Source organism: Cavia porcellus, unplaced genomic scaffold, assembly GCF_034190915.1.
Source record: "Cavia porcellus strain 051 isolate PalLab524CR breed Dunkin Hartley unplaced genomic scaffold, mCavPor4.1 scaffold_31, whole genome shotgun sequence".
NCBI lineage: Eukaryota > Metazoa > Chordata > Mammalia > Rodentia > Caviidae > Cavia > Cavia porcellus.
In genome coordinates this window covers 13962135-14538850 of record NW_026947514.1, presented here as the reverse complement: position 1 = coordinate 14538850, position 576716 = coordinate 13962135, and the positions used below count along the sequence as shown (strand labels likewise).

General features: G+C 43.0%; 2 protein-coding genes, 2 long non-coding RNA genes and 1 pseudogene across 10 annotated transcripts; 2 read left to right on the top strand and 3 right to left on the bottom strand.

The window, feature by feature from the left end:
• The first annotated feature begins 97084 nt into the window (after nt 1-97084).
• On the top strand, nt 97085-98203 carry LOC101788617 (ral guanine nucleotide dissociation stimulator-like). The gene is made up of 2 exons (XM_063241031.1): nt 97085-97504; nt 97695-98203. The coding sequence occupies exons 1-2, from the start codon at nt 97358-97360 to the stop codon at nt 98106-98108; spliced, it is 561 nt and encodes a 186-aa protein (XP_063097101.1). The 5' UTR covers nt 97085-97357; the 3' UTR covers nt 98109-98203.
• Nucleotides 98204-142364: 44161 nt separating this feature from the next.
• Nucleotides 142365-523987, bottom strand: Foxn3 (forkhead box N3). 6 transcript variants are annotated; one of them, XM_003472469.5, is made up of 8 exons: nt 523850-523987; nt 412587-412688; nt 352939-353495; nt 310091-310203; nt 256592-256656; nt 170722-170787; nt 162287-162392; nt 142365-149164 (listed from the first exon to the last, which is right to left on the bottom strand). In XM_003472469.5, exons 3-8 carry the CDS (start codon nt 353479-353481, stop codon nt 148603-148605), a joined length of 1455 nt encoding a protein of 484 aa, XP_003472517.1. In that variant the 5' UTR covers nt 353482-353495; nt 412587-412688; nt 523850-523987; the 3' UTR covers nt 142365-148602. The 6 variants fall into 6 exon arrangements, with proteins under 6 accessions (XP_003472517.1, XP_063097517.1, XP_063097518.1 ...); XM_063241447.1 differs by lacking the exons at nt 412587-412688; nt 523850-523987 and adding an exon at nt 391149-391270; XM_063241448.1 differs by lacking the exons at nt 412587-412688; nt 523850-523987 and adding an exon at nt 371109-371131.
• LOC134474243 (uncharacterized) lies at nt 310200-329228 on the top strand. 2 transcript variants are annotated; one of them, XR_010044969.1, is made up of 4 exons: nt 310200-311750; nt 314134-314226; nt 324048-324101; nt 328713-329228. It is a non-coding gene; the product is annotated as an uncharacterized LOC134474243 (long non-coding RNA). The 2 variants fall into 2 exon arrangements; XR_010044968.1 differs by having other exon boundaries at nt 310200-314226.
• A 19888-nt stretch (nt 523988-543875) lies between the features above and the next one.
• LOC106028174 (uncharacterized) lies at nt 543876-553492 on the bottom strand. The gene is made up of 5 exons (XR_002791890.2): nt 553258-553492; nt 552054-552200; nt 551576-551650; nt 551050-551127; nt 543876-544570 (listed from the first exon to the last, which is right to left on the bottom strand). It is a non-coding gene; the product is annotated as an uncharacterized LOC106028174 (long non-coding RNA).
• A 10073-nt stretch (nt 553493-563565) lies between these two features.
• Nucleotides 563566-566440, bottom strand: LOC111757548 (rRNA-processing protein FCF1 homolog; annotated as a pseudogene).
• Nucleotides 566441-576716: the final 10276 nt, after the last annotated feature.

Below are 576716 nucleotides of genomic sequence, written 5' to 3'. Positions count from 1 at the left end.
TCCCATCACACTCTAGTCAGAATGGATACTACAAAAAAAAAAAAAAAAGAAAAGAAAAGAAAAAGAAAAAGAAAAAAGAAAAAAAATCCTGGAGAAGATGTGGGGGAGAAATGAGCCCTAATGTACAGTGGGTGCAAATGTAAATTATTAAAGTCACTGTGGAAATTAGCATGGAGATTCCTCAAAATACTAAAAACATAGCATCCTATAACCCATATATACCACTCTTTTCTATGCCCAAAAGGATTAGAGTCAGCATACTTTAGAGACACCCAACTACCATGTTTATTGTGGCACTGTGCACCACAGTTTAGCTCTAGAAATAGCCCATGTGCCTACAAACAAAAGAATGGATATGGGCCATAAATAGAAAATGGAATCCGTCACCTGCTTGAAAATTGATGGGCTGGAGGTCATCATGTTAAATGAAACAAGCCAGGTGCAGAGAGTATCACCTATTTTCTCCCATCTGTGAAATTTATAAATTTTAAAAAAGACACCCTGAAAATAAAAGAGGGTCCACAATGGAAGAAGGATGGAGCCAGGGAGAGTGGTTAAAGGCGGAAGGCTAAAAGGCCATAGTAGGGAGCATAGTAGCAGATATGACCAAAGCACAATCCATGCAAGCATGAAATACACAGTGAAACACTGTGCATAAGTAATATGCATTGAGAATTATAATAAAAATAAAATTTTAAAGGAATTCTCATAAAAGTCTAGTCTGAAAATAGCAGTCATCCTTTGTCCCACATACCATCGGTCACAATTCAGTTATGTGGGTACCCGTGACTCGAAGGGCCAGTGGGAAGGTAGCCTCGCGGCCTGGAAGAGGTGCAGAGCAGGGCTGCTGGTGAACTTCACCCATCTCCACCACACTTTTAGCTGTGGCTTCCCTGTCCTGCAACTTGGAGCCCCTTTTATGAGTTTGACAAGAAACCCAGACATCTTTCACTGTTGCACGAAGGACCATCAAAGAAGGTCTTTTTCTGGATAAATTCACTGGAATCAGAGGCAAAGAGAGAAATGTGCTGACCTTGCATTGAGGACCATTAAGTCCTTCATAATTTTGAAAATTAAACATGGCGATCGCATAATTTTGGTAATTTGGCATCTTCCTCCTCCCTCCTATTTTTCTCCAGACAGAGAGAAACAGTCACTATTTTTTGTTTTTCCTCTCAGCTATCTTATGTCTGGAAGTCTTACCTTCAAAGCTTCAGAAGAGACTACATTCATCTCAAGATAAAAACAAAAACAAAGCTAAGAAACAGCCTTGTGAAATCATAGCAACTTAGTGGGAGGAGAATGAAATGTCCTATCTGTTACTACTGAAAATGTGAAGGGAATATAAATAAATGGAGACGGTAGTGCAATTTACTTGCTGAAACACAAAAATTACAGGGTTTCAGGTTGCAGAAAGAAGCCGAAGAGCTGTCTGATGTTAGATAAGCACAGTGTGTGCTGCTGGCTCCCGACGTTTTTGCAAATGAAACTCTCTGGAGAGAGGCCTGAGTAGCAGACAGAGACGAGACAGGGAAGGCGGTCAGCCTTGTTGTGTGCCTACGACAGTCAGAATAATGCCGTCCATCACAGCTACTGTGCTCTCAGTGAAAGGATAAAGGATGTAGCTATACAGGGGCCATTTGAAAACGGAGCAAATTTGTTTACTTCTAACATCACAATGATTGAGTATCCATGTGCATGGCATCAGGAAAACAGTTAAGTAAATCATGTTTATCCTTGAGATGTAAGTCACTAAATGATTGTGTACAATATCTGAGAACTCGTAGGATACAGGGTACATCCATGACTCCCTAGTGGGTTCCTTTAGCTCCAGTCTGGTCTCTTCTGTGAGATTTACCTTTCACTATCATTGTGACTTTGAGGGAGAGCCAGAAGTTGCGTGGTGACAGATCCAGTGACTAAGAGGGATGAGGACACATCGCAATGTTTTTATTTGACAGAAATTGCTGTAAACATTTTAATTGATTTGGGACATTGAGATAGCGATGGTAGCATGATGAATGGCATTCATGACAGAGGATTTTGAAAACTGCTTTGCAAAGTGACAAGAACCATGGAATAAGTGTGTTCAAGGCAATGGGGGAGTAAGGATTCTGAGGATGATTGATGGCAATGTATCTTTTACTATAATGATTATTTTAAAGACACATGATGGCTTTTGATTAACTCTTATACTGTGAGTAGGGCCCTTACATGTACAGTGCTGCGAACAAGCTGAGGAGATGCCATTTTCATAGACCAGGATGGCAATCCTGCCTATAATAGTATCATGTGCTGCCAGCCTGGCCAACTGTACTGAGCAGTCTTGAATATGTTTTCTGCACTACAGCCTCAATACTTATTCTCAAAATAAACACACCAAACCTGTGTTCTGTGTGCATTCAATGCCTTCTCTTAACCTGGGGAATCAATATAGTTCAAGATGACCTCTGGTCTCTGAAAAACTCTCTACCCTTTTTTTCAAATCATGGAATCTGAGATGGTTCATGTTATGTGCCCATATGCTTGGACCTCAGAGGACTAAAATGATCAAATATTGCTCTAAGTGTTTCTGGAAATATGTTTATATTGGTGCCTGTAGACAAGGAGCTTTCCCTCTACAATGTGGGTGGACCTCACTCACTTGGTCAAAGACCTGGATGGAATAAAAGATTGCCACTTCTGAGAGGAGGAGGAGGAGGAGGAAGAGGAGGATGGAGGGAGGCAGGGAGGGAGGGAGAGAGATTTTCCTGCCTGACAGTCATATGAGCTCTGCAGATTTTAGATTTGCCAGTTTCCATAACTGAGCCAGTTCCTCATAATAAACCTAAACAGACGATAGATGGATAGTAGATAATCTCCTATTGGTTCTGTTTCTCTGAAGAGCTCTAACATAGACTTTGGCACCAGGAATAGGGGCTAACATAGAGTGATGCCACAAACTGGGAGGCTTGAACAACACGTTTTGCCACAATTCTGGTGGCCAAGACCAAGATGTCAACCTGAGTGGCGAGGCCTCTCTCCCTGGCTTGAAGATACCATTTCTGACTATATTCTCGCACAATCTTTCCTCTTCTCTTTTGGCCTCCAGTCTTACTGGATAAGGCCTCACCCTGTGATCTTATTTAACCTTAATTACGTCCTTAAAGACCCTATCTTCAAACAAAGTCACACTAGAGATTAGGCTTTCAATGCGGGAATCCATAGAGGACAAAATTCAGTCCAGCAACCATTACGCTATCTTCATCTCAGGGCAGATCCTTCGAGCACTGTGTGGACTTGCCCACACCTTCCAAAATACTCCTCCATCTGTGGACAGCTCTCTCAATTTGTCACTAAGTTCACTGCTGTGTTTTCTGGGTCTAAGAGCACCCTCTCCAGGAAGCTTACCTTGATCACCCTCCCAGCTTAAGGTTATGAGTCCCTTTAAGGAGTGGCTGTGGTCCCTGGCATGTGCTTGATTCCTTGTTCTCATTGTCTATTTGTTGTTTTTTGTCTTGTTTTCTATTTTTTATTTTTTGTTTTTTGACACAGTCTCCCTACGTAGTTCAGACTGGCCTTGAACTCACTACGTAGCCCAGGTGATCTTTCTGCCTCAGCCTCCCAAGTGCTGGGGTTACAGGTGTGCACCACCATGCCTGGCTACTTGTCTTACTTTCTACTGAACTGCTAGAGTCTTAATACTGATCCTGCTGCTGTGACACTCACACTCATACACACGCACATAGGCACACACATATTCACACAAGTATGCAGAGTAAATGCTTCTTAAATTGAAATTGAAAAATAAAATGAAAATGAAAATGGTATGTGTGCTATGATTATGATTATGTGAAACAGTACAGTAAAAGGAAAGAGGAATTACACTAAAATGATGTGATTACATTTGTTAGTGGAATTATTGGTGGTTTCCTTATTTCTCGAGTTTTCTGTAGTGTGACTATAACTTTAGAAGTATGGTTTAAAAGTAGATGTGGCATAACATTTAAATTCTTAGTCCTAAACTAGCTTGCTTTGAGGTATCTGCCAAAGGAACTGATTTTCTATTAACAAGAGATTCGCAAAGGTGTCCTGGAGTTCCCTGTAATGGGGACTGACCTCTGTGTCGCTAACTGAGGAGTGTGCCCTCTGGTTTGTTAGTGCTCTGTGGGAGTTCAATAATGAGCACAATGGTCACCTTGGCAGGTAGGAATTCTCCAGATGGCCAGCCTGCCCTGGGGACCCATGTTACAAAGATAGCGCAAAGCCCAAATGCTGGAACGCCCGTGAGGTCTGGAGATCTTTTATTGAGGTGAAGCTACCTGACGTTATTCCCCAGGTCTTAGCATCACTAGAAGGGAGGGCAGAAGCCACGCACCAGAGGATATTTATAGTCCAGGATAATGGCCTCTCGGGGTCTGAAGAGTCGCATACCTGCTGGTGTTCATTAGCTGAACGGCCCTGCTGTGTCTGTGGTCTGGGGAGAGGGAGCAGCTCTGGGGTGATGTCAGCATTACTGGAGGGAGGGGGAGCAGTATGTTTGTCATCGTTGGACAAGACGAAGGCAGGCAAGCGCAACCTCATGCACTGAGCTCTGTATGTCTCCAGCCCCGCACAGGGCACTCTCTCCACCTTGCATGCGCTGAGCTCCCACTCTGTGCTGGCTGCAGGGTGGCCACCTGTCATTGATGAGGCTGGCCATGCCAGAGCCCACTCAGTCCTCTCTTCAGCTAGAACATGTGAATGACATCCCAGCCTTGCCAAAGGGCCCAAGAAAAAGACTACTGGGGCTTCCGGAAAGGGGTTCCAGCCAATCTGTGTGACAAATGGGAGGAAGCAGTTCCTTCTTTCCTCTGTTAATGCAAAAATAGGTCTGCTTTAAAAGAATATTTTGCTCAAAGACAAATATATGAGTGACTGTGGGCCAAGATCTTGGATTCAATTTACCCTACATGATGTGCTCCAAAGTAGCAGAGATTACACAAATTTACAAATCAATCAATTCAAAATATATCTTGGTAGAGGAATTAGTAGGCTACCATAAAGCATGGAAATATTTTGTATAGGTTTCAGATGTTGTCTTATAGGGTTGTTTGCTTTAGTTTTGTAGAGGCTCAGCTTAACAACATTGAGGTTTATCTAATAGTAACAGTAATTTATACAAAGGTAAAAAGTAAATGGCTACTGGCTGGGTATGGTGATGCACACCTATAATCCCAGAATATGAAAAGTTGAGTCAAGAAGATCTTCTCAAGTTTGAGGCCAGCCTGGGCTACACAGTGAGTTCAAGATCAACCTGAACTATATAGCAAGATCTTGTCTCAAAAACCAAAAAAAAAAAAAAAAAAAAAGAAAGAAAATGGCTATTTTTCTAAGTGGTTGACAGTAGCCTGAGATGGCATTGGCTCTAGATAATAATGTTCTGCACAATTTGGAACAGGACATACAATGTTCTACTCAGTCTATGTCAAATAGTCTGTAGAATTTTTAATAAATGAAAGTAAGATTTCTTTAGAGAACTTCAGCTCCACACAAAGGATATTGCTAAGTCTACATATAATGCCTGGAACGCTGGCATTGCATCTTGTGAACATGAGACTAAAGTCAAAAGATCCTGGTCTTGGCAGGGCAGAAATGTGGAAAGAGATTGAATCTTTAATAAATACTGTCAACTAGTGAACCATTGTAAGAGCTGCCATACCTGGAAATTCTACCAGTACTGAATAAATCCTCTCTAGTTGAATTTTTTTTAATCATTGGTAGTATTCTGCTTCTATTTAATCCTCATGCAAAGCCTATGCTGATTGAGCTAGGCATTTTATGGTGCATGCCTGTAACTCCAGCACTCAGGAGTAGGCTAATACAGGAGGATTGCCACAAATTTGAAGTCATCCTGGGCTACACAGTGAGTTCAAGGCCAGCCTGAAGTACTCAGTGAGACCCTCTCTCAACAAACAAACAACCTTCCCCCAAAAAACCTATGATGATTTTCATATTGTCCCTACTTTATAGATGAGGAAACCAGAAACTCAAAAGATGGCCCAACACCAAAACTTGTGTTCCATCTGCCACACACTAACCTTACTGTGTCCATCACTGAGAGTGGAGCCTACTCATTAGAACTATCAATCTCACCTGATTATAGAAAGACTGATGATCTGTGAGGTACTTTGTGAACGAGTGGAGTGAAGATGTCAGATGCTGGGTTTATAGTCCTTAGCCAGACAGGCTCCTGCTTATACTGCAGATCCCCAGCGGAGTGCCACGTGTTATACCCAGGCCAGCAGAGCCACAGCAGACATTCTTGGGGCTAAGTCCCAACACTGGAGTTTTCACAGAGCTCCTATGTGATGCCAGTGTGCCACCACCATAGCTGAGTTCCACTGCAGAATGGCTTTTAAGCAGAAGTAGCTTGAAATGATTTAATTCAGTGTTGAAAAGGATCATAATCTTTTCAGAAAGGCAAGACATAAATCTACGTTTCCATATTCCTTATTTCTCTCTCTCAAAATTCCTGAGCCTGGGTTGGAAAAATTAGTATTGTAAGGTAGTGATGTAACTTTTGCTGCAGAAGGGGAAAGACCCTGATATTTGTCATTTGCTAACCTGTGCAGTCTAAGTGTTCCCTTTGTCTTAGTCACTTTCTGCATAAAGGGATAAAATACCCAACAGCCACAATTTAGAGGAGAGATTTATTTTGGCTCACGTTTTTAGAGGATTCAGTCCCTGGTCAGCTGGATCCAGTGCAGCAAGGTCATGGGAGAAGGGACTGGCAGGGTAAAGCTGCTCATCATGGCAGTCAGGAAGCAGAGCGAGACAAGAGAAGCTAGTGAGAGAGATGTACCCTTTCAGATCACGCCAACCATGAGCCACGCTTTCCAATTAGGCCCGCCTCTAACAGCATATTCAGGTATGGATTCATCAGTGGATGGATCCACTGATGAGAGTAGCACCCCTGTGATTGAGTCATCTTCACAGGCCCACCTCTGAACATGTGAAGCTCAGCCCTGGGGCAGGAGCTGTCCTAGGGAGGTTGGGTACATTGTCCAGGCCTCATAGCAGGTTGCAGTGAAAACCAAGCCAGGAGTCCTGGTCTCCTGCTCAAGGCTCTATCTGGGAGTATAGTACTTTTATAGCTCATTGCAAGCTACCAATATGAGGTGAGCCATGATGAAATGATGAAAATGTAGTGCAGCTCTCATAAGTCAGTTACTTTTTACTCATTGCTGAGACAAAATACCTGATGCCCAGTGTTGGGGAAGGAAAGGTTTATTTCTTACAGTTCTTGGAGGTTTCAGTCCATACTCAGTTTGCTCCCAGCAGCATGGCATGGTGGGGCCTCAGTTCATGGCAGCTGCAAACAGCAAGGTGGACACCAGCAAAAGAAAGAGAAAGACACCTTCTTCTTACCATTACATCATATCCTGGCTCAACCCCTAAGTGGGTACAGCACTCACACCCCCCAATCCAAGTGCGAGACAACAAAACAATCACAAATGCATAATTGCATGAGGGTTGAGGGCCACTGACATAAACCATTACATGGCTTAAGCCCCCAAGTGATAAGGTAGGAGTCACAGAGCAAGCAATTTTAGTGTACAGACAGGCAATTTAAATGACTCAGGTAGACCAGGTGTGAGGCACTGAGAAGGCAGGCACTGCAGAAAAATTGGTGAGCAAATGCCCATTTAATAACTCACAAACTCAAATAGGGAGGAAAATGATGCCTGGAGTGGAAATGTGCTGATGAGGGAATTCACTCTCCATATTTCCCAATTTAGGAAGTCAATAAACAATTGAGAATGAATGAAATTAAAGTTTCACACCTGTTTTCTTAAAAATCTGGTCCTGTATGAGGCTCTCAACTGTCTCCAGAAATTGTGGCTGTTTCTCTGGCTCTGGCAGCATGCAATGGTTCCCTCTAGCCTGGAACAGGTGCAGGAGTATCTGAGCACCTGGTTAGAGATGTTCTGGTTCACTGTGACTACTTGTCTTGAGAAGGGATGCTTGGAGACTGAGCTAGTGATGAGTGAGTCAGCTTCCTGAGATCCTGAGTCTGGGTTTGGAAAGTTTCCTGAAGGTCTGTGTGCCAAAGCCTTGGTCCTCAGCCTGTGGTACTGACAGAAAGTGATGGAACTTTTAGTAGGTAATGCCAGGTGGGGTGGTTAGATCATTGGGTGTGGCCTTCAAGAGGACTGTGGGACCTGGTCTCTACCAAGTGCTCTGCTAGGGTGTATTACCTTGCTACAGACCCAATATCAGTGGGATCAACCAACTGTGAACTAAAACTTCCAAAGCCAGAGCCCAGAGTAAACCTTTCCTCTTTATAAGTTGATTATCTCAGGTACTCCATTATAGTGAAAGAGAGCTGACTAACACAATGACTAACTCAATGAATCTATGCAAAGATCCCTTGAAACTTTCAATCCTTGGGTGGACTACTAAATCTTTCTATCTTCCACAGATGTAGATTTCTGGACAATTTGTAAGTAGGTCTCACCAAATCTTCTGGCTTGAAAAGCAAGCCAAGCAAATGATAGCTGAATGCATACATTAAAATTCTGTTTCATATAGTCAAAGGCAGGCAACACTTTTTTAATCATCAGGAGAACTCCATAATCAATGCTTTTGTTGTCCCCCTCCTCTTTCCCACCTGAGTGCACCCCTCACCAATTTTCCCCAGACTTCTGTGGATTTCAGCTCACCTCTCCCTTGACCCTTGACCTGAGCCCATTCATAGGTTGAATAAAGACATAGATTTAATAAGAAATTAAGTCCAGTGACACTCTGGGAGACAGAGGCAAGGGGACCACAAATTCAAATCCAGCCTGGGCCAACTGGAGACTTAGTAAGACATTGTCCCAAAAGTTAAAAAAACAGGCTGGGGAATATATTTCAGTATGAAAACCCTAGATTCAAGTCTCAGTGCAAAAATAAAACTAAGTCCATTAAGTGAAGTCAGTGGGATTTGGGGGCTTACATGTTACCACTTCACACCCAGCCTATCCTGCTCATACATGCTTGAGTCTTGCTACGAGCTGGGATCTTCACATATATCATCTCAATCATTCTCCACAGTTCCATGTAAGGTAGATATGATTATTATTCTCATTTGGCAGATGACCGAACTGAGACAAAAAGGATGAGCAGCTTGGCCAAAATCACAGTCAATAACCAATAGACTTTAAAATCTGAATTCAGGCAGTCTGACCCCCGAGCCCAGGCTTTCCATCACTGCACCATACTTTTAAGAAAGATTCCACTTTGTGGATTAAAGTTTTTCAGTCATAAAGATAAGATACAAAATCCATTAAGAAGTCTCTCCCCACGGTTATCCCAAGAACATCTTGGAGATAAAACCAATTTGAGGAGATGCTGCCCTGACCTGCTTCTCTTTGTCTTCTAACAGTGCTAATTGAATGACACTGCATGCAAGCCTGCCTTATGGAGCCGTCTGCCATTATGTCAGTGGGTTTTAAAATATATGGATCTCTCTGCTTCAGACCTGAGGCCATATTGATTCTGGAATATGTGCCACTAATTGCAGAGAGCCTGATGCAAAGAAGAAAATAAAAGAAAGAAAAGCTTTCATGTCAATATTTGTTAGTAACCTTGACAAATAAACATTTTAAGCGATGGTGACTTTTTCCTCTTTTAAAGCCTTAATTACTGGCTTGCACATGCTGCAATCATTTTGTTCTTGTTGGTGTTTAATAGTCTGTAATCCATTTTAATTACATTCTTTGCTTATCAAGATTAAATTCCCAAACAAGGATAGAACAAAATTTAACTTCTGCCTTATATTCCCCATCTCTTTATGCACAGCCTGAAAAACATTCTAGGATTTGAAAATATTTTAAGGGTAAAACTTACTCTTTAAGCTTAAAGCAAACAAACGAAACTGTTAAAGTGAAGTCTGTCTTTCCTTTTTTATGTTGACTACACCTGCTCCCTGCATCAATAAAACTTATCAAGAATGTGGAAAGGATGCGAATGGGAGCAGGGACTTTCACAATGAGGAAAATGTTCCCTTTTTTAATTTGAGTATTGAGTACTGAGACGTTTTGTCATGGATTGCATATCTTTATGTTTTGCGTGCCTTTCTGTAGATGCATTACATTTCCGTGAAAATGTTATTTAAAGCACTAAACGTTGCTGGGCTTTTAGAGTTGCACGGTGCCTTTGTTAAATGCAATCACTTAGGGCAGCTACGCTCTTTTTTGTAACCACTTGTGATGCATATTTTCATTTTTCAGACATGGACTTAGAAGAGTAGAGATCATCAGGATCTATACCTTCAAAGCAGAGAGATGCTGCCACTTATCCAACAGTCTGGTGTGGGAGCTCCTGCTCAGGGAAGGCTGTCAGCGCAATGACTCAGGGTTAAGCCTTCATCTGCAGACCACATCTGGCAGTGTCTCAGCCAACTCACAGAGAGGTCGGAAATCAAACAGAGACCACTACAGGAGACCTGTGCCAGCAGAGATGCTGCCTCTGGCCCCTGGTGTGCTAGGCACTGGCTGTGAGATGCCCTGAGGGAGTTTTAAACCTAATCTCAGTCCTTGCCACTGAATTCTTTTTTTTTTAATTGTCTTTTTTCATTTCATTTTTATCGGTACCAGGGATCGAACTCACGACTGCCTGCTTGCAAGGCAGGCTCTTATGCCGCTGAGCTAAATACCCAGCCCCCTGAATTCTTAATATTCTTAAGAAGTGATAGGAGTGGTAACCTTCATGTTGTCATGAACAAGATAACTTTTGTCTTTATTTTGGTGATGAACTTGACCCTGGAAACAGATTGGTCTGACTTCCCAAGGGTGTTGAGCTGCCTTTCTCATCCCTTGATGTTTATCTCATTGCCTTGTGCTACTGTGGGACCATTAAATTTTATTCCCCAGTACCATTTATTTATATTTTTTCTGATAAAAGATCCATTTTGTATGGATATCCAAACGTCTCCAACATTTGGTCCATGTAGTTAGATTGGACCTCCTTATTTCCATGGCAGAAGCCCCACAGTTAGTTCTGTCATCTAAAGATTTCGTAACTGGGTACTTGACCCGACCAGAGACTTCTTCTGAACTAGTAGAGGGTGACTCCGAGAAGATTCAGGGCTGGAACTATGCTTCCATTTTACCACCATGAGGTGTGTCTGTTGGGGCGGTGGCACCTGGAGCAGTCAGGATCACTGTAGCAAGTCAACGGGGGAGACATCAGAGTCCTAGTGATGGGAAGGAACAGAGGCTCCATGAGGATGCCTGAGTCCAAACTTTGTCTGAACTCAGCCTTGCACTTCTGAGTTACATTTGTCATAACTTCCCACTTTACTCAAGCCAGATGGACTTGCTTTCAGCTCCTTTCAACTGCATTTTTCCTAACTACAACCCAGCCATCAGTCACCTCAATTTGGAAATATTTATTTTCCTTTTATTTACCAAATTCCCTAGAGCCAACCATTAAACCAGTCCCAGATGATTAAGTAACATCAGTCAAGTGCTTTAAACATAAAAAGCAGTATTTTTGTTTTAATTAAATTCACACAGTAAGGTTCCTCTTCCCTACAACCCCCACCTCAACCTCCATGTGTGTGTGTGTGTCTCTCTCTCACAGCACTTCAAAACTTCCATTTACATTTTCACTGAGAACTCCACTGGAGGGAAAAACACAGAGTGCCAAAACTATTTTTAACTCTGTTTCCCAGGTAGGCTGACTACTAATGGGCAAGGATTTGGAGCATTTCGTGTTCCCAGAGCCCAGCACAGAGCCAGACAGGAAGGAGTGGCTCTATCAGACCGAAACTTGACAATGCCCGGCTGGCACCCCCAGCCAGAAGGTAGAAAGGCAGACATCTTCCCACGCGCTGTCTGGCTGTGTGTGACTCATCAGGTTCCTGCGTGGAGAAGGTCACCTAGGGCCTCCTTGGAAGTAAGTCAGAGATAAGACCAAGCCACCCAAGGCCACCTGGAGGGGTCCACTGCCTCCTTAGCCATGCAATCCACCCGTTACCTGCCTTACCTTTTATCTTTCTGGCCTTCTCCTCTACCTCCTCTGCTTCCTCCTTCTCTTCTTCCTCCTCCTCTTCCTTCTCCTCCTTCTCCTCCAGTTCTTTCTCCTTCCTAAGTCCCCCTATTCTTACCCTGTGACTCTCATGCAAACGCGATGTCCCTACAGGCCTTGTGTACTCTAACAATGGTCCTCAGAGTTATGCTAATGCTGTTCCACAAATTGAGCTATGACTCAGCAATTCCAAGGGCAATACTAAACCATGTGAGATGAATTTAACAAGCAAGGACCCCTTCAATCTGGAAAACAAAGGCTAAAAAGTGGTATGCATGATAGAATGATGGTATATTAGTTACCTGTTAGTATGAAATGAATCGCCCCTAAACTTATACTTTAAAACAACAACCCTTATTATTATTTCCTATTTTGATGGTGACACAGGAGGGAGGAACCAGGATTCAGGACCGGACACCATGAGATAGCTTGTCCCTAATTTATTATGTTTGTGGTTTCACCAGGAAGACCCCAAAGATAGTGGCTGTTCTCAACCGAAGGCTTCTTCACTTACATGACTGGAGATAGGTGCTGGCCCTGGCAGAATCTGAGCTGGGGCAATTGGTTTCTCCAAGTGACCTGGGCTTCCTCGCTGTAGAGTGGCTGGCTTGAAAAGGAAAGGTCCACTGAGTGGCAGCACTTCTGAAACCAAGTTCAGCATGAGCACAACCCTCAGAGCCATGGAAACCCTGTTTGAGCATTCAGATTCCAAATCTTTGAGAAATTCACTCATTCAATTTCTCTTGGTTCCAGTTTCACCTGTAAAACAGGTGATAAACATAGTGCTTAGTGAATGTTAAAGGCGTTATGGATATAAAACACATTTGAAATTGCAAAGTACTACATAAATGTTAGCTTTTATTATTAATTTTAAGTAATAAAAGTAAATTATGTTGTTAGGAACCACTCAGACTGCTTCAAAGATCAGGGGCGTCTTAGGACACCTGGGGACATGACCCTGCTTGTCCAGAACAAATACACAGTGGGATATACTCATGTAACCATGACTTATCACAGGTAGACATGCAAGTGCTGGTTACAGGACTATGTAAGAATGTAAATATGAGATAACCCACATAAAAAGTATGCAACACAGACGCAGGTAAACCCTTGTGCTCTGCTCTGTTCTGCTCCATGCTGCCTGCTGTTGCTGATGTCTGGTGGGACCAATGACCTTGCTGAGGAGAAATACTCAGTCTCTCTATTCATCCATAACCTTCCATGGACTATGGAACCTTTCAAGGTAGAGTTGAAATAGACACAGCTTAAATATAGAAAAAAATAAACAAATGTTATAGCAATGGTGGGAAATTTTGAAAGGGAAACAAAACAATTTTACTGTTCTGTTGTCCTTTTTGAGCTATAACACAGCTCAAGATGGCTTATTTAAATAACCTGTTGCTGCTGCCATGGGCAAAATTTGGACAAGCCTCCTCATGGCTGGGCTGAAGACCAAGGGCTGGGTGTCTTCAAATCAAAGGAGGACACTTGGGTAGAAAGGAAAGGAAGTGGTTGAAAATGTTCCCCCAGTCTCTCTTGGGGTGTGCTCTCAACTCCCCAGGGCTCCTGACACGACTGTGTGTGTCACAGAGGACACAGCTGGGGCCTTGCTGGCCGAGGGGTAGCAAATGTGACAAATGCTAGTACTCCAGGAAGGCAACGAGGTTATTCCCTGAGAATTTTAATTGCACCCTCTAAGCTGACAGACATTAGATCACACTCCGAGGCAACATTACTTTTGATTAAATACCTTTATCATTCGGTAAGTTCTCTGGTCCTTTTCATCAATAGCATAAGCAGACTTTAAAATTTCCATTGCTGCAAACCTAGGAAGTGCTCAGAGAGCACTGTGAATCTCTGTCCTCCTCCCTCAACCTGCCCTTCTTTCCAGGTCTCCTCCCTGGTCAATGGTTCTGTGCAAGAGCCCTAGCCAGTGCCTCGTCTCGCTCCTGCAATTTGCTGCTGAATCTGGTGCTCTTCCTGTGCTATGTTTCCCAAACTCAGACCCACTTTGACACACACACAGAGCTCTGTGTTGGGATCTTGCCAGAGTTATGAGTTTCCCACAAGGACCTTTTCAATAGCCTCTCAATCTCCAGGACCACCTTCCTCCAGCCACAGGTGCTACCATGGAAAAGATCACACATCCTGTACATGCTCAGAGGCTGCCCTGGTTCTACCTGAATCCCTGTTCCCTAATCCCTTCCCTACCCTTGTGCCCCAGCAGTTTCTTAAACACACACATCAATTCCCACCTTATTGCCTTTGTTTTGACTTCTCCCTTTACCTGGGAAGCTTTCCATCTCACACCTCTTCCTTCTGTCCCTTAACAAATGGAGATCAATAACTCAATAGGCAGCTTCAAAATTGCTGCAGAAACAAACTCACTCTCTAGCATTTGATTAGAATTAATGTCTCTTTGCCCTTTGATTCCAAAACCTCTCCACTCATTCTCTACAGCATTTAATCTGGATAAGACTTTGTAGCATATGTTTCCAAATAACTCATTTGATTGCAACCTAGTGACACATGTACAAATGAGAAAACTGTCTGGGAAAGGGACTCGCTTCAAATAAAGCCTGCCAATGACGGCCAGCTTTGACGGTCACCAAGCAAATGGAGAGAGCACAGAGCCACATCACAAGAGCACAGGCTGTCCTCTCCCGAGCCTCTTCTCTCCCTATCAGCTTTGAGTGAAGAATGGCAGGAATCACAGTGGGCGTGGATGCAGGGGTAAACAGTCAGGCACCGGAAGTGGGGAGCCAGCAGTTCCTTTCTTTCCACTGCAGGTGACAGTCAGAGCCAAGCCTGAACTAAGCCAACACTGAAAATGGGTTGAATAGCTGGAGCAGAGCACTCTAGTTAGTGTGTTTGGACTCTTGGACTTGCAGTGCTTTATTACTCAAACGTGAGTAGAAAAGTCTGGGAGTCTGCTAGAGAAGGCAGGGTAAGTTCCTTCTGGGTAAAGAGTTGAAGGGAATGTGTTTGTGTGTATATGTGTGTGTGGGGGGGGGGGTAAAGATACTTTTTGTTACATCAGGAGAAATGTTCATTAAATACCCCGATTTTCAGAGCACTGGTTCATTTCCCCTTCACTTTTCTTAAGGCTGATGTTCCTATGTTCAGGAAAACCCTTCCTGGGCATATTAATGAAACAAAGTCCTCCTCTGAGGAAATGAGCTTGTTTATTTGGCCATTAAGCACTAGCAAAGTGGCTTCTTTATCATAGGACTTAATAGAGACTTCATATGCTACTGCTACTATTGTTTTGGATCTGCAAGAGAAGATTTTATAGGTAGTACTTCCCATGATCATTTGACTACATACATCTTTAAGTTGTGTGTTTAGGAGCTTCGATGAAGGGTTGGACAAATGTCACCCCATAGCACTGCAGGTGCATCTATTTGGTAATGATGGGTATTTTCTCTTTAACTGAACTCTAATCCTTAACTCCAACCAATCTTTTGTTATTCTTCTTTGCATCATCTAGCAGTTGCTGGATTGAGAACCACGAGAACGTGGTCCCTTGCTACTTTTAAGACACCTTTGTTTTCATGATCACTAAATGCAATCTGTCTTCTATATCTGAGATTCTGGCCCTACATTGACTCGTTCTGCTGATGATAGTTTCAATGAAATTTTTATTCTCTGAATATCTGCTCAAATCTTTCTTTCCTATGCTGAGCAGTCATGGCTTCCATCATTTTCTTAATCTCTTCTATTTTTTGTGTTAATTTATATCTGTTCCAGAGTCACTAAGCATGGTTTTCATTGTGATAACTTTCTCTGAAGTTATCTGAGAAATTATTTCTGATTTGATTTTTTTCTAGAGTCTCATTCAATTGCTTTGTTGTTAGTACTTAAGAGAGGCCAGGTGGGAGGCTTTTGGATTGAACCACATCACTCCCCTGGGTTTGCCTTTGATGAACAAGATGTCTGGGGTTGCATCTTGTTTAAGTATCTTGTTCTTTTCTTTTCTTTTCTTTTCTTTTCTTTGCATTTAATTCCTGGGTTGTTGTTTGTAAATTGCCTGTGGTGGGTTGCTTTATTGCTAGTATTTAGAAATGATCACTTCTCTGAGGTGTCTTCTAGGCATAGCTGGTTTTTGAGTTTTGAATCTGTTGCAAAATCCTACTTCTTCAACTTGTTGAAGATGATTGGCCCAGATGGACCCTAATCCTCTTCTTCTCCTTCTCCAAAATGCTGACATGCTATTGATGGAATGACTTATGGTTCAGAAGTAAGGACATCAGCTCATGGGCTCAGGAGACAGGATTGCCTTGAATAAAAATTCCTGTGGGAAAGAAGTGGGAGATGGTAGGGGAGGGGCAGGATGGGAACAGATGGTGGAGGCTGAACAACTGAGGTGGTTTTACTTTATTGTGCAGGTAAAAAGCCATGGAACATCAGGGTAAAAGGAAACATTAACCTGTACACAAACTACATTAAATAGTTGGATTAATGCAAGTTACATTTTTCTACTGGGAGAAGAGAAAATGAAGATAGTAATAAGCTAGGCAGTAACTATTCCATCTGCATTGAGTAAGTCACCACAAACTGTCCCCAAGGAGATTCTCAGAAAATCCTCAAAGAAGGCAATACATGTTTATTTACACCAATGTTCAGAGTTGAGGATTTCTTATACAAAACATTCCTTCTCTCAGCCCATCATGTGACTGACTTATGGAGCCTCGTGGAACATCCTGGAATGAGTCTGCCCACCACATCTGATTCTTTGCGGAACCCAGAAGGCTACATTGCCCTCAGAAAGTAGCAAATGTGGCCAGTTGTTTAGCAGTACTTTCTATTGTTCCTTTTCTTCAAGGGCTCAAATTCCATATTTTACTAGCTGATCAGCTTCATGTAGCTTTTCTTTAAAGTGGGTGACACTAAAGGGTATGCCCATTTCTTAAAGGGTGGAGTTCACCTTGGCTCTTGTCATGGTCTAAAGGAAAATCCTGGGCTTTTTCTCAAGCATGTGTCTTGTCGGCGCAGCACAATGTCTTCTCCCTAGGTTGGGATGATTCAGCCTCACCTTTAGAGTTGGGGACCCAGGCCACTCGGGGGCTCAGTTTCACTTCTGTCTTCTTGTCCTGTCTGGGTTAGGTTTCCACACAGCCTCCTCTTTGCTCCTCAGTAATGGTCATCCTCTCCCCCAAGATAATGTGAAGGTATAAAAGGATATAAAAATAAAAGGCTATCAGGTTAGTATCATATTACTCAGAATATAGAATTTGTATGGTTTAGGGGCTGGGGATTTAGCTCAGCTGCATAAGCGCCTGCCTTGTAAGCAGGCAGTCGTGAGTTCGATCCCTGGTACCAATAAAAAAAAGGAAAAAGACCAAAAAAAAAAAAAAAAGAATTTGTATGGTTTATTTTGTTAAAGAAATTGCAGAGAACCTCATACTATGAACTCTGGCCTGACACCAGTCTCACAAGTCAGCTTGGTGACTCTCTGTGCCTCAGTTTCCTCACTTATAAAATGGGCACGGTAATGCTGCCTCGATCACAGGTGGTCATGAAAATCAGGTGAGATATGCATGACAAGCTATTACCATGGCACTGGACAAAGGGAGTATGCAGTAAACATTAACTAAGAGAGAAGAGAAGGGACAGGAGACAAATTCTGTGTGCCAGAACTAAAACCAAACAAGCAAATTTGCTCTCCAAATAAAGAATATTCTAGCCATTGGTGCTATCTAGGATGCCTCAATAGAATCAATGAGAAAAAGAGAGAGAGAGAGAGAGAGAGAGAGAGAGAGAGAGAGAGAGAGAGAGAGAGACAGGAGAGCAGGAGAGGGAGAGGTGGGAGGGGAGAGGTTTCCTTACCCCCTGAAACATTCAAGCTGAGGTCTTTGTGACTTAGGGGGCTATAACCTCAAAGGGGAAATAGACCAATTCCTTCCAAGGTTTTTCCACTAGAAACTCTAAAACACATATAAGAAGCTATAAAAGACCAAGAACCAAATATTCTTTAAAGTTTTCAGAATGGCAGCAGGTACGAATCAAGGGCTAATTTTAATAGAACAAAAAGCTTCCCAAAGCTTTTCCTCCCTTTCAGTTTAGAACCTGTTAAATTTCCTAGAAAGAGAGAAGGACACCGCTGAAAAGGGGAGAAAATTGAAATGAGGAAACAGTGCTCTTTGAAACTTCAAAATGTCCTAAATAGGAATGAAACCAAGGCTTTCCTAGCTTTAAATCGGACATTCCAGGGAGACTGAGCCAGCATCAGCCAACCAATGCAAGCAGATCAAAGAGGCTGAGGCAGGGCAGGGCAGGGCTGCAGGCAGGTCAGAGGTCCCCGTGGGCTGATGTTTCCCTTGCATTTCTCCACTCCTGCCCCAAAAGACCAGCTATTGCCCTCCTCTAGGAGAAGCTGCTGCAGACGGCGAGGTGTCCCTGGGGGGAGGTGAAGCTATCTATTTCACCTCATCTGTACCCGGGCTCGAAGACGCAGCCCCTCCTGCCTCCCACTTTTCCAGAACCAGCACGGTTGACAGCTCAGGGTAGCCTGTCATGACTAGATCAGCTGTCAGAGCAGAAAGAGGATATTTAGAAGGAAAAAAATTAGGGTTCCAGGATCTCCTGGGGGACTCAGTATGAAGTATTTTCCATTCTGGCATCTGAGGAGGAATTTGTTTTCTTGGCCTGGCTGGCCATTTCTGTTCCCAGGGGAAGGCGCTTGCTCTGTTTAACTGTTCTGTTCACAAAACCAATCACAGCCCCAGCACTGCTGGTCACATGACTTGGGTCTGGCCAATCATAGGCTCCCATTCTCCTACCTCCACTGATTAGGCCAAGAGACTGTGGATGACCTAGTCAGACCCTTCCATGGACGCTGGTATACGGTGGACCCTGAGAGAGAACTATGGGCCTTTCCTGGGGGAGCAGATGAGTAGAGTCTTGTAAGGGTGATGATGTCAGAGATTACCTTTCTGACCCCATTGAGGAAAAAACTTCCAAGAAGGATGGTGGAGCTAATATTTGGAAAGAGAATGGTGGAGCCCTTTCTTTATGCACTAAATATAGCTATGGATACCAATAGCTCAACTTTTGGAATTCTAAGTTAAATAAACTAAAAAAATAGATTCCCGTAGCTTGCAACCCAGAAAGTTTTCACACAAAATCCAGTCAAAACAAGGTGTCAAGTCACATCTGCTGAAGACACTACAGAAGTCTTTAAAATGCCATTGCAAAGGAATGTCAAGTCAGCCCAGGGCTGGGGAAACATTTGGAGAAAGTTAAATAATAAACAGGAAGTTGTTTTTTGTCCCTGTCACTCCTGCTAGCTACCTAGGATCAGAGGAACTGCAAAAAAAATCATATTCTAGCCCATGTTGAGTGCAAACTAGGTCTCCTGGAATCAGAGCTGAGCTAATTTTGAAGTCATAGGCTCTCCTCAATTCTTAAAATAAAAAGACCCCCCCACACTTGTGTCAATCATGCAGCCAATTAAGAGGCCTCAGAATGACAAACCACCGGCTTGTCAAGGTACATTAAAGCTAGAGAGGAAGTTTCTGATGCTTGGGATAATTAGACCGTCATCTGCTGTGTGGCTGGATCCAGTTGCCGCAGAGCAGGATGGAGAGGAGCTGGGCATTATTTTAACAGGTGGCTTAAGGAACAGCCTGCCCTGAGCATTGTCACTTGCTTGGCCTAGAGTAGGGATTGGTGTCCCAGAGCTAGGAAACCGGGGATGACATAGGAATGTGTGTGTGTGCATTGTGTACTCCTAAAATCTGAAAACAGCCACGTTGAACTTTAATCAAGCCATCTTAGCTGTGTGTAAACCATGGGCCCTTCCCACAACACATCTACCTCCAAAGCTCTTTATTTAGATGTAGTTTAGTCGGCCAGCTATTTATTTTCTTCCCCTTCTCAGGGAACTCAATTTGAACCTCTGAATGCATGCATCAAATTCCGGATTGATTTCTCCTAACCCATACCTCTCCCCAGGCAGGCTGCAGAAATCCACCATGAACCTTGGCTACTTTCTTTGCCCCAGAGACCAACAGAACCCTGGTTGAACCAGACCACTTAGCTGCCGGAAACTGAGGTAATTCCCTCCTTTCCACTTCCTCCTTGGCAGAGTCCTTACTGCTGAGTTGTGGGAGTCACAAAGCAAATGCTGTAAAATTCCCATATTTGTCTACCTGTGAGGTTTGTGGCAGCAGTTTATAAAGGGTAATAAACATGCTGGAAACACAGTGAGATGGAGAAGATGCTGTTTGTTAGCATCTTCTTGAAGAGATGGATGGGTGGATGAAGGAAATGTTTTAACATGCTGCTTACAGACCATGGTAGTATAAGTTGCTCCCTAAGACTATGGGGATCAATAAGCAGGAAGGCTTCTGTCCCTGCAGTGTGAGGGGTACAGGCCTGGGTTAGAGGAAGACTGCTTTACCTGACAGAGGAGGGCGATGCAGGCAGCAACTTCCCAATGCCTCTGCACTAAGCCTCCTGCCTGTGTTGGTTACCTATTGCTGCCAAAGCACATTACATCAATTTGGTGGTTTATAACAGAAATGCACTCACTTACCATTTTAGAGGACAGAGTCAGAAATGGTTTCCCAGGGCTGAAATCAACATGTGAGCATTGACAGAGCTGTGCTGGCTCTGGAGATTCTAGGGAGAAGACTTCGATGTTTTCCAACATCATGAGCTGCATTCCTTGATTCAGGGCCTCGTTGTCCAACTTCAAAGCCAGCAATATGGCATCTTTGCCCTCTGAGAGCCCCTATCACTAGGACCTCTTTTCCTCTGGTGGTCAAATTTCCCTCTGCCTCCTTCTTAAAAGGATGCTGGTTCTTACACTGGGTCCATCTCAGAATCCCCAGTTTAATCACATCTGCAAAGATCCTTAGTCTGTATCATGTGATATTGACAGATATTAGGGAGTGACATCTTTAGGGGTTGTTGTTTGGCCCATGGCACTTCCCTAATGCAGGCTGGCAAATTATGTCATGCTTGTAAGTTAGGGGGAGCTGTAGGCTGGGGATATAGTTCAGTGACACAGTGCTGGCCTGTCAAGTGCAAGGTTTTGAGTTTGATTCCAGATACCTCCTTCCCCCAGCAATAAGTGAAAAAATTAGGGGAAACAGGCATTCTCAGCCTGGTGGAAGGAATTCAGATCGACTCAGAACAACTTGGATATCTCTATCGAGTAAAATATTCTTTTCTCTAGGGTTCAGCAGTGTTCTTTAGGAATTCATCAATTCCACTTCTAAGAAGCAGGGGAGGTGGGTGCCAGGCTCCAAAGGAAGATGGTATCGCTTAGAGCCCCCTGGGTCCATGTGCCTTATCAGAATGACTCTGTGTAGCCTTAGAAAGATCCATGTGGTCATTTTCCTCAGACTAAATTTGAAGTGAAGACTTGTGTTCCTTAGAGTTGGTGTCACTCCTACACCTATGCCCTGACATTTACTAATTAGGAGGCCTCAAGCAAGTTGTTAACTCTCTGAGATGTAACGTCCTCATGTACAAATATCACATTTCCTAAATTCCACGATGGTATACTTTGCAGCATTTCTGAAATCCTACTGGGCCTTCTGATTATGCATTTAATTTGTTATTGCTTCTTTTGTCCCCCATGCTGCTATAAACCCACTGATACTTCTAATAGTTGTATTAACATGCATATATTATTATACTGTACAATTCACCAATTTAAATAATATAACTGTAGTTCAATGATTCTTCATATATTCACAGAGTTGTGATATATATTCACCACAATCCCTTCCAGGTCATTGGCTTCCCCCAAAGCAAGCCCATTTTTCTCTAGCTGTCAGTCTCAGTCTTTCCGCCAATAGATTTCATGCAAATGAAATCCTACAGCATGTATGGGACTGGCCTCTTTCACTTAGCATCATGTTTTCAAGTTTCATCCATGTTATAATATGTATCAGTACTTTTCTTCTTTTTGGTCAAATTAATATTTTATTGTAGAATATGCCATGTTTCCTTCAGCACTTATCAGTGATGGTTATGTGTGCTTTTTGTCTATTAGGTGAGTAAAGTGTTCATAACACTTACGTGGGTTTTTGTGGGGCTGTATGTTTCCATTTCTCTTGGGTATGTGGCTAGGAGTGGAATTTCTGGTTCATATGTTAATTTGGTAACTACATTAACTGCAGAACCACCAGGCTATTTTCCAAGTAGCTGTGTGATCTTATGTCTTCATCAGAGTGTCTGATGATTCTAATTTCTTCATATCTTTGCCAAGATTGATACTATCTGACCTTTTATTATAGTCTTCCCTGTGAGAATGAAGAAGTTTCTCTTGGCAGTTTTGCTTTTTACTTGCTTAATGAATAATAATGTTTAACTTCTTTGCCTCTCTTTCATTTGTACATCTTCTTTAGAGAAATGTCTCTTCTCAACGATCCATTAGTAATAAATGTGAGGGTTTATTTCTGGATCTTCAATTGTATTTCATTATTCTGTGGGTGTCTCCTCATTTAGATAATATCACACTTCAGTTGACCACTGTGGCATATAATACCAGAAAATGCCTTTCAACTTTGTTCTTCTTATGCAATATTATTTGGCTATTCTGGGTCCCCTATGAGTTTTAGGGTCAGTATGTTTATATTTTCCAAAAGGGAGTCTGGAATTTGATAAGGAAAGTGTTGAACCTTCAGGCCAAATTAGAAAGTATTGCCTTAAAGTCTTCCAATCTATGAACATGAGGTATTTTTCCATTTACTCACACTATTTTATTTGCTTTCAGTAATGATTCATAGTTTTTAGTGTATAAGATTTGCACTTTCAAAAATTCAGTTCTGGCATTTCATTTTATTGAAAGAGTTCTCTCAATTTCATTTTCAATGTCCATTGCTGGGATATAGAAATGCAGTCGATTTTTTCATATTGATCTTGTTCTCAGTGACATGTTGAACTTTTTAATATTGTTACAATTCTTTAGTGGATTTCTTAGAATTTCTGCATACAAGGTCATGTCTTATGCATCTTTCCCTTAATCACAAATAGCAATTACTGATGGGCCAGCAGCTTCATGAAAGGATGCTGGATTTTGTCAAATGCTTTGTCTATAGACATAAAACCATAGTTTTCTAGAGAAATCTCTATGGCTTTGCTTAGGGAAAAAATGTCTCCGTACCACCTTAGTGATTTTAGCAACAGCCCAAGCAAGGAGACCTGAGTTCTGCCTAATTGTTGACTTTGGAACATCTGAAAGGTGATAAGCATATACTTTTCAGCTGCAGCTGACTTTCCAATTGGAACCTAATCAAACTGTTCTCAAATAGCTAAAAAAGGAGATAAAGGTTGATTTCTATTACTGTGGGTGATCAAGACCTGTGAAATTAGGAGTTGACCTTCATGAGAATCAGTTCCAATTCTTTCTTTTGCGGGGGGGGGGGCTAGAATGGAAAGCAGTGTTTTTGTTTCGTTTTGTGTTTAACATTGAAAATAATTGTTCTCTATTTTCTCCTTATGGACATTTGAGCCCAGTCATAAAATATATGCTCAACTCTTTTGTAAGATTTTCATAATTTTCTATGTTGCTTGTGCAGTCAAGGACTGAATTCTTTGAAAACGGAGATCCAACTTAAAATTTCTCCTGAAATGTTCACAGAATCAGATAGAATGTTCCATAGCATAGATTTGATAGTGTTTAACGAAATTGTCACATGTGAGACTTCACCTGGCTATCACCATATCCCCAAATGTTTGGAGGATGCTAAGTAGCGAGATGACAGAACTAATGCCAACACTCAGACAGGAAACTGAGACACAGTCCTGAGGCCACCTGGCTACCTCATTGAGGCTGTCCTGCATGACTTTAGCTTCCTTTAATGTGACATGACAGGAGAGTGTAAATGGCCGAATTGAATGTGGTGTTGAAGGAGAATGTACTGCCCTAGCAACACTTTTCAAACTTCATGAGAAAAGCAAGATTGATCCAAGAGGCTTTGTCACTTCTTGTGTCACAGTGCAGATCATTCCAGCAGTGTTGCATTGCACTCCCTGATAAAGTTTGAAAAGTGATGTTCACAAGCACAGCATGGTGGTATCATCAGAGGCTCCTGCCACACAGGCTCCCCAGAGTGTGACAAATGCTACCTTCAACTCACAAAGGATGCAGTGCAGGGTCTTCTCACCTGTGATGATAACATGACAAAGCTTTGGAGTTAAGAGGCTCAGACTCTTCTTCAAGTCTTCCCACTGGGGACAATTCTGATTTAAGGCATCTCTAACATAGAAACCAGAGCACACTATTCTGGGCAGGGCGGGGCGGGGTGGTGGGGAGAGCAATAATCCATTTTAGTTTTCCAAACTACACTTATGTAACTCACTTAGCTCACTCCATAGCACAAGCTAAGTGCTCCATACACATTTGCTCATGCACTACTATTATTATCCTTAATGGAGGTTCCAGGGCATCTATTTATGAAACTAAGGCCTCAAGTTGGATAGTCCTTTGGGTTGGGTTTCTTGCATAGAGGTGAGTGGGGATTTCCTGTTTCCATTTTAAGGAAATTACCAGAACAGCTGTGAGCCATTTTGCACAAACCGTGCTATTACTCACGCAGGTGAAATGAGTTGCTCATCAGAGTTAATGGGCATGTAGATGGCTTGGAACACAAGCAAGGCAGGTGCTAATCAAGATTCATTTCTGAAAGGCTAGACGCCCATAGGGCATCAGGTGGTGGTCTAGCTGCAGCGAATACAAATGAGCAGAGCCCAGACTGACTCTGCAGCTCACCTGGCAGCCAAGGAGGGAGGAGAGTCAGCACCCTTTGTGGGAGACACACTGCTCTCATGGGGGACCAGCAGGACAGCTTCCCCAAAGGGGTAACATTGGAGAGGACGTGGAGGGACAAGTAACTTACCAGGCAAGCCAGGAGGGAGCCACTCTTGGAATCTGTTTCTTCACTGTAACTTGAGAATAATGTGCACAGCTTCCCACAGAGGGAGATCAGCCTAATAGCCAACAGTGTGGATTCTAAAAGGGCTAGGTTCACTTCCCTCTGCCATCAAGAGTCTGTGGAAATAATAACAACACAAGGAACTTAAAAACAATAAATAAACTGGCTGCAAAAAAAGGACAAAGCAGGACTTCCTTTTAAGAAGAAGGCATATGCAGGACATTTGACATGGTGCTTGGCATGTATAATACATTCCATACAACGTAGCCCATTATTACTACCCAACTGCATTTAAGACTGCATATGTAGAATGTGAGGATGACTTGTTGTCTTACTTTTTTCTCATTGCTGAGACAAAATACCTGAAGCCCAAAGTGGGAAAGGAAAGATTTATTTCTTACAGTTTTTGGAGATTTCAGTCCATACTCATTTGGCTCTAAGGCAGGGTGGCATGGCTGGGCTGCAGTTCATGGTGACTGAAAACAGCAAGGCGGAAACTGGGCAAGAGAGAGAGACACCTTCTTCCTGCCATTACATCACATCCTGGCTCCACCCCTAGGCCTGTGTAGCACTCACACCCCAATCCAAGCCCTAGACAATGAACCATTAACAAGTGCACAATGCAAATGCATGAGGCCTGGGGGCCACCAACATAAACCATGACACTTGTGAAACAAGATCTCCAGGTTATTAGTCCAGGCAGAGGTCCATCTCACGTAGAGGCAGGGAAGTTAAAGTGTGGTGTGTCTTCCTTTTGCAGTATCAGAGATAAAATCCACACATATGAGACAAGGTTTCTACCTTTGAGCTCTACTCTCCACTCCCCTCCCACTTGTCATTTCCTTGGGAGATGTAGGAAGGAAAGGTGCACGATGGGAAAGGAGAGGTCAGGTGCATGAATGGAATGATCAGCCCATCGCACGTCTTTTTTAATTAATCATTTATATCATCAAACATGTAAATTACAGAAAATCACAAGGGACAACGTGATCATTCATAATTTTGAATTGAGTTAGAAGTGAAATATTCACATAATTATAAGAAAATAATATTAATATAAAACACACACAAGGAATATAAATAAATAAAAATAACAGTGCTTACTTATATATCCCAAACCCAGATTTAACAGACATCAACACTAGATTTTGCTTTGAACCTTCATGTTTTTGATGCTTTCTTTTCTATTTTGTTTTTGTTTTTGTTTTTTCTTGCCCACTTTTCCTTTTTGTGGTTGGGATTGAATGAAGGGCTTTGTCACAGAGTTACTTCCTCAGCACCCCTGTTCTCCCCCCCCCCATTTTTATTCTTTTTATCTGAAATGTTACAGATAATGCTAACACTTGGCACTCACCCTGCATATGTGCGTCACTTCTCTGGATGTTTGTATATTTTACTACACATGTGGTCCCTTAAAACATCCCATTGTTCTGAGTTTTCTTTGGATTTGACACAAGTGATACCATTGTTTAACATTTTATGCCTTGCATATGTCACTCAATGAGTTTTCAAGGTGGATCCTTGTTACAGTAGACATGGTCAATTCACTTTTACTGATCTACTGTCTCCCCTCCCTCTCTGAGGTTTAGACGTGGGTCTAGCAATCTGCTTCTAGATGTTTCCCTTGAGGAACCTCCCGGTATGTTCAGAAAGTGCTGTGTCCGAAGAAGCTCACTGCAGAGGACATCCTAACAGTGAACGTGAGGCTGAGAACTCATTCCACTTACCCATCGCTGTAGGCAAACCTCCCTCATAGAGAGGCTTCACTACATAATAATCGTTTATTCTGCTACAAATTTTTATTTGGCAGATGTTGGCAGGAACTGCTCACCTCCACTCCTTGCAGCATCAGCTGGAGTGGCTACAAAGCTGAAGATTCACTTGCACCTGAGGATTGATGCTGGCTGCTAACTGGGACCTCAGGGGCCCATCAGCCAGAGCACCCACATGCGGCCTCTCCATATGGCTGTGTGGCTTCCATGCTGCATGGCAACTGAGTTCCAGGAGCAAGCACCCCATGATAGCAAGGCAGACAGGCACTGCACTTTCATGGGCCAGCCTTGGAAGTCCTGAACCATCACTTCTGCTATGATCAACTTGTTGACATGGTCCCAGAGGTGCACCCAGGTTCAAAGGGGATTGCCATGGTCACATTATAGCAACATGTGGGCTGGAATGTACTGTGATGGCCACTCTGGGAAAGTATCTGCCATGCCACAAAACTGTCTCTGACACATATTGAAAGCCCTTCTGGACCTTGTCGTGGTAATCCGGGGGGGGGGGGGATTATTGGAATTCCAACAAGTTAATTCCAATATACCACTTCTAATGCAACCCATGGCGAGAATAAAGACACAAAGACTTACCTGTAGTTGTGGGGAGCTAAGGAGGTCCTAAGTCCAGCTAACTGGAACCAAAACAAAGGTCTCCACTCAGGGCCAACCCTGGATTTTTCTCAGTCGTGAAGAGGGGAGTGACTGTCAGAGTGGTGGGAAGTCTGTGAATGCTGTGAGCTGGGCTAGGTAAGAGGCCTGAAATCACCTCTGTGATATGCAAAGAGAGAGAAGTCTGCATAGCACAGATTGGGGCAGGATCTAGTGCTTTGGGATGGGTGCTTTAGTTTTGAAATTTAATTTTCATGCCCTGAGATGTCACAGTCTCTTTTCTCAAGGTTCATTCTCAGCCAACAGTATGGCTTCTCTGGGTCCCAGCTCATTATGTGTAGCTCACTTGAGAGCTACAGGTGGGGCATCACTGACCTGTCCTATTGCTTCAAAGACAACACATCAGCACTTCAACCAGACCCATTAATTTACATTGCTTAAAGCCAATCGAGGAGCTAAAGACAGAACATAATCAACTCTGCACAAACCAGTACATGGAGACAGGGCTAGGTTTGGCCAAAATGGAGACAATTGCTTTTTTCAAGAACAGTTATCCAGGTGGTCCTCCATGATACACATAGGTACACAAAATGTTTGTTTCATCTTCTGCTGTTGTTTGAAGAGCTGCAAAAGAATGAATGTCTTAAGACATAAACATAATCTCATGCAGGATAAAAAGAACGAAGTATGCTTGATGGGATCCCAGGGGCTTTGCACTGGTCTCTGTGTTCCATGAGATGCTGTTTCTTCCAGGCTGGAGAACATCTCCCTCCCACGGAGAATTCCAGAAACAAGCAAGAGAGCATCTTTTTTTCTTTGTTGCTCTTGAACAGTGTGAATTAAATCTGATTCTAAAATCCCAGGACATTGATAGAACAACTAAGGCAAAAATTCTCTTTTCTTGAGGCCACATTTTTATTCTGTCTGGGTTCCAGAAAACCAGTAAGAGGTCACTTGCTCCCTGAGACCTCAGGCCAGAAGCTTCACCTCTCTGTACCTCAGTTTCCTTAGGTGGACAATGAGGCTGATAATGCTGCTTGAAATGTTTTTGTAGGGCCAGGGATTTAGCTCAGTGGCATAAGTGCCTGCCTGCAAGCATGTGGTTGATCTCCAGTATCAAAAGAAAAAAGAAGAGTTTTATAAATGATAAATGTGTTAATGCATGGATTTTGCTTACATTTGTCAGGTGCTTTAAAATCATTAGGTTTAGTAGTAGTCCCGAGAGAAAATGGATTTAGGAAACTGGGAGACAGAACATCTAGATTTAATCTTGAACACTAACCCATGGGGACCCCGGCCCCCCCCCCCACAGGGAAGATCATTAAGGCTACACTCCGCATGAAAGATCTGTCTCCACTCCTTCACCTGTGGAAGTTGAAACTGTCAAGATAGGAAGCTGTGGGACAGGCCACGGTCACCCACAGGTGTCAGGGACCCTCCTGAGTTCCTATTTTGTGGACAGAGAAGCGCGGGGAGTTTCTCTCCGGTGTGTTGGCAGCGGGGAGGGGTGAGAAGATGCAACCTATGATCAGATGTGTGACTTCTACCCAAGTCTCCAGCGTCCCCTGGCCCTGCTCAGTAAAAACTGTGGCACCCCCCACACCTTGTGGGGAAAGCTGGGTGGAGGATGAAAGGTGACCAGCGGCCAACTCTCTTCTTGTTGGTAACCTGGGAGACAGATTTCGATTTCCAGCTATTGCTTATTAACTAACTGGGTGACTCTGGACAACATCCTTTCTGTGGCCTGAAAAGTTGAGAGTTTGGCACAGTACCTGATCCTGTGCAAGACCAATAAATAAGAGCTTAGCTTTGTGTGTGTGTGTGTGTGTGTGTGTGTGTGTGTGTGTGTGTGTGTGCGCATCCCCCATCCCCGAGGGCACAGCGAAGCCCTAGGACGCACACCCCCATCAGGATAGTATCAGAGACCTCCCTGGAACGTGCGCCCAAAGGCAGAGCCTAGTCTGGCAGCGCAGATATTTCTTGCCTGTCACCTTTAACCATGTCCACCTGGCCACGCTCCTGAGGAGCCCCCAGCGCCCCCACCGGGAAAATCAGAAGTCAGCCTGAGCCTGGATCCCGGGATGAGGCAAAGCGATGGCTAGAAAGACCCCAGCCGTTAGTTAGCCAAGGGGCAGGGGTTGCTTGTTTTCATGAGTCCAGAGTGCTCAGACCTGCAAGGCACGGAGACTGGGCCTCTGAGGGCAGCAGCGCGCAGCCACCGTTCCGATGTCCCCCGTGGGGGCGGACAACCCTGACCCAGGTGCCCTCTGCGCTGATCGCTCCCCAACTCACAGCGCAGGGAGGGGGCACAGACTACCTCGTCCACTCCGTACCTGGTGACGCTAACAGCTCGGCCAGGGACATTGTAAAAAAAGGGGGGGGGAGGGGTGACGCTGCGAGCAGTCCTCACCGCGCATTGCATCCACTTGACCACATCTGCTGCAGCCCAAAGCAAAGCTGCAGAGCCACGGCGCTTTGATGTCGCGCAACCACACGGTGGCGCTGCCACACCGCCCTCTGGCCGAGACTGCGGGGCCAGGTGACCAGGCTGGGACCAGGCAGCGGGAGCCACTTGGGACTCTGGCTCCCCGACATACCCCGGGGCCAGTCCAGAGTGCGGGCGCCTGAAGGTCACCAGGTAAAGTGTGGGTCACTGCAACGCCCCCTCCCCTCCACACTCAGGCTTCTGGACGCGCTGGTCCACGTGACAGGCCTGGGCCAGCCCCTTGCAGGTCCTCAGGCACAGGGGGCTTTTTTACAAGTAAAGAAAACGAAGCTCAGAGAACTAGGCAACTTTGGGTTTAGTGTCAGATGAGATGCCTCAGGTAACGTCCCTGTGCTTTAGAAGAAAGTGTGTACAACTAAGAGGAAGGGAAGCAGACACCGGGTGTCCTGGAAACTTTCACGACTCAGACATGCGAGGACGTGAAGCTAAACCCGCACTGATCAGAGACAGTGTCAACCCCAGGACGGTGTGCAGCAAAGTTTGTGAACGTCCTGCTCGGACCCCTGCCTCCGTGGTTAGTTTTTTTACCATAAGCTACTGAAAGAGTTATACTTTAAAACCAGGTATTCTTGCAATGTGTGATGCTTTGTGTTTTCTTTTTTTAAACCCTATCCTTCTTTCAATGCTGTCTGTGATCTTCTGAAGTGATATCACTGTTCTATGGTGGGTTCTTAGTCACAGTTGGGAAACCACCATCATAGATGCCATCTGAGCTCTTCCAGTTGCACAAAGCAGTGGAGAGCTGTAAGTGTAGACCAAATAAGGTGCCTAGAGACTCTGCTTCTCCCCAAGTCACCTGGAGACATTGTAAAGATTCTGTCTCAGCATGTCTGGCTTTAGCTGTGAATCCTACATTCCTAAGAACTCCAGAGCAATGTTGGTGTCCTCATATTCAGGGTGGCCAAGACTCCAACGTGTCAGCATCAAATCCATTGTATTGAGGCAGTGCTGAGGCCAGCCAGGTTATGTTACATACACAAGTGTCTATTAATAAGTAGGTACAAAGACTAGATTCAGCCTGTTCTTAGGAGGTTGCTCCTCCCTGCTCCTCTTGAGTTCTTAACAAGAACTTTAAGGAAGGGTTCAGAGGCATAGCACCCAGCATCCACTCTCCCCTTGCTTCAGAGAAATAAAATTCAAGACAGGCAGGTGCCATTGACCTAGGAACTTCAGGTCTTTGCTTTTACTCACCCGTGGTGGCTCTTTGATAAATTTTGAGCCAATAAGATCTGAGCAGAAACGGTACATGCTGCTCTTAGGAGTTAGCTAATCCAACTCCCAAGTCAACTTAAAACTTACACTGCAATTTAAAAGACAAACCAAGCTCCTGGATTTTCTCCTCATCGCTTCCTACAAGGAAACAAGAGAGAACACTCATCACTGAGACCTGACCTTACAAACAAGAGCAGCCCAGTGGGGTGACAAAGCAGCAATATGGAAGGAACTTGAATCCCTGAATCACTTCATGGAGCTCCATCACCCAAAATCTCTCACCTAGAGATGGTTGCTTCAGTGAGAAATAAATCATATACTCTAAACCACTGTATTTGGAGGTTGAGCAATGTGTCAGTCAGCTTTCTGTTGCAGTAAGAAGTACCTGGGATAAATCAGCTTATAAAGACAAAAGGTTTATTTTGGCTCACAGTATCAGAGGTCTCAGTTCATGGTTGGTTTGTCTGTTGCTTTTCAGGCTGTGGTGAGACAGCATGTTATGATGGAAGCAAATAGCAGAGGAGAACGGTTCACCTCATAGCATCTAAGAAGCAAAGAAAGAGGCAGAGTAGGGGTCCTGCATGCTCCCAATGACTTCACTTAACAGCACTGGGTCTTTGGAGGACATTACAGATCCAAACCATAGCAATGGGCTTGTCTTTATTGCCGTAGCACACCTTAATTTAGGCTCATCCAAGATGGTGGCAACATGATTCTGATAGCTGAATCAGCAAACTTGTGCATTTGGTCAGGTGACAGAATCTTCTGCTATGTGTGACAAAGGAGCCTGGGAAAGGGGAAGAAAGGACAGGACCCGAGTTCTAAACCTAAGTCACTGGACTCAGGCAATTTTTGGAAGGCATAGAAACATGCCTATTACATCTTTCTAGCCATCTACACACTATTACCATCACCCATTTCACCAGTAAAAATACTTTTAGCAGTTTTTAATAACCAAATTCTCCAGGGAAATCTTAGAAAACTGTCTTAGGTACTTTCTTGTTGCTAGGATAAAATACCCAATACCCACAAGTTAAAGGAGAAAAGAAAGGTCTGTAAAGGTTTCAGTTCATAGTTGGCTGGTTCCAAGGCAAGGCCACATCGCAGAGGCAGGACAGGAGAAACAGTCCATGGCATGGCCGGCAGGAAGCAGAAGACTTCCTTCTTCCTCTTTTTATTCCATCCAGCCTGCAAGCCTATTAGTTGGTGCCACCTATCCAGGGTGAGTCTTCCCTCTTCAGTAAATCCATCATTTAAAACCAGAATTATGCTAGACCAATCAGTGAACTAATCTAGTATCACACACCCATGGTCTATTTACTCCCAACAGCTCCACCTGTGAGCACATGAGGATCTGGGGAGACATCTAGACACAAGCCATAATAGCAATGTTCAAAGTGGGGTCTTCTGATGCTGTGAACATCACTTATAGTCATTTTACATGCAATATGGCTACAATGATGTATTTTAAAGTCTTATGGACAATGACTTCCTGTGTGTTTTTAGAGGATTGTGAAAACCTGCATGGATATTCACCTCTTCCCTTATCCTTTTCTTTATTACATTAAGGAAATTTGGATGAAGCCTCTTTTCATGAATAAAAGAAACTCTGCCCCCATCTCCAGTAATCCCCATGTGGCCTTCCACACCTTTGCCACCACAGAGCCCCATTTCTCACTTCTACTTCTCTGGCTCAAATTTAAATCTCATACCTCAAGGTTATTTCCGCTCTGATAACCACCAATACCAAAACTTTTGGTGAGGCTGATGGGCAATGGAGGAAAGCAACATTGTAGTGTGGTGCCACAATTTATTTAGAAATGTGTCACTGGATGTTCCAACTTTCCAGCTACTCTCAGCTACTCTCAGTTCAAGACACCGCCCAGTCGGGTACAGCTCCTCCTCAGCTGGGTTCTCTTGCATTCTTGATGGTTCCTCTCTCCCTCTGACCCTGTGTATCCTATGATTTTTCTCTTCCCAACATTGCCTGCCTTGGCCCTAATTCAGGAAGAAACCATTCTATGCTTTGCTCTAGGACCTATCTTTTGGGGGCCCATCTGGGCTATCAACTACTACGTAGCACAAATAAACACAGAGAAACACACATAAGCACACAGAAAGGCTCTTCTAGGGTACACAGGTCTCAGAATCACTTTTGTCTCTACCTCAACCACGTGCAAGTTGAACCCAGGGATTCCTTTGCTGAAGCTTCTACAGCGCCTCTTAGCTGGCTTGTGCACATCACCATTGCCATGGTTACTGGGCCCTGGGGACCTGCCCTTGCCCCTTCCATTTTCCAACTAATGTACTGCTGGCCACAGCACCTCCCTGCCATTCACCCCGAGCCACTCTGCCTTCTCTGAAGGCCCAGCTCAGCTCTCTGGCCATCCTTCTTTCACACTTCTGCTCTCCTTGCTGTGATGCTGGCGTGTGTGTGTGTGTGTGTGTGTGTGTGTGTGTACTATGGAGGGGGACTTCTTCCTTTGCTCTGCCCACTGGCTGCCCACTCACCCCAGCTACAAGCTTTTTGACTTCTCACATGGATGAGAGCTCCTATAACCCCTCTAGCTAGCTGTCCTAGCACTTAAAATTCATCTCTGGACTTTCAGCTTTATTTCTAGCTTTACTGTTTCCTCCCAATAGATGGAACTCCTTAAGGATTAGAACACATGCAATGCAGTTTGGTGTCCCTAGATGACAGCACAGAAGGCTGGGGTTCTATGTGTTTTTGTTAGATGATGGACAGTAAGTATAAGATCTGTCATTCACCTAGGAAGGCTGAATCTGATTAAAGAATAGTTTTGGGGCTAGGGATGTAGCTCAGTAGTAGAGCGCACGCTTCGCTTGTGTGAGGCCTGGGTTCAATCCCCAGTACCTCCTCCCACCCCAGAATCCTGTTCGTAAGGGGCAAAGAAAGGGAAAGGGTGCTTGAGAGAACCATGAAGCTGTAGCTGCAAGGAAGGGGGAAGCTGAGCAGTAGGCTCCTGATCAATTGGGATACCTACAGTTATTCACTTGTCCATCATATGGGAAGGATGCAGGCATGAGGGTGAAAACCACCGTGGCTTGACCAAGGGGATGAGGGCTGGATTTGTCTTGCCCCTGAGCTTCAGGTTCCCAGAAGGAGACTCCTAGTATCTTTGGTGACCATGAAACAAGATCTCTTTAGCAGTGGGGGAGAGGTTATTCCAGGGCTCCTGAATACTATCCTCCTGATCCTCTTCAAAACCTGCCCTTCTCAAGAAGATTGTGTCTTCTCTGGATGGAGGAAGCATATCAGTCAGGTTAGGGGACAAGGCCAAATCCTGGCACCAATGCTCTGGAATGTGATTTAAACAGCGATGTGCTATTTGTGTCTTCCATTTATGACATGCCCATTCAAGCCAGCAGCAAAATTCTCAGGACAGCCACCACTTCAACTAGTTCTTTACAGTAAGCTCTGGGGGGGGTCCTGTACTGACAATTAAATGCCCTGGCTTAGAAGAGTTCCCTTTACTTCTACTCAGAGCTCATTGGCTGGAACAAGTCACATGGTCCCATCCAACCACAGGGCCCAGGAAGTGCAGTCCCAGCAGAAGGTTAAGAACTCTTCAACACAGCATGAATGATTATGTAGGGGCAAGCAAAGGAAAGTTTTAAATGGAGGGGGGAAAAGGAAAAGGAGGCTTTCAGAAGATAGACAAGTCTGATGCCCTTGAGGTGTAGTAACTCCATCTTTGGTGGCCTTGAATAGAACCACCAACCCCAGGTGTTACTCCAGGCTTAGGGAACATGGAAGAGGGAGGATGCTCATAGGGCCCCACAGTGTGGTTCCTCTTCCCTAAATGCCTTCTCTCTGGACCTACCAAGCCCCAGCCAGCCTGCAAGCATCCTTCTGATCCCTAAAAGTCACCCCTCGTAAGCATAGCCTCTATTTCCTTTCCTTTGGGCATGTGATCATATTTACCAGGATATCAGACTGTACATCTAGTGGTCTCCCACCATTCTGTGATGACAGCACCCGATGGCAACGTCTGTGAATTCAGTCTCAGCTCTGTCTCTGTGTTCCTCATCACCTGGGGCTGGGCATTCCCTGAACATTTACTGGGTCCTCACGATGTATTCTTCCTGGGAACCCATTTCCCTGCAAAAAAAATTAAAACAAAGGACAGGTTTAAGAATGAGAAAATACAGTTCTTACTCTAAGCTATCGAGGTGTCTAATAAACACATACCTTGAATCAAATTATCCTGGGATACACACAACAACATGGCTCTTTCCTTTTTGAAGCATTACCTCTGTTTAAGGCTGGCTTCACACAGCTGATCTGGGCAGTCACCCTGTATCTCTGTGCTGGCCCATAAGACCTCCAGTCACACGTGGCTGCTGCACATTTGACATGTGGCTCATGAGGCAGATGATGAACTAAACTGAGATATTGTATAAGTGCAAAACATACACTGGGTTTTGAAGACTTTGTATACAGGAAAGAATGTAACAAAGCCCATTAATATTTTTTATGTTGAAATCATAGTATTTCAGATATGTGCACTAAATAGCACTTATTGAAAATAATTTTGCCATCCCTTTTTACTTTTTAACAATGTGGTTACTAAAAAATTTAAGAATGCATGTGTATTGTAGCAGATTTTCTATAGAGTAGCACAGCTCCAGAAAGGTCAGAGTAAGAGTTGGATAAGATTCAGTGCTTTCAAATTTTCATCAACCAACCTGCAAGTTATAACATTTAACTCAACCCTCCTTGGGAAAAATTCTCTCAAAGTTGGCGTTTGAGGTTTGGGGTGTTTAATTTTTGTTTCTCTCTCTTTTTAATTTTTTTTGCATTTCTCCTCAACCTATGGCTGCAATCCAAATTGAAAGCATCTTTTTGTTTTCTCTTGTGCTAAGGATTGACCCTAAGGCCAAAGCACACAAAGCACACACTTTACCACTATTTACATCCCCAGCCCTGAAAGCATCTTATTTATTCAACAAACTGATCTCCAAATCCTAACTAAACACCGGTTACCGCTCTGTATTTTACATAGATATGGGCACACAGAAACACACACACACATGCGCGCGCGCGCGCACACACACACACACACACACACACACACACTCAGGGGACCAACATTTTCCCATGTGTAAAGCGACATGCCTGATTGCTAGATTAAGCAACAGAAATTAATTATTACAGCAATTACTTGGCCACTAAATATTTGAATGCTAGACCTGACACAGCCGTCCTGGGAGACACCTTCAGCTTCCTGGATACATTCGTATTGACAGGGAAGCTCACGCCACAGTAATTTTAAACTTCCGCCTCCAACTGCAAAAGCTAAGTGCGTTTGCTTTGGTCAGTGAGGGGCCAAACACCATATACCACAGGGGAAAAGACAGCCTGGCTTCCACACTCATCTCTCCAGGCCTGGCATGCCTGAGAGCTGCATCCTTCAGTCTTCAGGGTGGGCAGTCAGTGGAGGGCTGGCAAGTTGCCCAGTTAGTTGATGGCAGTAGGTTGTTGCTAGGACAGGCTCATACCCATACTACTGTCCCTGCAGGAAGAGAGCTGTCATCTGGGAATTCCAAACCTAGAGGAAGCCGTGCCAAGGGGCGGACAAGTCTCACTGGTTTCTTCTAAGCCATCACTTCTTTGGGGTATTTAATTTTTGCTTCTCTCTTTTTTCTCTGTTTTCTCTCTCCATCCCATCCTGGGTACATGGTGCCCTGGGGAACAGCACCTGGCTTTTTCCCTAAGGCCCAGTCTGCTCAGGGTGGAGATAAGATTTCCTTAGTGAACACAACCAAGTGGAGGTCCAGGACGTCATAAAACAGCTCTACACTGTGGACCTTGTCTAGAAAGATAAAAAGAAGTCCCTCCTGCTTGCCACTTGCCTCTCCTTGTCTTTCTGCATGGGGCCCAGTCTCCCCACAGGAGGTACATAATGGTTAATATAGCTGAAGCTGGCCCAGATGGAGATTTACAAGATGGAAAACATTCCAGCCACTTGTTCCTTTACACCTTTTGATCTCAAGCCACCAGGGTGTCTGCTCAACACTTTGGCACTTGTTTTTCATGAATACCCAGAGTTAAGCCACCATTTTAGGACATATAGGGTTACCAAGTAATTCTCCCTGACACAATCCCATTGTTCCTGCTTTAAAACTGTCAGCTCGACTCAGAAAATCATCAGGCCACATGTCAGAGACTATTAAAGGCAGCAGTTTTAATAAAAGCCAAATGAGAAATTCCAGTGGGCCTGGATGTCTGAGAGGCTGGTCCACCTCGTCTGGAGCTTTCATTCTGTAGGTCAAGGCCGTAATCATTTCCACCTTCTTCCAAACACTGAGCTATCCAAGCACATACTCAAACCTAAGGCTACAAATTTACTCCAAAGCATTCCTGTTCCTCTCAAAACATATCATCGTCTATTAGTAAAGAATCAATACTAATAATAGCAGCAACATCTGGCACGTTATTATCAGGTCCTATGTTAAGTGTTTTAGAATATTATTTTCCTTAAAGCTTTCATAGTCACTCAAAGTCTATTTCTTGAGTGCTCACAGACTTGATAAGTCCTTAATGCTCGGGGCTCCCGTTCCATTCTGTAACCGTGGATGTATTCAAGATGGGCACATCCACTCCACCCACCTCTGCCCCCGGCTGTGGTGGGGAGCCATAGTTCCCCACCCCCAGGGTCCACTGAGCCAGAGGGTGAAAGCCTCAGCTCATAGGCAGATCCAGATTGGAAGGTAGGGGACTGTACCCTGAAGGAGGGGACAGGAGATAGAGACAGAGTCAGACACTTCATGCTTCACGCTGACAGTTCTGAGGCACAGTCTGCATCATTCCTCTGGCTCCTCAACAGGAATGAAGCCCACTAGGCTGGCAGGGCCCACAGCCCCCTTTTCATGAGTTTTGCTCCTTCTCAGTCTCTCTCTCACCGTTGCTTCCCTTCTGCTTCCTGGGTCACCTCCTGGACTCATATCCTGGTCTCAGTCTCTTCTTTGGGGGTACTCAGGCTGGATCATCACTCGCACCTTACAGATGCAGACACAGAGGTACACTGAGGCTCCAGGACTCCCTGTCAGTTCGTGTGACACTGCAGCCCCTGGACCCATATCAAAGTGATGCTATCTTTCTATATGCTTTTCTGCTGCCCCGAGGGGACTAAAATTGATACTGAGAAGCTGCTGTCCCCCACTGGTTCCTGTCAAGCCAGCCCATTCCATCACTAAGCTTTCCTGGTGATTGAAAAGCTGTGGTTGACATCCAGCCCTTATCTGTATCTATGAGGATTTATGCACATGCATCTTCCTCATCAGCAAACATTTATTCATCAGTGTCCAGAGGCTGGACCCTGTGTCAGGGACTGGGACCCAGCTCCAACAAGACAGATGAGATCCTTTGTACAAAGAGCTCTTTGCCTAAGGAATGGTGAGCACTACATAGGGTAAGAGATTGCAGGGTGTCGTGGGTACACAGAGTGGATGACTCTCTGGGTGAGCTGTCCTCTGTGGTAACTAGAATAAGACACTCTCTTGTCCACAAGACAGCCCTGTAGGGGATCCTCTGTTCTCCATGGCCATCAGCTACCTCTGAACAGTCTTTGCTGGCCGAACAGAGACTACACCTCTGGTATGGTCAAATGAGAAGGCAACAGGATCAGTCTTCCCCTTGGGAGAGCAGACCCAGACCTCTGCAGGGTGTCTGGGGAAATCATCACTGAATTCTTGAACCTTCTGTCTTTGGAGGACCCTGCTGAACTTTTCAGAGTTGCTCAAACCAGCCTCTCTCTAACTTTCCCTCCACCAGTGTAGCTGGCAGCAGGGAGCCAAAAACAATACCAGATCCCATTTTCTCTTATGTTGCAACTGATCCAGTAATTCACATGACCAGTTAGTGGGTACAAGTCTATGGAGTCCGCCTTGTAAAAACAACAGACTCCTGAAAACTGCTAGACTTCTGTGTTTTCTTAGATTTCAGATGGGCCCACGGCAAAGCAGTATACTGCTTGGCAATTAGGTTGCTGTGGCCAGCTAGAATGGCTCAAAGCAGCCACAAAAGCCCGGAAATGTGGCCTATTTTTGTATGACTTTCCCAGCAACGTGAATGAATGCTCAGAGCCTGATTCCCTTCCCTCTGATCTGTTCAGTTCTCATTTGGAATTTTCTTTTTTAAATTATATTTTGGGAAATGGAATTCTGGACACTTATTCCTGGCAATCTTGGAAAAGCAAACCTCAGACTCCTGGGAACTATAGCTACGATCTTGAACTGCCCTGTCTGCCCTCTGCTGTGGTCAACCCAGGTTTCTCCTCACTCTGTCCCTTGCATGTTGGCATCAAATCCACAGGACTTACCGCTTTCATAGGATCGGCAAGGAATAGAGCTCATCTTTAGTCTCTGAAAGCTCCTGTAACTTGCTCACTCCATCCATCTGTCCACCTATCCATCTATCCATCTCTCTTCTCCTTGTTTATCCCTTTAATCAATAATGTTCAGCATCTGTTTGGTGCCAGGAAATGCGCTGGGGGCTGTGCTAAGTCCTAAGATACTGCTGCAAATAAGAAACTCCCAGCTTCCCTCTCAGAAGCCTTAAAGGCAAGCAGGGAATAGGTGTCACATAAATAATTTTACAGATAATTGCTGGCAATGGTGATAGGTGCCCCAAAGGCAAATCTAAGATGCTTTGTGAAGTCCCTGAGGAGGTGACATTCAAGCTGAGAGGTGGTAAATATCTGCAAAGTAGAGAGGGACAGTGTGAAATTTAAGGGACCAGGGTCTGGGTGAGGGTCTGAGGCAGAAGAGGGGCCACCTAATGGTGCAGATGTGGGTAGGGAATAAAGCAAAGAGAAGTGGGGGTGGAGAGTTGGCACGGAGAGCGGTATGGAGGTTCCTTTGTGCAGAATTCCAGGAAACAGGGAAGCCTGTGGCAGAAGTCTGTGATGGTGAAGTCACATCTATTCAAAAGAGCACCGCATGGGGTGCTATCTGGAGAGGGGACACTGGAGCAGAAGGTGGATGGAAGCAGGGGAGGCCGAGGGAAGACCCAAGGAGGGCTGTCAAGAGGCCCACATACCTCCACACCTCCAGGAAGAGCAGATGATGGCTGGCACTAGAATGGTGAAAGCAAGGCCCAAGGCGCACCATGGGCCAGGAAGGTGGAGGCTGCATTGTGCTCCGAGGCAACCTGTGGTGCCAGCCCGATGTGCCTGGAAGCGGCAGCTTCTTCCCTCGGGTCCGCAGGACTGTGGGGTCGGAGGCAGACAGCTGCTTTACCTGTGCTCACCTCTCCTCTCATTTCTTGTGATACTGGTTGATGCAGGCAGTGACTCTGGTTCTGTCATTGCCTCTTCGAGGTTGTGTAACTGAGAAGGATCTAAACTTAGCTTTTGCACGGCCCTTCCTTCTCTGCACGCCTGCAGTACTTACCCATGTACTGGGCATATGGCCATGTCCAATTCATGCTCAGGGACAGAGCTGTCACCCTATCATCCCAGGGGCCATGACAATCAGATGCATCCTTGCCTCCATTCTGTTGTATTTCACATCAGCCTTCTGGTCACCTATGAGGCTCCACACACTAAAGAAAGGGGAAATGGGAAGAGCAAGTTCCCTGGACCTTAGGAACCTCAGTTCCATCCCTGAATGTGGGAATAACCACCACCACCACTGAAGGGCCCTGGTAGCTTAGCTTTCTTCTAATGGAGCACTTGCTTTTCTTCTTGTCTTGTTGCCATGGATACCAGTTTTCCTCTGTTCTGTGCTCATGGAAGACATCACCAATCAATCATGATGCTTTTCCTCATGCCCAACCTTCAGGACTACTCTGAATACACGGTTTTAGGCTCCTCAGTTGCCTAAAGTTGGCACAGAACATGAAAATATTTGAGCCCCTCTTCTTGATGTTAATCAAAGGAGTCAACCCTGGAAGATTGTTTGAGGGGCTGTGTGGTTGAGCACGCAAGATGTTCAGTGTGAAAACTTCTACCTATCCTAAGATTGCTAGTCCTTCGGTGTAGGTTTCCATGGTTCCTGATATTCACATCCCGCCCCAGTGCCCCTTCTATCTTGGTTTGCCCCACAACAGATTCTTTCTACATTTAGTGAATTCCCTCTTGCCTGCTTTTTTGGAGGAAAACAAAGGATGAGAAAGGGAAAACACCATGCAATTATCAAAATACAAAGAACTTAGTGTTCAGAACTTCCTGTCTTTCCATGTCTGCCCGTTGTTTGGGAATTATAACCCTAGCCCTAGGTTATCTCTGTACCCAACAGAGACAAATACACATTTTAACAACTGTAGCAACACCAAAAACCTTGCACTTGCAGGGGTCTGGGTTTAGAATGATCAGGCTGCTTAGCCACAAGACGGGGTCATTCCATGACTTCTCAGTGTGATTAAGGTGTGCTGACCGCTTGGTCTTCACTTCTCCTCGGTTAGAGAGGCAGAAAGTCTCTTGCTCCACTGCAAACAGGAGAGGACAGTCCGGAGTCAGACCAAAATACAAACGGACGGAAAGCAGATTCCCTAAATCAGGCCCTGACTCAAGAATGAGAGTGCGGTTTTCTGTCACCTGACCCGGACCTCAGGGCATTAGACTTTCTGGCCCCATGTCTCCCACCGGCCTGGCCTGTCCAGGACACACACTGTGAATGTCTCTGGGCGCCTGCGTACACGAGGGGGCGCAAGCAGGCTTACAGCGCCCGGAGAAATCCTCGGCTCAGAAAAGACAGCACGGCCAGCAGCCACTTTGCTTTGGGAAAGTGCAGCGAGCGAGCGCAAGGGTGCTTTGGAATGGGGTCGAAAACGCAGAATAACATCCTCGTTAATTGCTTTAAGCTGTTTTCTGGTTTTATTTTCAGCGCAGACTTGGCCGGCCGGCCGGGACGGGGGGCAGGTTACGCAAGGCGCCGAGCTGCTCCTGCCGGCCCTGGCAGCCGCTGCGCCCGCCGCCGGCTGAGTCAACACCTGGGCAGCGGCGTCCGAGGGCGGCTCCTTCGCTGGCCGAGGCCGCGACGGTACACTGAGGCCACTGTTTGACCCCTTCCCGAGCTCTTCTGTCCCTGGGAAGCGCCTCTGCCCGGCCTGAGCGCGGGGAGGAAGCGCAGTGGCCCTTCCCAAACTTCCCTGCTGGCCTCGGGGAAGCGGGGTCGTGCGCGCTGCTGCCCCGGGAATAGCAAGAGCTCCAGCCCCGCGCAGACTGCTGCACCACTGGCCTACTTTTCCGTAAGGGTGGAAGAGAGCCAGCTGGAGGCAGAACTTTCCTCTCCGCCCCTCTCTTTCCGAACCTTCAAGAGGACCTTGTTCTCCGGGCTGGGGAACTGCGTGCGGATGGTAACCAGAGTCCCCCTAGCCTACCCAAGGGAAAATCAGCACAGGGTTTTTATTGCCAAATATTTCTTTCCCTAGGAGAACAACGCACTGAAACCGCTGAGTGGAGATTGGAGTTAGTCCAGACCTAAACCATCTTAATGAACACTAATAGAGAACTACAATTATTGTTGACTTCGAAATGCAAACAGGAACTTTAGACACTGATCCCTATCAGCCCGTGCGGCCATGACCCATGCCGGGCGCTGCTTTTGCATTGCTTAGCAATGGAAAATGACTATTCCTGCCTCTTATCACTGGAGGTAGAGGTAGGACAAGGAGCTTTATTGGACTGAATAGGTATAAAATTAGTTTATTCTTTTTCACTTGGAGAAGGCAATTGGCAGAAAACAGAATCACTTGAACCAGGGGCCCTTCGAGGTTAAGGGGTGGTTTTCTTTTCTTGTTATCTCAGTTAATCCTAACAGCTTTGTGTTTTTCTCCTGAGATAAAATTTAAACTTTTGCCAGGAGTGTCCCTCCTAAAGGGACAGTAGAGAAAATATATACAAAGTAGACCATCATGGAAATCGGAATGAGTCTCAGAAGCAAAATTTAAGAAGTGCCATACATACACACACACACACACCTTAATAATCAGGACAATAATAGTTTAATGTAATAGTAAATGTGGATATCTCTGGTGTTCATTATTCAGTTTACTAAATTTAGTTTGGATTATTTGTTAGTTTATTTCGTTTATAAAGCCAACTACGTGTGTTGGTTTTATAGGTCAAAATAGCTATAAAGAAAAATGGGTGCAAAAAATCCATGTTGAGCAAAATACCAAAATTTTAAATAAAGACAGGATCAGCATTGGTGATTTTTTTTTTTTTTTTTTTTTTTTTTGCTTTGGCCTTAGGCTCCAATATGGCCTCAGATGGCACAGCCATGTACATTTACAAAATGGAAGGCTTGTACAGCTGTCGGCTCCTTCCTCAAGAGAGCTTTGGAGCTACGGAGCACAGGAGTTTTTTGCCTGAGCAGAGTAATTTTCTTACTCTGTGGGAGGAGTCACTTCTGTAGTGGATTAGCAGGCCTCTTCCAAGACAGCAAAGAGCTAAGTGGCTTGAAGAAGGGAGACTGTTTTGCTTCCAGGGTAGTGACCCAGGAAGTACTAAAATACAACATGTACTAAACACCTGGGGCTTTGCTAACACATCTGATCTGCTAGAAATTACCCAACATATTATTCCTAAAACAACAGGAGACACCTGGAGCTGGCAGTTTATGGCAAAAAAAATCTCTTTTTTAAAATAGTATTCATAGCAGCTTCCATTTGCTGAGAAACACTGGGTAAAACCACATAGAGTTGTCGGTGTTGAACCAGTTCTGACCTACAAAACCAACATGTAATCCAATGTATGCTAAATATAGAAAACTAACTCATGGATGTCAGAGATATCCACGTCTTAATCCCTAGAGTCTTTGAATATAACCTAGTATAGTAGAAAGACTTTTTATAAATGAAAATAAGTGAAGGATTTTGAGATGACATTATCCTGGACTTCCAGGTAGGCCTAATTAGTGATGAATGTTGTCATATAAAAGGAAGGCAATGTTAAAACAGAAGCATACAGACACTTGAGGACATTATACCACTGGCTTTGAAGATGGAGAAAGAGACTGCAAGCCAAGGATTGTTTGCTGTCTGTTTGAGCTGCAAAAGGCAAGAAGCAGATTCTTGGATGGAGCTTCCAGAAAGAATGTAGTCCTGATACCTTGACTTTAGCCATGTGAATCTGATTTTAGACTTCTTACCTTCTGCACTGTATGAGAATGTTTACTGTTTGTTGTTTATTGTTTTATGGCACATCTAGGGATCTATGTAGTTTTAAGGTGCAGAGTTTGTAGTACTTTGTTAAAGCAACAAGAGGAAATTAATAGGTTAGGTTTATGTTAACGTACTTAATCATCAAAGAACTGTATAAAAATCTACCCGCAATGTGCTTAAGAACTTTTGTTTAGGTTGTTTTTCTCTTTTGCATCCTCAGTTTCTCTTTAGTGGGTCTACCCCATTGGCACATACACGTGGTCTTATATTTGTTACCTTAAAGAGTAAAACAAAAAACCTAATGATATCCACTTATGACTTTTTTAAAAGTTGGTAAATTAGGGGCTGGGGATTTAGCTCAGCAGCATAGCACCTGCCTTGCAAGTGTGTGGTTGTGAGTTTGATCCCGGTACCGATAAAAAAAGAAAAAGACCAAAAAAAAGTTGGTAAATTAGAAAGAATATTTCTTTATCTTTGTGCAGAATACATTCCCAAATCCCATAAAAGCATCACACATAAAAATTAAAAGTTTTCACAAAATCCCTACTTTATTTACATCAGAAGCACTAGCCAATTCATAAAACAAGGGAAAAAAGTTAGAGAAAAGTTGGAAATCAAACAAAAGAGACATTAATTAAAGGTTATCTGATTCTTTTTATAGAAAAATCCTAATAATTTTGCAAATAAATTATAAAAATAAGTGAGTTTCATAAGGTTTCATATTTAGGATCAGTTGACTTCTTATATATTGGCAACAGAGTTAGGAAGTATACTTTTTAAAGCAAAATCTTCAGTTGAAATTCTATTAATTAGGTGTGGGAGGAATAAGGAGAAGACAAACTTACAAAGAAAAAGATGAGCAAGTTTCTCCTGGAAAAAAAGAAATATACCAACAGGCATAAGTCCACAGGCTATAGGTGCATTGCAGGCTTGATAAACATTCTATAAGCTTCTTCCTGAGACTTGACAAGTTATTTCTAACTCACATTTTAAAAGCCAAGTACCAATAAGAGCCAACACACAAAATGGGGAGCCATGCATAGAATAAATAAGCCCAGAAATAGGAACCCACGAGAGATAAATAAGTCAGATTTAGTCAGCAATGACACAGCAGATCAAAGAGGGAAGGCACAAATTAATTAATAAAAAGGGAGTAAAGAAATACTTTGTATAATATAAAGAAACAAATTCTGATAGAAAAAAAGCAAAACAAAAAAATCATAAAAGGTTAAGGTTTTTAGAAAATGCTATATAGAGACTTCTTAAAATGGATTCCATACACCTCCAATGCATTTATTAGTGGATAGAATTCAATAGATTCACAAATATAGCTCAGAAAATTATTTTCATTGATGTAAACTAAGACTGTAGTTATAAAAATAGACAACAGATAGTGATAGGTTATCTTCCTTCCTGGCTCCCTTCAGGGAATTTATTCCATGGCATTCAGTTCAGAGTTCTCAGATATTCAGGGACTCAGCAGCCTCTGCAGCTGTGATTCAAGGGGTCCTGGCTACTGCTCAAGCTGATGGCAGAATTTTGCTTCATTCTCACAATGCTGGCTTTACAGGCAGAGAGAATTCTATCCAGATTCAGAAGAAAACCTGGAAGGTCAGGTAGTATGCATCTTGACAGAGCAATGTGTAAAATTGTGAGAGAGGAGACCCCAAAAAGGTGGAGATATTAGGAATATGGAACATCTGAGAAAAGCCACAGGCAGTGAGCAGAACTAACCCAAGAGAGAAGCCATTAGGGCTGCAACCAGCAATGACGTTGTGACATGGCTGCCCAAGCCCTTTAGAGTTTATATCTCACCACAACTTTCCTTGAGTGCTGAACATGGAACTTTGAGATTTAATATTTGCCTTTATGGGTTTTGGTCTTTCTTTAGTTTCATTTTTATCTCTTCTTTTTATCCCTTCTTTTGGAAGGCAAATGTTTACCATGCCATTGTGTGTTGTCAGTGTTTAATTTTCTTTTTTATTTTTAAAGGAATTCACAAGTAAGAGCTTATCTTCAATATTAGAGGGTACTTTGGACTTGGACTTCTCACCAGTGCTGGAACCATCAAAAGTGGTGACTTACAGAGATCAACTAACTGCATTTTACATAGAGATAGATTTTGGGACCAAGGATGAATTTTTATGATTTGAATGTGAAACATCCACCAATATTCTCATGTGTGTAGAAGGTGACTGGGTCATGAGGGTGCAGTAACTGACTTGCTGTTAGGAAATGGCGCCTCTCTGAAGATGGGTCACTGGGGATAAGACCTGGAGGGCACATCTTCCTTTCCAGATCCTCCTTTCTGGTCACCATGATGAGCAGCTTTCCTCCCCTATGCCCCTCTGCCATGCTATTTCTGCTTTGGGCCAGCCAGCTATAGACTGTAACCATGAACCAAAGTAAATCTGTCCTCCTTTAAGCTGTAAGTGTTGGATATTGTGTCCCAGAGATTAAAAAAATCTAAGACATTAAGCTTGATTGTGTAGCTTGATTAGTTTGGGAACTGCCCAGCTATTGGTGGAACATACCTCTGGATGTCTCTGGGTGCGTCACTGAGGTCTGGTTCCTTGCCTATGTCTTGCCATTGCTATTTCCTTGCTGTGCATCCTTGTCCCCATGAACCAAACAGCTTTGTTACACCATACCCTTCCACCATGTTGTTCCTTTCTTGTAGTCAGATGGTTATGTACTGAACCCTCTGAAACTGTAAGCTAAGTTAAACCTCTCCTGTTTTATGTTGTGTGGGTTGAGTATTGTGCCACAGCAATGGGAAACCTGACTAATTCATATGCTTATTAGTATTTGAAAATTTATAACAGCTATTGTATTTCTGCTTACTCTTAATAATGCATTAAAATGCTACATTATAATTTACAATATTTTGATTACTGAACCTTTACATCATTGGTTTTATTTGTAAATGCTATGAGTTTTATTTTACATATTTAAAAACATGATAAGCCTATGGCAAAAAAATGATTAAAAAAACCATACCTTAGAAGACTATCCATGTGACCTCAGCATAAAGAAAGATTCCATAATCAAAACAAAGAGCAACATAATTGACTAGATAAACATTATAAATTTTCTCCACCAATATATACTATAAAGAATCTAAAAGATGTGTCACAAACTAGGTGAAGAGAACTGTTGTATCTACTTATCAAAGGATTAGCCACCAGAATATATGATCTCCTACAAATAAATAAAAGATAGATAATTGAATATTTCAATGAACAACAATGATGGAAAAGAATTCAAAGAGGAGATACACTAACCAATAAACTTGAAAAGATGGCCAACCTCCATGCACAGGAAATGCTAATTTAAAACAAGAAACCATCATTTGTTACTAGCATGGATTCCAAGTGAATACTATTTAAAAAGTGTCTGATAATATCAAATGTTGGCAAACCAGCAGAGCAAAGAGAATTCTTATGTGTCAATAATGGGACTAGGAATTACTTTTTGGTAAAATAGTTTGGCATTATTGTTACAGAGGGACATACACATGTTTTAAATCTAGTAATTCTACTGCTTGGTTAGTGTCCTAGAAAAATCCTTGCAGTCATGCACCAGCATGCATGTTCAAACCCAAACTGCCATTGATGGGAGAAAGGATAAATAAATTGCAGTGTGGTTTAAAAAAAGTAATGTATAATATGCTGCTGTGAAAAGAAGACATGACTGTCACATCCATCCACAGGTATGAATCTCATTAAAGTACTATTAAATGGAGAAATCAAAATTCAAAAGAAAGTATACAATGTGATTCTGTTGTATGAAATCCAAAGAATAAATAAAAAGGAATTCTGTTTTTCAATTTCACATGCAAGGAGATTGACCCTCAACGCTCCATCCTGACAACAAGAAAAATGCTGAAGAAACTGAAAACTCAACAGCTTGCCCTCGATCTGTAGAAAAGTGAGGGATTCAGGGCAAACTGCTGTCCCCTAAATGGAGGACAAGTACATACAGAGTTATAACACATTAGAACACAAACTGCCATGGGAACCACTGCTGCATACCTTATGAATGGCCAGCAGGAAAAAATTACAAGACATATTGAAAGGGAAACTGTCTTACTTACTCGTGGCTGAGACCAAATACCTGATGACCAAAGTTGGGAAAGGAAAGGTTTATTTCTTACAGTTTTTGGAGGTTTCAGTCCACACTCAGTTGGCTCCAAGGCAGGGTGGCATGGTGGGGCTGCGGTTCATAACAGCTGCAAACAGCAAGGAGGAAACAGACAAAACAGTGAGACACACCTTCTTCCTGCCATTACATCACATCCCGGCTCCACCCCTAAGCCAGTGTAGCACTCACACCCGCAATCCAAGCGCTAGACGATGAACCAATGACAAATGCATAATACAAACGCATGAGGCTTGGGGGCCACCAACATAAACCATGACAAAAACACACAGTTGAAAGACCGAAAACTACTATATCATCACCAGACATGGGAGAGATACTGATTACTCTGATTACTATGCTAACTATTCTAATAATAAAGTAGATAATGTGCCAAAATAGATGGCTAATGTATGCAGAGAGATGAAAATATGAGAATAAAAAGAACCACTAGGTAATCCAAAACAGTGTCACCATAAATGAATGCCTTTGATGGGCTTAGCACACTGGACATAGCTGAAAAAATAATTTCTGAGCTAGAGGACAGTTAGCCCTCCTTATCAGCCGATTCTGTATTTGTGGATTCCCTCAAGTGTGGATTTAAAGTCCTGGGAAAAAACCTGCATCATATTGAACAGGTAGAGATACTTTTCCTTCTCATTATTCCCTAAGCAATGCAGTATGACAAACATTTACACAGTGTTTACACGCTATTAGGTGTTATAGATCCAGAAAGGATTTCAAGGATACAGAAGGAAGTACATAGGTTGTATATAAGTATTATACATCCGTAGATTTTCCCAACTTCAAGATTTCCCATAAAGCTATAGTAATTAATACAGTGATATTGGCAAAATAATAGATTAACAGAAAATGGAACGGAATAAAGAGACCAGAAGTAGTCCCATTAATAACCAATCTTTGACAAAGAAGCAAAGACACTAAAATTGAAGGAAGAAAGTCTTTTTACTAAAAGGTGATGAGATAACTTGACATTCATAGGCAAAAATGGCTATAAACACAGACATCATTATGCCTTTCACAAAAATTAACTCAAGATGGATCTCAGATCTAAATGTAAAATGCAGTACTCCCAGAAGACAGCATAGGATAAAACCCAGATGATTTTGGATTTGGCAATGACTTTCTAGAAATGAACAAAAGGCACAGTCCGTACAAGAAAAAAACTGAGAAGCTGGACTTAATTAAAATTAAAACTTTCTGCCCTGTGAAACGCGTTGGCAATGGAATGAAAAACAAATAATAAACTCTGAGAAAATATTTTTAAAGGCATAAGTGACAACTGCTAAGCAAGTAGGCAAAGAAAACTTGTAACTTAACAATAAGAGCACAAACAGCCTGATTTTTAAAATGTGCCAAAGAATTCAACAGAAACGTCATTGAAAAAGATATACAGATGGTAAAGAAATATATGACAAGATGCTTCACACCATGCGCTACTCAGGAAATGCAAATTAAAATAGCTAGGAGATACCACTCTCCACCTATCAGAATGGCCAAAATTCAGACCCTGGCAACACTAAATGCTGGCAAGGATGTGGAGCACCAGGGACTCTGAGTCACGGCTGATGGGAGTAGTGAAGTCACCTTGGATGAGGGTTTGGTGATTATTTATAAAACTAACCACATCCTCCCCATACCATTGACTAGTCACATTCCTTGGTATTTACCCAAAGGTGCTGGAAACCTATGTCCTTAAAACCTGCACATAAATGTTTAAGGCAGATTTGTTCATAATTCCCAAGCTTTGGAAACAACCAAGGAGATAAATGGATAAGTAAACATAGTACCTGCAGATGTACCAAGAAATGATTTTTTAAAATCCTACAAACCACAAAAAGACGTGGAGAAAACTTTAATTCACATTACTAAGCGGAAGGAGCCAATCTGAATTATGAATCCAAGTATGCAACATTCTGGAGGAGGTAAAACTATGGAGATGAAAAATACAGGTCAGGGGTTAGAGGCAAGGAGGGATGAACAGAGCACAGTGCATGTTTAGGGCAGCAAATTACCCTGTCTGGGAAAAGAATCAAGTTACATCATGTACAGGTACAAATGCTCTTTGCTGATTGTGATACTGTGCATACCTAAAACACTAAAGTGTACCAGTAAAGTTAATTAAATAAAAGAAAAATAAATAAAACTACCCTTGTTTAACACTTCAGTGGTGGATACATATCACTGTATAGGTGTCCAATCCATGGAATGTACAACACCAGAGTGAATCTTATTGTAAACTAAGGACTTGGGGATGGCAATGATTTGCCTGTGCAGGTTCCTCCTCTGCAGTAAATACACTGCTCCGGAGGGGAATGTTGGTGATGAGGATGCAGACCTGGGGACAGGAGTAATATCAGATATCTGCGAGCTTCTCAATTTTGTTATGAACCTCAAACTGCTCTTACAGTCCCGAAAACATCTGAAGGGAAAAAAGTAAACAATGTACACTCAGGTAAACATAGAAATGTGTAAAATTGTAAATGAGGATGAGATGCATGAAGACCGTCTTTGGGAGCTGAGGATCTTTAATATCTAGGAGAGACCTGCAGTGATATCCAGGGGTGACTGAACTTAGTTGTTCTTCATATTTATTTTCTTCTGCAACACATGCAGGCCCAAGAGTATGGCAGTATTTCATACATGTGAAAGAAATAAATGAAAATTAAAACAAAAGACAAACACAAAAACGGACCACAACCCTTTAGAATGGAAGTCTGAGTTGTGAAAAGCTTGCCCTTCTTGGATTCAAAAACCAATATTATAAATAAACTCATTGTTCCTCTAGTAATTGATACACTTCAGAAGTTTCTATTAAAAGTAGTAAAATCTAGCTCTTTATCACCTTTTAGCCTTTAGGCTTTCCCTTTTCTAGACCCGATGAGTAAGCCCACCCCATCCTCTTTCCGTTTTCCCCCTTTGCAGCATTGACTCTTGCTTGTAGTTTACTGTTAAATCTGCTGTCTGCACTAGACTCTGTTGTACTTGGAAGGCAAGAGTGTGGGTGAGTGTGTGCACCTTGTATCCAGCTAGTGAAATTAACACCTGGTATATGATGATTGCTTAATAAATATTTCTTAAATAAATTGTTTCACCTAAGCACCCCAAAACTAAAAAGGCTAGGTTATTTTTTTCTCTTTTTACATATGTGTGACCTGAGGCTCAGAAACGCTTGGTAACTTTCCAGGAACCAACCATCTGCTGGTCCTCTCAGAGATGGCAAGGGTATTGTAGAGCAGAGAGAGGTGCCAAGGGGTGCTGGCAGCTGAGGGCTCCATCCTGATTCCTTCTGAGATGCTGTTTCCCATTATAGCCCTTTAGAACCCCTGTGGCACTGTGGATTGTCCTGAGGTTAGAAAACAGACCCAGCAGGCTTGTACTGTAGTAACAAATTCTTCCCCTATGGAGGCTTCCACCCACTTGGAACTAAAAGACATTCCTTGTGCACCTATGGTGTGCCCGAGGTGGTGTGTTTTTGGGGTATCCACATGGGCTACCTCAGTTGCCCCTTGCTGTGGCATCATCAAAAAATGGTAGCAGTGCAAGCCATGGCAGCCAGCAAACCTGAGTGGCGTATTATCATGTGTCAGTGTTTGACAGGGAAACTGTAAACATGAACCAGAAGCTTGATTACCAAATAAAAACATTCGGCAACATATCTAACAATCTTATCCTACATATTTTACTGGGTTGATTCATTATTGCTTTCTACTGGCCTAAAAATTCAAGTCCCTCTCATCTGGAAAACCTCTCAGTTCTAAGCAAACTGGCCTCATGGCTCACCTTACTTTTGGTCACATTGTTTTAGTTTCCTGTTGCTATATCAAAACACCTGAGGCTGGATAATTTATAAAGGGAGAGAGGTTTGTTATGTATGCAGTTTTGGTGGTCCAAAAGTATGACATTGGCATCTGCTTGGCTACCAGCAAAAACCTCATGATGAATGAGAGACAACATGCCAGAGAAGTAGAAGAAGTGGGAGAATACTAAGAAATCTCATGGCAAGAAAGGAATCAAGAGGAAGCAAAGGAAGCAGAACTCACATAATAACCTCTCTCATGATAATGAACTCCCTCTTGTGGAAATTACAGCAATGCATTGATGAGAGTGGAGTCCTCAGGACCCAGTTCTCTCTTGGTAGGTCTCATAACCACTCTCAGTACGGTTACACTGGAGACCAAGCCTGGGCATGGGTTTGGGTGGAGACGACAATCCTAAAACTGCATTATTAGTCTCCTTTTGTGAGGAGACTTAGGGAAGGTCACCGTGTCATTCATTCACAGCAGCTGGGTAGAATGGCATTTTCTACATCTGCCTGTTTCATTATAAGAAGTGATAATAATGCTAACGTTTGTGCAGGGTACACCACCTGCCCACCCCTTTGACACTCAGGTGCTAACCCCCATGCCATCTTCTCAAAAGCCTTTTTCCTTGCAATGCCTGCTCTCTAACCCCCTTTATCTCCTCACCTCCAGTATCTCCTTACAGCAGTAATCACCACCTGACTGCATTATTTCCTACAGTTTGTTTATTGCTAAAGTCTCCGACCAGAATGTAAGCCTGCTGATCCGTGCATGTGGATCCCAGGTCAGCCAGCTGCAATGTCATGCTGTGGTTTTGCACATCCTGGCTAATTCCCACTGAGTGCCCACTATATGTTGGGCCCGGCATCCTGTGCTTTGTCTGCTAGTCAGCACCAGCATAGCTCTGTGAACTAAGGAATGTGGTCATGTGGATCTGTGCCTCCCTCACAGATGACTCTGAGCCATTCTCTGGGCGTCAGACAGGCACGTGGCATCAGCTTACCTTCTTTAACATATAGAGTAGGATGCTGTATGAGTTTCTCAGGGCCGCTGCGTCAAGTTGCCATATGCTTTGTGTTTTAATGCATGTGTGTGCTTAGAGTTAGCAGTCCAAAATCAAGCTACCAGCAGAGACACGCTCCTGCTGAAGGTGCAAGGGGAGAATCCTTTCATGCATTTTCACATCTCTGATCAATCCTGGGCATTCTTGGTGCTACAGATGTTGAATGGCCCCATGTGCTGGAGTCTTGGTCTTCAGCTTGCTGGAACCTTTAGAAAGTGGGACCTTGTGGAAGGAAGTTAGATCAGTATAGTACCCTTGAAGTGGTCCTGGGACTCCAGCCCCTTCCTGTCTCTTCCTGGACACCAGGAGGTGAGTAACCCCTTCCATAATGCACCCCTGCCACGATGTGTTGCCACAGGTCCAGAGTGACAGAGCTTAGTGGCCGTGGACAGAGATATCTGAAGCTGGGAACCAAAGCAAATCTTTTCCTTTGTTAAAAGGATATGTCAGGTATTTTGTCATATCAAAGGAAAGCTGACACACTTAGCCTGGCAGCTGCATCAGTCCAGCTCTGCCTCTGTCTTCATTTCTCTGGACCCAAATCACCCCACTTCCTTCGTATTCAGAGGCTGCTCTGACCCTCTATAGTCTCATGTTACCTAACAGCATCTGCGAAGTCTCTGTTTGCAATAGGGTCACATTCTGAGGCCCTGGGTGGAGATGAATGACGGGGGAAAGTCTTCACCCCACTGTCAACGTGGGAAGAATAAGTCACCCAAAGATGTAGAGTAAAAGGTGGGCGCGAGAGGCCAGTCGGAGCCTGCTCTGCCCGACACACAGGCTTTCCATCAGTACCCTTCATCGGCTCTCCATTGTCTCCATTTGTGGAACTGAATTGGAGTTTTATTACCTTCAAATTGCTGGGCACAACATCCTAACAGCATTTAGGGACTGAGGCCCGAAAAAGCTCATCTCTGCTGTTCTAGGCTCTCTGGGGATCAATGTTTTCCACATTTCCAGATCTTAGGATCCACCTTGTAAAACTGACTTAGCCGGCTTCTTTCCATGACTTCTCCAGGCTCCAAGGGCTGAGTGTGTAACCTTATCTCCCCCAAAGAAAACAACAACAACAAAATATCCCACCCACACTCTCCCATCTCTCCTATTGGGCCAATTCATTATTCCTTTACACTGTCCTAAAGATTCAAGTCCCATTTGGTTTTGTGGATTAGTTTAGCCCACTTTGCCTGTCAATGTGTGTGTGTGTGTGTGTGTGTGTGTGTTTCTCTGTCTCTCTCTCTCTCTCTGTCTCTCTCTCTCTCTCTGTCTCTCTCTCTCTCTCTCTCTCTCTCTCTCTCTCTCTCTCGTGTGCTTGTTTCTCTGTCTCTGTGTGTGTGTATCTTCCTTTCCCAAGAAAAATTCTGTGTAACTCAACAAAGCATCCTTTTCGTATTCTAATGGCATCACTGTTGTCTAATACACTAAAAATAAAACCAAAAATAAGTACTCCAAGCTTTTCTTTACAGGATTAGTCCCCCCTGCTTACTGCCAATCTTTTTACCAGCTCAAACCAGCAGCCCATTTTAACCAGTTTGCCTACTCACTGGGCCCTGGGCGATCGAGGTACTTCTCTCCTGTTCTTTGCATCAGTTTCCCCTTTTGTCTGGAATTCTCTTTCCTTGTGGATTTTTTTCCCAGTGGGGATCAAACTCACTACTGCATGTTTGCAAGGCAGGCACTTATGCTGCTGAGCTAAATCCCCAGCTCTGGGTTTTTTGGGCTCATTTCTTCACCTCCTTTGGTCTCTGCTCACAGGACACCTTCAAAGAGAATCTCTGCTGCTCGTTGCATAGAGAAGGCTGCCTGCCTCTCTTCTCTTGGCTTTCTGTTTAGTGCCGCCTGAGATTTCATGCATAGATTTTAATTTTTGTCTGTTCCTTTCACTAAATATCTGCTCCATGAGTGCAGGACTTTGTGGTCTTTTTTGCAGCCTATTTTACCCCCAGTGGATAAGAGTGATACCTGTCATAAACCAAATGCTCAATAAATTGTGTAAATAAGATGTGGTATTTTTATATAATGAAGTACTACTCAGCCATAAAGAAGGAAGCTGTTATCGGTAAACAGAGGCAACCTGAGACCATACTCTTAAGTGAAATACATGTCTTACATGTGAGCATCATACTGTTTCCTTAGTGTAAAAAACTGAGAGTAAGTAAGACCCAAAATGTACAATGGATTTTATTAAAGGGAAAGAAACCGCTCAAAAGGAAAAAATAACTGGGATGTAAGAAAGGAGAAAAGAAAGAAGGAAAAAGAATGTATATACATATACATTTTCACAAGACAGATAATCATACTATTAATCTCTGTTAGTTCATCAAAAAATGGTTTGTTTCATTGTTTGATCATTTTTTCATGCTTGTGTCTTATAATCTGAGCAACTACTTTGAAGATAACAATACACAATATAGCAACCATTGTTGATCTCCTACACATTGATTTGAAATTCCATATCATTGTTTTTGTCTTTTTTGTTTTAAGAATAAATGAATAACTTGTGTAAATAAATGATCCCTAAAATGTAAACAATAAGATTTTATAGTTTCCAACAGAAGTGAAAGATGCACTTTTATTTATTTCATTAACTTTCTTTCCTTGATAAAACTGTTCTTGTAGTAATACCCAGGACAGTCTCTCAGCCAAGGGGAAAAAATTTGATTATCAACATTTACATCAAGGGCTCTCTTGTAAAGGAGCCTGATACAAAACCTAAAATTTCATTGAAGAAAATGTATTCATTTGAGTGTAATGATTATGAATATCCCATCTTTTGACTGTCTTCCTGGTTCTAAGGTGTCCTATAGTATTAACTGTTAAATAAATGGATAACATATATTATCAGTTCTCAACTATATACCAAATGTATTCATTTCCTAAGGTGGCTGAAACAAACTACCACAAATTTGGTGGCTTACAACACAGAAATTTTTCTCTGACAAGGGCTGAAATCAAAGCATCAGCAGATGTGAGCTCCCTTTAGAGATTCTAGGGGAGAATATCTTCTTTTCCTCTACCAGCTGTGGGGCTCCTTACACTCCTTGGGTTGTGGCCACATCACACTTGGGGGAGTAAGGAAATGTGACACCTTTCCTCCCCATCATCAGGCTCACAGCCAATGTGCCTAAAACAAAAGATAGGTTTGCAAGGGAAAAGCATACCAAATTTATTTAATAATATTTTTATGTGACATGGGAACGTGGAAGACCCCAAGATGGGGCAAAATGAATATTTTGTGTATGGGTTCAACAAAGCAGGGACAGCTGTGCTGAAATGTGATTGGACGAAAGGGTGTTATCTGATAGAAATAAACTGAAAGAAAAAACCCGGCAAAGCCTGGTTTAAAAAACATCTTTTTAAAAAAATCTGAAAGTATTTTCCTATGTTTATCTGTTGCTACAAAGAAAGATTTGAATGGATGCCAATGACACAGTTTGACATAGAGCTAGAGTTTGTAATGTTGGCTGAATTTTCAAATTCATAAGTATAAAATTTACTGTAATTTTAACAGCTTTATTGAGTTATAATTTACAAACCATGATTTAATCTACTTAATATATATGATTCAATGGTTGCTAGTACAGCCACAGAGTTATGCAACCATCACCACAAGCCAATTTTAGAAGATTTTAATCCTTCCCGAAGACACTCAGTACACATTAGCAATCATTCCCAATTCTTCCCCAACTTTTCAGTCCTAGGCAACCACTAATCTGCTTTCTGTCTCTGCAGACTTGCTTATTCTGGGAATTTCATATGTGAAATCGTATGTGATCTTTTGAGTGACTTCTCTCACTTTTCATGATGCTTTCAGGGTTCATCCATGTTGTAACACGGTGTATCAACATTTCATTTTCGTTTAATGACCAAATACTATTCCATTGATGAATTTTCTTCATTCATTAGTAGGTTGAACTTGGGTCATTTCTGGTTTTGGTATTATAACTATATCTCTATGAACATTCATGTACAAATTTTTGAGTGGACATAACTTTCTTGTTTCTTTTAAGAGACACTAAAATACCCAGTGCTGATCCTGGAGTGTCATAATGTGAAACCCGCAATAGTATTACTCTTTGTTCAGAGTGATATTAGACTACTTGGGTTTATTCAATCTCAACACAATTGAAGATATGGATAACTGCATGTATGTTTAAGTGTATAGAATTGACAACCATATTTCTAAGTTTTTGTTGGACAGTTGAACAGAACTGGTTGCAATCTCACTGTCTGAATCCCCACTTTTTATACTCCACTTTAGTATCTTGAATAACTATTTGTAAGAAGACAATCTCATCATCAACTAGTGATTTCTTACTGGTTATTTTTTTCTTTGAAATTATGTATTATTTCTACCCGTTTTCTGTTTTGCTTAGTCTTTCTTTAAATAAAAATTTTTAAAAAAGACACTACAGTACCCAATGCTGATCAGAGTGTCATGATGTGAAATCCAGCAATACTATTATTCTTTGTTCAGAATGATTTTAACCTGCTTTAGTTTGTTTAAACATAAATGAAGATATGGATAACTGCATGTATGTTTAAGTGAATAGGATTGACAACCATGCTACTAAGTTTTTGTTGGACAGTTGAACAGAACTGTTTGCAGTCTCACTGTTTGAATTCCCACCTTACATGTTCCATTTTTGTACCTTGAACAACTATTTGTAAAATGACAATATATAAACATCAACTAGTGATTTCTTACTGTTTATTTTTTCTCTGGACGTATATATTATTTCTACCTATTTTCTGTTTTGTTTAGTCTTTCTTTAAATAAAATTTTAAAAAAACTTTCTTGTTTCTTTTTAGTAATGTATCTAGTAGTGGAATTTAACTCTATGTTAATAGTTTGTGCAACCATCAAAATATTTTTGCTAAATGGTTGCATTTTGCATTCTTAGTAGCACTTTATGGGGGCTTTGATTTCTTGCCTTATACCTTAAAATTAGATCTTTCCTGGTGAAAGTTTCATATGAGACTGGAGAAGAATGTATATTTTATTGGTGTGATAATTCTGTCGATGTTAATTAGTTCTAGTAAATTTATAGGATGGTTCAAGTCTGTTACGTCCTCTGATCTTCTGCATAGTTATTTTATCCACTATTGACAATAGGGTATTGAGATCTGCAACTGAAATTGTGATAACTAACCTCTCCTTCACTTCTGTCTGTGTTTTCTCCATGTACTGCACTTTGTTATTCCTTCTGTAGGCACACTTTTATAGCTTTGCTATCTGACTGACTGATTGAACATTTTCATCATAAAATACCTCTCCCTATATCTAATAACATTTTTGTCTTAAAGTCTATTTCTTTTGGTATCTGTATAGCTCCCTTCAGCATTTTATGGTTGCTATTTTATAATAAACACTATTTTCCCTTTTTCTTTGAATATATTTGTATCTTTGAGTATAACATGTGTCCTATACCCAAGTTACATTTTGTTCTTTTAATTCACTTTGAAGATCCATGCCTTTCGATTAAGTTTTCAATGCATTCACATTTAATTTTACTATTGTTATGGTAAGATGTGCATATGTCATTTTGCCTTTTGTTTTCTCTGGGTATTTTCATTAAAGGATTAAATACTATGTTAGAAATGATTCACTCACTGCGTGGCCAGCTCTGCAGCCGGGTGGCACAGGGTGCCGGCCCCAGAAACCTTTTCTCAACTTCTTAACATTCTGCCTACCAAGAACTCCCGAGATCCGGCCATGCTGGGACTCAGGCAGCTTATTCACCTGCCCTCTTGGTAAGCGCCTGTGGCATGGGCCTGGAGGAGAACCATTACCTGTGAGCCTACTGCCCCACGGGCTGAAAAATCAAGCACACCCCCCCCATAGCTACTGGGGATAGATGTCTCAGCATCTCTTGGGAGGAGGACCATATGCAGTAAAACAAATACGGGGGATTTCCTTCTATCTTCTGTTTGAAGGCATAGGTTGTTTTCACTGTTTTGTTATGTTTCTTTTGCTCTATTCAGTATTCTCAATTGGTTTTACAATGTTCTATTTTTGGTTTGATTTTACTATACCTAATTGATTGGACAACTATTGTGAAGTTAAAGAGATAAACCATAGTACCTACTATCCCAGTATCCTACTGTGAAGTCCTGTACCAGTTTCACTGCCTTGTCTCAATTGGCTTTGTTCTGTCTTGTGCTGTTGCATTTTTACTACTTTCAAAATAAAATTAAAAAAAAAAGTGATTCACTCAGTATAAAAGGAAATAGTCAAGGAGGGAGAGAGGACAACAAAAACTATTCAGAGCCTTCTTGTCCTCTGTTGTAGCACTTCTTCCTCCCAAATACATGGGGCACACTGTCTCCGGGTCTTATTAGACAAGGCAGGTCAGAGAATTTCATTCCCACAATGTTTTTATTCTTACATGTCTGCAACACATAAGTGTCCCATTCATTATGAGAAGCCAGTACATGTACATACAACATCTGAATTCTTGTATTGGCTCTTTCTCTCCCATCCTTCCCCTCTCTCCATCTCAACATTCCCTTCCCATTTGCAAAAGATCTAGTTTCTTGTCTATTTTTTATTTTCTCTTTGAATTATTCTTACTTTGAGTTTCTCATAGAAGAGAAATCATGAGACATTTAAGTTTATGTGTCTTATTCAATATTATGGTCTCAAGGTATATTCATTTCCCTACAAATGACTTAAGCTTACCTTCTGTCTGGCAGAATACTATTCCATCGTGTGTAAATACCACATTTTCTTTATCTTTTCATTTGCTGATAGACTGCTGCTAGTAGCAGAAAAATTCTTTGTAGTAATCCCCTAAACAGAAAGGCAGGAGGTGAAGGATGAAGCTTGGAATAATAACTCCAGTTTGCCTGGCTTTGGAGATAAAGGGGCTCTAGTTTCTCTGATCCACCTTAGACAACAGAAATTCTAATTGCTATGACTCACTTCGAAGGAAAAATGAGGATTATGAGACAGGAGGGCTGGAGACAGTCAGTGAGACGTTGGTTCTGAGGACCTTCTCGTGACTTTCAGGTCCATGTATTTGGTACCCTAAAGGATCATATTTTGACCTATCATTTCCTGAGCCCCAACATGCTAATCTTTGCCATGCGGTCTTGCTGCTTTCTCCCTGGCAGTTAGATTTCCCACTGCTTCCCTGTCTTAACAATACACCATTTAGAGCTTGCCTGGAAAATCAGAATGAGTATCTCAAGATCTTTCATTTTAACCACCGCAGCAGAATCCTTCTTGTTTCTGTAAACCACAGAAGATAACACAGCTGCTAAGAACTAGTCTCTGATATCTTTGGGAGCTATCTTTCAGCCTACTGTACCAAATAAAAGGAAACAATGGCATACAAGCAAACACACACGCAGAGCTGTTTGGAGGTTTTCACTATGCTTTGGATCTGGGCGTAGCCAGAATGTGGAAAGCTGACTGCATCTCCATTCACTCAGCCCAGGCTTTTGTCCCTCACCCTGTCCCCCTGGGGCTTTGTTTAGAAGTCACATGAAGAATGTCAGGTTGCCAGAAAGCTGGACAGAAATAAGAAATAGCAGCAAGCATTGTTTAAGTGACTCCATCATTCCAAGATGTACTGTACTGTCAACAGAAGGGTGACAGTGAGCCTGGCTTAGTACACCACTGCCTGGTTCCACTGAGAGTTAACAGTCTGTAAAGTGTCCCCAACCTTCTCTGTGCCCTGAAGGCAGCACCACTGAAAAGAACCCACTTGCAGTAACTTTTGCCCTGTTGAAGAGAAGAAACAGGGTTTAAACCCCCAGCTCCAGAGCAGCATGGGGGAAATGGAGCGATCAGTAAACTGATCTGGACCAGTCAGCAAACTTTTCTGCAGAGGTGGCTGGAATCCCATCACATGTGCTCCCACACTTGGCTGCTTAATTGAAATAGCAAAGATAACACCATCAATCCAGGAGAGTCATGAGTCCCTTTTGCCTTCTTGACAAATTAATGTGGCCTAATATTTATCTAACGTCCACCTATGCTTTTAAATAAATGTATTAAGGCATTTTATCCAGCAGAGTTTTGACAAGTGTCCTATATCCCTAATTCCTTTAAGTAATAAATTAGATCATTTTAAAAAATCTTCTGTCTTTTAAGCAACCAACTTTTCTAGGAGGCTTACTGGATGAATAAGAAACAGATTCTGCTCCCAAGGGTCTCAGAGTCCGGAGCAGGAAAGAAGCACGCACAGCCAGTGTGTGAGATGTGACTTTCCCAGGTGCTGGGAATTCCAGTTTAAAAGCTATCAAAATACAAAATTCCAACAAATTTAGTATAAAGATCTTATTGGCATTGTTTGTGATTCTGGAATCAGACACTGTTTTAGGAGAAGTGTTCTGTTGGGCTGAGCAGAAGAGGTTGACTTTATATTCAGAAAAGGGCTAAAGAAACCAGAAACAAAGAACAAAAGGCAGATTGATGTTTTCAAAGTTACTTTGCTTCTAAAGCAGGGACAGGAAAACAGGGCAGGAGACAGACAATTGATTGGTTAATATTAGGGTACTGCAGGTGGTTAGGTTTTTTCTTTCTTTTCTTTTTTTTTTGGTAAGGATCTTAAATGAAATAAATCAGACTCACATGTGTAAACATTTCCCTGTCTCCCTGGTGTGAGAAAGACTAAAAAGCACCAAAATATATAATAGATACTGTGAAATGGGAAGAAACTGTTCCAAAGGAAAGAGGAACAAGGGAGGGGACGGGGGAAAGGAAGGAAGAGAGGGAAAAGGAAAACATTGACTTAAAAAAGAGGATAAAATGGAAACAAAGTTTTGTAATAAGGAGGAGGTGGTTGAAGGGAAGAGAGGGGGCTGAGAAAAAAAGAGAAATCAAAACATATCAGGTGCAAATTTCCTATGATGAATATGGTCATGTATATCTAAAATATGCCAATAAACGTAAAGGTTTGAAAAAATACTTTGAACAAAAAAATAGTAAGTGGAAACTTCACGATGATGCCAACTAAAACCGGCTTGTTAGGGGAAACGAGCAATTATCTTTTTGGATTCCTCAGAAGATCATGTAACTGTACTTTCAGTTGAAGTGGCAGTTTAGCATCTGAGTGACTTCGTTTTTATTTTTAGTCTGCTCTGTGAGAACTTCATGCAGAATCCTAGTCCAAAGCAATGGTCTCCTATAACTTTTGTTTAACAAGGCTTAAGACTGAAAACAACAGGCAATATGTTCCTAATACTCAAAAGACAGCCATGGACAAGACTTTCAAGGGTCTCTAGGAAGGTGACATAGTCAATCTCATTATCCTCCTGAAGTGTAGAGAAGGCAAGCCTGGAAATCCAAAGGAATTCATGGAAGCCATGAGACACGGTAGACAAAGGAATACCTCCTCCTCTCCCACAGCTGTCCATGTCTAAATCCTTGGATCCTGTAAATGTATAACCTAACGAGGAAACAGGGGATTTGCAGATGTGATCAGGTTAATACATGTAAGATGGCATGACTTTTCAGGGTTACTCAGAAGAACGCAATCTAGTCAGGAATCCTTAAATTTGGAGAACTTTCCCCATGTGGCCTGACAGAGATGTGCGAATACAGAAGAAAGTGAAGAATATTCAGAGAGATGCAATATTTCTGGCTTCCAAGAGAGACTGATGTAGAGGATCCGACACCTTGATTTTAGCCCCATGAGATCGGGGTCAGACTTCTGATGTCTAGAAATGTGAAGTAATAGTTTAAACTAATTTTGTGCCATTCATTATAACAGCAATAGAAAACTGGTTCACGGAATTTGGCTAAGGAGAAGCCCTCTCCCCAGCCAAATGGGGGCCCCAAAAGAATTACTCCTGGAGATGAGGAGAGGCTGAGGGGCCAATTCCTGATTCCTCAGCCACAGGCTTGCTGTTACAGAGACACGAAAGCCCAGCTCAAGGGGCAGTAAGTCTGAGGCACAGGAAGACATTTCTTTGGAGAATCTGATGTGTCTCCAGGCATGAACATGGGGCCAGCGTCTCCCTGTTGATAGTAGGTGATGATGGCAGAAGGCTGGTCACAGCCTTGCAAGGGGGCAGGTCAAGGGGGAGAAGGAAGGCAGCTCTGGAAGCAGGACCCAGAGGGATCCCCGGAAAGAAGGTATTTGGAAAAGACCCTTTCCTTTCCAGGGGCTACTGCCAGGTCGGGGTGCCTTTAGTCCAAACATGCCGCAGATCAACAGGGGAGAGAGCAAAGCTTCAGGGTGTGCTGGAAATCAGGGATGGTGTCTTAACTAGGTGCATTGTGGTTAGGAAGTTCCCAGCACATCCAAAACTGAGCCTCTTGGAGGGGAAGCCCTCCTCAGAAGGTCACTGGAGAACCAACACTGCAAGGGACACTGATATTCCCTTCATCTCCTTTCCTCTCCTCAACACATAAGAATCAACCAGCAAGAGGGAGGGAGGGAAGGAAGGAAGGGAAAGCGAGTAGGAGGTAGTGAGCATAGTGGTCCACACCTGTGACCTTGTCTGGAGAAAGAAGTGGGAGGAGGAGGGGGGGGAGGGGAAGGAGGAGGAGAGGAAGGGGGAAGGAGGAAGGGGAGTAGGGAGGGGAGGGGGAGGGGGGGAGGAGGAGGAGGTCCCTCCAGTTCCTCAAATGAAAGTCCTTTCCCTATTTTTCTCATAATTTCCTTTGCTAGGGAGCCAGCTTGATCTTTGTCTGAGCTGGCTGACCTTCATTTTCTCTTACTTTCCAATTAAAGCTTTCTCCTGTATATTTGTCCTAAATGCGTGGGTTTTCATTTCCATCATCACTGAAGCAAGGACTTGTACTAACTGGTGACAGGACAGTCAGGATGGTCAGATCCTGCCAAGGGTCAAGAAGGGTCAAGTGTGATTTTGGTCCCATTTAGGAGCCTGAGACATGTCGTCATCCAAGGCCTGTACTAAGAATTAAAATGGGTAGATAATAAATTTGATTTTTTATGTTTAGGGTGAGTTGCTTGTAGAGAACAGTCACTAAGTATGTCCTCAGTCTCCCTCAGTCACTAAGTAGGTCCTCCTCTCAGTGTCCTGAAACTCCATGGCTTCAGGAAGCCTGTGGGAAGCCAACTAGTTTCTTCCCCGGGATCCACTGAGGTATGAGACTGGATTAGAAATAACCAGGGGAAAGGAAAGAGACAGGTAAGGCTGCTTTTCTCCTAAACCATCTGAAATAAAATTCAATTATATTTATTTTCAAGGACCACTCTATAAGAAAGAGCGTGTGTATGTGTGTGCATGTGCATGTGTGTGATATATCTATGTGTAAGGATATAGGAAAAAAATATGTTTCTCCTATGTTCTCATGAGACAAAATATTTCTGTGACCCTGTAACCCCAGATATTTGTGAGTTTTCTACACACACCAGGCAGTTCTGCAGCTGAGGATACCAGCTATGTATCCTCGACTCAATTTAATTCTGACATTACATACCTGGAGGTCGTGTCAGGCCCAACAAGTTAAGGTCTCAGGGCCACAAGACTTTCCTTGGCTCTGATGCTAGTCATGAGCCTCGGATGGTGACCTGTGCTTCTGACTGACCAGTTATAGATGGTGGTTCCCACGTCTTCTTTCTTGGGTTCAATTTAATTTGCTAGTGTAGCATACAGAACTCAAGGAACCCTTTACTTAAATTTACTTATTTACTATGTAGGGTACAGCTAAACAGGCCAATGGAAGAGATGCACAGGGCAGGTTATGGGAGAAAGGGTGAGGAGCTTCCATGCCCTGTTCAGTTATCAATAAGCCCCCAGATCTCAGGTTTTTTTGGTTTCTATGGACGAATCATTACATACGCATGACTGATCACATCACCGGCCATTGGTTGGTCAACTCAAACTTGAGCCACTCTCCTTCCCTGGAGGCTGGGGAATAGGATTCAAAGTTCCTCTAATCGTGTGATTGGTTCTCCTTGGCAACTAGCCCACCTCCTGAAGCTTTCCAGAAGCACACAAAAGATATTCTTAACACTCAAGATATTCCAAGGATTTGGGGGGTTATAAGTCAGGAAACTAGTCTAAGGCCAAATAAACAGCGTAGTCCATGGTACCACAATATTGATATATATAAATGTACCTTGTATATACACATAGTAGACATAAGTGGCTGTGAAAATGATTATATTCCTAGTTCTTTAAAAAAAAATAACCATGGGGGTCGGGGATTTAGCTCAGCGGCATAAGCACCGGCCTTGCAAGCAGGCAGTCGTGAGTTCGATCCCCGGTACCGATAAAAAGGAAAAAGACAAAAAAAAAAAAAAATAAAAATAACATAAAATAAAATAACCACGATCTTGGCCTGAGGCCTAAGCCATAGTCTTGACCATGGTGGGTTAGAAGGAGAAGATGGGAGAGGATTGGCAGCCCAATTCCCCACCTGTATCAGAATCATAGAAACCTGTGTACCACCCAGGCAGCGAGGCACTGACCGGTAAAGGATGGTGATCTGGGTGGCAGAATTTCAGATGTTTTCATTTTTTTTTTAATGTTTTATATACAACTCAGATTTTTCTGATGAACATATTTTCTTTAAAAACAAGAAAAGGAAGAGAAGCTGAAGTGTAGGAAGCAGCAGGCTTCCTCTTCTGTTATCAGTGCGAACCCCAGGGCTACTCAGCAATACCAGTGAAATAAAACATTCATTTGAACCAAAAATTTTACTCCCAAGAATGTGTCCTAAGGGAATACTCTGTTTCTCTGTCCTACTACGACATAATAATCACAGTCCTGAGTTCACAAACATGGCCTTATTAAATGAGATTTTTTGATGTATTGTAAGAAAGAAGGAAGGTAGGGACTAAACATTTCACATATAGTGAAAATTTACTTTTTTTCTGGCTGGAATTCTGATAATAAAATATATTTTAACTGTATGTGCATTTTTAAAATTGCAAAATAAAGCAGTTGACTTGCACTGATACTCCATCACCCCCTAAACCCCGAAGTTACTGAGCAAATCTGATCAGAACAGAGATAATCATGAAAACTCAACTTCAAGATCATTGGTGCTCAAACCTGGCTATGCATCAGAACCACTGAGAAACTTTATAAAAATACTAATGCTAAGACCACGACCCAGAGATTTTGATTTAGCTGATCTGGAGTGGGGCCGGACAGCAGTATTTTTAAAACACATCCCCAGACAATTTTAATGTGCAGCTAGAGTTGAAAACTACCAGACCATTGAAATAAATTGCCACAAAGCAAATAGTTCGTAACTGTCTTTTAAAAATGCAATGCCAACTGAGCAATCAGTACTCCAGAGTCACTGTATCCCCAAAGTGACAGCTCCACAGTCTCTAGAGTTGTTATTAAGTATGATGCCCATGGACAAGTGTATGGATCTGGTATTCTCTATAGTGCTTTTGTTAATAACAAACTACAGACATAATTTTGATATTTATCATTAGTGGGACAAATAAATGCATTGAATGTATTCCTGCAATGAATGATACACTATGGTGGTTAAAATTGATAAACTAGATATACAAAAATCTCAATAAATTTCACAAAAAGTTAAAAAGTTAGCTTCAGAAAGATAAACCCTGTGTGATACTAGTTACGTTCAAATGTTAGCAAACTTTGAAAGACTTAAGACTGGTGGAAGATAGATGACAGAGTACAGAGTGTAACCAAAAGAGATAGAAAACCACACATCATGTTTATAATTGTAATCTCTCTGAGGAACATTAAGAAATGTCATAAAGAGGGGAACAGAGGGGACTGCTATCTTATTAGTAATTTTTTTATTTAAAGAAAAAAACAGAAAAGGGGTAAAAATAATACATAATTTCAAAAAATAATAAGAAATCACTAGTTGATAATTACATACTGTCCTCAGAGATAGTTGTTCAAATTACAAAAGTGACGCATATAAAGTGGACATTCAAACAGCGAGACTGCAAACAGTTCAACTATCCAACAAAAACTTATAATATGGTTATCAACCCTATACATTTAAACATACATGCAGTTATATCCTTTAGAGCACTTTCTTTTCCTCTCTTTTTTACAATAGTAACTACACATTTTGGGTTTTATTACTCCTACATTTCTTATTACTTTTTACACTAGAGACACAATGTGATATTTAGAAATACAATTATTTATTTCACTAATGAGGATACTCTCAAGTTGTCTCCATTTGCCTATGAAGGTCTCGAGATCATTTTTTTTATAGCTGATTAATAGTACATTGTATAAAAATGCCACATCTTTTTCATCCACTCTATAATGGATGGGCATCTCGGTTGTTTCCAAGATTTAGCTATTACAAATTGTGCTGCTATGAACATAGGCGCACATATATCACTGTGTTATGACCTTTTCAATTTTCGTGGGAAAATACCTAGCAGGAGTATAGCTGGGTTCAATTCTAGTCTTCTGAGAATTCTCCATACTGATTTCATAGTGGCTGCACCAGTCCACACTCCCACCAACAGTGGAGTAGTGTCCCTTTTTCCCGTAGTCTTGCCAACATTTGTTATCAGTTGATTTCTTGATGGCAGCTATTCTTTCTAGAGTGAGATGAACTCTCAGTGCTGTTTTAATTTGCATTTCTCGAATGACCAGTGATGGTGAACATTTCTTCATGTATTTATTTGCCATTTGTATATTTTATCTGAGAATTGTGTGTTCATCTCAGATGCCCATTTTTGGAGAGGCTCGATAAATTCTTTATATGTTCTGGATATAAGTCCTTTGTCTGAGGGGTTGCTGGCTAAAATTCTTTCCCATTCTGTGGGTTTTCTTTTTACTCGGTTGGTGATTTCTTTTGAAGTGCAGAAACTTTTCAATAATATGAGATCCCAGTTGTTGATTCTTTGAAGTGTTTCCCGTGCAGTTTGCATTTTGTTCATGAATTCTCTGCCTACCCCTATGTCTCCAAGACTTCTACCTACCTTGTTTTCCAGTAGATTTAGTGTTTCTGTTTTAATATTTAGGTCTTTGATCCATTTAGACTTTAGTTTTGTGCATGGTGTTAGACATTATTGTAATGTTTTAAGAAGAAACTAAAATATGACAAAATATTATTGTTATTTCTGAGTAATGGATATGTAAGTGCTGCATTATTCTTGGAAGTTCTGTATGATTTATAACTTTTTTAAATGAAAAAACACCCAGAGCACATGGTTTGATGAATAAAATACATAAAACTGAAGAGTACATTAATACCGTGGAATATTGAGACAAGCAATGCATCCAGAACGCAGTACAGAATTCTGAGTTGGAATGTAGGAGATTGAAAAAAAAGAATCAAAGAAAGAGAACCAGGAGTTCCGACTTCACTCTCAAAATATATCTAGGAGGTAAATGGAGAGATAAAATAATCATATAAAGTATAAGAAAGTTTTTCAAGGCTTAAGAAAGTCTCAACTCTTCAGACAAAAGGGCACACAAAGTTCTGCATAGAAATATGGGAGGTAGTAAGAAGACTTTAGTAGATATACTGAAAATAAAATAAAAGTGAACAGAAATAAGAAATAAAGGGAATAGGAATGTTTAAAGTTTTAGAGAAGGAAATAATCTCAATAGTTTAGTTTCAAAGGAAGAAAAATAAATGGGCATCGAACTTCTCAAGTGCAATAAAGGTAGAAATCTATACAACAGACTGCCGTAAGTCCCACAGTAAATACAATATCTTAAATGTAGAATTTTATAGTTAAGTGAAACATGGTTTAAATATAAAATAAAAATTATTTTTAGATGGACAAAGACTCCAGAAATTTTTCTCTGTGAACTCTTTCCAAAAGATTCTCTGGAGGACAAACTTCAACAATTGAGAAGATGGTGTAAAGAAATAGTAAAATATGTTACAAGGGTCAGTGGTACGCAAACAAACTGATAAGGCTCAGCTCCAATGATTACTGACAACACGGCTGTGAAGCTTAGTGAACTGTCGGCAAAGAGTTCCATCTGTTAATATCCAGAAGATCTCAATAAAATGTGGGGATGGGTGGATGGAGTTGGTGCGTGGAGAAGAGAGAAAAACACAGTAAGGTGAAGCCACGCCACCCTGTGAACCAGCGGGCCCACCCGGAAAGGAGAGGAGAGCACCCCTCCCACCCTTGTAGGCAGCACGCTGATTCAGAGGAACACAGATCGAGATGCTAACAACTGAAGTAAAGAAACAGCCTAAAGCTTGTATTGTTTGACTGACTTTGCAGACCTAAAGCCTGTAGTCTGAGCATCTATTTGGAGAGTAACAATATGCAATATAGGAACTATGGTAAATTCCTTACTACCTTATTTTTGAAATCCACTATTGGCTTCTCCCTGTTTTGTCTTGTTTCATTTTATTCTGTTTTATTCCTTTTAAAATAAAAATTAATCAATGGAAGTTTAGAAAGAGGGAAAAATGAGATAGGGGTTCTATTGAGGAGTACATGAAAATTAATAGTATTAGAAAACAGGCACTGAAAAGAATGGACAAGAAAAAGAAGAAAACAGAAAAGCAGAGAGAAAGATTCAAACCTTCAAATAACTGATAACACAAAGAGAAAAATAATACGTTAAAATGTTTTAAAAGATTGAGTCAAAAAAACCAAGCAAACAAATAAAAACACAATAAAGTGTCAAGACCTAGCCTTCCCAACGAGAAAAGCTAATAACTGCTGATTAATTCTCAACATTAAGAGAGAAACATTCAAATGTTGAGAAAAATGTTCTTTAAATGCTTGAAGAAATATAAAAACAGAACATATGTTTCAAACCACTCATGGATAAAAAAGGAAAATAGAATAGTAAATTCAACTAAAGGAAAAACAGTAAAAGAAACCATAAGGAAGTACAATAAAAGACAAAACAAGATGACAGGAATATGACCAAATATATCAGTATATATACCCATAAGTGTTAAAGGAGAGAGACTATAAAATCCAGTTATGTGCTACCTATAAGAATCCTACTTATATTAAAAAGATTAGAATGTCTTGAAAATGGAGGTTAGGAAAAAATACATATTTATATATCCCCCTAAAAAGATGGTTCTTAAACCCAAGTAGAAGTTCATTCAGTCCAAACAGTTGTTAAACATATTAAGCTGTTAAACAAAAGACATATTATTGTATATACCAGCTATGTAAATGAATAAAAATGGAAAATTCAGAGCTTTAAATTTGTCAGAAACATACAACATTGGAAGTAAAATAAATCATTTGACTCCAAAAACCCAAAATAAGAACAATAAAGTAAATCTAAGGAAAGTTTAAGAAAGAAATTGATAACAATAAAAGCAGAGGTTAAAGGATAAATATAAAAGGAAGTAGGCTTGATTAACAAAGTCAGAATTTGGTTCTTTGAATATAAGCAATAGTATGGATATGATGTTCTATCTAGAAAATCCAAGATAATCAACTGAAAAACTTTTAAAAATAGTAAGAGAAGAGCTGTTATAAAAATTAACAGCTTTCTCTTATGTTAGCATTTATTAATAGAAAAATACATTGGAAACCATTCTATTAAAAATAAAATGTATTATTAAATACTGGTTTTTTTCTTACCTGGATGGCCAAGTTTGAAAAGGGTAATAATATCATCCTGCACTGGTATCTGTCAGGAGACAATGCTGTCACAGGCAAAGGAGTCCAACAGCTCAGTACCCAGGTCTTCCAGTCCTGAGGATGCCAGATGCAGGCATCCAGGTAGGTGCTCAGGAGAGATATGCCCAGGAGAAAAAGAGGCAAAGAGGGGGTAGAGGCTTTTTCTGTCTTCTCCAGAAGTAGAATGGCATTTGTGCACTTGGGTGACAGAGGAGCCACCTAAGACTCAAAAAAGCAAAAGTTTGCTCACTGGCTACCTCATAGGTACCTCCTAGAAAGTTCTAGAAATCTGAGTTGAATGAATAGTCTGGTTCTTGAAGAACAGAAGCAATCAGAGCCCCATCAGTTGGATCCTCATTGCAACCCCTTCTATTTATTATCCTCACAGGGAAAAAGCAAACGTACAAATCCAGAGTGTCTACAAAGGGAACCTTGGCTTGTTTTAATGACCTAGCAGTGGAGTTTGAGTAACCACGGAAAAGGAAATCCCTCTGCCAGTGGCTCTCAGATTCTGCTGAGCATCAGAACTGCCTACAGGATTTAGACAAATAGAAGTAGCTGGGCCTGACTTTCAAGAGTTTGGACTCAGCAGTCTGGATTGTGGCTGGAGCATTTGCATTTTTAACAAGTTCCCAGGGGATGCTAATGCTGCGATCTGGGTATCACACACTGAAACCTGCTGCCCCTGTGGGTGAGTCTGTCTCACCACACAGTGCTGTTCAGTTTGCTGACTGTCCTCTTTGAGAAGGTGTCAAACAGCACAACCTGGGCCTCACCGAGGAAAGGCCAGTGAACACAGCCTGAACATAGCCTTCTCTCAGCCTTCTTGGGAATAAAGCAATCATTTTCTAATATTTGTATGAATACCTCATACATGAATACCTCATGTTTTAAAAGTCTAGGCTTTCCAACTGTATTATGCAAACCCTTTAACTTTCAAATGAAAAAATAAGCAAAAGACCTTGTGATGGCTAGACACAGGTCTAGCCATGGTTAGACAGTCAACTTGATTGGTCTGGGAGCAACACAGGGAATTAAAGCACACTTCTGGATGCACCTGAGTGGATCATGGAGGTGTGGCTTTGGGATTTATATCTATCTAGTTCTTTACCTTTTCCTCTTTGACACTGTTATGCTGGGCTGCTTCCCAACTACCACAAATTAAGGATCTTTGTCTTCCCATACTCTTCCGCCATGATGTTTCTGCTTGGGAGCCAGCCAATCATGGACTGAATCCTCTGAAACCATGACCCAAATAAATCTCTCCTTTTTTAACTTGTATCAGAAATGGAAAGGCTTGCATGTACAAATGACAATTAAATTGAAATAAACATTTTCTTAAAAGTAAGGCATTTGCTTACTGAAATCCCAAGAATTAATGACATCAGGCTGAACTGGATCCAAGGGGCCAAATGATGTTATCAGAATAACAACTTTCTCTCATGGTTCCATTTTTGGAGGACATTTTTCATTCACTAGTCCCTAGGAGATGGACATTTAAAATTACCTAGTTAGCCAGGAGTTGTGAGAGGAAGCAAGCTCCCCCTCTCTTCATGTTTCCAGCAAAAATCCCAGGTTTGGTGCCCATTGGACTGTCTCGAATCAGGCGCTAATCATCATGAACTAACCAGGGCTCAGGAGAAGGACTGTACTCAGTCAGAGCAGCTTAGGGCGTGTTGTCAACCTTAGAAAAACCTCAGAACCTGAGAGTGGAGGAGCGGTGGCCCATCTAGGAAAGTTGCCCATTGTATCCTAAACAGACGAGTGAGAAGCCTGAGCAAGCAAAACCCACAGGCAAATCTAGGTCTGTTTGTATTTTGTCAGATTAACAATCCATTAAAAATAAAATAAAATTACTATAATTGTCATGATCATTTCCTTTTAAAAGCCAACTTTAACCATGAAATAAAACCCATAAAGCATCCAAAGAAAGAACATTCATATATTTAAACAAAATAGCTTTGTGAAAAACTCAACATATTTTCTGTGTTTTTATAAAAATTTCACTTAGGCATAAAATATATTTACTTTCTATGCAAAAGTTTACCTACAATAAGAACCTGTGCTGTAAAGGATAGGGTTCTCTAGAGGAAGAGAACTGACAGAAAATGTATGTGTAATTATGCCAAGAGATTTATTAGGTAGGCTTGCAGGACCGGAGGCAGCAGAGTCTGCAATGGCTGTGTGTGAGCCAGAGAGCCAGAAGAGCCAGTAGCTTCTCAGGCCAAGAAGCTGGAAGCTGCAGAACAAGAAGGATCAGCGATACACATGAGTCCAAGATCCAATGCCTGGAAGCTCCCTCAAGGGTCTCCAGTGGCATTCTGCATGGGAGGACTGAGGAAGCCACAGAACTATGCCCAGAGGCAATGGCAGCACAAGATGGACCTGCTAAAACAGACCAGGGCTCTCCAAAAAATACACACACTGTCTGCTTTTTTCCCCTTTTTTTGTTCCATCCAGAATACAGGTCTACTACTGGTCGGTGCCATTCAGAATCAAGTCTGCCCCTCAGTGTTGGCCTACGTGCTGATCATCCCTGGAAATGCCCCACAGACACCCCCAGAGCTGTGCTTTGCTGCCCTGCTGGCCATAGCCAGTCCAGTTGGCATGTCATGATATATCACGATTCATGGTCATGTGTGCCTAGCGGGACACAAAAATATTTTAGTATTAGTTTATTTTAAAATCAGAGTAATCACAATAGTCATTATTGTGAAACCAAGCTGTCTTATGTTCCTCTTTTTACCAACATAGTCATGTAATATAATTTTTAATTTTTTGTAGAAAAGAGATCATGATGGCAAACATGGCTAATGACAGTCACAGTGCAGTCCTGTCCCCATCTCTTTTGCTTAATGTCCCTCTCTTAGTTCTGAAGATGAATGTTCTGTCACCTCCAGAAAAAAATAAATATAAATAACTTTGCATATGCACTAGCTGGCCAGTGTTTTACTCCCCTAAGGACAGAACCTTCATCCAGTCAAATGAATTGCTTCCTTTAACCAGTTCATGGGGCTCTGAGGTTAACTCCTGGGCAATACTTAGTGTGCTCTGGGAGATAATTACCTCTCAGATCTCACAACTGGTTCCCAGCCTTCTCCTTTCATTCTGGAAGACATTGATATTTACCTCTGTGCCAGGTGTGGTGTAAGAGTTTGTGATAGTTAATTGTGGTGACAACTTGAATGAATAAAGAAACACCTAGTGGATTAGTGTCTGTGGGTGATGGATGTGTAAGCTGAAAACTGAAGGGGGTTGATGTGGGTAGCACCCACCAATAGGCTTATGGTAGGTGGAATAAAATAGGAAAGGAGTCTTCCTTTTTGCTTCTTTGGAGGAGCTCTGGGCATTGCCATGCACGGACTCTTCAGTCTTCCAGTGCAGACCCTCAGGCTTTTTGGTGCAGAATCACACCAGGCTTTGCAATGACTCCTGGCCTTTGACCTTCAGCTAGGTCTTCTGACTGTCCAGTGTGAAGATGACCATTTTGGGATTTTTTTTTCCCACCTTAATCCCACAAGTGGCAGTTGTAAGGGTACTTAGTAAATTCATTGTATCAGTTATATATTTTATATTATATTATATCGTATTATATCATATCATGTATTCCTCTAGTGAAATTGAACCGATACAGAGTTCATCTGTGCCTTCTCAAATTCTATCATCCAACACTCAGCCAGCACCAGAAAGTGTTACCAGGTAATTCCCAAGGTCATACGGGAGAGGAGAGATTCTTGAACCACACCCAAGTTGGGGGGCAGAGGTGAGACAAAGCTGAGGAGGTAGGCAGGGGCCAGAATTTCGTGGGCCAGACAACCATTCTGAAGAGTTAGGACTTCTTTTGAGGACAAAGATACTACCTAAATAGAGGAGTGACATGAACTTCATTGCTTATGAGAAGCCCCCACTGGCGGCGGTGTGGGTGGATGGAAGGGGCACCCCTACAGGCAGGGGTCCAGGCAGGGTGACCTGTGACCAGGATGGAGGAGCACCCCCATGACTCTGCCTGCTGACATAGTCCTCCCAATGTAGTCCACGAGGTGACAAACTTGCCATTAACTGTATCAAACTGTCCTTCGTGGGATACAGGTGCTCAGGGAGTCCTGCATTTATAATTCCACTGCCCTCCACTGCTGAGTAGTCTGGAATTTCCTAAAGTAATCCTGCTTCCCCTTGCTGTGTCTGGCACACTATCTTCCCATTCCATGTTCTGGCCCTCCATGGTTGTTTCAGGGGCCGGAGGTTCTTGGCCACAGCTCTGGAGTCCCCTCGCTCAGCTCCTGTGAGGACAGGAGTACAGAGAAGGAAGACTCGGTCTTGCCTCCTGGGGAAAGAGGCAGCTGCTGGGCCACATTGCCTCTGCCTTGCTCATTCTGCATTTTTGAGTGAGCTGTTTTTGTTTAATGTAAGCAGAGCAAATCCATCCATAGCGAAATCAGAGAAAATAACTTGTTGATGTGTAAACCAGGATGTCACAAATAACCCTGTTTGTTTAATTATAGCAGGCTGAGTGCTGTGAGCAGGGAAGGAGGTGGTGGTGACAGTGGCGCTGCGTGGAGGGGAATTCAGGATACCACTGCAGGCATCCCGGAGGCCTGAGGCTGAGACCTTGAGGGAACTGCGAGCTGGAGCCACGTGGTGAACTGGGGCGCATATGGTGCGTGAGTCAAGCTCATCTGAGTGGGCAGACAGCTCTGTGTGCTAATGCGAGATTTTATAGATTTGCTAGACAGAAAAATTAAATCGTAGGTGAAAGGATTGTAAAAAAGTGGAAATAATAAGACTGTGAATGTAAGAAATTCTGACTTTATGAGTAATTGCACTTTGAACACATTTGCCTGCTCCACATAATGCATCAGGCCGGTAGAGAGCAGAATACACATATACCACACACAATAACAGCATACCTAAGGCCGAATAACTTATGAAGTAAAGAGGTTTATTTGGCTCACCATTCTGATGGCTGGAGGGTCCAACCAAAGAGGATGGCGCCAGCAACCTTATAAAGGAGAAACAGAAGGAGAAAATGACCTCAAACAGAAGAGGGCAAGCGTGCAGAGTGACTTCACCCTTCGTGGTATCTATCTAGATCCTTCCTAAAGCCTCATTTACTCAGGGATGGGGCTTTGGGGAAGTGATTGGATCACAGTGGATGTGAGCCTCAGCTGTGTGGGTTAATCCAGTGATGAGATTTTAGCTAATTGTGCTGTTGCAAGGTTAAACCTGTAGGAAGAGGGCCAGGGCATGGAAGGCTATATCTCTCCCCCTCCTCCCTTGATCTCTCTCTCTGTCTCTCTCTGTCTCTCTCTCTGTCTCTCTCTCTCTCTCTCTCTCTCTCTCTCTCTCTCTCTCTCTCTCTTTTTCTTCCTCCTCCTCCTCCTCCCTCCTGCCACTAAGCCATGAGCTGTTTCTCCTCTGCCATGCCCCTCTGCCATGCCACTAGGAACAAGCAGAATATGGATTAAAACCTCTGCAAACCATGAACCAGAATAAACCCCTTCTTTTTAATATGTGGGTGGTGGGTATTATGTCTCAGCAATGAGAAAGTAAGAATAACCCACTTTCACAGGAACTAATACAGTCCTACAAGACATGATCCAATTCTGCTGGATACCTTTATCTGTTCATGAGGATGGAGTCGTCCACTAGGCCCCACTTCTCAGGACTTCTACCATCTTGAAGGGATTTAACTTGACATGACTGTAGCCGTCTTAAGTCCTAACTACCATGATGGTCTGAGAGTAAACTCTGTTAGTTTTTCCTTGGTAGTTTCTCAGAAAATTTTAAATAAAAGAAAATATTACAGTATTATGTGGAGCGGTACAACTCTCCTGTGTCCCAACGCCCCAGTTCATGGAACAGACACATTCTTGAGGCAAACTGTCTACCTTGAGGTCCAGAAGGTCCCAGAAGCCCTGTAATGAGTTAGGAGCCATAGAGAGTACTCTGAAGGGGAATGTGAGGAGAGGGAAGGAGGAGGATTGCCCTACAAGAAAGGAAGGTAAAGAATTAGGACTCCAGGAGATACCACAGATGGAAGAGGGTGCCCAGGACTAGGGAGAAGCACAAAGGGACACAAGATCAGCCAGATGGCATGGGATGGCCTGGGCACTATGGGTTGGTGTGAGGCCAGGAGACTTTGTAACACAAGTATTCAACATGAACATGTCACATTTTTCCAATGGCAATGCCTCTGTGCCTTCTTCCGCCCTCCCAAACCTCCAGTGCCTGCCACATGGTCACACGTGCCCCATCCAAGTGGGGTTTGTGCTGTGAAGCTAGGGAGATGCTAAACTCCACGTCTGGGTCCCTGCAGGGGTAAAGAGAGATAGTGAGATGATTCTGAAGCTGCAGGCAGAGACCGCCAGGACACCGCAGGGCTCTGATCTTCCGAGGAACTGTCACATTCTTGGAGGTTGGTTTTGGATTTGCACAGAATATAGATTGAAAACTGGAAACAGATATTACTTAGATTCTTAAGTGGGTGAAAGATCATGACTGAGACCATGGTCATATGTTAATACAGCTAAGTAGCTATTAAAAGACTCAACTCCCCCACTTAATTATGAATCCCTCGAAGGTAGAGACTGTGTATTCAACGTGGTGCTTTCCAGGAACCCGAGAGCCAGGTTCTACAACATTCTGAGGTCCAGGAGGGGACACAGTTTTAACCCATAATATATGTGACCTGGGGCAAGCTAATCATCCTCTTATAGCTCAGTCTTTCTACCACTAAATTTAGGGACAATTATACAGAATAGTTGGGACCGAGTGAAGGTCCTTGCACATATTAGGCATCAACACAGAGGGCTGATTCCTCCCCTCAGTGACAATCGGCAGAGACGCTGAAGGCCCCAATCCATGTCTTTTTCCTCAGCACCTTTCCTGAATCCTTTCTCCCCTCTTGCCTAATAAAACTGACAAAGCAGTTAAGCTTAAATGTGAACACTGAATTTATTCTCAAAAATGAAGCTTGTGGGTGAAGTCTTCTTGGGAACATTGCTTTTGGACTCCTGAAACTGTGACTCATGGGTGACCATCAAAGCTGGGCCTTGCCATGAGGATAAAGGATGTGACAGCTGTCCGAGGGGTGACTGCGTTTCAAGCACCGCTCAGGACTTTCAGCGTGGCTCACAGTGAAAAACTGCAACCTCCTCTCCTCTCTCCCTCTCTTGTCGGCTTCGATTCACAGGCTGTGTAATTTCAAGTCATTAATTTTTTCCATTCAGTGCACTGCCAATTTCTTCGCATTTTGTTCCTGGAAGTCTCTTGTGTGCATCTTCTAAATTTAAAATAAATACATTGTACATAATTGGATGCTAACCAGACAACACTGAGTAATCACACTTTTTTCATTGATTCCACAGATGTCTTTGCCTCCAACATGTGTAGGCAAGGTCTCTGGGTGTTCTGGATAAAATGTTAAAAGGGACCAGTTTCCCTGATATTCTTCAATAACGGTATTGGCTTTTAGGATACTTCTCCACTCACAAGCTTACTGGAAAAGAACAATGAAAGGTTCTTACACCAAAAATAGCTCTCTCATATTATTCTACTTGCTACCATTTGGTGCTCACAGGATTAGGTGGAAAGATCCTAAATGTGGGTCTCGAGAGTCTGGAGATCAGGCTGCAGATGTACCAAGAAGAGGGTTCGTCATGGGAAATAAGCCCTTAACTTGTTGACTTAAGTATTTTCAGCAATGCAGTTAAAAGACTGGTTCATATCATTTTTCTCTCCAAGGCATGAGGTGCATCTTTGAGACAGATCCAGGATAATTTTTAAAGTACAGAAGGTTGGACATCAGATCTTGTGGAGAAGGGCACACCTCAAGGAGGCCAGTTGGCCACTCATGTTTCTCAGCTCTCTAGACATTTGGTGAGGTGTGTGCCTAGTTCTGAGCCCTGAAATCTTGAGCAGCAATTCTCAGTGCCACCGCAGGCCGAGGTGAGGGAAGTCCACATAATTTACCAGATTCTTTCTCATAGGTGGGGACAGGGAATGCCTTGTGTTCTAGATGGCGGAAGTCCAGGCCATGAAGCCTTTGTAGGCCTGGTTCCAGAGCAGGGAGTTTCTGCCAGCCAGAGTAAAACATATGGCATGAGTGCGAAATAAACTTTTAATGAGTTAAAACACTGACATTAAAATATGTATAATCTGTTCCATCCTGGTGGAGATCAGTCTTGAGGTGGAAAAATTTATTTCCTTTTAAATTCTACTTCACTCTTTTGACTTTTTCAAGGCTCTGTTGGTGACAATAGGTTTTTAACACTTCTTTTAGTCTTATAATTGGACTTTATAACCAAAAGGGAGCAGATTTGGGACTCAACTTTTTCCATGTGTTGGTTAGGGCTACAGTTTGTAATATACCACAGGCTGTTCAAGCAGCAAGTATTTTCTCAAAGTTCTGGAGGCTGATGTCCAAGGTCGAGGTGTTGGCAGGGTTCTTCTGAGTTTATCTCATTGGTTGCCAGTGGCCATCTCTCTTGGTGTCTTTATACAGTTTTTCCTTTGTGTATGTCTATCTCCTAATCTCTTCTTCCGATAAGACCACCAGTCACATTGGATCATGGCCCAATGACCTCTTTAAAGGTTCTATAAAGAAATATAGTCACTTTCTAAAATACTAAGTATTTGGACTTCATAAGATTTTTAGAGCAATTTTTATCTTTCGTTTGTTTGTGGGAGGATAAGTGCTGTTTTTATGGCAAACTATGGTAATTTTCTAATTTTCTTATGAAATATGAATGTAATTAAGTGGTAGAAAGGTTGATTTTAAAGAAAAATATAAGAATTAATAGTAGACAAGTACTGTGAAAGAATATGCAAATGACTGAATTTTGGGGAACATTGCCTAGTGATTGCTAAAGCCGGTTGCATTTATTACAGTTTGTAAAATATAATTTTAATTTTATTCATTTATGCATCCATTTACTTGAGTGACTACTGAGTGTCTCATTGATTTGGGACCCTGGAGTGGTTATAGAGTTAAATGAGTAGAGCTATTACAGCAGACAAAGAAGTCTTCCAAGCTGCCCCAGAGAATCAGAAAAGGCTCCCCAGGAGTGGTGACCAATGTTGGGAGCCGCAGCCCCGAGCCCGGTCGCCTCACTTGGCGGACGTGAGGCCTGTAGTAAAGAGTAAAGCCTGAGGTAGATTACCCCTCCCATCGAGCACGTTAGTTTCCTGCTTACCACGTAAGCAACCCGCTCAACAATATAGTCTGCCTGGCAACTGATGATGTTAGCCAATCAGCTTGCCTTGCTTACTTTAACATGATTGGACACTGTATCCGTATATATACTGGTGCCACCCCTGGGGGGGAAGAAGAAGCCCGGAAGTAGAAGCCTAGAAGGAGCCGCGGGGAGCGGACCAAAGGAGGCTTCGGCTGGGAGCGATCCCAGGGCAGGCTGTACGGAGAAGGAAAATAAAAGAAAAGGTTGTCCACTGCCAGACTTTGTCGTGTGTCCTTCCTGCCGGCCGGGAGCGACATCGACATTTGGAGGCCCGCACGGGGACTGATCACCCCCGAGACGTGACAGCGGACAACGCTCCAGTACAGAGCTGCGAGACAGGTGAGTTGGGGATAAGCCTGGGCTCTGGGTGGCGCGCACCTACAGGGCTTTTAGACTCCCCTCAGGCTCACGCGTAAGTGGCGGATTCCTTGGGCCTCACGCGGTGAGTAACATATTAAAAGATGGGAAACATGCTAGGTAGCAACACTAAGAGCGAGGGTGGTTGTGGAGAAAGCTCTCAAGAGCTTACAAAAGTACGCAGGGTATTTGAGCAGGCCCAGTCGGGGAGCTCCCGAGAGGGGCCCGTCAAGGGGAACAAAGATGCTAAGGAGAAGGACGGGGCTCTAGTCAGACGACTCCGAGGACGAGGGAAAGTTGAATGGCAAGGAGGCCAAAGAGACCAGCTGTCAGGAGCCTAAGTCGCTCGATAAGGAGTCGCAGGGTTCTTTCCCAGCGTTGCGCCGTGAATTGCGCTCCGCTCAACTTGGTCTGCGGAGGAGTAGAGAGCTCCTGAGCGCTCCCCGGCGGGAGAGGGAGGCGAAGCCTTCCGCCCCACCTTGGGGGCTGTTCCCGGAGGCGATCCCTCGCCGCGAGGCGGCCGCCCGGGAGCTCCCTTCCCCTTCGCCAGAACAGGAAGTGATGCACGGGCCCCCATTTTCCGCCCAATCATGGCCGCCGTCTTATGCTCCGCCGCCGGCGGGTCGGTATTTTTACAGGCGGCTTTGGCAGGGGGGACGTTTGTCTCATGAGGTACATCCACCACCTGGGATAGATAGTGGCTCCTACGGGATATTTCCTGTACAAGTAGCTATGGGCCAGGGACGTAATGCATGGGAGCCTTTTGAGATAAAGCAGATTAGAGAACTTAAAAATGCAGTTACAACCTTTGGGCCGACTGCGCCTTACACCATTGCCATGCTGGAGAACCTGTCTTCTGGGCCCCTCACCCCCGCGGACTGGATTCAGCTGGCAAAGGCGTGTCTGCCCTCGGGTAGTTACCTGGATTGGCGAGCCTGGTACGCAGAGTTCTCTGCAGAGCAGGCTGAGAGAAACGCCAGTCGGGGAAACCGGGGGTGGAACAAGGAAATGCTTATGGGAGAAGGTCGGCACGCTGATGATCAGACTCAGTTCCCCGGCGCTGTCTATGAACAAATCAACGCCATAGGGCTCCGCGCCTGGAAGCAGGTAAGTGGTGCCGGAACAGCCTCCTTGTGTCTTTCAAAAATAATTCAGGGTACCACAGAGCCATTTGTTGACTTTGTGGCCCGAATGCAAGATGCTGCCGATAAGATATTTTCTGATCCGGGAGTGGCTCGACCACTGGTAAGGCAGCTGATTTTCGAGCAATGTACAAAGGAGTGCAAGGCAGCGATAGCCCCTCATAAGAACAAGGACCTCAACGCCTGGATTAGGATATGTAGAGAGATAGGGGGGCCGCTCTCCAACTCGGGAGTGGCTGCTCTCCTGGCCGCGGCTGTACAGCAGAGGGGACCTCGCGGGTTAGAAGGGGAATGTAAGGCTAAAGGGTGTTTTGCCTGCGGGGAGCCAGGACACATTAAACGTCATTGCCCAAACAATGCAGATGCTAGGCCTCGTCCTAGGAATGAAGAACCATATGTTTGTGGGCGATGCAAGAGGGGATCACACAAAGCTGAGGAGTGTAGGTCGGTCTTTGATGCTCAGGGCAACCGTATTTGTGGACGAGATGCTAGAGGGCCAAAAAACGGCCAGAGGGGGCCCCCTTCACAGGCGGGCCCCCGCCCCAGAGACAGGACAGCTCAGGATGGCAGCCTTCAACAAGGGCCACCCCTGGGTCAGCAGGTGTGGACCTCAGTGTCGCCTCCAGACTTATATTAGTGCCTGACATGGGTGTTCAAGTGGTTGAAACCACCTTTAAGGGACCGTTACCCGAAAATTCCGTGGGTCTGGTGATCGGGAGATCCTCCACGGCCCTTCGGGGTCTCATAGTAGTCCCGGGGGTCATAGACTCAGACTACACAGGACACATTAAAATTATGGTTCAATCTCTTGTAGGTACTATGGTAATCAATAAAGGAGACAAGATAGCGCAGCTCTTGCTGCTCCCCAGTCTCCACAAGAGATTTCCCTCAAAGCAGAAAATTAGAGAAAGTCAAGGTTTCGGTTCCTCAGGGGAAGTCTTCGAGGGACTCCATATGACACTTGATAAAAGGCCCATGCTCTCACTTAAGGTCAATGGCAAGAATATAACAGGGCTCCTAGATACAGGAGCTGACCGTTCCATTATCTCCAAAAAGGTTTGGCCTTCCAACTGGCCCACCAACACTGCAGATAACACGCTGCAGGGCCTGGGGATGGTGTCAGCTCCTCAGGTTAGTGCTTCAACCCTGCTCTGGTGCGATGAGGAGGGTCATCAGGGCCATTTCCAACCATTTGTGTTGCAGTTGCCAGTGTCTCTATGGGGAAGGGACATCCTCACTCAGATGGATGTCACGCTTACGTCAAACTGCTCCCCCCAGGCTAAGGATATACTCAGGAACCAGGGATATACCCCCGGCAAAGGCTTGGGCAATGCCCTACAGGGTCGGACATCCCCAATACCAGTAGAGAACAAAAAAGGTAGGCAAGGGCTGGGTTTTTCTTAGGGGCCGCTGAAGAAGCTCTCCTACCCACTTCGATCAAAATCACCTGGAGGTCAAATGATCCGGTTTGGGTACCTCAGTGGCCCCTGCCTAAGGAGAAGCTATTAGCCTTGTCAGAAATAGTCAGTACACAACTTAGATTAGGACACATTAAGCCGTCAACCTCCCCATGGAACACCCCCATTTTTATAATTAAGAAAAAGTCTGGCAAATGGAGGCTGCTCCATGATCTAAGGGCGGTCAACGCGCAGATGCAGTCCCTGGGGGCGGTCCGGAGGGGGCTGCCAGCTCTCTCAGCCATCCCTCAATCCTGGCCAGTTTATGTTATAGATCTTAGAGACTGTTTCTTCTCAATCCCCCTGCATCCAGAGGACACTCATAGGTTCGCCTTTACTTTACCCACCATTAACCAAGAAAGCCCTGATCTCAGATACGAGTGGATAACGCTGCCCCAAGGTATGGCCAACAGTCCCACTATGTGTCAGATTTACCTTGATTCCCTACTGGCCCCCCTACGGAAATCCTTTCCCAAGATAAGATGTGTGCATTACATGGACAACCTTTTGCTCAGCGGCAGGGACCCAGACATGCTAAATAATATGCTCGGCCAGTTGGTCGAGGCCCTGAGACAAGCTAATCTGCATGTTGCCCCCGACAAGATTCAGGGAGGAGAAATGGTGACCTACTTAGGCGCGAAAATCTCCCCTATGCTAGTCTCTCCACAGAAGGTCACCATTAGGACGGATGGCGTTAGGACCCTAAATGACATGCAAAAGCTATTGGGAGACATTAATTGGATTAGGCCATATTTACATATACCAAATTCAGATCTCAAACCCCTGTTCGACCTTCTAAAGGGAGACCCAGATATAGCCTCCCACAGGAGGCTCACTCCTGAGGCAAGAGCTGCCTTACAGAGAGTGGAAAAAGCCTTAGGTGGGGCTACCTTACACAGAATTGAACCAGGGCGACCCTTTGATGTCTGTTTGCTACAGACTAGTCTACAGCCCACAGCGGTGATTTGGCAGAAAGGACCATTACTGTGGATACACCCTAAGGTCTCACCTGCAAAAGTCATAGAGCATTACCCAGAGGCAGTCGCTTCATTGGCCCTTGAAGCGCATGATAGAGCTGTCCAACATTTTGGCTCAGGACCACAAGCCATCCGAGTACCCTATACCGCCAGCCAGATCAAGACCCTGGCTGCCTGCATAGATACCTGGGCCATTCTGAGATGTGTTTTCCATGGGGATATAAACAATCAATACCCTAAAGACCCTATCTTGTCATTTGTCACTCAGCACCCTATAATTTTTCCAAAGGTTACTGCCTCTGAGCCATTAGTCCCAGCAACTACAATATACACAGATGGCTCCAAGACGGGGATAGGCGCCTATGTGATCCTAGGCAAGCCCCCGGTTACCATACAATTTGAACCTGATCAGCCTCAGGTGGTGGAACTACAGATCGTTAAAATGATTCTTGAACGGTTCTCAGAAGCCATTAATATTGTCTCCGATTCTAGGTATGTGGTCAATGCTATGCAAGTGCTTGAGACTGCCGGTTTAATTAGATCCACTTCCACAGTGGCTGGGCTGTTCCTGTCTATCCAGACATTGCTTCAGAACAGACACCATAAGGTCTTCACCACCCACATAAGAGCACATACATCCCTGCCGGGGCCCATGGCACAGGGGAATGCGGCTGCTGATACTGCCACTCGCCCGTTATGGATTTTTACCTTACTAACACCAATCGAGCGAGCCCGTGCCTTCCATGATAAGTTTCATGTCAATGCCAGGACACTAGCAAACCATTTCCATGTTTCCAGAGCAGATGCACGAGATATCGTGCGACTATGTGACTCCTGTGCCACATACAAACCTGCCATACCGATGGGAGTAAACCCTCGAGGTTTGATCCCTGGTGATGTTTGGCAGATGGACATCACACATATACAGGAGTTTGGGACTCTTAAATATGTTCATGTTTCCACAGACACCTGTTCTCACGTCATATTTGCAACAGCAGAAACAGGTGAAAAAGTGTCTAATGTGATCAATCATTGCCTGGCGGCTTGGGCCGCATGGGGCAAACCAAAAATATTAAAAACTGATAATGGACCAGCCTATATAGGCAAAGCCTTCAATGAGTTCTGCAAAATGATGGAGGTTCAATTAAAACATGGTATCCCATACAATCCCCAAGGTCAAGGAATCATTGAGAGGGCTCATAGAAGCCTCAAAGAAATTTTACAAAAACAAAAAGGGGGAGTAGGCCAAGGCCTGGCCCCAAAGGCACGATTATCCATGGCACTATTCACACACAATTTTTTAAATTTAAATAATGATAATTGCTCCCCAGCCGTGGAGCACTGCAACCCTTCCCCCAACCATAAAGGGTGGGTGAAGTGGAAAGATGTCCTGACAGGACAATGGATGGGCCCGGATCCAGTGGTCAGCTGGAACCGAGGCGCGGTTTGTGTTTTCCCACAGGAATCGGGACGAGAACCACTGTGGGTACCGGAGAGACTGACACGGGCGATAAAGCCCTCGACTGAAGATCAGACCTGCCCTACCGGAGATCCATCACAGACCAACCAACAAGATGAATAGAAATAGCGATAGCCCGAAATGGACAAGAAGATCCTCAGGCATATGCATGGCTCGCTCGCCTAGCCTACGACCGAGTCTAGAGGTGGTGAGCTTCCCACACTCCTCCTCTAAAAAATTATGACATAGCTGGGTAGGAGAGTCAATGACGGGTAAGAGCGTACTCCCCCGGTGCGACTCAACCTAAGCCAGGCCCTACCCCATCCTGCACGTAAGCCGCTGGACTGTTAGATGCTGCCCAGGTCTAAATTTCTCTCCGAGGGGATTTCTTTACGGAGAGGAAATGAGTGCAAGCTTGTGTGCATCCAGGTTCCGTCCAGTTTGTGCCTGGCCCTAGAAAAAGGACGAGGGCCTCAGGGCCTTGGCAGACCATGGGACGGCCGACCAGGGTCTAAGCCAAGGACCTACGGTGGGCCTACGCATAGGGCATAAGCCTCTGCACCCAGTCCAGGAAGGGCTACGATGCGCACATTTATTAAAAAAAAAAATAAAAAAGGGGGAGATGTTGGGAGCCGCAGCCCCGAGCCCGGTCGCCTCACTTGGCGGACGTGAGGCCTGTAGTAAAGAGTAAAGCCTGAGGTAGATTACCCCTCCCATCGAGCACGTTAGTTTCCTGCTTACCGCGTAAGCAACCCGCTCAACAATATAGTCTGCCTGGCAACTGATGATGTTAGCCAATCAGCTTGCCTTGCTTACTTTAACATGATTGGACACTGTATCCGTATATATACTGGTGCCACCCCTGGGGGGGAAGAAGAAGCCCGGAAGTAGAAGCCTAGAAGGAGCCGCGGGGAGCGGACCAAAGGAGGCTTCGGCTGGGAGCGATCCCAGGGCAGGCTGTACGGAGAAGGAAAATAAAAGAAAAGGTTGTCCACTGCCAGACTTTGTCGTGTGTCCTTCCTGCCGGCCGGGAGCGACATCGACAGACCAACAGTGAATTTGAGGCTTTATGGCCACATGCAAACACAGATCACAAACACGCTCTCTGCCTCTGTAACTCAGTATTTCCTGAATTCTGAAGTAGCATAAGATGCTGTGGTAGATTCTACCAAAAACACGAGAACTTTGAGAAGAGGATGGGGGCTACTTTACATCACAGGAAACCATACCTGAGATCTATGACTCGCATTTAGGGGTATGCTTCCCCCGAAGGAGATTTTAAACTTGTCTACTTGTCCCAACTGATTACAAAATTTACATTTTCCATGTATCTTGTTGTCTGATATAAAATACAGATTGGGAAAAATTCAGTTATAATTGTAAAATATAGTTCTGAACCCAATATACCTACAAGAGAAAAATCTTTCATTGAATAAAGTCCTGCAGACAGAGTGTTTATTCACAGGTAATTCATTAAGTGTTTTCATTGTCAGTGCCTGTCTTGATTACTCTATGAAGTCAAGTATTTTTTTCAGCTCCTAGCAAATGCAAGGCTTGTTCTAGAGGTTGTAAGATATTATAGGCATAAGACATGTAAGAAACATTCTCATGAAGCTTACATCTAGCAGGGAGATGGAAAAAAACAAATAGAAGAAAGAGCACCAGATAGAAAGAAATGCTGCCTTCAGTCCATTTTGTGTTCTTATAACAAAATACCGGAGGCTGTATACTTTATAAAGAAAAGTGTATTTAGTGTACAATTTTGGATATCTAAGAGCATGGCGTCAGCTTGGCTCTTGAGAACGCCTTCTGGCTGCCTCACAACACAGCAGATGGCTTTGCTGTGAGAGAGAAAAATCACATGGTGATATGGAAAGCAAAAGAGAGAGGACAGTTGAACTTGCTTTAAAACAACCCATCCTTACAGAACTAATCTACCACACAAGACTAGCACTGATCTCTTCTGAGGGTAGTGGCCCGTGACCCAGTTATACTCCATTAGGGCCCCCCATTACAGTTCACCCCAACACTACCACCGTGGTAATCAAGCTCCCAGCATGTGAGCGTTTGGAGGATGCACTGAGACCACATTCAAACCATAGTAAATGCTCTGATGGAATGAAATCATGCCCGGGGAAGGAGAAGCAGCTGCAGTTCATTAGGTAGACAAGGAAAGCCTCTCTTTGGGGCTGATATTTAAGGTGAGCTCTGAGTAGCAGACCGAAGCCAGCTGGAAGAATATTCCCAAGGAGGGGCTTGGCGGGGCTCTCAAGGCAGGAATGAGCACGCATCTTTGAAACAGGCCTACTCCTAAAGCCCAAGGCAGAAGAGGAGTGAGAGATGAAGTCAGAGAGAAAGACAGGGCCAGTCCACCCAGCAGGCCCTGCAGGGAAGGAGGAGCTGGGGAAAGCCACCAGAAGTTCCTGAGCACAGAATGGCCCCATCCTACTCAGCATGACACCTGCCTATGTGAGCACAGCCAGGGAGGCTAACAGGTCCTTCTGCTTGGCTCCATAGCTCAGCAGCTCCACCTGTGAGCAGAGGGACTTTAGACAACCAAGTTTAATTTCTGCACTTTGGGATCAAATCCAATTCACAAGATGAATGACAAAGCTGTACCATTTCTCCATGGCAGGAATTGCCCCGTTTTTTTCTGCAAACAACCTGTACTGGCTTTAATTGTAACCCTCCAAGATTTGTATGTTGGTATCTCAGAATGTGACCTTATTTGGAAACAGTGTCATTGTCATTGTTGTCCTAGAATATGTTGGGCCCCTAATTCAGTGGCTGTTGTTCTGATACAAGGACAAATTTGGACACAGGCATATACCCAGGGAATACACCCTGTAAGATGAAGGCAGGGATTGAGTGATGCTTCTGTAAGCCAATGAGTAGCCAAGGATTACCAGCAGTCACTCAAAGCCTGGGGAGACACATGGAACAAAGTCTCCCTCAGAACCACAGGAGGATCCCACTTTTATATCAGACTCCCAGCCTCTGGAACTGTGAGATGATAAATTTCTGTTGTTTAAACTCCACAGTGCTTTGTTACTGTGGTCCTACAGACTGATGAAGTGCTCCATAGCAAAGATTTTAGGCTCTGCGGGCTGGGTGTTCTCTGTCATGCTCTTCGAGTCTATGATCATCACATAAAAACACTCATAGACATTACACAGCCAAATGAGTATAATCACATCTCAGTGAAACTATATTCAAATACAGGGAGCAGGCAGGTGGGCCTCGGCCTGTGGCTTACAGCTTGCTGACCCCTGTCCTACAATGTCCACATCACTTCACTCACCAAAGGCTAAGTAGAACTGCCTCCATTTTCAATTTCCTTGTATAAATGAGCAAATGGAATACAAGCAAGTTAATCAAGTTGTCCCAAGCCACAAAACCAGCAAAGTAAGGGTTCCGCCCTGGCAAAACACACAGAAGCCACTTTCCAAGACGTTCTCTTTCCTCTCTTGCAGGTCCCCATGCCTTTGACTTTTTCCAGCATAAAAATGTTTTTAAGTATTTAATTTCTCCCTCTATTTAAGATATGCAATCTTTTCTTCCCTAGAGGACAGAGGACTACAAAAATGATTTGGGGAAGCTGTTGATTTGTCTTATTTTTGATTATTGGGGCAATTACTCCTTTTTTCTTAGGAACAGTGTTTAAAATACAATTCTGTGAGTTTAATAATTCCGTCTGTTTTGTTCCTTTACAGAAGCAACTGGCTGGTGGAGCCACACGTGTGCTCTTCTGAGACTTGGTGGGAGCAGTCAATGAGCACTGAGTGGTGGTCAAGGGTTGCTGTTTCATTTCTTGAGCCTTACTTGTTCACCTGTTTGACTCCATTCCCGTGGGCACTATCCCAGCCCAGGTCTCTCTATTTCATGGCTGGATTGTTGCAACTGTTGGTCCCTATGCCTCTGAGCTATTTTATTTCTCATTTCTGTTGTATGCTGCTATCAGATTCATCTTCCTAAAACACCTCTTCCGTCATATCATTCTCCTACTAGAAAGCCTCCAATGGCTCCCCATTGCCTCCAAATTGGGCCCTTCAATTTGGCCTCCACCCTTACAAAAATGGCCTTTTAGATTTATGCGAGTATATCAGATTTTCCTTTCAAGGAAAATACGTTTCAAGTTCTAGAAGAATACCTCTGATTTGTGTAAAGCATTCTTTATGGCGAAAATGTCAGCATCATCCTTAAGAATTTGTGAAAGTGGAGGAGCAAACAAAATTCAGAGTACAAGACAGCGAGCATTTCTGCCAAACTCACCCATCGCTTAGGACATGCAGGACCACAATAAAGGTCCTTTCTACCAGGTGGGGCAAAGAAGAACGTGAGTCCAAAGTCCAGTGTCACAAAGAAAATATTCAACCTAGTTAAAATGCTGGCTGTGAGCAAGACAGCCCTAAATCCATTTTAAAAACGTATGCTCTTTTAGTCAAGGTAGCACCACTGCTATAACAAGTTGGTTTCTAGACTTCCATAGCTCAACTTGCTATTTATTTCTTGCTCACATGGCAATAAACGGGTGTCCTAAAGTGGGTGTTGTTGGTTGGTGGAAAGCTTTCCACCACCACATGATCACTAAGGGTCACAGCTTTTTCCCTCTGCGGCTCCACCACCAGGAGAACTCACCATCAGTTTCGTCCACCGGTGGCCAATAGGGAAAAGGCACCTTCTTCTTCATGAACCCGGAACAGAAATAATACTCACCATTGTGACTGCAGGCAAGAACAATGGCACCTGGTCACAAAAGGGTCCAGGAAAGAAGTCCCTGGTTTGTGGTCACTTCCCAACAACAACTTCATGCTATGGGAGGGAAGGTTGTGACTTCAGTGGATGGCTAGGTCTCCCTGCTGTGCAGAGAGGCTGGTCAAATCCAGTTCAGTGGTAGCTTGGTCTTCAGGTAAAATACAGTCTATTCGGGTTATAGCAGTCAAACATAACCCAAAAAATAAAAACAAATATTTTCCCCAGTGATTACTTTCTATGGTACTACTTCACTTGAATGGCTGCCATTCTCCAAGTCTCAGTCTAGTTATCTCTTCACTGGTGGAGCTCTTCCTGATATTTCGTCTAAATCACATTGTGTCCTCTCCTACCCTACCTGTACATATCTTCCATGTGTAACACTTATCACAGTTGTAATTTTACGTCTGTGTAGGATGGTTACATGAATACCTGTCTCTCCCGCTAGACTCTCCCCATGGCAGGTACATTGATTCTTTTTCTTACTAGCTTATTCTCAAGATCTGGTACAGGGGCAGACTTTCAACAGGTTCTCAATACATAATTATTAACTAAATGAATTAAGTGATGTTGTTTCTTCGTGAAGTAAATGGAATTACAGATCTAGAAAAAGAAAATTAATTTTAAAAAATCATCAGTAAGCACTTGGGCTAATCAGCAGTTGCTCAGTTGACATGGCATAATGAACATCTCTAAAACTCTGATGACTTATATCCACAAATGTTTGTTTTTCACTCAAAGTTTTGTGAGTTAGCTATGGTAGCTTGGCCTTAGGCTACAGCCTTTACCAACATCCAGAATAAAAGATCAGCTACTGTTTGGGGCAGATTCTTCTCATAGGACCAAACCAAACAAAGTTCAGGTTATAGCAGTCAAACATAACCCAAAAAATAAAAACTATATAAATACAGTTAAAAAAAAATAATAACTATATAAATACAGTTAAAACCTGAAGCATTCTACCGGCCAAAGTAATGTGGCCATGTAAGACAAAGTGGAACTCCATTCCAGTAAATTTTGGCAAGAGTTTGGAGGGACGAAAAAAATATTAATCACATCCCCATCTCAACTTTTCTTCATGTGTGTTTAAATATCATATATTTCATATCATATATATCATATATTTACATATATTTCAGACCAATCATATTGCTTCTAAGAGCTAAAGAGGTCCTGAGGGAAAGGGGATTGTTAATGTATGCATTCTAATATACGAACAGTATTTTATTCATTGCCACGATAACTCACAAATATTGCCAAGGAATCTTTCAGTCTAAATGGTATTGGAATAGGCCTTCTTCTCATTTATAGCACTTCTCAAAAATAAAGTAATTGTGGCTCATTAATAAATGTATCAGGAAAAACAAAGCTCAGACTCCCTGCCTGCAAGTATTAGCGTGTCCAAACCATTCTAGAAAACACACACATACACAAGAGCATTTCATCATCACTCAGGCTGATTCTGGTGCTTATCAAGTCTCAGAGATGAGAAGTCTTTTCATCTCTCAGCAGTTTAAGTCTTTTTCAGGAGACACAGAAACAACAGGTCATCCCTACCATGAACATTTTCCTTCAAACCACCTTTATGTGCCGATGACTGACAGGAGCTGATTTCTTCTATAGACCAGCAATAACGAAGTACTTAAAAGTCACAGCCTCTCTTTTTTCTCCCTCTCTTTCTGCAAGCTTTTGGTGTATTCAAATACAATTGATGCCTTAAATCTTGACTTATTAAATAAGAAGGGAATGGTTTACTGTGATCTTAGGTTGAAGTTTTTCAGATGTCAGGGTGAAATGTGAATCAAAAAAATCAAGGAGAAAGGACATTTTAAATGCATCTTGGAGCATTCACATCTGAAGGGAGAAAATGTACTTGTTCAAACATTTATGTGGCTACATTTCCACTTCTACCAAAGCTTATAAATACTATAAATGAATTCTTTTACTGTAAGTTTCCCTTGTGTTATTTTTGACATGTTCTTTCTATCTAGAATTAAAAATCAGTTAAATTAAAGTAAATATAACATGAGACTCAAGGCTCAAAGTGATAACTATAAATAGAAATTAAGGATTTCTTGCAACCAGCTGAGTAGCCCAGTATTTCTCCATGAATGTGCACTAAGCAGAGACTGAGAGGGTTGTTGGCCCAGTGCCTAGCACACAATCCCTGCCCCATAACTGTTCTGGGGTTCCTTTCCCTCTGAAGAAAATCTGGGATCAGAGTCACACAACTCTATCTTGAGATACAGTCCAACCAAATGATGTTATGAAATCAGCAAAGCAAACACCTGTTTTATCAATCAGCTTCACGATACTACAACAAAATACCTAAGGCAAAAGAGTAACAGTTTGTATAACTCACTGTTTTGAAGACTCAAAGGCATGGAGCCTACACTGGCAGATGTTTGCACATAGTGGAAGGAACATGAGTAGGAACAAAATGCTTATATCTCCAGCCAGGAAGTAGACAGGAACAGGACTGGTTGAGTTCCCACATCATACTTCAAAGGCCGAACCCCAGAGGCCCAAACACTTCCCAGCAGGCCCCACCTCCTAAAGACTCCACCACCTCCAATTGTACCATCCTGGTACAACCCTGTATCTTCCTGGATTTTAATATACAGGCCTTTGGGGGGACATTGAACATCTGAGAATCCCAGCTTCCCAGAATGTCTTTGCACCTATGTGCTGGGAATCCAGAACCTTGCCCAATTCAGAAACCAGCTGGCCTCCCTGGGATGTGTGACCCAGCTAATTCAAGAAGATGAAAGCTTTGAAAAGGGGCCTCTCCTCCAGGCCCTGGGGTCCTTTCAGTGTTGGTAATTCCATTTACTGTGGGAAATCAAGGCAGAGCATGGTCGGTGTCAGAGAAGCAGTGACTGGGTCCTAGGGCTTAGCGCATGCGCCCTCTGTATCTCTGTGAGTAGTGTTTTGCAAAGCTGTGTTTACATAACAAACCATCACAAAATTTAGCAGCTTGAGTCAGTTTTCTCCCTCAGTTCTGTGAGGTGACTAGTGGTCACATTTGCAACCTTGTATGCATTTGTAGCCAGGTGACAGCTGGGTCTAGAGTCATCTGGGAGCTGAGCTCTGGATCACAGAGCCTTCCTAATCCTTTGTGGCATTTCGGGTCCTCTCATTGTCACAGAGTTTGCTCAGCAAGGCAACCAGACTTCTTACCTAGCAGTTTAGGGCTCCCAAAGGCAGAAAAGGGAACTTCCTCTGAGTGTCTGTGTCCCAACCAAATTCATGTGTTGAAACCTGATTCCCAATGTGATAGCATTAAGTGGTGAGGCCTTAGGAGGGGATTAGGTCCCTTAAAAATAGGCCTTGTCCCTTCCTCTGGGTGAGAACATAGGCAGGGAGGCAGCTTATAGAAAGCAGAGGCCCTCGCCAGACATCTGATCTGCTGGTTCTTTGATCTTGGACTTCTAGCGTCCAAAACCACAAGACAGGAATTGCTGTTATTTAAAAGCTATGCAGTTTATGGTATTTTGTTACAGCAGCTTGGACTAAAACACTGCTGGACCCATAAAGGGTGTGAGCCTCATTCCTGGCACATTGCCACTTCCACCAGGCGAATGCCATCTCAGGGCTAGTCAGGAAGGAAAAATAAATTGTACGTGTGTGTGTGTGTGTGTGTGTGTGTGTGTGTGTGTGTGTGCATGTTTACAACAGTGGAAAATGAACTCAGGGCTTTCACACTGAGCTACATTCCAGCATTTATTTTTATATTGAGACAGGATCTCATTAAAGTTGCCCAGGCTGGGTTTGAACTTGTAAGCCTCCTACTTCTGCTTCCCAGCCTTCTGGGACCCTAGCTGCACCGCCACACCCAGCCAGTGCAAACGCCAGTCTCCTGCGAAGAGTAGGGAAGGGAGGAGACAAAGACTTTCTGGCCATTTTGAATCCGCCCCAGGGTGTGGGAGGCTTGGGTTTTGCCCAGCTCAGGTTCATTGTTCTCAGGATGCATTGTCATCCTTAGCCTGAAAAACCTTTGGCACGCTGACACCACTGAGCACTTGGCCACCGCTCCATGCCCTCAGTTCAAGAGCTGCCACTTCTTTTCTTTAGAATATGGCAAAACTGGTTTTTCACGCGTGCAAGTGCATGTGCCCGTGGGTGTGTGTGTGTGTGTAGTCACGAGGGAACCAAACAAATGGTAAAATAAATCATTCCAGGGCTGAGGGACAGGGAGGCCCATCTGACGATGCAAATTCTAGGACGTCAAGCTATTTTCAGAAGTAATGTTAGATCCCTAAGGGGGAAGAAACTGCAAGAGAGACTAGGGGATGTTAGTCAATAATTAACATGGCTTCCCGGTTCTGGGAACTGTTTTGAGTGGAGAACAAACTGCAAGAGGAAATTCCCATCCCACAGCCCTTTTCATCAAGCCTATTAAGCTAATGATTTTATTTTAACAATGGCTTTCCCCACAGCCAGTCTGTCTTGGGTATAGACTGCCAGACATGGTTACTAAACACCCAGAGACTCAAACAATTATAGAGAATGCTATTTTTAAGTTCTCTTGTATAGTCTCCTGGGCAATGAGCCTGCTAACATCAGACTCACAAATTCCAGAAACTTCTGTTCCCATCACTGTGAGCCTTGATTTCTGCAGGTGCCCTGGACACTTCCAACCATGACTTGTGGATTCCAGTGGGGAGTTGTCCTTCATGAGGTCAGGGGACAGTCCTAATCCAAGGAGGAGCTGTCAGGGCTGACTACCAGGGCAGAGGTCTTAGTGCTAATGAGTGACCCTACTTCCCTTTTCCGAACAGCTGTTGGGGTGTCTCCCTACACACCTTTCCCCAGTCCTGCTTGTGTTCTGTGAGTGTGAGGATTCTTGAGTTTAAAGGTCCTACCTGAGTTAGGGGAAGGTTGATGCCCTTTTCTTTAGAGGCCAAATTTAAAGCTCGAAGAAGTTATTCATGTCCCATCATCTCTCTTTGGGTCTTCTTTCCCAGCACCTCACTTGTCCCCTCAAACACCTCACTCAGCCCCCTGTTTCAGCATTCCCTTTTAGGGATGTTGGAGGGGTGTTGAATACCCCTCCAGAGCTCTCTGCTCCTTTTCACCAGTCTCCACTACTCCCTAGTTCTCTTCCGCTCAAGGCATGGTTCCCATATTTCTGTTCTCTGTTTGGATTTGAACTGGGGTTCAAGGCGAGACCCAGGCTTCCTGCCACCCCTCCAGTTCTATACATACCCGGGTAAAGGGGTGGTTAAATAGCACCAGGGACAGATTTATAAGGTGCAGGTTCAAAGGGGGACAACCCGGGTAGGAGGGAAGGACTACTCGCTCTCTTCCCCTGTCCTGGTACCCTCAGGAACAGTGACCACAGTTCCAATAAGGGGTAACTGTCCCCACCCATTCCATCTTAGTAAGTGCCATGGAGAAATCCCACTGGGAGGAAGGCTGCTCTCTCTTCCCCAGTGACATGGACTTATACACAAGCTCAATTTAGTAGGTCAAGTTCAACTTCTCCGATGATTAGGACAAAAATACATCAACATGGTTCTGGAAATTATTTCTTGCAGAATTTGATATCTTCATGCTCTGTCCCTACCCACAAATACAAAGAGGGTATTAATCAGGGAAGCTCTTAACCAAGAAAAGTATATTTTAAAACACAGAAACTTGAACTTTTCTTACAGGCAGACTGAGACCCAGGCCAGGCCTGGGGCTGTGTTTCAGTGTCCCTTACTTGCCCATGGGGTGTGCTCCTGCGGAGCAGTCTCTCAGCTGAACCCACAGAGTCTGCGTGTCCTGTGGTTTAAACGCAAGTTTATTGTTTTTGCTGCATGCTTTGCTCTTGTTCCATAGAGGACTTGGGGCAATTTACAAGAATGTGGTTATGCTTCATATTTAGATGTCCCTCTGCAGCCTCACGGGCTCCTCAGTGGGGCTTATGACGTGATTGGATCATAGGGGCAGGACACCATCAGTGGATTAGTGCCCCGGTGAGTTTATAGCTAAATGTGATGCTGGGAGTGAAGCCTGGTGAGAGGAGGTGGGTTACTGGAAGCCTGATCCGGAAGGATCCAGCTCCCTCCTTCCTCCTTGATCTTTCTGCTTCTGGCCACCATACCATGGGTAATTTCTACCATAGTTCTACCATAGACCGTGGAACCACCGGACTATGAACTGAAACCTCTACAAACTGTGAGCCGAGATAATCTCTCCTCCTTTAAGTTGTGGGTGTTGGGTATTTTGTCCCAGCAACCAGAAAAGTAGCTAAGACTGGTGTACAGAACCAAATGGAAAGACTACATATAAATACAGGCTGGAGACTTAGCTCAGTGGCTCAAGTGCTTGTCTGGTAAATGTCATATCGTGACTCTGATCCATGGTACCAAAAAGAAAGAAAGAAAGAAAAATTAGTTATAAAGAAAATGTAAATAAGAATGTGATTTTTTTAAAAATAAGGAAAAGTCAAATACTCCTGTTGGAGTGTTGGTTCTTAGCCTCAGCATCACACTGACTCATTCAGGGTTCTTTAAAAGTGAGGTGGTTTCCAAGTTATTTTTTAATTGGAAAGAAAGGACACTGTCAAATTCACTATGATAGCTAGAATTACCTGATATGCTAATCTTGACACTTATACTAACCAATAAATCTAATCCTAAACTTAAATCTAAAGCTAAAGTTTGACCTTGTCCCTAAAGTATAAAGCTAACCCGCATCATTATTCTTAACTTAACCTGAAACAGAAACCAACACTAACTCTAATAAACCCCAACTATAATATTAAATCTAAGCATATGTGGAAAGAAAACCATTAAACTAATCTTACAATTAACCTTGAATCTAACTCTAAATCCTTACCCTAAATCCTAAATACAATCTAAACCTCATTCTAACCTTAGTCCTCATCATAACCCTTATGCTCCCTTTAATCCCTGGACCTACCACTCACGCTCATGCTAAACCAAAACCCCAAACACATTTCCAATTTCTAACCCCAAAATTTACTCCTAATCCCAACACTGAACACTAACCCCAATCTCAACACCAACACTGACCGAAATTATACACAAATCCCAAGGACAACCTCAACCCTAACACTTACCCTAACCTGAAGCCGGATCTAAAATAGACTCAAACCCTAGCAGGTTGGGAAGGGTCATCCAGCATTTGAGGGGACATGGGAGAGGCAGGTAGGGGAGGGGAACAGAGGAAGTGACCTCACTTCCTTGACAACGCTTGCCTAACAGAACCTAGAACTCTCAAGGCTGGTTGACTACATTTACTGGTAGAGAGACTCAACAACCAGGAGGATGTTTTCTTGCTGTTTCCCAAAACGCGAAGGCTCAGGCCACAAGAGTTGGTGGAGAGAAGGTGTTATTCGAAGGCTGAGAGGCTCAGGCAGTCGTCAGGCCCAGAGCCTGGAGCACACTGACCCAAGAACCCCCAAGATGACACAGGTGAGCCCCCAACAGGTCAGAGTCAGCCGGGAGAGCCCAGACCCTGCCTGCCCCTGTGGTGTGTGGGGCAGCAGGCGTGAGTGGGTGTGAAACCAGGGGACGCGTTTGGCAGCTGATAGCCTGGGGGCTGAGCTCTTTAGAGCTGCTAGGGTATCCAAGCTTGAACTCTCCCTTCGCGCTGCCACCTCAGGACCCAAAGAAGTCCAGCCGAAAGCAGGAGAAGGCTGGCAAAGTGGGGAGCATGGAGCCAGACATGCTGAAGGAGCTGGTGGACAACCTGGTGCCTGCCCATCTGCGCAGGGACCCCTTCTTCGTGCCTGCCTTCCTGGCCATCTACAGGAGGTTCGCCACCACGCGGCAGGTGCTGGATCTGCTGTTCCTCAGGTACCAATCCTTCCTCCCGGACTCTGAGGAGGACGAGCAGAACAAGAGTGCTCTGAGCTCCATCCTGGAGACCTGGCTTCTCCAGTACCCAGGAGACTTTTGCCAGCACCCAGACATGGACAACCTCAAGCAGATCGTGGCCTATGCATTCCTGAACCTTTCAGACTCAGATATCATCCTGCAAGCGTGCAGACTTTGGGCCCAATTTAGACTCCACTAAGAGGGATCCCTTCCCAGAGCGGTACCGGGGATCGAATTCACGACTGCCTACTTTACAAGGCAGGCACTTATGCCGCTGAGCTAAATCTCCTGCCCCTCAACTAGCATTTCTATGATGTTAATTGTTTTGAATTTGGTATTGTTCTACCCTTCTTTTCTGTTTATCTATTTTCTTTAATGTTCTTTTCTTTCTTTGAAAAAAAAAGAACAATATACAATATAACAATCATTGTTAAATTCCTTTCATTCTGTTTTGAAACCCTATATTGCTAGTGTGTTTTTTTTTGCTGTTGTTGTTAACGTCTTTTGCTTTTCTTTTCTGACTTTCTTTTTTTCAAAATAAAATTGAAAAATAAAATCATTATTCTAAGAAAAAAAAAAAAAGTGAGGTGGTTGGGTCTCCTCTTTCCACACATTCTACTTTGGTCTAGCAGTGGTGGTGAATCTATGGCATGCATACTGCAGTGAACTGTTTATTGCACAGACAGTTTGAAAAGGGCCACCATCACTGGCCTAGGGTGTGGCTTAAATTCTAGGATTTTTAAAAAAACTGCCTAAGTGATTCCAGCCTGCAGTGAAGGTTGAAAAACATTGACTGAGGTATAATGCTACCATTTTGCAATCCCAATACTTGGGAGACTGAGGCAGGAGCATCATTGGAAGTTCGAGACCAGCCTGGACTACAAAGAGAGCATAGCGAGACCCTGTCCAAAAAAAAAAAAAAAAAAAAAAAAAAAAAGGACAAGAAAAATAAAATAAAATGACAAGTTTAATCCTGAGCTTCCCTGCAGCTAAAGCAAAAAGGGAAATCTGATGAGCTTCTAAATATAAACTGTCTCCAACATGAGAAAGCTTTTTCTGCCTCTAAATTCTGAAGGGTATCACTAATGTATGTATCCTTCCAGTGTTTTCTGTACAATTGTGTAGATGCAGCTATGCCTTGTATATATTTTGTATGCCTTTGTGTATATTTTCCTTTTTTACTAGTATGTCCTCACATACAGATTTTAAGGCAACTTTTGGCAGACTTGCTCTAAGAGTAACTCAGAAGAGCATATCTGGTAATTTTTAAGAAAAATACTGCTACCACTTCTATCTTTGTCGATGATAATCTGCACTCTCAGCTCCCACTCATCTTCCTCTACATTTCCACCTTCTTGGTTGTGTTAACAATCCTCAGAACTAAGGGGCGTGGAAATCCAGGCTGGATGATGGTTCTGTAGAATGCAAAACCCCCGTTCACGGGCCAGGGCTGCTAACAGTGACAGTTAGCATAGGACAACATTTCCTTTCCAGAGACAAAACCAGACTCACACGCTGTGCCTGTGATTCTCAAAGGAGGAACCACGAGGCTCCGTGGGTCTGGGCGAGAGTCCGCCTCCCGTTTGGAAAGCGCTGCCTAAGACCCAGTGGTGCAAGACACAGCAGGTCATGGTCAGGTTGATCCACAGCCATCATTTCAGCCTTAAAGGAGCAAGGAAAGGAAGCAGACACAGCCGCAGTGGAGACAGTTCTTCCATGTCACCTGCTTTGCTCTCGCCTGGGGGGCCGAGCATACTGTGATACCTGCCTCAATGACCGAAACAGTGCGGTCATTCACCCCTGCCTTTGGAAGACCGATGGGCTCCTGGGGTGACCCCTGTGCCCAGTGACCTGCTACTTCACTCATCATTTTTAAAAGACTCCACATAGGGGCTGGGGATTTAGCTCAGTGGCATAAGCGCCTGCCTTGCAAGCAGGCAGTCGCGAGTTCGATCCCCGGTACCGATAAAAAAAGAAAAAGACAAAAAAAAAAAAAAAAAAAAAAAAAAAAGACTCCACATAGGCCCGGCACAGAAAATGAAGCTGTCCCTATATTTTGGCAGGGTTTTTGTCGCATCCCTGCAAGGACAGGAAAGAAGAGGTGGCTGCTTCTTTTTGGTCCTACGAAGGTCAGCTCCTCGTGGGACAAGTCACTATGTCTTCTTCCCCGGCATGTTAAATTCGACTGTGGCAATTGGTCAAAGGCTCAAATACTTCCAGACCAATCAACAGTCACTGTCCTGAGCAAGACCAGGCGTGCCCAGCCATGCACAGGAAGGGTTAGTGTCTGGCCCACAGCGGGCCTCTGGCACCCGTTTTCATGACTTACCTGTTCTGAATGGTCATAGCCAGAGCCCTGCAGGTTCACCCTGCAGCAATCGCACCTCTGGAGCTGGGCCTGGCATGCGAAAGTCCCTCCCATACATTTGTTAGAAGCCGCACAAGGATGCAAGCGCGTTCTGGCCACCACGAGTGTGAACCAGACTCTGGCTGGAGCACTGGCCACTCTGCAGAGGGAAGGAGCGGGGAAAGAAAGGGTCACTCATGCCTGGGCATGACCTCAAGCACTTGAGTCGGCCTCACTCTTGGACTGGAGGATGTGAATGGATGGACAGCCCAGGTGAGAAGCACCTCAATGAGGGCAGGGCTTAATCTTGGGGTCTTGGCCTCCTGGGGAGCCTCCACAGGCTGAGCCAAGGATGAAAAGCGGGTGCTGGCAATGTGCTAATAACCTCAGCATTCACATCCCGGCTGATTAGTTAAAGTTCACCCCGTGAACACTGATATTTGCCTGCAAATAGGAAGGATGTTGGCCTCCTCAGCCCCCACTTTTTCTCTTGTTTTTCTTTTTTAAAAACACATTCAGAAGTGTCTTAATGGCTGTTGAAGGAAATGATTGTCACAGCAATCAGGGCTCTCTGTGTGAGACGCCTTCAGTAGTCTGTGGCCTCCCTCATAAGGCAGGAGGGACATTTGGATATTAAAATGCCACTGAGCTACATCTGCCAACAAGCAGCCACTAATCACCTCTTAAGGCAGCGGGGGACGTACCCCAGGTCCCCAACTCACCGATACCTTCCTTAGGCGGGTTGCAGCCAGATGGTGGCTTCTCAGACAAGGACAACAGAAACAGGGTTTAAAGAGGTGGAGACAGAACTGGCAGGAAAGAACCATTTGCTCATCCTCTGTGCCCCCGGTGAGAGCAGACCTCACGCCTGGCATTCGAGAAGTCCAATTTTCAGTTACGTGGTGCCTCAGAGGAAGCATGCGGCCTCCTCACTTGCAGTTACATCCAGAGACTATAAAATCATTTTAGAAACAAAAAAGGAAAGAAAAAGAAACAAAGTGCTTCTGAAAGTTGATCAGCTTCCACAGGCTGCAGTGAGGAGGTACAGTCACTGTCCCCACTGGACGCCCTGTCCGGATTCTCCAGCTTCCTCTGAACCCCAGGCTGATCTGCCGATGGGCTCTCAGCCTCAGCCTATGCTCGAGTTTGGTCCTTGGACAGAAGAAACAGGAGAGAGGAGGGTGGGAAGAGAGGGAGGTCAGCATGTTTACCCGCTGCCCACTCCCCGAAAGAGGCCTCACCAGGGCCTCTTAGCATCAGCCTGCATTCCTATCTGATGGGCCCCGGATGTTGCTCAAACTGGATTCTGACAACTGCTTTCTGTTCTCCCCTTCAGGCTTATGGGGAGTAATGGCCACTTCCCCTCCTCCTTCACCCCACTGCTAGCTAGGTATCAGGCTATCACTGTGGGTTTTCCCACTTGGGCAGCTCCTTTGTAGAGAGCTCACTCTCCTCCAGTCTCCCCGCTTGCATGTGCCATCTGTTTGCTGCCAGGCTCTGGCTGGCACACAGAGCAGGCAGGTCTGTCTGTACCTCCTCAGGGAACTTCTGATCTCTGCAATGTCATCATAACATCCTCCTGTACAGAGAGCATGCCACGTGACTCACCCAAGGTCACTCAGCTGGCATCTGTGACTCTAGGTGTCAAACGAATTTCATCTCTTCTAAGTGTAGGCTGCAGTAACTGCCCCACAAGGCCTCTTAGACCTCAGCAGGGTCCCTAGATCCTTCTCTCAACTAGCTGTTTTAAGAACTTAAAAAATACTTCACATCCTTTTTATCAAAGCATTTTTAAACCCATAGTTTCACTTTAGCCTCAAAGTATGGATTTACTTGGATTCAAATCATTCCAAGACATACCAAGAGCCTGTCTTGCTGGGATCTGCTGGCAGAGAAGCAGAGGCTTTGTATCATACTTGAATGTAGTGTACAGTGAGTACTGCGGAATGTCCTGTGAAGTGTGGCTGCTATGGTTCAGGTCTAAAATGCCACTTTCCAAAAAATCTAACATATGGAGGTGAGGCTTGGCTGGCAGGGGCAGGTCACTGGGATCCTAACTCAAAAGAATATATCCGCCTCCCTGGCTCTTCCCTTTTCTGTCTGCTTCCTGTTCATCATGCAGTAAACACTTTTCCACTGCCATGCTACTGCGTCATGCTGTTTCTGCCTTACAGCCAGCTACCCATGAACTGAATCCACTGAAACTGTGAGCCAAAATAAACTTCGCTTCTTTTAAATTGCAGGGGTTGGATAGCTTGACCAAAACAGTGGCACTGCCCCAGCAAGTGGAACCAACAAGCTTACAGTGTGGGGGTATTTTTGGGGTTTGAAATCCTACTTTGCTATTGTTTTGTAATTTTTATTTTGTTTTTATTAGTACACATTTGCAGTGCTTAATGTTTACATTCCTTTTGGGGAGTTGGCACGTAACACATCTTACCAATATGTTGCATGTCTTATCTGTATTACGATAAAGCTAACCCTCCTAAGAAAATGGTCCTGAGGTACAGAGGTTGAAGGAGATGGCTTTTGTTTTCTATCTTATATTTTAAGCACCTGAACATTCCAGGCCAGCATGTGACTCTTCTCCACACAACTCTCAGGATTCTCTATTTGCATCTTATCTCTGCATCTGCTGAGGCAGTCTTCTTGAAGTGTTGATGCAGACCAGTACCTGTCCATAAACTTTGTGGTAAAAATTCATCTAAGTTGAGCTATAAGATTGACAGCATGCTCTTTGAAACTTTTATCACAATTTGACATTCCTATGACACCTAAGCACATGCCCAGAAAACTCATCTCATTGGTTGTAGACCAAAATCTTGCTCCATGGTGGATTTAGGTTAGAGTGGAGCAGAAATCTAGTTCTCCAACACAGACAAAGAAGCACTGCCTTGGGGCCTGCTTATCTATCTGTTCAATTCATGAAAGTGGGGAAGAACACAGAACAGACAGAGCCATGACTTGACTACCAGTTTGGGAATGGCTTTTTCTCTTCTACTCCCCACACCTGTACGAACTTTTCAACATGACTGAACCACTAATAATGCAGGGGAAGGTGGGAAATGTTGTTCCTAACTGGGCATCTTATGTTCAACCACAAATCTCTCACCATGGAAAATAAGAAGAATGGGTTTTGGTGGATTATTGGCAGTTTTGGTCAATAGTCTTCCTTATCATCCACTCCTGAATAGAGTCTACGCTCGAATCAAACCTACCTCTTCTATAGTCAAGGTTTCCCAGAATCTTTCCTTCATGCTCTCAGCTTTCTTTTTTTTTATTTATTTAAAGAAAAGGAAACAAAAAAATACATGGAGACAAAAAAGGGTAGAAATAATACAAAATTACAGAAAAATAAACGGTAAGAAATTGCTGGTTGATAAGTTACATATTGTCATCTTAGAAATAGCTGTTCAGGTTACAAAATTAAAGCATTTAAAATGACATTCAAAAAGTGACACTGCAAACAGTTCTGCTCAATGATCGAACAAAAACTCAGTAATATGGTTTCAGTCCTACACATTTGTTTTACATCTCAAAGAGGGTAAGATTAAACATATCAAAATAGAACAAAACAGTTAAAAAAAACAATTTAAAGAAATACAGATTTCAAAGCAAGTCCACTGTAGATCTTCACTGTCTATCTAACTGTCTCTAGTTTCTTACAAATAGTTGTCCCCATCTTCACCCACATTATATACATATTGCATATTATAGAACTAATCAAATCATCACAGGATGATGAAGACTTTTTAGGTCTTCAAGATCTAACATTGGGGAAGACAATAATAACTACTATCGCATCTCTCATTCTTTTCATGGTACATGTTCTCAACTTTCAACTGGAAGACAGCAGGAATAATATCACACCAGTGATATAGAGGAATGAAATTCCCAACCTACTATATGTCCGGTACAAGTTCATGTTCTCTAAAATCAAAGAATGGATTTTAGGAACAATAGAGGTTAAGAGCAGAAATATTTATCAAGAGAAAGAAAGTTTCTGTCTGAGAGACCAAAGCAGTCCCAAGTGGGTTGCCAGGGATTCTGCCTTTTGTAGGAATTTTTATAGAGTAAAATCATGAGGTGAGGCAGGTCTAAAGTGCGGGAGAACTGGGAACTCATGAGGCAGATGGGCATGAGGTGGGACAGAGCTGTGGTCAACCAGTAACTTTAACTGTTCAAGTAAAATTGACCAAATCAGGGACAAATGGGGAAGTGAGTCACACAGCAAGCAAGCGAGCATTCTTTATGGACTAGTGACTCTTCTTTAGCAGTTGGGACGGTGACTCCTAGTTTCTCAAGGTGATCCAAACTTAATCCCTAAGGATTATACTTGAGGGTGTGGTTGCATTTATTTTGCCTTCTGTCCTGAGATCTGGCCCACAGCAATAGGTGTGTGTCTCCTCCAAGGTCACCAGACATCTGGTCCTCTGTGCTGGCTTCTTCCAGGGCCCAGCCCTGTCTGACTGCCTGTAATATTTCTAATCAGCTCAGCTGTCTGTAACACTGCCATGACTGGATAAATGTCTACAAGGACTCATGTATTAAAGACTTAGTCTCCAGCTTGGTCCTTTGGGGAGGCAGTAGTGACTTTAAGAAGTAGGACCTATGGAGATGTCTTTGGTCACTAGGGGTGTGTCCTCAAGGGGATTTTGGGTCCCCAGCTCCATGTCTTCCTGTCTCCTTCCTGTCTAGGTCATAAGGGAGGGGATCTACTTTCCTGTAGTATGTAGACACTCCTGCCACAGTGTGCTGCCCCGGGCCTGAAGCAATGAGGCCAATCAGTCGTGGATGAAAACTTCCAAAAATGTGAATCAAAATAAACCTTTCTAAGTTGTCTTATCTCCAGTATTTTTTAATAGTAACATGGCAAATAAACATAAGAACTGTGAGTTATATGGCGCCACTGTTCTAAGAACTTTACATGCACCAGTCCATAAGAGGTACCATTACATTTTACCTTATACAAGAGGTACCATTTCTACCTTCATTCTCTCACTAAAAACAAAAAATGAGAGGACAAGCAGGGAAATAACTCACCTAGCGTTACCAGAGCCCGAATTTATGACACTGCTATGGGGCTTCTTCAGCAGGCCAGTAAATGACATTTAGAGCGTTCCTTGAACTTCCGAGATTTTCACTTTAATTTATGAACTATCTAGTTTTATCTTCCTGTGGGATGAAAGAATTCCTTCTGAGAAGGCATCAGTTATTTTCCATCCTCTTCTCCCTGTGCGGCCTTCATGGCTTGGTGCTTTTACATAAAAGAAGTTTACTGAATGTACGTGATGGATCCAGGTGGATACAATGAGTTTTTATTGAATTTGTTCTGCTGGAGTGGGAATGATATAAATTTGCTATTACTATACTTGGATTGAAATCCCCTTTCTTGTAGATACCAGCTGTCCTACACTGGACAAATTATTTATCCACCTAAGCTGATGGAACATCCATGTTCTCACGTAAAAGGATATAATAAAGAGAAAAAGGTTCAATTTTGGGAACCAAGGTTGCTGACAGCAGCTGCATCTGCTTCCTACATGATGGAATTGTTTACAACATTGGGAGACATCGCTAATCCACAGCTCTCCCAGCACACATGGCGCACCCAGGAGAAAAAAAACCCCACTAATGTGCAAAAGCAAGCTGTGTCCTCCGTGCTGCTCAAAGAGGACCTTTAGTAAAGGTCCCACTGATAAGCAAACACACTGACAGGCCCTCAGATAAGTCTGGAGCCAGGGAGAGCTAGAAAACTCACATCCGACCTTTGCAAAAGTTCTTGGAAACTGAGTGGTAGAAGAGGGAGGAACACATAAGGAAAAAAGGAGACCCCACGAGTGGGATGAGAGAGTTGGAAGAGGAAATTGGGCTTCGCAGTGGATCTGGGAGGAGAAAGGCCATACAGGAGTGAGCCCTCTGGTTGGGAGTGACTAAATTCATGTCAACAGACATGCGTGCTGTTTAAACTCTTACCTGTGGTGCAGTGATGCGTTTCCACCTCAGTATTCTCAGCAGTCAGAAAGTCTTCTATATAAACCTTGTTAATAGTACGCATTGGTCGGGGTGGGCAGGGGTTCCACACAGGGATGATGTTATCAGGGGCAGAGCAGCAATGTGAGAGGAGAGAAAATCTTTGGTAACACAGAAAACATCGACCTCTCTCACACCCCCATGAAACTCTCTTGTGATGAAAAAAAAAACATGGCAGCCTGTAAGTGCATAAAGAGTAGCATTTGAATCCATTTGATTTGAATCTCAAAGGGCAAGGGACCTGTGGTGATGTCTGAGGTTTAAGGAAATAGTAATATCCAAGACTGATATCTAAAATCTTTAGCAGGAGGTAGGCATGGGACCAACCATCTGAACAGGCTGCTGGTGTATATACCATTGTGCTCTGTGATCAGTATCAGAGCTGCCAATATCTACCTCATATAGGAGCAAAAACACAAGAACAAATGTATAAACTCAGGCTTCGTGGGTCCTTAATAACTGCTAACACCTTCCCCTTCCTTTTAAGGAGAACAGGGCCAATAAGATTGAACAATTTGTGAGAGATGAACTGGAAGAGAGAAAACTAGAATTTGAAGAGTGTCTTGATTACTTTTCTCTCATTGCTAGGACAAAATACCCAATACCCAAAATTAAGGTAAGAAAGGTTTTATGGTTTGAAGGTTTCAGTCCATAATCAGCTGGCTCTAAGGCAGGGTGGCATGGCATGGGGGCAACACTTCAAGGAAGGAAGGAAGGAAGGAAGGAAGGAAGGAAGGAAGGAAGGAAGAAGAAGAAGAAGAAGAAGAAGAAGAAGAAGAAGAGAAGGAGGAGGAGGAAGAAGAAGAAGAGGAAGAAGAGAAGAAGAAGAAAAGAAGAAGAAGAAGGAAAAGAAGAAAAAGAAGAAAAGGAGAAGAAGAAGAAAAGGAGGAGAAGAAGAAGAATCTCTGTGCCCTTCTCTTGCACAAGATGAAGATATTTACACAGTAAGGATCCTGGCTCCCTGCTGAGTCTCTCAGTTAAATTTGCCAACTTCTCAAGTTGACACAGTGTATCAACCATAACAAAAAGGGATCCAGAGTTCTGCCATTCCGCTACCCCTGCTACTCTTTGTGTTTTGAAAGAAGAAAGGGAGGGAGGAGATGCTCCCCAGGTCTATGGACCACTCCATTCCTAGGGAGTGAGGAGAGGCAGGCTGGGGCTCCAGGAGCATTCCAAGAGAAAATGTACGCTTGAGTTATGTGCTGTACCCCAGAATCAGTGTCAAGAGGTAGAAATTCTATGTTTTCAAGTTATATTTATTTTAGAAATCCAAATAGTTTAGGTAAAAAGGAAGATTTACTGGATTTCATAGAGAAAAAGGACCAAGAATTATAAGGTTGTCAGATTCAGTAGGATTCTGGAATCCTCTGGGCACCACTGTCCTCCATTTTGACTTTACCCTTGGGCTCTGTGTAGTGACAAGATGGCTGTCACTGAGCCTATATCCTTCATATTTATGTGACTATCTCATCCTTGAGCCAACCACTGTGGCCACAGGAACTAAACACACTGATAGGCGGTGTCCTTGTCCGGTGCTTTTACCGTCTCTGACTTCCCATCAGCCTGTTCTTTTTCTTCACCTCTACTCTGTCCCAGCCACACCAGTATCCTTGCTCCCCAGACATCCCAGACATGATTTACCTCAGGACTTTTGCACTTGCTCTTCCTTTGGAACTCTGTAGCTTCTTCCTGCATCTCCTTCAAATCTATGCTCAAGTGTCATCCCCAGGGAGACCCCCTGGATTTCAAAATTGAATCCACATCAGTACCTGTATCCTCTCTTGTTCTTCCAGAATACATTTAACCATCAGATGATCGCCAAAACAATAGGCAGATAAATAGGCAGCATATTAGTCTTACTCCCCCTCACATCAGCAGAAAGTCAATTCCATGAGGCCAAAGCCTTTTGTCCCTCCTTCCCAGTGCCGTATCTCGAAGCCCTGAAATAATGTTGGGCACATAATACATGCTCAATAAACTGCACAGGTCCCAGATCTGAGAGGTGAGTAGGGCCCCACTTAAAAGCCAGGGGTAAGGTCAAGGTCAAGTACATGTGCCCCAAGGACATGAGGGAGGGGTAACTGTCTGGAGAAGAGTGACTGTCAGCTTGACCTCAAAGCATAAGTCCAACTCCCCTCCCTCTCTCTGCCACACACAAACTATTTTTGTCTGGCTTCCACCTCAGAGTTGCAGCTGATGCTGCCTGAAGCTGTCCTCCCAGTTAATGTAGCAATTCTCTCTCTCTCTCTCTCTCTCTCTCTCTCTCTCTCTCTCCACACACACACACACACACACACACACACACACACACACACACACCATCCTCCCAGTCCAAGCCCAAACCAGCCCAGGGGCAGGAGCTGAGCACGAGTCCTCCATTGTCCACCAGGGCCGGGTGCACCTGGGTGTTTCAGTCTTACTGGATCAACCCCAGCCCTTTTGTTCCCTCCTTCCCTCCCCTCTGCTCCCCTTTGTGTCTTTTCACATGACAATCAATAGAGGCCAGGCTTTGGGAATATTATCAGAGCCCTGATTGCAACCTCTAACATTATAATCCATGGGGTTGAGAGGAGCATTAGTACATCCCGGATAAATTAATTCAGTGTATAAGTAAGCACTTTGAAGCCGAGCATATTGTTCAGCTTTTGAAGCTTCAGCCTTGTTTAGATTACTTGATTAAAGTGGGTCCAAAGCTTCGACGATCAATATATTTTGCTTAAGAGCAATGTTGCTACAGAAGCAGATTTAATTGCATCTGTGGTACCCTGCGTTGCAGATAGCTCTTTAGAATATAATGAGATATTATGAAGCCAAAAACCGAGGGAGAGAGGAAGGGAAGAGGGACACTTATTCAAGTCACCAACCTGGAAAGGCAGGAGACACATATTTGCAAGCTGTATGCATAAATAACTCTTGAAAATGAGAAACTGGAAAAAAATAAAGATGGCAATCACTGCTTATAAAATCTTGGCATGTATGACATGGGAGGAAAAAATCTCAGTTATCTGGCTGTTTTGAGGATAGCTTCGTGGGTTGTGACTGAGGGAAATTATTAGGTCCTAATAATGTGATATTTTTAGAATGACAAACTGGCACTTCATCAAAGTCATTGTGGTTAATGAGAGAGTTGACCTGCCAGCCCCAACAAGGCAGGAGACAGACAACATCGCAGACATTCTAGTGAGTCAGCTGCCAGGGCCTCGATAGGTGACCAGAATGGCTGGGAAGAGAAAAAGTAATGTTTGACAGGCCTACTGTGTGTGAAATCTTGCTTGAGGATCTCAACATTTTCATAGTTCGCTTCATGTACTATTAAAACAATTCTAGCCCATGGATGCCACCATATCTGTTTTATTGGGTAGACTGGCTGGGAAGGAAGTGAGGACAGACTGGAGTTTCTCCAGTTCTCAAAGTCATGCTCCGCTGATTCAAGTCTCCATCTGGCCAATAACTACCTGTGATAAACATTCTATGTGATTTGACTAGTCTAACCCACAGTTTTCTCCACTGTAAAATGAGGGGCATTTATAAGTTTCCTTCTGATTCAAAAATCTTTGGTCTTGAACAACTGTGGCCTGAAAGTCAGGCAGACTGTCCCAGTGTGCAACATCAACCAGCCATGTGGTGTGGGTAACCACTTCACTGTCTGTCTGGCTTACCCATTTATAACAAAGGCTAAAGATTCCCAACCAATTTGGGGGGAGCAGCAAATGAGATATCTGATGAAGGAGACTTTTAATAACTTGTAGATTCCACACAAATGAGTTTATTTAAATATTTCAATAAATGGGCTTAAAAACTCCTCTGAAAGAAGATACTCTATGATATCATCTAAAGCCATGTTGAGCCATGGCAAAGTTCACAATCCATCTGATCACTGAAGAAGACCTCCAGACCTGTGAACAGTCCTGGATTCCTCAGATGTTGAGGTTCATACCTCAATGCTGACTCCTCCCTATGAGACCTAGAATCTTGTGATTTTTCCTAAGCCAAGCCAAATTTTCTTGGGAGACAAAGCTGGGACAGGAGGAGGCATAAGGAGAAAGACCACCAATAAGCAGCCAAGGAAAGGCCGCCTCCCCAGCAGCTTCCCATGGAGGCAGTCTGGACATCAGACACATCCTTCCCTTCACAGCTTGCAGCAGCTGATAGAGTGTGGGGGCTCCAGAAGCCTCCATCCCTTAAATTTTCATGTCAAATATTTTTATTTATGTTGCAACAAAATGACACAGCGCCATATGCCCATGAATCAGACCCAGTACAGACTCTGCAGATTCTTCTTCTGGAGGAGCTGAGCTGAAAACAGGCTTCAGAAAACCCAGTGGCGGACATGTGCTGTACTCCCTCACCAGATGCAAGTAGAGGACTCATGATGTTTGTTTTAAGCTTCTTAAAGTGAGCATAAGCGAGTGAACCAGTATTTCCTAAGATGTCACTTAATCACATTCAGTGTTTGAAGAACGTTAGTTTTGAAATCAAAGACCTGAAAGAGCCTTTTCAGAGTTTAGACTCAATACCATTTTTGTCTGGTAGTACCATTGCTTCCCATTGTAATAGCTAAAACTGTCAGTCTCGCAGACTCCCTTGCAGCTATGAAGGGGCATACAACATTGGTTCAACTCATCAGTTGTAGAGATGTTTCAAACCAGAGTTTGAATCCAGGGATAGCAACACAAGGAAACAAGAACAATACAAGACACAGCAAGATGGTGTTATGGGGGCTAGGATGGTATCCATGCTGAGGATGGTATTCATGCTGGTGATGCCAGCTTTTGTAGATGGTACTTAACAGTAGCCAAGAGACTGTTCTACAAACCAAAGCAGCAGTAGGACTTGGACTCTGCTCCTGTGTGCACATTTCAACTGAGTCCCCTGCCTCTTCAGATGTCTTTGAATTTACCTCCCTGTGGTTTGATATGTATCCCAAAGTTCATGCTTTAGCAACTTAATGCCTAATGCACAAGTGTTGGAAGATGGGACCTAATGAGGTGATTAGGTCATGAAGACTCTGTTTTCATGAATGAATGAATGCCAATATCATGAAATGAGGTAATTATCATGAAGCTGGGCTTGTTATGAAGCCAGTTCAGCTCCCTCTTACTCTCTTGCTCACTCTCCCATGATTTGTTTTACCTTTACCTTCCACTATGAGATGATACGAACAAGGAGACTTTCATTGAGTATTACTCCTCCATTTTGGACTTTCTGATTTCCAGTTCCATGAAGATGAATACATTTTTGTTCACTATAAACTACCTAGTCATGAATGTTCTGTTCTAGCACACAAAAATTAATAAAACACATTCCTTTACTTTACATTTCTGAGGCTTCCTTTTACGAACTCTGACAGCTACATAACGGAAGTTAGAAACCCAGCACTTAGTGCTGGCTCCTCTGAACATCAGTAAGATGGAGCCAATCTTACTGATGAATCTTGAATCAATCTCAGCCTCATTCAGCTGTTACACACCAGGTGAGGACAACCTTGATGCAATGGTGGCCTATAAGACACAGCTCATGCTAGGTGTTCGGTGAGACCTCAATTTTGCTCTCCTTCCTCCACTCCCCACCATCTTGCTCATTGGTGAAGCTATGGAATTCATAAATCTTCAGTGTCCTCCTCTTTAAAATGGGAATGACTCCAATATCTATGACACTGAGTGTAGCAAGGATTAAGTATTTCATGTAAAAAGTTCAATAAGCATTAGGTCTAAGTCAGCACAAGAATAGATTTTTGCAAAGGCATGTCTTGAACATTCTTCCAAAATGAATCCATGCAAAGCAAATTAGACTTTCATGTTTACTTAAAACTATAAAGTACTTGCCACCCACCCTGCGCTGAAAGTACATTTTAAGGCTGGTAATTAATTTTTCATGTTTTATCTTTTATACTTTTCAACTACCTTGACTCAGTACTCTAGAACAAAATACTATAGACTCAATAGTTTATAAACAACAGAGATTTGTTTCACCTGGTCCTGTAGCTGGGAAATTCAAGGTCAGAGCACCAGAAGGTTCACTGTCTGGTGTGGGCCCACTTTCTTTGTTCATAGATGGCACTTTCTCACTGTGTCTCACATGGTAAAAGGGGCCAAGGGGCTCTCAAAGGCACTAATCAGACAAATGAGAGGTCTCCCTTCATAACTTAATTACTCCTAAAGGTTCCATTTCCTAGTACCTCAGGGGTAAAGATTTTGTCCCGGATTTGGGGAAGACACAGCATTCAGACCATAGCATGCCCTGTGCCAAGCAAGTATTCTCCTTCCTGTTTTGCAGCACTAACAGCCAGAGCTTTGAAAACAATAACACCCTGGGTCAATGAACTCAGAAGGAGAGTGCAGGATGAGAAACTCAGATATCTTTATTCGGTACCTTTCCTGTCAAAGTATGGGCCCCACGCAAGCAAAGTTAGTTTTTACTCCACTGGTTTCTGCCCAGATGATTTTCAGGAGCCCATGGAATCTTCTTATAGCAGCTCTGCTCCTGGGATTCACAGCTGGATGTTCTCTGTATTTGCACAACTTAATCTGAGTTGGTGCTGCTCACTTGACACCAGGAGTTCCAACTAGCACAGGAATATTACTGCTAAAGTTGTCCCCACTTACATCTTCCTGTTGACAGCCACCCACTGAACTGCTGTGCTGTGCCAGGAGCCAGGTCCAGCCATCATTATGAACTGGGTACTTTCCGGCCTTCAGAAAGCAGCCACCCCATGAACTGGAGGGGTGACAGATGCTCCTGCTCCTGTCTTCCAGGCTAGCAAACCCAGACTCAGAGACACATAAGGACTTTGCTCAAGGTCATAGTAGTTTAGTGGCAGAGTCACGGAAAAAACCCCAGCAGAGAATTTTCTACAGAGAATATTACTTCTCCATTGGAGGCCACAGTTGACTGATGAAGGCACAACTCAACCACAAGTCTCTGGGGCTGCCTCTACCCCTTGGAATCCAATAAAGGCTGAAAGAATAAATAAGTTCCAGACAGGCTTAGAGGAGCTCACATGAATGATAAAGCCAGAATGAGTTATTACGGGGCAAGGCAAAGAGGCTCACATCCCTAACCTTTAGAAATTGACTTCACTGGAGGCAACTGTGTTCTCCCCTGAAAGCGTTTCTTGCTACCACTGTCAGAGACAGAACAAAGGAACGGACCACACTATTCTGTTCTCATTTAGTGGGTCTTATATATCAAAGGTTTTGGTCTTTACCTCCCTCAAGAAATAGGATCCAAATGCCTCAGAACTTACAGTCAGGAAACTGAATCCCTTGTAGGATAGAAGGAATGGTAGAGGCCAAAGAGATTTGCTCCTGAGGTGAGTCAAACAAACACAGAAATCCCCTACTTGGGCCTTTTCTTCCAGCCCCAGAGGTAGTACCTATAGTTGGGATGAGAACAAAGAAGGAGGTAGTGGCGGCACAAAGGCACACATCACATCCCCAACCATCACCATGGTAACGGCACAGTCCCTGTGAAACTGGGAAGAGGACACAGTTTCCATCGCCATTTTCTGCCTTGCAACCTGAGTGGCAGTCTCTAGGTCACAGGAAAACTGGAATCAGAGCCATCCAAATGCCCAGGCTTAACTCTGTCCCAGGGCTCCCTTGTCTTCGTGTCACTTGACCCTCTGTCTTGTCTCCAAACTCGCTCAAAAATAGTCCCACAATGGAAGTCTCCTTCCTTCTGTTTCCCAGAAATCAATTAGTGTGACTTACTTTTCAGTCTTATCATTTCCCAGAATATCTCAACTGGGAGCCTCAAGTGTCATCCATCTCAGACGCCCTCCCTATTTTTCAAAGAGGAAAACCTGGCATGTCACATGACTTGCCCAAGGCCATGGTTGGTCTGTGACCAGAACACAGCTTCGTGGCTCCTAACAACAATCTGTAATCTACATGGCCCCCCATCTTCACATCTCCAGGAAAGCCCATTTGTCAGGCTTATCCTCTCCTCTTCCTCCTCTCACCAGTTCTCACTGTATTTCTCAGTATTTGTGGGTGCAGGGTGGGAAGGGGCAACTGGGTTCACTGCAATACCTTCAGAAAAGAAGCCAGCTGAAGAAAAACATCTTGGATAACAGTAGCACAGAATATTTTCAGATATTTCTAAGAACTCTAAAACAAAAGGCAACCATGAGCATTTAAATTTTAATTTATTAAAATCAGTTTTAAAACATTTCAAAAATTTAAGAACTCTTTTTTTTTTTTTCTTTTTGGAGTATAATGATTTCCATTTCTTTCACCTCCCTATCATTACCCATTGAAGAGCTAGAGGCTCATTTAATCCTCAGGACGTGAGTAGTAGTACTACCCTCATTTAGTAAATGAAGAAACTGAGGCAGAAAGATTTATTCATTTGCTAAAGATTTCATGGCTGGTGAACAGCTGGGGTTGGAAGGCAGGTAGCCTTATGATACCTCATACAAACATGTGACAGGGTGAGTGATGGCCTGGCTTCAAAGGGGGCACTTTGCAGGGAGGGAGACCAAGATCCTCAGGGTTGAAGAGATCTTTGAGGATATCGGGTCCTTTTTCCCATGAGAGTTCCAAGTCCCCATTTCAGATACTTTTATGAACCAGGAATTTCTAATCCTTTTGTTAAGTAAAAATATGTCCCCCTGCAAAGGTTACACACTTAGGACCAACACCATTGTCAAAAGCAAGAAAGCATCCAGTGTTACAAGCCCATATCCAGCCTCCCATTGAAAGCTCTGCATTTACTATTCCTCTTCTTGAACCCCTATTCAGAGGTTAGGTGTCCCAAAATCTGGGTTCTGCATTCCTGGGGAGAGAGAGAGAGGGTATCTAAGTTAACTTCAGTGACTTCATCCTAAGAGAATGCTGCTGCTATCCATTCATGAAGGCCCTATTCCTGGTGACCTGCTGCTGCTTGTTACCAGCAAGGGCCAGCGAGACTGCAGAGGCTCATTCTGATGCACAATCACGCATCTCCTTGACTCCTAGCATCACACAGAGACAAGCAGACACTGGAAAAGCAGAACTGGGCCACATGCAAGGAAGGAATGAACCAGTCAGAGACTCACTGATACATCTCCCTCCTCTGCACTGTGGCTATTTGTCATGGCTTATGTCGGTGGCCCCCAGGCCTCATGCATTTGCGTTATGCATTTGTGATTGGTTCATTGTCTAGCACTTGGATTGGGGGTGTGTGTGCTACACTGGCCTAGGGGTGGAGCCAGGATGTAATGTTATGGCAGGAAGAAGGTGTGTCTTGCTCTCTTGCGGGTTTCTGCCTTGCTGTTTGCAGCCACCATCAACTGCAGCCCTGCCATGCCACCCTGTCTTGGAGCCAACTGAGTATGGACTGAAACCCCCCCAAAACTGTAAGGAATAAGCCTTTTCTTCCCCATCTTTTGGCTTCAGGTATTTTGTCTCAGCGACGAGTAAAACGTAACTAAGACACCATTCCTTTCAGTGTACCTGAGCCCCTACAGCCTTGTCTGTTTTGTGCATAAACCCCTTAGCCATCACTACTAGGCTGAGCCTCCTTTAGCATTTAAGGAAATGTTTTGGTAAAGTGTAGTTTTGTATTCCATACTCCAGCACCTCCAAGACGGGGGTCTCCTTAGGTAGAAAGAATCAACTCCTATTTACCTTTACATTTCTTGGATGAAGTAGTTATCAAATTTGAGCAAATACGAATCAAATTTAATTTGGTCATCAATTTAAATTTTGGTAATCTTTAAAAAGATGTATTAAGAAAGGAGAAAATACAACATGGAAAAGCAAGATGAATGAGGAAGCATAACAAAGTATAATTTAAGACTTAGAAGGGTTATTAGAGATGCCTTTCCTAAGAATGGCAACTATGTATATAGATACAGGATTTCCATTCCATGCCAGACATTAATAATCAATCATTGCATTTCTTTCTGATCAGACATTTCTAGTCAATCAGAAGTCTTTTCAACCATCCAGATTCAATTCTGGACTAAGCTTTCAAAGTTTCTCTATAGTACCCCACTGTAGTATTGTTAATGTTTGACTTAAAGCCAAATCCCATCCCTAATTTCTTAATTAAAGATGAGGTGGCTGGTTCTCAGAGATTTGCTTTAGATGGTTAATTCCAGACTAGTTCTAGTATTAGGATCTGCTGATGATTTAGCCTACAGCTTCTCATACTGATTTCCAAATGTGAGAACCTCACAGTTAAGAAAGTGGGCAGAGTGGATAAACAATAGCAGGCAGTAAATTACTACACAGAACACCTGCACCAAAAAAAAAAAAGCAACACAACATATCATGCTTCAAACATACAAGTGAAAATTATGTTAAAGAAGAAAGATTCACATTTATCACTTGGTTGTAATATATGTTTTCAAAATCAATGGCTGATCACTCTAGAAAATTTGAAAATATCTGAAAATATAAGGAAGCAAACGAAAATCTTCCATATTCCTGTCTCCCGAAGATAACCAATATTGACATTATGACTTACACTTTTTATGTCTTTGGGTGGAGAAAGTATGTATGAGCACAAGTACATAAATATGTACATATTTTAACAAAATTGGGATTTGGGTATACATTTGTATACACACACACACACACACACACACACACATCTTTGTTATTGAAATGTTATGGCTGTGCCCAAATTTGCTGTGTTCATTTAGCAATACAATAAAGATATTGAATGGAGACACAGCTTCAGACAGATATCTGGGACAGAAGCAGATACATGCTGTTCCCTCCAACTCTGATACTCTGTATTTCCCTTTCTAGAACCAATTAATCAGAATTGCATTGTAAGATATGTGTTTTAGCCTGTTATCCAAGGACATCTTAAAATATAGTCATCACTTGATGTCCACAACAGACCAATTCCAGGATCCCCCCTGGATACCAAAACCCACAGGTACTCAATTCTGTTATATAAAATGGCATAGTATTTATGTATAACCTACACACATCTTCCCATATGCTGTAAATCACCTCTAGATTCCTTACACCTGGTACAATGTAAATATTATGTCACTGTTAATTGAATTGTTTAAGGAATGATGACAAGCAAAATGTGTATATGTCACTGTAGATAGAATTGTTTTCTCAAATATTTTTGATCTGTGGTTGGTTGAATCTGTAGAGGTGGAGCCTGTTGATATGAAGGACAGCTGCCTTAGCATACCCAGTACTGTGGTGTGTAAGTGGGAAACCAATGCTTTTACTTGGCTGAAAGAAGGGTACATTAGCATACTTTTGGGAGGATATTTGTCAATATGTATGAAAAAATTTGAAACATGTATTTTCTTTGCTTTAGCAATTCTAGCTAAGGAAATTACCTTAAGTAAATAGGAAATATGTAGTAAAAATGTACCCAGAAGCATTCATTATGATGGCAAATATTTAAAAATCATTTAAGTAACCAACAATGTGATTAAAACTTTATTAAATAGAATATCTAAAGGTATGTTTACAACATACTGCAAAGTGACAACACACAGATTACAAAATAGTGTGGCTGGGACAATGCTATAAATGCTATAAATGTCCACTTGTGAGTGTGTCTGTAACAATGCTTACATGTACGTGTGTCTGTATGTGTGTTGGTGTGTGTGCATTAGGCTGGAGATTATATACTACAAATGAGCAATTTTCTCATGAACAGCAGGGTGGGATTTTGGATGAGTATTTTTCTTTGGGCTCTGCTGTATTTATCATCTTTTTATCAATGAATATGTATTTCTCTGGTAATTTGAAATTAAAAAAAATGTTTTTAAAAGCACCAGCCCATTTGCCACCTGACAGATGGGAAGCTGCTCAAGCACAGAGAAAAACAATTGCTTTAAAGTTTTAAAATTAAAGTTAACAAACTTTAAAAAATCAGATTTGATTCTAAAAAGCGAGTGACAGACAAGTTAATCAAAGGTGTGCCTGTGGCTTGAAAACTAGAGCAGTTTTAAATAAATATCACTAAATTAAACTATTTGCCAAAACAAATGTTTTCTTAAGACAAGCTCTTCAGATTCCAACTGACGCTGTTTTAAATGAACACCTTTGACTTTCAATCCCGCCCTCTAGTCAGGCTGCTGTCTAGGATGAAGAGACCCCATCTGCCTCTCTGCCATTGTCCAGCTTAAGAGCAACTGTCTGTAAAACATGTGAAACACATAATAAAGTACAACTAACTGAGCCCTTTGTTAATCAGACATTTTTGGCTTCATTTTTAGGAGGAAGACTACGGGTCTTAAACCCTTAAACATAAGGGTCTTAAACCAACAAAAAACATTGAACTCAACTTTGGCTCCATGCTTTGTGCCTGATCCATGTAATTCTTAAAATATCAGGAGAAAGAAACCCAAACTATTAATAGAAGAAACTGACATTGTCCATGATTTAATTACCTTGTGTTAGCTACAGTTTATGTTTCTATACTCTCATGATCAGTCTTTAATACACAAAACGCACACACACACACACATACTCACTCACCTCTGGTGGTAAGCTGACTTCTAGGGATGTTCCCGTCCATGTGGAAGTTTGGAACTGAAGAAATCATATTTAAAATGTGTTGTTGACAAGGTGTGATTTCTGGAGGCAGAGACCTCATTCATCCCTTAGAGTAGACTTCTGTTGTTTTTAGAAAAAGTCTCAGTCTTAGTCACACCAATGTAAAAGACCTACCTACAACACTCAGAAAATGGCAAGATCACAATAAATATGACCTCAGTTGTGACAGTTATGAATGGAAACAGGGCTACTCTTTATTCTGAATGTGTTTTTCACGAGTTAGAGAAACAGTTTTTATCCAAACACAGATTTGGGTTGGACTGTTGGGATTCTCTGCTTTGTGTTATTTACAGTGACATAACTGCCCTTGACAATTGGGCTCACTGAGGCTGTTTTTGTTTTTGCTATGCCAGCGGGGCCAAACTCAACCATGGATGCCCTGAGGCATGCAATAGTGGAGCATCTCTTGGGAAGGCGCTCCCCTGAAGAAAATGCTCTTGTCTCTTTTAGTCATCCTGGGTGGGTGTGAGGGTCAGCTCTTAGGCCAGGGAGGGTCTCCTTACCTCTTCAGCACTGCAGGGGGGCTGGGTGTGTATGTGTTAGGCTTGGAACTTGGAGGCTCAGAAATGGCTGCTAGAGGAAACTAAAACAAGCCAGTCAAGTTCATGAGCTGCTGAGCCTTCCCTGGCACCTTTGAGAATGACCTCGAATGGGAATTGGAAAGCAATTGATTTTGGAGTGGTTTTTGGGAGTTAGAAACCTGGAATCATTCTAATTTGAATATAAAAGAAAACATAACCGTACTGTACTTGTGCTACAGCTGGATGCGGGTGTTGTGCACTAATGATATGCATTTTCTTATTTAAAACAACAAGGGAGGGCATCTGATATATATTGTGTTTTTCAACCTGATTGTTTCAATTAAGAATATATTATAAAATTCTTTCCATAGCATTGATACTCTTGGCCAAGACTGTTTTAAATGGCTACTACTAATTCTATTGCAGGCGTTACCTCAACTTCTGTAACTAATTTATTTCCATTTACTGTTGTGATGCTGTAATTAATATCGTCACTGATAAAACTTTTTATTTTGTACTTTCTTTTACTACTAAATCTTTAAATATGCCCATGGGCCATCTATTTAGACTAAAATCCTTGAAGCAAGATTCCTAGACCAAAGGACATGCCCTGTTGACATTTCATCACGTTGTTGTGCCCAAAGATTGTATTTTCAGCAGCATCTCTGAACTCTTAGCAATACTGGCTATTATTACATTTTTAAATGAAACAAGCTTATGACTTTTGATGGCAAATAGAAAGAAGGGAATCTTCTAGTAATGACACACATCTGTCTGCATGAAGGTAATCAAAGGGTGCATTCTCTGTGGAGAATTTAAAACAAGAATGAAAACTCACTCAAGCTGGTCTGTTTTGATTATCACCATGTGTCGGTATTACTAAACACTGTCAGTGATAGATACTCCTCAGAAACATATTTTGGGTCCAAGTTCTACACAATTTGCTGTGTTTGTCTGGCATTTTAATGAGCTATACACAACTTTTAAATTAGTGCATTTTTATTACCTACCCTCTGATGTAAATTACACTCTACATGACAGTTCATTTGGAAACTCCCAGTTATGCGGCTACTCTAGTGCAACACACTAATGGAATAACTACTGAGGTTCTTTTTAAGATTAAATTTATGGTGGCTTAAAATCATTCAAGTTTACTTAGGGCCCAGTTCATATCCCCACCCAGTATGGTACCACAGATGGTTGTATTTAAACAAAAATTTGAAAGAAACAGTGATTTGAAATAATGACAACTCTGTGATTGCAACAACAAAAACACGGAACTTAAGTGACTTCATTCCATGTGACCACTTCAAGGTTTTATCTGTGTCCAAATTTAAAATCTTTAGTACACATTGTGAGGTGTCGTGGCTTTATTTTGAAACCGCAGATTTTAATCATGGCTGCTTTACTAAATTATTAAATTTTGATACAATCTTTCACATTGGCATTTGGTCTTCTTTTAAAATTTTTGAGTATTGAAAAACTAAAGAACTAGTCAAGATAATGAATGGTCTGAATGTTTGTGTGACTCTAAAATTCATATGATGTTGAAATCCCAAGTCCCAAGGTGATGGTATTAGAAGGTGGGGCTTTGGGGGAAGCAATTAGGTCATGAGGTAGCGCCCTCATAAATAGGCTTTGTGCCCTTATAAATAAATGAGGCCCAAGAGAGCCCCTGTTAGCCTGTGAGGACACAGCAAGACGTGTCATCTAAGAACCAGGATACAGACACTTACCAGGCAGCAAATCTGCCAGCCCTTTGATCTTAGACTTCTCAGCCTCTGGAACTGTGAGAAATAAATTTCTATTGTTTATAACTATCTGGTCTATGGTATTTTGTCATAGCAGTCTGAACAGACTAAAACAAAGAAACCAAGCTCAAACTACTTAAAAAATAAGAAAGCTGTTCCATATAGAGTTGAGTCTTTCTCTCTCTTTTTTGTGTTATACTAGTTATTCTTTGTTTTATTTTTAAAGTGTACTTACATATTATCTATGCAGTGATCAGTGAAGGAAATTTCAGTGGCTGCATTTCTTTTCTGGCTATTGTCATGATTTGTTTGATTTCCTAATTATTACCAAAAGCACTTTTGTCATATAGACTAGGGAGGTAAATAAAGGAATGATCTCTGCAGGAAGGACTAGCTTTTATAATTTCAAGGGCTTATGGCAGTGTCTTTTATTCAAAAACGGTGAATAATTTCAAGATGATGAGCAACACCTTAAACCAAGCGCTAGTTCTTCTGGAAATACAGAGGTCACACACCCATCAGGCTGACCATGGCTCCACATGTTCTGGAAATGCCACTGTCTCCTGGCTGGTTCCCTTTCTCAACTATGAGTGAGGCTCTCTCTCCCTGCTGTCCCTCAGCCCTCCGTTTCAGGAAAGAGCTACTGTCCAGCATGATGACTTCAAAGCTCTTCAGCTTCTCCTTTCCCCTTCACAGATGAGATCAGATCTAACCCCCAAGCATCACCAAAGCGTCAAGACAACCATGAACTTCTGTTCACTGGAAAAATTCATTTCTCAGAACTGCCTATACCCAGATCTGTTTGAATAATTATTTTTACCAAATAGTTCTTTCTCTATTTGGGCTATTTGACAGAAGTTGTATGTCTGGAATCTCTTTTACACTGAACTCTATGTGGACTCTATACTAAGTAAACAGAGGTAGAATTAGGCCTATGCACTTCATTTTTACCATTGCTGAAAAGTCCTCAGCCTTCAATTTGGAAGCCACAAATTGCAACTATTTGAAGATAATGTGACAGTGATAAGGGCTGGAAACCCATGGTGGAATGCATGTTTTGTCTCACATTTGCTGGGGTTGGATATGGCTTGAGTGTCCCCAGAAAGTCCTATTGTGATTAAAAGTTTGGTCTCCAAAGGAGTACTATTGGGAGGTGGTAAAACCTTAGGGAAGGAAGGGGGCTGAGTGGGTGATCTTCAGGACCATGACCACAGAAGAAGGTGTAATTCTTTGATATTTCTAAGAGTGTGGTGGTAAAGCCTGAGTTTGGCCCTAGCCAACCTCTCTACTTCTGGTTTTAAGTTGTGATCATTCTAACCCATACTCCCAATATTTCCATCCACCATTTCTATGAGGTGGCATTCAGAGCTGAGCCAATTCAGGCACTATATCCTTGATTTCCAAAAACTACGAGCTAACTAAACCTTTTCTCTTTACCAAGAGAGTTGCTTCAGGTATTTCATTATAGTGACGAAGGTCTGACTAATACGATGTCCCAGACATGGAAAGAATCAAAAGCCCAACAGAAAGAGACCACTCTATACACCTCTAGAGCAAACAAAGAATTACAGAAAAATCCAGGAAAACTAGGAGGGAGGGGACATCTGTGACCCCAAACAGCCTCAAGTTGATTGGGGAAACTGTGAGTGAGAGAGTGAATGGCTTTGATACTCCTTCCTACACAATAAAGTTCTATAGACTGTTCCAAGCCTGATGGATCGCTAGGGTGAAATGGCTAACAAAAATCCACTTGTGATGCTGAAAGTGCATTTGACACAGACTGAAATCATACAAAGGAATGTACTTCTAGGGCTTTCTTGTGAAAAGCTGAGAGTAAACGACCCACAGCCTTTGCCAAGAGGTTTCTACAATATTTCTGAGCCAAGAGTCTTGCTTTTGTTCACACACAGAAAAGGGATTGACACCTTGATGGCAAAAATCCCTGAGGTATTGGATCAATTGCTGCTGGCCTGCCAGCCTGAAATAGTAAGAAGTTAAACTGGGATTTCAAAGATTTGTAATTGTAATTTAAGATAAGCCAAAGATGCAAATGAAGCTGACATTTAACTGCAAGTGGCTGGCTGTGAGTTGTGTGGTCTCTGGGTCCCACCAGACCCACATGCATACAGACACTGTGTGCACCCCAGCCCCATGTTACACTTTGGTGGGTGGGCTCCCTGGCCCAGTTCTGTCCCAGTTCTCACCTCAGGGTGAGAGAGACCTTGCCACTTAGATACTGATCTGACCCCAAGTTCAGAGTCTTCTCTGGTAACCAGGTGAATCTGGTTCTGTGGCCCTGGGTCAGAGGATGATTTCTAAGATTTTTGCTCCAGACCGAGAATGCATTCAGTGAAAAACTTTACACTGATGTGAAGGTAGTATGATTTCAGGCTTCTTTCTAGTGAAGTCCATAACCTAGCTCTGGAAGTCATCCTACCCACACTACAAAATACTTTGAGACTTGGGCAAATTACTTCCAATCTTCATGTTCTTTGCTTGTAAATTGGACACTGCTTAGTAATGGTGAGAAGAAAAATAATTTTTTTCCACTAGAAACTAAAGCAGAAGGAATGTATCTATGCCACTGAGTAGTACAATTGAAAATAGGTTCAAGTTAAAAAAAAAGGAAAGAAAATAGTTAAAGCAATGAATTATATAAGGCATAGCTAGATGATAGCTACATAGATACAGATATAAAGCCCTTTTTCAAATTTTTATTTAAAGACAGAGTCTTGCTAACTTACCCAGGCTATCCTTCAACTTGTGGTCCTCTTGCCTCAGTCATTCAAATAGCTGAGATTACAAGTATGTATCATTCTGCTTGGCTCATAAAATATTTTTAATTAAAAAACTGTGGGGACTTACCACTCTAGCTAAGATGCAATAACAAAAAACTGGACAGCACACATGAGATAACACTTTTTAAGTAATACACCACAGGTCATACAGAAAGTAATCCTGGGGATGAAGGAAGACAAGTAGGTAAAGAATTTCCAGACTGTAACACAGGGAGGAAGAATCTGAATAGAGCCTGATGACTTTTCCAAGTAAAGGATACACAGTTGAGGAGTCGAAGAATTCACAAGGCAGCATAGTTAAAGAAAGAGAAAAGCATGGAGAGGAGAAATATATAAAGAGAAAAACTCACTACTTTCGGACTGACTACTGACAAGGAATGCACGTTTGGAGCCACCTGAGGCTGGAGAAAGAACTGACAGAGAGGAGAAGGCTGAATGATTCCTGTGGCTGACTCAGGGCTGACACTTCATGCTATCACCAACTGCAACAGAAAAATGCTACAATACACAGGGAAGGCATAGATTAATCCTTAGAAGGGTATTGCTTTGTAATGGGTTGGGGGGAAGAGCCCTAACATCTGGTTTGGTCCAATTAGAAAGAGCCTAAAAGCAAATGTTTAAAGTCTTTGTTATGATTTATGTTTAGATGGCCCCTCAAGCCTCATGCTATCATGGAGGTGGCTGAATCTACCATTTGTGATTGGTTCGTTGTCTACTGCTGGGATTGGCAGTGTGAGTGCTGCTCCTGCCTGGGGGCAGGTAGCCAGCACAATATAAGAGAGGGAAGGATGCATGCTTTGCCTTTTTTCATCCTGTTTGTCTTGTTGCTTGAAGCCTCCATGAATGGTTGCCCCTCAGCCATGCCACCCTGCCCTGGAGCCAGCTGAGTATGGACTGAAACCTCCAAAAATTGTAACCTAAATAAACCTTCCTTTCCTTCATATTAGGTGTCAAGCAACCAGAGAAAAGGAACCAAGATAGTCTTAAAGTAATTTGATGATTTCTGAGGACAAAGTTCAATAATTTTTAAGGTATACAAAAATATTTAGCAACCGGCAAAATGGCATCAGATATCTAACAAAAACAAAAATTGGAGGAAGGTAAAGAATCAATAAAATATAGCACAAATAAGGAGAAAAATCAGAACAAGTTTCAGGCATTACACAGATGATATGATCATTAGACAAGGACATTCAACTAGCTATTATATGGATACTCCACATATTCAGGAAAGTAAAAGGAGAGACGTTAGAGAGGCACAGTATATGAAGAAAAGACACAAACACAAATACTAGAGATGAAAAATACAGTGTGTGCAATAAAAATACACTGAATGGGATTAACAACAGATTTATCACTGCAGGTTAAAATCTTAGTGAAATTAAAGATTTAGCCATGGAAACCAACCAAAATTAAAAAAAAAGAAACTAACCAAAATTAAACAGAAAGAAAAATGAGTTGAAAAAAAAGTAAATTATCAGTGAACTGTGAAACAACTTCATGCATATAATATGCATATAATTGGAGTCCCTGAAATAGGATGCAGAAAAATAGATAAAATATTTGGCAAAATTTTCCAAATTTGAAAAAAAGATTATGAAGCATATATTTAAGAAACTCAATGAACCCCAGATACAAAAAAGGAGTGAGGGGGAGAAAACATGAAGAAATATCCCAAGCCCGATAAAAAGGTGAATTTCCTAAAACCAATAAAAAAGAGATCTTTAACCAAGCAGTCTGAGGGGGGAAATATCCTTTGCATACAGAAGAGCAAAGGTAAGGATGACTGCAGATTTCTTAGCAGAATTAATGCAAGTTAGAAGACAGTGAGACATGTTTTTAAAACACTTCAACAGAAAAAGGCTGCCAACTTAGAATGCTATAACCAGCAAAGATATCATTCAAAATCAAATGCTGACTAAAAACTGAATTAATTTACATCCACTACACTTTAGGAAATGTTAAAGGCAGTCTTTTGAGCAGATTAAAAATGATGTTAGATAGAAATCTGGTACTAGATGGAAACATAGAGATAAGGAGCACCAGAAAAGATTGTGGTACAACTTTCTTCTTAAAACCTCTCCTACTATTCAAATAGTTTATGTTTGGGGGCAGAGAATTCAGAGAACTGGGGTCCTCAATGTGGAACTCCTTTGGCCTCTAAGAAATGACTGAGGCCAATTATTTACTTCTTTGGAATTAATTTTCTCTCACCTATGAAATAGGGAATATTTCTCTGCATGTTTTATGGAATGGTTGTAAAGATAAAATAAGCTAATAAATAACAAATGACCTTTATAAAATTAAAGCAATAAATAAACATCTCTATTTGCTCTAGTTTGGATCTTAAATTTTCCCCAAATGTTGTTGTACTAATAGGTGAACCACTAGTTTATGGCTCTGTTGGGAGATGGTGGAGGCTTTAAGAGGTGGGAGCTTGTGGAAGGAAGGTAGGACATTGGGAATTTGTCCTTGAAGGAGATGTCAGGACAAGGTCAATTCCAGTGTCTTGTTTCTCTGTCTGTCTGTTTGTTCCCCACTCCACCTTCAGCTACCATGAGGAGAGCATTTTCTTCTACCACATATTCCCATCATGTTGTCCTTGCTGCCACAAACCCAACAGGACTACAACCATGGACGGTAACTCCTGAAACCATAAACCCTAACACCTTTCCCTTCTTCTAAGTTGCTTATCCCAGGTATTTGTCAAGGTGACAGGAAGTTAACCCACTGGTCTTCTTTCACTTTTGCAGTTCCGTACTAGAAAAGAGTTTTGTAAGGTAACTGAGTCTCCCTCGGGGAGGCTGATACTACAGCCTTTTTCAGAGGCAGAATCTCTGTGTCCCCATTGTCTGTGAGAAGAGAATGTTCCCTCACAGTTTGGGAGTAGGAGAACGTCTTCCCTCCCAATGCAATCCTGCATTCTGTCAGATCTCACCTGATAGTCCTCCCCAGATTGCTCACAGAGGACAACAGTGCTTCAGGGATTTATGCTGTACTTAAGATATTAGAATTCATGAGATAAAATCTTCTCTGACTAGGCAAGATGCAAGAACTTGAACCTCATTTGGGATAGCAGCAGGCTAGGCCTTCTTGACTATTGATTCTTCCTATTCGCCCAGACCAAGGCAGTACTGGAGTGAAGAATCAGTGGTATATCCCAGATTCGGCAAGGTGCCACTTTCCCTGCAGACTGCTCTAAACACCATGCACCCTACCCTTCCTTCAACCAGCATTCGCTGAGCACCCACTGTGAGCCTGCCTCACCGACGGGTGCTTTCTACACAGGGTCTAATTTCTCCTTCCAAACAGCTCTGTAAGGTCGATACTCACACTCCCATTTCACAGACGTAAAAACCAAAGCTCAGAGCTGTGAAATTGCAGGTCCAAACTGACAGCCCAGCTGGATTCAATCCCTTTTTTATCTCCAGTCTGAAGTCCCTTCCAATCTGTGTTCACACAGTTCCTGTGTGACCTGGATGCACTGGTGCTCGCAGGGCACAGAGGACTGAGGGGGGCTTCAGAAGCAAAGGCAGGGTGCTAACCATTGCCAGTATCTATAGAGGGGTACTATCTGCCAGGAAGAGTAGGCAAACTCTACACAAGCCCTTCCTGCTTTCACTCTCAAAGGAGTTTTGTTGTTGCTGTATATGTTTGCAGTATACAGTATCTACATTCCTTGTAGAAGCCAGTACCTGTACATGTCTTAATTTCTTTATTCATTCTCTTTCCTTCCTCTCCTTTACACTCCTTCCATTTCTTGATCACCCTATTTGAGAACTATCTATCTTCTTATGTCCTATTATCTTTCATTTCGCTCTTTGTTTGTATTTTGGATTTGCTCATACATGAAGAACTGTGTGATATTTAAGCCTTTATGTCTGATTTATATCACTTAACATGTGGTCTTAAGGTGCATCCACTTTCTACAGATGACTAAGGCTTTTTCCTCTGTGTAGTGCAGTAGTGCTCCATTGTGTATAAATACCACATTTGTTTTATCCGTTCATCTGTTGATGGACATATATAAGCTGCTTCCAAGATTTAGCTATAATGAACTGTGCTGCTAATAAAGAATCTTGACAATTAAGAACTAGCAGTTTCCCCATTTCATTTGCTCAACATTGCACAGCTTGAAAGGGTAGAATTCTAAGCGTGTTTCCCCAGGAGGAGACCTTTAGATAATGCAGTGGTTTTGTTTCTGTTTTGTTTGCAATAGTAGGGATTGAACCAAGGCTACTCAACTCCATCCCCAGGCATTTTTTTCTTTTTATTTGGAAACAGAAAGAGCTAAGTGGTCCGTGCTAGACTCAAACTTACAGGCGGGCCTCTTTGAGCCTGCTGACTAGCTGGGATTATATATAGGCAAGAGCCAGTGGCCCCATTGGACAATGTAGTTTAATTGAGAGGACATTCCAGGGAGCTCTGAGTTGGTGGCAGACAGGTAGGCAGGTTAAGAAACATAAAATCCTGGGGAATTTGTAAAAGGTATAGTGAGAAGCAGATTGCTACTCTGGGCAAAGGAGACTTTGTTGCCCTGAGGACTTTTTGGGATTCAGCACAGGGCAGCATTTCTCTGACTTGCCCATAAGGCAGACTTGCCCAATCCTGGGGCTATGAACATGCAGACCTTCTGATCCAGAAGATCCAGGCAGTTCTGAGTGATGCTGGTATTGCTGGTCCTTGGACCTTGCTTTGAGTAGCAGGGGCAGAGCACACAAAGCATCTACCCCAAGTGGAAGGATCTGCAATATGTAGATGCCACCTTCTACCTATCACTGGCTGAAGGCTGTGGGGGATGGCCTCTACTCTCCTGCCTCCCTTGGCTAGGCAGGGCCTGGGCAGGTGTTGCATGGCTGGCAGTGCTGTTGTCAGGTGTGAGAGCCAAAGTCCCCGAAGGGCACTGAGAGCTTCCACAGTACTGTGGGGTTTCTCTGCTCACATTGTCCTCCCAGTCCAGGGCTCTGCTGCCTTTTTCAGAAGTGAGAGAGCTTGGGTTTCCCAGCAGCCTGTGCTCATGCTGAGAGCAGCTGAGCCAGCTGGACTGAGCTTCTGCTCACCTCTGGGCTGCTCCTAAATCCAGTGCAGACCCCTAGATTCTTGGGTGGGGGTCCCCTCATGTTTTTAGTCATTCTTGTACAAGATATTAAGGGACAGCTTTCAAAGATCCTCCAGTGATAAGTGAGGGCATAGACAGGACTTGGCACTGATCCTTGGGCACCATCCTGTGTGATCTTGCCTCATCTTTGGCCTGCCCTAGTGTGACTCCAGAAAGTGGGCCCAGTGATGCCTCCACACTGGATGTGGCTCCAGAGGATGGCAGTGAGACATCTTATCAGCATGAATCTGGTCACTGGTCAAGGCCCTTCATGGACTCTAGGCAGACATGAGCGGTCCCCAGGCCCAGAGCATGACTCACAAGGTGAGGGATCAGGCAGGAACACTGGTCAGCTCACCCAGCCCCTGATCATGGAGGAGGCAGGACTGGCCCTGCAGGTAAGAGAGAGGGGCTCAGATCTTTATGGAAAGCTCCTGGGGCACAGGCAAGGAAGCAGGCTAACAGCTGTGATGATGTTGCCCCCTCTGCCTCCTGAGCCTAAAACATGACTCAGCTGCTTTTCCTCAGCTGGGCTTGACAGACCTGGGTTCAAGTCCCAGCTCTGCCACTGCATAGCTGTGATGTGAATCTGTGGATGAGTTGCTTATCTTTTGGGAATGACATTCCTCCTGCCACACGGAGGCAAAGGAGGCAAAGCTGGCAGAGCACTCAGTCCAGGGGCTGCTGTGTTGCTGGGGCAGGTAATGTGTGAATGTAAACCTGATTGGCTGTGGGATCTTCTGGGGGCGGGGCAGGGGACACCTCTGGGTATGGCTAAGTGGGCCACAGAAGCCAGGCCTTGTGGTCTATACCTGGTTCCCAGCCTCTTCATCTCTAGCACCGTTCCCCTGCTCTGCTGCTTGGCTGCCATGAACTAAGCAGCATCATTCTACCACGTCCTTCCCTGATGATATTTCTCCTTTGGAGCCCACCAACCATGAACTGAAACGATGAGCCCAATTAGACTTCTCTTCCTTTAAGTCACAGGCCTTGCAACTGTAGTGCTGAGAAAGCTGACAAATACAGAGCTGTTTTATTATCATGGGAGAAGGTGGTATTTTTTTCTCACTGGGTTTACTCTTCTACTTAGGGGACCAGTTCTTCAGTAAAATGAATAAAATGCCAGATCCCCAGTGTAACAGCATGTGGAAGTCTTGTTCTGCTAAAGTGGTCCTTGCAAAGAATCATATACAATCTCTACCGGGGCACTAACAAACCCACAGTTGGATATAGAGATTCTGTGTCTTGTTTGTGTGTTTGTTTGTTTGTTTGTTTGTGTGCTTGTTTATTTTTGCAGTAGCAGCACTTTGTACATGTGAGGCTACCACTGAGCTATCCCTGCAACCTGAGGACGCAGGAATTCTGGACCAGAACCTACATCTCAGAGTGCTTGCTTCAGAATGGGAAAACAGGAGAGAAGGAGGAGGCCACAGGGAACGGAGGGCCTAGGAGACCTATTCGAGGGCCCCTCTGACCTGCAAGGGGAGCTGATGGCAGAAGCAAAGACATGTTTAATGCCTGTGAGCGCTATACTGCTTCACCTCCACTTGGGCCCCGGGATTGAGAGCCACGTCCCTCAGATTCTGATTCCATTCCTCCAGGTATGTCTTTGTCTTGGGCCAGTTATTAGAACTCTCTGTGCCTCCATCTCCTCACTTGTAAAATGGAGATAATAAAAGGAGCCTCTTACCAAGTTCGTAGAGAGACTAAGGTGGGTCAGAACTGTGATGTCTAGAACCCAGATCTTGCCCTACAGAAGCTCCATTGCTGATTTTCCTTTTCAGTCTCCGACACCTTGGGTTATCCATATTCTTCCTGTACCTTGAATTCTTTTTCTGCCAAAAAGGATTTCTTATCTGGAGCATGAGAGCAATTAATGTTGAGCATGTTTCATCCCAGGCCCTGTCATGTGCAAGATGGGGTGGCCTCTTGCCTTCATATCTGCTCCTAGAGTGTTCCTACAATGTCAGGAGCACAAGACAGAGAACCAGGAGTCCAATGGGTGGCGCAGACAAAGATGGATCTTGCAGGGACACCTTCCTCTGCCCTCACTGGAGAAATTCCACAAAATCAGTGCAGGGGGTCTCAGCCATGTGCTGACTTCACTATGCCCTGGAACTCATGAATAGTTCCACAAGGCATTATCAGGATGCTGGCTCTTTGTAAAGCTTCTGGAGCAGGCTTTCTATTGACTGCAGATACAGAAAGATGATTAAATTGGGTCCCCGCAGAGGGACCCAATGTGGGATTCCACATTTAGCAGAGACACGAAACAACTTTGAAGGAGATATATGGTAACATGGTCCTGTGTTCACTCACAGGTCTTCTCAGGTGGTGGGATCTGTAATCCTCTCCACCTTCTGTCATCTGCTCCCAATGCATGTCACCTAGCTGAGGAATGAAGTGGGGGAGGGGAGTGGTTAGGGTGAAGCACCTGGTATAATTATCTTTCCCTCCTATCTTCCCAAACTTTATTGCTTTATTAAAGGTCATTTACCTTAACTTCAGTTTTCTGATTCATATCTTGCATGCCTCCAAAAAGAGAACTGAGGGAGCTTATTGTCCTTCTCAAGGAACAACAAAACCAATACTGTGGAAGCAAATGAGAACCAATTTCAAAAAGGGGAAAAGAAAAAAGAGTTATCAAGAATTCTCAGCTGAACAAAGTTGTAGAAATGAAACCCAAAGTTCTTGGAAGTCAGACAAAGGGCAGCTCCATACTCCACCTACCTCCATATTTCAACCTGAGCCTTGGCTCTGAGCTCTGAGAAAATTTTGTCTTGGGCCCTAGACTTGGGTCCTTGAGAAACATAAGGCACAATATCTTCAAATATACTTGTCAAACACAGAGGGTGCATTTTATTGACTATTTCCCATATCAATTTTGAAAATAAGCTGAGTGCATAAAAAGGAACTTTCCTTACAGATATTTATGAGCCATCCTCCTAATAAATAAAGCTAAGAATTTAAAAAAATTATATTTTAAAAGACTTTGATGCCACTTAAAAATTATTGAAATGGTTTTATATTTTACTACAATAGAAACTGTGTTTTTGAAGGAACCCCACATACACACAAAGATATTGTTTATAACATTAAAATGATTAGTGCCTATGGATTATAGATGACCACCCTAAAGCATTAAAATAAAATGTCTTTTCCAGAGTGAACTTAGGAAGCGTTTACCTACTATGGCAGCAAGAACAACCATCCATTCAGGCTTCCTGAGATGTGGGTGTCTGCATTCACTTCCTAGGGCTGCCATAGCAAAGACCACAGACCCGGTGTCTAAACAAATTGATCCTCTCACCATGCTGGAGAACAGAAATTCGAGATCAAGGTGCCAGTAGGTTGTGCTCCCTTTGGAAGGCCCCAGTGAAGGGCGGGCTCCAGACCTCTCTCTCAGTTTCTGGTGGTTCCCTAGCTTGCAGCAACATAACTGCAGTCTCCACATGGCATTTTCCTCTCCTTGTGAATCTGCATCCATGTGTCTTCTTTTTATAAAGATACTGGTTGAAAGAGCCTTATTCCCATATGACTCATCTTTACTCATTATTTCTGTAAAGACCCTTTTCCCAAATAAGGGCACATTCCAAGGCCAATTCCAAGGTCACATTTCATGGTTAGGACCTTAATGTATAAATTCAAAGAGAACACATCTCAACCCATAATAGTAGCCAAGAACACAAGTAGACCCTCCAAAGTCAAGTCATAGAGGATCTCTAAGAGGCTGTACTCTTAGAGGGAAAATTGATGAGTCGAAACTCAAATGTCTTGTTTACAGGTTGGAGGAAAATCTTATAACCAGAGCAGCAAAGATTCCTCATGGAAGAAAAGAGAAAAGGAAAGGAAAGAAAAAAAAAAGAAAGGAAACGAAAAGAAAAGAAAGCCAAGGGACAAGTATTTCCTTCTGCTTCCTTATTCAGGTCTGGCCAAGAGGGAGACAGCCTCCAGTTAGAGTACTTCCACCAGAGCTTCTGTGGCTTTGGTGGAATGTCTTTTTCAAGACATTTTTGGTTCTAATTTTGAGCTCACCAAATTGACTAGTTCATCTTTTAGGGACCCGGGTACTAGGAACCACCTTGTTACACAGGCACATCATAGTGAACTCTATAAACGCTGCCCTCTGGACATCCCACGAAACACACAATGTAAACCTAGGGTCAGGGCTCCTTGGACTGCAGAGGCAGCATAAAGTCCCCAAACGACACCCTGTGTCTTAAATTATGGCAACCTGGCTTATCCCATCAACCTTTCGGACCTTGGTCCATGGTAATCAGCTCTGTCTCATTCGGCTCCTTGGGAAATCCAGAGAGCAATTCCCTGGAGACTCTAATTCAGTGACTAGGTAGGAGATGGCAAAGCCTGAGAGGAAGGAGGGTAGGAAATAGAGAGAGAGGGTGCTAGGACTTCAATCTAGGAACTCGCAAGGAACACAGCTCAACCTGGGGCCAAGGACACGAGTTGAGCTGCTAGAACAGGTAGAGAAAGGGAAATGCGTGTGGTAGTGGGGTGGGGAGGTGACCAGTTAACACTTGGAAGAAAGGAAAACAATATGAGAACTTTTCATGATACTTAGTTTTTTGTTTCTTATTTCTTTTAAAGAGATGTAAGGTCAAGACTGCAATTCTTATGGGTTTTGTTTGTTGCTTTCTTTTTTGTTGTTGATTACTTTTGGCTATGGTGGCATTTCTTTGAAAGTGACTCCACATAGAATATGTGTCCAGAAGAAGGAGTCCAATGCATAATTCTAAGTTTTCAATCAGCCACGTTAACCAAATTAAAAAGAAACAGGTAAGGTGATTTTAGTAGTATATATTAACTCAGTATACCTAAAATGTTACTGCAATGCACAACTTATATTTTTAAAATATATTAGTGAGCTATCTTATATTTTCTTTATCATAGTAAGTTCAAAATCTAGGATGTATTTAACACTTGTAGCTCATCTCAATTTGGATTCTATATTTCAAATGCATTATGGTGACCACATATATCTAGTGACTACAATATTGGTGATTGTCAACAGAGATAAAGGCTGGACTATGTAGTTCTAAATTCCTAAGGATAAAATAATAGCAAATGACAATGATAAAACAACAGTAATCATCCACTGAGTCCCTCAGATGTATCATATATTAATCCCTTCTCTTATGCATCATTTTACTTAAGCCTCTTAACCTAGATGGTGGGTACTATTTTTATCATACCCTACAGATACGACAATAGAGCCTCAGAGAGGCTTAGTGATTTGCCTGAGGTTATATAGCTGGTAAGCAGCAGAGCTGGGGCTGGAAACCTAGCTTGTCACCAACCACTTTGCCTTAATGACTCAGGTCAGCAAAGAGGCCAGCCAGCAGCCCCTCCCTGAGAGGCTGTACTCAAGAGTAGACTTGTTTTCTCATTAGCCTATGTGCTGCACTAATACAGACAGGAACGGACACTCATTGTGCAGCTGAGCATGTTGTGTGACTGCGAGCAGAATAGCAACAAGATGCTCTGATTTCTACCCCCTGGAGAAAGTGCAAATTCAAGGCCAGTGACCAGGTTCACAAATTATGCTTGTTCTCAATGATACCTGCTTAGCAAAGAGCCAGAGACAGAACTGATTGTTATTAGAAGCCAGGCAAGAACATCAATTCTCCCTAATGATGATTTGAGAATTTTTATTTAGCCATGCTGAGAGCACCAGTACAAAGATGTGGGTGGTGTGATTTCCCATGGAGAAATGGGCGCTGGAGTGGCCAGCTGGCATACAACAAGGGTGAAGCCAAATCCTGGCAAAAGAGCAGGGGTAGCCGGGTTCTCTCCCAGCTCTAATCTGTAGATAGAAGCCAGAGGGGAACTGGCTGTCACCACCCTCCCCAAGGGGTGATTGACCTAGAAGAAGTCCCATGAAGTCTAGGAGAAAGGCTGCCCCTTCCTTCTTGTCTTCATTGTCCAGACCCCCTAAGAGCTCTTGGAGTGGTGACAGTTCTGGGGCAGAGGAAGCCAGGTCTCTCACCCAGCTGGCCACAGGTGCAGCATCATCCAAAGATGGAGAACCTAGCATGGATGTGGTCTGAATAAGCCAAGCCAAAGCATTCCCTATCCATCCTGGAGTCCCCAAGCAAGGTGGTGAGCAAAGCCTCATGGGAGCTCTTTGGTGGGAGGACACAGTGTGGGAGTAAGGGATACTGCATCTTCAAAAGCTTCTGAGTGTGTCATAGCTCCTCTCTGCCCTGTGTCATGCTGGGGTGAAGAAGAGGATGCAAGACTCTCTTGCATATCAAGCAACCTATGATATGAGCAACAGCTCATGTTTACCCAGCCATCCATCCAACCAAGGAACCAAGATATGTCGGGTACCACAGCAGACTGTGGAGCAGAGAAACACACAAGACAAGAGTCCTGCTCTTCAAGTGAGCTGGGTCAGAGTTCAGGAACCTCAGGAGAGCACTGGAGTATGGGAATAACTAGTTACATGAAAACAGAACACAGGGAAGAAAACTTGGGAACACTCCTGAAAGGCAGAGAGATGGCCCTTCCAAAGGGACAGAAGACACTAAGACCCCAGGACACCAGAAGGACAATAAGAACATAGCGAGGACACCAGGAACATTCTGGGAAGTGCAATCTACCAAGCACCTGGAGTCAGTGTGGGCATGGGAGGGATGGTTGGAAAGTCATCCGGAGGGCTGGCAGGACCAGATGTGATAGGCTCCCACTCAAGACTACAGAATGAGGACTTGTGGGTCATACAGCAGAGGGTGCACAAGAGCTAAGTGTCCTACTGGTGATTGGGATGGACACACTGGTTGTAGTGGAGAGAATGGATAAGAGGAAGTGGGACCAATGTGCTGTCCTGAGGGTGCCTGATGTCCTTTCGACAGTTAAGAGCCACCATGGGGGACAGAGGCTGGGAAAAAATAAGCCCTGGGTACAGTAAATGATTCCTCTTTGTAGCATGGCATATCTTTTCCATATCCTTGTGTTCTTTTCAACAGGCCCACCACAGACCTGGATAAAACCACAGAAGCACAATGTTTACATGAAATGAGAAATTATTAATAAGAAAAAAACCTCTAGCTTCACTTGCTCTTAGGGATCTTAAAGATCCCTAACTCTTGAGATCACAGAGCTGGGCAAACACATTATTAATTTCCCAGCAGCTTTGCTTAGGTAGCACCTCTGATGCATAGGTTATGGTTACAGTTGCCTGGGTTACTTCCAGAAACATGAAGGCTACTTTTGCAAAAACCACTGACTCTTCACTTGGGCCTGTGGATGTCTGATGAGTGACGACAGACCTGGGATAAAATGCCCTTTGTGACCCTAACTCTTGAATTAGATTCTACTCACCTCTGCATGTAAATTTGTTTACTGTAGTACAGGATTAACCTAGCCTATTGCTCTTTAGAGCTGGTATGTGTGTTTTTTTTTTTTTCCCTCTCTTCCCACTTTTCTGTCCACCCTGCTCTCTGCCAGCACAAAATTTCTTTAGCAGCTGCAGCAGCCCAAGCCCTTAAGTCTTCACTCTGTCTTGGGGCCCAGACTCCAAAAGGCCAGGATGTTTGACACAGAATGATGGTGACAGACACACAAAAGTTCAACAGCTTTTAAGACAAATTGACCGTGAACACAAAGTGATCCATGTCTATCATGAGAAACATTTTTGGAACCATGCTTCCAGCCAGTGAAAATGACTGGACTTTACCTCACTCCAGAAAATGAATAAAAATCTTCTGTTGTCTCTCTTAGTTCATCACGTGATGGTTGTCTTTGATTTGTAAGAAGCTTGGTCCCTCTCTTGACCAATGATGATTTCCTTCAGATGAAACCGTGATTTGACTGAAGCGCTCCCAGTAATGTTTTCCCAGTGCAGGGATGCTTGCAATTGGCCTTGCCTCATTTCTGGCTGCCACATCTGGGTCAAACAATCCCGTCATCCACTATCAGTCTCGGTTGTGTTCCTTTCTCTGCTCAGCCAGCCCAGCTCTGCACAGTGGCCTGGCCAACTGCAGAGAGACTGTTTTCTCGCCTGCCCTCTGGTTTGTCCATCAATGAGTGAGTGCAGGAGGAGGAGGAGCTTCTGTACAGGACTTTGTCTCCTCTGTGGCTCTGGTTCCTGCCCCAGTGGGCCTGTGGAATCTCCCTGCAACCATGTCTGCCTCCAACCAAAGAGCGGAGATGCCTTCCCACCTTCCTGAGGCCTGGGCTGTCTTGTGGTCCCCTGGGTTTACCTTCTCGGCTCCTCACTCTCTCTTAGTCCATCACGTGATGGTGAACTGTTTGTATCAACTTGACTGGACTAAGGATGCCCAGATAGCTGGCATGTTATTTCTCTGTGTGTATTTACATCTGTGAAAGCATTTCCAGATGTTAGCATTTGAACTCATAGACTGAAGTAAGAGCTGACCTCACTCATGTGGGTGGCCATGTTAGCTTTTTTGGTCATCACAATACCTGAGATAAACAACTTAAAAGAGGACAGGTTTACTTTGGCTCATGGTTGCAGTACGTGTTTGTTGCATAAATGAATAAATCATCTTAATTTTGTACCAGTCTGCAGAGATAAGTCTTGATGCTCTGTGTTTTGGAGATCTCGGAGAAAGCAGGAGAAAAATAACACAGTGTGGTGATCTAGTTTTCAAAGCTGTAACTAAGAACATTCTGCATCTTAATTCTCATCTGACAATGACAGAACATGTGCATTGGATTCCTGAATTAATTCACTAATTGCATCCTGTCATTCACCAAGAACTTTGTTGGGGTCTGGCACTGGTTCAGCAAGCGGCATTCCAAGCCATTGAACAGACCACCCCAGAAAAGGCAAATGGCCTTCCCAAAGTCACACAGGTTGCCCATGAGGGTGGCTGTGGGCTGAAGGACAAAGGACAATCAAAGGTGAATTTAAAGACAAGTGACAAAATTTGGTGCTGGTGGAAGACTAGAGAGCATTCACAAAGAGCTGGGGGTTGGATGCTTGGTTTGGGATGGACAGGTTAGCTTTTTGACAGCACCCTAAAAATACTAAAGACTAATTTCATGACAGTGTGTTCATGTCATAAAGTGATAAATAGAATATAGGGAAGAAGTCCACCCTTGCTGTATAAAGGAAATTAAGTTGCATATGAAGTATGTATCTCTCCCGAATTTTGACATTTTTCACTCCCAAAGAATTAGTTATTGTCAATAAAAATGGAAAAATGTAGAGTAGCTCTCTGCTCTTAGGATGGGTTAGATCAAAATTTCAGTCTAAAATAAATGGCCTGGTAGAAAGAATTAAGCATCAAAAAGTGGTCCTTTTTGTATTACACAAGAAGACCACCTGTTAATCAGCAGACATGAGCACATTCTCCCTTAACTCAGAACAGAACTTGTTGCCACCATTCGCCTTTGGACAGAAGGTGGGACGTGATAACTCCTTAAAGAGCTATGGTTCTATGTTCAGTGACTAAGAGTTGTGGGCAGAGGCCAAGCTTGATAATCCAAGGATGCTTTGTGCGTCTCTGCTCACCCTTGTTCATCCGCAGGCATCCTGCACAACTCAACCTCGCCAATCTTTTGCTGGCCAAGCAACTTTGAGACAGAGATGATGATGGCTAAACGATGGGGAGAAAAAGCCAAGAGAAAGGCAGGGATGGGAGATGTTTGTAAGTTCAGAATTTCAAACATTAGGCAGAAGAGAAGAAACCTCCCCAGTTCTTTTTATTACAGAACAGGCAGCAAGGGTGAGTCCATCAAGAAATAATTCATCTAAGGGAGGGATGGCACTGCCTGTGGACACCACACAGGCTCTTATTCCACCCTTTTTTAGCTGATAGAGATTAGAGAGAGAGGAAGGCAAAGGCTGAATTCTTCTTGGTAACCAATGCTCTTATGTCTAGAAATGAACAACAACTACTGAGCAGTTTGGGGAATCATATCCCAGCTGCTGGTGAGATCTTCATTAATTGGCACAGCTGGAGTTTTGGATGTGATCACGCCTGAAGGTAGGAGCCAGGTTTTTCATCTGTGTCCCCAGCACCTATTAGGATTGGCACATAGCAGTTGCTGACAAAAAAACCAAGGGGGTTGATTATGACTCCGAAGGAGAAAATTAAAAATGTCCTCAATCTATTACTTCCTTACAATTTTTTCTATCCTTCCAGGTTCTTGCACAGCCTTTTCAGATTATTAAAGCTCCAGATGATTAAATATGTATGTGATACTGGGTAAAGGGCCAAGTATTTAAAAATAAATAGGTATTGGAAGCAAACAAATTCAACTTCTGAGTTTTTTTTTTAAAGGAAGCCAATTATTTCAAGTGCATTTAGCTATAGTTAGAGGCTAACAACATGCTAGATAAGACAGTCTCCTACACAGAATTGCACACAGTGAAGAAATACTGCCAAGCATTATGTTCCTAGCTGTAAACAGGAGCAGGTAGTCTCTGAACACAATAGATCCATGGTCTCCATGCAGACCCCTGGGTGGAACTCTTGGATTAGCTGTTTTAAGAATGGTTTTTAAGCTCTTAGCTTAAAAGCCATTTGGGGCTAAAATATATTTGGTGAATGAATAAATGAGTGAATGATGGCTATTTTTTATCTGGGGAATACTTTCCTTAAGAATGCATTCAATTTAATGCCTGCATAAATTAATACTTTTCCCCATGGGAATAAAATAGGATTTATATTATTTCAAGGGCCATACAGTAAGTGAATTTTTATTTTTTTCCATTGATCAATTTCAAATTTGCATAATTTAGAGTAACAGAGAGTCGACTTTATTTTATTTTCTATGAAGGAATTCTATAGACTTACACTTGGAGATCCAAGGCTTTTAGATAAACTTTTGACTGGATGAAGAAATAAATATAGGCAACATCTTCAAGAAAGCCAAGTTCAAACATATCTAACTGAATGATAGGCCTGCAAAGTGCAAATGAAAGTTGACTTACAAAAGAGTCTTGAGAACCATGCCACACATTTCGAGCTTTGTCCTAATACACCCATATATATTTTCAAATTTGTGATTGGATGAGACCTTGAAGTAAAGCAAGTGCTATGGTTAGAATATGGTGTGTGCTGAGTCTTGTGTTAAAATTCATTTTCCAAGAAACATTAAAAGGTGGGACCTGGCAGGATCTTTAAGAGATGATTAGGGCTCTACCCTCATGAGTGGACTGGTCCACTCAAGTGATTGAGTGGGTCTGCTAATAGCAGCCACTTTGGCTGGGTCTCTGTACACACCTGTGTCTTGTAGTGTAATGCTCCTCACTGCCTTGGGACTCTGCCAGTACAAGGTGACCACCAAATATAGCCCCTCTACCTTGGACCAGATCTATTGGGCAAAATATAAATCTCTTTTCTTTATAACTTATGCAGTCTGTGGAACTGTATTAGTAGCAGCAGAAAATGGACTGAGACAGCAAATGGTTCGGATTACAAACTCAAAACCTTCACACTCCTACCCTATTGTTAGTCTAAAAGAACAAAGGGCCAAATCTAAGATGAGGCTAACAGAGATAAACAGAAACTCCTACACTTTGATCCAAAGTAACTACCTGGAGAAGTATACCAACAGCTAGGACTTAATTGTTTTAACTCATAGGAAGTTCAAAGTGAATCAGTAGTTTGGTTACATTAAAAGAAAAAGGATCTAAATTGGAGGAGGTGACAGGTTTCCATCATTAAGCTGCACCTGCAATTTTGTGCTGTTCTCAGTTCTGATCACAAGCTGGAACATGTTCAGGATAGGGAAAAAGTAGGCAGGACACGGAATATTTATTCTGGAAGAAGCTTAAGGAAATAATTACCATTGTTTTCAAACATAAAATGGTTGCCATGTAGAAGGTAATTTGAGTTTGCGTTTTTCTTTAGGCTAGTCCAACATTTTTCAGGTAATAGGATTTCTGTGCCAATATAAGAACCATTAGGAATGTCTAAAGATAAGAGGTCATCTAAAGGTAGCTGATGCATTTTGGTCATCCTGGCACTATTTAATGGTTAATCAGCGTTTTTGCAAAAGAAGCCTATGACTCTTATATTTCTTTTTTCAATGGATAAAGAATCCGTACAGATGAATCAGACAAAATAAGTGGTCATTAAATATATGAAAACTAATGCAACTTTGCTAGTAATAAAATTAAAATAACAGCTAAGGATTACTGTTTGCAAGAAAAAAAGTAAAGAACACCCAAATACTGCTTAGCATGATGAAACTGAGATTATCACTCATTGCTGTTGGCACTGACTTCTTTTTAAAACCTATGAATGAAGTGTCACTGACAACACTTATTCTATGAGCCCAATAGGCTATCTATAACGAAGCACAAGTTGAAAATACGTAAATTGCCATCTTGGTGAAGATACTCATCTAATGTTACTCATATAAGCCAGAAGTAACTTCAACAATGAAAAGTAAGATAACATTAAAAAAATCATTTTGTACAAAATGCATAACCTTATCTTGTTAAGGTATCTGAAGTGTGTACATGGTGTGGGGGGGGGGGGCTGCCAGCTATGATATTCTACAGATCCAATGATTAAAATTATGTCCCCAAACAGATGGCTATGTCAATAGATACGAAAGAAAATTCCCTCTCTGTTGAACTCTGCTACTAGCTAGCTGCATTTTTCTGGCCAAATTCCTGAACTTTTCTGTATCTCAGATGACCATTTTATAAATCAGGGAGTCTAGATTTGACAGTCTCTAACATCCTTTTCAGTTTTGTTTTTAAAAACATTTCTTTATTGTTGACAAATACAATTTGTACGACCTTCTGGCTATACGATGTGAGCAGAATGGACCTACTTAACGAGGGAACTATTATCCCAGGGAGATTACAAAATCAACTCCTACTTTGTTTTCAGATTGTCCATCATGTGGTTTTCCTGTATTATACATTTTTAGGACTCAGTTTGATATGAAGACAGGGAAAAAAAGAATTCTCAATCTCTTTCAAATAAATCACTGTATTTAAGGGGGATTTAGTTATATGCCCACAAGTACTTTATTATGGCGTAACATAAAACAGTTCCTGGGAGGTTGTTGGGCTCCAGTCCTAAAATACAATGTCAGCTTATTATTTGACAACTCTTAAATGAAAAGCAAGCTCCATCTAACCACAAGTTGTGAGGCCCTGGCTGGAAGGCCCACTGTCCAACAGCTCCTCACACCACAGCTGGAATTCCTGAAACGCACAGGTGAGTCCAGCCTCTGATTGTGTACTTGCAGACAGGTGTGTGACTTCTCCCAGAATGAAAGCATGCAAGAGGATGAGGACAGGAAGTGCAGCTGAGAACCTAAAACCAGACTGCAAAGCCCTGCACAGCCACCCCACCACAGGGAAGACAGGTGAGTTTACTCAGCATTTGCAGAGAGAGAGACAGAGCACACACCACGCCACAGTGCTTTTCTTCAATTGATGCAACTCAGTAATTTTTATTGCAACTGGAAGACAATACATCACAGAAACTTTATGGTAGGTCTGGGGAAAGTGTTATTTACAATAAATGATGAAATAGTTTGTCTTTGGCAATATGATTACATATGAAGAATGCAAAATGCAAGTATGGATCCTCCAAAGCAACGCCACCAAGTCCCTAGAGTCTGGCTGATTTTGCCCATCTCCAAACTGCTCCTTGAGGTTAACACAAACACAACTGAACATCATTTCCTTGCTCCTTTATTGTTCTCCCTTTCTATTCATGATATTGGCAGTTTCATACAGAAAAAAATTGGCTTCTGAAAAAATTATTACTCTTGTAAGTTAATTTGGCCATCTAGATCTATTGGCCAGCAAAGGTCAGTTGACCATAAGCATCAATCGTAAACCTCTTGGTTTCCTGATTGCTTTATCACTGTTTTTTTTTTTCCTTTTTTTCTGTAAAACAAAAACACAACTCAGAAATGTTACAGAATCAAGATTATAAAAAAATGTACAAGGTATATGCTTCCCAGACATACACGGATACTTTTTTCCTCCACATTTTCACCATGGCAATTTAAGTAGTGAGTGTGAATGACACAGCATGAAACTGGTTACTGAATCAGCTATGAGCTTGGATGGCCTCAACATACACAGTCAAGAAATGGTGCGTTTTATTAACTGAGAGTGTGCTACGTTTCCTCTAACAGGGGTGGGGGATGGGGAACTCAGGCCACAGTCATGAAAGGATAAAATACAATTTCTAGGTTCACCATATCGAAGTCTTTGAGAATCCAATATGGAATATCAACTATTTGCAAAAGGCGGAGAAGGCTTTTTCTCCACTTTTGCAAATGAAACACAGTGGAAAAACACTGCTGTATATATTCCAAATAAATAGTCTCGGTTTCAACACTAACGAAACAACAGGAAGGGTAGTGTGAGCATCTCACGGTAATTCAGAAAAGGGTCTTTTCACCTCTGTCTGATTTCAGAAGCACAACGGCAAGATGCAGCACCATAGACACATTGGTTTCGGCTGTTAAAAGATGGATCATTTTAAAAATGGTGTTTTCCTTCCTTAATTTTTGGTCAGTGAAGCTAGCACTTTGTTTGCTGGACTGTGGAAGAACGCCAGGGTCACACACATTATTCATGATAAAGCAACCGAGCTGACGAGTCTGTGCTTAATTCAAGAATAACCAGCAGGAGAGCAGACGCGAGAGTCACCCACCGCGGCTGGAACTCTCTCAAAGGAAGAGGGGTCAACAGATGACTTCACGAGGCAGGTAGATCTACATAGAACACTGAATGCCGTGTGTAAATCCTCATGAAATTCCAAGAAACAGGAACACTACACAATGTATATACTTTGATTTACACATTCCATTACAAAGGAAAAAAGAGACACCATTACAACTTTGTAACTGTGTTAACTGCAATATAAACTGAAGTCCAGAGTTTGGCAGGTAACTAAAAGGGGTTTATCACTTAGGTTATATAGCAAAAGTGTTGATGTATATTATATATAGTAGTATAAATAATAAAAAAGTATTATTTAAATTAGATCACAGTGCTGCATTATGTGCATAACAGTGTTTGATATAGTATTGGTGGGCTGGGACCTACAACACTAAGGACTTAACTGTCAACACTGGTAAGTCACAATCAAGAGGGGACATAGAGTTCCAATGTTTTCTTTTGGTGGCAAAATAATAAAATAAAAAGTAAAAAAAAAAAATCCTGAAGATGAAAGGAAAGATACTTCTCCACAGAAACATAAAACTAAATCGCAACATCTGGGCAGCTGTGATCCACCAGAAAGAACTGAGTCCCAATCTGAATAAAGTCGAAAGGGAAAGAGAAATCACATTGAATTTAATCCGATCCCATAGGGAAAGCCCTCCTCTGTAGGTCACTTGTACAGACTCCTATTCCTTCTGAAAGAGCCCTTCTGCAAGAGGCTGGAGGCCCTGCAGAGGAGTCCCTGTCACTCGAGTCAGCTGCACATGATGCAGGGCAGACCTCGTGCATTGGACTCAGAGCAGACAGACAGCCATCCTTACGGCTTCCACTCTACAGAGCCCACTGCCCTGTGCCAGCCCTTGGGCAGGGGCACCATTCAACACAGTGACCTCTTCCCAAATGTCCCATAGTGGCACCTGCTGCAGCCAGCAGGCACTAGCCACACTGAATGCCTCTTTAAGAAAACTCCATTCCTGGGGGAGGCCTCTGACACATTCCTTCTTTAAAACTCTGCCCCAAGACTGCAAACTGCCCCAGGTGTCTTGGCCAGGGTTTTCTCAAACTACTGAAATACGGGTTTGATTCCTTTTAAGTTTCAGATAGATGGCCTTAGCAAAGAACTCTCCAAAGTACACTGATTAGAGATGGGGGAGGGAAGTGTGTATATGGGGGGGTTGTGGTATAAGGCTGGGAAAATATCTAGGATGCAAACCTTTTCCACAGAGTACTAGATAAGAGACAATTATAGTAGGATAAAAATAACTACGTGTATTTCATTTAAGAAAAAAGAGCTGCAGTCTTTTCTTCTTAAATGTGTCCGAGGGCCAATAGCAAGTCATTGTAGATATTGTGGTGCTGATGGTTGTTTTCCAAAGCATCTTTGAGTTGAATATTGCTATAGTTGCCCGCGCCCCCCACCCCGCCCCATGTGAGTGCGTGAGATATTGGAATGACACATGAATCCCCGCTTCTCCCAGCAGGAGAAATGAAGCAAAAACACCACACCCTGAACAGTTCAGGTGAATCTGTCAGACTAATGGATACATATGCTAGTTTGGAAGCTAAAAGAACACCTGACGTTTGGAAAGGAATTCCAAGACTAAAGTGAATTACACTTAAGCAAAATAGTCTTTCACAAATAGGCTTGTGCTTAAATTTTCTACTGCTCTTGGAGGAGGGGATAAGAGAGGGTGCCTTTTGCCCCTTGGCTTGTTAAGGACACGAACAACCTCATTCCGTAATGAAGTCACTACAAACAGCCACATACATATTGATTTTTTTTTTCCCTTAACAATCAAAATACAAAGTTAAACACAATTGAGCCGTTGTTTTGGTTATGCATAATGTATATGCCTCCAAAAACAGAAGGAAAAAAATAGAAAAAAAGTACCCTCACTAAAGTTTCCCCAACAAGTCTTCCAGAAGATCTGACAAAAATGCCAAGGGAGGCTCAGGAAAATAACACTTAGAAAGCTGCCCGATGAGGTATTTATGCAAAAAGAGTGGTTCTGGAGTTAAGAACACACTTTTACAAGATATTTCTCTATTTCTCAAAGAGATCAGAAAAGTAAATCACACACATTGCATTTTATTCTTTTCTAAAAGAGGCCTCTCTGCCCCTTTAGAAAAATGAAATGAGGGGAGACAGCCACTGTGGGGTTCTCACTGGAAGAAGTCCCCTGCCAGAAACAGCGCTGAATGGTCACCTCTGCCCTTCTGGAGGGAGTCTGAATGGGATGTCTTGGGTGTGGGCGACTGAGGTGGTGGTGGTCTTTCGGGCTTGGTCAGTTGACAGCACAAATCAAAGTGTGGCTCAGGTTTCAGAGCTGTGGATGGCTTTTAGGGTGTCAGAAACTTGGGGAGAAAGAGGGAACAGAGCGCTGCAAAAACACACCCATCTTCCCATCTACACCTTGCCTTAATATGCTGGATGTATCCAAGGTCAGGGTAGGTAAAGAATTTATTTCACCTTCCTTACAGGTGTAGATATCTTTTAGTTTCTCTCATCAGCGGCCCACAGAGCAGTAGGTTTGGGGAATGCACCAGTTAATTCCCAATGTCCCAGCTGATGGAGTCCTGTAGGACAGTATCCTGGAGGACAGTATCTAGTCCTGCCAGATGAGCCTGGTTCAGGCTCACAAATCTCTCCTTTTACAAGTTCAAGGTCACCTCATTTCCCTCCTTCTCCTCAGCCATCAGATCCTGAGCCATGGTTGTGGGTGTTTCTGTTTATATTTTATGACTTCCCTCCATCTGGATGGAAGATCATATCCTTTTAGAGATTTCTCTTTGGATCTCTGAAAAAGAAAAAAAATTTTTCTTTTTCTTTTTTTTTTTAGGCAAAGATAACAGGAGTTTCTGGTCTGCGTGATATTGTCTGGTTGTCTAAATTCAGCTCTCACAATCTAGGTGGTCTTAATTCCAGGTTGGTTAGTGTGCTGAGGTGTTAGAGAAGGTCAGCCCTTTCCTTCTTACTGAGAAATGGCATCTGGGGCTGGCCTTCCTAACGCCCAGCGGCTCACTTCCTCCTTCACAGGTACTGTGTATCTTGTACCCTCACCTAATAAGGCCCATTAGCATGTTTCCCCTTCTGGTGAATTTGCATAATTATTCACTGCCTTTTTTCCTACAACCAAATCATGGTAATGATTTTCTCAAGTAAGCGTCCCATAATTCTCTTGATTCTATCATACACACTCACTACTAAGTTTGCCCTCAAATTATTGCGTCATGTTAAACACATAAAGACAAAGAGAAAGGACACACTCTTCAGCAGAGAATCAGAGGGGGTCGGGGGCTGAGTGCAGACAAGGCAGTGTAGAGTTCAACCATCCAAGCCCTACCAGAGCATGAAGATATTTTTATATTGCAGAGTAAGTTCCCCAACAGTCAGAATTTGTCCCTGAAGAAGGTTAAACCTTAAACACCTGCTTCAAAACACCAAAACAAAATAATCCGAAAGAAAAAAAAAAAAAAAGAAAAAAAAATAGAAAAAGAAAAAGAATGAAAGGAAGAAAGAGAAAGAAAACAAAAGAACCTCTAAGCCTAAGGGCTTAAAAATTAGAGGCATAGCCTTTTCTCTATTTCTATATTTATATGAAAATAATTCATGCTTCATGCTAAATACATTATTTACCTTACAAGAACTTTGTTATTTTTGAATAAAAAAGTTTGTTTTTGTCATTTTTTTCTTTTTCTTTTTTTTTTTCTTCGAAGGAATCCATGCATTGTGGATTAGAAATTTCTGCTGGCTACATTGGCTGAATATGGAAAATCACTGATTTTGCGAAGATGAATCCTGACTGACATTAATTGCAAACTCCTTTTTTTGAGGGCAGTATAGGAGTTATTATTTTGTTTATTTTTTTGTCATGTTTTACTTGTTTATGACCATCAATGTGCCTTAAATCTTTTAAAAATATATCACAACACTAAATGGCAGGTTCTGTAGTTTTTTTTCTTTCTTTTTTCTTCATTTGGATCAAATACTTTTGTTAGACAGAAAAAGAATCTACACCATAATTTCCTTCCTTAACAGCTACTGTAATTTGTTGGGCTTGATTGCTTTTCACCTGGGCAGGTAAGAAGACATGGCCAGTTTTCTCCTAGTCTCATATTGCGTGTGTTTTGTGTGTGTATGTGTGTGTGTGTGTGTGTGTGTGTGTGTGTGTGTCCACATGTGCACATGTAGGGCCAACCTTTAGGCTTATGGCTTTTAGAACATTTTCTTAATTTAATAGAGAACATAATTCACTAATTAGCATCATCACTGAAAATGCACCCCGTTTCTCCTCCTTAGTCACTGACACCTGATGTATCTGAAGAGTCCCATGTTCAGCCTGTAAGATGTTACCAGGTTTCAAGACCAAGGGGGCACAGAAGGCTGGGAGCAGAGCCCTTGTGATCACTGCGTGGCAATGCCCAGGGCCTTCCTGGCACACTGGGATGCTGGGTACCACTTGCTTGGGTCTGCTCCTAGGGGGACATGGGGTTCTTTCTTCTCTCCAATATGCCTTGACTCAGTGAATATAATTGGAGAAACATCTGATTTTTTAAACCTAAGGGCTGGGTCTGAACGATGACTACTTTGCACACGTGCCTTCTAGGTACTGTGTGTGTGTTCCCATGGTATTGAAGTTGAGATCCCTGCGGATTCAGCCACGTGTTTCTGACAGGCTGTAGGAAGCAATGGTAATTTTGGCTTTTTTTCGGTTTTGTCTTCAGATAATGAAAAGCTTTTGTAAAACAGCTGAGTGTCAATATGAGTTCTATGGCTTCAATCTCCTTTAAACATAAAATTCTTAAGGGTCCAAAACAAAGGAGAGGGGGGCAAATTAAAAAAAAGGAAAAGAAAAGAAAGAAAACCAAACCAAAAGAAAAAGAAAAAAATTGCTGATATTGCCACAAATCATTAGAAATCTCCTGACATGCTGAAACCAAATGGCCATAAGTTCAAAACAAATCAGTGACTTGTTTTCAATTTTTTGTGGTTTCCTTTTGTTCCTTCTGCCCCTTTGCCGTCCGATTGGTGATGTTATTCAAACAGGACCGAATCCCTGCTAAGTGCAGGAGCGACCCAGCTGCCTCTTTCATCTCCTCGTCGTCACTCTCTGGGGGCTTTTCTGTGCGTCTCTTTTTGAGGGGCAGCGTGTCGCTGGGGACCTTTCTGGCCTTGGCGAAGTGCTGGCGCTTCTTGTGCTGGGATGCGTACCCGCTGTCCCCCAGAGCATCCTTGGCCTCCTTCTGGCTGGGCTTCCTGTCATCCTCTTCCGTTTCACTGTGGCTCTCGTGGCTGTGGAAACTCCCCTCACTGCCTTCGCTGCCCTCCTGGCTCCCCTTGGTGGCAAACTCGTAGTGGTCGTCAGCCGAGGAGGAGGAGGAAGAGGAGGAGATGGAGTCGCTGGCGGGTGAGGTGCTCCGGGTGTTGGAGGACTTGGCACTGCTATAGTTGTGATCCTCCTTGGGGTCTCCACTGACCACGGGGGAGCCGCATGATGGCTCGCTCTCAGTCCGCATCCGGCAGCTGGTGATGCCATTCCTGCAGGGCGAGGACATGGGGAGGGATGGGAAACAGAAAGGGGACACAGATTAGAACTCCGACAGGAACACCCAGTAGCTCATCTGCGTGCAAGCACCAGCTACCCACCGAAAAACCTGGGCAAAGGGTGGATCTGAAGACAGGGTCTTAAATCTTGACACCTTGAACTTTACCACTCATCTCCCATCCTGGGCATTTCACTCAATTTGTGTGGTTGAGTCATTAAAATGACCTGCTAAAGTGACAGCAGTGGATGCTCTATCTCTTACATTAAACCCTAAAAAGCCAGGTGTGTAGTTTTGCATAGCTGCCAGCTCCATGGAGTCAGATACCACCAGATGACGTTGGCTGGGTACTTCAAAGGAAAAAGCATGCTCTCTTCCAAAGCTGCTGCATTAAGACGCATTTGTCAGAAAGCTAAATCCAGTGTTCAGCAAAAAGAGATACCTGCCATGTGGTGACAGCTATTCACTCACATTCCCTGCCTCCCTCATTCAACGAACCAATATTCACTGAGAACCTAATAGAAATGCATGACCTTAGGGAGGATCCCGGTTGGATCAGACACAGAAGCTGTCGAGAAGATACCACAGTCTATCAGAGCAAGTCCAGGTTAGATCACAAAGGAGAGCAGTGAGTTACCATTTCTTGAACCTATCACAGCCAGATGCCCTGCTGAGCCTGTCCTGATGATCACATTTAACCCCGTAAAGTGCACCAGATTATCCTTGTTTCCAGACCAGAAATTGGGTCTAGGAAAGGTGAGTGATTTCATTAGAGTCATACAGTTATTTCATAGAAAAGCTGAGCTTGGAATCAAAATCTGACTGCCACGGTTGTGGTCTCAGCAACAAGGATAGGCTTTTTCTTGCAATTTCCCTATGATGAGGCCGCCTGTGGCACTCACTGGGCTTTGGACTGTTTTTGTGTCTGGGTGGTGTACTCAGCTCCTTTACGAGTGAAGTGGGAAGAGTAACTACACTCACCTCGCAGGATGCTTGGGCTGAGGGCCTGTGTTAGCATGGCATGGAGTGGTGGCTGAAGGCTTCCTCCTGGTCAGGCCACACACTCTATGCATCTGGGTGGCAGCTGTCTTTCTGACGTGCCCAGCACATGGCTGTGAGCAGGTGGAAATCAGAGGGATGAGTATGTGTAGGAAGGAAGGGCTGCCTCTCGCTAGATGGGAGAACAGGAGCTAGGGGGCAAGTTCTCACGAGGATGTGGCACCTGACCTTGGAATTGACGGCTGTGCAAACGGGCTGTTTTACAATTTGGAATCTCAACATCTTCATCAACCTTCTAGGGCTGTGTGAAGATGAAATGACAAGCCGCAGGCACAGAGGAAGGTTTTGAGTGGTTAATTCTTCCTTGCTGTCCCCTCCTGCTACTGCATCCCTTCCACTTCGGGTTGCTGTGATGTGCTCTCCTGGAGCTGCCTTATTTTCTCTTCCTAGCCTGGTCAAGAGGTTTACGGGAATGCAGCACAGGGAGCAAAGGGACTGTAATGAGAGAATTCCTCAAGGGCTTGCCTGGGCACAGGGCCTTGAGCTCTGGGGACTGGCCCCTCTCGATGCATTTTTTTTTTTTTTTGCAGACTTCCTGTTTCTTAGGCACATAAAAATAGCTATAGTAAAAGGTGACTTGGAGGTGCTACCAAATACGAAACTTGATAAATGTGACAATTATGCAGCCAGCTCTTCACTTTTGTTAAAGCAAATGAAAACATCTTGGAAAGCGTTCTTTTACAGTTCTCCTGATCACTGTTGTTTAAGGGAACTAGTGGGAAATACCAAAATAATTAGCTGACTAAACTAGGATCATACAGTTACCTAGGGAGCCCAACTACATGAGGACAAGTGAACTGGGCTGTTTGACTTTCAACAAATCCATTCTGATCCTTATCTTCTGTTTTAACTTGGGACCTATGTTTGTACTGATCCTGATGGTTTAGCAGTGTGACCCTTCTCTGAACACACAGGGTAAGGAGAAAGCCACGACTGGGAGAGGAGGCAGTAAGACAAAGAACCCATAAAGCCAGCTCCTAGTGAATCTCAGTGAATGTTATGTAATGCGCTTTGCGTTTTGTTCTCTTCTTTCCCGTAAATTTGAAATTTTCTTAAATGAAAAGTTTGAAGGAGGGGTGGTAGAATCAAAGTATTTGATACTAAATTTTAGCTCTATCCCATTATAAGAGGAAAGACTTTACACATGAGAACTTGTCTCTTTTTCTTAAATAGGGCGATTACCAGTATTAGGGCCATGTTGCAGACCCATTAGGCTCACGTGAGAACTTTCTTCAGGAAGAGATGCCATGAATGACAGCAGAATAAATGAGAAAATTACTCCATGGTCCCTGACTTCAAGCTGTGGAGGGCAGGGTTTCTGGCATCTGTTAGGATCAGGCTTCTGGGGACAAAGAGACCACAAGCCACTCTGGAACAATTTCTGCCTCCTTCTTCTAAAGATGAACAGACAGAAACTCACAGAAGCCTAAGACTTGTCCAGAGTGGCCTCACTAGTTCTAAAAGGCAGCTCAAGTGGGAATGTACATTACTCCCCGTTTCCTTGAAGGCGGGAAACCAATCCCTAACATTCACAGTATTTCTAGATAAAACAAACATACAGACATAACTTCAGGGAGTGCAAATATAAACATACTTCTTTCTCATTTGATGAAATTAACTTTCTCTGAGATTTCAGCATGGGCTCATAATCCATAAATTACACTCAAAACTCAGCAGGAAGTGACAAGCTCCTTCCATTATTAATAACTTGGTGCAATGTGATTCATGATGGTGCAAGCCAGCTGCACTGAGCTGGTGTCAAATACTCCCTGCTGCAAGAATTGTCATTGCAGGCCACCAAATGCTTAAAAGGAACCAGCCATTCTGAACATGTTGGAAGGTGAATTTCTAACCACCTCCTCAAATAGCCACTCATTAACATTAACATATAATACATCTGAAATGTCTGCAATTTTTCAGTGTGAGCTGCATTTACACATCATGATACTTACCGTGAACATAAATTAGCATGAGTGAAAGGCAACCTGATTTTACTAGGGCCTTTAGAGTTTAAAGCACATAGTTCAACAGAACCACAAACTATTAATCGCAAGTAAAATCTGATAGCCATCCTCTAGTCAACGAGATGGGAAATACTGGGCACAGATAGTGAGAACTCACACTAGTTCAAGCCAAGAACAAGTGATATTTGGAACCAACGAGTCAAGGTCTAAACTGATGCTCAGGCACGGCCACTTTGCTGCTTTTTTCCTACAAGTTAATTACAGATAAATGGCATGTGTTGACACCACTTTTTACTTGGTATCCTAGGGTTTCTCTAGAACTGGTGGCTTTAAGTCTCAGGCTATTACTTGGGGTAGCAGTGTTCCTCGGGCACTGAAATGAAGACTGATCTTTTGCCAAATGTGGAAGGCAGACAGAATCGGTAAGATTACAGAAAGCAGGGGACCAGAGTGAGTGGAACACTGTTCTCCCAAATCAACCACAAAGAGAAAAACAAGGTCAAGAAGAGATGACAAGAGGTTTCCACCTCCAACCAGGTGGCAGGAGAGGCTTCTGAAAGGTATTCATCTGACTATAATAAAAAGGATCCCCAGTAAAATACAAGCATATTTTAAAGATATTGCTGGACTCACTAGGAAATAAAGGGAATCTCAGATATCCCTCTAGACATGCATGTACCAAATGAACTTCACACACACAAATGAAAAATGTAAAAGAAAACTGTGGTGTGAGGAGGAGGAGGCCAGGGTATCTCTGGAGCGAGTGCTTAGCACTACAACTGTGGCTCAGACTTACGTGAGGGGTAGAGGTTGGGCCTGATTTTGTTGGCTTTGTTGGTATTGATGACTCCCCAGGGAGGCCAAAGTGGCCTCCAGAGCTATATTGGTCCCCTGGGCTTATATCACAAGCTTTAAAAGCAAGTCCTCTCTGGAAGAATATGCTTTAAATCCAAGCCACAGTGAATTCCCATAGACAATAGTGAACAGAGCACAGGTTCATTAAAAAACAAACAACAAAACATCAAACATAAAGGAAATAAGCCACCCTCAGCAAGAGACACCAGAAAAAGAAACTACCAAATGTGAACTGCAAGGACTACAAATGTGGAAATAAGTAAATACAATGTACAGCTGGTACATTTAAAGAAATAAAGAGGGAACTAAAAAACACTGGAAAGGAAGAACAGACTTTTACAAACTAAGCACGCAGATTTTGTAAAGTACCAAATAGAAGCTCTAGAGATTAAAAAATATAACCCTTGGAATTAAAAATGCTGAGAGAGAAAAATTAGTGAGTTAGAAGATGGATCTCAAAATACTCCAAGAAATGCAGCAGAGAGACAAAGAGATGGACACTTCTGAGAAAGGCTGGAGGGTATCGGACACTGTAAAGAGAGCCCAGATAAATCGAGCTGGGGTTCCAGCGTACAAAGAAAACTTGGGAGATGTAATATGTAAATAGAAAATGGCTGGAAATTTTCTAGTTTTGATGAAGTTTTCCAGTTGAAAGCCAACGAATCCCAAGCAGGATAAATAAGATGAAATCCATAGTTAGATACATCATTATCAAGCCTTAGAGCAGTGGTTGCGACACTTTTAGAGCTTTCAATGGTACAACAGCCCACTGGGGCTTGTGAACCATGGATTCTGAAAACACTACCTTAGAGGATTAAAAAAAAAAAGACAAAGAAAAGATTTAAAAGCAGCAGAAACAAAACACATCATCGAAAGAGAAGTATTAATCTAAATCAAGTGAAACAGGTGGAGGTATCTCAAGATGAGAGGGGGGAAAAAAACCTGCCAACCTACAATTTAACACCATTTTCTAAAAAAAGGTGCAAAAGCCCCCGTATTTTCAGACAGACATTCAAGGCCTCAACTTCACACCCTCAGTATAGGAACTTCTTAAGAAGCTACTTTAGAGAATTTTATAAAAGGTAAGTGATCTAAAAAGAAATGCCTGAGATGTGAGAAGAAACATTATCAAAGAAAAACATAAGCAAATATCGACTGGGTGACCCAATAATACTAATGACTAAGTGGCTTAAAAAAAAAAACCAAACTAGAACAAAAGTATTAGACAAATGTAGCATATCGTCTAGGTGGTAGAGAGAATTGAAGCTAAAGCATTCCAAAGGCCTTGTATCGATCAAGAAGTTAAAGATATTGATTAACTTTAAATGTTTTAAAATATTCATGTTAAAAGTTCTACTATCAACAGGAAAAGAACAGAAACAGAATGTATAACTTCCAAATCATTAAGGAGAAAGAAATGGAATGACAAATGGGAGAGTTTCAATCAATTTAAAATAATGTTAGAAAGGAAAAAGAATTTAGAAAAAGTAGAGCAAATAGAAATGCCAAATAAGATGGTAGAAATGAACCCAAGTACCTCAATAAACATGGGCTAAAAATCTTCAGCTAAAAATACACATAATTAACATGGATTTTACAAAGGCATCTGTTTATAAGAAACAAAACTTTAAAAAAAGGACACACAAAGATTAAAAGACATGAGAAAACTGTATCGTGTTGGTGTAGCAATACTAAAATGAAATGATAGATTTTTAGGGCAAAAAAAAATCATTGCTACAGACGAAGCATTAAACATTCATAAAGGTTTAATTCACCAGGAAGACAGAACAGTTTTAAACATGCATACTTCCAATAAAATACCTTCAAAATATCTACTCCTAAAATTGAAGAATTACAAAGAGGAGCAGCCAAATCCATGCTGTAATGGGAGATTTAATATATCACTCTCAGTATTCAGTTGGTATGTACTCTACCACACACACACCACACATAAAAGATGGCTGTCAAGATATGACCTAAAAGACAATGCACACAGAAAATGTGCTAACAATGGAAAAGCTCTATTCTTTTGAAGCACAGGCAAAATACCTTTTAAAATACTTATTTATACCAGACCATATATTATTTATACTAGATCACTATGAGTAGACAGTCATAACATCACATTCCAAAGAAGCTGTAGTGTAATGGTCCAGTCTCTGATCACAAAGCATTGATATTAACTGTCATTGCTAAAGAGGTAACTAAAACATAAGAAACAACTACTTCCTCTTTGTTTGGGAAATAAAAAAAAATACACTTCTACAAATACCCATGAGTCAATGAAGAAGTCAAAGTAGAAATTTGAAAATACTTAATGCTTTACAGTAATGACATGAAAGATAATAAAACTTGTGGGATATTACTAAAGCAGTAGTTTGAACAAAATTATAGCCTTAAGCTTTCATAGCAAAAGACAAAAGACTGAAAAGTAAAAGTAACTGATCTACACAAAAAGTAGAATGAAAGTGAAGGAAATTATAAACAGCAAAAATTAGTGAGAACAAATGCAAATAGAGCTAATAAGAGGATGATGGGGAGACCTACGGGAAACTTAACCAAACAAAGTTAAAAGTGAAATAAGAAATAAAAACAGGTCACAATTACAAATGATGTTCCAAAAGATGGCAAGATACACTGAGAATAAGCCAATATATTTGAAAACCAAGGGGAAATGGACAAATTCTTAGAGTAACAAGTGGTTTTCAAAGGGAAATAAAAAACATGTCATTCCATAAACTAATAATTATTCATTTTACAAGGAAAACACCAGCCCAGATTGTTTTGCAATCAAGGTCCATCAAGAATATAATAGACAATTCTAATTTTACATAAATTCTTTTGGAGAATCTAAGAGTGAAAGAATACTGCCCAACTCATTTTATGAGGCAAGTACAATCTTGACACTAAAACCAGATGAAGACAGAGCTGCAAAAGTGTGTTGCATGAACAAATTAATATACAAAGTATTAGCCCATCAGTTCTAGGAAAATATAAAAATATCATAATAAAATATATTATATATATCAAATATTATATATATCAAATATAATATATATCATATATAATCAAGTATATTATATATGATATAATGTATCATAATCAAAGATATGAAAGGGTTTTTTTGGCATTGGTAGGTGTTAATATAATTTACCATAGTAAACAAAAAGCAAACTTTTATAGCTATCTTAAACGATGCAAATACTTCTGATGAAATTCAACAACTATACATGATAAATATCACAAAAAATTAAGAATACAAGGAAATTATTACAAAATCATTTCCTCAAATACCAGTAACAAATAATCTGTTAGTCATGAGTCAACAGCATGGCTCTCTTTAAAATAAGAAATAACAAAAAGACTTCTATTATTATTACTTTATTCAGAAGTCCTAGATTGTGCAATAGGACAAGAAAAAGAATTAGGAAAAATAAACCTACAGTTCTTTGCAGGAGATGTGCTTTTGTACATAGGTAAACTATTAGAATTACTAGGGCAGCTTATTTAGCAAGGTGGCTGGGAAAAGTCAATGCTGAGGAATCAGCTGCATTTCCCTGTATCAAAGCAGCAAACAGAAAATACATCATCTGTGTTGGTAAAATCTGTAACAGCAAGAGAAAATAATGAACCTAGACGATGTAGAAGAAACCTGATGAAGGTGATTAAGACCTTTAGGGAAAAAACCATAAAGTTGTAATGAGCAATACTGAAGACTTAAATAAATGGAGAAGGATACATGTTCACTGATTAATAGATTTAATATGGGGTTATTCCCATCAGTATGACCCACAGATTCAATATATTGCTATATTTTCCTTTTACCTCTCCCAGTCCATTTTTTTTAAATTCACCAAGCTGAATCTAAGTACAAAGAGTCAAGAATATACAGACACTTAAAAAAAGACAACAAGCTGGGAGAACCTGTGTGACCCAAGGCAGAGGCTTCAGAGTTACTGTGAAGACAGAGTAATTCAGACAGTGTGGTATTGCAACAGAACAAGACAAATGTGAGACAGGACCAGGCGCCCTCCCCAATATAAAGAAATTTGATATATATCACATCTGGCACTTCATGTCAGTAGGGAGGGGGTGCAATTTAATAAATGATGCTGGGATAACTGATTACCCATTTGGGAAATGTTTAAGTGTATCTCTGATTCACACCCTGCCTCTAGATGGATTCCAAACTTAATAAGTCTGTAAGACTAATAATAATTAGTCTCATGATAGAAGTGCGTTTCCTATGATGCAGTCTCAGATGCACACAAGAAAATTTGCTGGGGCAGAGGGATCTCAGGATGTGCTGTTTGACTGGTGTGCTTTTTCCTTAAACCTAAACACTTAGTGTCTTCTCCTCTTCTACCACAAAGCATAATTTAATACTGAGTTTTGTAATTACTTTCAAAGGCCATGATTTCAGAAGAGAAGGCCATGTGTATGGCCTTTCAAACACAACACAATGAACAATAAGAGCAGTGTCAAATGTTCCTCCACGTCCCCTCATCAAACCACAAGCCTGTCCCAATACTGATGGTCACCAGCTTCCTACACTCTTGGTACCAGAATCTTCTCAAGGGGGAAGACATCACTTAGTTCTCATCACTTAGTTCCCTTCCCTTTTGCAAAAGATCTATCTCCCTATTTCCTATGATTTACCTTTTATTTTGCTTTTTACTTACATTTTGGCTTTCTCATAAAGAGAAACCAAGTAATATTTGAATGATGATTCCATTTTGACATGGCTTTAAGAAATGATGTTTTTGATCTGGGGATCAAGGGAGACAGGATACAGGAGAGGGAAAGCGGAAGAGAAAAGTTATAAAGAAGTGCAACGCAGACCTACAAATAGCCCATGGTGAATAACTTTATTATGTATTGCAAACATATGCTAACAAAATGTTCTTTTTAAGTTGAGGTTTTTATGTCACAATAGAACTATGAATGGTCAGCTCACTTCACGTTCAGTGGGAATTGTAGCTCTCTTTTAGCTCCTTAGAGATCCAAATAAAAGCAAGCACCCTTACATGGTGATTCGGTGGGACTTTCTTACAATTTTATAACATGTATGTCTGGACGTGTAGGCCAGGTATCATCCCTCAAAGTCGACTGCCTTGCCACAAATCTATACCAGGCTGAAGTGGAAGAAGTCCAAGCTAAGCTTTCTCCTGAAGGTTGGGGCTTAGCTTTTGATATTCAGGAAGGAGACCCAAGAAGGCCTATGGGGAGCAGACTGGGTGCATCCAGTAGGTTTTCTGTATTAATGTGTACTACATGCTAAGCACATAACTGTGTGTGAATCTTAATTCATGAGACAGGTACAGGTTTCCTTACTTGCTGAAAGTCCCATAGCCACAGAATAAGGACTCAGGAAACTTGGTTCCTGAGTTTATGTGCATGATTTCTGGGCTCTCCTGCCATATGAAGGCCCCGCCTCCCATCTGTTTTCTTCCAATCTGGGATATTTAATCTTCTTTATCACATGGGGATCAAATATAGCCCTAAAAGTTAGAAGCAAGAATGGCCCAGGCAAAGTTTCTTTGATCCCTGAGTGAGAGGTGGCCCATAATGCTATGAATTCAAGAAATCTGGGTTCCTCTCTCTAAAAAATGTCAGAAATTATCCTTCCATGAAGCAAATTTCACTGGGAAAAGAGCAGAAGATACAGGCATAAAACTTTAAAATGTGTGAGCAGTTCTTTTGAGGACGATGTATCTTGAGTACTTTGCACTGAGGCAAATTTCAAAATAAGCAGATTTCCAATGTCTAAGGATGGGCCAGTCTTGGAGGTTATTGAGTAAAAAGTCAACAGGGGAAAGTCAATTACACTATTGACAGATACTCTTACAAGGAGATTTCACATCATAATTATATGCAAAGGAACCCAGCAAATACAAGCTGTGTAATGATCAGCTAATAAAAGTAACACTTCATCTATGTCAATAACAGTTTCAGAGTTAAGACAAACAAACACGGCCTTTGCCACTCAGCCAGGGGGGGAAAACCCTGAAAGACAAATATTTTCACTTAAGGAGAAGTGCTTAGACTCACACAGAAAACCTGTCAAACAAAGGAGAGGAGGAAATTGGTCTTTAGTGGGTGCTAATGACTCTCCAAGCAGCAGCTCCTATAAATACTGGGACCCACCTCCCAACTGCCCTGCAGGATTCCCTGTGTGTGCACTGCCCTGAGGTCTGGCTGACGACATCCTTCCGCTGCTTGCTGCTCTATTCTTCCCTGAATTGGTTTTCTTTTGACCCCAGTTGAATTTAGGTTTGATGAACACTTAGCCAAATTTAAAAATTACAATGAAAAGGAAAGAACTAAATAATTTCCCCCCCAAACACATCTTAATAGGTTACAGACACCAGTTCTGCAAATGACCACTTAATTGTATTTCTGTTTTTTTCTGAAAGCATCTCAGTGCCTATTTGCCCTATGAAAAGCAGGCAGAGATACAGCGTCCCAGTCTTGCGGAGCTTACTAACTCTCGTCCTCTAATTTCCCTTCAAACTAATGTGACAGGTGCAGAATTAATAGACAACTTTCTGCAAATGCCATAGGAGCTTTCTTTGTCTTGTTTCTGTGAACATTTGAATATTTTACCAGAACTATTTTGTTCAAAACTCCTATGAGGCTCTGGAAAGTTACTAGACTATGAATACTTCCACAATGGATGGACACTTAGCAAACTGCGCCACTAGAAGGCCATTATCCCTCAGCCTCAAGCTCACCCTCCTCATCTAGTTCATACGCTGTGGCTGGGTGGGATTCTGTACACTACACTTTGCTTTCCCACTTGGCTCCACCAACAGTGGTGCTAGAGACACTGCGACAGTGGTAGATGGTGAAGGGACCAGCTCTGACCTGCGCATTCTGCGAGTCCCAGCAATGCCTCTGCACCTCAGCAGCATCAGCAGCAGTGGTTCATCGCTGAGGCAGCTGTGGAATCCAGTCTGGGTTTTCCAACATTCACAAGACCATGTACCAATATGCACCTCCGACATGGGGTATCCCAGGCCCCACTCAGCAGAAGCCTGAGCTATGACTCCAAAGGCTCACCATTCCAACCTCTTCCTTTTGTTCCTTCACTTGGTTCCTCTGGGGCACTCTGAGTTCTGTCGGTCACTCGCTGGTGACATGGTCAGTAGCTTTCTACCTGGAGAACAGAAACTTCCAGGCTCTCTGCTCAGTCCTCTGGTGTGGCTGTTGTCCCCTGACTGGGCCTGCCTGTTGCCAGAGGGGTTGGCTAAGAAGCAGCTCTGAACAGAAACAACACTTTTTCCTAGCTATAGAGCTTTATCTCCTAATGTGACACTACCAGTGGGAAACCACCAGTATTTAAAAGAATGCCTTTAGAGGGGACAAATCAGGGAAATCTGTGATCATGTGTTACCAAGGAGTAACAAAATTAGGAGGCAGGTCTTGCCAAAGGCCACTCTAGTCCCTGGCTCCTCTTCCAGAAGGGATGGCTGGATGCATGGGAAATGCTAAGCTTAAAGGCACTCAAAAGTATGGTCAAGACAACACATCTAAAGTCTGTATTTAGAATTTGCTAATGAAAATATATTGTTGCTCCAAGCAAAAATAATCTCCAGTCTCCACGACTTCTCTATCAGAAAGGTAAACTAAGAGTTGGGACAGGAAAGATTTAAGAAAGCAACGGAAAATAGAGTATGTTCCACAAAGTGAGGCAAAAGGATTGGTATTTTGGCTTCATGGATAAAGTTTATCACTTATAAACTCAAGAATTAATGATCTGAAGATAACCATGAAAGGCTGTAGAGAAGTATGAGGATAAGACCCTTTGAATGTATATTTAGAAAACATTTCTATGTTGAGTTAGCAGAAAGGATACATAGTTTTATCTATACCCTATCCCTATGCTAATTCCTACCAGCTTGCCTCATCATCAGGTCCCGACACCGACACCAAGTCTGAGCTAAACACTAAGTGACATCCATTGTAACATAAGCAGGTAGGTTTGCTGGAAGAGTTCAAAGACTCAAGCTCATGGAAAAGGGCCACATGCTTGATTTGCACGGATGAATTGACCTCATATCTCTCTCATGCCCAGCTAAATGAACGTTTTAGGATGGTTTTCTTTGGGGCATGAAACACTGTGAAAGCAAAAGTGTTCTTCAGGGCCAACTTGATCCCTAAGTGCGGGAAAAAGGGTGTGGGGGCGGGGACTGCAGCTCAGAGAGACAAGAGGATTTATAGCTTGTGCTTAGCACTGTGCTGCAGGTGCGAGGCATCAGTCACCTGTTTGAGTGATTGTCCCCATCCTCAGCAAGCACACTACTGAGGACACAGAAGGACACACAATGAAATTAATAACAGATGTGGTCATGCGTCAAAGGCCGCCACTGCAATATGGGGCCGATGGGCCACAGGAAAGAGAATTCCCTTGTGCTGGCCACTTCAGGGAAGTACTGGCTAGGGATGATGTGCAAGCTGAGGGAAATCTATGCAGAAGCAGCAGGAATAAGATGGGTAAATGCTGGACATATTTGGTGAGCAAATTTGGCTCAAGAAAGGACGCCTGAGGTGACAGGGTGAGGGGAAGAGTCACAAAGGTGGCTCTGCTGAATCAGAGAGGCACATTTTAAGAAACTGGTCTGGCAGTGGCTGACAGATGGAGGAAAAATAGGAGGGGCTGCTACGGTGGTGCACATGGGGGTTTGAAGCTAGTGGTGGACCCTGAACTTGGGCTGGCAGTGGAGATGAGAAGGATGGAAGAAAGAAATTTCCTGAGAAAGAGTTTGTGTGGTCTGGCAACTGACCTGATTCTTGGAAACAGGGGAATGATACCACTTGCTATTTATAGGCCACTTAGCAAAGCATGTAGCACGCATGATTTTGCATCTGACTTGTATAGCAACCCGTGTTTGGAGGGAAAGGAATACAGTGGATGAGGAAATGGAGGCCCAGACAGGTCAGACACAGCTCAAAATCGTAGGATCAGGACAGCGCTGGGTCTAGAGCTGGGCCTGACAGTCTAGAATCTAACAATCCTCCATTGTATCTGCAAGGAACCAGGATAGTATGATGGCCAAGAAGGAGAAGCTGGCATTTGGACTGGGGAAACTAAGTTACTTTGACTTTGTCCAACACCCCACTAGGTTGGTCTTCACTGGTCAGAGGCCAGTCCTTTCGATCCTCTGAGGGGACCGGGGGACAGAGCAGTGCTCCTCACTCCGATCAGGTGGGCTCTGCTGCTCAGGCTCCTCTCTTACCTCATGGCTGCTGTCATTCCAATGGGAGTGATTGGCAATGGCCGGACGCCAGGAAACAGCCCTCGGCTCAGAACCCGAGCTCCATTTTGTATCACTCCTGGAGGAACTGGAAAAGCAAGGAAAAAGATAATGCCCGTGAATGGGTGGTAGCAATTTCTGTTTTAAGTCAGAAACTCAGGGAGGAGTGGGCAGAGAGGAGAGATGGAGGAGGAAACGAAAGTGAGAGAAAAACGTGCACACACACATAAACACAACCTGCACACACACACACACACACACACACACACACACAGAGAAATAGAGAGAGAGAAAGAGAGAGAGAGAGAGAGAGAGAGAGAGAGAGAAAGAGAAACAGCAGGAAGATAATTTGATCAGCAAAATCACACCAATAGTTTACAAAGTATTGATACCTAAGGTTTTTTTTAAAGTGACTTTGTAACAACAGGCTTCAAATACCTTCTTCTTGCATTTGTAAAACACAACTCAGTATCTTTGGTCAGAACCTCACAAACATAGACACAGAAGGATAGTAGGTAACTCAGCAAATGCGTTTCCTCATGTTTATCAAGCCCAGGTCGGAAGCTGAGAACATTTTATTTGTCCTCCATCCAACAAAGGATAAACACAGCCAAAAGTAATAGCAGAGCCAATTTTCCAAGCTATTTGAAACCTCAGCATCACAACGCAGCCCGCCCTTACAATGCTCCTCACCGTCTGAGGAAAGATCCCTGCTCTCGTGTTTGGGAGGAAAGGGGTAACCTCCAAGCTCTACTGTCAGCCTCAGAGTCACACAGAGATGGCTCCAGAAGCCCAAATCCCTCCTTCTCCAAAATTCTTCCCAAGTACATCTTCCTGGGAGTCCCCATAGCATCCATCTCTACACACTCAGTCCCAGAGCAATCCTAACCCTGAGCCGCATGGGCCAGTGACTGTCAGATCCACCTGCAGACACACATGGGGACCACTCTGTAGAACAGTGATCCATTTTGCATGCACTCAGTGTGGTCTCCCGCCAATCTGATTTTGTCTGAGGACGTACATGTCAATAAGGAAACCGCGCAAAATCCTTGTTATTTGACCTTTTTTTTGACCTCCCAAATAGCAACTTCATCTAGTCAAGTGAATCCTCCGTCACCTGCTACATCTACCCCGTGTCTGTGGGGCCAGGTGACACTGACAATGGAGAGCACAGATAGTTTAAACTTAGTCCTTGTGTGACTCCATACGACTCCAGGATCAGTTTCCCTCTTGGGACAGGGTTTCTCCAGGGCCCCTTCTGCTCCCCACAGCCCTGGAACAGTCTCCTACAGGTACAAGCAACCGAATCATTACCAAGATCATCGAAAAGTCTAGAAAATTATGAAAATCCCCAGCCTGGACTTTAAGTGCTTAAAGTCAGTGTTATTTATGTAGAATAAATACTTTTTGTAAAGCAAACTGTCGAAATTTGCAATTTACTCACGTGATGTTTACGTCTCTAATGATATGCTTTTTAAAAATAAATATTTCAAACTTTTAACTAAATATTCTTCATGAAAAGTGAATGTCTGCTCATGAACATGGGACAATTTTATAGACTACTGATTTCCTGGGCATTCTGTACTTTTTGCTAATAATTTTTACCATTTGTCTTCCAGGTTTGTGTAAGGCCCTTGTTATTAAATCTTACAAAAGGCAGGATGGGAGATAACCCTGAAACTCTTGCCTAACTCAGCAGCATCTGGTGCAGTCTAGTGCTCCGGAATGATTCCAGTCTCTTACCATAGCCAACTTTGAGAGTAGACAGAGCAAGATCAGGAGCTCCTCCCGGCCCTAATCAGTGGTCTGATTTCAGGGAACAGATTCGATTATCTGAGGGAGGAGCTAGTGTGGCACTGTAGTATACAGATATAAATCAAAGGAACCAAATGGAATCCAGAAATAGAACCACACATGTGTGGTCATCTGAATTTTGCTAAGGGTATCAGGACAACAGAAATGGAGGAAAGGAGGACATCAAAACAATGGGAGATCTATTTATAGAAAAAAAATCTCATACCACGTATGAAAACTGATCAGAAATGTATCACAGAGCTAAACACAAGAGCTGAAACAATAAAATGTCTAGAAGAAAACATAGGAAAACAACATCAAAGATTTTCAAGGACAGACAAATATAAAAGACCAGCAGAACCAGGGAGCATATATGTAGGTGCTACAGTATATAGAAGATGGGCTTTTTGCTTGCCTGTTTGGGGGCTATGGGAGAAGGTTTCAATCATCTCGCTGCACGGCACTGACCTAGGAATGGTCATATAACTACAGGCCGAGTTCAATTCTGATGTAATGTATCCATCACCAGGAAATGAATCTTACATGAAAGGATATGTGGATAAGTAACTTAAATACTTCAAAACTTGAACTACATTGTGACTCTTGTCCAGTAAAAAAGGTGACAGTCCCACATACAGACTGCATCAATTATTAAAACCTTTGCCAAGCACCTTTCCATGTATCAGGTGATCTGGACATAGAGTAACTATAGTTGAAAGAGAGAGAGAAAGAGAGAGAGAGAGAGAGAGAGAGAGAGAGAGAGAGAGAAGAAAAGAGAAGTGAGGAAAGGAGGGGAGGGGAGGAAAAAGGAAGAGGAAGAGAGGAGAAAAGAAAAGAATCTGGGACCCTGAAAACATGATATAGTAAGAGTTATATGGGCTGTAGGTATATAGAGGTACCTGGGAACACTTCCTGTGGAAGTACCAATTACACTGGGATTCCAAGCCAGAGAAGGAGCACATATAAAGATCTGGAAATTATTATTGTTTTTTTAAAGCACATTGTGCACAAGAAACTAAGCTATTTTGCTATAGCATGTAATTCTAGCAGCAATGGGATACATTTAGACCTTAGCCCATGGGACTTGGGAAAACCATTAAACAGTTTAGCACAGGAAAGGAACCTGCACCGCAGTGGTTGAAAGCCAGGATCTGGTGTCAGACCACCCTGGTCTGGGCACTATCACTGTCAACTGCTAAGTAAGCAAGCTGGGGACAGAATACAGTCTGCCTCTCAAGGTACTAGGAGATTTAAATGACTTACCAACACTACTTGCATTCACACCAAGTGTGTTAGCTACCACTGTTATCATTGTCAACTATGTCACTGTCCACAGAGGAAGTCCTAGGGGGCTGAGCATTCTGCCTTGTTGGTGTGGCTTTTGTCTCGTGCCATACTTCTGGGTTTCCAGCTCACCTGAAGTGCAGGTTCCTTTCCTGCACCCACTGCAGACTGGGAACTGTGGATGATTTGTTTGACTGAAACCTGCCAGCCTGCAGTGGGTGAAGTCTCTAAGCAGCACTGCCTCGGTTCAAAGGCTCAGTCCACCTAGCTCTGCGGCTTTGGCCTAGTACTTTAGCCTCTCTGTGCTTGCATTTCCTCACTGGTAAAGCAAGCATAAACACACTGCATTGCATTGTTCTGACTTATGTAAATTGCTTAGCTCAGTGGCTGGCTGGCCATGCACACCACCCACCACCAACACCACCACCATCATCATCGTTACAATCCTCCGGCATCCCACATCACCTCTCTAGTGACCTCATTAATTAATATAATGAGGCTTAGTAGGGTCTGGACAAGAAGAGATTCTTTCACTTGTATTATGCTTTTTGTAATTAGCTGTAACTTTCCTCTTCCTTGTTACAACATCTTCCTGATTAATGAACTGTGCTCACTTTAAAGAGAAGCTCATGGACAAAGTGATCTCACCGCACTGCAGTTTTTCTGAGCAATTTTCTGAACCCCACAAGGCTTCGGGCAGGCATGGTCCTGGGCTCCTGCTCTGAGCCTTGCAGACTGTTCTCCAATGAGCTGCACTGAGTGCTGTCTCAGCTACCCTGGTGCTTTCTGTGCTTCCAGGCAGCGCTCTCCATGTGGAGGTGGTAGATGTGTTTGTATTTGCTCACTGACTGCCAGAAGCTAGCTGACTGTTCTGTCTCTTCTCCTTGCGTCCTCATCCCCAAGTGTCAGGAATGTGGCTAATGAACAATGCATCATAGCTGGTATAAAATAACTGCCGGAGAAAGGCATTCTGATGCCCATCTCCTCCTGCTTTTTATCGGATCCAGCAGGAATGCGAGTCCATCCTTCAGCCCTTGGCTTATTGGCACATCTACTCTGTCCTTTCCTTTCATTCTGTTTCCCTCAAAACATATCAAGACACTTAAATACCAGCAGCTTCACAACAAACCCGCTCTGCCCAATGCACTGAAAGCCGCTAAACCCTGCTCAGATCAAAGACTTAGTAAACTGCACTGAATCAACCTCTGATTGATTTGTAGCTCTCACTAGAAGAGACCTAGGGCTCATGCATTACCCTTTTTTGTAGACCAGTTAAATACGCATCTTTCATAGGAGAGGAGACACAAGTCTGAAGCTTTCTAATTGTTGGGATAAGGGGCTGAGGACTTCGGCACTGAAGTCCCCAACCCTTCTTGGCATTTCAAGTTGGACAGTGATTCTAAACTTGCTGACTTTATAGCAAGAAAGCAATACACACACACACCCCGAAAAAACCAGCTAGATCAAGCTGCACCAATCACTGTAGATGCCCGATCTAATGGGATAATGTGATTTGGGAAATCTTAAAAAACAACAACAACAAAAGGTCTGAGGCATAAGATAAACTCTCCTGCACAACTGGGTGTCCCTCAGCATGTCCCCAGCCTTGATTCATAGCTCACGCAATTTTTCACTTCTAAAATTAACCTCAGAGCTCCTCCCGCTGCCTCGAGAGGGCCGCCCTGGCTAGCTCTACCAGGGCCATACGCTGAGCAGCAGGTGACTCCTATAATCTCTCTCTTTCCAAAAGGCAGCCTTTCCACCTGCTCCCTTGGAAGCAGGCTGGGGCGGGGACCTATTTCCCGGCTGCTTGTCTTCTGCTGGATCTGTGGGGCCTGACATAAACTCCAGCTCCAGGTGGGGTGTGGAACGCCAGCCTCCCTCCCCCTAGGTCCTTTTCACTGCTTTGTTTATTATCCAGTGTTCGCCTGTGGGAACATTCCAACCAGGGGTTACATAAGCCTTTGAAGATGAGTAATGGTGATCTGGCTTCTTCTGACTTAGTAACAATTCCTCCATGGGGGTTTAAGATGACTCACTGGGCTTGTTGAAGGGGCACCGCCATGGCAGGTGCTTCAAGGAGGCACCAGTTTAAAATCTTTGGGGGCTGAGTGGGCCACGGAATGGAACTGACTCTGAAGTATTATCCAAAGGTAGGAAGATACTGAGCCAGCAATACCCTGCACTGACTGTTCTGAAGTAGTGTCCTAGTGGCCACATAGGACATACTAGCACCCCCTGCAGAATGTGTCCCACGCTGTAAAGTGGCAGAGTCTGAAAGAGCTAATGTCACACGCACTGCAGGTGCTGCCAGGGGGACAAACTGTTGGAGCTGAGATTTTTCACAAGCTGCACCCTACTGCTTGACTGAAAGTGAAGCATGAGGGTGGAACAGAGAGGGTTTAGCCTAAGCCACGCAGGGTGCATGGGACCCCCCTGAGCTCCTCAAAGAGACAAAGAAGCCTGCATTCAATAGCTTCTTGAGTGGTTTCCTTTGCAGGACCTACTCAGCCGCAGACCTTGGACAGTGGCTGATCCGTAAGCCCTGAGCTGACTTTGCAGGTGCTGAGTAAAGAGAGGAAGAAAGGAAAAGATCTAAGTGATTGCATCTGGTGACCTGCAGTGGCATGGCTACAAAGGGAGATGATACAGGGAAAAGCTTTCAAGCCAGCTTCTAACTTCTGGGAGTGCACAGAGGGCAGAGACGCCAGGTGGGCAGTTCCTGCTAGATGAGAGTGGCAAGCAGCTGGAAGGAAGCCAAGGAGCTACAGGTAGCACTGCATGAGGTGACTCTGCAAATGGAGCCCAGCCTCAGTCCCAGGGGGGACACAGGGTGGCCCTGGGCAAGGAGGAACCTAGGGAAGGCTGAATCAGATCCATACCTAAACCTTCCAGCACTAATCATGTCTCATTTTCTAGCCTGGGACCCTGCTGGTAGGCCCAGGAATGGTGTCTTAAACATTCTAGCTTTCAAGGAAAAAATGGAAACAAAGCTCTTTTATAATGCATAGTGGAGATGGTTACCTCTGGCTCTGTTATGAGGTTGAAATTGGCCACCTGGTTTTCCAGGTGCACACAGTAGACTCCTGATGTACCTTTACACCCTCCCACAGTTCTACTCCAACCTTTGGGGGTTTTGCACCCTGCCCATTTTCCAGGCTAGCCCTTGACCTCTTGGGTATCAGACCAGCACTGGAGGTCAGATGGGACAATGAACACGAAGGTGTCTCTACCCTCAGCCTTCATGCTTACTTACGTCACTCTGCTTCTGTCTATGACTTCATTTTCTGAGACCTTCACAGGTGCCCTCGTTCTTTCCTTCTGGTGGCCTTGGGCCTGAAGGTTACAGCTGAACTTGTCACCCAGTTGTCCCAGCTTTCTAAGAAAGCCTTCCCAAAGGATCCTACAGCTTCATAACGGGGACACCAGGCTGTTCAAACTCTCGACTTTAGCATTCCAATGTAAACAGGACTATTAATATCTGAGGAGAATTTTTACAGTTGGGAAGTCACAGGGACGGAGATGAGAACATTCAGAATGACTAACTGGTCGACCCAGGCTGAGTGACTCAGGCTAATCAGGAGCACTGCTCTTCTTTTTCCACCTGTATGCAAGACTCCAGGAATAAGGGAATCTGCCGAGGCTCCGTGAATGCTCAATCAATCCCCTTGACCTTTCCAAAATCCCTAATTTTCCTCTTAACCCCAGCAACCAGTTCAATTTTTTATTTTTTAACCTTAATTATCACCGTGTACAGTGGCTGGGTACTGCAAAAGGTGCTCAGATCATGCATGGATCTGATGCAATCAATGTTTCCACTAGGACAGGTTATACAACTTGATTTTAGAAATCGTTTCAGCCTATAACTTGATTACAATCCAGGTTGTACTTTTCCTGAGATGCCATCTAAGAATGGATGTCTTTAAGTATTTCTCTAACAATTGAACATCATTTAAAAGCCAGATTCCAGGTTACAGGAGAGTCTAGAGATGTACCAGTTACACAGGTACTCAGCAGTGGTGCTTGCTGGGCAGACTAACATTCCAAGTGCTAGCAACCCAAGATTAGCAAAGGGCGAATGAGACTACTGCACTATTGGGAGCAGGTAAGGACAGCCAAGGGGAGGATCAGGTCTCCCCAAGAATTCTTGGATACATTTCTTTAGTCTTTTAAAAAAGGAAAAAAGAAGTAACCAAATTCCCTAAAGCTATCAGAAAGCCTGGGACAAATGGAAGGCTATGAAGGGTGGTCTGGAACCCACATCGGTCCACTGTGACACCTGGTGAAGGGTCTGAGGATGGGTGCTTTCCGATGGAAACACCATCATCTCCAGAGGCAGGACATTCCCATTGCTTAGGAGGCCAAGAGACTCACAGAGATCGAGGGCCCCAAATGGGCAGACATCCCAGCCAGAAGAATTAGAAAGGTGAGGACCAGTACCCAGCGATGTCCTAGTGATGTCTATTATATTAAGTCAGCATCTCTACATCAGCATGTTTTTTCAATAGGCTGCAACGAAGCCAAGTCCTGGTGACAAGGTGGGCAGATGCTGGTAGTCCCACTATCTGTCCACTTCACAGGGTTCTGGTTGGGTGTGGGTTGTTGGCAGAGGCACAAGCTCCAAGTCTAGAAGAGGGACAGATGCCTTTATTTCAGGTCATTTTTTGTCGCTTGTGAAGGAAAACTTTCTCAAATTGCATGGGTCTAGATGGAAAGATGCAAAAAGGCACCAGAGAGTAGACAGAAATGAAGCCCAAGAAGGAAAAGAGTTATGCGATGCTGCTCAATGGCCAACTGAGGGTGAAGGCAGAAGCTCCGCTTCGCTAACTCAGTCATACCCTCCTCTCTGGGGCAGTCTGAAGGTTGTGTAGACATGATAGGAGGGAGTGTCATGGTTCCATTTCAAGGCTAGTGTAAGCTTGAGCAGGCCAGGCTTTCCAAAACAGCAGCCTCATATTAATAAGATCCGGAAAGGAAAGAGATTTCTAAGAATGAGTATTACTCAGCTCCATCCTGGTTAAGAGCCTCTTCTACAACTCAGAAGAACAATTCTTGTAGGAGAAAGGAAAGTCTTTCCACTGGGGTCATTATGGGGTTTATTTCTCTGTTCCCAAGTTGTAAGCTCTAAAATTATATCAGAACTTTCTCATCTCAGAAATGCATCTATGTGTTCATTCATATAGATGCATGGATGCATGTTTATATGCACTTGTAGTTTTTAAAGGAATGCTTCAAGGGGAGGTCTGTTTGAGCAATAGTTTTTCCTGAGGCCTGGTATATGAAAAAGAAAGTTAAGTTCACAAACTGTGGTGCTGTAGGCTATAGAAATATCTACTCACAACCTGCTTGTATCTCAGGGGGAGTATTCAAAAGCATCATGGCACTGGCAGCATCAATGTCAGGATCTGGAAAAATCAATCAATAAATAACATTATTTACAACGGGGCTGGTGTGTGTGTGTGTGCTTTCCCCCTGAAAGTTATAGTCCATGAATATGTAAAATAGAGAGAAAAAAAGTCCAAGAAATAGATGAGCCTATCCTGAAAATGTCTGTTTTACTATTAGGAGGATTTGAGATGAACAAAAGATACTTTTAGAGTGAGATTTAAAAAGCATGTTAGTAAGTTTTCTTTATGAGGTGAGCATGAGTTCTTCCGTAGTGTGAACGCTGTAATTTGCACAGTTTATTCTTGGTAAGTTGCCAATCTGCGTGGCCTCCTTGGCTGTCACTCTTGGGTGAGGAGTAGAAGAGTTGGTGACAATAGAAGTTCAGCCACAGGAATCTTTAATGAAATGGGGAAAGCTCACAGCTCCAAGAAGAGAAGCATTAAATACACCTGCACTGAGTGAGATACAAACAAGGGCATTCGGTCACTTTGATTTGTCAGCAGAATGCAAATTATATTTCATGAGGTTATACGTGCCATGGTAGTAGCAGAGAAGGTGAAGGCATTAAAAAAAGTACTTAAATATAAAGAAAAAAATAAAGTTCTGATATTGAGGGCAGGGTATTTGCTTCCATGTCTACGACTGCTTTTAATATGGACTAGGAAAAAAATACTCATCACTTCATTGCTATAATTCTAATAGGTTTCTGAATCCTTACTGATCCACCAGTTGACAGATGGCAGGTTATATAGAGACAGAGAAAAATATTATCCTTTTATAACTAAATTCATTTTCCTCTGAGAAACAGCAGTGCTGCTGCTATGGAAATGAAGGTCACCATGGCAACAGTAAACAACCCCCAAGAACGGTCACTGAATAGGCTGAAAAGAACATCTGCCCCAGCACAGCGTCCCAGCTGCCCTGGGGCGAAATTCGCTAATAGTGCGTTGATGCCGCGTGACAGAAGCTGCCGCCTGTGCCCTGTCCAAATAAATGAAGTGTGCAATTGAAGCCGACATCAAAATGCCTGCCCTTGCAGATTACTGCCTCTGTGTCCGCTAAGCCCAGTGACTAATGATGGGGGAGAGGGGGTTCGCGCTTGTCAGTTTTTGTACAAATTACATACCAAAAAATTCAATTTACTACTAATGGCTCCATGGCACTTTATTTGGGGTATTATGTGAAAAAATTACTTTTTTACTGTTTAAAAAGTCCATTTTTCATACTTTCTATGTGCAGTTTAATTCCAAGGGAGTAATGCGATGTGGTATAAAGGCCCACAAGCGATTAATAATATAGATGATGCTGGTTTCAGAAGACAATGTCTCAAAAAAAAAAAAAAAAAAAAGTAAAGGAACTTTACTCCGCGGGCCTTTTTCTATTTTGCTGGCAGGAGGCCTTTTCCTTACACTCCATAATGGAGCCAAAGTTTCTTTTAATAAGTGCATTGTATGAGAAACAGGTGAATTAACTTGTGTTGTAACTCTTGGGGTGAAATTCCTACAACAGTCCCCCCTCCCCGCTGGTATTTATATATGCTGGTTGTAGGAGTCCCAAACAGCCTAAAATTCTGCTCACTGCCGCCAGGGTCCACTGCGTCTAGTCCTCTCATCTCCCTACAGGGCCTGTGTTGGGAACAGGACTCGGAGTCTCAGCATTTTCACGACGCAAGCTCCCAACTTTTCTCTCCAGTTCTTCCTTTTTGAAAGGACCTTTTTGTTTCTCAGGGAGGAGCCAAGAAACTCTCAGTTTCTTCTCAGGAAGAAAAGATTCTCTGCCATCTTTGAGAATGCAAATGTGACAGGTGACCTGGGGCTGAATGTTTGCTGGCTTAAGATGAAACACAGGAAAGAAGTCAGGAGTCCTTTCCTCCTGGACTTGCCAGCAAACGAAAGAAAATTCTATACTCTTCTTGGAAAATAGAGCAGACCTCAGGAGGAAGTCTGGGGGCAACAGATAAACAGAAGGTATAAAGCAGAAAGAGAGCCTTCAAAGAAAAAGGTACCAGCAGCATTCACACAGATTTAGGGGAAGCTAAGCTTGGGGGAGTGCTGCACCCCACCCTTGCCACCATGAGGTACACCCCAGCCACCAAACACACAGAGTAAGCAAGCACAGAACAGCAAAAGACAGACTCCCCATCTTTCCTTCTAACCACAGTTGTCACCTGTTCCTAAGGGAACTCAGGCTGGTCCTATGGCATTCTGGGTAAGTAAGTGTAAGGCACATCGCTTTCATGACCTTCCTCATAATGCATTCCTACAGCTCCACTCTCCACTTCCAAAGGACCAGTTCCTAAGCCGAGAATGCAAAGGAGGCAGGGCAGGGGACACATGGCAAGCAAACTGGCAAACACAAAAACTGCCACGTGATCACACACACTAACACCCTAGTGTGCCAGCCCTTCCCCGCAGAGTGCAGCGAGTGCCAACCTTTTAAATATCAACTTTATTGTGAGATGATTTCCATACCATAAAATACACTCACTTGAAATGCAAATTAAAGCGCTGAGATACCATCTTACTCCAGAAAGAATGGCTATCATCATGAAATCAAATATTAACACATGCTGGGTGAGGGTGTGGGGGAAAGGAAACTCTTCCACACTGTTGGTGGGAATGTAAACTACTCTGGAGATCGGAAAGCTAAAAATAGAAATTCCATTTGACCCAGCTCTTCCTCTTCTAGGTATCTTTCCCAAAAGAGTGAAAGTCATCATATTAGAGATACACGCATACCTACATTTCTAGCAGCACAATTTATAATAGCTAAATCTTGGAAATGGCCGATATCCCCATGAACAGATGAAAGGATAAGGAAAATATGATATTTATATACAGTTTACTACTTTGCCACAAACAAAGATAAACTTGAGGCATTCGTGGGTACATGGATGCAACTTGAGACCATAATATTAAGTGAAATATACCAGAAACACAAGCTTCAATATTTCATGGTTTCTCTTAATGCGAAACTTTCTATCTCTGTCCCTGTCTCTCTCTCTCTCTGTATATACAGAAGATAGGTAAATAGATGGGGATTAAGCTCAGCGGCATAAGCACCTGCCTGGAAAGCATGAAGTCCTGGGTTCGATTCCTGGTACAAAAAAAAAGGAGCTAAGTAAATAGAAAGTAGGGAGGTCTTTTTCAAATGGATAAGAGAATAAAAGATGGCAGGAGGGTAGAGGGTTCGGTTTAAGGAAAAGAGATGGGAAGAAACAGAATTGAGGTGGAGAATGATAAAAATAGAGCTTTTGCAAATGGGGAAGGGATCAAGAGCTGGAAGGAGCATGGATGGAGGAGAGGGGTAGGAGACAAAAAAAGATGAATTAAGATACATTCTGTACATGTACCAACTCCACATGATAGATGTAATCACTGTATACTGCAAAAAACATGCTAATAAAACAAATGAAGTTCACTCACTTTAAGTATAGAATTTCATGAGTTCTGACAAACTTTATGACAGTGTCACCATCAGCCTCGTCAAAATGAGTAACACAGCTAAGAACTACAGTTCCATCACTCCGAAGTTCCTGGCAACTCATCACACACATCCCTGTTCCTGCCTGGGCAGCCCCTGCTGTGCTTCCTGTTAGTTATCCATGATGCAGGGTCAGAAGTTCACTCTTTAGGGCTATTACTGAGTAGCATTCCATTGAATGGATAAGTTACAGTTTGTTTATCTATTCACCAGTCAATTGACAGATGACTTGTTTTCAATTTTGGGGGTGAAAAAAAAGCTGCTGTGAACTACTGGACCAGTTTTCTAAGAAACGTTTTCATTTTCCTTTAGTAACTATTGGTAAAAGTATGTGTAACTTCATAGGACACTGCTAAACCATTCTCCAAAGAACATGTACCAGTTATGAGGTCTGGCTGTTCTATATTTTTTGCCAACATTTGAAACTGTCAACCTTTTAATAAAAGGTTTAATAAAAGGTTTAATAAAACCTTTTAGACACCTGAGCAGGAGAGCATGCTTGAGACCCACCTGCACAGTTTTTCTCAAAAAGTTAAAAAGGTTGAGAGGACCAAACATGTCACTGAGGGCGAAGGTCAAGTTCAATTCCTGGTACCAATACAAAAAGTATTAGACATCTAATGCTACATCATCGTTTATAATTTGCACTTCCCTAGTAACAGATGATGTTGAGCATCTTTTCATGAGCTCATTGGCCATCTGTGTGCCTTCTTCTGGGAAAAGTCTGTTCAACTCTTTTGCCCATTTTCTAATTGGCTGTTTAATAGTCAGTTGTAAGATTTCTTTAAATATTCTGAAGACAATTACATTATGGCATATACTTTTTGTCAGTCCCTGGCTTGTTTATCTAGTTTCTTGATAGTATATGTCAATAGATAGAAGTCTTCAATTTTTAGGACATTCAATTTATCAGTATGTTCTTTTCTAGCTCAATGCTTTTGCATCCCGAGGAATTAGAGCCTACTCCATGTCTGTAAAGCCTTTTACAAAGTGGCACCTCTTTTGTTTTCATTTGTTAATGTTATCTGGGTTCAATATCCACATTTACAGGTAAATGAAACTGGAAGCAATCAACCAGACCTCTTTCCTCACCCAGCAAGCTAAGCACAGCCCTCTCAGATATACAGATCAATACTAGAAGGATCCTCTCTGGCTCCTGGTGTGAACACTAGGCAGCCCAAGAGAAGCCTTTTCTCTATGAGGAAGCATCCTAAAATTGTTGCTGGAACGTCTGAAGTGGCTTTACCCGTTCCACCCTGAGGCCCAGTATTGGGCCTCAATCTCCTTTTCTTCCTCTCCAAAGAGGAAGCTGCAGCGTGTACCCTTATATATTATTAAAAGCCTAAGTTTTCCTCTTGTTTTAATACTTGTGAAAATGCATGCTCAATATTTTTTTAACAAATGTACTAGCTGAGCACAATTTCAGAAATAAATACCTTCTCCTAGATCCACTCCCAGATACTTATTTTCCTGTGTATGTGGCTAGAAACTGCCTACATACAAACAGCATTTATATATATTCGGAGACAACAACATACACACATTTACATTCAGGTACATGAATCTATTTTTTTAGAAACAGGTTTGTAGCGGTCCTCCCTCAGTTGAAGTTGGCTTTCTATGGTATCAGTTACCCACAGATTGAAAGATACTAAGTGGACAATTTTCAAAAATAAATATTCCATGATTTTTATTATAGTATATTATAACTTCTATTTTGCTATTAATCTCTTGCTGTGCTTAATTTGTAAGTTAAAGCTTATAGTAAGTAGGTATATGTATATAGGAAAAGACATACTATATATAGAGCTTGGTATTCTCTGTGGTTTCAGGCATTCCCTGGGGGTTTTGGGATCCATCTCCTGTAGACAGTGAGTGGAGGAAAACTATTTTATCTGCAAAATATTTTCTGCAATTTAAAAACTTTTTCACTTAATAATGTATCCTGGCAACCTTTCATATTAGTATATGTTAACTAAAGTTTTTCTAGAGTGACTTTTTTTTTCTCCATAGATAAAAACACATCTCTTTTTACACAGCAGATTACCAGAAGGCAGGACCAAAGCAGCTGAGCTGTCTGGAACCTGTGTCCTCGCACTGTTCTTCCCCACAGATCCTGGGCTCCTGAAGATGTTGTCTCCCCTGACCCACGCCTTCCTACGAAGACCAGGATGGCCCCACTCCTTCCGTGGGGCTCACCTCACTGTCCATGTTGGGTAATACACTATTGACATAAGCACATCAAATCTTCCTAGGAATCTCTCTGTAGCTGGGAGACATCAGAGAAGGTTCTCTCCTTTGGGTAGCAGTGGCACTTTGTGCACAAAGCACTTTCAGTAGCTGTTAAGGATGGAGGATGCTTCTACTTCAGAGGAACAGCTGATTCTGAAGGGTAAGACCGAGGAGAGGGGACTGGTGGATTCGCTGAGCAGAACTTTCCCTGGAAATGAAGAAGAGGCCCCTACACTTCCATGACCCAATCCGGCATAAGAAAACAGTAAGATGTTTTGGCCAAGAACTCTTTTTAGGCATTAAGATCCTCTTGGCAGGAGTATCCTCAATGTAGCACTCTGGAGACTCAGAAGACTCATGGGTACAGGAAAATAGAGAAACATTACCTGTTTTGTTCTTGGATGCAGGGTTCCTCCCAACAGTACTGACTCCAGAATCCTATCACAGGAACCCAAATCATTTACTAATGGTTCGTTCATACAACACCAGGGAGACATTCTGAGTGCTTAATAGAGTTATGATCATCATCAACGTTGAGCCAACCTCAAATCCCATATTTTAAAAAAATCTCTTTGCCACGCTTCGGTAACAGTGTTACAGCTCCTCTGGATCAGTTCCCAGTGGCCCATTTCAGGTTTGATCTTTAATGCAGTTGTCTTATCACACTGCCTTTTCTCTGGAAGAGACTGAAAAACAGTCACGCATCTTAAAGATGTTTTAAAAATCCCTCTCCTCTTGAATGCACACACACAACTATATTATGCTACAGTGAGAGAAAAAAGTAATGAAATTTCTAGGATTCAGCTACTGGGATCAAGGGAAATACAGAGCCTCATTTTCCCAAAATGTGGAGATGGTTCCTTTGGGACATGGAGGAGGTCTCCTTTGTGGGCAGGACAGAAAAAGCACTGGACTAGGCATGATGACTTTAGGGTTCAAGACCTCGGTCTACTGTTGATTAACCAGTGACTTTTTGCTGGTCCTGAGTTCACTCATTGAAAATGGTGCCTGGCTGGCTGCAGACCTGAAAGGGTCCTATTCATTGTTCATCCGCTCTCACACTTCCTGGCTCTCACTGTAATGTCCTTTGACTTTCTCCTCTCTTTCTAGTTTATGGCTGAAGGAACTACAGACTCCAACGAGCTTCTACCAAATGGTACATCTGCTCCAAATGTCTCGAGGCATCTGGCATTAACTAAGATGGGGGAAAACACTGTTGTCCCTGGGAAGCTGTGGCTGCTATGACGTGTGCTTGATGGATCCATTTCACACCAATCCTTCCTGTCTGACATGGAACTTTATGGATTCCTACTGTGGCTTCTGTCTGCATTCAGCCTTCTTCCTCTAGGATTTGGTGCCAGAGGAAAGTGACTTGAAGAGGCAATGAGTTTTCACAAACTAAGAAAAGATGGGAAGCACCTGGTTCAGTTCTCACTGCAACAAAAGCCTGAGCACTATCCTTCGCATTTGAGTAGAACAATTTAATAAAAACAAAACAAAACTGACAACAAAACACCTCCTGGATGGAAAGCCTGAAAACTGCAACTTTGCTTTAGAGAGATCATTTAATTTCCACAGGGCTAACGTGATTTTCCCTTTCCCTTATTTCCCTTTACACTTGAAGTGTTTATAACTGAATATAAGGGGTTTAAGGAATATTTTTTAAAAATGCCAAATGATAACACTCACTGAGGTAGAAATTATTAGATATATGAACATTAGATACATACACCAAGATACGCATATTGTCTCATTCCTAGATTGAGCCGTGTCGTGGGGCCCTTTCTCGCTTGCCTTCATTTGCTGCTGTGTCTCCAGCACCTACCACAGTATGTGGAACCTAACAGGTAACTAGATAAATAATTAATAGACAAAGAGACAGTTTGCCATCTCTGCTCAGGTGAATCTGGTGGTCGAAGGCTCAGCATGCGGCTGGGGGAGAAGTGCCTGATGACACTCAGAGCACAAGGCTCTCAACCTACAATAGACTCCCCTGGGGACTCCAGAAAAACAAATGTCCTGCCCAACCCAGGGAAGGAAGTTTGTAAAAATCCATCAGGAAATTCTGATGCATAGGCAGGATGAAGACCCACCTTTAGTAGTAGTACATCAAGGACCAGTGAATGCCATCTGAAGAGGCCCTTGAAGAAGATAAGTGCTCCCTAGAGATTCTTTATCTTCAATACCTTCACTCAATCTCTTAGGTTGAAAATATCTTTATCTATTTTCTATAACTCTGCAATACAGTGACACAACTGAAAGTGTTTGGTTAATCCCTAAGAAGGCAGAAAAAATACCCGAGTATCGTTTAGGTTCTCAGGGACAGGAAACGTGAAAACAAAGAAATGTGCAAACACAAAAAAATGCAAGTAAGATGGACATTTCCTGGGGGAAATGAATAGATCTGCTCAGTTGCATTTATGCACACCCTTATATTAAGCCAGTGTTTCTCAACCAGGGGTGATTTCTGCACCCCTCCCCCAAAGACATATGGTGATGCCTGGAAAGATCTTTGATTGTCATGACTGGGTGGGAGGGGAATGGGCTTCTGGCATGTCTTGGGTAGAGGCGAGGGATGTTGCCCAACATTCTACAATGTTCCAGGTAGCCTGTACAACAAAGAACAACCCAGTTCAAATGGTGAAGTGCTAAGGGTCATAAACTCTGTACTAAACACACATGCTTTGTTAAGGAAAAGAAAGTTTTGGAAGACTGTGTCAAATACAATGCATCAAAAGCAAACATAAAATTCATCTTATTGCTAATGTCTTTGTTTTCTCCTTTTCCCCCCTCCATAATCCCGAAGGGTAGGTGAAGAGCTAAGATATCTACATTTGTGGCTTTGAAACCACTAGCAAGAGTGATACCCTCTGGCTTCTGTTGCAATCAATCAAGATATTTGAAACAGCTGCCTCTGATCCTGCAGGCCTCCGAACACAGGCAGGGAGGTGCTGTCAGCTCTGGTGACGTCATTTGCCACCAATACTTCTTCCATTTCGCTTCTGGCTGAAGGTTATGAAGAAAGAGGTTGCCCAGTGTGAGGAGCAGCAGCGTGCAAGTGGGAAATGCAATGTAGGATTCTTTGTGCACCTGACCTGCAAAATTTGAAGGGGCTCTTGGCACAGTGAGATGGAGAAATGACTGCAGCTGAGCTCGGCAGATAAGTTTAAGGGTCTTTAGGATTTTAAAGAACAGAAGCTCCACAAAAAGACTGGTGCCATGTTGAAGCTTTAGACATCATTTTCATATGGCAGTCGGGGAGAGAGAACACCAAGAAAATAGCCTTTCTGCTCAGAAAAACCCAAACCGAAAGCAAACAAACAAACACAAACCCCAAAACAAACAGTGAAAGAACAATCCAAATTCTTGCTGCTCTGAAGACATTAAGTTAAAAACCTGTGATCAAGCACACTAAAACTGATGCTCTTGAAAAGGCAAGATAAAAGAGAAATCAGGTTGGAGTGGGAAAGGATGAATGATTTATACGTGCATTTTAGGTATTATTAGGCTTCCATTGACACATCTGAGTCTTTCTCAGCTTAAAAATAGGGTGCCGTGAACTCTAACAGGAATCTACAGGTTCCAAGAAGCTGTGTCACAGTCAGCAACGCAAATCAGGAACACCTGTATCTAATCAGCAGCATCTTTGTAACTTAAATAAATTGCCCATTTATTACTCCTAATTCTATTTGCTGTGAAAGGAGAATCTGGGAAAAGGTTCTAGAAGGTAAGAAAGAGCTCAAAGTGCATCCCAGATACAAATCAGAGGCAAAAGCCGGTGTGTCTCTAGGTCTCGTGTTCCCCATCTCGGATGTGATCTTGGGTGGCTGGGCTGGAAGCTCTCTCAGGACCTCTAACTCTGAGTCAATCACTGTTGAGGCTATTTCTCTACTGCAGAAATAAAAGATGTGCAATGATATACTCCAGGGAGATGCTTCCGTCCTTGTTTTCTCCTGGCAACAAGAAACCCTTTCACTTTGATGTCTTCTGTGTCTCTGAATTCCAACATCCTCCTCACTTCAGCCGAGAAGTCTCTGTTACACTGCTCACTTTTTTGAATCTGTGCTTCCAGAGCAAGTGAACATGTGTCTCCAGTTTTCTGCCGAGACAGTCACCCAGCACCTTCTTTTATCTGGCACTTGAAGTGTTCCTAATGATGGGTATTACCTCTGTAATATCTTTGACCAGTTGAGGAAATCTTTCTTGCAGTTGTCTGGGAGCCAACTGAAAGGAACCATGTGGGCTGAAACTGATTGTACAGAAGAATTCAAAATTCTAGAATTTAAGACTACGGGAAAGATGGCAGGTGATCTCAGACAAGTTATGACTTTATCCCATGGCTCATAGGCAGAACCATTATTTTAGAGTAAAAGATTTGGGTTTGAATCTCTTTCATTCAACATTCTGTGCTACGCTTGTCCATAGCCCAAGCTCAGTCGGGAAGGGGTGTCTTCTTTCATGGGGTCTCTTTTTTGTTAATTCTGTAACTTCTCGGAGGTTCATGAGAAACTGTATATTCTTCTGACATCTCTTTCCATCTGTACCCCATCCAGCTGTAAATCTCTACTCACTGCACCCCCGATTGCTGTCTCTTGGATCAGCCCTCTCTGGGGATGCAATAACTGAGAGCCATGAAGAGAGGGGACACCAGGAGGCAGAGGGGATTGTGACCCTGGGAGGGATGAAGAAAAGAGAGAGAGAAAGAGAGAGACAGAGACACAGACAGAGACACAGAGGCTAAAGCCCTGTAGGCTCCAGAATTCTTTGCTTCCAAACCTCTGCTTGCTGCTGGTTTTTTTAGCCAGTGATGTAGCCTGAACTTGTCACTCAGGAGGGAACAGAAACCAGCCCTGGGTGTACAACAGCTTCCCAGAGGGCAGAAATGAGAGTGAAGACTCTCACAGAAGCCCCAAGAACCTCAGAGCCTGGCTACTCTGGTGTCTGGGAGGAGGGGTGGACACAGGTCCAGAAATAGAGAGGGAAGCACGAGGCTCCCGAGGCACGAGCTGGAGCCTGCAATCAGCAGCAGAGGGCTGGGCCCGGAACTGGCCGGACGCCGGCAGAGACATTGGTGCATCTATTTTCAGTCTACTTCCCCTTCTCCTCGCAGTTAGTTTGCCTTGTCCTGTCCCTGTGACTTCCCCCAAGTGTCACTTCCCCCCACTTACTGGCAGTTCAGCTCCTGCCCAGTCTCCTCTGCAGAAGCCACTTCCTTCTCACGTAAAGGATCTGGGGACGCTGGCACCCCAGCACTAACTTTCACCTGGTGACTGGGCTTCTCACGGTGACTTGGGCCCTTATTAGTAGCAATGCTTGTGAGCGCTAACAAGAGTTCCACTTGTGCGGCTTCTTCATCAGCTGTGGATTCAACGGGGCGATGCACAAGCCGTTCTTCCAGGAGCAGAGTGTCCCTCCCAGACTGACACTGGCAGGTGCACGAGGGAGAGGAAATACTGCTCAGAACCTTGACGTCAGTGCTCCAGAGGACACTTGGTGCCCAGAATAAAAGTGTCACAAAGATCACAGAAGAATACCCTATGAAACTCTGCTCACTTAAATCCTGCTTGGGATATTGTCTGAATGTCAGAAGGAAATGCAGATACAACCCGCTCCCTTCCCCATGTACACGCAGGTACACACACACACACACACACACACACACACACACACACACACACGGTGTAGCCACCTGCTTACACACTCATGCTTCCTCTGCCAAGTGAGACTTTTGCAAACCAATCCCCTTTTTCCCTTTTTTTACAGATCTGAGCTTCAATTCAAAAAGGAACCAAAGCAGACCAACACATTTCCCACTAGGGACTCAGGAATCCTTATCCTGCTTTGCCCTGTATACACTAAAGGCACAGATGGCCTTGGGATGACCATGGTACCATTCCTCTATGGGAGGGATAGAGAACACTGCTGGACCAATCTCAAAACCCTGTCATTTGCCCCACAACCCCCATAATTTCAGGGCTGCTGATTCTAGCAATAGGACTACTGGTCACTGAGTCTCTCAAAGACCCAGTTTTAATGCTTAGCTTTTTATTCGTTCAGGTCAAATCCCCCTTTCCAACACTAAAAACATTAGAGGAAAAAAATGGGGGGTTTGCTATTTGGTATATGTATGTGTGTGTGTATATATATATATATACATATATATATATGTATATATATATATATTATGTGTATATATATATACATATATATATGTATATATATATATTATGTGTATATATATATACATATATATATGTATATATATATATATACTTTTTAAACATGTGAATAATTTTCTGAAATGTCTTGATTCAAAGTCAGTTTTTCATGTGAAAGATGTAGGTTGAAAAATAAAAACAAAGCCCTGGCAAAGCCATTGTATTTTCTTTTGTCTGATATGGAACTTTCATCTGATGTTCGCTTCAAACCTAAAGTAGAGCTGGGCTCCTGGGAGGTCCTGGAGCTCTGAGAGGCTGCACAGTAGGCAGATGTAATGAGAGGTATAATAATTGTCTTTAATTCTGCCTTCATTTAGTGCATACGGCACTGGATAGAAAGAGATGGCACATCCATCCATCGTTTGAAACAAAAATTATCACTGAACTGTTAATGAGTAATTCATCTTAGACACAGTTAAGTATGGAAATACAGGCCCAAGATTATGATTATAAATAAGGGTATTATGAAAATAAAAGAATTAAGTTTTCTACCAAAAAATATTTAAGCTCAGCACTGTGCTACCAGCGGGGAAACGAGAAGGTGCTCTCTGACCAGTTTGGAAAGAGACATGCTTGTCTGTCTGAGGATGGGAGATCCCTGGAGAAATGGGGAAAAATGCTGGAATGAAAAATTTGGCCTTAAAAATGAGTCTAACATAAAGCAATGGGCTCATGTTCTGTCAGGCAAATGGGAAATGGTTCTGAAGACAATTCCCATAGAAGTTCCCAGAACAGCTTTGGGAATGGCTGCATCTCAAGAATGAAAGTTTTGCCTGTAAAAAGTCTACTTCAAAGAATCCTCCTTTCTTCAGATATACTCTAACTTTCCAGCTACACAGCATACATGAGCTCTAGGGCCAGACTGCCTATGAACCCTCCAAAACTCATGCACTTAAACCTAATCACTGACAGGAAGGCATCAGCAGGTAGGTCTGTGTTAGTCACTTTCCTCTTGCTGGAAATAATACCGAACATCCACAGGGGAAGATTGAATGTGACTCATGGTTTGGGGGATTCAGTCCATGGGGTTGGCTGGCTCCAAGGTGGAAGGGCATACTGGACCAAAGCTGCTTATTTCATGGCATCCGGGAAACAGAAAGAAGACAGGAGCCAGTCAGGGAGCCTCCTCCAAAGCCACACCACCAGTGATACACCTCTTCCTACCAGGCCCCACTTCCCAACAGGACATTAGGTATGAGCACAGGGAAAAAAATCAGTCTACTGATCTAGTATCCCCATGATTTAATCACCTCACACAAGCTACTCGGTGTGGTATTTCATTACAGGAGTCTGAATGGACTAAGAAGTGAGTGAATAAACACCCACTACTTAAGCACATGCCCTAAGTGAGTTTTCTGTGGAATGTGGTGGACCCCAGCTCTGAAGGCAGGGGACAAGTCAGGGAGAACATGCTATATGAAAGGAGATGAGGTGAATCCAACTCAGTTTCCTCTTGCTGGCGCCATGTATTAGTTCCAGAATTATAAATGCTGAGCCAAATGAAGGTTTTCAGCTGGAATCTGGGACATATTTGTTTTTAGAAAAATTAAAAGCACTTGACAATTAACCAGACAATATGATGAATAATAGATCCAGGCACAAGGAAGGGTAAAATCAGCCAAGGGTGATGGTGTGGGTACGGGTGGTGAGAGGGACAAAAACATCTGGGGGAGCTTCACAGGCAGCTGGAGAGAGCTGGGGATCAGGTTTCCTCACAAGGGCAACTGGGTTTTTTTTCTCTTACCTCCAAAGCTTTATTTCATCTTTCAACAGGAAAAAAGTCAGAATAAGTATTATACAAACAAAACCAAACAAAGAAAATCAGAAAATAGAGAAAGAAAAACCCAACACAGCAAATGCCTTCATGCCAGCACCTGTAGTTTTCTCTTAACCTTTCACGATTCTTCTAGAAAGGGCTTGGGCATGCCTTTCACTGAGCTTGGAATGAGCCCCATCCCAGCCCAGGGCCCTCAGGCATTGGCCATGCCAGAGGACAATGAGGTTACTGTGTGGTTAACAGTTTCAGGAGGAGAAGTCAAAATGAGAATCTGCCTGTAAACATGTTGAATCTTCCCAGTTCACCTTCTGAGGAAATCCAGAAAGTATTTGGTGAGCTCCTGTCTCTGAAATGCTTGGTGATGGCAATTTGGTCTACACTGGTAAGGCCAGGCAGGCGTGAGCTGACCCAGTTGCAGCCAGTCTGAGGCCCCTGACATGATACTGCTCTACAGAATGTGTGAGTCTGAGTGTGTGGTAGAGGGCAAGGTTGGGAAGGGTCGACATGGGAGAGTAGGGTAAAAAAAAAAACACATCTTAGAAATCATAGATTTGGCTTGAACTATGCTGGGGAGCACAGCTGGCCCAGTCTGGGCACATAACTCTCCCTGTCTCCATTTATGTTTATTTCACATTTTTCTTCTAGGGAAGAGTAAGAACTTGTTTAAAAAAGGCTCTGACTTTAAAAAAGAAATTCTTTACTGAGCCCATCTCACCTGAAATTGACCCCACTTATCTAGAATATTCCTTGAAGGCTCCTGTTTGCCTGTTGCACTCTGCATCGGTAACACCGATGACAAAAACGGAATGCTCTAAAAATGAAACCCACGACCTGCACATTCCCTAACCCCTTCTGAGCAGCGCTGCTCAGGGAGCATCTACCTGTTGGTTCCTGTAAAAAGAGGCTTCCAAAGTGCTTGCAGAACTGGACATCTGGGACTACAGTGATGAGGTAAGGCTCATGGGGTGCTAGGGTCAGAGGGATGGCTGAACACACAGAGGGCAGAGGTGGCTGCCAAACACAGCTCTGCCAGGAAGCTTCCTCAAACACTTCCACTCACATGGCCTCTGTCTTCCCAACACTGAGAGTTCTTCTTACTCTTACCTTGCACACTGGGGATCTGCCCAGGGCGACGATCTCCCCTGACAGTAGGGATCCCTCAGCCCTCACCTGCTGGAACAGTATCTCCCTTCTAAAGAACCCGCCTTACCTGACTGATTGGTTTGCATTCTGGGAAATAGGTCTGCCTCTGGTCTCTCAATGAGTCTGGGAAGCACGTCTGTGTAAAAAGAAGACTCAGGGAGACCTGTGGGTGACTGACGGAGTAAGCCAGAGTTTCAGGTATGCAGGCAGCAGGAAGAAGCAAGCAGCCTGCAGAACTTTACCAAAGTGACACACCAGGGGACCAAGATGGCGGCCCTGCCAGGTTACCAATACCTGATGGAGAGCTTGCTGTAATCAGAGTCTTCTGGTCCTCAAGAAATGGACTTTTCAAACTGTCCCTATCATCAAAAAAATCTAATAATGACAACAACAAATAATGGTGAGGGTGTGAGGGAAAAGGAACTCTTCTACATTGTTAGTGGGAATGTAAACTAGTACAAACACCACGGAAGTCACTATGGAAATTCTGCCAAAACGCTAAAAACAGAAACTCCATTTGCCCCAATGATTTCTCTTCTAGGTATCTTCCTAAAAGAGGGATGCATGCATACTGATGCTTATAGCAGCACAATAGCTAGATCTAGCTTTATAATAAATACATCATTTTTTTCTGGTACCAGGGATTGAACTCATAACCTTGCACTTATTGGACAAGCACTTAAGCCACTGAGCTAAACCACTGACCTCAATAAATACATCTTGGAAATAGCATATGTCCATCAACAGAGGAATGGACAAGGAAAATGTATTTCTATACAGTGGAATACTACAAGATCACAAAAAGATCAATTTGAAGCATTCACAGGTAAATGGATGTAATTTGGGAGCAAAATGTTAAGCGAGATAAGTCAGACACACAAGCTCAGGAATCATAAAGGTTCTCCTATGTGAGAAACGTTCATATAAGAATATATACATATGACAAATAGAAAGTAGGGAGAAACACAAATGCTTCCCCAAATTACATATTTCATTGTTTCAAACATATTTTGATATAAATGCTAACTGGTTTCACTCATACTACTAGTTTATCTTAATTTGTTGAAGAGAAAGTTTTGTGTTATTATATGTTTGTTCTTTTTTCTTAAAATCTTTTTGGTTTATGTCTTATATTCTAAGTAACTACTTTGAAGATAATAATACAGTATAGTAACTATTGTTGCTCTTATGATTATGAAATTTTATTTTTTCATGAAATAAGATTGTCCCATTCAATCCCAGACAACTCTAATCAGCTTCGAGGCTCCTCCCTTTCTAGAACCTACCACAGACCTCCACCACCATAGCTTAGCTGGGCATGATGCCTGGAATGCTGTGGCTTAACATGTAACACCAGCATCACAGGGGAAAAGAAATACTCATTTCCAGGATTATACACAAACATGGGATGTCTCTCAGCAATCTGTGGATTCATCTGAAAAGGTTACATGCATTATCAAGATGCTGAGAGTCTGTCTGGGTAGAGTTGGAGCTCTGTAACAAAACCAAAGGACCACATGATTAAACTTAATGAGACAACAGACTCTTGTCTCTCCGTGTCATTTTCTACTACAAGAACTGGCGAGGTGGGGTGGGGTGGGCGAGTTGAGCTGCTGTGAAAAGATTACAACTCAGTTCAACACATCAAACACGTTGAAACTCAGTAATTTCAGAGGACAGTTTTATTTTTGCTTGTTTTGAGACAGGGTCTCACTATGTAATCTAGTGAAGCCAGATTATATTCAGACTAGCCTTAAACTCATGGATCCCTCCTGCAACAGCCCCCCCCCCCCAGGTGCTAAGATTATAGTTGTGGTGTGTGTGTGTGTCCGTACACACACTATTGACATCTAATGGGTAGAGGTCAGGGATGCTATTGCTAAACATCCTACAATACACAGGACAGCCACTCCCTACCTGGCCCCTCAAAACATTGTGCCACAGCTGAAAACACCTGCTGTGCATCTAATAACCAAATTACTTAAAAAATTCAGGGGACAAAGGAACATACATGACAACACAAGCCAAATCAGCAGAGTCCAGATTATAGGAAATTCTACAGAACTCAGTCACTCAACAATAACAGCAACAGAAGCATCAGTGCCACAAGAACAGTAGAGGAGGTGGAGAGGTAAATGCCCAAAGGAAACTCTACAGATACGGTGTGAGTGACACTTCAACTGATTACACCGCATGGAAGCCCATTGGGTGCCTGTTTTGCAAAGCAAATGGCTAAAAAAAAAATTGGAAAAAGGAAAAACTGATGCAATATTAAGGAATTGTTAACAATTTTAATGTTGCTGTTGATACTCTGACTGTGTTTAAATTCTAAATTTTGACGTATACCCTGTAACATATACAGAAGAAATTAAATGATACATGGGATTAGCTCCCAAATCCCCATCTCTTGGAGGTGAGGGAGGTGGTTTGGTAGGAGGAAGGAAATAGAGATGAAGCCAACCTGGCCAGGGCTGTTGATTACGGAGTGAACACTAGAGAGCCGTAATAAAGTTTTCACCACTAGAAAACAATGGTGGAAAAACACACCAGAGCAGCTGCACTAGAAGAACACCCCCTCTGTCAAAAATAGGACCTGCGACAGGCAGTCCCAAGTGACAATGGGCTGTGTGTGAGAAAGCCACCTAGGTCCAGCGCGGAAAAATTTATTTCCCCCTTGAACACAGTTACACTTAACCTTCTACTGTCATGAGTCTTAACCGGTGGTTAAGCTGAAAGCTTAAACAACAGTGTGATCTGACGGCAAGCCTAATTTCAAGTGTGCCTGGTTAGGACTGGGGGAGGGGACAGATGTGAGCCCTCTTCTGGCCCCTGTAGGCAATTAACTTACACTTCCAAGCAGGAGGTGCCATTATCTTTAACTCAGTAGGCAAAACCGTACATAATTAGAGGTCATAATTATGGTTCTCTTTAAAATGTGACCATAGTATCCAAATTGACCTCTTGGGGAGGCCTGGCCTACACGCTGGGAAATGTATAACAGGAGGGGACAGGCTCAGCTCAGTGTCCTAACAGTGATGGGCAGCCAGTGTCCCCCTAGGGTGGATGTGTAAGGTCAGACATCCTCACTTAATTCTCGGGGAACTTTAATCTGTCTGGGGTTTTCTAATTATCATTTTTCACTGAGAAACGTTTTATTTCTTTAAATAGGCAGGGTAGCCAGAGCTTTTACACTGACTTTGAGATGATGGGGAACAGGCAAAAGCAATGGTATGAATATGCCGACAATCACGGGCACTATTATCCATGAAAGGACCAAGTTGAAAAGATCAATTTCTGATCAGTTTTCTACTTGAGTGCTTTGTAAAGTTGCTACAGGGAGTGTGCATCCACTTAAAAATGCAGATTTGGAAAGTCAGTGTGTGAAGCGGCAGGCGCCCCAAGAAGAGAACCAGCCAGCATCTCCTGAGATCCAACCATGTTGGAACTCAGGATGCTGGGAAACAAAGCAACCCGCTTGCCTCCCTGGTAAGCAGCCGTGAGCCTACCAGCGCACAGGCTGAGAATCAAACGTCTCTCCCTCTGCCTCGTTAACAAATGGGAGCCAGAGGTGTGAGATCTCTTGGGAGGTTGACTATATGCAATATAGGAAAAAAATGCCATCTCTTTGAAGGCAAATATTGTTATTACTGTTTTGCTTTGTTCTGATTAACTGTATTGCTCTATTCAATGTTCTGTTTTGATAAGTTCTAGAATGTTCTGTATTTGGTTTGATTTTGCTATGCCTGATGGAAAGGACAACTATTGTGAAGATAATGAGATATACTATGGTACCTATTACTTAATAGTAACCTGTATGACGTTCTGTACCAATTTCACTGCATTGTCTCAATTGGCTTTGTTCTATTGTATTTTTACTACCTTCAAAATAATAAAAAAAATATTAAAAATGCAGATTTGGGGGCTGGGGATTTAGCTTAGCCACATAAGCACCTGCCTGGTAAGCATGAGGTCATGAGTTTGATCCCCCCCCCAAAAATTTTTTATTGTTATTTTATTGTATCTCATAATCAGCCCCACGTAGCATATTTCCAGCTTAGACCACCTGAACCATGATACAGAATGAATGGTCTTGCAAAGAAATCAAACCTTCTTGGATTTTCACATAGACTGCCCTTAGCTCTGCACACAGAATAATAGAACTTTGGAGCTAAAGGAGAACCTCTGAAATCGTCATCTTGATGAAAAGTGTGAGGCAGGACCAGACAGGGCAAGAGAACTGTATGCTTGCAGGAGGCTGAATAAGGGGCAGGAAGCAAGCTCCACCCAGGTCTTAAGCCCCCACAGTTTGACCCCTCCACCTGTCTCTTAAGCATCAAAGAGGCTCCATCCCAGTGATGCCCATGGAGAAAGACAGCAGAGTTACCACTTCCTCCTTTTCAACAACATTAAACGACTGCTTTCAAAACACCTCCTTCCCTACCCCTACAGCAACAAAGTCCAGGATAAGCTGTGCGTCTGTCCACGTTCCAGGAATATCTGCAAGACTGAACTTTGTATCAACCTAAAATACTTTCAATAAAACCCCCAAACATCAGGGTTTAATGTGATGACAGAAAATCTGAAACAGTTTATGATCAAATAGGGATGATTGCCTTATTTGGTGACCAATGCTAATGCCAGGTTCTGCTTCCCACAGGAAGCCCAAGCACACTTCATGCCTCCCATTCCTGTACTTCTTAGGAGCATCTGCCTCACTTCTACCAGATCCCTTCAGTATCCCAACAAAGGGCCAGCTTCTTTCCAATGGTATTACACATCCTCTGCCAATGCTTGAAAAATTGCAAAGAGAGCCATTACAGTACTAGCTAATCTCTTCCTGGCTGAAAAGAGGAACAGAAAATTCCAGAGTTGATATAAGCAGTTGCAAATGGCTAACAGACAATGCCACATCACAACATTCACACAGCCCAGTGGCTGTACCAGCTAGGAGGCGTGAGCCTCAGATAAATGGCCCTGAGGAATATAGTTTTTATCAGTATACTTTCCTTGACTACAACAGCCTGGGAGCGAATGATGGTTCTCTATATTTGTAAAAACTTCTTTATTCAGAAAAGAAAAAGAAAACTTAACCACTATTCAGAGGTGTCCAAAACTAGAGTTTAAGTAGAATAATTGCCTTATGGCTTTTATAGGAGTGTCACTAAAAAATAGTACTTCACTACTATTTTCCTTTACTGTTCAGCAAAAGAAAGCAAAGGAACAACTCTAAATTCATCACAACAAAGGTATTTAATTGAGACGAGTATATTTGCATCTCAATGGACAGTCCCTGGTGTTATACCAATGCAGATAAAGTTCATTCTACCCCCTAAATGGATAGAAGGAACTTTTCAGAGGAAAATGCTCCAGTGTATGTTATTTACTGCAGAGTTTTGTATAGTTACTTAGCTGGGAAACTCCGATGCCATGGTTTGCAAGTGTTTTACAAAATATGTACCTGTTTGTTATAGTCCCATCAGAACTGTGGCTTGACAGGACACCTAGCATATGGTTGTCACTCAGACATCAAATTGAAATAAAAGGCCTATTCCCTGGGGCTCTGCTTCACTGCTCAGTGAATCAGCGTTTACTACTATTTATGCATAAGTGTCCTACGTTGCATTAATTTACACAAACAAGCTGCAAATTAAATATCATCATTTCCTGTTTCAATGAGATTTTGGTTCTGCGCTGCATGTTCCATTTAGGTGGCATCTGGCAGCTCAGCACCTGCTGGTAGAAGAGGTTAAAATCAGGGGCGCTCTTGGGTCAGCCCTTTTTTCTGCGGGCTCATCAGGCTGAGCTGCAGCAAAGTTAAGTGTAAAAAAGTAAAACGTCACATCCACATCAGAAAGCTGGGCGTCTGGTGACTGGCAGGTTCAGCGGCCCTCATTTCGCTTCATTTTATTCTCAAAAGAAACTGTAGGGTTCGAACTACAGGACACGATTAATTTTAACATTCCTCTACATCCTCATCCAGCTCCCTATTGTTTTTTTCTAAGCACTTGGCAAGAACAATCCAAGAAAAAGAGAACAGCTAATGAGTCAAAAGTGAATTTTAGTGATTCCATGTCACCTACAAATGTTAATTCGTCCAGTTTATATCATGACTTTTCAAGTCTATTCCAGATAATGAGTCAGCTGACATTATTCTACATATTTCTTTCTCTCCAGCTTTTTCTTCTGGAGGGATGACAGCCCAAACCTGAAGCAGTTTTGGAGATTAAGCTTCTCAAATAAATTCATTTTTGTTACAATCTTCATGCTTCCAAAGTGACCAAGTCACCCCGGTCATGTTTATTAACTAAAAGTAATAGAAAAGAGCTAAGTAGAGCTTCAGTGTATATAACTGCACAAACCAATTGTCTCTATGAAGGTAGACAGTTATCAGTTCCAATTACCGAATCTCATCAGTACCCCAGGCCCTGACCAGCAGTAAGGTGACTTCTTATAGCCACTCAAACAAAAGCAGTCTGCATCTCTGTAAACTGTGGATGGAGCAGGAAACAGACTAGGAGGAGGCAATCAGGCCATAGGGAAGGTATAAATGGAGCCTGTAGAAAATGCATGAAAGCACTGAGTTCTCATACACATTTCTGGTAAGTGTTCTTAGCTCCAATACAGTGTATACGGGGTGGGTTTTATGGAAAAGGGTATGGCTTGCTTTAGATTCATCGGACTGGATCTCACGCCTAAGCCCAGAACAGGACTACAAGTTTTCCCCATGGTGAGAGGAAGCACTGATTCACTGAACTGGGATGATCTCACAATTTTTGCAATGCTATGAAAAACATTGTGGGTAGACAAAGCTGTGGCCAGTGTTGTACCCCCAGAATTTATCAATTCACATGGATCGTTTGAGGTGGACACTAGGGTGCTCAACTTGTTTCATTCTTTCCATCTGGAGAAAGCGGGAAGCTAACCACTACATTTTCCAGACTCCTTTGCAGCTAGAGTTCTGGGTATGAATTCAATTCTGCCAATTAGACGGAGCAAGCCACAGTCGAGCTGTGGTTTCTGACAGTGATACTGGAGTATTGTCCAGGATCATGTGTGTCTAGAGCCAGCTGCAGGGTGACAGTGATCTCTGGGTCACCAGGAAAGGTGTCCCTGGCCTGTTTCTGGAGTGGTGGCCTTCGAGTTGGTGATTTTATAGTATTCTGGAAATCATTCTCTGAGAGGCCAGCCTGGGCTCCCCTTCACTAGCCCTTTCAACAGTTTTGTGCATACTTAATTTCCTGTTTCACCTTCCTTTCTGTTGGTCATTTCTTGCTCAGTACCACAGACTACAGAACTGGGGACATCACTTAAATGGAGACTCTATAGGGCTGTTGACCAGGTAGCTCACTTGCTAAATATGGACCAGGTTTCAAATAGGTAAGGAGCACCTACATTCTGTAGCTCTTTGTTGTTAAACAGATAAGAAGCTCATGTCTTTTTAACTGACAAGATTTCAAGAAGACACTGCAGTTTTATGATAGTGGAGGGAGAGGAAATCTGTTTTTCTGGGCATATGGATCCCACTTGGGCCTGCCCCTGGCTACCAGTTAAGGCTCCCCCAGTCACTAATCCTTCTGGCATACAGCATAATGTCAGAGCAGATGAGTGCAAGGTGCTACATGCCTGGTATCCACTGCTGCCGCTCCTTACATGTAGCATGGCCTTGAGACAGCCCAGCTCGCTGCGAAATCCTCGCTTCTCAAAATGGCCTCACAGGAAAAGGAAACTTTTGCAATTTCAATTACATTACTCCTCCTTTCTTAGCCCAGCACCAATACAATATCTCTCACCCCTTTTGTGAAGCCCTTGTTCGAAGAGACAGACACTTTGTGTACTTGCTTTAGAATTGAGAAATTTGTGTTTTATCATATTTCTCTGCTTTTGCTTCTAGGAAACTTGGAGCTTGGGAAACTTTGAATCAATCACTATCATTCGCTGCGACCCTATAGAGTGTGCTCTTCTGTCCCTTTCATTCCTATTCAGCTATGTTAAGAAGATTCTACATTAAGGATGGTTGATACTATTGTTCTTTGTGATTGTATCATTATGAGTCACTCCTCCTCTCCTTTGTCTGGAGATAGATGGGATATATAGATAAATAAACTAAAAATTTCTTTTGGGCAAGGCACTGGTCTGAAGACAGGTTTCTTTCAGTTCACCTACGGGGAAAACACTGAAAAGAAATAATAAATAAGGCCCTTTTCTTTGTGTCCTGGAAGAGACAGTAAAGTTGTCACCTGGAAGAGACAGTAAAGTAGACAATTAGGTTTCTAGAATCCCGGGCAGCCACTCAAGGGCCATGTATTCATCTATTAGGCTACTGTTGCTTCTAAGTTCTACACTGACATTAACAAAAATGATACACACACTGTTGTCATATGTTAACAATGAGCTTTCTCGGGGTTCTCTAACACTAGCAAAACCAAGTCTCCAGAGGGTAACACACAAACAAACAAAAAAACAAAAAAGTAGCGAAATGTTTCTGAAGAAATTAAAAAACTATCAGAAATTAACAGATAAACCATTGCCCCTGCTCTCTGAATTTTGTGGATGCATGGTTTTGCTTTTCTCCCCATGTTTAAGGTATACTTTGTTGTATGTGTATAATGTAACGCACACACAGATACTAATAATATTTTAAAAATTCTTACTTCTATGAAAAAGTAAAACAAAATCTCGTAACAAAATGATTAGAGAATAAAAATGGCTAATATGCATCTTCTTTCTGGTATCTACTAACCAGCCTTGTTAGGTTACTAAACTCAAATGGCCTCTGTGTCCCTATTTATTAACTGAGGGAGTTTTTTGGTTTTTCTCTTGGGGAAGCAGCAGAGCTTGGAAGTGGTGTGGACTCTGTCTCTCCTAATATTGATCATCACCTGTGTACCCACCCCCAGCCCAGCTCCATCTGGTGCTCAGGGCCCAGGTTCCTGTGCGAAGTCCCTGGCCTCTGCCTTCTCCAGCCAGCCGAGGAGCTGCTTCCCTGGCTGGGCAGAGGGGCTGCCCTCTGGGCCTTCTTGTTTGGCTAATCTCTTTTTGTCTGTTTGCTCTGCTGCCCAGACAACTCCACAGCAAACAAAGGCCTGGGCTTCAACCACCAGCTCCAAATTGGGAACCTGCCTATTTTGTTTGCTTTGGGGCACAAGGAGGGAGTAACAGCAGTTTCTGGAAGTCAAGTTGGTGATATTCTCCATTCAGTTACTGCTGTGAAAAGAGGAGGAGATGGAAAGGACCCTTTCCGGGCAGGCACTCTGCTCTCCCACTGCATTCACCCTAGGACTGGGCTCACTGTTCACGGGGAAGGAACTGTATTTCCTGCATTTCTGGTTGGCTTTCTTCTAGACCCCATGGGGACCACGTAATGTGAATGCCTTCTGTCTAAGCAGAGTGCTTTCTTAAAAGATGAAACAAACACTACCACCAGCTCCTTAGGAGTCATACAATCCCATTTTCTGATCCTCATCACAGGGCCAGGCACTGCTTCTGATGGTTTGGTTAACACTGTCACCGATGTTATGGGAAGGGAAGCCAAATCCTCTACAGAAGCTGGAGAACTACAAGAATTTGCCCACAGACAAGGGGTTTAAAAACAAAAACGGGAGACCTTACATGATATGACTCAAAGGGCAGGGGGGCTCTATGGAAATTTATTTTGCAAGGCGCCTAACCCTGATAAAAAACAGGATTGGTTGGTTTATTATGTAATGAAACTGTAGTCAGCAATGGGCAGGGTTTTCTATCTTTCAAAATCCAAACTAGTTTTTCAAGCTTTCATTAGGTAGAGTTCAGAGATTCTATTTAAGGAAGCCGCCCAATTTTTCTTGTCTGGGTTAGACTTTAAAAAAAAAAAAAAAAAAAAAAAGCACTGCTTTGCAAATCTGTCTGCTCACTAAAACAATCACAGCCCCCCACCCCCCTTCCTCAAATACCTTTTTGCTTCATTTCTTCAGAGTTCAGGAATTTTTTTTTTTTGGCAGAAAGCCAAAGTAATATCCCAGCAAGCCATCTGATTTCTTTACAGAGACACATACTGTTTCATGTTTGATTTTGATTTTCAAAAGCAGAACCATTTTTCACATCATTGTATAAGAGGCTTCCACTATTTAAAATGTCATTTCTAAATTAATTTTATGCCCCCGAGGCAGAAATTCAGCTGACCACAACTGAATGCTATCCATTTAAAGAAGCCAGGAAAAGTTCTTTGGACAAGGACTTAGTGAAAGTGACAGAAAAAAAAAAAAAGTTCATTCTTTAGAACAAGAAGTTAAAGTCAAGCATTTCTGGAAGCCTGGTTCTGTTTTCCTGAGGCACATACATCCCCTGTCCTTGGTTAGGTGTCTCTGCCAGTCTGAAAGTGGTCTTTTTGGTGCGCTGTCCGCTGTGTGACCGTCAAAAGACTTTGCTGGACCAAAGTGACCTACGGCAAGTAGCACTCAATACCTGAGTCTGGAGTTGGCAAGGTTGAAAAATTTGATAACTTGTCTTAATAATTTAACCGCTGGGTGGATCCTGACAGAAGAATGAACCAATTCCTTGTATCTAAAACGCTTCATCTCACCTTGAAGACAGCCTAGCATATTCTTACAAAGAAAAATAAGAGCCAGGCATGGATAGAGGCACACATCTGTAATCCTGGCACTCTGGGAGGCTGAGGCAGGAGGCTTGTAAGGTCAAGCCCAGCCTGGGCAACTTAAGTGACAGCTTGTCTCAAAATAAAATATAACGAAGGGCTGGGGGATACAGCAAAGTGCAAAGGCCTTTGCACTGGGTTCAATCCTCAGTGGCAGGAAGAAAGGAATGAAGGAAGGAAGAAGGTTGATTGGTTCCTTAACAGTTTATTAATTTGCTGAGAGCTGCTCTAGGAGCATGATTATCTTTTCCAATCCAAAGGCAGAAGTTGGACATTCTTACCCTGGTGCTTTAGCTAGGTGGTAGCCCAATGTTCTACTGGGTTCCTGGCGGCAAGCCTGGTTCAAATCTCCAGAGGCATCAGAGTTGACCCCCTCTTTGGTAAGAAAGTTGGTTAATAGGAATTTATTGAGGACCTGATGTGGACAGGCACGTGGTAGAGCCTGGAAGCAGTGGGGGTGTCCGGGGAAGGGTGCTTCCTAGATGAAGCCATAGAAGGCATCATATTGTCCCCTACCAGGTATAAACTTTACACATCCCTGCTGGGTAAAACCCCCAAAACACACACCAAACCTCAAACTTCACCCAAGCCAGAAAAATCTGCAAGGAATAGTGACAGGAAAGTGTCCTAGCAGGTGAGTGTTTCACAACACAACTGGATTAGAAAACACATTTAGAATCCTTCCAGCCCTACACAGCTACTACCCATGGCCCTGAGTGCACATCACCTCTGAACCCCGCGAGCAACCTTCAACCTGGCCTCCTCCCTGCCCACCCACACTCCTCTGGGCCAGACTCACCCTTTGCTTCCCCATGTCCACTGGCATTCGGAGCCCTCAGGCGGCCCAAATCTCCTCACAGAGGTGGTTGTTGTTCATATCGCCATCACCTTGGAGCCCCCTCCCAGCAAGTCCTCAGCAATGAAACTGTAAGTCCTCAGCAATGAAAATCTAATTTCCACAATCTGAAAACCATGCTGTCTTTCTGTTATGTGGGGCTATCATCAAAACCTTTCACGCCCATCTGACTTTTGAATCAAGCAAAAGACTTTTGGGAAATCAAAAGAGTGTGACATCTTCTTATTCTTTTTATCTGTTCTTCCCAGTCTGGACCTGTGCCATGCTCATCTTGTTGGTATGAAATCTGTAATTTATCTTTTACGAGGATCCTTTACAGCACATCTCACCCTGCATGCTGCTAGGAACAAGAGCTATCATGTCAGGAAGAGAACAAGAGTAGTAAGATCGCCTCCCTGACCCCTACTTGCTAGTGAAAGGGTCAGTCTGGCAAGGCCAGTCTCATCTGGGTTCTAACCCACCATCTAACTGCTGTGGATCTTTGGACAAGATGCTCCACCTCTCTGAGGCTGTATCATGGGGTAGGTTAAGAATTAAGTGGAAAACAAAGTAAAGAATATATCAAACCATTCTGGTAGGTTCTTTAGAAAGGTTAACTTCCCATGCCCACCAATCAGTCCCCAAAAACTCACTACCACAGGAAAGGGGCCAAGTGCAGCTCTTGAAGACTCAGCAGTGGCTGATCCTGCCCTCTGGGGAAGCTGTCTCTGTGCTGTGCCTGCAGTATCAGCGGCTGGGGCTTGGCTGGCCACACTGGTGGCTCCCCAAGGTGCTGATGCACTCAGGCAAAATGAACCTAACATCTGTATTCTATTTGCTAATGAGCAATCATCATTTGTACCTTTCTCCAGCCTGGGATTCAGCTGCATGGAATACTAATGCTATTAGAAATTAGCCTTTTTTTTTTTTTTGCATAACACACTCATTTAGCAAAACCCTGTTTAACTCATTGACATTGTTATGGTTGCCGAGATTCCTTGGCACTAGGCAGCTGGCTACTCACAGAGCTCTGGCTCCCTCCTGCCCCCTCCTCCCAGGCTCCCAGGGACCTGTGCAGTATCTGACACCTAGCGGGAGCCAGTAAGACAAGAGACAAGACAAGAGACTCCCTTTTCAACCTGTTCAAGGTGAAAACTTCGATACATTGATAGATTCTTTAAATATAATATTTTAATGCATGATTAATACAAGAAAACAGATGCTTACTTTAGAAATCAGGACATTACAAGAAAAAAGAGAGAGAGAGAGGTCATTTAATCCTACTCCTCTGGCCCTTCACTGACTGTGATCTTCCCTATAAACTTGGTGTACTTGCTAGAGTTTCCTCTTAGTGAACACCTGAATCTTTCAAAACTGTGTAGTGTCAGTTGAGCCTGTGTGTGCTTTACCTAAATGGAGACACACACTGTTCTGCAGTTTTTTTCCATCCAACAGTAAGTTGGGCTCTGGAAACAGAGGGATGGGATGTGTGGCTCATGTCTTTTCTCTGTGGCACAGGACAGAAACATCAGTTTATTTTAACATTTCCCTGGTCGTGGACTAGGTTGTTTCCAGTTTTGTGCTTTCATGAAGAATGTGTAAGTGAGTGACCTTGCACAGCTGAGCTGGTTTTCCCAGGAAATATGCCTCCAAGGGACCTTCTGGGTCTTGCTTTCCTCATCTCCAAAACGAAAGCATTGGGCCGGATAGTTCTACCTATGATAACTCTTTCCATTCTATATTCTGTGTCACTGAGTCTAAGAAGTCTGTTTCTAGATACAAAAGTTGATTCCCGACTCTGCACCTAGTAACACTTTCCCAAGCATCCAAAGATCTTCCATGAGCCAAGCTCGTCTATCCTTATTTTCTTCGTCTAATGTAACACAACCAGCTTCTCCCAGTTCTGTATCTTTGAAAAGTGCCTTCCTCCCCTAACAAATTTCTGCTCTTCTTTAAAATGGACACATGTCACTGGAATTGCTCGGCACTTACAACCTGTGTTGTGTGCACAGGTTTGCATGAATGTCAGCCCCAGGAGGGTAGAGCTCCTGAGCAGGGGTCAGTATACTCCATCTGGTGGGCTCTCATCAAGTATCTTGAAAAGGGATGATGGCTATTCCTGCCCTGCACTAGAAGTACGGCCTGGGGCAGGCTGACCTAAGTGCTCTGTGCCTCAGCTTCCTGATTTATAAAATGTGCTAACAGCATTTCCTTTCTTCATGGGCTCGCTGTGTATATTAAGCCAATTAATGCAGCAAAGCCCTAAGAACTGAGCCTTGGCAGACATAGTGTTATCATTATAACTTAAGTTTGCTGGATATTTTGATCAATGGGATATTGTAACCCAGGAATGCTACCTGTGATTGCTGGGTGAAGTGCTGAGATAACACTGGGTTAAATTTGGCAGAAACTGTGAGTACAACAGAAATCTGGGACAGGATCCTTGTCCTTCACAGTCCGGGTAACTGGTTTCCAATTTGTTATTCTTTGTTTTGTTTTGGTTTTTGTAAGCAATGTTTCTTGCTTAGTTCACAAGTCTTTTCTTCCTCTTTTCATCTTGTTCTGCTTCTTCTTTTGCACTGTCAATCCCCAGCAGATCTCCCAAAAGAAGCCAAGCGCTCTAGATTCATTCCAGGCTTTGTTTTGAAGTCAGATCAGGCAATGAGGCAGAGTAGCTGAGAATTCAGGCGTGTAGTTAAGTGGCACACATTCAAATTTTCGCTACAGTACTGACCAGCACTGACCTTTCTCTTCTTCAGTTTCCTCTTCTGTAAAATGGGCTGCGGTGAGGATTAAATGAGCTGATCCGTGTAAGCACAGAACAGGGTATCCGGCACTCATGCACTCAGGAAGCAATGTACCACTGCCAGACCAAAACGACCCAACTAAAGTCCCATCATCGTAAGGACCTGCAACGTGAACTGTGTATCTTAGACACTATGATGGTCTTTTCCTGGGTTGTGTACACACACGTTACCACAAACACACTGCACTTTACTGGCGAAGAATGTGTACTCCTAGGTTGGACAGCCAGTAGGAGGGATGTGCCAGTGATGGCAAAGACAATTAATGATCTATATTCAAATGATGCTCAGTCCTTGACCCTGGAAGCCCAGGAAGGTGCTGCAGCTGACCCGTCCAGGCAACTGAACACCTATGGCTGTATTAGATGAATGTCCATCAGTTGTGTTCTAGTAAGTAAGGAGTTCCAGACAGAAGTCTATCACACAAACCTCCAAGATCAGCTAAGCAAAGGTTAGATGGATGGTTCTAGGAGAAGGGCTGTGTATCTCAAGGCCTAAGAGGATTGACTGAAAAGGGGAGGCAACCTAAACAGTGAGGGGAAACACAAAAGTGTATTAGAAAGCCCTATAGGGAAGCTGTTCAAACCCAGAAGCATGCGGAGTCAGACCAGTGGCTGACCTTGAGTTTGGGGATGCATCCTAAATCCTAACAAATTTTTACACAAACAAGCAGCCCAAAACACGCACACTAAGTCAGAAGCCAGTGTGTATAACATAAGCCCTAGCATGGCTTCAGGGCCACTTAGAATGAAAAAAAAAGTGCACATGGATTTTATTATTTGACAGTAAATATAGTGTTAACAATGATTATTTTGTTACAACTATAGTGCTATTCTAGCAAAATGTCTTATGCTAGCATTTCTTCCCTTCTCACGAATGGTATTCTATTGCTATGACAACCAATAACATTTTGCACACCACAGAGCACTATATCATGTATCACCATGGCAGAAAGGAAATGCCATACTGTACTTAAAAGCCACCTTCTCTCTCCCTCTCATTTAAAGTCTGCTATCACTCTGCATGCATTATTCACCATGCCATATTATATACTATAACCTTTGGTTACAGTCAGATTTGTGATATACATAGCAAAAGCCAGAAAGCTTTGCAAATCCCTTAACATTTTATAACAAATAAAAGATAACCAAACCTCATTATTCTGGCTTTTCTTCCTCACAGTCACAAAGAACTTGCTCTTACCCACTTCTCCATTGGATCAAAAGCCTTTGTCAGACTTTTGCAAATGTTTGCTTCATGCACAGGAACTCTTGGTACATTGCTGGGAAATGCAGTATTCTCCTGAAGAGAACTTTATTATACACAATGTATCACCTTTTGGAATATCTGTGGTTTTTAAAAAAAATTTAAATATTTCAACAGAACTAAAAATTATATCCTGCACTCATTTCCCTGTTTACATAAGCTTTTCTTGAGGACTTGGTTGTCACCATGGAAACCCACTGATGGGCATGGCAGGATGCTCTCATTGCTGATGTCACTTGATAGCTGCCCTAAATCCACCCTCTGGGTGGGGTGGGCTGGGGGGAGCTCTGGCCAGAGTCAGCCACTGCAGGTCTTGCGCCAGCTCATTGTAGCATTGTTCAGCATTGCTTGGTCCCACAAGAGGAAATGCATGAAATAGACTCCATTGGACAATAAGGGAAAGGCATCTAAAATACTAAGATTGAAACAACATAGAACCATAGTGACAGCCGGAGGCTAAGTGACCCAGACAGCTATGAGTAGACACAAGAATCCAGAGATGTTTACCCTGAATCTGTAGAATCCGGGCCATGAAAACCCAATCTTCGAGTTTCTGCTCCATTCTGACAACAACAATGGAAAGGGGCTCACAGCAGCTGTTAGGGACACAGTATAGACTGAGTTCAGGTTCATGTTCGCTGATCATAAAGACATCTCGGTAAGCTGAGAAGGCGGCACCCCTTTAACACCAAACTTAACCATTTTCTTTTCTCCTTCTCCTTCCCTCTTTTTTTCTTTTTTAAAAGAAAATGAATGCAATTGTCTATATTTATAACTTGTTTACATGGGAGGAGGGCAAAAGTTTTGTTGAGAGTATTTCAGCTATAGAATGTGGCCTCGCTGTTGCTGTACGACACACACACACATGCATGCGTGCACACATGGCTCACATTTTTAAAGATGCGACGCAGAGGTGGGAACAGAGCTCCGTGGTAGAGTGCTTTGTCTAGCACTCATGAAGCCCGGCTCCATCAACAGTACCAGGGAGAAAATGTGAACCTGACAGCCAGATTTGTAGACCTATCCGATTATTCTCAGCTCCGAAATTCACTTTTGAGCCTCATCTCTCTGCTTAAGGAGAGAGATGAGAAGACTGTGGTCACAGGTGAACCTGGCAAGGCTGGAGGGGTGGAGATTCCGATACCCAGGCTCCAGAGGGAAGAAAAGTGGCTGTGCGGGCTACAGGCCATCGACCTGGTCGACCTGGTCGCAGAGGCAGACTCTACTGCTCTCCATCTGTCCTGGCTCACTGGGAAGGCAGCCATGAGGATGATGATCCTCAGCCATCAATAGCTGGGCTGTGGCCCCTGCCAGATCTCTCCTATCCTGATGGGAACTCTGGTGATTCTTTTACCTGACAATCGAGGGTCTGCTGGATGCTGGTGAGAGGACTGCAAGGGTCCAACTTGCAGAAGAGCTTGAGCAGAGGGAAAGAGGGCCTTGTGGGAGGCAGATCCTTCTCTTTTTGGACAATCTGGGTGAGCATCTTTTAACACCAGGACAATTCTAAAGCACAGACATGATTAAGAATCTGGAAGTCTTTAAAATAAGAAATCAATGCACATCTAGTATTTTAAGTATTCATTACAATTAAGAGAACTGATCTATCAGAATAACAGCCTTGAAATATTAACTTAAAATGTGGATTAAATAAAGGACTTAGGTCTGGAGTTGAAGTAAAAAAAAAATCTCATGAAGGTCATATACATAGAAGAAAGTTTTAAAAGACCATAAGGTGTAACGTACTTATAAGCTTAATTAGATTTATAAGAATTGCTTAAGTGCTCTGGGAGGCTTGTTTGTTGAGTCAGATAATTGAGTACTTATAAATTTAATAAGTTCGATTTCCTTTACAAACGCAGTTTAAAATGTTTAACGGAGTTTAATTAACTAAGTTTGCAAATCAGACCAAACATTAATAAAAGGTCCTTCTAAAAGTGATTGTTAAAAACCGCTAGGCTTAGAAATAAAATGAGATCTAAGAGCAACTCTTAAACTCCACCCCCCAAAGCAAGTTTTTAGTTTGTGTAACTTTAATAAGAACAGATTTTCAAGAGTAAATCTCAGAATTTGTTTCCTGCCCCAACTGCTTTGACTCACCACCCTACTTATATAACATTATTATTATTACTATTGTTAGCTGTTCAGTTCTTTTTAGTTATTCAGTTACTTAATGATGCATCTACTATATGTCAGGTACCGTGCTAGGCACAACAGAGTGTGTCTGTGCTTGTGAAATCCTTTGGTAGGGAAGACTGAAATATGAACACAAATAATTGTACTAGGAAACAGCTGAGAACTGACTGTGGGAGGCACAGAGTACTCAGGAACCCAGAGGAAGGCTATCGATGAAGGGAACATTACAGAGATAATGTCTGAACCAGACTAGTTTAGAATTTGCATTTCAGGGTTTGTGAGTTTTCTCTCCCCTTCACACCCTGGCTTTACCCTGCTGTGCTCAGTTTATGTTACGTATATCTTCAGTCTTCTTCTGTCCCGTTGACTGGAAATTCAGATTTTAAACATTTGATAGAATTATTTGCAAAGTGAAGGTCAAAAAGGGTATCACTGAAAGCACGTCTGGCTGTCTGGAAGAGTTTATTCTCAGAATTTCCCCCACTTCCTTGGAGGCCCTGATTCTCTCTTTCACACTCACGTTATAGATGAGGTTGCCAGCTATCTGGCCCCTGGACACACATACCAGACCAGAAACAGGCTTATGGCTAACCTCAGTTTTATACATAAAATGACAGTTTACTTCTAAAATTAAGTCCAAAAGGCAAGGATGCCATTCTGGTGAGAATGATGAATTTCCAAGTGATATTAGGTATAGTGAAGATATTATTTCAGACCATCAGCCCACCAGAGCAAAAATGATCGTAGTCAACATATCGGTACCCCTTAGCACTTGAGAATGAAGAAGAGTTTTTAAGCTGTTATTGGCTTTACCTGACCATTTGTCCAAACCATGATCTTCTACGTCTCAAAAAACACAGTGGTTGTGGCTATGTAACTGACATAAACTGTAATATGGGTTTGCTGTGGGTTGTTTTCCCCATGGCCTAGAATAAGCAGAGTTCTCTCACTGGACACTTGGGCTCCTTGTATGCTGCTTGGTCCAGCTACATCAAACAAAACTGTTCAATTTCTTCCACCTGGGGCTTCTTCCTATGAGTTAATGGAACCAGTCAGTAACTGTGTAGGATGTCACTCTGTGGTTGTCAAAGGTTCTAGAGCAGTGATTCTTCCAAATGTCTAGGGGTGACCAAAGCAGATACACCAAAGTGACTTGCAATGAGTCATGATCTTGTAAATCTTCCCTCCCCTCAAGTACAGAAGGCTGGGGAAAAAGCCACATCACAGGGACTATGGTAGCTTCTAGCAGCGACAAAGAGCCCCAAGATGACAGCTCCCAAGAACACAGGGATCTTGGGCCTTACTAACGGCGTAGAACCAGATGCTGGAGCAACCACAAGAGGTTGAGAGAGGAACCCAAGTTTCAGTGAGGCTCACCGTGCAGCCGCGTGGCTGACACCTGTCTGCAGCAGCTGGAGATCTGCCCTCCTGACCCACAGACATCGAGATAATGAAAGTGTGTTATTTTAAGCCACTGATTGCAGCCATTTGTCGGGCAACTTAGGAAACTAACGCAGCGATCACATCCTTGGATGATGAGCTGATGAAAATGAGGAACCTCTCACTAGCAAAGCTCAGGGAGATGGGTATTTTGGGTTAATAGGGCACTCCTCACAGATGAGCCCCAAGATGCTCCTGGACACCAGATGATGGGTCTTTATAAACATGGCCACTAGCCCAGTTGTTTTAAAATGTAAAGTTAAATAATATCTGTTTCATTCTTCATGCGTAAAACAGAGCCTCACTGTAACATTACACCGTTTTCAACCCACTTAGAGTAATAAGAAAAGAATAGATTTGAAGAAAAGGCAATTTCTTATTTCATTAGAGGATATTGTGAATCCTGCCTCCTCTTTCTTAATGATAGGAATGAAAAAGCAGGGCTTATCGGAACCTGGAAGCGTTTTTAAAAGGATGCCTGTAGGATGACTAGTTCAGTTCATTTCCTCACAAAACAGAACTTCTCCAGAACTAATCTAACACCTGGAAGAAATTTACCTCCAAATGCAAATATCCCATGGGTCGTTAAAAAGAAACCCGAAAAAATCTGGGTTTAAGTCCATGTTTTCCTCCTTCCGAGGTGAATTCCTGGGAGAATACCACACTTCTGGGAGCCTGTATTTTCTCAGTCACAAAATGGGATGGTTCAAGGACTAGAGGAAATAATAGTCTTATAATAAGCAACTTGCTAAGGGCCAGGCCTTGTAATAAGCAACTCAAACGACCACCGGGGCCCTAATGAAGGAGGCCATTCAACTGTTCCGACGAGGGACAGGGAAGAGAGGATGACTTCAGTGAGGACAGCCACTCCCCTGCACTCAAGTGGCAGGGTACAGACAGAGACCGAGTGGCGGCCACAGTAAGCGAAACCTCCCCCCAAGTCACTGGTCCCCAGAATGCCACGCCAACACCGCAGACAACTCTGATTTAGACAAGAATGTTGTTGGACAAAAGAAGTAGAGAAACAAAACCACAAAATAAAAAAACAAAAAAACCTTATTGGACAAAACTATTTGTTACCATTGGAAATTCTGAGCATGGGATCAAAGTGGCTCAATAGATAAAAGGACTTTTCTATGATAGTGGCTGTGGAACCACATACATGGGAGAAAAAAGTCTGTCCTAAGACAGGTGGGATTCATCTTTGTACAAGCACACACTGCAACACAGCATTATCAACTAAGAAGTTAGTGGGGCTGACGCCTGTAATCTCACATCTGCCTTAGAAGGGTGAGGCAGGAGGATTGCTATGGGTTTAAAGCCACCCTGGGCCCTGGGCTACATAGCAGGAGTTTATCTCAAAAATAAAAAAAATTTTTGAGAGGCCATGGGATAAATGTACTGCTGTCTGGGCCAGAACCAAACAGCATGGATCCCCTCCCCCTGGGAAATAAGTGTTATCCACCAGCTTTTCCTGCATAAGTGTGCATTTTCCCTGGCTGATCCTCTGCCACGCTTGCAATGGAGAACCATGCGTGGGGCTGGGTGTGCGCAGAAGCAGGCACAGAGCTGTCCCTCTGGGGATCCTCAGTCAGACCACCGAGCAAAGATCTGGGAGGGCAAAACCGAGCTATGGCTCGGGCACTCACAGAACAGAAGGATGTCACTGTCACCAGAGAGGAAAGGCTGTGCTAACATTGCCTGCAATATTTCATACTTCTGTCTTGTATTCTGAACAATTACTATGTATGCTCTCCTGACCCAGCGCCATCAGTGCAGTGCGGGAGGAGCAGCACACCCCAGCCATGCCTGCAGCCTAACCACAGGAGCGCCCCCCGCCCCGGGACTCAGCAGGCTTTCACCTCCAGATGCCCTGGTGTGAGAGAGGGTACGGTGCCACTGAGCTAAGATCCTCGGGAAAAGGGAAAGCACTCAGCGCCATTAGTTCACGGGTCCAAAACTGAAGTGTCATGGAGATCTATGCTTTCCTGAGGAGGTATCTCTGTTCTCCTTGAAAACCAAGAGCAAGGTGTATCCTACAGAGCCATCATGGGGTTTGCTCCACGCAGCCCGACTGTGTGCCCACCGAGATGTAAGCCCTTCCACGGAGGGATGATACCCTTCCACGTCTGTATTGCAGGTCTCAAAATGTGACACAAGCACACAGCACTCAGAAAACATCTACCAGGCTGAGTGTGGTGGTGCATGCCTGTAATGCCAGCAATCAGGGAGGCTGAGGCAGGAGGATAGCAACTCTGAGACCCAGTTTCAGAAGGAAGGGAGGGAGACAGGTGTGGTTCAGTGCAAAGGCTCTGGGTTCAATCTCCAGGAAAGAAAGAAGGAAGGAAGAGAGAGGAGAGAGGGACGGAGGGAGGGAGTCTGCTGCAAGGCAGCACCTCTTCCTCATCACCTCTCAGCACTCCTGACATTCCCATGCGGCAGCCAAGCGTTGGGAGCCTGAATTCCAAATCTGGCACTTGTTGGCAAGTCACTTCTCTTCTGTGGGGGCCCCGTGTCCCCGTGTGGCTAACGACATTACCCATAAACCCCACTAGTGCCTTTCTAGCAGGAAATAAAAGGGGTTAAACATACACAAAGGGCTTAGATGCCTGCCACTCAGTAAGCACTGTATCAGGGCTGGCTACTATTACTACTGCCTTGACACTTGTTTTTCGATGATGTCGTTACTGTTTCTTATCTATCTTCACGGGAGTCCCAAGAACTGCACCAGGCACACAGTGGGACCCACACACATGAATCTGATGAACAGATGGCACGAACTTGAGTTCTCAGGCACTGGAGTCCCTATCTTTCTGGGTTTAATGCACATCCATCCTAACAATGTCCACTCTATCTCTCAATGTGCTGAAGGGCCTGCCTTTTGCTAAAAATGACAGCCCCTTTTTATAAAGTACTTTCACATCTATTTCCTCATACGTGCCTCACTTCCCCAGTGTCCATGGAAGTCACACGTTCCCAGCAGCCTGGCCAAGCACGAGGGTTGGAGGATGACAATAAGGTCCCACATCACTTCACCTGTGAGAGGCCACCGATTACTTGATGAGAAGGAGCAAGCTGCCAGACTTTTGTTTTTTGCGTTGTTTTTTTTTGGGGGGGGGTGATTTTGTTTTTTGTTGATAAAAAGGATAGAAATATATATATATAATCCCAAATTCCTATTTTAAAATATTTTTTTTCTTCCCAATGGGTGGTGGTGGGGAGATACATTAGTCCACTGCTTGTGGTAGAAAACTTGAAAAAAAATCAATGAGTTTTAGCAACTATACAGGGACTTGGAATGGTCAACTTAGGAATTTTTGACTTTATATGGTACAAAAGTGAAACATATCCGGTAGAAACTGTACTCTGAATTTTGAATTTGGATCTTTTCCCAGGCAAATGATACACGGTCCAGTCCTCGTCTACGATATGGGGCAGTAGTTGCAAGCCACAGCCCCCAGCCAGCCTGGCGACCACGAGGGAAATGACTGACATTCCACAGTGTGCAGTACTCTGTGGGTGAACTAGGGTGTCCAACAGACTAGGTGTACTAAACGTATTTCTGGCTGATGGTGTTTTTACCTTATGGTAAGTTTATCAGGATACAAACTCATTATAAGTCAAGGAGCATCTGTATTTGCAGAAATTAGTTTTTTGGTTTTTTTTTTTCCATATTAGTTATACTAGTTTTTGCCATTAGAGTGGTATTAGGTGGGTTGCTGGCCACATGGAATTCTGGGAGTCAGGAGGAGTCCAGGCCTAAGGACTGGTAGGAGCTAACAAGGCAGTATCCAAGATGTGGGGATGGGCAGAGTGAAGATCTGATCTGACTGCCTGCTGGTACCATTAGGGTAACTCAGACTGAGAAGCGTAGCCTCCTCTGTCTTTCTCACTCTGAGTTTTTGTTAGAGCAGGATAGATATGAGCACCATGGGGTATTTAAAAGGTCCCAGCCAGGAACTCAGGCTCTAGCATCTGAAGACGGAGAAGGAAGAGTATGACCACCCGGGTCATGTAGTCCTCTGGCTGGGACCTTTCTTTCCAGGGCTGCCTCTGAGCTGCACAGGGTACAGGTGGCTATGATTCCATGGTTCCAAAGCTGGGCGGACAGGAACAAAGGGGTCACTGGTTTTTAAGTCAGCTCACATCAGCTGGCTGGGAGGTTGGGAAGGGTAGCAAAGGGTGGCTGCTGAGTCCGACACTTGCCAGAGCTGGGATGGGTCCAAGCTGGGAACAGCTGCTAGCAGTCAGCACCACAGAAATAGGTAAGCACAGATTTGCAGGGAAGCTCAGTCCTGAGTCCTGGGAACCTACCTATATGGAGGGTACAGTGTACCTGGGTCAAGACTGGAAAAAGTCATAGGAGTGACTTCACAACAGCCATAAAACTCACTACTTTATTGTACTTTTTCAGACCTATGACTCTAGGTTTCTGGTCAACTAGCAGGTATGGGAAAAACCCAGAAGATCCCTCTATGCCAGAATCTGGAAGGCAATTCTTTCAAATTTCTCGTCTATAGGATGATATCTGTGTCTGCAACAATAGCTTTAAACACGAACTGTGTTCACAAGTATGCAATTCATCCTGTGCACAGTATTATTAACGATGGTCCTAAGGGGCTTCAATCAATAAAATTATTACTTTGGCAATTACAAGAAACCATGAATTTTTGGCATCTTCTATCCCCATTTCAATCAATGTAAACCAGGACAAGAAAAAACAGGACCCTTAATTATATAACTGGGAAGGATTATATAACAAAGGTCTTGGTGTAACTTTAACTGTATCTGAGCCAAAGTCAGCCGAAAGAGCACATTTCTGCAGAAGTAATGTGAGCCATCAAGAGTTATGCAAACCAATTTTCAACATTGGTTTAGCTAATCTCCCTTATTGTCAACAAAAATAAAAATTTGCTCTTCTAACCTTGTACCCCATGCCCTCCCCCCACTAGATGGAGCAACCCCATTTCAGGGCCACAGTTTGTTAAAGTGACAACGTGTGAACAATTAGAAAACATAATGCAAAGAAAGAAAATGAGAGTGCCAATTTTTCTGAGAAGCTGGTCTCTGGTGCCCAGCATGGCAAGCGATAACTTCATACTGCTGCCATCCTGCCTTTTCAAAATGGCAGGACGCTGATCACTGGTGACAGGAAGCATTGGCATTGAGAGACACTTTTGAGCCTTTCTTTGTTGGAGGAACCCAAGAAACAGTAACAGTAATAACAAAAACAACCTCCTCCCTCTTCCTTTCAGTATGTGCTGCCAAGCAAATGATCCCTCTTCGTGTCTTACTGATAGAAATTACATTCAAGAGCGCCCGACACAAAGGATGCTTGTATGAGCTACATGTCCTGTAGATGACATTTCCCACACCCTGTAGGAGAGATATTGATTTAAAGCTACCAAGATGCTGTGCATGCATCGCGTCTACCATAATGAACCTACTGGCATTCCGCACTCATGATTTAAAGCAAGCCTGGAAAGTTGGACTCTAATGGAAACATTAGTTGCTTACTTCACTCTGCAAAAGGACAGGGAAGTCAGGAAGAGGGTGCAAACGATGGCCTGGAGCTATCTGAGGTCACAGGAGGTGTTGTTATAAATTTTATACTCTGCAGTGCCTGAGTGTGGTCAGTGAAGGACCCACAGGAGCTACAGTTTTCCATCCACTGGGGACATTCTCTTCTTGTCAGTGACACATAGTAAAACTAAACAACCATAGCATTTTAAAAAAAGTTGTGTTAACTTAATAATTTTTTCAACCCTGAGATTCCCCTTTTTGCCTTTTCTCTTTTGTAATCTCTTTGCCTGATGGTTTCACTTAAAATTCTGTGCCCCACAGAAAACTCTTAAAAATCAGAATCACTGAATTTGAAATCTGAGGCACGCATGTGAGATTCAAGATCTGAGTTCAAGTCCTAATTGCTCTTGGCAGAGTGACCTTGGGCCAGGCACAAAGTGCTTAAAGGCATAATGATCAGCTATCATTTATTGGAATAAATAACTCAAGTGCCTTGGCCTGGAACCCTGTAGTTCTAGTCCAGCTCCCATTTTCTAAGGTTGCCATGTCACTATGCAGTGGCAAACAGAAACACTGAAATATCACACAGGATTTGGAGGCAGATTTATATAATGCTGATAGGCACTGATAGAGGTCAGGCCCAAACAAAGGCTCAAGGAGGGAAGTTTTTATAGGTTTGCAGAGGGGAAGTACAGAGCCAGAATAACTTATCAATTGGAGACTGGTGCTTACAATGTGCACCGCAGTGACCAGCCATTTCTAAGAAACAGAAGTAACAGGAACTGTAACAGGAACTAAAGTAAACCGGAGGTACCTGGGCAACCAGCAGAAACCAAAGTACACTGGCTGTGTGTGGTGGGGTGCACTCTCTGCTACAAGTACTGGCTGTTCTGGGAAGTCTGAGTCCCTGGAGGGATCAGAAAGAGTCTCTGCTTGTTCATTCTGCCTCTCTCATCAACATTCAGCATATAGGTCAGAAACCTAGTAGCCACTGAGGTGACTTCAACAGAACACCTAGACCTCTCTAAAGACTTGGGTACAATTCATCCAAGTCAAGTCCCTCCAGGCATGCTCTGGTACATACATCCCAGGCATACTAGTTACCAACTGCTATAACAAACTAACACAAACTGGGCGGCTTAAAACAATAGACACACATTATCTCTTAGTTCTGGAAGCTAAAAGTCAAAAGTCACGGTGTAGGCAAAGCCATGGTCCCTTTGGAACCTATGGGGGAGAAGGGTGGTTATCAAACCTTGATATTCTTTGGTTCAGAGCCATCACTCCAAACTCTACATCCACTGCCCAGTAGTTTTCTTTCCTGTGTATCTTGTCCAAGTTTTTCTCTTCTAAAGATGTCAGTCATGCTGGACTAGAGCCCATCTGAATGTCTTCACCATAACTTAATTACACCCACAAAGACCTCAATCCCCAAAGAGGACATCTTCACAAGTAGTACTGGGAGTGGTTTAGGACTTCAATATATTTTGGGATGAACACAATCTAACCCGAAAAGCTATGCAATTTAAAGAGGAAACTCAGGTGCATAAATGCACATGGGACTGACCAGAGCCCATATTAGTGGAGTGAAGGGAAAACCAAAGTGGAGAGTCATTTTGTCTGAGGGGAAGATATTTACCTTCCAGTGTCTGTACAGGTAAGAGCTGGCACAGTTCTTTCTTTGTCCAGACCCTACAGACCCCTTGTGCTACCCACTCCAAGCATGCCTATTTCCTGTCTCCGCCCACCCAGCCCTACAGTCCTTGTACCTAGTAATATCCCCTTCACTACTTCAGCCCTCCTCACCCCATAAGCTGCAGCTCACGTCTTACCCCTGCAGCATGCCCCTCCTCCCAGCCAGGAATGAAGTCACCTCTGATTCTGATGGCATTTATCCGCCTTCTGCCTTGAACTGCAGCCATTTGAGCCCATTCTCTGGGGGATCATCCCCTGAGTGCATGAGCTACTTGTTACTCAATCTCTGTGCCCACAGTTAGGTGCTTGTAAATTCTGCTAAAGCAAACTGACAGCAAGATAAGACTAGAAAGAAATATCTGTTGTGTTTAAAACATCACCATGGAGAAGAACCTTTGAAACCAGGAGCTGTTAGAAACTTGTGGTTTATCAGTCCCCTCACCAATCCCCCCTTTTTTTACCCATAGGGCACAATTTCTTGAAATCCTAAATAGGCCTAGGAGATAAGCTTCCCTTTAAGTAGGGAACAGGGGTGTGTGTGGGGGGGCACTAGTGCCAACACCAATCAGTTCTACAGACCCAGTGATCTGCAACACAGGGTAACACTCAAGTGTTATCCAAAGACCCAGCAGGTCTTTGGAACTGTAGAATGTTTCCACTGGAGGAAGCCCTGGAAATTGTGGGTGCTAGAACGATGTCTTTCCTAAGGATGTTCACATCCCTCCTCTCCAGGACCTGAGTCCATGTTAGGTTATATAGCAAGGGAGGCATTATAGCTACAGATGGAATGAACACGGAGCCACTATCATGGTCTATTCGATGTGCCCGATGGATCACCAAGGTCTCTACAAGTCAAAAACCACTATCAACTTGTCAGTGTCACATCTGCAACCCCAAATACTCCAGAGGCTGAGGCAGAAAGATTGTGACGTTGAGGTCAGTCTGAGGAATGTAGTGAGACCCTATGTCAAAATAAAATTTAGGAGAGTGAAACAGCAAGAGCAAGACAGGGAGAGGGAGATCAGAGTGACTTCATGTGAGAAGACAGAAACCTATTTGAATACAGAGGAAGGGGCCCCAAGCCAAGAGATGGAGGCAGCTTCCACGATGTATAACCACTTACGCACTTGGTGGGGACATCTAGACACAAACCATGACACTCCTTAAGAATATACCTAAAAGCTGACTTGGAAAAATGGAGAACTTTTCCCAATTCTTCCCACTAAGTACAACTAAAATCCCTGCACATTATATATGAAAAAAAACTTTAAGACTCTTAAAGGTAGAGAAAAGCAGGCAGACAGGATAAGGTCAGTATTTAACAAAAGGAAACATCTCCAAACAAATAACAACAACAAAATACAACAAATAATATTATATTCCATGAGGGAAAAACTGAATGTTCCCTCTCAATAATCAAGAGCAAGGTAAGGATGTCTACTCCCATCAAGCTTATTCAACATGGTGCTATACGTTCTAGCCAGTAAAATAAGGCAAGACATAGGCATATGGATCAAAATAGAAAAATAGAACTATTCCTTTTGGAGACTATCTACATTGAAAATCCCAAATAAGATACAAAAAAAAAAAAAAAAAATGTTCCAGAACTAATAAGCACATTTACCAAAGTCTTGGAGGACAACAAAGCATAAGATTTTTACCAAAAAATATGGTGTCAACACTTTTCAACAGTTTTATTACAGTAAAAGATTCATCAATCTCCCCTAAAACATTCACTTTGAACACACTTATTCCATCATTTTTGACAGCTTCGACTCTGCTCTGGAAGTCTTTCATGAATATCTTTAGCTGCACTGTCCTACCTATCTAAATATTCTGAGTCAATTCAAACTGTTTGTGTTTCATGGTCATTCTGACTTTGGGGAAGAGACACAAGTTGCATGGTGCTGGATCTGGTGAATCAGGTGTGTCATGAGACGTGTCATAATGTTTTCACGAGCCTGCCCTTCTGTGGGATGGCATGTGGCCCGCAGCATTCAGCGTATGTGATCACATTGTGAAAGACATGAAAGAGGACCTTCAGAACTGCCTTAGAAAGTGGCAGGAATAAGGGGATAAGTGGGCTTGACAGAGGGAGAGTGTGTTAAAGGGGGTGAAGGCTAATGCATCTTTTACTGTAATAAATTTTTAATTTAAACTTCCCATCATATATTTTAATTACCTTATACATAATCCATTGTATTCCAACATACTAGCATTGAACAAGTAAAAACCAAAAATCTTAAAAATATGCCACTTACAATTATATAAGAAAAACAAAAGACATAGTATAAATCTAACAAAATATATTGCATTTCTAAGTTGGAAACTATAAAATGGTAATGAAAGAAACCAAATGAGAGTGAAGAGGTACAATGTTTGTGGATTTGTGAACTTAATACAGTAAAGACATCGTTTGTTCCCTCAAACTGACATAGAGATTTAATTCAATTCCTGTCAAAATCCTAGGAGGAACATCTTTGTCGATAGGGATGAGGATCACTCTAAAATATATGTGGGAAAGCAAAAGAACTGCTAAATTAATTTTGAAAATATTCAACAGCACTGGCCATTCGAGAGATGCAAATTTAAAAAAGACTGAGATTCCACCTCATGCCAAAAAGAATGGCTGTCATAAAGAAATCAGCCAATAACAAACGCTGAGAGGCTGCGGGGGAAAAAGGAACCCTTCTCCATTGTTGGTGGGAATGCAGACTGGGGTGGAAATCAGTATGGAGATTCCTCAAAAAACTAGGATTGGAAGTCCTATTCATCCCATTCCCCTTCTGGGTATCTTCCCAAAAGAATTAAAAACATACCACAGCAATATATGTGCACCCATGTTTATAGCAGCACAGTTTACAATAGCCAGATCTTGGAAACAACCTAAATGCCCATTAGCTAAGGAATGGATATGAAAGATGTGGTATTTCTATACAGTGGATTACTACTCAGCCATAAAGAATGATAAACTGGACATTTTTATAGGTAAATGGATGCAACTTGAGAACATACTTATTAGTGAAATAAGTATGTTGTGCATATATAAACAGTGTATTGTTTCATTAGTGTGACCACCTGAAAGAAACATGTATTTTGTCCCAGAGAGAATGACTTTAGCCAAAGCAACGACTCAGGCCACACTTGTCTTTACTTTAACCCACTGTGAGCCTTTTGAAGTTGACTTTTGGATGTCTTAAGAAACTTCTGATGTTCTATAAGGTTTGGGTTTTTTGCATGGGGAGATCCAGTTGTTCCAGTATATTTATTGAAGGTCCAATTCTTTCTCTATTTAATTGCTTTTGCATCTTTGCCAGAAATCAGTTGCCTGTTATGTGGGTGTCTATTTCAGGACTTTATATTGGTACTTTGGTGGTTTGTCTGTCTTGATATCAATGCCGTTTAGTCATGATTAGTGTAACTTTGTGATAAGCTATGGGTTTGGGGAAGGTTGGAGCTCTAATTCTGTTCCTTTATTAAGTTGTTTAGACTATCTTGAATCTTTTATATTTCTACAGAAATGTAAACATTAAAATGTTAATCTTTATGAAAAAACAATGTTGGCTTTTTGATAAGGGATTGTGTTTTCTGATCTTTACTATTTTCTTCCTTTAGTTTTTGGTTTTATTGTCTTTTATTTTTAATTCCTTAAGGAAAGATATGAGGATATCTCACAACTTTTTTTCTAATAAATGTACTTGGTGTTAAAAAATAATAATAATTTTGAAAATAATAAAATGGGAGGAATCAGTCTTCCAAGTCAAGACTTACTACAGCTATATTCAAAGCTATACAACACTGGACGAGGGAAGAGTAAAGGGGCCAGAGACGGACCCCATAAATACACCCAACTGACTTGTGACAAAGGTACAAAAGCAATTCCATGGCAGAAGGATAGCTTTGTAACAAATGCTGCTGGACCTGGTGCTCTGTCTTGATTTTCAAATCTTACACAAAAAGGAAAATTTATAGATCATGTATTTATGCACAAACATTATATAACTTTTAGAAAAAAACTCTGACATGTACCATTAGGTAGAGCTTTTAAGCAACATTGAAACCACATTCATAAAAGGAACAACTGATAAACTAGACCATTAATATAAAAACATTTTTGGCTTTGAAAAAGCTCCGATGAGTCAAAGACTTGGGAAAATATTGGCAAACCATGTATCTGACAAAGGAATAATATTTAAAATATATAAAGAACTAGCAGAACCTTTGGAAGGATGGACCCAAATAATCCAACTAGAAAATGGTCAAAAGACAGAAAGAGACTTTTTGCTGAAGTAAATGGCCTCACCAATGTTGTTCAGCATCATCACCCATTCAGAAAATTCAAAATAACACCACCACGATGAGTTGTCATTGTACATTTGCAGAATGACTAAATGTGAAAAGGAAAACAGTAACATCAACACATGGTGGCAGGGATACAGAGAAATAGAATGTAAAACGGTACGGTCACTCTGGAGAACGGTTTGGCAGTTTTCTTAAAAACTGAACCTAACCTATGAATTGGTGATTGCTTTCCTGGGCATTTATCCCAGAGAAATGAAAACGCAATATTCACAGCGAATCCTGTATACGACTTTTTAAAAAGCTGCTTTATTTGTAATAGCTTAAAACTGGGGGAAAAACACACACCAAATGTTCTTTAAGCAGTCAAATGTGAAAGATACTGTTGTACATCCACACCACGAACTATTGCTCAGAAAAAGAAAGAACAGACCACTGATATACACACACAACAACCTCGAGGAATCTCCAGAGGATGATGCTGAGCTGAAAAAGCCAACCAAAACATTGTATGAACTTTGATTCCACTTGTACGATACTTCTGAAATGACACAATTATAGAAATGAAGAATGGATGAGTGGCTGCCAAGAGTTACGAAGAAAGAGGGTAGATGGTGAGGTGGGCGTGGCTGACACAGAAACCTGCAGCATCCTTGAAGTGCTGGAAAGTGTTATGCTTGATACAGTGCAACAACTTGAGAAGTTGAGACGTTTAACAGAGACTCAGCAGGGAGCCAGGATTCTTACTTTGTAAGTATCCTCATCCTGTGCAAGAAGAGGGCTCAGAGATTTTATGAATAGTACACCCACCCTGGAAGGTGGAGAGTGGCCTATATACAATAGAAGGGAGGAAAAGAGGCTTGCTCTTGCCTGCTTTTGCTTGCTGCTGCCTTGAAATGTTGCCCCCGTGCCATGCCACCCTGCCTTGGAGCCAGCTGATTATAGACTGAAACCTCCACAAACAGTGAGCTAAATAAATCTTTCCTCTCTGCATTTTGTTCCAGCAATGAGAGAGAAAAGTAACTAAGACAGAAAGGTTCTGCACCTTGTCTATGTCAGTGTCAATATTCTGGTTGTGATACCGCCCTATAGTTAAGTAAGGGACTATCTTTGGGTGAAATGGGGTAAAGGATAGCAAACATTACTTTGTAGTCCAAAAAGTTGCATGTGAGCCTACAATCATCTCAAAATATGTCTTAATTTAAAAACAAAAACTGATCACCTCTTCTACTGACATCTCATATTAGGGAGGATCAGTTATGTACTCTAAAGGATTAGTAAAATAATACCTTAGCCATACTTTTTTTTTCCCCTCACTTTGTAATTCCTTATGGCACACGTTAAGTATTGACACTACTTCATACTGCATTGTATTTCATCACATCTGTCCTCTTTGCTTTCCCCACAGAAAGTAAGCTCCGGCCGGGGCTGGCTGTTTAGCTCAGTGGCATAAGTGCCTGCCTTGCAAGCGCGCAGTCGTGAGTTCGATCCCTGGTAATGAGAAAGAAAAGAAAGGAAAGAAAAGAAAGAAAGAAAATAAGCTCCATGAGGGCAGGGTCTCTGTCTTGTTCACATTCTAGCATATGAGGGATATGGAATTTTCTTAAAAAAGATGCTGCTTAATGAATATGGGTACTCAATATTGTTCCAGTGCCTTTTTAGTCTGTGCATTTTCAACCGCCATTCTCCCAATTCCATCTCCTCTAAGGAGACACTCTTCAGCATCAGCTACCTTTAAGGCAGAAACCTTCAATCTTCCGCTCTACTCTGAATCTGCTCCAAGTTCCTATCCATCCTAAGCTCAGAGCACCAGAACTACACTCAAACTTGGCAACCACTGCCGTGGGTCAGCTCCGGCTTAGGTGGCCACAGCCTCCCATTTGGAAGACTTGTGGCCTCATGAACATGTCTCCTGATCCCAGCTCTAGTTCTTATTTGGATCATTTTGATGTACCTCTAAGCAATGTATACACAGATCCTAGGACATCTAGAACCAATCTGATAATCTTTAAATCACAGTGTTTACCAACAATGTCTCTGTTGTCACTGTCATGTGCAAGGATTTAATTGTGTAATAAGAGATCTGTATGTCAGACACTTCTAACTTCTTACCATACTCCTCATTATCGTGGAGCTGACAATAGATGAGTATCACACTGCCTAGGGGACACACTCATTGTCTTAGCCAGAGAGTGTGCAGGTCCTTTAGGTACAGGAAGAACTGAAGTCAGAAACACATTCCAAGCACCTAGTAACTATTCAATATTCAGTAAGTATCATAGTTGTGGGCTCTGAATAAAACACTGCCTATCTCTCAGGGTACAGTGGAATTTCTGGGCTTAAAAACCTGATAATATCAAAGCATGTATTCAAATACATCAATAGTGTAAGTGAAATGTATCATCTTCTAAACAGTTTTAGGAGGAGACTATAAATTAAACATCTCACTATTAGAAGAATTCTAGCTTATCACCCTTGCTGCCTCAGAAATGACAAATAGACAACATAATTACAAACTGCTGGTAATTAACATACACCCAGCTATGGCAACATGAAAATTTAAAATGAACAATTATAACCAAAAAAAAAAAAAAAAAGACTGTGAACGATCAACTGGAGGGAAAAGGCAGAAATTTGCGAGCTGACGTTAAGCAGTTAGATGGGATTCACTCCACTGTCATCCTCCTCCAGAGCGGCTTCAGCAAGGAATGGAGAATGTTTCCTGTCAAGCCGGCGGACCCAGAGTTGAATTGGTAACTCCAAGAAGGCAATTTTCCTAGTTGTAAATAACCAGCAGCTTTGTGTGAGAATTAATTAGGAAGTTCTCGTCTCTTCTTTGGGAGTCTTATTTTGGTTCATCCATCTTCCTTTGTTAATTTCCTACGCTGGGTTTAAGGAATCCAAAAAGAAAGATCTATATAGTCTGTCTCTTTAGGGTGGGGGAGTTTTTATATTTTGACCACTTACCATTCAAACAGAGTAATTTCAAGTCACTTTGCCTTTTCCAGGCCAGAAAACTAGCTGAGATTTATATGCTATGTCCAGCAACAGAGGCACAAAACCCAAACAAAATGAGTCACAGGGCAAAGGAAATGAACATGAAGGCAACTAAACTTTTATTGTAAAAATGCAGATGGCCATAGACTAAGCTACAAGGCTACCCCACAAATCAACTTTGTTTAGTCTTAGTTCATGCCTATACCGTCATTCACATGATAATCCCCATGATAACGACAGTGACAACAACGATACTAATACTAGAGTTCCTATTTTCTGAAAACCTATCACATGCTAGTTATCTTAGATGTAAGTTCCTTCTACTGCATGCAACAACTGTGCCACATTACTATCAATCACATTTATATGTTTTGGAACTAAGAGGATGTGATCCCAGGTTTAAGTCTAGAGAACTATATTTTATCCTTTAAACTTGAGGTGTAGCTTTTTTTTTTTTTTTAATCTTGTTCACTTAGAATTCAAGTAGAGATGGTCCCACAGGCAACTGTCCCATGATGGCATATTCTCTCCCTTTTGTTCATCCAGCAAAAACTAGGGAAGACCCCATTACATGAAGTGTAGACATTTCCCTCTATTAGACATCAAAAGATTAAGTATGAAGCTTGGTGGGGAACCTGGCATTGGCCCCACATCAATGAAGGAGAAGACGGAAATCCAGGCGGCTGATGGAACCAGTGGGGGCCTTTTTCTGGGTGCCCTGACTTCTCCATGAACACAGGTTAGTTCTAGGCAAGTATCTGTCAGGGAGTTCTCCTCAAATGGGAACACAGAGCTGAGCAGCTTTAAATCAGTATCGCTTTGAAAAACGAGAAATAAGAATAAGCAACAGAGAAATAATGAGCAAAGGGTATGAAGAGAAGAAAAAGAAATACAACTGGCCCTCAAATTCATTCAACTAAATAAAGAAATAAGTAGTATCACTCTGCAACCAACAAGACCAGTGATATTCATCCAAAGATACTCGTGTACCTGAGTGTTCACTGCACACCTGTAGAGTGTGTATTACTAAGATTGCTTTACTACAAGAGGTATATTCAGACAGGAAAATACTCTGGAGTCAATAAAAAGGATGCACTGATATAGAACATCTTCATGGTCCCAAGGATGCCAGAGCATAGTGCTGGGCCTCCCTGGGCAGGACAGAGCTATAACCCCATCAGGAGCATCTGTACATATACTCTGTTTTCCTTTTTTCAGTGTCTCACTCAACATTTGCCACCCACAATCATCACTCTTAGTGAAATTGTCTCTGTTTCCCTGGCTCTGTGATTTGGTTACTTAGTAGTGACTCTGATAAGCTTCAATTTTCCAATTAACGCCATCCTCCTTATGCTGACATTGTTGTCCTCAGAGTCACAAGTGGAAGATGATGGAGGCTGGGCCAGGCAGAACTCCATTTCTGTGACACTTGTGATCCAAGAGGGAGCAATGGCACAGCTCCTTGGTGGCTTATGGCTCAACGTCCAACCCAAATGTTCAGACAGATTTGAGGTTGCTGGAGAGAAAGTTAATGCCAAACTTCTGTCCTCAAAACATGCAATTTTCCAACTCATGCCAACTTCTTCCCTATCAACTACCTGCTGCTCTTTGTTCACAGCCACGAGAGGCTCCTGTAAGAGAGAGGTTAAATGACCTAAACCAAAGCTACCCAGACAGCTGACCCAGGCTGAGCTGGGTTCTGCCACAACAACTGTCCAGTCTCTGCTTTCTGGCTTGGAGACATCAGGTGAGATGCATGATTTTCCTGCAGGGGTTGGCTCACCTGTAAAGTAGAGACATTAGTGTCCAAGGAAAAGACCACAGAGCCTGCTGGTTCTTTATAAGCAGAAACCGGACTTATTCATATCATCTGATGTTTCCATTCAAAAACAATAGGCAAATGACTTTGAACAGTTTTTTGGGATTCTCTTCAGAACCCCACACCTATACCCTGAGACTCATGTTCTAGAATATGGCATTCAGAACCCTGGAGAAGAGGGAGAAGTCAGCACTGAAGATGGGGTGAGAAGCTGGAGTCTCTGTTTCCCTTGCAGACAGATGTGAATGGAGTCTTATTTGGGGTAGTACCCATTCACCATGAGCCTTTTTCTCTTGGAGGAACCTCAACTACCCCCTTGGAGAACCTCTCCTGGTCACATAGCTGTACTCCATGGTGCTGCTCTCCCAGATTAGGGGACTGGCCAGGGTGTCACTGAACTTCAGTTCAAGTTCCTTCACTCAGAGTTTTTGCTGCTCCTGGGAACTGGGAGCCCATATAAGATGCCAGTCTATCCCACAGAGGATGTTTAGTTCAAAAGCTACAGAATAACCGATGATCACCCTCTGGTCACGGCACTGGAGATAACAAAAAAGACACACAGAAAAAGGCAGAGTGAAGCAGGCACAGTGCAATCCTAACTCTAAACCCTAACTTGAACCCTAACCCTTGGCAGCCTCCCACTTTCCAGGTCTGATGACTCTCAGCTCTGTGCCAGGCCTGAGGGTCCCGAGAGGCCCTCAATACCACCTGTAATAAGCCTTTTCTGTGCATTTCTTCAAAGGCTATTTGCTTCCTGTAACTTGCAACCACAGGAAGCCTCAGGTATTCCCAGTCCCGTCTGTGTGGATCCCAACCAGTCACGAGAAGAGCCTGGAGAGGGCACTTTCAGTTTCGACACAAAGCATGACTATAAAAATGCCAAATCGGTGACATTACCTTTATTTTGCCTGATTGCATTACTCAAACAGAAAGAGCTATGAATACTAATAATAATGAAGATACCATTAAAGTAAAATATTTGACACTCACAAGATTAAAAGCTGAATACAGTAATCTTCTCATAATCATCGCAGGATATGCAGCACTTAATCAACAATTACACTGGGAAAACGCCTGAAACTTGATGCTTAAGTACCAGGAAAAGGCAAAGGCTAAAGGCAGGAAATCGATGCCAGAGGAGGAGGAAGTGTATCCAATCTAAATACTGCATGTATTATGATAAGAGTTCCACAGTTTCCTATCAATGCAATGCATCAAAATAGTAAAAACAATCCAACAATACAAACCCCAAACCAAAACACTCTAGCAAAAGAGCTACTTTAAAAATCCACTTATACCATTCACATAATGGTGACATAATCCATTAATCAGTGTGCTTTTTTTTTTATTAACAGTCTTATTGAGGTATAATTTATACTTTCTTTATGCAAGAGTTTTTTCCCCACCCCTAGCAGGAGACAGAAAAACTAGAATGGCTAGAGTCGGAAGTTAGAGCTCGGCAGGGTAAAGGGCTGAGTGAGGTGAGGTCCACTTAAGAGGAATAGAAAAAGCCTCACTTCCCCCCCAACCGGAGGTGAGCCCGCACCCCTCAAGGGCCTGCCAACTGACTGTTGTAAAGTGTACACATAGGTTCATATCTAGAGCATTTTAATTAAAAACAAAAGAAGCCCAGATGCCAGGTCAAAGCATCTCATGACCAAAAGGAAGTAACTCAGCAACCTTAGGAAATGAGCAGTCATTTCCAACAGACTGCAATTGCGTTTGGCTGTCTAGAAGTCAGATTTTTTACAACATGAGTTTTATTTTTAATGCTCTTTTTAAAGAGCTAATGTTTCATTCAGGATGCACGCAATGTAAGCGGCACTGACATTGCATTGTATTATAAATAGCTTCTTTTCAGAAGGGTTGGGAGAGTAGCAGTGTTTGGTTTTTTTCTTTTGACCCAGATATAGTTTTGACAGCCCGTGACCTCTACGCACAGCCTTGTGTTATTTTATAAGAACACATCGTAGATGGAGACAACAACAAGGCCATAGGATGACTTCATGAGCACATAATAATGCTGCCCTTTCATTTCCTAAGAGGGTTTATTTTCCTCCTTCTACAGGCAAATCTGACATCATGGAATACAATTGAAGTGGCAAATGATCAGTGTCAACCACAATAACAGTGCTTCAAAAAATTACCTCCACAATCCTATTTTTGCCATTTTCTGTGACCTGTGGAGGTGAGTGGATGCTGTGAATGGGCCCCTGGCAACTCTGAGGGAAGAAGCTAAACACAGCCACGTCTGCAGCGCATCCGCCAAAGGCACCACGTGAGCGCTCTCTCCGAGATGCATCAGTTCACATAAGGGCTCCCCTAAGCTCCATCTCGCAGGAGAATGAAAACAATAAAAGCTATATTCAGCCCTGGCTCCACAAGAAAATCTCTTTGCACTGATGCTAATAGGGATGCTCAGAGGAAAGAGTTACAATAAACTAACAAACCAGACTCACTGCCTATACAATTAGCCAAGACATGCATTTAATCTTAACATCAGGTATCCAGAAATCCTTTTTACACGGAGTTGACACAGAATCACTCCAAGATACCAAGCAAAAGTAAATCCAATTTGGGTAAGAAATAAAGTATTTTTAGACACACACTGTATCATCTTGGTAATGACTTTTCTTGCCTTTCAATTGGACCCTACAATACGAATCTAACTCCAGCCAAGTTCCTAAAAGCATCTGGGAGGCTTCAAATACTTTGTCCTACAAATAATTCACACCTAAAAATGTCATCTACAAGCCTTTTTCCTGTATCTTCAGTAAGCAAAAAGACACAGGAATCTGCCTGTGGCCAAATATGCTCAGAGTTCACCTAACAACTGTCACGAAACCTTGCAAAGTGTGGAATGGATGTACGTCAAAGCTATTAGACTTCTTTTAAAAATAAAAAGTCTGTTGTCTGATTTCCTAGAGGTGCTGGGCATGCCTGATATGTAAGCTGAAATACATACACAAAAAGAAATTTGCTATTCAAAATAAGAGGTGTGTAAGACTTTTACCTCAAAGAAGGCTATGAAGAAAATCCACTTACCTGTCGTTTCATAACTACAAGAAAAGATTCCCCATACTTAACTTTCTTCTTAAGAACAGAGAGGAGACCAACAGGGAAGCGGACGGTTGGGGCACGTGCAAATCCCATTATCCTTCACACCACACACAAACGTGACAGCAGTTTCCAGAGAAAAGCTACAGGCGGGTGATGAAATGCTGAAGCCAGAGAGGTCCTCGCTGCACTGAGCGCCTCGCATGTGCACTGCTTTTGACTCGTATTAACCAAGGACTGCGCCGTTGTAAATGCTGCACACACAGCAACACAGCAAGGACAAAGTCCCTGCCCTTAGATCTTATATTCAAGGGCCGTAGTGGGTAGATGGAAAATAACAGAGATATATATTGTCAGATGGCAGGATGTGCTAGGGAACCGATGGCAGGAGCTGCTGAATGAATTTTACAGATGAGCAAACTGAAACTTCAAGTTCAAAGCAGCTGGAAGGCAGCAGCACGACTGAATAATGTGATTTGGGCTTCTACATGTTTGTTATGCAGCACTGGAATGCTCAAGCAGGAATAAAGACAAAGGAGAACTGGAGAACGATAGGATGATAGACGGACTGATGAGGTTTTTTGGAAGCGCATACGGAAGACGTGTGGTGATTATTCAGTGTCTCTTCCCTTTCCTTCTTTGTAATGCTGCTCTCATCTACCTACCCGGCTGACCAGGCTCACCCTTGAACTTGAAATAGCAAAAGTGTTTCTAGGCACAAAACACCCCAGGGCAAGAAATGCTTTCTTTGTCTGAAAAATGAGAAACAACATAACAACGTTTCACCATACATTTCCCATTTCAAAATTTCTCGGCCTTTGCAAGGGGTGGCGTGGAGAACCACGGAGAGCTTGGTTTCTTCAGTTTCCTTTTTTAACTTGAATGTTTCTTGCAGTATACTTTTGCTTTTCATTTATGGTACCTCAGCCTCAGGGTTATAAACTGTTTGTGAAGTAAAATAAAGGAGAAGCCTGCTCCATTCACCAGGATGTTCTTTGGAAAACTGTTTCATTGAGAAGGAAGGAATTTCTAGCTAACAGAGACATAACAGAATGTTTTAAAATATACATTTCCCTCCCGTTCCTCTAAAAGCATAAAGCTGCTTCTGTACATGTTCTGTAAGTGGCTTCCCTGGTAAACATTCTAACAGACAAACTCCTGGGGACCCTCTGCAGGTGCATCACCTTCACACGACACAAGCCAGGCAGTGAGGAGTGGACCAGGCCCACGCCCCTTCCTGCTGCCACCTGCTTGGAAGCCCATCCTCTTTCCCTCTCATCAAACATCCATGCACTCAACAGTCTTTCTGTGCATCTGTCTTTCCATCCATCCATTTATCTGTCATCAGTACAATCCTCTAGATTCTAGTATGTAAAGTCCCTGATACAAATAAAATAATTTCTATAAGCTTCAAAGTACTGCATAAAGCTCAATTGTGATTACTGTAATAAAACCAGATCTTTTTTGCCTTCTCTCCCCCACCCCCAGCTACAAACTGGTCAAAGGTCATCATGTACCCGAGACCAGGGGCTAAGAAATCTAACCAAACACAGGCTTACAAGGGGAGCTTCTGGGACCTGGAAGAGCTATGAAAGGCTAGGGAAGAATTAGCAGACGTCAAATTTGATTTACTCCTAGGCTCGAATAAACAGACAATTCAATATGCTCCTAATAGAGGCCAGAATTGTTAAGGGAACAGAAAAAGATGTCACAGTGCAAGGTCTCTACCACCCAAAAGTTAACAGTGAACAACCAAGTCTCACTACCTCTACCACCACATCCCTGACCAAAGCACAGCATCCTCACCTGGATTAGGACCACAGCCTTGTCTAACAGGACAATGGCCTTTGTAAGAAGTTTACCGAATTTTCCCATCATTAAAATAAAACTCTCTCTCATGACTTACAATGATCCGGCTTCTGCTTGCCCTGTGAACTCCTCTCCTACCTCGTTAGGTTTTGCTCCTTCCTCTGACTTTGCTCTTCTTTCAAGCCACGTGTTCTTCCACCCATAAAACCTGTCCTCTCCATGGTCCGACAACTAACTTTTCTCATCATTTTGGCCTCTATGCCAATCCTTGGGAAAGGCCTTCCCTGGCCACTTTACCTAATACACACTCCCAACCTCACTCCTGGTCCATCTTTACCTTGCCTCATGCTTCTTGAGGGTACTCAGCCAGATGTGAGACATTACGTATTTATTTCTCTACCTGTATGTTCTCTTCTCGTTGCAATGTAAGATGCCAGCAGGGCAAAGACCTCATTACCTATTCAAGGCTGTTTCTTCAGGGTCTAATACAGTGACCAAAGCAAAATATGCATTCTGTGAACAGAACGATAGATGTAGATGATTTCCATCTTCTGCACTGGGGCATCTCAGCACCATTCTGCTTTCCATCAACAGAAGCAAGTGCTTTGGAACAAATGTCCATGTTTGTGACTTTGTTATTAACTTCTCCTCCCTCTCCTCCAGCTCCTGGACGGCTAATTTCAGTAAAACTGGACTTTGAGTTGTTACAGGCCTGAGACCCTGAAAATGTGGCAGCTGTTGTATTTACAGATAAGGTGCCTAGGGGGACAAGTCAAAGTTTAAGGATTTCTTCTGGAAGAAAAGATAAGCCCACGTGTATGTGGGGCATCTGGAAAACTGCCTGTTTTCACCTGTTGGGGTACAGACTCAAATGCGAAATCTGCGCTGCTCAAGGGAACACAATTAAAATTTCCTTAACTGTAGAAATGATTTTGATTTGAAGTAAAATGAAAAGGCAAAAACTTCAATTAAGTAAATCTCAAGAGCAAATGATCCAAGAAACGGGTGAATTTTTTAAAAAGCTATTCAACTGGTTTAAACAGCTTATTCAAGTGGAATCTTTTAAAATGCCAGGAATTCAACCTCTTGATTCAAGAGCTCTGGAACTGAAGTGCTTCAAATTGAGAAAATAATACACAAGTAAATGGTTGTAATTTCTTCTTTGTGCATCCTGGCATTATATCCTCCACATGTACAACTCTGTGCATAGTTATCTTCCCTGAGGACCTCACACCTCTCTTGGGAAAGGGGGAACCAGTACAAATACCAGCCTACTTGAATACCAAACATCATTCCTTAGTTGAAATTATAAAGAAAGCTCTTGCCTTAAAATTACAAACAAGGGATAAAGTAAGTATTTCAGGGACTCGTTGAAACGAGTCCCTTGAGAGTCTGGACTCTGCAGATAGGCTGTGCTCTCTAAAGCTTGCCAACAGTGAAGCGGAATGTTCTAGAAATTCCTGTGGAGACACATTGGTGTATTTATACCGCCAGTGCCAGTAAAGGCTTCTGTTGCTGTCTTACCTGTCTCTTCTCCACCTGCTGTTTAAAAGCCCTTTCCCCTTTCATGTGACACAGCCATCACCGCCTGGCATTCCCAGACACGCAGAGCTGAGCTGCAACTCAGAGTGGGTGGCTGTCAGGTAAGGAGAACGTATTTACAAACACTGCAGCCTTTGAAATGCTGGGAAGGCAATTCAACAGTGCAGACACTGCGAGACCACGACTGACTTACCTTCCAGGATGGATCTATCCAAAACAGATGTTGTATTCTAGGAATGAAACGATAATTTCCAAAATTTTTTGTGTAGACACAGTCATCTTGCAAGTGGGATAATTACTACATCGTTCATTTGGAAAGCATTCAGCAAGCACCTATGATACGCCAGCGAGTCTGGCTGTGGAGGAAGGGCTCGGAGTCTCTGTTCATTCAGAAGAAACACACAAATCCAATGAAGTGACCAGGCCATGAAAGACACAGTAGTGTGCAGGATTGTAACAGGAGTTGGGCAGAGAGAGACAGACATTTTCCACAGACAGCAAACTATGGCCAAAGCTGTCTGTGTTTTGCATAGTTTGAGCATTTCTGAATTGTTGAGCACAATCAAAAGAAAAATGTGACACATGAGCACTACAGGAAATTCTAATGTCGATGTCCATAAATAAAACCCTCTGGACATTTAGACCCACTTGTTTACATACTGTCTGTGGCTGACATGGCCCCACCGCACTGGCAGAGTACAGAGCTGTGTGACCTGCAAAGCCTGATGTATTTGCTGTCTAGCCCTTTCCAAAAAAGGCATGTTGACCCTTGGACTAATTCAACTGAATACGACTGTTTTGTCTTTATTAAAGTGGAGTATAAACATACAAGAAAGTGTTTAACTCCAGTTTTTCACGTTCCACACAATTTTAAGAGAACCATAAAAAGTCCTGTCAGCTACAAAGGAGAGCAGCCTTTGATGTCTCCTAGACCAGCCATCCTGCTGTACAGGAGGAACTGGACTCAAGAGAGGTCAAGTTTTTGTGTCAGGGCTACAGGGAATGGCACAGTCCAGAAGAAAATGTCTCTGGCTGTTCCCAAGCTCATATGTGTTTCATTGCATCGACTGAAAAGCATCATCTTGACTAAGAAATGCCTGAAGGAAAACAGATGATTTTGATTCATGTTCATTTTCTTTTTCAACAAAAAGAAACTCCTCTGATGAACGCGGGTGCTTAGAGTCCCCATTCCCTCCCCATCTAGCCTCTGATCTTCTTTCTACCACATCCTCCATCTCCCATCTCCCAGGTGCCTCCTCCAGCCAGATCATGGCTTTTGAAGCACCGAGTCCAGAATATAACCTAAGCTGTGTGACCTGACTCATGAAACTTCCCTTCTCCTTTTCCAAAACACCTGATCTCATAGGTCCCTGACTTTTATTCCTGAGCCTCCAAGTTTTCCAAGCCTATGAAAACACAAGAAACTGAAACATGAAACTCATTCCCAAAGCACTTTGTGCATATGAAATAAATGCTCAGTTAAATATCTGTAAACATTACACAGTATTGGTCAGTCAAAAGCAACTCAATTCAACTTTTTGACAGCCTATGTGTGATATTCAGTGTGGGTTGTGAGTGTACTTTAGTAAGTTCATTGGGATACAGGAAGGAGACTCCAAATAATAGTGTGACCAAAGGCAAGAAACTATTTAAAATATTCCACTTTTCTTCTATATAAAGATCTTATTCAATTGTCATCACCTTTATTAGGTATTTTTTCATTTTTAAGTTTTCTTTGTATTATAATGCAACATGTTGCTCTGGAGCCCTGAAATTATTTCCATGTCTAAATCACACACAGGATATTAATAATGTGCTATAGGAGATGCACAATAGTTTTAACACACAGCCCATGACCTCAAAGCATTTCTAAACACAATGGCACAAATAACATACCATGAAGAAATGCCAAGTTTGATAACAAATCCAATGTTAAGGAATTCAAAGGCATAAAATCACTTTGAGATCTATTAGCTAAAATTTCAGGCAGCAAAGTTTTGCTGAAATGGTCAGGAACAGTTGCATGGAAGAACTATATCTTGAGTAATAACCCATTTATTAAGGGTCTACTATGTGTGATTTACACAATTAGTCATTTAAATGATCACCTTTAATCGTCTCAGCAACAAAGCAGTAATCCCAGTGTCCATTTAACAAATGAAGAAACAGGTTATATCACCTGACAAAAGTTATGCAGCTAATAACCCGGTAAGCTACCAACCAAACCCAGACCCAAGTCTAAGGTTATTTTTATTCCTCGATCTTAGAGTGGACCTTATGCCACTTCAAAGATATGAGAAGTTATCTGGGAAGTCAAGCCAAAAATGATACATTTTATCTGACCTTCAATTTTACGTGGACATTTGGGGATAAAGAGCTAAAAATAAACAAAAATATTGTTATATTTAGAAACATGGATATATATGAAACAGGACGCAACCTCAGCCTGGGATTTTTATTGAGGAAATAGAAAACACAATGGTGTAAGTATCGTCTCAAAGGAATATGGATTTAAGACTGCGAGAGCCTTGGATTTACCGGGGGAGGGTAGTCACTTTGTAGAAACAGGAAGCAAGGACAGCGTGGAAGGACCTGTCGGTGGCATCGAGTGTCTACTGCTCCGTCTTTGTGCTGATGTCAGTGAATAAGCACCGAGGAGGATGCCCCTCTCCTCCTCATCGGTGCAGTCACCAGAGCTCTAAGTGGCTCCCCACATGAGACTGCCAGAGCCCCAGGGAGTCACAACTGGAAGGAGCAGGCATTTGGAGGCATCCTCTTGCCTTATTCATGGAAGGGTTCATGGGCATTATGGAAAGGGGCCTCCAGCAGGGATCTGACACTTGCTCTGGGACATGAAGGCTCTGAAAAAGTGAATCCAAACAGCTTTCCAAAGTGGGCCACCTAGGGCCAGTACCGTCTCACCCTGCTTCAAGGCAGGGACCCAGTCCACATTCTCATCACCTCATTACCCTCAGGCCCTCCTATCTGACCCAACGCCACACCCTGGGAAATCAAAAGACTCTCTCCTAAGAAATAGATGGAGGACAGGAACCTCAGTAGCAAGCACAAAGACAAAAAATAGAAAGATCAGACCTTACTTCTTTCCCAGGGCCATCTCTAAAAAGACAGGCCAGTGGGAGGGAATTCTTTGGGCCTGTAGCACCAAGGACCCTGTCAAGGGAAGTGGCGAGAATCACACTTCAACTGTTTCAAAAACTGAAATGTACAGACAGGTCTGACTGGGGTCTCCTCCTCTTTCCAGCACACCATCATTGTGGTTTTGGCCCCCAACTTCCTTTTTGAATGTTCCCAAGGCATTCTGAGGCTGTCACTCTTATTTAGGCTCCAGCAGCATCCTTAATGGAGCAAGTCCTGACCTTTTCCAAGCCCTTATTTCCACATCTGTACCTGACACTTGTCCCACTGGCTCCTGCGAGGGTCTAAGGCCACAGGCCCACATGGCCATCAGCCCCATAGCTAGCTGGTATTGGGGCTTTGTCGTGTGTGTGTGAGTGTGTGTGTGTGTCTGTGTGTTTTAAATCACAAGTCAAGAGCACTGATCCAGCTGGGCATTTTGGTACATGCCTGTAATCCCAGCACAAGGGAGGCTGAGGCAGGATGACTTTTGAGTTCAGTGCCAGCCTGGTTAACATAAGTGAATTCAAGCCAGCCTATACTACAGAGAACCTGTCTCAAAAACAAAAACATAACAACAACAAACAAAATAATCCCCCCAAAATAAACAAAGTAAACAAAACTAACAACAACAACAAAATAGCCCTGGTTCAGGAGCCAGCTGTTTGAGAGACAATCCCAGCCTGTCACATACTAATCACATGATGTTGGCCAGTTACTTGACCTTATAAAACTCCAGCTCTGGTTCTTTCATTTGTCAAACAGCATCATAACAGCATCTCCTTCCTAGGGCTTTACGGTCAGATGTGTTAGAGAAAGGCTGAAGGGAAAGGAAGGGAATGTGAAAAAGAAAGGTGAGACATACCATGTTCAGGCACAGATTCCCATGATGGATGTCATCATTACATACATCTAAGATGTACCAATAAAATGGAAAAAGAGAAAGGAAGCAGAGAAAGGAACTAGGTCTACACACACGAGCAGTTTTGCACATTCCAGGTGTGTTGTCACTACTACGGCCACCATGCCCACCACCTCATCCCACACTCCATAGAGCTGCTTGAATCTCCCACACCAGGAACATTTCCTCAGTGCCTCTCCAAGGACTCAAATCCAAATGCCTGAGTGAGGTGGTGGGCACGGGGCCAAAGGCAGCTGAGAACTGTGACCTGGGCAGCCCCTAGTGTAGTCCCTCAGGTCCAGCCAACTGCTGCCCTAAGACAAGGTGAGACCCATGCTGCCATAGCTCTCAGTTGTCAAAAAGAGGCCAGAAGTCCAGACACTTAGGTGAATTTTGTGCTTTCACCATTCTAACAATGAATTCCAATTTTTAAAATCACTTTGTTCAGCCAACAAAGCCCATCTGCGCCCCAGTGTGATAGATAAGTCTTACCCCCTTCCCTGGGGCTCTCAGTCTATGTCCTCTGCCCAGTGAGGTGGGATAACTTGCAAATTTTTCCTCTAAGCTGGAAGCTGCTCCGCCACAAAGCCTTTGCAGACAACCCAAGGAAGAGCACCTTGACTTCTTATCTTAGACCCAGAGTCCTCCAGGCCACCTTCCTGACTGTACCCCAGCTGCTATGGTGCAGGCACAGCCTCTGCAGATCCACTCCCCGATAATGATGCTCTCAGATCACTTACCAAGGATCCATGGGAAGCTAAGTGCTTTAATGACACATGGATATCGATTGAGGGATTTTTGTATTCCCCAACTTGAATTTTCCACCCAGGCTCAAGTTCAGTACAAGTTTTTAGAGGCTAAGTTTGGAGGGGCTAGGGCGCTCTGTGGACTTTCATTGGCACACAGGCAGCATGCAGATGGGCATCGGTGCACCCTACTGGGAGGACCAGAGAGCTAAGAACACAGGGCTTTGTTAAGTATGGCTTGAAAGAAGTTCACACATTAACACGTCTTTCATCAGTAGCCACGAGTCTGTGTTGCTGCTTTGGGGTTTCATTTCTACAAATGCAGCGTTTCAGTGAGTGCCCAAATCTCCAACTATGCAGACTCAAGTCAAACAAGGAAACCAGGCGCTCTGTGTTTACACTGGGCACAGGCTGCCGACGAAGACCAGTTACAGCGGGTAGAAACACATTCTTTTCCTCATTCATTCAACAAGCTGCCATTTGCTCCCCCACTAGACCCCGTCCCAGACTCTGAGAATGGTGAGAGAATGGTGTATAAAATGTCCTAGGATAGAAGTCTATTTCCTTAAACACAGAATCCACAGATCAGTGGGGTCTCAGGAAAGGATCCTATCCAACATCCCCTCCGGCTGTTGGAAAGAACCGTGGTCACAAGCTGCACTACTGGCTTATTAAAGGGCAGTGCAGAGGCCAAACGCAAAGCCTGCTGCTGAAAACTAAAAAGGATTCTAACTAAGGCATCAGCAAAGCCAGGCATTTGGGCTCAGAAGTTAGCATACTCATGGTCCTTAAGAAAAACACCTTTTGGGGATCAAACATAAGTGTACCACTCTGCAGAGTAACCCTCCCTTCACCCTTTTCGGGTCTCAAATGCTTTATTTAGGGGGGAAAAAATAAAAATCTTAAGGCACCCAGGGAAGAAGACAGCTTTTGAGAAGGTCAGAGATTCACAGTGAGTCTGGAGGGGTAGGGGTGGGATGGGGTGTCTGTCTGGCCCTCACCCAGGCACATTAAATCAGTTCTACTAAATGCACTCACTGGGGTGGCCTGCCATCCAGCCCCACACTGCCCTGCCTGGTTAGGGATGCCTGCTGCTGTTTTCAAAGGGGAAACTGAGCAGTCTTTCAGGGAACAATTGGCATAAAAGGGCTCTCCACACAATGTGCTTCAATCTCCCACAAATGAAAATCAATCGGTGAGATGGTGTTACCAGCGATCAGAAGCTCAGAAGCCAGTGTTAACCCTGATCGGATGGCTGAGGGGCAGCCAGGCACTGAGAGAGGCAGACACAGGAATCACAGATATCTTCGAGGACCTCACAGTCTCGTCACTTTCTGCAAGGCCAGGACAAACAGGCTGTGTATAGATCTATTTTGGTCACACAGCTGCAAACATATGATTTATGAAGATGTTTGGCGCCTGGTTCCCGGGAGATTTGTGCATCACGCTGCTGCCGCACCAGCCTGTAAGAAGCCGAGTGTCTGCTCTTGGCTCATGCTTCCTCGTTCCAATCAAGCAAGGCTGAGCCCCAGTGCTGACCCCTTACGACTCTTCCGGGCTGCAGGTGTTCTTTTTTGGGACCTCCTAACTGGTGTTGTGCCAAGGATGTGTGTTATCCTGTTTGGCATCCATGAGCCTCAACGTTCGCGATCAGTCTACTACACAGCTACTGCTTCTTGGTGGAATTTAGCTTTATTGATTTCTATTTCTGACTGGCTCGACGCTGGCTCATTCATTATTCAGAGAAAATCTGGCTAGGAGACCATAGTTTGATAGCCTGCCAACAGGAGTTTGAGCAGGTGGGACCTCTGCGAGTCTACTTTTCAAAGAATCAGAATGTATACAAAGCTTTGTGATTTCAATTCCTTGAGTTATTCATTTAAACCCTGGTCATTCTGCAAAACACATTATTTGGGGATGAGTAGCAGGTTAGCTCAGTAGGAAAAAGACAGACTCGATGACTCTGGGGCCAAAAGTTTTGAGCAGAGAAACACTCGAACATACAATCACAAAATGAATCCCTCTGTAGCCGCCCATCCTGGAGGTGTGCAGTGGGGTCCTCAGGGCAAAGAGAAAAGGAAGTGGTCACTGTCAATGGCCACCACCAACTCCTCTGCTGATTCCAAGGACACCTGGGTACAGACCCACTCGGCTGCCATAGACTGAGTCCCAGCACCTAGGGAGTGGGAGGCAGAAGTGACCCTGCCAAGGAACTCTGAGGGGAGGCAGGGAATGGAACTGGTCAGCTGTTGTGTTGACTGATTTCCCCTTCACTGGGGACTGAATAAGGAAATCATATTTAAACCGTAAGAAGGGAGGTTCAAATTAGAGAGTAGGAGAAATTCCTTTCAGAAATTTAGGCTGAAACACACTACTGAAGAAAGTAGTAAAATTATCCTCTAGAGAAATCTTTTAAGAACAGAACTAATTACCATCTGTAAGTACCAATTTGTGCATAATCCGATCCTGCTGGAAGAAACTAGATTAAGAAAAAAAATCTCTCCAAATCCTCTCTGGGCTTCCCTTCCAGGTGAATTTTCACTAGGAAAAGTCTGAAATACCTTTGCTGGTTCCCAGATTGAAGTCCTGCTGTGAGCTGCTTTCCCAGGCCAGATCTCCAGCTGATTTTAACCTCAGCACTTTAGGCAGGAAGGGCTGCAAATGCCCTGGAGCAGGAGCCCTCTCTCAGGAGCAAGGCCTCTGCAGAGCCCACCCAGGAAAAGACAAGGGTGTGTTAGCTTTCACCCAATCTCAGGGATCATAACCTAATAAAGCACAGTGGAGTTTTCATAATGGTTCTCTCAATTTGGAAAAATAAAGAATGAAATAAGGAATATCTGTCCATCTATGGTTGAATGAAAACTGGAACACCTTTGGTAACACACACGCCCCTATCTTTAGAAATTAGTGAGATCTGCGATGGAGTAGGATGGCCTACTCCATGGGGGTGACAATGTTGTTCAGGGGGAGGCTGAGCCAGGGGACTCTCGGCTCCTAGCCCCCTTAATACAGTCAGGACAGCAGAGTACAGTTCTGATGGCATGTCCTGTATTATTTCAACTCCATGGAAGGTTTCAGAAGAAGGGAGAGAAAAAAGAAAGCTTAACCACATATGCAGTGCCATGTTTAGGTTCTCTTGGAATCAGCCAAACTGGGGTGACTCTTATTTCCTCTGTATCTTGCTTGGCTGCCTGCAGTGATGAGGGTGCCCGCCCCCATCCTTTCCCCTCAGGTTTGGAGGCAACTCAGGAAGATGCACAGGCACCTGCCAAGCTCAATTCCTGGAGCACAGCAGGAAGACTGATCCACAGTGGCAACTGTGACACAGCCAGGAGCACCAAAGCCTTGTCAACACTTGCCTAAAACTTAGTTTTTTTAAAATACTGGCTGGGCGGGATGGTGTACACCTGCAGTCCCAGCATTTGGGAGAAGGAGGATCGCTGTAAGTTCGAGGCCAGCCTCGGTTACATAGTGAGTTCAAGGTCAGTCTGGACTAGTGAGACCCTGTCTAAACAACAACAGTAACACAACAACAAACAAGCCACTTTTTTCAGTGAAGACAAATGTAATTAATAAAGTGGTTCAAGTTAAAGATATTCTCACTGTGCTTCACTGCAAATGCCTTACCCACATTACACCTTCCAGATCTGTGTTGCCTCACCTCCTAAGCGATCCTTGTCAAAGGCATTAAGAGGTACAGGAAGGCTCTGTGATGGGAACAGACATGCTCACCTCTTCTGGTGTCCTGTGGGGCTCATGCAGCCCCAGCCTCCTTTCTCTCCGAAGTCACACCCTTAGTGAGCTTCACTTTGGGCTTCCCCACCTACACACCACGCACCAATAACACCCCTGGCTCAGTGCGTCTGGCTCTGGCTGCCTTTCCAGCTTACACACACATTTCTCACTGCCTTAGAGCACAGGACATCCGCCCATCTGTCCAACAGCCATGGGGAGCTTTGAAAACTACACATTTTGTGGCCCTGCTCCAGACACAGTTCCTGGGACTTCGGAGGATAATGTCCCTAGGCTCTTAGGGGAGGGACTTCTAAAGGTCTGCTGCCAGTGGCCCACTTGGAGAGATGGTGCAGAACCCTGCTTAAAACCTATGCATAATCTTAGGATGCACTGTGGTGGATCACAGAGGATCTCTGTCTGTCTATCTGTCTGTCTGACTGTGTCTCTGTCATTCTCAGGATCAAAAGGACAAATATCTTTCAGGTCTTTTTAACAGCAACCTCTGTGGGTCTCTTGAGTAACAAGTCAGTTTTAATCTTCTAAACATTCAAACCATAGAAATAATTGCCCTGGTCTTAATCAAGAAGTACAGAGCCCACATTTATGACCGACCACCCCACCTGTTAAGCCAATACATGGGCCTTACAATACTAATTTTATATATTCGTATTATCTCCTAACTTTATCCTAAGTTCCTTCCCTTTATTTTCCCTTTGTCCTGATTTCTATACCTGCACTGGGAACAAGCTCTAGTTACAAGGCACTTTTGTGAGATTGCGAAGTCTTTTGGGAACACGTGGGATACGTTAGACAAATTAATTAAATACAGTCATTGACATGCATCTCTTCACAGCAGAAGGTCTCCAAGGCAGATGGTAAGGAGCACAGTAGCGGAGACCAGGGCTTGGAGGAACCTTCTTGGCTCTGGGGTCAATACTCCAACAGAAACCTTCCTTCCAGCTGCAGATGTCACAGAACATATCCAGGCCTATCAGAACTGCATGTTAAGTATGGCTGAAGATTATCAAAACTTTTAAATAAAATAAAAACGGCTCTGCACTTTCAAACTCTGGAATTCCGACATCTAGCTGTGTATCTCCTTTCCGCTCTATCCAGCACATTCGTACACAGACCATCCAAAATTCTGTCCTTTGGAAATGCATCAGGGAGCTCACATATGCAAATAATAATGACACTGGGGCCTAGATCATTTACAGTGCTTGAACTTTAGTCTAGCTGTTTAAGACACAGGCTGCGTATCTCTTATCCAAAATATTTAGGATTGGATTGTTTTGGATTTTTTCAGATTTTGTAATATTTCTGTATACATAATAAAATACCTTGGGGATGGGACTCAAGTCTAAACATGAAATTCTTTTATGCTCCACACACACCTTACACATACAGCCTGAAGGTAATCTTATACAGGATTTTTATTTTTGTGTATCAAGCAAAATTTCATAGAATACAGTTTCCCACTTATGGCATCAAGGCATTGCTGTGAACGTTTTGGATTCTGGAGCAGTTTGAATTTCAGATGTGGGAATTTCAGGGATGCTTCAACCGTAGCAATTTTCCTGGCTACTCCACGCAGGCTGCACTGTCTGCTCTCACACAACCTTCCTCTATGCTTGTAAACTGAACTACCCAAATACTAGCCATTCCTAAACGTGACGAAAAGGACTGTCATCTGCCATGAAAATGTCTTCTGAGTGAGGACCTGCTATCCTAAGCACAAAGACAGGAACACTTCTGCTGTGGCCAGGCCTCTACGGGGTCCAGTCACTAGGGATGTGGGACCAGAGGTCTGGGCTGGAAGAAAAGATGCTCTGCACTTGAAGTGGGTGACATGTATGATGCACCGCTGAAATACACAGGGCCTCTCTCTCTCTCACCACTTACTCAGCCCAATGTTTTGGGAGGGTGAGAACCAGTCATGGAACCCTGGCTGGCACAGAGGGTGCCGCGCACTATGCCCCAGCCTCCGGTGCATGGGGCAGTGGGGCCTGAGGCCGAGGTTTTGTTGCTATTTCTTTCATACAATAATTTAAGGACATGTATCTTACTTATTAAAGAGATATCAGGCCCACACACGAGACTCAAGGAAGAGCACAACTTAGAGCTTCCTTACTCTAACCTTTAAATAGTCCAGTGCCTTAACACCCTGCCATTTGTGAGAATTGCTCGGATCCTCAGAGATCTAAAATTACCCCTTAACAATAACCTAATGAATATACAGTGGAAGCTACGCAATTTAATTGATTTGCTTCTTCTGTGTATTTTATTTTGTATGACCAATACATTGTTATTACAGCAAGTATAAATTTCACGGTTTAGCATTACCTTTCAGATCTTTTGTCTGTATAGTGCAAATGTACAGTGCATGTGTGTGCATAAGCATATGTGTAAAATTTTAATTTCATCTGTGAGTTGGAGTCAACTTCAATGCGACTCTGGACCACACACGTAAGAGTGCTAGGACAATGTCTTATGCTACAAGCCACCCTACAATTTCCCAGAAGCACCCTGAGAAGACCTAGATCCACCAAATGGTTGTAAGTACGGAGGGCTTATCATACGCCAGGCACAGAAGGAAAACCACATAGATCTTCCCTGGGACCTATCCTGGTGTGCACTCCATTTCACAGATAGAGATCTGAGACCTAGAAAGGCATAATATTCCTAGGGAATAGAAAAGTCAGGACATGAGGCCAGGGACTGGTCTCAGTAGAACAAGAAGCTAGCAGTCATGTGTCACTTAATGATGGGGACATGTCCTGAGAAACAGCTTGCTAGGCAACCTGTCACTGTGTGAACATCATGGGTGCACTTTACACACGTATTTGGTGAAAGTCAATGTCTCACCACGGTCTCTTGATGCCACCCACAGATGCGGTAAAACACAAAATGCATATGGTTGCAGCTGCTCAATATGATGTAGTTTTAGAATCAACCTGATTAACAAGTAGGAATATGCTCTAACAGTCATCAAAAAGATAGTATATAAACCCAAGAGTGATGTGATGCACTGTGATATTAAGATGCTACAATATTGTTTGCCTGTTGTAGTCAGGGTTTGCAAGGGAACGGATTTAATACAGGACTATTTTATAATATTCACCTAAAAAGTCAAATGCAGAGTGTGCAAGAGATCTGGCCACACACTAGAGATCCACAGAATCCAGCTGAGGGCCTGGATCCCATGACAATGTCCTCCACGAGTCCAGCTGGAGGCCTAGAGCCCATGATAATGTTTCATGCAGGTCTGTGTCAAGGGTCTGTACTAGCAGGCCCAACGTCAGTGTGGAAGCTAGTCTGTGCCAGCAGGGTAAAGGATCTGTGCCAACAGGCAGAGGAATCTGCACTGGAGCCAGGAAGAGACGCTCAAGGTAAGCACCAAAGTTCTCCGCAAAAGAATTGCAGCCATCCTCAGCGAAAGCGAAGACCCAAGCTTCACTGATGATAAGAATAGCTGAGTTCATTATCAGGAAACCAACGTGATGAGTTTCTCCAGGAGAATCAACAATGTACCATCCTCCCCACAGTTCTTTTCTGCTGTTGGCAGCAGTCCTCAGGTGGGCCTTCCGCAGCCGGCACTATGCTAACTCCGTTCAGCTGGGTTACAAGTTAACCATTAGTTAATCCACCACGTTGGCCACAGGAATTTTTAAGCTCTATTATAATCTTATGGGTCTACCAGTGTACGTGTGATCCATCACTGACTGAAACCACAGCAATGTTACGATACTCCTCCGTATTACAATAAGGAGTCTTTGCTTCTCGCTCATCTTTCTGAATATACCAAGAACAGAAGGGAAGGTGGCTCCATTTGAAAAGAAGGCACGAAGGGAGAGTTGGACAGGGTGCTTTTTGCCTAATGGAGTCTGCTTTGCTTGTGTATTCAAAAGTTGTGCCCAGCAAGGTATCTTTAAAACCTCCCACCCTGCAATTCTATAACTCCAGTTAGTCCCTGTGCAAGCACAACACATACCGATGGGAAGTCTGTGTGACTTGCAGAATTCTGCTGCTGTCACCAAAATCATGGTCCCAGGTATGTTGAAAATGCTATTCAAATTATATTGTTCCAGGAAAAGCAGTAAGTAAGTTCCTTTTATTAGACATGAGGGTCAAATTAGAACAGGGAGAATAGGTGAGGCAGGAAGAACTTTAAACTCAGCAAAATCGAAACGTGGGTACCTATCCATAAATGCACTGTAATGTTGTCTTAACTCTTTTGGGAAAACAAAAGAAATGTGTCCCTGAACTATGACAGCACTAGAACCTCTGGCCCTGGGACACTGTCAAATAAAATCCATGTCCGAGTACTACTTATCCAAAATGCTTGGAACCAGAAAGGTTTCTGATCTTGGATTTAAAAAAAAAAAAAAAATTGCATATACATAGATATATCTTGAGCCTGGGAGTCAAGTCTAAACATGAAATTCATCTATGTTTTTATACATACAGCCTGAATGCAATTTTATACCATATTTTCAGTTTGCCTGCATCTTGGCTCTGACCCGTATCTCATGAGGTCAGGTGTGAAATTTTCTCACTTGAGGCACCATGTCAGATTTTGGAGTATCTCGAATTTCAAATTTTCAGAATACGGTTGCTCAATTTTTGTTAATGAAAATGATGCTAAGTTTTGTATTTTTTGTAACGCATTCTCAAGTGAGTTGAAAACCGAAGAGGTGGCATTTACCACTTAGTATTTACAAAGGAGTGACGTATGGAGACTTTCAGTTTAATTGAAGATAACAAATGCTTCACTGATCCGACAGGCCTTGCTGCACATCCTAATCATCTTGACAAATTCTGCCAAGGAAGGATATTCATTTCCAGCCAACAGCCAAGGTACAACCACAGTTACACGTGTTTACAGCTGAAAAAGATCTTAGTTATTTGGTATACCACTGCAGACTAGAAGTCTCTGTCAAACTGGCTTTCTTGCTTTTTAAACTCTCAAAAGTCTGTTTTCTTCCCCAGCAAAATACTTGTATGAAGTTTTGATGTTTAAACAATTTCTAAATCAATTACTTTGCCAAAGCAGTTATCTATCAAGATACTGTGATGGAATGAGAGAATTATTTTCTACATAAAATTTTAAAGTGTATATCATTCACCAATGTACTCTGGCAAAGCTCTTAAAGATTTTGCTAAAGGGCTTTAAATTTCTCCTTAATTTCAAGTCTACTCACATAAATTCATCTTAACCTCCACTTGTGAACCTAACTCTCTGGTTATGAACTTTTTCTCAACCTACTCTGGGGAGAAATTGACATTTTCATAATCTTTGCCAGCTGGCTTGTTCAAAATGGAATCTAAATATTGTATTAACAGTATCAATAACAAGCAGTATTGGGGGGCCTTCACAAAACACGCTTGAACTGTTAGACAAATTCTTGTTACTTTGCATTCTGCCCAGTTCTAAATTACTACATTGATTGAATAAAATCTATGTCAATCCTATTTTTTTAATCATGTAAGAATTCTGAGGCTCACTACCATATACAGAATAGAAATCTGAAATCAAATAGATGTAATCATGGCGGCCCATTCATTTTTGAAACTTCTTAGTGAAGTGATAAAATATCCAGCCAAGTCCAAATACACATGTGGCTTGATGAATTTTCCTAAACTAGTTGCGCATGTCACCAGCACCCAGAAGAAAGACTGAGAAGGATATCAGCACCTCAGGAGCCTCTCTCTTCTATCTCTCCAGTTGCTACCTTGCACCCCAAGGATATTCAGAACCACTGTCCCTGGCTGGGCAGCCCCAACCCCATGTGATCATATGAGAACTGGACCCAAGAGAAATGGGAAAGTCTGAAGGGACTCATGAACAAATGGGTCCCCATGAAATTCTCCCATCAGGCACAGGGTTGTGCACACCATGCTCAGTGTCATTCCACCATCATGAGGATGCCCACCCATCTTCCCTTCACTCTACCCATAATGGCATCAGTTCCCTCTCACATAGGACTCTGCGTGGGTATTTTCATCCTCAAATCAAAATTCTCTAAAGACTTCCCTGTCTCCTCTCACATCACTGCTATGATCATTGCTACTGATGAGATCATCAGCTTCCACTTACTCACTGTTTATAAAGTGACACAGTGCAAGATGTATACATCCTCTTTAGGATGTTCAGAGTCTGATAGGAGTTTACTAGACACCCGATACTGGGTTTTCTGAATAGTAATTCCTATGTGCAAACTGCATATCAAAGCCTCTGGGTTCATGAACTCATTTAAAAACGGAATCAGGGGGTTAGACAGCTTATGGTTAGAGCATGTGCTTAGCATGTGTGGGCTCCTGGAGTTCAAACCCTAGCATACTCACCTCTCCCAAAAATACAAGGAAATTATATCCTGAAGATCCTGTATGGAGTATAGGGTAGGTGCTCATAACTCTGTTGGGTGAGTGTTGTTGTTTGTGTCCAGATGCCCCCCCAAAGCCTCATGTGGACAGAGGGTTTTTGCAGAAGTGGCTGAATCTAGAGTATGGGATTGATTTGTAGTGCAATGCTGGGGTTAATGAGCCTGAGATTAAGGGTGGGTGATTCCTGGATCAGTCCACTGATTGAACTGGCACCGTCCTAATCCTGGTAGACTAGATACAGACAGAGGTTTGTCTCTGTCTTCTGACACTTGTTGCTTTTGCTGTCTTCCACCACCCTGAAGACTGCCCCTCTGCCACACCACCTTGCCTTAGAGTTAGCTGATTATGGACTAAAACCTCTACAAACTGTGAACTAAATAAACCTTTCCTCCTTTACTTTTGGGTGTTGGATATTTTGTTTCAGCAAAGAGAAAAGTAACTAAGACAGTGAGAATCTTTCCATCTCAAGAGATTTATTTTCTTTCTGGCAGTACTGGAGATTGAATTTAGAGCGTTCACACTGAGCTACATCTCCAGCTTTTTTTTTTTTTTTTTTTTTTTTGAGACAAGGTCTCACTAAATTGCCTAGACTCAAACCTGTGATCCTCCCACCTAGCCTCCCAGAAGCTGGGATTACAGGCACGTGGCACAAAGCCTGGATTCAAGAGAGTTTTGAAAATCTAGTACATCAAAAGACTTTACTTTCTTCTGTGACTGGAAAAACAGAGGCAGTGATGCCTTTCAAATGACATTGTCCTATCCGCTGTCTCCCCAATTCAGCTCTGTCTCTGGTGGAAATTGGGAGAGACATGCATGTCTCTGCCAGATGCCACTCAGGCTACAACACAGGCCTTGCATCTAGTTCTTCCCCATTGTTCCTAGGAGAAGGTTTGAGAATCCCTTTAACTAGACCAGGCTTGCCTGCCCACCCTGAACCCACACTGTGGGTAGAGGAATTCAGAGGGCAGACTGGCTCAACCTGGGGGTGGAGACATCACTTGGACGCACCTGGACAGATGGACTGTGGGGGTGGAGGGCTCTTTCCAAGAAAAAGAAAGAAAATTGTCTATCACAGGAGCACAGATGTTTAAAAAACTATTTAAAACAAAAAAGGTTAGGCAACATATCTAAGCATACACAGCTAGTGAGCAGAAGGTCTATGGCCAGAATGCAGTTCTTCCTGTTTAAGATTCTTCCAGCTTTTTCACTCGTGATAATTGCTACTTTAAAGCACTGCTAAAGTCTCAGGCATATGCTAGTAGCCAAGTTAAAATAGTTTTTCAAGGGCCCAGAATCTTAGATAATGACAGCATTCCCTTCCCCTAGTAGACTAAGGACTGCTGAACCAGACTGCCTGAGTTAGTTAGACTTGCTTCTCTACAAGCGAAGAAGGGATGGGACATGAGATTCAGCTGCACATTACTGAGAATTAACCTGGAGCAGCCAACTCTGGGATCTTCTCAGACTTCCCTAGCAGCCAAAGTTGACCCCCAGAGTCAACTTCAGAGTATAGGGGCTTAGACAGTTGATACATGCATTGATTAGCTTGTACTGTATGATTCAAAACAACAGATTGGATGTTTTAAATGATTGTAATTTATTTTCTCACCGCTCTAGAGGCTGGAAATCCAGAGTTGACATGTTTGGTTTCTCAGAAGCCTCTGCCCTGGGCTTTCACCTAGATACCTTCTTTGATGTGTCTTCTCAGGGTCTTTCCTCTACATGCTGTATTCTTGGGTCTTTTTCTTCTTAGAGGGACACCTCTTAGATTAGAGTTCCACGCTTCCTGTCACTTTAATTACCTCTTCTATGAACCTATCTCCAAATTTAGTTTCACTGGTGGTTGGGTTTCAACATGCACATTTTTGGGGGACACAATTCAGTCCAGAACAGAGAATTATAAGCACATACTTCACAAATTTTTATGGGTTTCCTAAAGAATGCTTGGGATAAACATCAGAAAACTTCCAGCCCAAGGAGATTTCAGCCTAACTAGAGATAGAAGTGGAGGGATAAACCCTCTTAGTAGTTCCTGCCATGGTGGAAGAGCTCAGATTCCACAAAAAAGAAGACAAGAATCAACGAAGACTTTGCAGAGGGCTGTCACCCAGGCAGTGGAGTCTACTGTTGCTTCATCTCCTAAATCTAACTTCCTCAATTGCTTGGCATGGTCAAGAACACACATCTCAATTACAACATAATTCCAGTCTATAAACCAAATACAAAAGGCATCACCATGTTTGCAGTAGTGGCAAAAACCACACATTTAGCTATGCTCACAAAGTCATGAGGCCCATACCAAAGGCAGTGACCACAATCATGGGCACAGACAGTACAGTAGTATGTGATGCACATGTCTTGGAAAGCGATGGAGAAATATAACCAGAATGGAGACAGGAAACCATCTGCCTTACTGACAGCTGACCTTACTCCTTACAGGAAAGACGATGGGGAGATCAAAGCAAAATGCTGTGGTCAAATTCTACTATCTGCAGTGGTGAGAGGGTTTGGTTTGCAGGGAAGAGTGGTTAGACTGTGGGACTGGGTGGGGGAAGATGGTGCTGTGTAAGTCTTGTATCTAAATCAGGCCTATCAGGAAGGGTGAAGAATTAACAGCAGACACCCACAAACATGGGCGAGTGTTCCAGGATGTGGTGACAGTGCAGCGTGGCCAGCATCACACCGATTGTAGAAGTTATACTGGGACTGCTGGGAAGCAGCTGTGAGCAGCTGGACAAACGGATTGAGGGGACAGTAGTTCATCACTTAGACCAACAGCAGGTGGAGGTGAAGTGCCAAAAGTGGGGGGCCAAGGACAGAAGTGGGGCAGAGGACAGAAGGCCTGGAGCCTCAGATTACTGTTAGCCTAGTCTTTGCATTTCTCTCATTACTCCATCTACTCAGGAAAAATAGTAATAATCACAGCTGAAATCAGTGTAATTTGAAGAGTAATTGACTAATGAAAATCCAGCTCAGAACCAGAGATATTGCCTCTTCAATCTCACTTGCTAGTTCCCAACTTAATTTTTAAAATTAAGATACCTCTAATGAGACTCAAAATGGTTTGCAATGAATCTAAAATGTGGTGATGGGAAGAAAAGATGCTAAATGAGAAAATGTGTTCCATTTCAAAAACCATCACACCATGCACATGGATTGGAAGTTGAAACCATGAGGGGGTGGACACAGTCCTCCTCTATAGTCCATTTGACTACAATGCCATTCGTTGGACATGTGTCAAACAAAGAACATGGAGGAAAGTGAACACTGTCTAAAATCGCTTTTGTGCTATAGGCTTGAGTTTGGCAACCCCTCTTAAAAGACACACGCACACACACTTACCCTGTACGTACTTACACACCTCTACAGTTAAGCGATTGTGCACATACACACACCAGTGTGTGTGTGAGTGTGTGTGTGTGCGCGCGCGCGTGTATGCACGCGCGCGCTGCTTGGCTTGCTCAAATACTTGATCTTTGAGCTTCTGTTTTTTCATCCATAAGATTGAGAGTACTCCACCACCATCTCAAGAAATAAATGAAATAGCACCCAAGCCAGTGCTTTGTATTCTTGTGCGGGTATGAACGTTAGCTATTATTATTATTACCATGATCTTACTTTGTTACAACAAGTCCCATCATTGGAAAACACTCCACGCTCACTTTGTCTTCTTCGAAGTGACTGTCAAACCACCAAGTGGGGCTCCGAGGACAACAGAGGGGCTGCACTTTCACGAGCACCTGAAGTCATCCGTGGCTGACAGACATGTTTTTTTTAACTGATGTTAATGTAGAGATGCCTTATTAGTTAGGATCCTTGTTTGCATGCAAGACAAATCTACTTCTAGCTGGCTTATGGAAAAAGGGAGTCATCTCTTTCAAATACGAGGCAGGAGAAGAGCAGCCGTCATCTTTGTTTCTTTGTGTTTGTGTGATTTCTTTTACCCTGGTGGATGCTGCAGGAAGGGACTGTGTGCTACCACAGGCCTGAGAGCTCCTGTACAAAGCCGGGACCTCCTACTTGGAATTTATGTTGGGAAATGGAGGGAGTAAGGCAAGCCGTGAGTCCCACAAGAAGAAAAAGATGCCCTGACAAGGCTGATTGTATGTGTCATCCTTAGGAATCACCCCAGTGAGAGCACACAAGGCTGTGCGGGTTTGAAAGTGAAAGCAAGTTTTAAACTGCAAACTCTATCTGTAATTATTTCATTCCCAAATCAAAGCAAACCATGGAGACTGAAGTCTCTCAAAGTCTTGAGAAATACAGGACACAAATAATCAATACCAAACTGGCATGTGTATATGTCCTGGGCTTTCTATTTCTTATCAGGACACCGTCAAAACTTCATTCAGATGTGGGAAATGAATCAATCTACAGCAAGATGCTGGGTTAGAAAATCTCTACTGGAAAACTTCATCAAGGCAAAGACCTGTGCTTCAAACTCTTCTCTGCCATTTGTATCAAAATAAGCAGGCTCAGACCATCATAGATTTGCCCCAACTAACACAAGCTATGGTAAGCAGGGGGCAGGGGTGGAGAGACCCACAGGCTCAATGTGACCCCTTCACAGAAGCTCTAAAGTTCCTTATTACTGCAAACGTGGCTGGCTAGCTGTCTTTCTCTCCCGTGACCTGATCTCGGAAAACGATCTTTGCAAATGTCTCAGTCTAGTTCGTATTCGGGCACCACCAAGGTGACTAAGCAGACAAAACACATGTACAGATCACAAGTAATTCCACCCATCCTCCAGGAATCGTCTTTCTCTGTCACATTTCTGCAGGATCTCAGTCACTCAAAAGTGTCAAGGAGAACGGCTGGTCAGGACTCAGGTTCTGCTTCCTGTGAGCATCTGCGTTGATTTGCCTGAGGATACCCAGAGATGCAGACAGACTACACGGTCCTAAATATTCTTCAAGGTACGCCTTCAGTGCAATTGCAAGAGGACTTTTTTTTTTTAAACTGTGATTGTTGGGTATTTTTTGTTCTTCTTTGGGAATGGAAGGTACTAAATACCTTAAGAAATTATAAGATATCCTACAAATGCTAACATAAACATAATTAACTCAATTTATTGAACACCCATTAATACCAAGCACTGTGAAAGTTTATATATATCTTTTAATTCCTATAAATGCCATAAAATAACTACCACTATCTATTTGACCTGAAAGAGAAGGCTCAAACTCATCAGCTCAAGGTCATTCAGCTGGTAGATGGCAGAGGCTGGTCCTTGGTCAGCTCCATGGTTCACACTCTTCTCTCCTGCTCTTGCTGTCCCCTCTGGAGTGAGCTCAGGGCAGCAGCATCTGCTCTTGGAACACCTCCTAAGTGCCACAGAACTGTGCAGATCATCATTTACATTCTATAGTAGCTCAAAGAGGCTTACAAAACTTCTTCAAAGTCAGACAGCAACTGGGCAGCAAGGCGAGACTGGACTCCGTATGGCTGATGTGAAAGCTAAGGTCATTTATCCTCTCTCTGCCTGTTTGAGGACTGTCACTCACAAAGCACAATCGAAGAGCTGGGTAGATGGAAATGTCAGGGAGAGACAGGCAGAAGGTTGGTAGGGAAGACGTTTATTTTGGAGCTCAGACAGGGCACTGGCGAGACTCACGCCATATGCCCTCATGTACACACACGCACACACACAGAGACCACAGCCTGTACCCAAAGCTCTATGCCATGCTTTCTGGTCATCAAGGGAACCGAAAAGAACACAAATTTGACCTCTTGCAGTTCATGGGCGGCTGCTTTTAAGTACACTGCTAAAACTAATACTGTATAAGCAGCTTGCTCAGAATGAATTCTCAAACATTCTTCGCCATTGAGTCTAGGCAACTTTATGAAGGTATCTCTAGACATGAGTGTGGTTACACAGAAGGGGAATGACTTTTTTAGCTGTGCTTTAATGCTTAGCTCTGCAGTACAACATGACCCAAGGCTGTTTAATCTTTGTATTTTATAATCTAACTGATATAATGTAATAGACATTTTAAATGATCAGAAACTAAACTAAAAGGAAATATTGCTTTTGATGAACTACATTTTGGTACATGGTTATTCATATGTATCTAAATAAAAAAATTCACACAGACTAAAATAAAATATTCATTCTGTTAAGGAGTAGGTGATTCCTCTCATTGTCTAGAATTCAATGACTAATTCAAGGATTTCCCTTCTTCTTTATCCAGTCTTTTAAACAATGAACTAAGATAGTCACAGGAGGGGACAAGATGGGAAAACAAACATCTTAATTACTTCAAAGAAAGACAACAACATATACATTCATTTCCATCTCTTATCTTGTCATTGTAAATTGCTTTTAAGCATTGTAACAGTTCTCACAGACTCTCGTCCTACAAAACATCTAAATTCACATCTGAAATGGAAAAGTGTTTAGAAATATGTGCATTATTTTAAACTAAGAATCGATGTGAATCCAGGTTTCTGACCCTGGCTCTAAGACCTTGAGCAGGACACTTATTTCAGGACTTATGTTTCTGAGCTACAAAATAGGAGTACTAATACCTAATATATAGGGTTAAAATACAGAATATGTCCAGTCGGACACAAGCGGTCACATAGGCTCTGACTCTATCGATATGACATGTCGAGAACAGGTTAAATCCACAGTAGGTTCGTCTTGGGGTGAGAGGCACAAACTGGGTAAAGGTCGCCTCAAGGTGATAGAACTCTCTATAACTAGTGAAAAGTGATGGTTACACACACTACCTGTTAAATGCTACCAAACTGCACACCGTAAAACGGTTACTGCTGCTATATGAATTACACTTCAATTTTAAATAAATAAAAAACCTAATACATATTCCATCTACATGGTGAAATTATGAGCAACTTTTATTTTTACATTATTGCCTATCTCCTATAACAAAAATATATTATTCTGAAGACAAATGTTAAGAAGGTATTTTTTAGAGGGGGGGAAAACAACAAACACACAAAGAATTAAAATAATCCTGATGGGCTGGGGATTTAGCTCAGCAGCATGGGTCCCTGCTTGGCAAGCATGAGGTTGTGAGTTTGATTCCCCGGCACCAAAATAATCATCATCATCATCCTGATACAGGATATACTAATACAATACAAAACGGCAGATTCCTGCAGCTTTTGGTTAAAGCCTTTTGACCTTGTCCAGGAAGGGCTTCCCATCTCCCTGAAACTCTGTGCCCTTCACCGCAGCGATTTTCCTCGCTTTCTGACCAGGCCACTGTTCGCCATTGTGATGCCACCATCCTTGTCGCTGGTCATCACTCCTCTTTGGCTGCTAACTTAAGTCTTCAGACTTTTTCCTCCAAGCTTTTCCCTCTTTCTCATTCTAAGCTCTTCTGAAAATCCCAGATCTGTCTGCAAGGTCAACGCTCCTTTCTAGATACGCGTCTTATGAAGCTTCCTCTTTGCCCTGTGCTCTCTCCCCTCATGCCTGGCCTCAGTTTCTGCCTCCTACCCCAAGCCATCGGATTGAGCCCACTCATGCAGAGCAGGTGCTGGGCTGGAGGAGCCTCTCAGGTGAAGCTTCTTCCAATTTCACGTTGTCCTTGCAGGCTGGCAGCTCCTTCTGCCTCCACTAGTCTTTTCACAGAGTTGCATTTGCTTGGATGGCAATAACCAGGTTTTCATTAAAGTAGTTACTGGAGTCAGGGGCAGAAGGAACCACAGACGCTAAGTAAGGTCAGACAAGAAGACAGCATCTCTGCCTGGTCCTCAGATTCCACACCAGGCTACGGCCCTGGGGAAGGTGAGCTAACAGGAACCAGGGCAAATATGGGTCCTCAAATCTGAGTAAAGATCAGAATTAACCAAGGGTTGGAGAATTACATTTCCTTACTTTTTTTTTTAAACAAACATAAAAACATGTAAAACCTGAGCAAATACAATAGCTGAACACATCTCTTTAACTTTACCTCTGAGTGTAAGCAAACAGCTAGCTGCCTTTACTACGTAAAATTATTTATTCACTTCAGAACAATAAGGCAAACGATGCCAGGAAAAATGGAACCCTCCTAAATACCAATGGGTTTCCTGGGCCAAAAGAGGACAGAAGGCAATTAGGATTGGGGGTGGACAGCATTTTTTTTCTTCCTCTTTTCTATTATTACTAATTTTTTCAAATGGGTATGCCTGGGAGCAAGAATCAGGAGATTTATGCATTAGGTGCTGTCCTCCTTTGCAAAATGGACAAAAGAGTCAGCTTGTGTAGCAGATGAAAGAAGTCAAAGAGCCTGGGGGCTACGGCTCCAGACGAGCAGGGAAGAGAGCTAGGGAGAGTCAGAACAAAACCAAAGATCCAGGATCCTCTCCAGAGAAGCAATGTGTGTGCTGGACTAAAAAGCGGAATCTGTGGCCAGATGTGGGAGTCTAGCAGTGGCACACTGCTTGTGGTGAAAAAGAAACGCTGAAGAGGCCGGCATCAAGCAGAGGATGGTGCAAAAGAGAGGTTTTGGAAAACGTACTTTTGCAGAATTTTACAACTCTTCACCTTGGATACACCTACCAGGAATAACGATTAGAAAGAAATCTTCGTGAAACAATCAAAGCTAAAAAACAACATTTATCAAGCATTTGGGAAATGCCAGGCACTGGATTGAATACTTTTACATGTATGGTTCTCCTTAATCTCCACCAAGATCCTGGAAAACACATCACATGTGTTACTTCCCATACCGGTAACGACAGCTCCAGTTTACAAACAATTATAACTGCAGTCCTGGGTCAAGGAGCAGATGCCAAGTCTGAGTTGTGTGGCACCATGTCTTGTGCCCCTCCTACAGCTATCTAAACCTGCTGAGTGTACACACTTACAGAGCAAGGAGCAGAGCTTTATTTGTGAGTCAGACAGCTTCTTAAGCAGTCCGAGATATACTGAGCCTGAGATAAAGACACAAACAAACTGTCTTTCAGATTTGTGTTCATAGTCTAACTGGGCATTCCCAGTCCTTTGCCCCTTCTGAGAATCGCTTCTATAAATAGACAACAGAGGTTTTAGGAGGGCAGCCAAAGAGCGTGAGGGACTGGGTCACAGGATTTTAGCCCTATTTTCCTAAGGTTCAGTTTTTAGAATATTACAGTAGTGAACCTCAACTGCGAATTTATTGTAAACTGTCCTGCATACAAAAATGAACTCATTGAACCCTCACAAGAACCTCAGGAGACAGGCTGTTATCCCCACAGAGAGGCTACTAAGGTTTTATGAGATGGTTTGTCATCCAAAGGTCCATGTATTGAAAGCGTGGTCCCCAATGTGATTGCATTACATCTCGAAATGTATTTTAACCTATTTTTCATGAAGCCATAAGGATAAACCTTGTGGCTCATCCAAGGTTACAAAGGTTACTTACTAAGTGGCAGGGTTGGAACCAGTACCCAGGTGCCTCTCACTCATAATCCAATGTTCTTTCCACTACAATTCGTTTCTGACATACTCAGTACTTGCTCTTGAGCCTTTTGGGGAATGAGTACACAGCACAGCAGAGTTATGGAAGCAGCGGAGGCCTGAGGAGAGTACATAGAGGTGTACAAAGAGGATACTACTTCCAGGAAGTCCATACAAGAAATCAACCTAGAACATGGGGAAAAAATGGGATTCCCCACAGTAAGTCATCTAATAATATGGCTGACTTCATGCACATTTTACTGGAGGCGTGTGCACTGGCACACATGTAGCCACAACGTGCATCTGATAGCAGCAGAACTGGTCTCTTTTTCCCTATTTGCTTTTGAGCTTGTGACAGCATAATCCCGCTCTGAGCACTGAAAATGCCTTTAAGGATTTCTTTCCATTTCATTAGTTGAGCCGGTGGGCTGTCAGCAGTGAATGGAAATAAAAATCTGTTATGCATGTGATAGAGTTTACTTTAATTCTACGACTGCATCTGAGGGAACCAGATTTGATAATAACTGGAGCCCAATACGAGAGTGACGGAGAAATGGACAGTGAAGGCAAGAGCAGACGGGCGGCAGTGTGTTCAGTTAGTAACTGGTTTGTAAAACCAGTATTCTTGTCACTGCTGGTAGCAGCCGGCTCCCAGAGAAGGTTCACAAGAATGGTTGGGGCTCTGGTCTGTTCGCAGAACGGGCAGACGGTTTGATACAGCAGGCCCTGGGCCTGGGTAGTCCATCCCGCCCTCCCATCTCTGACACACAGCCATGTAGAACAAAGTGCTTGTGGGTGGGGTGGTGAGAGTGGGCCTAGAGGGTGCACGCTCACAGGAAAAGCAAAAACTAAAGTGAGCCCAGGTGGTCAGCTGGGGGACTATTACACAGGCAGTAAGTTCTCTCTGAACAAAACTCTGGGGAGCTCTGAATCCTATAAGTTCTGGAAGACTTTGGAGAAGGGGCAGATAGGAATAGCAGCAGCTTGGTCCCTTTTTAGGAGGTGGCCTGAAGCTAACAAGAGTAGCAATGCCATGGTCATTCTGGGATGAAACCCTTAGGGTCCAGATGAGCGGTCAGAGCAGAGGTGAGGAGTATCTTTAATTACAAAGGACACTTTCATTAAACTAACCCATGTGGAGGTGATGTTTAAAGAACCTCAATTTTAACTTTGATAAGTGAGTTGAATGTGGGGAAAATAAGGGGAATTGAAAAAAGGGAAGATAGGGGGAAAAAACTTTACTCTTTGCATTAAAAAATGAGATATTAAACTAATACAAATTTTTAAAAGTATTTCAAACAGAGATCATAACAAACACAGAGACAGACATACAGAAGAGACCATCAGGGACACCTGTCAGCTGGCCACTCCGGTAAGACTCCAAATAAGCCACACTTCTGTTTGGACCTGCCCCTGGTCTCCCTTAAACAATAGGCTTGTCCCCTTCTAAGGCTTGGCTTGGTTTCTATTGTAGATGAACTGAAGTGCTCACTTGTCTGCTGAAACTGCTAGAATACTAAAATTGTCTCTCGCAGCTTAAACGGCATTTAAAATAAATACTATGAATTGACGAAATGACCAATTATGTTAAGAACCCCAGCCTGCTGTAATCCAAACCAAATCTTACCCCATTATCCTCAAAACAGGAGGTGATTCCATGACACCCCCCCCGCCCCACCACAGCTGAATCAAAACACAGACACCATGCACGACACCCAAGGAAGACCTCAAGTACTTCCAGTTAATTCTTACAATTCGTTTTGCACTGGAAAAAAGCAAATATTCTACATTGCCACTCAGTGCTTTACAAACCAAACAACTATTAGACCACGTAAACTGAAACTGGCTTCCTAGTATTATTGTGTCATTTTTGGTTTCGACGTCGCTTCAGATTTTTATTTCCATTATTTCTCCCTAGGACAGTTATGGCAAACATTTTAGAGCTTCTGAGAACACAAATAGCTCCCTGTAACACGTGTGCCACAGGTTTTCCACCACTGCCCTAGTATATCACATTATAGACGGTACCTGACGTACAATTTTTCAACTTGATAATAGCACAAAAGCCATATGCATTCTGAACTGTCCTTCAAATGTTGATCATTTCCTAGACTAGTGGTGGGAGGCACAGTCCTCTCCTGTGATGCCACACACTGGCAGCAAGCCACAGCTGCCAGTTGGCCACAAGATCACAAGGGGGAAACTCTAACCCTACAATGTACCGTGTTGCTAAGATACAACATGCAGCAGGTCAGTTGTGTTAAACACATTTCAGCCTATGATATTTTCAGATTACAACGCGTTGATCTGGACGTAGCCACATCGTAAGCCAAGGGCCACCTGCATTGTCCTGAAGCGTAACGTGGAGCTCATGTTCCACACCTCCATGGAGGCTCTACTGCAGGGCTCTCCATGATGTCATTTCCCCCATTCCAGATACCCACATCTGTTTTCCAAGGTATTACTCAAGTGTCAGTTCCCCCAGAAGTGACAGCACCTCTGCTTCCACCATCTTGTAAAAATAAAGCTCTTTCTTCCATACATCATGCCTAAATTTCTATCCTATTTCTTTATACTCTTGGCCTTTGGGAAAATGCACACAGTAGGCCCTTTCTTGGGTATTCTGGTCCTGCCTTGGTCTCAACTTCAATCTTCCTGATTGTAACCCTTTAATAAACAGGGTCTGATGATCAAAAACAACAACAACAACAACAACAAAAACCCTACTTGCTAGAGAAATAAAATAAATAAATAATAAAAGGATATTTATGAAGTATATTTCCCTCTACTCAATTTTAATCTAAACCATCTGATCCACTGATGCGAATGGGCGGATCATTTCTTTATACATCCACATCTTTATCTGCACAACTTTTGCTCATGGATATTAACAACTTCTGCATGTCCCAGTACTAACTGCTAGAGAAACACAAAAATACTACTTAGGAAGACACCATTTGAAAAATCTTATCACGATAAAAGTAACTGAAGAACGCTAGACACACCTAGCAAAATGATTAAACATCTCAGAAAAACATTAATGTTCGTAAGTTTTTACCTATACTCTCAAACTCTCACCAAGATGTTGATGCTCAAATGTACCAAAAACAATACTGTTTTAAATGGATCCAGAGCCAATGAGCATCTGCAATTCATATTAGTTTAATTCTCACTGCATAAAGCAACTGGGGAATTTTTAAATCAGTAGGAGAAAAAAAGCCTACAATCATAGCATCTACTCTCACCCTGCAACCACTCAGTTTCAGAAACTTTACCTTCTCTTATGTTTTTACCCTCCAGAAACAAACATACAATCAAAATAACTGATATGCATACAAATCCTACCCAATGTGGAAATGAATAACAATTCTAGAAGAAAAAGCTCCAAAATCCCTTTTCTCAAAATATTGCAAATATTAATGATATCTATATTACTGCTACAGTTCTAGAGAAAAAATGAATGTGCAAATAACTTTGAAATTCACTTCAGAAAAACTCAAAGGAGGATCATAATTGGTTTTCACTGACATAATCTGGAGGGAGAGCAGAACAGATTTTGTAAAATTATGTATTAATTTTTGAAGGTGGAGGGAATTTCTTTTAGTTTGTTAGAAATTTAAGGTATCTATGACAGCTATTACAATCAGGACTAACCATACTTGCCTGCCTACACTTCACCTAAATGCAAAGAAATTCTCAAATTCCTGATTTCACGGACTATTAAAAAGACAATATGCAATTGCATGGGCTATAAAGCAACAAGAAAAACAACTCTCACAATTGATTGAGGTACTCCAGAAACTTAAAGATAAATGTCTCTTTTCTTAGTCACTTTTAATATTCTACTTCTTTACACACACAACTGGTCTCAGTGTGTGCTTTGTAAAGGGCAGAGGCTAAACAGCTGTGCACCAACGAAAAGCCACTAAAATCCCTCATCATAAGCCAGTGCACTTGGAAAGTGCTTGATACAAACAAATCCATCTGCTTTTGGCAACTGTGCCACCTTGACTCCTGGCCAATCAACAAAGGCTAAAGGGGACAGAAAATCGGAAAGACGCTTAGGGGCCAGTTTATCCAGAGAGCACGTACCCAAAACAGCCATAACCCAAAAATAACTTCTGAAAGTCTTTGGAATGCGTCTTTTTGCTACTTTTAAGCATTTATCCCTCCTTAATCTCGTCCATTTCAAAATTTATAGCGGGAGGTCATGGGTGTCATGTGCCTATAATCCCAGCTACTCTGAAGGCTGAGCCATGAAGACTATTTGGGAATAGAAGTTCAAGGCTAGCCTGGGCAACATAGCAAGACCTCAACTCAATTAAATAAATAAAAAAGAAAAGAAAAGAAAGACAGAAATAGAAAAAGAAAAGTAACCACAAAAGCAGAGGTGAAAGCCAGGTTGAATTTCTTGAGCACACCATACCAGAGAGCCAACCTTGGAAAGCAGCACACACAGATATCCAAGCAAGGAACCATTCCTTATGAGCCCAAGCACGGGAAATATGTGAAAAGGTCTGTTTTCTCAGTCCAGTGTTCACTACTGTCATGTACCCACTGTCACATAATTCCAATTCCGGCAAAGCAACCCAAACACTTTTGGAATATGACCACTGAAAATGGGCCAAAGAAGCAGTCCTTAGAGACCTGGTTTCAGACTTACAGTCCACAGCAACCAAGCAGCAAGCAATAAAGAGAAGTGGGCATACAGACCAACCCACAGCCATCACACTTCTCCAGAGAGCAGCTACTCAACGCGTGGCACCAAGCGCACGAGTGGGGAAGGGAGAGGAGGGAAAGGAGGAGGTTCTCCTAGACACCTACCTTGCAGAAGGGCTCCATTTCTCTTGAAGAAGGTACTGCCCGGCCAGATGGGTGGACCTGATGTGCTGAAAGAGGAGACAAACACACATAAGGCTTTGCAAATTCATTTACACTGACTCAGCTCCACCCCTTTCTCCAAATATCACTCAAAATGGCCTGAGAACATCTTTCCCAGTTACGCTTTATTGATACTCTCCAAAAATGTTAACTGTAAAAACTTATTATACACAGGCTTCAAATTTCACGCACAACTGTCCATGTGAGTGTTCTGGTTACCATCTTGGCCCTGGTTAAGCCTAGGCACTGCAATTCCCTGTGGGCAAACAAATGAGAAAATGTACATGGCTCAGGGGCACTGCTGGGAACTTCAGAATTTTTGCTAACTTGTTCATCATTTCATAAATATATGTAGCAAGGAACTCCTAGCCATGTCTTCTTAGATCAAGTGGGTTTTCAGGCATTCCTGGTACCACCTGCCTGTTACAAATAAAAGCTTGCCTTTCTTGGCATCTCTAACACTGAGTTCTTTCTGTACAGATATGACCTTGATTGACTCCCTCCCTCCCTTCCGCAAGGCTGGTGTTTCCCATCCTGTTTTCAATTTCTTGGCTTAAAATGTTGCACTCCGTACCCTATGTAACACTTTGCAGGTGGGTTATCATCCACAGTCTGGCAATAGGAGAGGCAGGAAAATAGGAAAAATCAATTTATCACCAAGACACAGCGTTTATAGGTGAGCATTTTTACTGTTTAAAGGAATCCAGAGGAAGACTTTATAAATAATACCGTTATGGTAGAAAGTAGGTTATTCTGAATCAAGGATTAGTTTAGATTGATGTTAGAGAGCACTTAGTTCAAAATGTTACTATATCCAGCCCAAGAGGTGGCATAAATTACTTCCACCAAAACACTCGGCAAATGATACTGGTGAATGCAGTTAACAGTCACATTCAACATTAAAAAATTTTTAAAAATTGGTCTGAGGTGTGCACAGCAGGTACGCCTGAAGGTCTACGCACTGCATGTTTCTCTATTTGATTGAGGTCTCTGGTTGTGTAAGACAGCCATGCTATTAACAAGCAAGGGAAGTACAGGTTACTGTCTGCCCAAATATCATGACCAGAGGTACAAAGAATATGTATGGCACGTATAAGGACGCAGTACATGAGTGCAAAGCAGGGAGGGAAGAAGAAAATGTTAAGAAAATGTCCAATGTGTGAAAAACCACATACAGGTATATTGCATTTTATTGTGCTTCGCGGACACGACAGGGCTTTTTGGTTGTTTGGGTTTTTTAATTTTTTTTTTTTTAAAAGCAAATTAAAGGTTTTTGGCAACCCTGGGTCAAGCAAGTGTATCAGCACCATTTTTCCCAACAGGTCAGGTGATCATTAACATTTCTGAGCAGATTATTTTTAAATTAACACTCTACATTGTTTCTTCTATATAATACTACTGCACACTTAACAGACGAGAGCACAATATATGCATAACTTGTATATGCACTGGGAAGCCAAAAACCTTGTGTGACTTACATTAGTGCAATCGTTTTAACGCAGCAGTCTGGGATTGAACCTGTAATATCTCTGCCTGTACTATGAACCTAAAGGTTAATGAACCTTTTTATCTTGTTTTGTTTTGGATTCACTATGTTCCAAGTAAACAAGAACAGTGCATCTCAGTCATGGTTTTCCCTGCAGCCCTGATTCTCAGCTCTGGCTCTGGATGACCAGGACAACAGACCCAGCTGTGGCTTAGGGCTGCAGGATGATGGTAGCAAGCTGACATCTCTTCATCCGATTCCATTTGAGGGCCTTGAAGGCTCAACGTTGCATGAAGAATAATGTGCATTAAAATGCTTAAGATGATCTTTTAACAGCCCCAGCAAGATCTCAGGGTTTTACCATCTTATTTTTTTATAACAAAGCAAAAAAAACAGCAGGCTGGCTGTTGCCCATACTGAATCACCTGATTCATAAAGATATTCAAAAATTGAGGACTTCATTATAAAGGAGTTGGTGCTTCTACTGAATTCAATAATTGAGTATTACTCCAGGAGCCTGAATATCCAGCTTACTGCCATCCAAATCTCCTCTTTATCCTGACCTTGATTTGGCTGAAAACTGAGCAGACACTAGGGGATGGAGCAAATGTGGGGAACTGAGGTCAGATAAATCCAGTGGTTTAGATAAGGAAAATTCTCTGTATGATAGAAATCTACAGACAGATTTCTACAATATCCTTTTAACATACTTAAGTCACAGATAACTATTGCATTGCTATTCTTCCCTGCCTCTAATCTGTACTCTCTGGGTGGACAGAGATTTGGGCTGGTACCCGGCCTTCTCTGGCTTGCCCCCCTCCATTGTAACTAAAGAATTTACAAGGAGGGGGGGCTCTCTATCCTGCACAGGGTAAGTCAGCTCCTCCTATGCCAACTGCAAAGTTTTTAGGCTCTCCTATTCCCAATTCTATACTCTTCTTTTGGATGGTTCCTCAATAGGTATGGTCTAAGTGTTGAAGATTTCAAGATTTAAGAAAGCCTCTATTGAGAACCATACAAAAGACTCTGAGGAGAAAAAAAAAATTTAAATCCTATCTTATATGACCTCCAAAATCAAACTGATGGACTTATCTAGCTCCAACCTCCTCTGATTCTATTTAAGGAGACAAGAAATGCCTGTAGAAAGGCCAATGGCTTCAGTGGCTGCTGGCTGAGGAGACGGAAAACTGCGTTTTTGCCCTCTCCAGCTGTAGATCCCTGGCTGATTTTTTTTTTGGCTCAAAGTTAGTTAAAAACACATACATGTGAAGTTACTTTAAAATGTATGTTAACTATAAGATTTCAGAGAAGCAATTAATGGTCAAAGCATGGGAGAGGCTACAAATCTCCCCTTTGAGTGGCAGGTCCAGAGGAAGGAGGGTGGGAATGGGGTGCACAGGGAAAATAGGGTGCTCCTTAGACCCAGTCATACAAATGCAGTGTCTTGGGAATGGCTACTCTACACAGAATAGTCATTGAGGTCTCCCGAGCCCTAACTGAGCGGGTTTTAATCCACACTTTTCCAAATAAGACCAATCCTCTGATTCTATGGGTGGAAAATCGGTTTCCAACTCTGGAGATGTGGAGACTTACGGTGTAATCACATGGACGGTGTAAGCCCATGGCCAGCCCAGGTTCTGGAGCCAGCCCAAGGTACCACAGAGACATATAACGGCCCAATTTCATGCCTGTTCTTTCTGTTTTCCTCTTCTAGCCTCTCAGCGCTAAAACTCAGAGCCGTCCTTCCCCAAGGAAGAAGGCTGTGGCTGGTATTTTGTTAGGAATCTCTCCAAGGCAAAGGCCCAGGATAGAAAAAGCAATCAGCCTAACCATATGTGAAGGACACGTGGGCTCCTATTAGTGGAAACAATGCAACGCTGGCACCACGAAGGTCTCATTTCAGTCACGCGCTCACAGAAGCCTGCGACCTTCAGCAGTAGAAGCTAAACCCACTTGGTGATAAAAGCAGACCAACAGGTTACGAGGGCTTTGCCTGCCAGAAAGTCGGGCTCTGAGCTGCAGTGGAGTACACTGACCCGGCTGAGCCAGCAAATCCCCAGGGATGAGTGATACTTTTCTGAACAGCACGCCGGTCGTCCGTCAGAGACTCACAGCCCTCAACCGTCCTCAGGCCTCCCAGTGTCACCTGCATTATTCCAGTTCCCCAGGGGACACCGCAAGCCAACAGATCACACAGGCCTAAGGTGGCTCTTGCCATCGTGACATGATCTGTCATGTGTCCGACTACACCCATGAGCTTTGATCATTGTGGGAACCAGCTGGATTAGTAAACTCAAACCCTGGGAAGTTCTGGTAAGATCTACACCTGCATTCAGCAGTTTGGACTTTCTGTGGGCTTCATGGGAAATGAGGTGAGAAAGTGAACCAGCTGCCAAGCACAAACTGATACACCTGACAGAACAGAAGGGGCTGCGAGTGTAAGATACCTGAAGGCACACCCTTGAAAGATGCCGGGACAGAGAGACAAATACTATCTGATTCCAGAGTAGTCAGAGCCATTAGAGGCAGAAGAAAGGTGCCTGCCAGGAGTAGGGGGAATGGGAGTGAGGAGGGTTCTTTAATGGATGCAGAGTTTCAGTTTTACCAAATGAAAAGAGTTCTAGACTCAGGCTGCACAGCAATGCAAATGCATTTAACACTACCAAACAGTGCACTTAAAAATGGTCAACGTGGTAGACTTGGGAGGCTGAGACAGGGGGAGTTTGAGGCCAGCTTGAACTACAGAGCAAGACCCTGTCTCAAGAAAACAATAAATAAAAAGGTCGACATTGTAAATGTTATGCATATTTTAAATTTTAACACTAATGCCTAAAAAGGAGGAAAGTAAAGGAGGAGGAGGAGGAAGGTGGGAGGGGCAGGGACAGAGAGAATCTGAAGGAAATGCATGGAAGCCTAAGGCATTTGGAGCAGGCAGGATGATCCAATCCACATGCTGTATGTGTAAACATCCTCTGGCTCACACAAGAAGGGTCCAGAGCTCACTGAAGAGCAGAAAGCCCACATTGCATGGGGAAAGGACACACACAGAGACAGCAGCCTCCCCCAGCCAGTCCTATGGAGGCCTGGGCTTGCCCACTACTCTCTAGGCAACTGAGCACCAATTGCTGTCACAGCCCTAGGAGAGAAGGTGACCGATCCTTTTGAACGTATCACGTCTACCATCAAGCTGGTTTCCCAAGAATACAAGAGTCAAAGCAGCTGTGATGAAGAACGCATTCTACTGTTTTAACTCTGTGACTCAATCATCAGGAAATAATAGAAAAATAAAAGGCCCACAACACACCCTAACTGGATGCCAGTTGTTGACCTTTGGGCGGCAGCATCAGTGCAGCCAGGACAGAGACATGTGAAGGGAGGTCTCGGGAATTACAAAATATCCCCCACCATCAGACAAGCACCGCGGGGAGCTCAGGTGGAACTCAGGAGTTCATGAGACATTCTCAACACTCTTAAAACCTCTGCAATAAGAACACGTGAGCATCTGGGCATGGAACAGCATCTCAGCAACCAACTGGTCCAATTATAGGCATGGGGCCTGGATTCAGGGGATCTATCTGTGCAAAATGCAGCTGAAGTCTCTTGTGAAACTCTCGATTCCATCCCAGCACATTGGGGACAACTGACATGACAGTCTTTAGTGCATAAGAAGGAAAAAAAATAATACAAGAGTCAAAGCATTTTGTAAACTCAAAAATCCCTGCGGTCTTCTTGATTACATGAAAACTGCAGTTCAGAGAAGTTCGGTGACGTGCGTAGGGCCACGTGGAGACAGTCTGCAGCTGCAGTGGGTACCACAGACAGGCACACCCTCAGCTCTCCTGACTGGACTCTCTTCTCTGTTCCTAGAACTGAAGAGGTAGCCACCCCGCCCGCCCCGTCTTCCTCTTTCCTTTAAAGATGCTTTGAGATCTTCTAAATGCAAATAAAAGACACATCAGTTTTTAAAAACCAATGGGCTGGAAGAAACAGCTCCACAGATGCTACCTACTCTAAGGAAGGCTACAAATAGGCAAATCCACATAGACTCCAGTGTAGATACTAACTGGTGAACAAACCAAGAGACAGAAGGGACCAGTGGAGGTCTACTAGGACGGTCCTGTTTCTAGAGGCCGACAATTACCAGGAGATTGGTGAAGCGATCAGGCATGCGCCATCTGGGGCCACAGAAAGTGACTGACAAAGGAGCAAAAAAGGCTATTTGGGGGTGAACTACCAATCAGGGTGAGAAACAGACTCTCTCTGTGACCTCAGCCAAATTTAAAACTGAAGACCTCATCTTGATTTCTGCAGAACCAGCCTGCAGTTAGTCCTGGGTGCCCGTTAAAGCCAAGGTCCTGGAAAGAGGAAGGGAGAGAGGATGCTCATGCACGGAAATAGCTGTAAGCATCCTGTATTTTACATATAGCACTGTTTCATGATGTTGCACCAAGCAGCCCAGGAAGTTGGGCTTTACTCCTCCAATACATTTGAGAACTGCTGTTAACCTCACAAGCACAAAAGTTTCTTAAATTGTATTACTGGCATTTTGGGCTGGATCATGCTTTGTTGTGGGACACTGCCCTGTGCATGGTAGGACGTTTTGGCTCACCTAGTAAAAGCCAGCAGAACCCACTCAATAGTTATAACAACCCAAAGTGCCTCCAGATATCACCGTGCATCCATTAGAAAATAAAATTGGCTCCAACCTATTCTCCACTAGCAAAGCACAGTCTTCCCTCTCCAGCAGGCGAAACTGCCTCCTTCTTTGTAAAACAAAGACACTGCCTCCACACAAGTTCTCCAACTGTTGCTTCTGCCCCATCTGCATCTTCTGCCTGTCCAAAGTACTACTTCTATTGACCTTTTATGCTGGAAAATTTCCTGCCTCATTACCACTTGCCTCCACTTACCTTCCCTTTCCTAGGAATAAGACTTTATTTTAACCATTCCCAGACATTCACAGGGATCCACAATCCCCTTTTAGGTCCTATAACTCTGCTCTGCACTGAGAAAGCTCAAGTTCCCGGAGCCAGGGCTGGGAGCCTGGCCTACAGGTCGCCGCCTCCTGAACCGGTTATCATCCGTGTCTCCCAGGCCTCCCAATTGCCCAGCCATTCAGGGCTGCTGCCTACGTCCCCTCCAAATTCAGGAGTTGCCAGTGTAGGTGGAATGAAGAGATGATCAGCCATGGGACGTCCTCCCTAACAAAAGAGATCAGCCATGGGATGTCCTCCTTAACAAAGGGATCAGCTGTTCTTATGATAGAGCTGGATGAAGGGCACGCACACACCCTTTCTGTCCTCCTGCCATGTGAGGACAGTGTTCCTCCTCTCCCCAATATGATGCAGAGGACAGACACTCACCAGACAGCAAACCTGCCTGCAGCACTTTGATCTTAGAATTCTCAGCCTCCGGGACTACAAGAAATAAATTTCTACTGTTTATAAGTTACCCAACTGAGACTATTTTGCTATTGCAATACAAATGGATCTGCCTTTGACAGAACTCCAGCTCCTTTCCCTTCCCCACTTCCTGCCCTCCCGCCACTCTCACAAGGGACCCGTTCCACCTGATACATAAAACCTCCATTACGACTGACATTATGTCTAAAATCCTTTCCCCTTTAGCCCAAAATACCCTGCTTGCCTGGTTTGCTTCTCCCAGTTTTGAGTCTATATTCTGCTACCTCGCTGCCCAGCGTGGGGCCCACTAGGGTGGACATTCTTCATTTTGCCCTCTCCTCTCTTCTACCTTGTGTCTTTCCCTAGGTGGGTTCACGGACTCCTGGCAAATCTGGGTTTTGCTAATTCTCCTTCACTTGCTCATCACGCCTCCAGACTCTGGGACATTCCTGCCACTGGATCCTGCCGCAGCATTCAGCTGCCCTCCAGCCTGCTCAAACCAGGGAGCAGCTTCTCACTTCTGCTGCAGTGCCAGCCTCCCCGGCACTTTCCACACAACCCTCGAGTTACCGTTATTGTTTACATTTGTTTCCTTCCCATAATAAAGTCCTACAGAGTGCACGGCATAAGCAACATAACCTTATCGCCTCACAGTTGTAGAAGTGAGAAGTCCAAGATCATGGTGACAGCAGGGCCCAGTCCTTCTGAGGCTCTGAGGAAAAACCTGTTTCAGGGCTCTCCTCTAACTTCTAGTGGCTTTGCTGGCAACCCGTGGTGCCCCTTGGCTTGTAGACGCATCGGCCTGATCTCTGCCTTCACGTTCACATAGCCAACCTTCACCATGTTATCTGGGTCCACATTTGCTTTTTATTAAAGGGTACTAGTCATACTGAATTAGGGGGTTTGCCCTCCTCCAGGATGACCTCATTCTAACTAATTATATCTGCAAGGACTTTATTTCCAAATAAGGTCATATTCTGAGGTAACAGAGATAGGAAATTAAGATGAATTTGGGCAGAGTGATGGTGGCACAATTCAACCCAAAGCAGTATCTTTCAGTGTCTCCTTTCCAATGGTGCATTTACTCCTTGAGATGCCAGCATGCCTGTGTCTTTCTTCTCTTGCATCCCTGGCACCTAGCACAGAGCTGGGAACCTGGCTGGTATCTATCAAATGTTTGAGAGAATAAACATTTACCCTTGAACTTAGCATTTCTCATAAAACAAAAGGGAAGAAAAAACTGACTCTGCTTTTGGTGATCACTTCTAACAAGCTTGGTGTCAAAATTCTCTAACAAGGTCCTCACCCACTTCCTATCTTCTGTCACCCACTGCTGCCAATCCTTTTCTTTCTGAAGTCTCCTGTACTTCCCCTCGATTTGGATTCCTATTGCCAAGTGCAGGATTAATTTACATGAGATGTTCCTACTAATATCCCAATCCCCCTCTCAACTCTGATCCCTCCCTCATGGTAATCCAGCCTGCCTCACCCTAACCTCCACAGCCTTCGAAAAGCCAAGCATGCTCAAGGGGACCCCCTGGATGTGGAAATTGTTCTCCAAGAAGTGGGGCCAGACATAGTGCCCAAGGGGGGGCAGCTATCACCAGAGCTCCTGCCCCAGTATGAAGGAAGCACTTCAGTTTTCACAGCCCAAACACTGAGCCTCCAAGTAATGTTTCACTTGAAGAGTTTGGTGCGTACAGCGGAGTGAAAGATGTGGGTAAGGGGAGATACAATCAGCTCCGGGCCCCTCCAACACCCTGCTATTCTTTCCCAATACATTCTTCCTGCTTTGTGGTATGTCCCCAACACAGGCCTCCAGAACATTCTCCACCACCCTGAGGCAGAAGATGAGGGCAGGCAAACTGGTTAGCAAGTGGGTGTGAGCTGTCCATCACAGAGATCCAGGAGACAAGCACCCAAATCCTGCAGCTGGAACCAATCAGGAAGTGTTATCTACTTCTGACAACTCAAGCAGATTTCTGATAAAATGGCCTAGACCTGAGGGGATAGCCTAAGGGGAAGGCAATACAAAGATGGACAAAGGAATCTAGGGAATCTTAGAAGTACTCAGTACCTCAGAATCTGGTAGCAGTGTTTCTGGGCCCATCCCAGGCCCCTTTCTTTCTATCTAATCTGCTCCTGTTTTGTGTTCTCCATGCTTACATTCTATCTATCTTTAGGCACAGGTCAAATTCCAGATCCCAGGGAAATGTTTTCTGGTCTTCCCTACCCTACCACCTCTTTCCCTCCTCTGAATTCTTTTGGCAATTACCACCAATATGGCTCATTTTGAAATTAATCATACTTGTATTATGGACAGCTAAATTAGTAGAAATACAGTAGGCAGTTGGACAGGGCTGGGCCCTCAAGGGAGTCAGTGTGAAAGATGAGAATACATCAGGACTGTGGCTGGGGGTGCATTTTAAAATTAAAGTCACAGTGGCTAGTTTTATATACTTTCCTAAAGGGTGAATGGAGGTTTGGGATTATTGGTGTCACCTCTTTTGAGATTTTCCATTATCTCTTTAGGAGTAGGCCATCCTCTCCCACCAACAAACACTAAAATCACTAAAACTATAGATTATCAACCAAGGTTAATGACCTTGCTTATGTACCACTGCTACCATTAGATCAATATTACTTAAGTGACAATGCATATGATCTTATCAGTTGATCATAATTTTGACCCATTGTTGTGCCCTCCTCATGATTTTGTTCTTTAAAACCTTGGAGAGTTGGGCTCATTGGCAACCCATTTGGGACCTCTCCTGTCTCTCAGGAGCTATTCCCATTTCCCCATTTCTGTTGTCCAATAAATTTCCCTACTCTTAACTCCTGTTGTTCCTTAAAATTCATTCTTTGACTTCGGGGGACAGGAACTTGGCATATTCGACTCCTAGTGTTATAGGTAGCTGAGCTAGTTAGAAATATTATAGGCAGTCAGACAGGGCTGGGCCCTCAAAGAAGCTGGCACAGAAGGACTAGATATCTGATGATTTTGGAGGAGACACACCTCTTGCTGTGAGCCAGATCTCAGGACAGAAGGCAAAACAAATACAACCACACCCTTAAATATCATCCTTAGGGATTAAATTTGGATCACTCTGAGATGCCAAGAGTCACCCTCTCAATGCCCTTTAGGAAGTCAATGATTCATAAAGAATCCTTGCTTGCTATGTGACTTGCTTCCCCATTTGTCCCTGATTTGGTCCATTTTACCTGAGCAATTAATCTTATTGGTTGACTACCGTTCTGTCCAATCTTATATCCATCTTCCTCCAACTTTAGGCCATCTAATCTCATGATTTTGTTCTACAGAAGTCCCTGGAAAAGAGTCCTTGGCAACCCGTTCGAGATCCCTTCTGTCTCTCTCTCAGACAGAAGCTTTCTTTCTCTCAATAAATATTTCTGCTCTTAACCTCCGTTGTTGCTAAAATTCATTCTTCAATTTTAGAGAACATGAACTCATTCTGGACATATAGTAGGTAGGGAGTTTCATTCCCCTATATCACTAGCATGTACCCTATCACATGGAGGTGTTTTCTTACTCTGATACCTATCTCTTTAATTCACTTTCCACAGGAGTACCTGTGTCTTACTTATCCTGAGAGCACGAAGCCCACATGGACAGAGACGAGGGGTGATTCTCCTTCTAGAACTAGGTCAACTTCACTGCAGAGGATGGTTGTCACAGTTCTAGTAAGTGATTTTGAAAGACAGCAGGAATGCTACCTGCATCTCCCGAGCAGAATTATTACAAACACTAAGGATTTTAAAACAAACAAACGAACAAAAATCACCAGGTCATACAAAAATTGCTTACAAAGGATCGAGCCTATATGGCAACCCTGTCTTCCTCCACCATCATCTCCCCAAATAAAAACTCAAAGATCATTAAAAATGGAGACAAAATTACAAATGTCATCATTGATGGTAAGTAATAGAGTTGGTAATTTGGACTACTCTTTTCTGTGATTTCTTGATTACTTAGGAATACATAAATAACTAGGTAAGTACATGTATATTTTTGATAATATGGAATGTGTGCCAGGGTTTACTGAAGAAATTCTGCTTAAAAATATGGCCACAATTTGAGATGCATACAGCTAAGGATATATCTTATGAACAGATGCAAAGGTATCTATCATTATCTTTGTGCTACACAGTTTCTAATTTTACATATGAAAACCAAAGCATCATTCAGCATAAAGTACATTATTTGCATGATGTATTTGCATTTGTAAAACACCCACATTTACTTTTACTGCTTAATGGGCCCCCTTTAAATGGGCCACTCTATATAAATGGCATGCACTGGTTCCCAACTCAATGGTGCTGATAAGAAAACTACTCCTTTTAGATGCAAATGAACCTACTAATCACAATTAAAATGGCGGAGCTGAGGAAAGCTGAGCAGCTGTTCCTATAGCTCCAAGTCTAGGGCCAGTTTGGTCCTAGTTTAGTCTCTGGAGAAGCCTGGGATTTCCCACCAAAGACATCTGCCCAGGGGATTGATGCAACTTTTCCAAAAGGGACAAAAGAGAGGAGCTCTGTGAGAACCAAAAGTGTTAAGTATGGTATCAGTGGTGCTAATCCAGTGGGGAGGAGTACAATCTGTAACACACTGAGGATAGGTGAGAGCAGCATATGAGAGGTTAAGTCAGGCTTAGGACTTGGTTAATGCTACCAGAAAGTTCTAGAGACGTCTCCTTAAAATGGTGCAGCCATAATGGAAGACAACATGGCGGCTGCTATAAAAAAAATTAAACAGGGACAAATACCCTGTGAACCAGTAGTTCCACTTTTAGATATATTCTCAAAAGAAAGCAAGGACTCGAAGAAATCTTTGCATACCATGTTCACTGGGGCCTATTCACAAGAGTCAAGAGGTGGAAGCAAATGAAATGCTCACTGATGTGTGAACAGATGAACAAAATGCAGCGTACACAAATAAAGGAATATTCCTCAGCCTTAAAAAGGAAGGAGCTCCTGATAGGTTCTGCAACACAGAAGAACCCCAAGGACATCGTGCTAAGGGCAATGAGCCAGTCACGAAAGGACAAATACTTTATGATCCCACACATCTGAGATGCTGAGAGCTGTCAAATTCATAGAGACAGAAAGCAAAATGGAGGCTGCTGCAGGCTGGGTGGAGCAGCTGGTGCAAAGTGGCTGTTTAATGGGCACAGAATTTCTGTTAAGCAGGGTGAAAAAATTCTGGGGATGGAAGCAAAGGCCCCCTTCTTCTTGGCAATGGTTTTGCAGAAGTCTTCACAATGTGCAGAAGGCTCTGACTCAATAGGTGGAGCCTGCTGAGCATTTGTAATAATGTCTGTGTGGCTGGTTTTATCTAAACTCACTCCTTTAGGAGCAAACCTTGGCCAGGGGTGGGAGTGCACAGCTGTAATCACCGTACTGCAGAGGCTGAGACACAAAGATCACTGTGAGTCCGAGGTCAGCCTGGCAATGTGGTGAGTTCAAAGCCAGCCTGGACTACATAGCTGGACTGTCTCAGAGGAAGGGTGAAGGGAGAAAAGAAGGGGAAAAGGAGAGGAGAGAGACAGCGAAAGCAACAGAGAGACAGAGACAGAGAAAGTTCTGGCCAGGCATAATGGTGCAGACCCATAAGCCCAGCACTCTGGAAGGCTGAAGCAGGAGTGAGACAGGAGAGTAGGACATGGCCAAGGAGGCTGGGGAAGTAGGTGTGGCCTGTTAATTGCAAATCCCAGGACAGGACACATGCAGAGAACAGTTCGGAATGCCCTGCATGTAGACTCTTCCTGAGAACTCCAGCAGGTTTTTAATAGGAGGGCCTAGACCTGATGTCAGCCCGAGGAGTGGGAGACACAAAAAAGACATCCACACTGAGTTTGTGCCCTTGCCTTGTCTCTGGTGTGGGTCTACTCTCAGGCTGCAGGGTGGACTTGTTTCCCTACTTTTACTTGGCTCAAACTTGCTCTGCAGAGCCTGTTTCTTTTCCTACCTTTAATAAAACTGTGCTACTGTTTTCGCTGGTCTTGACAATTCTTTGCTCGGGATAGAAAGAATCTGGAAGGCATTCCAGTGACTCCACACCCCAAACCTTGGCAGCAGGAGGATCGTAAGTTTAAGACCAGCCTGGGCAGTTTATATGAAGACTCTCCCTCAAAATACAATTTACAAAATGGGCTTGGAGTAGGCTCAGCAAGAAGGCCCTGGGTTCAATTCCTAGTACCATTAAAAGAAGAAGAAGAACAACAACAGTGTGTTAAATAAAAAGACTATTTTTCCTTGAATTCAATTGCAGGTTCTATACATTCCGGGATCATCTCTGTTCCTATGAAGCAAGAAAGGCCGGCCTCACTTGTATCTTCTGTCCTTGGCAACAATGTTGGTTTGAAGTGGTGATGGCTATGCAGTGCCCATTACACATAATGCTAATAACGTCACCCCTCATTATGCCCTTGAACTAATACAATTTTCAGAGAAAGTGTCTTAATAATAGAGACAAAGTCACTACCACCTACTCATTTTTCAGGCTTTTAGAGATCAGGAGCTATAAATATTTAATCCATGTTTATGACAGTCTGGATCCTATTATTTCCTAAAATGCTGAAAATCAGTCACAGACAATAAAATAACCTATTTGTGGGAAAATTGTGATTGATCTTAATTATTCATTTTCTATCTTTGAAAGTGTGTGCCATCCCGTGCCCCACCACAAAGAAGAGAGACAAAATGCTGATTTTAGAAAGCTCATGATATAGGCAGGCAGAAGATCTCGGTCTAAATGTTCTATCCAGAGAACCCAATCTAGGCACCCAACCCTGAAGCGGGAGGATCCAGGCACAAGTTTGTTTTTTTATGGAACATTTTTCCCCCCATGGTTTGTTTATGGTTGGCTTCAAAATGTTACTGGAATGATGGTTCCTGTGATGATATTACTGGGAATTCTTTCTAGGTTTTTGGTGTCATGAACAAAGAAGTGGATAAAAGGAACAGAAAAGGTCGTAGGAAGGCACATTTATTGTAGATTAAAAAAACCAGGTAAAGTGCACTCTGCTGAGTGAGAGTGGGCCAGTGAACAGACTCACAGTGATCACCAGGATAAAGGAAAGGGGTCTCTTCTGCCTGGAATTCCCAGACTTTCTTCTTTCTCATGCAAAAAAGCCCTGCGGGACATGCATCCTATCAGAAACTCACTTGGCCTGGCACCAGATTTAAAATTTCCCATGGAAGATTCACTTGGTTTTGTACTGCGTGTAAATGAAGAATTAAAACTAGCACTTTTCTGTGTGGTTCTGCACTGTGCTCAGGAACTAGAGTCACCTCGGATTCTATGTTCTGAGTATGTGCCCTGGGTCCCCATGAACTTGGCAGATTACACCCACTTTTTGGAAAGATTCTGCCCCAGCCCTTGTCTTCTACCTGAAAAATAGAAAAAAAAAATTATTTAATTTCCAAAAACTTTTTTTTTTCTGTCTACCAATAACTGGGATTGGCATCTGCATCCTAGTTATGTCTGTCTGTCTGGATAATTCTAAACTGAGAACAAAGAGCTGTCCCACCCCTCACAGGGACTCCCTCTCCTCCTGCTATCTGGGTGATCGCTGCCACCTCCTCCACAGTTGTCACTTGCTTGTGACTCTCTCCTATCCTCCCTGTGCATCCTATCCTCTCTCAGTCCCACCACACACCGTGCAGCTTATGAAAGCAAACACTGAGAGGCTGGGAAGCCCAGGGCCTTGGTTCCCCTCCAACATCACATGGGCCAAAAAGCTATATCAACCTGGTGACCCTTAGGCACCTAGTGCCTAACCCCACTCGATGCTGCTGCAAGGCCTACAGAACATCATTCCTCTCACAAGGCAAAATGAAGCAAACAGTGCCACTAAACTTCCATGACAATATTAAACCCAAAGAAAACATAGCTTTGGAGAAGTAATGTTACCTTTGGCCATATTTATATAGATATGGGGGTGTGTGGGGTAGATTGAGCTTTACAAGATTGGGCTTTACAAGGATATGGTGACTTTCCACATTTCTTTCTGGATATAAATAGTAAATATAATCATGCATGGGGTTTTTGTTATTGTTCTTTTGCTTTGTTTTATTCTACTTTTTTTTGTTGTTCACTGTACTTTTTAATTGACATAATAATTTGGTACAGTGTGATGTTTTAATAGATGACCACCACATGTAATAATTATATTAGCATATGCATAACCTCACATAGTTACCACTTTTTTGTGATAAAAACATTCAAAATCCTCCCTACTGGCTTCTTTGAAAAATATACAACAGTTAGTCACTCTATGGGGCTATAGAACATTAGAATGTTCCTGCTCTCCTTGCTTTGAATTTCTACGGCATATAAGAGGGACCACATAAGTTAAGGTTTCAACATATTCAGGGAACCTTAGCTTCCTGAAACCTTTGGGGAACTCTTGATCTGCCCACACAGACTGTTTCCTGGTGCTAGGTCACCATGCCCCCTTTCACGTGTTCACCGACCACACACAGAACACACTTCACTCCCAGCCTCATCAGTGCTCCCGGTCTGAGAGCTTCTGAAGACTGTGACTCACCCTCCAAAACCACTTGCAGAGCCCAGTACCAAATGAGGTCTAAGAAGGTATCCACAGTGTTCTTCTACTTTGTATCTTACACTCTCCTTTCTCTGTCCACCTCTGCCCTCTTCAAATGTAACATCCAAAGGAATCACTGTCACCTGTTTCAGGATTCCTGCCTGGGTTGGTTGATTGATTGTACTAAATAAGTAGCCTCCAAGTAAATCGGCTCAGGACAGTTCTGGGTGTGGGAAACCCACCCTAGGAAGGATTATAGCACCAGAAGGCTAAAGAAGAAGGGAAGATTGCTTCAGTCTTCTTTGGAGGAGCTCCAGTCTTTGCTTTTCACTTTGGAGGTCAGCTCCTGACTTCCAGCATAGTCTCTTTAGGCTTTAGCACAGACTTTTCAGCCTCTTGATACAGACTCGCAGGGGACACCACACGCACCTCCAAGCCTTTGCCTGGACCCTTTGGATCTGTGTGCAAAGAGACCTTCTGCACTCTTCCACGCCTAACTTTGTACACAGCTCTCATAAACCAACCTGTCAACTGTTATAAGTTTGTATATTTTGTATTATAATCTGTTTCTCCAGCAAATACTGACTAATACCCTGTCTTAACTTTTCCAGAGAAGACACTTTATGTTCAGGGCATTCTTTACCTGTTTCTAAACTGCTACCACTTCATATAGGCAGATACATGGACTTTTGTGAGCAATGGTTCACTTTCATTCGTGCTTAATCCAGGCAACTGTATGCTAAAAAGCACTCCTGGCTTCCTGTGGCCTATACTGCTTCCAAGGTCTTTCATTCCAATCACTACATCAAGCACTTTAATTTCGTCTTCTGCTGACCCTCATCTTGTTTTTTTGTGTGTTTGGTTTAGATTCTTTGCTCTGACAAAACCAAGTTGTTCATGGTCCCTGGAGACACGGGAATGCCTTATACCTTTGTCTTTGCTCACTCACTTGTCAGGTGTAGAATTCCCCTTGCTTCCCTGCCCTCTTTGCACGCCCCTAGGGATTCCAAAAATCCTTCTCCTGTCTTCATCTTTTCCACTCCACGCCCAGAGCACATCCTGTCTTTCCATGCACCATGTGCCATTACTTATGCATCTACACTGTACACATTCCAAGAGTGACTGTCCCATGCAAGTCCTCAGTGGCTGGTGTAGAGAAGGTGTTTGACAAACATCACCTGAAAAGAAACAAGCCCTATCAAGGGTACAGAGCTGGTACCAGGATCCTCATTTTGCAGCTAAGTACACCTGGAAAAGTCAGATTGCTTATGGGTCGTGTGGCGAATATATAGTACGTTTATAAGCCCTGTTCCCTTTTCCTGCTGTCTCTTGACTTTTGTCACCTACAAAAAATGGAAGAAAAATTGAGGAAATGATAGAAGCACTTAAAAAGTTTGTCAGATATTTTGCACATCTATATACTGCCTTGCTTTCAGAATGGACACTTAAAAGTCCAAAGATTCTTTCATATCAATACATCTAGTTTAACTCAGAGCCCAGGCAGCCAAGCGCTAAATTAACTACTGGCTCTGCAAAGGTGCTGAGGCTCCAAACAAGGGACATGATGCCTGCATAACTTTGAAGAACAGATTTACACGCCCCTTTGTCTCTCGTATAAATGGACTGAAGAACTGCAGCAGTGCATAAATGATCCTTTCTTTCCACTGTTTATAGTTAAATGCAGCCGTTTTCAGCTTCTTGCCGGTGATCACTCTACTAAAAATAGCTTTGATGCTGTCACATGCAAACTTGAGCAGAACCTGAAAGCAGATCCCCTTTTAGTTCTGAGCCGGTTCAACTTTAAAACACCAGCAGCTGTTAACATACTCTGGCATGTTTACATGATGCTTAAGTAGTTCCACAGTGGCTTGTAGCAAAAAATGCCCCCTGAAAAGGACAGAGCTGGCACTGCAGCCGCTGCTACCAATAGGGCTATCTACTGAGCTGGAGCCCTGAGAGGAGCAGAGACAATGCAAAAATGTCCAGCTTTACAGGAAAACTGATTGCAGCAAGAGCAGCAGTAAAGATGTGAGAGATGCTACCTGAGACTTGAGACCTCCAACTATGTTAGAGGCAGGGAGCAGAGATGGTACCCTTTAAAAACTATATATGCTGCAGAAAACTTCTAAGAGCTGTTCTTAGAAATCAAGGAAACAAAGAATGAAATATACTCAACACCTTGGCCACCCTTTTAAGGCTTTATACTGGTTCAGTAGACACCTGGACCACTCTGGATCTCTGCTGAAAACTGGCCCCCAAAAAGTAGGGGCTTGGAAGTCAGAGGAAATCACATTTTCAACTCCAATCTTCGTTTCTAAGATGCAATCTGAGCATCAAGGTTTCCTGACCTTCAGCACAGAGCTGGAAGCCAAGTGACCAAACACTTACCACATGCCCAACACGGTATAGGACCCCCAAACAGATGTGTCCTTTAGACACAGACAACTGGGGACAAGTCTGGTATACAGTGCAGTTACTTTAAATAAAAACCAATGTACCACCCAAGTAAACAGTGATTTTCCTTCTTCTATAACCATGTGTCCAAGGATGACTCATCGGGTATTTGCTTATGAAATAAGAATGTGTTCTAAGAAGTTTCTCCTAGAAAACTCACACTGCATCTGCTGAGCTGGAGAGGGAGGGGACAAGGGTCTGGCCTCAAGCAGGACTCTCCCACTGCTGGGGTGCCGTTATGTTGACTAAGGGTCACTAGGGGACAGGGGTCAGTGAAGGTCAATGGGTGGCGCCTGCTTATGAACATAACTCCCGCTGGAGACATTTATGCTAGAGGTTCATAACCACATCACAACCTGTAATTTAACGAAAACCTCAGATCCTTTGTAAGAGACCTTGAGCAAACAGCACCTTCATTACATCACTGTCTCCTTTAGTGCCGCCAGCTGCCAACATGTAACTCAAGTACATGAGTGTGCAGGTTTTCTCCAAGCATGCTATGAATTTCAGCAGCACGTCGAGGTTACATTAAGTAGAGGAATTTATCACCCAAGCTATAGATATCTGAACAACAGAGAGGACTTTATATACTGCTGTATCTTTAACACTCATTTTTTGTTAACAAGACAAAAGAATTTACAGTTACTGTCAACAGCTTGCTGGCAGCTAACAGCGGGATGGGCTGTTGCCTGGCAACTGTCAAGCATCCTTCCTCCCAAATCTAGAAGAGCCACTGACAAATCTATACTAATTACAAAATGGGACAAGTATTTAAAAGCTTTACGATCATGGAGGGTTTTGTGGGGGGCATTCTGATAAGAATGATTCCTATTAAACAGAACTTAACTAAATACAATGTATACCTGACTTTGATTCATGGTCACCAGTCATGTAGGAAAATTCAAGAAACCCGGATACATCTGCAGCTTTTTAAAAATTTCTTTAAATGTTACACTAAAAGAAGTCAACTGTTTGCATTTTGTGGAAGTCTGTCTTTTGTTTACTTTTCCAAGAGTGAGGATGATGAGAAGCACCTGAAAGCCTAAGCTTTTTAAAGTACACAGTTGCCCCTAGGTATCAGCTGAGGGACTGTTTCTAGAACCGCTCAAGAACACCAAACCTGGGGCTGGGGATTTAGCTCAGTGGCATAAGCGCCTGCCTTGCAAGCAGGCAGTCGTGAGTTCGATCCCTGGTACCAGTAAAAAGGAAAAACACACACACACACACACACAAAAAAAAGAACACCAAACCCCATGGATGCTAAGGTCTCTTATGTAAAATACCACAGTACTGGCACATAGCATATAACCCCCACCCTTGTACATTTACATCATCTCTAGATTACTACTAATACCCAATACCATGTAAATGCTATGTAAATAATTTTGCATATGGCAAGAAAAAGAAGCCTGCCCGTGTTTGGTGCAGATGTGATTTATGCCTTCCCAAATGCCTTTGGATCTGTGGTTGGTTGAAGCTGAGGATTTAGAATCTGTGGGTACAGAGAGCTGACTCCACATTTCTAAAGAAATTATGAAGACACTCACCAATTTCACAACCCTTACAGAGCCGGGTGGATGTGAGACTGCAGCATTCACTCTCAAGATTTTTCTTTTACTTGCATTTTCAATTCCCTGTGCTTTGAGACTCATTCTCTGTGTAGAAAATGAGTGCAGAGTTCTTTTTTTTTTTTTTTTTGTCTTTTTCTTTTTTTATCGGTACCGGGGATCGAACTCACTATTGCCTGCTTACAAGGCAGGTGCTTAGAGTGCAGAGTTTTTGTAGAGTTCCTGGGGCTGGTCTGCCTGTCACAAGGGTCATAAGGCTCCTGGCAAAGTCCTGAACAAGCAAAGCGCCCTAAAGTCATCCCTAAGAGGAGAGTCCAAGGACTCAGTACACACTGCGCACTTCAGATTGTCTATGTAAATGTCCGTTTTTGAAAGTGGAATAATTTTGATCACAAAACGCAAACATATATACTGTTTGTAGGGCTGAGAAAAACATGGATTCAAGTGTATTTTGTGTGTAAATAAGCCCGCCCACCAGTAATGCTGGATGGGCCATGAACTCTTAGAAAAGTGCTGATTCAGATGAAAATTTGCACTTACTCACACTAAAGTTTAAAACAACCAAATCCTGCTTTGATTTGGCTGCCTTGTTCTTGGTAGGGGAAGTCTCTCCTCTCTCTATCTCTGTCTCTTTCTCTCTTCATACTGCAGACTGAATACGGGGCTTTCACACTGAGTTACATCCCTATACCCCTCCCCCAAGTTTTTTTTTGAGACAGGGTCTCATTAAGTTATTAAGTTGCCCAGACTAGGCTCAAATTTGCAATCCTCCTGCCTCAGCCTCTCAGAGTTCTGGGACTGCAGGCATGAGGTGCTGTGCATAGCTACCTCTTGGATTCTCTATTTACCAAGCTAACTGGCAGCTTGCACTCTGCTTATTCTCTGGAGAGGCATTTTTGTATCATATTCCACCCTGTAATTTTTGTATGACCATGGTAAGGGGACCCATCTTTCCCAATCCCACTGTCAACCAAAGCCTCAAATTAGTATCACTTTTCAAACCTTTCAGAATTACTTATAAATAAATCCTACCACAATCTCCACTGACCAAAATCTGAGTGTCACACAGATGTAACTTCTGGACATTTGACACCAATGTAAGAAAGAGAAGATTTTCAAATTCTATCAAAACTTTTAAGACTGCAGCCCTTTTGGAGGAAGACTGTGACAATAACATAAAAATGAAAACTAGGTGGGCACAGTGCCACAATCATCCAGCTACTGGGAGGCTGAGGCAGAAGGATCAAGTTTGAGCTTAGCCTGGGCAACTTAGGGAGCTTTGTCTCAAAATTAATTAAAGGGTTGGGGAAAAACTCAGTGGTAGAAAACTTGCTTAGAATGCATGAGGCCCTACGTTCAATGCCCAGAATGGATGGATGGAACGAAGGAAGGAAGGAAGGAAGGAAGGAAGGAAGGAAGGAAGGAAGGAAGAAAGGAAGCTGTATTTATCCTCCAATCTTGTAGTATAGAATCACAGCACTCCTAAAATGAGCTTGCACCATCTGATGTCCCACAACACGGTTGTGCAGGTGAATGGTCTGCTCTGGCCACTCCAGGTCCAGGGACTTCTCTTAAAACAGTCATTGTATTTCCAAATTGGAAATGAGGAAGCACTATTTTGTGGCCCAGGATACCTGGTGAACATTCTGGTCCTCTGTCCTCAGAAAAATGTCGCTCCACAGTCTGCCAAGAACATACTTTGTACCACACTTATTCAAATCGATGGCTGCAGCTGATTGGGATGGGAGAAAACCTGGCTCCGGAGCAGTCACAGGGCATGTCAGCGCCTACCACCTACGTGGCCTCAGCAGGAGCCACTCAGAATCCAAAAGGCAGGGGATTTCTAGGTACCAGCATCCTCAAAACTGTGCTGCACTGTGGTTCCTGTGTGTGTGTGTGTGTGTGTGTGTGTGTGTGTGTGTGTGTGTGTGTATGGGCTGTCCCTGAGGCCAACAGTAACACTCTGACTTCTTATGCGGTAGTTTAGTGCCCCTTATATTCAAGAATCCAAACTTCTGGACGAGGTTTGAGAGTCTCCCTCTCAGTCTTCCCTTCCAGGTCATTCTATCTGTTAGGTATGTGGATTGGGCTTCATGTGGTCTGCAGCTGCTTTGGATTAATATCCAAGGCTGCTATGACTCCAGGAATCTTCAAGCACCCACATTTTACTTTACAGATGGAAGCACAGAGACTACATGCTGGGTAGGAGCACAGTAGACATGGACACCACGTCAGTGAGATAGACATGGGGTCACTGCTGTTTCTATTAAACACGTTGCTTCTGCTATTAGAATTGCAAATTTATCAATAAAGAAAAAGGAGTGAGAGTGGGATTGCACAGAACAGCAGTAAAAAAGCAAAGTAAAACCTCCATTAATCAGGCAGAGCACATCACTCCAGTGCCAGCTAAACCATTCCAGCGACTGGGATGGCAATGTGCTTTAGCCAGGGGATCTATGGCTGGCTCCCGGCCATCTGGCGGTGCACTCCCAGCCCTTCACAGCCAATCATGCCCTCGGTGCTGCTGAGAACACTTTTTGGTTTAATACTGAAACAGCAGGCTGAACCTCACCTCCCTTGTTAGGAAGAACCTCACTTAGCAATGAGAACCCAGCCAAGCTTGGCCGAGCGTTACAGATGGCTCTGGCTTCCCTGGGATCTCCAGATGGTGTATGTGAGGCTTACCTGATGGGGGCCCACTGACTCCTCAAGTCGCTAGAACCCGGGTGAGCCCAGCTCTCTAAAACGGTTCCCTATCAAAGCCTGACAGTATGAATTCTTCTCAATGTGAAAATAAAACCACAGTAAGTCTCACTCCACCAGTGTGAATACAGGGACATTTATTACGGTCCTGGCAACTAGCATCCACTCTCTCCTTCAGTAATGGCTTCTTCATTCCCCTGGGTTCCAGGACTTCCCCAGTGCATGGTAGGTACCTCACCCAGCACGAGCCAAAAGCATTCCATCTTCTGCTACAGTTAACAATTCAGACTCCCTCACAGGCCACATGCAGACAGACCAAATGCCCCCAAACTCCCCACAATCTCCAAACTCTCAGGCAGGGGACCCCTCCTTTTTATTGGACTTGAGCATGCAAGGATTCACACAGGATTAGGCAGCCATCCTGCTTCCTTAGGCAAAAGCTTGCAGGAGAAGAAAGGCAATCCATAGAAGGAACAACAGGGAAACTGGGCCCAAAGGACTTTGAGGCAGGAGGCCAAACCTCCCAGGATGTCTTCCTGGACTTTCTGGTAAGATACAAACCCACAGATTTTCATCGGCACATAAGCCGAATGTTCTCAGATTTTCTCCACTGCAAAGACAACTGCTAACAGAGCCACTGATAACTCAAATGGTTATCTTTCCCACTTCCGCCATGCTGGTGGAAGTAACAGTGGTGAGGCTGAACAGAGAAACAGTGCTCTCAGTGAACACCATTATTAACATTATCAAGTGCTAATAAAACTTTTACCACTTTTCATTTGGGAGTAGATGGTCCATAAATATCCTGTATCTGGAAAGCCTTTAGAAAGTATTTAGCTAACATGAGAAATCCTCCCACTTCGTACCTTTGGAAAACTAAAGTCTAGGGCTGGGGATGTATTCAGTGGTATAGTGCTGTACTGGCAGGCACGGGCCCTGGGTGGATGCCTTGCAAAAAACAAGAGGGAGGTAGAGGCAGCAAATATGTGGTCATTAAGAGAGCATGAACTTAACTTTGGAAAATTCCATGAAAGTCTAGAAACAGAAAGAAGCACTGGTAGAAACTAAGTGTACTATAAGTTCAGCATTCAAACCTGCAGGAGAGATTTAGATCATCTAAACCCAAGCGCAAGAAAACCATCAAAAAGTGAGCAAAGCCTCTCACCGAACACTGGGCATGAAGAAAAAAATACTGCTGGTCAATAAACATTATGAAGAGTGTTAATCTCAGCAGTAACATGAGAAAGGAAAATAAAGCCCAAAGACTCCACCTATTATAGTAGCACATATTTTAGACTGACAAGACCCAGGGATGGCTAGTTTTATACACATGCACACACAGTATATCTCTCTGATCCACCAATTCAGCTTCTTGGAAATAACCTTTATATTCCATGGTCAGCCAAAAATGAGCTCAGGTTCTAGAATTAGACCAGAATCTGCCTCATAATCATTCCACCCCTTCCTTACTAGCGGTGGGATGCCGGGAAACATACTTCGTCTTCTGCACATAGGACACTGGGCTGGTAAAATTGCATCTGTGCGCTCAGCAGAGCATCAGGCTTAGAGACAGGAACCCAGATGTCACTAGCACCTGTGCCCATGCCCCCCATCATGTTCTCTGTACCAGGGCTGCACCAACCTCCAAGCTGCCCTGCAGGCTGGGCTAGCAGCTCACAACAGCCCCTTCCAAAATGCTATAAGCTGAAAACCCCAAGAGGCTCAGGAGTTCCAAGATAAATGCTGGGTGGCTCTCGTCCTAAGAAGACAATTCTGCCAGTGTGGTGACGGCTGGACTTCAGGACTTCTTTGCTTGTTCCTTCCTCCTCCTGCTGCCTACCTTCTGCTCTCCCTCCTGCAAACACTCCCTCAGCAAATTACTCATACCAAATTCTTCTGAGTCTCTGCTTGTACCGAACCCACCCTAAGACCTGACAGCAATCATTTTTTTATTACGAGGCAAGGGTGGGACAGTCTAGCTCTTGCCAGATGGGATTGTAATCCCAGCTACTTGGAGGCTGACCCAGGAGGATCACAAGTACAAGTTTAGCCTGAACCTTTTAACAAGACCCCATCCCAAAATTTAAAAAAAAATTTTATACGGGTGGGAATGCAGCAGCGGTACAGTACTTGTTCAGTGTCTAGCTTGTACAATGCCCTGGATTCAATGCACACTACTGAAAAAAAATTAAAAAGAAGTTGAAGTTTCAGCATATTTACTAAGGCATGGTTATATTAAGAAATGGAAAAAGTATAGATAAGTCACACTAGGGGACATCCTACACATAGTAAGAAGAGACTACTGCATATCAATATTGATTGATAAAAGAAGGTGCACCTGGTATAGTGAGGCGTATAAATGCAGATTAAAAAACAGCACACAAGTAGGGCATGGTGACACACGCGTGTAATCCCAGCACTTAGGAGTCTGAGGCAAGAGAATCACTGTGAGTTCAAGGCCAGCCTGAACTACATAGGGAGATCCAGACAAAGCAGCACAAACAGTATGACTTTATGTATAAGCAAAATCTGTGTGGGCAAAGTAATATGTTAAAAAGATACCCCAACACTTGTGTCCTTAGGAGCACTATTTATGGTACATAAGAGATAGAAGCAACACCAATGTCCCTCAACAGATGAAAGACAAACAGAATCTCGTGCATACAAAGGATATTAGCTGTAAGAGGGAAGGAAATTCTGACACCTGTTACAACACGGGTGAACTTTAAGGAAAGTCAACAAAATAAGCCAGTCACAAAAGGGCAAATGATACATGATTCTACCTAAAATATCAGGTACCTAGGATAGTCATCTTCATAGAAAGCAAGAAAGTACTGCCAGAGGATAGAAACAAGGGTACCAGTCATCACATCAAGAGAATTCTGGAGGCTGATTGCATAACATAGTGACTATGCTTAACACTGCCGAACCATACACTTAAAAAAATGAGCAAAATAATAAATTTTATGTTACGCATATTCTGCAGCTAATAACTTTTGAGGAGATGATCTTAAAATGTTAACATGGAATGAGGAATAGTTTTATTGAGTTTTTATGTTGCCTTATTGTATGACCATTCTACATGAGGATATATTAACTTAGTGATCAGAAAATAAAAGAAAAGTATTTTAATTCTGGAGAAACACAAATACATGACAAAAAGATAGATACTCTACCACCATAGGCTGGTTAACCTAAACAATTTAAGACTCTGTGTTTCTGCGCAGTTAGTCTGTATTTGTTTTGAATAATAGATGAATTTAAGTTTGGTCAAATTGTCTTGTCTGCCTCCTTTTATTTTTCTTCCCAGTACCATCAAAAAGAATTTAAAGAGACATCAACACTCATTGTTCTGTGACCAATTAAAATGTCTAGGTTAATTCCATAAAAATTACTAAGCAAAGATGCTTTGTTAAAAAAAAAAGTCTAGATTATTTAATGTATTCAACAGATATTTCTTAACTGCTTAACAGATGCTGGGAAGCACACAGCCTTGGGAACACAATGGTGGCCAGCATAAGCTTGGTTCCGAGGATTGAGACTATCACTGTACACACTTGATACAGATGGAGGGGGCTCAGTCTGTGCTTCTCACAAGGTCACATATGCACACACATGCACTCAGACCTACAGTTACTGAGCCATCTTTCACACTTTGGCAATGTCACCACCCAACTAGAGCCTTCAGTATTCCCAAACAGCAAGGGACTTCTACTTCTGGACCTTAAGACAATGGAATGCACTCAACTGAGATGATGTCACAGTCTCAAAGAGACAGAATGAAAATTTCACTTTTGCTCAAACTTAATCTTCCCTACTTCAGCAGAAGTTATCTCCCTAATACTCATCCCTCCAGAAGCCTCCTCATCTCGGTGAATTATTTCCTCAGTTCATGTGATGGAATCTTTGATACCTAACAGCCTCAGCCCTAACACCTGGCTTAGCCAACCTTGGGGTGGGCAGGGGACGTGCAGAGACAAATGCACCCTTTAATGTCAGACCCAGGCTCATCCTAAGGCCCAGAGACCATCATCATCCTTCTGATTACTCATTCTTGACTCTATAGTCAAACACCTCTCTGATCTCAAAATCATTCCCTCAACTCTGGTCTCTTGCTGCATTCCAAGGCAACATGTTGGTAAGATAGGGTAATTATATGCTAAATATAATCTTTAACATCAGCAAAACCTTGAAAGGGTACACAACTTAAAATAAGATTACTACAACTTTCTTGAAACAGGTATTATCCCGGTGTATCTGCTCTACCCTTCTATTTGCCCATGAGATTAAAGTCAACTGGCGCAAAAGCTAGTAAAGAATCTGGGCATTACCCAGTTTCCAGGACATGTTTCTGTGTCTCCCATTTCTCTCCACTCTCTTCCACTGCTCCACTGACCTCAAGATGTTTCATTCCAGAACTTCTTGGACTGCCCGAGAGCCACTCAAAAATGAAGAGAAGATGTAGCCAAGGCTTGAGTTAGGCTGAGAAAACTGCAGAGATCTGAAATGTCATTTTGTCACAGCTCTTCACACGGACTACTGGTGATATCAGCTCAGAATTCCTCTCTTGTCATTAACATCAGTTTTATGCTGAGCCAGCCCTGTTCTCTCAGTAGCCCCTTGAGACTAAGGATACCCATCAAGCTGTGAGCCAACTCACACAGACCAGCTGATCATACCATTCTAAAAACAAAACCAAAGCGGGACCACAGTGACATATTGCTTGGGTTTTTAGCAAGACCCTTGATTCGTGATGGCAAACCTATGGCACGCGTGCTGCAGCAGGCACCCAGAGCTCTCTCGGTTGGCATGCAAACCAAGCCGCCATGTCTACACTAACACCAAGTTAAACTAAGTCAAGTCCAACTAAAACCTCAGCATTCAGGTTTAATTGCAGTATAGACACTTTGCAATAAATAAGTGGGTTTTGGATTGCAGTTTGGGTACTCAGTCTCTAGAAGGTTCTGTATCACTGCCCTGGAAACACTCCTTATTGCAAACTACTGTAGCAGTGGGCCACAAAAATCATGTATCCCTGTATCCACATCCTTCTGTATCCCCCACCAACACGATGACTCAAGATTTGCTGGGGCCTACAATATGCTGGCAAATATGACGTTTGTAGAAACTGGAAACTTGTGCACCTTGAGGCTTGCTTATCTTGTGACCAGGCATCCTGCCACCATGTGACTAAATTTGGAATAGCTTCCTGAAGAATGTAAGACCCCAATGAGAGAGACCCCAGTAGTCTCCGTCATCCCAGTGGAAGCCTAAATACCCAAGGGAACGCAGCTAACACCCCAAGATACAGCAGCGGACCATTCAAGTTGAGCCTGGTACAACGTGGCTCAAGCTGTAAACACATGGGATGGTGAGCAAATTACTGATTATTCTTTTAGGCTGCTTGGTTTGAGATATTCATTACATAGCAGAAGCTAAGTGATACAAAAAACCATGACCCCAAGGCTGCAATGTGGCTTTAAGATATAGCTTTCTATGGTGACTTCAATGGCTACCTCAGATTAAAACAAATAGTAAAAGCCATCTCATTAAGATATGCAATATGGCCCCTAGGAGGTACTAAGGAAGATCCTGCATGTGGCAAATGGCCCAGTTATCTTTCAACAGCAGCTTTCTCAAGTCAATCCTCCCACTGACTAAGTGATGCCACTGTTGGTAATAAAACCCTGGCTTCGGGGCTGGGGATTTAGCTCAGTGGTTTAAGCACCTGCCTTGCAAGCAGGCAGTCATGAGTTCGATCCCCGGTACCGAGAAAAAAAACAAAACAAAACCCTGGCTTCGTCAGACACACTTGTGTGCTTACGAGGCACCAGGGCTGGGAGTGAGCGCTAAACCTGGCGTGTACTTTCCTCTCTTCACATGTTTCTTCTACTTCCGTGCGCCAGGAGGAAACCTAGACATCCCGGAGAGGGTTGTTCCGAAATCATTATGCTGCGATTGCTCTCTTGGAAGTGCCCACTGTGAATCAAGTAGTTCTCAGCGTCACCTGGGAGAAAGGCAAGGGTAGAGTGGAAGGGTCCCACGGGCAGAATTCCTGTTCATGGTTGTTTCCTGACAGCACAGCAACTCCTGATTCATACTTGTTCTCTGTCTGTCTGTCTCTCTCTCTCATCTGACTTCCCTGAGTTCCTTAGATAGTGTCATCACTAGTTGATCCAGACACCTCTGAGATGGTTAACCTATTCAAGTATCTTATATCTTCCCACTAACCAGTAAGTACCTTTCTGAACTTTGTTCTTTTTATCAGTATCTATCGTCATACATATTGATTACAGTCATCATAAGGAATACAGTTGTACCGGTACTTAACACATGTCAGCTCTCTTTTCTACACCCCCCTCCCCCTCTCTCCCACCTCATTCACAAGCTTTACTTCCATTTTTTCTTTCATTCTCTTTTTCCTTCTCCCTTCCTTTCCTCCCCCCTCCCTTGCTATCCTTCCCACTTGAACACGTTCTGACTTCCCAATATCTGTCTTCTATTAAGCTCCCCATTTGCCCTATCAAAATAAGTATCTTGAGCATACCATGTTCGATCCATTTCCCATTTCCCCTCTCCTCATTCAGGTACACTGCAAAGAGCAGCTGGAGTTCAGAGGGGCGGTGCTAACACAGAACAGTAAAACAGAATCTCAGTTAACAATTATTAAGCACCTTTTCTGTTGTGCTCACATCTGCAATTTATCTCAGCAAAAGGATACAAAGCACAATCAGTGGAGAGGAAAGGCTCAGGGGATGAAGTCCAGAGCGCACCAGGGTACAAGCTTCTACAAGTCCACTCTTGGGGTCACACAGGAAGGGCTTACAAAACAAATCCTGACAAGAAGCATTCCAGAAACGAGTCCCGATAATACCTGTGCAATGCCGCCTCCCAGGAAAGCAAGTCAGAGATCATACCCACTTTTTACTTATGTGGGCACCTTCTGTCAGAGCACACCAAGATTCCAGGCTGGTACCACCAACTACACTGTTTATACAAATGATGCAGGCAGAGTGAACCATTCTGCACAGTTCTGGAAATGGGGAAAACCCTCCTAAAATCCAGGTTTGCAGACACCAGACAAAGACGGAGCTTGCCACCAAGAACTCTAATAATAATGGTCTCAAGCTGCTTTGCTTTTTTTTCAAAGACGGGCAAGAAGTAGTTAAATTTCATACAGGTGATATCTTATTCTAACACACACGTGCTCACACTGTTCACACAATATCAGTTCTTGGCTAACAGTCAGATCATGAACCTAAGTCCATATGTCTTTGCTACCTGAATAGAACACCAAAAATGACCAGCAAACACATAGGGCCAGCCAAAGTCGGCAGGCTTTGAGGCTGCTGCCGAGTCCCTTTATGCACAGGAGGACCCCATGGCTGAAGACGAACCTTTGCATATCATTATTAAGATAAGTCAACATCAGATCTGCTGCGGAATCAAACACAATTAAAATTTTAATTAACTGAATGAAATTCAGCTACTCTCCATCTTCAAATAAAAATTTTTTTTTAATTTAAAAAATTTCGGGGTGGTGAATAAAAGAGAGGACAGAGGTTATTTTATTTTTTTAAAGAAATGGACAGGTGAAAATTTGGATCTGGGCTATTTCCAAAATAATCATTCCCCACAGTCTTCTGAGGGTGGATGACCATTTTATACCAACATTCACGAAGTGGACACTGTACAGTGAGACGCAGTGTCCTCCAACACCTCAAATCTTCACTCTGCATGTCCCTCTACTGTCAGAAACAGACCCACAGATTCACAAGCAATTTTTGGTAATGGAATTCAAACAAAAGGTTTAGTGGTAAGTTTTATAAATCCCTGTTCCCCAAACTTTTGCTAACTTGAGGTTCTATGATGCAAAGATTGTCAAAGGTTTCCTTCAGAATTATCCACCAAGTGGCCCCTGGGAAGTAACCTGGTACTCACTGGGTTGCATTTCATGTAATTCAGTGTTCTCTTGTGTACCTCGGTGAGTCAGCTAATCCTCAACCAGCACGCAAGAATCCAACCCAAGTATTATCAGCAGCAAGACAAACCTCTTGTGGTTCTCCTCATCATACTTAGGGGAGTTGAACTGTTGCTCTAATATAGGCAAAAAGCTGCTTCATATCAATACAGACTTCAGATAAAGCACAGATACGAATGCTGTGAGAAAGGAGGATACTAATGAGGATTAAGGGTTAGGAGAGCCATGCAAAAGATACTTCTAGGTAGCAACAAAAGGGAAAAAGACTTGGCGCATTAGGAGAATTGCTATGATGGCCATAAAAACCAACACAGACTGCACACAGCTTGCTGGCTTCACTCCAACCTTGACTTGGCTGAATGTGCAGGGTCTTTACGGATGGTCTTTGATGTATAGGGCTGGGATCCAGGGGAAAGGACCTTCTCGGGGCTCAAGTTAAAGAAACTGTTCCTGGTCAACTACCCATTGAATTTCTAGATCTTGGCCTGAAAACACAGACCAAATCTGATGCTGTGTTTGTGTTCTCTTAATAGGTGTTACAACTTGATTTTAAAGTGCTTCATGAGCTTCTTTATTTCCTTCTGTTCCTGTCATTTATTTATTTAAAGATAAGAAGCCCAGACAGAACAACTACAAGTTAACGTATTTTTAAGAATTTGAAGAGCCCCAGGACATTGATCAACACTGCAGACCTTCAACTGTACTGTCTCACTATATTGAAGAAAATCGGTAAATTATTTTCTGAACAAAAGCTAGGATCCTTTCCATCCTATAATCTCTTTTCAAATCCTTTTACCCACTCCCAACTCTTTTGGCACTGATGCTGAAATCCTCTTTGGGTAGTGTGAGGTCTGGAGGGCGCCAGGGCCACGGTGGCCTTTGCTTTCCCTCCCGCTCCCTGGCATTGTTCACTGCTGGGGGTTGGGGGGCAGCATGCCAGGGTTCAGGGCCCCAGAATGGCTCTATTCTTCCAGGGCAAATGTTAATGATTAGCAGGAAGCATTTTGACTTTAAGTCTCACAGCTTGAATAGTAAGATCTTGTGGTGCCAGGGAAACACTTAATTCTGGAAAAGTGAGACTTGCCTTCAACACTTTCTGCGTGTATGGATCTACTCACAGCGGTGAGCAGCTTTGTTCACCCATCAGGAAACTAAGTGCAGACTCTGTGCTGTGGGTGAGCCTGCAGTGCGGGTGTGAGGGAGGAACAGAGATGTGGTTCCTGCCCTCACTCAACTTGAAGTCTGCTGAGAAAGTGCTGGCTGTGAAGGGCAGGAGCCAGGGCAGCCGAAGCTCAGGCGCTCTGGACTGGAGGGGGTGGCAGAGGGAAGGACAGAGAAAGGAGGGATGGAGAACTGTCAAAGAAGGACACTCAGGGTGGCCGACAAGAAGGGAAGTGGCAGGGCACTTAGGCAGAATAAGATCAAGAAACTCCTGCAGGGCATGGTAAGGGCCAGACAGATGCCTCAGAGGGCTTGCTCATCCTGCTGAGCCCTCCCAGGGGAACACGAGAGCACCGTCATCCCTTCGGAAATAAATTCCAGCGGGGTGACGGGCTGGGCCCAGCTCTACACCCCAGATGGAACAGTGACAGGGAAAAGTGAAGGCTACAACCGGAACAAAACAAAGTCCTAGGCAGCGAGAGATTTATATAAAATAAACATCAAACATGCAGGTGGCAATAAAAACTAAGGAGCAACGTTTTGTACAATAGCTATTTGTAATAAAGTGCTCAGAAGAACAGAACTACTGGGAAGGAAAAAAGGAAGAAAGGAAAAGATCACATGTATGCTGGTAAATATATAAATTTATGTACGTATAAATTATGCTAGATAAATAACTATATTACTAATCTCAGCCAAAACAGTTTGTGCTGTCATTGTTTGATCACTTTTGTAACTAGATTTGGTAACTTGAACAACTAGTTCTGAGATAACTGTGCAATGTATTAAATAGTGTTAATTCTTGACCTTTTTTTCTTTCTTGAAATTCTATCATTTCTATCCTTTTTTAAATAAATAAAAAGTAAAAAAAAAAAAAAAAAAAGGCAATGGAAGTACAGAATGACACCGGAATGGCCGATGACGGTGGGCATCAGAAACAGAACAAAGAGGGCGGAAGTCAACGGAGTGGGCATCCCTGAGCCAGGCTGCCGAGGGCTCAGGTTATGGCTCCATGTGAACACTGTGACCTTGCGTCCGCTTCAGAGACTCCTGGTAGGAGCCTGCGATGCTAGAATGGTGTCTCTGTGCCTCCTTTGCTCCTCGTGGTGCCCGAGACAACACCTGAAGCTAAGTCCTCTCCGCATGATGTCTCTGAGCCATTCACATAGGAAGAGTCTCCATCAACATAATTAGACCCAGGGCCAAATTCCCAGTTTGGCAACGTCCGTCCGTATTAGCCAAAACAAGTTAGTCGGCGAGTCTCAAAGGAATCTACCAACTTTTCTGCTGTTGATTTCAACAGGTTAAATTAGCTCCATTATACGATAGAAATTATTAATACTTTCAGGAAGGTGGGAGGACATTTATCTAATTTCACTTCAAGAGAAAACACTATGCATGCTTTTAAAATATTTATCACTAGCCAGAGTGCTTGGAAGCTTGGAAGCATTAGGAGAACCACAATGTGAACGTACGGGATTGGTTGGAAACATCTCAAAAGTGTGTGTGTGTGTGTGTGTGTGTGTATGTACACACCCACAGCTCTCCCAGTTTAAGGCAAAAGTAGAGTGAAACACATGTCTGTAGTGAGATGAGTGAAGAGTTAAGGGCAGAGCAAGTTTCTGGAGAGAAATGGAGATGTAGACTCTAAGGAGGCTTCTGGGAAGGAATATGCAAGTGTGCTTAGTCACTTTTACCTTTTGCTGGGGACTTAGCTCAGTGGCATAAATGCTTCCCTGGTAAGCACAAGGTTGTAAGTTCAATCCCCGGTACCACCCCTCCCCCCCAAAAAAACCTTTTACCTTTGATCTCCTAACCTCAGGAACCAAAGCATTTGTGACACTGGCTGAGAAGACAAAAAAGATGATAAGATCCCTCCATTCTGTCCAGCACCCCAACTACAGAGAAGCCTCTGAAGAAAACCCAACAACCTGATCATGACCCTGGAGTTCATCAATTCAATCATGCTTAGGAACCACCAATGGATCTTAGGAAAAGGCAGGTTCAGACCCAGGAGGTCTGGGGAGAGCCCTGAATGGTGTTACAGTGTTTCTCCCAAACTCCCAGACAAGTTCTTGTGTCACAGCAAAGAGTTGACACCAATCTATCTGTCTTATGCAGTGGCCACTGGCTTCAAGTGGTTACATTAAAACTAGATGAACTCAAGGTCTGGTTCCTCAGATGCCCTGGCCACATCTCAAGAGCTACACATGACGATAGTTATGCAACAGACAGTGCAGGTAAAGATCGTTTACACCAGTGCAAAGAGTTTTGCTGTACTGTGAGATTTTTGGAGCTCCTGCTCTCTCACACGTCCACCCCATCACACCACCATCTGCTCTCAAGAGGAGTCCTTCCTGCACCTAGGCTTTAGCCTCCAATCCTGCACCGTATTAAAGATTCTCTAAGGGCCCCAGGTAATAGGCTGCCGGGATTCTTTATCCCATTTTCCCATTTCAAGAAAGCACACTCATAAATAGTTCTGTGCAGAGATGTAGAACCACTCTCATTATTAAGGGGGGCATGCTGCTAGAAGGTAAAGAAATTACAAACAGACACTTAATTGAACTATAGGATGCATCACTTATCATCGCACTGGGTAGCAGGGATTATCAGGCCAGTAATACAGATCAGAAAAGAAGAGAGGGATGCTGCATGTCCCAACATCACAAAGCCAGTGACAGCAGCAGATGGCTTTGCTCTAGATATGTGTGGCTCTCAATTTCTGTAACCTGCTCTTGGGGATCAGGCCCAGACTCAGCCGTGCCATTGTCACTAGCTTTGCAGAGGTTCTGCATTTTCTCTGTACTGAACTATTTCTGAATATACTTGCATGAAAAAAAGGAGTTGGGGGAAATAGTCCCAGCAGCCCTGGTTATATGGACCATAGCACCTCTGACACACAGGGCGTGATCCACACTCCCACACTGAAAACAGCCACATCTAAGATATGAATCATGGAGTAAAGAACCATGGGCACTGGGAACCCTTAATCCAGAAAGCGCTTTTATCCACGATAAAAAGCACAACTAGCCTTTTATCTCATGCATTCTGATTCATCAAATATTTACTGAGCAACTACTATGTGCCAAGCACTATGGAGGACCTGGGGATAAACAAAGTAACAGCTCCCTGACTTCCTGGGGTACACACCTTGCTTCTTTCATAGGTGTTGTCCAAAAAAAAAAAAAAAAAAACTTCCTGAAGGCAGATGCCTTTACCTGTCTCCAATTTCAACTCTCTGGATATTTAAAAACAAAAACAAAAACAAAAAAAAATTAAGCCATGAGTAATGCAGAAGACATAAGTATATTTTTACTCTCTAAATTTTAACTCAGCCACACGTGCTGCTCTGAGAAAGTGATCACTACACCTTATGGATCACAGTATCCTTTCAGGAGGCAATCTGAATATTCATACGAGATACAATCCACAATCCTTCAGCCGCCCATGAAGTCACCAAGACTGGGGTGTACACTCAGAGGCACACTGGACTTTGGTCAAAAGTAATTAATTTTGTGATAGAAAATTGATCTCTCTTGTTCTCCTAATGCAAGCTGTGTCAAGAGAGTAAACAAACAGGGCTGTAATAATTAATTGAAAAGAAAGAATCTAATTAAATTTTTATATTAGTGTACATAATGGCCAGAAATAGTAAACACTGTTTTAAAAAAAAGAACCAGAGCTGTAAAAGGCTAAAGGCTCTATGGCTCTGCAGATAACCAACAAATACTCATCACTTAGTGCAATTACAGCTTCAGTTCGTTTTCTAACCCACGGCAAATGGCATGGAGGAGAAAGACTAGAGAACCATGAAACATTCACACTTACAACCTGGTCCAGCTCAACAACTATTTATTGAGTGCTTCCCCGTGCCTGACACTAAGACCCATCCATTCATTCCACCAGCATTTACTGGGTTTCTAAATATACACGTAACAATCACACTCACGCATGTACATGTGTAGCCTGACCAAGTCCATGGCATCTTTCCAGGTGGCTCGGTACAATCACCAGCTCTAGAAAAGGATTTCAAGCTTGTACGAGGAACAGCACAGGCTCACACACGACCACAATGTAAAGCCACATCAGCCAAGCAGCATCCAGATGGTCCAGGAAGTTTATTCTGACATGCAGCAAGAGCTCTTATGATGGATTCCCGAAGAAGGTGTAATTCACCTCAAAGACAACTGAAATATTAATACGTACACTGCCCTGCCACTGTCATTAGCTCGAAGAAACAGAAAAGAATGCTCTGAATATTTCTTTCCCAGTACAGTTCTACATGACATGCTTAATGACCACAGATCTTATCCCATCAACCGACACCACACATCTTGGCATGAGATGGGCACTATGGATGATGCAGGCCACATGAAGGCCAGTCATTTAATAAGAGGGAGGGCAGGAATACCATCTCTATTTAGAGAAGGGATAGACAGACACAAAGAGAGGAATTAAATATCGTGCCCACATCATGCAACCAAACGACTGGCACAAGCCAAAAAGAACAGGCATTATTTACTGCTATTGCTTCCCCTCTACCCCCTTACCTGTTCCTGCCCTGCTTATAATTACAAAGAGCTTCCCATGCCATGCAGGTAGGCAGCAACACAGAATAAGTAAGAGGGTATAGACCCTCTCCACAATGATTCTCTAGTGGACAGACTCCATCAGAAACCGTGTTGCCTAAGACATGATTAAACATCCACCCTGAAGCAAACCTACACAGGAGTAATGGATTCATTCCAATACCAAGGCGAGGCATCAGGGTCTCCCTAGTTATGACACTTTATATGTCCTTTAAGGATCTGAGCTGTGTGCTAATAAAGTAGAAATAAAAAAAAAAAAAAAACTGGTCTTCCACTAACACTTCCGCAACAACCACAAACAAAGTCCTCAACACATGTAACTCAGAACAGAAGGAATGTGTGGTTTACAGTGGTCCTCAGCCAGGAAACATCTGACATTGTGTGCAGACATTTTGATCATTACAGCTTGGAAGGGACAAGTGGCATCTGCTGGGTGGAACCTAGAGATGTTCCTGAATGTCCCACAATGTACAGGACAGTCCTCCACAACAAAGAATTCTCTGGCTCCAAAAGTCAACAGTACCAAGGTAGGAAGACCCAAAAACTCAATGAGTTATTCTAAGAATTTCAGGGTCAACAGCATGATGTGTTGACCCAATTCAGGAAGATTCTACCAGGCAACCTTGCTTCCTTCACATGAGGCAAATGTCAAAGTGACATACAGATGAACTGTTTCTGAAGCACGTCCTAAGCTACCAGCAAACTCAGTTAAGTATTTTCACTGGTTGGATTAGAAGTATATTTCTTTTATTGTGGATGCCAACTTAGAGCCCACAGAGATGCTGAGTAGGTGGCTGAAACTGAGACCCGTGTCTCAGTACCAGTGGAGCGTCCAGCAGCACAAGGGTGCCTGCTTGGCAGTGCGAACTCTCCAGAATCTTCACACAAAGCCAATGGGCGGCTCCCATCTGCTGCAACTTGTACAGGCAGAAACTGCTTTGCATTGGGAATCTGAAGATCTCAGTCAGCTCCAAGGAAGAAACATATCCAAGTCCACTATCCAGCGCCCTTGCCCTCATTTCTTGCTCCCCCTAGTTCTGATTCTCAAACACATGAAGTAAGAACAGGGAATAGAGACAAGCAGGGATTACTACACTGTCACTTATGCTGCTATATGCAGAGTTTGAGGATCTCTGAAGAAAGATGAGGAGAAAGAAAAAAGAGAGAGAAAAGACCACTTGTCTACAGATTAGGGTTTAAAACCAGCTGAGCAAAGGGATAAAACCAAGAGGAAAAGTCATGAAATATGCTTTGTTTGTCCTTCCAAAAGCAAATTGTTTATCTGCCCAAAAGACGCCATTGGAAATCAGAGCAATTGCCATGTGGAAGGTCATTTGCTAAGCTTGACTCACTGCTAGAAAACCCATCACTTGTGGGAAAGCTTAGCTGGCTCACTTGCCCAGGAATCTGCAATCAAGACCAGACTTGGCCACACCCACCCCGGGAGTCCTAGCACCACAGCCCTGTCTCATCTGCCTCCAAATCCTCATGCCCAGGCCCACACAGAGTACGAACAGGACTGAGTGCAAAGTCAGCTCTGTCCAGAACAAATGCTGTGCTGTTCCTTTTACTATTATTCTTTGTGTCTGGATTCTTCTTGGGGTGTGTGATAATACTGAACATAAAGTTGCCATTTTAACTATTTTTTTGAATGCACAGTGCAGACATTTAGTTCTATCCTATGGTTGTGCAAAGACCACCACTATCTCTGGAACTATTTGCATTCCAAACAGAAACTCCCAGGTATCCTCAGCCCCTCTAATTTACTTTCTGACTGTATGAATTTGGCTGGTGAAAGAACTCCACATAAGTGGAATCATGCAATTACTGTCCCCTGGTGACTGGCTCACTTTACTCAGCATAATGTCCTCCAGGTTCGTCTACTTGGTGGCACACATCACAAATTCATTCCTTTTTTAAGGCTGAATACTATTCCTCTGTCCACACTTGGTTTATCCATTCATCTGTGGGTGACTACCTGGGTTTCTCCAAGTATAGTTTTGTAACAGGGTGGCAGGGAAAGGAAGACTTGGAGCAGACTCAGATTCTGTCACTAATACCCCACGTGATCCTACATCCCACACAAGTCTCATTGTTTTCCCTTGCAAAGAGGAAGTGAATTTGATCAGTGTTCTCCAAAAAAGTTTTTATAGCCATCATCTGCAGGAAGAAATGAATATTTCATTATGACTGACTTCACACAGCACACAACTGGAGCATTTGCTCTGCTATTTGCAGTCACTTGTATTTTCTGCTCTACTCTATCATTTTTCATTTTAAAAAAAGGATGGTTGCAACCCTGAAATTGATTTCACCATCCATTAGTGAGTGGCAAGCCATAGTTTTAGACACTATTATTTTAGATTACATTTTCTCAATATGCAGTAACTGGGCTACAAGTTTCTAAAAAAATCTGCTTAATAAAGAGAACGAAACACTTCAGTTAGCTTACTACAAAAAGAAGTTATAAAGAGCTGCATTTCTAAAACTTACTGATTGTGGAAAACTTCATGGTTATCAGAAAGTCTGCACCAGGCATGGTGTTCATGCCTCTGTAATCCCAGCACTCTGGGAGGCTGAGGCAAGAAAATTACAAGCTCAAACACAGCCTGGGCATCTTAGTGAGATCCTGTCTCAAAATAAAAAATAAAAAAGATTTGGGGATGTCTCCCCATGTGAGGCCCTGGGTTCAGTCTCCAGTATCACATCACAAGAAAAAAAATGAACAAACAAACGAAACTTATTTAACAGGGGTTGTCAAGAATATAAAGCCATTATGGACATTCCTTTAAAATAGAAAACCCGTATGATCCTGCTTGTAAGCACATACGCCCACCTTGAAGAAGTATCCACACACTAGCGGTCAGTGCAGTGGTGACCACACAATATTCATAGGAGATGAATGGACACACAAAATGTGGGGCTTACACCCAAGATATCACTCAGCCTCTAGTAAGGAAGATGAACCTGGAGGACCTACGCTAAACAAAATTAGTCAGGCACACAGCGACAAATTATGCTTGGTATATCAACACTCAGGAGGCTGAGGGAAGAGGACCGAATCACAGCAAGTTCAAGGTCAACCTGGCTACATAGTGAGTTCAAGGCCAGCCTCAGCTACATAAGGAGACCCTGTCTCAAAAAATATGACACAACTGCATGACACCATTTATATATGGAATCTAATAACACTGAACTCATAGCCAAAAGAGAGTAGATCAGAGGTTACAAGGGGCTGAAGGGTTTGGGAATCGGTCAAAGGGCACAAACTTGTAGTTATCAGATGAATTAGGTTTTAGAGACATAATACAGAGCATGGTTATGGTAGCTATTAATAGTGTATTTCTTGAAATTTGCTAAGAAAGTAGCTCACGTACTCCCACTCGGGTCCAGGCATAAATTTACACACAAATTTACACACACGCACAAAAAAATGACAACGTAAAATAATGAATATGTTAATTAGCTAGATTGTGACAATCATTTCATGGTATACACATGTATCAAGATGTCATGTTGGATACTTTCAGTACATTCAATTTTTATTAGTCAATTATACTTCAATACAGCTGGAGAGGTGCGAAGGTGAACAAATTTATTTCTAAGACTGAACTGCAAAACAGTCCAATGGTCTAGCACATTAACTTCAGTTGATTCTCACAAGTTTGATATCATTCCTACTCCTATTTAGAATACTGAACTTTCTCATGTGTTGTATTTTGCCAACCAAGCGACTGATTCAGTTTAACACACACAAAACCAAGATGGCCAGAAGAATTTATCATTTCCTACAATCTCAATCCTGTTCTAGCAAATACAGTTTAATAGCACTAATGATAGTTATTTAAAACTTAACTTTTATACATCAGCATCAACCAAAATCATCCAGGTAGTTTTGGAAGAATCTTCACTGCTTATTCCTTAATAAAGCAAAATTAATTCTCTGTGCTTAGGTCTATTTTTTTTTTAAATTTCAATGCAGTTCAGGCTGATCTTGAGCTCATTTTGTAGTCCAGGCTGGTCTTGAACTTGCAACGTTCCTCCTGCCTCAGCCTCCCAAGTGCTTGGATTATAGGTGTGAGCCACCACGCCCGGCTTATTAACTCACTTTTATTTCACAAATGTTTACTGAGTTTGTACAATATTGGAGAGTTAGCTCAACGTTATGTGTTTTATTTAAAGAATGTTACCAAAAATATATCTATTTAACCACAAGTGTAAAAGAAAACAAACTCAAAACATTGTTTACTCTTGCCCATTGTTCCTACAGACATATTTTTGTAAATTACATATATCATTAGATAGCTGAAGATTTATTCCCAAGGATGACTGAACAGTTAAAAGGAAAAAAAGAAAACAAAATTCCAACACTGGAATTCACAGACAAAGAAGTGTGTTTATAGTGCTTTGACTTTCTTTTTCCTTTCTCAAACAGTCAGCATAAATAATCCCCTAAGTCATAAAACTTAAATCAGCAGTTTGAGAAAATTCAGAGTGATTCTCCCAGATGTTTGTTTGTTTTTGTTTAGTCTAAAATAGCAGCAGGGCTGGGTGTGGTAACACATGCCTGTAATCCTAGGACTCCAGAGGCTGAGGCAGGAGGATCCTTGAGAATTGGAAACCACCCTAGGCTACAAAGTGAGCTCATGGCCAGTTTAAAATGCATAGCAACACTCTGTCTCAAAAAGACCCAAAATAAATAAATGAATGAATAAAATAAAATACAAGCAATCCTTTTACACACACACAGGTCCTTAGTCACTCCCCTCCCAGTTTCACTGCCCCAGCAAACAAATCTCAGCTTCCTCCCTCCTCTTCCTCCTCCTCCCCACCCCACCCCAAGGCTCTCTTTCCAGTGTCACGGTACCATCGGTTCATCCCCAGCTTCAGATCTTCCCCTCCAGTGGCTGGATCTCTCACTCCCTCTCTTCTGCCCTCTCTGGGCTACAAAACCCAGACTGCCTTTTTTTATAAGTGCCCCACCAATTACCCTTCCAGAAGCTCAGCCCCTCAACTCTCAGATCCAGAGAACAGCTCCATAAAAGACAGTAGAGGCAAGGTGACAAAAGAGTGTAAAGTGTCAGGTTCTGGGGGACAGCAAGGAAAGGAGGCTGGCCCAGACTTGCCGCTGGCAAGCAAGTGACTACCTCTCTTGGTCCAAGTTCTCTCAAATAAGAAATGACAATAAAATCTGTCTCATTAGAGTTTTAGAAGAATTATGCAAAACTGCATCTTTGGTATCTGTTACACCAAGCATGGCACATAGTAAGTGTTCAATAAATGCTTTACTGCCTGCTTTCCACTCCAAAACCAGAATGGTTTAGGGTCCAAAGCAGAGAGGATGAAATAAATCTCAAACTCTTAACAATCCTGCAGTGCTAAAGAGCTTACTTTCATAGTTCATTTCTTAGAAGTCTAGAAGATCAGGCAGAAATAGATTTTTGTCTTACTCAACATCAAAGAGGTGTATTAGAGAAATTCAGTTGGTTTTCCTATAACTTTGGCTTCAACAACCTTGATGACAGAACATGCCACATCTGAGAGATGAGGGCAAAAAGAGGTGGTATCAGAAAGAGGGAACTTCAAAGAGCCTTAATAAGAATAAAATCCCACCAGCCTTACCATATGTCCAATCCTTCCTTTCTCAGAACACTCCATTAAGGAGCTGGGGGGTTGATGCTCACGCCGGGGGTCTGTTGGTAGCCAGGACAGGACATGTGGCCAGAACACCTGCAGCAGAATCGGGGCCCTGGTACCACACAGGTGCCTTCTGAACACAGATTTCAAAGTACAAAGACTCAGAGCTCTTCCTCTGCTAGCAGGTAGGGAGGCTTAGCATTTGGGGGACTTTCTTCCAACAGAATGAAAGTACAATAGCAAGATGCCCTGGGAGAGCAAAGTAAGACGGGAGCAGGGAGGAGCTGCCTTTGTTCTCATCAAAGAAGAAAAGAACGAAGGGGGGGGGGACACTAATGAGTTACCGCCAAAAGATTTAAGCACGGATTATGTATCTGGTGGAGTGCACACACAATTGACTGTTGGGCCAGCCTGCGGTGAAAACTTTTCCCATTACAATCAGGAGGAGGGAGCTCCCAGCCCTTACCTTTCAAGGGCCTGGTCCATAGCCACAGACAGCAGAGGCAGCTTCTTTGCAAAGGAATAAAGAAGGAGACAAAGCGGGGCCCACTCCTGGCCTTCAGCCCCTCAAGCATATTTGCGTTTTCTACAGCAGTTCCAAAACCCTTAGTCCTCTGACAATATTTGATGCATGGACTCAACAGCCTGGAATTTATAACCTTCCCAGATCAGAGCAGCCCGATGGGTGTCTCAGGCTTCAACAATGACCTGGTTCAAACAGTCAGGCTTCCTGCACACCTGGGGACTCACCAGGGCCTGGGCAGACAGATGGAGAAGGAAAGGAAGCCAGAAACGCCAAACTTGCTGAATGGCCACATGATCTTCTGGGAAAAGTGACACAGGGCTCGCCTTTCTCCCTCCCTTCTAAATGCCCTTGGAGCTGTGGCTAGAAAGAGAGGGGTCACTAGCTCCTCCCGGCATTCCCCAGCAACCAACCGGAAGAATATATTCACCACTGATCTAACAAACCCTGCCAAGCCTTCTCAGAGAGAGATTCCTCAAGGTCCCCTGAAAAAGGCCTGTGTGCAAAACTCGGCTTCAAGTCCAGGAAGGCAGAGATGGGGAGCCTACAAAGGAGCCAGGTTCTTGGAGATATTAAATAGATCTGTGCAGAGACTATAAAGTATCAAAAGATGCTTTACAATGCTAAATCATATATACAAGGACCACACTGGTATGCAGCACAGGCCAAAGCAAGACTGTGCCATTATCAGGAGTCTGGTGACCATACGGAAACAGAAATCAAATTTATTGATTTTTCTACAGGACCGGCACAAGTGCTAAGCACTTAATAGATCATTTTACTTCATTTAATCTCTTAGTGCGGTATTCTTTTTTTTTTTTAGTAGTACAAGTTTGCAGACATAATGATTACACTCATCACAGAGAGCTGGTACATGTACTAACACGTCTTAATTTTTTTGCTTCCTCCTCCCTCCCTTCATCCACCCATCTGTTCTTATGACACAACAGGAATGACAAAACAGACGCAGGGTTCAGGCACCTCGGCCTCGACCACAGAGCTAGGGAGGGGCCAGGCAAGGTTGTGGGCTCTGCTCTGGCCCTGGTGGGGAGCAGCTGGGAAGGACCCTGGGGACCATCAGTCCCAAGAAGAATGGGGTCCTGCCCCACTGCAGGCCAGGGAGGCAGAAGGAGCAGCCAGGGGTGTGACTCTCACTGGAGAGGGCCGAGTTTCTGACCCCTGGTCCACCCAGGAGTAGGACGGGGAAGGGCAGAGTCATGCTCCAACAGCCTGACACCTTTAGATTGCTTTTGTTTTCCTGCTTCCTTGCTGTTCCCCAACTGGCCTCTTCCTCCCGAGGATGTCACAGCTGCTGGGTCCATCTGCAGGACCAACTTGGGCCAGCTCCACAGCAGGCAGAAGGCCGGGCAGGGGGCTGTGGGCTGGAGGAGCTCACAGGGCGGGGGCCAGACAGCCTGCCGCTCCAGTGGGGGACTCTGTCGGGAAGTCCGAAGAAGGGATAAATCTCTGTGCGTGCCTCAATTTCCCTAAAAGTAGAAAAGGAAGGTGGTGAACAATTTCTGGCTCAGAAGAAGCTAAGAAAAGACACTGCTCTCCTTATAATTAAAAAAAAAATCCCTTCACTCAGAAGCTCAGTTGGACAGAGAAGAAGCAAGAGGGAAGGAGGAAGAAATAAGAGGAAGGAGAAGGGGAGAAGCAGAAGAGGAAAGCAGAGAGAGGAGGAGGGGAAGCCACAGGAAGAGGAGGCAGGAGAGTTAACATGTGTTTGGTGTATAACACCCAACACAGAGAACGTGTTTCCCCGTCATTTCCATCTCTTCCCTTGCCCAGCACAATGCGTGCTGTGGGTGGGGTGCCCGAGACACACACTCCAAGCCAAACTTTCCGCCCAAAAGTAAGCACCCAGCGTACGTGTCTCTACACGGGCCATCGTGATCAAGCAACTTGATCGCTGAAGATAAGGGTTCTTTTTAATGTCTTGTGATTTACGGATGTTTTCTCCAGATGACTTCAAAATCAGTCAAAGTTAGCAATGGACGTGGAATTTCTCAGTTTCCCACGCCCTTTCTGCACCTTTCACATGCATGGCAGAGTGTCAGAGATGGTTTGACAAGCAATGCCTTAGGTACCTGACGCACGAAAAACACAAGGTGAAGAATATGATCAGAGACTCGGCCAAACGCATGGGATTCCACAGAACGAAGACACTAGTTTGGCTCTTCGCAAACAACGAGGAAGCCCAGTTCTCATTAATTCAGTGGATAAACAATAGGGGCAGGCCTGAACGATTTGATGGGCGGCTTTTGGAAATGATCTTCTGCTTGGCAAAACACTGCAGTGATAATTTTATTCACACGGAAGGAAATGCAAAGAAGTGTCACTAAAACAAGAGAGGTAATTGCAGGGCATGAATCAAAGCGCTGGATGACACAGAATGAAGAGTAACTAAATTAGCCCCATCGCGGGCTTCGTATTTGGACTTCAGTTCCAGAGAAAAACCCGACCTCTTAACTTCTGAGTAATGAAGTCATGCACACTGCTCCTCGGGTTTTCTTTCTATCTTCCACTGAAGGTTGAGACTGCAGATGTTAGGTACAGATACTCACCCAGCTCTCGTGGAAGCTCCATAGAGTTAGAAACAAAATGTTGCAATCACTGGAAGGGAAATGCTCTGGACAACCCAGGCAGCTGGCGGCTAAGCCTGGACCAGCGTCCCCACCCCGCCCCGGTAGCTGCTTCTTTGATCCCTTTTGTCAGTTCATCCAGCCTTCAACCCAAGCATTCACCCAGCTTCTGATAAGTGTCTGGCACAGGTGTAGGTGCTGGCCTGTTACAGTTCTTTTAAAGTGAACCCAAATCTTTCTACAATTCAACCCCACAGGACCCTAAACCCTCCAACTGATGAAGATGGCTGGTAGGTTTATCTTAAGGTGCTCTTCTCCAGGCTACAAGGGTGCCCGCTCTTCCACAGTAAAGCAAGATCCCCTTGCAAGGCGGGCAGGCTCTTTCCCTCAAGGTCTGATCCACACTGAAAGTGGTCACCACATCACACATTTACCTTCATTAATAGCATCTCCTACTAGTTACAATTCCTTTCGGACCAACATAACCTACTGCATGCAGACAGACAACAAGCCAATCCTCTCACTCCGTCTTCCTCAAATGTCTGACAGGTTCCATGGTACTACCTAATTATATCTCCACATTTCTACTACTAAATATCTCTTCTTATTTGTTTATTTATGGGGGAGGGGACTGGGAATTGAACCTCTCTCAGACCTCTGCACTGTGCTCCATCTCCTTGCCCCCCCCCCCCCGCTTTTTTCCATTTTGAGATAGGGTCTCACTAAGTTGTCAAGTTGCTCAGGCTGGACTGGAACTTGCCATCCTCCTGCCTCAGCCTCTCTGAATGCTCGGATTGATTATAGGCTTGTGCTACCACACCTGGCTCCCTTGCTTCTTAATCTTTAAAGTCCACAAACTTTATGTCATCAGAACTTGGAGGAAGAAGACTCTTAAGATGTGGCAGTGGTAGGTTTATATTTTCTACTGTGATAAAACATGTCATTCTCACACTGCTGCAAAGTGAATATGCTGCTTGTATTTTTCCATTGTGACTTCATGCATCTTATAGTCCTTTCATATTTCTAACTCACAGAAAGGGTTTTCCTCCTCTGGGAAGGTGAAGGTTTGACAACTGCAGAATGCAAAACAGCCTGCAGCTATTTTCCACTCTCTGGAAAAGTCTAAGATGCTCTGACCAGGAATCTACCAGGCCCTCAGCTGGCTGTCTGACAAGGCAAATAAACACTAGGAAAATCTGCAAGGCTCCAGAACCCTACTGAGTCCATCAACACCTCAACTTTCTTCATGTCAGACACAAAAAACTCGGACTTCTTGGTTATCCACCATATCAGGAGTTGGATCAACAGAAATCTATCAGCAGTAGACTTGAAGACAGCTTAACATTTCTGGTAATAAAAATACAAACCAGGGAGAAATGGCGCCCTGAGAAAGCAGGACAGGAGAGCTGGGCTCTCAAGATCATGAGTTTCACTCATTCCTGGGTAACACAGATACATAATCAGCCTCACTGCTTTAGTGTTCAACTTTCAAAGTGAGTGTGAAAATGGAATGAAACTGGATGAATGAGCACAGTATTCATGAGAAACGCCCAGTACATAAGTGATCAAAGATAACTGGCTGGTTTCCATTTACATAAAATAATGTAGGACTGAACAAGAATTAAACGTTTAATGGACAGCACATGGGAGATAAAATGCCGAGATCAGAAATATTCTATGAGACCAACTCAGGAAATACAATAGAAGTCAATAGATAATGTGATTTGATACGAAAATAAAATTACAGCCAACTAATGGATTTTTAAAGCTCACACCGTCAATGGGCATTATTGTATTTTTTAAAAATAAGAACGTGTCCCTATAATTGAAGTCTTTTCTATAATATATCCCTTCCAATTTTTTTGACAAAATGTATATTTGGAGGTACTGTTATTAGAAAAACCTTGTCATTCAATCCCATATCTATTTTACCGTGTTAATTTAGCACACTATTGTACAAATCTAGCACAATGAAACTTTATATTGATTTTTGAAATTTAATACTCTAAAAAATTACTCTAGGCACAAAGTTACAGTTTAAGTACAATCTTTTAAGTATGTAACACCTTATCCTGTTCAATTAAACGTACACATGTAAGTGTATTGAATATGAGGGGTAGTCAAAAAACTACTTAAGAGTTTCCATCAGACATGCTGGTTACAAGTAAATATAAGTGTGATGATGATGCAACCTGTCTAAATCCTTTCATTCTTTATGTTTGACTAAATTAAAACATGCAATGATACTATGATCTCACAATTAAACCCTTTAATGCAGCTCAAACTGATTTTATTGTGGCTCTGCAGGTCTTCTGCCAACTATTAAAAGCACAACATTTTGAGTAACTAGAATGAAAGATGTCTTATAAATTTAAAAATTATGGGATCCTATCCAAGCAATGAATAAGTCATTCTTGGCTGTGTGCAAATTCAGCATTTTGACTGGAGAATTAACACTGTTATGCTAACAAGCTTAACATTTTGAGGATTTACTAAACTTCTAATTATCTAAAAGAGTGAGTTCCCCAAATATCTGCCTTCTCTTCCCTATTCTCTACTCACAAAGTTTCCTAATCATCCATTACCAGCCTCACTCTTTCAGACAGATTATTTACCTGGATTATAAGCATGCTGGAGGTCCTGGGTTCAATCTCCAGCATTAAAAAGAGGGGAGATGGATGACCAAGTTCATTGCAATATGCTTGTGCCCCCTTAGTATTATTACTTTGTATAGGCATTAAAAGAATTATTAAGACAAAAAGCACATAAATAGGGTTATAGGCAGCACAAAATAAAGCCTTTTGCTGAGTTAACATTAAAAATCAACCATCTTCATTAAGAACTTCAATACTGAAAAGTCTAAATCCTTTGGCGAATCCATTAATGCATTTTTTGTGGCTCATTAAATTGCTCCAAAGAACTAAAGAGAAGCATAAAGAGCGAAATGCTAGATGCAAATGCCTTTTTATTTCTTTGAAAAAAAAGTGACAGCAAAGGAAACTTCCTTGAAATATTTTGCAAACTTTAGAAAAGTCATCCAAAAAAATAAATCCCTACATCATCAAATTTCTTACTAGTTTTCCTAACTTCATACATATGAAGGCACATTAAAATAAAATTTTAAAAAAGACATCATTATTTTTAGAGCAAAGTTTTTTTGTTTTTATTTTTTAACAAAAAATAGAAGGCACAGTGGGGAACAAAGACAAATCCTTATTCAATTTTTGTCCATTGAATACCTAAGTGTGGTGCTGCACCGTACAGAAAAAATACACCTAAGATGCTGAGATTCCTTGTATCTACCAAACACAACAACAAAAACTATAAGGGCTTTGGCTCCCAAATTAGAATATCCATGCTCTAAAACCTCATCATTCAGGAAACTCTATAAATCACACTGATGAGCCACAAAACCTGTTCTTCACCATGGTTAAATAGGATTCAAATGTTTTTCTGTAAAGTGATTTTGTGCCACCACCTATATCAGTAAAATTATCACATAAGATACATATATATACAACTTTTATAAGAATCTGTCTCCATAAACATTGCTATGACAGTATCAACGATATACAGGTCATTAATCTAGTATGGTAGCTTTTTTTTGTTTGCAGTGCTGACAGCTGAATCCAAAGAGTCATAACACTGGGCAAACGCTCTACCATTGAGCTAGACTCCTCCTGTCTTAATATGCAATGTTTGAATGCTCCATGACAATGTATCAAAATCACAAACATTGAGGGAATCCATGGGAAAACCATCTTTATGTGACCATCAGACACTTTTAGAGTTATAAAATGGGTATTTCCTTTAAAAAACTGCTGGGAGTTAAGTTTAGACCCAAAGTGTAGAATCAGTAGGCAACTTGGCAATATCTAAATATAAAAATATACATGACCTTTGTTAACAAATGCCATATCCAGGAAGGCAGGGCTTATTGGACTTTCCCGAAGGAATATATACAAGGCACCCAAAACAACATCTCTTCCCTCCTCTTTTCCCAGCTGGATCCTGAAGCCCACATGCCCGACCCTGGCAAAGGCCTAGAGTCCTCATACTGGCTGATTTGGTCTTATTTCACTGAGGTTAGCCATGCGGACTCTAGAAAGCCAGGGGAATGCTATTTCACAAAAACAAAGTTTCAAGAACTGTGGTACCCAAACTGCCGTGATACCCCTCATATAACTGAGCAGATCTCACAGAGAATGAGTCAAAGCAAGAGGCCCCACAAACAGCTCTTGGGAACCATGAGAGACGGGAAAGTGGAAGCACATTTCACTTTTCTTACAACGAAAATGATTTGGATATTTAAAACTGATGCAACTGGTAAACTCAAATATTATGTGCTTTAAGACTGCACCTCTGTTTCAGCCAGAAAAGTTACACAAGTAGCACAGAGAGCTCCCATGTACCCTGCATTCAGCCCCATAATGCTAACATCTTACACTGCTTTAAGCCATCTGTCATAACTAAGGAACCAACACTGGCTCGTTACTTTGAACTCAACTACACAATTTATTCATATTTCACTACTTTTTCCCCAGTGTCCTTTTCTATTCCAGGATGCCATCCAAGGTCACATTAGGCATGAAGCTTCCTTAAGGGTCCTCTGATCTGTTACTGTTTCTCAGAGTCCCTTCTTTGTGATGACCTTGACAGCTTCGAAGAGCAGGTATGTATTTCATATAACGTTTCCCCTAGAAGACAAAATCGATGCCTGATATTTCACCCATGCATTAAACTAAGGTTACAGGTTTGGGAGAGGATGACCAGTGTTATGATTTGTTTCTTAAATGTCTCCCAAAGAACCATATATGATGGGGAACCTTTCCGAGCTTTCAATGATAATAAACAGCCCACTGTAGCATGCATGCTCGGTGGTTGCCAGCCTAGGGCACTATGGGAGGCAGTGGAACCTTTAGGAAGCGGAACTTGTAGAAGAAAGTCAGGTCAGTTGGGGACATGATCAGAAAGGAATACCGAGAGCCCCAGCTCCTCCACTCTTTGCTTTCTATCCACAGTGAGGTGAGCACCCTTCTTCACCATGTACTCCTCTCATGATACAGTCTATTACCACAGGCCCGAAATGACAGGACCAGGTGACCACAGACTGAAACCGTGAGCCAAAATAAACATTTCCTCCTTAAGAGTTGATTTATCTCAGGTCTTTGTCAAGGTGAAAGGAAGCTAACATGATGTTAGTTTGTATAGGTAGGTGGTGTTTGTCAGCTTGTTCAAAGAGCAGCTTATTTCCCATATTCCACACTTAGCAAGCAAGTCACCAAGTACAGCCCCCCAGAAAGTGGGGAGTCATGTCCAACCCTAAATGCAGGAATATCTTACTCGGAATTCTTCCCTCTGGGAAATGTCTGGTTCATTCCCTTGCCCCTCTGACGTATCCCATCATTTTGTGTTTTGTACATTTTTTATCTAATTTTCCATATTTTTACCACAAACATGTCTCTCTTTAAAGAGGATGGGGAATAAGTGTTGTATGTTAAAGTACTATCTGCCAGGGGCTGGGGATTTAGCTCAGCAGCATAAGCACCTGCCTTGCAAGCAGGCAGTCGTGATTCGATCCCTGGTCCCGATTAAAAAAAATATATATCTGCCAGTATCTCACAACCGATCTTATTTGAGAATTGAGTCATTGGAGACGTAAAAGTGAGGTCATGCTAGAATAAGGTAGGTTGACGACCACGTCCTTCTAGAAGGACAAAGTTCAGAGATAGCACACAGGGCCAACATGAACGAAGGCAAAAACAGACAGGCTGGTGATGCTTCTACAAGCCAAGAGCACCAAAGATTGCCAGCAACCCACCAGAAGCCAAGGGATTGGCAGACCCAGATTCTCCCAGAAGAAACCAGCCCTGCAGACACACTGATCTGCGCCTTCTAGCCTCCAGAACCAAGGAGTAATAAATTCCTGTTGTTTGAGTCATTTATTTGTCATACTTTGTTACAGCAGCACAAAAAACTAACACAAGGGCTAAGCACACTGAGCAAGTTGCATTTCAGTTAAAAATAATTCACAGATGTGGTATTAGAATACAAGGCAGGGGTAGAGGAACATCCTAACGAACTCCTGAAAGGGCATGATGAAAGACAGGGGCTCAAGTCAACCCAGCTCAGAATGTAGCACTATACGTATGAACGTAGTGTGGGCTAGTAGTGTTTCAAGATGTCTTTTTTGCCGGCAGTTTATAGCCACCTGCAACTTGGTTCAGTGCTACCTGCCAAGCACACCTGGAAGTACCAGCACTGGCTGCACACCTAGTATAATCACCAGCTTCTTTACCACACTGAGCACCAGCTCCACAGAAGTCAAGCACTTCCCTCCCAGGTGCCCTTCACAGCAACCCCACAAAGGCTAACAGATGATTCCCCGCATCACAGTGGACCTGGCCAGATCATGTCAACTCAGCACTTTTTGGCCTCCTCCAGTCCTCATTTAATGACTTGCTTTGTTCCATTCCCAGAGTCAATCAACAAGTGGGCCAGTAGCTTAGCATTGAGCTGAACATCGTATCATTGTAAGCCACAGAAATACCATATAATCGCCCATATAATCACATAGCTTTAGTATAATAATTTCACACACTGGAAGATCCTGAAGCAAAAGCGAGGCTTTTGGATGAAAGCATGACAGTCTCCAGCAAAGAGAGGTGCTCTCGTAGCGCTAAGGCATGGAAAAGGCAAGATACAATCTGACCTTCCCTGTCACTCCACAGCCAGTGACCTTGATGCAGGAGATATCTATGCACCTGCCTAAATCAAGTGGTAGAAACTCCCCTCAACCAACCCCCGTTAGCTGGGAGAAAAGGAACTGCAAGTGACAGATAGGATCTGAAGGATTCGCTGGAAATTATTTTCACTATTAAAGCTCTGGTTCATCTACATTTTTATGCTATATTAAAAACTCAAAGGAAGTCATTAGGCTAAGGCCGGCTTACAGTGCCTCATGCCTGAGTATGCAATCTTCCTGCAAACCCCAGTGCTCGCCTATAATTCTTCAAATTATTAAATAATCACTCTGTGTTTCCCTTGGGGTCACATTTGGCAACAAACTAGTGGCCTAAATGAACCAATGATATGACTCAGTGAATAACACTTATGTTCTTAACTTGCTAGAAGCAAAGAGATGTGAAATACTTCCAAGGGACACACAGGAGAGGCAACTATATTCCATGAGGTTTAGAGAATCAGGGGACAAGAGTGACAATGGAACATAAGGATCTGGGAAATAGTTCAATAATCAGTGTCATGTCCCCTACCAATTCCATATATCAGCAATTCTCTACTCCAATCCTAGTTCTTTACCATTTGGGGAGTGCTACAGCCACAAGGAGAAAACTAAGCATATGGCTCTGTCCTTCTGGACATTTCTACAATGTCGGCTGGGCTGCTTTGGAAAAATCCCATTTTATCTCCTACAGCTATATGACCTCAAGTTGTCATTTCAAATAAAGTACGCTTTCAGTGATTTTTATGAACACAGACAAAAGCTGTTACAACCTTTTTTTTTTCCAAACCTTGCAAACCAACTGTAGTTGCTATGTAAGGCTATTTGTTTCTAAGGCAACAGCGTATATCTTAGTACTAATGGCCTGTCCTTTTGCCAGGCAACAAACAGCCTTGTGATGCAACTGCACCTGTCTCGGCTACGCGTTACTATGGAGATGCTCTGGTTGCTATGGCTACCATCACGCTAATCGCCTAGCAAAGGCAGGCATACAGCAGTCTACTCAGAGAGCCCAGCTGTTCCTCCCCGTCTCTAGCTGAAGACTGATTGTCTAGGGTCTGTGATGGAATGCTTCTCAACTGAGAAGCACAAGAACTTCATTAATGCCATTTCAGAGAATTGCTCTGTGCACTTTCCTGCAGCACAAACAACAGACTTGGGAAAAAATCTGCAAGAGGTGGACTAGAGAACCCCGGAGATCTCTGACACCATGCCATTCCCAATTAATATGAACTTGTGGCCCGAGGATAATGTGTCTTCACTATGTAGTTGCAACAGAAACATTTTTTAGCATCTTTAAAAAATTGTTTTGTGTCAGGAGTGTATCCAAATGCAAGCACCGTATATACATAAAACCCACTGTTAAATTTGCTTCTGTGTTCTATAGCTCTTTCTTGTAATCCAACATTAATATGCTTTTTTTAAAAAGCGACAAGCTGCTTAACCCTCCAATTATATATTTGTAAAAAGAGTACTCATGACCTCACAGCCTCACAACAAATGGGCAAGTGAGGAGGGAAGGTCTCCGTTAGTCTCTGCTACTCTTGAAGAAGCAAATACCAAGTAACCACAACAAAACCATCGCTCAGGAGCTCTGTCTACATGGAGACGGGAGTGACAACTGAAGAAACCTTCTTCTCAACATCTGTGGAGACTGGCCAGGGGATAGGAAGATGGGATTGCTTGTTTGATCCATTCCAGTACGTTCATGCCAGAAAAAATGTAACATGGAGAGACAGGAGAGCTGTCAACTCGTCTTTTTAAATGTTTCTACCCAGGAAGACATTATTTTACCTATGATGGAGCCTTCTGGAAACACACTCCGAAGCAGCAGAAGCGGTAAGATTTGCAGGAAATACAACAATGGATATGCCTCCTAATACCACTTAATTTCTTTCTCATTTAGCTGCAGTTATTTTTAAAATCTCACACAGCTTTTAAAATTGGTTTTAGTGCCTGTATCTGCTAAAATCATGCAGATAAATAATAACTTTGGTATACCCCCCCCCCCAAAGTCAGAAAAGTCTGAATTTCTTACCTTTGATATGCCTGAGGAGTGGGAGGTGGGTGGTAAGGTGTCTTTTTCAAAGCCTGAATTAGATTTTGTCTATACTCTGGGTCTATGCACCACAATGACCCTTTCCCAATACTCTGCAAAGGAAATTAAAATATGAAAGCATTAATATAGATGTAGATGTTTTTAAAAGTTTCTCATTTATTTGTTGACTTAAATGTAGTGCTGATAATTGAACACCATAAAATACACTTTGATCTTCCTTGTATTAAGTTTGACAGATCATGTTCTTTTAGATTATGTTGATACAATAATATAATCTTCCCATCAAATGTATCCAAAAACATGAGAATCCTTTATCTTTCAGTGTCCACTTTGAAGAGTACATGTTTTCTCTTCTAAAAAGCTTTAGTTTTGTCACATTTCAAATATTAAGGAAAAAAGTGGGCTAACATACCCACCAAACTCCATCTCTGCTCTAAAAATTAGAGTTATGTTTTTAAACAACCTTATGTTGGTACCATTTTACAAAAATGGAAAATAACCCACTTGTTTTATTCCAGCGGCTCACAAAAGAACAACATTTATGCTTGGAAAGGAATTCTGTAATTATCTTCCCCAAGGAACAAAAGAGCTCCAGCAACAATGGGAAACTTAAGCCAGGATCCAATATTTGTTTGATTCCTTAGTTCACAGCAACATGCTCCAGCCTATAAGAATTTAATCTTTAGTAGTCAAACTTTAAAATGCAAATTTTCCAGAACTGTTCCATGGAGGGACGCTTCCTGGGAGACTCACTTGCAGGCTGGTTGGAGGCATCTAGTTTGATCAGCATATTCAAAAAATCCTAGCTGCCTCTGAGGTCCCCACTGGAACTATTTGGCAACAGGCTGAGGGCGGTCACTCTCAAACTGTGTGCTTTCAAGAGACCGAATGGACCCAAACTGTTTGATAAAGTCATTTGTAAATATTTACTGATTTGTAAAGAAAAGAGGTTAAACCACCCAAACCCACCCCTACCCCCATGCTTTCAGTCACAGAGTCCCTTATTTTCACAACTACTGTATAACAGGAAGACTGATGTCTTCCAACGTTTAGACGGCAAATAAGACAACCATTCCACTAACATGGGCTGCAGGATGGGAGGGGTGTCCAAGCCGATCCCATGAAAGGAACACTAAACGTAGGTGATTCCTAAAATAGTTAAAGTATGTTTAAAATGTTTGTATTTCAGCCATCAGTCAAGTCCTTTTCTTGCCAATGTTATTCACTCACAGTGCCCATTAAAATGTTATCAATAGCTCCAACGCACAGCAGCACAGGTGGAATTCACGGTCTGGGGTACAATGGGAATAGAGGAATTGTACAAAGTCTCAGTTGGAGACTGGCACGAGGGACCATGCCAGTCACCCAGCCCCAGGCACAGGCCTGACACCACTGTGGATCTGTCTATGCCGACACTGCGGCTCCCAGTTTAATCTTCTGAATGTTTAAAGACCTGAAAGATGCCAGCTTTAGAAAATGTTATGTTCCTATATGCCTTTAAACATATATTTTCAAGTCTGGAATGGTTCACAGGATCCAATGAGACCTCCCAAGTAAAAGAGGCAATCATTGCCCTGGTTCTTCCTTCTTTTCTTGTGGAAAAATCTCTGCAGCACGCTTTGGAAAGAAAGTCAAAAAGGTAAGGAGTGAAAAAATAGGGGAGGATAGGGAAGACCAACAATTACCAAGTTTGGCTAAGGTAAACAACACAAGCCACCAAAGCCTGTCAGCGGCCTCCATCATTGGAGGGGTGGGGGAGCCTGCGTCCAACTTGAAGGGCTCCCACAGAGCCCTGAGCCAGGGGCCAGGCCTCTCCTTCCCACGCACACAGGCCTGGTCTAAGCCACATGGAGGCCATGGCTGATAGGCCAGCCTTCCTACAGTGAACTCACCTCAGCTCTCAGAAACTGAAGGCTTTTGTTTTCAACAAGGTACCTCAAAGAGTGTCAAATTTACCTTACACCAATAAGACCTCAGACAAAGCAATTAAAAGCAGCTGGGTCTCACAGGTAACTACCTAGAAGAATGTGGTTTCTCCTAATCCTGACCTAAGTATCTCATGTACTACACTGTTGTACTACTCAGAAATGATATAGAATAAGCCCGCAGATTTGTGTAGAGCAATTGTGAGGTAACCAAAGAAGAATGGGTGGTTTGGAGCTACCCAGCCATGTCTCGGCTACCACTCATGGTACCGCAGAAGTCTTGGCTCCCTCACTGGTAAGAGTCAACTATGAGGCCCAGAGATGTGACATAATATACCTAGCAAAATGGTCTTAGCTACAGGAACTCAGTGAAAGGCAGGTGGTGTCATAAAGATCTCTTTGACAAAAACAAACAAACAAAACGTGATTGGACAATGTCTCATTAACTCCAACCTGAGGCATTTTCCTCCAAGGATGCCAATGGCAAGGTCTTCCAGCAAACAAGGATAAAATGGTGGTCTGCTCTCACATGCTGTTGGTCTTTGTTTAGCAGTATGAGCTTTCTAACATTCTTTATTTTTATCACTCCCCTAACATCCTACACATCAGGCATGGGCTACTGTAACATCTCCCTTGCTCGGGAAGGTAATATCACTCACTCATAACAACTTGGCTTCTAGAAGTTTCCTCTTGCCCAGATCTTCATAGTGTAGTCATTGAGCCGAGGTTTAATTCCAGATTTGGTCAGTATGTGTGGCCACATGTATTCTCAAACTTTGGATCATAAAAAAAAGTTCCTACCTTGACCCTTTCTGCCTTTTATGGTGAGAAGTTTGCTTTTTTCTTTCTTTAATAAGCCAGACTCACATCTCAAGATCTCTCATACTTAGAATTGCTAGCATTCCAAAAAGAGAAAACAAACAAAATGCTTCTTGGGGACACACCCATGAGGATCCTGTTAAGGCCTCTGATCATCTTCCAGGGCCAAGAGTCAGGTTGAGCTTGGGGCACCCCAGAGGCTGGCAGTCTACCTCATTTTCAAGCTTTCTCCTTGGCTTCAAGTGACAGCTCCAACTTATTCAAAGATTTACTTGAAAACTCTAAAATGGAAATGTATAGAGGACAGAACGCTTAAGTCTCTGAGACCAGGAAAAGAGATACTGAATGCCCCTCACAGAGAAGAGAAGCATGTAATTTGATTAGAGTTGAGTAATAAGGTTGAGAGGCAGAGCTTTTACAGAAATATCTGCATCTCATCTAAGACAAGAATATGCAGCCCTTTTAAAAAATGGAAATAACAGAAGGCCATGTACCACTAAGTGTTAAGGAATTCAAAATAATAAAGGAAAAAAAACTTCATACATACATTTTTTCTTATGTGTGTATGTGTGTATTTTATACCCCAGAGAAAAACAGGATGGAGGAAAAAAAAATGAGTAATAGGACAAGGATGAGGCCAAGTTTTTATGTCTCTTTAATTAAAAGGTCTCTAAAGAATAACGGACAGCTCTGTTAATATTTCTTTTAAAAATCAATACACAAGAGTAAAAACAAAACAAGAAGAACCTGTACTATAGACAGAAGTGATAAATGGAAGATGTTTTTTGAACAAATAACAACTAAATTAGATCTAAGGTCTAAATGTGACATTTTCCCCCCTTGGGCTCGGGAGAGGTCTCAACCCAGGGACCATCTCTCCAGGCTCATTCATCAGTGCCACATCTCCCAGAACTTCAGACCTGTCCTGTAGCATGTATCAGTCCGTTTGACGTTGACCTTCAAGTCTGGGTCCTTTGCTAGACTGAGAATTCCTAAGGAAAAGTTCCATACTTTGAACATTGTTTGTCAAGGTGTGAGCTATCGTGAATTAATGTGACCATCAAAATTAGTACTGTTTTAATGGAACAGAATAGAATCCAAAAAATAGAACAGAAACCTGTCTAGCGATGTACTGTGAAATCGGTATGTATGCATATACATGTAATTCTGATCACAAGGTATCAAGCACTTCTGGGAAGCTGGGTTAATACTGGGTAGGAATGGTTCCCAGGGTTATTTCCTTACAGCATTTCGGGAAATAAATCTCTCTGGTTGCAGTCACGGAGCAGTCACGTATTCCACGTGATGCTCAGAAGCTGTGCTTGGAAAACTGAGAGGTGGGACCCATATCCAAATGGAACAGGGAGCTGGGTAAGTATTAAGGATTGAAACGATACTTTTCCATGTTTCTCCTCTGGCTTTTCTGAGATGTCTCCAGCACTCCCCACCCTCAGTCACTGACTCGTCTGTCCATTCATTCGTTCATTCATTCACGTGGCACTATTACCTGCCAGGTACCGTGGAGGACAGGAGGACAGGGTAAGGAATAAAAACAACACAAAATGGTGACTGCCCTCATGAAGTGTGGACTCCACGGGGAAAGACCACAGCCAGTAGATAAGGAAATAAATAACAAAATCATGACAGCCGGTACTACCTGCAGGGAAGGAAATAGAAAATGATGAGTTCAAAGAGAGGAAGCTGCTGCTGGGTGGACAATGAATGGGTTGGAAGTGGCAAGAGGTCCTGCAGAGATGTGTTTGGATCTGCTACAGCCGAGAGGCCCGAGATGACCGCGGGGCGCTGGCTCGGGTGAGGGCAGTGGAGGTAGGGAAGGACAAGTTCAAATTGTAGCATACAGAACCTGGTGGGCCTGGCAACGGATTAGAAATAGTGAAGAAAGAAAAAAAAACTAAAGGTTTGGTCTGACTAACTCACTGGATCGAAAACTAGGAGAGGGAGAAAATCTATCATGCTATTGAACATACCCCCTTTGAGACTGCCTGTCTATTAAGATCTACTGATTAAGGCATTGGAAAGAACTTACTGGACACAGCCACCTGTCGTGCCTCTGCTGTATCCTCCCGACCCCCGCCTTTACAAAAGCGACAGCTCAGAAGCATGAAAGGAAGAGCAGAGGTGGTCTGGCTTTCGAGGTTTAATAGCAACTGGTTCCTCTATAGCAAGGGCTGGTCAAATTATCTTTAAAGGGCCAGAGGGAATATTTTCATCTTCGTAGGTCACCTGGTCTCTGTTGTGACAACTCAACTCTGCCATTACAACACAAAAGTAATCAGAGATGTAAACACATAATGTGGCTGCCTGGCAATAAGACTATTTACAAAAACAAAGTCCACAGTTCACTGCCCTCTGGCCCACAGTTCAATGCACTCAGGGCTCAGACTTGAAGCTCTGTGGTTCTGAGAACTAAGGAACCAGGTACAGGATCTTTGGAGGCTGAGATAAGAGATTTGGGCTGGGTCCTGTGCAACTGCAAAGGAAAGGACATCAGTAAAAGTCTAAGCCAAGGGCTGCAAGGCAAGAGAGATACTTTGAGAGACAGGGACTGGGATAAGTCAAGCCCCTTAGCAGTAAGAACACTGCATTGGCCTGTGCTCACCATCACTGCCCAGCGCAAGCAAGGTATATGTGTGGTCTGCTTTCCTTCCCTGGGTCTATTTCCTACTCCATCAACTATGTGGTCAGAACAGATCATCCCAAAGGCCCGTCATTCCATGCTCTGAGAATACACTGCACACCACCCTTCATCAACACTATTATTTGGGGGCTAGGACCTCACATCTGCAGGGTCAGCGAGAAGCACGTTACTATACCTTCAACTTCCCAACCGTGGGACCTCAAGCAAGGTACTTAACTGCTCTGAGCTCCGGTTTTCTCATCTATAAAATGCGGAATAATAATAATACTTGCTCCACAGGACTTTTGTAAGGATTAAATGAGATTGATACTATACTGGGGCAGATACTAATTAACTCTCACTGTTAGAAAGGTAATTAAAATATTAAATAGCCAGCTCCAAACCACACAGTCCCTGCCTTGATGAATCAGGTACTTGGCAAATGAAGAGACGATGCAAATTTCATCTAAAAAAAAGAAACAAAACCATACACCTCTGCTTGTTTTCCATTGTCTGACACTGCTTTCCTTGGTCCAAAGGAAGTATTCTGTATCAGATGCATGAAGGCGGGAGTGGAGTGGAAATGGAAGGATCAAAATAGAACAAAGCAGAGAACTGAAGTCAAGAGGGATGTGGGGCCTTGAGCAAGCCACCGGCTCTGAGTCACATCTTTTTCCTGTGTCACAGAACCCCGAGTGCCTCCTTCCCTGAGCCAAAAGGTTCTGTCCTTCAGGCTGCTCTGGGCAGGGAGAGGCAAGACCTGATTTAGAGGAGAAAGCTGGGAGGGCAGATGGGAGGAGGAACCAGCCTCAGAGGAGGGAAGAGTCTCCTAGCTGGGATGGCTGTGCCTCAATGCCCTTGTGCCCCCAGGCATTCTGATAAGATCCACTCATTTGCCACCAAATGACACTTGGAGAGGGGACCCAGAGCCAGCATTCTCATCACAGTGCCCTTCTGTGCAGCAGACACAAATCTGAGAGTCAGGGAGCAGCTCTGGGTTACTTTCACTGTGGATCCTGAGCTCACTCCTGGGGCTCCCTGGTGCAGCCTTCTCCACCCCACCAGGGGTCTCTCCTCCTCTCCCCTTTGCTGGCTCTTCCTCTTCTCTAACACAGCTCCTGCTGAGCTCCTCAAAGCCAAACTGTAAGAGGGAAGAAAGGAAGACACAGGGCTGAGGAAGGGAAAAGGAGGAGGGCAGGGAGCAGCAGGGGTGACACCCTCACAGCTGCAGACTCTCCTGCAAACTCATGCTCAGGACCCAGCACCACCAGACCACAATCCACGTATCAGCGGACCAACAGACCCACTCAAATAGTCGTGGCCCTAAGGAAAGCATGCCTCCTGCACCTCCTCCTGCAGCAGGTCACTTACCATCCGTGGAGAGCAGATAGGATGCAGAGGTTCTATAGGAAAACAGACAGTAAGTGCTCTGAAGGAGACATACTGGCTCAAGGGCTGTGGGACAACAGAGGAGAGAAAGGATGAGGTCTGCAAGGGAAGAAGCTGTTAACTCACACACAGGTGGTACACACACACACACACACACACACACACACACACACACACACTTTTAGACCAGCCTCCAGGGGACCTGCTGGTTCCTATGTTCCTATTCAAGGCAGTCCCCCCTACCCATTTCCACCTGGGCCACCTCCCCAGGACCCACTGGTCTCTGGGAGACTGGGTTCTCCTCTCCTGTCCACCAGCCACCTTCGTGGAGTCTCCATACTTTCTATCTTCCAAGATGGGGAGAGCTAAACATCATAGATCAACTCCTGCCCCCTGAGAGGGACCAAGAGCACTTTGCTGGAGAATATTGGAGAAAATATTCCTGTGTGTGGCTCCCAACAGGGGGTTCAACCTGTGCAATTCTTGTCTATTCTGCTAAACTGCTATTGTAGTGGGGGGAACTCTCTTGGATTTCAGTGTCTAAACCTGGTTTGGTTAGGCTAGGTTAGGTTAGGTTAGGTTAGGTTTGGTTTGGTTTGAGCAGGATTTCACTATGCAGGCTGGTCTAGAACTTAACTTTGTAGACCAGGATGGCCTTGAACTCACAGTGATTGTAGAGTCTCAGTCTCTGGAATCATAGGCATGTGCCACCACATCTGGCTTCAACACCTGTTTCTTACAGAGAATGCTCTCTTCCCCAACAGTCACCTTGGGCTTTTTGGGAAGACAGACTATGTCCAATGAACCTAATTCCATACCCAGCATGTAAGGGGCCCCTAATGCATTTAATGATGTGTCCTCTTTGCCAGAGAGGCACAGCAGTTAGGTGATACGGCGGAAGGGCACAGAAAAAGATTATTCTAACAAATGACTACCATGTCTCAGCATTGGCTTCCAAATGCATGAGGGAGAATCACAACAAAATGTTCACAAGTTGCAGGTTCCTAAAGGCACTTAGTTTCTATCTAAAATTCTGTCTAACCTTAACCCTAACCCCACCCCTGATAATCCCAGCCAGTTCTGGAGGAAGACATACTTAGTTAAACGCTCTGAAGGGGAGACAGTCTGGCTTACAAGGGCTGTGGGTCAGCAGAGGCACACTGCAGCATTTCAGAGGAAGTACTCTGCAACCCTGACCCTAACATTCTGTATTTTATACTGTAAAATATAAATTTTTACAGGGATAATTTACAGGGAAAATTTTTAAATTTTGAAAGTATTAAAATGATCAAGGATCTAGCTCAGTACAAGAAAGAGGAAATCAAAAGAAAAGTAAAACAGATTTTTGCCAGCTACTTCACAGTTCATTCCTGTAATAGGCCATTATTCCAGAAATGAAAGTTTAAAAAAAAAATTCTCTAGCCAGTTTCCAGTGCTTTCAATACCTAAACTTGCTGTCTGCATGTCTGTTTCTCCAAAAGCAGAAGGAAAGATGGAACAGAGAGATTGTAATCTCTAGCTGGAGGCCCCAGGCCAGTGAGCCTCTGGGGCCTCCTGCTCTGTATCAGGGCTGGATACCTAATCCCTGATAATCCCAACCAGGGAACATTCCAAACTCCTTCCCAGTGGGTCCTCTAGATATCAGATACTAGTATGGCCCCACTCCCATTGCAATCTGGCTGTTAATTTACAGTCATACTCTAAAAGCTATAAATCTGGAAATCCCAACGACCAGGTCATTCGTGTAATATTCAGATACAGAGCTCTGTGACAAGGTACATGCCTCCATGTTCTGTCAGGGCTCAGACACCTCCAAAGACACTCTGCTGTGGGCATGTGCATAAGGCATAAGGCACTGTTTTCAGCACAAAGAATAAGGACTGGAAATGGTTCATTTATAGTAGAGTAGTTGAGCACTGTGTGTGTGTGTGTGTGTGTGTGTGTGTTTTAATCTATGCAGGAAGACTCAATAATCTTCTTGCATTAACACCTAAATAAAACCAAAATAATCCTGAGATTTGGCTAAAACCAAATTAATCCCTAGGAGAAATCTGTTGTGGGGGAGTCATGTAAGGGTGGGAATCATCACAAGGACCAGCACCAGCTGATCAGAACCATCCTGAGGGCTGGTCTGGCAGGGGCCTCTGCCCCTTTACTCTAGAATCCAGCTGTTTCTTCCTCCTGCTCCACCAGCCATCAAGGACACTTCTGCAGGGTCAAGCACAGCAAGCTCATCTCACCAAGGCTGGCAGATGAGTGTTTGTTTGGGTTGGAAAGAGTTACTTTTGAACTCTCTAAGACTGTTCTTTCTTCACTGCCAAGAATAGTTCAGAGCTGGAGCACTAACAACAATCAATAATAAAATGATCCCCGAAACAGCCAAAACATATTTACTCATAAATACTGTCAAATGCTACACTGGTGAGTTCTAATAAAGAAAAAGGAACACACGCGCACACACACACACACACACACACACACACACACACACACGCTCCAACTCAGAAGTCCAAAGGACTGTCTTCTTTAAAATGATTGTTTTTATCCAACTAAATCATAGGATTCTCCCAAAGTAGTTTCACTGTTCTTTCCCAGGGAAACCTTTAGCCAAAAAAAAGTAGGGGTGGGGGTGGGGTTTCAGTATTTTACAACCAGAAACACAAGAGTATGATTAGGCAGACAAAAAAAACGAGCATAGGCACGAAAGTTTTAAATCTTTTTTCCTTGTTTTCAGTGTCTTAACCTATTGTTTCTTTTTCTTATTTACTTCATTGACAGAACTTCCAGAAAAATGTTGCATCTCTATCTTATTTCTGAATTTTTGATGTTACACCTTTTGGTATCTTTCTCACTGAAAATTTTGTTAAAGGCGGTATCTATTTATAGCTTGCAAAGCTCTGCATTTTAGGAAAAAAGGATAACAATTTAAATGTTCACAAAGCACAAAACACACGGGAAGTATAATAAGCTTGTCATTTTACACACTGCTAATACCAGCCTGGCTACGTCAACTTCAAAGAACCAAGCAACAACCCGAATGAGTTCAAGATCTTCTGTGGTAGCAAACCTTCTACTCAGATACACACATTCAGGCTCTACAGATGGATAAATAAATTCACCGCGGCCAAACACCTACTAAGAACTTCATTACAGGGGGCTGGGGATTTAGCTCAGCGGCATAAGCACCTGCCTTGCAAGCAGGCGGTCGTGAGTTTGATCCCTGGTACCGATAAAAATGAAAATGAAAAAGACGAAAAAAAAAGAACTTCATTACAAAAGCTAGGACACCACCTTTAAAAGGTTTTGTCACCTGATGTGCAACAGAAACATACAATGGTGTAATGAACTTGTCTGGAATGTGGCTATATTCCTCATTCTTTAACAGTTCCTTGTAGGCACTCACAATCTTAAAACTGCACGAGCATATTACAAAGAGAGCAAATGGTAGAATCAAAAAATGCATCCTAGCCTGCACATTTTATGCCTTTTAAAAAAAAATTTAAAAGGCAAGTTGACTTGAATCTAGTACATATGACGGGAAGAAAAATTCAACATTAGTTACACTCATCTAAATGAAAACTGTTAATTTAAAAGTCAAGAGCCAACAGAAAACTTTATAAATCTATGAAGTAGCGCGGGAGGAGCTGCTGGCCAGCGCTGGCTCCAGCCTGAATCTGCACTCTTTCCTGTGGCTCCACCTTCGTTCAGGTCAGATAATCACGGGGCAATGATGTTTTATGGAGGCTAATGAAGACACACCGGGTCTGGCGGACACAAACACCCTTGCTTAGGTTACAAATGGTCACCTAGTGCCACTTTATCTGCTGGTTGTCCAGTTACTCGTCTATTTTTAAATGTTCCAATACGATCTTATCTAATTGGCACATATAATTTGATCGCCTTATTTCCATAACTAAATGTTGCTAAAGTACCTGGCCAGGTAAAAGTTACAGTTACAGGATATGTACACAGGCAGGGCAGTGCTACAGTTAGTCTTTAGTTTAAAAAAAACCAAAATCATTTGGGCTTTCTCAGTATAGCAAGGAAATTGAGGGTGCTGTGCTGTGTTTGTTTTGTTCTGTTTTGTTTTGCATCAGAGATTGAAACCAGGGTCTTATGCATGATTGGCAAGCACTGTACCCCTAAACGACGACCCCAGCTTGGATTGAGTTTCCTGCTTTTTAAGGAACAGCCACTGGTTATAGAAAACCTGGGATCTACCTTCTGTGTAGAGGGCGCTTCTCAAGGTCTTAAGTTTTGGATCCTGCTCTTAACTACAGCACTGGGAAATTTCCTGATCCAATTTTTGCGAAGAAATTGCTTTTCTACTGCCTTTAAATTCTAACGCAAGTGTTCCAACAGTAAAGGACACCCTTCAACAAACGATGTTTATGCACTGATGTACCCCACCACACTATGACACTGTGCTACAGAGACAGGGCTACAAACATGCAGCCCCAACTAGAGGAAGCTGAATCTAGGGCCTTCACGCTGAGCTATATTCCCAGCTCTTTTTATTGTTTTTTTGTTTTTGTTTTTTCAGACAGTGTCTCACTAAGTTGCTAATTTGCCATGGGTAGGCTGGAATGTGGGATACTCCTGCCTCAGCTTCCCAGAGTGCTTGGATAACAAGTGTGCACCACCCCACCTGCCTGTTTAAGTAACTCCTTACATTCTCGTAAGTGCTGGTTAAGACATGGGCAAAGCGCAATCAGGCCAGACAGCTGCACCCAAGCATGCTGGAGAAGGGGTAAGGAAGTATAAGGAAGAAGGACAGGGGCTTCCCCAAGGCAAACTGTAATCCAGGGCTCCTAGGAAACACAGGATTTATGTAGGGCCAGGTCCGCAGGGAGTGGGGAGAAAGAGAAAAGGTTACAGGCAGAGAACAAATAAATCCTGTTAGTCATAGGTAAGGGGGCTGAGGGCAAAAATGAAGGAAGCAGAGTTTATCCAAAAACACAGTCTGACCAGGACACACCTAGCACATGAACAAGGTGGCAAAGGCCTGACCTTCTCGAGCCAGAAGCTGCCCATAGGCGCACAGCCCGGAGCTGCTGCTTCCCAAACTGGGGCCCAGGCTTAATCTCCCGGAGGCCTATTTCAGAGTATTTAAGAGCCAAATGGCCTCAATCCTCAGCCCCATCATCACAACTTGTTCCCATGAGGTCACAGAGGGCAGTGCCCACCCCAGCACTTGCCTAGCTGAGCATTAGGACTGGGAGTGAGAACTGAGAGGGACACTAGGGGATTTACCAAGCTCCAGGCTCACCTGATTCTGGACCCTTCTCAGCAACACAAGGCACAGAATCCATAGGACAGAGCGCCACAGCCTCGGCTCAGGTTCATCCTGCTGACGACCTCACAGACTGGCACGATGGCCAACGGGAGGTTGTCAGCGAGAAACCCCACCAAGGCTAACAGCTGGCGACTCTGGCTCTGCATACACTCAGCAGATTTTCCCCACCATCATTCCATCCCTCCTGAGCACTCAATGAGCACAAAGACCTGAGTTCAGTCCCCAATGCTACAAGGAATGGAGGTGGAGGTGGAGGTGGGCGACACTCTCTCAGGACATTGCTGAGTAACCTCACCTAAACAGTTCAGCTTACTTCAGGGTCTGCGCAGAAATTTTTTTAGAAATAGCAATAAAAGTAGTATCAAGCGCCAGCAGCAATGCTGTTAACACTGAAAAGCGACCATGTGCCAAGCACCCCAAGAAGCATGTGACAGGCATTATTTCACTTGATTTTCCCAGCAAACAAGAAGTAGAGGGAGTACTATGACCTTACAGATAAGAAAATCATGGCCCAGACAGGTTCTCTAGCTTATCTAAGGTTAATGCAAGCAATGTGACATGAAAACTTGTACCCTCAACATTAAAAGGCGTCCACAAGGACACCACTGTTAAACGTGCAGCAAGCTGCAATGAAACTGTATCACGTACCTCCAAGTCAAATCGTAAAGACATTTTGGATAACCCGTCACACTGGATGAAGTAATGTACACCTTAAATGAGACTCCACACAAATGGGTCCTGGTCTGTGTATACATCTGCATTTTCTTTAATCATTTCAGATACAAACTGAAGTCAAAGTTTTGTTATTATTGTGATGATAACAACTCTCCAATTGTGTCTCTGTGACCATTCAGATACAGGATCATCTTCCTGTTTGTATAGCAAATTTCTAAGGAAGATTAAGTATCTCGGGGAGTCCTCCACAAGTTGATAAAGGAATCTGAGATGATCAGGGCCATTTATAGCCACAAAAACACTGAAAGGGTAAGGGCTCGCTCTAGTGATCACAATCACCAAGAGCCAGGATTCAAACCTGGGTCTCCTGAATTGCCAACATGGGAAAAGCCAGACTGCCAGAAATATCTCCCAACACGTGCATAGCGGGAGAAGCGCATGACCTACATCTTTCCAGGGCCGGGTGCTGATGTTCCCATACCTGAATCCAGGACTAGGCTAAGATAAACCAAATCCCAAATGGTGGACAGCTGTACACATCTGTGCCATTACTAACATTCTCCTCCCCTGCAGATGGGGCCCACAGTTTCAGAACTCACCTGCCAGGAAGAAACTTCTTAAATTGTTTGTGTGTTATTGTCAAGAAATTCTTAAAGGGGATAAGCAGGAAAAGAACTTAGATGTGTTCTAAAATAAGTGAGAGCACACTCGAGCCCAGTGTTCTTTTGGAATTATCTGTACTGCATTGATTGGACAAAAATGACAGCCCTAAATCACATTCAACCCTTGAGACGGTCTCCGTGGCCTGTGGGGCCCCACACACCACAGAGATGCCAGGATTGACACTTTTGATAAGTCCAGTCCTTACAGGTACAAAATCAGTACTTATAAGAGTCTATGTAAGGCACTGTTATCAACCTTACATGAGACAGCAAAAAGGAATGGGTGCAATGTGATCAAAATATACAGTGAATGCTTAAAATTTTTTAAAAAATTATCACCTTGTAACAGTAACAGACACCTTGTTACTGATCCCTTTCAGATCAAACACACGTATCCCGTCATTCTTGTCATTTTTGAGTCTTTAAGAGGTATGGTCAGAAATGTGGTCACGGCTGCTGCCAAGTGTCACTCAACAGAAATGTAGGCACAAAACATGATGCTGTATCTTCATCTGCCTTTTCTTTCCACCAGATCTGACATCCTGTGACTTCTGGTTCTTCCCCAAAGTCAAACTCACCGTGAAAGGTAAAAATTTTAATCGATTCAGGAAACAAAGGCAGCCATAGCAGTGTAACCAAAGACACTCACGAAACAGGGGAGGAGGAACGGAGAGGTTTTACACCTCTGGATTCCTCTTTCTGGGATGCTAGCTGCATTTGCTACCGAAAGCTGTGGTCCTTATGGAGCACCTAAAAGCTGAGCCACCTTCCCTCCAGATTCTAGAACCTGCTCCTTTAATCACACCCAGGCAGATAAAAGTTCCCTGACGCTGTCGGCGACATCTTCTCCCAGGGCAAGAGTGCCATCACCTGCGCCCGCTGCTGTGAACCAGTTTCTCAGCAAACTCTCCCCAGTCACTTCACGTTGATGTGCCATCTGTCTCTTGCTAGAACCTGACTGACGAATTTAAAAACAGAATTGATTACCCTAGAATGTTACTTAGAATCTACATTAGCAATACGTACATTATAATTCCTTTACAATTTCCCCGAGTCATAGGCAGAATAAAAAATATATAAGCCATCAATGCTTCCATAATAATTTACTACACTATTGCATACCTTGAAGGAACAGAATTTATCTTCTTAAAAGTGAAGTAAGCTTTAAAACATGAAAACTCGATTACAGAATTAGAGAAGTATGTTGTTACTAAAAATACTTCTTAGAATTCCTTTCTGAGTGCATCATCAATGATTACTATGCTTCAGAATCACTCTAACCACTTACAAAAACTACAAATAAGACAGCAGTGGAGGAAAGGTTTCCAACTTGACAAAAGCTGAGTGAAATTACATCTTATCTGAAACACTGTATAGGGCTGGCATTGACCACATGGTATGAATTCACCTCTTCTAACAGGAATACCATTCAAACTTTGTAAGAACTTAACCACTGATGTCAATCTGCAGATCACTGGTGTTTTGTGCTAGGTCAGCGTAATCCATAGAAAATTTTAAAAAGAAAAAAAACGAAAGAAGGTTAAAGTTTCTAACTTAAATACTATAAGCAGTCTCTTGGGATAAAAAAACCTCCAAGGAATCTACAGGGTACAGTATGAGGAGGAATAACACAAATTGATATTCTTTAATCACTAAAGAAACTATTCAAATCCAGGATCAATATGACCATATTACAAACAAAATTTTAAAAGGTGTTTAACAAATTAATTAAGAGCCACGTCTGCATATATATTTTTTGTTTGTTTTGGTTTTGTTTTACTACACCGAAAGCAAGCGCTCTGCGGCACATTCTCTGCCCCCAAATGATCAAGTTCAGGCTTATCCCAGCCTTCATTGAAACTCAGGTTCCTGTGGTAAAGAGGTGATTAATTCCCAGAGTCCAGCCTGTTGGTACAGGTCCTGGAGTTACCGCATTTTAGAGGAAGTATTTTGCAACAGGTGTTACGGGAGAGAGAGCATAGGCAAGAATGTCTCTCTCTTGGGAAACCAAGATCTGAATATGACAGCTCCAGCCTCTCTAGCTGGAGCCTTCCTCTGCAGCACACGGCAAAGGTGTGATTCCACGCTTGTTTCTGTGGCCTTTCGGTTCATATCTTCCTCCTTAGCCAACACGTAAGCACTGTGAAAGCGGGAGCTATTTCCACTTTTGCTCATGTCCACAGCCGGTGTGCCCAGTGCCCTACCGAGGAGTACATTCTTAAGAGATTTGCAAATCACTTAAACCACACTTTCCACAGGACTGAAGGGAAAAAAGGAAAGCCTGATATTTCTTTTTTCTTTTTCTTTTTTTTATGGGGATCGAACTCACGACTGCCTGCTTGCAAGGCAGGCGCTTATGCCGCTGAGCTAAATCCCCAGCCCCTTAGCCTGATTGATATTTCACTACATCTACTTTTTCATAAAGTTTTGACATTGCAACTTCTAATTGTCTCACAATTCCAACAATAAATTAAGTCAAAGGTTAAGAAATACAAATTAAGATAGCAAGATATGATTACATGCTCACTGGAATGGCTAAAACTAAAAACACTGATAACACCAAGTGCTGGTGAGATGGCAAAGCAATGAACACTTACAAATTGTTGGTAAAAATGTAAAGTAGCACAACAATTTTGGAAAACAGTTTGGGAGTTTATTCCTGTAAAATTAAACATACATTAATTATGGAACCTGCCAATCCCACTCCCAAACATTTCCTCAAGAAAAATCAAGTCATACACAAACTCATACAAGAATATTCCAACTGGCTTCATTCATAAGATCCAAAAACTGGAAAGAATCCAGAGCCCAACAGGTTCCTGGATAAACCCACTGTGGTATGTCCATAAAGTAGAATACTACTCAGCAATAAAAGGAATAAATACTGGTTCACAAAGTGATATTTTTTGTGGCTATGGTCACACACAGCTGCAATCCCAGCACTGGGAAGCGGGGTGAGGCAGGAGGATCCCTGCAAATTCAAGGCCAGCCTGAACTACATGAAACCTGTCTGCATGCCTTCCCTCCAGTAACATCTTTGCTTCTCAAAAACAATGTGCTGAGACAGCAAACTTAGACACAAAAGTCTCTTTTTCTATGATTTTGTTCATATGAAATTCTAGATAGGTAAAATCAATCTACAAAGAAGTTATATTTGTAGTTGCCTGAGGGCTTAGGTGGAGACCGAGGAGAATTGTTAAACACAGGCTCCAGGAAACTTTTTGTGATGAAAATGTCCTGCATCCTGACTAGAGTAGTTTTTACAGGAACCAACACAATCATCAAAATAGGTTCTATGAGTATACTTAATTATGTATAAATTATATATCCATGAAGTTGATTTCACAAAAAAACACATACATTTAAAATTTTAAAAAAGCACAGACCCTAACCAGGGATGTAAAGTGGCAATATTACCTGAAGTGAAAAAAAATTCTTTTATACAGCGTTTGCACATATTTAAAGGCTAAAGAGAACGTGTACAATGACCATAAAAGCCTAAAAGGGTCAAATGTGGGATGATTTAGACATCAGAACAATGACACAGAACAATGATCCTGAAACACTAACTAAATAAAAGCCTGTAAGTCCACAGTGATGGTCACAAAGAGGGATTTGTTGGCCTCCATTAGAGGTAATCACCGTGCTAATCTTTTTCTATAAAAACGTCTCATTACAATTACTTTTTAGGAACTATTGGCTAGTAAGAGAAAAGTTACCATTTATAATCTCCACTGAAATAATTCAGGCAAGCATCACCAGTGGGCGCATACATGGTATGAGAGTCTCCCCAACATGTGAGGTCTCCCCAAGCGCACCTTCTGGTGGGGAGATCTCACATCACTACCTCAGGCCAATGATAGTAACTGGGGACAAGCTGGTGGGAGTTTACCAGTACCCAGAATTGCCTGGCAACTACTGAAACAAGCTTGATCCTGAACAAGTATTTGGATCTGACTTTCTGAAGACACAGGGGCAAGCGGAACAATACCACAAGAAAATAATCACCCAAATTCAGGATGTAGGGAAACCCTACATTACGGATGCATGTATCATACTGGGGACTGAATCTAGGATCTTCTTGCCAGGATCTGTATCCCTGGCCCTTTCTTGCTTTTTTATTGTGGGGCAGGGTCTCACTTAAGTTGCTCAGGCTGGGCTCAAACTTGTGATTATTCTGCCTCAACCTCCCAGAGTGCTGGGATTATAGGCATGCTCCACCATATCAGCTTCAGAAAAAAAATTTTTTTCCTAATTAATGTAATGAGAGGAATGGGAAGAGTATACCAGACTAAAAAGAATGAAGAGGAATAAAAATATAGCATTTATTGTGCCTTACCTTCTTTGGATCTTGTTTTAAAATGAAAATAGAAAGTTATTAAAGACTGTGAGGAACATCTGTAGAAATCTGAATATAAACTACATAGATGCGTTATGGAATTATTTCAACTCTTCCTGGGTATAAGAGTTGTATCATGGTCATGCAGAAGAATGTCTTTATGGCTGAGATTTATGCTGAATTTTTAAGGGTAAAGTGTCATTTTTATAGCCTTTCTGTATGTCTGACTTTTTCCATAATTAAAAAAAAAATGAGAAAGGAAAGAAAGCAGAAGTACATAACCACTCTGTAAAACTTTATCCTAGGGGCTGGGGATTTAGCTCAGCGGCATAAGCGCCTGCCTTACAAGCAGGAAGTCATGAGTTCGATCCCCGGTACCCATAAAAAGGAAAAAGACAAAAAAAAAAAAACTTTATCCTAGACAGAGCCAGCACCCTGTTATTCCATGCATCCTCACAGGTGTTGACAGAATGGATTGTCCTCACCACACCACCATCCCATTCCAACTGCTGAAGTCCTAACCCCCGGATTTCAGAAGATGACCATAGTAACTGATTTAGAAATAGTGTCTTATAGAGGTAATTAGGTTAAAATGAGGCCATTGGTGAAGATCTTGATCCAATATGATCTTGTCCTTCTAAGAAGAGGTCATTTGGATACAGAGGGAAGACCATGTGCAGACATTGTGAGACAGCAGTCAAGGAGAAGGGTCTGGACGAAACCAGCCTTGCTGACACCTTGATCTCAGACTTCCGGTCTTCTGGATTGTGTATAAGTAAATTCTGTTGTTGAAATCACCAGCCTGTGGTACACTGCTACAGTGGCCCCATCAACTAATATAACTGAAATGATTTCCAGGAGGAAGAGGAAGAGTCGTCCCCAAACACAGATGGAGGAATAAGCCGCTGCTCCCTGGTGCACATTATCCGCTCACTGATAAGGAAAATCAAGAGCCCCAGGATATCACGCATGCGTGCAGAGTCTGGGAGCTGAGCAAGCTACCCGGAATGACTTCCCGTTTGCAGCATCAGCTGGGAATACCCAGACTTGCTGGAATTGCTGGCTCTCTCTCTCATGCACCCACAGGACCGACTCTCTCAGAGGCAGACATGTCTGGGGACATCCCTTTCAGCCTTGGCAGTATCCTGGGAGAGACACTTAAAACACACAAATCTGTCTGCTGCATGTGATCAGATTTTGGATTTTTTTTGTATCTGAGCTGAAAGGTTGCAAATATATTAAAGTCATTTCTCCTTAAAAAGAAATATGCTCATGCTTACCATCACGAGAGGGGACACTTTAAATAGGTCTTTAATACTTTTTCTACTTTTTCAGCATGGAAAAAAAATGGAAATAAAACTGGTAAGAAAGGCAAAGAAAGTGAGATCTCATCAGATGTCTTCCCTCAAATTACTTGAATCACATCCTGTTAAGGGAACAGTGAGTCAGTTCCACAGACTCTGTTGTGAGTGCTGGAAAGGGTCTCAGAGAGCTCCCAGTGGGTTCTCCTCACTTGACCTTCAAGTGAACCAACCTTAGCTGGAAAGAGCTTATCCAGAGCTCGTGGCTGTTGGTCTGACTCAAAAGCCAAGAATGACTCTTCCAGAGTGCGATAAGCCACACGGTACAATACTGAGTTTCAGTACAAAAGGGGAATCCCCACAAACAAGCTTAATTCAAATATGGAAGAAACTTTCCCACATTGCTGACTTTATCCTCTGCAGATGACGAAGGGCATCTTTTTGCAGTCTCGTCCCTGTGATGGTCCTATTTTCTTGGCACATCAAGCCTGTGATGGCTTGGATCTTAAATGTCCCCCAAAGCCCATGTGTCAAAGGCTTGGTCCCCAGAGCAGAATTCTTTCAAGGTTGGGGCGGGGTGGATCTAAAGATCATTGGGAACGTGGGACTCCAGAAAGGGGTTGTGGGATCCTGCCCCCTTCCTCTCTCTCCCAATTTCACTTTCTGGCCATAAGTAAAGTATCTGGATCTGCCAGGTGCTCCAGCCATGATGCGCTGCCTCGCCACAGCCCCAGAGCAACAGAGCTAACTGACCATGGACTGAATGCTCCAAAACTCTGAGCCAAGATGAACTTTTCCTCTTTGTAGGGTGATTACAGTGATGGAAAACTTACTCATAAGACTCAACTCTTTACCATGTTAAAGTCAAAAAGCAGCCAATTTTCCAGGACAAAATTCAGGTGGAGCTCTGTGGTGACAGTGCCCACCAGGGGACTCACAAGTTTGTCCTCCTGCTGTGGCCACAGCAAGAGGGTGATTTGAATTATTCTTATGAGTCCTACCCCACGAACAGGTAATCACCTGCTCCGCACTAGGTGTGCTAAAGCTACACACCAGGATGTTACCCCTCCCTACAAAAAGTGGTGTTCATGGCATCATCAACCTCTGGGACCTTAGCCAGTGCCCTGGTCACATTCTGAGTGGACGCTGCAATGCTTGTCCATGAGAACTCAGAGTTAAACTAACTCTGATATGCCCAGAGCTCTACAATCAATCTCAATGCCAAAGGAAGGAAGCCTCCTTCAAAGACAGTCATTGCTAACTGATGTGCCACTATCAGAAACCACTGATGAATAACAGTAATCATTCTCTACTGTGGGCTATATGCTCCCAGGATTCCTGAGGTGATTCATGGAAAGATTATGCCTAAACCTTCCAAAGACTACAATCGCATAGACAATTGCTTTTAATTTCACAAAGTGTTTCCAACAACATCTTGGGACATGACCATTACAGCCATCTCCACCTCTGTCCATGCTGTGGAAGCATGTGGCCAAGTTCAGTGGCCCAGCTCTTGAGTTCAGGAAAGACCTTGAGAGGTATACATGAGTGAATACAATGCCAGCACTGGCCAGCCCTGTACTGTCCCTCTCCACTCTCCCCAAAGTTCTGCCTGTTCCCTCTGCAGCCCACACAGCCCTTGACAATCGGTCAGTCTGTCTAGCTTGAGTTCACCATGGTCAAATCACCACCCATCACCTTGCCCAGCAGACCCCATGGGCAAATCCTTTTGCTCCCCCGATTCTGCCCTCCTGTACTCCCACTCCCCTCTCCTCTAGGCAGACTCCACTGCTCTTCCTCATCTGCGCTCCCTCCCACCTCCCAACAACCATGAGAGCCTATGGCATCCATCTCCGTGATGGAAGGTCTGATGTTACCTGCCCCTTCCTACTGCTGCCAGTCCAGTCAGCAGGACTCTAACTCCTCACCTACCTCTGCTTCCTGATGGCCCAACCATCACTCCCACCACCTTCCGCTCCCTGCCATGATTCAAGCCTTCCACAGGTCTGCACTATAGACAGCTCCTAACTCTTAGACCTGGAGGTCAAGCCCTTCACCACAAAGCCGCTCCCATCTTTGTGATCTTATCGAATGCCAGCCACTTCCCCAGCTCTCCACGTTCTACATTCCACCAGGTTCCTCTCCAAACACATCTGAGTCCATCAGCATCTGCTCAAGCCACTATCCTGACACAAATGTCCTTCAGGGTGGACCAGGAGACAAGTGGACTTTGCCTGTGAAGGATCTTGGTTCAGATTCTGCTCTGTGCTTCCTGGCTCTGACCTGAGACATGTGACCTCTCTGTCTCTCTCTGTCTCTGTCTCTGTCTCTCTCTCTCTCTCTCTCTCTCTCTCTCTCTGAGCATCCATTTCCTCATGTATAAAAGGGAACCAGTAATCACCCACTTTGAAGAGCATTTGGAGCAGTAAAGTCCATGAGAAACACCGAACAGAAGGGCTGGGGTCCTACACCAAGAAAACGTGGGCAGACTCTTGGAGGTCACCTTGATCAAAAACCAATAAGGGACAGTGGAGAGACTCATGCCCAGGAGGGAGGGTGCCCCACTGAGCCCAGAGTAGGGGAAGCAGGGGGCACACTGTCTAGCAGCCCCTGTCCAACACCCTTGCCCCAAAACTCTATTGCTTGGAACAGTTTTGTATTTTTTTCTTTCTTTGTCTTTTTTAGCTACAGTCAGTACCATCTGTGAGTTACACTGCAGAGCCCAGGCTCTCAATAATTTGAGTTAGACCTCAGGGATCCTGAACTAAACATATGTCCCACAAAAACAGAAAGTCATTCATATGCTTTCACCTACTAACTGTAAAAAGAGGCTTTTCATCAGAGTCCCAGAACACAGAAATGTCAGGTTCTTTCCATGACATGTGACATGGCAACGGTGTCTCCCAACACATCGGGCTTCTCCAAACAGCCATGGGGAGCAACACACTGGAGAGTAAATGCAATGGGTGATTTTTAAATAGAACTCTGCCATGAGTGTGCTAATTTCCTAGGGCTTCCATAACAGATAGCTACAAAGAGGTTTTCCTCTTGTAGGCTGGAAACCTGAAACCAAGAAGCTGACAGGCTCTCACACCTCTTCCCAGCTCCACGCAGCTCCCCACAGTCTGTGGCATGCCTCAGTTGTGGCTGTGTCACTCACATCTCTGCCTCCACAGTCATGTGGCTTTCTGCCTGGGTCTGGGTCTGTTTCTGCTCCAGTCACTGGATTCAGGGCCTCGTTCAATGTCACACAACTTCATCTAAACTACTGCTATCTGCAAAAATGCTACTTGGAAATAAGGGTGCATTCTAAGCCTCTAGTTGGATATGAATTGGGGATGAGGAGGAGTTCTTCGGGTGAATACAATGATGACTGAAGAAAATCAGAGAAATTTCTATAATCATTAGACCCTCAAGAGCCTCAAAGGTCGTCTTCTGCAGTTATTAAACAAATGTCTTCTCCGACACCAAAAACCACCAGCAATGGAGGTGAGGGACACAGAACATGGACTTGGGATGAATTCTACCTCTCCACTTCAACAAACTCACCTGGCAGAAGAGGAAATCCCTGAAAAATGTTCAAGCTGTATCTCTAGCTTAGGGAAGACTCAGGACTGGACCTCAGGTCTCCCCGTCCAAACCTGACACCCAGTTCTGCCACGGACACAAGATGCTCAATTTCCTGACCTGCTGCTGACTGTGGGCAGACACGAAAAACAGCTGAGGTTTTTCATACACACAATGTGGTTTCACCAAGTGGAAAACCATTAGCTCCATGCCTACCATCACACCAGAAGCGAGCCCTAGTAACACACCTAGTCTAGCTGCAAAAGACCACAGGAAGAAACACCCAGGAACAGAGACCAAGATAAACCCAGGCTACGGATCCACTGAAAAGGACCCAGCCCAACCTGGGTGGGGGTGCAACAAAAAACTTCTGGGAAGAAATTGCTGCTGTCAATGTTTAAAGGAACGGAGATGAACACGGTCATGACTACCATTTCCTGAATTATAGCCAAGGTAACACGCCAGTGGTAATATATACATAGCTTCAGGTTCCATGGGGAAACAACCCTGCAATGAATTCCTTTTAGAAACTGGTACCCGAGTCTCTCCTGAGCTGGGATTTTACCAGGGAAGTAGAATCATATAATCTGCTGAGTTTCCATTTTTGCCTTGGCTGCCAGAGTACTCAATTTCAAAAAAGTAGATTAAGTCTAAGAAGTTGAAATATTTGCTTTCCCCTCTCTACACAGGTTTTATCTACTTTCAATTTTTACTTTAACAGTCTGATTACAATATGTAAGTCTTATGATAAGCCTTACTAAAAGGAGATGGGCCATACATTACAAGCACATTCATAAGGAATACTGGTCAATGTCTACATACAAGGCCCTGGAAGTCTAAAAGCTTTAACTGTATCATCCTAAACTTTAGTTACATTGTTCATGGTTTTTTTTCAAAAGCTCAAATCTATCGACTTTTGAGAAAAAAATGGGGGGGAGACACTAATTAATTACTAGTAAAACTGAGTCCCAAGGCAGGGAAGAAATTTCTCTCTGGAAGACAAAGCTGGGTGGGTGTATGGGGGAGTAACATTTTCACTGGATCTTAAATTCAGCTCTAAGAGATAGGAGAAAGCTAACAAGAGTAGAATGCTTATTCAGTGAACAATCCAACTTTACTCATGGAAAGAGGAAGGGAAGAAAAGGCTGAGACTCTCAGAGGTTTTAACATCCAGCAGCTGAAAATCAGAGCCTCGTTTTCTGTCCTCCACTCATCAGGTTCCCTGTTAGGCTCCAGGTGCAAAGGACTCACCCCTGGCACCCACAGAGCAGGGAAGCACGGGCGAAGGCTTTCATTCTAGACCGATTCTTAGAAGATTTAAGTGTCTGAAGGGAAATAACCACGAACTGTATTCTAATTGTTTCTGGTGAATGTAACACTTGCTAAATGCCACTGGAGATAAAATATAAGGTAAGATATCTCCTGTGACATCAGGAGATACATCACCTGCTCTGGATAATACGCACAGCCTCCCACCCCACAGGACTGACCTCCTCCATCACAGAAGTGTGCACTGCACAACTCCAGAAGGTGTCGCTTCTCAAAGGCCATGGTGGGAAGTTGCACCCCTAGTCCTGGCACCACTAGACTCTGGGGACCTCGGCACTTTACTGAACCAGCCTCCTGAAGTGTTATCAGGACGGAAAGCTCAGATATGTAAGGTCTGACACACAGCAAGTGTCCCGTCAACATCGGCTCGACAAACTGTTACCTAAATACAGCCAAAGCAACGCAGGCTGTATTAGTCGGCGCAGGCTACCATAACAAAATGCCAGAGATCAGGGCACATCCACGAGGGATACTTTTTTCTGCCAGTCAGAGTCTACAAAGCCCAAGATCAAGGTGCTGGCAGATTCGACTTCTGATGAGGACTCTTACCCTGGCATAAAGATAGCTACCTTCTGGCTGTGTGCCCATGTGGCCTTTCTCAGGGGGGTGTGCAGGGAGGAGAGAATCCTCCCTCTTCCACCTTTTATAAGGAAAAAGAGGCACCTCTCCTAAGACCACCAACCCAGTCTGATTAGGCTTCCATCCACGGCCCCACATAACCTTCATTCTAAACACCCCATCTTCAGTTACGGTCACATTGGAGGTGAGGGCCTCAGGGCACAAATTTGAGAAAAACACAATTCAGCCCACAACACCAAGATGAAGGAAATGACATCAGTATGACATTTTCTGAGTGTACTACCATCCAGGAATTACACGATCTCATTTAAGCCTTAAGCAACCAGGTGAGTTGTTAATATTCTCTTATCACAGATGAGGACACAGAGCTCCTGAATGGCTATTACCTTGCAGAAGGACAGACACATAGCTAGCAAGTGGTGACACGAAGTTTCAGACCGAGGGCTGTGACTCCAGCCTCAAATTCCTAAAAATCATCTGCACTGCTCCTTATTCCATTAGTGGCAGACTTTATGGTAAATGTATTATAAACTGCATGACAGACTATAAATGCCAAGGGCTGGAGAGAGATTAATAAAATCAGGAGCAGATCAGATTAAGGAGATGGGCTCTAAATGGAGCCCTTAAGAGCGAGCACACTCAGGGCTTACAGAGAGGGACCCAGGAAGAGGGGACCATGGTGGCCTTGGTAGCACAGGGCAGGACCCACCTGCAGGTAGGAGCAGGCACCTGTGGAGAAGCAGTGCAAACAACGCAGTTAATGATAACAGCAGGCTCTGAAGAGGTGGGGAAGTCAGGGAGGAGCCAGGAACCCACTTCTGTGGTTGGCAGCGACCAGTTAGGGCGCTTAGCAGAAGGTACAGCCACGAAAGCATCTGCAGATCAGAGGACGAAGCCTGGGGGAGGGAAGGCTACCCTGGTCACTCAGGGATGAACGGATGGGTTGGCCATAAGTGACGTGGGGGTTAGAAGATGGGGTTCCACATTGGTGGAGTTTCAGGGTCATATCCTGAAGGCCAGTAGAATGAGGGAGGGCACCACACACTTTCTAGGCAGAACTTCGGGAGCCCCTTTCCAGTGCACGGCACTGTCCTCTGCTCTGGGAGAAAATGACCAGGCATCCTGCATTTAGAGCACACAGATGGCAACAAGAAAAGGCACAAACCCAGCTGGGGGAAAGCCCCTCTTAGAGCACAGCAGGAAGGCGAGGGTGGTGGCACATTTCTATAATCCCAGCACTCTGGAGGCTGAGGCACAAGGACAACAAGTTCCAGCCTAGCAAGAGTGAGTCAGTGATTTAGTGAGACCTTGTCTCAAAATTTAAAAAAGAAAGAAAGGAAGCCAGCCAGCCAGCCAACAAACAAAAACAGAGCTGGGGATATAGCTCAGTGCAAAACCCCCAGGTTCACGCCCCTGGAATGGAGGTGCAGGTAGGCAGAATGAGACGCCTAAGGGACCAACAGTGAAACCTTAGACAGGGGAGACGTGACGGTACAGGATGGAACCCAGACAGTGCAGGATACACAGCTGTCAACGGCGGCCGTTCAGTGCTTGCAGACAGTGCTGAGCTACCAAGCGGTGCCCATCAATGGAACCCAGAGAAATGGGAGGACCAAACTCATGAGATCCAGACAGAAAATTATGAGAAACTGAGACATGGGAGGCTCTGGGGGAAGAAACAAGGTGATCTGGGAAGGGCTGACATTTTGCTTTTGAAACATTTAACCAGAGCGATTCCAACAGGCAGAATGGCAGCCCAGGGGGAAATTTACAGAATGTCTGTTTGGGATTTTACGACACCCCTTTCCCTTCATCCGTGATGCCATCCTGAAAACGGGTGTTAAAGTAAAACACACGAACATCAGAAGCTTTGTGCAAAGGAATGGTCCTGTTTTAAAGAGCTTCAAACCTCAACAGCCATCACACAAAAGGAAGATTACAAAATCTCCAAACATCCCAGCCTTTGTCCTCAAGCATCCACAATACATCCCCAGCAGGTCTCATGTGCTCTCTCGTTCTGTGCCTTCTCTTGAAACCAAAGGATCTCCACAAGCACCCAACCAAGGAAGACTCTCGACAAATGATTTCCATCCCTTCCCAACTGATGTGCTTAGCAGACTGTTGTTCTTCATAGTAACTTACTCTTAGTCTTTTTAATTGTCATTTTTATTTTGCTAAAACGGGCAAGGAACATAAATAGTTTCCATGATTGCACAAATAAACAAGAAGGGTGCTTAAAATGATCTGTTGGCTGATGGGCTAAACCTACCCATTTGTTGATTATATGAACGGGCCATCTCTGCTCTTCAAGGGGCAAGGTCTAGAGCTATGGGCGGGTCACTTTAGCAAACCCATCTTGAAGCTCACAGGAATGACACAAGCAGGTCATGAACATCTATCCTTGGGTTCCCAGTGGAGGGCTGGGCTCAAGAAACATTAAGGTTCTTCCCAAATACGTAATTTTATTAAAAAAGACTTTAGTCTTGCAAACCCTAAAAAATAACCCTGCACTGGGGGTATTTTTAGCCATATGTTTCAATAGTGAGATAAGATAGATAGATGTTTTCTTAAGAAAAGAAAACTGTTACTTTAAGAAAATGATAAAGCAGTAAAATCCACTAATATATTTTTCAATCAGGAGACTATGTTCAGGGATTTTCTCTAAGCTGCTTTTTTTCTTAAAAAAAAAAAAAAAAAAACAGAAAATCCCAACACACGGAGCAGACAATTTGCTTTTTCTTCAAACTGACAAGCAGTATCACTTTGTATTGGATACTGGAGAATTCTTATTATTGAATGTGCCTTTATTGGGGGGAGGGGCTAGCAAAATAAAATATCAGGTATTAAAGAAAATCAAAATAGCTCAAGGAAGCACCAAAGTAATTGAATCCACTTGTATGATCAAAATCTCCAGGAACCCAGTGAGTCCTCGGTCTCCCCTGCAGAGGCCAAGCAGAATCACTGTAACTCTTCACAACTGTGAGCCCCCGGGCCACATAGTATAGAGGTGGGGACACCTCCCGAAGGCCAAGGCCATATTTAGTACAGTTCCTCTCAGCTGCTCAAGTACTCACAAAAGTCACTGAAGAAAGTCACTCCAAGTCCCAGAGTGGATGAGCTAAACAGTGCAAGTAGGTAATATTCCCGCTCCAGACTCTGGGGTTCACAGTAGAGCTAGGAGACTGGTGGACAGGCAGCTGCATTTACTTTTTTTCTTATTTTATTTAGACAAGGTCTGACTATATAATTCAGGCTGGCGTTGAGCTCATTATCTAGCCCAGACTGACCTCAAACTCATGGCAATCCTCCTCGTGCTGGGATTACAGGTGTGCACCACTGCACCTGGTTGTATTTACGTATTTATGTTCAGTCTCCTGGGGCCAATTTTAGAGGTAAAACTTGGGGACAGAGGATCACCTTGAACCCAAAGCCCATTACCAGCTCCCAACCAACCTTGGCTCTGAAGAGCAGAGAGAAAGTTTTTCTTCTTGAAAAGCAGCCTGGGATAAAGGATACAACTGCCTCTCAGAAACAACATGTTATTACACTGGCAAATGGAAGACACTCAACAAAAGTGCCTTCAAATGCTTAGTAAAACTGAGGTCATACAAACATTGAGTCATTGTGAACAAAGCAGCCAATACAAGAATAATTATCCAAAGGGATCCATCCAGTCTCTCTGCTTCTGTACCAAGAACTCATCTGACTTGGGCATGCACAGCTGTGTGGACGGGGTCTCATGATTTCATGTTCCAACCAAAAGGACTGTCCGAAGAACATGCTGCCCCAGGGAAAAGCCACCCCACCTCAGATCGAAGTTGGGACAGGCCCTGAGTAAAAGATGCTCGACCTTACGGCACCAGGTTGCACGGAGGTGAGCTGACCTCCAAGTAGCAAGAATCGCCTTCCAGGGCTGGGGCAAGGAGCTTCTTCTATGAGCAAGCAGGGCGTGTGCCAGAAATAGGGGACCAGGCAAGAAGCAGAGTCCTGTAAGTGGAGAAACTAGTGCTAAGAGGCTGACAGAAGGACCAAGCTAGACCTGTAAGCACCCCAAAGAGAAAGCAGAAGGTGGTAGCTGAGAAAGTCTAGGATGTGAAGGGTACCTGCCAAAGAACACATAAGACTGATGGGAGTGAGATAAGTTTCTCTGTTTTATGCAGGACAGACGATTGAAACCAGGGCCTTTGCACTGAACTCCATCCCCAGGTATGGTGTTTTGCTTTGCCTTTTGTTTTGTCTTGCTTTTGGGAGACAAGGTCTTACTAAATCACAAAATTGCAGAGGCTGAGCTCCAACTCTCCTGCCTCAGCCTCCCAGAGTGCTGGGATTAGAGGCGTCCACATAGCACTCAGGTATCTTCTTTTTCTTAAATGCAAATACAGTCAGGTTTCAAATGTATTCAACGCACAGACAGTGTTAGGAGTGAGACAAGTTGAGAGCACAGGAGAGCACAGGCACAGGTGGTAGGAGCCAATCTATCACCAGCTCCCCCTGTGGCTACAAATACCCTTACAGCTGCAGCCCTCCTTGGTGGGAGGATGCTGTCCCACAGCCTCACACCTTAGTACCTTTCTCCTCTTCAGTCTTACAGTCTCTCAGTGGTGGGAGAAATTCACTGCTACTTCTTTGGTTGCTACATCTGTTTCCCAGGCCTGCTAGAACACAGAACACCACACAAACTGGGTAGCTGAAAAGAACTAAAATTCATTCCCTGACTGACTTGGGGCCTGAAGTCTAAAATCCAGGCGTCTTCCCCCATCTTTATGTGACGTTCTCCTCACCCAACTCTGTATCCATATCTCTTCTCTATAAGAACACCAATTTTATTAGATTAGAGACCATCCTAAGCCAGTATGACATCATTCTAAACTTGATCGCTTCTTCAAAGACCCTACTTCCCAATAAGGTCACATTTCCAGGTACCAGAGATTAGAATGTCAACATATCTTTCTAAGGGACTCAGTTCAGCCCACAACTCTTGCTTAGGCAGATAAATACAGGACACTGTGAAAAATCCAACAATGAGATCAGGTGACTAAGCTGCCATTTCTGGACAGATTATTTGCGAACCTTCATGACTGTTTCCAGAATGTGAGAGCAAGCGTTGCCCTCAATCTGCCACAGCCGGGTCACGAATGGAGCTCCCCCAACAAATCACCATACCTCAGCACGAGGATCAACAAATTGCACAAAAAAAGGAAGCTGACCATTTTACACAGCGGGTAAAAAAGAGCAGCCAGTGTTGCATCTCATCAAACTCAACCACTGCTAACATTACCATCCGGTACTAAACCACACCTGCAGAGACCTTGTTTGTCCCAAAGGAGGCAGAAAAGTAACAGTGACAGTGACAGAGGGGCAAACGTGGAGGAGAGAGCGCTCAGGGACACAACTTGAGTAAGGCATGGACTAGGGGAGGAAAGAAATGGAAAATCACAGCAACTGCGCAGCCCAGACTTCGTGGGGAGCACAGTAAAGCTTTGTGGTAAAGGGCACAGCATCCTTAAGAGACACGTACAGAGAGGAAGGAAAAGCCACCAGTCCACCACGGATGCTCCTGGCCAGATGTGCAAGCAGGTTAAGGGGACCCACCTGGCTACGTGCTCACATACAGTTCCCCTGCCTCACACCCTACACGCCGCGCCTGGGCTGAAGGTCTGAGCGCTCTCGAGACCTCTGGAATGAAGTCCAGGCTCCTTGCCTCCCAGTCCTCACAGAACCTCACAGTCCTCCTCTGCCTACTTTTCACAGGTCTATTTCCCTCTCTAGACCACAGGAACCCAAGGCTTACGAGAAGCAAATATGAAGAAATTTCAGACCTTGGCTCAACGTCTGGTTACATCATCTTAGCAAGTCAGTGATCATCTCTGAGCCTCAGTTTCCCCTTCTGCAAAAAGCACATGATTATCTACTTCACAGCTGCTGGAAAGATTTAAAGCCACGGATACAAATGTCTTGCACAGTTCCAACAGCCTGCAGCAGGCCCTGTGGAAATGTGTGTTGTTCACATTTTTCGCACTCAGCATTCTCTCCTGTGCACCGCCACTCTGGGTCCAAGCCAACTCTGATGACCTAAAGAGCTTCCTCTTTCCCTGTCACCAGCCCCAACCCAGGCTATCACTAAGGACCAAACTAACAAAATTCTGTCTTCTCTTCTGTAGCAATGCTATTCCTTTAGAAATGACTTTCTCTTCTGGAGCCCCCAACCCCTGTAAATTTGACCACTGACCATCAAACTCAACCACTTGGGGACCACTCTGGCAAAATGCTACTTTATAGCCTTCCTCGTCTATTTTAATTTTCACCTAGTCTTTTTCACCAGAGTTCTGTGATCTCTTTGGAGTCCTAGTCCCCAGCACAGGACATTGCTTTTCCCATTTTGAAAATATCAATATGATGACATGGGCTCATATGCAACAGTTAGCAAGAATCATTACCCAAACTCCTGATTTTGAAAAGTAGGACAACGTATGCTGGACAGCTGACATTTATTCCTGTCTGGATCAGGGGGCTACACTTTATAATTTTTGGTAATCTCTCAATCCTATGATTAAAAGCAATTTGAGGGCAGCTGACAGGAACAAGTAACCACCAAAGAAAGGGTTTGCTTGTTTGGGAACTGCCACCCCACATCTAAGGGTATGAATGAAGGGGAGACAAAGTCATTGTGGAATGCTAAACAAGCACAGAAAGGCTCAGAGCAGCCCCCGAGTTCTCTGCCCACGCTGATCCCCATACCTGTGAGAGATAGTCTACGGGTGTACAAGGGAAAAAGAAAGCAGAACATCCTCAAAAGTTCCTGATTGTTTTTATTTTCAGTAGTAAAACGATTTCAAAAGATCAAAGACTCCATAGGAATATCGTATTACGGTATGTTTCAAACCAGGCTCAGCTCTACCCTGACATAGGGGTACTGAAAGCCGCTATCTCAACGTGGGGAGGCGGGGGCCCGTTTCACCCACAGTTGAACGCCTGACCCGGGAAGAGAGCAAGCTTGTGTGTCTGGAATGGTGCCAAGGACACTGTGCAGAGATGATGGTGTAGACATCGCCGGACACTGGGGATGGGGTGAGGGTCACATTCTCACAGGAATCAGAAATGACATTGTAGCTCAGCAAGTCATTGGTGAGAGGAGGCAGAAATCAATAGCATTGAAGAGAAAGCTAGGTACAAAGAGGGGACCAGAGTGGTCCCCAGACAAGGCAGGGATGAGCGTCCATCTGGCCCACAGAGGGGCAGAGGGAGCAGCAGTCCCACTCACCTCTGACCTGAGATTATGCTTTACTGTTCTTTGTCCCTGGTCTGCTGGATGATTACTATGTCTCTGTGACAAGTGTTCTTTTACTTAAGGCAACTGGGGTGGCTTTCTTTTCCTTGCAACCAAATATGCTCTGACCACAGCTCTCTCCATTAAACTAAACTAAAAACATTCCTCCAGGAGATCCTTCTTATAATCTATTTCAACTGACAGCAACTACTTTGGTCTGATTTATTACCACTCAGAAGCCCAGCCTCTGCAAGGGGAGGGGCTGCGATCTCTTTCAGAGCTGGACTGATTTTACACCAGCAGGGCCAGCATGTGCAGCCCTACCCGACGCATCTAGTCTAGTTTGGTCAGCTTATCCATTCCCTGAAAGCAAAGAAGCTACCACATCAGTAACTCCGTTGCTAAGGCAACTGCTTACTTTCCATATCAACTGCAAACTCGTTGCTATGGAGACACATATACAAGAAAAATTCCTCTCTCCAGCCAGGGACCAGATGGCAGGGAACTCACAGAAGTCTTGAGGTAGGGGGCTTTATTAAATGGGATGTTTACTAGGGTGGATTTCTCTTATCCTCGAGTGATGCAACGGCCCAGAACACATTTAGAAATTGCATCCTCATGACCAAAATTTTTTTTAAAAATCAAAGAAATAAAATAAAGATTTGATTCACCTCCTTTTTGACTGAGAGGTAATCCAGAAATCCTCTTTAGTTTCCACCACCTATGTGCTAATGTGTCCCAGATTTATACTTCTAACCCAACTTCCTATTGAGCTAAAAACTCATCTATGCAACTCTCTACCCAATGGCTCTACTTTAATGTTCAAAACACTATCTCAAATTTAACATGGTTAAAAAAGAATTCTTGCTGTAACCTTCATTCTTCCTCCTAACCCAAATGTGTCCACACACCTCCATCTTACCCCTGATCCTAAAAGAGGCCAGCAGAATTTCCTTTACCTCTTCCCTGCACCACTAGAGCAAGTCTCGGAAAGAAGACATTTCTTCCTCCAGACCCTCTGAACATCTTCTTGAGTTCTAACAGACAAGGGACAGGCTTCCTTTCTATTCCTCGGCATTCTGAGCCGCTGTGCCCTCAGAGCCACGGCACTGGCAGTCCTCTCTGCCCAGCTCTTTGTACACCTGTGACCCTCTTGTCAAGCAAGGCAATGCCCAGTCAGACTCTGAGCAGCTGCCCACCCCCACTTCTATTATTCCCCTTAATTTTCTTAATGGCAGGTATTATTATCTGGTACGTTGCTGGTTCTGTCCATGCATGGACCTACTGCTTAACATGCGCCTCCTCCTCCTCACGCAATCCCACCCTGCGGATGGCCCCCTGTCACAAGTTAGCACTATAAACACTCAGAACAGCACCTGGCACTCCACAAATGCATATGGAGCACGAATGGACCACTGTTAGAATGACTACCGCTTTTGCAAGTGCAGAGTTGATATTTTTACTCTGCAAACTATTGTGCAAAGCCTCAGAGGCTCAGCTGTAAACACTGGTTCTTCCTTTAAATGACTGTATCTAAGGAAGACCTGGAGGAACTTGGCATTTGATGAAGGCTTCGGGGAGCGCTTAAGGTGACTGTCTGCCCCAGTTCTGTGCCAGGCTGCCTGGACTCTGACTCCAGAGATTCTGGATTGTTTTTCCATCCACTATACCCACAGACTTGGGCAGCACTCACATGACTTGGCCTTTCCTTCTTTAAAGGAAAAAAAAATAGCATATGCAAATGTTCTGCTAGCTGGGTGTTTTCTAATGATATTAGTTAAGTGATTTATCAGTTCTGTCTCTAGAGAAGGACTAGCACAGCTTTCTAAGAGGCACTGCATGGAGGCACTGCAATAAATACAGGGAAGCACAGAACTTGACCTCACGGGGCCCAGAAGGGACCCCACACCACACACTGGGGAGCAGGAAAAGCAGAGAAGGAAGGGCTCCTGGAGAGCCTCTCCCCCTGTGAAGCAGCCATCTCTCTCTGCCTGTATTTACTGCCTCCTGCTGAGTTCACACGCAAAGGTACTCAAGCAGGAGCACACGCATTCAAAAATCAAAGACTTCATTCTCTTCTCAGAACTGTCTGCAATCTTACATAGCAAGCCATCAAGTTATTATTAGAAAATGACTTCAGACATTACTCTCTATCTTCAACCATATATTTCCTTGCCTTTCTTCTTATCATACATGGCACAGACTACATCTTTACCTCTATCAAACTATTACTTTAGAAGATACTAAATGCAATTTAACCAGCATATCTAGAAGCAAAATGCTGGTTAACTGAAAGGTTAAAAAAAGAAAAAAAAAAAAAAATGAGGCAGTGTCTCTGCTTTACCTAAGTTACTAGAGCAATTTAAAGTTTCCCACTTAACATCTTCATTCTTCCAAAAAGTTGCCATTCTATTTTGGTAACCTTCCAGTCACTACCTCTGACCCCTCCTTTGCTCTGACACTGCTCCAATGCATTCTTTTCCCAGCCACACTGGTTTCATAAGCATCTAGATCTTTGTAGCAGAAAAGTTCAGACTTACTTAGTAACAGCCAATCTTTAACTGGGGGTTGCAGTAGGCCCACCTAGAAGACTACATTTCCCAGTCTCCCTTGTACCTAAGAGATTATACGACCAGTTCCTTGCCAATGAAATGAAAACAGAGTATATTGCTAGGTTTCTGGGAAAGACTCTAAAACTTTTAACTGCGCAGGACCTGTCCTCACTTTGTATTTCCCCCACATACCCCTTCCTGTTTCCTAAAATGAGAACATGCTACCTGATGTCACCCTAGGCCACGAGAATGGAAACCAGCAATGCACTAAAAACAGCAGAGCAAACAGATACATGCGGTTCTCTGTCCAGTTCCTCAAGACTTATTCATGCCATGGAGAAATACATGTCTACCTTGTTTAAATTACTCTACTTTGGATTTTCTACGGTAAACAACCAATCTTTGTCCCAAGTAACCAATCCCCCACTTTGGGTTTTTGAGACTAGGTCTCACTATGTAGTTCAGAATAGCCTTAAACTCACTATGTAGCCTAGCCTGGCCTCAAATTCAAGGCAATTCTTCTGCTTTAGCATCCTAAGTGCTGGGATTACAGGTATGTGCCTGGCACATCCTTGAAGGTCTCACGCTCATTCTCACAGCCAAAGAGTGTTTTGCTAACAATTTATTCCAATATTCAAAACTTCTTATCATTATGTTCTGTCTCAGCTCCAAATGCCTCCTTGCGGGAGAGAATCGCCTCCCTGCCTACCTTTGAATGATATCACACTCACTGATTAAGGATGTTCTCAGTACTTATAGTGGTTTTGTTCTTTTCAATTCTGTGTTATGCTTCCTGCTTCCTTGGGATGTAAGCTCCTAAGACAAGAATCAAATCTCACTTCAACATTACTAAATAATTCTGCTGAAGAAGCTAATAAGCGGAGGACCTGAAGTCCCCAAAATGACACCAAACAAGATACTGAGGACCTGCTAACACAAAGAAACTACAGAAACAACTTAAATAAATGCCTATAGTCTGAAAACTTCAGGCCAATGTAGAGGCAAATATGGCTGAGGAATAAGTCTTTACAGAGTCAACTAATATTATTCACTGACAGAAGAAACAAATCAGTTAAAAGTGGCAAAACCAAAACAAAGGACCTGCCCAATAACTAGTGTACCATCCAACGTTATGTTAGCCTTTAAATATGTATTTCTAGACAGGTATAGTGGCATATGCCTGTAATCCCAGTGTGCAAGATGCTGAGGGAGAAGGGTCAGATGGAGCCCACCCTGTGCAAATTAGCTGTCGGCAAGACCCTGTCTCAAAAATAGAAAGACGGAGGTGTAGTTTGGTGTAAAGACCCCGGTTCAATCTTAAGTACCACTATATGTATTCATCTTCTGCTCAAGTACAGAAAGATAGTCTATTGAGAAGGCAGTGAATTCAAATCTAAAACTTCTCACCATTCTGCCAAAGCCTAAGAGCATTAAAACAACCCAGGGCTCCAAGAATAGATTAAGGGTTGGGCTGTGGCTCAGTGGTAGAGGACTTGAGTACCACATGTGAAGCCCTGGGTTCAATTTCCCAACATGGGAAGGAAGGAAGGAAAGAAGGAAACTACAAAACAAGAGAAAAGAAAAGAACCCAACCCAAATCCATCACTTCTTGTGAAAGAACCAAAATCCATCACTTTTCAATAGGAGGTTAGTGTGTTAGCTTCCTATACTATTTACTACAGAGAATTATCCTGCAACGAAAGTAATTTCAAAAGGAAAGTCCAAGGCCTCTTCAGCTCAAAGGGAAGTTGGGAAAACACTGTATTAGTTGGTTCTCCAGGCAGTATATGATGCAGAGGTGTCTGGTAGACTTACTTAGGCACCACAAGGCTCTGTGGAACAGAAAGCAACAGCTTTCTACAGTTTAGGGTGGAATTACTGACAGCTATACTGGTAGGATGCTCAGGTCCAGGGGAACCAAGTTTCCCAGAAGGTCACCAGCATCTTCCCGGGAAGTCACTACAGGGATAGAGGAACACTAAATCCAAAGGGGCCAGAAAAACAATGATGTGAGAAACAGGGAACAGACAAGAAAAGCAAAACAAAGCAGTGAGGTATAGGTTCTGCTGGAGAAGGACCCTGAGCTATAAGAAAGTCTGTGAGCAGAGCCCACAGGGAGAAGCAGTCTCCTTACAGGTTGGTGGTCACAAGACATCCAGGTTTGCCTTCTTTTAGCACATAGTATAATAGAGACTTCCAAAAGTTTGTTGAATGAGCAAACAAAAAGTTGGTAAGACGAAGACAATAGAAGCATAGCAACCAATGCCCGATGAAACTAGGAAAAAGCAGGATCAGGAAGGAGCAAATGAAAGGACAGGCCAAGGAACACAGACCAGGGCAGTGCAGTCATTTCCTGGGGTCACAGAGGAAGCTGGCATGAAAAGGGTCCTATTCTGGAACCTGTGACATAAAAGTCTATTTCAGTGACCACAGAGACCCCAATAGAGACTCAATCTGAGGCACAAGTCTGTAACCCAGAGAGCAGAAAGCAGCCCACTAGCTCTGCACCAGACACTGATGAGCGAGAGAGTGACCTCTAGCACAATAGCTTCCAATGCTGTGCAAGGCGAGTCATCTCTGAGCCAGGACCACAAAGCACCTTAAACACCACACCATATTTTTATTCCACCTGCCATTACCTTGATTCTTAGGAACAGACATCATCACAGAACAGATGACGCTGTGCTTTAAAAGGCACTGCTTGTCTGAAACTACAATTGGTCTTCCTTCTCAAACCACTGCCAGTTAAACAGGTATACTGACCAATGTCACAGGAAGTAGAAATGCTCTGGATTCCAAGAATAGGGAATCGGAGGCCACTGTGCATGTGGCGGTACTGTCACAGACGCTACATCATTTTCAAAACTGCCTTTATCAAAGAATCTCACCCACCAGGAGAGCCAAGCAGACAAGAGGGAAAGGGGCCAGGCACTGGAGACTTTTTATTAAAGGGTGTCCAAAATATATGGTGGAAGTTTGAGCTTTAAACATTTACTACAATAAAAGACACAGTACCATTAATCTTCCTCAAGACACACCCCACTTAATTTAAACACATTTATTCCATTGTTCCTGCCACTTTTTGGAGCAATTCCATAAGTCCTATTGCACAAGTGTCTTTAGGAGCTATGATCAAAAATACAGTGATAGCTGAGTCAAGCGCCATCCAACATCAAAGGCAGGCTTTATAAAACCATCACAGTTGTCCTCATCCACCCTATATTCACCAGATCTCTCACTCTAGCTCTTCCCCAAAATCAAAATGATCACAAAAGGTAAATGTTGGGGGCTGGAGGTTTAACTCAGCGACATAAGGGCCTGCCTTGCGAGCAGGCAGTCATGAGTTCGATCCCTGGTACCGATAAAAAGGAAAAAGACAAAAAAAAAAAAAAAAAAGGGAAATGTTTTGGACCAATTCAGGACATCAAGGAAGCCACAATGGTGCAACATAAGACACAAAAGAGGACCTCTTTGTAGGGACAAAGTCTGTTGAGAAGGACCCTGCAAAGCTGGGACAGAGCCTGAAAAATCAAGATCTAAGAGGGCAACAACTGGCCTTCTGCAAACGCAAGATCTTTGTGTTTACTGACAAAGACAAACTTGGACCCATCTTGACAGAGCCAAGAATATTCTCTAAATGTATCTTATATTTATTCTCCATACTATTTCTTTCTTTCTCTATCCCACAACCCAGAGATGCTCTTGGGTTCATTTGGGTTATTTTAATCCCCAGCAACCCAGATTCACAGACGGCTTAGAGGAAGCATATACAGGTCATCCACAGTGACCACCAGACTGGGGTATAATCAAGGACCACGGTCAAGCACACACCCTTCAGAATTGGCAGGAATCAGAGTGAGCTCCTAGTCCGCCACTGTTTGACCTATGGCAAATCACTTAATTAAACAGAGTTTAACTCTTAATCTAGTAGAGTCATGTTGAGGAAGAAATGGGACACTGCACATGACAAGCATGAGGCAGATATTCTATACGTGATCACTGTTGTTCAGACAACCAATGGCTCCTCTTCCTCCTAAGTGTCCATTCCTAAAAACCAACCAGGCATAGTGACACACTCCTGTGACCCAGCAACTTGGAGGCAGAGACAAGAGGATTGAAGCTTGAGCCCAGACTGGGAACCTTAGTGACTTAGTGAGACCAGGTCTCACTAAAATAAATAAAAATGAAAAAACTCAGTGCAAATCCCCTGGATTCAATCCCTATACCACACACACACACACACACACACACACACACACACTCACATATACACACCCATAAAAACTAGTAATCAAACAAAATCTTAAGACTCCTCTCTCTAGAAAGTAAGAATTTATTGACCTAAGACATGCTGCCAGTAATTTTAAGTAGCATTCATCAGAGCCTCTCACACCCAAAGACTCACAGATCAAAAAACCCTGAGCCGAAGCCAGCTCCTGCTTCCTTATAGAAAGCACACAGTCCTCAGCCAGCCAGGTGCCCTGGCACGCAAACTGGAAGCAGGAGTCCCCGCCTTCCAGCCCAGTCCTCTTTCAGCCAAGCTGTCCTCCTTCATCACCTAAAACAGTATTCAAAGCACTCAGGCCTGGAAATAATAAATACACTTTTGTACAGTGTTTCCTTAGTAAACCTTCTGATGCTAACAATGCTTTTGCTAAAATGGCAGAGGGGAAGTAAAGAAAAAAAAAGTACAGAAACAGCAACACAAACCTGAGCCATTATAATCTGATCTATAAAAAATAAGTGTACCTTATTTCTCACACACAAGTATCCAGAGAGACTGGGACAGGGGGGATCCAACAGTCCTAGTTAAGACCTGTACTTAAGAGGTAAAAACATAAAGCCAGACTTTAAAACTCAACCTCAATTAATGTGGCCCAAAAAATCATCCAAAAATGAAACTGTGAGATCAAAGGCGGATGTGGACCTTTACAGAGTTGGGAACAGCTGACCCCGCGTGAACCCACGGCTCGACCTGTAGGAGGGGTCATCCAAGCTTCAGGATACATACAAGACACCTGCCTCTGGCAGTCTTGGGATAGCATGTGACCTTGACATCAGTGCCTACTTCCATTCAAGGGGATGGAAAAACAAGTTAAATGAAATCACAAGGAATCAAGCCAAAGGTGGGGCATCTACAGGCTGAGTGATCGTTCTCTTTCACAAGGGAGAGCATGAATAAGAAAGGGACAGGAGTACTGTAGATGACAGAGAATGTAAGGAAAACAGTACAGCCTTGCCACATGAAAGGCACAAACCAGGTTTGGATACTAATTCAAACAAATACATTGTAAACAAACAGAAGTATCTGAATTAGACCTGTAATTGGGTGACACTAATGAATTACTTATTTTATTAGGGGGATGCTGGCAATGTGGTTATATAAAAAATTATCAATTATTCTCCTAAACACTAAAGTATGTTAAAATGACATTAAGATCTAGAATTTGCTTCAAAATACTTCAGCAGGAGCAATACCAAACAATGAAGGCAAATCCTCATTAACTGCTGAATCTGGGTGTGGGTCACAGGTGTGGTGGGTGTACAGATGTATGTTCCTCTGTCCACTTTTGTGTATGTTTGAAAATGTCCGTGATGAGAAAATAAAACTCTAGCTTTTGAAGTCCTTTAAGAAATAAACAGAAGCAAAATGGCTTTCTTCTGACTGGCTCACTCATGAGACAATGTGCTTGATGCCATCTCAGAGATCAGAAAGAGCTCAGGAGAGTGTCTACTTCGAAGATTCTCAAACCTGGCCGTGCATCAGAAACGCCTATGAAGCTTATCTGATTTTTCCCACCTCATCTAGAATCCAGCTCTCCAGGGAGGGGCCCTGGAGAAATGATAATTGTCCTAAAGCGCCACAGGTGCTTCTGACGCAACCTTGTACCTTCACACCCTGCCAGCCCAACCAAGCAGTTGTCCAGTCGCGTGATTCACCTGAGCCTTTGGAGACAACAGTCACACAGGATTCCATGCTCTCACTGACGCCAGCCATAACTGAGTTCTCCACTTTATAAAAAGTGACCATGTCTACCTCTGTGCATATAATTTGCAAGGCCTTCATTTCCATCTTCATGTAACGCACTTCTTACCAACATTTGGATCTACTTAGTCACTTGTGTTGAAATTGAATCTGGAATGGAAGCTACTGCCAGGTAAAATACCCGCCCAACTGAAGGGGCTTTCACTGGGAAAAGCATCAGGGAAATGTTTTCTCTCTTTCACTCAGTGACCCCAGAAAACCCCAAGCGAACAGGCCAAGGCCAGAGCCACCTGATTATACTGACACACCAGAGAACCTGAGCATATCTGGCAGCTGTACCTCTCAGAGCAGCCATCAGCTGGCCCTAGAGTCACCCAAGGAAATCAGGGAAAAGAGGAAAAACTCATAACTCTAGTTTTGTTCTCACAGCCCTGAAAACACTAGGAACAAACTCCTGACCACAAAACCGCCTGGCATTTGATCAGAAACATGTCAATACAGGTCAGCGCAACTAGGAAGCCAGGACAATATTTCACAAGATGAATAATCTCAAATCCTTCAAACCACTCCCTTTCAACAGATGATATCTTTGTTTATCCAGACTGACAACCATCACTTCCGGAAAAGATGACTCCCAGAATCCAATGCGGGGCCCAGGAGAGAGGGGAGTAGATGGGAGCTCTTCCAGATAAGCCTTCCATCACCCCACACAAGCCTGCCACACTCCCGGGGCTGATGATGAACAGCCCTTGCAACTCTCACTGTATACTTGGTCTTGTTTAACATTTCAGAGTGTGCATTTGCTAGATTTCTTTTATGTGCACCAGTATTATGACAAACACAGAGACACAGGCAAGCTGTAACTTGCAGAATCATTTACACCAAACTAAAAGCCTTCTTCATTGCTTTAGCAATGACATGAGAGTTTGGGGGGCTCCTGATCCGAACTTTCTTCTCTACCTTTTAAGTCTGGAATTGTTCCTCAGACTTTCCCTTTCAAGTCACACAGATTCTACCCAACCCCACTACAGAAGCTTTGAATACCACAGCCTAGATCTTTGTAAGGGAATCATGAATCTCTTCTAGATTCCTAGAGTGATCGTAAAGCATTAACAGAGCCATCTCCAAGGTCTGGTCTCCAAATATCCAGCATGAGAAATAAAGGGAAGGAAAGAGGGAATTGTATACCTAGAGGTAACAAAAGGCTGCACTGGCTCTGAACTTGTCCTGCTTCATTAAAAGTGGCACATGTTGATTGTTACCGCTATATGAAAATAAGGACCTTGGGAAGGAGGAGCTCAGAAGACATAAATATTCACATCTGCACATCCCATCCGCGTAACATGGGAACCAGTGATCAAAGTCAAGCTCCTTGGAGGCCACATCTTTGCTCTTCTTCACAGACCAGGACACGCCACTCCCAAACCCTGCTTCACCCTCACTGTCTCCAACATAAAGCCCAGTGATCACAAAACAAAAACACATTTCTGGAGAGAAAGAAATTTAAGACCCCAGACTGGTGCTGCTGCCTGCCCCACACAGAGGTGTCCTATGCCTCAGCCCAAACTCCAACAAGCATGAAAAACAGGGCACCAGCTGTCCACAGCTGCATGAGTACCATGCAAAACAAAGCCAGAGACACAGTAACATGCAAAGAAATTCTCGGACAATTTCTTTTCTTTTCTTTTTCTTGACAATTTCTTTTAACTGTAGTTGCATTTCCAGAATGCCAAGTTAGGTCCCAGTTTTGTTTTCTCCCCATCAACACTACCTCTAGTTATCATAGCTCACCTATGATGCTCCTTAAGAGAATTAAAACCATCTTCTTTTAGCTAAGCATGAAGCACAAGCTAAGACTTTATAGTCAGTCTCTAACGGGAACATTACCCTGAGTCAGTTTCTCATAGTCAGGGATTTCAAAGTTCCCAAACACTTAGATATGTATCAGATTTCACAGACGATTTCTGGCAACTCATATCATAGACTGATGTTGCAGTATGGAAGTGTACACCATCCAGTATCCTCCCCAAGTGTTTCACTGTCCATTTATTCCAGAGTCCTGGAGAGGTCACCTTTCTACAAGTTAATAATCAGACAGAAAACAAATGCCATTTTTCTCTAGCTCTCAGTAGCAGTTTTTGTCATATGTAAGCACTTCACGGTTAATGGTTGCCCTTGGAATACAGATCTTTCTTTGAACTCTCAAGCCATCCACGTGGAAGGACGATCCTGAGAACCAATCAGATCTGTAAACCACTGTAGTGTGAGTATGGAAAAGCTTATCAGTGAGTATCCCTCAAGAAGGCATCAACACAAAGCCAACGTGCTTTAGGAAAAGGAAAGTCTTCACAGCTATCGAAATGAATTCAATAAAGTAAAAACCATTCATGAACCCAGTTACAAAAACCCATGAACTACTTCAGTGCAGTAGATACAAATTCAATTTTAATTAACAAAAAATTTAAAATTAAAAAACTTTTTCAGTTCCAGACATGAGGCTTACCTGACTCCTCTCTTTGTCCACTTTCTTAAAACACTTATTCAATGACAAATTATGTCTCACTGAGTTTTTCCACCCAGTAGGTGCATTCGCAAAATACGGAAAATGTTCCAAGATCCAGTTGTAGATATCCTTCACTGGCAGGCGCTTGGTTGGAGAGTCCTCGATGGCCATAAATATGAGGCAGCTAAAGGAGTAGGGGGGCTTGCAGTTGGGGTTCTGCCTGGCATCGTAGGGCATGTCAGAGTGGGCGGGGGACGGAGGGGTGTCGTCGTCCAGGTCCTGGACGGGGCTGACACTCCTGAGGACCGATTCCCCGAAGCTCTTCAGCAAGTTCTTGCTCTCATGCAGCCAGTTCAGGTTGGTCAGCTCCTCATCTTCCATGGTCCCCTCTTCTAATCGGATGTCAGGCAAGGAAAAGTCGAGGTCATCGTCTTCCTGAAGGGCCTTGGAGAAAGCGCTGCCTGGGTAACACTGACTCAGTCCACTGGACACACTAATTCCTGAGCTTTCTGGCTTCTTACTGGCAGGCATGACTGGACCCATTTACGTGAAGGCTCCTGGAAAGAGTGCAGAGAAACAATGAGCTCAGGAGACTCAAATCACAAAAGGAGCTTGGACCCTAATTCTCTTGCTGTCCTGTGCCTCCTCCGTGGATCCCAGCTACATAGAAACATCACCTCATCATTCTCGTTGAGTCACAAAAACTCACAGTCCCACCGCATAAAGACACAGAAGCAAGAACAATCAGCCCACCACAGTGACCTGATGTCCCTTAACTAGCACAAGACTGAGAACACATCGACAGATAGCATCTTTAATGTGCAAATGTCATAAAAAAGAATGCAAAAGTTGAAAATGCTTCCTCCTCAGATGTATGAAGTCTTTCAGCATGACCAAGTGAAAATCAATTATTTCGGGGTGCCACAGTGCTCTACAATACAGTACAAGACTATATTATGTACAAAATTCTTTCAGGCTTCACAATAAACACTGCCAAATGAGTGTAACACATAACTCCTGGGGCTTTGCAATACTTGTCTGTCCTTAGGGGAAAAGGAAAAAAAAAAAACAGGGCTGGGGACCTGGCAAGCACAAGGTCCTGAGTTCAATTCCTGGTACCCAAGTGTGGAAAACACCTATAAAACCTAAGGCCAGTATTTCAGATTAAGTTCAGCAGTTCCATACAGAGACCATCACAAGGTCCTTAGAAATAAAACTGTGGGCATAGGGTCCACTGATTTGGTTCCTGTAATTACTGTTTCCCTCACTAAAAGTCATGGTCCAAAACTCCTACTTTAATTATATTTAGTAGTTCTAAAGAGGAGGACAAGGAATTCTGTGGATTTGAACCTAAGGAAGAAATCCATTAAATTTTACTGGGAAAATACATCCAGAATGATAAAGCTAGTAACTTCAGATACTACAAACAAATGGAATGAAAAATGAACCCAAGCACTCTATATGCCCAGAATCCCAGTACTCTGGGAGGCTGAGACAGGAGTATCAGAAGTCCAAGATCAGCCAGGGCAACTCAGCAAATTAACAAAATAAAGTAACTTAATGGCCTGAGATATAGCTCCCTGTGAAGGCTCTAAGATCAGTTCTCAGTAACAACAACAAAAGAGTAGGGAGAAAAAAGTCAGGAGATTAACTGGCTGCTTCAAGACAAGAAGGCAAATTCAACAGAAACTGTTACCCAGTTCTACCCTGCCACCCCCACTTTTATCAATGACCTAGAACAGGGAGTAAAATAATAACTGATGACAAAGGAAAAACAAGGAAGTGGCAAGTCCATGAATAGCACGACATCCGCAGATACCAAGCAAGTTCCACCCTCCTGCATTAGATGTAGGACAGAAAGCACAATGGTTATGACAAGTCTTCAGTTCTCCACTTGTATCACTAAGACAATGACCGTGGCTTAAGAAAAGAGCTCGGTTTCAATTTTTCCCCCTTCCAATAAGATCAAGCAATCTACCTAAAACCAGGAATGAACACACCAAAAACAGAGACATGATCTTTCTGAGCCTCTCAATGTCCATTAAGACCACTTTGCAGGTACCTGCGCCTTTAGCAAAAAAGTTTTAGAATGGGATTCCAGAAAGTGGGATGTGAGGCACAAACCACTTAGCCAAGGGAGCTAAAAAGCTACAGCACTTTCCCTCACCCCCGAGGTAGGCACACACAGTCTGATCCCCGGAACTGTGCAACGTGCCTATTTCAAAGTGCACCCCAATCCAACCCAAATAGGGCAGTGCAGAAGACTATCCCTTTCTGTCAAATAAGGAGTAGTTCATGCCACACACTAAAGAGAAAAATAAAATGGTATCTCTAGGTTTGAGGATATGACAGCTCAATTTGCTATCACTTTTAACTTCTTTATCAACGAATCAGAGCTAGTTTCGTGTCTTACAAGTTTTCTCAAATCCCACCAGAAAGTGTTCTGATTACCAGTATATCCACACAGGAGAACACAAAAGAGAACTACCCAGCTACTGGAGTCAACTTTAGCTCCAAATGAAAGTTTTATGTCTCCTGAGCTTCCAAACAGGAAAATTATATCATGGCTGACAGTAAAGTAATTTAATTGCACTGTTGCTATGACAACATGCTGCTCTCTTTCTTTTTAATTTGCTTATTTGTCAGTAGCTTCCCAAAGGAACTAACATGCTATTCTCCATGTTTTCTTTTGTTTTAAGCAAACACTGCCAGCAATGTGGTTATATTAGAAAAATAGCATTGGGAAGAAAAGAAGGTTTGGGGTGCAGTATCCTAGGATCATTTGTCTGCCTTGTGTCTGATCCCCACCCCTCACTATTGACTACTTCTCAGAAAATTCCGTATCTTATAGTAACAGTAAGGGCAACTGCAGATCACTATAGTTCCATGTTGTGCAAAAGCAGAAAGAAAAGAAAAGAAAAGAAAAAAAAAACAGTTCCCAGAAACCACAGCTGAGGAGTTTTCCATTATTGTACTCTGCATAATTCCCCAAACCACTTTTTCTTCCTATTTTAGAGGCAGGAAGAAAGACGAAGAAGAAAAAAACAAAGATTCTGGATCATGTGAACCCGCAGTTAAGCAAAACATTTTTAATCTGCTGCCAATAGGTTGCTCCACCAGATTTGCAAATAGCTATTCACTAGTGACCTCCTTACAACTTTTACGTTTGTTATTAGTTACATTCCCTACATACACACACCCTCTTCGTTGTGTGTGTTTTTAATGACTTGCTGTGTGTCGTCACCTCCTCTCTCCCCCCCCCGCCCCCGGAGAAAATGCAGTAGAAAATCTTAAGTTTCTTGCCTAGTATCAGAACGTTTCCAAATAACTGACAAAGACATTATGGCCCAGTTCTCCACAGATGTTCAACGTGAACTTTTAAAAGTTGAGAAATCTTCCTTAAATCGAACCCGGCAGTCTACGAGTTTGGAGGACCGGGGAACCCCCCCCCCTCCATGCACGCGCAAGCACGCACGCGCTCCATTCCAGTCTACTGTACTTGTCAAAAATTTTTCAAGGGGACCAAAGGGAGCGGCGATTGGTTGCTTCCCACGTCAATCAGCTGTGTTGCCAGGAAACGGGGAAACTGCTTTTCTCCGCGTATACAGGGCAATTGGGAGCTCGCATACCTTCACTGCCGGTCAGACGTCATAAACCTTTTATTGGCCGCACCGCGGCGAGCCTTAAAAACAAATCAATAAAAGCCCGCCGTCCCCCAACTTATCCGGAGCCCAAGAAAGGTTTCAAAGAGACTGGGCGAGGAGAGGTCGGGCCTCGGGGGTCTCCGGAGACCTTTCCAGCTGGTGCCAAGCTTGCACAGTTTGGAGGGAGGGGGGTGAATCTTTGTTAGGAGCCTGTTTCTCATCTCAGGGTCTCCACTTGATCGGCACCCCCTCTCCGACCCGGAACGGCGGAGAGCCTGCTCCCTGCAGACAATACCAACTCTGGACCGCTCGGGAGTCTCTTCGGAAACCGAGGCACACACAGGGAAACAGCCTGCACGTCGGGGCAGGAAACTCTTCGGCCCGGGCAACTTCCCCGCGCGGGGGCTCCGAGTGCCCGCCTGGCCCGGCCCCCGCCCCGGCCCTTACCCCAGCGCCGCGGGATCGCTCGCCTTTCTGAGCGGCGAGGTCTTCTTCCCCAGGGCCGTCTCGGACGCGCCCCCAGCCGAGTCCCCAAGCCAGCTCGGGCGCCGGCGGGAGCGGGGCGCACACTCACCTGGCCGGAGCGGGGCGCGGGGACGAGGGGGCGCCGCTGCCCTTCAGCGGAGCCGACAAACTTTCGCAGGTGCCCAGCGGGCATCGCTCGGTGGCCCGGCTCAGGACGCGCGGGCGCGGCACGGCGAGCCCGGGGCAGCGGGCGGCGGGGGGCGGCCGCGGGCGCGGGCGGCAGGGGCGCGGGGGTCGCGGCGCGGCATGGGACCTGCGGCGTCCGCCGGGCGCGCCGCGCGTCCTCCCGCCGGCCCCGCCGCTCTCCCCGCCCCGTCCCGCCTCCCGCTCGCCTCCGCCGCGGCGCGTCGGGCCGGGGCGCGCCGAGCGGCGAGAAATTGTTTCCACTGCAAACAAAAAAAGGCGACACATGACCAGGCAGGAGGAGGGGAAGCGCGGGGAGGGAGGAGAGCAGAGGGGAGGGACGGAGCAAGGGGGCGGAGGGAGCCGGAGAGAGGGAAAACGTGGGCCGGGCCGCCGGCGGCCTGGGGCTCCGGGCGCAGACCTGCGGGGCTGCCCTGGCCGCGCCCCGCGCCCGCCCGGCCCTGCGCCGCTGCGCCCCGGAGTGCGGTGAGGCCGAGGCTGGCTCATCCCCTGCGCACCGCGGGCCCGAGGTGGCCGGCGTGGGCCCGGGGAACCCAAGTCGCCTGCGACTGCTGGCAGCAGGCAGGTGGGACGGGCGGCGCGTGGCCGGTTCCCTCCTCGGGCTCTGGCTGCTCCAGCGAGCCAGCGCTGCGCTGCTGGCAGCGAGTCGCTAGAAATCTCCTATCCTGTCTGCACGCCTTACATGGCTTGAAAGTAAAAATAAAAAGAATTAGGAGGCGAGCGAGGCTGGTGAGGGTGAAAATAGGAGATCCCGCTTCTCCCCAACTACAGCGTCCTGGCAGCACTCCCGAGCCCTCCGCGCCCTCCTCCAGCGCCCGCCTCTCGCCCGAGGAAAGGCACTGCCGCCTCCAGGCCAGGTGGCCGAGCGACAGCCGACGGAGGGACAAGAGAGGGTGGCCATTACAGAGGAGGAGGCCCTGAAGGCCACGCCGCAGGGGCCTCTCCAGGGGGTGGTGCCCAACGCTCCAAACGGCTTCCGGGCCTGCAGTGAGGACGAGTCTTAGCTCCTTCCCATCTGAGCTCCGAGGAGCCAGGCTGACGATTTGCGAGCCACCCAGCAAACGTGGCAGCCACTTCTCCAAGTCTGCAGGCTCCTCCAGAGAACGACCACCCAGTTATGGCCACACCAACCGGCTGCCTCCTCGCAGAGGATGAAAGCACAGAGTCCACCAGGACACTCTGGTGGTGACAGAAATAAAAAGACGGCTGTGCACCACTCCCGGGACTGAATCGGTGGTAGGTTCCTCCACGGAGGAGAAGCGGGGCGCTGTGCCCCCACCCCACTGGCTGAGCCCACCTGAGCTCGAACACACTCATGGTGAGCCGCAGGCCAGGACTCCAGTGTGCAGTTCCTTGAACAGAGCCACAGAGTGGAGGGAAACGCCGCCTGATAAGTTTTCTGGTTCAAAAGTAAGGAAACCCCAATACTCTTGAGAGTCAGACCCTTCACAAAGCTTCAGAAACCAGCACCTCTCAGACTCACCCACACCTCACTACGTCCCAGCACTCAGGAGGGACTCTTCCAGGGGGAACCCAGGGGTGGTGTGAGGTCAGAAGCCCCGCCCCCTTTACTACAGAGCACATGATGTGACCCATGCTGAGCCGAGCAGCAAAAGTGAAGCCACCCAGCCATTGGGTTGCTCGCCTGTAATCCTAGCATTCTAGGAGCCTGAGGCAAGAGGATTGCAGGTTTGAGCCCAGTCTGGATAATTTGGCACTTTAGCTAATCTCATCGCAAGATAAATAATATAAAGAGTCTGGGGATGTAGCTCAGTGTGAAAACCCTGGGTTCAATCTCCAGTGTTAGAAGAAAAAAATAAAGGGAAGTAAAAGGTATCAAGTGGCAGAGACAAATTAGATCATTTTCGAAATCTCACCCCAGAGATTCTGAGAGTCAAAATTGGTAACCAAAGTCAGAATAAGATAAACTCGGTCTCCCGTACTCAGGCTAGTTCAGCCCAGCCCTCCATCAGCACCTCCTCTTCAACAGCTTAATCTCCAGTGGGAAACCAAAGCTGAACTGAAATTAGGAAACTTGGTCTAACCCCCTTGCCAAATAGATTTTCCTCCAAGCCCCTTCCTGAACTTGATTGAGGGGAATAAGTTGTTGGCCTCCATCACCAGCTCCTACCCTGCCCCATTCCCCCAACCTCACACCATAGGGACAAATCTCTGCATTAAGTACTGATGGCAGATTATCTTCACCCCAAAGCTTCTGAGTTATGGAAGCCCAAAATACCTGTGCACGCAATATTGTACACAAAATATGTCACTTTTTTTTTTTTTTTAAGATAGGGTCTCTCGGTGTAGTCTAGGCTGGCCTTGAACTCATTGTGTAGCCCTGGCTGACCTTTGATTCATGATAATCCTCCTGCCTCAGCATCCTGATTGCTGGGATAGGAGGGGTACGCCGTCAAACCCAGCTTCATTCTTGTTTTTCTTTTTTTCTTTTCTGGTACTGGAGATTGAACCATTGCATTGAGCTATATCCCTAACCCTTTGTTTTTTATTTTTCATTTTGAGACAGGGTCTTGCTAAATCACCAAATTGGCAAGACTGGGCAGGAATTTGTGATCCTCCTTCCTCAGACTCCCAGAGTGCTAGGATTATAGGTGTGTATCATCATACCAGTTAGAAAATGTCATTTTTTCCCTATTTCTTTCTTTCTTTCATTTGTTTGTTTGTTGATTTTACACTGAAGATAAAAGCAAGGCCTTTTGTACTGAGCTACATTCTCAGCCCTTTTTTCAAGATTTTGTGACAGTCTCTAAATCACTGTTTCCCAGGCTGTCCTCAAATTTGGGATCCTCCTGCCTCAGCCTCCTGGAATGCTGGTACTATAGGCAGGTACCACCCAGCCTAGCAGGAACATGTCATTCTTAAAAATCTGCAAGCGTCCAAGGTCTAAATCAGTCATCCCAAGTGAGCAAAAACTACAAACCTAGCAAGCTTGGGCCTTGAGAAGCCATAAGCAGCAGGTATGGTGCATGAGGTAAGCTGCCTTTAATTAGCTTGCTTTTCTTTCTTTCTGCCAGTTTTTGGTTTGTGGCCTTGGCAGATGTTTTTAAATTTCCCTCTTCCATTACAGGTGTGGCAACAGGTATAAGAGAATGTAGGGGCTGACCCTATCTGCTATGCAAGGCGCAGGTGTCTGCCTGCCTGCCTGACTGAACTGGGGGTCCTGATTTGCAGTGGAAACCAAAGAGGACGTAGTGTGGGTTCTTCCACCTTGTCCTGACTCTGGGACATGCTCCCTGGTAAAAGGATGCAGGGGCCACATTGATGTAGGAACACGCCCATTCTCAATTCTCTCCTAGAATTTTCAGTGGTATCCTTGTGTCCCAGACTCCAAGAAGTCTCACATAAACAAATCAAATCACTTAAACTATGGTTTTACATTTGACAGTAGACTCCTAGAAGTGCCCTGGAGCTCCTTTTAGAAAATACCTGTATCCTGCCTGAGGATTTGATGGAACCATTCTGCAACTCCATTTGGGCCTGGACTGGAGAATACAGAATATCTGGGAGCCAGAAGATGTGATTCTCAGTGCAGTCAGCTCCAGACAGTGTGGGGCCTCAGTTTCTCATCCATGACGCTTCACTGAGTGTAAAGCTGGTGGTTCTCCACCAGACAGTGACAACTGGATGGATTAGCAGTGAGTGCTCACTGCAGATGGGGAGGCCCAAAAGACTTTCAAAACAAGAGAATCACAGAGGTCCGGAAAGGTGGGCTTCCGGTCGGGATCCTTCAAGCAGGCTCCAGCACAGAAGACATGAGTACCACCAGGCTCTGTGGACCTCAGTCATCAGGTAATTTTTCCCTCCATATTTTTCCCTCTGAGACCCTACATTTCCTCTATTGCCTTCTGTATATCTGCTCCCCTTCCCTCCCCACGGGTGGCTTTCCTGTCTGTTTATAACCACATATGCTGCTAGTGCCAAGTCTTAAAGTATTCTGACGTGTAGCACCCACCACCTGCACATGGTCTTGGCTTCTACTGTATAGTTCAGTCTCAGGGAAGTGCCCTGATTGGCCCAGGCTGAGTCAGGTGATGCCTTCTGTCTGCTGCCTCCAAAGAGCTGAGACAAGGTCATAGTGGATAGAGATGCTTTGGAAGAATGATAGCTAATAAGACAGCTTAGTGTATGACCTGGGGAAATGGGGAAGTGATGTGCTAGACTTGAACTTCTCAACTAGAGCTGCCCAACAAAACCAACCAGGAAGCCACACCTCATGAGGCCAACTCAAGGATGGGCTCAGGCCTGCCCCCTTTGAAAAGGTACCATGGGATGATTCTGCTTACAGAATGCTGTTCCAGGTAGAAGAGATGCTGTTCTAGGTAGGAGAGATGAAAGGCACAAATAATATATGTATCAAATGTGATAAGTGTGTTAGAAGATATGGTCATCCTCTGAACAAATATTTATTTCCTTAGTTCCTAGCAAGTACCTGGCCTTGTGTTCGATGCCAGAAATACAAGGTGTTTTGTTTTGTATTCATTGTTTTATTTGTTGATGTTATTTTGTGGGGGGAGGAGTTGTGTGTATTTTGCCAGCACTAGAGATTGAACCTAGGAACTTCACACAGAACAATATCCCCAGTCCCTTCTAAAATTTTCTTTCTAAGACAGTCTTACCAAGTTGCCTAGGCTGGACTCAAACTTGGGATCCTTCTGCCTCAGCCTCCTACAGGAGTGTACAGCCATGTACAGATCAAGTTACAAAGTCTTTGTCACCATGGAGCACACATATTAGTGCTAAGAGTGCAAGCAGCATATCCCCAAACCCCCGAAAGGCTCCTGGGAACAGTTCCTGTGCACTAAGTTTGCACAGCGGGTAGCTCACTGGATGTTTCTGAGCCCAGAAGTTGTTCTCTTTAGGATTCAAAAGGTGAAAGATAGTAGATCTGAGATGAGTTTAGGGAGAGGAAAGAAGGAAAATGGAAGAGCAAAACGTGGCCAAACAACTCAGAAATTATTACGTTTATCCACCAAAAGGGAATGAAGGCCCTGGGTTTGATAACCCAACAACAAAAACAAAGAGAATGGAGACTTTATTTAAATTGTATTTTTAAAAACTAGGAGAGGACGGAGGTGTAGTTCAGAGGCAAAGTGCTTGCCTAGCATGTGTGAGTCCCTGGGTTCAATCTCCAGCCCCGAGGAAGGGGGAAAATATACAGAAAATGCTAAATAAGTGGTTTCCTCTGAGTGTTAGTTATAGGAGTTCATTTCGTTTTCATTTTTTTTGCCTGCTCCTTCCACACTTCTTTATATTTTCCAAATTTTCTGCAGTGAACATTTAATATACTTACAACATCCTAATGGCAAGAGGGCTGTCAGAGCAGAGTGCCTCATTGCTCCTGATGTTGTGCATCAGAAATCACCTAGAAGCTTGGCTTGAATGGAGTTAGTGGGCTCTCACCTCTAGAATTTCAGGTTTGGGAGTTCTAGGCCGGGGCCTGAGAATTTGCTCCTCCAAAAAGCTCTCAAGTGTTGCTACCGCTACCTGAGAACCACACTCAGAGCCACTCATTCAAAAAGAACCTGCAAGATTGGAAAACTGAACTTTGAGTCTTCAAGAGAAGAACCAAGAGGACTTGTCAAATGACAAGATATGGGATGAGAGGAAAGATGATAGTCAAAGATCACTTCTTTTTGTTTTTCTCTTGGTACTGGGATCTAACTCATGAACTGGCATGTGCCAGGCAGGCGCTTACACTGTGGCACTAAATCCCCAGCCCAAAGATCACTTCTTAATTGTGGGTTGACTAGGAGTTTCTTTGAGTTAACCTAAGAGTCTTAACAGTATTCTTCAGGGTTAAAAAAGCTTTCAAGTTCCCTTTTGTGGAAGAGAGAGAGAGATCCTCAGTTGCAAGATCTCGAACCTCTTAGTGATCTGGAAGTGGTCAACATTTGGGCTTTCTTGGCATCCTCTCTGGGGATTACTTTTTGCATATTCTTGGTGTTTACATGACTAATTCTGAAGGGTGGAGCCCAAGGCAAGGCTTCTTAGAATTGCTTCAGTGCTCAGCATGATGGAGCACCCCTGTAAACCCAGCTCTCAGGAGGCTGAGACAAGAGGATCACCAAGAATTTGAGTCCATGGCTGGTGCCTGCCTGGCAAGTGCAAGGTCATGAGTTGGATTCCCAGTACTAAAAGAAAAATAAAAAGAATTGCTCCGGTAAAGAACGGAGGCAGGAGGTTCCCCTGAGAATGAAGAAGTGTAGGGACAGAGCAAATAGAGCTGGACTGTGGCGGAGTGAAGTTCATTAGTTCAGGTGTCCCAGCCAAATCTGAGTTTGTGAGGTCTCCTTCAAGAGGCAAAATAGAAATATAAAACCTGTCCACTCCTCTTTGGGCCCAAACACAAGTGTGAGCTGATGATCTAGAATTCAGATTTAGTGAATGTATTAACTCAACAAGTATTTACTAAGCATCTAGCAACTCTATGCCAAGAACTAAATAAAAGAGTCTTATAAGGACCCAGGAAAAATGAAAGATGAGGCATGGAGGATAGGAAGAAACAGGAGAGTTGGTGAGTATTGCAAAGCACCAGGAATAAACACACCAAGCCTAATGCTGAGACCAGACGTGGTTTAGCATAGTAGCTAGACACACACTACGGTCATACTCGGACTTTATTACTTACTACTTTTATAACCTTTGTCAAGGTACTTCATTCTTTTTCTATCTAGTTTCCTTAAAAAAGGAGGGGAGGCCAGATGTGCCCACCTGCAATCTCAGCACTAGGGAGCTGGGGCATGAGGACCACTGATTGGAGGCATTAGTGAAACCCTGCTGGGGTCTACATTAGTGACACGCTGTCTCTAAAGTCAAATCAAATCAAATTAAATTAAATTAAGAAAGAACGGAAAGGAGATAGGAAGGAAGGGGAAATGAGGAGAGGACTATAGCAATATTTACCTTTGCTGGTCAGCTTTTCATCACTGTAACGAAATGCCCCAAGATGATTAACTTATGAAGAGAAAAGATTTATTTTTGGCCCACAGTTATGGAGGTCTCAATCCATGATCATTGTACTCTGATACTCTGGACCTGTGGCATCACCATGGGAGCCTGTGGCAGAACAAAATCGATCACCTCATGGCCAGGAAGCATAAGAGAAAGCGGAAAGGGACCAGGCCCACTTTACCTTCCAGACTCACCCTCGATGGCCTAAGACCTCCGCTAGGCCCTGCCTCTTGCCTTCTGCCACTCCCTCTGCCACATCCAATCCTTAGCAGCATTTCGCAGAGTTGTGATGAAGATTAAATTAAGTACATTTTGTAAGGAATGTGTAATGGTACTCTGGTTCGTAGTGCTTTTTGTTTTGTTTTGTTTTTCTTGCACTGTTTGGGTTAAGTAAATAAATCAGAAGGAAAATACTGACATATTTGCAAAGCAGTTTATAATTTGTATGTATTGGGACAGAAATTAAAGTAAAGTACAAAAAATATGTAAATGTTTTCTACATATAAAAATGGGTTAACTGAGTATGCCTAGAATCCCAGTGCTTTGGAGGCAGAAAGATTGTAAATTGTAGCCCCGCCTAGGAAATTTAAGGACTCAGTGAGTCTCTATCTCAAAATTTAAAATAATAATAATAATAAAAGGGCCTGGATATATAGCTCAATGCAAAGGCCCTAGATTCAATTCCTAGGACTGCTAAGAAAAGGAACAAGAAGAAGAAGAGGAAGAGGAAGAGGAAGAAGAGGAGGAAAGAAAGAAAGAAAATTTATGACTTTTACAACTCTATGAGAAAAAATATTGTGACTCTAATAAGGTATTATTGCTTGTGTCTACATGTCCCACACATAGTCTCATGCAATCCTAGGCAGTGATTTTCCAGAGTTAGCTGGGTCTAGAGTGTGTGATGCTGAAATCTACTCAAGGTGCAATGCCAGGCTCAAAGGCACTCTGGATGAAGGGTGTGAGTGCCAACAGGCCTGAGCAGCCTGCAGAGCTGCCAGAAGAGTTGCAGTTCCCTGGCTGCTTCGCTGCCCTCTGCCCACCATGAGCTGTTCTCCTCTGCAATGCCTGTCTGTGTGCCACCCTGCCTCAGAGGCAGATGATTGTGGACTGAAACCTCTACGAACTGTGGGCTAAATAAACCTTTCTTCTTTTAACTTTGGATGTCAGGTGTGTTGTCTTAGCAATGAGAAATGCAACTAAGACATAAAGAGAGAAGCAAGTTCCTAAAAAGAGTCATAAAAACAAGAATAGCCCCAGGAAAAGATTCTTAACCTCAGTAAAAATAAAAGAAAATGCAAAATCAAAGCAATTGTGATATTTCATTTCACCTATCAGACTGGCCCAGATGTATGGAACGACCATGCCACCGTGGGTGCAGTTGTTGGTGGGAAGCTGGCTAGGTACAACTATACAAAATGAATTGAAACTTAAATGAGTCTAGCCATCGATCCTAAATTTCCAGCTTCTAGGAATTGATCCTAGACCAGATACCATAACAGGACAGTTGGCCTCCGTGGCCAGTGCCTACCCCATGTGGCCACAGCACCAGGAAAGCAGGATTTGTGCTTATTTTATTTAGTTTCATTCACCTAGCATTTATGCTAGTGCCTGACAAGCATGGAAGACAATACAGACACACTGAATAAATGAACTGAAAAGTGTGACAGTGCATTTGGGGGATACTGTTTATAAACATGAAAACTTGAAAATGACAAGAATAACTGGCTCGAGGTATATTACTACATTATATAGGCCACAGCAGCCCTGTTCCCTTTGTCCCTTACATTTGCATTTTCCAGTGGTCCTGAACCAAGTTTTCCATTTGTAAATCATTTTCACATTCTTATAGGCTCTATGTATGCTCCTAGGAGAAATCCAGAGTTAGGTTTCCCATAAACCCCTGGTCACAATATTTTCATCAGCTGATCAATATATAATGCTACCTAACTGTGTTTCAATTACAAGAAATTCTACAGATCTGAGTGTGATGGTGTATACTTGTAATACCAGCACTCTGGGAGACTGAGGCAGGAGAACCACAAGCTTAAGCCCAACAAAGATAGATAGATAGATAGATAGATACAATTTTGATTCATTAACACTGAGCTCACTGCTAACAGCTCTATGACTCATGCCTGCAAAAAGCTTTTCCAACATATGTCTTTGTCTCTCAAAACCATCTTTTACTTCTAAACACTAGACAGCACTTCATCCCCACCTGGGTGCCATTTTAAATAGCAAAATCAACAAAAATGCAAAAGATGTGGTACTACATAGACCACCAAAAGGTATGCTTGTTCACAGTACAAAAGCAGAAAAAAGGTGGCACACGCCTGTACTCCTAACACTCAGGAGGCTAAGGCAGCCGGCCTGGGCTACAAAGTGAGTTCAAGGCCAGCCTGAACTACGCAGTGAGGCCCTGTCTCAGAAAAGACAAAAAAAAAAAAAAAAAAAAAGTGACAGGACGCAAAGTGTCGCCAGGGATATAGCTCAGTGGCGTAAGCGTCTTCCTGACAAGTACAATGTCCTGAGTTCAATTCCCAGTCCAAAGAAAAAAAAAAGTTGAAACACAGTGTCACCTCACTCAGCATTACCTGGGAATGTGCATACTGGGTGGCCTAAACATTTTGCTGCTCTGCATGTTTATGAATGAACATGAATGTGCCCTTGGTTTTATTTTAAATTTTGGTGAGAGGGCAAATTCACAAATGGAGAATCCACTGGGCGTGATGGCACGTGCCTATAACCCTAGTACTGGGGAGGCTGAGGCAAGAGGATCACTGCAAGTTGGAGGCCAGCCTGGGCTATGAAGTGAGTTCAGGTCCAAACTGGGCAGCACAGTGAGACTGTCTCAAAAAGACAAAAAGCAAAGCAAAGCGAATGGGGAATGTGCCAATAACAAGGGATGACTGTATGCAAGTACTATGCAGCACAGAGCCAGTACCATCGGCATTCTAAGACTTTGCAAATAAATATTCATTTTAGCCTCACATTAATCAGGTGAGGGACGTATTATTAATACATCATTTATAAATGAGGAACCTGAGGCCCAGAGGGGTTTGGCCACCAGTGCATAGTCACACAATGAATAAGTGATGGATCTGGGAACCTACAGAGCCACGTTAGAGCCAGGTTCTGGGGAGAAACCAAGAGATAATTTAGATTTATTCAGAAAAATTAAAAGGCATGCGAGATGGGGAGCAAGGCTCAAACAAGGAAAAATGATCTGTAGGCTATAAAGGAGGAAGAATGTAAATTGGGATGTTGGGACACACCTGTAATCCCAGCACTCTGGGAGGCTGAGGCAGGAGGACTACAAATTCAAGCCCAGCCTGGGCAATTTAGCAAGCCCCTGTCAAAAAAAAGGGGGGGGGGGGAGTTAGCGATGTAGTTCAATGCAAAGACCACAGATTTCATTACCAGTTCTACAAAATAAATAAATAAGACCTCCTAAAGTAAAGTTCTGCTTTTGGGGGCTGGAGGTTTAGCTCAGTGGCATAAGCACCTGCCTTGGAAGCAGGCAGTCGTGAGTTCGATCCCTGGTACCGATAAAAAGGAAAAACACACACACACACACACACACACACACACACAAAAGTTCTGCTTTTATGTCATAATCAATACAATATGGTATATCTTTTTTTTTTTTTTTTTTGGTACCGGGGATCGAACTCATGACCACACACTTACAAGGCAGGTGCTTATGCTGCTGAGCTAAATCCCCAGCCCAATATGGTATATCTTTGTCATGAAAAATAAATCAACTGGACACCAAATGTCAAATAGTCTGTAGGTGCTTTGAGAGGCAGGGACCCTCCCTTATGTTTCTCTTCCGCTCATGGCCTGTTGCATCACTGTCAAAAATATTATCATTTCTTCTTCCCAACATAGGCTCCTCTGTAACACTCTCTCAAGCAGGAATTTACCAAGTCGGTAGATCACTCAGAAGTGGCCGCTCACCCCTTTCTTCCTGTGACATTTGTAGGTGTTTTTATTGTTTTCCTCTCTCTGTGAGCTCACACCTCAGTCTCTGGGTTTCAGAGACTGAGTCCCCGCAAGTTCACCTGTGCCAACAAGTAACTGCTCTTACTTTACTCTTTCGGAAAGATATGGAAGGTGATAAGTTTTTTTCAGGATGGACTTTTAAAAAGCAACCAAAGCTCTAAAGTGAATGCAAACTCTAGGAAACTGGCTACAGATTAAACTATTATTACATACTTCCCCCAAGGTACAAAATTCCTTTCTGAAGATTAGCAACTTACTCAACCTATTACAAAAACCAAACCTAAGGTTCCTTCTCTGTCGGGTGGCAAAGTTCACTGACACTTTCTGTGTTGAAATCCCTACTGTTTCCCAAAATAGGATCTCTTCTGCTTTTCTTTCTTTTCTGTGGTGCTGAGGATTGAACTCAAAGCTTCATACATGCTAGACAGAGCTACTTCTCCAGACCACAGTGTGCCTTTAATATTGCAGCTCAGGTATGAGCCAAACATATCCATAAACCATGAGGCATGATTGCACATGAGTGTTCATTCTCCTAAAGGCGAGGACTGGAAAAGAAATAGCTAAATGGATACTGTCTGTGGGTGCATCCAACAGCACCTCATTTCTCTGTACCCAAAACGTGACTCTGACTAGTTTCAAAGATCTGGCCTCCAAACAAACAAGCATCCTTTTTAAGTTGGCATTTTTTCCAAAGAGGAAGCCTGAGCATTTTTCCTGCAAGCATCACGCAGTGCCGAGCCAGCTGTCTGACAATATGGGTCCCTGAAGGGGGTGCTGCCCACGTTGGTACAGCAGCCACCGATGCCTGTTGCTCATAGCAAATGTCAGCAGGAAGGCAGAGCATGGGTGCAGGGACTTGGCAGAGACACCCCAGAGAAGCACCTATGCACCCACAGTGCTAGCAGAGGTTACCCGAGGACCAAGATTAGCATCCCACATGAAGTCCAGACCCAAGGAGTAAAGATCAGAGCTTTCCAGAGGCTGTCTCAGGTAGTTCAAAAGGGGATAGACCTCTGGACATCTGTTCCAAAGAAATCCCACCTACTACTGGCACATGCTCGCCTCCCAGGCGGGTTTCCAAGGGGCAGCTATAGTGGGTCACTTTTATACAGTGATTTGTGCTGAGCAATGTAGAGATGGGATGTGGTGGCCATCTCCAGTGAGTGTGGGCCTCTACTTTGCCCCAGACCTTGAAAGGTCTTGACAAGTGTGGTGGTGGATACCTGTAACCCCTGCACTGGACAGTCTGATACAGGAGGATCACCACAAGTTCAAGGCCAGTTTGGGCTTACACGGTGAGTTCTGAGACCCTGTCTCAGTAAACAAAAACAAAACAAACAATCATCTTGTTGATTCTATTGTAAAAACAATGCGGTTTCCTCTTGCCTTGGAAATCTGGCCTAGAATTCTTGCTATGGTTTCTTCATCCACTTGAGCTTGATGTGCAGAATTGAGATAACGTGACCTCCTCCAAACACCCTTCTTCCTCCAAACTCTAGTGATATCCTCTGCCTCAAACGCCTATCCCACAGGAGAGCCTGGCTCAGCTGCTGTGTGACAACTCCCCAGCTTGCTTTTTGCTTTTGAATAACTTGAATATCAAACCAAGCACAAAGGGAATAAAAAATACACAGTAGTTGCTGGGGGGAAAAAAGCTCATTACAGCCACTTTATTCTCTCTGGCAAACACCACCAAAAGATTTTTTTTTAAATCCCCCTGAAACTTCTCATTTAAGCATGGGGTGCAAAAGGCATCTGAAATGTGAGAGTTCCAGGACCCGCACAGGAGAAGAAAGGGAGGGTTTCAATGAAATACAAAAACCAACACAGATCTGAAGGGGAACAGGCGGCCCCCACAACAAGGCAGCCAACTGCCAAACTGTCATTTTGCTCCACGGCTGAACAGAAGGCTCAAGTAATGACAACCACAAAACTCATTTAAAGTCTGAAAAGGTGACTACTGAGCTCATTCATGCTGGCTATAAATTATTCACTACAACACTGATCCCACTCAAGACAAACAGAAAAGTAAACTTTAAACACAGGCACCGCTGGCCTTCCGAAGTGCAGTAAGTTATGTCTGTTAAAACTTCTCACAATACGAAGGATACTTGTCTCCCCTTCATCTATTGTCACATTATTCTTCTGTTTACTTTTTTTTTACTGCCTTTAATCAAGTTTAAGCAGACACAGCTGTTACACGTTTATTTCTCCGTTGAGTTTTTTTCCATTAGTTATTACGAGCAATCATGATGCCCTAAATATAGCAGCAAATTATATTCTCTAGAAATTGAAGGCTGACCTTAAAATGAAGCCCAGGTCTTCAGAAAGAATATTCATATGCACATGTTGGATGAGTGACAGCCATATACAAAGACAAAACAACAGTGCAAAGCATTTTCTGCTCTTTGAGAGGATTTTCAATTTGCTTCCAAATTTCCTTTGGATTTAGTGGTAACAAGTTGCTTCAAAACTTTCCCATATAGAACCTGCTACTAATGGTCATGTTTCAGCTAAGATTTTCATTAAACACACAATCTTAGGTGAATAAAAGAAGAAATGTCTCGTGTAAGCTTTTTTCGGCACAAACAGAGCAGCAGGTTTGTTGAAAACTCACCACATTGCTGCAGATTACTTTCAGTTTCCTGTTTAATATTAAATAAAGAACTTCAGCTCTTCTGTTTTTATAATCTGGGCTCTTTGCTACTACTGTTGCTACTAAAAGTATTATGAGTGTGGCTGAATCTTCCCATATTTCAAACCTTTTTATTTTTTTCCCCTCTCTCGCTTACGACTGTATTTTCAAGACATCGTAAAAGTTATAAGTTTCAAATCTGTTTCATAGACTTTAAAAAAAAAAGTCCCCAAATAAGTACTTACATTAGCTGCTAGTCAGATGGCTGAACATTATGTATTTTTAAACTGCTTTGAATACTTTGAAAAAGAGCCACAGAAAAGCCACAGAAAATACTCATGGTCAAATAGCAGCAGATGGAAGCTTGAACCAATCAAAAGTGAAAGCAGAAAAATTTGAAGCTGAATTGTGCCCTGCCTACACCTCAAGATGACAGGGGCGGGGGGGATGAATGGTATCAAGGCCTGAAAGCTTCTCAAAGGCAAGAGGAATACTGCCCCGCACGCAAATTAAGACCCACGGCTTAACTCCAGCTTGCGCGCTTGCCAAACTGTTCCTAAGGAAAATCTTCCATGTTTTTTGTTTGTTTTTGTTTGTGTTTTCAGTTTCTTGCACAAGAACTAATGGCTTGTCCAGCCATTTCTGTTGTCCGAGATGCAAGCGAATTTTTTTTTAAGTAGAGAAAGAACAGTCCTGAAATATTTATAGCAAAGTACTTTGCCACCTGCCGACCGCAATCTGGTTGGCCTCCACGTATTTAACATTAATTTTTTTTTTACCCATATTTCTGAATCTTGTAAGAAGCCTCTCTTTTCTTGCAGTTGTTTTGGATATGTTTGAGTTTTAATAGACTAATTTTTTTTTAGCACATTTAATTCACAGAGAAATTGAGCAAAATTTCTTTGTCCCCATGGACACACGGTGGTGTTTTGTTTTGTGTTGTTTTTGTTTTGTTTTCATCAAACGAGTGATGTAAAAACCTAGTTTTAGCAATAGAAATGCAAAAGTCTTCAGCAGCAGCCCCTAGCTCTGAATTCCTGCTATGGCTCTGTGGAAGGCGGTGGCCAAAATCCTGCTTTGAAGGGAGGCCACGCATCCTTCCTCCTTCCTGGCACTGCGTCTCACAGGCAGAGTTCACCTCTCCCTTGATTGGTGAGAAACCTTGGCATGGCTAAGGCTGTCTTCATACCACGCTGCCGCTGCTGATTTCCCTGGGGGGACCCAAGGTGATGTCAGTTTTGCCTGAGGACATTCAAGGCACCTGAACAACAGCAGTCAACACAATGAACAGCAAGTACCCAAGTAGGCGATCCAAGGAATTATAAAACACCCACAACAAAAGCTCTCCAGTGTTTCCTACCCGCCAGGCATCATGCCAAGAGCTCTACCTGCATTATTTATTTCATCCTCTGCTACCAATCCAAGTAGGTGCTGTCATCCTTATGGGACTGAGGTTCAAAGACGTTATGTCACCATAGTGGTGCTTGGAACAGTGGGATGGCTTGGATGTGGTTTTGTCCTCCAAGGGTCCATGTGTTGGTCACTTTGGCCCCATACGGGGAGCTGGGAGTTGATAGGCCCTTTATGATGTGGAATAGTGGAAGATCTTTAAGTCAGACTGTGGTTAATCTCTAGCTACCCCTGGGAGTCCTTGAGAAGGGGTCTTTATGAAAGCCTGAACCTGACCCCACCCAGATATAATCAGTTGCTTTCCCATGCTGCCTGTCATGATATGACTCAGAGAAAGGAGGTTAACACTGTCAGAGGCTTCACCATGCTGTTTGAACTTTCAGTCTCCAACGTCGTAAGCTAAAGACAGATCTTTTCTTCATGAGCAGCCCACCTTGGGTACTTTGTTATGGTCATAACAAGCTGACTAATATGTACCCCATCCGTCTTTGGCCTGCAGAGCTCACCTTTTTCTCCACTGCAGTCTCCTATCTGTTGATGTGGTCCAAGGTCCACCTCTCAAGATTACAGACTGTAGCCTGTTGCTGGTGATCTACTTGTAAGGCTTCATCGTCGCAGATTTCAGTGTTTGGTTGGGGTTTTGCATAGTGTTCTTCAAACAGGTCACTAACCACAGACACCCTTTCCCTTTGCTCAGTTTGCTCTGATGCTCACAGAGAAAAGCCATCACTCACTAAATGGACAAGCATGCCTACAAAATATCAATGTATCTGTGGCATAGGTCATATACAAATACTGTGCTTTTCTTTAAGTCTTAAAACACACAGATTTGGAGACTGGGGTCGAGCTCAGTCATACAGTGCTTGCCGAGTAGCTAGGCCCTAGGTGCCACCAGATAAGTAGACAATAGTAGATGGACAGATTTATGTATACACATACAATAGCTTTTAGAAAAGTTCACAAAGCTGATAACTCGAGGGGCCAAATCTTCTGAACAAACAAGCAGCTGTGATGGTGTCCTTTTGGCAACTCACAGAACAATCCACTCTTTGCTAATCTTAAAGCTAATCACCCCATGACACATATGCATACACTGCCAGTTCACCACGTAAACTTTTTTTAAGTATCACATGACTATAGGGATGAAGTATAGTTGATGGTTTCACTTCAAATAAATGCTTCTAAAGCACACATGTGCAACTAGAAACCATGTTTGAATAATTTCTCTTGTTCTTTGCATTCAGAATTAGGTGAGTGCTGTCTACCAGTTTAGAAACATCAGAGACTACCACACCGGAACTAGTTTCCAAAAGCTAAATGACAAAGAATTAGATCAAGATACAGATCAACCTATGCCAATTCTGTAAACACAGGCAGAGCAGCCAGCCACGATGAAAACACACTGAGCCTACTACCAGTCAGATTAACATTCTCCCTGTGTATCGTGGGCATAAAGGTAAAACCCAGGTTTTCAGGAGTCTTTGTACAGCTCTGTGTCCTGGAGACTGAGAGGAAATCTGCTCCCTCATTGCAGGGCCATCTGCATCCATGCCTTCTTCAAGTCCACAGGCAAAGAGTTCATTCTCCCATGAGTCACCCACATCGCTTCTTTGAAAGCTTTCCTGGTGCCATGGCTGACATCTCATCACAAGATTAGCTAAAGCTCCACAGAAAGTGGGTGACGTGGAAAGTTGAGGTCTGTGGTTTCATTCTTGGGATGCTCTTTGCTCTCCACGGGGATCTGATTCCACTGCCATTCAGAGTAACTCTGGCTTCTGCCACCAATGCTACCTCCGTGTAACTCCATATGAAGCCTCTCACAGTCTTTCTTTCTTTCTTTCTTTCTTTCTTTCTTTCTTTCTTTCTTCCTTCCTTCCTTCCTTCCTTCCTTCCTTTCCTTTCCTTTCCTTTTTAGACATTGTCTCACTATGTGTCCTTGAACTCTGTGTAGCTCAGGCTGGCCTCGAACTCATAGCAATCCTCCTGCCTCAGCCTCTGGAGTGCTGGGATTACAGGCATGCGCCACCATGCCTGGCCATTCTCATCGCTTTCTTGTGATACCAACATCACAGCAATGCCACAAATGTTGATGGTTGAGCTCTGCTCAGAACTTCCCAGATCATCGTGGAATGAGCTACATTTTCTACACAGAAGAGGTACTTACTAATTCGAAGCTGGAGTTAGTTATTTACCATTTCCTGGGCCTCATGCCTTATATCTTCCATAGCTCCAACTCATGGGTAGGAAGAAAGTTACCAATTGTGAGCTCCTCTGGTTTATCTTTTAATCTAAACAGAGCTATTTACTTCCTAGTTACAGTCTTAGCCTGATAGCAGTGGCCAGAAAAGGTTTATTCATTACAAAAACCAATTAATGTAAGAAGAAAATAAAACCTACAAGGTTGGCCTTAGGAATAACTTTACTAATGGTGTCCTACAAGTCCCTAATTTAATGAAGCAACTGAAGCCAGGGAAGTGACTCAGGGGCACACGTGAGACTGCACATTTCCTCTGACTGTACTTTCCTCTCCAGTGTTTCTTCCTGTCTTCCTGCCCAACAGCACCCCAAATTTCCCAGCCACGTGGGTTGGTGTGATGGGCCCATCATCTCTCCAGGGGGACTGGATTAGTGAAGAGAGGGCAGCTCCGGAGAGGACCCAGTGCAGGAGCCAACACACCTCCCATTAGTTCACAAGCTGAGTTGGCTTTTCTGTCACTTGGGACCAAAACATCCTGACAGACACCTACGGAGAGTTAGAGATGGACCCAGTTGCTTGATTTCCCCCTGGAAGTGTCTACTGCAATAAAGCACCCCTCCACCATTTTGTTTTCCTCTTCCCAGTATTTTGGAGACAGCATCTTATTATATAGTTCTGGCTGATTTTGAACTCTCTACATAGCCCAAATTGGCTTCAAATTTTCAGCGGCTCCTGAGTGCTGGGATTATAGGCGTGTGCCACCATCCCCAGGCAAGCCTTTAATGTTACAAAATACAGGGGAGGAAAAAAAAACATATTTTGACAAGTTTAGTGGCTGGACTTGAGAAGAGTAAAAAGATTTAGGAAAAAAGTACTGTACCAAATGATGGCATCACAGAGCACGTTTAAAAGATGGCTTAATGTGTAAAGATTGGCCATGTTAACAGCGTCTTTGTGATGAATGGAAAATTCATGAATGGGGATTAACTGTCAGGAATTCACAGTTAACAAGAGAGGTCGCTCTGTGCTGGAACCCGAAGCAATACATGACTCCCACTGAGGTCTTAGAGCTTATCTCGAAGCTGGACCCCTTTCTATGGACAGTCAAGGAGACTATCTCAACTGTATATCCCCAAGTGCCCAGGCCAAGATCAAGTGCTCATGGAGAAATGATCACAGGTGTAATGATGCCATCAAATAGGTATTGCATGGCAGACAGCTGAGTATGTTACCTGCTTTATGTCTCAGAACGTGGTCAATAAGACATACGTTGATCAAAGTAGTTAAGTAATGACTTTGAATGACTTGCATGAATATAACTAAAACCACATGTAGTGTGCATAAGAACATATTCCTTTATAAACTTACTGTATTATTATAAGGATGATTTTCCATAGATATAATTGTAAAATGTAATCTAATTTATATCCCTAAATATTCATAGGATGATTTAACATGAAACTGAAGTTTCAGGCTCAAAACTCCTACGACCTCTTCTGAGTTGAATGTACATCTTCTATATTTAAAATAAACCTCTATACAGGAAGACTAAGATGCCACACAATCTTACAGTTTATAGGTGAATGCAACATAAGAGACGTTTTCCAAAATTTGACAACAGGCTTAAAACTTTGCGTGGCATTAGCAATAACCAGTTATGAAGCTTAATATTTCTTTCTATAGGAAAAAACAAATCTCAACCAATCATGCAAAAGCATTGAACAAATTATCTCGCTATTCTCACTACAGAAAATGGCATCTTAAAATTGTTATCATATGAGGAAATGATCAAAGTGCACACAACGCAAAAAATGCAGGAGGAAAGCAATGTAGAGACACATCAAACAGCTAATTATTGAATCTATTATGTTGCTCTGAATTTTGTGACTTCTGTTGTCAGTTTTTAAAATACAATTTTTTTCTGTGTATTTTCTTTCATCATTTGAAATAAATGAATAAATGCTCATTTCCGTTGCTATTGTTTTGGGTTGCTTTGTTTTGATTTTCCTTTTTTGAGACAGGGTCTCCCAAAGATTCTAAATTGCCCAGGCTGGGTTTAAAATTTGCAGTCCTCCTGCCTCAGCTCTCATGGTGCCATGTGCCACCAACCTGGCTTCACTATGTCCAGCTTAAATGCTCACTTTACATTCATTTTTTTGTTGGAGGTTATTTTGAGATTAAAGACTGAGGAGCTTGTTTTGTTTTGAGTGCTGAGAATGGAACCCAGGGCCTCACACGTGCTGGGCAAATGCTCTCCCACTGAGTCACACTCCTGGCCTTCTCTTGATTTTATATTTATCATTTTACATTATTTCTTTGAAGAATGTCTTCCCAAACTGAACGGGCAGCGGGCCACCCAAAGCCTGCATCCATCCCTGTGTGCCACCAGCTCTGCGAGGCAGGGACAGTTCACAGAGGAGGGAGCCAGGCCTGTAGGAGCAGAGCTGGGGCCAAGCCCGGCAGTCTGGCTCTGTGATCCTGCCACACCGGTTCTGTTTTGCAGCCTGCCCACCCCTAAGGCAATAAAGGAAAGGGCCGGCCCTGTGCTGACCTCCTTATAGCACGTAAAAGGCTTGGGAGGGGGCAGGAGTATCTTTTGTAGTAGAGCACTCTCCTAGCAGGAAGGAGGATTCAGTTAGCATCCCTGGTGATTACAGGTGCTCTGAATCACATTCAGGTCTTAGCTTAGCTGGAAAAAAAGCACCTGCTTGGCCGGAAGGGCCACCCTTGTACAGGGTCAGCCCTGGCAAGGACCAGGTAGGGTATAGATATGCAAAATTCCAGATAGAGAGACAGACAGACAGAAAGAGATAGAGACTAAGGCAGAGAGAGAGCCCTTTTGGGGAGCCATGGGGTGGGTATTGTTACCATATCTAAGGAAATAAAGAATCCTTGAGCTACCTTGCCAAGTCTGAGCTGAATGAAGCCTGACTCTTCTGCTCCGGCAATCAGTGACTTCATCAGAAGGAACACACTCCCATCTTAGCCACTACCGTACCTACATCAGCGACCCAAGGCAGGAATGGCAGAGTGGACGAGCACACAGGTTGTGCAGCCCTTACCAGGAATGGGAAAGTCATCTGTCTCTCTATGCCTTGATGTAAAATGGGGATATAGCGCTATCCACCAAATAGCACAGCTGGGGGTTCAACATATCTGTCACTTCAAGTTCCTAGACCTCTAGGGATGGACTCCCCAGGTAAATGCTATAGGAGTGGTTACTACTGTTAGATCAAAACTGAAAGGAATTAGAACAAGAGTTAAAGGCTGACAAAGGAGGCTGAAGTTCAGTTTCAGAGTGCTTGCTTAGTGTGAAAGAGGCCCTGGTCTGACCACGAGCACCACAAAAAAGGAAAAAAAAAGTTGCTAAAGAATCACTCACACTGGCTGCCCTGGAACACACTTATAGTACACTACACAGAACATGCTAGAACTCCAGCTGCTAGCGAATTGGAGGGAGGAGGATTACTAGTTCCAGGTCAGTCTGGGCAATTTTAATGAGAAATAAGAAATATAATTTTTTTAAAAAGGGCTGGGGCTAGAACTCAGAATTCCCTAGGTTCAATTTCCAGGACTGAAAAAAAATTATTTCACTCGCTTTTTAGTCTGTGCCTCTTTTCCTAACATGTTCACCTAAAACTTCATTTTCCCAGAATGATTAAGCTCTTCCTTCTTTGCTTTTTTTTTATGGTTTAACCTCTGAAGAAACCAAGACATTCTTCCCTGGAATTAATCAGAACTTCCTGAACTCCCTGATGACCACTGAAAAACCTTTCTGTTCTTGGGGCTGGGCCCCTCAAAGAAAGGACAAACAACACTCTCATAACAGAACTGGAATAAACTTGCACAACCTTCGTGAGAAAGACTGCAAATTCCAGCCCGCTGTGTAGGATACTTGGAGACGGCATCTGCCTCGTGAGCATCACCGGACTAAGCAGAACACACCGGCAGTTAGACTGACACTTATTGTCAACCCACTTCTTCCTCCTCTCAAGGATCAGTGTCTGCCATCCCTGGTCACCTGGGCACAGAGGTCACATCTCTCCTAGCCCAGTGAAAACTGCTCATCTCATTGCTGTGAGTGAGGAGTGACCATGGAGGTCATGGTAACCCGATTGTCATAATTATGATTCTTCTTGTGGTCCGCACTCAGACGTGAGAAGTGGGAGGACCTGCAGGTTGGAGGCGTGGACTTGGGACATTCTGGCTATGCAAGGAAACTAAGCAGAAAACTCAGCCAAGCTGGTTAGGTCAGGGATTCATTTGTCCTGAATTCTCCTCTGAGTCTCCAGGGTGCCTGGCTATCTGGTGCTTGTTAGGCCCACCAATCTCTTACTTAAAGAACCACGGCTTCTCAGTTGTACCCTAAGCAGCCAGTGTTTCCCAGCCGTGGACACAACTCACACATCAGCCTACTGCCTGCCCTGCCTGCGTCCAAACTGAAAATGACTTTCTTATGTAACTTAAGTCTCCCTTTCTTATAGCCAACCCAACATCAGGAGCAGAGAAGAGGGAGTCCTCTAAAGCAAGAGGTCACCAAACCCGTCTGCGGGTCAGATCAGCTCATTCCCTGTGTGTGTCAGTAAAGCTTTGCTGGAACACAGCCAAACCAATTCACTTCCATGCTGCTTTCCAGAGCTGCGTTTGAACCACAGTGATGGAGCTGAGTATTCACAGCACAGACCGTACAATCCACATGGCCTAAAATACCTACTGGCCGGCCCTGTAAAAGGGTAGAGAGTTTATAAAGAAAGGCTTTGCTTATCCCTGCGCTGAAGGAGAGAAGCTGGTCACAGCAGAAGGAGAGTGGGGGCCCAGCACTGTTTCTACCAACGGCTCAGCTTCATGAGGCCGTGCGAGTATTTCCATCTCTGCTGCCACTCCATTCACAACACAGGATTAGTCATGGGTGGCAACTGCATGACACATAATTAGCTAATACCCCAGACCATGCGACAGGAAGAAGTGGCTGTTGTTTTTTTCTGAAGGATGAGAAGTCCTGTCTCGGTAGAGCAGTATTCTACCACTGGGACAGGAAGTGCTGCTTGTTAGCCAGCTGCCCTGTGCATATTGTTTTCAGTATGTGCTTCCTGAGCCTCTGAAACATGCATGCACTTAGCCGGTCACAGATCCGCAAGACATGGGACACGGCCAGAAGACGGTGTGTGGCAGGCGAAATAACATAGTCACCTCAACCCTCCATGCTCAAGGAGTGTTTCAGGTGTTTTATTTGCTTGCTTGATTGCTTGCTTGCTTTTAAAAAGGGAAAGAAGGCTGGGATTATAGCTCAGTGGTAAAGCACTTGCTTAATATACACGGGGCCCTGGATTCTATCTTTAGCACCCAGAGAAGTCAAGAAAAAAAAAAAGGAAGGAAGGGTGAAAAAAAATATGAAACTGTTGGAAGGATAGGTAGAACTTTTAAAAAAGGGACAAGGGATGAGAAAGTATACTACTTGGTTCTTTATTGAAGGAGCTAAAACAAATTCTTAAGGTGAGGAAGGTCAAGCACAGTCAGAGAATCGGGCAGTAGACTGATTTATCCAAGCAAAAGTTCCTCCAGGGAAAAACAGAGAAAACAGTTGGAAAGGTAATCTGCAGGAATCGGAAGTTCAAACCCACGAGTTTGGATTTTGTCTTAGACACCGGGGAGCCATGGAATATTCTAGGGAAGGTAGGTGATAACAACATGAAATGGTATTTTAGAAAGATTAACTTGGCCATACTATAGAAGAAGAATCTAAAGAAACTGAAATGCAGGGGAATTGATCTTGAAACAGGAAATAGTATCTGTCATATCGAGACATTCTTTTGATGAGGAAAACAAACGATCTTTATCTCCATTTTAACTTAAATTTTCCTGTTTATCTCATATGTCTTAACTATGTGTTATGATCTGACACATAAGGAAACTAGAGCCCCACAAGAAAAATATATCAGGAAGAAAGACCAGAAAGGCCAGGCCTTCATGTAAGTCGTCAGTCTTTTGGAAGACAAAAGTATACAAGGTGTAAGAGTTGGCCTTTGATTTCAAATCACAAGCAGGAGAAAAGGTTCCAAAGGGTGGTGGTTCTTCCTTCTGTCTCTGACTTTCTCCCTCTCTCAGAATCCAGTTCCTGCCTGTGACCTCCCAGCACGGCAGAGAGACTGGACCAGCTCTCTCTGAATGACCCATCACGGCTGGTTTTTACTTGCTGGGTAAGAGGCCCTTCTTTAATTTAATGATCAAATCCTAATACAGAAACTCATCTCTCCACTGAGTATATCTCCAGACTCCTGAAGGACCAGGGCCCTGGAGACCAAAAGCACCCGGGCTGGGACATTAGCAGGGTAGAGCCCTCAGAAGAGGCAAGAGCTTGAGGCCTCAGGGCCCTGAGCTGGTGCCCAAAGGGCTCCCCACTTTGCTTAGACTGGGTTAGAGTTGAACTGGCCTATTCAAGAGATCCTGGCAAGTTGGGTCTAAAACCTGTTGTTCCATGGCTGCTTCATCTCTTTCTCAAAAGTCATTTCTTTTATTTATTTATTTTGGAGACAGAGTCCTGCAGTGTACTTCAGGCTGGCTTAGACTCACTATTAGCCCAGACTGGCCTCCAACTCACAATGATCCTCCAGCCTCAGCCTCCTGAATGCAAGGATTACAGCCGTGTGCTGCCACACCTGGCCCTGAAAGTCACTTTTTTAAAACAGGTACAAAAATCATAATGGTCACTGTGGAAAACCTGGAAACTGCAGAAAAGTAGAAAGGTGGAGGAGCCATGTTCTTTTCCTCTAAGCTTCTGCATCTCTGCGAATAATTCAAACATCAGGGTTTTCTGGACAAATGACACAACGGTTTCATAGTGTTATTTCACGTGGATGTTTTGTGTCCTGCTTTTTTCCACCTCACATTGAAGGGGATCTGTTTCTACAATGAAATCCTGAGTTGTGGGTGGGCTGAGACCAATAACAGTCTTCAGGATTGCTATGTTTATACTTGCACCAAAGAGCGGGCCCTCAGTAAGTAATTGCAGAGTGAATGAACAATCGCATGATATCATAGGTTACAGGTAATCCCTTAGTTATTTATCTTTTTGTGGGTATTTAGGTTATTTTCTTTTTCTGCTCCTATGAGCTATGGTAGATGAACAGCCAGGGTCCTATATTTTAGATAAGTTTTTCTTCTTTCTTTTTTGGGTGGTGGTGGTGGTGGTGGTGGTGGTACTGGAGGTTGACCCCAGGGCCTTTGCCCTGAGCTAAATGCTCAGCCCTTTTAAATTTATTTTTATTTTCCAAAATTGCTACATCGCCCAGGCAGGCCTCCAATTTAGAATCCTCTTCTCTGACTCTCCCAGAGTGCTGGGACTACAGAGGTGTCTAGTTACTTTCCTGTCATTGGGTCACAATACTTTACACCTGTAACTTACAGGAGGAAACGTTTATTTTTGCTCACAGTTTGTAGAGGTTTCAGTCCATGATCAGCTATTTCCAAGGCAAGATGACATGGCAGAGGGACATGGCAGAGGAGGAACAGTTCAGGGCATGGCAGGCAGGAAGCAGAGAGAGATCAAGGGAGGAGGAGGGAGACAGATCATGCCAGGTCACCCCCCTGGGGACCCATCTCTTCCTTCCAGGCTTCACCTCCCAAATCACATTTTGCTTTGATCCACTAATGAGTACCACAGACCCATGGCCCAATAGTCTCCCAAAAGCCTGAAGAGTACACAGGGTTTTGCTGGCACATCTAGGTATAAATCATAAAAAGGGGTGTGTCATCCCTCGCTCTTGTACAGATCTTTATTTTCTACTAATAAATGCCTAAAAAAGAAGTTTCCAGGTCAGCGAGTATTCATATTGTAAGGCCTTGGGGATCTGATGTCAAATTGCTCTCCTAAAAGGTAATCCTGATCGCCTTCACTAACAATATACGAGAGGGAAAAGTCTAACATTCTCTCCGTAGAGATGAGCATGTGAGCTAAGAAAACAAGTTGAAGAATCTTTGGGTAGATGCTTTAATGAAGACCTGAGGCTGGACTTGAACTTCATTCTGATATCTAGCAATGCCAGGCAGCAGAAAGCATCTCTCTGACCTTTCCTTCCCCTTCTTCTGACACCCTCTTGTTGAAGAACACAGCATGGTACCTAATATTGCCATAGGGAGAATCACCAGCTCCCTACCATCCAAATATACAGTCTCCTAGGAAACACACCCCACGCCCCAGGAGTCTAAGCAGGTTCCCTCCGGCTCAGCACAGAAAATCCGATCTTTCTGTGTAAACAGTGGCCCACACCAATCTGTGTCTCCCTGGCACCAAGTCTGTTTTGCCTGACTTGTCTATAAATATCTGCAGTTAAAAGTAAACGTCCAGAGCGGTTTCTAGATGTCTTTTTTTTCATCCACGCACACATGCAAGATACGCTGTTCACTTCAAAAACACACTTCTCATATTGGTTTCTTAGAAAGAGCATTGTTTTTCTTAATAGCAAATCAGCAAAATAAATTCCAAATGAATATGCCTATGGGCAAATTCTAATTGGTTTTCCCCGTCAGTAAAGGACAATGCAAAAGGAGCTCTGTAGATGCAGGTCCTGAAAACTCCATGTCTATACTCTTTGCCTGGCCAGTGGGGACCAGCGGAAGCAGCAGCAGCAGCCATGCACGCTGTGTCTCCTGTGCCAACCAGACTGTATCCTAAGACACTCTTGACACAATATGACATAAGATTCACCCCCTTTCTGTCCTTCTCCCTCTTCTCCTCGCACTAGGCTAAGAAGTGATTGCTCGGAGGAATCACCAGCCTCTCTTTGACACACCTTTGTTAGACAGCAAAAGGTGAAAAATAATTGATATTCTCTACATAAGAAACCCTGGGTTCAAAACCAACTTCTGTCCCCAAAGTACTTGGCCACAGTTTTTTCAAGGTCTTCATTTCTCAATCTTCAAAATGGGATGACTTCTGCCTCTCTCTGTGTTGTACAAGTACTGAACAGGGACCAGGGCATAACAATCTTTCTTATTTTGGGGAGGCCCAGTACTGGCCTGAATCCAACTTGCTCCTTTGTTAGGACGTCATCTCCCCTGCTCTACTGATTGGACACAGCTCTGCCATCCAAATCTCCCTGTGCCTTGGCCTGTGATAGCAGTGTTATCAGAATATTTCCTGCACCTTTTGGATCATCTGTGCTTCGGATGGGGGTAACCAGGAATCAAACTCAGGACCTCATGTTGGCCAAGCAGACGCTGTGTCACTGAGTTATATCCCTAGCCATCTATGATTTTTAAAAAATCCGTACTGTTCTTTCAAATCAATTAATATGAGCTACTTTTTTCCTTAGAGCCTTTTTCTGTATGTGCATAGACACATTTCTCAAACTATAAAAGTCTCAGCTCTTTTCCTAGATTCAGAATGAATACCAAGCTCTCGGGTCCTCAACAGATAAAAATCTCAAAGTTCATGAAAAGAATTTAACAGTTTATCATGTCACCACCAAGTCAATCAGAGGGTTGGGAAATAAATGCAGGTTCTAAAGTCCGTGTTTCTAGTTTCCTTGTAATATGAACAAGACACAATTTATTTGAGAAGAAAATGCCAAGGTGACATTTGGAATTGCCACATTTGTTGGGGCAGGAGGCCAACTTCTAGGACATTGTGCGTTCCCCTTTGGAGAGGCGGCTGGGGAGGTTGCCAGGTCCACAGCCCAACATACACAGGTCGCCATGGGGGCTGACAGCCCTGCCCACGGACTCGTGGTTCCTTTGTGACTGATGTGGAGTTTCCTGTCAGGAGCTCCTTGGGGACACGAACTCATGGGGAGAGCAGCAAACCCAGTCAACCTGATGGTCAGATTCAAGCAACCCAGTTTGCTTAAAAGTCAGGTTGCCTAGGATGTGGGGGTGCAGAGAGGGCAGCTGTGGGGCACAGGAGGAAGACCACAGGGGACACCCCTGTGACGCTCGCCACAGTGGCCATGCACCTTGTTTGGAAGCTCTAACAGTGCACTCCAGGCAGTGAGATTGCTCCGGGATTAACTCTCGGCCCACTCTCCCGGGGCAGCCAGGCTGGACCGGGGCTGAGACTCAGAGTCACCAGGCAGCTCTAGATGCTCTCCTCTGGCATTGTGGAGCTGGTGGACTGGCAGCAAAGGGGCCACTGTGCTGAGACAGCTGATGGCCTCTGCTCCCACACGCTGCGGTTTCCTGGCTCAGCTCAGACCCACTTGCTCTTTCCTGTCTTTTCGGCCAGCACCCTTGCAAAACCTTCAACAACCCCAGAGCCTGAGCCAACCTGCCGGAAGTTGCCTTAGAGCTCTGAGCCCTGGCACAAGCTGTGAGAGCTCAGTGTCTTCACCGGCCAGGGAAATGGGGGCATACTTTTCTCCAAGTTCCTTCCAGCTCAGCAATGGTATCTTCTACTTCACCTTCTTAAAACTTTGTACCCTGTGCATTAGACAGAAATAATTTTCAAAGTTTCTCTGTTAAGCTCATTTGGAACTTGGGCCAGGCCAGGGAAGTCTCCCAAGGCTTGCCTTTGTTTCTCAGATGCCCATGGCCTGCAGGCAGCATCCTTTTCAAGAATGAGTCTCAGTCTGCGTCTGCAATCAGGGAGGCAGACTGAATGAATCCTCAGATCTCTTTCAGAGGATTCTGCCAGTTGAAATCTTAAGACTAACCAGCAAAGGCTAGGAGGAAGAAGTGGGAAAAAAATATCAGTGTCACGGAATGCAGTGGCATACACCTGTAATTGTAGCTATTTGGGAGGCTGAGGCAGGAAGATCGCGGGTTTAAGGTCAGTTTGGGCAATCAGCCAGACTCTGTCTCAGAATAAGAAATGTTATAAAAGGTCTGGGCATGAAGCTTAGTGGTAAAGCACTCCTCGGATGGACTGATTCCCAGTACAACCAAGAAGAAGGAGAAGGAAAAGAGGAAGAGGAAGAAGAAGAAGAAAAGGAAGAAGAGCAGGAGGAAGAGGAGGAGGAGGAGGAGGAGGAAGAAGAAGAAGAAGGAGAAGGAGAAGGAGAAGGAGAAGGAGAAGGAGAAGGAGAAGAAGGAGAAGGAGAAGGAGAAGGAGAAGGAGAAGAAGGAGAAGGAGCCAGTGTGGATTGAACACTTCAAGTTAGACATACAGGTCTAAAATCCAGTATTTTACATTCATCCCAGTATATCAATGATACCAGACTTCTTCTCTAGCTGTGTCTGGTTTTGATTTCAAGACAAGTATGTGGGCATAGAAGCCAGCCAGTTCTCTACCATCAACTCAGCCCGGGATGGCACCAATAGTGACAAGTCACCAGCATGTGAGGGGAGGACTTTGATAACACGATGCTCCTCATACTCTGCCTGACTGTCAGGAGATGTAATTCCCGCTGGCCACGGGTGCAGTGCCCTTGGTCAACAATTCTGGGGCTGAAGCAGGCGGACTGTGTTATCGTTTAACCAGGTTTTCCCTGGGCGGCTTTTGGATTGATGTGTTTTCAGCTCTCCGTGTTACCTGTCAGTAACGTGTCACCTTGCAGATGTCAGCCTGCGAACCAGCGGGATGAATGGGAGGCTGCCAGGGCTCCGTGTTCATTCTGCAGAATCTCTGTAGCTTAGGGTGACAGACCGCAAGTTAAATCTTCCTCACCCCAGCCTGCCTGTCCTGATACTTCAGATTCACTTTCTTACCTGTGACTGCACCCACTCACTACCCATTTGGAAATGTTTGAAGGTTGCTATGTATATGTTGTTTTTGGCTTTTGGTTTTTGGGGAAAATCTCACTATGTAGTGGCTTCAAACTTACTACATAACCCAGCCTGGCCTCAAACTTACAGCAACTCTCCTGCCTCAGCCTCTCAAGTGCTAGGATTTCAGGCATACATCACTGCACCTGGCTTGTGTGTATCTTATACACTTTAAAATTTAAAAAAAGAGGGGCTGGGGGTTTAGCTCAGCGGCATAAGCACCTGCCTTATAAGCAAGCAGTCGTGAGTTCGATCCCCGGTACCGATAAAAAGGAAAAAGACAAAAAAAAAGTAAAAGATCAGAGCTGGCTCTTTCCATCATGTGAGGACACAGAAAGAAAGGGGCTATGACCAAAAAGGTGACACACAGCTGTCATCACAGCTACTCAGGGGGCTGAGACAGGAGGACTGCATATTCCAGGCCAGGCCAGCCACTTAGCAAGTCTTTGTTTCAGAATACAGTTTAAGAAGGGCTGAGGATATAATTGAGTGATAGAGCACCCCGGGATGTGATTCTCAGTATCAGGAAAAAGAAAGCCACTCTGGGCCTCCCTCAGCCAGAAAGAGAATCCTCATCAAAAATGGACCTGGCCAGAGTCTGGAACTGGGACTATCCAGCGTCCAGAATTTCAAGAAATAAATGATTGTTGTCTGAGCTCCTCAGTCTGGATTTTCGTATTATTACTTTGTATTATTTGCAATTGCAGCAAACTGAAAGGGATGCAGTGAGGATCGGTTTTGCTAAATTCTAGCTCATTCATACAACAGAAACTCGGCACCTTAAAGAAACATGGCAGGGGGCCTGGGTTTTGCTCAACGGTACAGCGGCCTGAGGGGCAATGGGGAAAGAGGCCCAAAGAAAACCACACCACACAACTACAGACCTATGTCCGGTTTTTTGCAGACTCATGTATGTTAATACGATGCCCAAAATAGTCCACATTAGGGAATTAAAATTTGTATCATAAGCACTTCTACCTTTGCTGGGATTTTCGCGTTACTATTGTTTTGTTAACATTAAACAATAGCTTGTAATTAGAGGAGACCACGTGAATCCCTCCTTTGCACACCGCCCAGTGCCTGGCCAGGGGTCATTCCTGGCCCTCATCTAATCTTGCGGAAGGCGTGGGCGCGTGCTTCTCCCGTGTGCGCAATTCCAGGAATTCCATTCGATAAGTGGCTCAAAATCCCAATTCTTCAAATACCCCACACCGAAGATACTTCGTGCTTGGGAGTGGCCAATCAGGGACATAATGCAGGGCGGTGACTGAGTAGTGTCCCAGCGCGTGCTACCCCGAGTTCTACCAAGAGCAATGAGCAGCCGAAGGATCTGCCGCAGAGGCTGTAAACTGTAGAGTTTGTCACTCCAGTTGGGTTGTGACCATGCGGGGAAAGAGATCTCAACACTCTCGTGTGTGGATAGATATTAAAGTATCTTCCGTTGTGAGTCCCAGCCCTGGAGTGATGTGTGACACTGTGGGAGCTGTCTGTCTGCCGGACCAGCTTCTGGGGCCTGGGGCTGGGCAGGAGGGCAGCCAGGCCACCAGGATGTAGGGGAGGCAGCCAGGCTCTGCAGTCCATTCCAAGTTAGTTCGTCCAAGTCTCTCTCTCTCAATGTAATACAAGTAGATCTTAATAATGAAAATATTTTTAAAAGCATTTTTATTTTGGTGGATACTGAATATTGAACCCAGGGCCTTTGCACTGAGCTATATCCCCAGCCCATTGATTGAATGACTGACAAGGTTTTACTAAGTCACTAAGTTGCCCAGGCTGGCCTGAAACTTGCAATCCTCCTGCCTCAGTCTCCTGGAGTGCTAGAATTACAGGTGTGCACCACCATGATCAGGAAGCATGAGTCTTAAAACTTCAAACTGCCACACTCAGACTGGTCCATTTTGTACAGTGTTTTTTTTTTTTTAAATCGGTACCGGGGATCGAACTCACAACCGTGCACTTGGAAGGCAGGCCCTCATGCTGCTGAGCTAAATCCTCAGCAAACTGGCTCATTTTGGATATTCTGCCATAATCGTACTTTCCCTTTAACACTGATAAACTCCCTTTAATTGCCAATAAATAATTAAACTTCTTCACAGGATCCAAATGTCTATAGTATCAAGCCTGATTAACTCCTAACTACAAAAGCGGCTCTGGGCCCTGCAGTTTCAAGGCTTTCATATCACGTTGTGAGCCCTGAACTCCACTAATTCCCATGGGCAGCCCCAGCTCTGCCAGGTCACGTATGCCTGGCATACACTCTAGAAACCAGAGCCCCAGTCCACCTCATTCTCTACGACCCCAGCAAGGGACACAGCACCTGGCAGGCAGGAGGTGCTCAGTGAGGATTTCTGGAGTGAATGCACACAGGAAAGGGTTGTGGCAGAACACAAGCCGAGAAGCCAGTCAGAGCTGGTTAACTATAAACGGGGTGGCCGTGGGCAAGTCACTTTGCTCTCTGAGCCTTGGCTCTTCATCTGTGAAGCAGAAATGACAGCCACCCTCCAGGGCTTTGGGAAATGTTGGAATAATTAGCAGGAGACAGCCGGCACGCATGAGCTGCTGGTTCATGGTAGGTTCTTGGGAAACGGGAATGAAATTGGTGTCAGCATTATTAATAACCAAACTTCACACTGTGGTCCACACACATCTGCAATCACAGGATCAGCTGAGGCTGTACAGTTCCGATCTACAACTCGCCCCTTGGTAACTACTAGTTAAAGAGGAATGTTTCCTCAGCCCCTTCTCTGATGACTCTTTCAAAGTAGAAGCCTTACGTTTCTCCTTCCAAGTGGTTTTGCTGAGAACACTATCAGCTGGTCCAGTTTCTCAGAGATGTCTGTGGCAGGAGGACATGCAGACCAGCCCAGGAGACCCCGCAGTCTGTGAGCAGTTCAGGGTCAACCCACGCCAACACTGTTCAGGTCTGGCTCAGGTTCAGCTGCCTGTCCCCTGGGCCTGTCTACTTAGCAAAATCTGACATGGTGAGGTGGCCGCGGGCATGGACTCTAGAGCTAAATGCTTAGCCTCAAAACCTTGCTCCACCACTCTTACTATGTGACTTTGGCCAAGTTATCTAACCACTTTAAACCTCAGTGTGCTCATCTGGAAAATGGGGAAGGTGAAAATAAGCAGGCAATTACATTTCTCTTGTTTGATGGGCAGTCAAGGAAATAAATCAGGTCCTCTGCAGAAACTCTACCAGGAAGAATCCTTTCTGTGGAGATTACCTTTCCATACTTTGCTATTTTTTTTATCAACCACAGAATCGTTTTGGAAATAATGAGTAGGGTTTGTAGAGGGTTTGTAGAGGGCCATGGAGATAAATCAGGACATTTATATGGCCTCAACATCTCTCCTGATGTCAAAATTCAGATGAGATTTGGAGAAAGAGAAGGTGTAGTCAAGTGTCAGATGAAAGAGAAGAATACGGTTCCAGAACTCAGGCCTTCCGAGTGCTTTAAGAAAGATCTGTCACTTTCTACGTCTCTTGTCACCAGAATTGCTTCCGTTTGCCCTGGCAGTGAGGGCTCCTTCCCCTCCCCTCCCCTCCCCTCCCCTCCCCTCCCCTCCCCTTCCCTTTCTTTCCCTTCCCTTCCCTTCTTTTCTCTTCTCTTCTCTTTTCCCTTCTTCTCCTTTTTCTTTCTTTCTCTGTCTGTCTGTCTGCCTCTGTCTCTGCCTCTCTTTCTCCTTCTCTCTGAGCTGTGCAGCCAGAGCTCCCCATGTCTTATTCCAATATTAAAAATACACCAGGTCCATAGTCTGAGTAGCCCTTCCTTGTATGTCTTGGGCTCTGCTGAAGGAGTTCTTTTCCTAAGATTAACACCCTGTTCTCCCCAAACTCAGCATGCAGGTAAATCGTGCATGCCAACTGTCTCTGTGCTGTCCTTTTACCATGTTTTACAGTGCTGTTCACGGGAAAGTGACCCTCTCCTTCTGTCCTCAACAGGTAGATGCGGTGCTAACTGGGAGCTTGGCTAATTTGCTTGTCAACACTCTGGGCTTCAAAGGCAGTCTTGGCGAAAACAAATGATTACCCGGAAGTTACCCAACAGCCCTTGCGGCTCTGCCAGGTACTCCTCTTAGGGGTGAAGCCTTTCTGCTAATTCTATGGGGCCTCAGCCCACAGAGCAATCTGAATCCCCTCTGGGTCCCAGGAAAGGACTGAAGCAACAAGTTATGGCTGATCTGGCCCCAGAGAAGATAAAGCCCTTAAAGATTAGCCACGCTCCATCCAGCTCAGCTCACAACCAAGCGTCAAAGCTGATATTTGCAGAATGAAAAGGACAAAAGGAAACAAATTTGTTTGCAAGTTCTTCGGACAGCCTAGGAAAAGGAAATCCCTTCCACTCCCTCCCTTGCTGCCATGAAAAGGCTAAGCTGATGTGTGGCTACTTTGAAGCAATCGCATCTATCACTGGCTCCCTGAAGAGGGTGTTCGACAAAGCTGTACAAGAAGCGTCCCATAAAAAAGAAATGAAGCCATGCTAAATCATCTTATAATGACTTAAAATAACAATACAATGACACTGTTCCTACTTCACAACAGTCACAGCTTGGGAAAACTCAGAAAGAAGAATTCTAGAGGCCATGTTACCCCATGACCAAGCCCGGGGTCAGAACAAGAACTCTTTGTTTGAATCACAGTGAATTTAGATCTTCAATCAAACCATTAGCCTGTGTGTACCACAGCAGAACCCGGCAATGAAGGACTCAGGATCATCTCGCCCAGGGCGAGATGTGGAAAATGAGGACCAGAGAAAGGAACAGGCTTGACCTGGAATGCGCAGCAGGCTGAGGGCAGAGCCCAGATGACACCGCACAGCCCTGTTTTGCAGCCAGGGAGAGCGAGTACTTTTGCTAATGGCAGTTGCTTCCTGTCCATCCAGTACAACAGGGAGGGCGTGGATGGTGAAGGAAGATGCCATCTTGCCCCCATGGGCCGCCATGTTTGCTGTCCCTCCTGTCTGTCATGGGTACTCACTGAATTTAGAAGGCAGATCCACCGTGTGCATCGGGAAAGCAGGACACTTTGCTAGCTCTGTACAGATCCCCTTTTGGAGGACTACACCAGAACGATACCTGCCCGTGGCTAGATGAACAGCCCAAAGGGGACTATGAGACGTGGATGGTGAAGGAAGATGCCATCTTGCCCCCATGGGCCGCCATGTTTGCTGTCCCTCCTGTCTGTCATGGGTACTCACTGAATTTAGAAGGCAGATCCACCGTGTGCATCGGGAAAGCAGGACACTTTGCTAGCTCTGTACAGATCCCCTTTTGGAGGACTACACCAGAACGATACCTGCCCGTGGCTAGATGAACAGCCGGAAGGGGACTGTGAGACATATATATGTTTGCAAACCACAGTGACACCCATGGTGCTCTGCCCAAAAGCAGGAGAGGAAGACAAAGTAAACTTTGCCTGATAGCTGTTGTTACGGATTAAAAACTGGTGGTCAACTTAACGCCAGCTGAATTAAATCAGCATGGTGCTCAGCCTAGATGTTCCACCTGAGGAAAGTTACCAGCATAAATAGAAACACGGAGAAGAAGAAGGGAGGTGTTGTGGGTTTCTCTAAGTGTTGCTGTTTGAGCCATTGAGCCATTCTCCTGGGAGGAGCTCCTTATGACTAGCCTCCCCAGTGTGAGTTTGACCACTGTCACCAGAGGAGCTCAGGACCTTGTTGGTGAGAGTGGCTGTGGTTCACTTTGGGGGAGCTCTGGTCCTTACATTGAGCATTGCTTCCTGGCTCCAGAGAGGAAGACATATGCCATTTAATCTCCAGGACAAACTCGTCACACTGGCTTCCTGGCATGTACTCCACTGTACTTTTCGTCGGAGGAGCTCGGGACCTCCATGTTGCTGAGGACTGTTATGGTGCTTTTCAGGATAGCCCTGGTTCTTTATTGTGAGCGTGATTTCTCAGCTCCAGTGTAGAACCCTCAACCTACCAGCACAACTCCTTCACCCCACTGGCATTGACTTTCTGGCTTCCACCACTGACCTTTGAGCCTTCTTAGCATGGATACATAAAAAAACAAAACAAAACAAAACAAAACAAAAAAACTGGTGTGAGTCCTTCTCATGGGCTCTAGAACTCCAGTTGAACTTGTGGGAAGTGCTGTCATGATTCTAGGTTTTCATCTAGATTCATGTAGAACATTGTTGTGCGATTCAGGCCCTTGGCTGAATATCCTGTCTTTAGTGTTGTGGACAGATTTCCTGTACTCTTTTGTGTTAACTCTGGGTGACCATCATAAAATAATATTATAAATTCTATGTCCTGAGTCTAATTGTTCTCTGCATAACCCCTGACTACAACAGCTGCTAAGGAAAACCCTGGGGCCAAGTCTGCCCTGGACATCTGGGAACCAACTACTTATCCACCCCGCCAGTCCGTCTATCTGTCTGGCACACTTGTCTCTACCCTCCACCCTTCCTCTTTAGAAAGCCAGGCTACTTCTCTACAAGCGGGAGGGAGTTTCTTTTTCTTGCATTTTGTTCTAAAAGACAGGGACATCTTAGTTACACCTTTTTCCGGGGCATTCAGTGAAGCTTTGCAGGTGTGTCTAACAGGATACTGCCCTCAGATGACATTCTGCAAAGGTCAGAGCCGAATACTAAGAGCTTCGATTAAAAGCGAACATTCCTCTTTCAGTGGATGGATGCTGCTGAATCTGTGTGGGCTCAAGTAACCAATAGGAACCCCGCTTTCTCTTCAGAAAACTTGAAGGAAACATCTAAATAGCATCCCACACCTAGTTTTTTGTGTCTAACAAATGCCAATGATATGCAAACACATACACTGCAGCAAACATTGGTTTGTCAGAGTGCATGGCAAGCAGGTTTCAGTATTCTTGCTTCTTGTTGGAGGACTTCTTTTCCTCCAATTAGCAAACTATTCTCACTCCGCCTGGAAGGAGGAGCATAGGCTGTGACCAGATGGCCATTGTCTTTATTGCTCAAAATGATGGGGTATGGAAAAAATGAGTTAGGTACAGTTGCCAGTCAACCTGTTTTTCTATGAGCTCCTACTTGGCTGGGCATTAAGGAATCCATGATTATGGTCCATTAAGCACCAGCCTCCTCCTCCTCCTAGCACCTTAGTAGCCCCTTGTAGATCTGCCTGCCCATCCCGGATGACTCCATTCCTTTCTTTCCTCTGGTATCTCCAAAACAAGCCACCTTTTCTCACTGCCAGACCTTCCCACCAGGCTCACTCTGACCATCCTGGTGGTCTCTGGCTGTCTCACAGGCATGTGGATCCTGGTAGCCTGGCTTGGCTGACTTCAGCCTCTGAGCTCTCTCGACACCCTCTGCCTGTATCACTATTATCCATTCTGTGTCTTCAGAATGCAAGGCAAAATTACTACACAGTAGATGGTCAACTGATGAATAAATAAGTCAGATGTTCCTGAAGTAATGAGCAGAGTAAATTTAAAAGAGAGGAAGCCACACACTTGGACAATGCACCGGTCACACTCTTGACACCCACAATGCATGCGTATAAACCCCATGATGTCCTGAATAGGCCTGCAGTCTACTCAGTGGTATTTCCCAAGGTCAGTCTCCAGGCTTTGACACTGGGCTACAGCCATGTAAATTGTTACATTGGAGGAAGGTGGAAGAAGGGTATCATAACTACTTCATAATTTCTGGATCAAAATTAAAATTTTCAAACAAAAATTATGAAACAAACAAGGTAAGATATTCGCAGTGCCGAAGAAGCAGACTGAAGCATGGGAGTCTCAGGCTCCTCTCTGCACATCCCCACACCCAGCTACTTCCAGGGAAGGGATGGCTTCCATCCTCTCCTTCTGGCCTCTCTCAGTCCTCAAGTCTCAGCTGACAGTCCTCTGCTTTAAGATGTCATTCAGATCACCAGCACCCAGGCATCTTCTCTCAAACATACTTGCTGGCTTTAGTACATGGACCATAATCACAAATCTCCTTTCTATTGTCTGCCTTTGCCCATTTGGGATACAGACAACAGGAAAACAGCTGCTTTTACCTCCAGTAGCAGGATCCACATGCATGTCGGACAGCCAGCGACCACCATGGTGGAACAAAAGATTGGACAACAACATAGACCTCTGGGCACAGTAAACCATTTCCCTTTGCAGCATAACATGCTGCTTCCTTAGCCCTGAGCCTTGTCAATAAACCCACCGTGAGACCCTGATAAAATCATAAAAACAGAATGCTTATACAAAGTGAAAGAATTACTACTGAGAGAGAAAAGAATCTAAACCCTCAGGCTTCATTTGCTCTTAGTAGACTTAAAAGATCACTAATGTTGGAGGTCACGCAACTGGACAATGGCTTATTAGCTTCCCACTAATTTTGTTGTGAATAGCACCTCTGAGGTGTGGATTTTGCTAACAGTTGCCTGGCATACTTCTCAGGGACCTTACAGTCACTTTTGGTTAAAACACTGACTCTTCATTTGAGCCTGCAGATGTCTGGTAGGTGACTGGAATGGAATAAGGAGGCTTGTCATCCTGGTCTTTATACTGTGTCTGTCCCTTCTGCCACCTTAACCTTTGGGTCAGATTGTATTCAATCTTGCATGTGGACCTGTTGACTGCCCATTGACGCTCTGATGTATTTTCTTTTTTGTTTCTCTTCTGTCTTTTCCCTATTGCTACTCTTGTGTTTTTCTCACAGTCTTAACATAAGGCCAAGATCCACAAGACTGGATGCTGTTGCATAGGATGGTGGTGTCAGCGGGACGAAACTTCAGCAGCCTCTAAGACAAGTTGAATATGACCACCCAGTGGTCCAAATCTTGCACAAGAGGTAACATCTTTTGGAATCATAGCCTTGGCCAGTGGAAACTTACTGGACTTTAGCACACTCCAGAGAATCGCTAGCAGCTTGCTTCTCCCCTATTTATAGAGCAGCTTGGTCCCTCTCTCAATCAATGTTGACTCCCGATTCAGCTAAATCCTCCTCCCCAACAAGAAAAAGTCTTGACTGTGTATGTGCTTGCAATATTTGGCTCCATCTCCTTTCAATTGTCTCTGAATCAAGAAATCCCATCTGGTGCCTCATGGGCTATAGTCCACATAATGGATATTTTTGAATGAATAATGAATATATTAATGAAATAATGAAGAAACAAAAACTAAATCAGAACACCAATGCTAAGAGTAGAAATATTCTCAAATCGGTTCTAATGTTAAAACACCATAATGAAAAGAGGTCCTCTGCAAAATATAGCACATGAATTAGGATTGTGGAAAATTACTTGAAACATACAATATAACATCTGGAGTAGATGACTGAGAAGACAACACCCCCCAGAGCTAGGACAACCCGGCAATTCTTTCAACAGACACTAAAAGAGAGGTAGAACTTAAACAGAGGGCAACCAGGGTTGGAAGAGGAAAGAGTATCCCAGATCTAGAGGGTCTACATGGAAAGACCTTGACGGCACCTAGACATCTGCATTTTTAGGAGAGTCATGACCTATCAGGAGCAGGAGCAGGGCAGCACACTGGGGTCATGGCAGTGAAGGAACTGTCCACCACAGAGAAGGAGGGAGGGAGGAAGGGAGGGTGGGAGAGAGAGAGAGAGAGAGAGAGAGAGAGAGAGAGAGAGAGAGAAAGCTTCAGTCTCCATAACTAGCTTTCTGGCTAGTAAAATAAGATTTGCAAAGGTCAACTTTTACATTAATAACAGTTTCCTGATTATACAGTAGGAATCCCTGAATGGAAGCCCTGAATTCTTGCTGGCTTTCGGTAGAACGTCTAGAAGACTATTTAAAATTGATCAAAAAGTTCACTCTAAGGAGGAACCAGGAATCTGCCTTGGGGGCAATCACTTTTATGGTAGCAAGGACCATTTTGGAGATCTCTCTGATCATGCAGATGGAAGTCCTCCTCTTCCTTTGGGGAGCTCTGCTGTGGGTAAAGTCATCAAAAGCAGAATACATCAGACTGCATGTTCAGGAATCTGTGCTAATGCAGGCAGAGCCACCTCAAGAGGGCCAAGTCCTTTATAATTTCTTTTCTGTCTTGTTCCCCACCTAGCTATAGGCACATTATCTGGCACATTAAGAAGAAATTTTAGGACTACAGGCTTGAAACAAAAAGATACACAATCCTCTCCCTCTCTTTCCAGAAGCCTGAGGCCGAGCAATCTTGAAGCAACCTGTTCTCACCTATTTTAGAATCTTTTAGCTACACACAGAGTTCAGTTTATTTCCGTATCCTTTTTGATTCTTCCAGAGCTAAGAGAGTATATGTCAAAAACAACCAAAACAAAGCAAAGCAAAACAAAACAAAATGCCATTATTCTAAGAGGCATTTGGCCCCAGTGCCTTTTCTTGTGAGCCTCTGCCATTGAGGTCCATGACATGACACCACTGTCCCTGGGCCACAGGATGTTGGCACTGCCCTGGAGATCTAGCTTTGCACTAACATCTGAGGAGCAGGTCACAGCTCTGGTGTTGGTCTCCCCACCCACTGTGCCCTGCTAGGAGTAGGGCAGATAGAGCAGTCTGCAGTGTCCTCCCAACTCATCAGCAGAGGGGAAACTCAGGGGCTTCCCGCCCCTCACCGCTTAGAACACCGTGAAGTGTAGAATGAACCAGCGCCTGCAACCTGAGCTATTTACCATGTCAGGTACTAAAACCACATTCTCTCCAGCAGATGGAGATTTGTTGCTACCACTGAGGACAGGCGAAGGCACTTTGGGAATTTTCCACTTCAATCTCAACTCGGAGCTGTTTCAATGCAGCAAGGTCAGGACGACATCCTATTTACCACCAACATAAAATAAAAATGAATGTTTATCCCAGCCTTCAGGTTTAAGTGAACGCTGCTTTTGTTTTGTTCTCAATACTGGGGATTGAATCCAGTACGTGTGCACTGAGCTATATCCTCAACCCCTTTGCAACATATAGTTTTAAAATTTTGAGACAGGGTGTCACTAAGTCACTAAGTTTGCCAGGCTGAGTTCGAATTTACAATCTTCCTGTCTCATCTTCTCACACAGGTACAAACGATGGGTACACACAGCGGTCCTTTTACAAGCTGATTCTCTGGGTAAAATATCGAGGTTACTCCTGTCCCCATCTCATTAGTTTTATATATTAAATTAAGCACCCCCTCACATACACACACACACACACACACACACACACACACACACACACACGTTTCTGCCCCCTAGTGAGTCATGGTGCAGACAGAACTTTGCAAGTAGGCAGGGAGAAGTCAGCAAGCCGATGCAGGGATGCAGGGCTGCCCTCCAGGGACCTCCCGGTGCTCCAGCCTCCAGCGACATCCAAGTGCCCTGGCTTCACTGCTTCCTTTTCATCCCTTTCCCATTCGGATCTGCCCCCTCTTAACTCAAATTTAGTTGACGAAGACCCGCAAGCTAATCTGCTTACAGCAAACTGAGATGTGAGTAACCCAAACCTCCACGGGAGCCACCGTTTTTCTGCCAAATACAAGTTTGCTAAGCTGAAATGAAGCTTTGTTTATTTCCCCTCTTTCTCATCTCTCATCCAGCACAGGGGATTGGTTTTTAGTACCCCGTTGCTGTTTGTGCCTTTTGACCACTCAAATGACTGGACCGCCCACAAACCCCAACCTTACCCCTGCTGGAAATGTCCGTGGAGTCCAGATGAAGGGCCAGTTCTGGATGAGAGAAATGAAGCCAGATTCTGCTCACCAGGAGCCCACACACTGGTGGAGCTTTCATTACTGGAAACCCAAGGTAGAAGGAAAGGGAAGTATCTGAATCCTCATTTATCGGATGGGAACAAATACAGTAACACAGTGCTTGTACATAAAGAGATGATCATAGTGTGTTTTAGTCTGTTTCCTATTGCTGTGATGAAATACTGGAGGTTAGGCACTTTATAAAGAAAAGAGTTTTGCTTACTCACAGTTCCGGAAGTTTAAAAGCCTGGACCAATACTAACTGGTTCTAGCAGGGGTTTCCTGACTATGTCATCTCATGGTGAATGGCATTATGGTGGCAGCATGAATGAGACAGGAAGCCAGGTGAGATGCAGGGGTCCCCTAACTGTATCCAGGCCTAACCCTGAGCTGGTGAGTAGCACAGACAAGGTCAAGGTGAGATCTCTCGTCCAGTCCCACAGCACCAGGAAGAGTGGGATGACCACTGACCAACCCTTCTGTCCTCCTCTCCAGGGCACACTCTTGCTGCGATGGCTGTGGGCTGCTTTGCTGTCTGGCTAATATGAGCACCTCCCTGGAGACCAGCAGTCCCAAGACACTGTGAGGTCTCAGCCTCCCGGTCAGCTCACAAAAGGGGCTTCCCTGACTGCAAGGTTGCTCCCTGCACCTAGCAAGTAAAGAAAGCCTCACCTCCAAACTGCCTGACCTTCAAGGACGTTCTCCTCCTTTTCTTGTTATCTCTATCCCTGTGCTCAATCTCAGAGCCAAGTGGTTCACGTGGAGACTATCCCTTCCCATTCCTCCCCCTTTCCTCCTGAGAACCGAGATGGTTTTTCTTTTTTAAACTTGGAACAAAGGTTCCTTAGAGCAGAAAAAAAATCTGCTTCAATTTCCCCTGGGTGACCCCATCACCTCCAAAGCATGAGCAGGCCAGCAGTTCAGGGAGCAGCATGGAGTGAGAGACAAAACATTTTTTGAGGCTGGCTCTGTACTTGATGATGCTGTAGCCTCCCTGCCTCCACCCACAGAATAGAAAGGCGACTGCCTCCATTTTCCATTGCTGTAACAGAGTACTCGAGGCTGAGTCATTTATAAAGCACAGAGGTTTATTTTGGATCATAGTTCTGGACACTGGGAAATCCAAGGGTGTAGTAGTGGAGCCGAGTGAGGGCATGATAAGATTGAGGAAGTGAAAGGGTGAGTACGTGAAAAGGCAGGCAACTCACTCGCTCAGAAAACAATCCAGTCCCTGAGAGTGGGAACTCCCAGAAAGAGAACATTCATCCCTCATGAGAACCTGCTCTGCTCTTAAGCACCCCATCTTCAGCACTGCTGCAACAGCGATTAAATTTCAATATGAGTGTCAGCGGGAAAGCACCATAAACAAATCACAGCAGCGCCCGCCTTGCCTAGCATCAGGATTGTTCTGAGCACAGGATGCTGTGCACATGATGGTGCTTTGTAAACTGTAGACTGCAACACAAACAGAGGATCTTCCATGAACATCAGTGAGCTGGTTGCCACTGGCTCCTGTGCAGGAATATTGCTTTAGGAAGCTGCACCCTTGGTCATGCAAGGCCTGCCCTGGTTAGAGATGTTCCCAAGGCATCTGCCTGCCCCCCGGTATCCAAATCGATCATCATGACACAGACTGAGTTGTGGTTTCCTCCTGATTGTGCAAAAAAGTGTTTCCTAAGCATCTATTTATATGCCAGTTAAACTAGACGTCCAGCAACTCTCCATTCATTTAGCAGAATCCCAGTGTGCAATTGCACTTAGTGGGCTCCCCAGCCAATCGGTTCTCATTACATACTGGAATTAAACACAAAACCAGATTGTTGAAGGGAATCATGCTACAGTCACTATGTGTTTTCCGTTGCTTTGTAAGAAGAGAGCGCTGGAAGTCATCAGCCTTTTGCCCTATTTCACGGCCGCATCATACACTCTGATTATCCCACAGAGTCTAGAGCCCCAGGAATCTGTGGTGCCACTCACGACTTTGGACTTTAAATTATTTAACTGCTTTGTCTTTAAGTTTTCTTATCTATAAAACATGACTAGAATACAGAGCTGGGCTGGGGTGTAGTTCAGTGGTAGCATGTGTGAGGCCTTCGGTGGAATCCTTGGTATGAAAGAAAAACAGAAAAGGAGAAGGAGAAGAGGAGGGAAGGGAAGGGAAGGGAAGGGAAGAGAAGGGAAGGGGAGGGGAGGGAAGGGAAGGGGAGAGGAGGGGAGGGGAGGGGAGAGGAGGGGAGGGAAGGGGAGGGGAGGGAAGGGGAGGGGAGAGAAGGGAAGGAAGGGAGAGGGAGAAAGAAGTAAAGGGAAAAAAATAAAAGAAAAAGCAAATAGTTAATCAGGACTATGGCTGCAATAAGAACACATAACCAGCAGGATCAGCTTCAGTTTAGTACACAGATTTGGAAATAACTATTTTGTCCTGAGATACTTTTTGTTCCTATTCCTGTTTTCCAGATGACTGAACTTGCTGGCTAAATAAGGCCCTTTTGTGTGGACAAAAATTCCTTTTTGGGTCTTGAAGAGTATAACTAAGATCCCAGTGGAACTTGTTATGCCAACAGCCCAAGCCCAGACCCAAGCGCTCTGTTCTGGTCAAGGAGACTTTCAGTAAGTGGCCTGGAGCAGCCTGGTAGAGACTCACATAAATGAACACGCACAGCGGAGGCAAAGGACAGGGCTGGGGTGCAGCTCAGTGGCAGAGGACCTGCTTAGCAGGGCAAGTCCCTGGCTTCCCTTTCCAGCAAAACATGTATGCATGTGTGCAGACGTGTGCACACACACACACACACACTTAGAAGAACTGAGACAATGAAATTAGACTTTTTCTTGATTCTCACTGGTAAATGGAACTCTTGCTGTTAGTCAGCAGAGACACATGCCCCAAATCAACCAGGCTTTGTCCTTATAAGGAAAGTGTAGATGCTCACTAAAACAAACAAACAAACAGACAGACAGGCAGACAGACAGAGACAGCAAGATATAAAAGTTGAATTAAAACTCTGGGACAGTCCACAGTGAATACTCAGATGGTTAGGGTTAGGGTTCAGAATCTGTCTTGGCAGAGCTTAGGAATGGCCATCTGTCTGGCCAGGAAGGAGAAGGCCAGGGCCCTCTGCAGGATGTGTGCACACCGAATGCTTGTCCTGTGGGCTAATCTGTGTGGAGGTGAAGATTGGGGCGGGCTAGAGCACCAAGCCACCCTTTGGTTCAGCCCCTAGAAGGACAGGACTGAAGAGATGAAATACTTCTTCTTGAGGAGATTAGTCCATTTTCCTCAGAAGGATGGAAGGAATTCTGTCATCCTTTCTGCTCATTTGCTCCCACTGACCTTGGTTTCTGGACTCCCTATCTATGGCACTGGGCTAATTATAAATAAGACAGAGGCCTCCTTCGAGTACCCGGATGTATTGCCCTTTCCCACCTACCTGAAATTTGGTGAGATCACGTGACTAGCTCTGGTCAGAACAATGTGAGTGAAAGTGACCATCACAGCTGGGCTGCTTGAAGGGCCAGCATACACCATTGTCTTCCCTTCTCCAGAAATGGTATAAGAATGTTCATCCCCCCTCCACCCAGGAATAAGAACAGAGATGATATGGGGTAATGTCCCCAGCCAATCTTCAACAGATAGGTGGAGTAAATAAGAACTAAAGCATCATTATTTATGCCACTGAGTCTTGGGAACTGTCTGTGACCTATGGTCTGACCAAGATTGAGTGGCACACACAACTTGGCCACCAGGAAGTAACCTTCTTCCAAGTTTGTAATTAACTGTCAAGTGTTCAATTCCATTAAAATAGATTGTACAGTAGGGTTCACAGTACTAGGTACTCATCTGTTCTTTAGAGATATGGGTATGATTTTTAATTATGAGTAACCAACCTCCTTTCTAAAAGGTAAATTAGGAAACACAGCTCTATAACCCCTAACCCTTCTATGAGGCTAACACACCCCAGTTGCTTTCTTGAGCCTAGTAAACATGGTGACAGTGGCAAAGGCCAGCAATTAAAACCTACTCCAAGAGCCTGGCCACCAGGGCATGGGAAGGCCACCATTTTCATAAACTCCAGTGTCTGATGTGGACAGTTTCCTCTGTGACATTTCTGACCAACAGAAATGTTCTTCCTCCCAGAAGTCAGGCTGGAATAGTCAAAATAGGAATCTATTTCTTTTCTTTTCTTTTTATTCATTTAACTCACAATTTCAAAATGCAGCTGTCTGAACACTACTGTGAGTTGCCACCCACCATAGTCAGGTTTGATGCCGTTATCCTGTGCCTCTGAAGTCATCAATTTCACATGTTACATAAAGCATGTGTGTGAACAAAACCTGTACTCATACTTCCCTACACTAAAAAATAATCCTCAAACTAAGTTTTCCATACCAAGATATATTAAAACAAATGTGTCTGACACACTTGATGCAGTCTAGGAGTATCAGCTAAGAGGTGACTGATAAAATCCTCATCATGTCTACAGACTACAGCTCACGGACACAGAGGCTGTTTTCACAAGTCCACTGATGCCATCATTTTGGGTCAGATTTATCGTTTTAATCATTATTATTTTTTCACTTACAAATCAGTACCAACCTATTTATTTTAGCTACCAAAATAATTATACCATGATCTACTTTCTGACACTGCTAAAATTATCAGATCCGAATCAACAGTGGTGAATCAATAAAGTGCTCAGAAATAAATATGATGAGGGCAGGTATAAACAGCCAATCGGATGTCAAGACTGAAGGACCTGCCTCTTTCTGAAGCCTCTCATCCCGAGCCTTACAGTTTATACCCACATTCTCATGTCCCAAGGTGCCCAGGGCCAGTCTCCAAGAACCTTGATGTATGCATGGCAGAATCACACAGATGTAATAGCCAATTAAATTATTAATGAAAGAACTATACAAATAAAAGCATCGTGCTCTTTTATGCAGTAATAGTTATTATCGTAAGCAATACAAATTGAATAATAAGAATCATCAGGGCAGTTCAGTGATAAGCTAACAATTTCCAGCAATCAGACCAAACATCTCTGCTCAAGCTGTTTAATAAAATAAATCGCAGCTTGTTGACATTTTTGCTCAGTTTAGCACACAGACATCCAGAGGCTACATTCGTGTCCCAGGTAGAAGAACCAAGAGACAAATGTGGTCTGAATGATACAAAAGTAGAATCAGATTTAATGGGTGATTTAGATATATCCGTAGTGTAAGGACACATGAAATTCTATAAAGTGGACCCAGAATCCAATGACATAGTTTATTGATGCATATAAACAAGCATACATGGGTATAACTATTTCCATATACATATGCATTATGTAGATTAATGTGTATAAAACAATAAGTCATTGTAACTAAGGATAATATTTCAGTTTCATGCATGTGGAGAATAAATATAGGTGCTATAATAATAAGCCATTACCATATAGAAGTCATTACCAAGTACCTCGATCCCCATGACACACCATGCCCAGTAAGTGGACCGTTTCCTAGTTTACTTGGAGGCTTCTGACTTGGACACTCAAGAATCACACAGACTTCCCACAGAATTTAGTACTGCCCAGTTCTCTACCAGTTTACCCAAGACCCAGAACAGATGCAGCAGAGGACATGTCCATCTACCAGCTCAAACCAGTCACAGGGAAAACTGATGAAACTCTAATCAGTGAGTAATTCAGACATGCTGGTAGCTTCTATGATCAGTGTGTTTGTTCACCTGGGAAACTGCACCACTAGGAGTAACACAGCCTCTGATAGTCAGGTAGAGGAGTCAAAGGCAGTGAAATTTCCTTAGCTTCCAGCAAGACTAAAGCTGACTAACAGGCTTATACTGCTTGCACCTCAAACACATGTGTCTTGTACTAGGTCCAACAATTAGGAAGCCGTTGGACTGGGCTTTGGGTGATATGCTCCCTCCAAAGGCCTCTCTCATAGCTGGGTATGGTGACGCATGCCTGTAATCCCAGCACTTGGGAGGCTGAGGCAGAACGATCATCACGAGTTCAAGGCCAGCTTGAGCTATGTAGCAAGACTCTAAAAAAGTAAAAAAAAAACAAAAAACAAAACCCCAAACCTCCAAAGACTTCTTTCTTCTCTTATGACATATTTGAAACCACTCTTTTGCAAGAGGTGTCAACTTCAAAACAGCTCTTCCTCTTTAGTCTCCCCAGAGGATGTCCCCATTCTGACCTCCAGCTGATCCTCTGAGTCTAGCCCTGTCCTAAACCTCCGCGCTCTCACTTGGTCTGTGCTGATACCACCACCGATGGTGCTCTGAGCCCTGAGCACAGCTGAGTCTGGCCCCAGATGGCTTCTTCCCAAGTTAATGCTCCAGTGTTCATTTGGGAGTCATCTGCACACCCCAGAGTGAATAAAATTAACGTGACACATATTTACACGCCTTAGAAACAGGAGACATGCAGTCATCTGGCACAATATCGAGTTATGCGTGGAAATTAGGAAGACCCACCCCTCTGCCTTTGCAGTGGTTGGGTAGACCAGATGTCACTCGGGAGGTAAACGTGTGACTGTGTTGTCCTAACACAGAGGGCTATGAACAGATACCTCTGCATCTTTGCAAATGCTTTCCCCTCTTCTCAAGTCAGGAAGAAAGTATAATCTCTGGTATGTCTCTAATGCCTGCTAATCTTATTTTTAATAAGAAGGATAAACCATAAGCTTCAGACCTCCAGTCAAAGAGTAGCAGGAGCCAGGACAGAGGGTAGAGATGGAGGCAATCATGGCACCAAGAAGCAAGAAAGCCCTGGCTGCCGCATCTTGCTTTCACACAGCAGGAAGATTTCAGAAGTATAGTTCATGCATCGCTTAATGACAGGGACATATTTAGTAGGTGGTTTTGTCCATCCGTGGACATCACAAACTGTGTACTTTCATGCACCTAGCTGGTGTAGACAACCACAACCACACACCTAGGCTCTGTGGTAGCCTGCTTCTGGCCTACAGATTTGCACATTGTATGAAGACGCTGAACACCCGGGTAGTTATAACACACTGGTAAGTGCCTGTGTGTCTATGCACATCTATGCCCAGTAGGGGTACAGTAAAAGGCTCAGCAAAGAGGCTAAGTAAGGGGATTTTGCAGCTCCATACAGGCTGATGGCCCATGCGGTCCAGCATAGACTGAAACACCAATAGATGGAATGTGACTGCGGATGGGGGGCAGGTGTATACTCCCCACTTTTTATTTTGCCAAGTAAAGATATTGAGCGCAAACCTTGAATTTATTTTTCTCACTTGGCTTTACAGTGGGGAATGCCTCGTCTTTGAATACTTATCCGTGCATGTTTGTTTAATGTCTGTTCTGTTAGACCATCAGCTCAAGCAGGGGACCTTGAAACTCCTTATCTTCCACACTGGAGACTCCTGGCTGACTCAGAACCTCTGAAACAAGCCAGACCGGATTTCTAGTGTGTTTTTGTGGCGCTTGGGGTCAGATCAAGGGAGTCACACAGGCCAGGCAAGCGCTCTACCCCTGAGCTACAACCCCAGCCTCAATGGATCCCTAATGTGGTTATTTTTTTTCTTCTCAAAGATGCTTTACATCTGGTTATCTTCCTTCCAAGAATTTCTATGCTATATCTTTTTGAAAATGTTACAGAGTCATCTCAAAAAAAAACAAAACAAGCCCTCCCCCCAAACAAATCAACACATTCTAGTAAGATTCATTTCAGACCTTGATAAAGAGGGTAGCACACATGCTTCTAATGGAAGTGGATTCTACCAAAAGGAGGCACTCACGCATTCAGCCTGGAGGCCTGATGTGATAACCATGGGCACTGCTGGGAAGGATGGGCACACCTTGCCGTGTGGGCAGAAGCAGGCAGCCCATGCCCAGCCTGTCCACCCACTATTCTTGAACCTACTCTTCCAGTGAGCCAGGGTGGCTCTCTAAGGGAACCGACATGCAGGCTCCAGGCCGGAACTAGGCCCTGCAGCAACAAAGGATTGAGCCCAGCTTCATTTCTGAGTTCCTGGAAGACAAAGACCACAGATACGGAAGTAGCCTGCATAGCACCCACTTGCCCTGTGTAAATAGGCATCTAGTCAATTTTTGTTATGGCAGTTGTGATAATCTTGCAGAGAACAATGGGAGGAAAAAACTCTGAGGCAGACATAAAATAATCAAACTCCCTTATCCCACAAGAACAGGCTCTCTGGCCTCTCCATTCCTTGTAAACAGCTCACAAAGGGCCTTAAACACTGAGGTCTGTTTGTTGAATGAACAAGTGAATGAATTCGCATATTAACCTTGTTATCTTTGGGTACACAGAAACAACCAATTTAGACATCATTTAAATTAAGTCTCATTTGAACAAAAGCTATGTTTTAATTTCACTTAACTATTATCAGTCCCGACCATACATTCTTAGGTAACAACAACTAGAAGAGTAATTTTAAGAGCTATCAAAGAATGTTTACTATCAGCTGAAAGCCATGCCAAGTGCTTTGTAAGAAATTATCTAAGCTGGGCAGACCTCTAATTCCAGCTGCTCTGGAGGCTGAGACAGGAGGATTGCAAGTTTGAGGCCAGCTTGAACAACTTGGCAAGACCCAGTCTCAAAATACAAGAAAAAATTAAAAGGCTTGGGAATGTGGCTCAGTGGCTGCATTTACCCCTGAGTTCAACCTCCAGCACTGTAAAAACAAAACAAAACAAACAAACCAAAAAAAAAAAAAAAAAAAACCCTTTAGTTCTCACACCATCTATATAAGGTAAATATCATTATTCTTATTTTATAGATGGAGAAATGGAGATTCAAAAATGATGCCCAAGGTCTTCCCCCTAGGAAGCAGAGGACTGGGACCTGACAGTGCCTGGGGATCTCCCGGGGAATCCACTGGCCCAGCTTACGTGACAGCTCTTAAGGTCCACGCACTTTAGTGGCACTGATGAAAACCCAGGCCACCCTTTCTCCCTCAGTTTCCTTCTAGGTGGAATATAGACTCTTATCCACCTCACAGAAGTGACACGGCAACCACGTGAGAAAGTAACATGTGAAAAAATGAAATGCCTTCTAAAACGAAGTGACTAACATCAAACCAGTGGTTCCCAAACAGCAGAGAGTAAGAAAAATCACAGCAGTGCTTATGAGGCCACAGTATGCGCCCCAAAACTCCCCTGGTGACATGTGTGGGGGTTTCCACCAGATGAAAGGTTTCAGGGAAACATCCAGAGCCATCAGCAAAGGTGCTAACTCGCAGCTAATGGGAAAACTCTCTGAAGGTCTATGAATCGGTTTGGGAGGGTCTTTTGTTTTGTTTTGTAACATTTGGCCCTCAGTTATGATTGCAGCATAACTTTCTCCGGTAATAAGTAACCGAGAGTAATTATCCAACTTCAATGACTTGTTTGCACCCCATGTTGCAAGGGTGCTGGAAGAACAAGGGATTTGGCACTGTCTATCCCTATGAGCTTTGATGTGTGAGCAGCCTGTCATCACTAACAGAGTTGCATCCTCCTACAATTCTCTTGTCCTTAAGAAGGATCTGCATGATGAGGACATGACAGGAAACTCTATTTATCTATCTATCAATCATCTATTTTTTTTTGGTGGTACTGGGGATCGAACCCAGGGGTCTATGCATTCTAAGAACCAAGCAACCTACCACTGAGCTACAGCCCTAGTCCTGTAGGAAGCCACAGTGAGTGGGGTTTGTTGTGGGTGGGTGACTCCAGCTCACCCGTCCAGCTATCTCTATCTCTGGAGGCATCAGACTCCATCTGGAACAGAGGTTGCTTTTTTTTTTTTCTTTTTTTCTTTCCACAGTCTCTCATTTTCTCCATTGTATTCATTCAGAAGGGGGAAAAAAGACCTCATAAACGTCATTTCATATTCCAAGCAATTTGCTATAGGCAACTACACCATTACTTTGTACAAATAAATTTACATAAATCATTATTAGAATGTTTTATCTTGGCAACATTATTTGGTTCCCAGAGCACAAATTAAATGCATGCTTAAAGCAGAATATTTTAAAGTTATTCCTATATTGTTTATGAGACAGGATTAGAAATTTCCATCTAATTTTTCTTTCATAATGGAATTCTTTTAGTTTTCTTTGTACAGTTAGAAACCACATGTATAATTTTCTGGGGGGTTTCTCGAAGTGAGCCACGAACTAGATGACTCTGTGGGCTGGTCTCATTTTTCAGCAACTGTTGCCTTTGATTTCATGGGTTTGGGTCTGAAGACTGATTAGGAAGGCGGAGAACCAGGGAAATGACAATATACAGTCAATCTTTCGCGCAGATGACTTTTTGTTTGTTATTATTCTGCAAGCTAACTGGTCTTTGATTGTGGCTGGGCTTTATTAAAAAAGAAAATAGATTTGTAAATAACCCCCTGAATTTTGTTTCTCCTCACTGTTTGGGTTGGGATGGTGACTGGTTTTACATAACAGCACCCAGCAAGGCTGGCTGGAGTTTTATTCCACTCCTGATTTCAAAATAACATTTTCCCCTGTGTATAAAATGCGGTGCCCAGTTTTAAAACGAGTTGCACCTGTCAATGTTGGGGCAGGAGAGAGGTGGGGAGGGACAGAATGGGGAGTCTGCCTTGTCCTGCTACTTGATGGCTCTGGAAAAATTACTCGGGGACCTAACACCTCATCTTCTTGTTGGTGTCATGAAGAGCTGAACTTACCACACAGGGGTGTCTCTTTCTGGCCACATGTGGCCTGGGGACAGATTTCCAGGTTGGTGGCAGAAAATTGGGCGCCATGTGGTCAGAAGTGCAATCCGTGAAAGGATTAGCAAGCAATGAAGTCATACAGGCCTGAGATCAAATCAAAACCGCTCACTAGCTGTGTCAGTATTTGCAATGCAAATTTTCTGGTTCTGTGTTACTCTTTTGTTTTGCTTTGTGTTTTGTTTTTGAGACAGGTCTTGCTTTATAGGTCAGGCTGCCCCTGAACTCACTATATAGACCAGGCTGGTCTTGAAATTGCAGCAATCTTCCTGCCTCAGCCTTCCGAGTGGTGGGATTACAGGCATGAGCCTGTAATCTCTTGTTTTGAGGTGAGGGGGCAGCACTGGGGATTGAACCCAGGACCTTCATGCTGAGTTATACTCCCAGATCTTTTTTGTTTTATTTTGAGACAGGATCTTACTAAGATACTAAATTACCAAGGCTGGGCTCAATTTTGTAGTCCTATTGCCTCAGCCTCCCAGAGTGCTGGGATTACAGGCATGTACTACAACACCTGGCTCTTATCATACTTTTAAAGGCAACTTCTGACATCTTATTTGAACCTTTCAAAAACTCTGGAAAAATGCAAGACTGGGTTAATTATTCTTTAATGATGAGCAAACAAAGGCACAGAATAAGCACAGACTTTTCCACAGTGACCCAGTGTTGCAGGGCACAGGGACCCATTTATCCTCCTCTGCACTTCCCGGAAGGAGATGGGGTCATGTTCCTAAATCTGGCCAATGGACTGTGGATGTGGAAGCAATCTGAGTCCTTTCCACTGTACGGCATTTAAGAATAGATGCCAGTTCTCGAGTCTTTTTTACGTGTTGCACCTAGCAGGAGGTCAACCAATCCAATTTTGGATGAGTGGGAAATAAACTTTTACCCAATTAAGCCCTTGAGCCTTGATATATATATATATATTTTGTCTTTTTCCTTTTTATCGGTACCGGGAATCGAACTCATGACTGCCTGCTTGCAAGGCAGACGCTTATGCCGCTGAGCTAAATCCTTAGTATACGACAGCTTTCCTGGCTCAGCCAGTTGGTAAAATTAGAATGCATATCTCCAGCCATCGTTTTCAGGAAATGCTGCTGGTCCACTTGACACACTTTGGGACCACTGCAGGTTAAGTTCTAGGTAAACACTGCTCAGAACCAGCAGTGTATAACATCATACCCGGCAGTAGATCCGTGACTTAGGAATTGTTCAGAAATGCACAATTTCAGGTTCCGGTTCAGACCTACTGAATCAGAACCTGCCTTTCAGCAAGGTTCCTCATGTGATTGGTTTGTGCAATAAAGTTTGAGCATCTTGCTTTAAGCTATTCACAATATCATACATGCTCTGTTGATAAGACATTGAGATTTCACAAGGTCCGAGGCCCAGGAAAAGAGGAAGTCCTGAAGAAGTTAGACTCCTAAGTACTTATTGTAATCTTTCTGGCAGATTGCAGTCAATCTGGTCAGATTCAAACTTGCTTAGATGAACTCAAATCTGTATCACTTTAAAAAAATGTTTTTCTTCATTGTTTCCTTAATTTCAGAGAAAATTTAATATGCATTTATTTTGTTGTACCTAGGCCCTGAGATTTGGGATCTACTTTTCAGCCAAGTATTCTAAAGTCATTCCCGGCTCAGTTAGCAAGGTTAGAACTCACATCTCAGGCCTTCACCACAGTTTTCATTCAACAGGCTCATAAAATCCTAGCAGATTGGGAGAAACATGTCACCAAGATTAAATGTCATGGCTTACTCATGGTAAGACTTCATGTTTACTGGATTTAAAACAAAGTATTTATTTGATTTGAAATAAAATAGCTCACATCAGCACCAACAAAAAAAAAACAGTTCCAAAATTCAATGTTCACTTTTAATTTGGTTCTGATTTGTTTCAACTTTTAGGATAATCCAGGATTCCCAGATGGCTCCTTTTAGGAGAAATACTGTATCTACATTCTCGAAATGCAATAATCCTAATTATATAGCTTGATTCAATTAAGGATTAAAAAGAGAAATGGAAACAATGGAACTAGAGTGTGATCAATTCACTGTCTCAGCCTAGAAAATCCATCCCTTTTTCTTGGTCCTGTTCTAATCCTACTCATCCTTCAATTCTATTTCTTTAATGGGGAGAAAGTCCTACACCTCAGATTTTGCAAATGCTTAGGGCACAGAGTTACCCAGACCAAGGGTCAGTAAACTTCTGTATGAGGCCAGTTTATGGTTTCTGTTCTATTGAATTCTGTTGCGGTAGTATACAAGTCGCCATTGATGATCCAGAAATGAATGAACACAGCTGTGTTCCAATAAAACTTTATTTAAAGATGTTGAAATTCGAATTCCATCAGATTCTTATGAAGCACAAAAAGCTAAAGCTTCTTTTAAAGTTTTCCAATCATTTAAAAATGTCAGAACTCTTCTTAGCCTGCCTGTCACATACCAACAGGCAGCGGGCAGTCCTTAGCCAGTGGGCCCACTGTGGTTGCTAAGCCCTGGCTGAGGCTTAGAAAAAGTAGGCCAGTTCTCATTAGGCAATCGGTTCTGTGCGAAGGGAACACAAATACTGTTATTTTAGTTCTTCTGCTTCCTTCTGGCTGGTGATTCCAGAAGGTGATTCCACAGTTCTGGCTAGAACTCTCAGTCAGCGAGGGCCTGTACTCTTGGGCCCAGTTATGCTCAGGCAGGTGCAGAGTGGCCAGGATCAGAGTATAGAGCACCTGACTGGAAAAGTAAGCATCTCAGCTGGCATCTCTAAGGCCTGTAAGACCCTGCTCTAAGTGCTGCTGCTTTAACCAGCTGGATAGAAAGTAGCAAGGAAAAAGAGCCAGGTATGAGCAGGATTTGGTACAAATTAATCAGAGCACTTGGCTCCCTATCCCTGACTGTGGCCCCAACTTTGACCTTGAGATTCTCCTAAATTTGGGCTTTCAAAACTTGCTAGCAATGTCCTCCTCATCAACTCATGCCAAACTCATGGCATTGGCCTCCTAACCTGCAGCTTTGCTTATCAGCTCCCCATCAAGCTTTTGAGCATCAGGTACTGAACTGAGTCTCTGGTCATCCCGGCCTCATCAAGCCAGAAGTGACTGCACAAGAGAAATAAGTAATGGGTAGAAAGACAGAGGTAGGCTGTAGGCAGGCACAGAGAGGCTGGAAAGACCTGCAAGGCAGCAGCCAAGCCAGGGCTGGTGACAGTGGCCACTGTCCTCAGAAAGACACTGCCAGCCAAGGCCCCTTTGTAACAGGGCAGGTGGGGATTCCCCAGGCACTGTGCTCCATTATCCTTAAGAGACCTGGGCCCTTAAACTCTGACTCTGGCTGGGATCGGGGATCAGGGTCCTCCAAACACTGTGATGCAGGCAGCCATGAATTCTCCCCTAACTCTACAGTCCCAATCTGGAAGCTCGACAGCTCCCTGAAGTGAAGGCTAAGGTGGCCCTTCCCACCCTCATCTGGACCCAGTGGTCCAGTTGTGAATCTTTGGCAAGATCATGAGCTCCTTGAGGAGTGGTCCAGTTGTGAATCTTTGGCAAGATCATGAGCTCCTTGAGGAGAGGCACTAGTCTTATTTTTTTTTTTTTTGACTCCCATCTATCCCAAGAGTATATAACAGATATTGAATAATACTTACTGAACACAACTAAAAGACACAACATTAGAAAGATTAATACAATTAAATGTAGTATTATGGGAAAGAAGCTAATTTAGAGGCACAAGTTTCTGTAGGAAAATTCTAAGCATTGTTCTGGTTGCTTTGTGCATCTAAGACACACACCAGAATTTTAAATAAAGATGTGATTCAATGTTTTCAATCATCTTAATGTCTAAATTGGATTGACCACATTGTCAGTCTGATCAGTTGCATGAATTGATCATTAAGATTGGGAGGAGGAAGGGAGGATGCCAATGGATGGAGAAACAATCGATTTGGCATTTGCATTTAAATACAGCTCTCGTATTTCATTTATTCAACGTGATAATCTGTGTAAGGTGTGGCAGGTTGGGGAAGGGAAGGCACAGCGGGCTTACCTGAGTCAGAATGGGTCCAGGAAACCAAGGTCAGCATCGCTCCACCTCTGTCACAGAATGGACAAAGGGGCTTCCATCATCATAAAACGATGCTTCCAGAGGCTGGTGGAAAGGAACAGAAGGAAGAGGAGATTAGAGTGGAGGAGCAGAGAGTCCAAGTAACCACAATGGATGCCCTCTATGGCCTGACCCTAGAAAATGACACACTTCAGTGAAACAGTCAATTGCAACAGTGCCTCTTTATTTCTTGGATGGTTATTGAAGGGCTGAATCTTTCAGGATAGAGTGTTTTTAAAACTGCCTCGCAGGGCATAAGAGGACACAGATATCTGAAAATACATGCCATAGATACCGTGAGATTATGTGATTTTACTGCAACTGCCATTGAAATGTCTGTGAGATCGTTTTCTTTTACTATAGCTGCTTCTGAAACACTTGTCTCTATAAAGGGAAAACATCAGTGCACTAACAAGCATTCAAGGCCAGCAGTCCACCCTATGCCAGCCTTGATCTGCTGGAGAGACCAAGTATACAGGCTGCAGAGTCAGCGGTTCTCTATTCTATTGTACAGTGAATTTGCTCTGATTCTAATCCTTCACTAAAGGAGCTTCAAGTTAGTGGGTCATAGTTAATCAATAATATTGCCAAATAGGAAAGTTGGTACATGAAATTGACTGCACAATAATTTTTGTTTTTTTAGCCCAAGCTCCAAAGATGACAGAAAATAAACTCTTAATGAAAAGAATGATATTATCCTAAGATATTCTATGATATTATCCTATGAGCCCCATGTATCAATGTGAGAATTCTGGGAAATAAATTCATTGAATCTGCGGTACTCGAGCTATGGTCCCTGAATAACATAAAAACTGCCTGAGAACTTGTCAGAAAAGCAAATTCTTGGCTCAGACCCAGGATACTGAATCAGAATATTTGGAAAGGGAACCCAGATATCTGTATGTTTTCACAAGCCCTGCAAGTGATTCTGATACAGGCTGTTCATTTATCCACTCAGACAAAGACATTTATCCTGTTGTTGCAAAATAAAATTCTGCTACTGTACTTTGTATTTAAGCTCTAATTAAACACAAAGGACTGAGCTACGGACTGGGAGGCAGAAAGAGTTAGAGAGGGAAGGTGACGGAGTCCCTGCCCCGAGAAGTGTGTCATCCACCAGGGAAGACAGGACTTGCATTCAGCAACTCAATGCACAGCCAGTGTTACTTCTCCCAGGTACAGGGTCTCAGAAGACACTGTCATTCTGGTGGGTGGAAGGTGACAGGAAGAGATGATCTCGTGATGACAATATCAATACTAATGGATCTTGAGATTGGGACAGGCCTGTGATAGGCAGGAGCAGACAGCAGTCAAAACACGAGGGTGATACAGGACATGAAGCAGCCAGGTCTGCTGATACGTGAGAGACAGGAAGAAGAGCTGGGTGACACAAGGTGGCTCCTGAATACAGACAGGTAAAAGCCCAGGAATTGCGGCTTCTCTTCCCCAACTCCAGCATACACCCGGGGTTTATGTTTAGAAACTGATGTCTGATAAACAAGGCAACTGAAAGATTTCTCTAGCCCGTTTATTTTCCTGTACTTTCTTTTTATACCGCATTTTCCAAAGAGGAGATTCTCAGCTGCTTCCAGGATTCATAGCTAAAAGGTCTATCCAGGAGGAAGAACACAAAAGAAAATTTTAAAGTCAGCATGAGAATCTGAGTGTCATAGTAGCCTCCAGCCATTTGATACAGAGACAAACAAAACAAAGTCTTAACATACCTAAAAACTCCTGCGGCCACGTTGGTTTTAACTTTATAAAATACATTGACAGGGGTGTGCCTTAGCCACCCCCACTCTGCAAAAAAGTTAAACTAATACTCAACATCTCGGCTGGAGAAAAAAAAAATACATTTCATGATCAAGAAGTTTAGCTTTTGCTTCTAGAAAACTGACACCAATCGAATGCTTCATTTCCCGATGTTGGTAGATGCATGAGGGTCACTGAAATTGTGTTTGGTGTCACACCAAGGCTGATAGAAATGAAGACTCAGAACTGGCAATATCTGCTTCTCATCACAGCTCTGCCATTGAACCATCTGAGCTTCTCAACCTCAGTTTCCCATCTGTCAAAACAAACGAAAACAAAACAAAATAACAGGCCTCCACCTGCCCCACCCTCTTTGCAATTTAAATAAAAAAAATAGATATGAAGGTGCTATGAAAATTATAAAGTGCAAGCCTACGCAGATGTACAGAATTAGCCTTTTCATGGGGACACTGGGTACTAATTAACACTTGCTACTGTATTGGCCTTTGAAAATATAAAGCTAAAATGTTCCCGTGCCCTTGAGAGTCTCCTTTTAAATATGTGCAGATACAGCAGTTCTGAGGTGCAAACTTGGCATCAACCAATTCATTCTCCCCAGAAACATTTCAAGGTAAATTTTTTTTCACTTGTAATTTTTTCCCTTTAAATGCTATTCCTCTGACCACAATAGAGCATCCAGTTATCTTCCGGCAGCTCCTGGTGAGCACAACTCAGTCTTCAGCCACACCGACACACAGGATGGCAATAATTTATCATCTCCGCAGTAGTTTAGTCCCAGATGGACCATTTACTAATTTATTTCCATATGTAACTGGCAGAGAGATTAATCAGGCTTCCAACTTGGAAACCTGAATTGTGCTTTATTCCCTTAACAGGCTAACTCTGGGCAAGAGAAAGCACACGTTTACATAGAAACCAAGAGATCCTCTTGAAAACACATGGCTTTACACACACACATATGTACACGCACCCTTCCCTAAGACTGCTTTTTGTGTCAATGTGGAGGGCTGGGTCTTTCTTTAGCCCCTCTTGGACCTCGCACAGGGCCAGAGGTGTGCCCAGAGAGGAAGGGAATGGCACATGGCAGGCACAGTTGCAGCCACTTGCCCCTCCTCTGTGCAAGGCCAGGATCTCGGATTTCTGAAACTAAAGCGATCTTTTTGCCATAGGGCTGCACCCAGCTGGCTGGGCTACACGGTGCCCAGATACTGGAAACTATGTGCTTTCTTTTTTCCACTCTTTTTAAGGGTCTGAACTTGAGTGAATTTAGCAGCTGCCGTGGCCTCGGTGGAGTGATGGCTAATGAATTGTTAGCTTTGCTCCCAGTTTTCCAGAGCTCCCTTCTTGGTCTACAATTGTAACCCAATGATACCAGCCTCTCTAGCAGAGAGCTGGTTAATAGTATTGTGGTGCTGACATGGAGAACCTGAGCCAATAGCAGCCTGGGCCAGGAAAGAGGGAGTTGATTAGTGACAACCTTAAGTGGAGCTTGAAGTCAGTGAGCTTTAAGGAGGCTCAGTAGACAGGAACACCTAGCGGTCCACACACTTGGGTCTCTAATCAACTCTGCTGCCTTGGAAAAACCACTTAGCAGTTCTGGTTCAAAACGCTCTTCTCTGTACTATGAGGCATATAGTCCTAAAAGTCTTTTTTAGCTCTAAAATCTTACAGTTCTATGAAAATGAAAATAAACAGCTATTCACCTGGTTACTGTGTTTAGCTGATGCCAAACAGCAGGAGGTTTGGAAGCATCTGAAAGGAGCTGAAGAAGTTCAGATGCTTTGGTGCTGTCATAGACAAAGCCTTAAAAATCTCCATATCCAACTCTCCCTTTGAGCACAGAGTACAAACATTTGAAAATGGTCCAACAATGTGTATCTTTACTAAGTTTTAAGACTTCAGTTAAATCAAACAGTTTGAAATACTATTCTAGTTATGGCTAAACCTACCGAAGTACGTAAGTCACAGCCCTGCCTCTAACACACTTACATCTTCCTTAAGAGAATATGCAACTAACCTTAATGTAATGAAACATGTACTGTAAGGGAAGGCAAAGAAACAGATATGCGTACGTGAAGAATGGAGAAGTTATCCCAGTAAGAGTGAGGTGGATGTTGGGGGATCCACAAAGTTCTAAGGGGGAAGTAAACTTTAGCTGGGCTTTGTGAAACGAAGATGAGGATTAAGGCATTCGGTCAGAGACAACAGCAAGAACAAAGTTCTCGAACATTCCAAGTGTGGCTGCACATGGTGTTTAGGACCCCGGGACAGAAGCAAGGATGTTCCAAGAAGAGGAGACAGAGTGAGAGTGAGCTGGAAAAGGGCTAATGGTGGAAAAGCCTGGACACCAACCAATGGCTTGGCCTTTTCCTGTGGTCACCGGGAGTCTTCAGAAGTTACTGGACAGGGGAGCCAACAGCCCGAATGAGCTCTGCCTCAGGAAATTTGTTCTGGCAACCTTATTGCCAGCTAAGACTGCTAATAAGATCAGTCTGTACCTTCGTTTTTCTCTTATTCATTCCATGTGACCACTATTTGGGAATCCCTCAAATTTATTTTATTTTTTCCAAATAAATTTCCTGGCCCTAGCATAGAACCCATTGGGTTTCCTACAAACAGTGCCAAATTTTACATTCAAATGACTAGTTCAGCTTAGGGCACTATATTCAGGTTTATGTGTTTTTCTATTCTAGAGAAAGAGTTAAAATAAAATGATACAGATGGATGCTTTATTTGTTTTTACACTGGAAAAATACTTCTGCAGGATGAGAAAAATACATACACACGCTGAGTGCTGGAAAGGTCTGTGCTAGTACTTCCAAACAGACACAAGTGGAACGAGTCTTCCTAAGTTGTTCAATGAAAACTTGTTTGATTTCCAGTCTTAGTCCCAGGTTAATGAAGCAAAGATCTCCAGGGCCCCTCAAACCCAATTACAGAATGTCATGTGAACTCTCATACCAATGGCATTTGGTCCCTCTGCCTGGGGGATAAGCACAGGTGGCCTCACACAGCTGTCACGAGGAGATGCAGCCCACCAGGACACAAGGGGTCCGTGGCAGGCAAGCCAGAGCACAAGGAAGGGAGTCTGCAACCTGTTCTCCTGACAGCTCCAAAGATAGGCTGGGGTTCGGCAGAAGTGGGGGGGGGGAGAGGGTGGAGGAGTCCTTCTCTGAAAAAGGAATGCCCTTTGTTATGAGCCACCATGAAAAATTCCCCACAGAAGACACAAACCCCCTGTGACCTCTGGGGTTAACTCAGACAGACTGCGTGTGGACACCCAAGGGAGGCTTCAATGTTAATTTCAATGGGGGAATCATAAAAAGGGGCCTCTTATCTTCCACTAGGGTGTTGGACATTTCAGGGTTCAAGTCCCTGATATATAATTCAAAACCTGTCTCAGCCCTGCCTGTGCCCAGGTGTTCAGAAACTCAAAGCCCCTCAGGGCATTCTCTTAACATCCAGTCAAATAATTACTACCATTCTCTGTAGATCACTCTGTATGCATCTAAAAAATAGCCTCATATAAACCAAAAGAGTCAGTATGTCACTTTTGTCAAAGTCTACCTATGTTCAGAAAACTAATGTTCCTCAAATGAATAGATTAATGAAATCCCCATGTCATTTTACATTCTCTTCACTAATACATGAATAAAACTACAGCATAAAATAAGTGTGGGCTGAGGTGAATAATGGACATAAACAAAAATATTTTGACATTCAAAACTCAGTATAAATTAACTACAACATACTTGAAAGCTCCTGCAATCATAACGTGCACATTGAAATCCATTAACCTAATACCTAGGCTGCTATTCAAAAGTAGGGATCTGGCACATAAATAAATGCCCAGTTGAACACTCCTCCTAAATTACTGTACAATTTGGAGCAAAGTCACACATTTACAAAGTCTATCATCTTTGGTTGCTCTCTAACCAACACAGAAGTCATATCAGGCCACAATGTGGCCGTGTAACATAAACACGGACACCAGCAAATGGTACTAAAAAAGGGGAACAGATGTCAAAGACAAACCAGGGTCATCCTGGAGAGAACAGAGATATTTACATAAGCATTCAGAAAAGACAATGGAGCCCCAATTTCCCTTTAACTGCACACCTAATCAACCTCCCTGTTTCTCACCTGATCATTTTTTCATATAAAAGCAATTTCTACAAAGAGACATTCAAAGACCTTAGTTGCCATAAACTCAGCAGCTGTTAAAGATTCTGTTGCACATTAGATTTGCTTAAAGACTCAGCTATTTTCAACCAAAGCTTTCGTTCCTTACCCATCACTACCGCCCTCCAAAAAAATAAGCTTCACTGTCAATAGCCTTCTTTACCACGTCATCTGCCAAGGCCATTCTCTTACCTTTGCAACTCACTCACATTTGTTTCATTTGAAGATATTTACCCAAGCAAGGACAATTGTTTGACTGGAATCTTGCAACTTTCAACTTTGCCCAGGTTTTGCTGTGGTGCAGGAGGGGAATGCCGCAAGCCCCGACACATTGCTCAGCTGAGCTAATACACATCTGAATCCAGAGCTATATTTTAAATTCTTTTACACTTACTTAATATAGTGCGTGCCGCCTGTCCACTGATGCGATATCAGAAACCTGCAAGCTACTATTTCTGCAACTGTGTCACTGTAGATAGTCTGAAACATGTACGTAGCTGTTGCCATGGAAACAAACACAGCTAGGGTAGAGTGCCACGCTGTGTTAATTCCTTCACCCATGAACCCCAGGGGAATGCTAACATTCATCTTCTTTTTCCTTTAGTCTCACACTGCTTTAATATTTTTTTTAGCATTATCAAATGATGTACTAAATACATATGGTACACCTGACAATGTGGATGGGTGAAATGAGCTATGTTACCAACCTAGCCCTGCCGGTATCTGCTTAAAGTGGTACAGCTCTGCAGTGGATCCCTTCCCTAACTTCTCCTGGGAGGAAGGAGGAACTTTTTTGTCTTTCTTTTAAAACGATGTAGGTAAGGCAGACGAGATGAGCCTCTTGTCTCGCCTAGGAAGGATGGGACCCAGAAACTGCATCTGAATGAACAGGCTGCCAGAATGGGCCTTTATCAGCTCTGCGGGGAAGACTCTGGAAACTTTCTGAAGTGGATCCAAGCAAACGTTGTCCTCCCTTCTCACTTGAGCTGCATTTGAAGGCTGTGGAACTCCAATAGTTTTAATTAGGCAAAAAGGAAAAACCCCTAACCAGGGCTTCATCTGTCCCACTCTGGTCTTTGTTCCTAAACCCATGCAAGAAGCATTAGAATAAGCGAGTAGGTAATGAGATGGAAACCTGTCATCATTCAGAAAGAAACCTGATTTTCCGACAGTCTGAGCGTTCTCTTATTTTCTTCAAGTTCAAATCTGTGCTCTGCTCTTACCAATGGTTGAACCCACAGAGAAAAGTCAAACTCTTTTATTACACTTAAAAGCCCATATGTGTAGCTACTGGCATACTGATCCAACTTCCCATTATTCAAATTGGTAAACCATGTTAAATATGGGGGTTATACTCAGCACAGTAGACAAAAATAAGCTGCTCAAAAATCTTAATTACATCCTATCCCTTGGGCTAGTTAATAATATTCAATCTAGATGAAAATGGCCACATTTTAGATTTGCATACTGATGTACTTCACTTGAATACAATTTTCACACTAAACAATCAATCGCAGACTTTAAGAGTGCAGATCCATGACCCCAAACCAGCATGTTTTAAAGAAACCACTACTTTATTGGTGGGGATTATGGCAAAATTATCCCATAAAAGATGAGTGAAATTTTCCTATTATTTTCCTAAATTGAATCATTCCTGGCTGTTTACCATGATAATAATAATCAGCTCACCCCCAAGGAAATAGGTAGATACACCTTACTGGTTAAGAAAGTGTGTCATTTTATTAAAGCAATCTCAAGACAATGTTAGGGTCTGGTACAAAGTCTGCTCTTCAGGTTTCAGCAGGACAGATGGAGAGTACCCTTTACCCAACCACCAAGTACTTACAAAAAGTACGGAGCAGAGTTAACTGTTTAGAGTTCATGGTTAGCAATAAGAACATTCCTTGCCCATGCTCACTGGGCACCATTTTCTCCACACCTCTACCATTACCAAGCATTTGCACCAAGTTTATCTCATGAACTGAATTAGTGTGGCAAGTATCTCTGAGAAGATCTTTTGAGGCCCTGAAATCAGTGAGTGTACTGAGATCACACTTTATATAGATCAGTGCTTTGGCTTCTGTCACCTGATCTATTGCTCTTTCCGGGGACCGTGGGCTGCCCCTAGGAGTGCTCACCATGCTGTTGGTTGTAAAGGTCTTAACTATACTAACAGGACTTAAAGAGGACAGACACTAAGCATCACATTGACTGGTCTGGGGAGTAAGCATGGCTGGTGGCTAACGTAAGCCCTTCTTCGCCCTTACCCACCCGCTCTCTGAGCACTGGTCCCCAAGCAGACCCTCTCTACCTGCTCACAAGGTCCTGAACCCTCACCCGTTCCAGGAATCTCAGGCCTCAGTCCCAGCCCTCAGAGAGGGCCTTGCAGCAGAAAGATGGTGGAGATCCTTGGGCGTTAGAGGTAAAAGGGGATCAGAAGCAGTATAAACTAGTCAGGCTCTCAAGGAAGTGAGTTCTTCCAGAATCTCTGTCTTTGTCTCTCTCTCGCTTTCTCTAAAAAGAAATTTGTACTAAAATACATCTTAATCATTTTAGGTAGAGAGTTTCAGTGTATTAAATAATAATGTCATGTGACCACCACCACCTTCTATCTCCATAACTCTATCTTCCAACCTGTAACCCTGAAACTCTACACCCATGAAAAAGTAACTTCCCATCCCTACTCCTGCCTCCTGGAAATTCACAATTCTGGCTTCAATCTCCTGAATTTGACAACTTCAACTATCCCACATCAGGGGAATCATATAGTATTTACCTGTTCATAACTGGTCTAATTCACTTTCATCAGGTCGTGAGTCACCCAGGTTGCATCACACCCTTCCTCTTCCGTACCCGGATAAACTACCTTTTGCGGATCTGTTCATCTATGGGTGCCCATTCAGGCTGCATCCACATTTTAGCTATTGTGAATAATGTGGCTGCGAACGTGGATGTTTAAGTATCTCTTTGAGATTCTGCTTTCAAATTGTCTGGAAAGACACCAAGAAAATGGAATTGCTCATGGGGTAATTCTATTTTTAATTTTTTGAGAAATCACTATACTGTTTTCTACAGCAGCTGTATCATTTGAAATTCCTAAAAACAGTGCATAATGATTCCAGTTTCTCTGTATCCTCACTAACACTTGTTATTTTCTGGGTTTTTTTTTTTTTTTTGATAGTAGCCATCCTAACGGTATGCAGTTGTACCTCATTACAGTTTTGATGCACATCTTATTTATTATTGATGTTGAGTGTCTTTTCCTGTATCTATTGGCCATTTGACTATCTATGCCTATTTTTGAATTGGGCAAATTGGTGATTTTTTTTCTTTTTGAAGCTTTAGGAGTTCCCTATTTTTCCAAATATTAATACCTTAACAGACTAATATTTTTCAAATATTTTTCTCCTATTTTGTGGGTTGTCTACCTGCTTGCCTCTTATCCACATTTTTAGGCACCCAACACTGGGAAGTGGATTTCATCATGATTCAGATCATTCATTACCTCCTCCCCTGGACATTAAGTTTTAGCAGGATTTGGTTGTGCTAACTTTTGGTGACAGTGTTGCTCCTGGAAGTGAAGTTTTCCAAACCCCAGAACTGTTGCAGGGTTGGCCTGTTCATGAAGTAACTGAGGCGTGCATCTAAGCAGTATTGGGGAGTGGGTTCATGGAAGACAGAGTAGACAGTTCACTTCGCAGGGATATTCTAATGCAAGTCATCAATTTGAAAGGTCATGATAAAAAGCTTTCTAACAGGAATTATAGAAGACAACAATGAGCTAAGCAAAGTCTTTGGCTCTTGGTTTATATTTACGTTATAAATATTCTTCAAGACCTGGCTGGCATTATGAGCCTTTGCATATGATAGAGAGGTGCTTCCCAAAGCCACAGAAGGGAAAGGCAGGAGAGAACCAGGTCACCCTACAGGAATGGCCTCATGCTAAGGTGATTTCCTAAGCCTCATGTTCACATTTTCATTTTTCCTGGCCTTCTCTTCCCCCTCCCTGGCCATTGGGGTACCAGCTGGCCTTCTAGCTGTGCAAAGTGGCCTGGCTCGCACTGTTCCCTCCTGTTTTGATTCACATCTAATATGCCAGGGGCTGAGAAACCAAATAATAGAGCTGATTAGAATTTTATCTGATAAAAGATGAATACGGGCCTGAGAAAGTGTCCCTGGGCACAAAAGTGTCGACTTTTGGATGCCATTGACTTTAGGTCAATTAGCCCAAAGCCAGTCACCTAATGAGCAATTTGCCTATAATTTAAAACCTTTTTGAGTGTTTTTCCACGGCAATGTCCTTTGATATTTTTCCTCCATCTCTTTGGTATTATAAGGTTTGAAAATCAAGCCTTTTAAGGGCATACCAGCTTGTTTTAAATTTTCAATTTATGCTTAATCTTCAATTTTTGAATTAAATTAATTTGTGATACCGCCAGTGCGAGCAGAACATTCAAAATGCAGGTGAATTTCTGGCGAACTGGTTAATAGGTGAATCAATCTGAGCGCCGGTGCTTAGGGAACTTTTCCATCTAATTTTCATTTTTTAGGCTGCAAAAGCTGTTAGAGGAAATGTGAGATTTCTAGGCTGCACAAACTGACCTCCATGTGAAAATGATGTCTCTTCTTTCTTTTTGTCTGAAGGCCGGACAGGGCTCGCACAGCTGAGGTTCCAGCACCCACTCAGGGAAGTCATTTTGTATTGTTTGGCTGTTTTTTCCACTATGAATTTAATTTGCAGGCTGAGCTCACCTGCCCACTGCATCCAGGAGCCTCCATTTGTGTTTTGAAGTTAGGGACACAGATGGCGGGAGAGATACCCACGATCTTTGGCTTACAGGCAATGTAGAGAATGCAGAGGTTGGAGGAACACTGCCCTGAAATCCAATTCTTACTGCATGGAGGGAGAGAAGAGAGGGCCGAAAACAAGGGACACTCAGCATACTGCGAGCAATGGCACTGGTCTCATTCAATGCAGAAGCCATGCCTTGCAGCACTCACTGCCCAGGGCCCTGTGAGAAAGAATCCAAAAACCTGGGCAGGGGGGCACACACCTCTAGTCCCAGCTAATCAGGAGGCTGAGGCCGGCCTGGAAAACTTAGTGAGAACCTGCACCAAATAAAACAGAAAGAGCTGGGATTGTCACCCAGAGGTACAGCCCTGTCTAATATTCTCAAAGCCCTGGGTTCAATCCCCAAAATAGAAAGAGAGAAAATCAAAGAGCAGACTAGTGTTTAAGACCAGAAACTATGCTAACCTATGAGATCAACACCAAGCTGCTGGGTGTGCTCCCATCAGACAGGCTCAGGCTGTGTAAAGGGACAGGAATAAACTGGAAGCTGTCCCCTCTACCAACCAGTGGCACTGGCCCTGTAGATAGAGCCCCTGAGCCACCTGGTCACTTCACAGAAAGCAAGTATCCCAGCCAACACGGTGCTCTGGCCCAGAAGCTGCGGCCCCTTGGGCCAGCCAGGGAGGGGTTTTCACTGTGAGAAGCAGCCCTTCTGCTGCCTGTCACATGGTGTTGGGAGCTCTGGGGCCAGCTCCCGGAGAAGAGGAACTGACCAGGCCTTCCTCATACAACAGCCACATGGATGCTTAGTCTGAATTTGAGAAGAAAATTCTTCTGCGAATGAAAACGTCTTTTCATTCTGAGATGACCACTGGGAAGTTTGCTCTCAGTGTCTTCCACTGGGGACAGAGCCGCCAACTGCCTTCCGTGTGTCTGAATACCTGTATCTCCACATGGAGGATGATTAGTGGGCTTGAGTTCGTGATGACCACCAAGGACCGGAAACAAATACTCAGCCATTGAGGAAGTTGCTAAATATATTCATTCCGCCTCAAGTCTGAAGATGTGACGAATCGTATGTTTTCCCTCAGTCCTTCCACTTATCAAAAATCGAAGTTTTCTTTTACATTTTATGCTTTTAGTTACAGTATAGCAATAACAACAAAAAAGGAAGCAGAAAATTTTGCAAAACAAGATCATAATTTTGCACTTTCAAATACTGCTGCTTACTGTTTTTAGGGTGAAGCATGTTTGTACTCTCCTAGATTAAAAAGTTTAATCTCAAGGTCTGAGATTGGGATACTTGCCAAGATTACGTATGACTTGAACCGTTACTAATAGCTGTCAAAAGGTAATAATAAAAAACTGACATGTAACTGTACATATTTGTGGGATAGCTTGTGATATTTTGATTTATGTATATATTGTATAACGTTCAAATTGGGGTACATATATCTACTCAAATATTTATCATTTATCTGTGGCAAGATAATTCAAAATTCTCTTTTGTAGCTTTTTTTTTGTGATTCAGTCTTCCTTGCAATTCAAGCTACCCTTAAATTTGCTCTATAGCTCCAGATGTCTCAAATTTATGATCCTCCTGCCCCAGCCTCCTGTGTGCTGGGGTTATAAGCATTTGCCAGGAGGCTCAGCTTCTTGTAGGTTTTTGAAATGTACATATGTCATTGTTACCCATAGACACCCTACTGTGATATAGAACATTAGAACTAACTCCTCCACTCTGACTGTGCTTTGGTGCCCATTATCTGACCTCTCTCTACCTTTCCTCCTTCCCTCCTTCCCAGCCTCTCGTGACCACTATTCCACCCTTTACTTCTATGTGACTGTCATTTTCAGTTCCTACAAATACGAGAGAACACACACCATTTGTTTTTCTGTGCCTTTTGGGTTTTCTGTGTTTTCATTCAACGTAATGTCCTCTAGTTAAAAAAAAATGGAAGTTTTTGTATTATTTAGATTATTTAGAAGTCTGTTTTATTTACTTATTTATTTGTCTTTTTAGACAGAGTTTTGCTATGCAGTTCAGACTGGATTTGAACTCATTTTGTAGCCTAAACTGGCTTTGAAGCAGTGATCCTCCTGCCTCAGCCTTCTCAGTGCTGGAATTACTAGTGTGCATCCCCACGCCCTGTTTGAAAGCTGTTTTAATAGAGACCAAACAACACTGACTTACTTTAAAATGCTTGTTGACTTTTCACATTCCTGCCTAAGACAGTTTGTAAGGGGCAAGAACTAAGTATTTTCTATCTTGTTGCTTCACTGTTCTCTAGCATGTTTTCTACATTCTTATGATCATAATAGCTTGCTGCCACCTGGTCTCTGTCCTCACCAGAAGCCAAGAGGAAAGAAGAATGGAATACAGTACCAAGAACTTTTTTCTTTCATCCTCCTTTTTTTCCTAGAGTGAATTGAACCCATGACCTTTTAAAAAACACTAAACTAAACCAACCCTAACTTATGCCCTGTTTTTAGACCAAATCCAGAAGCTGTACTCATCCCTTCTGTATCTTTTCTTTGACCAGAAGCTAAGTCATTCAGCTATCACTGGCAGAATTTGTGTATCTGAAGTGCAAGGGTTTTCCTACTAACAGGAAGAAGCAAGTCAGGTGTGGCAGTGCACACCAGTGAAGCCAGCACTCCGGGAGGCTGTGGCAGAAGGATTGTGGCAGAAGTCTGCGTCCTGCCTGGGGAAGTCACCCCCTGTCTCAAAATAAAAACTAAATTAAAAAACTGGGGATATAACTCAATGCAAAGGCCCCAGGTTGAATTCCACAGGGGCTTACGGAGAGACTGAGTCCTACAATGGGGAGGAGTCCACCTGGAACTTCCATGGTGTCTTCAGTGTTTTATTTTTAAAATATATTTGAAACAAATACAGCAAAGCATTGAGCTGTATCAAAGTTGGAGGATGGGAATAGATTTTCTGTGTTTGAAATACATCATTTAAAAATTAGCGAAATTTAGCATGATCTCCCTACCTGTCACTCAACCCATCATCAAAATGCATTTCACTAGTTTAAAAAATGTGGTTTGTTGCAAAAGAACTCTCTGAAATGAGTCCAACTGATTGTCTTGAGTAGCACTTTTTCTCTTTGTGGTCCATAAAATAATGTTATATTTTACAGTTGATGGTGAATTTAAGAAGGAAAATGTGTGCATTATATTTTACTCAGACTGTGATGTTCTTCAGCGCAGAGAGGGCAGGAGCAGGAAGAGGGAGAGTTGTTACCACTGGGAATCCCAAGGCCCAGGAAGCTCTTAGGCCTTCTGGTCACCTGGGTCCCCGCATCAGGGTTACAGCCAATTCAGCTTTCATCTTGTGCCAATGCCTCTGGCAAAGGTTATGTGGGACATGGATGTTTAGAATTACTTTCTTTGCAACCAAGGAGAATTAACTGGATAAAAACCTCCTTTTATTAGTTCCAAAGAACACAGGTTCGATCTTTCTTTCTTTCTCTCGTATCTAGTAAGAAAGAAGGCATAAATGGGACCCATACACTAAACCCCAAGGGGCAAGAAAATAGAGTCTCATCATTTCTGTAGCCAAATTTTAGACAGGCTAAGTGGATATAGCAGACACCTGTTTGGCCATCTGAAGAAGACAGAGGTTGTTCCGTCCACCCAAGGCTGTCACCGTCCAGAGCAAGAAGGGTGGCCACAAAGCCTACCATGATCCCCTTTCCTTTGATACGGGGCATGCACTATTGTGGATCCGTCTTACAGAAAACTTGCTAAGAACACACCAGTATCATTGTTCCCTCAACATTATCGAGATGCAAATGAATCAAAATTAAAAAAAAAAAAAAAAGCCAAAACCTAGTTTTTATCTGAACACAGAACACCATTTATTTTTAAAAAAACATTTATGAGTTTTCTTCATTTCTCACATTCAGTTAGTATACAGTTGGCATTTTCAAAATTCAAACCTGATGTGGATTTGGAATTCAATGAAGCACATTGGAAGACATCTGAGTGGAAAAAAAAAAATAAAAGTTCTAGCCATATGCTACTGGTGCATGAATTTGAATATTTGAAAGGTAATCTAGAAATGAGAGTGCTTCCAATTCTCCTTACCAACAACAGTAATTCATAGCAACCACACGTTTTATAGACCGAGCCACTTCCCCACGCGAGAGACAATAGTAGGCAGAAGCCTGAGGATGCCCTGGTTTGCTACAAACATGATCCTGGCCAGATTGTTGGAAAACTAGGCAGCAGCACTGCTTGGTCACTGGCAAGGGAAGAATAATTATTATTGCCTCATTTGGCATATTAATGCATTAGAGAGTTTCTAACGTGTTCAAGTTTGGTTGGTAAATGCACGAAAAGCCAAAAGACTATTCCTAATGGCTGCTTTCAAAAGAAGGCAATGCTGTGAAACAAATCTCTCCTATGGAGCCCATTGTTTTTATTTATCCGTGTGGCACTTTAAATGAGCAGAGCCATCCCCACAGCGGGGCTCTCCTCCTTGCTCTGACCCTTGTCTGCACCCTGACCAGGAGGGGAGGCGCCCCTGTGGCCCAGCTGGGAGGTTCCCCAACAGCACACAGCCAGCCTTGCTCATCCTATCCCTGGGCCAAGCCTCTAACTGGGTCATTCCATCAGGGAACATACGAAGCTAGTGGCCATGTGTATTGGTAATCCACTCATGTGTACTCAGGAGACACGGACTCGTACAAAACCAAAATTCGTGGCACGATGCTAGCTCAGTCCCCAAGCCACATGTCAGGGACCCCACCACGTGTTTGTAGCTGGCTGCCATCACTCTAAGGGAGTCGTAGCTCTCAGCCTTTTGCTCCCTGTGATTTCTGGAAATGGAGTTGATGAAGAGACTTATGACAGAGGTGACAAGATGGGAGAATAACATGACAGCATTATTCTGGATCTGTCCTGGCAAGAATTCTGTCCCAAGTTATACTGACTTGGGCTCTTCCCAGAGGCATCAGAGGGGCCAGAGCAGGACCCAGAAGCACAGTTCCATATGAGAAGAGAACTTTTGTGTCCACAACTGCGCCATGTCCACCTCACATGTCCATCGCCCCAGCCGAGATGTGAACTGAACCAAAGACCCAGGTCTGAGGGGATGGCTTCACGGTGGTTAGAAGAGGTCCTTTTCATGTTACGGTAAGATGACACATTATAAGTTCACCACTCTCAACAAACTGACCTTGCACTAGCAGTGACCACAGCCCAGAGCTAATCTGACCACTTCCCCAAGCCCAGCCAGTCCATCTGGAGGCCAGGCGTCCAGAGCTCTTAGGCCCAATCCCCACTTCCCCCAGAAGCTTCAGAAGCAGACATGAGCCTGTCACGAAGCACCTTCTTCCTCCCCAGGGCTGCACACATCCCTGAGACCTAGGATGCTCTCCATTCTGTATGGTGAAATACAACATAAGGTAGGACAAAGGGTTAGGGAAGACACGCGATGCATGAATTAGCTCCTCTGTGGTTTCTGCCTGGCTGAGCTGTGCTGGCTGAATCTTATCTCTGCAGCCTAATGCAGCATGACCGAGGCAGTTTTTGTTGTTCTATGCTTTGGTCTGGAGGTTGCCGAAAATTACACAGCTTCTGAAACACGGGCCCTGAGTCCACCTGCTCTGTACAGCATGCACAGCAGCTGATGAAGCCGTCGATTAGGTTAACCCAGAAAGTCCCCTTGAAGCACAGTGTGAAGATCTGAAAAATACTCAGCTGCACAAGCAGTGACCTAATCTGGAATTCCAAGGCAGTAAGGTATGACACGGGGCACTCGGAGCTATCGAGTTGCCCCACCAATGGAAAGTGGCAGTGACAAATGGAGACCACTCTCTACTACATTCCTCAGCAGGCCAAGAAACACCCAGGCAATTTGGGAATTTGACCACATTCAGAAGCCAATTCTCAACAATAACTCCATCGCTGTACAAGTGCTTTGCTAAAAAGGCCTTTCTATTTGATTGCAAACCATACATCAACTTGCCTTAACTTTATTGTAAGGAGAAATTCAAACCATATTCTGAAAGAGATCAACCCTAACTTTATTTAGGTCACACTGCTGACACACAAATAATGGGAAGCGAGTGACTAATTCAGAAACAGCAAGGAAAGGTCAATGTCGAGTGCATTTCTTAACTCACAGTAACCCATGGGTAAGATTAATAAGCATTTGCTACTATCTGGTGCTTAATGTTAGAGTCATTAAATGAACAGAAATAGGGAGATTCACTCAAACTCACTTTCAAAAGGCACACAAGCATATAGCAACTTAAACCCAGAAATCACAGCTTTCAAAAGCTTTTAGATAATGAAGGCTCAGTAATCTACCTGTGAAGTAGAAATGATAACTTCATTTTATCGTACAGCAGCCTGATATTCACGTATGTTAAGTGAGTTGCCCAAAATCCCTCAGAAATGACTTATAGTTGGCTCAAAATTAGACTCCAGGCACCATGACCTAGCCACAGGGCTCAGTGCTTTGTCTCGGAGGGAAGGTATGATGCCCAGTCCCAACATGAACCAGTCTATCTAGGTAACAGCCATGTTTCTTTTGATAACTAACACTTCCACGTAGCTTTCAAAGCAACCAGTCTTCCTATATCTGGGACCTCTATGCCCATAAAGGACTTGGCAAAGGTGATGGGAACTTGGTCTACAGATAAATGACCAGGCTTGCAGCTCAGTTCAAAACATATGCCTGCTGCAGGTGGATGGGCAGTAGCGTGTGTGTGCCATTCTCTGCTGTGAGACAGGACTAGTGTATTTGCAATCCTCTGCCAAGAGGAAAGAACATCTCAGAGCACAGCAAAGAAAGCCAGTCTAGATATTCCCCAGAGGCCAGTGTATGTGCTTCCAGATGTACCTTTGCAATCTATAAGCCCCAGGAGGATCTGTTCTGATCGATGGGGAAGGTGCCATAGGAAGTGGCATTCATTCAGAAAAAGAGAAGAGCCTGGCAGAGCACAGAACATTTGCATCGTTTTAGCCTCCTTGCAGGTAAAGCACCAAGGAAAGTGAGGATAACCTAGCTCACAAGTTGACAGGCTTTCAGCAGCCGCAGGGCGTCTAATGCCCTAAGCCACAGACAAGGCTGCACAATGATTCTCGGATGTTCACATGCCCAGGCATCCCCTACCGACCCCAGGAGAGGCAGGTTCTGCTTTAGCAAGGATCAGGGTGGGCAGAGATGCTGCACTTCTGACAAGCACTCAGTGGATGCTGCTGCTGCTGGCCCCTGGACCACACTCCAAGTAGGAAAATCCAGAGCACCATGGCCTCTGGGGGCTCTTTTAGTTTCAAATCTTTGCACCCTCTCACATTATAGGCTTTGCACATGGTGTTGTGGTTTGTGTCTAGATGTAACCCCAAAGTCTCAGCTAGCCATGGGGGAGAGGCTACTCAGGGTTGCCTGAATATAGAGTGTGTGATGTTGGGATTAAGGATGTGTGGTTAGTAAGTAAGTCAATCACCTGCTTGGTATGGCATATTTCCAGCTAGGATTAAGGACGTGAGTGCTACACCTGCCCTGGGGCAGGTAACCTGGATACACTCTAAGGATGGAAAGAATTTTGTCTCCCCTTTGCTTACTTGCTTTGCTGTCTTCTGTCACCATGAATAGTTACTTCTCTGCTCTGGGCCACCCTGCTTTGGAGCCACTGAATTATGGACCAGAACCTCTACAAACTGTGAGCAAAATAAACCTTTCCCCCTTAACCTTAGGCATTGGGTATTCTGACTCAGGAACAAGAAAAGTAAGGCACATGGCAGGAAATAAAATGATCGGTATAGATCAAGAGAACATACCACATTCCCTGATACATATGCCCACCAACTAGATGGTTCTGAACTCACCTCCTACCTCTCTCCTCCTCATTCACACTATTCTACTCCCTCTCATCCAGCTGCTTGTTATTCCTGGATGGGGCTCTTTCACCACTGCATCCCCTCTGCCGTATGGACTCTTCCTCAGCACACCTCCCTGCCAGGATCCGTCACCTCCATCAGTGTGGGCCAGCCCTGCCCTCTGGTTTACAGTACCCAGCTCACATCAGCTGCACCCCCACTTCGCTTTCGCCAACGCACTCCCCACTATTTGCAAATGTGATGCAGTTCTTATTTTGCTCACTGTTCACTTCCTCACTTCCATATCCCCCCCCCCCACACACCTCAAGAGGGCCAGCCTGTTGTCGTATTCAATGCTCTATCTCAGTGCATGGTACCCAATAGGCACTTAAATATCTGTTGAATGAAGCAAGAATTTAATTTCTAAAGAAAATTTTAAAGTGCCACCCATCATCCTTAAGGACTCCAAGGAATTGTTTGCTTACAGCTGATGTGAATGATTTTTTTTTTAAACTGGAGAAACTACTTCAAGACTTCAAAAGGATCCATTGTTACAGATTGCAGGAGATATTTTTATCCATCATCCAAGCATAGGCGTTGTGGAGAGAGGTATTCCCCACGTTTTCCAGTTCTCATTCACCATCAGGCTGGCGGGATTCCTCCTCCTCCCACCCGGGCAGATCCACACAGATGAGAGGCAGAAGCAGCCTCCTCACTCCTGCACACAGAAGAAAGCAGGAAGCCGGGTGAGGAATTCCTCTGGGTGCATGTGAAGGACCAGAGCCCCAGAGAAGTTAAGTGCACAGTCTCCCAGCCAGTTGGTGGTAGGGCAGAGATAGTGCTCTGTTACAAAGCTATGTCTCCAGCTCTTTTTAGGACTGGGTTGAATGAAGGACAGGGTCCCTTTAAGTTTCCCAGGCTGGTCTCAAACTTACACCCCTCCTGCCTCAGGCTCTGGAGTAGCTGGAACCACAGGCTTGTGCCACCATGCCCAGATGGGTTGCTTTTTACAGACCGAAGAAAGAGCGAGAATTGAGGATGGCTTCAACACCAAGACACACAACAGGGATCCAAAATCAGCCTCATGGCATCCAAACGTTGTAGACAGCTGTGTCCTTCTAGCAGCCAGTCCTGTATGTGCACTGGGGGTGGCTATAGCTAAGCAGAGATGGCTGCATGTCCAGAGCAAGCCAAGCTCTAAGCAACCCTTGAACAGCATCTCAGAACGCACATCTCCAATCCCACACACAATGAGTGCAGATGTGGGGTGCTCACTCAACTCCTACATGGACCGTAAGCTTAGTCACATTCAGAGTGACAAGATTTTCCCAGAGCTTACAGACTGTGACTTTAAAGTTTTAAGCTAAAACTAGGGACCAAGTTCACAACCACTTGACCTCTCCCAAAGGTTTCTTCTGCCTTCCCAAATGTGTGTCCCTGCTAGAATAGCTTGATGATGTTGTGAGTGTTCCAAGGAAGCTTTAACTCACATTCAAGTTATCCCTGGGGTCAGAGACCTCAGAGGACATAGTTGGTTTGTGGTTTATCCTATAATTGACATTCACATAGTGCCCAGTTGGCCCAGAAGCTTCTTTGGAGAGCACTTGAGTCCCAGGCTTGCACTGGATGGACAGTTCTCTGAGTTTGCTGTGGCCACTTCAGCATACATACAGGGCTGGCTCCTGGGTCACCCATAAGAGCAATAGAACCAAATTAACTGAGGTCTGTAGTGTTCTGCAGTCCAGAGATGAACAGTGTGGACCCTCAGAGGCAAAGGATAATTTTCAGCTTTTTGCAAAATAGCTCATCTAGCACTACAGTGAAGGACAGACAACTTTGCATCCATCCTGCCAGGGCGTGAAGCCACAGAGAGGGGATGGTCTGATAGGCTGCCGGGGAACTGAATGGCCCTCTCTAAGTTCTGTGCCTGGGGCCTCTGAATTTAACAGATAAGAGAGTAACAAGAAAAAGAATATGCATTGTTTCATATTTTACTTGGCATACATCAAAGGCTTGGTAGTAAAAAGTAAAAACCCCAAAGAAGTGGTTAGATCCAGGGGCTTCTATACCACGTTAACAAAGGGCAATAAACTGCGATAAGACAAGACAAATAAAAATGAGTTTTGAAGAGAGTTACCAGAAAATATATGAAAGAAGACAAAAGACAGGCATATGCTAGTGAGGTCTGTTTGTGCAGACTCATCTTGATAACCAAGGACCCTCGTTGCCAGAGATAAAAATACTCTCCTCTTCCTGGTAAAGGGGAACACTTTGTCTCCTGAGAAGTTTGTGCCCTGACTTTATGTGAAAGGGGACAGGCAGAGAGCTCCCCCTGCACCTGCTGCCTCTCACATGCCTTCGGCTCGACATGATCTGTATGCCCAAATGACATATTTTGGGGGTGATATGTTCTGATCCAGTCAGGCCTGAGAAGCCAGCACTGCAGATGGCACTTGGGCAGACTTTCCCATGTCAAGAGTGGTATGAGTGGAACTCAGGGGAGAAACTATGCTGTCACAGCTTCCCCAAAGCTACTTCCCAAATGAGGCTTCCACGGTCTCATGCTTTGTCCGATGCGACCAGTTTTTAGTTTGTTTTCCTAATCCCAAAGGCCTGTCCACTATAACACCATGAACAGGTTCTCTCTCTCCTCTCTCTCTCTCTCTCCTTCCCTTTCCCTCCTTCCCTCTCTCTTCTTTCTTCCCTTTCTCCCTCTCACCAGCCCTTGATGCTACTTAGAGAAAGATTTCCGGTATTTTCAGTAGTGAAAAGGGATGCAGCTTTGTTTCTTCCAAGATGCAAGGGGCTAATATGGAAAAGCTACTAGAGAAGTCAGGTGAAGACACTGACAATGGAAACAAGACAATCATAACAAGACAAGCCAGGGCACAGGAGATGCTAGAAAAAGGAAGTGGTGAGCAGGAAGAGGAGGGTGGAAGGGGAAGAAGCTGTCCTAGCCGCTGGGTCACCAAGCACTCAACGCCCCCTGCATGGGGCCACAACTTTTCAGAACAATGCAGCCACCTTCTGCTCCTCATTGTGCTTTTCTGCTGCAGGTCTCAACGGGAACCAGCTATTGTAAATGGATTTGCCCTTGGCCTCCACATCAATCAGACTTGAGACCTTAGTGTCTGCGATTGTAAACTGATGGCTGTCCTTGCTTGCTCCCTGGAGTGAACCTCTGTGTAAATCACATGCCAAGACCAAAGCAGTGTCACCTCAATTAAGTGCAATTAAATGCCCAAGGAATGTTCCTTATCACTGGATCTTAGGACTTGCATCTTAAGCCTTAGAAACAGACATCAACTGCTGTTACCAGGTTTTCTTGATATAGAAACTGAGGCCCGAAGAGGTTGGTCAAGGTCACGTACATTATTAGGAGCAGAGCTTGTGCCAGTTGTCTGGATGACACTCCTTCCGCTACTCACACTGCCTAGCACAACTACATTTAATTTTAGTTCATCACACATTCAGCTTGCGCTTTCAAGGAATTTTACAGTCCCCACTCCATCTGTGCATTTGCCATTCTAGTAGCTCCCTCCATTCAGGGCTTCCCGTGTGCCTGTCTGCTCGTTCTCCTTAGGAGGAAAGGAGAGGACCACGGGTTTAACCTAATTGCTATCTGTATGTCTTTTCCATACCACAGAGATGGCACAGGTTTTCCCATCTTCTCTGATGGACTGGTCCTGATCTACAATCCACTTGGGCAAGAGAAAAAAAAAGACTTTCCAATATTTATAGCCACTAAGAGTGAGATCACCATTGTCAACTTATGACATCTAGAAAGGTATGAGGTTTTCTTTGCAGAAGTGCTTTAAATACTGTTAAGACTGCTTACGTGGAAACCACCCAGTCAAAATGTATTCAGTTGTACACAACTGTTAAAATAACACGTTCAGTGAAAAGCCGCAGGCTGAGTTTTTGGAGCCAAATGATGAGTGTCATGGGTGATGAGCTGCAGTGTGAACTATTCTTGCAGCCTGGGAACCCCACAGGTGCTTCAAGGACCATAACTGTGACAGAAAGTTTGCCTCTGGGACCCAGGAGAAGGTGTGTTCCTCATTTCCACCAGGGTCGAAAGCCATACCCTTTGAAGTGGCCGTAGGGCTTTCGAAGCGCCCCTGGGTGTGAAAAAAGAACCCAGTAGCTAAGCATCTGAATTGTTAAAGAATATCAGTTCATTTTATCCTTGTGCTGTGCATCTTGGGGAGCAGAGCAGGCTGCATTACTTTAAGGAAAGTGCCAACACACAAAGGGCCATTTGATTTGTGTGTGGATACTCCAGGTGCCGAGATGGCTATCCGTGCTGATAAATGCTTCAGGGACTCTGAGCTTTAGAAAAATGGGATTTGGCTAAAGTTTCTCCTCTTTCTGCTCTCTTGACTGCTTTAATCTTTTCTATCCTTACCTAGGCCAGATGGAAATAGAAGCTTCCACCCTTCTAAGATGTAAAGGTAAATAAGCCAATGAAATTTCAAGGCTGAACACACAGTTAGTATTCTCTGTGCAGTAATGTATCTTTCTGCTGTGACAGGAGTTCTGACTTCTGTGATTAAAATGCCACTTAGAACTCGGGAAAATATAACAATAGTGACCTCTCAGTGTGTGCAATGCTCTGTGCTAGGCACCACATCAGGCTGCCTTGGGAAAAGATTTTCTGGCCAGATGTCACTGTTCATAACCTCAGTGCCAAAGGATTGAGAAGCAGAAGGAGATGAAGGGTCAGGGAAAGCTCTGTGGGGAGATGACCTCATAGAAATAGATTTTAGACAGGTACAGCGCATTCCAGAGAGCAGAGACCCATCCACCCGTCCATCCATCCACCCATCCACCATTTCACAATTAAGGTAGAAGACCCTGTAGGATCGTACTGAGATAAACACACCTACAAGCTTATGGGAAATGATCTGCTCACCCACATCTCTAGAACTCAGAGGACTGGAAGAACCATTGAAATCCCTATCTTCTTTGAAAACTGCTTTGTTCTTTAACCTCCAGTCCCTGCTAGCAAGATCAAAAGGGGTGAATCTGGGTGCTGTAGAAGAGAGACAGAGGTGGCCCATAGAGCATCATTCATTTGGATACTTAAGCTTTAGCCTATTAGCTCAAAACTTTGCTAGTGCCAAGCCAAATTTTTTCATACCCAGTTATTTGCTGAACAACCAAAGCAAGCCACAGCCATTTTGAGTCTGGTGATTTCATAAACTCCATAAAACTACAACCAGCATCTGCCTTCCGATGATAAAATAGAGCTTTTGTGGTACGAGACGCTTACCAGTAAATGCCAGAGAGACCCTGCCACGCTGCTGAGTGACAGATATCACCTAGACATGATCTAGACACAAGAGAAGTGCCCTCTGTGGACTCTGGCCCTGGGGAATTCCCTTGCTCTCCCCCTTTAACCCTCCACACACTCTGGGCCTCAGGGACTTTCTTGTTTTCAAGCCTACAAACTTCACACATCTGCAGAGTGTCACCTCACAAAGCTTCTGTGTACTCCTGCCACTTTGTGCTCAATCTTTTTCTTTGATCAACCCCAGATCCCTTGAATTCCATACCCCAAGCTGCCATGTGCCTTGTTTCCCTAGCAAGGCTGATTCCAGGAGGGGCACATGTCTGCCTTAAGCCAGGCCAACCAGATCATCTTTCTGGGGGACAGAGACTTGAAAGAACAGAGACAAGAAGACAGACACCCAACCATCTTTCTATGATGTTCTCCCTCCCCACCCTGACAAGAAACACTAAGCATGTTTCAGAGGGTCTCTGTTACTCGCCATGATACTATATTAACTAATTTAAAAACCTAAATAAAGGGCTGTGCACACAAGGAGGTGAATTTCAACCACTGGTGACCAGGGAAGGCTTCATAAAGGAAGGGAAATAGGAAATGGAATTGGCCCTTAAGGACTGAGAGATTGGGTGCTTTACAAACGTCATCCATCTGCAGAGTCGATGGATGCTGGGCTCGGGGAAATAGGCAGGGTGAGAAGAACTGAGGTCTGACAGGTAGCTGAGCCCTCATTGCAGGTGCCGTGGGTGTGAAGGCTGCAGCCAGGGGACTCCAAAGCATCTGAATAAAACCATGTTTTTTTGTAAAAATTCGTGACATCCTGAAATGTTTGTGGTACACTCTGAGAGGGGACGTGGGTCAACTTGGCTCTGTTTCCTCCACCTCCCTTACCTTCAGGGATGCTGGGGAACTGAAGAAAGCACTGTGAAAAAGGGACAAGGCAGCCATTGAGACATCGTCACATAGGGAAGAGACACCTTCAGCAAAAGAGAGCTGCCACAGCTGCCTCAACCCTACCGTGAATGTGGTATTGTAGGAAGTTTGGGCAAAGACATAGAAGACGGTTTGGAGAAACAGAAACCGAAGTCAGAAAGTCAGGGGTAAGGAGCCTGACCTAATAGGATGGCTTCACCGACTCGAGGCCACCATCTCTGAAGGAAACATAAAAGTCAGCCTGGACTGATTATGGGGTGTGGGTGTGGGTAGACTGGGGCTTGGATGCCTTCACACTGTGGGAGTGAAGCCAAGGGGATGCAAGACCAAGGCCAGGAGTCACCTTTGACAGCAAAGGCAGGCAGGGGTCACTTTGGGTAACAGCAAAGGGCTTTCTCAAGAACCAATATTCTTGCAGATAACTACAAATACATGAAAAACAAACACAATAGTCTTGGCATTGGGTATGTGGCTCAGTGGTAGATTTCTTGCCTTGCATTCACAAGGCACTGGGTTCCATGACCAGCACTACAAAACAAATAAAGTAATAGTCTTCCCTTATCTGCAGGATATGTTCCAGGACTTCTAGTAGATACCTAAAAGCTTGGCTAACACCGATTCCTCTATATATTTTGTTTATTTTTACCTATAAATTAGGCACAGTATGACATGAATGATAATAATAATAAAGTAGAACACTTATAACAATATAAAGCAATATAAGTAATATAAATATGATGTCTTTTTGCTTTTTTGAGTATCATTTTGTTGCAGATTTTAGCAACCTCAGCTACGTTTTTCCTTCCTAATTAAGTTGAATATTTTTACTTTTTCATTTAAAAGAAGTACTTCATTATAGCTCCTCTTTGGCATATCTGAATTGCCAATATTATGACTGTTGTATCTTGGGGCTACTTGAACACAAGCAGTGCAATACTGCAATAATATATTTGATAACTAATATGGCTAATGGATGACTAGAAGGAGGATAGCATATACAGCGTGGATACACTTGAACAAAAGATGATCCAAGTTACAGAAGAGACATAGCTGGATGGGTTGAAATTCCATCATGTTATTTAGAACAGTGAGCAATGTAAAACCTGTGAACTATTCATTTCTCAAATTTTCCATTTAATATTTTCATAGCAAGGATGATTGTAGATAACTGAAACCATAAAAGATAAAATGACAAAAGAGCCTATATAATAAAAAAACTTATCTAAATAACTTACATGTCAAAACACAAAGTAAAAGGAAAATTATACATTTTCAAGCGGATAAAAAGAAAAACATTAAAATTTATGCTAACATAGTTTAGCAAAAAAAATTTTATTTATTTATTTTGGTTCTGGGATCTGAACTCAGGACCTGTGTTTAGCAAAACATTTAAAACATTAAATAATGCTTATATTCAAGAAGAAGAAAGGCCTTAAATCAATAACTTCATTTTATTTTATCTCAGGAAACTAGAAAGAAAGCAAATGAAACCCAAAGCAAGCAGAAGAAGGAATAGAATACAATAGAAATCAATTAAAAAGAAAATAAACAAAGAAGACAGGGAGGCGAGTCAAACCAAAAGATGGTTCTGTGAGAAGATCAATAAGATAGATAAATCTCTAATCAGTATTATTAGGAGAAAAAAAGAGAGGAAAAAACAAATTACAATTGTCAGAAATGAAAATGATGATGTCAATGCAGTCTGCAATGATTAAAAATATAATCATGAGCCGAACAAATTTATGCCAATAAACTTGACAATGTAAATGAAGCCAATAAATTCCATGAAGACACAAACTAACAAAGATCAATAAAAAATAAATAAGTAATTTGACTAGATTTACATTTATTAAAAATATTGATTTTATAGGTAGAAATCTTTCAATAATGAAGATTCCGGGTCCAGATAGTTTCATCAGTGAGCTTTATCAAATATCTAAAGAAAAAATGTAATAATTCTGCACAAATGGAAGAAGACAGAATGCTTCCACCTGAGTCTATGAATAGAGGATCATCCAAATATTAAAACCAAATATATACAAGAAAGAAAACTAAAAACCAGCATTTCGTAAATGTACATACAAAAGTACCTAAAGAAAATTTACCAAATCAAATCTAATAATAAAAGTAAAAAATAATACATGACCAAGTAGGGGTTCATTCCAGGAATGAAGTATTGATTTAATATTAGAAAGATCAATCAATATAGTAAACTCTGGTAACAACTAAACAATAAGTCATATGATCACCACAGAAGCACAGAAACAAGCATTTGACAAAATCCAACGTCTATTCCTAGGAATTCTGTCAGCAAATTAAGAGTGAAAGAGAATTTCCTCAACTCAATGAATAGCCCCTACTACTCATATTTATCATGCTTAATTTTGAAAGACTGCATGCTTTTCTTCCAAGATCAGAAAACTAGAAAGGAGGAAGTACAATTACTTGCAGATGATGTCATTATTATTAATAGAAAGTCCCAAAGAAGACATATAAAATCCTAGAATGATGAAGTGAGTTTGGTGAGATTATAGGACCCAAAAGCCATATAGAAAGCAGAGGGAGGGGACTAGGATTTTTCTCAGAGTGTTTTGTATGCATAATACTCTGAATTTGATTACCAGCATGACAAAAAAAGCAAAAAAGCAATATTTCTATGTCTTGGCAATAATCAGAAATTGAAATAGATGCAATTTATAATAACAAAAACCAAAGCATTGAGAGATTAATATGAAAAAATATATGCAAAGTCTCTATAATAAAGCTACAAACATTGCTGAGAGAATTGAAGACCTAAGTAGCTAGAGAGACATACCATGTTCATAGATTGGGAGACACAATACCATTAGGATGTTATTTCTCCTCAGATTCATCAAAAGATTAAAAGAAATCTCAAACAAAATCCTATTAAAATTTTTCCCTAGTAGTTGCAAGGCTGATTAACAATACATGTATTAGTAGAAAGAACTCAGACCAAACCAAGTAATTTTCAAAAGGAGTAAAGTTGGAGGATTTATGACTGCAACTCTCACTATAACTACAGCAATCAAGACAGTATGCTCTTGGCATCAAGATATAAAGTAACTCACAGGAACAGAATAGGGGGTACAGACACAGATTCACATATATTTGGCCAATAGATTTTAAATAACAGAATGAAGTAATTTAGTGGAGAAAGGGAGTTTTTTGAACAAGTGGCTCTGTTGCAATTTGAAATCAATATGTAAGAACAAAACCAAAAACTTCAATATATACTTGTATCACATATAAAGATTAATTCAAAGTAGACCACAGATCTCAACATAAAACTATAAAACTTTTAAAGGGAAAAACATAGGGGAAAATCTTTGCAATCTTATTATAATTAGGCAAATACCTCTTAGATAAGATATCAAAAGTACAACCCATAAAAGCACAATTAGATAAATTGAACTTAAAAATTAATAATGTCTGCTCTTCAGAAGACACCGGTAATGATTAAAAAATAGGCCACAAGTTGTGATAAAGTGCTTGCATATCCTATATCTAACAAAGAATTTACATCTAAAATATTGAAAACTCAATAATGAGCAAATAAAAATCCAACAAGGTAATAGACATAACGCTTGAACAGATATTTTACTGAAGAGATATGAATGGCACATAAGAATCCAAAAAGATACTCAATTAAGACTAAAAGACTAATGGCTAAAAGATTAGTCTTTAAGGGAAATGCCAGTTAAGTCTCTAAGCAGATACTTCCACTGTACTTTGTTACGGTTTGTGGATAGACATCCCCTCAAAGCCATGTGCAGCTGTGGAGACAAGCTTCTAGAGCTTGTGATTGATTCATGATCCAATGCTGTGCTTATGGGTGTGAGTGCTATACCTGCCCCAGGGAAGGTAGCCTGCTTACAATATAAGGGAGGGGAAGAGGCTGCCTCTCTCTCTCTCTCTCTCTCTTTCTCCCCCCCCCCTTTGCTCTTGTTGAGTTTGTTCTCTTCCATCCACCGTGAACTCTCGAATCTCTGCCACTCCACCCTGCCTTGGAGCCAGATGATTATGACTGAAACCTCTACAAACTGTGAGCTAAATAAACTTTTCCTTCCTTAACTTTGGGCATTGAGTATTTTGTTTCGGCAATGAGAAAAAGGTAACCAACACATACTTTTATTATAATGGCTAAACTTTAAAAAAGACTGATCTGACCAATTTTAGACAAGGAGGTGAAGCAACTGGGACTCCCAGACATAGCTGATAAGAATGTGAAATGCTAAAAGTGCTTTCAGAAACACTTGGGTAGTGTCTGAACAAGTTAAATATATGTCTACTCTGGGGCTTAGCCATTCCAAACTCAGGTATTTAGTCAAAAGAAATGGAAGCATATGTTCCTGTAAAAACTGGTATACAAATGTTTACAGCAGCTTTATTTACGATAGCTATAAACTGGGAACAACTCAAGTGTTCATCCAAATGTGAACAGACAAACAGTAACATGTCCATGCAGTTGACCCAGCAATAAGAGGATGGGAATGTTAACCCATGCTAAAACATGGAGGAATATTAAATAAGCTTGCTACAAGAAGCTATTTTGTGGCTGGGGATTTAGCTCAGCGGCATAAGCACCTGCCTTGCAAGCAGGCAGTCATGAGTTCGATCCCTGATACCGATAAAAAGGAAAAAGACAAAAAAAAAAAAAAAACTATTCTTCTTAAAAAAAAAAAAAAAGAAGAAGAAGATATTTCCACCCAACTCAGGCAAGTACCTATTACATGATTCTAGTTGTACAAAATTCTAGACTCTGTGAAGTAATCTATAACAACAGAAGCAGACTAGCGGCCAATTTCCTACTTGTAGGAGGAGGGAAAAGGCTAAGAGAAGGATAGAGAGGCTTCTCCAGGTATAAAAGGAAAATGTCTTAGATCAATTAAATTTACCAGAGTTTACATGAGCAAAGCAAAACAAAACACAACTTGTGAGTCAGGCAGTTCCAAGAACCAGAGCAGGCTCTGAAAACTCCAGCTAACAATGCGATCAAACATATTTATAAAGAAACAGAAGCAAAGCACAGAAAAAACTTATTGGTTATAGCTTAGTTAATCAGAGTCAATTAGTTACAGTTCAGTTCATTGGTTACAGGGCCCTCGAAACCAACCAAAGCTCAACTGTTGTGATTAAATTCTGTACAGGCTTGGTCTGTTGCGCCCAGTGTCTGATGTCTTTCCATCAAAGTATTCCAGAATAATAAAAAGAATAAACCTGACAGTCCAGGGATAGAACCAATGAGCTTCCAGCTCAAAAACTCAAGTTTCTTTAAGTCATATTCCTTATCCTTAAAATCCTACACATTGCTTCCTGGTGCATAAGTGACCTGTATTTGTTTAACTGTATAAGAATGCTTAATACTAATGACCAATCAAACTGTTTTAACACTTTAGTACCTAAATCTTCAAGCTAAACAGGATGTGGGGTGTTTTGTTTTGTTTTGGTGGCTTTGCTTCTCTGACACACAACTGAGAGGATTGTTAAGAATTTTTTTTCTTTTGAGACAGGATCTTGCTATGTATTCCGGGCTGGCCTCCAACTCACAACGATTCTTCTCTCTTGACTTTCTGAGTTCTGGGTTTACAGGCATGTGCCACCGAGCCCGCTTTATAAAAACATTCTGACAGCACATTTGCAATGCCTCTTACACACTGTCTTTCTGTACCGTTTCTTTTCTGTTCCTCTTTTGTTTTTAAACTTGTGATTACTGAAATTTTAGGGAAGAAAATATATTGGTTACTTTCCTCTTTTAATTTTAATTGATTTGAAACAATTATGAACAAACTGACAAACAAAAATGCTCAGACTCCATTATCCAGGAAGGGACCATTTTTGGTTCTGCATATTGTAGATACTGCAGAAAATCTTTTTGGTTGTTTCCTTTTTACGGGACAATAAAACATTTCAGTATTATAACTATGCTGTCCAGGTTACAGAGTCCGGGGGCTGCACAGAAAGGCGAGAAGAATCTGGCCCTCAAACAGACCACCCAGGTCTGCAGTCTCATCGGCCGGCCACGGCCCACTTAGAAAGCTTGTGAGCAGAACATGCAAGGAATGAGTGACATTATCTGAGCTGACATTTTATGACAAGCAATTTGTAATTTTATCACGCTTTACAGGTACTGGGGTGATTGTTTGTGTGTTTGTTTTGCCACAGCGTCTCAATACTTAGCTCAGACTGGTTGTAAATTCACTACATAGCCAATGATGGCCTCAAATTCATGGTGATCCTCCTGCCATAGTCTCCTGAATGCTGGGATTACACTATCATTCTCAGTTTACAGGTAGTTGTTTTAAATAAACATACATTTCATTTTCTCTGGAATTAAGTAAATTACTTCTTAAATGGTGCAGAACTGAACTTATCTAAGCAAGCTCAAACCAGGCCAATTGACCTCAGTCTGCCAGAGAAGGTGCAGTTTGAAAGCTTACCCAAGTGTTATCATTTTTTTCAGGACTGTGTTTCCCTGTGCCGCAGGCCTTGTGAAACCTCAGTGCTATCCCCAGAGCATTCATAATGTCACAAGTACCTTAAAGCAGGCTTTCCAAGCTTTAACATGCAAACAAATCACATGGATGTGGCTCAGTGGTACAGTTCTTACCTTGCATGCACAAGGCCCTAAGTTCAATCCCTTCCACCACATAAAACAAACAAAATAATCAAATCACTCAGAGGATCTTATTAAAGGTAGGTTCTGATTCTGTAGCCTAAGATTCTGCATTTCTGATGAGCTTCTAGCAATGCGCCAGCCAGGTACAGTTATGTACTGTGATGCTGGCCCTGGAAAACCCTGAGCAGGCTCCTGGCATGCAGAGATTGTAAAGTGTGGGTGACTGGAGCTGCAGCAGCGCTTGGCACCTCGAGAAATGCAAGCCTGGGTTTCACCCTTTTCCTCAGTCAGAAATCCTGGTGGTGAAGCCCAGGAGTCTGTGTGTTTACAAGGTTCTCGGGGTGCTGGAGAACTGATTTAGTGAACAAAAAGTAATTGACTGTAGCTTGTGAAAACCAGCTCAATTTCCAAAGGGCTGAAAAAAGAAAAGAAAAGAAAACTTCAAGAGAAACCCTAGTTATGTTGGATTATTTTAAACCAGACTGTGTTTGTCTTCCAAGAGACATCATCAGTTCTAGTTTTTTTAAAGAAAAAAAAAAAAAGAAACATCGTGTTGAACACACAAATGCAAAAAGCTTTCTTGTTGACAAGGCATACTATGTATACCACTAGCGTAATCACCAGCTTCATGCTCACATGTTTACAATAAACATGTCACAACCTTGTTTTTTAAAACCCTCTTCCCTCTCCAAACTCTATATTTAAATTAGAACTCATAAAACTACATCTCTCCCTAAATTTCGCAAACCTTAAATAATGTTTGAGAACATTACAAAATGATAAGGCAAACACAACATAGCCACTGATTCACACCAGCAAAACAAAAATCTGTCAGTGGGTAAACAATATAATTAGAGGCTCCTATTTATAATGAGGTTGGCAAGTTGATTTCACCTTCAGCTTCCTCTACATTTCCACTGATTATCCCATTGAGGAGGAGGTCAATCAGATGATTATTCTGAATAATTCTACTACTTATCTAGAGATTTAGTTTTTTTTTAATGTGACCAAACTGTACAGTGAATGCTTACATAAAAATTTAAAACATTTTCTTACAGTAAAAGACACGCGGCCATTGATCCCTCTCCAAATACACCCCCTCCGTTCAAATATATTCATCCCATTGTTCTTGCCTCTTTCTGAAACAGTTCTGGCAGACCTCTTTCATGAATGTCTTCAGTCACGACTGTCCCAATGTTCTGAATCAATTCAAAATGTTTATGGAGATTTCTGTCAAATGAAAACCTCCCAGTGTGCCCTCATCCACCTGATCGGTGGATCTGGTACCATGGGACTTGGGCTCTTTCTCAAGAACTCAAAATGACCATGAAAGGTAAACATTTGCAATCGAATCAGGACACTGAGGCAGCCCTGACAGTGTCACTAAAGATGCTCACGAAAGAAGACTCCAGAACTGCTTCAGACGGTGGCAAGAATGATGGGGTCAGTGGAAGTGAGGTGGAGTACTTTTTAAATTAGGTTTATTGGTACATTTTAGGTATGCACAATGATCACATGCATCACAGAGAATCTGTACCTGTGCATGATATATCTTGATTCCCATTTTCCTCCCCTCCCTTGAACCCCCCTTCCCCTTCCCCTCCTCATTTACAAAAGCTTCATTACTATTTTTTCCTACTTTTTTTTTTCTCTTTTCCCTTCCTTTCCTCCTCCATGAGGGGAACATTTTGCCATCAATGTGTCTTTTACTGTAATAAAACCTTTAAAAATTTTATTTAATCATTCACCATTTCTTGATCACACCATGTAAGCATCAGATAAATGTGATCGGTATAGCAATTCACACAGGTCACAAAAGTATAGCTATGCATGTAGATATCAAAGAATCGAATTGTAGGAAAGGGTAGGAAGTTGACATGCCAGAATTAATAAAAATAGGAAAAACTTCATAAGAGATAAAAGTTTTTTATGCTTAAGCTCCCCCAAAGATCATGTAAGTATATAAAAATTAGTATTGGCATAAAAAGGCCAGTTGGGAGCCTAAAGAGACACAAATCGCACCAAGCTTCTTGGGACCACATATACTTAAAGCCAAGATATTATTATGCTTGGACCTCATTTGTGTCATGCATGAATGCGGAAAGCTACACTCTGGTCCTCTCAGGCCACACCGCGCCTCCTCCTCTCCTCTCCTCTAGCTGCCTTTGGGCCAGCATGCTCTACCCTGCTCAGCCTCTCATCTGTGGCCCAGCCTCAGCACCACCAGCACCACCTGGAGATATACTTTGTGACCGATGCAGACTGCTCTGGGCCCCACCCCAGTCCTGCTGACCAGAATCTGTGTTTCTACAGTGCGTCTGGGAGACTTGTAGGCACATTCAGTTTGAGAGACGCAGCCCAACCCTGCCTTCAGGTCTTGCAGCCACCTGGGTAACCCCCTCCCCACCATGACTTGGCTTTATTTCCGGTCCTTTGAACCACAAGGTTCCTCCAGATTCCGCTTTGCCACTTTAGGGAAACTGGTGTGGAGGTGGAGACACACACTCCACCTCAAATGACTCCAAATGACTCCAAACCGGCACTACAGCTCAGGAAGATACTGGGTGTAAGGAATGAAGTCTGTCACCAAAATGCATTTTAGGGCCAAGGATATAGCTCAGCTGCGTAAGTGCCTGCCTGGCAAGTGCAAGGTACTGAGTTAGATTCCCAGTACCAAAAAAAAAAAAAAAAAAAAAAAAAAAGAAAAGAAAAATGTTCACAAAACACATCTTATTTTGGACAGGAAGGTGGGAGGGATAGAATTATTTCTGCTTTACAGATTAAGCAAAACCAGTCTCATGAAAGCCAGGTGAAGGAATTAAACCAACAGTCAAAGCTGTTACGGTTTGGATCTACATACACTGTCCTTAAAAGCTAGCATTTGGTAGCTGAACGGGTCATGGGGTGGTGTACCCCTCGGTGGACTCACTGCTGGATGAGCTCAGCAGCTGCCTGTGCTGTTAGGTGGGGCCTGGGCGGGACCCTGGCGGGATGACCTGGAAGTCTTGTTCTGGGCTCCTCCCTTCTCTCTGTGCTTCCTGGTTGCTTGGGTTAGGAACTTTGCTCTGCCATGCTGTTTCTGCCTTGGAGACAACCCACCCTGAGCTGAAACCATGAACTCTCTCCTCCTTCAGTGTACAGGTGTTGAGCGCTTTGTTCAGTGACAAGAAAGGCTTCCTATTAGCAAAGCACCGGGCTAGGTGTGGTGGCGCATACCTGTAATCCCAGAATTTGGGAGGCTGAGGCAGTAGAATCGTTGTTGGCATGAGGCCAGCCTGGGCTACAAAATGAATTAGTTCAAGGCCAGTCTGAACTACGTAGTAAAACCCTGTCTCAAAACGACAGAAAAACCCAAACAACAGCAACAAACTATTAGCAATGCACTGACTGAAAGCCATGTTTTTGCTCATTTACATTATACATCCTGCCTGGTGTCCCCCGGAAATCTTGAAAGGGAATCAGAATCCAGGTAATTCAGGTATCCAGAAAGGGAATCAGAATCCAGGTAAATCAGGATAGGTGTTCGGATGGGCTGACTTATCATCAGGGAAGCGTTACCATTTGTTTTCTTTCTTTCTTTGTTTTTCCTGCTTTTTATTTGCTTGCTCTGGGGTGCTTTAGCGGTGTTCTTGTTTTAGTTTTATACTGGGGACTGGACCAAGGTCTTGATTTTGAGATTGGGCCTCACTGAGTCACGAAGCTGCCCTGGCTGAACTTGAATTTGTGATCTTCCACCCTCTACTTCACAGAGTGTTGTGATTAGGTGTGTGCCATGTGTGCCATATGCCTGGAAGGTTTTAGCTTTTTTAGGATGTGTATGTGTGTGTGTTAAACAGCAACAAATTAAAGTTAAAGCTCACATTCCCTCCCCACAATGTCTAATGTTCTTTTCCTTGGAGTTTGCCCCCCTGTGGATGTATTTTCTTCTCCTTCCTGGGGATGCACCTAGAAAATAGTGGCATGCCTCCTTTAATTGTGTTTTGATTTCTTGCACTTTGCAGATATTTCCTACTTTACAAATTTAGGATTTATGACACCCTTCATCAAGCAGCCTGCTAGTGCCATTTTTATAACAGCAAATGTCCCCTTCATGTTTCAGTGTCACATGTTGGTAATTTAAAGTTTGATATTTCAATGAGTCTTATTATTGTGTCTTTTAAAAAATTTGTTTTGAGACAGGGTTGCCCTATGTAATTCAGGCTGCCTTGAAATCACCATGTATCCCAGGCTGGCCTCCAACTTGTGGTTATCCTCCTGCCTCAGCCTCCTGAGTGTTGGGATTATAAGCATGCACCGCCAATCCAGCTCATTATCATATTTGTTATGGCGATCTACATAATCTCTGATACTGCGATGGCAATTGTTTGGGTGCTTGGAACTGTGTTATGCAAATAAGGAAGCTAACTGATAGATGTGATATGTGTTTTGGTAGCTGCACCAGCAGCTATTCCTATATGCCTCTATTCTCTCACTCCCTCTCCTCGGGCCTTCTTATTCCCTGAGACACAATATTAAAATTAGGCCAATTAATAATCCTTCCATAACTTCTAAGTTCAAGCGAAAGAAACAGTCATGTGCACTTTGCTTTCAGTCCAAAGCCAGAAATGGTTCAGGTCAGTGAGAAAGCCCAACCCAAAGTGAGACGCGGCCAAAGCTAGGCCTCCTGCATCAGGCAGCCGTGTTGTAAAAGCAAAGGGAAATTAACGGACATGGGGGCCATCACTGCCTTATCTTAAGGAATGACCACACTACCCCAACCTCAGGCAACCACCACCCTGATCAGTCACAGTCAGAGACTTCAAGAAACAACCCTGCAGCAGGGATGAGATTATGATTTGCAGAAGGCTCAGACATTGTTAGCATCTTTAAGCAACTGTTTGCTTGCTTGCTTTGAGACAAAGTCTTCCTATGTATTCCAAGGTGGGCTTAAAGTTGCCTGGGCTTGTAGCCTAGGCTGGATCTGTGATCTTCCTGCCTCAGCCTCCCAAGTGCTAGATTTACAGGTGTGTGCCACCATACCTAACTCAAGCAATGTTTGTAAATTAAGGCATGTATGTGTTTTTTTAGACAAGAAGCCATTTATTACACACTCAGGAGACTGCAGTGCTATGGGAAACATACTTTTATATGCCCTGGGAAACTCAAAAATGCAGACAGCTCATTTTATTGCGATATTCTCATTATCATTATGGTCTGGAGTCAGACTCACAGGATCTCTGAGCTATGCCTGTACTTAATACTTTCTCTGTGACAGAAAAAAAAAAAAAAAAAAACCCTCAGGATTTATTTTTTTCCCCCCAAAGAGACAGTGGAACTTTACCTTTCAGCCCTCAAAGAGAGGAAGCTATACAACCAGTCTGAGTCAGAGGCTCTTGGAGTCTGTCTTTAAAAGGCTCCTGCTCCAGATTTTTCCAGCATATGCAGGACAAGTCTCCCAACCTAATTCCCTACAGCAAACTGCTTTTGCTGCAAGAAGCACAAGAGAGAGAAGTTATGCATCTTTTAGGCCAGTGCTTCTCAAATTCTACAGTACGTCAGAATCCTGAGCAGGGGAGCTTTTTAAACATCCCCAAACCCTGGTCACATCCTAGATCAATTAACTGAGAATTCCTGGATGCGTGCACAGCCAGGCACTGGTTTTCCAGTCTCCCCAGGTGGTTCCAACACACTTCCCAATCAAAGAAGTGAGGGCGAGGCAGTGACACCCACGGATGCTCACACCAATGCCCGGAGGCCCATTCCACCCAGGGTTCTGCTCCTCTAACACTGGCTTTGTTCTCGCCCCAGGCAGGCATCAGAATCTCAGGGGATATATTTTCATCTGCATCCCAGAATTGGCTCATCTAAAGCAGCTGTTTCAATTGAGGTCCTTCCTACCCACTTCTTCCCTCCCCCCAAAGTTCTTCCATTCAGTAAGGAAATTCTTTCTCATCTTCCTTCATATTCCCTCGCATTAAAGCATAACCTACAAACAGCGGATGAATTACACTGTAGCAGTAGCCATAAAGGACAGCTCTTTTATCTCAATGGAGCATTTCCTCTTTATGATTCCATTATTTTACTCTGGCATGACATGTCTAATGTCTTAAGTACAGTACAGCGTTTCTTTCGAAATTTCAGCTGGAAATCTACTCTGAAAGATCTTCAAAAACAGTCTACACAAGAACATGGCACTATTTATTTTTATGAGCAGCTGAAGGCTGATCAAAATGTCCCTCTTCAGCCACAAAGTACGTAACCCTGGACTATTTCTTGGCACACTAAACACAGGGCTGGGTGTGGAATGGCATTTTATTTTAATTATTATACTTGAATCTCCCCAATCTCTAAGCAGCACCCCTTAAAGATACTCATTCATTGTTAGCAGATAATGTAGCCTTTTCCACCCTGCAGTGAGCTAGTACAGACGAAACACGTTGAATAAACTTTTTGCCAAGGAGTTGCTGATGGGTCACAACTGCCCCTGTGTGAACCTCAAGATTATTTTCCAGGCTGTCTTTTCAACAAGCAGGGCTTGCTGAGTTTGCCAAGCCTACTTCCTCGCCTTTGTCTACTCTGCTCTTTGGCAACTTCTTTTAACAAGCCAGCCCCATTCAAGATCTCTCCCCTGCTCTAATCCATCTCATTACATCCTCTTCAATTTCACTTTTACCTATTCATGCATCTTCAAAGGAACTCCCCAAAAGGATGGAGTCAGAGTCAGGATTGATTTTCGTTAACACTGGAAGGAAGATTTACTTATATGTCCATAGAAACATACCTTATCTGTAAACCCTGTTAATACAAAAGAATTGCAGCCATATATTCTACTCTGTAAGTTTCTTTCTGCTTAATGATAAAAGACCACATCATTAAAGACAAAGATTAAATAGTTGTAAATAACAGCACATTGCTCTGCTGTTGATCTTTCCACTACATCAACGCTCTTTGCTAAGGTCAGTGAAGGTAAAATGCAGCCACCAGCCAGGACATTTCAGTGAGGCGCGAGAGGGCAGAGATGAGGAGCTGCCAGTGTTGTCACAGCATTGTAGGATGGCTACATCCTGGGGATGCCAGGACCCGGTAAACCTGCACTCAAAGCTTGGCAAGACCACTGCTCTTTAGGTGCATATCGTTCGGTCAGACATTCAGCCTCTAAAATGCAAATAATAGCAATGATGACCTTCAAGGGTGGCTGTGAGAATTGAATTACATAGTAAGCGGTGAGAGCCTATTAGTTATTCCAGTGGCTTTTTTGGGAATGGAGATGGGGTCTCACTGTGTCACCCAGGCTGGTCTCCAATTCCTGGACTCAAGTGCTGCTCCTGCCTCAACCTCTCAAGGAGCTGGAGCCACGACTGAGACTACACTTGGTTCCAACAGCATTTTAAAGACACAAATGTAATGGAAACAAATCCATTAGCAACCACAGTAAGGGTGGTATTTTCCTTACAGATGAGAAAAAGTGCATAGAGAGACTAAGCAAAGTCTTCCTCCACACTTCTTTCTCTCCCGTGTAAAAATGACTTTCCTTATTCCCAATTCAAAATTCTTCAGGGGCTCCCATTTGTCAGGGGATTATATAGAAGCATAAAGTCCCATCTCTTTATCATGGCATAATCTCTTGGTGCTTTCTTCATACCCAACCCTCAACTCCACCCCAAGTCAGTTCCATCACAAAGCCTTTCCACAATGTCACGAGTCCCGTGGCCCTTCCTCCTTTGGCCACTGCTCTAACTGGACATACTTCTAACTAAACACTGTGGCCTTTCCCTTCGGGTAGTGGTTGACAGGTCTGATCCCACACATTCAACAGCAGGTTCTTTAAGAATAAGGACAGTGTCTTATTCGTGTTTGTGGTCCCAACACCCAGCTTAGCACTGGACAACTGGTAGATTCCTTAAAATATCTGATGAATGGATGGGTGGATGGGTAGATGGGTGGAGAGTGAGGAGACAGATTACCCGAAGCTATGCAACAAGTAAATGGCAGAGCCAAAGCAGACCTCACATCTGCCAGCTTGCTGGCTGTCACTTGTCGTGGTCGCTCCCGGCCGGCAGGAAAGACACACGACAAAGTCTGGCGGTGTGCAACCTTGCCTTTATTTATCTCCGCGTGGGCCCCGCGAGGCCTCCACTCTGCCACCAGCCCTTTCTCGCCGGTGGACTTTCTCTATCTCTCTCTGTGCTTTCTCTGTGCTTCTCTCTTGTGGCGGGAGAGGCATTTACTTTTATAGGGTAACAGTGGCCAATCAGTTTAAAGCGCGCGATGCGGGCTGACTGGCTAACATCAGCTGTTGCTAGGCAGACTATCTTACAGAGCGGGTTGTTTAAGTCGCCAGCGCAATCAGGGGGCAGGAAGCAGGCGCCAACTTGACTCACTCGATGGGAGGGGCAATCTAGCTCAGGCTCCGCTCCCACCCACAGGCCCTACGTCCGCCAAGTAAGGCGACCGGTGTCGGCCGCGGCTCCCAACAGTCACTCGCTTGGATCTACCATTGATTTTTATCAAGGTGTGGCATCATCTCAGAAAAGCCTTGTGAGTCAATTGCTGGATCCAAAATGGACTTGTCACGGAAACTTCAAAAACAAACAACGACAAGATTGATTTGCATATTTTAAAAAAGCACTCAAACTTAATACTGAACTTAGGAGATGAAGGAGAAATTAAGAGAAAACTCTATTAGATATCACTGTCAAGTCTCCTTTTGGAAAATTATCCTAATCTAAAACTGTCACAGTAGTAAATATAATTAGATAACAATAATAGCACCATACATAACTGGTTATTATCATCTTTTCTTCTGAAGCTTTCAATTCGAATTGAAGACACAATTACTAATTAAATTAGACAACAGGAGGTCACATTTCCCAAATGGAACCCTACTGATATAAATGAGTTACTGCACCTTCTTAAATTTCTCACTGTCACCCAAAGAGGGGGTCATTTACTTGGCTGGAGTTAACTCAGAAAAACAGGTCCAGCCAATGCAGGTTCTTTTGTTTTTCTTTTTTTCCCCATAATTCAGTTCATTTTATGTATTTTCTAAATCGTTGGTGGTGCCAGAAAAAGTTCTTCTCAAAGAGCTTCTTCCACTGACACCCAGGTGGGTGGAGAAGCAGACGGGAAGAAACCCAGTCATGACTCGAGCAAAATAAAATAAAACAAAACAAGTCTCAAGGGGGAAAAGCATGAAGAAGGGGATCACAGTTCTTGTCTTGCAGGAGTCTGGGGAAAAATAAAAGCGGAGTTTTAAAGTGGAGCCAGCACAGAGCAGGAGGCTGGCTTCTTTTATGAATCTGAGAATATCGTGGGTTTTTCCTTTCTTTTTTCAGTGGTGTAGTTAGATGCACCAGACTCCTCACTTTTATAAAAGACTTTTCCAAATTGTACTTTTTTTTTTTTTAACTTTTTATCGGTGCCCGGGATCGAACTCACGACCGCCTGCTTGCAAGGCTGGTGCTTATGCCGCTGAGCTAAATCCCCAGCCTCTCCAAATTGTACTTTTAAAGGCATCAGAAGGGAAAACAAATTTCTGTGGTCAAATGGAGATTTGAAGGAAATGTAAAAATTGACAAATTTTAAATAAAAATACATTTTCTTTTGGCTAAAAGACACTTCAGACACCTTGTTATGCTAAAGTGAATTCAGAGTCTCCCATAAGGAGGTATAATGTGTAGTTCTGACCAAATTAACTGAATGCATGACTTTTTGTTAATTTTGTAGGAGCTTCTTGCTGACTACTGTTCTGGAGAACAGATCCAGAAAACAGCAGGCTCCTGGAAATGATACCTCAATCCCTCCCCATTTTTAATTTGAAGGACTTGGTTGCAGTTTAAAAGAACAAGGGATGCCTATGGTGGAGAAATAAAGGGGCCATTACCAAAGGTGCTCACAGCAGCAGAGAGACTTTACAATGACATAAATGTAACTTTGAGACCTGCTCATCACTTTCACTGTGTGACTTTGACCTTAAAACTGCATAACTTTCTCAGCCTCAGTTTCTAGATTAGTCAGCTGGGAATAATGTCACGATTGGCCCCTTAGGTTGGGTGGGAGTCCTCGTGAGAAAGGCAAGTCAAATCATTCAACATGTTTCAGAAGCATCACGTGAGACACCAAAGGGTAACAGGGAGAGGCCCAGGGGCTCAGGCTACCACAGCAGCTGCCTGTTACAGTAAAACAAAAGGACATTCAGTGTAGACACAAGTGAGACTCAGTGTGAGCCACGTGAGGGGAGCATACAGAAACATGCCAAACTGGAAGAGAGGTCGCAGGGAAACGCCTCGCAAGCCAGCTTTCTGAGGAAATGAGTTGAATATGAAATTATAAAAACAATGCCCTTGGCTGTTTGTACTTTTCTATGAAATCTGATATCCAAATATCAATGTACCAGCAACAGAAAAAAATGCAAAGAACAGCAGGATAAATACTTTGAGTTATTTTCTCACTCCATCCTTGCAAATCAGGGTTTGCAGCATGGGAATAGGAGAACCTACAAAGTCCATGTTGAATGTATGGTGGATTCCAAGATCCAGGACATCTAAGAGCAAACATATATAGATAGTCACAAGGCCAAGAACAAGTGACCACCATGGGGTATGTGGTTAGATGGGGACCTTGAAAGCAGAGGCTTTACCAACCAAGAAAATCAATTTTTACCACTGCCTTCTAGAATATCTGCTTAATACAAATCTAAAAGTACCTATTTTCATACATTTTTTCTAAATCTTGCATATAAAGTTGCCTGGGGACCTAAAGCAATCAGTTAAAAGGAAAAAGAATGAGCTATCTGATTTTAAAAACCAAATTTTGTTAGGCTAAAATGTCCAAGGACTGCTATTAACAGAAATTTGCATGACACATTCTTCAATGTAAGTGGGGCAGATGGGGTCTCAGAAAAATTTCCTTGTGCAGATTTTCAATTCAGTAAGTAGGAAATGTTTAATAAGGGTTTGAAACACGAAGGAATTAAATAAATGAATGGAAAAACAAGTAAGCCAACAAAGTAGCTCTGTCACAGTATCTTAGAATTGGAAATTCTAGAATTTCTACTGTTGACACTCAAAAAATGACACCCCAAAGTATGGTTCTTTGACATGCAAAGCACTTGGAACTGAAGGCCATTGGAAGAGCCTCAGAGTCAGGTCTCTCTGTGATCTTCTGCTCCCCTTCCTCCTCCAGGACAGCAGCTAGAATTCCTCTTCCTCCAGGCAAGTCACAGAAACTGGAGCCCCTCTCTCCCAAAGCCAGCTACAAAACCTAGAAATGTTACTCTCATCCCCCGCCCCTTATTGTGTAGGAGCTGGGAATCCTCTGACTTGCCTTGCCTGGTAGCAGATCACAAGACCCTCATTCCAGGAGACCTGCCCTATAGCCAGGAGGAAGACTCACCACGCAGAGAGGTGAGAAAAATCCCAACAGACAGCCTTGCTGGGTTCCTGGCTCACTCTGTTTCCAGTAGGCTTGACCCTTTTTGTCTAATCACATTTCTACATGACTGTCCCTGCTACATCAAATCTTGGCATAAATATAGTTTTCCCTGGGGTCTCTGGGCCTTCGTTTCCAAAGGCTCTCATATCACATAAAACTCTGACTAAATAAATTTACCATGTTTACATTTGTTATCCTGTCTTTTGTGGCAGGAGTGTTGGCCGTAACTCCAATCACGGCTTCGTGGCCCTACACCAGCTATTTAGATTTTGATTTATATACTGTGTCGTGGGAAGCCATACCACCTTGCCAGGCAGATCTCTCCACTGTGATACAACTTAATGGGTAACAAGGGGGTCACTTGAAGAGTTTTTAATTTACCCAACATCTTTTTCCATTAGCAATAAGAATGCGGGTACTCCAGAGTTCACAATTGTCCCTTTAGCAGGCCACGCTGTGTTATCTGTCACTCACATTCCTCCACCTTGTAGCTTAGCTAAGTACTTCTCCTCACCTGAACTACTCTGACTTATCCCATTACTGACTGTGGGGTTCTCTCACCTCTAAAGAGTAATTTTGTGGAAGGCTCTTGCTGTTAGAAGTGCTGAGCTCAGTATCTGCACACACCTACAAGAAGTGTGTGTGAAATATTTGGATAGAGCAGTGGGGCTGGAGTTGTGGACAGGTGCTCCTCCTCACTCAGGGCTTTTCAAAGCCCTCATGGGATGAGGCTATGGTTCAGGGACCAAGCCAGGATTTTGGTTCCTGCTTTGCCAACCCTGACAGAGCTGTGCATCTCCAAGCAAACTTTTTCACTTCTCCAGGTTCCTTGTTTGTAAAACCAGGCACTTAAACTACAGTCTCAAAACTCCCCCACATGAATAATACTCTAAGATTACTGGGGAAAATAAAAGCCTAAACATCTAGCCAAGTTATCATAATTAAGAAATAGTTCAGAATGATCAGAGCGAACGAAACAAATGCATTTCAAGAATTTCATGACTTTGTCAAGTTACTTAATTTCTTTAGCAAATAACAAACTGCTCCCGTCTACATTTGACCCTTAGAATGTGTGAGATTGATAAAGGAGTCCGCATCCATTCATTACAAAAGGCTCAACACCCTCCTCTCCTCTCCAGAGCAGAGATGTCTGTTTACAAAATTTCTAATTTGTGATGCAAGTGTCATTTCATTAAGTGGCATTGTTGGGGATTTTGATTTTTCCTGCCACCAGCAGGTTAATGCGCCGAGACCCTCCTTTGTTTTTCAAAGGGACAAGAAAACACATTTAGCTGATACAATCCATTATTAAAATTGCATTTCAGAAGTGGCAAATACCTCCAGCCACCTGACGCTGGGCCTGAGCCTCATCTTCCCTTGCTGAAACTCAAAGCTATTACATTAAGAGCATAAGCAAAACAATAGGGCTCACAGCAATGCAGACTCCCCTGGTAGATGGAAACCATCAATCCAGGCAGTGAAGTATTTAGCTACAAAACGAGAAAAGACATTCTTTGATTGAAGGATAAGAGGGAGAAATACACAGGTGCTTTTCAATCAGAGCAGGATCGGGTACACTTGAAGAAATAACAGCTTCCCCAGCCTGATGACAAGTTGACCTCGGGAAAGCAAGAGCCAGCAAGTCCACCTGCGGAGGACTTAGAAAAGTTTGCGGACAAAGGAGGTCACTCTTGTCTGCTCTACATTCAACTCAGATGCTCCTGGTCCTCACCTCTTCCCCATGGGGTAGTTTCTAGGAGAAACAAAGCAGTGAGCTTTCTCAGAGGCCAAGAAGGCACAAGACTCATCTCTGTTGCTTCTACAGTGTTAAGTTATATTAATAAGCTCTAAGTCTTTATGCAGAAGTCAATGAAATCAGTAGTGAGGTTTAGAAGCCAGAAACATAGTGCTGGGTTTTTAAAAAAAAGCACAACAAAACAAAACCCGACTCTTCTTTTCAGCAAAACTGGGGCTCTCGTTCTTTGGGCTAGAATAGTAGTGTTAATAGATTCCGCCTCGACTAAAAAGGGAGCCAGTGGCAGAAAATCTATTCCTCCAGCAAGGTTGCTGGGCAACGAGCAAGCTTTTGGCATGTGGCTGATGTCTCCAGGCAGCCCGGACTACACAAAGTAAGCTCTTCCATCATTTACAACTAACTTGATTTTGATGGATTAAAATTGAATCAAAATATACTGTAACTTGCTCACTTCCAAATTCAGGAATCCAGGAGAGACAGAAAATATCCCAACACCCAGCTACAGACTAACTTATCAGAAACACTGGGATTCACTGAAGTTCATTCGACAAGGTGATAAATCTTGTATGTACTCTAGCATGGAAGTGATTTTAAGACTAGACTATACAAAAGTGATAGGGAAAATAGCATTCAAAATATTTTGGGAAAATATTAAGTGTTATAAAGATGGAGCCTTTGGGATGTAGCTCAGTGGTAGAACTCTTGCCTGACATGCATGAGGTTCTGGATTTGAGCCCCAGCACTGCAAACAAACAACAACAACCACAAAAGAGGAAGTAAAGAAGGGAGACAGGGAGAGTGAAGCGGGGGAGATACAGCCTCAATGTAATGAGGAGTTCTGTATTCAAATGCATCTATCTCTATGCTTGGAACTATGGGAAAAATGTAATTTTTTAAAAATCTCCTTTCCTTCCTTCCTTCTTTCTTTCTTCCATTTTTCCCTTCTTTTGTTCTCTCCTCCCTCCCTTTTCTCTTTTTCTCCTGGGGCTGTGGGTTGAACTCAGTGTCTTATTCATGCTAGACAAGTGCTCTAATAATGAACTACACTTCCCAAGATGCAGTTCTTTAGCAACACCATCTCTGGCAAATATCTGAAAACATTACTAGTCGGTAATCAATGAGTCTTTACTCAGAGCTCTGAGATCTCACTGTTGGGCTATAAAATTATAGAAAGAGGTAAGATTTTGGGCCAGAACATACTGGTATTAGGGCATAAAGGGAAATTGTTGGTTCTCTCACTAAGTTCTTCCCTAGAAGATTAATTTAGCATTTGCTGTGTTTATTTATGAGAACTGCCTCCAAGATACACAGAATCATCTGACAAGACTCTGAAATCAGTGGAGTTGACAGCTCAAATGCCATGTGTGTCCTTTCTAAAGACTGTGGTATAAAGCAGGCCTACAACCTTCAAGGGCCCTGAATGCCTTAAAAATATACTTGTTCTCTAGCTTTTCTTTGTCTTGGAGAAAAACACCCATTATAGCATGCATAATGCATTGTCTCTTTGGGTCATAACATCTTCCGGAAGCTGCACACTCCTGAGCTGATAGGGCGCCCCCTGTTCCTGTGCAGTCCCAACCTGTGGTCATAAGAGGGTAGAGGGGCACCAAATGAGTGACCCAGGACAAATGGAACCAGACCTCAGAGAGGAGCAATTTTGCGCACACATCTCCCAGGACTGTCGAGCAAAATCAAATTGTGCCTACTGGCTCCTTCTCATGCAGAGGCTGCCTATGGGCCCAGGAGATGCGCTTGCACATTGCAGCTGTGGTGCGCCCTACTCGCAGCCTGCCTGCTCCTCATCCATTACGGATCCATTATGTCCTCAGTCAGTTTCCATGTTTCTTGCAACACATTAAAATGCACTGCAAAAGCTAAAAGCAGCCTCCTCTGAAACCATTATGATGATAAAATGCAACTTGATGGAAATTGATATATTATTATTGCTCCCTAACAAGACATATACCCTCAGGAAACAAACAGTTGTTAGTTTTAATATGAAAAAGTGACTTAATGGGTATTCCCATGAGCTCGTAAAGGTGACTGAGCAGGTGCATGGCACTGCCAGTCTCCATTAGTCTAATGCTTGCCCACCTTTTAAGGATCCAGCCCACTACCACCCCATAAATGCTTCACCTCTGCACAGAATCTCTCCTACTTTATATTAATCCTTTGCACGCTCCTATCCTCTCTCATATCAGGTATGTGCTCCCAGGTATGTGCAAGCTCAGGGCGTGACCCCAGAGTAGAGGCTTGCTCAATGTCAGATGATTTGGTTTTTCACTAGAGTGAAATGGCGCATCCATATAAGATCTGAAAATTTGAATTATTATAGTTTGTGGAGAATCTGAGACATCTGGACAAATCATTAGCCCCACGACTTGGAAACAAGAGTCTTTGGTACGAATGTGAAGTTGTCTGACCAGCTTTGCCCTTTCTGTAGAAGGGGTCTTTGCTTCATGTAAATAATCTTGCAAATGGTGATTCTGCAGAGGAATTATTCAGTGAAAAGAGTCCATGAGAAAATTAAGAGTTGCTGATTCCCCTACTGGCCTCTTTCTCAATTTTTTACATTATAAAAGCAATATAAACTTTTTATATAATCTTTGCCTTTTTCACATATGCATGTACACATGTCCATCTATATACACATATACACAGCACTTACACTAAATATCAAGTGTTAATTGTGGGTGAATTATGTCTTTGCTTGATGAGTCTGCAAAATCCTTCTTTTAAAGTTTGTTTATAATAGCACCCAGTTACTTCCTATCTAGAACTCATCATTTGTCACTATTTGTTATTTCCTAGTTTGTCTCCCCAAAAGACCGAGTTCTCTCGGGTTAGAAACTATTTCTTTCTTTCTTTTTTTTGAGACAAAGTCTATATGTAGCCCACGCTGGCCTCGAACTCAAAGTATCCTCCTGTCTCAGCCTCCCGAGTACTGGGATATAGCTGTGCACCATCACACCAAGCGGGTAAAAACAATCTCTATCTACACTCTACTATATCCCTGCTGCCTAGTGCCAAACCTGAGATGGAGAAGGCACTTAGTAGTTGCTGAATGGTCACTGATTAATGAATTAACATCTAATTGAAGTTCTAGCTTGGTTGAAAGTTTTCAGAATAGTTCTAGAGATTTAGAACCCGGTAACTGTTCTTGCAACAGAAAACATCTTGCATACCGGAATACTGAAGCCAGTTCTCTTCCTCGGGGAAGCTTCAGAAGCAGCCTTTAATGCTAAGTAAGAAGGTAAGAATGGAAGGAAGAACTGGGCAAGAGGAAGTAATGTCTTAATTAGCTCAAAATTGGATACATCCATATTCAGATATTTAGAACGCGATACTTGTGTTGATGGCACACATACATGTGGTTTTTATTTTTATTTATTTATTTTGGTGCCGGGAATTGAACTCACGATCCTGCACTCACAAGGCAGGTGCTTATGCCACTGAGCTAAATCTCCAGCCCATACACGTGATTTTTAAACACAGATTTGGAACAAATATTCACTACAAGTAAAATTTCTCCCAGCTTACTTTTGAGTGTATGCTTTCCGACCCTTACGTCTCTATCCTACATTGGCCTTAAGATTCTCTCATAGTGTGTTTCAAACGATTTCTTTATTATTCTGTACATGTGTGTTCATCCTAGTTACAATATATGTTCTGATTTTTTATGGGGAAAGAGGCAGTGTAAATATATGCAAGAATGCAGCTTAGCTATGTATACAGTTATGAAGATGTGTGCATATCATTAAAGTATTATCTGTTTATTTACTCTAATAGAGCAAGGTAATAGAGACAAAGAGAAAAATCAAAACAGTAGATAATTTAAAAATTATTCACATTTGACTCTTAAGACACCAACAATTTACCTAAACACTAGCCTTCCCTACTACTCTTAATTCTATTTAGCTTAAGCTATTAAGACTAATTTGTGTTTTAAAGGTATACACTAACTGATCACACAAGATAATGTATGTAAAAGTATTCTGTAATTAAATGCCTAGTGCAAATGGAAGCTATTGCCATAATAATTATAATTTTGTATGTATATATGTGTGTGTGTGCCTATATAGTACATTATCTATAATACCTGTTCACAGTCCAACACAGGTCAGAGAGTTTTCAAAATGTATTGTTTATTTTTATTTTTATTGTTGTTACACAGTGTTGGAGACTGAACCCAGCTCCTGAGCCTGCTAGGCAAGTGCCCTCATCACTTTAATTAATTTTGAGAAAAGGTCTCACTAACTTGTCACATCCTGTCTCAGCCTCCCGAGAAGCTGGGGTTACAGGTGCGCTCCATTTTGCCTATTATGAAGTTTTTATCATGATAAATGTATTTATTTAACAGATTGTTCTTTATTTTGAAATTAAAGCCTTACTGATTTTCTTGGTTTGTTTCAAAGATTCTTTGATGAAATTATAATGATAACAAGTGGTTATTGTTAAAATTCTTATTTGCAAACAATTTTTTAAAAAATTTACATTTGAAATTTAACTAACCCATAGCATCTAAAAGTCTGAAAGATGCTGATTGATGGAAGAAAAATACCAACATGTCCATCTTCAGGCTGAGGGAGGACTGCCTTGCTGCATCACCTTCAACAAAACCTTCCCGGTCACAGTGACATTCGGAAGGTCCCAAGGACCCACTCTCTGACTGACACACACCTCGCTCTCTCACCTTGACGTACACGTGGGCTTGCATGTATTCTCTTCATTTTTCCCAACAGCCTCGACAAGAAGCACCACATTCAAAGAAACCCCAAACCTTAAAGTAATACAAGGCAGAGCCGGAGTGAGGGGAGAATTGAATCCAACTTATTATAGGCGAAGAGACTTCAAAGTCTCCATCTGATGGATCAAACATCCATAACAGAATTGGTATTTCTTTTCGGATTCAAGGCATGGCCAACATGCACAAGCTTATGTCCAGGGTCCAGTTTTCAGCTCAGAGGCTGCAACCCAGGCAGGCTGTCTGCCCTTTGATCTGGATGGAGCCAGAGTGTTACAAATATGCTTGTATTAAGCCATCTCCAGTCTGCCTGAGGGCATCAGGCTGGAATGTGAGGAAGGGTGCTGCAGACTGTGAGGTTCCCAAGTCTTCAATAATGTTACATTTCTTTCTGGCAGGCTGGCTAATGCTTCGTCCATGGAATGGGCAATGTGATGCCGGTGGACTCCAGTGATATGTAACAGGATCATAAGGCAGGAGAGAGCATTTCATCTCTGTCCTCTGGGCTGGGAAATTAAGTGAAGGGCAATACTATAAGCACTAACACCCTAGATTACAAAAGATACAGGTAAGGTTTAAAATTTTAAAATCTCATCACAGTAAAAAGTCACATTGTGAAGAATGACGGGATAATTGTGTTCCAAGCAAGGGGAAATATTTTGAAGGGTTGAACGGAATTGTGTGACACATTTTTGAATGTAAACATTCACTGTATTCTATGATCACACAGCACTGATCACACATTTAGAGTAATTTCTATCAAAAACATTACAGCATGTCCTCCCCCACCTTATTCCCCAGATCTGGCACTGTGTGACTTCTGGCTCTTCCCCAAAGTCAAAATGACCATGAAAGGGTAACTGTTTTGCATGGACTCAGGCATCAAGGCAGCCGGTATAGCATAATTAAAGACACTCATGGAAAGAAGACTCCCAATGTGGCAAGAGTGATTATATAAATATGTTGGAAGAAAGGAGGGGTGCTTTATGGGGATGAAAGGCAATGTGTCTTTTATGTAATAAAAACTTTAAACATTCACCATATTTTTCAATCACATATTATATAGTTTCATATGCATTAACTGAACACCTACAAATTCTGAGCACCAGCCCATGAGACACAAAATAGTGTCACATGCTTGGGCCATCAGAATGTCCATGCTCCCCTGTCCAGCTCTGGAGTAAATGAATGCTTCCAAAGACTCCGTCCACTTCTACTTCCAAGCCTCAGGCCTTGATTCTGAAAATCAAAATGCGTAAAATCTTGCTGTTACTGGTTCTGTATAAAGACATATGCAGTCAACAACAAACACAACAACAAACACATCCAGCAGTTTTGCCACCTGTTTCCCGGACAGCTCACTCAAACCCCTCCATCAGTCTCGTCCAGGTTGAGAGCATCTGCTGTATCCAAGTGTCTGATGGTGACAGAGAGAAACCCACATATCCTGCATTGCTGAGGAATAAAATGGCAAAAAGAGAGGGGGGCATGGCCGTGGCAACCATGGCAAGGCACTACACCTGTGTGACTTGTCACCAAGAAACATTCAATGATGGATGAACAGCGATGGAGGGAGAGATACTCATCTGAGTTGTTACCAGCTCATAATTTTACACCAGTCACAATTTCCTTCCAAAGCCCCCTGAGTTTTGGGTGATGACTCCATATGAACACAAAGATGTTGTAACTGAGACCGTGATATTCCTTCCTTCCTTCCTTTTTTTTTTTTTTTTTTTTTTGCAGTACAGAGGATAGAACCAGGCCTTCTCACATGCCAGGCAAGAATACTGCCACTGCTGGGGATGTAGCTCAGTGGCATAAGTGCTTGCCTCCCAAGCGCATGGTCATGAGTTCGATTCCCAGTACCAAAAAAGAATACTGCCACTGAGCTAGCTATACCCCTATTCTTGCTGTTGCTTTTCAAATTATCCTTACTACTGGACATCCCCTGGCCAAATGCAATGCAATCAATGTAAAGCAGAGAGAGTATGCTTCGTAGGGGAAGAACATGCAAACTGGGGCGCAGGCAAATATTCAATAAACACCCTCTGCTTCTTGTCGGAATAATGGGGGGCTACGCACACCAATGTTTCTGGCTGGCCTTAAAAGAAAGAAAGTCTTTCAGAGAGCAGAGACCTTTAACATCTTATCGGCCTTTGAAGTTATATATAATGACATCCTTTGGTTCCTTGCCCAGGGCAGAGGTTTAAGCTTTAAGACTCCATTTACTTACTAAGAATTATAGAAATATTTCCACTGCAGTGCAAGGCAGAAGAGCTGACTTTTTAAACAGCAAATGATATGATGGTGAGGTTCAGGAAAACATCTTCGCCGTAGAGCACCCCACTGTGCCAAGGGGCTCGAGGGTTGCATGTCTAACTTTCTGGAGCTCATTTTCAGTCCGCTGCTCTGCTTAGGGCAGGTTCATGGGACTAACACTAAAGTTATAGAAATAAAATTAGGTTTGGACGCTTCCATCCCTGTGTGTAAGTCATCCGCGGTCCCACCTGCCCTAACAGCACCACTGCATCTCTGCACAGTTCATGTCTAGCTCCCTGCCTGTGGAAGTCTACAGGGCTGGTGTCATTTCCCACATCAGGGGAGCCGAGGTAATGTTGTGCCAGCCACTGCCTCCATTCAGTCCTCTAGGCCATCTAGACTAGTGTTTCCTCCTTATAGTAGTAACTGTCTATCTGGTCAACCTCTCAAACCCTGCAAATTTGTCTCCAGATGGCCCGGTGCCGAGTGTATAGTGGATAATTACAGCATGCTTGTAGAACAAAGCCTTGGTTACCCCACTGCCAACACAATCCCCTTCCTTTCTGCTAACTATGTGTTCATCTTTTTAGGGTTTTCACTATGGATCAAACCTTGACATAAGAACTACGCTAGCTTACTAGAGTTGTTTGGTATGTTTGTTTTCATTTTAATCTCATGCCAGGTCAAAAGTTCTTACCAACACCCTAAAAAACTGAGATGCCAGAGATGCTGGGAACCTAGTAGCAGTCACCTAAGAAGAGAAAAGAATTTTCTATGCTGTCATTATCACTATTTGGTGATCTCCATAAAATTAATTACTGAATTGGCTCTAGCTACACAAAGGAAACCAGAAGGATATCTGTCTGCTTTGAGATTTACCTTTCTTCTTCAGAAATAAACCTACTGTTGCCTTTACAGTACATGATGTTAGGATAGGCCTCAGGCCAGTCATTGTAAAGAGCATCTGAAAAATCACTCAGTGGGCTAAGGATATAGCTCAGTGGTAGAACACTTGCTTAGCATGTATGAGTCCCTGGATTCAACCTCAAGCCTGCACCAAAAAAAAAAAAAAAAAGAGAGAAAATCCTTCAGGGTTGTATGTTCAGTTGTTTTGTGAAGGGTACAACTTTGTTTGTGTAAGTGACGCTGTGAGCAGGAAAAGTTCAGTGAAAATATTAGCTAAACTCAAGTCCTTACCAGAAAATCCAAGCCCTTGGCTCACACGGCCACAGTCTTGTGTATTCTTCCTGACTTACAGGTTTGAATAATACATAAATCAGCTGAACCCCATTCAAACAAGCAAGTGCATTGAGATCACAGTGAAAGCATAAATATAACCCTTGGATCAAGTTAGCCTTTAACTTCGAATTGTCTATACACACAATAAAGGCAGCTCTTTCCTGGGCCCTGGAGGGCGTCTCCACATGGGTTGGTATGAATTCTCCTAATTGAAGGCAAAAGTGAGTCAACATGAAAGGGTCTTTCAAACTCCCCTTTGGCACCTGTTCTCAGAAGGGCCTCTGTATTTGAAAATCCTCAAGAAGCCAGGCCTTGTTTGGGGGCAGCATTTAGCCTTCCAAGCAAAAAGGCCACACAGGTACCCAAAGTTAAACAAAGGGGACAATTTGGTAAGGAAAAACTATAAAGTAGTGGTGGTGGGTTGAGTGCAGAGACAAACCTAATTAAAATAGTAACTTGCTTAAGTAATATGAAAGAGAAAAAAGGAGCAAAATAAATTTAGAGAGCAAAACTCCAGAAGTGAAGTCAACAAAAACTAACTCTTTAAATTTCTTATAAAGCAAGAGGCAGAACTTGAGTCTCTTTGCAAGTTACGCAGTTCCCCAATTAGGAAGCTCAGCCCTGAGCAGCTACCTAATTACCCTGGAGATTAACTCCCTGGGTGCAGGCCCTGTCATCCTTGCCAGCCAACACTAGTGCCCACTGGGAAGCCAAGCAAACAAACATCTAGGTTAGGTTTGATGCTCACAACTTTCAAGGTTTACTTAGATCTCAGAAATAAAGATTGGCAGATCAAGGGGAAGTCAGACCCAACAACTTGGTTCATTAGAATGGTGGAAATAAAAATCACTTTCTGCGGTAGAAAGGACTAAACTTGTTAGTTTTCCAGAGCCCAAATGTAAAAGGAAAAACTTTAACAAACTAAAAGGCATACAAAAGTCAAGCAATATAGAGGGCAGAAAGAAAGAAAATACGGATTAATTCTTAAATGATTTTCTTCCTTTTATTTTTCTTTATTTTATTGTAATGGGAAGAAAGTTGTTTATTTTTTCATTTTTTTTGGGTCATTTTAGGTTGTAAAAATTTTGTTGTGTTTCAGCTTTTACAAAATCAATAATATCTGCATAAGGTGAATTTCGAAGAACCTAAAAGAATATACAGTAAATTCTTACACAGTAAGCCAAACTCCCACCCCATCACTGGTCACCTAATTCTACACAGCAGCCAAAGGAAATAAAACAATATGCAAATAATCTAAACAAATAAAAAACAGCAAATACTATTAAAACCAAACAGAAGAAAATATCCCTAAATATTATTAAATCTGGTGCATCCTTTTGGGCATACATACACAAATACTAGGTTTTCACTCCTTTATTAAAAAATGCTTTGTGTAAACTCTTCTGTAGCTGCATTTATCACCCAATATAGACATCATTCATAGCAATCCACAAATAAACTGGCCTTATTTTGTACAAGTGTAAATAGAGCTATAGGATCAGTGTTAAGAAATGGAATTGCTTGGCCAAAGACACGCATTTTCTGTGTCAATTAATACTACAAAGCTGTTCTTCATAGAGATCATTTCCATTTATACTTCCATCAGCAAGATGTGGAGTCTTTGCTTTTTTGCCTTGGTCAACACAGAGTATTATCGACTATGTTGCACACCAATTTGACAGAATAAGTATCTTAACTTTTAAAAATACTTTTCTTCTTATCAGTAAGCGTAAGCACTTTTTCATATGTATAAGAACCTTTTATGGTTTTTTTAATGTCAACTGCATGTTCATATTTTAGGTGAATTTCTACTTTCTGTACTTTATTAAGGCAATTTGTCTAGCACATAACATCCAAATCAGTCTTTTGTATATAGTGCTTTGTAGCCTTCTAAGCCTATTTTTACATTATGTAATTTAATTATCATACTAACATAGTAAAGTGGCACCAAATATGACTCTAATTTGGTGGTTGAGAGAGTCATGGATTAGTTGGTTAGCAGAGCTGATGGATGTCACCACTCCAAGTTTGCAGCCAGGAGCAGAATTCATATTGTTGACCTCTTACTCTAATGATGTGTTTGTGTGTTTTGTTACTACATCAAAATGCCTCTTAGAGGCTGGGCTGTAGCTCAATGGTACAATGCTTGGCTAACTTTTACAAGGCCCAGGGTCTACCTTCAGCACTGAAAAAAAAAAAAGACTATTAAGATTTTACAGAAGATTAGAAAGACAATACTCTCTTTTTTTCCAATGATGAATTTATACTTTCCTCACTTTCTATTCAACTGGCTGGTTTTCCATGTATAACAAGTACACAAGAGATATTATAACTTTGTTTTTGTTTTATTGTTTGGGCCAAAGCCTAAAGATAAGCATCAAAGTCTGTATATGTCACCAAAGTATCAACCCGTTATTACTGGGTGGGCAGGGTACTGGGGTGGAGAGGAATTAGGGGTGGATAACATCATGCCCATCCTAGGAGGTCTGGAACCCTGGTTGGGTCTTCCAGAATTGAATAACATGGAGGAAGGATGATGCTTGAATTCCCATGAGCGGTGGAGGTAGGAGCCTCTAGAGAGCAGAGAATGTACCTAAAGGGAAAGAAGGTCACAAGTCCCATTTGCCTCCCATTCTGATAAGGAATGTTTCTGGGTTCAATTTAAGATATAGCTTCCTGTCCCTGGGGAGCTAGTCTCTACCTGAGAAGAGCTGCATGATGGGAAATAACCAGCTCATTTAGGAAGAGCGGTCCACTCTTCTGCCTCACACTGGGGAGCGCTCACACAAGGGTGCCAGAGTGACAGGGATAAAACAGACAGAGGCAGGACAGGGTCAGAGCTGACACTGAGCACCTGGCACCCGGCCACTGGGACTGGAGGGCTCAGGAAAGAGTGGAGCTGAATAATCTAAGCTAAGGTCCAGCATTCTGGTGTTCAATCAGATTAAGGGTCCAAAACCCAGTGATTGTCACCCAAGGCCAGCTTGGCCAGATCACAGGATGAGCAACAGTTGACAAATCTGAGCTCACACCTTTAGTCAAAGGTGCCAATTTTATCACTTAGTTCTATGTCATGTTGTTCACTCTATTCAAGAGTCATCTTTTCCATGGAACAATAGGAACAGCTCTTCTCCAACTGTCACTGTTACTGAAGTTTCAGCATTTACCAGTTGGAAAATCCTGGCAGAGTAAACCTGCTAAGATTGTCTGAAAATTCCAGTGTAGTCTGACAGCACTAGGGCCCAATACAGCAGGGGTGGGGGGCATAGGCAATGGAGCATTCCAGGGGAGTCTAATGAAGCTCCTAGAGGAATCTAACCACACCCCTTCTGGTTTCAGTGAGGCAACCCTAGAGCTAGTCGCTGTCCTGGACTTCACCCTAACCTCACTTGAGCAGTTGTAAATGGGGCCTTTTTGGAAGAGCTGGCGGTGGGCGGGGGGGGGGGGGTGATCCACTCACTGGAGTGGAACAGATGCTAAAGGCTGAGTACCAGATATTAAACACCGGAAAGAAATCTTTGGACAAAACACAAAGCATGAGTCTCGGTTATGCAAAAGTTAGGTACCGAAGCCAAAACATAAAGCAAAAAAAACAAAAAACAAAACAAAACAAAAAAAAAAACCAAAAACAAACAAAAAAACCAAGTATAGACAACATTGTTTTAAAATGCAAAAATTACGTGTAATTATAGCATAAATTTATAGATGTAAAAACTCACAATGTGTAGTTATTGATGATCATGAAGATGGGTATTAAAGACTTGTTTCTACTCTGCCACAAAATTTCTTTCTCTCTCTCTCTCTCTATCTACCTACCTGTCTCTATATCTATATCTATATCTATATCTATATCTATATCCATATCATGGCCAGACGCATGCAGTTATATTATATATAAAGTGAAAAAAAATAAAGGAAAGTAGCAAGGGCAGGGTAGGAAAAAACCACGCAGGAGCGCAGGCAAAAAGGCAACATGACGAGAGAAAACATAATGTCCTGACTCGGTGACTTAACTAACAAGGAAGTCATCAGGGAAGTAACAACGCAGACTTCAGAGTATGGGTGACAATCTGCACAAGTGGAGCCCCAGCTGCCGCGCTGGTGCTGAGAAACGTCTCTACCGTTGGGCAGGGTGCAGCGGAGCACAGGATGTCAGTTCCAGAGGCTCCCAGTCAGGTGACCAGACAGGAATTTTGGCCCCAGAAACAAGGTAGAAATATGGGTACCAGTTTTGAGGCCAGTAAAAGAGCCAAGACACAACATCAAGACAAGAGTAGATAACAAAGACGGTGGGATCCAAGTCCCTAAAACACAACCCTTGGTCAACATTAGCCTCAGGACCTGGGCAAGCCCCATCTAACCCCAAAGATGACTAATCTGACCTGTGCAATGTGGAGAGCCCAGGTCTACGCCAGATGGGAGGGAGGAAACAGGCCAGGTGGCCTCATCACGACAGCTATGACAGGTGCTGGGAGCCAGCTGGAACATGAGGGTGGCTAGAGGGCCTGTGGGTCTCTGGCTGATTGTCATTACCTCCCGAGGAGCTTATATCTCTTGTGCAATCCATTCACATTTGTGACAAGACCTCCTCCCATTTATCACTTCAGAGTATTGGCTGTCTTCTCCGGAAGGCTCAGTGCCACCAAAAGGTAGTAGGACAAGTGTGATTAGTAAGTTCTAGAAGTCATTTTGTTTAACAAAGGTAACAATGACACAGAAATAGTGTCTTCCAGGAGCTCCTCCTAACATTGAGTGAAGGCAGGAAGGGGCTGAAGGAATCAGCCTCTTAGCTCCGGGGTAGGAAAGTAACAGTGAAGGAGACGAGACACTTGCTATAGCTCACAGATATTGGGGAAATAGGAGGCCCCCACAGATGGAAAGGGGCTGCTGACTACACTTCCTAGTGAAACCAAGAATGAGCAGAGCCCAGGGGACAGCCAGCAATGGCCACTACAGTCCCAGCATGACTGACATAGAATGGGAAGCCAAATCAAGGACCCCTTCTTCGGATAGCCTGTATGGAGTAGTTACCTATAGATCTCAATCAATGGAAAATATTTGGACAGTAAAATTCTAAACCAGGAATCCACCAGCTTTATGAACAATTGTTATGAACAACTTGTCCCAGATTTTAGGATTGACTCCAAGGTCAGTTATAAGTCTAGATCTCATTACGTTATAGTGGCCTATTATTATTGGCCAAAAGTCAGTATTATCCTGCAAATACCACCTACTTTCCAATGATTTACTTTTTGCTATCCCAGAGGATATGCAAAAGTAAAAGAAACCCAGTTAGCACTTATAAGATGTGGGCTACAGAGTCAGTTATTGTGATAAGCACTTTACCTACATTTCTCTGGCTCTTGGAAGAGGTAATTGGCTTTTTTTCAAGAAATCTTGCAATCAGAAAAGAAGTTGAGATTATAAACCAGGTCTCCATCTTTTAACTGCTTCATGGCTTCAAAACATAGCTGCAGTTTCCAACAGAGGTGATCCTTATTATCTAATATGTTAGCACTACAATGCTCCATGCCTAGACCAATGGGAAGATGCTCCAGTAAACGACAGGGGCTTCTGGTTGAAAAGCCAATCTTGAGGTCTTCTGGGGAGTGTGCCTCATATGGCTTTGGCTGAGATCACTGGGGTACAGAACAGAAAGGGGTTCTATGGAGAAGCAGTAAAGTGAGATACAGGGACCAAAGAAAGATGCCCTGAGAATAACAAGATTTCTTGGAGGGCATCATCAAAGGTTGATTCTTGACAAAAGTATAAGGCTTCAAGTCACCATACCGGCTTTGGGAGCCCTCAAGGGCAATTCCTACTTTCACAGGCATGAGGGAATTGTGGTAGCAAAGGAAGGAGTCTTCTAAAAATATCTACATTAGTCAGCATTCTCATTGCTGGGACACAATACTCACAACGTTAACAAGGCAAAAGCAGAAATATCATGGTAGAAGGGCATGACACAGCAAAGCTATTTAGGTTATAGCAGCCAGGAAGCAGAACAGGGGGTAGAAAGGAACAGGTGAAGGACCAAATACAGCACCCAAGGTCACTGTGCCATGTCCTACCCAGACAAACCCAAGAGCAAGCCTCACTAACCCGCTAGGCATTTTTTAGCCTAATGAAGTTGATATCCCCTGGCACCTCGGTTCGTGAACTTAATTCTTCCCACAATTCTGGTCATAACCCGAACTGGATGAGAATTGATCTTACAGGGTAATTTTGTTCAGTTCTCATGCAATTCGGTTTGCAGCCAGAATTGTGCGAAGAGTTAAGTTTGTGAACCAAGGTACCACTGAATCAGAATCCATGGTCACAATCCATTCCTTGGCAACTTCACATCCAAAGACATCTCTTCAAACTCTCCTTAATCTTCAAATAAAGACATCAGCAGGTTCATAATTCTGCTTTACATAATACAACTATCTCACACACAACTAGAAATCCCATAATTCCCTTCCCAAAGTCTCGGGAGTTCCAGCAGTTTTTATAAGTCCAAGTCCAAGCCTCTTCTGAGACTCAAGGCAAGCTCTTAGCTATAAACCTCGGTAAAAATAAAAAATAAGTTACCGAATCCCAAGGGCAGTGGCAAAGAGGAGACACTCCAGCTCCAAAAGGGAAGAACAAGGGACTAGTAAAGAATTGGACCAAAGCAAGACTGAAATCCAGCAGAGCAAAAGCTAATTTCTGTAGCTTCATAGCTGAGACCTGGAGTACCCGGGGGTAAAATGTGTTTCAAAGGACTTCCTGTGTGCTTTCCGGTTGCAGTCCACACAGCCTCTCTTGGGTCGGGTCCCTTCAAGGTCTATAGTTTTCCTCTGCACATTTCTGGCATCTTGACTTCTTGGGATCTCCACTGCACGCCTGGCTTCATTCCCACAGCTTCATGCATTTTGGGGATTCCTTGCCCGACTTTCCAGAACTTCCTTTGAAAGGAAGTCTCTCTGACACCATAATTCTTGTTATTCTGCATGTCAGTAAAATCAGCATTACATGAATAATGTCAAAGTCTGCTATCAGTTGAAGCAATACCTGGTCCCCTTTGACCACGGCAACAGGAGCCTCTGAATGCCTAGATGACGGAGCATAGTGAATTTAATCCTGGGGAACCAATTCCCTAAGAGGTCCTCCTCAAGTAGGCCCAGGGACTCTCTTGACCCTTTTGTATTCTTGAGCTTGAATGAGTGGAGTCTTGTGGTTGCCTGAGATGCTCTTAGATCATCTTTCATTTAGTCCTTGTAGAAAGTAGTTATTTTTTAAATGGTGCTAATATCTCTTGTAATGGTAAGTCTCCAACTTATAAATATTTAAGTTGCAAACTTTCACAGCTATATTGTACAAGAGTCAATTTGTTGGCTTACAAATGAATCAGTCTTACGAACAATTTTCCTGGAATGGAACTCATTCCTAAGTCAGGGGCTTACTATAGCCACACCTCCAACTTCGCACATGGCTCCTTCTGGCCCCAAATTTAGTTTTTCAAATTTATCTGCTCTGCTTTTTACTCCCAATCTTCACTATAAATTTGGTGAAAAGCAGACAGCAGCACAGCCTGAATGCAGAAGTGTCTTGAAAGTTCCTCTGCCAGATTAATTGTCTTAGTCTGCTGTAAAATCTCAGGACATGGGAAGATGGAGACAAATTTTCTGTCAGAATGTGACTCACCTGTCCTCTAGTCCAACTTCCAATGGAGTCTTTGTTTCCAACTGAGACCTCACGAGCCTGGCCTCTACTGTTCTCATTCCTATCAGCATACAGGTCTTCTGAGCTCTGACCAGAATCACTAATCAAACTCTGTTTACAGGATTCTGGGCTTCTCTAGCTTGCTTCTCCAAATCTGTCTAACTCTTCTCATAAAACAGTCCCAAAAGCCTCTATATCACATGGTCAGATACAGTCACAGCAACAATCTCACTTCTCTGCACCAGTTTTTCTTGTTAGCCTTCTTACTGCTGGGACACAACATCAAACACCCACAACTTAAAGGAGAAAAGGTTTAATGTGAGCGCAGTTTCAGTCCATGATGGGTTGGCTCTAGGCAGGGACATCACGGTGGTGGGGCATGGCAGGCAGAGCAAGGCTTCTTAGTTCATGGTGGCCAAGAAGCAGAGAGGTGAGTGGTGCCAGAGGGAGATGGTGAAGACCGGATATATTACGCAAGGCCACCCCTCCATGTCCCACCCAGACACACCTGGGAACATGCTTTCTTAATCCAGTAAGGCTGATATATCAAGATTAACAGTCACAATACCCAAAGATGTGTGCAACTGTGAACAGTGGCATTTGAGGAAAAGACAATTATAATCACAGTTGCTCTGGTTTTAGGTTAATGTGATCCTGGAGAAAGGAGAGAAAGAGAGAAAGAAAAAGAGAGAGAAGAGACAGAGACAGAGAGACAGAGAGAGACTGCACGCATGTGGCAGAGAAATGAAGCCCAGTGTACTGACATTAATTTACCATTATATCCAAATAACAAAACCCCTTTTGTTTCACAGGCTCTCCTTATAGCTGTATCATCTCTTCCTTAACTTGTAGCTAAGAAGAAAGAGTTGAACACTTACCCAGCCTCCCCACTTAGGAAATCTGCTCCTAAAAGAGCATCACTAATTTTGCTGCCATATCACCAGTTCTTAGTAAAACTACTCAAATCATATGGCCAAGGAAGAGAATTAGTTGTCAACATATTTTGAGCATCAGTGCCATTCATTTGTTAGCATATGGGAGGAGAAGGAATTTACAAGTTGTGCCTATTCTGAAAATTCAAAATTCAAAATGTTCCAAAATTGGAGGGTTTTTGAGAAGTAGCATGATGCCACAAGTGGAATATTCTGCACCTGACTCCAAGTGACAGACAGGTCACAGTCAACACACAGGTACACCAAAAGTATTGTGTAAAATTGCCTTCCAGTTACATGTATGAAACGAAGGAATTTTGTTTTTAGACAAGGTCCTACCCCCAAGACATCTTATCTCATTACATATATGCAAATATTCCAGAATCTGAAAAAAAATTCAAAGTACTTTGGATACAAGTTCTCAATTTGTACTGATATTAGATTCATGGGCGTTCTTTGTATTTACATAAAAAACACAGGGATAAGGGACTTATCCATGGAAGGCAAATGTATTATCTCAAAGGCAGTCAAAAAGAATTTAAAAATTAAGCTAATATAAAATAATGTATAATTTGCAAATACTTAGATAAATGAGCAGTTTGTGGTCAGTATTTTAGGCATTTACTAAATTTTTATGTCTGAATCATCATTTGCAGGGCTTTTCTGTGTCTTCTCATTTATCTACAATAATTTACCTGGCTTCCCATAGAGTGTGGTGGAGCAGAAAGCTGCACGGGAAATCTTCTGTCCCTCATTTGCAGAACAATTCTGTCCTCATGTTCCCCTTCAAAGGGCTATTATGAGGACATTACACAAACCTCAACACTGTCAAAAACACACTCAATTAAACTAAAGAGGATGTTCCGTTTCAAAACATGTCCCTGTTTCATTCTGATGAGGAGATATCAAAAGACAATGAATTTGGGCCATTTCTGAATGATGACATCTACATTACCACAGAGATTCACTTATCAGACTAATTTAGGTGTGGAGTCAAATATCAACACTGCTGTCAGAGTTTATTTCTACTCATTTAAAAACTTCCAGCCCAGAATGATCAGTGGAAATTTTAATGTCTTAGGAAAAGGGAGAAGAAAAAAAAAAGCCTACATAGTACACAGAGCAACAAGACTGAAACTCTCCATTTATCAAGCAAATTGTATATTAAGCAGCTGCTATACAGTTCCACCCTACTCACGGAACGAAGTTAACAACAGAAGCTCAGTCCTACAGGGTCTTACAGTCCTATCTACAAAGACACTGACAATGAGTTTGATGACAGATGCGGACAGCTTTTATTGATGATTTGCTACAAGCCAGGTACTGTCCCATGTGATTTGCTAAATCCATCCTAACTAGGCACTATTACTAATAGGTCTATTTTACAGGTGAATAAATGGAGGGGTGTGAGGTAATTGCTACTTAAGGAGTACTTCTCATAGATGAGCTTTGCAATAGTTCTGATCTGTCATCTGATTCCCAGGACCACAGTGAGCCAGGAAGTATCCAGGTATTTCTGGGCCACACAAGAAGGTAACAGCAGAGCCAGGGGTGGAGGTTGCCTAGTCCACTACTGCCAGATGGCAGCTCCTGATCCCTGTGAGGTGTGGACAAGGCACTCTGTAGGACCTCACTGCGGAGGACAGAGCTTCCTGTGGGGGATGGCCAGGCAGAAGCCATGAAAGAGAGGCCTGTGGTAGTGGGTGCACCCCAGAAAGAGAAGAGTCCATCACCTCCAGTGGAAGAGGAGCCACGTATAGAGAGGGGCGGGTACCACGTGCATTTGGGGACCAGGAGTAAAGTGGTTTGGTTTGAGAGAGGTCCAGTGGTCACAGCAGGAGAGACAAGAGCAGGAAATGAGTCCTTGTGTGGATCTGGAGCAGAGTGGGACAGGACTGAAGAAATTAAAATGCTCAAGCTTCTCAGAAGGTGAAGTTAGAATGCGGGACTGGTGAACACAAATCATAGTTAAGGAGGAACGCAGGATTTGACTATGATTGCTGAATAAATGATAGACTAACACAGAATAAATTATTGCACCATCTAAATGATGGCTATTCTAAATTACAAATATAGAATAAACATAAAGATAGTCTTCAGAGTGTAGAGAGCCAGTATTTCCAGCACCATTTATTAAAGAAGCTGTCTTTCTTCCAGTGAACATGTTTGGCCCCTTTGTCAAAGATATGGTGGCTGAGTGTGTTCATACTTGTGTCTGCATCTTCTGATCTGTTACACTGATCTTCAGGTCTGTTGTTTCTCTAGTACCATGCTGATTTTATCACAGTAGCTTTGTAGTATAACTCCAAGTCAGGGATTGTGATACCTCCTGCCCTGCCTTTGTTGCCTAGGATTGCCTTCGCTATTCTAGGTCTCTTCTGATTCCAAATCAATTTTAGGAATGTTTTCTCTAGCTCTGTGAGACATGACAATAGTATTTTGATCAGGATTTCATTAAATCTGTATAACAATTTTGGGAGTACGGACATTTTTGCTATGTTGATTCTTCCTACCCATGAGCAAGAGCTAACTTTCTATTTTCTGATATACTCTTCAAAATTCTAGGTAAATGGATACAACTTGAATCCTTACGCATCAATGAAATAAATCATACTCACATGTATAAACATCACATTGTCTCCCTGGTATGGGAAATTCAAAGAGTAAATAAGGTCTAAAATGTACAATACATACTGTAAAATGGAAAGAAATTGTTTAAAAGGAAACAAGAACTAGGATGGGGGAAGGGGAAAGGAAAGAAGCGAAAAGGGAGAAATGTAAGTTAGCTATACCATTAATGTCTCTTAGTTCACTGAAAAGGAAGGTCTGTGTTAATACTGATGGGAGAATTTTCTATGCTCGTATTTTTCTCTGAGTAACTACTTTGACGATAACAGTATGCAATGTATTAACTATTGCTATTCTCCTATGATTTTGCTATGAAATTGTTTTACCTTTTTTCCATAAAATACAAAAAATTAGTTTAAAAAACTCCATAAAGATAAATAGGACTCACTCTCCAAATTGAATGGTTTTGATGCTTCTTATGAGAACCCACAGACCCACTACAAGTAAATGTGCACAACTCGAATCTTGTCTCTGAATTATTTCTTTCTCTTTTTTTAATAGCAAATCCTCAGATTGACTTACACTCTCTTGCTCTGTGCTAAAAGTGAAAGCTACATATCACCATCATTAATAATGAATGGAAAGACTCAGGTTCCTCACTTGACAGGAAAAGCATAAAGACAGAACAATCTCTGAAAGTACAGTTGAAGGTGATCGTGATTCATTGCAGCCAAGGAGCTCCCAAAACTGTTTAAAGGAAAATCTTACCCAGCTTCACCCTCTTTGCACTGACTGTGTCCCTCTGCCTCCTCACAAAAGATCTACAGAAGGCTTTGTGCCTTCGGGGCTTTATGCAGAAATAGGATCTTGTAGACGCAATCAGTTAAGATGAGGTCACCCTGCCGCAGGGTGGGCCCCAAACCAGTCTGACAGTTGTCCTCATAAGAAGAGAAGACTGGATTAGCCAGACACACAGACAGGGACGAGCCACCTGGTGATGGAAGCCGGGAGTGGAGGGATGCTACCATGAGCCAAGGACTGCCCGGGAATGCCAGCAACACCAGCAGCTATCAGAAAGGTGTGCGACGGAATCTCCAAAGCCACAAATTCTGTCTGCACAGCGTTTCCAACACCTAAGTTTTGATCTTCTGTCCTATGAACTCTGAGGGAATACATTTCTATTGCTTTAAGTCCCCCGTTTGTGGTACTGTGTGATGGCAGGCCTGGAAAGCTCAAATACTGGCTTCATTTCCACTTTAGAGGGGAAGGACATGAAAAGATACAGTCAGGCCACTCTGAGACTTGGAAGATTGAATTCTGGGCTCCGCTCTGCAAGTCACCTCCCTAGACTCAATGCTCTCATCTTCCAGATGAGGTAGTTGGGGTGGGTGGGTTGAAGTTCTGTAATTCCATCACCACCCAGCCAGACCATCTCGAGGCTGAAAAATGGAAAACCCTTCCAAACCCAAGACACCTAGGGTCAGCAGCAGAAGTCAGGGAGAGAGTGCGAAGGAAGAGGAGTCAGCGGCGGTGGCTGTGTTTACCATATGTCACATAATCGCTCCATCTTCAGCCAAAGCTGGCCTGCGGCCCGCATGCCACAGCAAGTTAACGCAGAGACACTGGAGCCGCCACATGCAGACCATTAATGCAGGAGCTGGAGGAGGAGCTCCACAGCCACCCCTCCGCTCCCCAAACTGCTCGTGTCAAGGTCATTCAACCCTGGAAATAGGAAACCTGCTATGTGGAGCAGGATTAGAAAAAAAGAAAGGAGAGGAAGAAAAAGGCTGGCATTTAAACCTTGCCCTCCCCTCCGCCCCAAACACCGCCACTTTCATCTCCACAATTCCTGGCTGGTGGGCAACTCACATCTGCTACAAAGTAATGATTAGTAAAACAAACCCGGCTAGTAAAGACCAACAAGAAATTCCTGCGAAAACCGCACGCATATGCGCTCTACTATTTTACCTTTTTTATTTTTTTTGAAAGCAAATTGCGGCTGTCAAATTACACCCTTTCATTACTGTCACGGGCTCTTTTAAGAACGGCTAATCAGAAAAGCTTGCAGAGGTATTTAATCAGATTTTTTTTCTTCAAATGACCTAATGTTGTGGTACGAAGCTGCTGCCAGCTCATGCTGGGTAGAAATTTAGCACTGTCAGCATTTAATTATTATTTTATCACAGGTTTCTTTACTTTCCTACAGAGGAGAAATAACTTAAATTTTTTTTTTTAAGTGCAACAAATGCTTAGTTTTTAATATCACAAGATACCGCTGTCAGTATTTTGCTCTGTCAAAAAATACTCATTCCTGGACATGGGGCAAAGAAATGCACTTTTAGGTTAGTAAGTGGGTCTGTTAGCACCAGTTTCTGTCTTCTGGGACAATGAAATCATGGCGTGAAAGCTGCATTCATTGTGGTCATTTTGAAGAGAGGGGAATGTTTAGACTCTTTCACATTGTGGGTGACAGCAGCTGCACATCCCAAACCTCTCCCGGCCCTGTGACCCTCAAATGAAATCTCTGGCTCTGCTCCCCTCCTCTCTGTTACTTTGCCTTTTTCTATAAATGTGCCAAGTTCTCTCCACCAGCCTCAGGGCCTTTGCACATGTTGTGCCCTTGGTGTTAAGGTTCTTCTTTAGGAGTAAGAGAGTGGGAAGGGGAAAAAATGGAAGAGAAGGCAGGCATATTTCCAATAAATGACCCAGGGTTATAAGTGTAATAGAAGCACAAGGGTCAGCTGGCCAGGTATGTCCCCTAAAACCAGATGCTTCTTCATCTTTAATTTCTTTTTCATTTGTCCAAAATCTTTTTTTTTTTTCAGAAAACAGTCAATTCATTATTAATACTACAAAAATTCCCCTAAACTCTTCATCTGCCTTTCTTCCCCTTTAATCAGCTCATGTTTCTTACTTTTTAAAATTTTTATTTTATTTCATTATTTATTTTTGAGACAGGGTCTCACTATGTAGCCCAGAATGGCCTCAAATTTACTATGTAGTCCAGGCTGGCCTTGAACTCATGGAGATCCTCTTACCCCCGCCTGCTGAGTGCTGGAATTACAGGCATTCACCACCACACCCAGCCCTTCTTCCTTGCTTTCAAGTCTTCCTCTTCGAAAAAGCTGGGGATTCTTGGTGCACACAAAACACACCAGCAACTGTTTATTGAACAACTATTGTGAATGAGCAATCGTGTTCACTGCTGAGGGCACCACGTGGTATAAACCTGGATCCAAAGTGGTCAAGGTAGGAGCTGCATATAGGAAAAAAGCCAGCCCCTCATCAGAGCCTGGTACAGTTCTTCAGTGGCCAGGACAAGACAGATTCCAGCGATTCTCATTCATGAGCTACAAAATGTGAGTTGTGCCACCAACAGACTTGATTTCAACAGAAGCTTGAGAGTTCCCCCGAGCTGAGTCCTGCTCTTCTCCTTCCATCTCTAAAAATGCTGCCTCCTAAAGGTCAGCACTGTAGGACCTGTTTCCTCCCTGAAACGGTTTTGGCCCAGATAGGACACTGTAGCCAGGAAAGCCACAACCGGAAGCAGGAAGCCCCATCTTGCCCTGCCCCCAGGAAGTTACCTGTGACGCCATCTTCCCGCCCCTGGAAATTTACATATGGCGCCAAACCTAGGACCAATGGGCTACCTGTGTATCCCTAATGCCTGCCTTACGGTCCACCCCAAACCGAGGCTATTTACAGGCCCCCACGCACGTGTACACCGGAGAGATCGCCTGACGCCAGTGGTGGGGGTGCTGGTCATCTCTCTCCGTGTTCTCAGAATAAAGGCCGCTTTTTATTTTATATTTCTCATCTTTTGTTAATATTTTTTATCTTTTGGAAATAACCCTAGCACTCCCCACTTCCACTCCACTCAGAAGGTCTCTCCATCTTTACACGGCTTCAGAGCTGGGACTGCCCTGCCTTGGTCTCAGTGACTGTGCTCCTGTCCCACCCAAACCATTCTGCACCGAGCACTGAGAATGCCCCTCAAAACAGAACCCTGACCATGCACACCACCCCCATGCTTGAAATGGGCTGACAGCTCAAATACATGCAAATTTGTCCAAAACTAGCACGCTCCAGCTGCCATTTGGTCACCAAAGTCCCACTGGTCTGTACTGCTTTGGTTCTACAGACATGCCAAGTTCCTATCCCAGCCCCAAGGCCTTTGCACATGCTATACTGTCAGCCTGGAAATTACTCTGTCTGTTATTTGCCTTAGCGAGCTCCTTATGGATTTGTAGGCTCTGTAAATGTCACATCCTCAGACCCAGCCCCTAACATTTGTGTCCTTTGATGCTTCTTCTACAATCTGCAACACTTTCATCTGTTTGTTTACTTGTCCATTGTATAGAAATTCCTTGCTGACAACTAACTGCCATCACTCCAACAACTAACACAATGTGTGCCACACACCAGAAATTCAGAATTTTTAAATCAATGAAGTGTTATTTACTGCCTAAGAAAATGTATGTAATACAAAGAAGTTCCTATAGGCATTTGTACATAGCTTGAATCTACTTGGTGTTGCTATAACTAAATACTTAAAGTTGAATAACTTACAAAGTAAAGAGGTTTATTTGGCTTACGTTGGAAAGCATGGTGCTGGCATATGGTAATGGCATCAAATGTGGGGAAGCAGAAGAAAGGGAACTGGCCACATGCATTAGGGGCCAAGTGTCTGGAGTGGATGGCTCCCCTTAATAACAGCTTTCTGGCTCAAGAATGAAGATGAGCCCTGAGGTCATGTGAGCACCAAGACCTCGTCATCTTCCGTGGGCCTCGCCTCTTAAGGACCTGCTACCTTTCCACACCATTACACTGAGGACCAAGCTTCCAGGACATGACACTTTGGGGGACAAACCAGATCAAACCACAGTAGATACACTGGCTCTTTCTTAGATAATTTTCAATGTGGCCTGTATATTAACCCTAAAAATCTTTACCAATCTTTGATTTTTGGTTTTGTGCATTTTTTTTTCAATTCCACTGTCTAATCTAGCAGATGGACAGAAGAGAGGGAAGGGGTGTCTGCCTCAGAATCAGGGAGGGCTGTCCGAGTCGGGGAGCAAGGCGATCTTGGGTACAGAGCAGGCTTCGACAAAGCTTCCTGAGCAAACCTCAGCCCGGCTCTGCCATGCCACAGCTGCTGCCAAACTGCTATTTCCGTCTCTTACAGAAAGAGCTACTTTCTTATAAGGTGGCTGGTGCTCAGCACGGGGGACCATAAAGTGACCACAAAGTACAGATTTAACATGTATGGCCACTGCAGAGGCTACTGGACACACAGGTAACAAAGATAACCAACAAAGGAAAATCCTGGTCATGACAAGTTAATTCCACACCTCTTTGTGGAAGTCAGACTCTGTTCTAGTCAGTGCAGATTTGTGGTTTAACTTAAAAGCTACCTTCTGCCTTGAGGGGATGCATAGACCAGAGGAGGAGGCATCATGTATACACATCCCTGCACACAGGCCTCAGATCTGTGTTCACCCAACAGCACCATCACCAGTGGCTGATGGGAACTGGGGCTGACGCTGTTGTGACCAGGGACCCTGATACTCCATCCTGTCCTTGTCCCCTGGACCCTTGCCCCTTACCACTCAGAGAGCTCCATGTAGGGAAAGAGCCTAAAAGAAATCAAAGATCAATTGATCAGGCGCGGGACTGAACATAATATTCTGGCAAGATAAGGCCACTTAGAAGACAGGGAGCTACAGATCGAATCCCACACCTCTGCACTCATCTACATCCCAAGGCCTTTTTAAAAAAAGTTTTTTGAGACAGGGTCTCACTAAATTGCCCAGATTCAGCTCAAACTTGTGATCCTTTTGGCCAAGCATCTCCCCAGTGCCCAAGCTACCATGCGTAGGAGGCTTTGAAAAATGGAATGGCTGGACCGCCTGGGGTCACAAGGCCACAGGAAAGTGGTCCAGGATCTAAAGTCAAGTCTTTTCATCTCATTTTAATTTGCTACCCTTGTCTTGGACTTAATCACAGTAGCAGTGCCACATATAAGAAGTGGGTGTCACAGCAAATCCAAAATCACTAGCAAAATCCATAATCACAGCAAAATCAACACAACTGTTTCTAGAAACTTGAAATTGTGGGAAGATTTCTTAACTATCCACAAAGACCAAGAGACTGAACCAAGAGAGGACCTGAAGTAGCTAAAAGCCCACATACTCAGCTCCCTACTCCAAGCTCGTCTCCCCAAACTTTTGTTTAAACCCAGCGACTCTTACTTTGAACATGACTCTAATTCTCCATGTTGTCTGGCTGGCTTCACAGCTTCCAGGTAGGGAGATGTGGAGGGAGAGCGTGAGTACAGTGAAGGGGGACAGACCGAGAATGAAATGAAACAGTAAGAGAGGTTGGCAAACTTCTTCTGAAAAGACAGAAATCAGATAGTAAATATTTTAGACACCGTGTTCCACGCCATCTGTGTTCTAAGTGCTCAACTCAGCAGCGTAGCTCAGAGGGACAGAGGAAAAGGAGTGCATGCAGATCTCTGCTAATAAAACTTTATTGACAAAATCAGTGGTGGGCCACATTTGGGCCATAGGCTGTTGTTTGTCTACTAAACCAACACAGTGTTAGGACTTTGGAGCAATTTCATAAAAATAAAACCTTTTTCTCTGGCTCTTTTCTTTTTAAAATTTGAGACAAGGTCTTGCTAAATTGTCCAGGCTGGGCCTCCTGCCTCAGCATCCCAGAGTGCTGGAATCACAGGTGTCTATCACCACAGCTGACTTGAAACAAAAACGTTTAGGAGACTTGGTATTACTGAGTAGCATGGTTCTGCCTGGCAAGCATGAGGTCCTGAGTTCAATTCCCAATACAAAAAAAAAAAAAAAAAAAGACTAGCATGGCCCTTGATTGTAAAAATCACAGAATTTTAGAAATCTCAATCTTGGAAATATATAGTTCAATTGCTCATTTTCAGAAATGAAGAAATAAATGCTCAGAGAGGTTAAAACACTTGCTAAAGGTCACATAGCTAAGTAATGACTCATGCTAGAACTATTGTTTCGATGATAAGTTTAGAACTCTTTCCATTCTTTCATGCCTCTTACTGCAGTCTTTTTGGTAACAATAGAGAAAACACTTGTTTAATTAAACCCCACACTCCTGAGATTGTCAAGATTCCAAAATTGGAAATGTACACAGTCCTAAATGTTTATAAAGATGATTTCTGAATCACCAAGACAAAGGTTAAATTAGCTTTAATGTACTCAGGGAATATAACTTCAAAAGTAGGAATGATCATACATTACAAATAATTAAAAAATTCATATATGTGCAAATTTTTACTCTCCACTGCAGGTGGAAAAAAGAAATATCACTGTCCTTCAGGTTAAGAAGAAAAGCCCGTCATCGTGTTTGATGAATCGAGGCGTGTTCATGAATTCTGGCCAGTTTCAGGGTAAGCCAGGAACCATCGGATCACTGGCCGGCCTCAGGTGATTCCTCATCTTGGTAGTCACCCCATCTCCATTCAATTACCTTCTCCAGCCGAAAAACAACAGCCACCCCTGTCCCACCTGTCCCCTTTTTATTCTTTCATTAGCACTGTCTTCTGCTCCTTTTCTGAATTAATTAGGAAATAAAAATAGAAACTGTGACATGTTTATAAAGATTCAGAGTGCTAGTTAAACATGAAAGAACAGAGGTTGGGAACACAGAGGTGACAAATTTTATTTCTGTGATGACAAGTTAGAGTCCTCCTGCCAGCTGGTCCTCGCGGCAGCCACAAGCAGGCACCTGTCTGCAGAGGAGCCAGGCAGGAAGGGGGGCTGCAGAGACCTTTGGGGCTCAGTAGCCTTCTATGCCATACAAATGAGTTCTAATTGCTCAGGGTCACTACACAGGGTTCCCCAGGAGAGATTCCTGACAGCCCCTGGCAAAGAGGAACGAAGGGCTGGTCCTGTTTGTTAACAGACCCTGGAGCAAGCTCTGGCTTGAGGAATTTGCCTCTTCTCACCTCCCACCACAGAAGAAAGACTGACGGGGTGGGACGCCCCGTGCCTCCGAGTGTCCCTGAGATACACTTCCAGTTTGACGGTCCTGCCAAAGAAAATGAGAAGCGATAAGTGATCAGCCCCCGATTAGATCAGCCACCTTGAGAAAGGTGCTGAGCTAGAGATATTTCACTGAAATAAGGAGAAACTTGGGAATAGATTTCTGGCAAGCAATCTCGGAGTAGATAGGGTCTGAATTGGAAATGGATTTCATGGGCAGATAAAGTCTAATAAATGGCAGGTCACTCAAAAATCATATATCAAGTTTTATACAGTGTTGGTGAAGTCTGTTATCAATAATTTAACATGAGAAGAGCCTAGCCTTTAGCAAATATTTAATTTCAAAACATACCTGCTGATTTACTCAGATACAGCATACATAGTATATTAAAAATATATTGCAAGAAGCCAAATGCCAATAAAGCTGACTCCAGACAACCAGCTGCACTTGTTGCTTTTGAATATTGTGTGAGAAGGGGCTGTGGCCTCCACCCACGGAACTAGCCCACTAGGTGTTTCTAAATTGCTCTGGAGAAGAAAGTTTGCACACAGATATGACCTCAGCTCCCATACCTGGGCCACACAGCATGGCAGATGCCACACGTACAAGTGCCGGGGATGCGAATTAGGTCCCTTCACTTGTGCATGCTGCTGCACCTGAGGGCTGAAAGAGGACAGGGACATCTGACTAGACCAGGTCTCTAGTAGCAAAGGAATCTTCCCCTCTACTCTCCCAGTCCTGGGGACTGAACTCAGGGCCTTTGCACTAACTACATCCCAACGCTTTCTATTTATTATTATTATCATTATTATTATTATTATTATTATTATTATTATTATTATTATTTAGAGACAGGGACTCACTATGCCCAGGCTGGGTTCAAACTTGTGATCCTCCTACTTACCCTCCTACAGTGCAGGGATTAGAGGTGTGTGCCATCATACCCAGCAGGGGTCTTGTTAAGTAGATCAAAGGGAATGGAATGACCACAGGGTCACTGCAATTATTATGGATCTGGGGCTCTCTCCCTCCTGAAGCCCCTACCCAATCAGTCCATCAGCTCCAAAACAGACCTTCACCTCTTCCTGGCTGAAAAGTGTCTCTCTCCTCACCCTCAACCCAGAGCAGCCAGCATCAGTGAAAAGGGATCCAGAAGAATGGGTGTTTTCCAAGAGAACAATAGTTGGTTTATGGAACCAACAGCAGAGGTGTGGCTTAAGTAAATATGGGCGAGTTCCTTAATAATGTTTCAGGTCTTCTCTGGGTGATAAGGGCTCAGGGGGGTGCATCTGGTACTTGGAAGAGGGAGAACAGATGGGTGCTTTAATCTTCTCCCACCAGGAAACCTGAGCTGGGAGCTGGAGGGAGCTGTGGCTCCCAGGAGTCCACACCAGCATCTCCAAGGTCTCTTCCACTTGACAGGGCTGGAGCATCACTGCTCATAGCTCTCAGGAGGGAGATTTCCTACCACTCCCCAGCCCTACGTTGGCATCTGCATGGGAAGCTTCTGTGATTGCCCAACAGGCTGCGGCCAGAATGAAAGAAGAAGACTGGCCAAGGTCAGGAGGTTGGACTTCTCTCCTCCCTGGGCGTCTCTGTGCATGCAAAGGTAGCCTCAGACCTATGAGGCCCTTCCAGCTCTCAGTCCCTTCCCTGTGAAATTCAGATTTGCCTTATAGCTATAAAACTATGACCGTCTTGGTTTTCTTCATATTGTGCTGTTTGGTTCTGGAGCAGAACGGTATACTATTACTTTGAAATGCAACAACCTACCAGCAGCAGTAGTAACTTGTCCTGTATACAAATACACTGAACAGGGCAGCTGGAAGCTTAGATGGGCAAGATCAGGTACGAAAATCCGAGTCCACCAGGCCTAAGTAAGGTGCTGAGAACAGATCTGAATTGATTTCAGTAAAGACGAAGCCAGATGTGCTTTGTCCTTCATAAACCACAATTGTCCCTCCTCCTCTGACATTTCCAACAAGATCCTTATCTTTCCACCAACCGCTCAAGAGGGCCTCAAGAGATGCTGACCACAGAAGGCCACAGTTAGAAAGGGCTCTAACGATGACCTATGAGGAACTCTGCCATCTGGATAGACTCCTAAGCCTGCAGGTAACCAACCACTTGACCCTGCAGATTCCTGATACAGGCAGCAGGAAGGGGACCGGAGGGCCTGTCTTGGCTGAACCAGCCGGCATCAGAAGGTAGAGATGAACAGTAGAACCAAGACAAGTGAAAAAAGGCTGGCAGTCACCCCACTTTTGCCAAAGGCGGGTCCTTTCCAGTATGGTAAACTCAACAAACAAAGCCCAGCCGCCACTCGTCACTAGAGCCAAAAGCTCCAGAGAACAGGAACCATAAAGTATGTGATAGTCAGCATTCTGGAACCAGGAGGAACTGCCTACCCTCAGTCCCTTGGTTGCTGCTTAAGGCAGCTCCTTTCCTCTCCCCTGGCATCAGAAATTCAACCTAGATCCTCACTTGAGGGGCCATCAATGCTCTCTAACATTGTTTCTTGGTCAGGGTTAATAAGCTCAGACGCTACTTTTGTCTAGTCTTGGGAGCCCTGGGTAATGACATGGGCATGTGGTCAGCTGGTGAAAGGAATCCCATCTCCACCGCAGCGTCTGGGAAACTCTCCATTCTGCGGAGCCAGGAGCCTCACGCTTGCACGCTTACCTCATAAAATCCTGGCTCTGAAGTTAGGGTAAATGGGAGAAGCACCAGCTCTGATTTTCACGCAAAGTCTCATGGAAGCGAACCACTCCTGACATCATAAGCGACTTACTTTCTGTCTGTTTCTTACACCTCTGATGGCTCCCAAGTTAACTTTCCAGCGACACCCATTTTAGTCAGTTCTGGGAGCCCCAGAGGAAAAAATGTTAGAAGTATCCAAACAGCCACACGCAGCAGCATTTAGCACTTTGTAGAACAATTTAAATTTAGTGCATTTAGACCACTTTCTATTGATTAATTTAGAAAATTTTGTTTCAGCAGACTGAGCTGGCTGCTTTTCACTGCCAAACTAAATACTCCACTTTAAAATACACCCCTGCGTACTCATGTGATTTCTCCTTTTAAACTAGGAATGTAATGTTGACATAAATGTCAAATAAAATTAATGAGAGAATGGGCACTCAAATGGTCCTCCTGCGAAAAGAGTGTGTTAAACCAGGACCTCTGAGCCCAAATGTATATATAATTATGTAACACTCATAGGAGGAAAGAATTTGAATGTTAAGCTTCAGCGAATTTATCACCTTTGTCAGAAATGCTGCTACCTACAAAAAACAGGTTGCAAATAAATTAAGATGAAAATACCATCAGATTAGAAATCTGTCACAGAGAGCTACTACAGAATCAGGAGGGTGGCCCATCTGCTGGGTACCGAGCCTTTCCTTATCTATACAGAAGTCAGCTCAGTGTCTGCCTGAATCCCTCTGTGGCTTTGGTAAATGGATCTCGTCCTGCCCAACCCAGGTCCTTCCCTCCCGCCCTCATCCCTCCCAACCAGCCTCTCGGGGGAAAAAAATGGCAGTGCAAGCGATGGCAGGTATTTCCCTCCATCGCCAGAGCACTGGATCCTAGCAGAGCAGCTGCTTCCGCGCGCACCCTCACATAACTACTTGTCTTTTATTTGCAGTCTAGAAAATCTTCCCCAACTATAGGAGAATCACAGACAATCACTCTCATCACTGAAAAGGGCCGGGAGCCAAGGGAGCGAAGCAGCAAGTCTCTGATCGGTGTAAAAGGCTTGGAGTAAAATCTCCTGTAAACACAGGGGAAGCCCACATTTACCCCCACACCTGGGAAAATGGCAAGCAGGCCCGGGCGCAGCCACACTGGCACTGATGCAGAAAACCAGCGATCGTCTGGGGCACCCGAGGAGGAAGCCTGCAGGGAAGGGCCTATCGTGAAAACACTCTCTGTGCTCCCTTTCCACACTTCTGAATGGGATCCTAAGGACTAGATTGTACTCGTCACATTTCCCTGTTCACGTTCTTTTTTTGGGCCCTGATCTCAAACACAATCACACAATTCTGAAAAGCCATGGTGTTTTCCCTAAATAGAATTATAAGGATAGCTTTCTATTTCTTGCCAGTTACCTAGCTACCTCCCTCTCTTGGAATACAGCCCCTCCCGTCTCCGCCAAAGACTAGCACATTCCTCTCTCGAAGGTCCTCGGAATGATTCCTCCAGCGGTGGGTATCAAGGAGAAATCAAACCAAACCCACAGATTCCTTCTGGTGTTCACGCATCTTTAAGCAGTTCACACCCTCCATATTGCAGGGGGGCAGCTCACAGGGAATTTCTAATTAAATTACAGCAAGGGAAGGAGAAACCATTTAACTACCACCTTCAAATACTCACTGTCTTCTGGCTACCATGAGGTAGTCCTTACTCGGATTCTACAGACTGTCCCCCCAGGACCCAGACAGCATTCACCATTTTCTCCATCTGCAAGCTATCCGTCCCTAATGAGCAAATACAGAAATTCTTCTGAGGAGGAAATCCAGCTACCAAAATAACTTCTTCATAATTCATATGTGCAATCATGACGGTGATTAATAAAAACCTGAAACAGTTCCTAAAAGACTAAAGCATTAATGACTCCGTTAGATGTCACAACTCCACGAAACCTAGGACAGCAGGTTACCCAGGCAAATTAAGTTAGGTGAACTTCCAGTGGAAAAAGGGAAACCGCTCCATGGTGGATCTGTAGGCAGGTAGATGTGTGCTTTCGAAGAAGGGTGACCAGCCATGGCTTATCAAGGGCTCTAAATTTCAACCTTGAAAGATGCGTATAAGAGTAGAAAATGCTATTACAAATTGAATTTATGCCAGGAGGAAAGGTAATGTTACACCCTTCGAAAGCTCTAAAATGAGAGAATGGTATTATTTCCATTAAAGAGGGGGCTGACACCCACTGAGTGTCCACGTGCATCCAGAGCTGGCCGGCAAGTGAGTTTCTTCTCGTGGCTATGATGATGCCACACACCCAATCCTCCCTTGACTTCAGGGAGAGCCCCTTTTCTGTGATGTTTGCTAGCTCATCTTTCTTGTTCCAACGTCTAAATTTTAGTGTTCATGGCTCTTTGGAGGCCCTTCTCTCTTCCACGCCCATTCTTGGGTGACTTTACCCAAGACCACCACGTATGTGACAGTGCTTTAAATTCCATGACTCTCTCCCAAGCTTTGCAGGACACAGCCAGCTGTCCTGATGACAGATGCAACAGGCATCTCAAACCTAAGCTGCCCAACACGGACCCTTGGTGTCCCCCACTCTGAATCTGTTCCTCCAAGTCCTTCCAACCTCAGGAAATAGTAACACCTCACAAAATCTTACATCCTCCACTCAGCGCTTGCTCACCTCTGCTTCCAGCCCATCAATGAGACCTTCGAGCTCTGCTGCCGAGCAACGCCCTGGACCTTCCTACTGCCTGCCATTCCGCGGCCCTACTCCTCTCCCAGACACTGTCACATCCTCTAACTGATCTCGTCACTCCAGCCTTCATGCAGTAGCCAGAGTGTTCTTACAAAAATAAAAACATGACCTGGTGACTCCTCTGCTTAAAATCTAGCATTTTTCCGCTGTCCCTGGAATAAAGCCCACACTTCCCTTGCAGAGAGCAGACAGGACAGAGCCCTGCGCTTCACCTTGTAGTTCGTGCTCACCAACCTTCAAGCACACGGGTCCTTCTTCCTGTTCCTCAGACAAGAAAGCTAGTCCCGCCACGGCCTTTGCGTGCGCCATGACTCCCCAGCTGGCCCTTATATCCAGAGGGGTCTCCCCTGGCCATGTTTATTGAAGTGGTCTCCCTATCACTTTGTTGTTGTAATTTTCTCTGTATAGTTTTTTCACAACTGATTATTTCTTGTGTTATTTATTATTTCTTTCTCTTCCATCAAATGATACCGGGAACCTTGATCATTTTTCTCTCTGTTGCAGAACAGACACCCAACGGTATGTACTCAACAAACAAATTTCCCTCTATTTTTTCTTAAATTAATGAGATAGATTTCCTCTATTTCAGTGAGGAAAATCTGGGAATCCCAGAAGTAGGAGAAGGGTCATCTAAGTAATTAGAGGTAAAGCCAGAATTTGAACTCTAAAGTCTCTGACTCCAACATCTATATATACAAATATCGTATGGGTCTTTCTAGAGAAGGTTAGAAAATCAGTTAGGAATAGAGACTCTGCACTTAAAATTTTCCAGAAACAAATAATCTGGGAGCTTGTATTAGGTTCTCAATTTCTTCTTTGACCACAATGTGCCCATCTATTAAATGGGTGGGTACGATAAGTTGCCAATAGACACATTAGAAGGAATTACACCTCCCAGACTATGAAGTGTTTTATAAATTATCAGGTGGGTTTTCAAGGATCACTATGCTCAGTAGTTCTAACCGAAATCTTTTCTATACTCAAAGGAAACCAGCATGCAGGGGTCTCAGTCAAACTAGGTAACTGTAAAAATACAGTCAAGGGTTAAAAACTACAAAATAAAATTTTAAAGAAGGAACGGTACTGGCCTGCAAATGTGGTGCCATGATAATCACTTGCCTCGCATGTATGAGGCTTGAGTTCAATCCCCAGCACCAAAGGAAAGAGAGAGAGAGAGAGAGAGAGAGAGAGAGTGTTAAAGATCACATAATACTGCCAGATATGAACTATACTTTCCCAAGCTGTTTGGAAGGAGATGTCATCTCATTTTACTGGGAAAGAGAAGATTTTTAGACATCCCTCTCCCGCAGTACCCAAGCCCCATCTGTATATGCAAGTCTTTTTTCCAAACCTGATCACCTGAATCACCCTCCAGGATGGAGACAGATCTCCTCCCCAAGTGTGTTCCCTGACGATGCTGACCCGGTTTCATTTCTAGCAGGAATTCACTTGCTCCATAATTGGTGCAAGTTGAGTGAATGGGACATGGTATTACTTTACTTCTTCTAAACCAAATTAAATCTAGAGCTAGAGACCCCACTGAATGGCAATTTAATTTCAATCATGTGTTTAGAGACCTTCCCCGCTTTGTAGTGTCAGGGGGACATGCTGTGGGCTGTGGTATCTGGAGAAGAGGAGGAAAGCCCATATTCATTTCAGGGCACCCTACATGATGTTCTTTGTTTGATTCATCCCTGTACCTGCTCTAACTGGGGAGCAGGAGCCCATGGGTGTGGCTCCAAGGCCGTGATGCCTAGATTACGCCAGGAGCCAAATGCCACCCTGTCACAGTTTAAGGCAAGGGTCTTTAACATTCCAGGGATCCCCCTAAATATCCATTTCCTCTCCTGCAGTCAGAAAAGCCCCTTAGATCTCCCATCCTTAATATGGAGCCATATTGACATCGCCCTTCTTCAGTATGCACATATCACTGTGGTGTGATGTCTTTAATGCTTTCAGAAAGACACTGAGCTTTGCGAAATGTCTGTTTCCATAGTGGGTGTATGCCTTCCTCATATCCTTGACTTTCATTGAGTTCCCTAAAGAAAGTCTGAGTAGGGACTGATGCTCACTATCTGAATCTCCATGACACAAAGACATTGTAACAATCCTCTGAGGCAAACCCGCCAGTGTTTCCTTGTTATCTTTGTAGGACAGAAAGAAAATTTGTTCTTCCAAGTCTTCCACCACAGTGAGAACAAGACACACGAAAAACGTGCCTGACAAGAATCGTGGCATATATTCTCCATGTTTCTACTTTAATCTCATCACGAACTGCATGAGGGCTCCAAAGGCCCTCTTCCTGCAGGAGGGTCTACATCATGATTTCCACCCTTGCTCTCTTTCCAAGCACATCTCTCTATATATTTTCAACCGCCCATCCTACATGTCCACCAGGCAGCACAGTGGGCACTCCAGACTCAGCATACTGAAATGAAACTCAGCACTTATGCCCCAGTCCTTTCTTCCAAGTCCTCTATCCTACTGACGATCATGCATGTCCGCATATGATCAGCAAGCGATAAGTTCATGTATGAATAAACAAACTACCGGCTTCCTAGAGAACATAAACACTTCAGCCTAACTATGAAGATTTTTGGTGAGTTCCCTCCAACACTCATTTCCCAGAACAGCTTCACTGGAACAGAAATGACAGCTCTAAAGAGTACAGTTGGGTAAGTATTAACATAGATTTATACCTGTGACACTATCATGACAGTCACCACCAAAAAGTTCCTCCTGCCCTCTCTAACACATTCACAGCGGGGCTGTGATTCATGTTTCGCTCCCAAGAGGATCTGAACACAGGTACATGCATGACCAGACATCGGGTGCCATGGGACAGTCATGCAGATACTGCTGGTGGTCCAAGCCAGCAGGAATGTGTAACCCCTCCCCTGCCATTTCCAGGAGGCCACTCATCTGCTGTTTGTCCTTGCCAATTAGCTTGAGTTTTCTAAATTGTATATTCTTGGAAGCATATAATATATAACGTTTTATGACTAGGCTTCTTTTTTAATTATAACATTTTTCTCTTTTTCCTACTGTCTGTCTTTTCTATTTTATACTTTATTTATATATTAAGTTTTTATATAAGAGAAATCATGCAATATATAATCCTACATGTCCTATTTACTTCACTGGTCTCATAATCCATTTTCCTACAAGTGACCAAGTTTAATCCTTCTTTATGGCTGAGTAGTACTCCATTGTGCATAACTACCACATTCTCTTTCTCCATTTGCCTGTAGATGAACATATAGGTTGCTCCCAAGATTTAACTATTGTGAATTGTGCTACTATAAACATGGGTATGCACATATCACTGTAGTATGGTATCTTTAACTCTTTCAGAAAGATATTTAGGTCTATGGAATTTCTATTTCCATAGTGATTTTACCAGTTTACACTTCCACAGGCAAAGAAGAAGTATTCCTTTTCCTCCACAGCCTCTCCAAAGTCAGGTTTCTTTCACTCAACAAAATTGCTTTGAGGTTCTTTCATTTTGTTGTAAGCATCAATAGTTACATTGCTGAACACATATTTCCCTTTCCATTCACCTGATGATGGATACTTCCAGTTTGGGGTTGCCCTAAATAAAACTGCTATGAAAATATTTATGCATCTTTGGGTCAGTGTATTTTTTAATTTCACTTTGATTGGAATTTACTAGGATACAAAGGCTAGATCATATTTGTATCTGTTTAAGAAATTGCCAAACTGCTTTCCATTTTACCAGAGTACGTTTCCATCATAAATGTGTTCATGTCAGTTTCCTTACACTCTTGCCCACACTTAATATTGTGGCTCTTTAATTTTATCCACTCTAATAGGTGTCGTCATATTATAGATTTAATTTCCCTGATGACTAATGTTGGGGACCGTGTCGCATGTGCTTCTTTGCCATCCACATACGTATTTCACTGGTGACGTGTCTGTTCAAATCATTTCTCCATTTTTAATTGGTCAGTCTCACTGTTCACTTTTATTTTTGACCAATTCCTGTGGTCAAACCCACCTCATAAGCGCCTTTGCCTACACCTTCCGCTTTCTTCTAAACTTTTTCTATTTGTTCTTTTGTTTTAAATAACACTTTCTTCACCTCTATTCTCCCTGTCCTAATCCTGCTTATCCTTCAAGCCTCTGAGGAGAGGCTACCTTCATCTTTAAGTCTTTCAGGATCCCCGTTTGAGAGTCATTTTTCCCACATCTGAATTTTCATAAAATTTTCTTTCTTCTGTCTACCTTAATTATATTTATTGTCATTGCTTTTAATTTGAAAAATTATAAATGTCTGCTTTTCATATGTATATTAGAGAAATCTATCCCTCCAAATCTTTGAGGTTTACTTTACCTCATTAAACAAGTATTTACCGTGCATCTGCTATGAATTAGTAGAGTTAATTGGGTTATGTCCATGAGCAAAATATACAAAAACTCCCTGCTTTTGTGGAAGTGACATTCTAGCAGAGGGAAACAGGCCACACTAGTGATAATAAGAAATAATAAGCAGGGGGCTGGGGATTTAGCTCAGTGGCATAAGCACCTGCCCTGCAGGCAGGCGGTCGTGAGTTCCATCCTTGGTACCAGAAAAAAAGAAAAAAAAATTAAAAAAAAAAGAAATAATAAGCACAAGAAGTACATAAATCAAATAGATGCCAAAAATGAGAATGTTTGGCCAAAATAGAAAGTAGAGTATGGTAAGAGGGTTTGGGAGTGGCAGAGATGTGGGGACAGGACAGCAGCAAGTGCTAGGGTTTAAATGAGAAATCACATTTGTGCCACGTGGCAGAGTTAGTCTTGTTTTTTATGCTTTATAATCTTCCTATAGTTTACAGACTCAAGGTCTCACAGTGACATGTCTACCTGATTCAGCATGGTATCTCTCCTCTCAAATGAGCTAGCACACGTATCTGGTATGGATTAGGGGGTCTAAAGTATCTGCTGTGTGGGGTGAATGGGTGACTGAGTGACCGGATGGACAGAAGGATGGGTAAATGGATGGACGGATGGATGAATCAAAAGGCTTCACTTCTGCTGGAAAAATACTCCAAAGTACAAAAGCAAAAGTAGGAAGCAAAAAAACAGAAAAGGAAGGTGTTATGGTTTGTGTCTAGATGTCCTTCCACGGCCTCATGTGGTCACAGGGCTTTTTCAGAGGTGGCTGAATCCATAATGTGTGACGCTGGGATTGAGGGCGTGTGATTTCTTAATCAGTCCACTGATTGGTTTGTCGTGGTTCTGGCTAGGATTAAGGGTGTGAGTGCCACAAGCACCCTGGGTGGTGGTCTATATATAATATAAGGCACAGAAAGAGTCTTGTCTCCTGCCTCTTGCTGCTTTTGCTGTCTTCTGCTACCATGAATGGTGACCTCTCTGCCATGTGCCACCCTGCCTTGGAGTCAGCTGATTATGGACGGAAACCTCCACAAACTGTGAGCTAAATAAACCTTTCCCACTTGAACTTGGGTGTCAGGTACTTTGCCTCAGCAATGAGAAAAGTAAGACAGAATTTAACTATGAGATAGTGGATGCAAAAAGCTGAAACTAAAAAGGAAAAATAAAGAAAAGGTTCACAAAAATATCTCACAACAGAAACCTAATAGGGACTCCACAGAGGCTTTTGGCTTCTGATCACAAGCCAGTGTCAGGAGAGGAGGTCTGTGCACTCACCATGGATGAACAGAAGGTGTTGAAGGCTTTCTCTGTCCTCTCTCCAGACGTTAGTTGCAAGTACTCTCCCTGACCATGATTCGTGTACGCTCTCTTGAAACAGATGGATAAAAAAGTACACTATTTTTTGTTTACTGACTCCTCAATCTTGGAAAATATTGAATCACCATATTTAGGAGAAGGGGATAGTTCTAACCCAGTCTGCCAACCTGATTCTAGAGTTTTCTGCCTCTGTATATCTCTGCTGCTGCTGCTGGCACATGTCCCCCAGTGTTTATTCACTGAAGCTGAGTCACAGATTTGGTTTTTAACTTTTAAAGTCCATGCAAAGCAGGAAACACTGTCAATTGTATCTCCCAGTACCCATACAATACAAACAAACCCACTGTTTGCTCCTGAAGGTCTCTATAAAGAACTTACAGTATGGATTAGTCTAGGCTCTCCAGGGAAACAGAACCAATAAATGTACACACACACACACACACACACACACACACACACTCACACACACGTTTACTTTAAGGAATTTGCTCATGTGATTATGGAGGCAGGGCAGTCTGAGAGGCTGGAAATCTAGGAAACAGTGAATGCTGTAGTTTGAGGCCAAAGGTCGTCAGGAGGCAGGCGCTCCTCTTTTTAATGGACTTCAGCCTTTGTCTCTAAAGGACTTCAGCTGATTGGATAAGGCCCATTTATCTCTTACCTGCTTTATTCAAAGTTTACAAATTTACTATTAATCTCCTCTTTAAACATACCTACCAACACATAGACTAGAATTTGAACAACACTGATATTGTAGTTTAGCTAAACTGACACATAAAATTAACTATAACACTATGTAAAGTAGGGTTTGCAAAATCTAACTTCCACAGGAGTCAGGCCAGTAAAGTAAGTAAGTGAACCACCCTCAGGAAGGGTGTGAATTGGGGTCAACTAGAAGAAATGTCTCCTACCTGAAAGCAATGACATTCAAAAATTTTAAAATCACCACTTGGGAGAAGCAATATTCATCTCAGGACAAAAAGCTCAGGAATCATGGTTTGGATAAAGTCACAAACACAGCAATGAAGTGCATGGGGGCTTTGTTGCTGTGACATCCACTGACATCAAGATAAAGCACAATTCAATGAAAACCCCAGGCTAACATCATATCAGATGGAGAACCTGCTAGTAATTGGATTAAATTCAGGAACAGGTCAAACAACTAAGAGTCCCCCATAGACATCACCTTTGTCCAACCAATCGTTCAGTGTAGGGTGGTGATATATTCTAGGTTAAACTCCTCGTCAGCTCATGGAGGGCAGCTCCCCTGTGTTGCTAGTGAAGAATGAAGAGATATGATTTAAGACATGGCAGAGCTGTGGGACAGAGCTGCTGTTTTCATGAAGAAATACTTGACAAAGCCTTAAAAAGAGGCACTTGGCACTCGTGGGCAAAGCCAACACCCCCTCACTAAAAAAAATGATTTCAAGATACTTGATTATACACCGACCAAAACATTAAGTAATTGAGGGATATCAGCCATTGTTTCTTCTGGCAGTAACTAACTGGTGGAGCTGACTGTTCACCACATGCAGTGCCAGCTATGAGGTTAATCCAGATGGTCTTCGCAGGAGACAACGTGTTGTGCACATCTCTAGAAAAGATATGTGCACTCTTTCCAGATCACTGTGAAACAACTTACTAAAACATTCAAGCTTCCCTCTAGGGATGGGCCACTTAAAACACAACCTTGTTGGAATACTCAGTGACTTCCACAGAAACATACTACTGATGAAAGTCCAATCCGTCTCCTTAGCAAATCTCAAGATGGCAGAAGAAATGGTCATGCTCGGACAATTTTCCAGTTACTTAGGACAGGACAGGGAGAAGGGCCTAGCTGTGACAGAGCACAGCCTCAGCATTCCTCATGATTCAGAAGTCTCACAGTCCGGGTAGAACAGAAATCATTCCTGCTCTCAGGCTGGATTGCACAAAGAAAGGAGGAGAACAAAGTGTACCCAGCTGAGGTCTAAAGCCAACTACTACAGAAGCTTACACACTATAAATTAGAGAGGCTGCAGGCTGCACACCAGCCCAGGTCTGGTAGTTGGATGCTTTCTACCTTGAAGCCACTTAGCACCAACAGTCAAGATGCAGCTTCTTAAATTCTGCCATTAGAAATAAGTGAGAGGGTTGCATATTCCTGGTGACTTTTATTTTCCACAATAAGCCAATCCCGAGAAGGACTGTGTGGCTACATTCCAAACCGTTTTAAATCATCCAGCCTATGCTCAGCAGAGGAAGAGGAACTCAGCCTACTCCTCAGGTGCTTCAGAGCTTCCCTTCCCTATTCCTCCTTTCCAGGTGCTATGGGAGGAGTTTGGCTAACTCGGGCAGAAGTGCTTGGCATGAGTAGGATGCAGGTTTCTGGGTAACCAAGCAGCAGATAGGAGGAGCAACATATCACAGTGGAAGGCTGGGGGTGGAGCTTGGTGGCAGGGTGTTTTGTCTAGCATGCACAAGGTCCTCGGTTTCATTTCTAGCATGAAAAGAAAAAAAAAAAGAGTTGGCCACAGCTCCCAAGTAGATCTATCATTTGAATCTGCCAGCCTACAGCCGAGAAACCATAGAGAACATAGAACAAAGCTTCATAAGAGACAGGGCAGAGTTGATCCATGATCTGGGAGATGCATCAGTAAGATTACAAATGTTCCTTACATACTCCTTCTTGACCCTTCAAGTCATCCTGTTTGCCTTCAGAGTTAACCTGAACCCACAAGGACAAAGAGAGTGAGAGAGGAGAAAAGAGCAGACGAGAGAAAGCAAGCAGTTCCAGGAAGCCAGCCGTAGGGAGCAGGGATGGCCCAAGAGCGGCATGACTGAGAAAGCTGACATTAAAGTTTGGCGCAAGCAAATTGATCAGACCAAGTCAAGGAGCTATCAAGAAATCCTAGCAAGGCTCAGCAGTTCCTAGCAAGAGCATCAGCTTTGCAGAGGGTGGCAGTGAGGTGTAGGAGGTTAGCGTGACTCTGTCACCAAGTCAGATTCTCATGTCCTCATCCCTACCAGGTGGGCACAGAGAACCCCTCCCCACCCACACAGGAATCAGGTTTAGAGACAGTGGAACAAAGGCGAAGCCCAAGCCTTGAGACCCCAGCTCAGAAGAGAGGCAGGCAGGACCCCGGATGGCAGAGCAGACCCTTAACTTAGAAACTCAGTTTGTTCCCAAGGGCTGGTTGTAACTCAAGCCGTCAGTTGAAGGCTCAAGCTCTTCTACACAGCCTTCAAAGCCCTCCTCCGATACTGTGTGTCCTTAGAGAGTCACTGCCGGGATTTCTCAATTAACCTCACACAGGAAACATGCTATAAAGTTCCTCCCTGGCTCTCTGAATATTCACTCCATGGAAGACTAGGAGATTCACCACCGCAGAGATGGAACAGCCCCAGAAGAAAATCCCTGGCACTGAAATTTGAAGAAACTGTCTCCCCAGTCCATGAGCCCTACTGAAGCACATAACTACCCATAAATTCCTCAAAACTTTGTATTTCAGGATGAAGAGTCCCAAGGATCACCAGGGGTCTGAGGAAAATCTCTAGTGAAAATTAAACACCCAACACAGAAAAACAAAAAACAAACAGGGAAGTCTCAGGAAACAGATGATGCAGAGAGCAGAAGAGAACATCGAAGTTTTTATACTCTAAGAGAAGGCATCACTTTTGTTAAGAGGACAGATGACAACGGGGACGCACACCCACGATTCCACCACCAAGGGAGCCTGAGGCAGGAAGATGACAAAATCTCTGTCTGGGCAGTTTAGTGAGACCCTACCTCAAAATTAAAAAACAAAAAGAGCTGGCAGAGTAGCTCAGTGGTAGAGTATCTCGTCAGACTCAATCCCCAGTATTACAAAGGAAAAGGAAAGAGGGGGAGAGGGAGAGAAAGGACAGGATTTTGTAAGGAAGATTTGGGGGGAAACTTAAAGTTCTTGGAAATAAATACTAGAAGGACAAAGTAAAAAAATTCAATAGACGGAGGAAATAATTTAGAAAATAAAACAAGACAAAGGCACGATCAAGAAAAGAGAGAGAGAAAAAAAGACCCGCCCAACATTCAACTAATACAATTTTTAAGTGTTTGGAGAAAATAATTAAAAACACAGTCAGACATGGCAATGCACATCTGTCATCTCACTCCAGGAAGCTAAGAAACGAGATACACTACTGCAAGCCTAGCCTGGGCAACTTAGCAAGACGTGGTCTCAAAATAAGACTTGTGGGGAAAAGGGTGGGGATGTAGCTCAATGTGAAGGCCTTAGATCCAACCCCAACATCACAAAGGCAGAAGGCCCACAAATCAAGCAAAGACAAACACAACTCCAAGGTTCACCAGAACTTTCCCTACAACAGTGGCGTAAGTCTTCCAACTGCAAGATGTTATTAAATCCACAGCAGACTTATTTATAAAAACATTAGAAGGGTGTAGTAGCATGCAGTTTCACACTGGGGATAAAATTAAAATCCTAAGAGCTTCCAAAGCGAAGAAGATCTCTCATATAGGGAAGATGAACCCTCAGAACTTCTCAGCTGCAGCAATAGAATATTGCCTTTCAAATACTGAGGGAGACTCATTTTCAACCTATTATTATATACCTAACCAAACTATGGGCTAAAAGAAAATATGATTAAAGATACCTTCAGAGATTAAGTTCTTGGAAATTTTGCCTATGTTTACTCAGTGTCTTGTTTGATTTTTATGCTGTTATAACAAAATATTAGAGCTGGGTGTTAGTCATGATTCTGAAGAAAGGTCCCAACAGAATGATGGAGGTCTGACATTGAAGCCCCTAGCTCTGACACAACATGACAGAGAAGAAGAAAGGGAACCAGCCAATTGCAGAAGGAGGCAAACACATGGAAAGGTCTAGGTTTATGATAACACAGCCTCATGAGAATTAATGGGTGAAAACAAATTTCTGCACAAAAACAGAGGCAGAACAGAGGTGTACTTTCTGACATCCTAGGACAAAAGCAAAACTGGAAACCATGGGAAGATCAGGAATAAAGGAAGGGAAGGAGACCGGAAGGAAGGAGAAAAAGAGGGAAGGAAGACACGAATATACAAATTAAAAAGAGACAATATTAATTAACAGGAACAAAAAGCCTAAAAGTTGCCCAAGATGAATTTATAAAAATAGTGTATCTTGGTCTCATTGATGAATAGCATTTCCATAACGTAGACAACATCATTTCAAAGGAAAAGAAATGGGTAAGGTACAAATTCTCAAAATGCTGAGCCCATGGATAATTTTAAGTTGATTAAAAATCAAGAAAATGATCTTAAGTGTATTAAGCTTCACAACATTAACATCCTGAAATAGCATATACACACACAAAAAGACGTAACACCAAAATGGACAGTGCAATGATTCATCACAAACACCACGGTCACATTAGTTTCTGCTATTCTTTCCAATGAGTACTGCTGTCCCTTCCACGGTGACCTTAACAAACCACATTCCTTATAGTTCTGCTTTCTAGCAGGTCTCTCTGCAGACTATAGTTTCGCTATGATCTGCAGTAATTTATGACTGAGTTCACATGGCCAGTATTTCAGTTAGGAATTTTGAATTTATATCCATGAGTGCAATTGACCTGGAATTTTCCTTTCTCGTATTTTTGTCAGGTTTTAGTATTGAAATTCTGTTTGCTTCTTCAAACACGTTGGGAATATTCCTACTTTTTCTATGCTCTGGAAGACTTTGTGGAAAATATGTGTTATTCCTTTCTTAAATATTTGGTGAATTCAACAGTAAAACCATCTGGGTCTGAAGCTTTCCTTATGGGAAAGTTTTTAATTACATATTCATATGCGTAGATTTAAAGCTACTCAGACTGTAATTTTTCTTATACCACTTTGGATAAATGGCACTTTTTAAAAGCCGTAAATTTCTCCTAGAATTGCAAATGTATTGTGAGGTTATTCGTATTATTCCCTTACTATCTTGGCAGTATAGTTACATCCCTTCCGCATTCCTGATGCAGGTTATTTGCGCTTTTCTTCTTCATGGTTTTTCCAGGATTTATTGATTTTTCTGTTCCTTTGGCTCGGCTGATCATGTTATTTTCTATTCTCTTTATTGCTTTTCTTTTACCTCTTTAAAAATTTAGCTGGTATTCTATTTTTAACTTATTGAAATTAATGTTGAGAATATTTAGATCTCTCTTCCTTTCTAATATATGTGTTTGAGGCTATATATGTGTTAGCTGCATTCCACAAGCTTGGGTATTTCATATTTTCATTGTCGGTAATTTCTAAATATTTTCTAATTATCTCTGCTAATTCTTCTTTGACCTATAATTGCTGAATTTGTAAACATATAGGATCTTTCCAGTTATCTTTTCTTTTAATTGATAGCCAGCTTAATGTCATTGTGGTCAGAAAATAGACTCATGATTTCAATCCTTTCAATAGTTTTAAGAATTGCTTTAATAACCCAGCATACAAAAAAAAAAAAAAACAAACCCACTGGAAGACATTCAGGAAATGAAGACACTTTGAGACCATAATGTTAAATGAAATAAATCAGACACACAAATTGACTGTCACATGATTTCTCTTATATGACAAACCCAAAATATAAATAAAAAGTAAAATAAAATATAATAGGCAATAAAGGGGCAGATCTTTTGCAAAGGAGAAGGGAACCAAGAGATGGAGGGAATGGGAAGACAGTGGAGAGGAAGGGGTGACAAAAGACTTAAGATGGGCTACGTACATGGACCAACTCCCCAAAGGAATGCAATCCTTGTGCTCTGCACACGTGTACTAATAAAAATTAAAATTGAAGGAAGAAAGAATATTCTATATTTGTTGAGTGCAAAGTTTGATAATTAAATGATGTCTGCTAATTAACTTTGAATTGTGTACACCCTTACTGATTTTTATTGTCCGTTGGTTGTATCACTAAGAGAGATGTGTTAAAATTCCTATGTGGAAGCATGCAATAGATAACCATACTACTAATTTTTTGTCAGTTCAAACAGAATAGTTTGTGCTGTCATTGTTTGATTGTCCATTTTTAAGCTTTGATTTTGCAACTTGAATAACAACTTGTAAGATAACAGTATGTAGTTTATCAACTAGTGATTTCTTACTGTTATTTTTTTGAAATTCTGTATTATTTCTATCCTTTTTTCTGTTTCATTTTTTTTCTCTAAATAAAAAAATTCCTGACTATGGATACATTTAATTCTCCTTGTATGTCTTGTGGTTGTGTCTAATAAATGAATTGAATCCTTTTTATTATGAAATGTTTCCAATTATGTCTAACAGCATTTCTTCTTTTTGAGTTTATTTCATTTGGTATCAGTATAGGTGTATAAACAAAATCTTTCTTTTGTTTATTTGGCAAGATATATATTATTATATGCTTTTATATCTGGTCCTTCCACATCTTTATAGAAGTTTTGTCCATTTAAAGCAGTGCATTAGATTTTTAAAAATCCAATTATTCATAATCTTTTGACTTTTAATTAGATTACTTAGTCTACATATATTTACTATAACTGCTGGCATATTTTGGCATAAGTCTGTTGTGCTGTTATGTTTTTATTTTCTCACTTATTTTATAATCCTTTTTCTTAAAATATCTGCCTTCTTTTAAATGATCTCAACATTATTTATTCTACGTAACTCTTTATTAGCTTATTATTTACACATTATTTCATATTTTTAAAAAGATTACATAGATTTTAAAGCATGCACCCCTTAGTTACTAATATTTAACACAAATTATTTGTCATTTTCCCTAGAAGAAACTTAGAACAATTCAACTTCTTTAGTTTCTTCAGACTTATGCTCTCCCGTGTTTTACTATGTATTTTAAATTACACTGAATTGTACTGTATATATTTTATACTGTATATAAACTGTATATATTTTATACAGCTGATAATCATTTACATTAACTACGTATTGTTTCTATTACCTTTGCTTCCATTCCGAAACCCTGAGCTTTGATCTGGGATAATTTGCCTTCTGTGCAATGATCTCCTCTAGTGAATATTTTCTTTAGCTCGGCTCACTTCATGATAGTTGTTTAATAACTTTGATTTTTCATTTTTGAGGAATCTTTCTGGTAGGGCAAAGATTTCACAGTGAAGTTATTCTTTCCTGCAGTTTGAAGATAGCATTCCATTTCTTTCCGATTTCTATTCTTTCTGTTGGAGAATTGGGTTTCAATCTTATTGTTGCTTCTTTAAAAACAAAGAGGGGTCCACTCCCTTAACTTTAACTGCTTTTCAGCTTTTCCATGTTTTTGCATCCAGAAATTTTATTATGTTCAGGTGCTTTTGGACTGATTCTGAGTGGTAGTCTAGGAATGCGCAATGCTGTAACTTTCTGTCATTTGTTGGCTTGGGAAGGGACACTGTCAATCATTTTTCCCAGTTATTTCTTCTGTCCCATTTTCTTGTATTGCACACACAATTACATGTATATTGGGTATGAATGACCATCATGTTTCATATCTCACAATCTTGCATTTATTTTGTGTCCTTTTGTTTCTTCATGCTTTATTATGATTATCATCAACATTATTATTTGGGGTCTTGAGCCCTAGGCCTCATTGAGCTCTACCCCTCCACCATCCTTTATATTTGCTGTTTTCTTCTTCTCTATTTTCTAGTTCATTTTCTTCAAACTATTCTTTTGAATCCTTCTATTTGTTTTTTTAAACTTTATTAAAATAATAATTTATATACCATCACACTCATCCACTATAAACATACATGGCAATCATAGTAATTAATTCTATTGTATAACCACAACCATCAGTAATGCCAGTCTTAGGGCATTTGTCTTTTGTTTGTTTTTGTCTTTTTGAGACAGCGTCTTACTACGCAGTTCAGGCTGGCCTTGGGCTCACTTTGTAGCCCAGCTTGGTCTCAAACTTGCAAAGGATTCTCCTGCCTCAGCCTCCCAAGTGCACCACGTCTGGTTCAATCTACATCATTTGAATTATTCCAGAAAAGTTAATCTATTTAGGCTTCAACTACAATAAGTGAATTACTCAGTTCTAGAAGATCCATTGGGTTCTTATTTAGAATTTTCAGTTCTATGGCAAATGTTTCAGTCGCATTTTTAAATTCTTTAACCACACTGATATTAAGAAATAGACTTGAAAGCTAGGTTCACCTCTCTGATCTTTCAGTTACTATCTCCTTATCCTGGATCTTGGTTCTGCCATTTCTCATTACCTTGAAGTTCACCAAAGCTTCCAAATTGATTTTTTTCTTGAAATATTGAGTAGCAAAATTAAACTCAACAAAAGAGTTGACCAGAATAAACCTTTCATCTGTAGCTAGACACACCAACTACCACTGTAAGCTACTATCTATAATCTATAATCTATAATTTATAATTTATGCTTCTGAAGAAGAAAGTAGGTATTATTTGTATTTGCATCGGGTCAGTAGGCATAAATTGAAACTCTCAACAAGCAAACCAGACTACATGGCCACTTCAGTAAAAACACATAGAGTACTAGACTGAAAAAATACAATTTACAAATCATAGTAGCACATCACACACATGGAGATCGTATCTTCTTTTGTGGTGACTGTTTGGTATGGAAGAAATGAACTCTGGCTCCTGGAGAAAGAGGACTTTTAGCAGCTCTCAACATCAACAAGAGAAATTAACTATTATACCCCTCCTGCCAGTTCCTGGGCCCCATTATCTCATTAATGTCCTTGGCTGAAATCAAGTGCCTTGGTGCAGTTTTGGAAACTTTTTTAAATAAGAGTGAAATTTTTTCAAGAAAGTATTCAGAGAAGTTTTAAAGTTGCAAAGAAAGTAAATACAATTTGCAAGATAAAGCCCTGGGCTTCCTTCCCTTCTATTTTTTTTTAGAAATGCTCTGCCTTGTTCTCATCTGCCTTAATGCTATGCCCTCCCTTTTCTATGAAAGAAACAAGATAATAAATGAACGGTTGCTCTGTCCTGCCTTTCCAGAGAGCTGGATCTGCCTGCAGGTTCACCTTCTCAGGTGAAGGCCTCTGGGCTGGAGAGCAGTTCCCTGACCAAAGTCTGAGCTGAGCCCAAGGAAAGGCTCAATCCCAGAGGCAGGGCTGTTGCCTAATTATAGACTCACCACAGCCCTGTTTTGCAGCCTGTCCCTTCCTGGAATTTTGATGATGCTGTTCAGGATATGGCTTCCTATTCTTAATCTGCATATTTTAGATGACTTGATTCAAAACAATGTTTTAGATATAAACAGTCTAACATTTTTTCCAAAACACAAGCTTTATTGGCACATAAAGTAATTTGCCACATGCATTGTGTTTACCTCCTGGCAGGTGGGTAATAGATTAGAGTTACTAAGATGTCAGAGCGTTTTCCCATCCATAGTACACTGCAGTAGAGAAAACCACGCGGTGAAAACAAAATACGACTCCAACAATTTCACGTAGGTCCATATGTCATTGTCATTTACTAAGCAACTGAAAATAAAAATGAAGCATTGGAAACATGGAGCCTAGCAACAAAATAATGAGTTAAACTCAAGCACAGGGTAATACTGAGGCCAATAACCTAGGGTCCAGTTGAGCCAAGATTTTCCATGGCCCCAGGGAATATTCATTCAAGAGCAAAGCTCCGGTTTGTTGATTTGCTAAACATTGGCCTGGAGATGGGTTTGCAAGGGCTAAGGAAAAGGAGTGTAAGGTTGCTGCTAAAGGACTCAAAATACCACCAGGCTTTTTCTGTTATAAATAACCTAGAGCCTCACCATCACTGTATCCATCAAAGTCAGTTGCATAGATCCTTCCCCATTCAAAGTGGGTTGTCTACACTCGCTCACTACACTGTAGGGAGAGTCTTATCTGCACTGTGGATTAAAACTGACCGTCAGGGGCTGGGGATTTAGCTCAGTGGCATAAGCACCTGACTTGCAAGCATGCGGTCGTGAGTTTGATCCCCGGTATCGATTAAAAAAAAAAAAAAAACCAAAAAACTGACCATCAATTTAACACCAGCTGAACTGAATCAGCATGCTACTGAGTAGGGGGCCCACGTGAGGACAGTTGCCAAAATAAAAGGGGAACTGGAGAAGTTGTTGTTTTGGTACTGTGGATTCTCCTGGAGGAGATTGCTGAGCTTCTCTCCTTATGTGAATTTGGCTGTTATCACGGGCCTAGCAGCCTGGGAACCTGTTGTCACTGAGAACAGCTGCAGTTCACTTTGGGGGAGCTCTGGTCTTTCCCTTAGTCCTTCCTGGCCCCCAAGGGGAAGATGTGCTCTGTTTAACCTCCAGGAGAAGCTTGTCATGCTGCCTTCCTGATATGAACTCAGCTGTTCTCATTGTAGTAGGCACTTGAGACCTCATAGCTGAGGACGGCTGTGGTACTTTTCAGGGGAGCTCTGGTCCTTAATTTGAGCATCACTTCTTGGCTCCAGGGCAGAACCCTCAACCTGCTGGCACAGATCCTTCATCTGGCTGGCATAGGATTTCTAGCTTTCATCACTGATCTTTGGTCCTTCCCAGTGCAGATTCGTGAAACAGACTTGCATGAGTCATTGTCATGTGCTCTCGTCCTCCAGATGGACTCGTGGGAGGCATTATGGTGGGCTCTAAGTCTTCAGCTGGACTCATGCAGGACATTGCTGTGGGATCCAGGCCTCAGCTGGATTCCTTGGGTCTTGGTATATGGAAACATTTCCTGCACTTTCTTTGTATTTGACTCTGTGGGAGACTGTTGTAAATAATAGTATAAACTATGTGTCCTGTATTGTCTTATTCTCTTCATAGACTCTGACTACAAAACCCACCCACTGCACCACACTACCACTCTGTAGAACTCAACAAAAATGCAATGACTGTGTGACTACTTCAGAGAAAGCCAAAGGGATCCATTTCAACATGACATTTTTGAAGAAACCACAGAGACAGATTAATCTGATCCTCTGTAGAAATGCCATTATGGTTTGTAAGGCTTTCACTAAACTTCAGAGACATGCCTTTTTCTCCACTCTTATTTTGGCAAATTTGAAACCTCAAATAAAGTTGCAGAACAGAAACAATGCAATGAGTAAGTTCCAGGCTGCAACACGGGATCCCTAAACACGTTAGCAGGCATCTCTTTAGAACAAGACTATTCTTTGTTCAGAGAGCAAAACAGTGGTTGCGGACAGCTTGAAAAGTTCACAAAATTCACACGTCCAAGGAACACAGAGTTAGTGCTTTCGACTGTACACACATGAAATAATTCAGGACAGCTAACTCCTAAATTCGATGATGCTGACAGTAAGTGAAATAGGTACTCCAGAGAAGTGAGAAGTCAGATTGGGCCAGGGTTTCAGGAAAAAATGCAAGCAACTGGCCACTTACCAAACTTGTTTCTTCCTCTTCCAAGCACATATCTGGACCATGTTTTCCAAAAACCCCTCTGCAGGTCCATGTGGCCGAGAACCAGCTAAGGGAATGGGAGAAGAGGAATGTGCCCCAGCTAGACCTGGTCAGTAGCAGCAAGTCACTCCAGGGTCATCGTGTCCTTTCCCCTATTCCTCTGGTATGATCCAAATCAATATAGGACCTTGCGAGCCACAGGCTGAAAACGGCGGAGCCCTAACCTGGAAAGTGTTTGGTACCTTAAATCACCATGAGAACAGGAGGTGTCTAATCATCAGGCCATCCGTCCCGGAAATGCAAGAAATAAACCTATGTTGCCTTGATTCATTGAACTACTTTGCATTTGTTAAAGCAGCTAGTGTTATCTCAGCACTAACCTAAGCTAGGTCTTAATATAAACCTGACAATGTGTGGAAGGAAGTGATATTTTAAGAATAATGTCTGCTTTTTCTTTATTGCTGAGGTGCCTGTTTTGTTTTGTTTTATTTTGTTTTGAGACAGGGTCTCACTATGTAGCACAGGCTGGTCTCAAGCTCATGGCAGCCCTCCTGCCTCAGCTTCCTGAGTGCTAGGCACGCACCACAAAGCCTAGCTCTTTATTGCTTTTTGCACATAGGATCTTTATGGTACTAGGCCAAAATCATTTATGTGTTTTTTGGGAAAATTAATATTATTGAGGAAGGGCTAAAAAGAGAAATATAAACATCCCTCTTTTAGTAGTAAGACAGCTTTTCAATCCTGCTACTGAAAATAACTAAAAATGTTGGGCAGAATGTTTCCTCAAAAATAATTTGGAATGTATTCATGAGCCATCAAGAAGACAGACATCCTCAGAAAAAAAATTTATTGCAGTTTTCACCTTGAAGGCATGTGACAAACTGGGAAAACTTGAAATTCTGTTGTTACAACGTAGCAGGGGACAGGACACAGCAGATAAAAGCTGGTGACACTAACAAATCCAGGACCCACAAAAGAACAGAGTATAACAGGAGGCATCCAGCTAAAAAGAAAGGACTCTAAAGACTATCAAAACTGCTGCCTCAAAAATGAGTGATAACTGGAAAGGTTGGGGGAGACTTAACTAAAAATTTACAAGCACAAGATGTGCCCATGTGGGTCTGGAGGATGAATTGATGACTTGTTTGGTCCCCCAAACCTCAAACTGAGAATTTTAAGTGCTTGCTTTGCAGATTGGTAATGATCCCAGGAGCCGGGGGGAAAAATGTGAATTATAGGGAAACTCATTTTCAACTCAAACTCAAGGAATTCCAACTAAAAAGTCTCCAGAAGTTATGGTAAAGCAAAATAAGATAGGGACACACATGCACAAGGACGAAAAGTACCACAAACAACAATCAGCAGAAACAATACTCTGCAGAAGTGAAACCACAAAAACAACGCACTTAAATTTATCAGACGTTGAATTTGAAATAAATGCTCACATAAATAATGGAAGGGAATGAGTGTATAAAAAGCAAACAAGATTAGATAGGGTAGGTACAGGAAACTAGAAGACTCGCATATAGAGATCCAGAGACACAGCAAACGGTAAAACACACAGAAGACAGAAACAAAAGTCTAAGATCTGAATCATGGAAAACACGTTCAGAACAGGGCCGCCTCCTGAGAACCTTCCAGAACTGATGAAAATATGAATCCACAAATTCACAAAGTCCCCAAAACCTTAAGCAAATAAATACATAAGAAAATAGAAGGGGAAAGAGGTAGGAAAGGAATTAAGAGGTATTACACCTGTGCATCTCCCCACGATGTCTATAATTGTTACATAATGCAAACGTGGACTGACAATAATTTTAAAATTAAAAAAGACTCACATCAAGATATTTTCTATCAAAGATTAACAGACTATCTTAACAACACGCACACAATACTCCTGGAGAAGGAATACATTTAATACAGATAGCAATTAGACCTAGCATAGAATTTCTCAGCAGCAGAAGCCAGAACATAATTGAACAATTACCTTTCACGTGTTGAGAGAAAAGTAACTGAACTTGGTACCTAGCAAAAAAATACGGTAGAGCTGGCAAGATGCTGTTTTTATAAAGAATAAGAGGAAATCAGACGTTTTCCAACAAACAATAACGGAAAGAATTGGCTATCCACGAATCCTCACTAAATCGGAACTAAGAAGTTACACGGCAGGCGGGAACTCTCAGCCCAGAGCATCGCCCAGGGGTAGGTGAATCTGGACAAATTATTTCCAGTTGACAGTGAAAATGCTACTGTGTAATATTTAAAGTTTTAAATAGATAAAAATAAAACACTGGGTAAAAACATGACCTAAATTGAGGGAAAACTGACTGGAGTTAAGTGAGCTAAGGTCTTTGCAGAATTTGAGAAATATATGAATTAGCTTTAGCCACTAACTATGCATGCTAAAATTCCTAGAGGATCAATAGAAGAATTATACTAAAGTATAAAACTTCCAAACTACTATAGAAAAATACATGAAATAAGAAAAAAAAACAAACAAAACAATCAAGAAAAAAAAAAAAAAACAAGGGATAGGTAGGAAAATGGAAATAATAAAATAAGTTAAAGAAATGAATTAGAGTTGGGCATAGTGACAACAGCCTATAATCTCAGCACTCTGGAAGGCAGAGGCAGGAGAGTCACAGGTTGGAGCCCAGCTTGTAACTAAGTGGTTTAGTGAGACCCTGTCTCAAAATACAAAAAATTTTCAAAAAGCTAGGGATGTAGTTCAGTGCAAAGGCCTTGAGTTCAATTTCTATTACTGAAAACATACAAAAGAGGACAGTAAGGAAGAGGAAGTTAGGATATATTGGCAATTATAATAAATGTAAATGTATTACACATTTCAGGTAAAAGATGATTATTTAGAGAATGCACAAGAACAATATCCAGCTATATATGACATATAAAAGATGCATACTGATTAGGGTACAAAAATTTTTTAAAAATAAAGAATGGAAAAACATGTATCAACAAAAGCTAATCAAAGGAAAGCTGTTTATGTCCTACTGCTACCTGATATTGTTGCATTTGCATCACAGAAAACACATAGGAAGCCAGACAGCACTGAGAGGTAAAGAGCATGCTTCTTAAAAAGAAAAGATTCCATCCCTAAGGACACAGAATTCTAAATTAGATACACATACTAACTGTATCAAGAAAAAGTGACATTAGGCTAACAGTGAGAAATTTTAATACACATTGCTTAGTACAATAGCAATCAAGTAATTCAATCAATGAATTAAAGATTTAAGCAACTTTACTGATAATCTTGACTTAATGTTATGAAGATGGAATTATAAGACTGAATTCTACGACCAAAATGCACTTGTTAGGATCAATAATAAAGGGGATAAACTGAAAAATACCACAAGCATAGAAATGAAAGCAAAAACTTTATTTTGTTTGTTTGCTTTTCATCACTGGGGATTGAACTCAGGCCCTTCACAATGAATTATATCACCAGTCCTTTTTTTCTTTTTTGGTTTTTGGGGTGTTTTTTAGTTTTTAAGGCAGTCTCCCTAAGTCATTAAGTTGCTCAGGTTGAACTTGACCTTGCAATCCTCCTGTCTCAGCCTCCAGTAATACTGGGATTACAGTTACGGACTACACAGAACAAAGAAAAGTAATAATTCAGAAGTTACTTAGAAGTGAACAATACTTAAAATGCTACATATTAAAACTCTGATAGAATTAACTCAGTACTTAGAATCTAATTGATAGCTTATAATTTTATATTAGAAATGAAAACTTCAAAATGAATGAACCAAATTGCCATCTTAGTATACTAGAAACATAGCCAAAAGAGTAAAAAAGAATAAAGACATAGACAAAAATCAGAGAGATCATAGAGAAGATCTGTGAGACTAAAACTTTTCTGTAAAAGACTAACTGCAGTAACAAAATTCTGGGGATGCTGGTAAAGAAAGTCAGCAAGCCTGTAAGTGATATTAAGAATATAAAATTAATTATAATGGCCCAGAGATTAATACGAGACTCCTATCACAAAGTATTAAAAAGCAAGATGAAAAAAACTCTCAGAAATGCATAAATTGCTAAACTGAATTCAAGAAGAGGTCACCAAAATAGTCTTAATCATAAAAGAAACTGAATTGGTAGTTCAATTGTACAAAGGAAATCTTCCTCAAAGAAAACACCAGTCCTGGATAAACAAACTACCATCAAACATTCTGAAGAATACATAATTCTAATCCTATACAAACACTACAGGACATTAATAATAATAAAGGACTCTGGCTTATTTTAGAGTTTGGAAAATCCTGATACCAAAACTTGGTAAGAAGAAAAGTATCGGATTTCTTAACTATGAACATAAATATAAAACTCCTCTAAATTATTGTCAAAATAAATTTAGCAATGCATACAAAAGCTAATATTATAAAGCTAAGTTAATTTATTTCAAAAGTGCAAGGTCAGCTTAATATTTTCATTTAATTCACAACATTAAAAGAGAAAATCATATAAATAGCTTTATAAATGTAGAAAAATAATAGTTAGAAAATAACATGTAGAATCTGAGAAACTGAAGAGAACTTTTTGGACTTCACAAAGGGCTTCCACATAATATCTTGGCAATATCGTACCTTCAGGTGGGAGAATGAGAATATTTCTTGTATGATCAGGAGGAAAAAAAGGAACCAACCATCCCTGGTTCTGTTCAGTACTGTGTTGGAGGAGCAGTGCAGTAGGTAAAGGAAATGACGTCAGGATTGGCACACAGCACAAATGTCATCATTTGTAAATGACGTCACTGATTACCTACATAAAAATACTAAAGACTCTACAAGAACAGGAGAGAAACGTAAACCTTATGAATAATGTGCAAAATCAGTTTTGTTTTTTGTACATCTGTATACCCTTTGACATAGCAGTTAGTTCTTTAGGTACCCACCCTATGAGCGCTAAGAAACAGATAAAAATTCAGACAGCTTTCTTTCTAATAATGTAAACTGGTGGCAGAAAACAATATTATATAGCAATAAAAGTGAACAAATTATTGCTGCTTGCGACAACTATTCCTCGCATGAATTCTCAGAAACATAATGGGATGCAGAGAAAAAGACACGGAAGATGAGCCGCTGTATGATTATTGTTATATAAAGTTCACACACAGGCAAAATTAGCCCATGACATTCACAGTTAGGAAAAGGATCACTCTGCAGAAGACAGTGGCTTGGGGTCGCGGGGGGCCTGGGGACAGCAAAGGCTACTTACTGATGTAGTTGCTAGTTACACGGGGATATTCACTTTTCAACTCCATCAAGATGTAGATTTGTACTCCCTTTTTGTATGAGCTAGGATAATAAACCTATTTAAATTTTAAAATTCTGTTACAGGGAAAGGCAGACTGTGGTTAATCCCCCTCAGAACTATTTCCCTTTTGCTTCCTAGACACTTGTCTCATCAGTTTTGGAAACAGTTCTGCAAGTTTTTCCATCAGTGGCTTCAGCTGCGCTGCTCTGGCAGCCTCAGTGTCCTAACTGATTCAAAACGTTCACTCTGCATGGCCTTTGACCTGGGGAGAAGCCAGAAGCCACAGCTGCCAGACCCGGGAATAAGGCGGGGAGGCGCAGTAGTTATGCTTTTATTGGACCGAAATTGCCATAAATGCTTGATCAAAACACAGCGTTTAAATTTTTTAAAAAGTTACAGAAAAAGACACATTGCTGTTTGTCCTCCCTCAAAAGTGTGAACTCCTCCTCAGTTCACACTTAATCCTATCATTCTTGGCTATATATCTCTTATTATAATATTATTTATAATATTATTTAACCATTCATATCTCTGAGTCATCCCTTGTGTGCATAATTCAATTAAAAAGTTTAACATACCAACTGAATATCTATACAACTATCAATAAATTATTATAGAGCTATAAGTATAGATATACATACATGCTTATTACCTGCAGAGACACAGTATTTATATACCAATAATATATTTGATGTGTGTGCCTGTAATATACCCCACACACACAAAAACTAAGTAACTTTGAAACTAAAATATGACAGGAAAACAAGCTCCACACCCATGAAGAAATATTGATACACATATTCATTCACCCATTTTCTGTTGCTATAACAAAATACCTGAGGCTGTATACTTTATAGAGAAAAGAGACCTGTCTAGCTTGCAGCTTTGCAGGCTGAAAGTCCATGACTGGGCAGACCCACCTGTCCAGCTCTGATGAGAGCCTCATTGCCCACAAGACAATAAGGCAGATAGTATCATGAAGCTTGAGAAAGGAAGAGGTCACACAGCCAGACAGGAAGTCAGAGAGGGACGGAGCTGCCAATCTTCTCTCGCACAACAAACTGTTCTCTTTAGAACTAACTCACTCTAAAAAGACAAAAAAAAACCAAACTCACATTTAAGGGCTGGGGATTTAGCTCAGCGGCATAAGCATCTGCCTTGCAAGCAGGCAGTCGTGAGTTCGATCCCTGGTATCAATAAAAAGACAAAAATAAATAAATAAATAAATAATTCACTCTACAAGGCCACCAGGCTCTCCTAACCCCAAGAGTGATTAAGACCAGATTCATATAATATAGTTCACTTACTGGGAACACTGAGAATGGGCATTTTTCTCCCAGGAAGGCAGAGAATTAAGGGCCTATTGGATTATTAGATCCAACTAAAATTTAAAAATGGATGTGGTGGTGCACACCTATAACCCGGCACTTGAGAGACAGAGGCAGGAGGATTGCGGTGAGTTTGAGACCAGCCTGCTCCCGGTAGTGAGTTCAGCGCCAACCTGAACTACACAGCCAGACCTTGTCTTGAAAACTAAAAAGCTGAAAAATAAAAACAGTTATGGTCAATAGTTCTTGACAATCAGTGGGTACATGCTAGAGAAGACCATTTGCTGGGGACAAAAAAAATTGATTAGCTCTGCACACAGAACTGTTAAAGTGGATGAGGGCAACTCTGTGACACAGGAAAAAGCCAGATGCGACAGAGGCACAATACACAGAATGGCGGGGAACTGGAAAGACCAAGATAAGGTTAGGCAAGAAGAAAGCCTGAGCTTATCCTGGGAACTTCACGGAGCAAATCATGGGCTGGGCCAAATTAAAGCAGGACTTTAAAATTCGACAGAGGCAGAGAGGCAGCCACCCAGCTCCTCGTAGACAAGGAAAATAACAATATTAACCATGGGACAATAAGAACCAGCTCAATGATTTGAGCTGTAACTGTGTGTCTGGCTCTGTGCTTTCCTGGGACTCTGATTTAGCCTGCACAATAATTCTTGTAGGATCGTGTAGTTCCAGCATTACTTGTGGAATTAGTACCTAAGGCTTGGCTCAGGTTAAGTAACTCACCCAGGAGCACACTATTGTAAGTCACAGAGGTTTGGAAACAGGAAATCTAGAGCCTAAACCTATGCTTCGAGAGTGGTCTGGGGTAGAAGTTTGAGGGGTAAAGAAAGAAGCCCAAGGAACAGAACCCCTTAAAGTCATGGAATGAGATGACTGTGGGGTGACTTGGGAAGCAGCACGGGGCCCTGGGGATCAAATCACACGGGAGATGTAAAAGGAGGGGTCTCCAAGTTTTCTAACTTGGGAAACTTGGAGAACGGCTGGAACAGTAAAAAAAAACAGGAAAAATGAGCATCTGCGCTAAGGATTTTTGCTTGCACATACTGTGAACGTTGGCTCTTCTATCGCTCTTATTCTTCAGACTGAAAAAAACACCTTACCAGGATGTTCACTCATCTTGAAGTTCAAAGAACAGATGAGGAATGTTCTGGAATGTTCTGGAACATTCACTGTGGAAGAAGCCAGTGTACCGAGAGGCAGCAAAGCTGCTGACGCCCAAGCCTCTTCCTCCTTAGGCTTCCCATCTTAGCGCCCACTGCTGCACCCCAGCTGCTACGGGAGGTCCTAAGCGCATTCTCTGGGCCCTGCCTTCAGGCTGGGATCAGCACCTGAGACAGTCTGGAAGCCCTCAGCGTGCCGCAGAGGTCTCTGAGAGACAGCTCACTGCTGACCACCTTCGCTTCCTCAACTCCTGCTCCCTCCTGGTGTCTTCCTGAGATCACCTCCTAAATAAACTGCTCTGCTCTGATGCTCCTTGCAGGATCAGTGTCTGAGGAACTCAGGGAGGTGGCACTTCAATCTGCCACGACCGGCTTGGAATAGGAATCTCAAAAGAGCCACACTTTCCAGACGTAGAGCTGCTGAGAGTCACAGAACGGGTGGTTTGTGGTCTCAAGGGGTCTTCTTCTCCAAGCATCTCTGTCACAGGACACAGTTCCTGTTAGGCAGTAAGTGTTCAGTAACTGTTCAATGGATGATCTCCACGTATTCCCTAAATTTGCACATTCTGTCTTTACACTTCCCTCGATCAACTCTCAAAATGGTTTCATACATGTGGAATACCTGAAAACATACCCGTGAGACATGAACTAGTTCCACTGAGCTTTGAACACTTAGCGTGTGCCTGACCTCTCCAAGAGAATCAGAAAGTGCTGGGCACTTTCTGAAAATGTGAACATCTGTTCCAGGGCTGGCTCTAACTGGTCGTGTGTATTCTAGGCAGCATGGGATTCTCTGCTGATGACAAAACTTGTGATTTCCCCTACACTAACACAGGAGTGAAGCTCCCTGTTTAGATAAGAAACAAACTAATTCGCTCAACTTAGCTGCTATAAACTCTGGGATTTGTATAGCGCCGGGTATGGAGGGCGTCCGTGGAGATACCAGATCTCATCCTGGATGACTTAGGCCATTTAGCTTTTATTCTCAAAGAACTCAGGGAGATATTATTGTATTTGTGCCTCTGAGTTTTTTGAGAAGTTCATAGCCAATATAAAATGTTGACTATAAAAACTGTCTAGTTCTTGTAGGAAAGAGAAGGTACCAACAGTTACATTGAGTATAATATGTTGGTAATTCAGGAAAATCATGCCTTGCAGCTATGACCTTTTGTTTACCAAATCAGTAAACGTGCTTGGGGGTGGATGAAAGCAAATCTAAGAGATCAAGATGAACGAAGCGAAATCATTCTGACAAGGGACCTAAAAATTATTTCCCATCACTAATGGCCAAATGTGCAAACCAGAAATTTATGCAACGAAATTATAATTCTTGCCAGAATCACAACAAATATCCCCATCCCACTTTGCAATTGTTTCTAGGAAGTGACTGCATTTCAAGTATAGAAGAGAATCCCGTAACTCTGGAAGACAAAAGGTCAGATGTCAGTGGTAAAGAGTTGGCGGGGTAAAAAATGCCCAGAGTCTGGAGTTAGGAGCTTGGGAGTGCAAACTATTTGGCTACCAAAGAATGTGTGGGTCTAGGAATCGAGTCGCCTCTGTTTCTTCACCTGTAGAATGGGACATCAGTTACTTATTATTGACAGCAGTATTACATTAATACTAGGTTATGATGCAAATCAAATACAACAATGTAGCAAGCATCACCTGATAAACCAAAACCCATTTCCAATGTGATGTGAGTTTTCTGTGTACCCTCAGTGTTGAGAGCAACTTATTCCAAGACCATTCCACATTCTAAATCCAGTCATAAGAAACAACAGAAATGTCTTAATTTAGAGATATTTATTAGCTGATTATTAGAGAGCAGTTTTTAAAGGCTATGGAAATATTAACTGTGCTGAACCAAAAAATTTAAAAGTGCAAAGATATCTCAGGTTAACTAAAATCTAACCTGTGTAATATACTAAATTCCCTTTACCTCCAGATGGGACTTGTTACCATCTGAGTTTTAGTGTGTGTGTTATAGTGGGGATGCAATCAGGGTCTTGCACGTGCTAGGCAAGTGCTCTGCATTCCTCACGCTTTTTCTTTTACTAATGAAGCAGGGTTCTGCTAAGTTGTTCAGGCTGACCTTGAACTTGCAACCGTCCTGTCTCAGTCTCCCAAGTGGCTGGGAATACAGCCATGCATGCACCACCATGCCCAGATCATCCTCCAAATCTTTACACCTGCAAAGGTATTAGGCACACACTATATGCCATTTGGGGAAATCCTCCATTTATAACCTCAGCAATGTCCTGGTAACTGCAACAGATTCTTCAATTCAAAAAGCAAAACATGGAGCAATGCTCACTCCCAAAGAAGCACTGCTATGTGATCATAACAATGCCTAGGGACCATTCCATTGGTTTCTACGGCTATGCACGGTTATTTTTCTCTGAAATGCAAGTGGGAGAAGAAATGATAGCTTTAAACAGCCTAACCTTAAAAAGCTTTATTCAACAGAATTCAATAAATAAAAGTGGTCCACAATCATTTTCATCCACTACTACAGCCAACTATTTTGTGCTCGTTTCTGTCGAGAAAATGCTTTCTTTAAAAGATGGTTGGAAGCTCTGTGGCTTCCTGGAACACTGATTATTTTAATCATAACCCCTAACCCCACACAGGTAGTAGAACATGGCAACACAATGGAAGTAATAGGAGAATGTGGAGAAGGATCCGTCCTTTCTATTTCTATAGACTCCCCAACTGTGCAGCCTCCGAGAATCAATGCAGGGAGACTGGCTGTGCCCATCAGAAGCACAATTCTACTGCACACCGCTTGCCTGAAGTCTCCGCTGATTTCTCCTTACCTACCTGCGTGTATGTGAATCAAGAAGTTGTGCAAAGCAAGGGTGGAACTTAAGGGGATTCCTCTGTCCACCCCCTCTAAGAATCCTTCATACGGGTAGCGGCTGGGATATAATGGGGACAACTGACCACTCCACACTTGTTTAGGACAATCCTAAAAGAGGACATAATCTGAGTATATCTGATGATATTCAAATATCATCTGTGTTATCATTTTTCTCAAAACATTACTAAGTCTGCCAACCAGACTTATATGGTTTGGCAAACTTTCACTTTACAAATGACACTTAATATGAAATTATTTTCACTGACTAATAGAGTAACTATAATAGAACAGATCCCAATATGATGGTAGACTGTGCCCAGGCCTTCCAGCAAAATTACAAACAACCCTCCCAGGTACTTCCGCAAAGTGCTCCTATAACTTAGAAGGAAAAGGGCACTTGTTTATAAATATCCCTAAAACACTTGCTCCTTTTCTTTCCTCATCGGCTGGACCAGGGCTTTTCCATACTGTGGCCAGTTCCATCTGTTTCCTCTTAGGGTTTAGAATACGAGGTATCTCACTGCAACTCTGCCCTACTCATTCTGAGCAGAGTTCTCTAAAACTGTCAAGACAACAGTCCTCTCTTTAGCCAAGAGGGTACAGGATTCTCCAGGCAGTTCCCTGCAGCCTTCTTTAGAGAATATCTGGGGCACTTTAAAAGCAGTGACTCTCAGACTTGTAGTGGCAAGGGTTCTAAGGTCCCCAGGGAAGCCTGAGGAGCAGCTCAGAGGGCAATCATGGGCTCTGGGGTTCTGGTTTCCCCAGAGTAGCTGCTTTTATTCAATTCATACATCAGGGTCTTGCAGAAGATTCCACTTGGTATTAAATATAAAAAAATGACATCCACAAAAATGCATAAACAGCACTACAATACATGGTTCCCTCTCCCTTGGGCTGGCTTCTTCCTCTTACCAGACTGCTTCCAAAATAGAGGTGTAGGCACTTGTGTACCTGGAAAGGCACTTACCCTTTCTGCTCCTCCAGAATTTAAAACACAAATGAACTGGAACAGTTAATTTCACTTATTTGTAACATTCAAAGGAATTCTCCCCACACTCACATAGTAAATGCTGTGGGAGTTAAGATCTGTTTTCCTTCTGTCCTCTAGAACCTCCCCACCTCCGACTGTGGCCTTTCCTCCTGAGCAAGGCCGCCATATACCTGACTTGTATTCTGCATGGAGCTTTTTCTTACAAGCAAAGAGCAGAACAAAACTGCTTCTTTTACTTCTCTGGACTAATCCAAAATAGAAAGTGACATTTGATTGGTATTGTGAAACAATTTTTAAAAATTTGGCATAGCATCAAAAACACATTAGCTTCAGTGAGCATGTCAGTAACGGTCTGACACTGGAATAACTGGAATTTTACTATCTTGTTAACTCTCATGGATCAAATAAGTTGTTCATCATAGTATAATGATCATTTTTTTTCTACTTCAAAAATCAAAAGGAAAATAACAGAAATGCCAAAGAGTTGAAGTCAATTTATTGTACTCCTAAAAAGTCTCTTCAGTAATGAAGTGTCCTAAGCAAAGTATGTGACCGACAATGGAGAATGAAGGTAGATTCTACAAACCAACAAATCCCATTCATTTCCTTCAGTTTGTAAAAACAAGCAACTGACATGTTTCCTGCCAATGAGCATACTTGCAGATAAGAAAGCTCCTAACAGGAAATCCTTTCCTAAGAGACAAGTCCTGCCATTAAACTTAACCTTCTTTACCATGTCCTTATAAGTTAAATATTTGATAACATGAAATAGACACTGAATCACCTAAGTGATGCTACATTGCTTCTAAGCGGTGTATTTCCTAAGACAGTAAACAAACACTGAAATATATTTAGGACTTTTTCCACCTTGCTCCTTCCTCTCCTGCCTCCTCCCCCAGGCAATTAGTTGACAAGAACAAGGGAAATTTGATGCTCTTTAAAAAGATCAAACTGTTGACTAAGTAAGCTTTAAAACTGATCATCTTCAGTTGAGATAAAGCAATGCAGTGCTACAGGTTACCATAATTCTAAAGTTACTTCTAAATGAAAGTCAAGAATCTAACATTTGGAGACTGTTATTGACAAAACTACAGAGATATAACAAATGCATTTGCTTCGTATTTACATGGCTTAATCGGGACCTTCAGAGTCAAAATTTAGGAGAGAGTCTCCTTACTTATTTCTTTTGAGAAATGAATGGGCAGCAAGGAGATTTGGGGGAGGGCTGCAAACTTTTTTTCTTTCTTTATCCTCTCTGCCATTACTAAGAGAGTGGAAATATTTTAGCAGCTTTAGTTTTGGGAACCTCTAAATTATCCTAAAAATAAAAGCACTTTTCTCTACCCACAAAGAAGAAAATTTTCTAAATCAATTGAATAATAATATTTGCAGTTTAGAAACAATGCTTATTTAGAAGTTTTTTTCCTTCCTTTCTTTCCCTGCTCAGCAATGGAGAACACCCTCTTTGGAAACCACTAGACACTCTTAATTTCTCTCCCCTCACATGCAGCTTTGGAGCAGGGTCCAAAATATCATAATTCTTTTAAGTTTAATTGCTTCCGTTCAACTTTGAACCCCACAGAATCACTCCTTACCCTTTCTCCATTACACCCTGCATCTGCAGGTAACAAGCTAGTCTTTAAGGCTGTGAAAATAGTTTTTTGTTCTAACAGAGGATATGCAGATCACTTTGATTTCACAATGAAGTGCTCAAATACAATCTTCTCAGCCTTCCCCTTGCACAACTCGGAGGTAGCAAAATGCTAAGTAAGCACAAATACTCATTTTGGCTTTCAGGCTTTTTATTTTTTTCCCCTCTGAAATATTTTCAATAAAAATACAGTTATGAAATCCAGGAGACTGCATTTTTGGTTGTTGTTGTAAAATGACCTTGATTTGACAGGCACCATCTCAGGTTTCAACAGATGTTGTGGGAAAAGCTTACAGAAGCCAGCATGTTCTCCAGGCATCTGTGATGACATGCAGGTTTTTTTTTTTTTTTTAAGTGGTGGCCATGGCAGTGTATACATGTGGGGTGGGGGTGGGGTGGGGTTACTCGGTTTCCATGACAACCATGTCTCCACTCATGGGTTATTAGACACCATCCACTTCCTGCGTCTAAATTTTTAAACCAATCAGAAAAGTGTTTATAGGTTTAACAACTCCTGGGACAGTGGTTCTTTAACGAAGCACTTTAAGGCTCAAATAAAGATGTCTATGAGCCTTATATTTTGTCTTCTAGATAAAACATTTCATAATGTTTGCTAATTCAGAGTCTTAAATGATGAAGCCTTTTTTCTTGGACAAGGAGGTGTCTCTAAGGAGGTGTCAGAATTTTTTACCATAGTGGGCAAACTGATATTGATAGTTTGTTCATTATCTTTTTCTTCCACTGTTGCAAGATTTAGTGCCTGAAATATGATCATGCAAAGGCACTTAAATTATCAAAGAAACGACAGAGTTAAGCATCCATCTATGGAGGTTGCTATTCAAATATTCAGATTTTTCTTTAAAAAACCAGTTAGGAAAAATTAATTCTAAGTTGAACAACTTTGCGTTCTACAACTTAGGAATAGAAATCATTGAGACTATTGTATAGTGTCACATCCATGAATGTGCACTAGTCATTGACATCTGCAAAGACATTTGTCACCAAAATGGCCTACTTTATCTGGATGGAAAGAATAATAACAACAAAATGTAAACATACAGGAATCTTGAGCAAACTGCACTAGGATGAAAAAGCCATCTGGCAGAAACCCTTGCACAAGGAGGCCCGTCTGAAATTATGGCTTGGTTTTCTGAAAAGGTTTTGGGTGACTGTTTTCATAAGTCTCAATCGAACTGACCAATCAGGGTGGGAGTTGGAGCGGGCTCCAGACGTTTGTGCAGGCTTCGGAGGTCTGCACTCTCTATGCTGCTTGCTCGCCCTCTCTGAGGCAGAGCTGGTGATCAATGAAAAACAGGGAACAAAAGGAATGTAACAGGATGTCTTCCTTAGCTGAGGAAAGCGATTCCCCTTTTCCTCAATGAGCCGCTTGCACCCTGCCTGCCCGGCTCCACATGGGGGCTTCCAGCCCACCAGCCCTTTCAGAGGAGGCTTATTTTGCATTTGCCATCGTGTGTCCCAACTGCTACCCAAACGTGTCACCTTAGGCACAGCCTGCCAATTGAAACTAATACATGCAATAAATTAATAACCCCACATTTAAAAGCTCCCGGGAAAGACTGGGTTTCCCTTTCCCAAATGTCATTCCCGGAGTATAAACAAAGCATGAAATATAGTCTCTCCAGCCTCCTCAGCCGGTAATCATGATTTTTCTCCTCAAAACATTGTTCCTCCAAACAGAGAAATATTCTCGCTGCCCTCCACGGAAACTCTAGTCTGTTTATGTCACATCAGGAGAAGCGGTTACGGTATTTGAAAAGAGGTTTAAACTGCCCATATTTCCGACTCTGTTTATCACGGATTGCAAAAACAGTCGCCAACAGCAATGCTGTAAACTCTGCCCCCGCCAAACTCCACATTTAACACGTTAGTTCTGGAAAACACAAGTGCCGCCCCGGGGAGCCCCCCCACCACCGTGGGCTTCCCTGAGAAGTAATTAACAGAATTACACCAATTATTGGCTCATTTTAAAAATAAATAACCATTGCCTGCAATATTTTTTTTAAAACCACAAATTCTATAAAGGACTCTGCAGATTCCAGAGAAACTTTTTTTTTTTTTTTTTTTAATGAACTTACTTTGGAGACAAAACTAATGAAAATAAGCAACTTGCCATCCCTGGATCTTTCCCACTTGGGGCTGCATGCTATAAATCAATCTGAAACTAGGTGGGACTAGGGGGGAGGACCTTAAAAAATCAAAAAAATAAAACAGCCACGGGTGCCCCGAAATGCAGCAGCCTGCACGGCGGGCGAGGGCTCCTCATGACGATGCTAAACACACGCAGAGCACCGGGAGGCGGGAACGGAGCCCCGATTTCGTTACCTTCGATCGCCGGCCCCCCCGCTGCTCCTCGCGGCCGCATGGGGGCCGCGGCGGCGCTGGATCGCGGGTGGCCCCGCCGCCGGCTCGCGCGTCCCCCGGCCGAGCTGCGCCGATCGCGGCCCGAGCCCGGCTCCAGCGCCCGGCGCCCGCCCGGGGTCGGCGGCGCGGCTCCCACCCGGCCGGAGCCCTGCTGGGTCCTAGTGCGCGCCGCCGCCCGCCAGCCCGCGGCCCGCTCTGCAGCCCGCACGTACCGCAGGCGGCTCGGGAGCCCGGGGAAAGCCCGAGCGGGGGCGGGGAGGTGGGGAGCAGAAACCGAGAACCCGACGCCCGCCTTTGCGAAAGCAGCCGCGGTGGGTGCGGGGCCCTCCGGAGCTGGGTGTCGGATCCTGGTGGAATTATTAAAAGAAGGACCTTGGTTGCCTCTGAACTCGTCTGCACCCCAGGGCAGCGGCTGGGGCGTGGAGGTTTGTCCCGCGCGCGTCGTGCGTGCTACAGAGGTGAGACACACCGCGGGATCCATAAAGACCGGCTTCAGAAAGACCACCAGGAAGAGGGAAAAGTTGAAAATCCCTGTGACTGAAACCATGGAACTGTGTTTTACATAGCTTTACAGTGTTTCTTCCCTGTTAACAGGTCCTTTTGCATTGTGTCTTCTCTTACTTATGTTAGGCAGTGTTAAATAACAAAGCCCCATATGGCTAAGCACGTAGTCATTGATTTTCAAAAGACCGCAACAATTGCATCAAAATATGCACTCATGTATCTCCTAAGACAGCAACAACAGAGAATTAATAGTGGCATATGGTGTGCCTCATAGAGAAAACTTAATTACAAATTAAATGCGAAAATTCACAAATTCCGTAAACTGAAAGTAAATTATGAGCCTACATTGACTCACAAATCACCTTGCGTACAATTAGGGAGACTAACTTATGGGTTTCTCTTTCACAACTGGGCAAGGTGTGTCACGGGAACACAGGTCAAATTCCCCTACTTCGCCCCTGAAATGGGCTTTCACCCACCTGGAGATCAGCTTTTCATCCCCCAAATGTTCCTGCGAGGAAACAATACAGCCCTTCATCCAAAATAACGTTGTTTTAATTTGAAAAACCTATTTGGAAAACTTGGGACTGGGAATTTTCTTTCAATGTTGGATACTCCGCACCAAGTCTGAAGGTCACAGTTCTGCCAGGCTGTGGTTTACACCAAAAAGAAAGTCAAATATGTGCTTTTCTGCATTCTATTTTTGGAGCAGGAGAAGTCCCTTTGAAAAATACTCTGGCCCTCACCCTTTCCAATTATAGCTAAATAAATGTAATGGAAGATTTTTAGTATTAATTAAACATCAAAGGCACTTTTTCTGCTGCCTTACCTTGTAATATTTTACACTTGTCAGTCTTCAAAGTCCTCGAAACGTACATCTCATGTGATCTTTACCACACCTCAGCAAGAAAACATCTTGCGATCCCCAGTTTTCAAATGAGAAAATGGAGGTCCCAGTGGGTGGAGCGACGTGTTCAAATCCCACAGCTGTGGAGCAGAGCAGCCGGGTGCCCAGCACCTCCAACAAAGTCACAGGCAGGTTTCCCTGGCCTGCCTTTCTTATCTGTAGCAGAACAGAGATTTGCACATGGTAAAATAAGGCCAGCTGAGAGTATTTTAGTCTCTGCTAACCGAGGAAGTCAACCTGTGGGACTGGTGCTGTTTGGATTTCTGTCCTGAGCTCCCAGGAGACATTGGCAGATGGAAAGTTTCAAACTCAAGTGAGCAGTGCTGCAATCACCCACTTGGCCTTTTGTCCCATCTCAGAGCCTAAGAGCAGGCTCCTCTTGCAGAGGGCTGAGTTCCCATCCTGCAGGTGCCCTCCCTGAAGGGTTTCATAGACCCTGGAAAATGCAAGGAGTGGTGGACTGGGTGTGGTGGCATGCACCTGTAATCCCAGCACACAAAAGGCTGAGGCAAGAGGATCACCTTGAGTTTGAGCCCAGCCTGGGCTTACCTAAGAGAGTTCAAGGCCAACCTGAACGACATAATAAGATGCTGTCAAAAAAAAAAAAAAAAAAATTAAGGAGTAAAGATAGAAGGTGACCTTTTAGTGGTATCCAGGGTGTCCCAGACCATACCTGGTGACACATAGGATCACTTCTCAGCCCTCCTGCAACCCTGGGAAAGTCACCAGTCAGTTCTGTTTGTGGCAGTCCACTTCCTCTTCTCTTCTACCAAAAGGAAATGTAACTTTTCTTATGAGGTGTCCCAACCCATCTGCATATCAGCCAGGTGAAGGGCTGGATGACATTTCACTGACAAGAAAGCAACATTTTTCTCTGAAAAGTGATTCATTCCTGTCCTTGTGCAGTTCATGAGGAGGGGGCTAGACATACAGGGTCAGGGCAAGATGGTATAACCTGCCCGGGGAACTGCTTGGAAGGATTCGAGCAAAACTTACTTGAATTCATTTGATCCCTTTGTTGAAAACTGATCTAATTGCTTTACAGTTATCCCATCCGTGTGGCCTTAAATGTTACAAATGCTGGGCTGAAAGTAATTTTAGCACCGATAGGAGGTGATGAGATGCTGAAAAGAAACTACTGGTGAGCAGTTCCTCCAAACTGGAGCATACCAGCGAGGGACTGGTTGGCAGAAACTAGCGTTCATTCATTTCTTCATTCATTCATCCAATTGTGCATCAAACACAAGGCAAAGGAACTCTGGATTCTGGATATAAAAAATAATGCCCCTCCCCAAGCACTCCTTTTGCTATGGAGCAAAACCATTGCAGAGCAGTGCTGTGACTGCTGCAGCAAAATCATGTCGCCAGTGCTCTGGGTTCAACGCCAACTGACCCAGGCTTGGGCCAGTTATCTTCTGAATCATTCTCAACTCTGCTCTTTGCCCTCTGCTCCCCACTGCCTCCTGTAGCCCGACTTTCACAGACCCCTTGGTCAGGTGGCCAGTGCTCTAGGGCCACTAAGGAGGGCCCCTGGAGGGAAGTGATCAGTTGGAGAATTTTTTCACCTCCCTGTTGCCTCTGACAGCATCACTGGCCTGCGTTGCATCTGGCTGAGTCTTCCACTGGGTGTCCCAAGCCCCTGGCTTAGTTGACACTGCCAGTTCCTACGGGTTCTCCAGCCCAGGGCTGTCAGCATTTTCTGCTGAAATCAGTCTCTGGTAACTTTCCAGAGATGTATACAAGAGTGAGGTGAAAAAGTTTCCTTTGGAGGGGCACCCTAGCATAGAGCGATGAGAAAATGAGGTGTCAGAGTGCTGGATATGGAGCAGCATGAAATGAAGAAGTCGAATGAGGTGCATGGATCCTGCATGATTCCCATACTGCAGAGCTCTTTTTTGGCCTTAACCCTTTGTCAGATGTCCTCTCCCTAATGTCTTTGGATCTTCCTGATCCTGTGCTATTTTTCTTTCGACCTCTGCTTTCACTACCTTCTAATACAGTACTATTTCACTGATGATTTTAGTTACTAACAGCAGGTCCATAGGGCCGGAGATCTTTGCTTTACCCCAAATATATAACACCCAAAGAGATGTGCCCATCAGTGCCTGACCAAATATGTGGACACCCTTGTGGCCCAGGACGGTTGACATAAAATTAACCTCACATTGTTGGAAAGAACTATGCAAGGATGATTTCAGTCTGTCGTGATATAGATGATAGAAGACAGGGGACTTACACCTGGTGTCATCACATTAGCTCAGACACAGCCCTGCAGGAATGCATGGCCAGTCACTTCAGAGGACTCTCCAGAGGCCCATGGCCAGGAGGCAATGCTGCATTTCATCATGACACAGACAGACCTGAGTGTGGGTGAGCTGTCGGGAGTGGAAAGTCCAGAGAACAAACTGGACGAGCACAGTGGATGCTGGCCACCCTGGGGACAGCAGGATCTCCGGTACCTTTAGCCATTCAGTTAGAGCAGATACAAACGCGGGTGACTCCCTGGTTCTCCTTGTAGGGCTTTATCTACCACTCGATGGTGCTGGCATCAAGACAGAGCAGGCATCTTATCGTGTGACCATAGGCTTGGCCGCAGCGCAGGTATCTGCCCCCATGTTGGCATTTAGTGCCGTTTGGAATTCATTCCCTGGCAAACAGGGCAAGTGAGCCCCCTTCCGATCTGGTTGCCAAATTGTCAAGTATTTCCAGCCTCCACAGCCTCAGTTTATGGGCTCAGGAGATGGATAACAACCCAGCTATTGCCCAAGCAGGAGGTTCAAACATGATGAAAACCTAATATAAACTTTAGATTATCCAAACAAATCTTTCGCTCTCCATCACCGTAAACAGTTTAGAGTAGGCTGTGTATACAGCCATGGTTTATATACACAAAGGTGCCCAGAGAGCCTCGCTGTGCCGGAGAGGACTCCCTAACACGCTCTAACTTTCTCGGTCTAGGCAGGATCAAGTTATACCAAAAGAAAGAACTCGCACTTGCTTCTTCTGTGGGCTTTTGAGTTGTCACCCACCATTTGATAAGGGAGTCAGTGCCTCCCGCAGATGACAGCAAATCACTACTATGTATCCACAGTTGCCGAAAGGAATGAACAAGACTTGCTGTGATTCAGTGGTATCTGCGATGTTTATCCCTTCGTTGACAAAAACCCAGGAATTTGCAGAGGGCCGTGCTTGACAGCAGTGGAGGTTGTTAGGTGGGCTCTCACTGCTTACATCCAGGGCCACTCATGGAACTAGCCCCGGCTTGTGTCCTCAGACCCGCTCCCGGGCACTGCCTTAGGCCCTGAAGGAGTTATTTATCCTCAGCAGAGCTGCAGTGTAGGCCTTGAGAGGGAAGCGTGGGGCGGGAGGCTGCCAAAACAGTCCGATCTGGCGCCCGGCCAGCCAGCTGGCTGCCGAGCAGAGGCCTCTCCTGGCCTCTCCAGACCCCCCTTTGTCTCCCTTTTTCAGCTGTCTCGCCTCAGGTAATCAGCCACACTCTGCAGTTTCCTAGCTCTTTTTATTCCCGCATTTCAGATCACTTTACATGCGTTAATTAAGCCTTAAAACACTCAGGGAAGAAAAGCCAAAGGCCAATGGGGATGTTTGCACTGTGTTCCTCCCCAGTGCTCTGGCTGGAGACCAGGCCAGCCATTGGTGAGATCACCCCAGGAAGGAGGGAAAAGCAAGGGCTGATGGAGATGGGGAAAACTTATTATGGGAGCAGGCGGGGTGTCCAGTTTGAGACTTGGTCCACACATCCCAGAAATCCCCGTTTCATTGAAAGTTGCATGTCATTGTTATAGGACTATTTTCCTTCTTGGCTGATCTGATGACCATTGGAAAGTAGGTCCCTGGCAAGCACCCTGCTGATGGGGACAGGCTCTGTCGGTTTCACACGTCTGATAAATGCCTTTGATCTGTGCTAGCATGGCCACCACCATAGGCTTCCGGAACAGAGTAGCTGTGGTCCACATCCGGGCTCTGCCCCTTCTGGTTGCAACTATCTTGCAAACATTGCTTGGTATCCGAGGTCCCACTCTCTCATCTGTGAAGCAGGTAAGAGGGTATGCACTAAGCCTACACCCCTTGATTTCTGGGGAGGATGCAAACAGATCATGCTTGCAAAATATTTAGTCCCCATTTACACAGGAAGTGGATGTTGTGAGCGATCTCTGTATTGAGTCCTAGTCATTCTAGGACACGTGCTTGTAGCTCCAACTGGTGCTGACATCCCTCGTTGGCAAGAAGCAGTAGGAAGTCCAAATAAAGCCCGTAGTTTAGTTAATTGTACGAGTACTACTTTCAGATTGGATTAATATGTGATGGCTATTTAAGCTATTAACATACAGGAAGTTGGGTGAGTGGAATAATCTTACTAAAAGGCATGCAATTCAGTAATAGCTACACAGTGGGTCTGACCCTTCACCTATACTTTTAGTATACTGTATTAAAGTACCTCCATGGCATCCAAAAATAGATGAGTGCCAACCATTTTGTTACCAAACTAAGTGGCAATTGATGCTATCTCTAACTGTTATCAGTATCAAGAAAAACTCATTGAGTTTCTAGTGTCTGCGAGGTACCACACTGAACATTAAGATAGCAAATGCTACCACTGGGAGAAAACCACTGCCTGTGTGGAAGTCATTTTAAGGCAGCTGTTTGGAGGTAAGATATTTGATAACCTTACCATTTAAGCCCCCAGGGCTTTCCTTATTTCACAGAAAATGGATGGCTTGCCAGCCAATCCACTCTGAGCTTTCCCTTTTGGTGACGAGTGACCAGGAAGAACAATCCTGTACATAACACCATAGATTACACCATTTGTCCCCCCTGAATACAGGTTTTGAGATGTTCATCTTAAAATGCTGAGGATGTCTCTTGTCTCTCTAATGGAGACCGGGAGGTTTAAATGCTTTTATTTCTTTTTGTCTACTGTGCAAATTATGATGTGCTCATGGGGCAGAAGGAGATTCTCACAGAGAGGCCTGTGGGCTTTGTTAAGAGTTTTGACATATATCTCATCAAAGACTATGAATGCAGTGTGGCCACATTACAGTGGATTCAGCAAAAGAGCCGCAGAATGAAAGCACGGAGATTCTATGCATGGAGTCATTCGGCTCTGCAGGCGATTAGTAACTCCAAGGTGAAACTCCTGAACATGCATTGGCAGAGCATCCGTAATCAAATTCTGGTTGGCACTTATTGCCTACAGGACATTGTACTGGGACGGGCACATAAAGAAAGTTAAAGCATAGTCCTCATCCTCAAGTGTGAGAATGATATTTGTCACTGTTTTTGGTCGCCCAAGGTGTGACCCCTTTCCTGTGGCTGGGGAATCCCCAACCTCAGAAGGCAAAACCACCTCCCGCTGAAGACTGGAAATGTTAGTAACCGCCTTCCCAGTCTCTCTTGAAGTTGCTGGAAAGTATCTAATCAAAGTGGCCCCCACTCCCCAACAGCTATTGATAGAAAGTAGTGGGACCGGGCTGAATTCAGGACACCCAGGCGCTGCAGGAGCTCTCTGGCCAAGGGCAGCATCATTGGCATCCACAATAAATTTCATCTCAAGTACCCTTTCTGCATGGGTAGGTAAATGGATGTTGTTGTATATACAGGGTAGAATCTTTTCCATGACATTAAAGAATCTAATACCGCCAAGATTTGGCCCACAGAAAAATAACAATAGCCAAAAAGAAAACATCCCTGGTTTTTGGAAAAACATAATTTTTGCTATTTTCTGTTTAAATAGAGAAGAAATAGTTTGTGTATTCAGTTCATCTTTATGCAGTCTCTCACTTTACCATGTAGAAATCCCATTGTGGCGAATACTTACAATTTACCCATTGACTCTTCCTGATGACACTGAACTTTACAATGAGAAACTTTCAGCGTGCAGTGGATCATCTTATTTCAACGAGGAAAGAAGCAATTTCTTAAAACACTGAGAAAGCGTACACTTCCATTAATGAAAACCAGGAATGCAGGTTTTTTATTTTTCTCCCAGTCAAACACGAGAATGGAATAATCTCCTACAAAACAGGGAAGCACTGGGATCATGAATGCTTTCAGTGGCACAACTTTGAGCAGCCATGAAAACAAGCCCAGAGCTTGAGCTAAACGCAGAGTGGATTTAAGAATGTTGGAGCAGAGGGCATGAAGGGGCTCTCTCCCTCTCACCGTGAATTTCGTGTTTGGTTGTTCGGAGACAGTGATGGTGGTCCGGGGAGGGGGAGTGGGGTGTCTGCATGCTGCTGCCCACAGTCTCTCTCCATTTCTCTCCAGGGCTCCCCCTGCCTGACCCACCGCCTTATGGCTTCCACCTCCATCATTCCGGTGGTCACATCCATTTCTGTGCCTTCCAGTGATGGCCTGTGACCTATAATCAGTACCCAGGCCCTCCTGAATTCTAGCTCTTTCTCTAGTAGGTTCCTGGTCCCCTCCACCTGGCTATTTTGCTGTCATCTCAAATTCATATCCAGTATGTTCCCATCTGAATTATTTATTACCGTACTCCACACATCCTGGCCCCTCCTCTCCATCCCCGGAGTCTGCACCTCAGCAAAGCTCCCTTTCGTCTCTCCACTATGGCCATGGTCCCCCGCGTACACCCCATGCAGTGTCCCGGTTATCTTCATGCCAGATGAGACACGCTGCTTGGGTAGCCAAGGGAGGAGAGCTCAATCAGACCTGGGGGTCCAAGCAGATGGGAGCCAGCAAAAGAACAAAGGTTTCCCAGGGGGTCAGGACCCTGGATGGTTCTGTGGTTTGGTGGAAAATATGGTTAGGAAATCTCAGTAAATCTTGCCCCTAAGAGTACTCAAACCTATTCCTTACCACTCTGAGGGTTTGCCCATGGCTGCCTGCCCCTGCTGGCCTCCTGCTTCCAGGGCAGCTGTCCATGCTACGTAATTAGTGACCCCACATTTCCACTGCTTCCCAGACCCCAGTCTTCAGTGACTACTCTTACGCACAGAATCCACAGAAGACTGCCCACGTCCCCCACCATAGACTCCCAGCCTCATCCCGGCTCACACACCCCTGCACTTCAGTCTGTCTCCACTCTTTGGTGTAAACTAACCTCAACATTGACCTTAATTTTCCCGTCTCTGAAATTTTGCCCACATCTTGTCTCCTCCTATACCCTGTCCTATAAAAAGAAATTCTTCAAACCTGCTTCTTTAGGGTATGCACGGTAATTCATTTGTTTGACTAGCATTTATCAAGACCCAATTAAGGGTCAAGTGCTTTCTAACAAAAACTAACTCTGTCCCTTGCACATGCATCTAACCCACTGGGAAGGATGGACAAGGAGGAGGAACTTGCCTGACAATGTGACAGTTCCACAGTGCTGCTACCCTACGATGTCTTGGGAGTGTCTTCTGGGGACTCTCTCAAATTTCATCACTACCGAGGTTTGTTCAGATACCCTTCTGTCGGAACCATGTCCTCTCCTCTGAACTCCAGGTGCATGGTCCTCCTCTTTATTGTGCTAAGATTCATCTGAAAGCTTTTTTTCCCCTCCCAGATAATTTCTAATATCTCTTCCAGAGATTCTGATGTGGTCACTCTGGGCTGGGGCTTGGGAATAAATATTTTCAATAAATCAGTCAGTGGCTCTAGTATAGGTGGGATTATGGGTCATCCTCAGAAAAACACTGTTAATGTGCTTTTATTTTTGCAACTCACATGACATACTCCCTTACAGTCTGTAGGCTTTCTATGTTTTAGTAAATAACAGCCCCTTAAAAGCAAAGTGTTTTTCGTATAAATCTTGATATTCGCTCATATCACAACAGTATATAATTATATATCGTTTGTACCTTCATACGTCTTGAATAATGTTGCAAACTCATTTTTGTTTACATTTCTAATAACTATACATTGCATTCATATCTCGAGATTAAAAAAAGAAAAAAATTGGTCTGAGAATGTGTTGCTTCTGAGAGGCAAAGAATTATTATAAACATGGTGGGGTAGACATGGGGGTTTCTGCCGTATTCCTGAGTCCCTCACATTGGGGCAATGGAGGGAGGATGCCCGCAGTATAGGCCATCTCAGGGATGCTAAGGCTGCACCAGTGTGGTGCAAGTCCACGTTTTGGAAAGGTGCTACTGGGCATTGCAGGATGGCATCCTTTAACACCTGTCTGATCTCTTGCAGCACAATTATGCCAAACTTTTTTTCAAACAGATGTGTTCCATGACCTTCCATGGAAGTGTGGAGAGAAAGCCAAGAAGCCCAGGACTCCCTGGCCCAGTAGCAGTTGACCTTCCCTTGCTTATAGCCTGACCAGGCCATTGCACCCGACCACAGGTGCCCAGGAAAGCCAGGGAACTGGAATATCTTGGAACTTAGTTGCTCCATTGAGGGGCAGGTCCCAATCAAGTGGGCATAGCCCTGTCTTTTCTATGCCCAGCCTAGATCATTTTCTAGATGAACATGACTTCTGGGATGCCAAAAGCCCTGGCCACTGGTGGTTGTAAACTCCACAGTTACACCTCCTGGACCACCCACATCAGATACATCTCAGACAGTCAATCTGAGCCCTATCTGGGTTTGGGAATCACTAGAAAAGGCATAAAAGAGGATTAATAACCCAGGCTTACCACTGTATTCTTTTTTCCATGACTTTTTTGTTCTCAGCCAAAGTTTATTTATCTATTTATCCCTAAGGGTACTTCTCTTGCATCTGCTGCTTCTCCCTTCACAGCTAAAACCACCACCACATCCTGTGTGGCATTAACTCTGGTCCAAATACATTCTAAAGTGTCTGTAGTCTGCTAGTCTAGGACAAGTCCAAATCTTGGACAAGAAAAAATTTAATGATCTCCTCTTGAAAAGACATATTTTGTAGCCCACTGTCCAGCAGGTTGCAGCCTAGTATCTAAAGCAGGACAGAAAGCATCAGGGCAGGCCAGAAAGCATCAGGACTCAGAGCCAAACTTACCACTGGACCAACACCAGCCACAGGCGCTGTGACAACCCTTGACACAGCAGGTGCCTGGCCTCTTGTGACCTTGTCTGTGCTCAGGTGTAGACTATGAGAAGCTATGTGGACCTGAGACAGAATTAAGATTCTACACTGATAGATAAAGGGGCCCCAGCCTCTGGGCTATGCTACTAGATAATTCAGTAAGAATATAGTAATCATCTATCAGACGTGTGAATCAAGGAATATTCTGTGGCTTTCAAGCAAGACTAGTTTTGATGTTTGAACACAAATAGAAGGAAAAGGGACATATGTGGGGGCTGAAGTTTTAAGATAAGCTTCAGGAATCAGCCCTATGATCTTTTTAGGATTCAGAGGAGCAAACAGTGCCCCATACTGGGGCTACAATGGGGGTACCCTAGGCAGCCCAGGGCAGTCTTCAGGGTCCACCAGTCAACCATGGCTTTCAACACTGAAACATTTCTTTACAAATGGCAACCTTTTTCATAGTCACCCATTGAGGATCACGCTACTTTTAAAATCGGTAGCCATGTGTAACCTTTTCAGAATATCTGCTAAGCAAAATGGGGAAATTGGACTAGAAAAAATTATGTTTCCCTTTTTATAGAAATTTAGTGTAAGAACTTTGGTTTAGAAATCACCCACCTCGTCTGTCCCACTAATGTAAGCCAGGACCAAGCACAGTGTATTATTTTAATTTCTAGGAAAGAATTCCAATGGCAAGTCCACTGACATTGTTGAGAAAAGTTGAAAAATGAAAAATTCATCATTTCTTGGTGGTTATGTATGAAAACTCCCTTTGTGTTTTTTATTGGCAGCAAGTCACACAGGCTACATCCTGTGGTAGGTTTTTATTTTTGTTAACATCAAGATAGAGCTGTTCACTTGTTTGGATGGGTTGTTCTAGCATTGCTCTAAGAATTATTGCTAGGCCATCACATTAGGATCCATATCACCAGAATAAACAGCTTCCACCCCCAACTGGCTGAATCCTGTGGTCCACAGCGCGTGGGCTGATGAAGGTGTGCCTGTCTGCTTTCCCAGTGCTCACTGTTGCTTGTTATACTTTCTAGAAGCCACATGATCCCTGATCCTGCTTTTACCCAGTGGCAATAGAAGATTTCTGGTTATCCCTTTTCTTGCTATAGCTTTGCAACTCCACATATGAGTTATTTACTTCTTATTTCCTATAAAATAATTGTCTGTGCCACAGAACTCTTAGATTTTTTTCACCCTCTTTTTCTCAAGGGATTAGCATTTTAGTAAGAGCTGAATGGTAAAACTAGATTGTAAAAACCTGTCAGAAACGTATCCATGCGTGTCTTACTTCGTATAATTGTCCTGGAATGATTAGGATTGCGCTTCGTTGTTGTTGTTATTGTTGTTCCAAAAAGGAAAAAAAAGGCAATTTTTCTCCGCCAGGGCTCAAGGATGGGTGTCAAGAAGAAATGACCTGTGATGCCTTGTAAAATGCAAATTCAAATTTTTTAGATAGAAATGGAAATGTGGAGCAAGGTGAGATAGAGAATTAATGAGTAGACCACTAGGTTTACTTAGGATGTTCCTTAACCTGTTGTGGCTCTCGCAATGCTTTGAGAATTTGAGACACACACACACACACACACACACACACACACACACAGACATACAGACATACAGACAGAGACAGACAGACAGAGAGAGAGAAAAGAAAGTATGAAAACTATTTCTGGGGAATCATGAACTCTGTGGCCCTCAACTTTAAAAAATTCTTGTGGGCTTGTCAAAATATTTCCCCCTTTTGGGCTCAACTTTACAATAGAAGTTGGCATAAATGTATGAAATTTAGATTCCAATCTGGCAGCAAACATATAAATGTGTTCTATGTAGTGCTAGGTACAAAAAAATAAACAGTATTGGGGACCTGGCCTAGATCACCAGTCTCCCAAATGAGAGCGCGACAAAGGCTTAAATAAATGAGGTAAATGGTATGATTTTAGGGCTCCAGGAGGATCAAAACCCTCTGCAGAGTCTGAGACTCTGAGGGCTAAGACAAGGAATGCCTCGGGGCAACCTGTATTTATTATTTTTTTCAAACAAAGCAGGAAACTGAATAGACCTTGAGAGTGGTGTAAGGACTTTGCAAGTAACACATTATGTTAACAAGGAGAAGTATCTTAAGAAACATCTCTGGGTTGCATTTCACTACAGGGGTGAACTGCCTGCAGCTACAGTCTTTATTCAGTTAATTGGAGTTAGAGCCAGGTATCCTCAGTCGGTATCTTATCTTGCCTGGGCTATGCAGCAGCCCTGCATGTGTGTTCAATTTCCAGTTTCAACAGGCTCCCAACAAAACTGAAAAATTATAAAAGTTAATCTCTGCACTCCAAGACTTCCAAGAAGTCTACACACATTCACACAAGAAGAGTTTAAACACAACCAGGTAGGCATCAGTGTTTAAATTTGTGGTATACATGAAGCACACAGCAGGCTTTTAGGAGAGAGGAGTTGATAACGATTTCCTAGAGAAAGAGGGATTGCAGTTGAGCTTGAAAGTATCTTTAGAGTTAGGTCAACAAAAGGGAGACAATCTGGTTTATACCATCAGCGGTTCTTGCAGCTGAATGACATTTCTTTCATCCAATTTGCATCAAGTGTTTGAGATCCTTTCCATTTCAGCACTGTTTTGGTGGTCAAAATAGATGTCTGTCCTAACATTTCATTGGGGAAAACAGCAAAAAAATTTAAAAACCGAAAAGCAAGAAAATTAGCAGATCATCATGAGTACCATGCTGGTGATTAAAATCAAATGTTTTAAATACTTGGCCACTTTACATCGAATGACTGGAAAGGCTTTTTTTGTAGACATCTTGGATGGTGAGAAGGAAGCAGTCATGGATTATGGGAAACTGAGGCAGGAAGCAGAGCAGGTACCAGGACTGAGCAGGACAAGGAGGTCAGTATGTGAAAAGTAGGGAAAGAATGTCAGAGACACTGGATCCAAGAGGGTGAGGGGAAGGAAATGAGGCAAGAGACTATGGGGTAGAAGACAGGAGTCAGATCAGTTAGAGCTTTGTAAGTCAGAGTAAGGATTTCGACTTAGTTTAAGTACAATAAAAAGCTATGGAAGCATTTTAAGCGGAAGAGGTACAGAGTCTCATTTATATTTTTGAAATACCATTTTAACTTTTATGTAAACGATAGCAAGAGGGCAAGACTGGAAGCTGACAGCTAAGGTAGGTGCTAACTTTACTGGTCCAGGGGTGGACGGGCCAGTGAAAGTGGAGAGGAACCCGACTGGAAAGACTCAATATAGCCTTCGGTGGTAGAGCTAATACCACCAAACTTGCCAGGAGCTGGATGCTAATGAGGAAAAAAAGAAAGAAATCAACAATAACCCCTAGATTTCTGGCTGAAGCATCCAGATAGCTGGCGAAACCATCCCACTAAACTGGAAAAACTAAGGTAAGCTAATTTGGGGTCAATGAAGTGGATTGAGAATACTGCTTTAGCCCATGTTAAATTAGAGATGTTTATTCAACAGCCAAGTGGATATATCAAACAGATCATTTGATATCCACATTTGGCATTCTGGAGATAAATTAGGGTACATACAGATTTGGAAATCATTGCTATTTGGGTGTTATTAGAAGTTTGGAGAATAACGCTGCTCTTTTTCTTGGCCAAGTCAAGTACACAGAAATGTGACAGCCTAGTACTGGAAGGGACATTAAAGAGCTTCTAGTTGAGTCATTTTGTCTGATAAGTAGGGAAACGGAGACCAGAGAAGGCAAATGCTTCCTTCATAGTCATACACACTATCAGCCCCTGGGGTTTCCTTACCTGGTTTGGTACATTTTCATTTACCTTCTGCTTCTAAAATAGTACAACTTAGCTTCAAAGCTCTGATAAATATTTGTTGAAAGAGATAATTACACTCTGTGCAGCATCGGATTTTAAATGATCAAATATTTAGGAAAAAAGATAGGAACTGCAAATATATTGCTTAAAATATTTCACAATCAATTTGAATTCAAATAAAGAAGCAGCTTCATTGGCAGACTGGTTGACTGAATGAAAAATGAATTAGCAGAAACATCTTTATGCAGAATTTAATGCAGCTGATACATCCTTCTTTTTAAAACAATGCTTTAAGTTAAAAGACCAATCATTTTTTCATCATATAGAAGTAAAAAAAAATCATAAAATCCCATTTACTGAGTTGTTAAGTAGAACAATAAAATTCCTTAGACTTGGAGTTTGCACATGCACACACACACACATGTTTTATTAGGTAAACACAAATGTGTGTCCTGTTGCTAAAGCAAAGTGACCCAGAGGGGAGCTGTGAGGGTTCAAGGGACAGCCCTGTGTGTTTAGTGCTGGCCCACAGAAAGTGCACAAGGCAAAGGTTGAAACTGATAGAGAGACTGATGTGAAATTTATCAGAAAAGAGCTAACCTAGGCACTGCAGATAGTCATGTGTCAATAATTCCTTTCACGAAACTGTTGCCAACATGTTCATGAAACTCTTGACAGCAGTAAAAGGTGTTCTCCCTATCATATTCTAGATGATAGTCCACCTGTGAGTCTTTCTGAAGAAGGTGCAACAGCTGTGTCTTTTCTTAGATCCTCTGTCCAGTGTCCAGTAAACTCTGCTGCAACGCAATAGAGAAACTATCAGCACGGTTTAACCACTTTGAGCTTCCATTTCCCAATTAGTAAAGTGAAGCAGGTGACCATTTGGGGCTCTCTGGAGTCTTCAAATTATAACTCAACGACTTGCCAATGCCAAAATCAATAATAAGAAAAAATATATTCTAAGATAATGTGAGATATTTATGTTTTATTTGGCAGAGCTGTGACCAGCTATCCCAAAATCATTACAAGGACTTTCTCCTTTCTTTTTCTTAAGAGTAGGAAAATTTATTGGGGAATAGGAACAGGAAATAAAAAGGGGGAGTAAGAATTGCTCCTAAGAGGCAGGAGAGGTTGCAAGTGGATTGCCAATGAGCCCACTTCTCTGAGAAAGTTTTGTAGAGCAAAGTTTTAGAGAGGTGGGTACCATGCTGGTCAAATTATCATCAACCAGTAAAATTACAAGCATAGATGCTTAGCTAATGTTGATCCAATAGTATCAAGGACATGTGGATGACATCATTAAACTTAGTGGATAATCTATAGTCATAGTCTAATCTTTCAGTTTAGTCTTAGTCTTAATAGTTTTAGTCTTAGTTTTTATAGTCTGAGTGCATGGGAGAGGATGGCTCACCCCTAACAAGATATTGGTTTATGTATATGGGAAATCTCAATGACCTCCTTTCTGTCTGCCCTGAATTAAAAACTACCTTTTCTTTGGTAACTTATTGAATCTTTACGGTCATCAATAATTAAATATCATTTTAGCAATAAAATCATATCTTCTATTCACTGCATATAAATTTATTTTTTCAAACATGCTCACCAATGATACCTCCAGTGCAAAGATAAATGATTGATTTATATTTCCTAATCTATCCACTAAGCTCAAATTAGCTTTCTCCCAATTTAGTGAGATGACTTCATCATCTACCTAGATGCTTTGATCAGAAATCTAAGAGTTATTCTTGATTTTTCTCTCTCCTTTCCAATTAGCATCCAGCTGTTGGTTGAGTCCAATTTTCTGTATCACCAAAAAATATAGAGATGGCGGAGAACTGGCCTAATGTGAACATCTAATTTAACCTTAGGTCAGTAGATAAAGACCACTTGTGAAAATCAGAGGTTGTAGCGTTCTAGTGAAGAGGACTTTCTTTCATGGTGGCCTAAAACCAGTCTGGGAGGCCTTTGTTAAGGTGGAAGCCTCACTAATCAATACCAATAATGAATGGAAACGGAGTGTTCTCCTTGCTGACTGCCCATGAAGATCAAGGCCTCTTTCCCATATCTTCCTCAGTTCACTGAATTCTCTGTACTTGGGGAAACACTCACCCCAGCCCTGATTTCCTTTTCTTGCTGTTAAATGTTGGCCTAATCAAGCCATGTTGGAATTTGAGGTACTGAGCAAGAAAGCAACCCATCTGCCTTCCTGGTAAGCAGCGGTGGTGCAAGCGACCAGTGGGCGCACCAGGGAGAGAAGTGAGTGTCTCCTGTGAGCCTACCTTGCAGGGCAGAGAATCAAATGTTCCACTCCACCCCACACCGGTTAGCAACTGGATGGTGAGGACAGCAGGAGTTGATAGCAACTAAGATACATAAAGCAACTAAAAGCTTGTATTTAGTTGTTTGGTTGATTGTGCTGACCTGGGGCCAGAGATCTGAGCATCTCTTGGGAGGATGACAGTATAGCAAATATGGGGGATTTCTTTCTATCTTGTCTTTGAAGGCAAATATTGTTTTTACTGTTTTGCTTTGTTCTGATTAATTGTTTTGCTCTGTTCAGTATTCTTTTTTGATAGGTTTTATAATGTTCTGTTTTTGATTTTGCTACACCTGATTGAAAGGACAACTATTGTGATGATAACAGGGTATACTATGGAACCTATTACTGTTATCCCGATATGCTGCTCTGAAGTTCTGTACCAATTTTACTGCATTGTTTCAATTGGCTTTGTTCTGTCTTGCTTTGTTGTATTTTATTACATTCAAAACTTTAAAAAATTTTTTTTAATTAAAAAAATTAAATGTTGGCCCAATTTGATGCCAACTCAAGTCTGACACATCCATATTGTGTCAGTGGGGAGCACACATATTTTCTAAGATTTTGTTTGTGGCAAAGCAGGAAATAGTCCTGATATGAGTTTAACAATCACGGTTACTTTCCTATTGTATCCCTAGCAATGAGCTCAGGGCCTGATATGAAATAGGCACAATCTTTGTTGAAAGCTGAGCCAATGAATGAACAGCACACATTCTTGGAATCCAATGAGGAACACCATGTGATCTGAAGGTGAAATAAAAAAGAGCATTTACGGTTCATTGAAATCTTTCCCCAACCAGCTAGTACCTTGTCAGTCCTAAAGGGGGGTTCCAGGAAGCCCTCTTCCTTCTCTTACGTACCCTCCAAAGGTGGTCGTGTAGCTTCCCCTCTGATGTCACCCTGCATCTCATCTCAGCGCCATCCTTCTTTGAATTTTCCTCTTTCCACTCCTAACCTCAGATTTGGTTCTCTAGACTCCTTGAGGGATTCCAGAATCCAGCTTTATTATGTAGGTGCTTTGCGAACATTATCTCCTTAATTATTCTCTCCATTTTGTAAGTAAAGAAAATTAGACTCAGGGATGTTAGCTCCTACAGGAAGTAGAAAGGACTAAGAAGAAAAAAGATCGGTTTCACCGCACATCCCATCCTCTTTCCATTTCACTGTTAACACCTGCATTATCAAGAAGCCTCTTAGATTGTATTCCCACCTCTTCTCCAATAGACAGTATTGAATGTAAAATAACATAGATGATTTCCAGGGCCATAGAGATTATGATTACAGCAGGACTAATTGACCAAATACAAAATAATCCCTCATTGCCATAACTTTTGAGTTCTCACATCTAATTCTTTTTCTATTATTTTTTAAATTGCTAATCATCTTGTCAATTTCTGGGAGCCTCTTGATCTCTTTCGCATTAGTTCTTACTAATCTTTTGTGGGCTAAAAAAAGCAGCGCACCAGATTTGTGAGGGTTGTGTATCAAATGGGAGAAGATAGTTTCTGAACATCAGAGAATAAAGTCCATGAGCTTAGAGAACGGCTCCATGGCGTTTATTTTAACTTCTCGGTGGCTTTTTCTTTGAGCTGTGTTCTTTACGACCGAGATTATTGGAAAAATGACCTCTAGGTAGGTGAGTTATTGCTGCAAAAAATAGGTATTGTTTTCTTTAAAATATATAAGAACAGCAGCTAAGATTGTATGCTTTTTTCTTCGTAGAATGAATTCTTTGTTTAAAAATAAGTAACAAGAACCCAGACAATAAAAAGGGTGGAGCACTACACTCTACGAAAGATGACCTAAAGTGAATAACATCATATGAATAGTCAAGTTGATAGGAAAATAAATGCTGTTTTGCTTACAACACCAAAAAGTCAATAAGCAGCAAATGAACTTCAGAGCAGCAGGGCCAATATTCATTTAGATGCCTTTTGTAATTAAAAAGCAATGCCCAGGGAAAACAAAGCAACAGTAAACACAATGCTAGCAGGGGGACTATGTAAGAAAACGGAAGTGTGTAGATTTGTGAAACTTATTCATACAGTATAAATAGATTAATAATTAATGGGAAGGATGAGGAAGAGGTCCCTTCCTTTGGAACAGGTTCAGTAGTAATAATAGTTGTCATTGTCATCATGTTGTGGTACTAGGGATTAAGCCCAAGGGCCTTTGCACCGTTACACCCCCAAGTCCATTTATTTATTTACTTATTTATTTAATTTGTAGTATTGGGGATTATTGAACACAAGACTGTTGCGCTGAGCTACCTCCTCCCTTTATTTTCTATTTTGAAATAGTGTCTGGCGAAGTCAACTAAGCTGCCCAGGCTGGGCTCAAACTTGTGATCTCTCTCCTCACCCTCCCCCAGGCTGGGACTGGATTACCAGCGAGTGCCACCATGCCTGGTTCAAATAGGTTCCATTATTCCAAAATTCTGCAGTTCGTAATAAAGAATTTGAAAATGAAAAATGTTCAAATATGTAGAACACCAAAATGGGCAGAAAATAACTAAGTTGAGATTTGAAAATAGAAAATCTCCAAATATTTAGAACACCAAAATGGTGAGAAAATTCTTAAATCGCTAATCTTAGTCCTCATGATACTTTCATAGTTAGGGCTCACGAGAGGACAGTTTTAATATAATATGAGTGATGGCAAAGACAGAAGCTCCTCTGAAGCAACTGAAGTGAGATTCTTTCCTTCTTTTTTCTTACTTTTATTCAATCAGGTTACAACCGTATTAGCAGGTGCCACCTACAGCCGGGGCCTTCTGCAATCCGTTCAGCCTCACCCAAAACTACACTAAGCCAGTCAGCCACGGATTTCTTACTCAAGTTGACACAACAGTTAACTATCACAATAATTGCTCAATAAAGATTTAAAGGCTGTTATTTTGTTTTAGTGCTTCCCCATTCTTCACCCATCTCATGACAAATGCATCTTATTCACCTCTTTGGAGCTTCTTAAGACCATTACTGAGTCTCCACAAATGACATTTTATTGAACACTATCAGCACTTTTTTCTAATCACTCTCTTGCGCTCTCAGCCCTGGTTTGGACACCAGAGATGTCAAGTAGGTTTTGTCTTCCATGCCAGCCTGTCATCTCATATTGCCTTCCTACAGCGTTTTGTCTCCCGAGTTTCTGCACTCACAGCTGTAAAACTTATTCATACAGTATGAATATGCTAATAATTAATGAGAAGGATGAGGAGGAGGTCCCTTCCTTCAGAATAGGTGATAATGTCTGCTATAGGCAAGAGAGAGCTGAAAATGGCCATGGCAAAAAATTCTGTCCCCCTCCTGTATCCTGCCTACAGTGAATAAGGGAGGCCCAGTTCCTGCTAAGTTCATCTCTCTCTCCTCCTTCCCCTTTTTCTTCCTTCTCTCTCCCTTTTTCCCTTTCCCCTCTCCCCTCCCTCTGTCTCTATCTCTGTCCCTCTCCCTCTTCTCCTTCTCTCTCCCTTGGCACTGGGCTCTCTGTTTATCAGAAATATTGGCTACCTCTATCCATTGTAGAATATCCAAATATTTTGCTTCTGAATTTAAAGAGTATTAAAGGTATATGATTTTTATTGCCCCTCTTGTGGGTGAATTATGTAAATAGATGGCAGTTATTTAATAAGTTTATGTTTAAGTACAAACATATTTTCAATATGACCAACACACACACATGCATATGCACATATAATGTTCTAATGCAAATTTTCTCCATTTCTTAATCTAGCTCTTGCTATAGACAGAATCTCTACCTTCTGGGTATCTTTAATGAAATCAAAGGTAGCACATTTATAAACAGATTGCACAGAATGATAAAAATGGACAACTGTATTAATGTTTTACTAGAGAAGCAGATATAATGCTAGTTTGCAAATGTATAAGAAAATGCAAGATTGGTTCAGGATGGTCAGCCACAGAGTTGGATGGGGAAGTGTGCAGAGGGTGTCTGCACACTGGGGACTGAAGGTTTCAGTCCAAGGTCTGGATTTCACTGCAGTGTCCCATGTAAGTCCACCTCAGGAGGTCACTGGGTCTGTGTCTACAATGGAGAGCTGAAGGGTCTATGCCACAAGGCTGGAAGATCCGAGGCAGAAGTTGAAGAGTCTGTGCTAGGAGCCAGGAGATGATGTCCAAGGTGAAAGCAAAGACTGGAGCTCCTCTGAAGAACAGAACCAAGTCCATCCTTACTAAGTTCCCTTTTGCACTGTCTAGTCAACAAGTGTGTCCTCTGTGTCCTAGGGTGTAGCATTACTAAGCAGATTTAGTCAGACTTCTAACCTTCTGAAGTTGACACAATCAATCAGCCATTACAATCCACCCCTTGTCAACTTGGCAACCAGACAAATTCCTTTGAATCAGTTTCCAGATACAAAGACGCACTCATAATTATGCCTAACATGTTATAACTGTCCTTCAAACAAATGGAAATATATTAATTCCCTCCCCAGAACAGAAGATAAGTTTTCTTTGGGTGATGCTTACTTTTATCATTTCGTAACTTGAACATTATAACATAGGCTTAACAATCCTTAAGAATCAATATTATGTGTATCAACCTTATATTACATTAGGAACATATTAGGAGAGAAATAGTACGATAACAATCCCCCTTTTCTATAGCTGGTCATGGAGCCATAGTTGGTATTTAGAACTATCTTCTCCCACTACCCATTTTGTATTCTCCTGGGCTTCAAGAAGCTCCTCAGCAGCTCTTGGTTCTTTTCTGATGGAGTGACCCAGACCTTCATTCCTATAGGCTCTGGACCATTTGTCATTCGGAATGGACAGGTGGCTGTAGTTTCCCACTGACTTTAATAACAGGGCACAGTAATACTAAGAGGCACCCTAAGGGATCTTGTGCACTCCACATATATTCTTATTTTCCCCCACAACACTGTGACTCCTTTTTTAGCTTGTGTCCATAGAGGCATGAGGAGACCAAAATGACCAGGGAGAAGTCTTCGCTTCCAGCTCAATGGTATCATTGTTGTGCTTCCTGGTATAAACCTTTTCCCTTCTGGAACCAAAACTTCTAAGCCAACAGAACATAAGGTCGCAGGAACAGGAAGCAAAACTTTTGCTGGTGGATCACTGGGAGTAATGGTGAGTAGTACCATTCCCCACTTCCACCTCTTGACTCCTGGACCCATGAATCCTGGCTATGGAAAACACAGTACCATATAGTGGATGTTGAATCAAAGCATATGCAATCTTTTGAAGTGCATTAATCCAGCCTTGCAAGTTATTGTTACCTAGCTGGCACTATGACTGTGTCTTCAAAAGACCATTTCATGCATCAATCCAGTCACTGTCTGGGTGGTGAGGAACATGGTGAGCCCAGTGAATTGCATGAGCATGAGCCCATTGCCTCACTTCGTTGGATGTAAAATGTACCAATTTTGTTGTAGAGTTTTCAAGGGAATAGATTTCATACAGGACACATAATTCATAGGATTATCTTATAATATTAACTCCCAAAGTCAAATGCAGAAAAGTGTAAGAGAGCTATCCACACACAAGAGACGCAAAGAATCTAGCCAAGGGTCTGAATCCCACAGCCATGTTCTGCACAAGTCCAACTGAAGACCTAGAGCCCATGGCAATGTCCTCCAGGAATCCAGCTGGAGGCCTAGAGTCCACCAAAATGTCTCATGCAAGTTTATGTCAAGGATCTGCACTGAGAAGGCTAAAGGTTAGTAGTGGAAGCTAGAAAGTATGTGCCAGCAGGTAAAGGATCTGAGCCAGCAGGCTAATGGATCTGCACTGGAGCCAGGAAGCAACACTCAAGGTAAGGACCAGAGCTCCCCCAGAGAGAATCACAGCCATCCTCAGCAACAGCGAGGACCCCAGCTCCTCTGACGATGAGAACAGCTGGGTTTGTATCAGGAAAGCCAGCATGACGAGCTTCTCCAGGAGAATCAACAGCACACAATGCTCCCCTCCAGTTCTTTTATGCTGTTGGCAACAATCCTCAGGTGGGGCTCCCACACCCAGCACCACGCTGACTCAATTCAGCTGGGTGTTATAAGCTGACTATTAGTTAATACACCACAACAATATTGATCAATGGGAAATCTTCTGATATATGGCTTAGTAACTAATGACATAACTCCATAAACTTGAAGGTACACTTGAATGAGAACTAAATGGAAAGGAGACATCTCTTTAGAAGAAATCAAAGGGGAAAAAAAAGAGAAGGAAGAAAAAATACTACATTCAGATATTCATTAATTCAAGGAATGTTGGGCCCCTGCCCCCAAAGAGCTTATACTCCAGTGGCAAATGTGTAGAGCATCCATCTCTAGGGAGTCATCAGTTTGTGGATGCCGACCTTTTCTGGCTTAAAAAAAACCAAAATGAAGGCATGTGTACATGTTCTAAGATTAAAGTTCCCTCCTATCTCCTTCTTTAGCAGCCTACTCCTGATCAGGTCTATTCTCTGTTAATTGTAGTTCCTCCATAAGTCTAGCAGACTACTTCTAATATCTATTACCATCCACGCACATCTTGATACTCAGAAAAGTGCAGAATAAGCACAGTTATGCACGACACAATGGTGGTTTGGTCAGTGGTGAGTCATGTATATGATGGTGGTTCCGAGCGATTGTATCACCTCCAAAGGTTGTAGCCATCTTTGTGTGTGTGTGCTGTTTGCCCATGAAATAGCCTCATGATCTCATTAAGTGACACATTACTGCACAAAAATATATACATATTTCAACAAATTAAACTCATTCAGAATAGGGTCTCTGCCTTACCTTTGTTTAACCTATAATTTTTAAAGTTGAATGATAGCTAAGCAAAGAAATGACAAAAATGAGAAGCTAATGTAACAGAAAGCCATTAGCTTTTTCCTGCCTCTAGGCCTGAGTTACCCAGCAGACTATCCACCAGCTGCAGGTGGTGATTGAGCACGGGAAATATGCCTATTTCGATTCAAGGTATGCTGTGAATATAAATTACATCCCGACTTTAAAAGCTTAGAACAACCAAAAAGAAAATGCATTGTTACTAACTTTATCTATTGGGTGTATGTTGAAATAGTATCGGGATATATTGGGTTAGTAAAATATTTTTATTGTTCTTATTGGCACACTTTAGACATCCATGGTGATAACATTCCTCATGGGAATTTGTACCTGCGTATGGCATGTCTTGCTTTTTTTCCCTATTTCCCTTTCCTGCCTTTAAGCCTCCTTCTTCTATATTTAAAAAAGCTTTGCTTCCATTTTTTCCTCCTGTTCTCTTTCTTTCTTGTCACCCCTCTCCTCATTTGAACATTTTTCTTCCCATTTCCCACTATGTATTATACATTGTGGTCCTTATTCACACTCTCAGTTTCTTGCATCAGAGAAACAATGTGATATTTGGACATGTGTGTCTCATTCATTTCACTAAGAGTATGGTCTCAAGGTGCATCCATTTAGCTCCGAATGCCTCGGGCTTGTCCTTCATTATGGCAAAGTAGTGCTCCATTGTATGAAAAAGTCCAGACCTTCTTTATCCATTCCTCATTTAATGGGCGTTTGGGCTGTTTCCAAGATTTAGCATGGATGTGCACGCATCACTGTGGTGTGATGCTTTTAACTCTTTTGGGAAGATACTAGGAAGGGAAATAGCTGGTTGAATGGAACTTGTAATTTTAGTTTTTTGAGGAATCACTGCACTGATTTGCACAGGGGTTGCACCAGTCTGCACTCCCACCAACAGTGGACAAAGGTTTCTTTCTCTCCACAGCTCTACCAGCCTTTGTCATTGGTTAATTTTTTAATGATAGCCATTCTTCTGGAGTGAGATGGAATCTCAGTGTTGTTTTAATTTGCATCTCTTGAATGACCAGTGATGTTAAACATTCTTTCACATATTTATTTGCCATTTCTATTTCTTCATCTGAGAAGTATTTATTCATTTCAGATGCTCATTTTTTGATTGGATCTTTAAATATGGTGAACCTGACTTTTTAAAAAAGTTCTTTATATATTCTGGATATTAGTCTTTTGTCTGAGGAAGAGTGGGTAAACGTATGTTCCCACAGTGTGGGTAGTCTCTTCATTTTGTTGCTTTCTCTTACTGTGCAAAGGTTTTTAATGACATGAGATCTCAGTTGTTGATTCTTTGTGATAGTTCTTATGTGATGGGAATTTTGTTCATCAAGTCTTTGCCTACACTTGTGTCTTCATGAGTTCTACCTATTCTCTCTCCAGCAGATTTAGTGTTTCTGTTTTAACACTTAAATATTTGATTCATTTCAACTTTAGTTTAGTGCATGGTGGAAGAAATGGGTCTAGTTTTAATTTTTGGTATGTGGAAAGTCATTTTTTTCAGCATCATTTATTAAAGAGGCTATCTTTTTTTTCCAGTGAATGTGATTGGCTCCTTTGTCCAAGATAAAGTGGCTGAGCATATATGGAGTAGTCTCTGTTTCGATGATTCTCAGATCTGTGTTATGTTTTGTTTTTTTGCCAGTACCATACTGTTTTTATCACAGTAGCTTTGTAGTATAATTTCAAGTCAAGGTGCCCCCTGCTTTGCCTTGTTGCCCAGAATTGCTTTTGCTATTCTAGGTCTCTTCTGGTTCCAAAGGAATTTTAGAATTGTTTTTCCTAGTTCTGTGACATATACCATTGGAATTTTGATCAGGATTAAATTAAATCTAAACAAAATACTACTAACAGTAATTTAGTATATTTCTTTTAGGTGGCTACTAAACATTTTAAATTTAAAATTTCTTAAGAAGTTTGAACTATATATAGGGTAATGCTGCTTTAGGTAATTCTTTCCTTGAAACAGTCAAATGGATGATGGAGTGGTTTAGTTTTGAAGATTTGCGGGGGAAAGTAAGTAATTTATCTCAGTCTGTACTCTAAGTCCAGAAAAATTCCCCCGTCTAAAAGAACAAAGCTATTAGGAATGTGTCTACAGCAAAGGTAGGGTGGGGGTCACAATTTTTTTGTCTGTAATAATAGAGAGTATTTTAGACTTTGAGGATTAAATGACCTCTGCCACAACTATTCAACTCCATTCTCATGCTGTGCAAGCAGCCATAACGAAGACCTAAGGCTGTAGCTGTGTTCCAACAAAACTTTATTTATAAAATCAGACAACCATCTAACCAGTCCCTGGGAATTTCTAAGTTCACACTAATACTCCATCTGATAAGAAAATTCTACATAAGCGGTCAACTCTGTTTTAAATACACATTTTCTTATCTAGCAATCCCCAGGACAATTTGGCATGATATGACTGGTAAAGTCTGAAATCATAAAAAAGTCTGCACTAAAGACTGATTGTAATAAAAAATAGTTTTTCACATTCATGCGTGCTATACTTGGTTCAGTCCCCACAGAGCATTAATTTATTATAAGGCTATTTGTCTCTGAAATATTTAATGTGCTTAAGCTTTAAGAAAATACCTCCACAGCCATCTATTATAATCTATTTTAACAGCTGGTTTTTTTCCCTCTTGCACTGAAATCATGTGCTCTCAGCCAATAAGACACAATATGGCAAACTGTGCTGTTGCTATTATACAATGATCATTGTTGTATCATAAAGCATACATGCTCAACCAATGAGTTCTTTGCTGTGTTGGGAGGCTGGTGACACATTATTAGTCTATGTTGATTTCTTTTTTTTGGCACTCATTCTGTGTTTTGGGTAATAGTTCTGACCCGTGAATGACCAGAATGTGGGACTCACAACACAAGATGGGCTTTCCCAGACTCATTTGTGCTAGTCTGAATAGTGGTCCCATGACCAGAGCTGCACTGCCCCCAGCAAATAATTTATGTGTAATATAATAATTCAACCTAACATACTTTTAAAGTTTATTTTGATGACAGGAACTCTTTGTGCCTGCTTCAATAAATCTTTAAAATGCAGTGTAACTTCATTCATTCATTAGTTTACACCTAAATATCTTGAAACTGTTTATTTTACAAAGTGGGTTCAATCTTTTCCTCTAAAATATTTTTAAACCATTCATTTCCTTGACAAACCCTGTAATACAAAAATTGCCTCTGAGCCAATCCGACTGCATCATGACAAATTCTAAATCAGTACCATTAAAATTAGAGCACCTACCAGCTAAACAGTGGCCTCTGTCTCAAACTCTTTGTAAAATTGCTACTTTTCTGTTTAAAAGAGACAGTAAAATTGTGTTCTTTTAAGTTTGGGATTAAAATTGCAAAGGGAAATATGAAGCCTGTAAAAAAGATAGTCTGTTTCAGGATGCAGTGTGTATTCCATTATGTGTTAGAGGTGGTTACCAAGGAGACCACTCAACTTCATCAGTTGCCTTCTAGGATCAAGAATCGAGGGGGCTCTCAGGACATGTCTGTAGAAATAAAGAAGGGCAGAAAGAAGCAGAGAAAGACAGGCTTCCCTTTTAGGACACAATACTGGGAAGGTTAATTTTAGGCATCACCGTGGTTAGGCTAATGTTTGACTATCTAGTACCCAGGTAGTCAAATATTATTCTAGATGTTTCTGGGAAGGTGTTTTTCACATGAAATCAACCTTTAAATCAGTAGACATTGAGTAAAAGAGATCATTTTCCATCACATGGAGGGAATTGTCGTGTCAGATGATAAACCTGCCTGTTCAGAAGAGAAAATTCAGCCATCTGCAGCACCTGACCTGTCTGGTCCTCGCTCACCCCACACTGCCTTCTCTGTGCAGTCTGAAGCTGTGGCTTCCTGGCGCAGTCCTTGTGATCTGTTGGAGGAAAAGAGAACATGGGCCTAGTTTGTGAATGTTCTGGGCAACATGCAGAGATCATGAAAACATGGTCAGCATCATAGCTGCCACCCCTTTTTGGGCATCTGTGACAGTCAGTGATAAAGAGAAACCCTTCCAGTGGCAAAATGTTGAGCGGGCTGTGTGTGTGTGTGTGTGTGTGTGTGTTTATTTTGGTTGGAAGGCGAAATGGCCAGATATACAATTATATATTAATTTATGGTCTATAGCCAATAGTTTTTGGCTGGATGATCAGGGACTTGGAAGGATCTGATTGGAAAATTGATGACAAGAAGTCGGAGGTGGGGGAAAAGTGTGGACAGATCTCTTCGAATGGATAAAACTGTGGACATCTGTCCTGTGTATTCACATTACAGCATGATCTTGGCAGAGCAGGATTTTAATATTCAAGTAGATGACGACTCACCCTGTGGTTCTCAGTCAATGTCCTCCGCAACCACCTCTGTCATCATGCAATGGGCTCACAAACAAAGTGGCCATGCTGCCAGGGAAGAAGGTTACACGTGGGCTCAGCAACGTAGACTTCTATCCATCAACGTTGACCTAGCTACAGCTTCTTCAGAGAACCCACTCTGCTAGCATCAGTGACTGATACTGGGCATCTGATACAGTACTGTCCCCCAGAGGCAACAACCAGCTACCTGATGGTAGGATGGACAACTTCCATCCAACAGTGTACTGTGTTCTTATTAGAATAAATATATACTGTAGTTATAGAGCTTCCTTTCCCACATACAGTGCCTCAGCCAAAACTACCACCCATGATTTACACAATGCCTCATCTACTCTCATGGTACCCCACACGGCATTACTTCTGACCAAAGGATCTCGGTTTACAGCGAAGTATGGCAGTGGACCCATGTCATGGGAATCACAGGTCTCACCGTCTTTGCCCTCATCCTGAAGCAGTCGACCTGAGAGAACCAGTGGAATGGGCTTTTGAGAACTCAGTCATAACATCATGAGGTACCTTGCAGGGCTGGGCAAGGCTCTGAGGGAGGCCACAACATTATATGTGGTGCTGCTTCTTCCTGTCAGAATTCAAGAGTGCAATAATTGAGGGTGAAAACGGGAATAGCACTGCTCATTAGTGTCTCTAGTGATACGCTAGCAATTTTTCCCTTATTTTTCCTATATCTTTGTGTTCTATTGGCCTAGAGGTCTTTTTCCAAAGGGAGGATTTCTTCTATTAGGGGAACATTGATCCCATTGAATTGGAAGTTAAGAATGCCATCTGGTTGGGGCTGAGGATTTAGCTCAGAGGCATAAGCGCCTGCCTGGCAAGCACATGGTCATGAGTTCGATTCCAGATACCAAAAAAAAAAAAAAAACGTTATCTGCTCACTTTGGCCTCTTGTCTCTGAGTCAGCAAGCAAAGGGTTAAGGTTAGGAATCTGTGTGGAATATTCCATGCCATGTCATTAAAGTTGAGCAAAAATGATAACAATCCAATTCAGGCAGGACTACTTATAACTTAATCACTACTGGAACAAAATTTTAGGTCACCCCAGCAAGAAAATAGCTATGACCAGCTGAGGTCCTTTATTTAAGTTACAATGTATCAAGGAATAGAGTAAATATCACCACCCTAATTCTTTGCATCCTGTTTTAGGAAAAGAGTTAATAAGTTTGCAGTTGTATACAACATTGTGTGTGTGTTTATACATTTATATATGCTACTGGTTCTTTTTTCCCTGAAGAACCCTAACATAAACACAATATAAAGTCATATTATAATGTGGTTACAAACCCATCCTGTGTGTCTATAAATGATTGTCACTCGGAAGGAAAACTAGTGTAACTCTAAATTTGAGAGTAAGGAAAGTTTCAGGGCGTGTGGCAGTAAGCAGTTATAGGTACAGTTCTCCTGGTAAGAAGCATCCAAAGCCTCTCAGATGGGCCTCAGATTTTTATTCAAATAAGAAATAAGCCTGATGGTCTCCACCTTGCAGTAGATAGGTGGGTTGTTAATATGATAAACCAACTGGACTAGACTAACAACCGCTTAGGAGATTAGCAAGGCACAGTCCCGGGTGTGTCTCTGGATGACTGACATGTAGGACAGCATACTCAAGGGGGAAGACCTACCTCAGATGTGGGCGGCACCAACCAAAAGACTTGTAGCCTAGACGGAATAAAAAAGGGAAAGAGAAGCTGGGCATGGTGGCTCATGCCTGTAATCCCAGAACTCGGGAGGCTGAGGCAGGAGGATCATTGCGAGTTCAAGACCAGCCTGGGCTACAAAGTGAGCTCAAGGCCAGCCTGAACTGCATAGCGAGACCCTGTCTCAAAAAGACAAAAAAAAAAAAAAAAAAAAAAAAGGGGGAAAGAGGTGAACGCACCTGTTTCTGAAGAACGCCAGTCTTTGCCATTGCTTTTGCACAGCGGTCTCCAGTTATTCCAGCCTTCCAGTGCAGATCCTCTGGTGAGCTTCCAAGCCTGCATCCCTGCAGCGCTGCTGCAACCTTGATCCTTGTTTGGTAGCTTCCATCTTCTTGGACTAATCAGCTTCTGGATCCTCCAACTCTCCAGCATGCAGACTCCCCTGTCGCTGATCCCATCGGCCTGCCTAATACATTTCCCTGCATGATTGTACAAATATTTTCTCTTGCTTCTGTTCCTCTAGAGAACCCTAACTAATACGGTAGGTGAGAGCACAGGAGCCATCTGTGCTGGAACGCCCTCTCCATTAGTGAATCCTGCCAGCCAGACAGGCAGATCCAATCCTAGCCTCTAAGAGCCAGGAGCTGTCGGAAAGCTACAGTGCTAGCCAGAGGCTTGGACTAGAAGAATAGAGATTCTAAAGCCTGAAGAAGATGTTTTCTACAAAGTGCTAAGAACACAACGAAGATTAAGCAATGATTGATAAGATATAAGGATGGGTGAGAAATGTAGCTAATGTACTTAGGTATATATTTTCTTTAGTAATTTGCTCTGTGGGGCTATCTTCTTTGCTTTTAATGTTTGTTATCTGTTTTAGTAAAGGGATCTCTCCTTTGTGAAAGAAATTATAATTAGGTTGCAAAATAAATTAATCTTTCAACTAATCATACCTTTGGGAGATCTGGGTTTTTAAAAAAGACTATAAAACTCTAATGTGAGAATTGCCATTTTTGGCAGCCACTGTTCCAATCCCATGAAAAGTACTGGGAGGAGCTAAACAGTCTTTGCAGTGCTGAGCTTACACATTCAACCCCAGAAAGAGGAAGAAATAACAGAGAAACAAACAATATTAAATTTTCCATATCTGTGTGAACTTTAAATATAGTACCTTGCCCCTCCCTGACACTGCCAAACATCAACAAAAATTATAACAAAGCGACAAAGAATTAAGAAGTGCTATATCCACCGTGATGAATGCAAATGTATACTAATAAGCATTATGAGAAAAATTATAACCAAGTGATATTAGAGGCATCCACAGTCTTGAACTATTTCTTTCTTTTTATTTTTTACTTTCTTTTATTCATTTTATTTTTTTGAGACAGAGTCTATGTAGTCCAAGATGGTCTTGAACTCACTACGTAACCCATGCTGGCTTTGAACTTGTGGTGATTCTCCTGCGTTGGCCTCCTTAGTGCTGGGATTACAGGCGTATGGCCCCTGTTGAACTTTTTCAAATATGAGGACTTTTGTTACATTTTCAAAATGTCTAGGGTCTCCCTGTTGAACTACATTTCAATGTCAGATACAAAGAATACTTAAAGTTATGAAGAGTTTTCAGTTATTTTAAATGAGCATATAAAATATTACTCGTAAAGAACTGTGTATGTTGAAAGCAGTAGTGACTGTATATGTGGGTTCTGTAATTAACCTAGTCTACATGGGTACGTGGGTACACAAGATGCTTGCAGTGGGTCCTTCATGACTCAGGGCTCTTTGGCCATTGATTTAGACAAGGATGTGAAGCCCCCTGTAACTTACTTTCCTTAAAGACTGTGAGTCTTAGACTGGCAGGATCCCTCCTCTGGTCCCCATGGCTAGCTAGCACCTCATATCTTGTTGCTTACCGTGGCCCCACGGACACATTGCCATTCTCTTTCCCTATTCCAAAGTACTCTACACATCACAGGCAGGGCATCATTCTAAAGATCTAGCTCTGACCAAGCCACTTCCTCACTCAAACATCTCCATGTTCCTCATCACTGAGAGCAGACTTCTCAGATTCATTTATAATCAGATTCATTTAGAGGGTTTGTTAAAATGCACATTGTGGGGCTTGAGTCCCAGGATGTTCACTGTGACTGGGATGGGGACTAAAGATGTGCGACTCTAACAAGTTTGCAGGTAATGGTGATGGTGATGGGGCTGGACCAGGAACACCAATTTAAAAACCACTGCCCGAGAGTAAAAAACCCAGACTTCTAAGTATAATGCAACAGGTTTTTCATGGTCTGGACCCTGACATCTCTGAAATTCTGTTTCCTGCCTAGTGTGTCCCACTTCTTTTACCCAGTTATCAAATTCCTATTCATGCATAGTTTAAGGATCACCCCCTTCCCAGAGTACACCCCAGCCCAAATTAATCAATCTATCTTTCATGTTCCCATTTACTTGGTGTACATCTCTATGATGGTTAAGCTTGAGTGTATCAATTTGGTCAGCTTGGGAGCTTCTCTGGGGACTGGCAGAACACACTAGGAAAGCTGACCAATACAGAAAATTGGTACGAGAGAGGTTGTTACTTTTGATTATATCTGACTATGTACTTTAAAAACCTTTGGAACTGGTTTTTGGGAAGAGTTTGAAAATGTATGAAGATACAGGATAAAGAATGCTGTAATCTGAACTTGATGGGTTATTCTGGTCAGAGTTCAGAAGATTACAATGGTGATAGGAACGTGAATACTTACGCTTAGGCTCAGGAGATTTCACTTTGGGGTGAGAACTTTATTGGTAACTGAATTAGAGGCTGTTAGTTTTACACTCTGGCAAAAAAAATTTTTTTATCGACATTTTGCTGATGTCCTGAAACTTTGCAGGAGACTATGACTAAGTGTGATAGACAAATTAATTTGGCAGAGAAAATTGAATGGTCCCCCAGTGTTTAGTCTGTGGGATGGGTACCTCTGGTTACTTTTAGTCAGATGTATAGTGAGAATTAGAAGCAAAGAACACAGAAGAAAATTTTGGAAAACTTAAATTTTGATGCAAAAGAAATCATATATAAGTTTGGAGCCAAAGAAAGAACGGCTGTTGGGATTAGCACCATTAAAACAAAACTACTTTGTACTGTGACAAGAATAAAGATATCTTGAAGATATCTCAGAAATCATCAAGACCTCTCCCATCAGAGGCTCAAGGGCACCAAACTATAAACCTTTTATCTGAGAAAAAGTCTTGGATCCTTTCCTTGAGGAGGACATTCTAGGGAATTGTTTCCCAGGATTCATTTCACCATGTTCTGCCATCCAGGCACTTACAGGTCATGCTCCAAGGGGGCCTGGTTACTGTTCCTGCTGACAGGAGACTTTGGTTTTATCCTTGTGACGCTGGTTTTACTGGATACAGAATGCAAGAGTTATGGAGTCAGTAAGACTTTCATCCAGATTTCGAAGGAAGGTCGGGAGGCCAGGCAAGGAGTCCTTCATAAGGCAGGGTGTGAAGCATCGGAAATGAAGTGAAGGTGCAGGAAGCTGCAGATGCCAGGAATGCAAAATATCTGCTGAGCAAAGTTGCAGGCTGTGCACAGAGACCGCCCAAGTGAGAGACCATGTGAGTTGCAATTGTGAGACCATAGGGCTAGGGCATTTTACCATGGTGTTCCCTGGATGTCAGACAAAGCTGCAGGACTTAATGTTTGCCTTGATAGGTTTGAACCTTGCTTTGGTCTTACTCTCTCCTTTTATCCCTCCCTTTTGAAATGGCAATGTTTACCTGTGCCATCATACCTTGGAATTATGGTTTTTTTATTTTTACAGAAATTCGCAGCTAAGTAGTTGCCTTGAGTCTCAGAGGAGACATTGACTTGGACTTTTGACAAATGCTGAAGCTGTTGAGACTGGAGAAGAGATTATTGTGTTTTTGTTTGTAAGTAAAACACTTGTGTCATGTTTGGCAGAATTATCAACTTGTGTTTAATTGGGGATTAAGTATAGATTAAGGGGATGTGTTTAGGTATCAAGTTGACAAGGGGTGGGATGTGACACTTAAGCTTGATTGTGTCAGCCTGATTGGCTTGGCGGCCACCCAGGGATTCAGTAGTGGTGCATATTTCCTGGTGTGTCTGGGTGGGTCAGGAAGGCGACCTTGAATGGCTTACATAGTCCCTTGCCCCTTCATCTCTGCAGCTGCTTCTTTGCTTTACTTGCTTCCTGGCCACCACAAACTAAGAATCTTGGACACATATCACACATCATTATGTTCCTACCTTGGAACCAGACAAACATGTACTGAGTCCCTTGAAACCATAAGCCAGATTAAACATCTCCTCCCTTAAACTGTGGTATTGGGTATATATAAATTGGGTATATATAAATATATAAATTCTCACAGTATATATTGTATTATTTGTAATAATTTATATACACATGTCTGTGTCACCTACTGGACTATATATGTCTCATGATGATAGGGACCTAGTCTTTCATTTTAGAGTTTACATCAATAGAGTATAGTAAGTGTTCAATAATCATTTTTGTATGATTTTGAATCAATATAAATAGCAAATGTGCAACTTTTAAGGTCCCTTAGGAACTCTTCACCTTCTTGCCTAACTTCCCTGGGATTAGATTGCTTTTAGTGACTCAGAGTTCAAGATATTCATTGCAGTAAAGAAAATGATATATTATTAACACTGTGCAGATACTTGTGCCCTTGATTTAAAAGTGCATCAGTAGGTGAATAGATAAAGGCAATGTAGAATATATGCACAGTGGAGAAGTACTCTGCTGTAAGAATGATACACTCGAGTCATTTGTAGGAGAATGGAGGCACCTTGAGATCATAATGTTAACCGTGAAATAAACCAGATACTCAAAACTAAATAGTGCATGCTTTCTGTAATATGAAAGTCCAACATATAAATAAAGACCAAAATAAAACATAAGTAATGGAATCAAGGAAGATAGATCTTTTTCAAATAGGAAAGGGATCAAACGATGGAGGGAGAAGGATGAGGGAGAGGGAAAGGGGAGGAATTAAGATGTGTTAGGTACATGTGCCAACTCCACACAAGGAATACAGACATTATGGGCTGCAAATATGCACTCATAAAAAGGGCACACTTACACATATGTGTCATGCAAGTAACATTAAGAAACTTTCAAGATGTTTATTGGAATCTAGGACTTACTAGACAAATAATAGATGTACTTCTTGTCTCTGAAGTTCTGTGTTTTTCTGTGAAAATCAAAAGGGTCCCCTGTTCATCCCATCAACGCAGCACCAAGTCAAAGGCAATACTGTTTCAGCTCTCCATCCCAGATTCCTTTAGCAAACACTGCCAAGAATCTCCGTGTAACAGAATAATTGGGGCATGGCAATAAAAGATGAGGATTTAAAAAATTGTTAGGATTCCACCTAGTCCACGAGGTAAAGAGGAAAAAGAGTGTTGATGAAAACATCTGATAGGATTAACAATAAAAAGTGTATTCTGTGTACCAAATTTTGGGATTATTTGTCGTATTGTTGCTTCTGGTGTTGTATCTATACAATCACAAAGAGGTATTTTCAAATGTAACATTATACCTACAGTTGATCATTTTATGATTGACTCTATGAGGTGTGTAATGGACTAACTAATGGTCAGTTTGGAACACCCAGCTGAACAGAGTCAGCGTGGTGCTGGGTGTGGAAGGCCCACCTGAGGATTGTTCCAACAGCATGAAAGGAGAACAGAGGGGAAGATGGTGCACTGTTGGTTCTCCTGCAGAAGCTCCTCGTGCTGGCTCTCCTGATATGAACTCAGCAGTTCTTATTGTCATCAGAGGAGCTGAGGTCCTTGCTGTCACTGAGAATGAATGCAGTTCTCTCCAGGGGAATCTGCTCCTTATCTTGAGTGTCACTTCCTGGCTCCAGTGCAGATCCCTCATCCTGGTGGCACAAATCTTTTACCAAGCTGGTTCAGATTTTCTAGCTTCCACCACTGACCTTTGGGCCTTCTCAGTGCAGATCCTTGATACAAACTTGCATGAGACATTCTGGCGGGCTCTAGGCCTCCAGCTGGACTCATGGAGGACACTGCCATGGGCTTTAGGTCTTCGGCTGGACTTGTACATGACATCACTGTGGGATCCAGGCCCTCAACTATTCTTTGGTTCTCTAGTGTGTGAACAGATCTCTTGCACTTTTCTGTGTTTGACTTTCTGAATGAATATTATAAAATAATCCTATAAATTTTGTGTCTTGTATTAAATCTAGTCCCTTGCAAACCTTGACTACAACAAGATGTATTTTGGTTCACTACTTATTATTTAAGGATTCTTAAACTATAGCTCCAAGTAGAGATCTTATGATACCTGGTCTACAAATGCTGTGACCTGCTAATTCTCTGTCTCTGTCTTTCCTCTCCCTCCCTCATTCCTTCCTTTTCTCCTACTAAATCTTCTTTCTTTTCTTCTGTTTATTTCTTCCTCCCTTCCTTCTTCTCTTTTCCTTCTAACTCCTGCCCTTTCATATATTCATACATACTTTTATATGTACACACATCCTCCCCTTCTCCTGACTTACATCTCTTGACTTCCATAAATGAATCTGTAAAAGGTTCCTTCTTAAACTCTCATAATAAGCCCCAGATTTTGCTCAGTCCTTAACTATCTGTCATTATAACCTGTTCATCAGAACATATTCAGCGTTAAAAACCATTTTTCAGAAATCGTATTCATTTATTCAAAAAATATTTGAATGTCCTAGGTATTGGTGACACTGAAGTGAATTAAATAAATATTCCTGACCTAAATGAGCTGCTTGTGTTGTGAAGGAGACACTCAGTTAAACAAGTAACTCATAAATAACTACATAATTACGGAGTTCAGCCGTCTTGAAAAAAAGTCTTTTCTATGAGCTATTGGGGGGGGGGTGTCCAATTTCAAAAAGGAAATGTAGAAGGTTCCACGACCGACCTCAACAATTTTTCACCCTTCTTTGCATCCAAGGCTTTTGTTCCATGATTATTTTAGCGCCTGCCAGGAAAGGGGTTGAGTACGCTTCCTTACCCTGTGAGTCTGGTTTGACCCAACAACCTGATTTGACCAATAGAAGCAAGCACAGGTAATGTTGTGCCAGTCTTAAGCCTAAGTCTCAAGATACCAAGTGTGTTTACTTGCCTATTTTACTTCCTATATTCCTGAAAAGAATCTGATCAGCCTAGCCTGCTGATCTCAGGAAAGTATAAGGGGAGGCATGTAAAGCCCATCTGTTCCTGCTAAAGGGCCCCAGCCAACCGTAGGTTAATGCAAACTCTCTTGTCATCACATGTATAAATCAGAATTACATCATATGACCTAGCTGACCAATAGGTGCATGAACTCCAATAATGCACGATTGCTATTTTGAGCTGCTGAGTTTGGCATAGATTGTTACACAGCAGCAGCTGACAGAGGCAAGGCATCCAAAACTCTCCAAGAGAGTGACATTTAATGGAGAGCTAGGCATTAAGTAGACATTAAATTAGGAACAAAGGGGAGAATGTGCTGATTGAAGGAAAAGCATATATGAAAGACTTCAGGTGAGAAAGAACTCAGAATGCAATGAAGTTTTGGGAAAAAGCTCTGAAATTGGAGAGGGGAGTGAACTGAGAGAGAGAGAACAGAGGCTACGTCATGCACAACTCTTCATATACTCCCTGAGAGAAGCTGTTTAAGATTATACTGCAAAAAAATCAGACTCAGGACTATTTTATGATGAAGAACATTAAAATCATAGAATTGCCACTAGTATTATTATTATTAACTCAGAATTTTACTGTCCAATAGGGTAGCCACAATATAGACACATGTTTAAATTAATTAAAAAGCAAGTAAAATAAAAATTCAGTTCCTCATTGCACTAATCTCATTTTACATGTTGCTACCATATTAGCAAAGCATTTAACAAATGCAACCAGCAGTGCAACTAGAGACTATCCCAGAAAGTTTTGTTAGACAGTGTATTGTTTCTTAATGCTGTGTAACAAATCACTACAAGTTTAGAGACTTAAAGCAATGAAAATTTATCATCTGGCAGTCCCATCAGCCTGGATCTGGATATAGGTTAGCTGGGTCCTCTGCTTAGGGACCCACCAGGTTGGGGGTCTCCTCTGAGACTCAGAATCCTCTTCCAAGCTCACTGGTTGTTGGTAGAATTTATCTTCTTGCATCCGAGTGACTGAGGGATGGTTTGCAGCTCCTACAGGCTGCCCCCAGGTCCTCACCATGTGAATACCTCTTTGTATACCCTGAGACATGGAGACTGTCTTTGCTTCTTTCCTTTGGGGACAGCAGGACATATTCTCTCTCTGACTTCACCTTCTGTTAAAGAGTTTGTCTGCTTAGGTCAGGCACACTGAGGATAAATACCATTTTGATCAATTTCAAAGCTGACTGATGGGACACCTAATCAAAGGAGCTATGCCCCAACACATTCACTGGCCCTGCCCACCCACAAGAGGGATACTATACAGGTTAATATGGGGAATCTTGGGGCCCATCTTAAAAGTCTATCTACCATAGATAGTGCTGATCTCAAAAATATAAAAACAAAAAACTAAAAGAATTAATGAGCAGAAAAAAGCCAAGCAGGAGAGAATTTGGAACGATTAATGTGGGCTTAGAATATGGGGTAATTGCTAAATGATCTCTGCATTTCTGAGGTCTGTAACAGCAATCTTGTCATTGAAGGGTGGCTTTTCAGCTAGCATCCAGGTTTATCTACAGTGGTTTCACTTTCAAAGAAGCTGTGACCATGGAGGAGTATAAACAAGACCCTTAAAAGCAAACACAAATAGACATTACCTTAGGGGATGAGAGTCCTGTATTCTGTTTCCTTGTTGTTCCTAACCTCCTGGAGTTCTGACCTTACGCTAGTCTTGATCTCTGAAACCTAACTGCTGCTTCTCAGATTAACTGCCGTGCTGGCTTGACACACCCTGGCTCTGGCTTGAACTCCCTGGCTACCAGATCCTTGGTCCTCCTGACTGCAAACAACTGTAGAGCTTCGATCCTTGGCTCTGGAATCTGAAAACAGCCAGACACTCTTGGGCACACGCAGTCTCCATCTCTCGCAATCCTTGTTTGGCTCCCGCCTGGCTCCTACTGTGACTTGGGTTCAGGGTATTAGAAGACTTTAAGTACTGATTCTTAGAGAGAAAAGTAGCAGCATAAAGCATTCTCCATTTGAGGGGGTTGCCCTAAATGTAAACTTCAATCACTGATTAGAAGGACTCAGTGAGGCTAATTATTAATTTTAATACAAGTGCTACTTAAAATCATGTACAGATCTCACTTTAAAAAAATTATATCTATATAACTGAAAATTTCACAAAGAAATCAGTTTTGAACTGTTTATGTAATAGTTGTAAGAAATTCTGTGCCAAAGCTACACTTGTTTCTGGTGTGGCCTCTAATGATAGTGCTTCTTTTAAAAGAAAAAAAAGTGATTTTTTTTTTCTTACAAGGGAAGAATAAGTGTTTGTATTACAGCTGACATCAGTGTTTCCACGGAGTGGAAATATTTTAGTGCCTTTGGTGGGCATTTATCTTCTTGCCATCAGCACAACAGAACAAAAATGTACCCATATTAGCATTAATAATAAAACCAAGTCCATTATGCAGACTTTCTTGTCAGTTAAATTTGTTGCGGGCTCAGTTTTGGATTCCGTCTCATCCATTTGGAAATACTTTTGCCGTCAAGCAATTTTTTGTTTTATCATTTTAATTTCGGAAGGTTCTTTTGCTTTTTCTCTCTCTTTCTCTGCTCTCCTGTGTCTGAATTACCTTTTTAGAGGTTAGAAAACAGTTCTTCCCCGCCGATATAGGAAGAAATTGATTTGGCAGACGGAGATATTTTCCCTGTGATGTGAATAGAGTTAATTTTAACAGAGCTGTTTCATTTTAACAGCCTCAACTTGCACAGTGTGTGTCATGCCAAACAGCTTTGTGTATGATCATCGACTGATGTCAGCACAGTTCTAGAAATAGTATTTGATAGTTAACAGCTGCCACAGCGCCAGAAGGGGAACACGAGACATTGTGTTTCAGAGGGTTTACAAAACGCGTGGCCATTGTTTGTATTTATTATTTATTTATTTATTTTATTTCTTGATGGTGGGAGGAGATAAGCTTAAAATACCAAGTGTAGGCTTTAAAAAAAAAGACTTCTATTCCTAAGTAGGTCGAGTGGTTCCTAGAACACTGACATTCTCTGTAGTATAGAATTATTGTGCCCTGAATATTTGATTTGCTTACTATATTTCTTGTTCCTTTTATAATCATGTACTGTATACGGTCAAGAAGCATGGAACAGAAGTTTTCCTTTATATCCAGAGCTATCAAAATTTTTTTTCTCTAAATAACCAAAATGTTAGACTTTCTAAAAAAAAAAAAGCTTTATAGCAACCACTCAGGTTTGCTGCTGCAGGGTGGAAACGTGAACAATAAGTAAAGGCAGAGCTGTGGGCTGTGTGCCAATAAAACTTTATTTATAAAACAGGTGACAGCTTGGGTTTGTTTGCTGGCCATGGCCACTTTGCTTTGGGCAGGCAGCAACCAGGTGCTCCCACATTTCCACGCAGCATATCCTAAAGGGTAAAGGCACTGAGTGTCTCTTATAGGCTTGTGAATCAAGTTCCCCATATGCTCCCTACGGAAATGTGTGCCTTCCTTTAATGACCACTGAGGGGTACTTAATTAAATACATATATGTGCTCTACAACCACTCTAATAATGGTATGAGAGCAACTGAGCAATAGATAGGGGTTTATGGACTGAGAGCAAAAAGACCACGATCTCTGGTGTACAATGAACCTGATTTTTCTTCCCTTTCTTATTTTATTTAAGTTAATATCACCCGTAAAGTTTGAATTATCCTGCAGGAATGCAGGTTCATTAACTCCACTTCAGCTTGTGCATCATCTTAATGGGACATATTTTGTAACGATGCGAATCACAGAAGAGCCCTGTGCTCCGAATGACCTAAATGTTTCATCGAAGTCATTACAAGCATCACATACCAGGAAGAAAAGGAATTTTTACTATTTAAAGATAATTTGTACGTGCAGAAAAATTCTAGGAAGAAAAGGTAAAGCATGGTCTAAAACATTAACAAGTCAAAGAATATGCTGGTTGCAAAATGTTATTGAGAAACCTTGTCTGTGTTTGTTCTGTGTCCACTTTCAACCATGAACTTATTACCATGAAAAGGACCGACCTGATGGTAGACAAAGATGGGGACAATATAAGCATCCTCGGTTCTCTGTATTTCTGATTCATGCAGTGCTTTGGTTCAGTATGTGCCATTGTAACCCTTGTGATCTCCAAGGCAGAGAGACGGTCCCAAGCCCAGGAATGTCTCCTTTACACAGCTTCACATGCACTGGTAACTCCCAAAAAGAAACTATTTTTTCCAAATGTTTCTCTCTGCCCTACGCTACATTTTCTTTTAACAACAGTTTTAGGAAACTTCTTTCCTTCTCTTCATGTTAATCTCATCTTGTTGTCTTTCCTTGTTTATCTTGTTAATTTCTAGAGATGGAAATATTGCGCACTTGTTTAATGGAGTTCAGAATGATTTCGGTGCTTTTCTTCCTAGACAGTTCTGTGCTTGTTTTGCATACATATCTTACAGCACCATAGTGCAACACCATGCCAGATATTATAATGCAGTCTTTTTCTTTAAGGGGTTATTCTTACCACAATCTAAGTTGCATAAGCAAATCATTATACTCTAAGTTATTCCTGTCAGTATACATAATTTATAAAACCCATGCCTGCAATTGTATCGGGTTAGGTCCATCTGTTGATCTCTTTGACTCGAAGTCATCTACAGGATGCTGTGCTGTCAGGAATCATTTTTCACAGAGCCATGAATAAACACCACTGGTCTTAATATTGATCGCTAGACTACCTCAGCTCTGACTTCACTATCACCCGCTTCAAATGGCAGGAAAGTGTTTTTATGAGCACCTTTCTCCCGAGTCATCCATTTTATCCTCTAGAATCCCTGTTAAATGCTAAGCAGATTTCCTAACATATTCCATCACTTTACAACATGTTCTTGCTTCCTGATTATAACTGAAACCTGCCCTCCCCGGAGGACGTGGCTGTGTTTCTAGGACTCTCAGGCAGGGAGCTGGAGGTGGGCTGAAGGCAAGAAGAGCTCGGGATTTTCTCAGCTACTCCTGGTGGCAGCCAGGGCACCGCTTAACTCTGCCTTCGTGAGGGCTTCTTTTCCTCTTTGAACCTCCTGCTGTCTGACTGTGCAGACTTTGTCCATCGTCTGCTGGTGCAGAGGGCAAAAAGTTGCTTTTTTTTCTGTTTGGTTTTTGGGGGATTTTGTTTGTTTTTTTTTAGAGCACCTGATTTACAAAAAGATGCAGCAACTTTTACAGTAGACAAATTATCATTTCCAAAAGCATTAAAAAGTGAACGTATTTAACCATACTCACCTGATAACAGAGCAAATGGACTGAATAATAAGTCATGCTGTAGCATGTTCAGTGAACTGAAAACAGCAAGTTGGTCAGAGAAGGCAGAGGAATTTTGTCTTGTAAGAATTAGAACCAAGGGGCTCCACAATCATCTGTTTTTGCTTGATGGTGTATCTGTGGTCAGAAATGCACGTGATAGGAGCTCCAGGGATCTTCCAGTTTCTCTGTTAAGGTTCTGACCAGCCGTGACCACAATGTAACACTCGTGTTGACTTACTCTCCACACTAAGGAGTCATCTACATAGGTTCCTTTATGTGTGCCAGGTAATTGTTCAAATCGTGAATGCATGGCAATCCTCAGAACCACCTGGCACCACTCAGATTCTCAGTTTCAGCCATTACACAATGAGTTACACAAGGGATACACTTGGCACAGAGGTAGTTCATCATGACTTTGCTACGTCTAATTTGCCTTTGATTGAAAAATTGAGAGTTGGTATCAACTAGTATACAACAAGGTAGGTCCTGGTGTATATTAATATTGGAAGAATAAGTAAGGAGCGTTTTGGGGGTCTTCTCTTTCCTTCAAAGCACGGGGATCTTTCTTTTTCTTATTTTTAGGTTTTTATCTATGCTTGGAGTCTCATCGCTGGGACTGAGCATTCGCTTCATGGTTACCTACGTCCTTGCTTTCTTTTATTTCCCCATATTCACACCATGCTTCTGCCTTCCGGAATCGCCCAGAGTACCAGAAAATGCCTTTTAAAGGTAGTAAAGGACTTCATAAAATGATAATTCCTGCTCATTACTGCATTCATCAGAGTTGCCTCTGCCTTTCCCGCCATCGCAGGCCAGCCCCACAAGAATTCCCTTGGCATTGTTCTGAATTCGGGCTTTATGGCTGTGACTGTTGAATGGCAAATCGTTGATCATAAGTTGCCCTGAAACAGGCGTATACCATTAGGTGACTTAGTTCTCCTCAGCCTGGGTTATTCCCGAAGAAGACTGACAGCTGAGAGTCAATCTCCAGCAACCTCCCAGCAGCTGAGGGAAACCTCTTCCAGCTTCTGCTCCTGCAGTGATGAAGGAGGTTCTGGGCAGGCACAGAGCGTTACAGCAAGCATGGCTCAAATTCCGAAGCACAATTTTGACCATGCACACAGCAGTGCTTAGATTGGCCTTGGGAGCATTTTGTATTCAGGTAGTGTAGTGCTTTCTTGCCGTGTGTATATGGCTGGTGATCTATGAATGCAGAGGCCAAAGAAAATTTTAAATCCACATCATAGCTTATATAACACCTTACATGTCAGACTAAAGGGCAGTTATGTATATAAGACAAACACTCTGCTATGAATTCAATATAAAGTGCTCCCCAAAGACTCATGTGTTGAGGACTTGAGCCCCAACACAGTAGGTCCAGAGAGGGGGCCCAACAAGGTGACTGGATTGTGCCAGTGCTAACCTCACTAGTGAATCAATCCACTATGGAGTTCACTAGCTGACTGGGCTGTTCAAAGGTGGGGCCTAATTGAAGGAAGCAGATCAGATTTTTGTCTTTGAAAAATGTGTTTTGTCCCTAGCCTCTTCTTCTTTTGACTCTTTCTTTTTTCTCTGCTCCCTGGCTACCACGAGATGAGCAGCTTTCCCCCTGATACTTTTGCCTGAGAGCAACTGACCATGGACTGAAGCCTCTGAAACCATAAACCCAAAATAATTCTTTCCTCCTTTAAGATATGTCCAATGTTTTGTTACAGTGACCAAAGCTAATACAAACATATAAATAATATACATAAAATATCCATATATATTTCAAGCATAGAAGTACCCACATACTTTTAGGAATATAGATACGAAACAACCAAATTTCTACTTATAAAATTTACTTACTTATGAATATTTAAAATCTCCTGCTTTAAGAGAACAGATTTCATGAAGCAATTTTATATGCTTTGTTGTATTTGTTATCATAAAAGTCCCATTTTAAGTTTCCTAGAGATTTTCAGGGTATATCATCTTTATTTCTTGTTTAAAATACAGCCTTTTTGAAATCTCTATCTAATAATGACCTTGGAAATGGTACTTTATGCCCAAAGCAGCCTTTACTATTTGTGAACTCCACAACATAATCACTTATTTTATTACTCTTAAAGTATTTGTAAAAGGCTTATTCTAAACAATTTCCAACATTTGTAATTGAGAGGTCATTTTCCATTAATTACTAAAGCTATATTGAAGGGTTTTTTTTTTTTTTTTGCTTTTAACTGAGGCCATAGCTTACCATTACAAAAATATAAAACTAGTAATGTCTTTTCCTAATAGTATTTTTTGGTTCCAAATGAAGTAAGTAGGAGGTAATCCTGTAATATGAATGACTTGGTAAAGATTCCAACCTAAGGCAATAGTTTTTCTGAGTATACATACGAGAGACCTCGCATTATATTTGGTTACATGCAGCAAACAAGGCATGAAAAACTCTTCTGCGATGTAATGGTTTCCCAAGATAATAAGATCTGAGAACTGCCTCGACTTCTCAATTTCCACTACTAAATATATCAAATCTTCTTTCTGGCTTCAGAAGAAAATTACTAAAGGTCAGAGGAAGACAATATAGACAAATCATTCAAAATTACCCAATTGTGGAAAAGATAGATTCAAGTTATATTATTATAAGGAAACTAGGAAGCTACAAGGTATGATCAAAAAATATAGTGAATATTAAAAATTTATTCTAACAAAATCACATTGCCATTAATCTCCCTCCAAATACTGCCTCCACTCTGTCTTGCTTTGAACATATTTATCCCATCATTTTTGTCAGTTTTGGATGCATTTCAGGAAGTTCCCTTTCTTGAGTGTCTTTAGTTATTCAATCATGGTTGTGTGGATGTCTGAGCTGACCCAAAACATTTCATTTTATGGTCATTTTGACTTTGGGGAAGAGTCAGGGTGCCAGATCTGATAAAGTGGGTGAAGACCCTCCCAGCCTTTTTGCTGGCTGGCATGCCCCAGCAGCTTTCACCAGATTTTGGTCACATGTCCTAAACACACTCACAAAAGAGTTGCAGAACTGCTTGCTAGAATGATAAGTGTGTTCAAAGAGAGGGGGAGAATTTTGAGGGAGATCTGTTGCAGTAGGTCTTTTACTAATATTTAAATTCATTTTGCTTTAAACATTCTCTGTAGATGTTTGATTATATCTTATAAAAGATAAATAAAGCAAATGACAAATGATTCAGAAAAAACAAACCAGAATGAAATAATGACATAATTCCTTTTTCAGAGCAACCATCAGATGGGGGTGGCATATCAGTGGCTCTCAGCACCAGGGAATACAGTCATCTCTATTTTAGTTCATCATATCCTACCATCCAACACTGCCTTGACCTGAAACATCGGTCTGTGGGCTGGATCTTCAAAACAGACCCGGGACCTAAACATGTCTCATAGACTTACCAAATATCTTCCATTCTCCTCTGGCCTAATATAATAACCTCAGATGTTGTCTCTAACCTTGGTTCCAGTCAGTTCTCCATCCAACCAGGGTGATCTTTGAAAAACATAAATTGGATCCTGCTAGTCCCCTGCTGAAGTTGCTGCAAAGCCCTTCGAACTGCAGAACAAAACCCAGGGTCCTGTGGTACTTGCAGGATTCTCCTCCACCTAGATGCTCGCTGCTACTTCCTATGCTGGCAGCCCAGATTTCAAACCACCCCAACTCTCCTGCCTGCCTCTCCATCCCCGTCAATGCCAGTCTTCATTACCCTTTCTTTCTCCTCCCAAGAAATTAAGCTGATTCAAGAAAAGCCTGGCAAAGGGGCTGTGTAAAAAGAGAAAACCCAGACAATGCCATGGTTGAGGATTCTGATTATCTGTCAGGTACAGGAAGAGACAGTTAGTAGAGAGGTGGCCTGCAACACCACCAGTCAGCTGGAAACCGCCCACCACGGACCTGGACCCATCAACTCCTTCTCTCCAAAAGTCTTCCTTGACTTCCCAATGATGGCAGCACCTGGAGCTGTAGGGCAGGCTTCCCATCAATGCAGCCCTGGCAAGCCTCTGTCTCAGAGTTGGGTAGAACTGGTGGAGAGGGAACTCTGGAAGCAATTGGAAAGAATCTGGCATAAGTACCTTAAAGTGTCCAGATGCCTCTCAGGAGCAGGTGTGGCTTAGGTGTGTCCTTGTATTTGGATCCTTCTTCTCCTTTCTGACATGTCCCAACACTCCCTGCAACTCACCAGAAGTACCGTCCAGTGGTGTCTCTGCTATGTCCAACAATGTCCTGAATTCCCCATGTCACACTGATGAATGATGACATCAATCACTGTTCTCTCCCACTGTATGGGAGTAGCCACGGGGACAAGAAGCCTGTGTAATCCGTGCATGCTCACTTACCCAGCCCTTACCTCTGTGTGCAGCACACTTTCATTAGCCACTGCTGAAATGAATTAACCAGAACTGTTATTTTATTTTCTTAAGACCTATCAGAGCTATAATTGGAAAGTGAACTGATATCCCAACATCTTCTTACTACAACTTTGAGAAAAGACCAGGCCTAAGTAATAACTGATTTACGTTCCAAACACAAAAGTCCGATGGTATTAAGTAAATGACATTATCAACATTTTAATTGACCATTTCATCAGTTTTTTGCAGTTACATTTTAACTTCTATTTTTATCTACCCTCTACATGGATAAGACACTTACCTATTTAGGTCACTGTTTTCCTGTCTCCAATAAAAGAGAGCCTGACCAGATACTTTTTAAGATGTCTCCAAACTATAAATTTCTGAGGTCCTAAGGGCTGAGCTATACAAGTTCTTTAAACATTGTACCCATATCTTACCTTTGTGTCCCCAGCACCCAATCTAGGGACTCTAGGGCACAGCCCTGCTGCAGTGTCTATGTTCAAACCCAGCTCCAAGTAATGGTGGCCAAACCCAGCTCTGAATCGCGTTGGCCGTGCAGACTTGGACAATTAGTTTAAGCCTTCAGAGCTTCTGTCTTCTCCACAGGAAAGAGAATGATAATGAGATAATGCTTGTAAAGATCTGAGCTCAGAGCACAACTGGAGTCAACTCTTCTGGAATGTGGATGGATGTCTTGATGCAATGCATCTAGGATTCTAGACAAATTGCTTAGATTAAAGAGCAAAATATGCATTTTTTCCATATTATGTTCCCTAAAACACTGAGTGATTAACATAACTTCTACTCTTTAGTTTACTAATAGATGTAAATGAGTTCCTTGCATTTGTGCTAAAACATCACAATTCTAAAATGTACGGTTAATAATGACAGATATATTGCTAATACATTTATAAGACAGGGCATATTCTAAATTTGTTTGTGTTGGTTTATGTAAAAACTTATACACAAACTGATTATGCTGACATTTAAGTGAACAAGAGTACAAATGTTTCCTGAAAGTTTTTGTGAACAAGAATTTTCTGTTTCTAATAAAAAGACCCACTTGATTATCATATTGTTACTTAATTATTCCAGAACAAAATAGTCTGAACTTTTATTGGGTTAAATCAGAACTGAGGAGTTATAATTTTGCAAATCAAGTTTCTGATTATCTTATTAAACAAGAGAAGGTGTAACAACAAATTTAATTATCAAAGTGACTTTTCCTGCCAATTTTTTTCCTTAACTGTTTATGCTGTTGGGTTTAGCACATCTGGTTCTCATTTGAGAATAGAAATCATAAATCCCACAAACCATCCACTGACTCTTAATCCTAGAAAAGACTGGTATTACTTTAGCAGCATAATATGCTTTTCTTTCCTCGGGTGGAAATGGATGTGCAGCTTTATAGTGGATTAAAAAAGACAATTGAGAAATTTCCTATTATAGACATGTATGGTATCTTAATTTCCTGGTATAATAGCAGGCTGGCTAACATAATTAATTATATTTTAAATGCAAATTGTTGACAACAGATCATCTGGTTTAAATTATTTAAACCACACCAACTCTAAAGAAAGTCTGGCTTTATAATTCCTAAACCTTTTTTTATAAAAATAATTCCACATTCTCTCCCATGCCAAGCCATCTCTTAAAAATTCCTCATGATATTTAAAGCACCATCATAGCAACCCCATAGAGACAACAAGGCAAATATAAGTGATTTATATGCAGATTTCAACCTATTTACCGAGCTTAATAGTAACAGACAAAATATTATATGCAAAATGCATTCATTTAAATTTTTGATCAGATCTTTCTGCTGCTTGATAGAGCACACAAGTTATGTTGGCATAGAAGCAAATACATTTCAGAATAGAAGTCTCAAGCCAAGTTTATCTGTAGTGAGAGACCTGTATAACCAGACGGCTACATGATCCATTAGTTTCACTCATCTTGATTGACAAATATCACTGCAAGGTGTATCAATCCTGAAATTTCCACAGTAAGCACTAAAGTGACTGAGATAATGACAGCTCTTAGACCAACTGTGCTGTGTATCCACAGAGCTCACCTTGCTCGATATTTCAGAAAGGTAGGATGTCAGCCATGTGTGGTGTGCAAGATAATTTCAGGGAGCATACACACATTGGTTAGATTTATAGTTATGTTTGTATATCAGTGGGCATCGGAACAAACAGCTAGCACATTACACTGTGATTATACTGATGCTGTTACTTAGGGAAAGGCTCATACAGTTACTAAAAAGAGATGAGTTAACTAAAGTAAAATAAAGAAAATAACTGGGCAGGTAGCAGATGCAAATGACAAAAGTAACGATGGCCTTATATAGGAAGGACTAAATTGGGGAAATGGTGAGCCAGTCCAATCTAATTTTGCAAGTGAGGATAGGAGGTGCTGACTTTACCCAAGATCCTCTGGTTCATCAGAGGTGGCACAGATTCTACAGTCCTGTATCCGTCTAGTCCATTAAGATTGTCTACCTTGCCTGTAAACTATTTATCTCAGCCTCACAGAGTGCACAGTATTTTCTTTTTTCTTTTCTCCCAGAAGCATAGGTCAATAAGAAATTCAGATACATTCTCAAGCTATTTGTGTATTTGACGTTGTTTCTTTTTATGGAATGACAGTGGTACAGTTGTCATCTGACCAGAATAAAAAGGTGCTAATGAAAGCTGATCTCACTTTCAGCTATATTTAAACGGAGTAATATTGATTAGATCTGTATTGTTAATTATGGAGATAGATGTGAAATATAAGAATAATAAGTTTATGATCCTTTATATATTTTGTTAAGCTAACCAGCCAGTCTTCTTATTAAATTCAACAATGCCTAAAGTAACACTTGGACCCAATACACCTAGGCCTTGGGACATTTTTGCTTCTCACAGATGGAAAAAAAGATGTTCTATGATATTTTCTGAACCTTTTAGAAAATGGGAAACAAAAGTCCACCTCTGTTTCCTCATGCTGCAGGGATGGGTTGAGGCTGGCTCTGAACAGGTTGTGAGCCTCTCTTCCCACTTCTCTGTGAGCAGACTTCACCGTGGTAGTTTTAAATCACCGGCCACGGTGGGACTGTGTACACCAAAGAAACTGGCGAATGCCACAAATCAGAGCCACTTCCTAGAGAGCTGAGTGTTTTCTATTTTCTAGCATTCTTCTTCTCCAGCAGTTCTGAGGGTGGGCTCAAGGCAAGCCCTTTTAAATGAGGCTTGGGAACAGACAGAACACATGCAAAGTACCTTCTATACCCTGGAGAGATTCCCAAGGGACTGGGAGGGGTCCCACAGGTCTCCAGGAGCAGATAAGCCTCGCTGCAGGAAAGCACTGGGCTCCAGTGGTCTTGCTTTCCTGGGACTTCAATACAGTTTGTGCCCTGAGGAAAAACAGGTCCAAATAGTCAGAAATGGGTTTTTCTTGTTATTCTGCTGACTAGAAAGATATTGCCTAAGGCTCCTTGGAAAGTGAAGATGACAAGTGATGCCTTCCTCAGAAAGACGAATTTCTAGATGAAATCCTCAGGATGGGGCTAGATGCTGCAGTCCAACAGCACTTTCCACAGTGATGGACATGTCATGTAGCTATGTCGCCAGTGAGACAGCCACTGGCTCCCTGCAGCTATTGAACCCTTGAAATGAGACTAGTCTGAGTTGAGATATGTTGTAAGGGTAAAATCATACACTGAATTTCCAAGACTTAGTATAAAAAATGAACATAGACTATCACATTAACATGCTTATATTGCTCACATATCAAAATTATAATCTTTTGGGTATACTAATTACTCAGGATTATATAGGATTTAAATTAATCTAACCTGTCTATTGTTACTGTTTATTGATAGCATTTTTAATGTTGCTAATAGCTCCTGGGCACCACTAATTATGAATAACGTGCTAAAAGAAGGGAAAAGACGAGAGGGACAAGAAACAAAGGAAATATATTGTAGGTGTCATAAGACAAATTTTTTAATGCAACCTCGGGTCTTCACTGAGCCCTGGGATGCCAGGGAAATGCACAATGAATCACCAGCGTGTTGCACAGATTCAGAAGAGAATGCACCCAAATGCCAAGGGTTTGGGATACCTCAGGAATAATTTGTATTTTCCCCTAAACCTTCTCCCTTAGGTAAATAATATTGTGACACTGTTTAAGAAGCTACCATGGAATTCCATGAGAGATTAGGGGCAAGTTTTTAGTTCTGCTTCCCATATATATAGGCTACTAAACAAAGAACACTATTGTGCTTGAGAATTTATGTCACATCACAACGTACCTTGAAACCCTGCACTTTTTTCAGTCGGAGGACCATAAGGCACAGATTAAGGCATAAGCGATGCTAATAAATCAGAAGGATGGCCACAGCCGTATAGAACTCACACTTCATTATTTTAATTTCAGGTCTTCAGTTTCTCAAGAAGGTTAAGAAGCGCAACACAGTAATTCAAATACCCGCGATGTCGAAAATGTATTTTCTTGCCCATTTTTCAGAAGCAGGCTTGGCTTCTGAATCTGTCAGCAAAAGCACCTCACTGAGGGAAACTGCTATGACCGTAAGAAAAAAAAAAAGAGTTTGATTTTAACATTAAAAGAGAGGAAGGAGAAATTATTTCTGCTACCCATAGAAAGGCAGATCTTCAAGCCTGAAACTATTCACTTTGTTAGCATCCTGTGTGTAAGGGAGACATCGCGTTCTAATTAGAAAATTCAAATCAAGCATAAATCAAGTATAAGTTTCTGTCGCCCATATCACCTGCAAAACCATGGAGAAAGAAGCATACTGCAGAGCCTGGAGAGGGACATGGTGGGTGTGTAAATCTTTCCTTTCTCCGCATGTTCTTTTGGGGTTTTTACATGCAGCACAGAGTGGGATCTATAAAAATAGCCTCCATGTTTCTGAAGAAGTGAAAGACTCCTTGGGTAATGATGGTAAAGTGTCTACTAGAATATCATGATGGCGTGCAAACATGAAACGCCAAAAAAAAAAAAAAATAGTTACTCAGAGGCACAAGCACCTGCCTGGCAAGCACAAGGTTGTGAGTTCGATCCCCAGTACCAAACAAACAAACAAAATAGCTACCATTCCAGACAAAATTATTTTTCTAAATATTCAGCCTAAGAAAAATATGTGGTCACATGAGTAGAGAAGAAACCTTGTTCTGTGATACTGGGAAAACACAGCAGCATTAACTAGTCCAGAAATCTGGCCAGCAAATCTGGTTAATTCACATTGATTTCTCCTTACCTGTGAGGCTCACTCTGGTTCTTTTTCTCTCTTTGTTTCCCTTTCTCTTTGCAAGACCTATACAAAAGTAGAAAGGAAATAATCTATAAATGGAAAGGATGGATTTTTGTAGAAGCCCTGGAAGGCACAGGTTTACTGCCTTTCTATCATTGACAGGAACAAAACAAACACCCAGACAGGCACACTGGCATCTCCTCAGCCTTCTCCTAGGCTTCCTGCCTGCCCATTTCCTGAGTCTCCTCTTGATCCTCTGCAGAGCTCTCCTGAACCTGTTCTACCTTGTAACCTACTCAGCTGCTGATTCACAGACCATGCAACCAATATTTATTAAGCAACTAATATGTTCAAGACGTGGGCTAGATGCTGAGGGCAGGGGCTGTGGTGAGACAGCGAGAGGGACAGAGAGACAGAGAGAGAGAAGAGAGAGAGAAGGAAATAAGACACAAGACTTTCCTTAAAGGAACATATAATCTAGGGTGGTAAACCTATTTTATTGTCATAAAATACTGAGTGAGCCAAATGTTACAATAGTGTGGCATGAAACCAGAATAACACTCTAGGAAAGGCTGTGTGTCAGACTGCCTGAAGATCCTTTGGGGTACACATAGCAGTGGGCCAGCAGTCTGTGTCTTTTTGGGAAGAAGCAATCTTAAGGCAACACAGTGGAGAGAGCTGGATGGTGATGTTCCTGCATACATATTTCAAGGGGAACCAGACAGAAGCTGGGTTTGCCTGTTTTGTTGCGGCCACTACTCCAAGTCTAAGTGCCCTAGGTTACAAATGATATCGGTAATGAGTTGCTTGATCCTGTGACTTCTGGCAAGGCTTCTTAGGAAAGGTGGTGTTTAAGGGCTAGGGATATAGCTCAGCAGCACAGTGCCTGGCCTAGCAAGCGTGAGGTTGTGAGTTCGAGTTCCAGTACCATTAAAAAAAATAATAAGGTGATGTTTAACCGACTTTGACATGTAAGTAGGGTTTGGCAGGTAGAAGACGGAGCCAAATTGCATTCCAGAATGAGGAAGAGAAAATAAAATAAAGATACGTTTAGTGGGAAGACACATTTGAAGGGAAGCTATGGATAGTTTATACACACATACATATCTATGAAACACTTGTACAAATATCTACAGCCCACTACCATGAGGTAGTTGTTAGTTCAGTTTTTCTAATAATGAATTGGGAAATCTGAAGGGTGAACCTGAAAGCTTTGCCCAAGGTCATCAAGCTACTAGGCATCAGAGCCAAATTTAAATCCGAGTCTAAATCTGTCCCGTGTAGCCTTCCTGGAAGCAGGTGGCACATAGTAAA

Excerpts from the sequence above, each read along its gene's own strand:
- LOC101788617 (XM_063241031.1), top strand. The coding sequence starts at position 97,358 with ATGTTTTCTTGCTGTTTCCCAAAACGCGAAGGCTCAGGCCACAAGAGT. Across the intron at positions 97,505-97,694 it reads GAACCCCCAAGATGACACAG|GACCCAAAGAAGTCCAGCCG; the intron begins GTGAGCCCCCAA and ends CTGCCACCTCAG.
- Foxn3 (XM_003472469.5), bottom strand. The coding sequence starts at position 353,481 with ATGGGTCCAGTCATGCCTGCCAGTAAGAAGCCAGAAAGCTCAGGAATT. Across the intron at positions 170,788-256,591 it reads AAATGGAGCCCTTCTGCAAG|ATCCTGACATTGATGCTGCC; the intron begins GTAGGTGTCTAG and ends TGATTTTTCCAG. Across the intron at positions 162,393-170,721 it reads CCCTGAGATACAAGCAGGTT|TTCCTCCAGGAGTGATACAA; the intron begins GTGAGTAGATAT and ends TTGCTTTTCCAG.